Here is a 576716-nt window from a genome sequence, read left to right on the forward strand (position 1 = left end):
GTACCCCTGGGGGTATGTGAAGGCACTCCAGGGGGTTCGTAAAATTTTTTAATATATTTTAAAAGTAAATGTAAATATTTCTAAAACTATATATATATATATACATTCATAAAATAAATTTTATATTCAGTAGGTTATTCAATTTCAGGGTTCTAAAAACCCAGCCTCTCCCCCATACCAGAATGGTTCAACCCAACTTGTCGTTATGCAGCATAGAATCACCTGTCAATCTTCAAAACTTTATTTAAAATTATATGAATTGTTTTTTTTAGAACAGAGCTTTACTATGATCCCAAAAGATGACACTTTATGTTGATAATAATTTGTATGTCCACACATCTTTATTTATAATTTAATTATTTATTTATGTATTTATTTTAGTTGTATCTTTCTTTTTATTTCCAAATAGTTCAAGAGACCACGTAAATACACATAGAGTTCTAAACTGGAATAAATCAGAGAATGATGGCACTGCACTCGATTTTATTTATTTATTTTTTCTTCAATCAGAAATGCTTTAGGGGGTACCTGGTTGAAGAAGAAAAAAAAATTCACAGGGTGTATGCCACTGAAAAAAGGTTGAGAACCACTGGTCTAAAGCACTTATCATGTTCAGGGTTGTGGGAAAGATGGAAATGGTGTTAGTTAACTGTGGGCAAAAGGCAGACTACACCCAGCACATCAGTGTCAGTCAATCATAGACAACCAGTCACACTCACTGAGCAGGAATGGAATACATGCTGACCACACAAAAGTCAGCCTTGTGTATTATTACATTAGTCAGTGACTAGTGTGGCAAGGTAATTGAGAGGCCAGGAAGGTCAGTAGTTAAGTAAGAAGCTAATTGTAAGTAAAAACATAGCAGCCATAGGTGCAGTATGTGAGGTAAATAGTAAACTATAATACAAAATGGAAACTGTTTGATAATAATTAAATACACTATAATGTGCTCAAATGCTGTGTGATTGTTATCCAGTTGATACTGTATTGTGCGAACAGTCATGTAACCCAACAGCGACTTGAGCTAAATGGCCAACATTGACCGTGGCCACTAAAGCAACTCTTCAGCCAGTCCTGACTTTACTGAGCCTGAATCAAAGACTCCGGCCCGCTATGCTCCTTTCCTGTGTGAGGCGTAGGGGGAAGAGGTTAAGTTTGTGCAGTCTTGGTGAGAGCAAGGGGGGCTTTCTCACACAAGATGGAGGATGAAGGGACAAAGGTAGTATTCATTGGCCCAGGAATGGAAAACATTTTCGCCTGAAAACAGAGAGGGTACAACCGGCTGATATAGTACGCAGAGGCTACATGTAGCCGCTCACCTCTTCGGATAAGTCACAGGCCAAAAGTCTTCGATAGATCAACATAGTCAAGTAGGAGCTGTACATTTGGAAAATACTAATGTACCTCTCCTCGCAAATGACATCAATGACGTTAGTATGTGATTCTATAGGCACAGTGAGCACTGTGAACCTGTTTAACAATGACAATGATAAAAAGGATCATTGTTCAAATTTGATACATTAGAGGGAAGTTGAATTCAAAATTCCAGGATCTTCTTCTTTGCATTTATAGGTTTTCATTTCAACAATAACACGCATAAAGCATACCTTTTAATGCCTAAAAAAACATTGTATAACAAAAGCATTATATACCAAAGAAAGTATTTATCAAAGAGACCATCGAGCATCTTGATGTAATTCAACATGGACTCTCTCAATGAACGCTCTGCAATTTTGACGAGGAATAAAATTAAATTAATTATTTATTTAATTTAATTAATTAAATTTGCCTTTTGGGACAATTTTACGAGTGAAACGTTTGACTTTTTACTGTCTTGGAAGATTTTTTTCTGTCTGTCTGACAGTGCAAATAGACGACAGGAAGTAAAATTCAAGAAAAGAAATATCTCATGATGTTTTGTGTGTTTAGAGGAAGCATCTCAGACACATGAATGTGAAGTATCCTCTGGAGAAACCTGCCAAGAGAGCTGCCTGAGACTTGCCCGAGCTGACGGTTCTGGAGTGAGGGCGCTGCCTAGAGGAGGAACTTATTAATGTTCAGTGAAGTCAACTCACCATGAGGTGTCACTACAAAATCTGGCAGCAGCACAACTGGCATGCTGTAGTAAACCACTTGCTCAGTGTCTTAAAATGTGTCTTTGTAAAGGAGATTAACACTGTCGGGGTTAGTAGTCAGTCAACCATCCATTCATCCATCCGTTGTCTTTCATCACAAGCCAGTCGCAGGGGTCAAATAGACAAAAAACTAAACAAAAAAACATTGACACTCACAATCACACCTGCAGTATAGACCAGTGGTTCTCAACCTTTTTTTAGTGAAGTGAAATATTTTTTTAGTCAAGTATCCCCTAACCAGCGTAAAGCATTTCTGATTGAAGGAGGAAAAAAATAAATAAAACCGAGTGCTGTGCCATTATTGTCTTATTTATTAAACGTAGAAACTTTATTTGTATTTTTGTGGTCTCTTCAACGATTTGGAAATAAAAAGATATACCAGTAACTAAAAATGAATGAATGAATAAACAAATAAACAAGTGAAATATTTTTTTAGTCAAGTATCCCCTAACCAGCGTAAAGCATTTCTGATTGAAGGAGGAAAAAAATAAATAAAACCGAGTGCTGTGCCATTATTGTCTTATTTATTAAACGTAGAAACTTTATTTGTATTTTTGTGGTCTCTTCAACGATTTGGAAATAAAAAGATATACCAGTAACTAAAAATGAATGAATGAATAAACAAATAAATAAATAAGAAAACATTAATTAATTAATTATAAATAAAGATTTGTTCAAATGCGCAATTGTATAAATTATTATCAACAACCAATGTCATCTTTTGTGATCATAGTAAAGCTCTGTTCTCAAAACTAAATAATTAACTACATTTTAAATAAAGTTTTCAAGTGATTGACAGGTGATTCTAGGTGGCATAATGACAAGTTGGGTCAAACCATTCTGGTATGCGGGAGACGCTGGGTTTTTAGGACACTGAAATTGAATAGTCTACTGAATATAAAATTCCATTTATGAACTTATATAAATATTTTTAGAAATACTTACATATACTTTTAAAATATATTTTAAAATCTCACGAAGTGCCTTCACGTACCGCCAGGGGCACACGTACCCACATTTAAGAGACAATATAGAGCGTTCAATGAATTTACTGTGTATGTTTTTGGAATACGAGAGGAAACCGGAGTACATGGAATGGAATGGAGGTAGAACATACAAACTCCGGATTTAACCAAATGTTTTGTATTGAAGTTGAAACACGCCCGCAACCCTCGTGAGGATAAGCGGTTCAGAAAATGGATGGATAGAGACGGATGGAAGGATCCACAACATCATGAAGTTGGTCCTAATATTTTGGTTACCTAAATAGTTACATAGGTATATAGTATGGCAGTACAGTAGTTGAAGGCGAATCTTTCTTTTTGCCCAAAGTTAGCCTCCGGTTGACCAACACATGTGGGAATATAATGTATTATGAACCGATAAAACCAAGTTTGAACTTTTCCGTCATAATTCCAAAAGGTATGTTTGTCGCAAACATAACACTGCTCATCACCAAAAGAGCACCATAGCTACAGTGAGGCATGGCTGGCGGGAGCATCATGAACAGGGGCTGGTTTTCTTCACCTGGAAATACGGACTGAAACAAGGTGGAGTAATTTTGAGCAGTGTCAAATACCTGTGAGTGTGTGGTGCGGTTAATTCAGAAGTGAGGCGCATCCCAGTTATAATAGGGGGTGAACACCACATTGTTTTTGGTCATTTTGTTGTTACCCCTCTCTTCTTTTTGTTTTTGTTTTCTTCTGTTTTTAAAGGAGAGCTCAGTATTATTCATTTGGCCGCCGTCAACATGTCATCATCTTTGCTCTCCTTTTGTTGTTGTTGTTTGAACAGGGGGTGTATAGACTTTTGCACCCACTGAATATATGCTGTGTGTATTCATATTGCTAATTGTTTTTTTTGTGATCAACATCTAGCTAAACTATCTATAAGCATGCTTCATGATTAATTTTCCCTTTATGGAATTGTACAAATGGAATGTTTCCCACTTTAGTCTGAGAACATTTTATGTGAAGTTAAAAACAAAACAAAATAACAATTGGAATCAGATTAAATTGTCAATTCAAGGGTTTAACTGTCAAACCTCACATGTGTACTTTCCAAGGAATTAAACTGCAACGATAACATTTGACCAATCAGGATCATGCACGGTAGCTCAAAGCATATCCAGTTCAGTCCCAGCAGCTGCTGCTGTTTATTTACCCTGGCATCTCAACCATCACGCCGTGTGACCCCGCCCCCTTACGGCAGCATGTAGTTGGAAGAGCAGCTGCTGCAAACTGTGAACACCCCACAGCACTGGTCACAGTAGTCTAGATAACACCTGGAGGGCAAAAGTAATCAACTATTTTGAATTATTACAGATTAGTTCCTACCACAATGCATTGTCTGAAAACTCTGAGGGCAGCCAACCTCGGAGTCTTGCAGCTACTTAAAAATGCAGGTGTCGCGGCCAAAGTTGGAGCTGACAGCAGTGTTTTGTCCAGGACGCAGCAAGCTGTTTTTCTGCCCTGCTGGGTTACAGCATCACCTCACAACCACAGAGCCCTTCATCACCACACCGGTCCTGATGGGGACCAAGGACAAGCCAAGTAGGTCATCGCAGGCCGACACACTTGTCCGCTTATAAATGCACCTTGTGTGTTATTGAATGGAAATAATACGTGTGTCGGCAGGCGAGTGTACAACGTATCCTAGGGTGACCGTATTTTCATTTCCAAAAAAAGAGGGCACTCAGCCTGACCTCCAGATACTTGATACTCAGATACAAGATGCCATACATTCAAGCAGTTTTAACATATGCTTCCTCTGTATGAGTAGAAAATAAAACAACAAAACATTACTCTCTTACATTTTTTGCTCTGCAATCTTTTTCTTTTCTTTTTTTTTACTTTGAGCGGGGTTCGTACCCGTCGCCTCCGATGTGAATATCTCCTTGTAAAACAGCCTAATTCCTCACAAAATCAAGCTAGCAATAGCAATAGCAATGCCAAACACCGTGTAAAGTGAAACAGACAGTTAATCGAAGCACATCCACAAAGCCAATCTTTCCTTTTGCACCATTCTCTGTGAAAAGTACGAATAATAATTTTTCCCTTACTTTGCTGAAGATCTGATAGCTAAGGCGTTGGTCTCCCATCCTTCAAAATATGGCGTTTTCCCTCAAAAGAAAGGCGTGAAAATAATTGTATATTCTCCAGAGTGGCGTCATCTTACCGCTCTGCTGTGCACTAAGTGTGTTTTGAATTCACGATTGCACTGTGCGAACGTACGTTCGCATAGGAATAATACAGCGACGTAAAAAGGCAGCGCAGCGATCTGCCTATTTGCGTAAATGACTTTTCTACTGGGAAACTGACTACGCATGCGCGAACACATCGCTACGCGGACAGGGCTGGGAAAAGCACAGTAGCGGTGTGCCTTCAGGAGGATAATTTTTGCAGCATTTTTGCCTGCAGGCCAGACCAAGTAATGAGTCATTTGTAATTGAGGTATGAAAATCATTAAATGTTGTCACTTTCAAACCTATAGGTAGTGTAGGCTTTCTGAAATGAAAGTAATAATTAAAATAAATCGAGAAAGCCAAACGGTTTTCAACTTTCATTTCAGCCTGGGGTAGGCAGTGCCTACCTTGCCTATCCTGATGGCACGTCTATATATATATATATATATCTCTTTAACACTCTTAATAATAAATAATGACCGCCTCTTACTTGGAAATCCTGTACTGGGAGAATTCCAGTCGCAATGCAGACATGTCCACGTCAAAATTTAGTTGTAATAAATTGAATAATAATGCATATATTTATGGAGATTGGGGTCATGTTGTGTGTATTGTACATTTTATTGTACATCTAGAACAGATATAGAATTTGTGATTAATCGTGAGTTAACTATTGACGTCAACAACCTTAACAATAACAACCTTTTCTTCCCAGTATTTCAGTAATAGCTGGATGTAAACATACATTAGCCCATTATTTTCATCCTCTCACTGTCTATTCTGTTTTGTGTTAACAGCAGTCAGTTGATGTCTAGTATGGAGGACCTACTTTTCTACACCATCACTGACGGCAGAGAGATGATCCCCCTCTCGCAGTTCATTTCAGTGAGTCAACAGCACCCTCACATTACTTGTGTCACATCACATCGCTTCGGCCGTCCGTCATGGACATTCTGTGTCAGTGTGTACACAAGCACATGTTCCCCTCCTGCCACTTGTGTTTCCTAAACACGCCTCTGACATTTGTAGCAGCAAATCGCCCAATGCAAAAATACACCTCCAATTGAATCACAATTAAGTCATATGGTGTCTAAGCGTTGTTGATGTAATTGGTATAGTGGCTGTGAGTCACAGGAAAGGACACCAAAGCAAAACCACATGGATTGATCTCATTTAGCATTTTAATGACAACAATACAATACATTTTATAAGACATTTAATTTAATGTGACCGTGAGTAATTAGTCATGCTTAATAGTTCTAAACTGTATTGATGTTTCCAGGTTGGTCCACCAATCTCCATCATCTCATTTTACTGTCAAAACATTTTACAAGTCTGATATGTTTGTATAATGCAAGCCATCGTCCTTTTCACTTCAGTCAACACATTACATAAATATTGGACATCTGGTGAACTCTGTGTCTATGGTAACTTTTTTTTTTTTTAAATGGAACATGCCATATACCTTAGAAAAGTGACCCTTGTGTACATAGGGGGGCTTGTTAGTGCTCTTCGGATGACTGGATGTGTTTGTAGAAGTGACTCAGGTAGAAATAGTCGAACTAGATGAATCTGAGCACAGCAAAACCTTGGCATCAATGTTTGCATAGTCAGAGGTGTTTGTCCTTGTCCCTTTCAATCTGTTGTTGCATAAAAGTTTAAAGAGTAGAGGGGAAAAACTCCACGTGCTGTGCAAGCATATAAAAGATTTGCTTGTTTGTAGATGATCATACATTAAATTTGACAGAGGTATGCATATTTTATTCTAAACATATCTCACGGCACATTTCCAAACAAATGTTACCAACAAAAATTCCGGGAATAAAGATGATCTTGTTTCAAAGTTTGATTTTGTGTGACATCTAGGCCTGTTTAGTTGAACATAAAGCTATTATTCTGTTGTATAAATGGCAACAGGTGAATACACAGGTTAATTGTACCTTTATTTAATTTAATTCTTCTGCCTGTCATTGTACGATACTGGCATATTGATAAATGAACAAAGATATATATCCATCCATCCATCCATTTTCTTAACTGCTTGTCCTCACAAGGGTCGCGGAGCCTATCCCAGCTGGCTTTGGGCAGTAGGCGAGGTACACCCTGAACTGGTTGCCAGCTAATCGCAGGGCCAAAGATTTATAGATAAAAATATTTTCAAACCAATATAGTGGAATTGGATCATTTCCCTCAGCCCACATTCTCACAGCAGACTAATTTGCTGCAGCTTGGTGGTTGGGAATCAGTGGTACAGATGCTATGCTAATTTCAAAACATGTTGATGTGTTGTTTATCATAGTTAATGAAAACTAACAAATAAACTAAAGCTAAACTTGAAAGAATATTTTAGTTACCGAAATAAAATAAAAATGTTTTAAAAAGCTAAACTTTACTGAAAACTATATTACGTTTATAAAACTAATTAGAATTAGAGTGAACATTTATGGTAAATAAAACAAGAACTTTCAATGTTCATTTTAACTTTAACCGCCAAAGTCGCAAAACCTCAATTTACAGTATGCCTTTATCTCGAACCATTTTCACGCTACAACCTTTTGAAATACCTAAAAGGTTAATATTACTGCACGTTGTACAGAAGAGGGTCTAATAGTTTACTTTTTTACACAATACTTATAGTGACCCATTTTCCCCCAATCTTGCACTCGACAAACACCCCATATTAAAAAATAATTAAAATAATAATAATAATAGTAATAATAATAAAACTACTAAAAACTAAACTAGAACAAGGCATTTTCGACTAAATAAAAACTAGAACATTTCCTCTAAAAAGTAACTGATTTTCAAAACAAAAGTACAAATGAAGTACAGTAAAAACTAGCTAGAATGAACAATCCGAAGCTAAACAGTGAAGGTTGCTCGGGGAAAAAAATAATAAAAAATATGTATTTATTTATTTCTTGTAAATAAGAAAACCCTGCTTTTTGGTTGTTGTCTGTACAGGCTTTGCGAAAAACAGGTCTGTGGACTTCCGACCCTCGACTCCGTGACTGTATGCGTCAGATTCGGCAATTCACACTTGACTCGCTGGGGCCATCCATGATGGACAAAACGCTCTTCAGAAGGTATTAAAAGCTCCTCGCGTGTGCTGCAATGTACTCACGTGTTCCCAGTGATACTCGATGTGCCCACACTGCTTCTACCACCGCAGCTGCTTTCTTCTTTTCGCCTGTCAATCATTCACAGGACATGCGTGAGGAAGAAATAAGAATTTGAAAGGATGAGTGAAGTGGAGGGGCTTTCTAGATTTTGACGCCAATATTTAGAAAAGGCTTTGGTGCTTGTGCTATTTGAGTTAGCAGTGGAGTGACAGAGACAAGCAGGCGTTTTGGAGGCGACAGCTGTCACCAGACACTTTTCACGTGCGCGCATGCATGCATGCTAAGAGTTGCGGCAGGAAGACAGAGTGCCCTCAAGGCCTGCGAATGGCTGAGCTTCATTACATAAGGACGCTCAACAGTTCCTTGCTCTAACAGATTGTTTCCTATCAAATGGAAAGGCTTGTTTATGGACACAAGTGATCATTCTTATTTTTTCCTTACATGGTTATATGATGAAAAGCAAACCTTTATAGTTCTTCATATTTTTTGCATAAGAGTGTTGTTTTTTATTTATTAATTTTTTTTTTGTTTTTTTTCAAATCTATCCTCCACTTGTAGGTGTGTCGGTAACAACATCATGCTGCTGACTAAGGCTTTCCGAAAAATGTTCATCATCCCTGACTTTCAAGCGTTCACCCAGAAAATCAACGAAATATACGACAGTGCACAACAGCAAGATGGAGGACAAGTAAGTAGCAGATGAATGAAAAATTGTATTCGGTTCATTGGCAAATGAAAAATTTAGCATGGTCAAGAACTAAAACAAACTAATTACATACATAAATATACAACTGAAAGGGTGAAGGCAGAAGCAAAAGCTTTTCATTTCTGTGCCTACCCCTCTAGCACTACAAAATAGAAGAAAATAAGAAATAAGAAATAATTCAATAATTGTACTTTTGATATAGCACCAAATCAAAAGAAGTCGCCACAAGGCGCTCGCCCAACAGCCAGGTCGAACCTTGCACGTACCCTCTGACTCAGGCAAGCACAACAGCAACAGTGGTAAGGAAAAACTCCCTACTTCATTTTCAATTGTAGGAAGAAACCTCAGGCAGACCGGCGGGCTCAGAGGATGACCATCTGCCCTGGTCATTCGAACAGCAGGAAAACAATACTGCGGTTTAGAACACAGATCATCCATTCGAAAAAGGAAATCATGAACAATGGAAAAGAATACCAAACATTCAACACATATCAACTTCATTATGCTGGTAAATAAATCTGTGATTATCTTTCCATAGTATAGCTCATTATCATGCCATCCTTACAAAGTTTTTTTCATCATACTTAATGACCTACAGGTTTTGATACTTTCAGAACAGTTGTTCCACAGATTGACATCTTTTAACATTTGTACGTATTTTTGGTTTTTCAAATAGTAGGGATCCTCTGAAATTATATTCTTTGTCTCTTACTTTAAACGACTTCTGGATACTTTGTGGTAACTGTCCTTTTTTTTTTTTTTGCCTTAAACATAATTTGGAGTGTGTTAAGACTTACTATGTCATTTGTATTTTAGTATATTTAACTGAATAAAAAGTGATTCTCTAAACGCTTTTTGACTAATAATTAATATTGCTTACTTTTGCAACAAGAAAATAGCATTTGTATTTGTTTTATAAGTATTTCCCCAACCCTCAATAGAGTATGTCATAAATGGAACTACGAGTGAGTAATATAATATTTTCAGGGAGTTTTAGTTTATAAAATGTTGTGCATTGTATAGATTTTGACATTTTCATTTTGACGTTTATATGAGATTTCCAAGATTATTTACTATCGATTATTATCCCTAGAAATTTAATTTTGGTCACAGTAACACAATTTCAACCTCATTAATTTTAATCTTTCTGCGTTCATTTGATGCCCGATTTCCAAAAATGAGGCATTTTGTTTACCCAGTATGTAGTGACAATTTGTTTGCATTAAACCATTTCTTAACAATTTGTAATTCATTCTCAACTGTATCCCCTGGGGTTGTTTCAGGTCATCCCCACTACAAAAAAACGTTGTGTCATCAGCAAATAAAAACACCCTTCAATGAATGACGTGGTAACCAAATGTAAATCATTGATATACAAAATAAAAAGTAAAGGTCCAAGAACTGATCTGATGAAAAATCTTTGAATTTGTGTTGTTAGTATTAACAAACTGTTGCCGTTCTTCTAAATAACTAGTTAGCCAATCCTCTAATACCATATCTATGCAGTTTTAACAAGAGCAGTTTATGATCAATAGTGTCAAAAGCTTTTTGGAAATCCCCAAAAATTCCTACTGAATATTAATTTCTTTCAGTAGCATTTGGAATCAAATTGAAGTAGTCTGGTATGGGTTTTTTTCTGAATCCATATTGTTGCTCATAGAGTAATTTGTGTTTAGTTAGAAAGTCATTCAACCTTTTAATAAATATATTTTCTAAGATCTTAGAAAACTGCGATAGGCCTATAATTGTAAAACAAATGCTTGTCACCTGATTTATAAATCAGTATGACTTTAGCTATTTTCATTGATTTGGGGAATTTTCCCACCATCAGAGACTGATTGCAAATATAAACTAAAGGATTAATAATACAATCAATGTTTTTTTTTTTTTATCAACGACATCTCATATCCATTCCAATCAGTGGATCTTTTTTTTGCGAATTTGTAAACAATATCTATTACTTCTGCTTTATCGGTTCCTCTTACAAAAATTGAATGTGCATTACTATTTTAGAGCACATCTAGGGGATCTAATGTTGTTGCTGGTAAATGTACTGTATAGAGTGTCTAACCTGCAGGTACATGTCTTCATGCAGGTAGCCGATTACATTCCTCAACTTGCAAAATTCAGCCCTAACCTTTGGGGAGCATCTCTGTGCACCATAGACGGACAAAGGTAAAAATCTTTCTTGTGAAAATGCGTGCATCCGTTATGATATCATTCCACATCGGCACCATCTCACTTCTTCCATTTTCATTCACCTGCCCGTGCCGTGCAGACACTCGGTGGGTGACACCAAGGTTCCCTTCTGTCTACAGTCGTGTGTCAAGCCACTGGAGTACGCCATCGCTGTGCACGAGCTGGGCAGCGAACACGTCCACCAGTTTGTGGGAAAAGAGCCCAGTGGGTTCAGGTTCGACAAACTGTCGCTGAATAAGGAAGGTAAGTGAGCTTTTATGACAATTATTCTTTCTTTCTTGAGAAACTTGAGTCAGTTTAGTGGATCAAGGTTCAGTTTGAAACTGAATATCCAGATCGGAATTTGGTTTTCACTGTGGAGAGTTTTTGCAATCTTCTGTTCGAGAATTCATTTTTTCTTTTTTCTTTTTTTTTTCTTTTTTTGCATAGTTTCCCAACTTTAATGTTTAGGCCCTGTGTGAAAAATGAGTCGCCCCCTAAACGACGTAACTGGTCAGGCCATCCTCAGCAGCAACAACTGAAATCTAACATTTTCTAGAACTGGCAATGCGTCTTTCAAATCTCTGTGGAGATATTTTGACTGAATTGCTTTAGTTGCACAACACTGGAAGCTGTTTTTTCATGAACAGCCTTTTTAATGTCATGCAACAGCATTTCAATCAGACTCAAGTCTGGACTTTGACTCGGTCATATGTTGTTGTTGTTGGGGTTTTTTTTTTGGGGGGGGGGTATTTTTTGTAGACTTTCAGAGGTTGACTTGCTAGTATGTTTTAGATTATTGTGCACCTGTGGAGCCCAACTGCATTTTAGCTAAGGTCATGCACTGGTGGCTGAACATTCTCCCAGCAAGTCATCCAGGTCCTGAGTAGCAAAGCAGCCCCAGACCATCACACTCCCACTACCATGTTTGACTGGTGGTATGATGTTCTTTTTCTCAAATGCTGTCCTACATTTAGCTTGAAACGAGACACATACCTTCCCAAAAAAATTCAACTTTCCTCACTTCAGTCCATAGCATAATCTCCCAAAAGCTTTTGTTGCGCTTAGAGGTCCAACTGACATTACTGCAAAGCAAAAAGCGGTAGTGTGCAGATCTGGTAGTATGTGATCGTGAGCTGTTAAATCCCAAGTACATCTTTGAATCTTAGCAATCCATTGGCAGAGGGTCGACCTCATAACAACATGTTCTCATTTCTTGTGCAGATCGACCACACAATCCAATGGTGAATGCTGGAGCTATCGTTATCAGCTCTTTAATAAAGGTAAATACTGCATGACTGCCACCGTCTGTAGCCTATTTTAAGATTTTAATTTTAGAAAATACACCCTGGTCTTGACTTCTGATGTGTGCAGCAATGGACATAGTGTGGTAGTAAACAGTAGGATACATACAGTTAGCATGGATCACACTAAAAATACAACACGCCTTGTCACTCAAGGGTTGGCTCATGGTACAATGAGAAAACAATTACATTTGACTGTTTATAATGTTGGGTTGAATAATCGCGACCTTTAAACATGTAAGATGTTGTATAGAAAATTAAGCCGTTTTTCATAATGAATGTTTTTTGTTTTTCCCCAAGTAAGATAGGACGGGTTCTTTTTCAAAACATGTTATACAAGTTTAACGTGCAGATCCTGAAAATTTCAGAAAAGCACGTTGGAATTGTACCAGGTAACCTAATTGTGCCTATAAAACAAATTTCGAAGCCAAAATCTCTCTGCAAACTTATGTGATTTGTATTTGTAGAGAGTCAGCAAATACACAACAATCGCTCCAGACAGTCGGTTGGTGCAGATGTTGGACTTTGACCGTCACCGTTTGACTTGATAGACGTCAAACTTGTCTGTGGTCACAAACAAACACGGCGTGTGTACGTGTTCCACCCGTTGAATTTGGCTTGACTTTCACAGCTGATTCAAGTAAACTTTTGAGAGGGAGGGGTTGTTAGGCGTGTGTTCTTTGGCCCAATCAGAGCGTCCGCAGGAGTAGCGCCCTCGCCAGCTTGACACTTGTGTATATTTGGTGAGGAGGCAATGTATAGTTAAGTGGTTGCACAATTGAAGCAACATAGGGAAGAAGGCCAGATCATGTGACCAGTCAAACCACTCAAACACTGCCATCTGTAGGACTGGTAGACATCAACAGAAAATTACAACGTTTACACATTTGTCTTTTTTTGCAGCCTGACTCAAAAAAAGCTGAGAGGTTTGATTATGTGAGTACAGTTTTTGTTGTTTTTGTTTGTATTTTTCCATTCACTGCATATACTGTTTAGGTTTGTTTCCACCTTGCGTTGTGGCATCTCCTCACATTGTTTGCAGGTAATGGATATTTTGAAGCGTGCAGCGGGAACAGAATATGTTGGCTTCAGCAACGCGACGTGAGTATAAAGAGTACCTGCAAGCGTTTTGTTTTGTTTCATTTGATTCATTTTATAGCTGTGATGTACTCACAGGTTCCAGTCAGAGAGGGAGACAGGCGATAGGAATTATGCAATTGGGTATTACCTCAAGGAAAAAAAGGTACGTTTGGTCGATGTGTACGGTTTAATTTCCAAATGAATTAGTCATGGCTTGAGTCTGATGTGAGAATGTTTTACTTGCAGTGCTTCCCTGAGAACGCTGACATGATTGATGCCCTTGACTTCTATTTTCAGGTGAGGATCTTTCCGACACATATTGTGATTGTCGACATATCAAACCAAGAAATGTAGACTTTTCCGAGTACGTGTGCACCCCACATGTCAAGCCAGCGCATGTTTAGTCATCAACAATTGATTCCTTTCCCTCCCAGCTGTGCTCCATCGAGATGACCTGTGAGTCGGGTAGCGTCATGGCGGCCACGCTGGCCAACGGAGGCATTTGTCCAACCACCGGCGAGCGTGTGCTGAGCACGGCGGCGGTTCGGAACACGCTGAGTCTCATGCATTCCTGCGGCATGTACGACTTCTCCGGACAGTTTGCCTTCCGTGTGAGTCCCTCTTCTAAATGCGTCACCTACGTGAAATGTTTCTTTCGATCAGATCCAGGTGGTGTAAGATATTATGTTTGTTTTTTTTCTTTCCAGGTGGGCTTGCCCGCCAAATCTGGAGTTTCAGGTGCCGTGCTCCTGGTGGTCCCCAATGTCATGGGCATGATGTGTTGGTCTCCCTCTTTGGATCGCCTCGGGAACAGCGTGCGCGGCATTCAGTTCTGCCAGGTACGTCGACGTTTTACCAATCAACCTCGAGTGTGTGATTTCTTCTAACTTTTTATTCACTAGGAGCTGGTGTCTCATTTTAACTTCCACCATTATGACAACCTGAGACACTTCACCAAGAAGCACGACCCCAGAAGAAGCTTAGATGAAGAGCCAGTGAGTTCAGAACCGAGTTGCAACCAGTCTCAAAATCAAGACATCATCCTCAGCATGTTTATTTCTCCATCCTTTAGAACAAGGCCGTTGTAAACTTGATGTTTGCGGCCTACGGCGGCGACGTCTCTGCTCTGAGGAGGTATCAGGTTCTTCATGTGACAGAGAACAGACCTTTTTGCCAGAAGTTATTCAAAATTAATGTGTTATTTTACTTTGCATAAAATGCAGTATTTGCTAATCATACAGAAGAGAGAGAGGCCAGTGAAGAGAAAAAAAAAAGTTTGGCAGGATTCTCACTTTAAAGTGAGAATTCTCACTTTAATCATTTCTCACCTTAATCTCAGAATTCTGACTTTATTCTCAGAATTCTTTAAAGTCAGAATTCTGAGAATAAAGTCAGAATTCTCAGAATAAAGTCAGAATCCTGCCAAACTTTTTTTCTCTCTCTTTCCTGGCCCTAATCCTCTTCCGTATAATTAGTATGCTTCGGGGGTTTTAGTGTTTGTGTCTCATCTTTTCTTGACCAGGTTTGCTCTTTCAACTTTGGACATGAACCAGAGAGACTACGACTCTCGTACAGCTCTCCACATTGCTGCCTCAGAAGGTGACTCTCTTTTCATCCATTTTCATCATCCATTTTCTTGACTAATAGCCCTCATTCACCTCAAGGGTAACTGGATCATTTTCAGGCTGGGTACACCCTGGACTTGTCACTCACCAGTCAATTGCAGTCTCTTTCTGTTGATTTTTTTTTTTTAAACAAGATATTATCTAGTCAAGGTTTTACCAAGCCTGATATTCACATATCTGAGTTACATATGCAGCCGACGCACTCACGCAGCTGCGTCAACCTACAGAAAGCTTGTCGATTTTAGTTTCAAATAATTTACTCTAACCTCCAGGATCCCTTGTCGTACAATAGGCAGTGGCAGAACACAGGGTGTTTGTGTTTTGGTTTTTCCACTTTTGGTAAATTTGTACATCAATCCGTGTCATACTATTGTAGCAGCTAGCTAATGCTGAAGCTAATCTGGGGAAGGTTTCGTCTCTTCAGTTCAGCGTGCACAGCGCTAATATGATCACACACTTTTTCTTTTAGGTCATGTCGAAGCTGTGATCTTCCTGATTGAAGAATGTAAAGTGAATCCTAACATCAAAGACAGGTAGACGGTGTAGAATTTACAAAGTGCAGTCTAACAGTCCTTCCACTGACACGGTGTTCATTGTCAGATGGGGGAACACTCCTCTGGATGACGCCAAGCAGTTTGAGCATCACGTCATCGCCACCATTCTACAGCAGTACCAGATTGCGTACACCGATGGGGAGTCATCGAGCTTCAAGGAGCAAAAAAGCACCGTGGACACGCTAAAGAGCATCAACTGAGGGGACCAGAAGAGGATCAAATGTAAAGCACAGCACTTGAAAGGAAACAGGGTGACTTAGACAAGTGATGAATGTAGGATTTTAGATGTACGGTACTTGCTGTTACTAAGATTAATGTGTCTATCATGAATATGTTTGTAGTGTTCTAAACAAAACATTATATTTAGATCACCCTGTTCAGTGGCACAACAATCAACAATGCAAGCTGTTCTGCACCACTGCAACCTCAAACCATCACCATGAAAATATTATTGAATTGATAACTAAAGGGGACTTAATGTTATTGAGTACCAGTATTTTTGATGTTCTTTCATTGAATTTCACAATTGTGTGCAAATGTACATGTGTGTTCATTGGGAGCATAATGATGTGATTTAAGTCTATAACATTGCACAATATTTTATGGCACTGTTCTGTGGAATACTGTATTTAATTCCAGTTGTGATATAAAAGTTTTTTATGCTGTATATAATTAGTTGAAATATAGTAGTTGTGCACATTTTAATAGAGAGAAAAATAAGTTTTCTTTATCCTCCTTGATTTAAATGCACAAAAGTTGCTGAATCAGATGATGTGGACATTTGTGGTTTTAGAGAAATAACTTTTTATTGCAAATGTGATGTATTTAGGACCTGAGCATCTGTTATACACCTGTTGCTACTATGAACATTTTTTAATAGCTTCAATCAGTCAGGTTGACTTTTTCACAGAACTGTGGCAAAAGACAAAATCCTGTTAGTCTGTCCTTGTATAAAAATATGTAACTAAGCTGTGAAGGAAAGAAATGTGAAGCCAATGTAAATGATATTCTTTTAATAAACAATATACAGTATTAACATGAGCATGTGGGTAGCACCAGAAAGGTTAGCACGGCATGCCGTGCCACGCGAGTCGACGTTAGCAAGACTTGTCAAAACGAACCTGCAGAAAGTCTGAAATAATTCATTTGTATATACTGATAAATGTAACACTTGCAGTAGCTGAAGTTGCAACATTTTGGAAAAAGTTGTGAACTTTCCATGGGAATTTATGGGCTCAAACAAAGAATTCACAAAATTGAAGTTGGCTCTTAATTGCTTAGTTGATGTTTTTGCTGTATGTCGTAAGCCAAAATTTGAAGGAGTAAATTTCTGATCCGTTAATTGAGTTAATGGGGGGGGGGGGGGGGTAGGAGCAATTAAGGCACCATAATGCTCTCACATGTAGGCAAGGCAAGCTCCCCATTACGCATGCAAAATGTTTCTATTTAGGCTTGAATATGATATTTCCTTTAAATCTCCCCTCTCCAAAAATCCTCCATTTTAACATTCCGTGGAAATTCACCCAAAATATTGCAACCCTAATCCCAGCTATCCCTCAAGGCCCTCTGGCACTTCCAGACCCGAGTGCGTGAGCAGCTCCCCGTCCCAAAGTCCAAACGCAGGGCAGAGGGGAGTCTTGAAGTGACCCCTGATGGCGTGAACGACCCTGCGTTTCTCAATGTTGACCAGCCCCAGAACGCCCGCCTCAAAGTCCAGCAGGACGCCCACGCGGTCCGCCTTGCCCACCAAGGTGACGGGAACGATCTTATTGTTGGTCATGGCGAACCACTTGCGCTGCGCGTAGCCAAACACCCACGAGGAGCCGTCAGTACCCACGCAGTCGTCACGGGACATCAGCGCTTCGGCCACACCCACACGAAACTCTTGCGACTTTTTGACCGTCACCTCCCAGTAGTGGCGACCGCCAGTGATCTTCTCGTCGCCAAACACCACCGCCCAGTCTCGGAAACGCTCGGGGTTGGCTTGCACGTGGCTGGGGTCGAGACCCAGCACGCGGTAAATGATGCCCGTGTCTTTCTTGAAGAGGTCCAGACTGCTGTGAGCTGTCCTCTCGTCCAGGCGGAACTGCAGACCTGCAAGCAAACATACAAGAGTGGGTTTGTCTTTTTGGATGCTAAGGCTTATTTGAAATGTGCCCATTCTTACCCTTTTAACAACATAGTCATTGGAAATGAGAGAGAACAAACAAAAAAGTGATTGATTACATTGGTATTGTTTTAAAAAAGACAGATGCGTGTTACCAAACTTCCGGTTGACGTAGCCCTGTACAATTAAATATATATATATTTTTAAATCTGAGTATAAAATTTAAATCTAAAAAAAGAAAAAACCTTTTCGCTTTCGATTTTTGTTTCAGTGGATTAATAAGAACATACAAAAATAATGACAGCCTAATTATTATTATTATTTTATTATCATCACTACTACTACTAAAAATACAAATGTACTCATTACAGTATTAAACATTAACGAACAACAGTCCAGTATTTCTCAGGACATTTTGACGCAAGAGTAAAAATGTTATACATTATGGATCGACTCTACCCTAAAAGTTCACGTTAAAACTTTCCAAAGTTATCCAAAGCACTAAGCAGACTTTGGCTTTCGTCCAGTTCGAGTGACAAAAATAAGTGCCCACTGACCTCTGACCAGCTACGAGTCCGAAGCTAACGTGTGCCTATTTTTCTCAAATCTTTGACATCGCGTTCACTTACTGTTCCCAGTCGACGTAATGAATTGTCTCCTCGCCGGCCAGAGAACACTTTTCTTGAGGCTCGCCGACACATAGCTGACCGTCCGTCCCGCCAGGCGACTCACACAAGCAACACTTCGAGATGACGCCATGTTTCCTTACTCACGTGCTCTCTTCGCTTCCGCTTATCAAAACCAAAACAAGCTGGCTTTATCGCCGCCTGCAGGCACGGGGAAGAACAGTCGTCAGTACCATGGACAGATACCTTGCAAAGAAAACTTTGGCATTAATTTGCCAGCCCGAAAGCTCCCATATATTAAAGAACGGAAACTGTAGGTAAGTGAGGTAAGTGAAATCCATGGTTGTGACATTGAAATCCATAAAAATGCATTTTTAAAAAAAAAAAAAATTGTCATTTACTTGGCTGACTCGACTACTTACTTTTTTCCTAATGTTTTCTATTATATAATAATCAGTTTTACGACAAGGCAGCTATTTCATGTAATATTCAGAGTTTCCAAAAGACGATTTAATGGCTTACTGCACTCCAATGGAGTAAATGAAGTGCATAAATGAAGTGCAGAAACCCTGTGCTGACCACAGAGAATAATTTCATTTTAATTGATAAATGGTAAATAATTCAAGAATTTGAAGCTCCCCCTGATGCTGTTTCGTGCATGTCCCACCGGCAGGAGGCCCCCCAGGATGACCCAGGACAAGCTGGAGAGACTGTATGTCTCTTGGATGGATGGATGGATGGAAGGTCCCCTGATGACTTCTATAGACTTGGTACTGAGAATACATGCGCAGTATATAAACATCATTTTTGAGATTGTTTTACAAGCCGTACATTGTGCAAACAAACAGGAATTTGAAGAGTTATAAATGATAAAAATAAAAATATAGACAGGTTATACCATATGCTAGAAACATTTTGGAGTACAAGATTTAGTTTAAGCATAAATAATAATAATAATAATAATAATAATAATAATAATAATAATAATAATAATAATAATAATAATAATAATAATAATAATAGCAGCATGTGTCAATCCCCAGTCCAAGATCTTTGCCGCTGGTGATGTTTTTTACGCACACGCACCCCCGCGCGCGCGTGCAACTGCACACGTGGACACACGCACGAAACCTCACGACTCAGCAGCACTGCAACAAGCAAGCGTCTCATTTCTCTGCACGCCCGGAAGAGAGAAGCTGGACGTGAAAATGTGCGCATCGAGAGAGACACGCGTGTCTCCAATTCCTCTCCAACGCGCTGAATTGTCTTGAAGGATTTTCGTGTTCTTTTTGTGTCTGCGACTCGATCAGACTCCTGCTGACGCGCGCATCCACCACGCGCGCTCCACTGCACTTGGGATCGACCAACAAACGTGCAGCCCGATCTCGCGCTGCGTTTACGGAACTTGACATCTTGTGCGAAACGCCCAACTCTTGTGCCCCCCCCCCCCCCTCTTAAACAGTCGCAGCAGTGCACGTGAAAAAATGGCGAGTCGACTCGGTGGGCGGTTTGCGTGTCTGCACCTGTTCAGGTGGACGGCAGGCGCCACAGGTGATCGATTGAATGGCTGATGGGACGAGTGGGTTGAAGTGCGTGCAGGCGCTGCTCTCGCTGACATCGAATATTTCCCCACCACGCCGTGACGATCATGGACCTCAAAGTGGAACGGGAGGAAATGGACTCAGATCATCCTCTACCGATTGAAGTTTTCGCACACAGGTCCACCCTGCACGGCATCTCGCACATTTTCACTTACGGCCGCTTCTGCTTCAGACGCTGCCTGTGGCTCGTCTTCTTTTTCGCCTCTCTCTCCCTGCTGCTCTTCGTGTGCGTGGACCGGATTCATTTCTACCTGGAGTATCCGCACGTGACCAAGCTGGACGAGGTCGCCGCCCCGATCATGACGTTCCCCGCGGTCACTTTCTGCAACCTGAACGCCTTCCGCTTCAGCCGAGTCACACGCAACGACTTGTATCATGCAGGAGAGCTGCTGGCGCTGCTCAACCACAGGTAGCCTTCACTTTGCATTTGCACGCTTTTCTTTGCAGAGTCTAACTCTGGTCTTTCGTTTCCAAGTTGAATTCATTAATATCACTTCACAAAAAGGGAGCCCATTTTTGTTGTAGATTTTTTTTTATTTTTTAACAAACATGAAATGGTCTACGGTATCATATATATACAGTAGTGTTGACAATGGCATTACTATATTTTAAAATAGTTAGGCCAGGGCTTGATGTCACACTTTTTACATTTCGTTATTTCTTGGAATCGTTATTTCTTGGAATCAGCACATCATATCAGATGAAAGACAAAAGTCTTAGGTATATATTTCATAATCATGCCTTTTTAACATTTTGTGTCAGTGCAGACTTACACGCAATCAAATAGAGAGTGTGAACATGTGACATATTGCCCCACATTTGGGTAAGTTGTCTCACTATATGGGATAAAATGTCACACTGGATTTTGCAGCAACTAATAAAACAAGAACAAAATTGTTGTTTTCCTAGGTTTTGTTTTGTTTTTGTTTTTTACTTGAAAGTGAACATTGAATCAGCCAAAGGCTGATCTTTAAAAAAATGTTGAACATAGATATAGAGCAAATGTTAACAACAAATAGTATGCAACACACACTGGATTAAAGTCCTTGGGAACTGCTGGCATGTGGGTGAAGGCTCTCAGCCTCAAATGCCTGTTTTGCCTTCCTTGAACTGAAAATATAAGATGAATTTGAATTCCAAACAGAAAGCATCGCTTCATCATGAAATTTAAACCAGTCCTGAAATGTGGACATAATTCCAACAACAACTGGAAAATAATTTTTTAAGCAATGAAACAAAACTAATTTCCTCCCTCATCAGACCCATTATTCGAAGGACTTTTCTGGTGTACGTAAACAATTTACCAGCAGTGTGTTTTTCATTGGTCCATTTTTTTTGCATATGTTACAACTAAGCCCAAAATGACTGAGACAAGTTGCCCCAAACTATCATTTTGGCTAATACTAGCTCTAGTTTAAAGTTAGCTTAAAACAGAAATGCCTCTTTCTCTCCTCCGAGTCCACATGAACTGCTTCTCGATTTTGTGTGTGACCAACACTTGTTTCAAAATATATAAAGTTAAAATATTTTACTTCGGGTTGTGCAAAATTGTTAACTAGCGCTCATCTCATCTCACCTCACAATATGCGATTTTCTTCTCAGACAACACACAACCCCTAAACACATATAGGGAGAAAACTATCCACTTCTTAGTTGCGCCCTCTGCTGGAGAAGATAATTGCAGCATGACAACCTACCCCCTGTGACAACAAGCCCCAGTCTCCTATGCTAAAATGAAGAAGTCTTGCACTGTAACGTATAAATAGTGAATTTCCAATATGCGTGAGCCATAAAAGGTTCAAGCTAATGCCAATTTCCAACTCTAGTCTCCAGTGTGCATGTTGCAGTCATTGCTGATGTTACTCAAGCTTAGTTGTTAATGTGGCGGGGGCGGGGGGAGGCTGCCTCCACAAGGGAAATATACTGTAATGCATGCTGTGGGGGCTTGCATGTGCTTCATATTTTTTAGTAGCTTTTTTTTTTTTTTGATTTAGGGCTTTATAAGTTGTCCAAACATGTGATCAAAACACTGGGAACTGTTTTCAAAATCGAAATTCCATAATGTGTCTTCCTTTTCTACACTCAGAGACAATTGGCTTATTGGTTGAGCTTGTCTGAGATGCTGGATGTGACCACCAAAGACACATTATTAGATCTCACAGGACAGGTCATAGAAAACTCAAAAGGTGGCAAAATCTGTGAATTAAATGTTAACGCATTTGAGACCATGTTTCTGAAACCTGCAGGGCAGATTTCAGGAAGAAGTCCTCTTGTTTCTGAGATGTTACAGATGCAGCTTCCCTGCTAAATAAAACAAGAGTTTTAGGTGAATATTGTTACAGCAATATTTTCAATGTCTGAGATCATGTACGGGCCTGTCTGAACACAGAAACTGGGAGAACGCAAGTCGTAGAGAGGCTTTTAGTGAGACGCGGGGTTGGAAACGGCATTTGAGCGTAGAAATTATATCGCTGGTGTCGGGCGGAATCTTCACACCTCCAAAATCGTCACTTTTCAGGAAGCCAAAAAAAAAAGAACAAATATCTGTTTGTTTGTTCGTCAAAAACAGCACGCAATTTTAACCACTTTGTAAAAAATAACAGACCCAAACAGGGACTGACCAATAGCATGGATTTATGAAAAATATGACATTGACCAAATTTAGGCATAGGTTTCCACCCAATAGTGACGATATGCAAAACGTTCGACTGTTTCTACTTTTGTCTTTACATTTGTTCCACTGTTAAGTATGTCCCCTCGGTGACATCTATGAAGACTTTATCCAAGAAGGCTGCTCTGAAACATGTGACTGGATAAATACATTATTTCTATTGCCCAGCAGGGGGCGACTAATGCTGATGACATGGTAGCTAAATTGTTTACATTGGTAACATTTGGTGTTCTAGTAGCAGTTCATTACAAGTTTGGTAGGTCAGCATGACGCCAATGAGCGTGCTTGTGTCATGACACCTCATAAGTCACATCTTGTCTATTGGTCGGTTGATTGGTTGTTCTTTCTCGGGTGCAGTGGTTTCTTGTATGACAAATTAGAGGTACAAGCTGTGGCCAGAAGGGATTGATTTTTTTTCACAGATCACATTTATTTATATATTATTTACTACTGTCAAAGCATAATGAGTATTTTTGACAAATATGACAAAAAGTGCTTTTTCTTTCTTTTGTTTTAAATGCAAACCCCCACTCTAATGTCGAGGTATGACAGAAAAATGACTTTTTAATCACTTGTCTACTTCTATTCGGCTCTCTGGAGTGCCTGCCCAGCCCTCAAGTCTTCAAATTCAAATTACCAAGCAAATCTTGTCAAAGAAATATTAAAATAAAACTGTTTTAGATTTTGTAAAATAATGAAATAAATGCAAGCAAATCTCCTTAGAACGAAAGCTCCCTGAAGGCATCCGCGGAGTAATTTAATGTAGAAGAATTTGACTCAATCCTGTCAAACACATTTGGGCTGAACTTAAACAGAGATTTTTGAGCCATCAGGCCTTCATTGGCACAACCTCAGTGACCTCTTGACCTCACAATGGTGTTCTGCATGAACGGACAAGACAGCTCACTCCAGCAGCTCCAAGAGAGACTTCCCAGAATAGCGGATGATGTTTCGGCTTTGAGTTTTTCAGGCTTGTATTTTCTTTTATATTTCATCGTAATGGCCTGATTCCCCAATACATGCGGCCATTTGGTGTAAGCACAGCATTAAAATAATTTCGTGTAAATGTAATAAACTGCATAAAACCACCAGCTGCTGCCAGTATTTCCTGGTGAAGGTTAAATACAGCAAGCTACGGAGGACCAAAACTGCCAAAATGAAAAAATAAATGACTAAAAGTGAAAATAAAAACGAATATAAAAAATATAATTCAAAAATTGAATTAAAAAAATATAAATGGAAATTATATATATATATATATATATATATATATATATATATATATATATATATATATATATATACAGTGTTGGGAATAACGGCGTTTAAACTAACGGCATTAGGTAACTCAGTTTTTTTTCCATATATGGACTAATCTAACTAATTATTCTCCCCACATTTGAAACGCCGTTATCGTTATAGTATGAGAAATGCGTTGTGTTAAAATTTATTTATTAGATTCAAGGCTCGAAGTAAGTAAGTAAAAATAAAAAAAACGAGTTTCAAAAAATAAAAAATAAATAAAAATAAATGTAGAAAAAACTACAAAAATAAATATATAAATATAATTAAATATTAATCAATAAATAAAAACACTCAAGTTGCAAGTGGTGGTGACAGTGGACAAGATAGTCGTCCAATGCTGGAGTTCTCCAATGCTAGCCGGCGAGACTTAGTTGTTCGCCGACCCGCTCACTCGACCAATGAAAGGCAGTTTGCAACGGCGGAGTCCAACCCAAGACACGCTTAGGACTGCCCCCTCATTTGAATAACATTTTGTCCTGGCAGAGCATCTGCAGCATGAAATAAATACATGTGAGAGCAGAGCGTTATTGATTGATATTTAATTCTATTTATATATTAATTTTTTAAATATTTATTTCGACATTTATTTAAATTTTTTGAATCTCGTTTTATTATTGTTGTATTTATTTGTACCTTTATTTATTTATATATATTTTAATTTATAATTATTTTTTTTGTATTTAATTTTTTAACTATAATTTTTTATATCTGTTTTTATTTTCACTTTTAGTCATTAAAAATATATATATTTAGTCATTTATTTATTTTTAGTTTTGGCAGTTTTTGTCCTCCATACGAAGTTTCAGGTGACGTCAGCCTGTGATGAACTGCAGAGGTCGACGGTATGACAAAGCTAATGTTGCAAATTGCCTTGTATTCATGTTAATTTGTCGTTGTTCACTTCCATTTGAGAATGTTTTCAGGCCACTTCTATGTTTGGAGTTAGTATTGTGTCCTGAAGCTGATTGAAAAGCAGTCCAACATATTTATGAGTCAAAGTTAAACACCATATATTGCCTGTTGGTTATTCAATCATGTCAATACAACATATACAAATTCACAGGGTGCACATTACGCACAACAGATATTTACAATAAAATGTCAACATTTATATGATGCTTTCTGAAAGGCCTTTCAATTATAAGTTAAGTTGGACAAGTGGAATCAAAGTCAAGACTCATTATGCTGCTGTATTATTACAAAAGTGCACATGGAAAGTCTGCGGTCGATGCATTTACGGCTATTCCACTCCGCTTTGATACATGGCAGCGTAACCAGACATTTATGAGCTCCATTTGATGAAAGGAAACTTCCCCGGGGCCGACCATAATGCTGAGGGTGATGTGGGATATTTGGCTCCCTCGCTCTGTTACTGGCTGGCATTTAGCGCAGGAGAAAGGCGCCTGGTGGCTCGCACCAGGCAAATATCAACGACATTTCAATGAATGCCAAATTCCTGAATCAACACTGCGGTTAGATGTGGGAGTTAGTGTGATTACTTGGAAAACAGAAAAGGGGGAAGGCCATGCAGGCTTAAGGTCAGATCTACTATGCCATTATAGGTGAACAGAAAAAAAGCCCAAAATATTGTGACATTCACACTGATTCCATCATTAAACTACAATAATTTGTATTAAGGTACCCAAATTTCAAAGTCAGAGATATTTTTTTCCACATCACAGTAGTTTTGACACCAATGCAATACATTACTGTGCATTGTGCACGTGATGCTGATTTTTGCGTTGATGTTTCTTCCTCATGACCAGACAAATTTTATGGATCTTTTTTATGAAGTCAATAAGAACTATAAATGGATCATTTTGGCTAGTGACAAATTTTGAATCGGATTCTGTGGGGAGCAAGAGAACAAAATGGAATTTGCATGGGGGTGTGGAAGGCTTGTGAGAAAATTGCAGTACTTGAATAAAAGACCGTTTTTTTTTTTATTACTCCACACTGCTACTTTGTCTGAACTTTACGCAGTTGACTTCTGAGCAGATGATGAAACGTTAGAATTATATTCGATTGTATTCCCTTTGTGAAGGTATGAGATCCGAGACGTGCATCTCGTGGAGGAGAGCGTTTTGGAAAGCCTGAAGGTCAAAGCGGACTTCCACAACTTCAAGCCGCGACCTTTCAACATGTTGGAATTCTACGACCGCACGGGCCACGACATCAACGACATGCTGCTCTCTTGCCACTTCCACGGCACCGAGTGCAGAGCCGAGGACTTCAAAGTGGTACGTTTGCATATCATTAAAGCCCTTTTGTGGCGGTCTTCTTTTCTTTTCATTCTTTTCTTGTGATCGTGGATTGAACTTCATCGTCGCTGTCACAGGACGAAAATCAGTTTGGCCTCTCAAAATTTGCAGCACTGAGTTAAACAACAGATATAAGCATCTAGTTTATTAAAAAAAAATACATAGAACTCGCTGCTATAAATCACTTATTTATGATACTCATGCGACCTTGTCATTTACAATTATTAAAAAAAAAAAATTCTCAACTTAACTCATTCACTGCTGTTGACGGCTATAAACTATTTTTATTAGTTTAACACTTTTTTCCACTTTTGTTAACAAGAGTATGACAACCTAGAATTTTGTTATTGTACATTTAGAACAAATATGAAAGTTAACTAGTGAAGTCATGCGATTAATTATGATTAAAAACTTGAATCGCCTGACGCCCCGAATTTTAAATATTTGTTTCTTTAAAAAAAAAAAAAAAATCACTGCCATTGACGGCTATAAACGTCAAAAATTCATTTTAACAATTTTATTAGTTTAAATTGTTTCCAACTTTTGTTAACAAGAGTATGAAAACCTATAATTTTTTCATTTACATTTAGAACAGATGTAACATTTGTGATTAATCATGAGTTAACTAGTAAAGTCATGCGATTAATTACAATTAAAAAATGTAATCGCCTCTTGCCCCTAATTTTTAATAATATATATATATATATATATATATATATATATATATATATATATATTATTTTTTTAATGAATTTATGGCAGTGCATGAGTTAAGTGACCTAGAAAGCCTGTGCGAACACATCTTACACACTATACAAGTGCACAGGATTATGTATGTATGCCAAAGTGGACATGTATGACGTTATTGAAATTAAAATAAATTTGAATACATTTAAATATAAAAACCCTATCAGACTGAGAGTCATGATAATTGGACTGATGGTATTGATGTAGAAATAGCATGATTTGATAAGTGGGTATTCTGAAGATTTGACCTCCTTCACGTCCAAAGCGTTGATATTTGCAATTATTACGCTGCAATTGGTCACACCTGCAACAAATAAATTTGCATTTCTGGGATTATAACGTGCATGCAGAGTACTTGTAAGTCTTGTTGATCGGATGATGTTTTTTGCTGCGCAGTTGAGTGAGCCCCTACGGTCCTGTGCAAATGTTTACACCTGTCTTTTTCATCTTTTCAGTGTTCGTCTCCTCTGCTTGATAGTGTGGAGTTGTGTATAATTAAGCAGTTGTGGAGTGTACACGAATACACGCCGCACATGAGTGAAAAGAGAAATACCTTCACTAGAGTGAAACAAGATCAGCCGTAAAAGACCTGCTGTTTCTCAGCATTTTGTTATTCCACACAAACAAGCTTCCCTTTTTGGTTTCAACATTAGCAAACATTAGCAAATTGACGCGACATCTCCTCGTGGACTGAGCATGGAAGTGGTTGAGTGGACGAACTTCAGAAATTCTAAATAAAGTGATGAAAATTGGTGTTTCGATACAGTAGCTCAGCTCTAACCATAGACAGGTGTGTTCAGTAATTGTATGCAAGACTTTTTATTTTCCTAATTATACTTGTATGTTCTTTTGTTTGTTACTAGCGTGACTCAAAAACTACTTAACAGATGTCCAAGTAACTTATAGGCCACACTGCGGTTGCACCCCCTTAAGAGTTCTGTTGTTCCGCTGTGTCTGTGGCTTTATGTGCTGAGTTTTTTTTCCAGGTTCATACTGTGCCCCCTTGAAAGCGGCAGAGTTGAGCCTTGATTATCCCTCCCCCTTCCTTTTATTCATTTATTTTATACTCAACAAAAATATAAAGGCAAGACTTTTGTTTTTGCTTCCATTTTTAGGAGATGTACTTCTTCCACATACTGATTAGACACTATGATTAGTGCACAGGTGTGCCTTAGACTGGCCACAATGAAAGGCCACTCTGAAAGGTACAGTTTTGTTTTGTTGTTAGGGAGGGGGGCGGGGGGGGGGGGGTACTCAGAAAACCAGTCAGTACTAACTCGTTCCCATAAAACCCAGAAAATGTAACAAAACTGTACCTTTCAGAGTGGCCTTTAATTGTGGGCGGTTTAAGGCACACCTGTGCACTAATCATGGTGTCCATTCACCATCTTGATATGGCACACCAGTGAGGTGGGATGGATTATCTTGGCAAAGGAGAAGTGCTCACTATCACAGATTTTGAACAATATTTGAGAGAAATGGTGAGATTGTGTATGTAGAACAGAGGTGGGCAAACTCAGTCCTCAAGGCCGGGTCCGGTTTTGGTTTTGGAGGTTTCCCTGCTGCAACACAGCTGATTCCAATCAACAGGATCGTTACCAAGCTTATGCAGAGCTTGTTGATGAGCTGATCATATATCAGCTGTGTTGGAGAAGGGAAACATCCAAAACCTGCAGGACTCCGGCCCTCGAGGACCGAGGGTGCCCACTTCTGATGTAGAAGAAGTTTTAGATCTTGAGTTCATCTCAATGGGAGCAAAAACAAAAGTGTTGCCTTTATATTTTTGTTGAGTATTTATTTATTTATTTTTATTGAAGAAACTCAAGGCACTGAAAGGTGACCCACCACGCCTCCTGTTCTGTTTTACACTGTTGGTCAATGTTGTTTTCATGTTTTTTGGACGCATTGTAACTGAGGGAATTATGGCAATTCCAATCTGAGTCTGCATCTGAATTGAAAGGCAAAAATTTGTAAGGTATGAGAATATTTTTTAAATATTCATAGAATCATTTTGCCATAATGCTATTAATTATTAGGTGTAGCATTGTGGTATAATTTGTTCTTTTCACAAGGGCACTCATACTTGAAGACTGTAGTTAATTTTGCTGGCATAATTTTTTGGGGCACCGTTTATTTTATTTTATTTATTTTATTAACTCATTCACTGCCATTGACGGTTATAGACGTAAAAAAATATTTTCCCCCCCACTTTTTTATTTTATTTTTTATTTTTATTTTTTTATTATTATTTTTTTTTATAAAGAGCTCAGTAATGTTCATTCGGTAATGTTATCATCATTGCTCTATTTTTTTATTTTATTTTTTTAATATATATATATATATATATATATATATATATATATATATTTTTTTTTGTACCACTTTTTTTAACAGGAGTATGAAAACCTAGAAAAAAAATATTGTACATTTAGGACAGATATAAAATTTGTGATTAATCGTGAGTTTTTAAATTATAATTTAAAAATTTGATCGCCTGACGCGATAAAAAAAAAAAGAGAAAAGATTATTAAAAATTAGGGGCGTCAAGCGAGTAAATTTTTTAACCGTAATTAATCGCATTACTTCACTAGTTAACTCACAATTAATCACAATTTGTATATCTGTTCGAAATGTACAATAAAAAAACAATTCTAGGTTTTCATACAAAAGTGGAAAAAATTGTTTAACTAATAGAAATAGTTCAAATGCATTTTTGACGTCTATAGCCGTCAATGGCAGTGAATGAGTTAACAGCAGGTGCCCGTATTGATGCAACCCAACCATTTTCTTTTTTAATCTGGCCTTGGAACCTATGGTGACTGCCGTGTATTGGGCCACTGGCCAGCTATTGAACATATAGCAGCTTAATAAAATGCAGCTTCATAGTCCATTACACCATCAGTACACTTGAAAGCAATAATGAAAGCATGAAATTGACTCAAAGAGCAGATGCAAGGTTGGGTTTGATGCTCTGCTGAGTCCCCCCCCCTCCCCCCCCCTCTGTTTGCGATGTGCTTGACTGGCCAAAGTCTTCAAACTTTAAGACTCATTAACCTTTTCTTCTCATTTGAGACGAATGTATAATTCATGTGAAAAACATGCACGTAAGCTGGCAGCCTGTCTACTGTGATCGAGTCATTCCAGTGGTCTTTGAAGAGGAAATTACATTTGTTCAGAACACAGAGGGAGAGGAGAGGTGCTTCCCCTGGAGCAGTTGAGGCTCGTATTTCCCTCTAACTACCCTTTGTTGCCTAAATCTGTGCAGAGTTCTCCAAAATGTACTCCCTTTGAAGACGCCTTTGATGCAATGCATTGGTAATCTATTCATTGTTTTGTTTGCTCAGTGTTTGATGAATGAAGAAAGATAGGTATCCCAGTAGACGTTTCTTTGTGCATAGATCAAAAGGGGGGAAAGAGGCTGATCAGACACTTTGGAACATTTGCATCAAGAGTCCGAGATAGATGCTGGACTTGCATGTTAATACTAGTCAGCTCTTCCACCTTGAACGTAGAATCCAAGTCAAGGATGAAGGCCATGTTTCAAAATGTGAAAAATTGGACACAAGTTTTTTATTTTTGAATGAGACTAATAGTCAGCAGGTTATTGATGACTCCGTGACAGAGCAAATTGTTGTCTATTACGGTACGTGACGTGCTGCAAATTGACAAGTAGTCCGCCTTCAGTCTAAAGTCAACTGGGACAGGCTCCAGCTCCTCGTGGCCCTGAACAGGATATGCACTACGGAAAAAGATGGATGGATTATTTGTCTGTTTTTGGAGAATGATGACATGTCAAATCGCAAGTCTTAAATCAAGTCTTGTATTTTAAGCTACCCTAAGACAAGTCGGTACGTCTGTGAGCTTTTGGCTTTGTTCGTATAGTCAGTCCAAAATCCTATTGCCAACTCATATCCTGCTTGAAATCCAAACAGACGAATCCAAGGGACTCCTGACAAACGCAAATGTCAAATGACGATGCGAAATAATGAAAAATATATTCTGCGGTGATGAAATAACCCGACTGAGGTCACACTCAACATGCCGCACAAGTCTGGTTTTCAGATTGAGTCCTCTAAAGCTGCAAGTGTTTGGCCCCAGTCGGAATCCTCTTAAAACTAGACTGAGGCATCCTGCGGCCATCTCTGCCTTTGCTTGGAGCTGGAAATGAAGCACGCTCCTTGTATTTCCTTCAGATGTGATGGTTCGAAGGGACAGAATGTGATGCAGCCCACCAGCAACACTGGGCAGCGGCTTTTGGGTCAGCACAGCTGCGCTTCCTGGCTCCTGAACGCCCTACCACAGATAAAGTTATGTCACCTCTCAGTCGGGGTGTTTATCCTCATTCTGTCCCCTCGTGCCCTCGCCCGTCTTCAGCTGCGTTCTGCATTCCTACTTCGTCGACTGTGCAGCGAATCCTTCACGTCAGCCCCCATGGGCATGACAATCCTCATTATGTTTTCATGTCATGCTCTTTACTCCCTCTCTTCATCTCATACCCTTCCCTTTGTTCTCTTCGTTCGAAAATGACGTCCCCTTTTTCAATTAGGAGTTAAGGGCTTTGGACGCAGAAAAAAATCTTAATAAATCCATTCATCCATCCTTTTTCTGTAGCCTGTTCAGGGTTCTGGGGAGCTGGAGCCTATCCCAGCAGACTCAGTGTGAAAGGCGGACTACACATCCTGGACTGGTTGACAGAAAGTCCCGGAACCAGACCACCATTCACACTGGAACAGAGTTGGAACTAAATCCATTCTGCTTGGACCAATCACTAACTTTTCTCTTAACTCATTCACTGCCATTGACGGCTATAAACGTCAAAAATTTATTTTAACTATTTCTATTAGTTGAATTTTTTTCCACTTTTGTTTACAAGAGTATGAAAACCTACAATATTTTATTGTACATTTAGAACAGATATGAAATTTGTAATCAATCGCGAGTTAACTACTGAAGTCATGTGATTAATTACGATTAAAAACTTTCATCGTCTGACGCCCCGAATTTTTAATAATATTTTCTTTCTTTTTTTTAATTCATTCACTGCCGTTGACGGCTATAAACGTCAAAAATTCATTTGAACTATTTCTATTAGTTAACATTTTTTTTCCACTTTTGTTTACAAGAGTATGAAAACCTAGAATTTTGTATTGTACATTTAGAACAGATATGAAATTTGTAATCAATCGCGAGTTAACTACTGAAGTTGTGTGATTAATTACGATTAAAAACTTTCATCGTCTGACGCCCCGAATTTTTAATAATATTTTCTTTCTTTTTCTTTTTTTTTTATTCACCGCCGTTGACGGCTATAAACGTAAAAAAATCATTGTAACTATTTCTATTGGTTTAACATTTTTTTCCACTTTTGTTTACATGAGTATGAAAACCTAGAGTTTTTTATTGTACATTTAGAACAGATATAAAATTTGTGATTAATCGTGAGTTAACTAGTGAAGTCATGTGATTAATAACAATTAAAAAAAATCATCGCGCTTGCCCCTAATTTAATCATCTTTTTTTAATGATTTCATAGCAGTGAATGAGTTAATAAAGACATTAGGCAGCAAATCTTTCCAACGTTCTCGTAAATGTTCATTTCCCAGCACGCTTTTGATAAACACAACACACGTGACGGATTAAAGTCATATTTGGCCACATGCTGAACTTTGACTATTTAGTGCTGACTACCAGCAAAGAGTCATCATCAGCTGAAGCAACCGCATTTCCTAAATCAGCAGGTGACTATTCGGGGCTCATAAAGGAGACTAATCTTATGTACAAAAGGCATCTGTCAGCAGTGGGACTATTAAATGCAGCAAGAGTTCCAATTTGACTTCACCAAGCGTGTTTTAAAACAGGACTGATATCACTTGTTTCATTTGTTTTCTCCGTGCTTGTTAATTCGACAAACACCCGCAGTCTTTAGGGGACGATGAGCAAGCATTCATGGTGTAATTTCAAGTCAATAGTGGATGAATATTAGGAGATTAGGCTCCATGGATTTTGGAGTGACTTTCCCTGTGAAGTAAGAGGAATGCATAAGATCCGGGCCTTGGCGGTGACTTGTGACAGTGATAACATTTTTACTATTTGTTTTCAAACAAAGGTGAAATTCAAACCCTAGTCATCTAACACAGGACGAATGCTGCTATTTTTTCCACGTATGAATGACTTGTGTGAGACTTATAAGACAAAGTTTGTCCACACATAAGAAAAAAATGGAACACTGGAAAAGCTAGACCTTATTTCATTAGAATAGGGTGACCAGATATCCCGATTTAAGCGGGAAAGTCCCCCATTTTGAGCCTGCTGTCCTTGTTCACAGCCGATTTCGCCTGGCCAATTGTTTTGTCAATTAATACGACTAACTACATCTAATCGCTAACAGTCTTTATACGAGAACTAGAAGCACTTCCTGCTTCTGCGTCTGAATAATGGGAAATGTAGTCCTACTAGCCTAAAGCCTGGGTCACACAGCAAGACTTAAAAATTGTGGGCCGACTTCCAAACTCTGAGAGACACCACACATGAAGAGAAAAAAATCACGGGAGTAACCGTTTTGAACGTACCCTGTACTCACGAGCCGAGTTCATTCATGAATGTGACGGGAAGTCTCGCAAAACCTCTCGAGATTAAACGTGACTTCCGAGTCAACAAACATGCAGGACCAGTCGCGATACTTCCTGGTTTTCAGCCGAAAAAGCGGCATAAAAAGAAAAGGTGATGATCTACTCCAGTCTGACTCACTAATGCTAATTAGTGCTCTACTCGCGGCACTTTTATCACTCAAAAAAACGGCTCCACGCTGAAAAAAAACAACTTTTATTGGAATAACTTGATCGTGACTTTTTCCTTCTACTCTCTAATGTGGCTACAACTTAACAGTGTAACAGACCGTGTGGAACCACACTGCCCCTAAGTGACCAAATCGGGTACAACATGAACAGCGCTCCCAATAAAGGCACACACAAACAATGGGAAGAAAGTATAAAATAATTTAAATAAAATCTATTCTAAATCATACTAAATGAGAATCGCGATTCTTATGAGAATCGATTTTTTGGCACACCCCTATTGTTTAGCACTGTTGAATGGTCAATCAAGATAGCATTTAGCATTAGTTAAAGCAATAACAACCAGACTGACTAGCGATTAAATTTTTTATATAATAAATTCAAAAATTCAATAATTTTGAAAATCTTACTTGACTAGACGTACTTGCCATATAAAACACAATAAAGAATCCAAACCGCCCTGATTGTTGTTGAGTAGTATGAGCATGTCAATATGAACTCTTCATATTGATATTCAGGCCAGCAAATGTAAATACAAATAAGCTTCTTTCAGTAGCCGTATTAGCCTGTGTGCTAACTTCACTGGCCTGGATGAACTCACTCCATTCGATTTTCTTCAGTGTGCAGACAATTAACGCTGCTTGACGGATATAGGCCTACACTGATTTCATGTTTGTTGGGGGCGAAGCTAGTTTAAAATTTAATCAACAGCACCTCTTCTAGTTCAAACCCAGCAGTCCACTCCCTTTTACCATTCTGAACAATTTATTGTACACAATCGCCAGAATTCCAAACTGTCGATGAATCAACTAAATGGTTATCGTGGCCATCCGTATAGTCTTGGTATGGTAACAACTGTATGATTTTTAAAGACCACCATTTCAGGGATGTCGATATAATCACCCAAAAATAACCCAATCTCATCAAGTTGTCATCAAGCTATAGTAGGACAGGAAATGGATGTACCAGCCATGTGTACCTGTTAAACTATTTTGAGTGTAAAATCCACACCAACGAGCTCAATCAAATGATCTGAACTTGAAGGTCATGTTGTTAAAAGGCGGACATCTCCATGACTCCAGCTGCTTTCGAGACGGATCCGTAATGCTGCTCAAGCACGCTCTATTTTCCCAAACCAGTGAGGGGAGGGGATGCTTTTTATAAAGGCATTTTGGACCGAGTGATGCTGAAAATAGCTCAAGTAGTCTGCATTGCTCTGCCCATGGTTTATTTATCTTGAGGTTTAGTGCAGGTGACTATGCAGGTCCGGGCTCTGTGTTTGCTGACAAGAGGCTTCAGTGACACGCTGGACTGCGGGACGACGCGACGATCCCAGCGAGTCACCTCACCTCAAAATCAGCTCAATAATTCCCGATGAAATAAAGCGGCAGTGTGTCTGATGTCACTGACCAGCATGATGAGCTTTTCCTGTTTGTATACCCTCTGAGTATTGCCAAGGTCACCGTGTCAGTCTGAATCGCAATCATGACAGGCTGTGTTTCAATATTTCACTCCGTGTGAATGGGAGATCACTTTAAAGACACGCAGTAGCAAGCCGCTGCCTAACAGAGTGGAAGGAATGAAGCTTTGTAACGGGAATTTAAGGGAGAGAGTAAGAACGTCGGTGTGGTTAAAATGGGTTATCCAGTTGGCTGCACAGGCACGCCTGCTGTTTTACTTCTGTTTGGACTTGGCGAGAGGGAATTATAGCTTGCTGTGTTTGGACCAACAAGCAAACCTGTGATAATTGTACAAAACCCTCCCCGTGTGGAAAGGTGGCATACTTAGACTTAATGAGAACAGACAGTTAGGAACAGGTGAGCATTTTACTGACACTAGTTTGGTGAGAGAAATCTGAAAAAGGAAAGAAAGAGGGGGATTTAGCTGCAGGCGAATATTAAGAGTTATAATTAGGATTTGAATAGGAGGAGAAAGCACGGGGAGATGAGGACAAGGAAAGCTCTCTGCATGTTCATCGGACTCTAATATAATGAGCCCTTTTATTTTATTATGCAGCAAGTGCCATCCCAAAACTCTAGCTTACATTAACTGAACTTACAAATGTCAACGGGAAAGCTATGGCCAAAGCGCTCACACTGGAACCAAACTCACACAGATCAAACGCTGCAGGAACAGCCTCACCAGAGATTGACACACTGATTAGTATTTCCTCGATGTGCCCTTTCACTTTCATATCAGCCTCAGCTTGGCATTTCCTCTGCAATTACTGAGCGAATCTGTTTGCCACTGTTAGCCCGGCTTGGCTTGCAGCCTGAGTTTGGCCCACTGTTATTTTGAACCTCGTCTCTGCAGAAGATTCAGCCGTGCCTATGAAAATAAAGTGGGAGGAGCCTAATTTCACCGGTGGAGAGATGTGTGTATAAATCGGTCTGTCTGTGGTTGAATGTATGTGCCTGTGTGTGCGAGGTACTTTCTCCAACGATTTTTATTGTGACAGTTTATGTTTACTAACAATGCAGGGGTCCATTTCACAAAGCTTGTTCAACAAACACCGAGACTAACCCTGAACAGCGAATTGACATACACTGAGAGAGGAAACTGCGTTTTCGGTTTCAGGACATCTGATTTGAGGTAGTTATATCAACGCAGAGTTGCTTCACCTGGCGTTACCTCGACACTAAAAAGACCACGTCAATGGAGCGTCGAGTCACCATGGCAACGGGGAAGCAGAGCACGGCACCGCCCTCTGCTTCCGCGTTCCGAAAATCTTAATGTGATCATATGGTGAATTTGGGGGTGGGGGGGGGGGGGGGGTGCAACACCGCAGCGGCTCCCCGTAGAGGAAGGCGGCGTGGGAGAATGTTACTACTTGGATTAATGCATACATTTAAATGTAGTCCTGTGCAATCACAATAATATTACAGGGGAAACCTGGTAACTCATTAATTCATTTAATTTTGGTTTAATCCTGCGGGGGAGAAGCGCACTTGATTTAAGATGAAATATAAACGCATTATTCAAACGGTTATAAGAAAAAACGGAGCGCAACACACAATATATGATGTGATGTCAGCGCATGACTACGGCCGGTAATGTTGCAAATGTATGGATGGGTTAAGTTGTGCATGTAGATGATGGACTGTGATGTGAAACGGTACTATTTAAAAAATAACTGTAAGAAAATTCCATCATATCTATGCCCGGTCTGATAACAATCTCGCGACAAATATTTAATTCCCTGCGCAATAATGCGGCACCTTCATCAATAGGGTCATTGTCAAAAGGACATGCCATGTGCGTGACAAACGTGGACTTTTACTCTATAGACGTATTTACGGAAAAAGTTGCCGCAGCGAACTGAATGAATGAGGAAATGAAAGGTCGCTACCAACCAGGTTTGGTTCAGGGACAATGTTACTACGGTAACTGACCGAGAGCTTAAATTACCTCTTTTTATGAAACAGGCTAGTGTAACCTCTTTTCCTCTCGTTTCAGTTTTACTCTCTTTCTGAAACGGAAAACGCAGAGTTTATATATATATATATATATATATATATATATATATATATATATATATATATATATATATATATATATATATATATATATATATAGCGTCTATACTCGCCAAAACAACAGCTTGCATGTGCAAACCCTGTCACATGACTTTTTTTTAATACTGTCAATTCATAAAGTCATTTGTAATCTGTAGCAGGGGTCGGCAACTACAGTACTCAAAGAGCCATTTTGGCCATCATATTTCATTCATAAATATGACGAGTAGGACAATCCCTGTGAAGCCTTGTTAATAATCATTCATTGATCACATTATTATTATTATTATTATCTTTAAAATATTTTTAAAAGCAGCCCCCTGACTTTGTCACTCATGCACACATGATCAATGGTATGGCAGCCATCTTTACATCATTCGCAAGTGGAGATCTTCTTGCACTTTTCTTTTAAATGTACTTTGCACACATCAATCTTCTGAAATGGACTCCATCGAGTCCTTCTGCCACATCGACCACATACCTTTCTGAATTTAAAGGGAATGAGGGGAGCCACTTCCATTGGATGTCATTCAAGTGTGCTGTATTCCCTCCCACAATAGCGCAGAAGCCCCCATGTACAATCAACCACTAACTATTTTTCTGTTCAGGAATGCCACATGACTATATTTCGACATCTTCATTAACTCATTCACTGCCATTGAAAAATTAATGTGAACTTTTTCTATTAGTTTAACTTTTTTTTCCATTTCATTTCATTTTTTATGAAAACCTAGAAAAAAATGATTGTACATTTTTTACAGATATAACATTTGTGATTAATTGTGATTCAACTATTAAAGTCATGCGATTAATTACGAATACAAATTTTAATTGTCTGACGCCCCTTATTTTTAATTTAAAATAAATAAATTAGGGGTCGGTGATTTTTATTTATTTATTGTAATTAATCACATGACTTCACTAGTTAACTTATGATTAATCACAAATTGTATATCTGTTCTGAATGTGCAATAAAAAAAAATCTCTTCATACTCTTGTTAGCAAGTGGAAAAAAATGTTAAACTAATAGAAATAGTTCAAATGATTTTTTGACGTCTATAGCCGTCAATGGCAGTGAATAAGTTAATAATAATGTGCTGTACTATTTATTCAGTTTATGAATATACGATGAATATACATATATATATATATATATATATATATATATACTCACAGTGAACAAAACAATTCTCTTTACTCCTAATGATGAGAAATGAAAGCCGTCATTCATCCCGCGTTGCAGGCAAAACAGGCATTACCGCTTAATGAGTGATGTTGTGACTGCCACCAAGTGTAGAGGACATCAATCACTGCTGCATGCAGCCACGCTGAGCAGCGGCAGGTCTCATTGGCTTTGCCGTCACTGTTTTACTCACTGCTGGTCATTGCCTCTCAGCAGCTCTGAGAAGAGGAGCAGAGTTGAAGGTGGAACTGAGACCACGTCGTCTTTTCTTGACCACCTCTCAGTGTGTCTTTTGGGTGGCAGGAATGCACCTGTTAAAGATAACAGAATCTTGCTTATTATGCACCTCAAGTCTGGCCTGTGTCACCTCTCCACCTCAATTATATTCCTGTGCTTGAGTAACATTCTGTCAGAGTAACTAAAAAACATGTTGTACTTTTTGCTCCGACCTCTGTGATGACTCACTAATTCTAGTAATTTTTGGTGTTTTCAAGAAGCTTTTCACTTCCAAGGTGGGTCAGAGAGAAAAAGGAATGATCCTACTGGATAGTATTTAGCTGTGACCAATCTCCTCATTACTCTGGGACAACAGAGACAAAAGATCAGTGCTGCCTCTTGAAAGTTTGTGGGGTGAATTTGCCAGCAAACAGTCACATCAAGTTAAGTCAGTGTGTCCAACAGCTTGAATTTAAATTTAAAGAAGCGGAAGAGGTCGCATAGGTTCATAGGGTGGGGGCTGAGCTGTGGCAATGTTGGTGCAGTGGAGGATTATTGAGCAATAAGACATAGTGAGACATTCAGCTGCCGCTGTGCTGCAATTCTGGTCGATTGGCGCTTCAAAATGTTGCACCAAAATACAAAGTCATCAAGGATCAATTACTTTTCAAGGCATCTGCAACGCGCGGCCACCTCCACTTTAAGGTCAAAGTTCAGTAGTTCGCATTCATGCTCAAATCAAATGAACATCATAAGCTTGACCTAATATAAACTGTCATCGAGAGAAATGATGTCGTGTGTTAAAAGGTTAATTGAAATATGCATAACGTAAGACAATAACCTCCTAGGTAGCACACAGCATTATCCCTTATACTTGGAAAAGAGTTTCTCCTCATTATAATGCTGTTGTTGCCTGGCAGCAAGGGAGCGATTGGGAAGTTATCACCCCCTTGTGTTGTCACCCGTGACAAATTATTAATGCAAGTGTGGTTTTAATTATACATCGATGGAAGGCGGACGAGTAACGATTGACTGGCATCCGCCATGTATACCATTTGCATTAAAAGACACACAAATGAGCTCCGCCGCAAATGTGCATATTTAGCTCGAGGGGATGCTGAATCTTTAGTTTTTATTACAAGATTCTTCAATTTTATTAAGCATGTGCGCAGTGATGAGTCATTTTAAACACCAGGGAAGGTCGTTTTTATGCACTCTTCCCCATCATAGCTATAATATTAATAATCTAAAAAAAAACTGTTTATTTTCTTAGTTTGTTCTCCAAGAAATCCTACAGGGGAAGTCAACAAAAAAATTATTTACCATAAAATATTATAGTCTAAAATTCTGATTAATATTGCGTTTGTGGAATCTGAATAAAGCAGCAAAATCCACCCATTTGTACCCATCTAGGGGGGCGGCCATTTTGCCACTTACTGTCTACTGAAAATGACATCGCAGTTCCTCAGGGCACAGGTAACAACCAATCAACATCTGAGATGGATAAAAACCAGGTGGATTTTGCTGCTTTATTCATATTTTACAAATACAATATTAATCAGACTGTTTTTAGACGAGTGTGGCTGCGTAGAACATATTATTGTAAAGGAAAGGAATTTTTGGGGATGACTTCCCCTTTAAAGTAGCTATAAATATAGAAATCTTATTTAGTGTTCCAGATAATAGCATCTCTGTTATTGCCATGACAACAATGGATGACCTAATTTAGTGTGTAAATGTCTATAATATTAGTGGCTAAATGCCAGGAAATATCTCATGTTGCGTAACCCCTGTGTGTGTGTTTATTTAATTTTATTTATTTTTGTCAATCATGTCAGATAATATTTTATGCAGCTGCTCACGAATGAGCCTTTTCACCTGTTCGCTTGTCAATGTTTGACCAATATCCAAAACCTAAATAAATGTGTTGTATGACAGTCGCTAATGAAATAACAAAGGTCCAAAAAAGAGAAAGCATTCTTTCGTCACTACAAAAACAAGGCATGCCTGTTTTGAAAGCTTACTGCCTTCTTCTTGGCAAATGAAAAGATACAAAAAAAATTGATACAACATATAATTAGGAATGTCCACCATCCTGCTACCCTGCGTTGTTCCACAGAACTGGGAAAAAGTGGTGTAGCACACTAAGCTTAGATCTGCAGTGTGAAAGGGGCTTTATATAAAGATCCAATATGAAAACTGCATTTGCACATTATGAAAATGAATGATTAATAATGTCTGAGTATTTGCATAAATGCCCACAAATCATTCTTCTATGCAGGGACCTGTGCTTTTAAAACACCAGCTTCTCCAGATGTCATTTTGTCGGGTTTTGGAGTAAAATGTCTTTTTTACACTTGCGCCACTTTGATGGACGATTTGTGGCACAGCGAGGTGCTCATCAAGTTATTATGTGGCTACTTTTGGTGTTTTTGTAAAAAGGTGCCTTTGCCTTGAACGAATCGTTTGCATGAGCTTAATCATCATGGCCTTTGGAGACAACCTTGAAACATATTACTAATAAAAAGAAAAACTCACGGGTCTTTTCTAACAATTGTTTAGTAACAAAGCTACAGGATTAAAGTTGAAGCCTTGTTCGAGGTCACCTCGACCCCTTACACACTGATCAGGGGAATCGAAGCAGTGACAGGCCTAATACCTTAGCTTCTTGGTCCTGGCGTCTCACATTTTTCATTTTCATCATTGGGTCACCATAGCAACACCTCAACTTATTTTCAGAGTGACCTCTGAAACCTCTGAACATGATCTTCATCCAACCTGTGTTGTATACCGCTTGTCCTCATTATGGCCGTGGGTGCAGTGGAGACAAACTCAGCTGACAATAGATTAGGAACCATTCACACTCACATGCACACCTATGGACACTTTAGAGCAGGGGTGATTTATGCTCATTTTCATTGCAGGTCACGCGGTAGTTATAGTTTCCCTCAGAGGGCTGTTAGCAGTTTGAAGACCGTACACATGCACAAACAATATGATCACCTCATCCCATTATTGCCTCTACATTTGATAGTCATTATATGCTGTCTATTTTAAACATCCATCCATCTATCCTTTTCTTTTTCGTCCTCACAAGGGGGCGCTGGAGACTATCCTAGCTGGCTTCGGGCAGTAGGCGGGGTACACCCTGAACTGGTTGCCAACCAATCGCAGGGCACACAGAGACGAACGACCATCCACATTCACAATCACACATATGGACAATTTGGAGTGTTCAATTAACTTGCCATGCATGTCGTTGGATTGTGGGAGGAGTTCCCGGAGAAAACCCACGCAAGCACGGGGAGAACATGCAAACCCAGGAAGGCCGAAGCCCGGACTGGGGGGCGGACATGCTAGCCAGTCAGACACTGTGCCGCCCCCTATTTCAAACGGCAAATCAGAAATCAGACATTACGGACAATTGTGACAACCAAATATTTACGGATAAAACTATAGTTTTTAGTTTATGTTGAGAGGATGTGGTTGGAATAAAATGATTTTAATATCAGTAAAAAGTGTAGAAAATTTGCAATTTTGGTACAGGGTTTTTTTGTGCTAAAAATGAAAAGATTAAATCCATATTCAAAAAACAAATGAATTAAATAGTCATACTTCATTTGCTTGAGTGGGCCACCAAAAAAACATATCTGGCATGCTGGACCCGGCCCCCGAGCCTCAAGTTTGAGACCTGATTTGGAGTCGGAATGAAGCTAACATGCATGAAAACCCACACAAACATGGTAAAAACATGCAATCAACACAGGAGGGCTGAGATTCAAAGCAAAAACCTCAGGCCAATAAAGCAGATGCGCTATTGTCAGGTATCTTAAAATAAATGAATAAATAAATAAAATATGTCTTTTTTTTTTTTTACAGTAGCCTATAAGTGTATTTGTATTTAATATATTTAATTTAAGACTTTTCTATGCTTTGCTTTTCACACCTCGCTTTTTTCAAAGCCTTTGAACTGACCCAGTTGGTTTTGACAGTCTTTCCAATCGATTTGACAACACAGATGTGATTGTTAGCCTGAATACATGCATCATATGCTTCAGTGTCACACTGAAGGCACACACTAGCCGTGTATCTTTTAAGGCGTGATTGTGAGTCCTACGCTGTTCTCTCTCCGACTCGACACAGCAAGATGGCCGACTCCTCCCGAGTCCGCCCGGCAAAAACAACAAAGAAACCACCATGCACACACCTCAGTCATTTCATTTCAATTTCTGAAAATGTGTCTGTGAGCAAACCGTAATCTGCACGTCTACCAATGTTACATAACAGTGGGGTTAATTTACATAATAATAACATACCAAGTTTTTCAACCAATGACCAATGGTTGATAAGCAACACTTATAGTAGTAGTAATAGTTTATAAATTGCTTTCTCCATGAGTAAAAAAAAAAAAACGTGTCTGAGTATTGATACAATCGAATTGTGTTACTCTCGGGAAAGGATTCAAAAAGGGTGAGTTGCAGAAAGAGAAAAGTGAACGTTCCCAGTCTTGACTGAAGAACTCAGGCTGGAACACGGACGGGCTCACAGCCAGCGTTGAAAATGCTCCAAGCAAAGCAAAGAGAGGTGAAGAGCAAACACGCAAGAAAAAACACCAACTTGTAAATTCAAAGAGGAGATTGACAGGGAAGACGAGTGATTCAGACAGCGAGCAGAAACAAAAAAAGCGAAATGGTCCTTAAATCAGGCAAAAGGAGTTCATTCACAAGGAAACAAAGACACTGGGGGGAAGGAATGTGCTAGAAAACTGACAAAGGTGACCTGAGATTCAGCGGGAAGTCGCACCTGGGCCTCTTTGACATGGTGCACCATTCATTTTGCCCCGCGGCTTGTTGTCATTTTAATTAAATATTCTGTTTGCATTCAGAAACAGTATGTGAGCTAGCGGTTGTGAGATCCTTGCGTGCTGCACTCTTGGTCCACTAAAACTGTATCAAAGGGTTGCTAGAGTCTTAGTGATGAATTGATCGTTTGTAATTATGACTCCATGAAAGAGTCTGGCCACTTTTGTTAACAAGAGTATGAAAACCTAGAAAAAAATGTATTGTACATTTAGAACAGATAGAAAATGTGTGATTAATCATGACTATTGAAGTCATGCGATTAGATACAATTTAAAAAAATTACCTGACGCCCCTAATTCTTAATAATCTTTTCCTTTTTTTCAACAAAAAAAAGATGAATAAAAAAATGTCTAGGTTGTCATACTCTTGTTAACAAAAGTGGGAAAAAATGTTAAACTAATAGAAATAGTTCAAAGGATTTTTTAAAGTTTATAGACGTCAATGGCAGTGAAAGAGTTAAGATTGCGTAGCAAGCATTGTTCGGTCAATCATTGCATCATATGAATGATGATACTGGAATAGTCACATTGCATCAGGCACAGGTGTCGACTCCATCCGTCCATTTTGTATAGCGCTTATCCTCAGGTCAGCTGGAGCCTATCCCAGCTACACAGTAAATTCTGTAGAGTAAATTTGACTCTACTAACTCTTAACTCACTGCACTAGTTTTGCACAATACACTTTTATAGACATATAGGGCACATAACACACTTTGGGGGGGGGTGGGGTAGGGTGGAAACACCGTCTTCGCCCTACAACTCCCCTCCAATTTTAATGCACCACACAACTGTGTGTGTGTGTGGGGGGGGGGGGTGCCATCGGTTGGGGCAGACCGCAGTATAGAGCAGTGCTGCGGTACCCTGTCCGTGTCCCAGCCGCGCCGCCCCCCCCCCCCCTCCTATTAATTTTTTTAATGCACCACATACACTCACTGACATGCCTAAGAGGCGGATGGATCGGAGCGTGGGGATATAATTTCCCTCTGCTCCGGTTCACCTGCTCCCAATTTTAATGCACCACACACACACACTTGTATATACACTGGGTGGGGTCACATTCAAGGTTTAGGGGTAGAGTTCGCCAGTCGGCGAGCTGGCGAACTCAGTAACAGGGTTAGCTTTCACTAAGAACGCTGGAGTGACGACCGGGGCCTTTCCCCGCTGGGCCTGGGGTTCGGGGGTGCCGCCCGTCCTCCGGTGCCCCCATCTCCCCTTCTGCCCCCGGTGTTCCGTCCCTCCACGCGGCGGGGGGTGGGCGCGGGTGCCCTCTCTGCTCCGCTGTCCGGCCCCTCTTCGGCGCGGATGCCTGGGTGCGGGGGGTCCCCGGGATCTGGGGGTCGGGGGCAGGGGGGCTGCCGGTTGGTGGGGATGGGGTCGGGGGGGGGGTGCTGTGGGTTGGGGGGTGTCTGGGGGTTTGGGGGGCTGGGTTGGGGTGGATGGCGGGGTGGATGGGGGGCGGGGGGAGCGGGGGCTGTGGACCGGTGGGGTGCCTGGCGGGCCTGCAGTGCCCCGTTCTGCTGCGTTGGGTTGGGGGCGCGGGCCGTGTTGGGGTGGGGGGTGCTCCTGCTCCTGGGTTTGCTCTCCGGCCGGTGGCCCCGGCGGGGCCCGGAGTTCGTCCTTTGGCGCTGCCGCGGCCTGGGGGGCCCTGAGGTGTTGCGCTTGCTCTGTCCTGGCAGGGATCGACGGCTCCCCTCTTTGGTGGAGATTTTCATGCATGCCAGATCAACCACACCAGCATCTATCGAAACTCAGACACAATCTGATTCTTCCTCTGGTCGTTGAATCGGTGGAGGCTGGTGTCTGTGGATCGCACTCTGCTTCGTCTGTCCTTCCTTCCTTTCCTCAGTCTCTCCTTTGGTCTCTTGAGGTCTCCCTGATTTGGTGGAATTTAGATGTTTCTGGGGTTGGTGAAGGACTCTGGTTGGTGGCCCGGTGGGTGGTTTTGGGTCAGTGCTGGATTTCACTTTCCTTTCTTTTCTTTGGTCCTTCCTCGGGTCTCCTGGCGGCGGTGTTCGGTTTAAGTGAACCGTATGGGATTTTTTAATTTAGATTTTTTTGGTGAACTAATGAATACACACACACTCACACGCACGCACGCACACACACACACATACACATACTCACCCACATACAAAATAATAATAAATAAATAAATAAACTTTTTTTTTTTTTTAAAAGAGAGCAATGAGAGCAAATCGGTAAAATTACCGAATGAACAATACTGAGCTCTTTAAGAGTGAAAAAAAAAGGCACAGGTGTCGACTCCATCCGTCCATTTTGTATAGCGCTTATCCTCAGGTGAGCTGGAGCCTATCCCAGCTACACAGTAAATTCTGTACAATAAATTTGACTCTACTTAGAGTGGGACCAAATAGACTCAGTTTCAGAGTAATATTTACACTCGGAAGAGAGTAAATTAAAGAATTGAAAAATAAATAAATAAATATCACTCAAGGGTTGAGGAACAAAACCTATGACCTTCAGCTTGGGAGACAGCCGATGTACTCACTGAGCCACGCCCCTCCTGCTGTGTGTTAGTATATCGCTCGTGTCAGCTGGAATCTTCATAACTCCTAGACCAAAAAAACGATGTTTCTGGTCTCCTCTAGGATTTAAACAAACAGTAGGAGGGGCATAGCTAAGTTGGTAGTGTAGCAGTCTCTCAAGCTGAAGGTCGTGAGTTCGTTCCTTAACCCATTTTTGTTTTCCAATTCTTTTTTTACTTTCTTCCAACTGTTAATATTACTCTAAAACTGAGTCTATTTGGTCACACTCTAAATAGAGTCAAATTTACTGTGTAGTCTTGAGCTCAGGGCGGGATACACCCTGGACTGGTTTACAAGCTAATCACCACAGTCACCTTCACGACTATGAACAATTTACACAAAGAATAAGCAAAATCCGCAAAGGAGGGCCTCGGAACTGTTTGGTGTAACCATGTTGCCTACCATCAACTCCAATCAAACATTTTCTCATGATCTGTGCTCAAGAAGACCCTTCACGGGGGGCATCTCAACAACCCCTGCTATCACTATCACCATGGAAAGCTTTCCAAAGTAGATCAAAGTAGAGATGCCGTTCTACCCGCTACAGTGATTCACCTCTTGAGGTACAAAAGCAGCACGGCTTTCATTTTGCCTGACTGTATGAAAGCAGTCCCGCCTCAACCCACACAGAGCTAAACTGTTTTAATACTGCCACTCAGATGATGAATCATGGAGGTATGCCAAAAATACACTTAAGAGTCCTCTTTTGCTCACTATGTGAGAGTGTTGCACGCAGCGAGTTGAGAGTGAGCAAATTTGAAAGTTTGGCACGCATCATCTGTATTCCCGTTGTGCATCTGTGCAAGGTGTGTGGATTGGAACTTGTGTGACATGCTACCATATGTCCGTGTTTTCGTCCCACCGTTTTACAAACTCTGTGTGACATCGGAAACTGTTCTCAGTGGTACACAACGCTCAACGTAATGACTGTAAAGTGATGTAAGCATTCTACATAATTTCATTATGTGGGCGAAGGAGTTATTGACTGAAGTTAGAGTAAATTATGAGAACAGCTGGAATGTTTCTAGGACGTGATATTTTAGAGGCCTTGAGCTGATATGGTTAGTGGCTGCTTGGTGGCTTTGGCAAATTAATTTTCCTCATTCTGCATTTTCATTATTATACACTGTATATGATTAGACATGCACTAGAGATGATCCATACCCACACATAAACACATGGTGGAGCCACTGAGGTCAAACACAATCCATTTTTAGATGCTGGTCGACATCTAATTGTTCAATAATGGAAAATGACAATCTATTCCGGTCTCCATCATGAAACTATAATTAATTCTACAGGCAATGTTTTAAACAGATGTGAAATGTTTGTATTGTATTGTTACGCATTCCTGTATTATATTGTTTCCATTTCACATTCATGCGCTGATCAAAAAAATAAAGTCACATATAAAGTCAACCCCTCCCAAAAAACATTTGGGGACAATAATGTCAATATGCAGCCCCACTATTCTAAATATAGTGGAGATGACGTCAATGTTGCTCAGGTCTCATGTGACAACCAATCACAGCTTCGAAAACAAGTGAACTGTGATTGGTCGTACAACATTGATGTCATCATCATCAAGTGGCAAAATGGCCGCCCCCTAAAATGGATAAAAATGGCTAGATTTTGCTTCATAACTCATATTCCACAAATGTAATATTCATCAGACTGTCATGTTTAGACTAGTGAGGTCACATATAACATATTATTGTCAAGAAATGTTTATGGTTGACTTCCATTTTAAAGCACACTGTGTGCACATACACTTAGTGTATGAAATGCCCTACACAAATAACGCTGCTTTGTTTTGCCAATTACTCAGTTCTTTTTTACTCGTTATTTTTTTCCACTGCATACGTATTTATTCCTATACAATAATTATTTGGAGGGCTACTTTTTACGTTGACATGAGTCAAATTTTGGGCTATTTTACCCATCTCTGTTTATAAATCATACAAGCAATGTTCAAACGTTTGCTGCTTATCAGGGTCTATCTATTGGTGCGGAAACAACATGGTATTAAAACAATTGAACAAGATAAGAGAGAGATTTACTGTCTCTCCATCACCCTTGAGAACATCATATTTAATCCTAGTTAACCCCACTGTCTGCCACCTAGAATGTTGTCAGTTATAATAAGGGGATGTCTTGCCTCTGTGACTGGCCCCTCGGCTGTTTATCCCTCCGTGTTTACTCAACTGTGCCTGACAAGGGGTCGGTGCACGGTGGAATTACAGCGCAAAGAGCTGTTGCTGTGACTGTGTCTGCCTGCCTGGCATTTTCCTCACAGCAGAGCTGGAGCATGAACTGTGTATACACGCCAGTTTAGCACAAATGGACATGCACGAGATTAGTGAGTGGGGATTGAAACATGCATGGAAAAATACCAGCAAGTTAAGGCATCCAATAGTAAATGTAAAGAAGTGGGGGGCGGTGACACTGTGTGACATATCGTTATTTTCATTCTGTGCAGAACTCTGAAACAGACATACATCTAGAATAGTGTTAATTTCGTCAACAAAAATTAAACAAAAATAATTTTGTCAACGCGCATTTTTCACCGCACTAAAACTAGACTAGTCTAAAATCCTCATTAATAAACAATAACTGGGACTAAATCAATATTAATTTTCGTCGACTAATGAAGACGAGACAAAAATGTAATTCACTTTTTAAAAAAAAAGGACTAAAATCGATGGACTTTTTAGTTCATGAATAAAAATTTGACGAAAATTATATTTTTTAAAATCTTGTCTCTGCTAATCCGTCACTGTGACACACCAACTTTCAAATCTGCAGCTAGCGAGTGCACATGGGACAAACAGGAGGAGGATTTACGGTGAAAGGTTAAAAAAATAAAGAATTACATTTTTAATTAATCCAACGGCTATAACGCTCCAACAATAATGTTAAACCGACCGCTGACTAATGCTGGCTAATTTACTAGCTCATAGCACGGAGCCATAGTAGCCACTTGATATACTGTAATTGTGTGTCAAGTTGTTTTTCGTAAAAAAAAAAGCTGAGAGAAAATTTGATGTGAAATAGTTTTAGATCCTAAATGTTCAACATAATCTGCTGACAACAACAAAAAATATACAGGGGCAAAATGATTGTCCTGACTAAAACTAGACTAATTTGTTGACAGTTTTTGTTGACTAAAACTGAACGAACAAAATTATGTTTTCTTTTACTAAAATAAATACTAAAATGCTAGATTTATAGTCGACTAAAAATTGGGATGAGGTTGACTATGATAAAAAACTAACAAGCGCGGTTGAAACTTAACTAAAATTGAGAATAAATGTAAAAATGGCGGATAGAATTAACAGTAATCTAGAACATCCAATCTGATTAATGTTTTAAAATGGCTGCATAAGTGCATCACATAAGTGGCTGACTGCTTGTGCTCCCCCAAAGGACAAAATTACCAGCCAACAATTTATATCCATAATCCAAGTCAGAAATAAATTTCTTTCTGTGGAAGCCTTATCTTATTTCAAGCAAAAATGTGCAGTAAATTCACTTTAACTCATTCACTGCCATTGACGGCTATAAACGTAAAAAATTCATTTGAACTATTTCTATTAGTTAAAAAAAAAAAATCCACTTTTGTTAACAAGAGTATGAAAATCTAGGGGAAAAATATTTAACATATTCAAATATTAACATTTTTTCCCACTTTTGTTAACAAGAGTATGTTATTGTACATTTAGAACAGATATAACATTTGTGATTAATCGTGAGTTAGCTATTAAAGTCAAGCGATTAATTAATATTAAAAAATTTAATCACCTGACGCGATTAAAAAAAGCAAAATAAATCTTTTTTTTAAATTAGGGGCATCGGGCGATTAAAATTTGTAATTGTAATTAATCGCATGACTTCAGTATTTAACTCACGATTAATCACAAATGTTATATCTGTTTTAAATATACAATAAAAACTTCTAGGTTTTCATACACTAGTTGACAAAAGTGGGGGGGGGAAATGTTAAACTAATAGAAATAGTTCAAATGAATTTTTAACGTCTATAGCCGTCATTGGCAGTGAATGAGTTAATAAGAACTTATAACACTGTTTTAATAAGTTGGATACCATCTCACTCATTGACCCCAGATCAAAAGTTCTGAGAATAAGTGAAGTCCAATAACAGCATTTACGCATTACAAGTTCTGAGAATCCAATTGGATGAGAGCAGAGATGGTGTCCTCTGCGGATCTGTTTGACTTTGCAAACTGAAACGGATCATGGGAGGGAGGAAGGATGTGTAAGTGATTCACACTCAAGCCACACAATACAGTGGAAATGGCAGGCCGTGGTCCCCTGCGCTTACCACGCTCGCCCACACGGGCCCCGCCGCGGTAGTTGCTGCCCTAGCGGGGAGGTCGGTCGGGGCTGGCCTCGCTCGGAGCGCGTGAGAAACGCCCCCATGGCGAGCCTTTAGTTGAGCGAGGAGGTCGCTCGCAGTGCTCAGGGAGTCATTTGAGGTCAAATGACAAAAGTTGCACGCAGTGCGCATAGGGAGTACGGTAGTTATTGACAGTTTTTGTGTGGCCGTGTTAGACATGAAGTTGCGTTCAAGAACTCGTAAATAGCAGCACTCAAAATAACAACATGACATCATTGCTACAAGCCTTCAATGGCAACACATAATAAAACACAACCTAGTTCATGCTATGTTATACTGTAGTGATAAAAATATATATTAGTGCTGTCAAATGATAAAAAATATATATATATAAATTTTCCATAATTAATTGTGATTAATCGCAATCAATCACATTGTTCTACTTCTGCTTCTACTTTTTTCTTCAAAGCTTGTAACAGATATTTACTTGTAAAATCATCAAATAGAAAGTATATTTATTTTTTAACGCTTTAATGAATTTAATCTCCAGAGTTAACCCTTTCATTTTTGACAGCCCTAGTTTGTACATATTTTTAAACAATTCAGGCTGTTAGCTAATGATTCTTACATCTAAGAGTAAGAGTAGCTGCTATAACTTCCACCCTCCCAACGGAACCTCCTGCCAACCCAGGTTAAACTGCTTAGAACCGTCACTGCCAGTAGTAATTCACTGAATGTTAAAAATATTAATATATAAATATTACAGATATTGAATGTTATGCATACATTTTAAACAGTAGAACAACAAAATACTGATGTTGTAATTTCCTAAAAAGGTATCAGTGTCAAGTTATAAGTGAAATTATGTGACTATTTTGTGCAATGGTGATAAGGGCCCAAACAATTTTTTTTTTTTAGGCCAATGTAGATTCCAGTGGTTGACTAAAAGGAAGGAAAAAAACATGCGTTATTGCATCTTTAACGCATTCACTGCCATTGACGACTATAGACGTCAAAAATTCATTTGAACTATTTCTATTAGTTTAAAAAAAAATCCACTTTTGTTAACAAGAGTATGAAAATCTAGGGAAAAAATATTGTTTATTTAGACCAGATATAAAAATGTTGATTAATCATGAGTTAACTATTGAAGTCATGTGATTAATTAAAAAAATATATATATTATCGTCTGACGCCCTAATTTTTAATAATTTTTTTTTAGAAAAAGAAAAGATTATTAAAAATTAGGTCGTCAGGCGATTAAAAGTTTTAATTGTAATTAATCGCAATACTACAATAGTTAACTCATGATTCTAAATGTACAATAAAAACTTGTTTCTAGGTGTTCATACTCTTGTTAACAAAAGTGGAAAAATGTTGAACTAATAGAAATAGTTCAAATGAATTTTTGACGTCTAAAGCCGTCAATGGCAGTGAATGAGTTAAATGTGTTTGAAATTAAGTCAGATAATTTGCTGTGCACAACTTGACAAGTCCCTAACATGATTTCATTTATCCCAGGTACTGTTCTCATGGCATCATCCGCCACTACTATCGGGGCCATCTCATCTGGTTTGGTGTTGAAAGTGAAGGCAGCTGCTCCTCTCCCCTAAACTACTCCCTATGGATTAAAAAGAGCCATCTCAACATTACCGTTGAACATATTAGACATCGACTCAGCAACTCCTGCTTACAACCTCAACCTTTTTAGTCCTCTACCAGAATGTTGCCTTCCTTATATGTGTTAATAAGCCGCCCTGATATTTAGAGACGAGCAGCACTCATATACACACCCACCCAGTCCCCTCAAGTGCCCCTTCCCCAGCGAACCGATGCTATCGTCTCTGAAGGTGATAGGTAGTGAGAGGCTGGACAGAGCCTGGGAATAGGATGAGAGAGGCTGAGCGTCTCTACTGGCCTGTGAAATATTCATCAAATGAAGCAAAGGTGGGTGGGGAAGTGCGGCAGCAGATAGAGAGAGTCCACAGGGGTAAAGAACGTCTTACTTTTCAGCACAGGCAAAAGAACTACAGGCAAAAAGTGTGACCAAGGAGGTGGGGGAACGTTTTTTTATTATTATAATTATTACTGTATGTGAGCAGCTTCTTAACAACCTGAATATAGCAGCCAACGTGAGAGCAGGGTTTTAAATGTTGACGTTTGGTTTTGTTGAAGCAACTGGCCGTATTTTCACCTCATGGCCTTAAAGTCAGGCGTCTGCCTTGTCACAAAGAGCAAGATAAATTCTTAGCCTTTATTTTGACTTTGATCAAGGTTTCACCCTTCTTTTCTGTAACATTTTCATCCAAGTCGGGCTAGAACAGATGTGAGTTTATATAATTTGTCATATCAGGTCAAAAACAAAATCATGGTAATAGAATTCATCTGTTCCAGGATAATTTTTTCACCATGATAAAACAAGTACTTCTTTCAACCAGAGTGCAAAATGTCCACACAACTGTGAGCGACAAAAGGTCACCAGTTATGGTTACCACCAAGCATATTGTAGTTACTAACGCTTCCTGTGTCCTTGGACGACTTTACACTGCAATAATGGGTAAACAAAGAGTGTGTAGGAACGACAACTTTATTATACAACAGTAACATAACGGGCAGCAATATTGCAACACTTGCGTCCCTTTATGACACAGACATTACTTGTAGCAGTATCATGGCCGTATACAATTGCTCTTAACAACAATAGCACCCCTTCGTATCCTACACCCTAAAAACAGATTGGTCAAATTGACCCCAAAAAAAAGGTTACATTTGACCAATCTAGCTGGTGGTTATATGTCCGACAGATTATTTGGTTAAAACAGGGGTGTCAAAGACGATTTAGAAAAAGTAGAAAAAATGAGTAATGTCAGGGGGGGGGGGGGGGCGGGGGGGACAATGTATTTACAGTTGTGCCCTGCAATTTAGGGCTGGCTTGCAAATCTCGAAAATCTGCGTATAATTGACGGCAATTGTTTTTAAATTATATACCATGATTTTACCGATCCGGCCCACTTGGTAATATATTTTCCTCCATGTAGCCCCTGAACTAAATTGAGTTTGACACCCCTGGGTTAAAACAACCACTCTAGAATGGTAGATGTTTTCAACCAATATATATTGGTGATTGGGCCAACCAATACAAATTGGTCATTCTGACCAAGATATTGGTTAATCTGTGTTAGAGGCTGAGATTTTTTCCATTGATTGTGACACCCACCTAAGCGAGATGAAATTCGTTCTCCACATTTGACCCAGGGAGCAGTGCGGGCCGCACTTGGGAATCATTTGGTGATCTAACCTCCAATTCCAACCCATAATGCTAAGTGTCAAGCAGGGAGGCAAATGTGCCCCATCTTTTTAGCATGAACCACCCAGGAATTGAACCCACAACCTCCCAATCTCAGGGCATAAACTCTACCACTAGGTCAATGAGCTGGTCACGCCTGGTGACCTATCTAGACACACATTTCCATTTTTAAACACTATATTTATAATAATATATTGTAATCACTTATAATAATTAATAAATACATTTAAAATACAATAAATTGATACAATAAATATATTTCCAAGTGATCTATCTAGACTTACTTTCTATTGTAATCAATTTAATTGGTTGTTTGGCTAACCCCAAAAAAATTGGCATACTCGTAACCACCCGGAATGGTCAATGTCTGACCAATCTATTGGTTAATTAAGCCAATATGAGCTTAACCTGCTAGATTGGTAGTTTTTTTAACCAATCCATTTTTAGATTGCAGTGTCCTTGGAAGATTTTACACTGCAATAATGGGTGAACAAAGATTGTGTGGGAAGGACAACTTTATTATACAACACGCGCCAATATTGCAACACTTGTGTCCCTTTATGACACTGACATTACATCATGGCCATATACAATTGCTCCTAACAACAATAGCACCCCTTCATATTCTAGCTAACTAAACTGGCTAGACGGCAAAGTATAAACAAATTTTCTGAGAAAAAAAACTTTACTTTACTCTTGCTCCTCTTCCTTTTGATTTTATATAGAGAAAAAAATGCAATTATCCATCCACCCATCCATTTGCTACTGCTTATCCGAGGTGGGGTCACAGGGGTAGCAGCTTTAGCAGGGAAGCCCATACTTCTTTCCCCCCAGCCACTTCATCTAGCTCCTCCGGCGGCAGGATCCCGAGGCGTTCCCAGACCAGCCGAGAGATATGGTCTCTCTCCAGCGCGTCCAAGGCCTCCTGCCGTTGGGACATACCCAGAACACCTCATCAGGAAGGTGTCCAGGAGGCATACTAACCAGATACCCGAGCCACTTCAGCTGGCTCCTCTCAACATGGAGGCGCAGCGGCTCGACTCTCGCATGACCCAGCTTCTCAACCTATCTCATGGGTAGGCAACCCTGGTCCTCGAGAGCCGCAGTCCTGCCTGTTTTAGATCTCTCCCTCCTCCAACACGAGTGATTCAAATGATCAGCTCATCATCAAGCTCTGGAGAAATCTGATAACGATCCTCACCTGTGTCTACCCGCGGCTCTCGAGGACCAGGGTTGCCTACCCGTGCCCTATCTCAAAGCGAGAGCCTGGACAACCTGTGGAGAAAACTAATTTGTCCATGTATCCGGGTTCTTGTTCTTTCGGTCATGACCTACAGCTCGTGACCACAGGTGAGGGTAGGAACGTAGATCGACCAGTAAATCAAGAGCTTCACCTTTCGGCTCAGCTTACCACGTCAGGCCGATACAGAGTTGATACAGTGTGAACAACACCCCAAGATACTTGAACTCCTCCACTTGGGGCAGGATCTCATCCCCGACCCGTAGAGGGTACTCCACCTTCAAGTTTGGAGGTGCTGATTTTCATCCCAACCGCTTCACACTTGACTGTGAACCGCTCCAGTGAGACTTGGATATTGTGGCTTGAAGAAGCCAACAGTATCACATCACAAATGCAATTGTGTGTTATTGGTTTTTTTTTTTACAAACCCAATTCCAATGAAGTTGGGACGTTGTTAGCTATATAAATAAAAAATTATGTTCAATCTATACTTAATTTAATACACTACAAATACAAGATATTCAATGTTCTTTTTTTCTAGTCTAGTACCCGCACACTTTAACTACGAAGCCACACCGATGTAACATGTGCGGAATGTATTGCTGAAATAAAATAAGCAGGGGCGTCCATGAAAGAGACGTTGCTTAAATGGCATCTTGTGTTTTTCCAAAACCCGTATGTACCTTTTATCATTAATAACGCTTTCACAAATGTGTCATTTACCCATGCCATTGGCACTAAGACAGCCCCATACCATCATAGATGCCGGTGGACACGACGTCCACAATGTCCAAAGAACAACTTGAAATGTGGACTCATCAGACCACAGAACACTTTTCCACTTTGCATCAGTCCATCTTTGATGAGCTCGGGCCCAGAGAAGCCAGCAGCGTTTCTAGGTGTTGTTGATAAATGGCTTTTGCTTTATATAGTAACGTTTTAAGTTGCACTTATGGATGTAGCGCCGAGCTGTATTTACTGACATTATTTTTCTGAAGTGTTGGTTTTTGATGCAGTGCCATCTAAGGGATCCGAAAGTCACAGGCATTCAATGTTCAACGTTTGGCCATGCAGTGATTTCTCCAGATTCTATGAATCTTTTGATGATATTATTGATCGCTGATGATGAAATCCCTAAATTCCTTTAAATTGTACGTTGAGGAACATTGTCCTTAAACTGTTCGACTATTTTCTCACGCACGTGTTCACAAAGCGGTGAACCTCACCCCATTTTTGCTTGTGAATGACTGAGCAATTTAGGGAAGCTCCTTTTATACCTAATCATGGCACCCACCTGTTCCCAATTAGCCCGTTCACCTGTGGGATGTTCCAAACAGGTGTTTGATGAGCATTTCCTCAACTTTCAATGCACTGCATTCCAATGCCTGAAATGACAGCGTACAGTTTAATCCAGCAGAAGAACAAGAAAAGTACAACAGGGCTGATGTCCGCTATGCTTTGTGGTGATTTCCCCCACCCTGCTACTTAGCATAATATAGATAAAACTGTCTTCACTTTAACAAGATGTCATCTTCCAAGAATTTGGAAGTGTTTCCATAAACGCAAGCGCACTAATGGAGTGAAGTTACCCTGCAGAGACCTCTTTTAACAGCTGTAGACAGAACTTGTTAACCGGATGGGAAAGTGCAAATCTAATGTGCATCTAAAGAAAGACATGCATATTTATGTGCATTATGTTTAATGACAATAGTGCCCTGCTGGGTGCTTTTAAAGGCACTCCACCAGCAAAATTGGTTGTGAAGGACAGCTTTATTAATCGTAGCCCTCTGACGGGTTGTATCTGTAAGTTAAGTACCGAATATTGTGAAGAAGCAACTGAAAAGTAGTATAACAAATTAGAAGAAAAGTGATGTACAATTTAAGTATTTATAATCACTGATGGACACAATGATCTATGATGTCAATCTTTAACACTTCTGTCATACAGTATGCATGATGTGTAATGCAAATGTGCTTTGTGATTTATTCATTCATTTGAACAACCACTTGCATGTATGCAATATATGTATACTATGTAGGATGGTACATGTTGGATGCTTTTTCACACATAGCAGCCCTGTCACACTCAACCATTACAAAAGACATGACGCAGCCTCCCCATCAGGATGCTGCTGAACATCATGCATCTGCCATGCCCATTCGATTTACGTTTATGCACGGCTGACTTATTTATGAGTACCAGTATGTGCAGGAACGATATGTGGTGTGCAGCGTAGCTTAAAGTACCCATGCATAGACCGAAGCTTTTCTGACAGCAGATTAGTTCTAATCAGGGTGCACGCGAGCTGATGTGTTAAGTATTAGGCTACAGACAGCATATTGTTTAAAGACGGTAGGTAGTTAACCGAAATGTGTCTTCATGACGGGCCATCTATTTGTCGTCCCTGCAAAGCGACATGTCACAAGTATACATCAAGCAGACTCTACTCATCACAATTTTCAACACTCACTTCTAAGCATTAGTGTGTTACAGGCTGCGATTTAAAACTGTCAAAATCGCACACACACGCACATTCTCACCCACATACAAAAAAAAAAAAAGAGAGCAATGATGATGACATGTCAAATCGGTAAAATTACCGAATGAACAATACTGAGCTAAGGGGGCTCCTACTAAGTCAGTACTGTTTTTAAATTTGTATACAAAGATATGACAAAGACTAGACTAAACATCCCACAAAACAAACAACCTTCCAATGAGGGTCTCAAATCTGCGACTCTGTGATTGGGAGTCTGGTGCTCTACCGACTGAGCTAACCGGGGTTCTACTGGTTCAGAAGAAAGAAAGAAAAGGGAAAAGAAAGAAAAAAAAACTGTCAAATCCATGAGCAATTGTGTTTTTGAATTTTTGAAAATTTATTTAAATAGAAAAAGCATACTGACTCTCACTCACTTTGCATTGATTCCCTCCCAAATTCACACCTTGGATTGCTTAAAGATCCCTTGCAAAGGCTCCAATGTAACATGACCCCCCCAAAAAAGGTCAAAACAATTAACTAAAACCTTTGACGCCTCTATTGATATCTCAAACTGCTTCTATAAATTGTTAATATTGTAGCTTTTCTTCAACATTAACTCTTTGACCGCCAAAAAACATTTAATAACGTTTAGTAAAATCCAAATGAGTGCCGCCAAAGACGTTAAAAGACGTTCACTATGTTTTTTTGGGGAAACGGGTGGAGGAAAGCCTTGGCAAGCTGTGCTGAAAGTATCAAGCAGGTCGAGTTAGTATAATGACTATTTTTGGGCACTAGATGGCAGCAATGACTCTCTTTGGACAAGATCGGGTAGACGTCAGTAGAAGACGTGAGGTGGAGCTAAAGTGTTGAGGGGAGAATGGCTGAGGAAGCGAAAATGGCGACCGGTTGCAAGCAGCTCCCGCTTGAGCATTTTTTTCAAAGACGAAAAGCATCGACCAATGCTGAAGAGCACATTGATGATGATGATGGTGACCCCAAGGTTGACGCCGAAGTTGGAAGCGTTGACACGGCGGCTTCGATCGCGTCGTAAAGCCTCACCGGCTAACGATGCTAACGCCGGAAAACGAGCACTTCGGCACAGGCGGACGTTCAATCGGACGATGAAGAGTACCCCGAGTCCAATGCATATTCATCGGAGGAGTGGGTACAGTCTGATTACGGAGAAGACACTGGTTCTGGACTACGATGCCACCATGAATGGAGTGGATAAGATGGATCAGAACATCTCTTACCACCTGGTATAGGAACCGAAGGACATGAGGAAGCCAGACGTAACACCACCATAACGTAACCGTATCATGATCCTGAGAGTCAACTTGATGACAACATGGCCAAACACACACTGCAGTATATACCTGCTACTCCCCGGAAAAAAAGGCCGGCAAGAAAGTGCACGCGAAGGGGCAATCGCAGTGAAACTAATCTGTGGTGCAAATTCTGCTGCGTCCCCTTGCACGCAGGGGTTTTACACAATATACCTCACAAAAAGAAAAACTGTGTAGTTGAAACATCCACACAATTGTAAATAGTACCACAGTTGCACACATTTGTAAATAGTTTGCCAAATTGTTACACTGTTGAATGTAAATAAACGTATTTTGCTATCAAAAAACACGTTTTCATTGTTGGTGGTAGTGTTTTACAGAAGTAAAGCACTGTTTAAGTGTTTGTGTAATCATTCATGGGAAAAAAAAAAGGTGTCAAATTCACTAGAGTGCATGAAATAATATCGTTTCACTAAAAGCTTGATTTCTCCGTATTTTGGTCCAAAACATCGCATTTGGTGGAACTAACCTATTTTCTATTGTTCATTACTGAAAAACGGAATAAGGTAGAAACAAACTTTTTTGTCTGATGAAAGATGAGAGTTCTATCTTTCATTTGGTAGTATGGGTGTTTCCATAGTCCAAACACAACATTTTCCGTGGACCTTGAAAGATCAGTCAAAATGCTTAAATCGGCTGGCACCCACATATCCTCTTTTCTGAAAATGCTTGGCAGTCAAAGAGTTAAGGAAGCAATCACCATGGTAACATGGTTCATCACAATTGCCATGAAGTCCGTAATAAGTAAAGTAAAAGGAATGTTAACCCTCCAGCCTGCAGGTCTCCATAACCTCACTGAGATGAGTTTTCTTCCCAAATGCAATGGCAAAAATGTTCCGTTTTATTTTTCTCTTCCCTTTTCTCCATCGTTTTCCACCCTGAAAGCCTTTTCAACCCCACAAATGGAGACAAACACTGACACCTAGTGGAACTGTGAAGAATTTTAGCACTCACCCCAACCAACTGGTGACCAGCAGAAGAGAAAATCTCTCTGGTCTATCTTTCAGGTCTTCACTCGCTATGGCAAGTGCTACACCTTTAATGCCGGGGGTAATGATCGTCCTCCCCTCATAACCACCAAGGGGGGGATGGGAAATGGACTGGAGCTCATGTTGGACATCCAGCAGGACGAGTACCTGCCTGTCTGGGGAGAAACAGGTGAGTTGAAACACTCGTCCCTCTTTGACAGTATCACACACCGGCATTGTGGCTGGGTTGCACTGACCACATCATTTGCCACTTGTCAGATGAGACGTCATTTGAAGCCGGAGTCAAAGTGCAGATCCACAGTCAAGATGAACCTTCTTTCATCGATCAGCTCGGTTTCGGAGTGGCTCCGGGATTCCAGACTTTTGTCTCTTGTCAGGAACAGAGGGTAACAACTTTTTCTTTCATCACAATACAATACATAATTTTAGATGTTTCCACTGCAACCTCGTTCAGTTGTTGTTTGTTTGGGGGGTGTTACTCACTTCAGTCTCCTCTTAACTCATTTACTGCCATTGACGGTTATAAACGTAAAAAAAAGATTTTAACTATTTCTATTAGTTTAACTTTTTTTTCTACTTTTGTTAACAGGAGTATGAAAACCTAGACTTTTTTTTTATTGTACATTTAGAACAGATATAACATTTGTGAATAATCTTTGAGTTAACTATTGAAGTCATGCGATTAATTACGATAAAAAAATGTAAATATATATTTTTTAATCATAATTAATTGCATGACCACTAGTTAAGTCACGATTAATCACAAATTTTATATCTGTTCTAAATATACAATAAATAAATAAAAATCTAGGTGTTCATACTCTTGTTAACAAAAGTGTGTGTGTTTCTTGCTTTCTTAAAATTGGCAGACAAAATGTTTCTGTAGTTACATGTTCCTAAGGATTCACCGGAAATGTTGATCTCCCGTCACATTATTTCACTTTACCATTATCATATAATTAAACCTGGTTCAGATCATGGATAAATGGATGGATGTTGTCATTGTCAATCAACAGGAAAAAAAAGGGACTTGGCCTCACTTTTCCAATGCTTTTGGAGGGGAGTTTTTACAAAAATGTGTTAATATGCTGTGCGGTATTTTTGTTCTTGTCTTGCTTTTTAAGATTCCTTGCATGCAAAAAGAAAAAGATTTTCAATGTTGCAGCTGATATATCTTCCACCACCCTGGGGTGACTGCAAGGTGACGCCCATGGATTCAGACTTCTTTGAGACTTACAGCATCACAGCCTGTCGCATTGACTGCGAAACACGCTACCTAGTGGACAACTGCAACTGCCGCATGGTGCACATGCCAGGTAGGACATCAGCCATTAATCATCAATAGTGGGTGCCCAAATCCAGTCCCCGAGAGCCTCTTTTAGATGGTTCCCTCCTCCAGCGCACCAGATTCATATTATTAGGATCGTTATAAGGCTTCTGCAAAGCTAGCTGATGAGCCGATCATTTGATTTAGGTGTGTTGGAGGAGGGAGACATCTAAAACAGGCTAGGTCGGGTGGCTCTGGAGGACCAGACTTGGGCACCCCTGCTCTATATGCTTGAAATAAAATGCATGTGAACCTTTTAGAATGACCTGGATTTCTGCATATATTTGTCATGAAATATAGGGAAAAAAATTGTGCAACAACTAAATTACCACAGAAATAATTACCAGTATATGTTTTATTTTACTGGCCACACCCTGTAAAGCATTCACAATTCAGGATGGAAAAGGAATGCAAACCCGATGCTAATGAATTTTCCAAAATCGAATCAGTCAATACGACGAGATTGGAGATGTTGGTTAGAACTGCCCGCTTAAAAAAAATGGAGAGGGTGTATTATACACAAGTACACGAAAAACGACAAACATTCATCACATTGTATGGACATTTTCTTTGTATACTGTGTCTCGAAAAGCTACATAAGATCATTTTATTATCAACAGTGAGATGTATTATTTTAACATCTACACCTAATAGCATTGAGGAATAAATGTTTTTTTTATGTTTATTTTTAAATACGTACAGTACAGGCCAAAAGTTTGGACACGCCCTCTCATTCAATACTATGCTCTATTTTGATGACTATGTACATTGTAGATGCTCATTGAAGGCATCAAAACTATGACAGCAACTAATGAACACATGTGGAGTTATGTACTTAACAAAAAAAGGTGAAAATAATCAAATAAATACATAAATAAAAAGCCACCCTTTTCGCTGATTACTTTTTTGGACGTTCTTGGCATCCTTTCGATGAACTTCAAAAGGTAGTCACCTGAAAGGGTGTTCCAACAGTCTTCAAGGAGTTCCCACAGGTAATAATGACAAAATATGCAAAAAAGTAACCGGAGCAAAGGATGGCTATTTTTAAAGAATCTATAATATAAAACATGTTTTCAGTTATTTCACCTTTTTTTTTGTTAAGTACATAACTCGACATCAGTTCATACATAGTTTTGATGTTCTCAGTGAGAATCTCCAAGTAACCAGTCCAAACTTTTGGGCTGTACTGTATATGCCGTGGGCCGCTAAAAATAGTCAGCATACTTTGGTCACCTCTGATTTAGAGTTCTCAATGAGCCCATTGTACATTTAATTGGATGATAGAGCCTACATTTCACACAGTAGGCCTGTCATCAACAAGGAAATTCATAAACCCGAATGGCCACAATGTATCCCTGTGCGCCTAATCCATGTTGTTAATCAATAGAAAGTGCATTTACTACAAGCTTCCAAGAGCTAAAGGTTTTTGCTTGTGTGTTTTGGGTGCAGGCGACGCACCCTTCTGCACCCCGGAGCTGTACAAAGAATGTGCTGATCCCGCTCTTGGTAAGAAAGAGGCTTTGGTCTGGACTCATACACAAATTACTGTAATTTGCATCATGGCATTACCTATTTTGATCAGAAGACTTTCATATCACAAGTTCATGATCTTATTTTATTTTTTATTTTTGCCCTCCAGATTTCTTGGTGCAGAGAGATAATGATTTTTGTGTGTGTGAAACCCCATGCAACATGACCAGATACAGCAAAGAACTGTCCTTTGTCAAAATCCCCAGCAAGGCCTCTGCTAAATATCTGGCAAAGAAATACAACAAATCTGAGCAGTACATTAAGTAAGTACCAACAATGAGCAATTAGTTTGTCTCGTTTGAAAACTGGTTTAAATGTGCAAAGAGTACGTGTGAACTTAAAAGCTGCCCATTTTTGAAAAGGTGTCTCTAAGCAAACCATTCTGAATTTTGCCCGACACCAAGTTTTCTTTCAAGACTTGGAAGTTATGATTGGCTATTTTCAAGTGATGACTGGAATCTGGCCAATGGACAACAGTGAAGCACCACCATGTAAAAGCCTAACGGTATGCAGAATTGAAGGGCGAAGTTGGTGTTGGGCGTATATGCGTTGGTGACGTATCCAATGCATGCACCTCATGTACAGATATGCACATCACTTTATAAATGTAATTTGGTGGCTTGATGATTAAAACTCATTTACTGCCATTGACGGCTATAGACGTCAAAAATTCATTTGAACTATTTCTATTAGTTTTCCCCTTTTGTTAAGAAGAGTATGAAAAACTAAAAAAAAAATATTGTACATTTAGAACAGATATAAAATTTGCGATTAATCGTGAGTTAATTATTGAAGTTGTGTGATTAATTACAATTTTAAAAAATTATTCACCTGACGTGATTTAAAAAAAAAAGAAAAGATTATTAAAAAAATTGTGGCGTCAGGCGATTAAAATGTTAATTGTAATTAATCGCATGACTTCACTAGTTAACTCACGATTAATCACAAATGTTATATCTATGTACAAAAAAAAATTCTAGGTTTTCACATTCTTGTTAACAAAAGTGGGAAAAATGTTTAAATAATAGAAATAGTTCAAATGAATTTTTAACGTCTATAGCCGTCAATGTCAGTGAATGAGTTAAGCGCTGCCACTACGAGAAAAAAATAAAAATGATGCTTTTATTTTATGTTCATGGTGGTTCCAGTTACTTTCAGACTCTGGGCTGCTTCAGAACAAGTGTCCACTTGCTTGATTGCAACACCCAACCTGCAGCCAGTCGTCATGGTAACAAAAGCCAGCATAGGCTTCAATTTGGGGGGTCTGGTGTAGGGTGGCTAATTTGGATGAGAAAGGTCCACCCCCTCAAAACAAGCTTTTTTCAGGGTGACTAGAAAAATTAGGTGTTGCGTGTGCTAGTATTTGTGATCCTGTTTTTAAGATAACTGTTTTTTCATGTTTTTTTTTCAAATGCTAATGCTAAATATAAACTCTGGAATCTACAGGGAAAACCTTCTGGTTTTGGACATCTTTTTTGAGGCTCTCAACTATGAAACTATTGAACAGAAAAAGGCTTATGAAGTGGCTGGACTATTAGGTATTATGTGCATCATCTATAACTGGATATAGTGAATTTAGTGATCATTTTAACGTTACCATCCTGTATGCCTTCATATGAATATTGTAGGTGATATTGGTGGTCAGATGGGACTTTTCATTGGTGCAAGCATACTCACGATTCTGGAGATATTTGACTATCTTTATGAGGTGAGTCATTTTTTTAACAAATACAGTGGCTATAAAAAGTTTATACACACCATGTTCAATTTCCAGGTCCAACAAAGCACTTCAAAACATTTTCAATCATTAAAACTCATTCACTGCCATTAACGGCTATAGACGTAAAAAAAATCATGTTAACTATTTCTATTTAACATTTTTTCCCACTTTTGTTAACAAGAGAATGAAAACCTAGATTTTTTTGTGAGATTTGTTATTAATCGTGAGTTAACTAGTGAAGTCATGCGATTAATTACAATTTAAAAAAATTAATCGCCTAATGCCCCTAATTTTTAATCATCTTTCCTTTTTTTTCCTAATCAGGCGATTACAATTTTTAATTGTAATTAATTGCATGATTCAATAGTTAACTCACAATTAATCACAAACTATATATTTGTTCTAAATGTACAATAATAATTTTCTAGGTTCTCATACTCTTGTTAAAAAAAATGGAATTTTTTTTAGAAATTGTTAAAATGAATTTTTGACATCTATAGCCGTCAATGACAGTGAATGAGTTAATGTGTCCTATAACCTGTACAATTAAAAACAAATACAATAAAAATACAGGGGAAGTAAAAATAAATGAGATAATATTGTCGCACAAATGTGCGCATAAGTGTGGGTGTGGCTGTTAATAATTAATCAATCACATTCAAACTCATTTTAAAAGCTTGTCAGCTCACACCTGCCACCACTTAAAGTGCCTGTAATTAACTCCAAATAAAGGTAAAGGTAAGCAATTGTCGCATAGTTTTCCTGACATTTTTGTCGTCACATCAAACAGCACAAGCCATGTTCTAGGGATCTCATTGTCGGATTCAAAGTGTTAGTCAGGAGATGGGCATAAGACAATTTCCAAGAATATTAGGCATGACATGGAAAACAGTAAAAAAACCGTCATCATCAAGTGCACAAAATATGGCACGACGGTGGCATGACCAAGAACTGGATGTCCGTCCAAAATAGAAGGGAGGCTGCTAACAGCAACATTGAAGGAGTTGCAGGGATTTCTTGAAAGTACTGGCTATTCAGTACGTGACACTAACCTATACACTCTTCTTCATACCTGTATGTCTGAGCTATATGGTAGGGTGGCAAGAAAGAAGCCTTATCTTAAAAGTAGGGATAGACCGATTATATATATATATATATTTTTTTTTTATCTGGCGGTCGATAATGGATCTTTTTAAAACTGTGTTGATCTCTGGGAACTATTTATTTAGATTTTCAGTTAACTTTATAAGAGATGCTGCTGACCCAAGGAACTCTCTCCATCTTTAGTTTTTGTTTGAAAATTAAACAAAGATATATGAAGGTTTGACATTTCAGTTACAGTGTTCCCTCATTTTCAAAAAAAAAAAAATGCCTACAATAAATCAAATCCGCGAAGCAGTTATCTTTATGTTTTACATTTATTATAAATGTTTTAAGGCTCTAAAACCCCCGCACCACACAGTTTATACACATTTTTCACCGAGGCATTAACATTTTTTCACATTTCTCTCTTGTTTAAACAGTCTCAATGTTCAAACTTTCATAAATTTTATAAAATAGGTACATTACAAAAAAAAAAATGCATGTAAAATTGCACACAAAAAAGTCCGCAAAACAGCGAGGACACGAAAAGTGAACCGCGTTATAGCGAGGGAACAATGTATTTAGAAATGTTGGCAGATTTTATTTACTGTATGGGGAGCTATGATATTTACTTGTTTAGGTTTTCATTTAGTTTTTAAGACATAGGCTACTGATGACCCTGGGAGCTCCCTGAAGTTTTTGTTTGAATTTTAAAATATAGATGACGATTGTCTAATATTTTAAAAAAAAAAAAAAAAACTACATTTTGCAAATCTGAAAAAATGTTCTATAAACATATGCTTTAAGACATTCCAACAAAGTTAAGAGTTGGAATATGTATTTTGAAAATTTTTGACTCCAATATTTTTTTCTTATAATCGGTTATTGGTCTCCTTGACTAGTAATAATCGGTATCACTGAAAAAAGAGATATCGGTCTGTCTCTACTTACAAGGAAAACACCCAAGCCCGGCTACATTTAGAAAAAACACACTTGAAATCTTCCAAATGCATGTGTGATGTTCCCATGAAACAAGGGTTGAACTTTTTGGCCATAACTCCAAAGAGAGGCACTTCAAATGGTGACAGGCGTGCGCTAACTCCTACTTAGCTTATTTTTACTTTCTTCTTTATCCTATCGAGTAGTACAAGTCACATTAATGGTGAAAAATAGTTTAGAAATGATTTTGGGCTCAGTTTAGCTAGCATTTCAAAAGGGGTGTGCAGACTTTTTATATCCACAACGGTTAAATTAATCCAGGTGTGTTTCGTCATTGACCATTCTGTTTTTATCTTCTCAGGTGATAAAGCACAAGCTGTGTCGCTGCTCTAATAAAAAGCACAAACACAACAACAACGATCAGGGTACTGTGTTAAGCCTTGATGATGTCAAATGTCACGTCAGTAACTTCCATTAGGTGTCCAGACTCTCGGGGAGTCTCCACTGACTTTGTTCAGTGCTGTAAGCCAACAATCAAAGTCTCTCAATTGTGCCTAACCTTGTGGCAGAAGCAAAGAAAAAGACATCGTCAGATGGCCGGACTGCAGGGATGATGAGCACGACTGACTTTGAAGAGCCGTATGGCAATCTCTCATATAGTAGCAACAAACATAAAACATAGGCATGAACAAAACTGAAGTTCTGATGTGTTGTTAATGTAAAATAATGAATATCAAGCCATTTATACTTGATGACTTGCATGTAACTTTTAGCGACTTTTCAACAAGTTCCCATTTTTATTTTCATGCCATCCAAGGCCATATTTGGGCAGCCTTCCCCTGTTAAACACCTGAAAACATCTTGACATCATACAGTTTTCTTATCGTATTCTAATTCATTGTGCAGGGTGACTGCACGTGCAAGTGACTGAGCTGGGCAAAAAAGGAAGATTTCAAGTAGTGTACTGAAAATGCTAAAAATGGGCAGAAGAAAATCCAACATTGGCACCATCGCCATTTGCAGAGCAGCAGTTGTGTACATTCACAGTGGAAAAAGCTCTAATGCTATGGCTAAAACATGATTTACGTCCAATAGCGGTTCAAGAAGCACTGGTAACACAGTATTTTATGGAGGTAAATTTGGTGCAAAACTAACTTGTGCAAAAAATTTGTACCTGTAGAAAAAAGTCTAAATTTGTATCTGTAAAAGTCGTGATTTGTATCTGTAAAAAAAATGTGTGCCTGTAAAAAAAAAATTTGTGCCTGTAAAAGAAATTTGTACCTGTAAAAAAAAAATGTGTATGTGTAAAACAAATTTGTATCTGTAAAAACAAATTTGTACCTGTAAAAGTCATGATTTGTATCTGTACAAAAAAAAATTTGTACCTGTACAAAAAGTATAAATTTGTATCTGTAAAAGTTGCGATTTGTACCTGTAGAAATGACAACTTGTAGTCAAAGAAGTCGCCACTAGGAGTCACAAGTGGGTTTTCTGCTGCTGTTCAGTGACGTGAGTTTTGCCCCATTTGTCGCGCTATATATGGAGCAAAACTAATTTGTACTTGTAGAGCGCCGTGATTTGTACTTGTAAAGAAGGGGGCGGGCTCTGGTGTAATGAAGGGTTGTTTTGACCAATCAAGTGAGAAGGATTTGAGCGGATTGGAGCGCAACCTAATTGGTTTAGCGAACGACGGTGGCGGGACTCGCGGAAGGATACAAGCAGGACACATCGTCGCCAACCAACATACATATTAAGAATACTTCTTAATATGTATGTTGAGGAAGAATACTTCAGTATTCTTAATATGTATGTTGAGGAAGAATACTTCAGTCGACTGAAGTATTCTTAATATGTATGTTGGTTGGCGACGATGTGTCCTGCTTGTATCCTTCCGCGAGTCCCGCCACCGTCGTTCGCTAAACCAATGAGGTTGCGCTCCAATCCGCTCAAATCCTTCTCACTTGATTGGTCAAAACAACCCTTCATTACACCAGAGCCCGCCCCCTTCTTTACAAGTACAAATCACGGCGCTCTACAAGTACAAATTAGTTTTGCTCCATATATAGCGCGACAAATGGGGCAAAACTCACGTCACTGAACAGCAGCAGAAAACCCACTTGTGACTCCTAGTGGCGACTTCTTTGACTACAAGTTGTCATTTCTACAGGTACAAATCGCAACTTTTACAGATACAAATTTATAGTTTTTGTACAGGTACAAATTTTTTTTTGTACAGCTACAAATCATGACTTTTACAGGTACAAATTTGTTTTTACAGATACAAATTTGTTTTACACATACACATTTTTTTTTTACAGGTACAAATTTCTTTTACAGGCACAAATTTTTTTTTTACAGGCACACGTTTTTTTTACAGATACAAATCACGACTTTTACAGATACAAATTTAGACTTTTTTCTACAGGTACAAATTTTTTGCACAAGTTAGTTTTGCACCAAATTTACCTCCATAGTATTTGCTCTTGAATTTCCCTCTCTAAAAATCGATTTTGTATGATTGACAACCTTGACTGCTAATGCTGGTTGTCTAACTTTTGAGAACGGATGTGTTTACACGACAATGAATAGCTGAATGTCTCATCATCTAGGGCTCAAGTCGCATGTAGCAGCACGGTGTTGAAATGTCATCGATCACATGGAGTTAACCTGCAGATGAGGTTGTATACTGATAGCATCTACGTATGTTTCTCATTGTGCAATGCGAGTGTCAAAGGCTGACGCTGATATGGGAAGAGTACATGTTGTTTTCCAGCAGTGCCTGCTTGAAAGTTTGTCTCTTGCAACATTCCGTGACATATTATTTGTACTTATTTTCTAGAGATAGACCGATAAGCTTTTTCCAGGACCGATACGGATTATCTGTAGTCAGGGAGGCCGATAACCGATATTTGAAACCGATATGCATTTGCAGAAAAAAAAAGTTGGTGTCAAATTTTTTAATCATAAAATAATAATAAAAACTCCAGCACTTGACTGCTTAAATAAATGCCTTCAAGGACATGTTTATTAAACAGCTTTTGTGATTTGCATCATGTTAAAGGTTTTTTGTTTACCATCAGCTTTTGCACCAACGATAATGTGGCTTCCGCACACTAACTCCTAAATAGCTGCTAATTTGCAGGCTAACTATTAGCTTGCGGGCTAACCATTCACCCACAAGCTAACCCCGGGATAACTCCCCAATAGCCGCTAAAAAAACGGCTATTAGGTTAGCCCGCGAGCTAACCTAATAGCCGTTAATTTGCGAGCTAGCCGGTTAGCTTGCGGGCTAATAGCTGCTAATTCGCGAGCTGTTAGCTTGCGGGCTAACTATTCACCCACACACTAACCTCGGGATAACTCCCAAATAGCCGCTAAAAAACGGCTATTAGGTTAGCCGCTAATAGCTACTTATTGGCTGTTAGCACTGCACGAGCAACCAATCAGATGGTGCTGTGGGCTGGCCAATGCTGCAGGGAGTCAACAGCCGCTGACTTAAGAGCAGACGGAGGAGAAAAATGCCCGTTGGAACAAAAATAACAGTTTTTAATATATCGGCCATCAAAACAAAAAAAGAAGCCAATGGCTATATTTATAAAATGCAGCCGGGCCGATTATCGGTCTATCCCTATTATTTTCACTGTTTCCCATTTAGCTCAATGCTAAGGTCCAACAACTATACCATCAGTTCACATTAAAACAAAAAATATTAAAACTAGTTATTATGTATAATAACAACATTGTATTAGCATAGTCTAAATTGTATACTACTGTACTAGATTTGCTATGCGTGTCTGTTTTCTGTATGTAAACAATTTGAATATTAAACTTTGCTTTTTAGTTTTGTGGCTACAGTCTGAGATTCTTAGATTGTATCAAGTAATTACAGAGCTACATTGTGTTTTGCAGTGAATACTGCATGAAATCATACACTTCGTCACTGTCTGAATAAAAGCATTCATCTTCAAATGTTATGGCATTTCTGCATATTTGACAAGACATTGCTTGCTTTTTCTGACTCAAAAACATACTACATAACTCACACAACTTGGAGATACATGCTTTTACGGAACATGCCATGTTTTTGTTGTTGTTAGGGCTTTCCTTTTGCTCTTATAAGGACATTAAGTGATTATGGAATTAAAGAAATTATTTCATTAAAGTTCAACTTCTTACCATTTATTCATCCTATGTCTTGCGTCTTGATTTGTTGCTTACAAACTTGGGTTGCGCTTCCTGCTTATATTCCTCCCACACTCCGGTGAGTTTTACTCGATTCTGAAAAATCCTGAGAGAGGTTGTTCATTTTTCTGAAGTTTAATAGAAGTAAGTGCGTTTGTGGAAAAGTATTTACACTAACTCAGCGCTCCCGGCAGTTGCTGCCATACTTCAAATAGTGCTGCCATGTGAATAAGCAGTCTGTCAAACAAATTGCTGTATGCATATCTAAATAAAACATTTTTCTTGCTCACATACTTACCTTTCATGCTGAGTTTAAGAGAGACTCAAATGTAATTCTTCTAAAGTCAGCTGATTTATTTTTAAACCCCACAAAACACCAGACTGCTGAATCCGTACTTAATAGTTCCTTCACGCGTCTCTGGTGTCTTGTTCAAGTCTTACACAACCAGGTCCGCTTTTATCTGAGTCCTGTAAGACTGAAGTTTGGGTGGTACATCTTGTGACTTTTAATGTGCTGGTTATGTTTAAGGTGAAGTGATTTTAAACAGAGAGACTAATGCACACGATTGTGAAGCACTTTATTGGTAAGAGAATGAATATAATCCTTTGTTTGTTCTAAAAACCCAATTAAAATTGTTAATTAAAGACATAGTGTAATAAAAATGACTTTTAGAAACATGTTTTAATGTTATTAAATAATTGAATATTTTTGTTTAATGTATGTGCAACCGTCACAGTTCAACCCGGCGTCTGTGGAAACTGAAACGTCACAATTGCACTCACACAACTTAAAATAATGCAGATTTTATTTATTTTATTTCACGTGCAGATATTTGCTCTTGTAGTAAATCCCATTACAGAAGACAATTAAGAGAATGCTAACACAATATATTAATTAAATGGATAGGGAAAATCCATCCTATTGAGACCTTAAGTGAATGTTTAACTATCCACTGCTGTCTTAATAACCCTGAAGGGCTGTTTGCTTATTTAGTAATCGAACTTTGCAAATAGCTGTTGTTAATGAACTTCCAAATGTTTATTTGGGGCGGTGGGGGTGTTGTGGGGGGCAGAATGTTGACTTTGACAGCAAGATGAATTCTCGCGGTATTTGTGAGTTCACAAACTCTCAAGAATTACATCTTGTACAGATCCCGCTGATACGTTTGCAGCCGATCTTTTTTCGATCGGACCAATCAGACGTTGTTTAGGCAAGACGAAACCAATAAGCGCCGATGGGGGGGAGAAATCAACCTAACAGACGAATGGATGCTGCAATTAATTACGTTCTCGCAGAATTACTCGCCGTTTCCTCGTTGAATTTGAACAGGGAGAGGAGTTTCGTGCATTTTTATCTGGCAAAGATGTTCGTGCCAAGACGAGACGGAAGACGAGATTTTCATCAGTTGCCTTGATTGGTCATACCAATATGCGCTAAGGTGCCGCATCGTCCAATCAGCTCGAAGTATTGTACAGCAAGCCCCGCCTTTCCCAAACGGTGATTGATAATGTGAAGAACTCCCTTAAGTGAATCACAATTATCAATCTGGCTGGCAAGGTTAACAGAATGTAGGACATGCCCAAATCACATTAGAGCCAACTAAAAACAAAAACAAAAAAACGGCATAAAATATAATATTATTATTGCGCAGGTATTGTGCTTATGTTTGGCCACTAATAAAACGTGTTTGGTATATTGTTTCATATTGAGTGATTCTAACAAGGACAGTAGCCTACTATTCTATTTCCGGTAACTTTTTTTTTTTTTTTTAAACCAGTCTGGTAAACTAGCCAAGTGAGCTAAGGAAGTAAGAGACATTTGCCCGAGTTACTTTGAACCCACTAACCTCATGTTAGCTCGATGAATAAGTGACCGTGCGGGGTTGGAGCGTCGCCCGCAATGGGCGGACCGGAGTGTCCCCTCATGCTGACCAATAATAACACGAAAGGCTCGGCCTCGACATCGGCACATTTGGCAGTCAGTCAGGCAGGCAGTCATCAGGCAGGCAGCTGCTTGAGCGTTGCATAACCTCACGAAGTGTTCACTCACTCATCGATTTGCCTTTTCACCATGGCAGCCGCGAAGAAAGTCTGCATCATCGGATCTGGAAATTGGCAAGTAGTAGCACTGAACTGATGCTCCAATGTGTACAGAGCGAGGGAGGGAGGGAGATTGGTGGATCGGGCTGACTTTAAAAACGCGTGGCCATCTCCCCTGTGTTCTCAGATGCTACTTTGGCTAGCCAAATTAGCATCATCGGCCAGCCGCCGGTGTCAAAAGCTAGCTAACCAGCTGCTTTTCTCTGAGCTTTTGCTTCGCTGGGCTCTGTATTGTACTTCACCACTTCAAACAGGAGTGCGGTCTGAATGGCTGTCATTCGCTTTCGGTAGTTAACGCGCTGCCTTTTTGAATTTGTGTGCGGAGTGTTACAAGCACTTTGCTTGAACTGCGGTATGACGTCATACACCACTGTCAGTTGGGGAAAAAAAACGTTCACACAAATGAAATTACCTGTAACCAATCAATTAAATATACAAATACGCAGTTGAGACGTCATTTTAATGCCGTTTTATTTAAAGTATGGACATTTCATTATTTTTGCATTTTCTTTTGTGAATTTGTTTAGAGAACCGTTGACTTACATACACAACAATACCTGTGTACTTAATAAATGACCTGTTTATTACAGGCCAGTGGTCACCAACATGCCCGCGGGCCATCAAGTATAGCAAAAGTAGCCTGTTCAAAAATTAGCTCACCGGTGATTGTGATTTCCTTGAAAAGTTGTCGTGATATTTTAAAAATGTTTTTTATTTTATTTTATTAAACTACTGAATCACCGTGAGAAAAATGAACACTGTCAACATCTTCACATACAAACACAATTCCCAAAAAGTTGGGACACTATACAAATTGTGAATAAAAACTGAATGCAATTAAGTGGAAGTGCCAAATTTCAATATTTTGTTCAGAATAAAACATTGTTGCTTGGTATACCGGTACCAGTACCTTGATGTTTTGGCGTCAAAAACGCCCGGGTATCATTTTTTCTTAGTACCGGTACTTAAAAAAATAAATACAAGACAGCCCGCCAACTCTGTTTTAAAGGCAGGTACACATCCATGCATGGCCGCCTGTCTACCAATATGCGGAAAACACCTTAAGTAAGCGACACACCTCTTTCAGCGTGTGTGCAAGAGGCCGCAGGAAGATTGCTTCACGCACTGAAGCGCTCGCTGGACGTGCACTCCTCGTTGAGAAGCATAAAGCGCTAATTAAGTTTATTAAGTTTGGTATCCTGACAACACAATTTTCAACACAATCGACCAAGTGCCTTCCCATCCTTCACACCAACTGAATTTTAATGTGACTGTAACATATTTTGGGATCAAGTCCAAAACTAACTATAGATTATGAACAATACAGGGGCTCTGCCATCGCCAAGATAGTGGGCGCCAATGCCGCTCGGAATTCCAAGTTTGACAACACGGTAAAAATGTGGGTGTTTGAGGAGTTGGTGAATGGGCGCAAACTGACTGAAATTATCAACTCTGACCATGAGAATGTGAAGTACCTTCCTGGGCACAAGCTACCAGCAAATGTGGTAAGACCATGTTGCTTTCTCATCATTTACCGCAACATTTGTGAGACGTTGCTTTGCCCTTCCTGCTAATGCAACGCTTGTTAGAATGCACGTTTTGCTATATGTCCTTTTATATTAAGTTCTTTTCAGTCTCAGTGTTTGTCCTCGTGGACCTTCAAAGAATATTATAGCACATCAAATGTAAATGCAACAATGGCCTCTTCCTGTGATTGCGCTTCAGCTGGCAGTTCCGGACCTGGTGGAGGCATCCGGCGATGCAGACATTCTGGTGTTTGTCATCCCGCACCAGTTTATTGGGAAAGCCTGCGACGCCATGAAGGGCAAGATAAAGAGTGACGCACTGGGCATATCTTTAATCAAGGTTTGACTTTGCAGTGTTCTCGTGTCCTGTAAACAACCAACCCCTATTGTTACAATAATGTGAATACACGTTAACATTGGTACGTGCTTGCTTTTTTTGTAGGGAGTTGACGAAGGGCCCGATGGACTTAAACTCATCTCTGATGTGATCCAGGAGAAGCTTGGCATTGCAATGAGTGTGCTGATGGGGGCCAACATAGCCAATGAAGTAGCTGATGAGAAGTTTTGTGAGACCACCATTGGTTAGTCTTTTGAATGGCCTTGTTTTCTATGCCTCTCGCTACTGTCCGGCAGTACCTACTACAAATCCCAGAATGCACTACAATTGGTGTAGCATGTATGTGGTTGTTTAAATCAGTTATTTTTTTAGGTGTTTTCATTACAAATCAGAATGCATGCATATGCAAGGTCAATTTACTTCTTCATTTTTAACTAATTTACAACTTATTTTACTCTTGTTGCATTTGACTGTTTTTCCATACTACTAATCTTAGAGAAGTATGGGACTTAATACCTCTTCCTTGAAGTTTTTTTTTTTTTTGTATGCTTACTTTGTCTCTTAGCAGTATAACACAAGAGTCTAGATGGCAATTGAGTCCGGAATTGATTTAAATTTGGAGCGTCTTTCACAGTTGACCAGTCATTTAGGAGAAGACAAAGTCCGGATGTCTACGGCCTCAGGCTGCAATTTTACATTAGCCATTCATGTTGTGTTTCAAGAGAGACAAAACAGAGAGCTTTGTTTAAAATTTTAAGTAACATGAAGAAGATGTTCTTGCCAGCATAGGTTCTATATTGAGCGTTTTGTCTTTTAAGCATGGAACGTTGTTAAATTTGCCTTCTATTTTCTTGTGGGTTGGTTTGGCTTCACCTCCCTGCAGTTTGCTTCAGTTTTTTTTAAGCCACACCATAGCTGAGGGGAACATTTATAGCCCTGGTGATACTGTTGACAAAGTTGCTTCAAGGACAAAAACAAAAGATTGACACAAAGGTTGTCATTCATTTACAATAAATAAAACGTAGTTTGGTTTTCATCTTCCAGGGTGCAAGAATGAAAACCACGGGGCTCTTCTGAAGGAACTCATGCAGACCAACAACTTCCGTGTGACGGTCGTGCAAGAGCACGATGTGGTGGAAATCTGCGGCGCTTTAAAGGTGAGCTTTCTGCACAAAATGCAAACATCAGTGAAATGTGAGGTTTTATCTTATAAGTTGTTTAACGTGGGCTTTATTAAGTAATATTTACATTACATGCAGCATAATAAAGTTAGAGGTTGCATTTTCAAATTTGAATGACCAGTGACTACGATGCCCCTTAATAGCAGTCAATCTAATTCAAAAGTTATTCCTTTGTTCCTGTAGACTCTGAAAATGCTTCATTTACCTGTGAATTCACAAGAGAGTATTTGGGTATTGTGCAATATTGATGAGAAGTTCAAATTAATGGAAAAAGCTTAATTGGAGCTTTTCTTTTCTCCACGACTTTCTAGAACATTGTTGCTGTCGGGGCAGGTTTCTGTGATGGTCTGGGTTTCGGAGACAACACAAAAGCAGCAGTGATCCGATTGGGCCTGATGGAGATGATCGCATTCGCCCGCATTTTCTGCACTGCCGGGCCTGTGTCCTCTGCAACCTTTCTGGAAAGCTGTGGCGTCGCTGATCTCATCACAACCTGCTACGGTGGCCGCAATCGCAAGGTAGCCGAGGCCTTTGCAAAGACAGGAAAGGTGAGTGCGAGGAATACGTCTCAAGTGTGGTAGCCTCTCCGTGTTTTTAATCAGAGGCCATTGTTATGTTCCCGCTTGCTTAGTCCATTGAGGAGCTGGAGAAAGAGATGCTGAACGGTCAGAAGCTGCAAGGCCCAGCGACTGCGGCTGAGGTCTATCTCATCCTCAAGCACAAAAATTTGGTTGACAAGTAAGCCAAACTTCAAACACGCAGCCCAATTTGGGGGAACCAAATGTCATCCGTCCACCTAATTTTTACACTCACTGCAAACTGTTCCCTCCACCAGGTTCCCATTATTCAATGCTGTCTATCAGATCTGCTACCAGGGCCATCCAGTCACAGAGTTCATCAGCTGCTTGCAAAACCATCCAGAGCACATGTAAAACGCAAACAAACTGACCAAGTGCCTTCTACATGGAGAACGTTACGTCATCTATTACTCATCCAAAACTTGAGGCTACCAGTCACTCCACAGCTGTGATGCAACACAGTGGCCCTCTCGTTCACTCCATGGAGACGCTGCATAACATTTGTTTTTAAATCAACCACTTTGTCCTTAACCATGGGTTAAAGTGCTTTTTCATTTCATGAAATCATGCTGAAGCTTGAAAGATTGTTTTTTTTGTTTTTTCCCATGTTTAGTCCTGATAGGTCTTGTTGCTTGAAATTTTGGTTCCCTGAATGTCAACTTGACTTCCACCACTAGGAGGCGGTCAACAGTGATTTGGCCGGATTTTGGCTATCCTGCACATATTAACACTACAATATATATTGCGCATCAATGCATGCATTAAAATTTTAATGTCTAGCGGATATGGACAAGATCTATGGAAGTAGCCGGAGGTGATGGAGAATATTAATGCCGTCCAGAAGTCATTTCATCATAATGTAATCCTGCTTCATGTCTTAGTAGCTTTTCGTGTCCTCAAATCATTTCCTGTCTTGTACTTTAAATTACGCACAGCAATTGTTTTTACTAAACGCAAGTGCCTTTCAAATCCACGGTTGCTCCAGTAAGTCTTGGCCAGCGCACGCATTTGTGCAAACCAAATACTTGCCTGAAATGTCCGTCCATTTGTTAACATGACTGCCTAAGAGCTTGCATTTTTTTTAAATTTTGTGTCAACATTTGTCTGAATAAATTGTCATCCAGACATCGGTGGAATATTTTACCCAAGTTGCAACTACTTACAGCATCAAAATGTGGTGGCTAGAAATACTTTGACTCACTTCACTTAAAAAGGAAATCGTGAAATGGCGTGGGGCAAAACAGGTAAAAGCTATTTGGCAAATACTGCTGCAAGGTTTCAATATTAATATAACAAATTCTACTACGAAACATTCAAAATGAAGCAAAAGTAGTTTATTCCATGATATAGTAATATTGCGAGCATTACATGACAGCATAAAAGAGCAGCACACAGTTGGTCATTATAAGGACATTCAAAGCTGACGTGTACACCTGCGTCATGTTTCTAGATGGAAAAAATATGGAATGAACTTGAATAATTTTGAACATGTAAATAAAAGGGAATGCAATCAGAGGGAGGCTACTTGAGGACGCTTAAGACTATTCCAATAGAAATGCTGCAAATATCAACTGAACTCTCCATTCTCATATGCGTCTGTTTACAAGACGAGCCAGTGTTCTTGGTCACAGGCAGAAAACGCAAACAAAAAAAAAAGGTTCCACAAAATGTGATTAATAAAATGCAGTCAAAGCTTTGTGCTATTACAATCACAATAATGGGTTTTGTTTGTGCACGGTACCGGTACTTCCTGTGGTCAGCTACCATCTTTTTGGTACAGTAGGAGATTCCGCTGAATGTGACAGTTGACTAGTTAATGGAGGATAGGGAGCCTGCTTATCAGACCTTTTTTGTCAAAAATCATTTGGCTTTCATTTGTTTTATTTCCAAATTAAGTTAACTGTTCTCCACAATCAACCACAGAATGAGGTAAGTCGTGATGCCAACTTTTTTTTTTTTTAAATCTTCACTCTTTTAAACATCTGATAAAAGTGGCTCTGAAAAAATAACCTATTTACCTGAGATATAATACTAATTGGAGCCACAAAGTGGAAAAACGTCACTTTATAAAGCAGATTGGGACATTGTGTGGCTCACAAACACCAACCATGGTGCACCCTTCAAACTATTCTACCTACCTAATTTCTCCCTAAGATCAGCACAGCTCAAAGTTTGTTGGGGTTCACCCATCTGTAAGTGCCTTCATAGCGGAATCCAACTCGCTTTACGAGCTCATCTGCTTCTGCTGGGCCACGGCTAGAAGGAGGAGAGATGGAAAGGAAGATGTCAAGATGTGTTTTCAATGTTTACTTCCAATTGAGGATAAAAACACTGACTAACCTTCCGTATTTGTAAGGAATGGGTTTTGGCTTCTCTTTGTCTATTAGGTGAAGGAGCGGAGTGAAGATCCTCCAGGCTTCCTTTAATTCATCACTGTCGAGGCATTCCAATGAAACTTAGAATCTTTCATCATTTGTACCGTTTTTAAAAAGGCACAAAAACTGCATCACTGACGACACCTTTTGGTCAACAGTTAATTGCATCTAAGTTTTAAAATGGTAACGTTGACTACCGACCTGCGCACAAAGTGCATCTGACTCCCACAGAAGACATCCAGAATGAGACGTTCATAGGCATCTGGTAGCTTCACGTCCTGCAAAAAACAATGCTGATTATGTTTTGACAGGTACAACACTAATTGATAATGCATGGTAAACTTTTATAAGCAGTGAGAATACATGCAGCATGATGAAATTGGATAACGCATGCCTTATATCGGCTCTTGTAGGTGAGGTCCAGCTCCGTTTCCTCCGGGGCGAAGTACACGCCAGGTTTCTTGCTCATCATCTTGGCGTAGACGGCTTCGTTGGGTTGCACGCGAACCACCAGCTCGTTACGGCGACACCGATTTTCAAAAATGTCCCCCGGGACATCTGTGAATTGCAGCCGCACCTCGGCCTTTCTCTCATTTAGAGCTTTTCCACAACGGAGGATGAAAGGAACGCCTGAGAAGGAAGCATGCGTTTGTAACTCGGATCAGAAAAGGAGATTTTTCTGAAGGGCAACACAACTTTACCATCCCAGCGCTCGTTGTGCACATAGAGCACTGCTGTGGCAAATGTGGACTGAGTTGATCCTTTGGGAACTGTGGGATCATCAAGATAACCCAGTTTGGCATCTCCTTCCCCCTCGGGATCACCCACATACTGACCCAGCACCACATCGGACATTACAATTGGATTGATGCATTTCAGCACTTTGACCTTCAAGAAGAACACACATCAATTGGATAAATGATGAAATTCCATTTTGGATGGAGCAATAAAAAATGATTTGCACCTTTTCGTCCCTGACATCATCAGAGCTGGTGGAGGCTGGTTTCTCCATGGCAACCAAGGACAGCAACTGGAGCAAGTGGTTCTGCATGACATCTCTAATCAGGACAAAGAAGAGCAGATCACAGAGAGGAAGCTGCGCCACCTAACATGTAGCATGTGATGTGGTCATGCTGATTATTATGAGAGCTGATCATGTGACCTCATCAAATCTTCTCTTCATGGTCAACAGAATTTAACTGCAGCGCATTTTGGCCTCTCACCGGATGATTCCAAAGTCATCAAAGTAGCCTCCCCTTCCCTGAGTGCCAAAGGGTTCTTTAAATGTGAGGACCACACAGGCCACACTGTCCCTATTCCAGATCGGTCCAAAGATGCGGTTTCCAAATCTGCAAGAACATCACATGAAGTGTTCTTCAGAGGCATGACATGCAAAAACAAGCTGTTGTTCATGACGACAAGCTTCTTTTGTTGAACGACCTCTTTTATTTTATTTACGTTTACTCTATGAGGCGTTTGAAATAAATTCCTTAATTTAAGAATCGACACGTGTGATCACACATTAGTATGTGAAGTTCAGATTCTGACAGGTATTGGTTTAAAAGTTTATTATTGTTGTTACAGTTTGCAATGATACAGCATTATAAGGTATTTCCTGTATTTTTGGTAACATAAGAAAGCCATAAATATTAAGACCAGCTCTCAGTATGCAGTTATATCACAGCAAACTACCTCGATACCGCAACAATGAGCTTATTAAATTAACACCACTCTGATCGTGTTAAAATTTATAAGGCAGAATATTTGATCCAGCTGGATTGGTGCAAGGAAGCATAATGTTTTCGTCCAACTTCTTATTTACACTTTTTGATATATCATTGGTGTATATTCCAAGACTGCTCATTCATTCTTCCAAGGATAATAGACATAACGTAACATTTGTATTTCTTACCTGAGCACCATAAGGTTCTGCACCATTTCTTTGCCAAGATAGTGATCTATACGATAGATCTGGTCTTCCGTGAAGAGGGAAGAGAGGTGAGCCGACAGCTCTTCTGAGCTCTGAAGGTCATGTCCAAACGGCTTCTCTACAATCACTCTGGTCCAGCCTCTACAAAGAACAAACGGGGCAATGTTAAAAGTCACTATTCACATCTAATCCAAGACCTGAGCTTCTGGCAAACTGTGTATGATTCATTTAACTACCGCCATCTTACGTTTCTTAAAAAAAAAAAAGTATTCTTTTTTTTTTTTAAACATCCAGTCATCTAGCTTATCTAGCGCACTCCAAGAGATAAAGGTGAACAAAATGCGGACTGACTTCTCACTCATACAGTGGTGCCTTATGTTCTTGGTAACATCGTGGTAGACTGTGGGCGGCAGAGCCAGGTAGAAGAGCCGGTTTGCCTCTGATCCTCCCGGCAGAGTGAGGATGTGTTTATTGAGATTGGAGAAGGAGTCATCATCTGCATATTTCCCACTTATGTATGAGTTTCTGCTGAAGAAGACCGACAACCGATCCACTTCAGAATCTGTCACCTAGGACAAGAGATGAGCAGATGCAATAGGTGATATTTCAAAAGAGAAAATTCCCCAAAAGTATTTACATATCGTACAGTAGTACTGATATGCTCCCTTGCATGGCTACCTTGAGGTATGGCATGCAGGAAGCCCTGATAGCATCAACCTTCAGGTCAGAGCGAGCAAAGCCAACAAAAAATGTTTTCTCTGGGAGGAGACCGTCTCGGAACAACCACCTGGGAAAGAACTTCCACAAGTTACTCACAACCTCTATGAGTCAGTCTACAGTGTAGAACATGACATCACGAGTTGCAATATGAATGGCAAGTGAGGAATTTTCCTAGGTAATTCATTCATTCACTGCCATTGACGGCTATAGATGTCAAAAATGTATTTGAACCATTTCTATTAGTTTACATTTTTTGAAAACCTGAGTATGAAAACTAATTAATTTTTTTAATTGTAATTAATTGCATGACTTCAATAGCTAACTCACGATTAATCACACATTTTATATCTGTTCTAAATGCACAATATTTTTGTATAAGTTTTCATACTCTTGTTAAGAAAAGTGGGGAAAAAATGTTAAACTAATAGAAATAGTTCAAAGGATTTTTTGACGTATATAGCCGTCAATGGCAGTGAATGAGTTAAATTAACTTACCAGAGAGTTGGGTAGATTTTCTTCTTGGCCAGATCACCCTGCAGGTCCAGACACACAAACAAAAATATAATAAAAATATTGTTTGCCTGCAAACATATTCAAGTCACCCTGCTGAAGTAGGTCATCACTTTCAACAACACAAACATGTTGAAAACACATAATAGATTATCATCAACACGTACGCGCAAACACACACAATGTTCAACATGAAAGCTGAATCAAATACACAAATAACGCTCATTGTGAATGAATTATTGTGTTAAACGGCAGTTGCATTTCTGAAAAGGATAGGAGGGCACAGGAAATACATAAATGGATGCCAAAGTATGAATTTTGCTATGCAGTATTCTTGCCATAGATTAGATTCAGCAACCGCTGATGCACTAGCCTGAATTCCTAAATTAATTCTTGCATATTAGTGGATCTTGAAGTTCTGATAAGGTATTATAAAGTTAGAAAATCCTTTGCTGACATTTTAAATGCTTAGTTTACAAGAAATTGCCAAATTTTGTATAATGGTTCAAAGTTAGACATGACGACCAACTGGCTTAGATAAAACGATAGCCTACTATACACCAGTAAACAGCTTCAACTAAAGTGAAACAGCACATGGTTGAATCCTTCCCTTTATCTACCAGCATAGCGACCTGAAAGGAAAATGCTGACAGCCAATGACATGGCAAAAATACCAACAAAGAGGAGAAAGGCTGAACTGGTAACCCTGAAAGACAATAATTACATCTATACTGACTGTGCGTGCAACAAAAGGGAAATTGCTCATTTGATGGCATGAATCTTGACAGTGATGAAAAAACTGACCTTCAAAGTTTCATTTCATAAGGCAACAACCTCAATCTCAATGAATTCAAGTTCATCGGCTTCCTCTTATAGCCAGCAGGTGGCAGTAGTTTTTACAATTCTGTGATCAGTTTTAACTGTACTGAAGTCCATGTGTGGCATCACATGAGATGTCAGCAAGTCTCACGAGACTTCAGCTCAGTGAACAAACAATCACAAGTGGGGTTTTTTCTTTTCATGTTTTTTAGCTTTTTCTTTGACAAGAGTACAAAGTGATAATGAAATGTGAAGTTTGATGATGGCAATAGAACAGGTAACGGAACATACTGTGACAATATTCATATAAAAGGGCAGTTGCTTACAGTGCCATTTGCAAGTCGAAGCAAAGAGGAAGCTCAAGGTGATGCTTTTGAAACCTTGGATTACTGAGCAGACCTTGTTTGTAGAAGCTTGCTGAAATAACTTTCAACATTTCCTCAATCAGATCATGCTGCAGTAGTTGCACTGCAGCATTTTTGAATACTTACAACATACTTTAGTTTTGATTGAAATGTGCGAGAGCTAATGCAAAGGGAACACATTTCAGATGCTTTTGATACAAATTCTAACAATATTACTATTTACAGGTGGCTTACTTTTGAAAAACTGCAGCTGACAACCCAGACTGAATAAAAATTGCTTCCAACATTCAAAAATGTCTCTCAGTTGCGATGCATCACTTCAACATCTTTGAGTTTGACACAAAGTACTCCCTTGCAGTGTTTCCCACACGATGTTAATACTTGGGCGGGCCACCCAAGTAAACTGGCCACCACCCAAGAAGTTTTCAAGAAAATGTATTAAAAACATATCGTGACCGGATATACCGCATGTAATGTTAGGTTGCCCTCACTTTGTGGATCGTGAGGCTAGAAGAGACGTAGTAACAGGACTGTGACTTTTAAGTTTGAAGTCACTTCTCAATTCTGCCCGTAAAACCAGGTCCAAATATTGAATAGGCACTTCATTTGTCCAGGGACGCAACTGCGTCAGTGTAAAAATGGGCAGACTTAAAATCTCACCGAGGCTCCCATGATGATAAATACGTGAACGTCGGATTCTCGGAACTCATGATCATTGTGCAGCTCCTTCCTCAGCTCACCGAACACCTCGGAGCGAGAGAGGGGGATGTTGCTCATTTTCGCTGTAAAAAACAACAACAGACAAAATAAGGTGGACAAAGACACGTGATACAGAGAATAGATGGATCGTTAAAAAGCAAAACAATGTTTCTCCACTTGTTAACCCAAAAATGAAGATTACAACAGGAAATTGCCTGCATTACTAGTCTGCATAAATAATTATTCCAGCAATGTATAGTGAGCAACGAAGACACCTGACGTTATCTGATCGTCAATAACTAACGTAAATTTGATTACAAAAAGTTTAATGAGTTGTTTATATATGGGAAGAAGGGGTGCACGCACGTAACCTTCGCTATTCCAATCTTGTTCTATTGTAAAACATTGGACAATATCTGTGAAACAATACAAACATGTTGTTTTAAAGGTGGGGTCTTTAGTTTTGACAGTTTGTTTGTAAACAACCAATTCAAAATGGACTCCTCCCATGGCTCAACCCCCACTCTTCTCGTCAACATTGCGCCTGCCTTCAGCGACACGCCCCTCGCTCTGTGATTGGCTGGAGGACTAAACATAGACTTTCCGCCCACATTCGTCCCTCTCATGGCAAAACACAACAAAATGGCAAAATACAGGCTGGGGTGGTAGTGGATGATGACAAAATCACCACCACAGATTAACAGAAGCTCAGAGGTGTTGATTGAGAAGGATTACATGTGTATACATCCAGTGTTTAAGAAGTGCTTATTTCTGAGTGAAAACTAAAGACCTCACCTTTAACTGCACATGAAATAGTTCTAATAAAAATGAAAAGCTTATTAGTCATCTCAACAGAAGAGGACAGTGGCTAACTCTTTCAGACCTCTTAGGAGGGAGATGAAATCGGTGGAAAACATCGGTTTATTTTTAAGAGATCGGCCAATCACTGATACCTAAAAATTAAGGCAATTGGGTCAGATCCATTAGTGCACCCACCCCTAGTGGGAAGATCAAAAATGTACTTCAATATCCAGTGGTGGGAAGTAAAGAAGTACAAATAGTTCATTACTGTACTTAAGTAAAATGTTCAGGTATCTGAGACTTTGCTTGAGCATTTAGTTTCCTGCCGATTCTTAAGATTTGCTCACAACATTTCAACACACATATCTGTACTTTCTCTGTCAAAATAGGACTGTTATGTTCTTTTTTTAATCCCTGGATGAAAACAAGAAGTAAAGACAGACGTAAATAGAAAGAGATAAAGTCAACTCTACTTAAGATCTTGATTAAGAGCTCAGTGACTTATGAGGCGGAAAAAGCAGCGCCATGGAGGAACGTTAACAGTGAGCATTAATGACGATGATGCACAAAAGATTCAGAGAAGCAAGATATTCCCAAGCCACCTTCTTTAAGAGAATTGTTTGATGTTTGATTTTCTTTTTGCCAAGTTATCAAGATATTGTAACTTATTTTTTACCTTTTCACTTGAAAGCATTTCAGAGTCTGTACTTTTTTTCTTACACAGACTATTTAAGTAAATGACTCAAATTAGTACTTTTACTTTTACCAGAAACTTTTTTTTACACAAGTATCCATACTGGTTTTGGACTATATAAAACACTTTGTGAGTCCTCGCATTGAAAAGTGTTGTACTATTTACTTACAGAGTGTGATACTTTTGCCACCTCTCACAATATTGCATAGCACGGAGACTTCTGCATTTCTGGAGACTGTATATTGTTCACAATTACTTCCTCGTCCATACTCACCACTCAAGGCGGAGTTGAAGGAAATTGATTACAAAGTAATTAGAGACTTACTTCCTGTAGTACTGCGAATATTCATTTCGCGCATTGCAGCTCTGTCACTTCGGATAAATACAGCAGATAGTCATTTAAAAGCAATAGTGTACTGTAAAAAATAAAAACAGACAGTAAGAGCACGTGGATTGGGGCTCAACGTACTAACCCTTCCACAGTCACTACAACTTCCACAAATAGCCCGAGAAAACTATAATGATATTAGTGAAATCCTTCACGAAATCCCGTATTAAGCAGGGATCAACCTTTCCGCTGATCACCTTCATAAATGACACAACCAGTCAGTACAGTCAGTCAGGCCATCATTCGGTTCTTCGTCTATCATTTTAATCAAATGCTAGCGTTGGCTTCTAAATGCAGGACGAAGTTGTGTCTGTGCTGCTTGATGTTTCTTTCTGTGAGGCATTTTGCAGCGGACTGCGAACCGAAACTGCCCTCTCATCAGTGTTTAGCTTCACGTGCTGTTATGACAACACAAGCTGCGTTCTCCCGAGCTAGCAAGCGGCGCCAAACTCGGTCAAGTAATTCAACGGAAAGCAGCGTTACTTACATGTCTGTTGTCAAGAAGATACACGCGCCACAACAGAACACACTTCGTGTGCCAATAATACACACGAAAGCCCTGCCCACCGAACCGGGATGGCACGGCACACTACTTCCCTGTTCAACTGACAAGGCGGAATTGCGCGATATTATTGGTTTGCGAGAAACTCACCAGCGCTCGCTCGAGTTCCCATTGCTGCCCGATGACGTCACGGCCTCGTTGGCGGGCGGGGCGTCTGTCGCTCGCTCACGCCACGTGCGCGTGCACGCATATTGAGACATGACAGGTAGTTAGAGGAAAATTCATGGCACGCCACGAAACAAAAATATAATAATAAGCCATTAATAAAAAAATTATATACGGGTCATTACAGAAGTGGAGTCCATTTTAGACGCTAACATTGTTAATGGACAACTTGGATTTTATCATTTATAGTCATGTAAAGAAAGAAAGAAAGAAACAAACAAACAAACAAAATATCCTCCAACTTTGGAATGATCACCCATATGCAGTACTGAACTAATGCGGATCTTTTCTAAAATTGCTCAAACATTTATTTGCACTTCCTGGAGTGCGGGATGGTGCGGCAGAGAGAGCTGGAAAAGTGTGTTGGACTCCAGAGGCAATACTTTGAATGGGAGATTTTGTCATTTTTAATAATCATAATCATAATAATAATAATCATAATCATAATACTAATAATAATCATAATAATAATCATCATCATCATCATCATAATAATGTCACTCAATCTTGGAACATTTTTCTTTGAATGATTTGAAGACTTGGGAAATGTGTATACAAATTCTTTCTGATGCCACAAAAGTAAGTTGGTCCATACCAAACATGGCAGCAAATTGATCCTTTCACAGCTAGGGCTGATCCTATGTAACCCCCCCGAAAAACAGTGTAGTACTGTTTGACTGAAGACAACCTGAGGCTGGAGTAGTATGCATATTAAAGCAAGTGCCAAATTATTGGTGCACTCTGGTCCATATACAAATTAATTATACAGTGGAGGTTTTACCAAACAGTGTTTCCTTGTTAATGACAGTGAATGCAACAAATGTGACATTTAGACCCCCCCCCCCCCCCACGCAAAAATAAAAAAATAAAATGATGATTAAAAAAAAATCTGTATAACAAAAAGGCCTATTTGGAGCCTGGCATCTACATACGTCGGCGAGGAGCCTATAAACCAAAGCAGATTTATCAAAAGGTTCTTCTTTTTGGAAATGGCACAACAATTCTGACAAGAATGAGGAAATAAATGTCACAAAGTGTTTCATTATGTACTTAGTTGACTTAATGATGGTTGACTGTTGCTCCAGCTCCTGTTCTTCCTTAGCTGCCTGTGGAGGCTCTTTTGAAGTACAAAGGACTGTATATTCTAAATAAAAAGTACCACTAGTCACGACTAAGTGACATATATTACAAGATACCTACAACAAAAATAATGTAACTCTGACATTGTTAAAGATTGTCTGGAAAGTAAATCCAGTGTGACAATGAATATTAGGAAACATCAGCACACTGGAAGTGGGTGGGCGGTTCTTCACTTCTGCGCATTCATGCGCGCTTCAGTCCAGTCCAAGCTGCCTAACCGGTAAATCACGTTGACTATAATAACTGCTATTATACTGTGATTACCAAAGATCAAATGCTACAGTAGTTGTTTGTGAAACAGCAAACATAAACTGCAGCTGACATAATAAAAAAAAAAGTTCCTTTTTTTTCTTTTTTTTAAGAGCTCTGTATTGTTCATTCGGTAATGTCATTATCATTGCTCTATTTTTTTAATTATTATTATTTTTTTTTAATTTTGTATGTGGGTGAGTGAGTGTGTGTATGTGCGTGCGTGCGTGCGTGCGTGCGTGCGTGCGTGCGTGCGTGTGAGTGTGTGTGTATTCATTAGTTCACCAAAAAAATCTAAATTAAAAAATCCCATACGGTTCACTTAAACCGAACACCGCCGCCAGGAGACCCGAGGAAGGACCAAAGAAAGGAAAGTGAAATCTAGCACTGACCCAAAACCACCCACCGGGCCACCAACCAGAGTCCTTCACCAACCCCAGAAACATCTAAATTCCAACAAATCAGGGAGACCTCAAGAGACCAAAGGAGAGACTGAGGAAAGGAAGGAAGGACAAACGAAGCAGAGTGCGATCCACAGACACCAGCCTCCACCGATTCAACGACCAGAGGAGGAAGCAGATTGTGTCTGAGTTTCGATAGATGCTGGTGTGGTGGATCTGGCATGCATGAAAATCTCCACCAAAGAGGGGAGCCGTCGACCCCTGCCAGGACAGGGCAAGCGCAACACCTCAGGCCCCCCCAGGCCGCGGCAGCGCCAAAGGACGACCCCCGGGCCCCCCACCCCAACACGGCCCGCGCCCCCAACCCAACGCAGCAGGACGGGGCACTGCAGGCCCGCCAGGCACCCCACCCCACGGTCAACTAGTGCAGTGAGTTAAGAGGAGCGACCAGCGGGGCCCCCCCAACCGGGCGGGGGCAGGAGGCCCCACCCACCCCACCGGGACCCCGGCGGGCATATGGGACCAGCCCAGCGGGGCGATAGGGCTTGCCCCCCGGATACTGGGGCCCGCCCGAGGTGCCAGGAGGTCCACCGGAGCGGGGCTGACATAATTACGGTAGGTATTCATTCCCTGATTGAGACTTTACAATAGACTTAATTAGGTCAAGCATGTAGCAGATGCAAATGTGATGCATGGCGTGTCTGTTTAGATTACATTTCATAGTGTGCCATACATAACCCTGCACAATCCAATAACATTAAACTATAAGAGTTGTTTTGTATAAGGCAAAAACAATGGAGAGAGCAAACAATGTTTTTTGGCTGTTTATTTCAGCCTGAAGGCATCAAATGAATATTGCAGCAACCAGAAGACTGCATTCGATAATGTTAAAAAGGTTTGCACCTCCTCAAATGTCCAAGCATGAATCTGTTTGGAAGCCATTGTTGTCCTCTCTTTATCGTTAATGGCAGCTCTTTTCCCGGGGTGGTGTTTTGCGCAGCTGCACATTGATGACGACATGTCTCGAACCAATCATTGGCCTCCAAAATAATGACGTCACGTTTTGGAACCGAGCTACTTTTTTTTTTTGAAACCGCAAAGGAGCAGGTACCAGAAAAAGCGAGTAGAGTAGAGTAGAGCCAGGTAGATTTATTGGTGGAGACGGGGCTTTTGCAGAGTAGAGTAGAGTAGAGTAGAGTAGAGTAGGGTAGGGTAGAGACCATCGGTGGAAACGAGGCTTTATGGCCGTTCTACAATCTGGAACTAGAAATTAGGAAATTTAAAATTAGAAATTAAAAAGTGGTATTGAACATACTTATAAAAACAAGGTCAGTTTTGATTGTCGGAAAAGTAATAATTTAACAATAGGTTCATTTGAGCTGAATATGATAATGCCATCCATTTTGTCCATCCAAAATGCGAATCCTCCTATGTGATAAACGGAAACCTAAAAACTTGTTTTACTGCAGAATGCCATTTGTATAAATCCTGATTATTCTATAGAAAATCCTGCAGATTGGAAGTTTTTATTTAGGCCACTTCCACTTTGATTTCCACGCAGAAGGGGCGGAGCTAGTTTTCCACGGTTACTTTCAAACTCAAAGTGTTACTAGTTACTAATTTAAGCTCTGTTTCCTTGAGTAAAATTCTGAATAAACATAATTTTGTACAGAGTTTCAGTACTTTAGTTCTCTGACAAAGCAAAACACTCACAACAGGAGTTTCATCCAGTAATGAACAAATACATTTCCAAGGACGTCCACTTCTATGTCTTTTTGTGACTCTTCCAGTGTCTCTGTTAATTCTGTTGCGAACTGCTGCTAACACTACACTCAGTGGCCATTTCCCTCTGAGCACATCCTGTTGCAAAATGACGAGGGCACCGTTGATCAATTGTTGTTGTATCTTGGGTCATGACTCATGTTGGTCGTTGTTAGAATGAAAACAGCATGATGAAGAGGACTGTTTGAATACTAATTTTAAGTGAACCAGGAAATGTATCAGCTGATTCATGGTTGAAACGCCTGTTGTGAATTTTGCCGTTCAGCTCAAAGTTGTGCAAAAATTACTGAAACATTAAAAAGTTGTCCTTCTTTTTTTCTCTTTCTTTTTTTAGGTTATACGTTTAAAGCTGCTGAATGCAGAACATTTAATTTCAAATTGCTACTGCCATGTGTGGCTGAAAAACGAGACTGCACTCCCTTCTCACGTGCACAATGTGCACATGACATCACAGGCAGGAAATTTGAACCCGAATCCAGTCTGAAAACTATTGCCCAGAGCCTTGCAGGAGTACCTGTTGTGAACAGCTCAGGTGCTTATCAGCTAATTAGAAGATGCTTGAGTCATAAATGGCCAAATAAAACGGCTACTGTAAAGATATTTTGGGACAAATTGTTACATATTGCAGCTTTAAAGAAGTGTTTATGAAATTCTAAAACTGCTGCTTACTGTAGGAAACGTAGGAAGTTGGTAAATGACAGTTTCTTAAGCAATTCGCCAATAATAGTCAGACATGAAGGAGGTATATTGTGTTGATCTTCAACATTTGCAAATAAACATAAAATCTGAGGTTTACAAATAAAACAGTTGACCTATTTTGTCTGTAACAATGGACTATTAAATCCATCAATTTTTCGTTATTCAATTTTCTAGTTCTACTCTAAAACTGGAGCCTATTCCAGTTAACTTCTTGCAAGAGGCAGGACCATGAACTGGTCACCGGTCAGTCACATATGGGGCAACTATAAATCCAAGGTAACTGACTTAAGTCAATGAACACGCGTGCAGGTGGATACTGCTGCCCCCTGCAGGATGAAACAACTTTTTCTGAGCATGCCTTCAAATGCCATTACAAAACGTTTTAAACGCCTTATTAAGGGACCCGGTGTGTTGTTATGGTTTAATGAAAAAAGGAATGTGTGAATAAACACACCCAAAATAGGGCCACCATAAAATAATGTGATGGCAAATTATTCAAGAATAGTTAAATTAATACCTTACATTTTCCACCACTATTAATATATTTATGCACCACATAAAAAGGAAAATGAGCCATTGACCTTTTTTCATTTTCTTTCTTCAAGGGGGGATTTTATTTTCTTTGTCATAGTCCTCAACTCTTGCCATTTAGCAAAACACGCCCTTCTCCGCTCCTTCAACTCAGGAAAAATACAAGTAAACAAAACAAGTAGGGAAGGTTGTTTATCAGGCCTGAGCAAAAATACTGTTTCCTTTGTGTGGGGACAACCTTCTTCTACTGCTTCCCCAAAACATCCTAAGATTGAACAATTAACAGAAGTCCATGGACAGCCAACAGAAATAAATACATATGATGCACTTTTTTTTTTTTTTTAATATATAAACGCTTGTCCAATCTATAAACTCTTTGCTAATACGAATCACGCTTTATTGGTCACAGTTCACTCGTGAATTGGTGTTCTCCATTACATTGCTGTCTTCTGGTGCTTGTGCCACGTCGGACTCCACACGGCAACAAAGCAGGGACCGAAAGCACGAGACTGCGCGAGCTGGCTTTGGCACAAATTGTTCGTCGCCGTGGAGTCGAATCAGGCAAAAAAAAAAAAAAGGTGGGTGATGAGCTGTTGCACAGAGAATATTCTCAACAAGCCCTTATTCTTTTCTCTCAATCAGCAGTCCAGGAAGGGCCGGCAGGCACAGTTCCTTTAGAGTGTTATTCTAATAAATGTCTTATATTAACTTAAGGCAATCAAAGTCAGCCGTCAGCACAAATGTTGCTGAAAGACCGGGGAAAAGAATACATGAACTGAATAAATTATCCTGAAAAAACATGTGCGGCCTTCTGCTTCCCCCTCATCCACTCACCACATAGTGGTATATACCAGGAAATATAGGTATGTTCTGTTCTCTGCTGAGATGTGTGGAAAGGAGACATCACTTAAAAGCCTGGCTGAGATTTACAATACTGCAGGAGTGTCATAAAAAAAGAAAAAAAAAGAAGAAAAAGCACAGTGAATCCTTCAAAAATCTGTTCACTGCTATGCTTATGTGAGCACACATCGACTGGGCTCAAGTTATTACTTGCTGTACATGATCGCACCGACGGCCAGTGGAAATACGGTCTCGTATATTAGGACTGATATACAGCAGTTGTTATCCGTGAGCTCGAGCTTTACCACTGGCGTTGAACAAAAAACGTGCTGGTCTTTGATCCTTTTTCACTGGAATGGAATCTTCAGAATAAGCATTAGAATTTGTCTTCGTCATCATAATCATAATAACAACATTAAGAATATACAAATGATGGATACAGAAGTGGTACAAATTACCCTACATTAAAACAAAGAAAATGGAACTGAAGATACCACAATAAGACATGCTTCAAAGCGGTTATGTTTGGCAAGAAAGCAGTTTTGCTGTAGAATAAAAACCTCACAGTGAAAATAGTTATGCCCCTCCAGGATTACAAAGCACAGTATTCAGTCAAAACAATATATATTTCGTTCCTTCTTAAATCAGGCTGCGCTGAAATCCAAAGTGTTCTCCCCGATTCCTTCGGAACAGCTTGCTTACAAAGTTCCTCCATTTCTATTTGCACCAAAAATACACCTCCGAAAGGTGAAGGAGGGCTTGACATACTGTTACGGCTTGAAAAGAGCTGGATAGTGGCGGCTCAAACTCTGAGAAAGCAACAAATGTGTTGTGAAACAAGAGCTTGAACCCAGCTGAAGCTACTTGTGCTCCTCAAAGAGCACAAATAAAAATAGAGATTTGAAAGACAGCCTCCTTGAAAACATCCTTAGTCGCCTTTAGTCACCTAAAGGTTGAGGGCACTATAATAATTTAGAGTTAATGCTGCCGGAATGACAGACAAAAATAAATACTTCTTTTCTCTTCTTACATATTTTATGAAAACAATGAAGCAGTTTTTACTGCCAGCAGCTGGGCAAGAAGACAGAAGGTTCAGGCCTTCGTTGATAACGTATATCACGTGACATGCCTTGCCTCGCTTTTAGCAAATACTTTAGTCTTTGGTCAATATAGTCCTCCTCATTTTATACATATATTCATACACAAATATGCATGTACATACACACTTATTATGGTGTAGTAAACTGGATATTTGTGCACGGACTTTATGTAGTCACACTTTTTCATAAAGGACCTTTTGCACAATACATTTGAAATTGAAATAAATAATTCATCTGGAATTAAAATACTAGTACCTCTTTTCTGAATTCATGTAAAACCCAAATGAAGACGTAAAAGAAAGTAGCCTTATGTACAGCGTTCAATCTTCTTTTGACACAGGCTAAAAGGCGTTGATTTAAATAAACAGACTTTGCATCTTTCAAGAAGCCCGACAGAGGCTCGACACGAGAAAAACGGCTGTCCTTCGAGTTGTCGCTGTGCCGCGAAGGTCGTCCATTCAGACGCTTTTCTCTCTTCCACTGAAAGTCCGACACTTTCCCCCTCCCTGCTCCCCTCCTTGCTCGGCATTCAAGTGATGGCGTTCCGAGTTGTTTTCGCCATTTTGCTCAACACTGTGAGTCCTCACTCAGTGGTGCTGTGTCCCTGCAGTGGCCACCTGCGCTTGCCGTGGCTGCTAACTGTTGGGCGGCCCGTCGTTGAGGAAGTAGGTTGTCATTTCCCCTTTACCTTTGACCTTCACCACCCCACGACACTCCAGCACGTAGCCTTTGCTCGCCAGCACCTGGTGGAGGTCTGTTGTTACCTGAGAACAGCAAAAGCAGAGATACAAGAAGCTGAAATGTTTATCAAATAAAGATCAATTACAAATATATATTTCTTTTTTTTTACAGGAATGTTTTGCGCGGATTCTGATTCTGAATCTGCCCTTGTTTTTTTTTGTTGCAAACCAGGTTTTCATAATAATAATAATGTAATATGCAATTTAGTAATACTGTATATTATTTTCTAATATTTTAGAATGACATAGGGATGTGTGAGTACTGTATCAGGCCGATACAAGGCCTTATTTCAAGCTATCAGTACTCGCAATGGAGGTCGATACCGCCCTCTTGTGGCCATCATACAACCAGCAACTAGAAATGAGAACAAGACAATTGCCATTAATTTCATGCAATTTTAATTAAGGAAAAATACAGGAGTCTCCAATCGGTGTATGAATATGTGACTGCCTTTGTAATGTGCTTTGAGCACCATAAAAGCGTGATAGAAGTGCAGTCCATTTACCATATAGGCATTTCTCTAAAGCCCCAGTGTCGAGTCATTAGCGCCATCTTGAGGGTAGAAGCACGCAGGAGATCACATTTGGCAAGCCTACCACTAATTCTTGTTTTGCGTGAGCAAACGAGCATCTTGGCAAGCGACGGCGACTTGGCAGCCGTCGCGATGCCCGGCGAGCGACGCCGAAAGACCGAGCGAGTCAGAGTTAGGGCCGAACAGCTAACAAGAGCGTCTAGCGGGAGTTAGTCTGAGCCATAGGTTGGAGTGGCTAACAAGAGCGGCTAGCGGGAGGAGCTAGTAAAAAGAAAAAGAAAAAAAAAAGCTAATGACAAGCGATGGGCCCAAATCGCGGGAGTTAGTGAGGACCACCTGCAAGCCCCCGCTGTGGAAGGCAAGCGGCGGTCGACTCGTTGGGTCTGACACGCGATGCAAGCATGACCTGGACTAACTACATAAAATTAAAAAAATAGTCCTTTGGGCATCCGTAGGAGGTAGATGGCGATGAAACATGGCAGCTCTAGTAAAGTGAGACTACAGCTATGTAATATAATTAGTGATTACTAGACCTACAATTGCATTAGTTGCAAGTTTATCTATCAAAAGCACGAGTGGTATCGGTGACTACTCAAGAGTTTAGTACAGTGGTATCGAACATCCCTAGAATTACGGGTTAGGTTCAGCAACATGGTCAAATCAATATTGTGCAAGCTTTTAAGGGTCAAACTTAAAAACCAAAAAAAATGAAAAGATCTTAAAAAAATGCCGTGCAAGAAAAAGTAAAGACTTTTTTTAAATCAGTGTCAAAAATAAGTTTAGGGACGCATAAAGCAAAGCTCTGATTCAAATTGCGCAGTTTTTGATTGCGTGTTTGATGAATCCTTCAATTGTCTATCTGCTTGTCCTCATTGGGGTCACAGGTGAGCTGGAGCAAGGGATATTGGGTGCCAGGTAGACTGGCATACGAGGCGTGTTTGTAAAGTTGGCTGAATTTCGCACGGTGAAGCTCCTGCTCTTGTCAGCACCAGGCCCGCATGTTTGCTGTGAGAATCAGAAGCAGGCAAGCAACTCACCTGTATGCAGTCTGGCACACCTGTGCTGTCCATGCGACTGGCCACGTTGACCGTGTTTCCCCAAATATCATATTGAGGCTTCCGTGCGCCAATGACCCCTGCTACCACTGGTCCAATGTTCAGACCTGGATATTGAAGGGGAAAACCATGTATTGATATGCTGGAGGGAGGAAAGAAGGCAACCGCGTCTCTTTACCTATCTTCATTTGGAAGTTGTTGAAGGAATGCTCATTGATGTATTTCATCTGCTCCCTCAGTCGCATGGCGTAGTCAGCCAGTGCAGTAATGTGCGTTCGTCCCTCTTTGTCATAGGTGGAGTCATTGAGGCCGGAGGCGGCCATGTAGGTGGAGCCAATGGTCTTGATCTTCTCCAGCTGCTTGTATTTCTCCTCACTGATAATCTGCCAATAAATGAAATGAATAAACGAAACCTCTCCTTTCACTGCATCTCGAATGACCATGTACAGATGTTGGTACCTCATCGAAGTCAGCGATAATCTCATTGAGGAGACGCAGACACTCCACCCCCTCGTTGTTGGCCTCCAGTTCCACGTAGAACTCGGAGAAATTGCTTATGGAGGCAAACATGACGGCCACGCATTCGCAGGATTGGTAGTAGAGCTCGTCATTACGTCGCTCGCGTGCCAAGAAGTGAGCGGCCACGTCTTTAGGCAGAATATTATGGAGGAGGCGACGATTGTAGGCTTGGAGTTCTTCCATCTCCTCTTTTTCTTCAGTGGCCTGAGAGGGAAGGTTCTTCATTAGTAACATTCATATTTGACATTTCTGTTTAGAGCGAGGGCATGTTTCACAAATCTATCTTGCCAAGCCTTCATCCATCCATCCATTTTCTACATTCGGTCACAGATGAACCGGAGACGTCCCGTGCTGGTCGACAACGAAAATAAACAGTCAAGCATCTGTGACTGATGCCAATGTGGTTAGAGCTTGCAGATCTGGGTGTGGCTGAGGATCTATCTGATACATCGCCACCAGACTATTTATTCCCTGCAACTTCCCAAATACACAAAAGTGTGACAATCAGGTTTATTTGCTCTGACTGGATCATAATGATGTGACAGAATGAAGGGCCAATCATTCCTCTTGATTTCGTTTTCTGTTCTATATGCAATGGATTTATAAAACAATTTCTTGTGAAACTAATCTGCTATATAAAGTGTGTAATGAAATGAAAACCATTTAAAGCTAGGAGCAGTGATGAAAGGGAATTCGGACCGCTGCACCCGTCAGGGACACGTGAGAGTTGGGAGGTTTGCCAGGCAGAGGACAAAATGTGAGCACACAGAGTCTGAAGGAAATCGGAACATCAGGACCACGTATGAATCTCAAGGGCGGGACCTTCATTACACACAAAAAGTTTTGTCCAGTTCCGGACTTGTGGAGTTGAGTTTCATGTTTTCTGACGAATCAACAAATTTAACTCAATTTTGCTTCACCAATCTGTCTAGTACTTGTGGTTCGTTTTGTTCCAGTGCGACGAAATGTCTGGGACAAGTTCACCTGGGGGAGGCATGGCTCAGTGGTAGAGTGGTCATCTCCGGTCTGGGAGGTTGTGGGTTCGATCCTTACCCCTGGCGAACAGGTCAAAGTGTCCTTGAGCCAAGACATTGAACCCTGATTTGCTCCCAGCGAACCTGGCAGCGCCGCTGCGTGGCAGCAGTTGACCACTAGTTTGTGAATGCGTGCATGTGAGGATTTGTAAAGCTTTTTGGGCACCATATGGTGTAGTTAAAACACGACATAAAAAGCAGTCCATTTACCAAGGAACTTCAATAAATTGACAACTCAACACTTATTTAATTAATTGACAACTATTTTAATAATCGAGTACCATATTTTTACCACTGTAAGTCACTATTTTTTTTCATAGATTGGCTGGTACTGTAGTAGAAGAAGAAATGCAAGAAGTAGTGGTCATTAGGGGTGGGAATCTTTGAATGTCTCCCGATTCGATTCGATTCAGATTTTAGGGTGTGCGATTCGATTCGGAATCGATATTCGATTAAGAACGATTTTTGCTTCAAAATGATTTCATTGACAATGATTTTTGCTTCAATTTATAGATGTTCAAGGAATTGTGATGATCTACTCCAGTCTGACTCTGTAATGTAATTAGTGCGCTACTTGCGGCACTTTTTATCACTCAAAAGAACGGCTCCACGCTGCAAAAAAACAACTTTTATTGGAATAACTTGATCCTGACTTTTTCTTTCTACTCTCTAATGTGGCTACAACTTAACAGTGTATCAGACCGCGTGGAACCACACTGCCCCTAAGTGGCCAAATCGGGTACAACATGAACAGCGCTCCCAATAAAGGCACACACAAACAAAGGGAAGACAGTATAAAATAATTTAAATAAAATCGATTCTGGGACATTTAAAATCGGTTCTGAATCGTACTAAATGAGAATCGATTTTTTGGCACACTCCTAGTGGTCATGCATTATCGGCGGTCGCACTCTTTATAGCATGAAGCAAGAAGGTGGCAATGCACCAAAAGTACATGCCGACCACCAAAAGGAGTATAAGAAGAAAAAGTAAAAGAAGAAGAAATAGACGATGAAGAAGAAGTAGTTGTCATGGCAACAGTTGTGTGACCTAAGTTAGCTGTCGCCGCTAGCATGTGGCCACAACAAGGATTTGCTATCTACAACAGCAAAAGGCACAATAGCCAACCAGGATTCTACCTTTGGCCACAATGTGATGCAGAATTCTAGTTAAGGTAAGCCATTTTAAACTAACACACATTGACATTGACATGACATTGATTCATGTGAAATATCACGCTTGTTCAACTTTTGTCGCGGTCGCACGGTGCTACAACCAATCAGCGGACAAGCCAATGAACGCAGGCAGGGTACGCTAGCCATCAACATGGCGGAGAAGCTCATTATAGCGGTGTCTGACTTTCCAATTCTTAATGACACTTTGCGTAATTATTTCAGCGATATGAATAAAAAGGTGGCATGGGAGATTGTTGTTTGAAAAATACGGTTATCATTTAGAGTCACAGTTTAATTTAAAATTGTCCAAATCCTCTGATTTCAGCCTCTCATTCGAAATTAATCTCTGATTTCTGTAGTCGTTCATGAGAGCAGACTGATTATCTATTGAGCTTAGTCAAAATAAGAAATTACAAACATCTGCTTTTAGTTTGAAGAACAATGACCGAACAGTAACTGAATGAGTTTCTAAAAAGGTTGGTGAGTGCAACATCAATCCCAATCCCAATCTTGTGTGATAATGCTTTATTCTTGTTTAGTTGCTTTTAATCACTTAACAATACCAAATAAACAAACAACAATAATTGGTTAATAAACAGTAATCAGGGAAACACTTTACACTTGAATTTACAGTAAAATGCTATCCATTATTTGCTAAAAGATGGAATAATTGATAGAATACTCCTAAAAATCAATTGTGATTTCTTGTGGGTTTTTATTTTTTAATGAGTTCCTTTTGTCAGCAGATAATAGACTTCTCCATTACATTTCTTGTTGCCAATTTCACTTATCAGATTATTATTATGGAAGCCCTCATGAGGGCTATTTTGACTAAATAAAATAAATGAATTAAGCTCCACAAAGCAACTAAGCATTCTCAAGAAGGCTTTCTTAAGGTTGCGAGGTAACAACTCGAGATACATTGGTTTACAGTTGTTTGCGCAGCCACATAAGAAGCACTACTTACTTTGATTGTTTTATATTTAAGGCCTCAAAGTGTTTCTCATACAAATTTTTACTGTATTTTATTGTACTTTATTTTTAACCCTTGTTTTTAAACTCTGCTCTATTTTACGGTAATTAGTTTTTAACCCTCAACTGTAACACTGAGATTATTATTATTATTATCATTATTACTATTATGATCATTATCCTTGCACATTGATGGGTGCAGCTAAGACTTTTCCAGCAATTTAAAATGTCATCATGGCGCCCTCTGGTGGGCAGAGGAGATACCTGTAATTTCCACAGGAAGTCGAGGCGTGCAGTCGATTCGACCTGCTGCGCGTGCAGGTACAGTGCCAGCACAAAGACTGTGAGGATCACTGGCGTCATGACCCTCAGGGACACTTTGGTCACAACGAACGGGCTGCAAAGAGGCAGACATGTTACTAGGCGGCAGATTAAGCGGGCAATTGATAGAAAGAGAGTTGAGGTATCTCACCACTGGTTTGTAGTTTCATTGAAACTGGACCTAATTTACAAACACAAGGAAATTAGGTCTTGCAATTAAAAAAGAAAAGAAAAAAAAATTGAATTTGATCAGTATTAGAATGTTAGTACTTACCACTGAGTACTTGTTTCATTTAGATCGCTACAATGACAACAGAGAAACAATATTAGAAAGCATAAAACTTGATAATAATGTCCACAAGAAATAAGCATGGTCATGTAACAACTGTGACCCCAAAAAAATGTCTGCCCAATGATTGCTTGCTTGTGTTGCGTTTTAAAATGATGTATTTTGCCTTGCACCGTGACAATGAATCTTGAGGATCAATTGGAAGAGCTAGCACACATTGAAAGTCCATCCCGAGGAGGGGGCCCTCCCTCGTGTGGCACTTACATGGCATTGGAGGTGACAAAGAGGTCTGCGTTGTCGAACAGTGCTACTTGTGGCCACTCGACCAGCAGCAGGAAGGTGAGCTGGATGAGCAGCATCAGAGCCAACTTCCCGATGCTGCTGATCTGCAGGAACACTGAGCAGGCCAGCAGCGTCAGCAGCACGCTGTAGCTGAAGTACTGCCGCAACACAGGAGAGCAATCGTCAACTCTCCAGCTCACAAATGCAAATGTGACATTTCCTCGCACGAGAACAAAGGCGCTTAATTGGAGGCACACAATGGACTCGCAACGGAATCGCCGCTCACCTCGGGAAAGGGGCAGGAGGGGCCTTGGCTGGGGCAGATCTCCAGACCCCCTTCAACAGACACATTCAAACGGCGGATCGCGCAGGGCGTCACCATGGCTGCAGAGGTGTTGGACTTCTCCGCAACACACTCCACTAAGCTCTTGGTGTCGCATGCAAACTACAACAAAGACACAAATGTTTTCGGTCTGGCGTCAAATTGTTTTTTTGTTTTTTTGTGCGGGGTGATTTTGATCGTACCATGTTGACAAAGGCAGAAATGAAGACGAGGATAATGGTAAACACTCCAACTAGAGTGCTGTTGGTGCGAGACTGGACAATCTTCTTTGAAACTGTCTGCATTGCAGCAGGGAAGAGCTGTGAGACAAAACGACAGGAATCGTTATAAACTAAAATCCACGGTGGAGAAAATGTGCGTTTTTACGAGCTCTGCTACCTTGATGCAAGAGTATATGGCACAGATGAAAAGGATGTTGGCCAGGATGACGAATATACTGATGTAGATTCCCAGCATGACCGGAGTGCTGAAAGAAACAGAAGAGTTTGAGAGGGGGTGTCAACGACTAAACCACAGAGAGGACTAGGCCTCCGTTAGGGATGAGCAGCTCAAGATTGTAGACCAGCGCAGCCTAAAATCTTGCACATCCTGATTTTCATGCCTTGGTGTGCTTGTTTGGGAATCTGGTTCATCTCTATGTGCGCGCCCGGGGCATTTTAAATTTTAAAGCTTTTTTTAAATTTATTTTACAGCCATTTTAAAGATTGCTGAAACCATGTCTAAGTATTGGTGCAGGTAGTGTAACGTGCCTTTGGTGAATTTGATCCAGGTGCAAGAAGACATATTCCGAACTCTGCGGATGTGTGTGGTGGCAACAGCGTGCATCAGACCCTCTGGATGATTGCAGAAAATAATCCAATCATCTTTATTTTCATAATTATACCACTGGGCCACGGTACAATAATTTGTTTAGTTTCCCCCCCACCCCCGGAAAATAGTTCTTGGTTAAAACAGCGGTTAGTACATCCATCTACCTGACAGTTTTGAGGTTCAGGGTACTTCGGCTTCCTCTCAAATTGCAAACACATGCTAGTTAAGTTCAATGAAGACACTACATTAAATTGTCCAAAGGTGTGAATAAAATTATGAATGGTTTGTTTTTATCTGCCCGACGATTGGCTGACAACCAATCCAAGTCAGTTGGGAGAGGCTTCAGCTCTCTGTGACCCAAATGCCAGCCAGCAGTATAGAAAACAGATGGAGTTGTAAAAAAGAAAAAAGAAAAAAAGAGACCATTATGTCGAATAAACAGCAACACAGTAATACCATATGCTGGCTATATAGAAGCACCTGAAACACTGTAATTGCAAGAAATGTCATCTCCACATAATAAGATCATTTTGAATACTGCGCCGGGAGTGGCGAGTAGTAAGACTCACTACTTGTGTGAACAATAGCATCTAAACTCAGGTATTTTCCCTTGCTCCCAGGCATATAAGTGTATTTTGGGTAAAGGTCATTATTTTAGGAAGTATGATTACAGTGAAAGCTGTCAATCAACTCACAAGGGTTTGAAGAACTAGGATAAAAGGTGTCGTCATAAATTGCTAATAAAACATTCAACTACCAGATGAAAGAGGCCTTCAATTGGAGAGCGGAGCCATATTTGGACACACATGCGCGTCAGCAAATTTCGACCTATTCGATAAGTATTCAGCTGAGGGCCGCCACTGAAACATTTGTATTTGGTTTCCCTAAAAAATGTGTCAATTAAATGTTAGTCACAGCAGGTGTACTACGTGTCCTGCTGGTTACATATTGTGTGAAGGCGGACAAATGAGGCCTATGTTCTGGCAACAGTACAGCGTCTGTGAAAAGCGAGTTTCTTTTCATTTGATTTCTGTCAATACAAGTCTACCATATCAAACACAAATAAGGTTAGTCTCTTTTTGAATATATATATATTTTTTACATTTAACATTGTTATCTAAAGTAAACAGAAAATATTGTTGTAACGCTCTATTGAGATGGATGACAGTGCAGTAAAAAGTCTCCTGTTAGCCTCAATTCCCTCTACTCCTTTGCATTTCACTGGCTTAAGTGCATGGAAATAAACCTGACGGGAGTTTTCCCACATTCAACTACATCACATACAGTGCGAAATGGAGTATATTCAAGTAATATTTGAGCTACTCACTGTGGAAAAATAACAATCTGTATGAAGGATATGAAGCAGAATACTAGTAGAGTGCAAGCCACATAGCCACCAAAACGATCATCCACTTTCTTGGAGTACTGAAAAAGTAGAACAATGGAGTCCAATGAGAGGAAGTGTGGTTTAAAGAACATCCAGTGATAATTAAACATCTCAGACCTTCTTCTCCAAACTAGAGGTTTGAAAGGTGAGTAGGAACTTTTTCACGTGGTCTTTTCTTAGCTGGTCGATGCTGCGAGCATCAATGGCTCGACCCAGGAATTCATCCACCTCATCTTCCGGGTTCATGGTTTCCTGAACACCGCGGCTGAAAAAGAAACAGATCATAAGAAGAAGAAGAAAAGGCTGCAAGCAGTGCATCACCTTTGCAAGACTCACTTGTCTTTACTGGAGGTTTCGTCAATGCCCTGAAAAAGAAAAGGAAAATCACTATCAATGTGGCAAAAATCCGTTTGTAAAAGCATAGACAATACGATATAAATCCTGGCTCTGGCAAGTGTTGGTGGCAACTCACCATTTGTCTGAATACTTTGGAGTCTTTGGTCCTGGCGAAAGTTCTGTCAGGGACCCAGCGTGGCATCAGTCCCTCGTTGGAGTTGGCTCGCGTCCTCTGCATCTTAGCCATCATCGCCTTTTCTTCCTTCTGCTCAGGCAGAAAAACATGAGGGCTTTACCAACTGTTCTCAGTGCAAGTGACTAACTGCAGCGGAAGTCCGTCATTACAGCATCATTACAGCCATAAGTGTTCTTCAGTTCAAGATCAAAAATACTTTTGTTTTTATTGTGTGCATGTTATTAGCTTTAGCTATCTCAACGGCTTATATAGTAATTGGAAGTATGCCTGTTTTAATGGTTAACAAATATGCCTATCAGCATCTGTTAGCAGCTTAGCATGCTATTAGCTTAATCTGTTACAATTTTACATGCCCAAGTCATTGTATTGGCTACTTTCTCATTCATGGAGATTGGAGAATGACAAATCAAAGGTTAGAACTTGACTCCATTACCAGACTGACAGTAGTTATCTATTCCCTTTTCTGATTCAAAAGCTTCACTATATAGCATCATTACTGCGATGGACAGCACATCTACTGCACCATATGTTAACATTGCATGACTGACCCGCTTTTGGCTGCAGCCGAGGATCAGAAAGGTCTCGATGCTGTTCTCCTTTAGATAAGCGTTCCGCTCGCCTCCAAAGCCTGGCTCGACTTCGTAATCTCCATTAAGATACTGCAGGGTTGCCTTGGTGATGTGGATCCGTCTAAAAGGGGACATAAGGATCAAGTATCCCATAACAAATCTGAACACGAGTCCATGTTTGCACTTGTTTTGGGGATCTGGTGCTTATTCCGCCTACCCTGCTTTGCCTCCCGCTTCCATGTGATTAGCCAGTGTAACGTCGTTTGACCACACGTCAAACTGCCACTTCCTGAGTCCGAGGACACCACAGTGCACGCGTCCGCTGTGGATGCCGACACGCATGTTGACGTTGACTCCCGTCACCTCGCGCACCAGCCTGAAGACACAATGCCAAGAAGGTCAGTGTTATTTAACCGCTGCAAAACAAAACGTGTGCCCTCATTTGTTTTTGTACTCACGAGATGGCCTCGATCATGTCCACGCCCATCTCTACGCAGCAGTGGGCGTGGTCCGCACGGGGTTCAGGGAGCCCAGATACACAATAGTAACAATCACCTAAAATTTTAATACGCAGACAGTGGTTCTCCTGAAGAAGTGACAGGGAACAATAGAAGAAACAGCATTTAGGCATAAGCATCTACATGACCTCATTTTCTTTCTTTTTTAATCACAAAAGGAATTTAGCATCATTGGATTACAACATGTTGACTTTCCACCTAAAGAATTCAGTCTAATTTCTGTTAAGTTAGCTTTTTTTTTTTCTTTTTTTTTTATGTTTTATTTTTACTTTTTCTTTCTTATTTATTTATTTATTTATGTATTGCAAAGTATTTATTTTTATGGTTAATCTAATAAAATCTAACAAGCTGTATCATTTTTCATTCAGTATTCAGAATTTTAAAACCACTCTTAAATGTACTTTTATTACACTGTGCAGGTGTATATAATGTATTTGTGACACAATAAAATCAGTATTTTTTGTTAGGGATATTCAATACCAAAACATTTTTTCCAGACCAATACCAACTCTTGAGTAGTCACAGATACTAATACCACTCGTTAATAGCGGGTAGCAAAACATCCACCCCCCCCCCCCACTTAAAAAACAAACAAAAAAACAATGATAGATACTTTTAATGTAATTGAAAGACCTATATATCCCAATATAGCATTTTCCTTAAAATTGCCTGAAATTAATGGTAATTTTATAATTCCTTATTTCTAGTTTCAGATTGGCTGCCATCATGAGTACTGATACCTTGGTAATAAGGTGTATTAGTCCAATATCGATACCTTGAAATAAGGTGTATCAGTCCAATACCGATACCTGGTATTGATACTCGCCCATCCATATTTTTTTATATTATATTTGTGAACGTTACAATGGGCAATATTATACGTTTTTTTTTATTAGCGTTTTTTGTTAGTATTACACAATAATAATTTTGAGAGATTTAATTGCTTTAGTCAGCTTGCTGATAATTTTATTCCAACCACATCCAAAGTTATCATCCCAAACTATACCTTGACAAAAACATGTGTCAACATAAGAAGTTTGAGTGAGGGTACAGGTGACTGCGGAGCATTACCGAGGCCAGCTTGTCGAAGCGGGCGAAGAGTTCATTAAGTGTCATGACCAATTCCTGAGCCGTGCACTGGGAGGCCAGGCTGGTAAAACCCTCGATGTCAGCAAAGAGAATACTGAGAAGGACACAAACATGAGGTTTATTGTTGACATTTTGCTTCAGCGGGTAGCAAAACATCCATCCGCATATTTTCTATGCACTTGTCCTCATTAGGGGTTGCGGACGAGCTGGAACCTAACCTGGCTGACGAGAGGAAGGGTACACAATGGAGTAGTTGCCAATCACAGGAAGGGTGGCACAACATGTTGTTGCATTTACACAACAGTGCCCAACTTTTAGTACTATTGTTTTTGAGACCCACATCCATTAACATTGTGCAAAAAACAAAACATGTTTCATGTGTTTTGGTTCATCTAGCATGTCATGGATAACTTTATTTTAGTTTTTTTAAAGGTGGGGTCTTAAGTTTTGACCGTTTCTGTTTGTAAACAACCAATTAAAAATTGACTCCTCCCATGGCTCAACCCCCCACTCTTCTCATCAACATTGCACCTGCCTTAAGAGACACGACCCCCGCTGAGGGGTAAACATTGACTTTTCGCCCAGAAACTTCCCTTTTATGACAAAATACAATAAAATGGCAAAATACAATAAAATGACAAAATACAGTCTGGGGGCGGTGGTTGATGACAAAATCACCACTGCACATTAGGAGAAGCCCAGAGGTGTTGATTGAGAAGGATTTCATGTGTATACATCCAGTGTTTATTTCTGAGTGAAAACTTTGGACCCTCCCTTTAATAGTTCAAATCAAAACGTGAAACATAGTGTAGATTTACTACACACGTAGTGAAATATTTTTATGATTTTTTTACAAATAATTTTGATGATTAATGAAAACACAAAATTACAGTGACATTTATTAACTTTTCTACATTATTCAAAATTTTGAGCTGCACCTATAAACACATCTACATAAAGGAATATGGCAACTATTTCTACCACCAGGACAATGATTCAAAACTAATTCACATTCATATACAGTATAATCAAGGCCGGATTCGGATTTGAGGGTATCCAATTCAATGCACGTTTCTGCTTACCAACCATGTCTTTTATTTGTAGAATGTAAAGTGTAAAAGAAGCACGAGACAAGATCTAGTCAGAGTTGAAAAACTAAACAAAAAACAGCAACAGTAGACTGAAGTGTAGTGCTGCAAACTCGAGTCATAAAAAAAGTAATATATCTCTAATACAGACATAACCATAAATGGAAAAAGCCAAAGAAGAAATGAATTTGAACAGAAATTGCTTTAGTCTGCCACATAGATTGGACTACTGAGGATGAAAATCAAATCACATCCAATCAATGCGCATGACAGAATTACATTTCGGGATGAAGAATACGTTTGTTTTAGATAGCGAATGTGTGCAGTGTGTTGGCTGCGTGCTGTAATTGAATGTGTGCCGAGGTTCTTCATGTTTGGGGATTATCTTTCCTTGGCTGCTGGTGGTTAAGTATTCCCTCACTAGTGTTAATTAGGATGCACTCCACCAAGCCACACTAACCTCTGTCTGACTGAGTGTGTGCGCGTGTATGTTTTGTCCTTGTTATACATGATATCATACCAACATGCTGCATTTCCATGCATCAAACTACCATTAAAGAAAGTGAAAATTCTCAATCAATATTGAGAAAAATGAGATTATAGTGTGACATTGTGTGTCCAGACTGACCTGACATTGTCGTGTTTCTGGATATAGATCTTATGAAACATCATGTCTTCCTTCTTGGCATTGATGTCAGCCTTCATCTCCAAGGCAACATGCCTTGGCAGCACTGAGAGCAACAGACGTTCCTGGGAAACATGCAAAAAAAATTGAAACAAAATGCAGACTGCATCACACAGTGCGGGTGTGTTCCATGATGAACACGGATTACATGGCCTCAATCATGAACACAATGCTGTTTCATTATCCTTGTAAATGCATCTTTTTGGCTGGCATTCATGACTTAAAAAGTCATGGAGATTTTTAATGTAGTGTGGGTGAGGATCGTTATCAGGCTTCTCCAGATCTTGCTGATGAGCTGTTATTGGAAACACCTGTGTTGGGAATAGGGGCACATGGAAAAACAGGCTGGATCGTGTGCCCTGAGGACCAGGGCTGAGAAACACTGCCCTGTAAGCTTCTTGTCATGGCTGACGTCAGCCATAACCGATTCATTTCCGGTTTTCAAGAGTGTGCTATGTACTTTAGCTGTTGGCTTATTTTATCTCAAGATACTTTTTTTTATGACTAATTGTACACATTTTCTGTCCATAGTTGGCTGCTCTCCGCCCTAATGTAGCTCTGTGAAAAGTGTACTACTGGACTCTGTAGCACTTATTGTGGTCTTTCGCAACTCTACATTGCATACTAGATTAGCGATTAGCATTAGCTGCTCCATTAGCTTCTTTTCATGTTTATAGTGTAAATAATCATACATTAATCTAAATAAAATTCTGGTTCTAATTTTGGCTTCTCATGATCATAAAATAATTGTAACAGAAGAAAAACTGTCAACGTGCCAAACCGACATTTTGAAAGCACCCTGAATGCACCGTGTTGCTTGTACAAGCGTGTGATGTGTATGTGATTCTTCCATCCCTGAACGTGCTTTAAAATATATGACACCCCATTTGGAGTTTAATGTAAAACTTTGTTTTCAAATAACGGATATTTACACACAAACACTGAAGGAACACATACCGGCATGTAATATAACAATTTTAAAATTTGTGAAAAGCTCATTTGCTATTTTCTTCATAGATGCACAGCACCACACTGCCCCTAAGAGGCCAACACGTGCACAGCAGGAACAATCCGAATTTATTTTTATTATTATTTTAGTATGTTGTTATATTACTTTGTTACTAATTTATTTTCTGGTTGTCCTTTTAATTTATATTTGGTTGAGTTTTCAACAATGCAAGGATATTTTTTTATACTCATACTAACACATATTCCCACATGATAAAGTAGGAAATACCAGAGGTCCCAAGTTAGCCCAGCAAGTCTAGTGAAATTTTTGAAAATAAAAATATAACAACAAAAGGAGATAGTTATTCACAGTTTGGATGTGTGCAAAGACGCAATGCAGCAAATGTGTGAATGCAGCAAAATGAAAATGCAAGAGGCTTTAATTTCACATGATATTTACAAGGTCATTGACTTGATGAAAAGAATAGCATGTTAAATGTGCAGGGATGAACAGACATTAGCTATGATGACACTTTTGAGTAGTTCGGTTTTGGTAGTCAAAGCAATGAGTAATCGTTAATTAATTGTGAGCTCACTATAAGTCAAAAATAGTTGTGATTATTATTTTTCCCCATAATCACCCAGCCCTACATCAGATGTTCTGGGGCTCTTTTTATTTATTTATTGCGGTTTACATACAAGCTATAAACTGAACTCATCTAGTGCTGAGTAATCTGTAGTGTTACATGATGCCAGAAAGAAATTGCAGAAAATTTTCAAAGCATCAATGGCCTGTATGATTAAGGATTTTTTTTCTTCACTGAAAAAGCAAGAAATGCTGAACCACAATAGATTACTGAAGAAAGGAAAGGTGTTGACTTCCAACCAGCGCTGCCATGCATTGTACCTGTTGCTGATTCTCCCTCTGCAGATGCAGTCGGGCCTGGATGTATCCTCTCGTCTCCTGGAAGGCTTGTCTCTGAGAAACCTCAGCAGGGTAGTGGGTGCAGATTCCAATGATGTTGGTGCACAGGAAAATAAGGACATTTGCACTCACCTACAGAGAGGAGGGCGAAAAAGGATCACGTTTGATGAACAATGTGAAAGAGTGTCGTTGAACTCAGCAGAGAGATTTGTTTCTAAATTTCTGGGGGAATTCACAACATTTACAGTAGAAGTAATTCTAATTTGCAAATAAAAGGGCATAAAACATTAACTCATTCACTGCCATTGACGGCTATAGACGTCAAAAATTCATTTGAACTATTCATTTCACATTTTTGTCCCACTTTTGTTAACAAGAGTATGAAAACCTAGGAAAAAAATTATTGTACGTTTAGAACAGATATAAAATTTGTGATTAATTTCGAATTAACTAGTGAAGTCATGCGATTAATTACAATTACAAATTTTAATCGCCTGACGCAACTTAAAGATTATAAAAAATTCGGGGCGTCAGGCGGTTAAAATTTGTAATTAATCGCATGACTTCACTAATTAATTCACAATTAATCACACATTTTCTATCTGTATTTCAAAAAAAATCTAGGTTTTCATACTCTTGTTAACAAAAGTGGAAAAAAATGTTAAACTAAAAGAAATAGTTCAAATTAATTTTTGACGTCTATAGCCGTCAATGGCAGTGAATGAGTTTACAATTAAAAACATTTTATCGCCTGATGTCCCTCACAATTAATCGCAAATTGAGCAGCACTGAAATCTGTTCTAAATGTACAATAAAAATATTCTAGGTTTTCATACTCTTGTTAACAAGTCGTTTTTATGGGGGGAAACTAATAAAAATAGTATTAAGATTGAATTTTTGACATCAATGGCAGTGAATTAGTTAACCGGTGACAACTTTACCCGGCTCCAACGTTGTTGTTTTTTATCCTACTCCCATTGTAGATCATTTTCTGTCCCATTATCTCTTCAATATTTTCCAAACCGCTTATATTTTTATATTTATTATTAATTTTTCTTTGTTTGACTGTTGTCTGCTTCCAGGTCGATATTTCAAATGAGAACCTGTTCTCAAGTGTCTTAGGTTAAATAAAGAAAGAAATGTCAATATCGGTAGTACTGGGTGCAGCAATTTGTCAACTGGATGTCAAAAGATGTAGAATTAGAAAAAAAAGTGTTTAATTTTAACTTTCAATCATTTCTGCATAGGCTTTTTTAAAATAATTTAAACAAAAACATATTCAATGAATTAGTTAATTACATGGGGGGAAAATTGGCCTGTCAAAAACAAAAACGAAAATATGGTGCGAGCGTCCAGTAAATGATGGTGACATAAAAAGAAGGCGATAGATGGGATATTTGTCATGTGTGATATTATGTGGCCTGGTGTTGAAGTTTCCATTGCATCGTGGGAATTGCCGTAGACCCGCCACTTCCTTTAAAGATCTTTCTGTTTGCAGAGTGAACGTGACACTCCTCACCCAACAGGCTACATTTGGTCACTGATAAAGAAACGGGGGTGGCAGTTGACGGCGAGGAAGCATGCGGGAGAAAATACATCCTGTATCAAACATTAATAAGAAGACCTGCCACACTCGACTGGATCATGTCAACTGAAAGTGAAAGTGGAAACAAACCCAGGAATCTACTATGTTACTCCCTTTGAGTTCAATCAAGGCTCAACTTTGTTCTTGAGTTTCAACAGACATTTCATGTCGTCTACGTGTCTTGCGCAACACACCAACAATGCCGTCAGAACTAAGACACATCGAAAATAAACCTAATTAGCACACAAAATAATGAGGCTTTAAAATAAACTCTTAAGAAAGCACATGGCAAATGTTTACCTCATTGGCCACATTCACTCAAAAGGAATAATGACTCTTAACAGAAAAGCACGTCTTCTGAACAAGCTCGTTCCTTGTTGTCCTCATGTACGTCAATTAACAGTGCCCATTAACAACGTATGATGGAACAAAAAAAGTAGGTTCCCCCTTTCAATAAAGTTTTAAATCCAAATTAGATTATCTGAATATTATGACTTATTTAACATTTTTACATGCAATAATGACTTTACTAATTGTTCTTTTTCTACCAAAATAAAACTATGGAATTAATCAATTAAATAGATGATAGTTGCCTTTCCTTGGCATGAAAATCAACACTAATGTAATGTTAGGTGGGATGGTTTCACACTGACATCTCCTGGGTAGAGAGGGAAATACACAAAGGCCAAAAGCCTTTTCATTTTTGTTCAATTAAATTAATTTTGTGCACCTCTGCCTCCTCGCCTTGCTTGCCTGCACAGGGGAAGGGGGTGCGAGTGTTGGAACGTAGCCATCAGTGGCCGGAATGATGTGTGAAACCCGGAAGTCCGTGGCATCTACCCCATTTGGTGACAAAAAGTAGACTAGATTTTAGACTGTAAAAGCAGGTGGTGTAACGAAATTTTGATGTACGTATAGGAAAGGGATAAAAATGCACTTAATGAATCAATTCAAATGTATTATCCGTATGTTAAAGCCACAGTGTGTAATAAGTGATCACTAGATGACGCTACGTCATTGAATGCAGCCGAAATGCATGCATTTCGAAGCACGCAGAAGCGCACACAGGCTCAGAGAGACCGCCACTTCACAAGCCTACCACCAATTCTTATTTAGTGTGAGCAAACGAGCATCTCGGCGAGCGACGGCGACTTGGCAGCCAGTGTAAAGCCTGCCCGCCGAAAGATCGAGTGAGCCAAATTTAGCCGAAGCAGCTAACAAACCTAGTGAAAACGAGCAAATAAGGTGACAAGTGACGGGAACTTGAATCACAGGACTCAGTGACAACCACCTGTAGGCCCCAGCTGTGGAAGGTAATCGGCGGTTGACCAATTGGGCCTGACACTCGATGCAAGCACCACCAGGGTTAAGGAAGACGGCGGCGAAACATGGCAGCCTTTTGTAAGGTGAGACGACAGCCATGTAATATAATTAATGATTACTAGATTACATTATATTAAAAAAAATGTACCTTGATTTTTAATGGAACATTTTTGTTGCATTTTATTGGAATCAATAGTGGGTTTTTAAATTTAATGAATTATTATTTCACCACGAGATGAGCTATAAAAAAAATACACACTGTGGCTTTAAATAAAAATGTACTTACATGTTTAAAAACAATTAAAGAATATAAATGAAATGTATCACACTTAAATACTGTATACAAATGAACTGCACTTAAATGTACTAGGGGTGTGAATTGCCAAGGACCTGGCGATTCGATTTGTATCATGATTCATAGGTCACGATTCGATTCGATACCGATACGAATCTATAAATTGATTATTGCGATTTTTTTTTGTACTCAAATTTAGAAAATACTAATCCGTAAACTTGCACATGTACACTGTAAGATTTTTTTGTAAATGTATTTATTTATCTGAAACTTCAGGCTTATAACTGAGTTGCTGTATTTAACAAACAGGTTGCAGTCATGTTTGAACACCCCTGAAATAAAATATTAAGGCTTAATTCTTCCATGCTTAATGTGTGAATCATAACCCTAAGTAAGACGTTTTGTTGAATATTCTAATAAAAAAAATGTATGTAAAAAATCAATTCGGCCGCATATCGAATCGATTCGAGAATTGCGCGCTGTAATATCGCGATATATTGCCGAATCAATTTTTTTCTAACACCCCTAAAATGTACCTTCATTTTAGTATGCTTGATTGTGTAGGTCACATTTTCAGTGTTGTAAATTACATTTTTCAGTGACCCCCAGTTAGGATAAGTAAATAACCTGGATGGATGGATAATATGTCTAACCCTAATTACCAAATGGCTTACTCACAGTAAAAAATAAATACATAAAAATTAAACATTTTGGAAAACAAACATTCTAGAAGAACAGAATGCCATTTTAATGCTCACCTAAGAAAATAAATCACAAGAAAGAGAGTGTCTTGAAGTGGACGAAGTTGAAGACGGATATCAAGTGGTAATAAGCAGGATGCGGAAGGAAAAAGAGAAAAAAGAAGCAAGCGCGTGAGTGAGTGATATCTGCAGAGGACAGATTTAGGCCGCAGTGACATGAGGCAGATGGCCCCGAGCGCTCACTTCTGTTTACATTTCACTCGCTATTCAAGCAAAAACCAGCCAAGTGCTGCATAGTGTTTGTCTGCAGGTACAGGTAAGTTGTACACTACAAGTAAAGAAAGCCCCCCCCCCCAGCTATTTGCTGCGATGAGATTCACACCACATGCTTATCATACCTCATGTGTCTGAGCACACTAGCTGCTGCTAATTGCTTGCTTTTCTCAAGAGGCTAAGGGCTCGTGGCTTTGCAGTGTACACAGGAAGCTCCCGTGTTTACGCAACAGCGCGCCACCTCTTCAGGAGCTTAGCAGCGTTTACCTGCTCCTCGTCTCTTCTGCAGGTGCGGGGTACCCCCGTGCACCTGCTCAACGTCCTCCGTGCTCATTTGCAGCCACGCGTCACTTTGTTCCGATGCCATTTTAATCACACCGCAGATCCATTATCATCTTCACGCATACGCTCATGAAGCAACGTTTTAGCTCTCTAAAAGGGTTCTGTTTATTTTACAAAAAATAAACCAATTATATGACATGACCTAATTCCGTGTCCGGCGCAAAAGCAGACGCTATTTCCACTGACCAGTCAGGACAGGACCGCATCCTAATCTCGAGATATCAAAATGGCATTATGTAAGATCTCTTCTCATCTAGACCGGACAATGTATATTAAAATGTATTTTTCCCACACAAAGCCTCCATCAGCTTAGGCAAGATAACACAGGTTTAATCAATGAATGATCAACTCGCAAAGGACGGGAAAAAACACACTCTCGTAGATCACGTTTTAATACATACATACGCAAACTTTTACTGCCATTAAAACTAGAGATAGACCAATGTGTTTTTTCCATGCCGATATAGATACTGATTATTACTAGTCAGCCGGTAACTGATATTTCAGTAAAAGGGAAAAATATTATACAAATTCCAACTCTTGAATTTTTGGAGCATATGTTTTCAGATTTGCAAAATGTCTTCTTTCTTTATTTTTTATCTTACATAATTGTCACCTATGGCAAAAACTTAACTTAGGGTCTTAACAACCAAATGAAAACTTAAACAAGTAATTATCATAGCTCCCTATAGTTTTCTACAGTAAATATTTGTTTCCATAATTTCAAAATAACTGAAATGTTCAACTTTAATGCATCTTTGTTTTACTTTCAAACAAAATCAAAAAGATGCAGAGAGTTACTAGGGTCAGCAGCATCTCTTATAAAGTTAACTGAATAAATAAATAATTCCCTGAGGTCAACACAATTTTAAATTGATCTATTATCGGACGTCAGATTTTTTTTTTTAAAGGCAGATACCGATATTCGTCAAAATGCCCAATATCGGCGCCGATCTATCCCTGATCAAACAATTAAATCCCTTTCCTTTTTCATGTTGTCACATGAATTTCCGAGCCACTCCTGAACGCATCATTGACTATGGGGTGCAACACAAGCTGTTAGACACACACAGAGCAGGTGTTTGGACAAAAAGGTATACAATGAGGCTGGTCATGGCGGCAGAGATGATATAATGTTCAACAAACAAGTCGTGTAAGTTGACTCATACTGTTTCACGTTAATAAAATGGTTAAATTAATTAATAACACAAGGGAAAATGTCAAGTTAGTCTTCCATTATTGTGAAAAATCCAATGACAGGGAAACGTTAAGAGCATTTTACACTTTGTGTCAAAAAGTCAATTCAGAGAGCTCAGGCTGATATTATTCTTCAGCCTTGCAAAATAAATAAATAAAAATCATCCCTGATGCAGATCAGAGGAAGGTAGGTTCTCTTTTTGGTAGAAGTCTCGAAAAAACAAAACATGAATTTGACAGTCAAATGAATGAAGCTGCAGGATGTGCACTTGGAATCGAGTCAAATACTTCCTTTTAGTTGCATCTGCGAGGATAAATCAGTCACACGGTTTATCTTAACAGTCCTGCTTTCCGTCTTCTCTGATGGCAGCTTACAGTAGAAGCTGTATTCATGTAGCAGAGTCATTAAAGGTTCTCTCCTGCATGAGCGAGGGAGCCGTGATACCGATTTGAAATGCAATTCTCATTCGCTCCCCGCATGCACATTTTTTTCGCAGTGCTGCGCGAGGTTCTGCACAAGTGTTGGTCCGAGACTCGCACCCACGAAAACTGTGAACTATCATCCAGGCTGCACAGCTTTCACTTAGCAACTATCACCCACATTCCGCAGCTTTCCTCTAAAGACCTGCAGCACCCCCACCTGGGTTGGGCTGGACACCCAACAGTCGAGTGACTCCAAAAGGTAACAACAACCAACAACAAGTTTCTATGGAGAATGGTTTACCCCCTGCCGTACCACTTAACACAAGAGAGTAACCTGTGCATGAACAAGGTAGCTATATACCACTACTAATAAACACAATTTTTAATAAATCAATACGTTAAATTAGCGGTGTGAATTGCCTAGTACCTGGCGATTCGATTCGTATCACGATTCATAGGTCACGTTTCGATTCGATACCGATTAATCCCGATACAAATCTGTAAATTGATGATTGCGATTTTTTTTTTACTTCAAATTTAGAAAATACAAATCCGTAAACTTGTACATGTACACTGTAAGATTTGTACGAAAATGTATTTATTTATCTGAAACTTTAGGCTTATAACTGTGAGCCACTTTATTTAACAATCTGTTGCAATCTGTTTCATGGTTAAACGGCATTGAAATAAAAATATTAAGGCTTAACTCATTCACTGCCATAAATTCATTTAAAAAAAGATTATTAAAAATTCGGGGTGTCAGGCGATTATTATTATTTTTATCGTATTTAATCGCATGACTTCACTAGTTAACTCACGATTAATCACAAATTTTATATCTGTTCTAAATGTACAATAAAAAATGTTTTCTAGGTTTTCCTACTCTTGTTAACAAAAGTGGAAAAAAAATGTTAAACTAATAGAAATAGTAAAAATTATTTTTTGACGTTTATAGCTGTCAATGGCAGTGAATTCGATTCGAGAATTGCGCGCTGTAATATCGCGATATATTGCCAAATCGATTTTTTTTAACACCCCTACTTTAAATGGTCAACAATTTAATATAATGAAAGCAGCGGTACAACAACATGGATCGAGAGTAATGCTGCGAGGAAAGTGGGAAGTCTGACTTTTCCGACTTCAAACCTGGAAGTGTGTACGGTAAAGCCCCCTTGAACTCGGAAATCCCACTGGCAAAGTCGGGGGGAAAAAGTACTCCGACTTCACGACAGACTTCGATGTGACGTCACTATGGAAACGCGTACCGTGAATGGTATAAAACTAGATAGCGTTCTTCTTTTATGAATATACGACATAACTTCACGTAACACAACGTACGTGCCAGTATGCCGTTATCTCCCTGCATGAAATTATACGGTGAACTACTGAACTGTACGGAATGCTTATGAAATAAGATAAAACCAATGAATGAAGCCAAATTGCGAGAAGGCAAGTTTGCCGGAGGTCAAAATGAGTTTTGAGAACCAAAATTAAAAAAACAATTTATCACTCTTTGGCATTTTGGTTGTTTACTTTTGTCATGAACGCTTTCAGGTCGGAACTGCGAAAGCCAACTGGGATAAGTCCGACTTCCGACCATCCTTGAATGCAACATAAGCTCGAGAAAGAACAGAAGGCATGACTAAGGAGTCTTGTCAATCATTTGCCGTGTACACGCTGTTAGCAAGCTTGCAGGACACCTGGCAACCTCGGTTTCAGCCTCGTAAGTAATTGGACAGCTCCAAAAACAAAACAAAGGTACCAATGTAACACTCATCATGAATAAGTCATGCGAGCAATGTAGCAGCCGTGGCTAAGAACAACTCGTTTACCGTTTACGTGCTAACAGTGCACGTTTAATGAGGGGCATGACTTTGGTCAGAAACTCATGGGGGGTAAAGAGACGCTACATTTAAATCTTGCTAGCAGTTTCATAACTGCAAACTACCCTTTTAACAGATGTATTACGAAAATAATTCGTCCTGAGAAATAGAGTCACATTTGTCTCATCACCCAACTTTCATCTGCATCTATTTTCAGATTAAAAAAAAAATACATTTTGGGGGGACTAGAGGACTTAACTCATTCACTGCCATTGACGGCTATAGGCGTCAAAAATTCATTTGAACTATTTCTGTTAGTTTAACATTTTTTCCACTTTTGTTAACAAGAATATGAAAACCTAGAAAAAAAATAATGTACATTTAGAACAGATATAAAATTTGTTATTAATCGTGAGTTAACTATTGAAGTCATGCAATTAATTACAATTTTAAAAAATTAATTGGCGATTAAATTTTTTTATCGTAATTAATCGCATGACTTCACTAGTTAACTCACGATTAATCACAAATTTTATATCTGTTCTAAATGTACAATAAAAAACATTCTAGGTTTTCATACTCTTGTTAACAAAAGTGGAAAAAAATGTAAACTACTAGAAATAGTTCAAATGAATTTTTGACGTCTATAACCGTCAATGGCAGTAAATGAGTTAAGCGAAACAGCGACGAGGACTCAGTTTGAGGAGTCAAGTCTCAACCTTGTGAATATAGTGTGAGCACCTTAAACGATTAAAGTTGTGTGTTGGAATTTAAAACCAACACTTGTAAAATCAGATTCTAGCATATGCCAAACTTTATTGAACTCGCAACAATGTTTCATAAACAGCATCAGGCCAGCCCTTCATCTGCAGTGCCTAACAAATGGAAAATGCATGATCATGTTTAAATACTTTCAGCTGTGTATCCATGCTGACCATTAGCGACGAGTAAAGTGTTTAAATGACTTTGGTGTAGGCGTCGCCAAAGCCACCCTAGCACTGATGACTGTCTATGAATCTCCAATCATGTTTTTGTGTGTGTGTATTCAGAACATGTTTACATTTTTGTAGGTAATTTGTAAGCTCCCTAAAAAAGGCTAACATTTCACATCAAAAAAAACATTGTGTTGTAAAATCAGCGTTGGGTGATGTTGCCGGACTTTGAACGTACTTCAGAACAATTTAGAGCAGCACCGCGCTGCAAACGGGCTGAAACCGGAATGAGTTCAGCGCTGCTTGATTTCAGCTGGAAATTGTGACTTTGTTACTGATCGGATCGGACTTTGAGAAGCATGTGTAACTCTTTTCAACATCTGTGTAACATCCGGGGTTGATCAGGTTGCATCTTATCTTTGCTTGAGAGGTTACTTAATTCAATATCCTTTCGTTTCATTTATTGGAAACCACGCCCTCCTCCCGCGCACACTTGTGCCCACTGTCACACGAGCCTTCGTGAGAGAGTGTGTGCGCCGTGCCAAGCATCTGCTGAGTTTGTGTACTCAGCCACGGTCTCGTGTCTACACACGGCGCTCACTGGCCTTATCGCAAATGACCAGAACCGCGCTCGATAACGAGTCAAGCCCCGCCTTCACACTGACTGCAGCTACAGGCGCTCAGTGCATGCTCCAGCTGCAGAGTTTGGAGCACATTGCTTCAGTAATTCATCATTTTTAATAGAAATTCTACTTTCCACCGATACCAAATTGGCTGATATTTTGCATTTTATGCACATTTTATGATTGTAATGTTTTAATTTTGAAAGCAATCTGATCAATGGCATCGTTTTATCGAATCCGCTACTTTACAGCCGCAGTGTTTCCTACATATCGCTGGCGTCAGGCCAAAACCTTGTACTGTACCTCTAAAATAGTCACTTTTCAGGAGAGCCTAAAAACGGCATGTTAGCTCAGCCGTTAACAGTCCACCATCAAAGAGAGCAAGACTATCGATCATCTATCGAAATTCAAATACAATCTGCTTCTTCCTCTGGTCGTTGAATCGGTGGAGGCTGTTGTCTGTGGATCTCACTCTGCTTCATCTATCCGTCCTTCCTTTCCTCAGTCTTTTCTTTGGTCTCTTGAAGTCTCCCTAATTTGTTGGAATTGAGATGTTTCTTGGGTTGGTGAAAGACTCTGGTTGGTAACCCAGTGGGTAGTAGGTAATGTCTGGTCGGTGCTGGATTTCACTTTCCTTTCTTTTCTTTGATCCTTCCTCGGGTTTCCTGACAACCTCCCGACTCTAGCTGGATTCTGAAGTATTCGGTTTAGATGAACGGTATGGGATTTTTAATAGGTTTTAGGTGAACTAATGAGTACACACTCACACGCACATGTACATACAAAATAAAAAATAAAAAAAATAAAAAAATAAAGCAAGACATTATCAACACTTTTGATGAGTCAATCGTTTGTAAAAATAAATAAATAAAAAACACCCACACGTGAGGATTGACTGTTGGTAGCCTATAGATTTTTGAAATAATATTAATTTTACCAATTTAAATTTTTGGTGGTTTCGGCCCGACGCCAGCAGTATGCGTTTACCTGTGCCAGGCCGCCACAATATAATTCTGACCGCCACTGATAGATTTTGGTGCTACCTGCCAATATGTAACCGTTGTGGAGATGTCATCTCGCTCCTTCTGTCTGTACTGCTTTTTTTTCTGCTATGGTACTGCAAATACAGTACCTCAAGTTTGTTAAGTCTGAAAATGGATTTTAGTGGCATCAGGGGCATCAAAATTTTTGTCAGTATCGATCCCGCCACCACACTCCAGTAGACATAATGGCCGTCACGTCACAGCACTCTTTGTGCTCTTTTTGTTGTATTTGTGTATATTTTTGCTTAGGCAAAGACTGTGTACAGTCGTCAGGATATTCGGAGTTTTGGTTTATTCTGCGAAAAGACTATTACAAGAAGAGAACCAACCATCAGCACGGACATTGATCCCCCCCCCCACACCCTGCATATACTATATTATGTCGTAGTATTATAAACTAAACTAAATTACCCCAAATTAAAATCAATGATCAGAGCTCAACCCCAAAAATCCTGAAGGTGTAAAGCCAAAGAGAAATCACATTTTCCCTTTTTTTTTTTTTTTTTAGTGCTTCTTCCACTTGCTGGTTTTCGCTGTTGTCACTCTTGTACACAGACGTGAAACTGCCATTTCTTTCACTTAACACACAGATTGTACATTCATTCATCATTATACGCACATCTGGCAGCTGTGAAAATATAGTTGTTATTGTTTTATCACAATGCATGCAATAATTAACAATGGTTTAGCATAATATCCCCGTCCACAGTAAGACTGTGAGATAAGTCCTGCACTCGTGCTGGCTTATTTTCCAAACATAGTTTTTATTTTCTTGTCTATTGTGCATACGATGCAGCGCAAAAGTCTTTGGCCATAATTAGACTTGTATTTTCAGGAATGAGCATTTATGATGAGAATATCTGCCAAGGCCAAACTGGTCACATAATTAAATAAAAACATGACGTGGTTGTTTGGTGCGGTGCTTTTATTAACAGAAGTGGCTGAAGACTTCATAGAAACAGTGCAGGTCACTGTACTAGGAAAGTTGACAAAATCGTGTTCCTTTTCATATGCAAATCTGTCTTCCTCAGCTATGCGTCTGTATATTTGAGCAGGGACATGCTGGGGGGTCCTGGCGGTGTCAAACTCCTCACCACACATTTCACTTGGCAATCATGCAGGTGTGATTTCTGTGGAGAGAGTGTGACTACTAAAGTGTTCTGTCACTGGACTTGCCAACGTGCTTTCATTTAAAGAACAGGAGAATATACGGGAGAAGGGTTGAAATTGACCTAAAAAACCTTTTGACATGCCCTAACTTAGCCTCTTTCCTAAAAGACATGCTAGCAAAGATAAGCTCCGACTAACAAGACCACATCCGGTGTGTCCTTTCTTTCTTTCTTGACTCCTGACCACCCCCACCCCACTCATATGACCCATGTTTAATTATGGACCGTCTCATTACGACAGCGGCGGGGGTGGCAAAGCAGCGGACAAGCTCGGAGCCCTCAGTCACACGTCAATGTCCTTTATTCAAAGTGAAGAGCGGTAATACGGTTTGAAAATATGTTTTAGTCTTTTTTTGGGGGGCTGGGGGGTTTTGAAGTGACAATTACCTAACTGTACACCAGTAGAATGAACTGGGTCTCGGCAGCTTGAGTCATACCTGTTTCCATGGCAACCACTGGACCAACTGAGCACAGGCACAGAGGGAGACACTTAGCAATGCTGTTTATTCCCCATCATTCTCAGAAGTGATGTTGAACTGGTACTTCATTTCCAGCCTTCTTATTGGCTTAGTGACTAGCAGCCGTGGTATGTGTGTGTGTGAATATATATATATATATATATATATATATATATATATATATATATATATATCCTGTTAAAGTGTTAACTCGATTAATCACAGTAAATGATCGCATTAATCATGTATTAACGCAAATGAATCGATTAATCACACTATTAATTTTGATGACAGATGATTCTTGAGCTTGACAGCGGATGGTGACGTGAAAGGTAGCGCGGGTTGTGTTTGAGCAATCAACATAACTACATGCATTAAAGCATTTAATGTATGTTTGCGTATGACATTCAGAATATTTGTTTATATCACAATGTTGGAGTCATTTTTTTTTACAACTGATTAGAAAAAGAGGAGGATGAGAGTGTGTAGTGGATAAAAAAAGAGTGAGATGTAAAGTGGGTAAAAAAAATGTTGAAGACGTCCTCAAAACATAAACATAGGTAGGCCTATAAATTTGACGGGCAAAAAAATGTTGATAAAAAGCCTTTTTAATTAAGTGAATCATGATTAATCAATTAATTAATCGGGGATGAGATCCTGTCCCAAGTGGAGGAGTTCAAGTATCGTGGGGTCTTGTTCACGAGTGAGGGTAGGATGGAGCGGGAGATCAACAGGCGGGTCGGTGCAGCGTCTGCAGTGTGGTGAAGAAGGAGCTGAGTCGAAAAACAAAGCTCTCGATTTACCGGTCGATCTACGTTCCTACCCTCGCCTATGGTCACGAGCTGTGGGTCGTGACCGAAAGAACAAGATCCAAGATACAAGCGGCCAAAATTAGTTTCCTCCGCAGCGTGTCCGGACTCTCCCTTAGAGATAGGGTGAGAAGCTCGGTCATCTGGGAGGGACGCAGAATCGAGCCGCTACTCCTCCGCGTTGAGGGGAACAAGTTGAGGTGGTTCGGGCATCTGATTCAGATGCCTCCTGGACGCCTCCCTGGAGAGGTGTTCCGGGCATGTCCCACCGGCGGGAGGCCCCCGGGGACGACCCAGGACATGCCTGGGAACGCCTTGGGCTCCCGCTGGAGGAGTAGGTGTCAAACTCCGGTCCTGGAGGGCCGCAGTCCTGCAGGTTTTGGAGATTTCCCTCTTCCAACACAAGCTGATTCCAATCAACAGGATCATATCAGGCTTATGCAGAGCTTGCTGATGAGCTGATCATATATCAGCTGTGTTGGAGAACGGAAACATCCAAAACCTGCAGGACTAAGGCCCTCCAGGACCGGAGTTTGACACCAATGAGTTAGACGAAGTGGCTGGGGAAAGGGAGATGTGGGCTTCCCTGCTTAAGCTGCTGCCCCGCGACCCGACCTCGGATAAGTGGTAGAAGATGGATGGATTGATGATTAACATGATTAAAAAATTGTATCCTTTGACAGCTGACATATTTACTAGGGATATTCAATACCACTTTTCTTCAGAGTGATACCAGTGTGAGTACTCACGTCTTGAGTATTCACCCATACCGGTACCAAGTACCGATACCAGTAATTTTGATACATCAAATTTCCCCCAAAAACGTCAAATAATTTTACATTTTAAAGAAAGACCTACATATCCCGATATAGCATTTTCCTTAAAATTGTATGAAATGAATGGCAATTTTCTGTTCTTATTTATAATTTCTAGTTCCTGATAACAAAGCGGCCCCAAGAGGATACCTTGAACTAAGGCCCGACATTGGCCTGATACCGTACTCGCCCATCCCCGGTTATGTGTCCGTGTCCGTGTCCATGTAAAGGCAGTCAATTATAAAACTGTGCAACTTCGAAGATATAGTTCACACATCCCGTTTAGTTGAGATTGCTTACGTTCTCTACACTTTAACCTTCCTGAGTCAAGACAAGCTGTGATGTGGCTCGCATCAGTCAGCAACCATCATAGTTGTGAGCTACTTCAAATGCTGCTAATCACACAAATTATTTATTAAGTAGCATGCGGAGGAACTGCGTGGGGAGAATGTCGGATTCGTGGAGTCCTCATGCACCTCCTTCGTGCATGGCACCTTATATTCTATAGCTTTAGCTTTGCACAGGTGATCATAGATTGACACTTGCTCCGATGGGATCTAAGTCTTCCTTCTCGATGCATAATGCACACGGGAACATTTCAACACCACTCGCATCTGTGAGGCTGTGAAAAGATGACTGCATTAACGCAGTGTAAAGTTTTGTGATTTGGATCCTTTTGCTTTTAAAACGACGCAAAAAAACCACATTTGATACTTTGCAGGACCGTGACACGTAGAGGTGAGACTTTTTGATCATAAACAAACAACATCCAACATGTAATTAAAGAAGAAAAATCGAATAGTCTTCCTGCACATTAATCATACATAATTAAAAAAATATTTTTGGGGGGGGATTGAAAACAAGACTACACCTTTCCAATCCAGGGAAAGGCAGAATGTATCTTTTCATTGTCATCATTGTATGTGATATGTTTGAAAATATTCAAGCTCACAGATGGTTAAAAAAAATGTACACAGAGAAACAGGTATGTATGTATTTCTCCGCTTTTAACAATATGTAGTAGTAGTTAAAGATTTTTTTGTAGTCGATGCTAAAGTCGCTTTCAACTACGTGATCGATTGTACTAGTGTTATTTTTTTCAGTTGTCAATTCACTGTATCGCCAAACACAAGCTCGCTCAATTCGCCATTCCCAGTTGCACAGGCATAAGACAACTGCAAGGTTGCTAACTCACTAGTTTGAAATAGTTTACCAAAAAAACGAGAGGGGGAGGGAATGCATTGTTGCAAGAGTTTTATAAGATCTGTCTGTCTCTGAGGCAATGAAGGTGTCTGTGATTTGTGATTGGATGAGTGAATCTGGGGCTGTGGCCAGTGGAAGGGTGCGAGAGGATTGCGAGCGAGTCTGCTAAAAACAGGCTAACAGTTGAGAGAACGTGGATGTTTTCTATGGCGCCATTAACCATTCATTTTTACAATAAAGGTTATTGATCACCCGTCGCTTGTCTTCATGTCATCGTCTCAAAAGACTACTGTATGTTGTCTGTCTTTTCCCGTCTTGATGCTAACCGCAACCGCTGCTATTCATATGAGAAGAGAAGCAAAGTGAGAAGTCATGAGAAGATCGAGTGTGACCTATACAGCGGCGAACATTTTATTCTGCCAACTGAGTGCTGCTGAAATGCAATGGAATAAAGCCCCATTTGAATAAGAAATAGGATGTCCTGTTCATTCGTCTTTGTGTCACTGGCGAGAGGTTACCAGGTATGGTCGTCTTTGTGACCTCTGTGTTTGCGAGTGTGAGTTTAAATATAAATATAATAATAATAATTATTATTATTATTACTACTACTTATTACTGAGCTAAGGTACTAGGTGTGAATTGCCTAGTACCTTCATAGGTCACGATACGAATCGATACATTAATTATTGTGATTTTTTTTTTTTTACTCAAATTTAGAAAATACTCATCAGAAAAACGTGTCCATGTACACTGTAAGATTTGTATGAAAATGTATTTATTTATCTGAAAATTCAGGCTTATAACTGAGCCACTGCATTTAACAAACAGGTTGCAGTCTGTTTCATATATATATATATATATATAAAGTATTTCTCATTTCTAGACAATACATACTACATAAAACCACGTCGTTACTGATATGATAAGAAAAATCCATTAAATTAGGATTTGGTCCAAAGTGTGGCTACACCTGGTGTATTTCTGTGAGTGGGGACATGTAATGCCATTATCGGATTGATGTGCTCTCTTGGCCAACAATTATGAACAGTACACCTCGCGAGATCTGGTCGCTGAGGTTGAATCATACATAAATGGGATCTTAGCCAGAAACAATAGCACATTTGTAATTACTAAGACAAAGGGTTTTATTTTCATTACACATGGAAAGAAAATCAACATGTCCTGTATCCGTTTTTTTTTTTTCCACAGCCCAACCTTCAAGGTGCAAAGTATCCAATATAAAGACCCATATAACATGAGACCTGTACCATGTGATGTTAGCAGACGTTTTAGTTTTTTGTTTTTTTGTTTGCTCTTCCAGCCCTTTAGTCACCGCCAGGCCCATGACAAAGCATCCATTGCTTTTGGCTATAGAGTAAAACCCACAGGGTGCAGGAAATAAAACCCGCACTTAGAATTTCACTCCCTATTGAAATGAGCAATGCAATATGAAATATGAAGTAAGCGTTCCACGTAAGTAAAATTTTTGCTCATTAAATGTAACAAACTGCTTCCTTTCTGTTAATCACAGCACTACCTCTGTATTTACTTTAGAAACAAATGTCACATGAATGAAGATAAAAAAAATATATATATAATCATTTCCAAGCATTCAAAGCTGAGATAATTGCTTAAAAAGATAAATACACATTTGCCTTATACTGTATCTGCTTTACGTGGTGTGTTTTCCTAACCATAGTTTTTGGTCCCAAACGTACCAGAAAATTTCATTTTGGGTCCTGTCCTTGTTGGCGTCTATTTAATTGTTATTGTATAGAACAGGGGTCTCTCTCATCTCTCTGCACACTCCTCAGCATCTGATTTGTTCAACACTGCAACTTCATCTGTGCCTTCAAGACAAGTCAGGGTGACCCTATACTCAAAAAAGAAAATCTCTTGTTTTTCTTGAAATTGGCTGTTCTCGTCGCCAACCTTTCACTTCAAGGCAGATTTTGAAAAAGACATAAGTGGGACTGGGTCACAGCATACAGTATATTTTCCTTCCACTTGGTGTCACTTCAGATTTACATTTTGTCGAACGCTGTCATGAGCCTGAGCTATCAAGTAATTAAAAAAATTGCAATGGCCGCACTAACATTTAAACTTTGATGTGAAATAGAGGGACTGCAAAATATCATCTTGCGGGCCACAAATGGTCCCCCGGCCATGAGTTTGGGACCATTGGGTGCATGCATCGTGATTTTCACATCACTTCCTCCTTCCTCCAACTGCATTCTGTTTTGCTGATTCAGGACAACGAAATATTCTCATCATGAATCCTAACCTTAAATCATATCTCTACACAAATAAATAGTCATGTTTGCACAACTCCTGCAAATTTGTTTCAGCTGTGAAGTCTGAGGATCCGGAAAACGAGCAGAATGATTAACTTGATACATCACCGTAACAAGCTGTTGCATGTTTCATCGATTAGATGCACGTTTTAAAAGGCCTCTTATGTTTAACAAAATGGTTCAGCAACTCCACAATAGTGTATTATGTGCATCAAACAAAAAGACCCTCAAAAAGATACACACAGTGCCGATAGCAATGCAGCTCACCAGCAGATGGCTTTGACTATGTTTACAGGGACTTAGGAAGTTCCATTTCAAGAGCCAACCATGTCACATCATCATCACTTTCAAAATCATGTCACATTTTCTCCAACAGCCAGTTCACACTCAGCAACATTCCAGGACATACTGTCACTGTGATCATTACAAGTTTTTGGATGTGTTGATATTTTTAACTCCACACAATTATGCCTTATGTCTATTTCATTAGACAAGTCTACTAGATGTCGATGAAACTTTTGAGGAGGGTTGAGAACGGCCCAAGGAACATATTTTGGTTGTAATCCAGACTAGATTATTTTTATTCCGATGCCCCATCTATTGATCTGTGGATGCCCCCCGACCTCCCCATCTTCCCCCACCTTTTCACGCCACTGCCTCTGTGGTTCCACTGTATTGTTAAAATACAGTAGCTCCCAACTAAACACAAATCTAGGGGGACCTCGTTTTTCTTCTTTAGGAGTTCTGCTTCTCCCCAAAGTTGTACGTCAGAAGGCATCTCAGTCTGATTTACGCTAAAGCGGTAGTAAAGTCATAACTGCAATCAATATTCGTATTTATACAATGCTTTTTCCATTTGCTACAACACATTTGTTGTTGTTGCATGATGAACTTTACATCAACATAAGCAAACTCTGAACCACAATCAACATTAACAAGGCTTGCCTTTGCAAATACCTTTTTGTTTTAATCTGCACAGAGCAAAAATGAAAAACGAGGATCGGGAGCCATCACCGCAGCCAGAAACCCGGTGGGGTTAATGAGTGAGTGAAGAAAGAGGAAATACACACGAGTGAGAAGCCGTGATTAATGACACTGTAAAATGGTGCCTCATAGTACACAGGCGACCTTAGGAAAACACACAGCATCGCTGAGCCGCAGTTATCTCACAGCATTCATTCTCTTAACGAAGGCAAACATTGTCAAAGCGGGTGATGGATTGCACTGCGTTCACCGAGTTCCCATGAATGTGTTGCTTCATATGGCTTTCCTTCTTTTAATGGCTGCAAAAAAATCACAGTTGAGTCGGATACGAATTAATTTTTAGCTATATAAGACAGATCATTGGATCTGAATGGGAGTGGTCACTGGTCACCATACTGTAACCCCGCCCCCTCATCCCACTGCTCTCATCCTCACCACCATGGGTCAATGCACAAAGTGTCTCTTGTGTGACGACACAGAGACCCGAGTGACCCTTTTTAATATCGTCCAGCCGAGGAAGCCTCACTCGGCCCGCTGACCTTCAGCGAGCCCCCGGGTCCTTGGCATGACGCACAAACAACACACTGTTCGAACTGAGCCGAACAGCGCATGTCAGTTGGTGGATGTGACGTGGTGACAAACACGGCAGACATTTTACCACAATGTCTGCTCACCCAATATTAGCCCATTCTAAATATGGTACTGGGATGACATTTTGAAATTGATGTATATACGGTAAAATATGTCCTGTTCTGTTAAATTGGAGGGTCAAAATGGATGTTTTTAAAGTACATTTTTAAGTAAACAGCCGTGTATGAGCCTTTTAAAAGATCATGGGGTTCGTTTTAAAAGCAACATAAACAATATACCACAAATAGTGTTTTCTTGTGCACATCCATATTTAATGGCGTTTTTAGCAACCATGGATTTCTTTCCTAACACTGTTTAACTCACTCGTGAATACACGTATTGAGAGAATTTGCTTTCCTGGACACGCGTAGTCCATGAAAACAAAAGATTAAAAAGAGAAACATGCTCGTTAAAAAAAATGATCCAAGAACTGAAATTAGGATTTGAATTACAAAGATTCGCTTGTGTGTGGATCCGAAGACGGCCATCGCTTCTTTTAACGTAAAATGAGGCTAAACCTACATTAGGCTGCCCTAGATTAGCACTGTGAGCTTTTTACGTGTTTCTTAATGAAGCAGAAGCAGATAGCTTGTACGCTTTCCATGTCTGTCAGACTTTATTTGACACGTACTGTATTATAAGCTAAACACAGATTTAGAAAAGTCAAATACACATACGACATAAATGTAGCTATTTTTTTGCTTAAATAACAGGTAATTTTCATCCTAACATTACTATAATACCACACACAGTGACACATCACTATCGTAAGCAGAATGTTTTATTAGTAGGCTATATGGAGCAAACAATATTGATTTATACTTTCATATTCATGGCTGTAGAAGGAGGCATGCTCCTTAAAGCCCTTCTCGAAATTGTTGCTCGGCGCTCTAGAGCAAAATTAACAAAGACGATGTCTGTCTGGTGGTGAAAGGTACTTTGGGTAAGCCCTGTAAACACTGTATGTAAAACTTTTCAAAACCGGAAAAGAGTGAGCCGCATTTTGTCATCACGGGAGATGATGTGCAGAGAGCCCATTCCTCAGCAGCATCCTATTCAAAGGTTGAATCACCAAATGAAGTAAACAATTAAATCACTCGTTGTTTTAAATTCACTCATTTCTGTCCTAAGAGTACTTTATGTTTACTTATCAGAAAATCTGACTGTGTCAGGTTGCTGTTTGCTCATATAATCTGCTGTGCTTAATTGGGAACAATGTACAGATTTTTTTGACAGGAACCACTTGAGACATTCTGAGAGTTTACATTATCCATCACAAATAGGAGGTGATAATCCTTACATAAGATACACTTGTTCCTACTTTAACTATTACAGTGACAAAGATGGTCTCTTGCATAATTTCATTTCATCATGATGTGCAACTTTTCAGAAAATCTGTATTTATCTAATAAGAAGTTAGAACAGCGCATTGTTCTGGTTGAACAGTCTTTAAGTTTACATTTCTCGTTCACCCAAAAGGCAAAATTACATACACACAGATACCCACCGTGCTCCCAAACTCAAAAAGCAGACTTAAGTGGCAGTCTGATGAACATGGTAGATCTGATCTCTGGGCCAAAAAGCATATTTGCCTACAAATGAACACTAACACTGCTCCCATCTCTCAGAGATGTTCGTCAAATTAGATCTGGGTCAAATCTTTAGTAAATCACAAGGCTCAAACTTTAGGCCACAAGTTCACATCCTACCCTCTTCTTTTTTGTCTCTTTCTTTTGCTTTCAGCTTGTCCTGTTAGGAGTCATCACGGCATGTCATTTTCCGTCTAAGTGGATTTTCAGGGACCTCATTCTCTCTAACACCAACTGCCCTCATGTCTTCCCTCACTACGTCCATCAACCTTCTCTTAGGTCTTCCTCTCACGCTCATTCCGGGCAGCTCCATCCTCTTCACCACTTTATACTCACTGTCTGTCCTCTGGACATGTCCATACCATCTAAATCGTCTCTCTCTAACTTTTCCCCCAAAACATCTGACCTTGGCTGCCCCTCTGATGACCTCATTTTTAATATATCCATCCCGGTAACTTCTAATGAAAACCTCAACATCTTGATTTGCACCACCTCCAGCTCTGCTTCCTGTCGGTTCTTCCGTGCCACACTGCCACCGTCTCTAATCCGGACATCATGGACGGCCTCTGTCAGTCACTGTCTTATGAACTTTCCCCTTCATCTGTTCCAACCTGCTTGGATCTGTTTCTTCACCTCTTTACCACACCCAACATTTCTCTGGACTGTTAAACCAAAGTATTTAAAGTCCTCCACCCTCACTATTTCTTCTCCCTGCACCCTCACTCAAGCTCCACCACCCCTCTTATTCATGCACATATAGTCCGTCGTCATGCTTCTGTTCTTCATTCCTCTCGTTTCCAGAGCATGCCGCCACCTTTCTAAATGTTCCTCCACCTGCTCCCTGCTTTGACTGCAGATCACAATGTCATCTGCAAACATTATCCATGGGGATTCCAGTCTAACCTCATCTGTCAGCCTATCCATCACTAATGCAAAGAGGAAGGGGCTTAGTGTTGATCCCTAATGCAGGCCCACCTCCACCTTAAACTCCTTACACACCAACAGCAATTTCTGCTACTGCTCATACATGTCCTGTAGTATTCGAACACAAATTCCTGCCACTTCAGGCTTCTTCATGCAGTACCAGAGTTCCTCTCTGCGTACCCTATCATAGGCGTTCTCGAGATCGACAAAGACGCAATGCAACGCTTTCTGGCATTCACCATCAAAACTCTCAAGACAAATAAATCTGTAGTACTCTTCCAAGCGATGAAACTATACTGTTGTCCATAAATACTCTCTTCTGTCCCGAGTCTAGCTTCTACTACCTTTTTCCATAACTTAATTGTGTGATTCATCAACTTCATTCTACAACAGTTCCCGCCAACTCTGCACATCTCCCTTGTTCTTGAAAATGGGCACCCTTAGGCATTTTCTCATACTCTAGAATTTTATTAACGAACATGATCAAAAACCTTACAGCCACCTCTTCTAGATGCTTCCATGCCTCCACAGGTATGTCATCAGGACTAACTGCCTTTTCACTTTCATCCTTTAAAAGGAACCTTGACTGTAATGACAAGTTTGTGCCGTATGATTTATTTGGTTGTTACTATGAGATTCATATTTCAAAAAGCATTTCCAGTTTAATAAATTTTCTAGAAACTTCATTTGTATATACAGTACGCCACCGTTGATGTTTACGTCACACACATTCGGTGTAGCGATGTAGAATGACAGCTCGTTCTCTGCCGAGCAATGCGAAACGGGTATAAAAAAAGCGAGGTAAGCCTCCGTAGCGTTCCTAAAGAAACAACATGCGATCGGGAGTCACCCTCGCCCATGCTGTGCTCTCCAGAGCTCTCCCAATCGCATGAGGCTTACCTCGCTTTCTTTATACCCATTTCGCATTGCCATTCTACGTCGCTACGCAGAACAACAATGGTGGCGTATGTACAAATAAAGTTCCTACAAAATGTATTAAACTGGAAATGATTTTTGAAATATGTATCCAATAGATATGTTAGTAACAACCAAATAAATCATATGGACCAAACTTGTCATTACAGTCGGGGTTCCTTTTATGTGACGTTCCATTTCTTCCTTACCAAACATTAGTTACTTCCTGGCCCACCACAATAAGTGAAGTGCGCATCTCGGCAGCGCGGTGCATTGTGGGTAGAACGGCTGGTAGCCTGCTACCAAATTGTCATTGAAAACTAATGGAGTCTAATGGGGGAAGCGCTGATTTGGACCATTTCAACCGTTGGAAAGTTGACGTTTTTTTTATTGAATCTATTTTAAACATGAATAGCATGTCGTTAACAGTCTCTGCCGGGACACGACAGTTACGCCTATTTAAGTGCTTATCAGTGCACCAGTATGGAATTCTTAACATGAATGCTCATAATTGCTTAGCAAAGTTTTAGGCCGGATGCCCTTCCTGACACAACCCTCTGCATTTACCCGGGCTTGGGACCGGCCTACAGTTTGCACTGGGTTGTGCCCCCCGTAGGGCTGCATTAAGTTCATCACCAATCTTAAAGTGTTCAAAAGTTTCTGCTTGGATTTATTGGCGGAATGTCAGAATAACCTCCCAGTGCTGCTGTTTGGATTGCCTCAATGCCTCAATGCCCACACTGATCTTTTTTGGAGGATGCGCCATAGGTTCTCAACCGGTCTTGAGGTCTTTTTATATACAGTAAATTGCAGCCATTTATACAAAAGTATTCCATGCAGCATTAGATTGTTCACTGATGAGTGCCGTGCAACCCTGGATGGTACAGATGGATTGAGTAGTATCTTCATTCCAGCAAGGCTGCAAAGCCAGTAGGGAGGTTGCGGAGTCATGTTTTGGGCCGGAATCATGGGTAAAGAGCTGATCGGCCCCTTTTAGGTCCCTGCCATGAATGTGTGAAAATAAACTCTGAAAAGTATGTGGAATTTCTGACTGACAACTTTCTTCCATGGTACAAAAACAAGAACCATGCTTCAATCACAAAATCATATTCATGCAAGGCAATGCACCATCTCATGCTGCAAGGAATGACTCTGCATCATTGGCTCCCCAGACCCAAACCCTGTTGAGAACATTTGGAACATCTTACACAGTCTAAGCAGCAGCTCTGGGAGGTGATTTTGACATCCTGCAAAGAAATTCAAGCAGAAACGATCCAAATACTCTCTGGTTCAATGGATTCAAGAATTGTGAAACTGCCATCAAAGTGGTGCTATATTAAAATGTAAATGGAACTTCACCTGTTATGATGTATTTGCCTTAAAGAGCTTTTGAATTCAGTAAATATGACCTTGTGATGCTGTGGGGAAAAAAATAAAAAAAACATGTTTGCAAACTTGTGCTAAATATTTTTGGAACAGTGCAGTTTAATTTTTTCATCTTTGGAAAAAATACAGTTAAATGGATGATAGAGAGTTTTGTTTAAAATAATTGAACTTATACTCTAATAGTTGAAAATTATGACGGCAGTCATTTGCAGGAATCCAAGCAAAATATCATTTGCACAATCATTTGGTGCATGTTGTAAAGGTGCAAGTGATAATTAGTATTAATTGGGATGGGCATTTGACTACATGCCTGGATACATTACGTGAAAATGATCAATTATTCTAATTGCCACCAATCTCAATCTCACACTGAATGTTATAAACATCCTAATTTGATGCCAGAGTTGTATTGAGAAAACAATGAAAAACTCAACAACAGTGCCTCTGCTGGTTAGAGCGAAGTAGTGCACTTCAATTAACCACAATTACTATAAAATGTAACGACTTATTAACAATCATTCAAGTACTTGATTGATTGCCCTGCCCCTCCCTTAAATTTAACTTTTTTCTGCCCCCTTTCATTTATTTATTTATTTATTTAAAAGAAAGTCCTCTATGCTTGCTCCTCTTCTATTTGGGTGCTCTAGGTTAAAAAGTTGACCCTTTTCGCTCTCGTGTGCTCTGAACTTTTTCACTCCAAACCCTTGGTATGGTCTTTTGGAACAATGGGACCAACTGAAAAGCTTTCCAAATCTCCAACTGTCAAGTTATTTTCTGTCCTGTTTACCAATGGCCAAACACGATGAGCAAAGCAAGCAGCGAAACCAGTCAGATGTCAAGCTTTCTTACCTGTTTCCAAAGGAAGTTGTCCTCCTGGTTGATCTGCCAGGTGGTGATCACGTGTATGATGGACAGGACAGCTCCGCTAAGCACCGCCGCCCTCATTCTCACAGGCAAGAGGGTGTAGATGATGTAAATGAAAAACACAGACCACCAGATGCCCTCTGAAGCACTCCGGGGTGCCACCATGAGCACTCCAAAGATTTGGACTGACACCAAGACGCCGATGACCAGGTAACTGACCATCCACATGTAGTCCTGATGGAAGCCGTTGCGGTTGCACACCACCATAAGAGCCATGAACAGCGCCATAGCCACCGACAAGGCGGACGAATAGGCCACGTGGGGGGGTGCGTGGACACAGTGGAAGGTCAGCATGATGCCGCACACAATCACGAGGACCCCCATCAGCATGGTCAAAGAGCTCTGGTTGAGCCTGAAGAAGTATCGCTGGTATAGGCGTTCCAGTTTGCGGGACTGGAACTTTTTCGATTGGAATACCCGCACCACCCTGAGCCAACAGTCGGCAGCTGTCACCACGTTGCCGCTGTCGTCTCCCATGTCTCCACCTCCTCCGTTACACCCGCCTTTCCTGCCTTTCAGCTCCCCATCCTCAAAGTCCAAGTCCACCGACTTCAGCCCCACCCCTTCCCTATGGGGCCCGGCCCTTTTTCCGTAGTGATCCTCCTGCCATCCGCAACGGGCGCCAAAGCTGCTCCCGCCTCCCATGGCCCCCGCCATCCCCCCACGATGGTGCTGGTGGAGGGGGGCGCCGGAGGGAGGCTCCATTGCATCTGGATCCCGCAGACAGCTCATGTAACGTGGGTTGCAGAGAGATGAGCCTCCCCTCCGTTTGGACTTCTTGCCATTGCGCTCCCCCCACGCAGTCTTACGGTCATCCACTCTGGCGACTAGGAAACCACTGAACCAGGACATTCTGTGTGAACAAAGTGACGCAAAGAAATTAAAGACAAATTTGTACAATTCCAGATTTTTTTTTGTCATCTTACCTGTTGGGGTTCTGGTACATGTCCCCGCCCTTTCCCTCGCAGCCGGCTCACTCATTTATACGAAGTTTAGAAGGTTTGAGTGGATTCTCTGAGCCACACTGCAGGGCTGCACACTGAGAGTGAATGGAGGGGGTCAAAATGTGTGCTACAAAGCTCCAGATGTCTGTGCCAGAGGCGTGATCAAAGCACCAAGGTTTGTGAGAGGACCGATCTCTGCTGTCAGGCCTATCTCCACAGTTTTCTCTGGGTCTAAAGGAGAAATATAGATAGAGAGCAAGAGTTACTCAAACATTGAAGATCTGTGATTACATTTGAGAAACAAATCCATTTTGGAGATGAGAAGGTCAGGCATGTGTAGTCCAGTGGATTTGTGGTTAGCACTTCTGCCTTAGGATCGAGATTCAAATCCCGGCTCAGGCGCTCTGGTGTGGAGTTTGCATGGTTTTTCTATAAGGCTGATTTGATATGACTGATAAAAATCAGGTCTGAATCTATCAGCACTGAACATGCAAATGATATACACCACATGTGTGAACAAACAAAAAGAGAGAGAGAAAAATAGCTCAAAAACAACATAGAAAGAAAAGAGAATAGCAATTTCACCTACATGTCCGAAAAGGTTTCGGACTTAGTCTTTGTTTTTTTAAAGACAGTGACTCCAAGTGTTTACTAACAGCAATCCTCTTTTCTTTATTGCAAAAAACAATTATCTCCGTTTTGTTTTGGTTTAATTGAAGGAAATTTCGGTTCATCCAGTTGTTAATTTGCTTTACAGTGACACAACATCTTAATTGAGCTGTTGTCATTTGAGGACGCTGATAGATATTTCATCCGCATAGCCATGAGAGCCAACATTGGCGTTATGAAAATTTTGAAGCAAAGTGCAGCATATAGAGGCTGAACAAAAGGGGTCCAAAGACCAGAAAGTGCTTGGTCTTACAAAAATTCCAAACTTTTTACAAAAGCCTCAGTTCGATAAGTCCTGAAAGCGCTTCACTGACCAAAGCACTGGAACAAAAATCACATGTGCGTCTTTAGCTCAGCACAACCGCACTTATGATGAGCTGAAGCTAATGCTAACAGCCCAGCCTAGCGAGTCCACATTCATTCAGAGCCCAGATCATATTATATTGGCATTATCCCTCAGGACAACGTGTACCATATTCTTGTTTATATTCTACTGCCAAAAAAATGGTTTGGAGAGCCTTCCAGATTGTCGTTGCTGTGAACCTGACAACTTGTTGTCTATCAGAGAACCAACATGTGTAGCCATAACATTGTAGAGGTCTGCAAAGTGGCATCGGCTTGGAATCAAACAAAAGTCCAAAAACAAAAATCCCACACTTCTGATGGCCGTGCCATGTTTACGTATTATGTCATACGATAGAGGGCACTCTTAACTCTTTGACTGCCATAAACGTTATAAAACGTTTAGCATAAACCTAGGGAAGGGCGCCGAGGACGTTAAAAGACGTCCCCTATGTTTTTTTTTTTTTTTTTCAAAAACGGGTGCAGGAAAGCCTTGGGCAGCTGTGCTGAAAGAATCAGGCTGATCTGATTAGTCAAAGACTCGTTTTGGCCCCTAGAGGGCAGCGATGACTCTCTTTGCACAAGGTTGGATGGGCCGCCCACCGTGGGCGTCAGTAGAAGACGTGAGGCGGAGCTAGAGTGTTGAGGAGACAATGGCTGATCCAAGCCACAATGGCTTGACCAAGCAACCGGTTACAAGCAGCTCACGCTTGAGCATTTTTTTCAAAGACGGAAAGCATCAATCAATACTAAAAAGCACATTGATGTCAACGATGATGATGACAACGAGCTCTACGCCAAAGTTGGAAGCTTTGGCCTGTTACTATCACGTAGTAAGCCTCACCGGCTACGCGCGGCTAGCGCGGCTAGCGCTGCTAAGGCCGGAAAACGCGCACAATAGCCGGCCGGGTACTTCTGCACAAGCGGACATTCGATCGGGCGATGGAGAGTTGGCATCGACCAATGCAGATTGATGATGATGATGATGATGACTGCGAGTTTGACGCCAAAGTTGGAAGCCTGGACGTGTTTACGATCACGTTGTAAGCCTCACCGGCTACGCGCGGCTAGCGCTGCTAAGGCCGGAAAACGCGCACAATAGCCGGCCGGGTACTTCTGCACAAGCGGACATTCGATCGGGCGATGGAGAGTTGGCATCGACCAATGCAGATTGATGATGATGATGATGATGACTGCGAGTTTGACGCCAAAGTTGGAAGCCTGGACGTGTTTACGATCACGTTGTAAGCCTCACCGGCTACGCGCGGCTAGCGCGGCTAGCGCTGCTAAGGCCGGAAAACGCGGAGCTGCACAAGCGGACATTCGATCGGACAATGAAGAGTACCCCGAGTCCAATGCATATTCATCGGAGGAGCGGGTACAGTCTGATCACGGAGAAGACACTGTTTCTGGACTACGATGCCACCATGAATGGAGTGGATAAAATGGATCATGCAAATGCTGTTGCGTCTTCTTGCACGCAGGAGAGTGTTACACAAAGAAAAACTGTCGTTGAAACATCCACATATTTGTAAATAGCACCACAGTTGCACACATTTGTAAATAGTTTGCCAAATTGTTGTCAAATTGTTACACTGTTGAATGTAAATAAACGTATTTTGCTATCAAAAAACACTTTTTCATTCTTGGTGGTAGTGTTTTATAGAAGTAAAGCACTATTTAGGTGTTTGTGGCATCATTCATGGACAAAAAGAAGTGTCAAATTCACTAGAATGCATGAAATAATATCGTTTCACTAAAAGCTTGATTTCTCCGTATTTTGGTCCAACACAGGCGAAATTGGGTCAAACTAACCATTTTCTATTGTTGATTACTAAAGAACGGAATAAGGTAGAAACGAACTCTTTTTTTCTGATGAAAGATGAAAGTCCAATCTTTCATTTGGTAGTACGTGTGTTTCCATAGTCCAAACAGAACATTTTCTGTGGACCTTGAAAATCAGTCAAAATGCTTAAATCGGCTGGCACTGGCGGCATCCCTTTTCTGAAAACGTCTGGCAGTCAAAGAGTTAAAGTGGCGGTAGCCAGACCAATATTGGTGTATTTGAGGCATTTCTTGTTATTGGCCCCGTTTTATTGATACCAGACTGAGTCTGTTAGTCATCTGCCTGATAGTTATCGATCATGCATCCCTATAATCAACAGAGGTGGGCACTTCCGTCTGTCCGTCGGCCCTGTTGTTGACGGATGCCAACATTTTCGGCAAAAGCACACGTTCGCAAACTCGTGAAATACACGGACGGACTGAGCATCGACTGAAGCAGGTGTTCGTCTGTCGATCCGGGTCAGTACAGACGGTCCTTCTCAAGTCCATGCATTTTTTCAAGGCTTTGCGTTATAAAGCAATCACTGAAAATATGGGAAGTGACAGAAGTGCCCACTTCTGGTAATAAACCCACCAAAGTGGCTAGTGAGCGTACTCTCGCCACCCTTCCAAATAACACCCGCATTTGATGGGTTGGTGGTTTTAACGTCAAGCCTTATGAGGACAAGCCAATGGATGGTTAGAGATAGGCCGAGACAGTACGGTTAAATGGTAGACTATGGTGATAGCAAGATTTTAGTGTTTGGCATATCTGACATGAACCAACACTTTGTGATCCCTTGCAAAGAAGACACTCCTTTTGGTAATGCATTTTGAGAGAACTACTGTACTTGCACTTTATTATCACAACTGATGAAGGAGTAATAAATACAGATAAATGCCACTGGACAACAGGACACTGTCAAGATGAATATCGCAATAGTAGATAATATTCACCATGGCAAGGCTGGATATGAGGGCCCTGCAGCACATCCTTAAAATCACAAAAACCTCCTGTATGCTAACACTGACAGTAAAGTTGATAGTGTCTCAGTGACCAATGCTATTGGTGAATCAGCAAACCAGTTTGACTGCACATGTATGTGGAGTGGTGGCTGGCCTGTCTGTAGAGGCAAGCAAACATTAAGATGGTGTTCGGCAGACAATTTTTATGAATTGGACTAAATAACGTTTGAAACTTAAGTATTTTCCACAATTATCTGTTGCATCCATAGTTGACACTGCTTATCCTGTTCAGGGTTATGATGAGGAAGATGGAGTTTTATTCCAGCTGATTCATACCGCCTTTCCAGACCTCATTTCTTTCTTCCAAGAAAGTGAGTGTGGTTTGCCACTTTATTTATCCCTAAACCAAGAGCACCATCTAGAACAGTAATTCAAAATATCGCAAGTGGTTCATGAAGCTTCATTTTCCCATCGCTAAAATTGATATGCATCAGTCGCAGAAAGACGCGCTACCAACCAGAAAACAATGCAATGGAGGAGAATAATGTAAATAATAATAGTGTTAAACCTGCATAAAGTACCGAAAATAATATTATATTTATTTGGGATTTTGAATGAAATGTAGGACAAAAATAGCATAATAATAATAAGAATAAGAATAATATTAAGATATTTATGCAAGTTGAAAGTTCTTGCACATCATGGTCGGTTTGCTGTTTATCAATTTTGTACAATCTTTAATTTTTATGCAAGGCAGCCGTTTGCATGGGAAAAACTTCCACAGTATGTGGTTATTTTTTGGTGGCTTCAACACCTTTGTAGTTGAGGCGTGGATCTTTTATATATTGCTACTGTTGGGTTGAAACCTCCTCCTATGTCAAAATTGTCTGAATTTCATATTAACAAATCTAAATGATCTAATATTGTAATATCATTATATACTGTACTCTATATACCGTATTTTTTATGGATTTATGTCAGCCATCTGGATCCCACTTCAAATGTTTGTTTTTGCTTTTAAAGCGCATGTGATTGACACAGCATTTTTGTGACACTTGCGAGGTTGCACACCTTACACTTGCGATTCAATTGCTGCAAAACAAGTGTCGGCCACTCATGAAAACTAGAATATCACACACTTCGCACTATTTCTGCAGTGAGTCTACTTTGCACTGCCATTTAAAACATCTGTCTTCTTAGCACCTGGCTGGCTGATGGTATCAGGCCAGCAGACCTGCATTTTGAACTGGGGAGCATGCTGTGTTGATGAAGCAAAAATAGCATTTCCTCACTATATCTTGCCTGCCTGCGCCTTCTCTTGCACGTCCAAGCCCTCCTCCTCCTCCTCCTCCTCCTCCTCCTCCTCCTCCTCCTCCTCCTCCTCCTCCTCCTCCTCCTCCTCCTCCTCCTCCTCCTCCCTCGACCAGATTCAAGGAGACACCCCCCCCCCCTCCCTTCCACCTTCTCCGGCTTCGTCACTCCTCTCCCCTGCACAAGGTCGACCGGCGTGGACCCACTCGCGTCGCGGTGGTCGCTACGAGCGTGGAGCTCGCTTGGGAGGGTGGGAGGGAGGTTGGGAGATGGGCGGGGTGGGGATAAGAGAGGGCGTGGGGTTGACTATTCCTACAGGGGCCATTTTTTAACCGGACTGCCGCTACATTGGCGCTAACTCCCTAACCCACTACACGTACACACTCAAACACACCAAACAAAGTCATTCATCAAGCGGCTCGCTCTATTTTCGACGTGATGCCCTAGTCAGGCTGCGCATCTTTAGCTGCGGTCCAGATGTTCCAAATAATCACGCGATCTGCGGGGAAAGTAATGTTACATTCTGTACTGCCGCGTTCAAGTCAAATACAATGATGTGATGTAAATGCAGGAGGGAAAAGGCCACGCACAGGCCGTGTGTGCGAGACCGCATTCAAACAGCGTAGGCTTCTTGTTACATAACAGCGTGGCCTATGTGACAACCATAGCGGGGACCATTCGTCCAGCGGGCCAGTGGACCGACACAGACACGCCGCTCGCAGCCATTTAGCCTTTTCGATTCGAGCGCATCAGTATCTCCGCAATCATTTATTGACAGCGAGACATGCAATTGCCGCTGCACATTCCTCAGCATCATTCGGCGATTGCAATTTGTTACAAACTCAGTTTGGGGTTTTTGGGGACTTTTATTCAAATTCATCTTGCAGCTTCGGGTCTATAAGAAACACCGCAACGGCGCAGCCCGAATGTCCAACGCAGATACCGAATATGTTGTTATTAGCGTCAGAATGGGAAAACATGCACCGGCCGCGTCTCCTTTGCCAACAAGCAGCAGCAGAATGGCGGCCTCCAGCTATGTCATTCACTCCACTTTGACGGAGAGTCGCCAGGCGGTTCTGTGCAACAGCTTCTGGGACGTATATGTGCCAGCGTGTGTGTGTTTATGTGCGGGTTTGACATATATTACACATGTCGGTCTGTCATTATGTGTGCAAGAGGCAGCTCGCTCGAGAGCAAGACGCGGACTCACCGTGATCATCTCCGCGACCGCAGCGGACAAGCCGATTTGGCGAAGAAGTCGCAGGGAGCGTCCAGGGTGGAGGACCATTGGCGGGGCTAGCTGTCCACGGATGGTGCCGCTGAATTGGTCACCCTGTGTTTCTCCTCCTGTAATCGTCTTGCTCCACTCCCTTGCATCTCCTCCCCCCTGACCCTCTCGGGCTCCCGAGCACCGCTGTCAAGACGAGGGAGGCAATACGATACGATATCACACTTCCGGGTGTTGCTTTTCAAATAAAACGTAAGCGTGGTGTTCGACTCCAGTACACTATCGTCAGACTATATAGCCTACTGTATAGGGCAGGAGGTGACTATTCTGAACAACATAATTTTTTTGGTCTGTGTTTCAGTGTTATTATAGTTCATGTAAACTGATGAAATAACTAAAAATAAACTTGAATTTTTTATTTATTTATGAAATAAAATCAAGAGTGCTTAAAAACGAAAAACAACGCAAGCTAGACTTTATATTTATAAAAACGGACTAATTATTATAGCAAATTGCTTTAGTCGTTGTATATTAATTTCATACAGGAGCTTTTGTGGTTTATTTTAAATATATTTATTGCTGTATGGCCGTATACAGAAGAAACAGGCTGGGCAGTTGTTTGGGAATCGTGATATTATTACACAATATTGTGACCTTCATATTATCTCGCAATCCCCAAATATATATATATTTTTTAACTAATACTAAAACCAAAACTATAAAGAAGCAGTTCTGGAGGAAACAAAAACTAATTAAAACTAACTGAATTTTTAAAACAAAATAAAAAATGACTATAGGGCCTATAATGAAAACAATTTATAGTTTAGTTTAGTTTAGTTTAGTTGGGCATGGTACTGTACATTCCAGTATAACCCGTGTGTTCCGGAAACATCGGGCCAATACACTTAAAAAAAAATCAGCTGCACTATAATGTTAAATTGTGGTTCAATTTTGGTAGAAAAAAATAATTGGCTCCAGCATAAGGCAATTTTTCTCACCCAGGGCAAATGAGCAGGTGCTGTGGGCATGTCTGCCATGGACTGCACCTTCCAATCACACGAGTTACATAGAAACATTTCGGGCAGACGCTCGCATGGTCAAATTAAGGAGAATACCATTTTGTGCAGTCTAATCAGGATACATTACACTGAGGTTTATGTCGCTTTATGGAACTCGGTTAATGGAAGCTCTTATTTTGAAAAAGGATTTCCCGAACATCCTGTGTAAGTGGATCTAACTTTGGCTGGTTGGCGCAGCTGTTCTCAGCCATGCGCGCTTTTGCCGAGTGCGCTCCCATGTAGGAAGGCGGCACTCCCTCTGGTGGTGAAAAAGGTTTCCGCAGGGTTCCGTCACCACATGAAGACGAGCCATCTGAGTATTTATTCGATATCCTTGATATGAGAAGCATGTACTGTGCGCTCTTTGTGCTCGCTAGTAAGACAATTCAGCACACAAGCTGAACAACTGTGTCTAACTACAACCTTTTTTTTTCCTTTCCACAACTACTTTCCACTGACACTTCAGCACACTGAGGACAACTTTGGCGAACTAAATATCACTAGCCAGGCAAAATGCATTATTATAATTTATTGTGCTTCAGAATGCCTGAATGGGTCTGGTTTTATTGATTCCAAGTATCACATGCCTGGTGACCAGATATTTGCTGACAGGTTTACCCTTCATGAGGACTTTGCTACTCGTTGCAGAGCTGTGAACTCTTGACTCCGGCGTTTACAAAGGGTAAGAAACGGTTACCTGCCAGGGAAGTATAGAGATTTCCTCTAGGATATATGTTTTGTGTTTGTTTTTATTTGTTCATTTTTCCTTTCGGACAATCATTGTGACAATTGACAATATTCAATGTTCACATAAATAATTTGAACATGTGAGTGGGCTCAGGAAAAATAGATACTATTTTGAAAGGAAGTGTGCGGAGTTGGAAAGATAAAACACTGGGTTGTACTGTGTGAAATTGCAATAAAATTGTGTGAGTACGTGCTACAAGTATTGTGTATGACGAATAGTAAGTTGAAACTGCAAAAAATGACCATGTTTGACTTTGATCCCGCAGGTTGCATTGGGAATCTATCTTTTTATTGTTGCTGCAGAGGTGTTCTGATTTGTCATTTTTTTATTGGTAAATTTACAAGAATAAAGGTTAGATTTGCACCCGGAGTGAACCATCCCCTGCCCCACAAAATAAGAACTTACCCCTAAACCCCAACACCAACATAACAATATGTTATTTATTACATATAACGGTGATGACCTGTTAGCACGTCCGCCTGTCAGTGCTGAGGACGCGAGATCGAGTCCGGGCTTCGGCCTTCCTGGGTGGAGTTTGCATCTTCTCCCCGTGCCTGCGTGGGTTTTCTCCGGGTACTCCGCTTTCCTCCCACATTCCAAAGACATGCATGTTAGGTTAATTGAACACTCTAAATTGTCCATAGGTGTGATTGTGAGTGTGGATGGTTGTTTGTCTCTGTGTGCCCTGCGATTGGCTGGCAACCAGTTCAGGGTGTACCCCGCCTACTGCCCGAAGCCAGCTGGGATAGGCTCCAGCACCCGTGACCCTTGTGAGGATTAAGGGGTTAAGAAAATGGATGGCAGGATAGATCATCTTAAATGCAAAAATGTGCCAGTGCTTTCCATTTTTTAACGAAGTTGAGGTGGAGAGGTGAGCAATGAACTTGCATGTTTTCTGTCTGTCAGACCTGAGCTTGATAAATTAATTGTCTTTTTTTAGAGAAAAGTTTGCAGCAGAAGCAGAAAAAGCTGCTGTTTTCTCTGAATAGACAAAACCAGCTTCTGGGAAACTTTTCACCATTAACCAATGTCTTTTTGAAATACTGGTGATGACAACTTTTTCCATCCAACTCATTCATGGGGAAAGCAAAGTAAGCAGGTTCCTCACTTGGTTCTCTACAAGCCAGCTGTGTCCGAATCATGTCAGCCTAAACTGAAGGCCATTTAGCAGGGTCAGCAGACAGAAGCTCATCCTCGTGCACAGGATTTGGGTGGATTTCTAATGGAGGTGTTTCTAATAAAGAAAAAATGATAGATTGCTCCTCATCAGACTCTTGGACAGAGGTGGGCATCGAGGGCCGGAGTTCTGCAGGTTTTGCATGTTGCCCTTCTCCAACACAGCTGATTATATGATCAGCTCATCAGCAAGCTCTGCATAAGCCTGATACATGATCCTGTTAATTGGAATCAGCTTGTGTTGGATGTGTGAAACCTTCAAAACCTGCAGGACTCCGGCCCTCTAGGACCATGTCTGTGGCTACTATGCAAGTGGCCAATGGGTGCTCCAGCACCCAAATATTTCAGAATTGCCCCTGAATGTACAATTAAGATACAATATATGTTATGTTTTGGTTTTGTAGGGGTTTTGTTTATTATGGGTGTGTTTGTTGTTTTTGTCTGTTGTTGGTGTTTGTCATGTGTTCCTGATTTCTCCCCTTGTCTCGTTATGTCTGATCACGTCCACCTGTGTGTTTCTTCCCTTCCCAGTGTGTGTGACCAATCAGTGCCCTCAGCCAATTGTGTTTCCCCAGGTGTGTCTCATTAGTGTTGTTGTATTTAGGCCCCGTCCACACGAAAGACAATTTAAATTTATCCTCACAAGTTTCTGACCGTTCAGGCCGTTCGTCCACACGATGGCGCGGTTTCGGAGCTTGAAACCGATCACTTTTGAAACCGGGCTCCAGAGTGGAAAGATTTCAAAACGCGCCCCGTACGCGTCCGTCTGGACACCATACGCAGGATACTCCTCCAGCGATCACGTAATGGTCGCAGCTCGATGACGACGCATCGTCGCACATTGATGACGTATGCGCCAATTCTCGCGTGACTGGCACTAACTGTCATTTTGTCAACAACAATGGCGGATAGCCGTGTCGTAGTCGTTTTGCGCAGCCTCCTTAGCTTGCTTATGCTTTTGCAGCAAAATATTTTGCTTCTTTATTCCCACGTTCAACAAGCGGTGTTGTACTTTAATCACCCGCCATTGTCACTTCTCCTGTGTTTGTCTTTTGCATGTTGTTTCGATACATGCAAAGCCATGTTTTTTTCTGTAGATTGCAATAAAGTTAGAAAAAAAAGTGTTTGTCTTCTTCGCTGATTCTTCTTCTACGCTTTCCGTTAACTCCCTGTGGCTGCGCTACAGCGCCACTCCAGACTTGGCATACACATTACAGCCGTTAAACGTCCTCAGCGTCTTCTTTTGGACACACGCAAGTCTAGAAATGCTTCTGTGTGTATGAGATTTGTTTGAGGAACGAAGCCTTAGTCTGTTGTGTTTGTCCAGTCTGTGTCGGTCCATTGTCGTTTCCACATTTTGTCGTTTCTTCCATGTCTTGCCAGTTCCTCGTCATGCCACTTGAGTTTGCTTCAATTTAGGACTTTGTTGTTTTTGTTGTTTCCTTGTCATGCCACCTTGTGCATCACCTTGTTTTTGTTTATTTAATAAAACCCTTTTGTTTTGGACTTTACCTCGGCCTCCTCGCTCTGCCTCCCCACACTTGTGTCCAAAACCACAGCCAATCGTGACAATATAATGTAAGTTAGATCACACTGACATCACGCATGAATCAGTTACCCAATTAAAATGACCATAATACACATTTTGTTAACATTTGTTAACATCCTGTTTGTTAATAAAGCAATATCACTTGTAGCTTACAAAATGTCATGTCAATGCATGTGAGAGTTATTTAATTTAGTATATGGTATATAGGAATAAAAAAAAAATGTAAGTCCACAGTCAGGTCGTTTATATTTATTTGCACTTGTGTTGCAAACATAAACTGAACTAGGTTGCCTGTGGGTGAAATTATTTGCATGACATGATGCCTCATTTAAAAAAAAAAAAACTAAATACCAAATACTAGGAATGGGCGTTGTTACCTATGCCAGGTAGCGATACTGGTATTGGCTGCCTCTTGTAGCTATTTACTGAACATTTGAAGAATATTGACATTAATTTTAAAAGAAAAACGCTATATTGAGATATAAACATCTTTCTTAAATATCTCTATGAGTGATATTTTATGTATCAGAAGTACTAGTGGTATCAGTCCTTGGTATTGGTATCATATACATACGAGTTGAGTACTCATACTGGTATTGGTCTGGAGGAAGAAAAAAAAGTGGTAACGCACATCCCCACCAAATACAGACGTCTCATGCTGCATTCATGGAAGGTGGGAAGTCGGACACATCCCACTTGGAATCTCCCAGCTCCGACCTCAAAGCGAATGTGAACAACAAAGATGGCTCATTCGGATAAATTGTTTGTTGTTCTGGTTAACACAGTCGTTCGAAATTACGTTGAGTTATATAAAGTTACTTTTTTCGAATAACTAAATTAAGGCTATAATAAATAGAAAAATATGTTCGTGTGCCATTGTCGAGTGACGGTGATATTTCATTGGATTTTACTTTATTGTAATTTACATGACAAATATGGCAAGAGTAAAGTTTTTGTTTGCATGTATCAAAACAACATAGAGGGATTGCAAAAAGGAACATCGTGTATGGATCCATCAATACAAATTATAAATCCAATAATAATAATAATAATGAATTACGAATTACAGAAATATGAAACCACCCCCCCCCCCCCCTCAACCAAAAAAAGTGAAAATAGTACACAAGGGATGAAAAACATTTAGATCTTAGACATTACACAATTCAGTAGGGAATTATTTTAAATACTCATATATTGTTTTGCTTTGGTATCATTTATTAATTTCAGAGATTTCAAATATGAACTGAATTCACTTACAAAAATTTGGGAGATGATTTCAAAATCCTATTCTTATGAACAAAAAACTTGGAAAGACAGAGAATTACATTACAACAGATTTCTGATCAGTCTCGGACCCGTCTTTGCAACACGGATTTCCGAGTTCAAAGGGGCGTTCCCGTGCTCACTTCTTGGTATGAATTCGGCAAAGTCCGTCTTCCGAAGTCCTCCAATGCAGCATTAGTCTGTGGCTTAGCAACATATTAGCAATATGCTAATAAATAGCCTATAGCGGTCCTGCTGTCCACTCATATCACTCATATCTACATACCTTTTTCTTTTGACACTTTCTCCTCTTCTTTCTTTCTTCTTTTTCTAAACTGGGCACCTGATGCTGTTTTGGTCTTTTACTCTTATCAATGAGCTTCATTTGAGTCTTGCATCAAAACATGAGAAGCTTCTGCACACATTACATTTAATAGTCAGCATCTGTGAGTGTGATGATTTTATTTACAGTTTTTTTTGTCAATATTTTTGTCGCGTCACTAGATAAATGTTGTTTTGGAACCGTTTCATTGTTGGGTTGGGTTTTTGTTGATCAATTCTACAGCTGCGACATGATAGTGGTGATATTGAGAGGGGGCTTTAAGCCCACGAAAGTGAAACAAATTTCCATGACTGATAGATCCACTTTCCGCCACTGGTTTCGCTGTAATTTAACATTTGAATCAATGGTGAACATTTTTGCTACATCACAGGTGTAACAGCCTATCAAAAATGCATAGCTTTAAAAAAAAAAAAAATTCTGGAGTTTAGGCATAAGTGGCTGGCGGCCATCTCCAAACTGTGCCAACACATTGTATATACATTGGTATTGTTTTCATATAATAATACTGAACAGTAAATTATGTAAATTAAATGGGGACCAAATTTACACTTGGAATAAAGAACTGAAAAAATAAAATAAAAGTCAGTCAAGGGTTGAGGAACAAACTCACAACATTCAGCTTGAGCTATGCTCCTCCTCCTGTTTGCTTATATCCAAGAGGACATCAAAAACGTTGTTTTTGGTCTTAGTGACGAAGATTCCAGCTGACACAAGTGATATACTAACACTGAAGTTGTGGGTTTGTTCCCCAACCCTTGAATAACTTTTTATTTTATTTTTTAACTCTCTTCCAAGTGTGAATTTTACTCTATTTAGAGTGAGACCAAATAGACTCAGTTCAGAGAAAATATCCTGTGTGAACTATATTTATAATTAGGGATGTTCTATACCACTTTTTTTTCAGACTGAAACCACGACGCCACTAGTATTTTTGATACATAAAAGTTCCAAAATACATAATGACAGTTACTTTAACAAAGACCTCTATACAGTCATATTTTTCCTTAAAATTGCATAAAATTAACGACAATTTTTTATTTTTTTCTCACATATACTTACAAAAATTGCATCTTAATGGATATCTGTCAGACGTGTATGCCTTAGGTTCCTGTTCATAAAATGGCCACAAGAGGGCACCAATACTGGTTACAACTCCGCATGAGTTACCGATACGTTAAAATATGGCTGGAATCGGCACCGAATACCGACACCGAATACCGACACCTGGTATCAGTAGCCTACACTTCCATCCTTTTTTTATAATGTCATATATGTAATATGTACCTGTGGAGAGTTCCTGTTTCTGAAATGCACAGGTGCAGTCTCTGCATAAGCCAATGAGGGGATTGATCATTGGCTACAACCGTCTCCAGATAGCCACTCTCTCTTAATTGTTACACGTTTTTAGTTTTTTTTTCTTCATCTTTGTGGCTCTCGGCTTCAACGCGTTTTTGTGGTTCAATTAAAAAAAAGATAAAGATATCAACAATACAGGACAGTATATTGTATGTGTAGCCTCAAAACCTGAATACAGGATTGTACTGATTAGCAGATCAATAGATTCTGCTGTGCTCGGCAAAAAGTCACTAACTGTCTTTATTTTATTTTTATTTTTTTTGCACTTTGCTTGGTGAATGGTGCGACTAGTCAGGCAACCAACTGTCACTGAAGGCCTTGGTACCAAATTCATGGTCACTTAGGCTACTGTAAATTGTATAATAAGTCATGTAGGCTACGTGCTGCTGGGAGATTACATTTTGGAGGAGAAATTATAAGTAAAATAGTATAAATTAGCATCTGAAATGAAAAGATGTTATCAAACCATATGTGAACCACATCATCAAATATTCAATTTATCACATCCGCCATGTTAAATAGCTGAATACATATACAAAAGGAATTAAAATTTAAAAGGTAAATGATTCTAACGGCATGTCTTGATTGCCGTGTGGAGGTATTTTTCATCCAGATAAAGCAGCGTGGACACCCCCAGCATTGAGACACTTAGTACGGACCTGCTGGCAGCCTCCGCTTCAGTCCCAAAGGCGCGTCATTACAGCTTCTCTCCTTTGCTGCTACCACTGTCACATGGGTTTTTTTTGTCGTTGTTTTTTTTTTTTTGTTTTTTGCACGGCTCTGACAACTGATCGCCTCGCCATCGTTTTGTGGCTCCTACGCTCGTTTGCATCGCGGATTTCGATGTGCTTGCGGTCGCCTACTGCCTCCCTCCACCTCCAGTAACCCATGTCCGCGTTCATCTCGCCTCCTCCCCGCGCCCCCGCTCACGCTCCGCGGTGCCCGCCGCCGTCACCATGTCCACTCCGCCCGTAGACCCGCTCTCGGCTGTGGAAAGCGGCCCCCAGTCGCACTATTTCCAGGTAGGTTCGGAGGGTTGACGCGACGAGGATGGCTCGTTGTGGCTAGGATTGAAAATGAAGGTGTCGCATTTTTGGCATTTGGCTACTTTCTTTCTTCTTCTTTTTTTTATATTTTTTTTACGGAAACTGCAGTTGATGCTCGGTCGACAAAAAAAAACTGCATTATTTAAAGGGACTGTCATTATGATGGACATCTTTTCACACAATTTTACAATATTGGTGCAGTTGATGCTTATTGTGTATCATTTACAGCGTCTTTTTGCGACTGTGAAAGAAGCAAACACTCCCGTGTTAATCTGCTTCACCTGTAGCCTCCATCTGCTGGGCCTGTGGCATTTAAGCTTACTGATTGATTTATTATTTTTATTATTATTATTAATATTAACCAAACAGCTAAGTGCCGTATCAGCCTGCATCCATCCTCTTGCAGTCTTAATTTGTGATTTGAGGAAAGCTGCAGTTCAAGAAAACAGCAGCTCTTTTCCACTCAGCTGCTCTAAAAGAGGCTACATGGTTCAAGATGATATCTGGGTTTTGTGTTTGAATCAGGTACTGCCACTTAAAAAAAAATTGACTGTTTAATGCCAACGTCAACATGAATTAGCATATACTAGGTTAACTGTCAGATTTTGATGGCTTAAATTGTCTTAATAGGTGATCAAAATGCTTGAATCATTCAATCTCAAAATATCAAAACAAGTGCAATATTGGTGAGTTATTTTTAACCAAATATACAGTTATGTGATTAGGGCTATAAAAGTGCTTTGTCAACCTGGCACTAAGTTGAGATGGTTATAGAAATGGAAATTGTTTGTAGACAAGCTGACTGAAAAGTACTTAGTTCAATATTGGAAATTGGATTAACATTTGCTCTCTTGGCGATTCAAATTATTTTGCATGAAAACTCTTTTGAAAGGTTGCAATCATTTATAATGTCCATCCATCTCATTAGTATCACATGTGAGCTGAAGCCATTCCAAGTTGAAAGTGGGCAAGAGTCGGTCGCAGGGCGAATACAAACATTCACAGCTATGCCCACTACAGTATAGAGTCTCCATCGAGCATGTTTTTGGAATGTGGATGCCAGAGAAAAGCCACACACGCATGGGAAGAAAATGCAAACTCCACACAGGAAGGCCCAAGTTGAGATTCAAATGTCGAACCCCAGAACTGTGCAGCAGATGTGCTACTAACCAATAGTCCGTGCTACCCCATTTTTTACTGTGCAAAACGTGAATAAAACAAAATACAGTACAACAATTTGCATATTTTTTTCAATCTATATACAATTGAATATACCACAATATGGAACGTTAAAGTAGCATTAAGGAACTTTTCAACCTTAATAAAATATTTTCATATTATATAATATGAGGAACGGGACAGTAATATGAAAAATCAACTTTTTGGAGCTTTTAGCCATGTTAAAATGCAAATTCCTCACCAAAAACATGACCTAAGTTGTGTTTTCCTCCATTCACCCCTCTATGAGAAATTCTAGGTCATTCTGCTCTCCAAGCACCAGCCCCTCCCAACCTGAGAAAACGAGTGATCACTTTTTGACGTCATTAGGTGCGGAGCCACCAACGAACCGCCTGTGTGGACTAAACGCACGCCCACTTTCTCTCCATGGGACAGTGACAAAAGTAGACTTTATAAGTAAACATTCGGTCCAAATGAATTTAAAGCAATTAATTATGGCATTTGCAATGGCAAAATGAATGACAATTGGCCGTCTTAAAATCTGTTCTGGCTGAGACTTGTGCTGTTGTACCTAACTGAACGAATGGTGTAGTGCTTAGCGTGCTTTCCCTGTAAGCAGCAAGTCCCCGGTTTGCGAGCCGCTTCTCATTTTTTTCTTTTTCTTTCCTCTCTCTTGTTCCCTCTCCTCCCCTCCACCAGCACGATTTCTTGCGGCAAGGAGCCATTTTGTTTCAAATGTTTATTGAGGAATGGATAGCTTGCGTGGCCATTCAGAGGAGTGCTCAAACGCAGAGCTCCAGCAGTGGCCCGGATTTCACTTGCTGGTGTGAGCTAAAAAACGATGCAATGTGCTTGTCCTCATAGGAAATGTGGTCTTCCTTCAGCCACGACAATATCGCTTTTGTTCATATGACGCCGCCATATTCAACGCAGACTAAAATTTCCTTAGTGTTACTTTAAGGGGTTAAATGTTCAATCTGATCAAATGTATATATATATATTTTTTTATATATATATACTTTACTTAAATTCCATGCCTGCAACATGTTCCAAAAAAAGCTGTGACAGTAGCATGTTTACCACTTTATCACATCACCTTTCTTTTTAACAACACTCAATAAACATTTGGGACCTGAGGACACAAATTGTTAAAGCGTTGTAGGTAAAATTATTTCGCATTCTTGCTTGATGGACAATCTTCAGTTGCTCAACAGTCCAGGGGGCTCTATTGTCATATTTTTTGCTTCATAATGTGCCACACATGTTCAATGAGAGGCAGGTCTGGACTGCTGGCAGGCCAGTCTGTCAATAGTTGGGTTTCCATCCACCCATTTTTATTTGAATTTTCAAGAAATGCAAAAATAAAACTGAATGGAAATTCGGGGGAAAAAAATGGCCCAAAATTCACCAAAAAGTTTTTACGCTTAGATGGGGTGGATTTTGAAGCATAAAGCAAAAAAGGAAAATGCGAATTTTGGCTATGGAAACAGGTTTTGCGAATAACCGCTGGCAAGACTGGACACACGTCGCACGTTTTGACCGGATATTACGTCACACGTACGTTTGTAGTCCCAAAGCAATGTCGGATAATAAAGTAAGGTATGTTTGGGGGGACGACAAAACAGAAATCTTTTTGGAATTAATTAAAGAAGCTAGCTTAATGCTATTTTAGATGGAAAACAGCAAAGAAACGCTACGGTTTATCAAGAATTACAAAAGCAAACTGATACTCATCACTTCCTGGTCTTCTTCTTCTTAAGTCGCATGTCCATTTTGCGCATTTTCAACAAATTTGCTTAACAAATTCCAAACAATTGGATGGAAACCCGACTACTGGCACTCTTTTACTACTAAGCCACGTCGCTGTAACATGCAGAATGTGGCCTGGCATTTTCTTACTGAAATAAGCAGGGTCTCCTTGAAAATGGCATTGCTTGAATGACAGCAGATTTTGCTCCAAACTCATAGTATATGTTCTCCAAATTCTCAAAATATTTTGATGATATTATGGATATGGACTGTAAATGATGAAATCCCCAAATTTCTTGTAAGTATATGTTGAGAAAAACAGTTCAACTGTTGGATTATTTGCTCACACAGTAATTCACAAAGTGGTGAACCTCGCCGCCCCTATCTTGCTCGTGGACAACTGAGCCTTTCAGGAGGCTCTTTTTTTTCACCCAATCATGTCAGCCTCTTGTTTCCAATGAACCTGTTCACCTGTGGAATGTTCCAAACAAGTGTTCGTTTGTTTTAGCTTTGCTCAACTTTCTCAGTCTTTTGTTGCCCCTTCCCAGGTTTTTGGGAGTGTGTTGCAGGCATCAAATTCAAAGTGAGAGAATTGTATTTTGTTTTTTAAAGAAAGCAGTCATGTTCATCAATTGTTCACTATTTATGTATTACACAACCTCACAACTTAATTGGCCCGGATTTGTATTATATACGTATTTTGGTTTCATAAATGTCTAACTAGCTGGAGGCGGGGGCGCCTCCTGCCCCCGCCGGGTTGGGAGAGGCCCCGCTGGTCGCTCCTCTTAACTCACTCCACTAGTTTTGCACAATACACTTTGTTAATAGACACATAAGGCACATAACACACTCCTTGGGGGCGGTAGTACAGGTGGCTGGGTGGGGGGTGCTGGGGGTGGGCTGTGGTGGGTGGCGGATGTGGGGTGGGGGAGTGGGGGGAGCGGGGGCTGTGGGCCGGTGGGGTACCTGGTGGGCCTGCCGTGGCCCGTTCTGCTGCGTTGGGCTGGGGGCGTGGGCCGCGTTGGGGTGGGGGGCGTTCCGGGCTCCTGGGTTTGCTCTCCGGCCGGGGGTTGTGCCCTGGCGCTGCCGAGGCCTGGGGGGCCCTGGGGGTGTTGTGCTTGCCCTGACCTGGCCAGGGTCGATGGCTCCCCTCTTTGCTGGAGGTTTTAATGCATGCCACATCCACCACACCAGCATCTACCGAAATTCAAACACAATCTGCTTCTTTCTCTGGTCGCTGAATCAGTGGAGGCTGATGTCTGTGGATTTCACTCTGGTTCATCTATCCTTCCTTTCTTTCTTTAGTCTTTCCTTTGGTCTCTTGAGGTCGCTCTAATTTGTTGGAATTTATATGCTTGTGGGGTTGGTGAAAGATTCTGGTTTGTAACCCTGTGTGTAGTAGGTGGTGTCTGGTCGGTGCTGGATTTCACTTTTCTCTCTTTTCTTTGATCACTCCTCGGGTCTCCTGACAACTTCACGACTATTGGGATTCTGAAGTATTCGATTTAGGTGAAGGGTATGGAATTTGTAATAGGTTTCAGGTGAATAAATGACCACAAACTCGCACACACGCACACACACACTCACATGGCTGCTCCATAAATATTACAGCCCACTGAAGTCGCTGATCCTTGATCACCATTGCAATAACAGAAAGAATGTAAGAAATAAGGGGTATGCTGCACAATACTTTTTCTCATAATTTGCGAAAAGGATTGCACATAAGCATCAACAACCCCAAGAAGCAAAGCGTACAGCACAGTATACTGTATGTCTGATATTGGTCGAGGAGTATTGGAATATTCATCCGATGTTTGCCCACAGCTGCCCAGGAAGTTGCCAAAACGCAAGAGCCGCTTCAAACGTTCGGATGGCAGCACTTCCTCAGACACAACATCTAGTTTCATCAAACGGCAGGTAAGAAAACATTTCCATTACTTCGCTCGCTTCTTCTTGACTTTTGTTAAACCGAGTTAAAAACAAACAAACAAACTGAGATTTACGATCTCTTTTTTGCCAGAGTGACCTGGCCAGAACACGAGGGTCCATAACATACAAATAGAAAAACATTTTTACTCATTTTTGTTATTACAGACTACTTTGGTTTCTGGCACGAGGAGAAATTTAGATTAAGAATGCAGTCATTGAGATATATGGAGGCCATTTTGTGCCATCTAAATATCTGATTCAGGTTCTAAAGAGGTCATAGGAGGCTGGCCTTTCCATGTTTTTGCCTGTTCTAAATGATTATTTTTGTCATAATGAGTTAATGGCATTGTTGGTCATTGATGTCTGCTTAGTTGTAGTTTTTACTTTGATCGGAAGAGGGCAACAATTTTTTTAAATATGACAATGTTAGATGAAAAAGCCCTCCAGAGGCTCAAATTGTAATTAAAGTTTTGGGGTCAAGCACATGTAAGAGACCCAAATTAAGATTTGGTGAAGTGCAGCATCTCTGCTAATTTGATGATGTCCTGTCGAGGCCGTTCGTTATTATTCGCTGGTTTGGTTGTTTCCAAGATGTATTTCATTTGATGTGTCCCAGTTTAGGAGGAGGGCTGTTTATCGTTTATAGAGACATGATCCCGACAGGAGGTATGCGGTTTTACTGAGCTAATGTTAACAAAAGACTGAAACTCCTTATATTGTTGCTATTTTCTTTGTTGCTCTAACATGTGAACTTGTTTCTGTTTTCTGTGGCAAGAAGCGTTTACACAAGGAAGTGGGGCAGCTGCAAGAAAAAGGGGAGGGGAAAAAAGGCTGAGCAGACACCTTCTTCAGGAGGGAACATTAGTTATCCTGATCGCAGTTGGGGGGGCTTAATGACAACCTCCAGCTCGCATGAAAATATTGCAATGGCGTGAAATATTCACAATGTTCCCTGTAAAAAGTCCCCAGGCGACTTGACGCGTGGGTTCCATGCTCACACGAACCCCTCTCAGTCATGACCTCGTCTCTCCACACAGGAGGTGGCACCCATAGGTGATCTGACAAAATGCGTTGAATGCATAGGGAGGCCATTTTCCCCCAACAGAGCAGATAGTTTCTTGTCTGTGGTGGGGTGGGGTGTCCATGGAGGAGCTGTGGCGTATGACTCATTTCTGCAGCAGCATGCTGCCATAAGTGGGACTGAATGTTGCTAGGCCTTCAATAGTCTCTTCTCCTACTAAGAAGTTTTTGGAACAAGTTGCAAATAGCTTGTTGGGATTAGATGAGGTCGCTGGTGTCTGCCTCCGATCATGTGGGTGGGGAGAGGCTCGCTTCAGTCAGTCTGCATGCAGCATGTACTGGAGTGTACGGAGAGGGAGGGACCAGTTACCAGCAAATGACTCCCAACATCGTGAGCAATGTCATCGCGCCCTCATCATTGTAGCATTAGCAGGATCTTCTTCACCTTTCAATGGCGCTTTTGTTCCCTTCATTCCTCTCTCCACCCGCTTTTCTTTCTTCCAATTCCATCCCCTTGTTTTTCCCCCAGACCACCTTCCTCCTCCTCCTCCTCAGATTGATCAATTGACACATCAGGACTTTGATATTGATGCAACCGCCCTGTGATTTATGGCATTGTGTAGCAGAAAGCTATACACATGTCATGTTTTGACAATGAATTACGACCAGGGCCGGACTGGGACTCATTTTCAGCCTTGGAGTTTCAGGGCTCAGACCGGCCCACTTTAGTTAACATTTTAATGAGCATACACAATTTTACAGTTTGTGGATCAATGTAAAATAGATGAGCATTCCCTCTAACGATATTCATATTGCATTTGATTAAAATTTTAATTTACAATTGAATGCTCTTACAATACAAGAGCATGGTATTTGTTTATTTGAACAAGTATGTGAACATAAAATGGGCCAAAAGAAAAGACATAAAGAAACCAATAAGCAAATGTACATTAAATGGGTTAAGACGTTTTATACGACACACTTACTAAATTAAGTTAAACCAGCTAGATTAAGGCAGCTAACACTGTACTTCCTGTTAGTACTCTTATTTTGAAATGTGTTCTCGCCACTTCTGAGGCACACTATGAGCTGACAGACGCTAACTTGAAGAGAGCAACGGTAATTGTAGGAGGCTTTCCCATCATGCTTTGTTGCTGTTACACTTGTGATTGTGTTTTGCCTCTTTTATTTGTTATTTTTGTACAGACAAGGTTTAATATAGTTATATTGTTTATTGTTTATATTCGTGGATTAAAGTTTTGCTACTCTTGACATTAAATTATTGTAACTTGGTGACACCCTGAGTAACAAAGCCAGGCAGTCAGTGCTACATATAATGGCCTGTAAGGATATTGGTGTGACAGTTAACATAAGAGATTTATGGCCTGATTATGTGTGGGCTGGTACCTTTCACTCCTGTGTGATTTTGAGACAACGTGTGGGCTCCTGTCTGCTGATTCGCAGCTCGAAATATAGGACGGCCCATAAATGAGTTTAACACCCGTGTCCTAGAGTAAGTTATTGGCTGGAAAAAATCAGCACCAATAGTAGTGATGAACAGTGGCGATATAGGGTCAAACGTTTAAGGGTGCTGTGATCCTGACCAGGCTAGATAAATTTCACCATTTTGTTGTAGCACTTACGCTGATATTAACAGATGTGCAAGGACATACAGCTAGCGTCTGCCCATTCCATTCAAAGGGAGGACAGTGGTTCTGTCTCTGACCACAATGTTTCCTAGCTAGAAAAAAGTGTCAGATAACTCCTACATAACAACATAAACAATTACATTCTGCAAAATCTCTTACATTTTAGGCGTGCATGAGCTAGAAACGCCCATGGTGATGAATATTTGTGTCAAACCAGTTTGCTAGTCAAACAATGATAGACATCCCAATCTCACGCCATTTCTTCACCGCATTCTATTACCTCCCCGCGAGATAACCACGCTTATCTCGCTTATAAATCGTTAATGACTCTCTCGTCTCTATCCATCTGTCAGTCATGGCCATTCTTAAGAGCTTGTAAACAGTCTTCTCTCAGTAATATGTCCAACGGTTGACTCCAATCATCCACCTCATTCTCCTTTTATTCATCCAGTGCCGCCTGGCGCTGGTGCAGTGTTGCTTTGCGGAGCTTATGAGAGCAAGAAATCAGACCTTGTTATCTAACATAGGCAAACGCACAAGGAGGAGAGGTGATCGCTAGCTGGCTGGCGATACGAGATGATGGGCTTTCAGATGGGCAGAGCATGTCTAATTTGCAGGTCTCCTTATTTGGGCCTCATTTTTGGGGGGGGGAGTCACTCAGTCTCTTGTTGTGTCTGTATACAGTAGGGAACATGATGGAAGTTTTTGTCTTGTAGTGAAAACCAAGAAGATGATGAACACCGTTTCATTTTTATTTATTTATTTATTTATTTAAATTTTGAGAATACTGAACCCATTTGCAGCACAAAATAAAGTTTGTCTTTGTTTGATCTGTTGTTTTCAACACACACAAGCCAAATTGGGATGTGTCCTCAAACTACTAGGAGTGAAAAATGATGGTAGGCATATATTTAGCTAATGAGGAAATGGATGTCTTTGGAGAATAAACAGGGCAAAAAAAAAAGGATGTATATGTACTGCACTGTGGGGGATGCTGGGATGGAATGGGGCCAAGCAGGCGAGAAGAGAAAGCAGTTTCCTCCTTTGTGCTATATTTGGTCTTCCAGAGGATGTGGGAGAGCAGCACATTGTGCTGTACATACACACAACGCTCCCTCATGAGCGTGTTTGGGGTGAACAGACACTTGCAAAGGAACACAGCAGCACCAAATACAGCACACGCTAGAACTGGTGTCGCAATGCAAATGAGGAAATGACTGCATAAAGACTCTTGCATTCCCTCGCACCAGGGGTCGGCTGATTCCTATACCAGTAGACCGTCGGATTCCGACCTGTCAGCAGAGGAGGATCGCGAGGCGTATCGGCGTGAAGCCGAGCGCCAGGCACAACTTCAGCTCGACAGAGCTAAGGTACGATAGCCACTGATTTCATACCAGGAAACAGAATTGTTCCCGGCAATTTGGAATCATTATGAATTCATAGTTGGGTATTTTTGCTCATTATTTGTTTTGGCATGTGCAGCAGATTTGTGTATTGATTCTGTTAAATTTATAAGATTAGAGATGCATGTAATACAGAATGGGAAAATGGTTCAACTTTACATTAAAACAAGATTCCCGAACCCAAACAAAAACTTTTTTATGACTCTTTTATAATGGGTCATTGTTGGAAAAGATTTTACTAGAGCCAGTGGTTAATTTGTTATGAAAACACATAGAATATTTATTGAGGGAATTCTGAAAGCAAACGGCAGAAATGGCTCCATAGTTAGAGCAGTTACCTGAGACCAATGAGTACCTGGGTTCAAACCCCGCTTGGACAGCTCTTTAGTACAAATGCAATATTAAATACTAATCATTGTCAAATTATTTCACATTCATTACTTGTCACTTGTCATTATTAAATTTTGTTTCTATATTATTGCGTTCTATATTCAAAATTCAAGTTCATTTATCTTTCAACTACAATTAAAACTTTGTTATTTTCACATAATTTATCTTTCAATTTAGTTCATAAGCATTTAGCTTAGCATTCATGCAATTTCCATGCAATTTCTACAGAAATTGCACTTAGTCTAGTTCTTTATTATTATTATTTACTTTTTTTTTTTTTTTACAATTTTACTATTATCTACAATTTAGGACATACATCTATCATGGAAATATTTGATCTGATTTGGTCAGACCACATAATATTTCCAACTGAAATCAAAGTAATGAGGCTATCAATTAGACATCTAAATAAAACAAGCTAGTAAGCCACAGAATTAAAATTATAGTGAAAAAATATATTTGTTGGACCAAATTAATATTGTGTTTTTTTTCAGGCCATACCAAATGTGTCCAAATATGACTACAACATAACTAAAGTGGTAGCTTTTTTACATAGCTGTGAGACAAACTTGATAGCTGCTCCCATATGAGTTCTTGGCTGTCTTGTGGATGATACAAACTCCTCAAATTTATTTCAAAATAAAAGTGCCAAATTGGTTATTTCCTTTTGGTCGCACCACGTGATAATTCATAAAATGGGGGTCATCGGACAATCCGTCAATGATCCTAAAATATAACGGGGGGGTGCAAATCGCGCAAAGCATTCCTCAACAAATTTAAATGTTGCTACTTTTTTTTTTTTGGAAGCAAAAGAGTTTCTTGTGCAGTAAATAATTTTAGGGGGCCAAGTTCCCAACACATTCAGTCCATGTTGTCATATGTGCCTATCATATTATTCACACCAGGCAACTTCTTTTTTATTTTGTATTTGTTTCAGTCCAAACCTGTAGCGTTTGCAGTAAAGACAAATGTGAGTTACTGTGGAGCTCTGGATGAGGACTGTCCTGTCCAAGGAGCTGCAGTCAACTTTGATGCCAAAGACTTCCTGCACATCAAAGAAGTCAGTGATTGATATTCCTTCTTACACACCTACACATTTGTGTGATGCTGAAACAGTTGTCAATTTAACAGAAGTACAGTAATGACTGGTGGATCGGCCGGCTCGTCAAAGAAGGAGCGGACATCGCATTCATCCCCAGCCCACTGCGACTGGAGGCAATGAGACTCAAGCAAGAGCAGAAACAGAGGTACTTTGCCTTTTGCAGAGTTATTTCAGAATCAGGATTATTACCAGTGGGCAGTAATTGCTCCTGCGAAGACAGTGCATGTATCAGAGTACAAGGATTGACAGAAATAGGGCAGTAATAAACAAAGCAGAATGGAACCTAAACAAAACACCGTTTATAATAATAATAAATAATTAAGTACAAATGAAGTGTGCATATGAATTAGGGGTATCAAAGTACAAACATTTTTGTCAATTTTCTTTAAGTCAATGGATTTTATGTAATACTGTGGTTTGGCATTGCAGGAAATCAGGAGGCAACTCGTCCAGTTTAGGAGACATGGTGACTGGGAACTGGAGGACCACACCACCATCTGCAGGTGAATGTAAGTATTACACATGCAGCCTGTTTGTCAGACCGCTGCCGGTGTTTTATCTGAATCAACTTAATCGCCTTTTTGTTTTCGAAAGCAAAACAGAGGCAAAAACAGGTAGGTTTGCTTATTAGTCTCCTTTTTTACATTTTCTGTGGTTGTCTTTTCCCCAATTTCATCTGCCCATCCTTTTCCGCTACCCTCCTGTGAAATTGTCATCTCTTTCAACTTTTACCTTGCCTTGTGCGTGGCAGGAACATGTCCCTCCATACGATGTGGTGCCGTCCATGAGGCCGGTGGTCCTCGTCGGACCGTCACTCAAGGGTTATGAGGTCAGCGTGCCATATTTAACCTCTGGCTAATCATTTTGCACTAGTGTTAATTTTATCCACCATTTTTAAATTTAGTCTCAGTTTTAGTCCAGTTTCAATCACGCTTGTTAGTGTTCGTTATAGTTAGCCAACCTCATCCCGTTTTTATTTAGTCCATTTTTAGTCGACTATAAAGATAGCATTTTAGTCTTTATTTTAGTCCAAACAAGCATAATTTTATTCGTCTAGTTTTAGTCAACAGAAACTGTCAATTTTTTCCCCCCAGCAGATTATGTTGAACATTTCGGATCTGAAACTATTTTACCTGAAATGTTCTCTCATCTTTTTGATGAAAAACAACTTCACACACAATTACAGTATATAAACAAGTGGCTACTATGGCTCCATGCTACAAGCTAGTAAATTAGCCAACATTAGTTAGCGGTCGGATTAACATTATTGTTGGAACGTAATAGCCGTTGGATTAAAGTTACGTTAACTATAATTTCCTTTTTTTATATATAATTTCCTTTTGTTTGTTTAACCTTTGTTAACCTCCAGTCTGTTCCAATGTTTTTACATGTTGCACTGGCGAGCTGCAGATTTGAAAGGGGGTGTGTCACTGTGTGTCACATGTGACAGATTAGCAGAGACAAGATTTTACTAAATCATCTAATTTTCATCTCGTTTTTGTTCATGGACTGTCCCATAGATTTTAGTCCAGTTTTTATCAAGGGAAGTTTTCGTCCTGTCTTCAATAGTCGACAAAAATGCATACGGATTTAGTCCCAGTTATCGTTTATTAATGAGGGTTTTAGTCTAGTCTAGTTTAGCTTTCGTCCAGTGAAAAATGTGTTGACGAAATTATTTTTGTTGCACTTTTGTTGATGAAATGAACACTAATTTGCACTATAATTTTTTCTCTTTCTCACAGGTTACAGATATGATGCAGAAAGCCCTTTTTGACTTCCTGAAACACAGATTTGAAGGGAGGTCAGTTGACGTCAGAGAAGTGATCGTTTGCTGTATCTCTGATTTAGTCAATGGTGCCCACAATGTTTTTGCCATTTCCATTGAAACTGCAGAATCTCAATCACCCGCGTCACTGCCGACTTGTCCCTAGCTAAAAGATCCGTCCTCAATAAAAGACCCATAATGGAGAGGTCCAACACTCGCTCCAGTATAGGTAAAGAATCATTAAAAGAGGGGAATTTTTTGATGGACAAAAGTTTAAGGACTGAACTTGTGGGGGGGGTTTTTGTAGCGGAGGTTCAGAGTGAGATCGAGAGGATATTTGAACTCGCCAAAACGTTGCAGCTGGTGGTCTTGGATGCGGACACCATCAACCATCCCGCACAGCTCGCCAAAACCTCCCTCGCACCCATCGTTGTCTACGTTAAAGTCTCCTCACCAAAGGTACCGCCAACAAAAACTCTCTTTTCTAACGCCATGGAAACAAATTCTGCTCTTTTGGCTCCACTTAGGTGCTCCAGAGGCTGATCAAGTCCAGGGGGAAGTCTCAGAGCAAGCACCTGAACGTGCAGCTGATGGCTGCAGACAAACTCTCTCAGTGCCCCCCCGTAAGTCGACTGACATTTCTTGTCAGAATATTTGAATGAGCTCCAATTTACAGGCTGGTTAAATATTTACCGTTTGGGTTCGACTGGCGACCAGTCCATGGTGTACACTGCGTTTCCAACACAACTGCGACCCTAATGGGGATATGTGGTATAGAAAATGAATGAATGATATACAGCACATTAAGAAAGAGCCCATATTCATATTTCACAGTAATATATTTAGTTGGAGTGTTTTAGAATGCATCCCTCATAGATGTTTGAATGACAAACAGATGGTAAATCAGAGTTGATAGTTTTTACATATCTTAGCTTCTGTAATTGCTAATCACAAAAATACCAAAATGTCATTCCCACCAGAAATACTTGCATGTATTCTAGTCGCTGTCAAAATGAGTGGTGGCAATGCCAAATACACAAGGCAGAGCAGGGCGAGCAGAAATGAAATAAATATTTCATTGACTCAAGAGAACAGCGGGAATTACACACCGAGATGACAGGGAAATCAATACTCTAAAAAAGGAATGAGCAGAAACAGGAGCGCTAATTACAACAAAGAGCCACTCTTGGTGGAACACAAGGGCGGGTCACGAGTTGATTGGAGGGCTAAAACAAATTAATGAATAACAAGGTATGTAACATAGAAACTGGGAAAATATGTGCATGAACCCAAACTACCTGTAGCAGACCACAACTGCATAGTTGAGAACAATCAAAGATGGGTAAAGTAACCGGGAACTCAGGTTCAACTTTGTCTCCTCACCTTCGGTTTTAATTTTTTAAATATTAAAAACATTGCATTGCCTTATGTGATATCTTTTGATTATTAAACATTAGAACGGGTCACATTGACCCATGAACATCGTTAAGAAACAAACACAACAGGATGGCTACGTTAACATTTACAGTTCGCAAAGTACGCTCACATTTAAAAAAATAATAATAATAATAATTCTTTAAATGGAATTAAAGTAGAAGTCAAGTCAAATTTTCTTCACAATAAAATGTTCTATGCAGCCCCACTAGTCTAAACACGGTACTGCTGATTTATACTGCATTTGTGAAATAGGAATAAAGCAGCAAAATCCATCCGTTTTTGTCATTCTCAAGGGGCGGCCATTTTGCCATTTAATGTCAACCGGAAATGATGGATGGATGGATGGATGGATGGATGGATGGATGGATGGATGGATGGATGGATGGATGGATGGATAGATAGATAGATAGATAGATAGATAGATAGATAGATAGATAGATAGATAGATAGATAGATAGATAGATAGATAGATAGATAGATAGATAGATAGATAGATAGATAGATAGATAGATAGTTGGTGATGCCATAGGTGTGCTTTACTTCAATATACTCGTATTACACTTCTGCCCGTAGGATTTGTTTGATGTCATTTTGGATGAAAACCAGCTGGAGGATGCTTGTGAGCATTTGGCTGAATACCTGGAGATATACTGGCGGGCCACTCATCTCCCAGGCACCACCCCTCTTAATCCTCTTTTAGAGCAGAGTCTGATGACCCCGCCGTCCGCCATGTCCAGCCTCCAGGTGAGCTGCTCTTCACTGATCTTGTCTGCCCCGCGTCCAGACATTTTGTGTTATGTTGTCGCTGTTTTCAACGTCTTCCAGTTCTCACTCTTGTGTTTTTGATATAATTGTCTTCGCTTGTGTGTCCTCTCGCTCATCCATGCTTAACATTTTCTGAAATACAGGAATTAATTGAATGATGGCTTTACCAGCTGGGGTGAGTATTGGGGGTATATACAACTCACACACACACATACACCTAGTAACACCTGAGCCCAACATGGCGATGACAGTGTTTTATTCGTGCGCCGCATCCTTCCTCCTCTCCTTGAGTTGACGTTCTCAAGGGAATCAACACTTGGAATTGACCGCAATGAATGACACATGGAGCCGAAAATGACTAAACTTGCGTGTCATTTGGCAGAATTTCCTCATTATTCCTTCTTGTCTGTTGATCCGTTTCCACGCATGCCACATAAATGTGCCAGCTCTCACGGTGGCACATGACGCTATCGGGAATGTGTGTACTTCCTGTTACACAATAATAGTAATAAGACCACAATACAGTATGTGTACAATACACTAACACTTATGCCATCTACACTTTAAAGTTGTAAAGTAAATTTTACTCAAAAAAAGAGTCTATTTGGTCCCACTTTAACAGAGTAAAATGTATACTTGGAAGAGAGTAAAATATTCAGAGTCAATTTTACCCAAATTATTTTTACGGTGTATGAGAGAATTTGCCTATCCCATGAAAAAAACTATTAAAGACTTTTCACTCAGGAATTTTAGCAAATTTTGCAAGGAGAGATTTTGATGAAATTTTACTAGTTTATAAAATAAATAAAAATAAAGTCACTTAAGGGTTTGAGGAACAAACCCACAACTTCAGGTTGGGAGACAGCTAATCTTTCACTCCCTGAGCAATGCCGCTCCTACTGGGTGTTGGATATTTATTAGCAAACAGTAGGAGTGGCAGAGCTCAGGTGATAGAGTCTCCCCAAGCTGAAGGTCATGAGTTCGTTCCTCAACTCTTTTTTTTTTTAATAAACTAGTAAGTGTACTAAAAAAAAATCCTTCCAAAATTTACTTTCTGAGGGTTAAAAAAAAAAGTTTTTTGTCATGAGACAACTGCAATTTGCCAATTCTCTCATACACATTGAAAATAATTTTGAGTCAAATTGACTCATTATTTTATTCTCTTCCAAGTGTAAAATTGACTCTGTTTACAGTGGGACCAAATAGACTGTTTAAAGTAAAATGTACTCGACGTGATTCTCTCCCCATTCTCGCCATCTCCACCGTTACGTTGTTGTAACAATGTGTGCACACAGACAAAACTTTGCAAACACTTTGTTGAAAAGGACATACTTGAACTCGAACAAAACTTATCATTTATCACTTTTAATGGACACATATTATTTTTTTTATTCATAATTTAAACCAGTCTCATCTTGTCTGTGACACTCAAAATACACAAAGATAGCTAGCTAGCTACCTCGCTAGCTTGGTAGGTAGCTATAAGACACAAGACATACTGACAGAAAATGTAATCATACCCAACCCCTAATACGAGCGCTCATAGAGATTCCATTCTGTATTTACTCATGGACGCAGCATTCACAAGCCGTCAAATTACACATTTTAGCGGTATAGCGCATTAACACGGCCACCAACGCAATGTTTACAACTTATTATTATGCCCTGAACACAGGTCACAGTTTGTCTTGGCTAAAATGGTGTCTCTATCTTCTTTCATGTTATTTAAAAAAAAAACACACAAATGAATAGTTTAATTAGGTTGTTTGCGGTCAATCCCTTTAGTGGCTCCGTAAGAGACAAAACACACGGTATGCAGTAAAAATAAATAAATAAATAAGCTGCACATATAACTGTTTTTATTTATTCGTATGCCTTTACTTTATCACACGTGGTTTAGCAGTAAGTCCTTTCTCTCATGGTGTTTGCATTCTTTTGTCACCCTCCTTTGTTTGCATCCACCAAAACATTGACGTGACAAAAGCTGTCACGAACAGGACGTGTGACTGTGAAGCCACTTTGTTGTCGAGTTGTACCACGCGAGTCACCCTCCTTTTGCCCTTCCAGAACAAGAATCAGCCGCAGCCTAGTGAGGCTGTGGGAAGGGAGGCTGAGGAGCAGGAAGAGGAAGAGGAGGGGGAAGAAGAGGCGGGCGAGGAAGCCGTCTCCCCCTTGGAGCAGGACAGTCTCATGCCATCGGACGAGGCCAGCGACTCCCTGTCTCACGGCCAGAGGGGGAGCCCGTGCCGACGGGGCGGAGAAGAAGACGAGGAAGAGGAGGAGGATGAGTACGCCTCTCCTTGCCACGGCCGCACATACAGGGGCATGTACCCCGCCCACCGGGGGCACGCCGGCGGCCACAACGCCAACAGCCACGAGTCACAGGACAGGCTGCTTCAAAGTGAAGCCCGGCAGGGTCACAACCAGAGGAACAACCGCCAGCGCAGCCGCCCTTGGCCTCGAGACACCTACTGAGGAATCCACAAGTCCAGATCTATTTTTAGGGCATCACAGGGGACATTTTGACATCTCCGGGCAGATTGTCAACAGGGCTACTCTGCAATGGAATGTCTTCAGGCAAACTTGCGCTGCTTTGCCTGTTGTAGTATGTCTCCATATACGTGCAGTATACTGGCCTTAAAGTGAAACATGTTTAGGTATCTTTACTGTTGCATGTGTGACTAGAGTAACATTTGCACATTGATGCCCGGACAGGAGCTGAATGATCTTTAAGGCGAAATTTATGTAGGAATGTTTACTGTAGAATCCACAGATGGGAGATACTAATGCATTTTTTTGGATCATGTAAATATGAACGGGCACTTAGTTTAGTTGCTTCTTGATTTGGCCGCTTGTTTCGGATACACGCCGCCACCCACGTTTTGTCATTTTTGGACATTGGGAGTGTGAAGCTGCAGTACATGCCTGTCACCACCAGCGCATCACTCTCTCTCTGCTATTGCACAATCATTCGCTAACACCTCGAAAAAGCTAATGGGCACAGAGAATGTAAACACGTTACAAAAAAAAAGAAAAAAAGGAATGTTGGTGCCCTAATTGCTTGTTTACATTGACCCGTCCCCACACATGAAGCACCAGAATGTACGTTTGCATGCCTCAGGGTGTCTCCCCTGAACCACCCTGTCGTCCGATTGTAGCACATCCTTTGATTGTAGCATCCCCGGGTTCCGATATTCTCTCCTTAATCATCGCGCCCACTTTGCGTACTGCAGTTTTACCGCGGCCGACCCTCAGGTGTCCCTCGGCTCCATGTGACAAGCGTGCGGCTAAGGACTCACAGCTGTAGCACCTGCCCGTGACATGACATTTATGCAACACTAAGGAACTTACCGTTTACATTGATTATGGCGGTGCCATATGGACAAAAGCGGTATTGTTATGTCTGAAGGAAGACCACATTTCCCATGAGGACAAGCGCATTTTATCGTTTTTTTTAACTCACGCCAGTGTTGATCATTGACTGGCCTTTCATCCGGAGTAGCTTTTGACGTATGCCATAAAGCAGTCAGCACATTTGTAGTTTTTTGCATAGCAGTGTTCCTACCATCCTCCTCAAAGTTGCGTCGTGCCAGTAAAAATGATACAGACCCCCTCAGGCTATGGCAAAGGTACCATTCAACTAGTTTTAAGTCGAAGAGTTCTGAAAATATTTTATCAAGGTTGAAAAGTTCCTTAGTGCTACATTAACGTCATCAACCTGCGAGCATCTCACAGGGTCCATACCAGCTGATTTAAGGAATTAATTGGTTACTGCTTCTATGTCGCACATGTATCTAGTGTTGTATGTATATTTTGAAAAGAAAAAAACAGCATGATTGAGAAAAAAAAGACAAAAAAACTATGCAAGTGCTGCATGAATTCTGATTCTTTTGACCGTTAAGTATTTTAGTTATGCATCGTTTCTGGTTCTGCCCGTTGTCTTGCAGTGATAGTCGTCTTTGGGGCGGTTTCCTTCTCCACTTAGAACTAACAGCACTCTTACTCACTCCCTCACGTTCAAGTTGAGCTGGGCACTCACTCACTCACTCGTCGCACTTTGAAAGTCCGCCAATGAAAATGGTCTCCAAATCAGATTGATGAATGATGTCCTGCATGTCTTAGTTCAACAATTAGCTATTTTCGTTCTATTTTGCCAGAGTGGACCAATGATTAAACAACTGATGAAGCAGTTGCAGTTAATTTCCAATTTATGAAGCACAATTTTTACAAGGTTATCATTTAATTTCCTATGTCTTATTCTGTATGCAATACTAAGCCTAACGTTGAAAAATGAAACGCCTTACACCATCTGGACTTCCTTTTTAGTGTGAGTAGCGGAAAAAAAAGAGAAAAAATTTGCACTACTTCTTTTTGGGGATGGTTGCTTTGTAATGCAATAACTGCACTAAATCTAACCGTGTATCCACCACACTACCACAGCGTGCTAGCGTGACACAACACGCCTCTTCCCGCTCCTGATCAAAAGGTGTACAAAGTGAGACATTTCCTGCCTGATGCTGTAAAGAATGCTTTCTATTTGAAAAATAGATTTACAATGCTAAGAAAATTATGACTTCAAACAAAATAAACACATTTTATGTACTTCAATTGTTTGTGTCAATTTTGTGTTTCTTATTCGGCGTATTTGTTCATGTTCATACAATATTAGCACTATAAAATGAACCTACAGTCGGGCTTTCTGAAGGCATAAAAATCAGGATTACAAAGGATGACATTCAAGAATTTTCAACAAAAGCTAGGTTGTGCTGAAATACTTCCTGTTTTTGTTCTTTCAAATTTACACCGTCTCAAACTGAATACTGAATTACAATCAGTTCAATAGTTATACCAAAATGGTTAACTGTACTAAAAATAAAAATAAATAAAAAATCTGTTAAACCACAGGACTGCATAACCCGTGATGGGGTGGGAGAGGTTATTGCTTATTATAGTTAACTATAGAAAGGTATAGAGCTTTTATTGTTATCCTTGACTTTGAATTTTGGATGAACATTTCTTGAAATAAAAATTAGGCCAATAGGACTTTACCTTATAGTCTGTTTGATTAGCAGGTGAATGGTCAATGTGTGTCATGATGGTCTAAAGCAGGGGTGGGCAAACTCGGTCCTCAAGGGCCGGCGTCCTGCAGGTTTTGGAGGTTTCCCTGCTGCAACACAGCTGATTCCAATCAACAGGATCGTTACCAAGTTCATGCAGAGCTTGCTGACGAGCTGATCGTATATCAGCTGTGCTGGAGAAGGGAAACATCCAAAACCAGCAGGACTCCGGCCCTCGAGGACAGAGTGTACCCACCCCTGATCTAAAGTGACACAACAGTACATTTTCCTAAATTAGGAGGGCCCAGCCTTAGGTTTGACGATGAGGCGGTCGTACTTCCCCTTCGCTATGGCCTCCTTCATAACTCAATTCAATATTAAAGAATTGATATAGAGCATCACATTACATGCGTAGATTCTTCAAGAATGTTCAGCACGTTTTTAAACAGTAACAACAACAAAAACAGATAGATGCAGATGATGATTTATTCACAAGACTTATTGTTTTCATACAAATGTTTTGAATTAAAATGTTGCATCATAATATAGACAGTAATTTTTCTAAGTAAAAGTAGAAAAAAAAAACTTGAGCCAAGAAGTCTATAATAAAAGTAATTTGGGGGGGATAACAAGTCAGCTACTGTTCTGTACGTAACCTGAGTTATTTCCAGCACTGCTAATGAAGATCTAAGCCCTTAACATCATAGATCTTCATGAGAGGAATCTCTATTTTTGATGACAAATGCACTGAAAACCCAAGACATGTTCTAAGTTCCCAAATTTTAAACAAGTATTAAACAAACAAAAAGACTTCAAGTTCAGGCAAATATTGTCTCCTCTCGCCTCTTCTTGGTCAAGATGGTTCCAGGTTTGTGCTGTGCATCCGGATGGTTGGTCAACTCTGGCGGGCATGTCGACACGGGGCTCTCGAGGATGGCCTGCTTCAAGTCATAGAACACAGCCGAGTCCTCCTTGGCGAGGAAGGTCAGGGCCACGCCGCTCTTGCCAGCACGACCCGTACGGCCAATACGATGGATGTAATCTGGGAGGAATGATCAATGGAATGTTAGTCAAGTGCTACAACAGTATGCACCAAAACCCAAATGAAAGCGAGCTGCAACGGTACTAGCGCAGTCCAGTCAAAAAAGTGCAGTTTTGTTTGTTTGCGCTTCTATTTCTTAGTTAGAAGCAAGGCTATTTCCTAGTCCATGATGGCTAATTATGATGCTTCCATTCACACTATATTGATTCAAACAGCAAAAACAGAAAGTCAAAAGCACAACCATTATGGTACGTTTCATAGTTAGCCTTATTTGACGTTATTCCACATCTGTGCAGTTAGTTTAAAACGTTTTGTACATGCAATTTGTTTGTGCTCAATGTCAATGTTAGAGTCCTATTTATACAATTTTGATACATGCTCACTCCCCTGTAATGAACAACAATTTGTTTGACTTGAGTAAAAGACGAGGGTGGAGAGCTGCTTACCCTCAATGTTCTTGGCCATGTCGTAGTTGACGACCATGGACACGTCATGGATGTCGATACCTCGACCAGCCACGTCGGTGGCCACCAGAATGTCTTTGGCACCCGCCTTAAGGTTGGAGAGTGCAAACTCTCTTTGCTCCTGACCTTTGCCACCGTGCAGTGTGCAAGCGTTGTACTGTCAAAAGAAATTGTAACATCTCCATTAATATAAATTGCAACATGCAGAACTTTTATTACAACTACTATCTTGGGGCAAAATGATCGTGATTATAATATTGTTGCGATATTAACTCATTCACTGCCATTGACGGTTATAGACGTCAAATATTCATTAGAACTATTTCTATAAGTTTGACATTTTTTTCCACTTTTGTTAACAAGAGTATAAAAACCTATAATTTTTTATTGTACATTTTAAACAAATATAAAATGTATGATTAATCATGAGTTAACTTGTGAAGTCATGCAATTAATAATAATTAATTATGATAAAAAAATGTAATTGCCTGACGCTCCTAATTTTTAATAATCTTTTCTTCTTTTTTTTTTAAAATCACGTCAGGTGATTAAATGTTTTAATTGTAATTAATCGCATGACTTCAATCGTTAATCATAATCTTTATATCTGTTCTAAATGTACAATGAAAAACATTTCTAGGTTTTCATACCCTTGTTAACAAAAGTGGAAACAAATGGTAAACTAATAGAAATAGTTCAAATTAATTTTTGACGTCAATATCCGTCAATGGCAGTGAATGAGTTAATAAAAAAAATGCAGTTGACGTGTGCCGCTGGTTGACTAATCCACAATGACTTACGCCCATCTTCTCCAACGACTTGGCCAGCACGTCGCAGCCCTTCTTCTGGTTGACAAAGATGATGATGGGGGGCTCGAAACCATGCGCCAACACCTCCAGCAGTTTCTTCCTGTAGCACACAAATCACATGACCCCGTAAGCGTTTCGAGCCGCCAATACGATGCTGGATGTTTAATTGGCTTGAAGAGTCTCACCTTTTCTCTCCCTCGGACATGAGCAGCACTTTCTGTTCGACTCTCTCGTGAGGTTTGCCCGCGGACCCGATGTACACCACGGCGGCGCGTCTCAGGTAGCTCCTCGCCAGTCTCTCCACAGCGGGAGGCATGGTGGCCGTGAACATGACAGTCTGCAAGGCAACGAGCAATCAATGCAGGACAAAAGGAGCGTGGCAACGCCAACAATGGGAATTGACATACTTGTCTGTATTTATGTTTCCCAGACTCAAAGTTCATGGTCATTTTCTCAGGGTCCTCGGCTTCTTCTGTGTCCGGTTTCTGGTTGGTCACGGGGATATACTCCAGAATCTTCTGGACGTCGGGTTCGAAGCCCATGTCGATCATACGATCAGCTTCGTCCAGGACCACATAGGTGCAGCGGCCCAGGACCAGGTAGCGATTCTCCAGGACGTCGATCAGACGGCCGGGGGTGGCGATAACGATCTGGTGGAACATGTGGACAGTTACAAGAAGATCTACAACGCGTCTGACGAGCTATCGATTCATCTCACCTCGCAGCCCATCCTGAGACGGAAGCCCTGATCCTCTCTGGAGATTCCTCCAATAACAGCCACGGTACGGATGCCGAGCGGTTTTCCAAACTTGATGGTTTCCTCCTCGATTTGTTGCGCCAACTCGCGAGTCGGGGCCAAGATCACAGCATAAGGACCTTGGTCCGAGTCCTCGATCCTGTACCAATCAAATGCCACGGACGGACGGATGTGAACAAACCAACGCGTTTCCAGGTCACGTCACTCCAGCCTAAATGGTATCACCTGTCAATTTTTGGAAGGGTTGTGATCCAGACGAGCAGCGGGATGAGGAAAGCAGCCGTTTTACCACTACCCGTCTCTGCCACACCGATGATGTCACGGTTCTGTAAGCCAATAGGAATGGCCTGCCTCTGAATTGGTGTTGGATCCTGGATGTTTAGAAGAAAACAAATTGTTTTATAAAGAATTTCCACACAGAACAAGCTCAGACGACAGCATGCAGTAGAAAAGTGGCATGATTAAAAATAAGTGTCACTGTAAAAATTGCAATAAATTGTTTTAATTAATCGCATGACTTCAATAGTTAACTCACGATTAATCGCACATTTTTTATCTGTTCTAAATGCACAATAACATTTTTTTCCCAAGTTTTCATACTCTTGTTAACAGAAAAGTGGAAAAATGTTAAACTAATAGAAGTATGGCTGCATCTTTTAGTCAATGATACAGTAAATTCATAATAATTCATTAAAAATAAATAAAAAGATGTAATGTACTGTAAAAAACGAGTGTGATATTGATTAATATAAATAAAGATGGCTTGACATCTGTTGAGGTAATTTTGTTTCTGCCACTAGATGGCATAATTGCATTTGGAAGTCATTGGTGACAGCTCAGTACATTTTTCTTTTCATATTAAAGGCTATCTGATCTTTTACATGAAGCAACTTGTGAAATTCTGCACATTTTTAAAATTGTAAAATACAACTTGAACCCAGTCTCCACAATGATATGCATTCATTACGGCTAAATTTTGACGTGGACGTGTCTGCTGCGTTGCGACTGGAATTCCCCCAGTTCAGGCTTTACAAGTAAGAAGCAGTCAATCACACGTTGAAAAAATTTTGTGGCGTTAAAGGAACTTGAACTTAACTTAAAACTAACACACTAATTTTGACACCCCTAGTAAAATGACATACGGGTGTTCACAAAAATTAAACACACATGAAGTGGCATGTACTGTATATAAGTCTGTGTTACAGTGTCGGGTGACATGCTGACCTTGTAGCCGCATTTGTCGATGACCTCGAGGATGTGTGCTGGCAGCTGGTACTCCTTCCAGTTCCTGATGGGGTTCGGGATTTTCCCCCCCTTTGTGGTTATGCTGTAGTCCTCTCGGAAGATTCTCCAGTCCCTGTCGGTCATCTCGTCCAGCTTCTTCTGAGACCAGTGCCTGTCGTCCCAGCGCTGCTTGGCTTCTTTCTTACGCATCTTCTTCAGTCTCGTCCTGAGAGCAGTGACGAGCACGGATGGCAACAGTGCCCAGACGTTAGGACGAAGGCGTCATTGGGGGGGCATTCAAAAAAAATTTATGCTCACTCTTCCTGCTCCTTCTCCTCCATCGTACGCCTTTTCTCCATCAAGTCGCCATAGAAACGTGATTGCTCTCTTTTCTGCTGCTTGAGGTCGATTCCGGCGATGAAGCCACGTCCATACAGCTGCACCGAATGTTTGTCTTTGTATCTGTGGCAACAGTTCGATTATTATTGGAGGTGTGTCACTATATAATTACAGCACGTGCTCGCTGCACTGGCCATGCTATATACTGTACCATGTAGTCCAACAGATCAGCTGTAATTATTGTATAAACAGCCACATATAGGTAGTAGAAGTCCTATTGGAGACTTACATGGGGTTGTAGTCGACTGACGTGTCTTCAGAAGCATCCCACTCAAAAACGAATTTCCTGTCATTCAGGTGACGTGTTCGGCGGCGTTTCTTCATCCCACCCAAGTAACGTTCCTGTTAAGTTGAAAATGTTTATTGAAACTGGACTCTCACCGAAGGTCTAAGTTCACAACTCCGATTTAGAGCCTGTCGCAGATTTTATTTTTAAAGCCATTTACATGCCCTTATCTATTTACATGTTCTCTTTGGAATTCTATTAAACATCCTGGTAAAAACATCATAGCCTTCTCTCCTGGATGATTCCGTACTTCCGCAGGTATTTCATCAGGACCGATTGCATTTCTATTTTTCCTCCTCGTTATGCAGCCTTCCTAATTTGTCTCTTAATCATTTTTACTTCCTGGTCCACATCTTCGACTCTTCCTTTGCTCTCATTTTCCTCATTCATTAACTTCTCAAAGTATCCTTTCCATCCATCCAGCACACCACTGGCATCAGTCAACACATGTCATGCTAAATAACTGAAGTAGTTCTAATGACAACATATGCCTTTCCAGTGGACACAACGCATTCATAAAGTGCAACACATTTCCAACCTTGATAGCCTGCAGTTCTTTGCCTTTGTCTTTCTCCTCTCTTATCTTTTGCCGCCCGTCATCCTCTTCGTTCCCGTTGTTCTCCCGCTCCATCCGCTCTCGTCGTTCCCGTCTCTCCCTTTCTTGTGGATCCTCTGCAACACACATTAGTCGTTAGTACCGACACCTCCACAGCGCAGTAAAGTAAAAGGATGACACACCGAGCATTTTCCGCCCAATGTCTTGAAAAGCCCTTCGCTTCTTCCTCTCCTCGTCCATCATCTTCCTCCTCTCCTCTGTTTCTTGCTCCCGCCGCTTCAGAGCCTCTGCCTCTCTCTCGGCTTTCGACAGGAACTTTGGCTGAAATAAGGGCAAAGGTGTAAAGAGGTGAAGAAAGAAATGCGCTGTGGGGCTTATGAAAGGTATGGCAAGTGTTTTTCAGAAAAACCCCTACCTTTGCCTCTGCTTCTTCCTCTGCCTTCTTCTTGGCGAGAAGCTCCTCCAAAGATAACGGCTGCACCTGAGAAGAAGGAACACAAGTTTAACACTTGTAACGGCCACAGTATAAAATTCTCGGCCAGACCGAACCTTCTCTTTTTTCTTTTTCTCATCTTCTTCTTCATCTGGTTTTATGTCCTTCTCGCTCTTTAGCTTGGCATCCCTCGACTTGGGTGAGAGACTCCTTTGCAAAAGGTGACAAAACAGTGTTGTAAGGGACTAAAGCTCATGTTTTATTGTACTGATTTTTTTGTCTTTACTCATGCCTTCATCATCCATCCATTTCCTATATACCGCTTATTCTCACTAGTGTCACGGTTGAGCTGGACCCTATCCCAGCTGACTTTATGCAAGAGGTGTGGTACAACCTGGACTGGTCGGCAGTTAAGTACATATAGACACACAACCATTTACACTCAACATCACGCCAATTTATAGTCTTCAATGACCCCGAGAAGGATATTTTTGGATTGTTAGAAGGAGCTGGAGTATCCAGAGATATCGCATGCAAGCACCAGGAAAACATGCCAAACCCGCACAGGATTTGGAGCCTGGATTTGAGGCAGTTGTGCTAACCACTATCATTCCATTATAATTAATGCCGTTTTTTTTTACTTCAAAATGTTCAGAAGTGAAAATAGCTCAACTGAAATTGAAACTAAAATACTATAAATAATATAATTGAAAATATTTGCTCCCCCAAAGTTGTGCATACAACAATGTACCTGGAGCGCCGGCTGCGTCGGTGGCTGTCTCTGTCTTTACGGCTTCTGTCTCGGTCACGTTCCTTGTCCCTGTCTTTCATGCGGCGGTCTCTACAGTCACGATAAAAGTGAAAAGGGGAGACAAGTTGAACAAGAGCCACGCACAAAATGTGTTCTAGAGCAGTAGTTCTCAACTGTTGTCACCCTGGGACGAACATTTTCTTATTGACACAAAGTCACAACCAACTTTGGAGCAGAACAATAAACATGATTAATAAAAAAATAGACACTGAAAGCACATGTGTAGTCTACATTATTTTCAAACCGTTTCAAATGTGTTTAATGTACCACTCGAAGTATATTGCTGGCCAACCAGATGCTGCTGCACTGTATTTGTTTATGAAGTAAACTAGTGGTTAAGCATGGGGCAGCTACACTTCCTGTCACTTACCCAATATGAACTCCATAAGCCTCTGTACTGTGCCACAGTAATCAAGAAAAGAACACGTCTTTTTTTCTTTTTTTTTTGCTCTGCATCCCACCAGTTGAGAATCACTGTTCTAGAGGGAGCTGCTTTCTAGCGTTGGGATACCTTTCAAGAGATTTTGAGCGAATACGCTCCCGAGATCGACGCCGTTTGCGTATAGGTGATGGTTTCCGATCTCTTTCCCGTGAGCGGCTGCGTTTCCTCTCTCTGTCTTTGGTCCCTGAGGAGTCAACATCTTTCTTCTCTGAGGAATCGGCTGCCATCTAAAAGCATAAAGATAACATGGAAATGGTCATAGCTCATAGATATTTGACATTCTTTATTAGGCAGTTTGTGCATAATGTACAGACTAGTTCAAAAGACAATGCATCAAGAACTAATAGCATATAGTGTATAGATTTAATTTAAAATCATGTTGATCTGGTCGGCGTGAAATACAAGCAACACACGATCGGGAAATATATACGAATGTCTTGTTTATTATGGACTTCATTTATGCATCCATTGATTCTCACTAGTGATTTAGTTGTCAGAAAGCTGCAACACAAATAAACACAGAAGTCCCATTTTAAATCGCAGTTTCACACACCGTGAAAATTTACTTAACTGAATGACTACAGTGCGCAGCATGCGGAGCAACTGAACTAGCATTTGAGAACGCAAACAACTTAAAACAGGCGAAGTCTATATCAGAAACAGCACGAATGTTTACCACTTGTTTGACATTCAAGCCGAGTGTTTAAAAATAATATTTTCAGCTTACCGTGCTCCCTTGTAAATAAAACACTTGCGATTAATTTACGCTTCAAGAAGACGCCATATTGCTCGACGCAAAGAAGGGCGACAAGGAATTGTGGGAATTGTAGTACTGAAGGACTAAAGTGTGAGTTATAACTTCAGTTTAAAACTACATTTCCCTGCAAGTCGAAGCTACATCAGGGCCATGTTTCTGAACACCTAAATGCCTGTCAAATAATAATAATAAGGTTATACTTCCACTCATCTCAAGCACAAGGTGGCGACTGTGAGTTATGTAAAATGACGGTTTGTAAATAACGTCTGTATTTGGTTAAATATAAAAACTTCATATTTCATTGAGCAATTATGCACAATTTATGGGACATAGTTTAGGTATGTGCATAAAATTTCAAAGAGCAATTATTTACATGAAACCACTGCCAACGTTAGAGACAGGCCTACAAGTATAATTTTCGCGTGACAAATATTAACAAAGTTATGACTCTTTAAAAGTCGTGAAAATGCACCCATTTTTTGCCAACGTAAAATAAACGGGTGTGAGATTTTTACTGCGACTTTTTTCTACCAAAAAAAAAAGAGTTTTGTTCCAAAAATACAAAACATAACTTCTTACTACTGAAAACGTCTAAATGAGTCAAGTATTCGTTTAAGCTGCAACTAGCATCGTTGGAAAGCTTCATTAGCTAAATAGGTAATTCCAGTTTCTACATGAAACAATAGGCTAATTTTAAAACATCGACACAATTTTAAAACTACAATAAATCTTAATTTTAAATGTTCAACTGAAAATAAGCCTGAAGCCTCCTTATCCATCCATCCATTTCAGAACTGCTTATAATGTACAAATTTAAAGTAATCTGAATGTGGTAAAATTCAGCAAATAAGGCGACAATAACAACTATTTCGCTGTACATCATGCTTATAATGAAAAAAAAACAACCTAGTTAAGCATCAAGAATGAATAAACACTTCAATATTTGTTAATATACATCGTAAGGAATAAATAGCTCTGAGGCATGAAATACATGATACTTGCATTGGAAAAATATGAGCCATCATGGCGGGTCAGAGTAACATCACAACTAAGGGACCTGTAAACTCTAAACCCAAAAAAGGCATCTGTAAGTAGAACAATTTACTTCAGATTTGGCAGAAACAGAAAAATATATCATACACATGGCCATTTGCATTTGAAGAAATCACAAATTCGGGAAATGTTGACCAGGCCTTATGCCATGTATATTTGAGTTTTCAAGAAATTTCCAAGTCGTGGTTAAAACTAGGACCAGTGTTTTACATCATTGTTAGTGGTTTATAGTCAGGGTTTTATGTTTCCTGATCCGATCATCCATGAGTGAGACTGGCCGATATCAATACTGATCACATGTATGCGATGCACATTTTTCAATTCTAATGCTGCTTACTAATGATTATTTTAATAATCAATATGTCATATATTCTATTAAATTAAATGATGAATCCGTTTTTTTTATTTTATCCAAATTCCTATTCCTTTATTATTCAAAATCAGGACATTATGTCTAATTGACAGCGCAGAAAATGCACCAACATTTTTCATGATTCAGTTCCTGGTTTGAGCTGCAAAGTGCAGTGTTAAGAAAAGGGGGAGGGGACGCTACACTGCTCACAGACTCACTGGTCTGCAGGTACAGTACGAGATGTGCGTGATCGTTTTTTGTGGTTGGTAATGTAAGGCATTGATGAACCTATGTCGACATATGCTCATGTAGCCTACTTTTCAGCGTAAATTGGCCGATCGATCGGAGCACCAGTAAATTATAGCAGTAAAATAAAAAAGGTGAATGCAGTAAATCCAGGAAATCATTAGTTCTACTATCACTCAAAACGCACGATCATGAGTGTAACTCGTTGAGTTGCCATTTTTTTAGAGTCATTCTGTTGCTGTTTAAATTGTCTTAAATATGTGGCCTAACCATACACTCTAAAAAAAAATCAGGTGAAGCCAATTCGTTTTTTTCTGTAGACTGAAAACATTTGGGTTTGATATTAAAAGATTAACATCAGACAAAAGATCAAAAGATTTGCTTTTATCTATAGGTATTTTTCCTGAATTGCATAAACAACTTAATTCATGGTTGTTTGCAATGAAACTATTCGGTAAGAATGGATGTGAGATGTTTTGGAATCGGAACAGATTAAATTCAAATACATTAAAGATGATACATTATGCATTTTTTCACAATTTAAAACAGTTCCCACTGCCAGGTGTCTTAGAACATCTGTGGCATGATTTCATCAAAATGCTCCAAGGATCAAGAATTATCTAAACACTCGATGGGTGGACAGCAGGCACTCCAGATACCCAACTATTTGTATGCAAACATAAAAAAGTCAACTTTATCTCATTTAAAGTAAATTAAATTAAGTTGCAAATCCTTTGTTTGCAATCACTGCATTCCAGATAGTGGCCCATTGACAGCACGAAAATTCTGTCTCCTTTTGTCTCTACTGAGTGCAGTCTTTGAGCAATGGCTCTGATTTATTTTCCATTTTCTCTAGCCTTCACAATAGTGCAGTGAAGTAGCCTTCACTGGCAAGACCCAAATCTGAACAGAAACTGAGTGAAGAAATTCAGCTCTATATATTGTTTGACTAATCAGTGAAATAGGACACACCCACCAGTCACATGTTCTATTAGTTTTGCTTACAATACAAAATGGGTGGGCCTCAATTAAATCCAGATGTATTTTTTTTGGGGGGGGGGGGTCTGAAATGCTTCTTATATTCATCCTTTGATGTCGAACCCAAAATGTTTAAAATAATTTGCCTCACTGTTTGAATGCTTTTGGAGCGGAGCGTTTCTTAGCTGAGCCGAATGAACCATCATTATGAAAACCAATCAGTTGCCAGAAACACAAATTGCTTTCAAATCAACTGTTGTAGGATTACAGTGACATGGGTGACTACAAATACAATCCATGGCTACTATCGTCACATTAATTCAGACTGAAAAAAAGACCTTGAAAAGAAAATCTTCAACTGCAGATTCAGTGATGCTGATTCAAATTCTGAACGTGTCTTTCCCTCCGCCAGAAGATCAAGAGAACTATATATTGGCCTTCTGGCGGGGAAACAGTGTCAGATGAGTTGATGTCTGAGAAGAAACATGAGAGTAGATTAACTGGTGAAAATGATAGTTTGCCAGAGCATTTTTTTTCCAAGTACAGGTATTAACTTCTAATTTTTGTAATTCGCTGTGCCTAATACTGTAGACTGTAACCATATTGTAATGTCACATGTTCAGTCAATCATTAAAAAAATAAATAAATTGTCAAGTAAAATACAAATGGTGGATGATTCCCTGAAATAACTTTGGTGAAGTCATTGGAGAGAGTTCAGTGGTAGGCAATGGTGGTGTCAATTGTAGATGGTTACTGTCATTTTAGAGTGCATAAGAAGCAAGAAAAAGCATGCCTTTTTGTTCCAAGCAAAGGCGAGCAGAAGATGAAGCACATCGACGAACCCAAAGGTTTCAAACTTTTCAACATTACAGCACATTGCATTATGAAAACTCTGAAGAAAAATATAAAAATAGTTCAGGGTTTTAGGCAGACGTCTGTCAGGCATCGTAAATCGAGTACCAACAATTTAATCTATGTGTATCACTGGTGGGCGGTGAGTTTCGGACTTGGGCCTTCATTGGGGACTTAAGTGGCCTATAATCCACCTCTTAATAGCATCATCACGTTGCAAAATAATATCTAAAAGCGCAATATAACTACTGTATATGTGGCATGAAAGAAGAGACAGTTTGTGGATTTGATCACTGTAAAAAAAAAAAAACTTGAAAAAACCTAGTTCCACTTAGAAGTTCTAAGTACATTTTAGAATATACATTTGTTTGCATTTTACTAGTTTATTAATGGAAAAAAAATTACCCAAGCATTGAAAAACAAACTCATGACCTTCAGCATGGAAGACAGCCACTCTACCACCTGAGCCATGCCACTCTGTCTGTTTGCCACTGTACTGCATTGCTGGTGTGTCCAAAATGAGGATAAAAACTGGTCTCTTGGTAGTACAACGATTCCGCCAGACACCATCAATATATTTAATTATAATAATATAATTATATCCCAACCTGAAGGGTGTGGGTTCGTTCCTCAACCCTTGAGTTGCTTTTTTTTTCATAAATTGGTAAAAAGTACTCAAAACTCTCCTTGTAAATTAATAAAGTAAATATGACTCCCTTTTTTCAATGATGAATACCATTTACTACACAATCTGCACATGCAAGACACGCTATGAAATGACAAAAGACTGTTGGACATAAATTATTAAAATTTCACATGAATTGTAAATGTAGGTCTGTGCTTCTGATGGTGTCTGGGTCAGCAGAGAAGGCCCCAAACAAATCATGCCAACTGAAGTCATTCCTATACAGACGCAACATGGAAAACATGCTGCGGATCAGCAAACATTTAGCAGGATTTCGCTGAAGGTACATGACAGGATGGCACAAAGCCTAACCACAGTCCACCCCTAATTCAGTCACCGCTTGTGCCCTAGCTTGAGTCCCCCCCCCCCCCCCCCCCCTGCTCTCCCCGATGCCAAGCAGGACTGTCTAATTAAAGCACTGGAGGAGCACTCAGTCTTGACGTGCCCTCCGGGTATGCCAAACTGGGCACAGGGACATCAAAGCGTGTGCATCTGTATGAGGAGCCTTCGATTTGGTGAAGGTGAACAGGAGGGGATAATGAGTGCAGGGATGTTGATCCGTTTCGTATCAGAGAAAAAACTATGAACCACTTGCAGGCACACAATGCGTCTCAGCTGTGCAGTATTCCCGAGCCGAAGGGCAGCGTGTTCACAAACATGCACTATAAGGAAATATGCAGAGCAGATGATATGAACTGCTTAGTATACACAGCACATTTGACACACATTCATACACCACTTGACGTGTGCGCATGAATGCACCGTGCCACAAATAGTGCACAGGCAGACCCGAATTAATGGTGAGCGAAAGAATAACAACAGGGCTATCGCAGCAAAAGCCATCTGGTTAATAATAATACAAGCATCTGGGTTCATGGTTGACTTTGGTTTATGTTGTCTCTCTGCCATCATAAAATCATAATGCTGCATATTCTTTCACGTTAGAGAACAGAATTAACGGATTCAATGCCTTTTTATTTTTTTAAATAAACATCATCCCAAATGAATGCAGGCAGACATAGCCCACTGTAGATGGGTGAACGCAGCATGAGGATAGACGTAACTGAACCACATGATGACAGTCAGGAGATTGTCTCTTTCCACCCAGCTGAGCCCGAATGCCCCCCCTCCCCCTACACCCCCCGTTCCCCAACGCAGATAGGAGTTATGATGGTGTCAGTGCAGCTGTGGCACTGCTCACTATTTTGTATGTGTGCGCACTGGCAAGGGATGTGAGGGAATGTGATCTATATGTCAGTGCAGATAGCTAATCAGCAAGCAGGCGGCATCGTGTTGCAAACCCCCCATCAGACCCTGTGCCGGCTTTTTCCGCTACTGTATCTCTCTTGTAAGAGACAGCGTCATCAGAGTGTTTTTATTTGTCCGCACTGCCATGGCTGATAGATGATGCACTCGTGTGGTAATGAGATACGCAGCGCGGCGTCCATTTCTTCCCAACACTCCGAAGGGTTTTAGACGAAAACGCACTGCGAACAAAGCCATCGTTCCTCCAGGTTCCTGATCCACGACTGGCTCAGCGTCTCTGCTGCAGGTTTTAGTCAATCCAGGAAATAATAGAAACAATATTCTAGTGCTGCCCAGAAACAGGACTGTGCGCAGTTCATTGCGCACTTGTGGTTCGTAACCTTTAAAGGTTGTATAAATACCTGCAATTTTTTCTAGCTGTCCACGACCAACCCAAGATGGCTTCGTGACCCACTTTTGGGTCCAGTTAGGAATCATTGAGGCCCCGTCCAGACGGAAGCAAAGCCGGCTTTGTTCCTTAAACAAATCTCGTACACACAGAAGCATTTCAAGACTTGCGTGTGTCCAAAAGAAGACGCTGAGGACGTTTAACGGCTGTAATGTATATGCCAAGTCTGGAGTGGCGCTGTAGCGCAGCCATAGGGAGTTAACGGAAAGCGTAGAAGAAGAATCAGCGAAGAAGACAAACACTTTTTTTTCTAACTTTATTGCAATCTACAGAGCAAACATGACTTTGCGTGTATCAAAACAACATGAAAAAGACGAACACAGGAGAAGTGACAATGGCGGGTGATTCAAGTACAACACCGCTTGTTGAACGTGGGAATAAAGAAGCAAAATACTTTGCTGCAAAAGCATAAGCAAGCTAAGGAGGCTGCGCAAAACGACTACGACACGGCCATCCGCCATTGTTGACAGACGTCATCAATGTGCAACAATGCATCGTCATCGAGCTGCGACCATTACGTCATCACTGGAGGAGTATCCTGCGTATGGTGTCCAGACGGATGCGTACGGGGCGCATTTTGAAATCTTTCCACTCTGGAGACCGATTTCAAAAGTGATCGGTTTCAAGCTCCGAAACCGCGCCGTCGTGTGGACGAACGGCCTAAACGGTAAGAAACTTGTGAGGATACATTGAAACTGGCTTTCGTGTGGGCGGGGCCTGAGTAAAGGCAATGTTAAAGTTGCACTGAATTGACAGCATTGATAATTACCAGTTGCTGCCCCTGTTGATGATGGTGGATGGTATAGTATACTAAAACATTTTTTTAATGTCTCTGTAAAGGTTAATACATCACTATGTAGAATCTCTCTAACCAAAATTATCATTTCAATATTGTCATGTCTTGTAGTTTATGTTAAATTCTCAGTTTACAGTCTGTCTTTCATGTTGTCATGTTTGCTTTTATTTTGTAGTAATTGTTCCACTCATTTCAAGAGCTTTACTTCCTGCCCCCGTGTCTCCTCATTATGGTGATTGCCTCCACCTGTGTCCCACTCCCCTGTGAAATAGTCCTCACCTGCCACTCTCCTTTGTCACATCATCTTGTATGCTGCCATGTCCAGAAATTGAAACGTTTGTTGTGGTTCCTCAGTTTGTTTTTGCTGTGATGTTTTGTTGGTATTTTTGTCCCTAGTTTTTCCAAGATGTTGCTTTTTGCAAGTTTTGTTTTTATTTTTACATTTGCTGTGATCTTTTGTTGGTATGTTGGGATGCCTGTTGAACACAATAAATATGTGAATCGTGCTGGGTTTTTATTTGTACGTGTGTGTGCACATACTACATTGTGGGGACCAAAATACGTCTTTAACCAACAGATTGAGGACATTTTTGTGAAGTGAGGACACCTCACAACTCAAGACCTCTTTTTGAGGGTCAAGACTTGGTTTTAGACTTTAGGTTTGAATTGGGTTATGGTTGAGGTTAGGGTAAGGAATAGAGGTAGGCAATCATTTTTGATGGTTGGGGTTAGGTGAAGGGGCAAGGAAATGCATTATGTCTATGGATGTCCTCACAATTATATATGTATATGTGTGTGTGAGCTGTCATTTATCCACACATTTTTTAATTGTTTTACAAAAACAAGGGGGTAAAGACATTATTTCCTGATGAAGTTGTCAGATCACATTTATTTACGTCGTTTTATTACGAATGACTTCTCAGAAAAGCCCAATGAGATGCCTCAAATTTGGAGTTTAAAAGATGAATTCTTAAAATTCCACATTCCTGTTCTAACTAGAGTGAAAACGAGTCTCCATTAAAACGCTAAATGATGTGATGATGTGAAGGTGGCCTATTATGTTGAGCACTACATGTACGTTTGTATCATGGGGGAGTGGCAGAAAAAGACAGACATAAAAAGAAGAATCAATGTCTGTGCAGACGAGATGACATTTATCAGAGCGTGTGTCGTCTCTATCCTCACAAGTGATATCTCCCTGTTGTTGTGCTAATAGATAAGGAGGCCACGAGTCTGCACTGTATGCTGAGTGTGATAGCTGAGGAATCCCAAACGTTCAGCCACTGCATCCGTGTCGTTTGCAGAGCAGACTGTGGCCGGGATCCTGATAAGACTTCATGCAAATCAAAGGAAGACAAAGCAGATGCCGTAAAAGGAGGCGGGGCAGACAGTCGGCTAAGTAATCTAATAAAGAAAGCAGGAAATGGATGAGGATCAGCAATCTTTGGGTCAAGTGTACCTTGTGGCATTACTAAGTAATAAGGGCTCGTGTGTGCGCAATAGTACGCTAAACCATAAAAACTAACTAACAGCATCAGCCAATGCTAATACAGATGAAAGAAGAACATGTTAATAACTTTCCCATCCCACAGTGAGGAATTCACAATGACAAAGCAGCAGATGTAAAATAATAAAATAAAATAAAAAAAAGTTGACTATCCTCTTCCTTGCCATGAAGTCATGTGGTGAAAAGTTGTTGACAGTTCAATATGGTCGCCATATGAGCAAAAATTCTAATCAATATGCGGCAGTTTCATGATGCCATCTTCTTCACTGGCCAAGTGTCTATGTCATTGCCATGGCGACCCTACATAGAGTATAAGCTGGGAGAGCTCTTATGGATGTACAATTCTTGTAGACGGAAATTATGGCATGTGTCCGTCCGGGAGGTGAGTCTCTTTACGAACGCTTAACAACACTGACTTTGCCAGACATACTGTACACTTCTCAAAAATGTCACAATGTTGTCCAAAAGTTAGTTACTGTTCTATATTTTCTAGTACCGGCAACGTAGAATTTAGGTAGCTGACATTAACAAAAATACTTTTGCAACATTTTTATGGTGGTATGTATGAAATTAATATCATATTTAGTGGGCCTAAATGAGATGACTAGTTATCACAATGCATCACAAAAATACCATGATGTTTTGAGTTGTGGGGCGTTCTTAGCGTGCAGTGTCACTTCAGCCCACCTGAGCTGCTCATACAAGACAACCCAATGTGACTATTTACCTTTTGAGAATAACAACACAAAGTGACAGGTTTTCAAAATAAATCATACACGCAAAATGATGCATAGTGTATATACTAGGGGTGTGCCAAAAATTCGATTCTCATAAGAATCGCGATTTTCATTTGGTACGATTCAGTATCGATTTTTAACTCATTCACTGCCATTGACGGCTAAAAACGTCAAAAATTCATTTGAATTATTTCCATTAGTTTAACAATTATTTTCCTCTTCTGTTAACACGAGTATGAAAAGCTAGAAAAAAAATATTGTACATTTAGAACAGATATGAAATTTGTGATTAATCGTGAGTTAACTAGTGAAGTCATGCGATTAATAACAATAAAAAAATTAATTACCTGACGCCCCTAGTTTTTAATAATCTTTTTTTTTCTTTTTTTTATTCATTCACTGCCATTGACGGCTATAAACGTCGAAAATGTATTTTAACTATTTCTAGTACATTTTTTTCCCCACACTTTTGTTAACAAGAGTATGTAAACCTAGATTTTTTTTCATTGTACATTTAGAACAGATAACAAATTTGCAATTAATCGTGAGTTAACTAGTGAAGTCATACGATTGATTACAATTAAAAAATTTAATTGCCTGTCACCCCTAATTTTTAATAATCGTTTCTTCTTTTTTTTAATGAATTTATGGCAGTGAATGAGTTAATGTCCCAAAATCGATTTTATTTAAATTATTTTATACTGTCTTGCCTTTGTCTGTGTGTGCCTTTATTTGGAGCGCTGTTCATGTTGTATCCGTTTTGGCCACTTAGGGGCAGTGTGGTTCCACGCGGTCTGATACTCTGTTAAGTTGTAGTCACATTAGCGAGTAGAAGGAAAAAGTCACGATCAAGTTATTCCAATAAAAGTAGGTTTTTTTGCAGTATGGTGCCGTTCTTTTGAGTGATAAAAGTGCCGCGAGTAGCGCACTAATTAGCATTAGCCAGTCAGACTGGAGTAGATCATTACGATTCCTTGAACATCTATATATTGAAGCAAAAATCATTGTCAATCAAATCATTTTGAATCAAAAAGCGTTCTTAATCGAAAATCAATTCGGAATCGAATCGCAGACCCAAAAATCTGAATCGAATCGTGAGACATTCAAAGATTCCCACCCCTAGTATATACAGTATGTGGCATTGGACATGCGTGTGTGTGTGTGTGTAGTGGGGGAAGGGTTGATCTCCAAGGCTGTGCTCACGCTTCAGTGGCATCACTTCTACAGGCTCGTTCTGACATCACGTCTACATCTGATTGTAGGCCACACGGCCCCTAAGGGACAGAAGAGTTGCTTGATGTTCGTACAGTACGCTATGATCAGTGCTATGAGTGCAAACCTGGCTGCACTTCATTAACACTGCTTTGACTGTACGTAGTAGTCAGAGGTTAATAGGAATGAGTTGGCCTTTCAGTCATCAAATGGAAGAAACAAATAGGCTACTGTGAGTCTCTGGCTTCATTAGATGGTCAAATGGAATGCCATAACCTTGACCAGAAAAGTATTATCACTTTTGCTTGAGACAAAATAGACATGATACAGTTATCTGGTGCCTTCAATAAGATTACACGAATATATTTGTGCTAATTTGATAAGGCATCTGAAAAATGTGTCTCAAGTAAGGTTGTTAGGAAAAATCGATTCGGCAATATATCGCGATAGTAAAGCGCAATTCTCGAATCAATTCGATATGCGGCCGAATCGATTTTTAAACATCAATTTTCTATGGAAATATTCAACAAAACGTCTTACTTAGGGTTAGGATTCACACATTAAGCATGGAAGAATGTTCTATTAATGAAACATTAATATTTTATTTTCAGTGCTGTTCAAACAGACTGCAAGATGTTTGTCAAATGCAGTGGCTCAGTTATAAGCCAGAATTTTCAGATAAATAAATACATTTTCATACAAATCTTACAGTGTACATGTACAAGTTTATTGATTAAATTTTCTAAATTTGAGTTTAAAAAAAAAAATCGCAATAATCAATTTATAGATTTGTATCGGGATTAATCGGTATCGAATCGTGACCTATGAATCGTGATGTGAATTGAATCGCCAGGTACTAGGCAATTCACACCCCTAGTCTCAAGAATAAAATAAACCCGATGTTGAAAACCAAGCAGGTTTGACACAATATCACACACTGAGCCAAAATGTTTTTTAAAGTATATTTTTATTTAAATAAAGATTTGAAGATGAAAAATAGAGTATGGCAATAACAAATACAGAATTGAGTTAATAATTTAAGACATTATTGTCAACTTCACTGACACATTCTTTTAAACAGGCAAGGAAAGAAAGCCTATTTACAGAAAGAAAAAAAACAAGCGAGGGAGCAAACTGATATTTTTTTTTGGGGGGGGGGAAACGGAATGCTCTAGAAACGACTGTGGAATTAGAGGTGCATTTGAGAAGTTGTTCCAACGCCCTTCTCTCGCGTGCTACCGATGGATGTCTTTCAAATCGGGGTCTTTAATAGCAGACCACGTCACCTAGGCTGCGGCTTCCGTCTGATGCTACAAATGAAAGGTGATGCACCCGCTCGCACAATCATCCCTCCATCTCCGTGCTAGACAGGAAACCCTGCGCACTGTTGCTAGGCAACGTGTTAAATTCCAGTGTTCTCTATTACCCGACAACTCCGGTCTTCTTGGTGCAGACCTACAAATCATCGGGTCCTCCATTAGCTTAGCTGTCAGCAGACGAATACAAGAAGAGCGACAGCTAGCGAAAACACTCAAGATAGCTAGTAGCAAGGAGAAATATAACGATACTTTGCAAATGTGTTTTAGGGAATTTGAAAAGGAAAAGTGGGAAAAGAAAAAGATGGAAAAGTCTTTCTGCAAACAGGACCAGCCTATTTGAGTGTTTCTGCTCCTTCCCCCTGTTAAATCGGCATCAGCTCAGGACTTTTGTGTTAATGCTAACAAGGCAAAAGGAGACGTTCTGGATAACAGAAAAATGTTGCATAACCAGCTACAGGCTAAGTTACTGAAAGGACCACGCGAAAATGGCGTAAACAGGAATGCTTCATGAATGTTGCTGGGATATGGATCGCAGGCGTCTTGAGATGATGTGCTCACGCTCAGCGCTTAAATCAAAGCTTAGAGTTAATGCCGCCTCGACACTGGAAGACTCACGTGAGTGCTGAGTCACATCTCATCCCTTGAGTTCATCCTCCCACTGCCTTTGCAAACGAACACTCTTACTGCTACTTTCTACACTGCCAGCCTTAATCCAAATGGAGAAAAAAAAACAGCAAAGGGACAGCAAGGGAATCGGTCCTCCAAGGACCGCTGGGCTCAATGTGCGCCATGGGGCCATTTACATGAGTAAGCATGATCAATGCAAAACGACAACGTCGAGATCATTTCCAGGGGCAAAGCATTAGTAAGACATTTCACCTTTGCAGGTAACATATTGTACAGTATTAGGTACACCTGCACAACATGAGCTCCAATAAGACAAATGCTGATTGTCATTGTCTGACTCTGAATTATTCTTTTTACGATATATCATGTTTGGTAGAACTAATCAAATCAACCCCTCAAAAAATCTTGACAATAATATGTTTTATGACATGACAACATGACATTCTGATGAATAATGTTACATTTGTGGAATGTGAGTTGCGAAGCAAAATCCAGCCGTTTTTATTAGGGGTGTGCCAAAAAAAAAAAGTATTCTCATAAGAATGCCGATTCTCATTTAGTACGATTCAGAATAGATTTTAAATGCCCCAAAATCTAATTTATACTGTCTTCCCTGTGTTTGTGTGTGCCTTTATTGGGAGCGCGGTTCATGTTGTACCCGATTTGGCCACTTGGGGGCAGTGTGGTTCCACGCGGTCTGATACACTGTTAAGTTGTAGCCACATTAAAGAGTAGAAGGAAAAAGTTACGCTCAAAGTTGTTCTTTTTCAGTGTGGAGCCGTTCTTTTGAGTGATAAAAGTGCCACGAGTAGCGCGCTAATTAGCATTAGCGAGTCAGGCTGGAGTAGATCATTACGATTCCTTGCACATCTATAGATTGTAGCAAAAATCATTGTCAATCAAATCATTTTGAATACAAAAATCGTTCATAATCGAAAATCGATTCTGAATCAAATCGTGCAACCAAAAATCGGAATTGAATCGAATCGATAGACATTCAAAGATTCCCACTCCTAGTTTTTATCCACCTCAGGGGGCGGACATTTTGTCACTTGCTGTTGACTGAAGATGACATCAATGTTGCTCAGGGCTCAGGTAACTACCAATCACAGCGCACCTGTTTTCTGAAGCTGAGCTGTGATTGGTCGTTGCCTGAGCTCTGAGCAACTGTGATGTCATCTTCAGTCAACAAGTGGCAAAATGGACGCCCCCTGAGATTGACAAAAATGGCTGGATTTTGCTTCATAACTCATATTAATCAGAATGTCATGTTTTGTCCAGAAATAATTTAATAACTTAATTATTTTTCTTGTACAAATAACTTTAAAAACAAATTTCTCTACTTGCTGTCAACTGAAGATGGCATCACCTGTGCAGAGGAAGTAGGTAACGACCAATCATGGCTCACCTGTTTTCTGGGTTTGGTCAGTAAACCGAGCCATGATTGGTCGTTACCTACTTCCTCAGCATAGGTGATGTCATCTTCAGTTGTCTTTTAAGGTAGCAATTGTACATGAAAAATAATGAAGTTACCAAATTCATTCTGGACAAAATATTAACTTTTTGCTGCTGAAAATGGCTCAATGAGTCGAGTGTCCCTTTCAGGTTGACTTCCACTTTAATTATACTTGTTATAATCCCTCGAGAAAAAATTCAACGGAGACTCTGCCGCATATTTTTGTGTCGCACACCACACACAACCAAATGGCCCACATTCAGGCACGCAAGCCGAGAACTAAGGTAACCAATATGAGTCGACGTCTCATTTTTGCTACATACTCAGTAGATTGCGCAAGTGTACCAAATAAAGTGTCTGATGAGTTGACGTCGATACCTTCCAGACAGATGGATAGCGACGGCACTAGAATTTCAAACGGGTGATCATTAGGGTAACGCGTTTAAATGCAGCATTCGCCCTATCCACTTTGCTTGGATGACCTCCCTTACAGCAACCTTGCAAGGAGTCGGGCTTGTTGATCTGTCTCAGCAGCAAATGATCAGTATATATTAGGGACAAGTGACGGGGGATTTGGGGTGAAGAGAGTCTAATCTATTAGAAACCCACATCACTGGGCTGAACCGTCAGCAGTTCACTTGTCCTCGTTTGCATCCACCGTGTGTTCACATGATGGTGCAGCTCTTTGATTTCTCCTTGTTGAAGGTGGAGGAGATGATCTCTGTCTTACTGGGCAGGTGTAGGAGTCTCTTGGAGAGGCGGCGAACTGGACTGGGCTTGTCGGCCGGCTGGAGTTTGTTCATGCAGGCCAAGGCCGCCGCACGGAAGACACTGTGGATGCTCTTCTCTGACGTGAAGGCTGAGCACTCCAGGTATGCCTCAGCTCCAAGCTGCTTGGCCCAGGAACAGCCCTGCCGGGAAGGACAAATGGCATTGCTTGTTGAGGTTGAACATGATTGCGGTTGTTCGTCCGTTCGCCGATCAGTGAGTTTGAAAAAATGATCACCGATCACCGATTTGATCAGAAGATGGAGCTGGATCTGTTTAAACAACTTTTATATTTACTCTACGGTCAACCGTCACCATTCGCGTGGCGCAGGGACTAGCCCGGCCAAGGAAGAGTGAAAACTCTAGGGATAGATCGATTATCGGCTGGGCCGATTATCAGCGCCGATATTCAGCATTTTGACAAATATCGGCCATTTTGAAGAATCCTACAGCCGATAATATATCAATTTAAAAAAGTGTTCAGGGGAAAAAAATAATCTGGGAACTAATTATTTAAATTTTCATATATGCTTATGACCCTGGGAACTCTCTGCACTTTCTGTTTTTGTTTGAAATTAAAAGCAAGATAAGTACAATTTTAATACCTCAGATATTTTGAAATTTAAAAAAACGTTATTTACTGTAGCAAACAATAGGGAGCTATTTACTTAAGTTTTTATTTAACTTTTGAAGACATGCTACTGCCCCTGGAAGATCCCTAAACTTTTTGTTTGATTTTGAAAACAAAGATGTCTTTTGACTAAGATTTTTTTTTTAACTCCAATTTACGAGTAGCAATTTCCTTACGATGTTCAATAAACAAATGCTTAAGAAATAAATAAAAATTAAAAAATTAAAAAGAGCTGGACTTTGTTTTTTTGCTTGTTTTTATGACAATATTTTCCCTTTTAGTGAAAATCAATATTGGCTCCAAATATCGGATATCGGCGTCCTTGACTACCCTGAAAAAAACCAACATATCAGTCTATCTCTAGGAAACTCGCGTATAATTGATGCCAATTGAAATGGATGGGGGGGGGGCCAAAAATCTTCAAAAAAACATCAAACTTAAATATTACATGTAATGTCTTATTTTCAACCAATGACATGAAATAAGACGTGACAGATTGATCCAACCGATCAGATTGATGTAAAAAAAATAAAAAAAATTAAGTCCAGTTGATCCTCACCAACACACAACGGAAGTAAAGACACAAAAAGGGGAATTAGAACACACCTGCTCATGGGATATTGGCGTCTGTTTCTGATTGGACAGCTCCATGCGCGTGCACACGTCGGTGCGCAGGTCTGTCTTGCAACCTATGAGCAGGATCCGTGTGCAAGGGCAAAAGTCCTGAATCTCTGCTTTCCACTGCAAAACAGTTTGTTTGTTTTTGTTAGATGGGTGACATAAGTTGATGATTTGGCACATTTCCTCAAATACAACTTTCATATTAACAGTGTAGCAGTGGTTACCTTCTTCAGCGCACTGTCAACTGTGTCCGGTCTGCTGATGTCAAAGCATAAGAGCACCGCATCTGAGTCACTGTAGCAGAGGGGCCTAACGTTGTTGTAGTATGGGGAACCTTGAAGGGAAGAGTGGGGTACAAATTTCCCATCTGTGTCATCATATCAAATGTATTAGTGTGCCTAGCAATGCAAGACACAATTGTGCGTATTTTGTTCGTCACATCGATCATAACTAAACATTTACAACCACCTAGTGTTGAATCAGATAGATAAAACAATGATAGCTACCTAGAAGCTATTTTTAGCCTCAGGAATGCTCCTGCGCTAAAAGCAGTCTAACAGGATGTCCGCCCTCTATTGTCATGATTCTGCCCCTCACACAACACAGATTTAATTTCCAACACTTTTCCTGGGGGTTGTAAGCAATATTTCCTTCCTAATAGCAGGACAGAGAAGTATATCAGAAATGGATACTTTGTATACGTTTATAGCAACAACAAAAATTGTCCTCTGCAACGTAACACAACTGTCAGTCTCTCTCCAGCCTCACATAACACCTGAGGAATGATGTAAGGCCTGAGAAAGAGGAGGCAGAGAAATTGAAGAGGAGAACAATGTCTTACACCCACTATGACCCAGCTACACAGCTAAAATGGCAAATTAGCGAGAGGAAAAAATAGTCCATTTCTGAGAAATAAATGTACAGTTTGCGAGAAAAAATCTCAGAAACTTGCAAGAAATACACGTAGCGTACTCGGATGTTTGTGCCAATACTTTTCGGTTAAATAATGAGATAGTAATTGCTTTAGCAAATTGATGTGTTGAATTTGCATTTACCTAAAGTCTGCTAGCTTCTGATTGGTTAGTGTTAGTCAGCTGATAGTGGGTCAGGAAGTGATGTCGCTGTACCTTGCCGCGTGTAACAAGTCAAGTTTAGAAATTTGTTTCCAATCTGCCTTTTCATTTTATAAAGATTGTTCCATTACTCACCAACGAATCTTCACGTTGTCTAGCACCTGGTGGTCAAAAGCCAGCACCTCGTCCAGACTATAGGTATGTACAGATGAGGATTAGGGCCAGTGAAGAGAGAGAAAAAAAATGTTTGGCAGGCTTCTCACTTTAAAGTCAGGTTTCTGACTTTAAAGTTCACTTTAATCTCAGAATTCTGACATTTAAGTGAGAATTCTGACTTTATTCTCAGAATTCTGAGAATTCTCATTATTAGCGCTACTATTATTCTCACTTTAAAGTCAGAATTCTGACTTTACAGAATTTTGACTTTAAAGTCAGAATTTTGACTTTAAAGTGTGAATTCTGTGATTAAAGACAGAATAAAGTGAGAATTCTGAGAATAAAGTCAGAATCCTACCAAACTTTTTTTCCCTCTCTTCACTGGACCTAAACCTCTTCCGTAGCTATGCTACGTTTTGCAAGGTTTTTTCCCCTCACAAATCTGCAAGTTTATTTCTCGTAAATGTATTAGTTTTTTTCTCGCAAATTTGTCACATTATGTCAGAAATCTGTAAGTTCCATTTTTCGTAAATTAGTTAGGGTTTTTTTTCCTCTGAATATTACGAAAAAAAATTGTAAACGTGGCGGTGGCCCTAATACGCCGTCGTACATGTAGTAATAGAAGATGTAACATGAAACAAAAATGCAACATTACGGCCTTTTGGCCTCTTGGTTGGCCGCAATGTCAGTAATGAAGTATACATAGTGAGTGGTGTAACTTTGTTGCCACTGTAAATATCTCTTATGCAATGCTGACAGACCAAAACGTTTTTGCTCATTGGGAATTGAAAATGCACACACAAAGGCATTATTCAGCTGCATAGAGCATAAGGTGCGAGGAGTTCATGAATTTGTTTCTTCACAGTGCCCTCACTTGTGCCTTCTGTTCTCATGATAGGATACGACACACACACATACACACTTCCACCCCCTCCCTGCATGGCCCAGGCAAGCCGTTCTACCCTGTAAAACGAGCCAACTGGCACAGGTCAACCTCCTCCGAGCAGAATGCCGCAGTCGATGCTGTTATGAAAGAAATCCATAAGGGAGTGGACAGATTTTACCTTATTGATCTTATTTACATAACACTTTTCATTATGTCAGTGTGCCATGCACTGCGTTTCACCTACTTATGAGTGATGAATTCAGTTGTCAATATGGGAAAGGACCACAAATCAAAACACCATCTAACACAAACTGCTCAAAGCTGTCGTCATAATAATAATAAAATGTTGATTGTCATTGTCTGACTCTGAATTATTCGTTTTACGATATATCATGTTTGGTAGAACTAATCAAATCAACCCCCCAAAAAATCTTGACAATAATATGTTTTATGTGACCTCACTGGTCTAACATGACATTCTGATTAATAATGTTACATTTGTGGAATATGAGTTGCGAAGCAAAATCCAGCCGTTTTTTATTAGGGGTGTGCCAAAAAAAAATTTGATTCTCATAAGAATGGCGATTCTCATTTAGTACGATTCAGAATAGATTTTAAATGCCCCAAAATCGATTTTATACTGTCTTCCCTTTGTTTGTGTGTGCCTTTATTGGGAGCGCTGTTTATGTTGTACCCGGTTTTTTTTAGCGTGGAGCCGTTCTTTTGAGTGATAAAAGTGCCGCGAGTAGCGCGCTAATTAGCATTAGCGAGTCAGACTGAATAATAACAATAATAATTAGGGTTGGGCGAGTACCAATACCAGGTATCGTATCGGAGCCGATACAAGTCTTATTATAAGATACTGGTACTCGTGGAGGCTGTCGATACCAACCACTGATATTTCAGGAAAACAAAATCTGACATCAAGTCATCATCTATAAACTATGGCAGTTTGACACATCGGTGAATTATTATCTGCGTCAGAATGAAAGGTCTTTGTTCACAATTTTTTGTCATTGTGATAAATTCAATTTTACAAGTTGATATCAAAAGTACTTGAGCCAGTACTCTGAATCGGTGAGTACTCAAAAACTGTTTTGTTCTGATTATCGTTCACAAAGGGATGGTCATAATAATGACTGAATCAATGAGGAATTCTGATGATTGTATGAAATTGATTGTTGATTAATCGTGCCTTGACACACTATAGCCAAAAGAGGCACTGTGGGTTTATTATCTTCTAAAAAAATAAATTTTAAAAAAGGCCCGACATAGCTACATGTGTAAGCAACATTATTTGTCTAACGCAAAATGACATGAAGCTTTGTTTGAAGGCCTTCCTTGTCTCCAGGCAAATTGTCTCTGTGAGAAGGTAAAACTAGTACCTCAAAAATAAACAATAAATGCTTGTGCTGAAACACAAACGCACACAGGGGTTATGACTTAACTCATTCACTGCCATTGACGGCTATAGACGTCAACAATTTATTTGAACTATTCCTATTAGTTTCAATTTTTTTTCCCACTTCTGTTAATAAGAGTACGTAAACCTAAAAAAAATATTGTACATTTAGAACAGATATAGAATTTGTAATTAATTGTGAGTTAACTATTGAAGTCATGCGATTAATTATGATTAAAACATTTAATCGTCTGATACCCCTAATTTTAAATAAGCTTTTATTTTCTTTAATTAGGGGAATCAGGCGATTACAATTTTTTAATTGTAATTAATCACATGACTTCACTAGTTAACTCAAGATTAATCACAAATTTTATATGTTGTAAATGTAAAATATATTTTTTTAGGTTTTCTTGTTTTTGTTAACAAAAGTGGGAAAAAATGTGAAACTAATAGAAATAGTTCAAATTAATTTTTGACGTCTATAGCCGTCAATGGCAGTGAATGAGTTAAAAATCACTCAAAAGAATGATGGATTCTTACCTGATGTGTCCCAAAGACTGAGCTCAACACGCTGGCCATCAAGCTCCATCGAGGCGGTATAGTTCTCAAACACAGTCGGGACGTACGTCTGGAGAGGAGGAGGAGACCTTTATGTAACTCATCTTAAAATGAGAAGCTCGAATTGTACTGCAATATGGCCTGCATGTGATGTCATGTATCAGTCATGGAGACATGTCATGATTAATAATTGTTCTTTGTTTGCAATATGCCATATATACCTGAGATATGTAGATATGTACGGTATGATCAAGCTGCATGTGGCAAAATAGAAGCAGTTCTCGTATAGATAGATGCATTGCAATTCTGCACCTATCATGTTGTTCTTTGAAATCGTCTTTAACATTTTCAACCAAAACTGAGCATTATTATGTTTGTAAATTGGCGGCGTTTTTATTGAATCTCTTTGAGCTCTCGTTAGATATGGCTAAAATATACAATAGCCAATTTGCATTTGCCAAGTTTCGACGTAACACTAGATGTGTATGATGGAGTACGTGATTTTTTAAATAATTTTTTTTGAATCTATCATTAACACGTCTCCGCTCTAATCGTAGTCAAAAGGATGTCGATGCTGATAGCTGCTGTTGCTGATGCTACCGCCGATGATGGCGTGGTGCAGAAATAAATCTCTTACCTCCGGGTAGCAGTCCTTGGCCAGGACTTGAAGCATGGCCGTTTTACCGCATTGGACATCTCCAACCAGCACTAATTTGCAGCGCGCTACAAAGGGCTGCGGGAGGCGTCTCTCCTTCATGCTGATGATCAACGACGAGACAATCGGCAGCGTACAGATGCAGACGGACAATTTTCTAAATCCACGCGGTGATGGCTTCGGCGTCTCTTTTCAGGCTTGGCAATAATGTAAGCGGAGCACTGCGGGACTTTATAGCATGACGCCAGCCAATGGGCGCTTAGCGTGACGTGTGCCTGCCCGCGCGAGCAAGTGGAGCGTCGTGCATAAGACGTCTCGACCCGCCCATCGGTCAGAATCAGGATTTCCACGTTTATTGTCATTCCAGTAGATTGACATAGAGGAACTGCACCCAGGAAAAGTGATGCATTTAAAAGTTGAATGTAGGCTATTGATACCACATTCGATGTTCTCTTTTGAATTCGTTGAATTCAAGGTCTGAATTCACAATTTATTATGTGTATTAAGGGGGAAATAGGAACACGAAGAATGACATGTCTATTGTTCCGGTTTTTCTTCCAACGGCAATGCTTCGAGCAAAGATAACACAAATCATTTTTTCATTTTATTTTTTTATTTTTTTTAACTTGCAGTAGCATTTTAAACGGGGTGCACACAAACTGTTGGTATTTTTTGTTGTTTAAATGTTTATATCCATCCATCTATTTTCAAACCCCTTATTCATTACAAACATACAATAAATTTCCCTTAAGTTGACAAGTATCAAAGATATACAAGTATATGTGAAGCTGCATTTAGCTGTTATGCTGCACACAAATGGAATAAGATGCCAATAGAAGTGAAGTCAGCCCCGAGTGTAAACGCTTTTAAATCCAGGTTAAAAACATTGCTCCCCCCCCCCCCCCCCCAGGCCTACCGTTGATTAAGGTCTTTAAAACAATTTTAAATTATTATTATTATTATTTATTTTTTTATTCTTTACGCTAAATGTTTTTTTTTATTTGCTGTCCAATGTTTTAACATTGTCAATGTATGTTCTTTTAGTAAATTCAATTTTCTCTTATTTGCTTCTGAATGCTGTTAACTACTGTGTTTGTTGATGCTTATAAGTGCTGTATTTCCTTCATTGTGTAAAGCACATTGAGTTGCCTTGTGTATGAAATGTGCTATACAAAAAACTTGCCATGCCTTGCCATACAAGTTATGAAAGAGTACACTATTGGAGTATTTCGTTACGACTGAACCCCCACAGAAAAACACACACAAAACAATTAAAAAATAAAATAAAAATAGGCTGCATATAATACAAAATAATTAGCTAACAACAAAGGTCACACATCAGGCAACTTCTGCACATATAGTTAATAAATAGTGTCCATAGTATTTGTTTTGAAAACCTCTATAGACAATGTCTTAAATAAGCACATCATGACTTCTCTCACCCACTGAATGAAGGAAGGTGCATTTCAGGTGGATTAACCTTTGAGCGAAGAGTTGAGAAAGTAACTGATGACACTAGATATTGCTGTTATGGGGTTAGGATCAATAATCCTATTCCTATTGCAAATATAAAGGGGAAACTCTAAAAAATTGCATCCGCTTCGGCGTCCTTTAAAAAAAGCTTTTTGTACTACTATGTATACTTCTATAATGTGACTAAAAGTATGTTTCAAATGTTTTAAGTGTCTGTATTAAAGCCCTTCAAGGGACGTCATTGAAATTAGCATTATAAATGCTGTGATCTATTCCTAGATCAGGACAACATAAAGTCCTAATAAACACAAATGTGGCATCATATTCAAAAATGGTTGTAGTTCTATTTCGTCCCTCCCGACCGCCAGGTGGCGGTGCTGAAACAGCACAGAAAATGATGCAGTCTATACTAGGACCAAATTTGCACTGCCTAATTTATGCGATATGTCATATAGAACTGGATGTTGGATGTTTCCCAATTGGTGACCTAATGCCATGTGTTTATAGAGCAAGTATGTGACTGCTGCTCAAACAAGGCAAATGAGGCCCAGTGCTGCCTTGCAATGCCAAATGCGACAGATGGCTCCATCAATCTGAAGCATACACTAACAGAGAATATTAAAGTGTCAACCATTTGAGAGGAAGTAGAGCATGATGACTTGAGCACATCATTTGAGTGATCAGCTGTCATAGAGGCCCTTGGCTTTTTCAATGCCGTAAATGTATAGAGGGTGACATCAATGTCATGATGCCTGCCACAGTGAATAATGAGGTAGTGACATAACTGTACTGTCTAAACTGTACAAAACCTTGCTGATAATAGCTCCTGGATGCAAATCAATTTTCTCAAACTTAACTCTTTTAACCCTAACTTTCATTTCGCTTTTTGTAACGCCACCCTCTCACCGTCACACCACTGCCGGAACCTTAGACAATAATATCACCTTTCCCCAACACATTAAAATGGTGGCAAAAGCAGCTTTTTATCATCTGAAAAACAGCGGCCACCTTCTCTCTCCTTCTCTGCAGCTGAAACACGCATCCATGCCTTCATCACATCACACATACTGTAACAGCATCATATAATGACACACCCTCTAATCTCCTCAGCAAACTTCAATAATGTACTGTACATTCAAAACTCGGCCGTCTGCCTCCCCACCCATACCTGTGCCCATGACCACATCACCCCCACCCTACAGAACCATCACTGGCTCCCGATCTCATTGCATCAAATTCAATATCCTCCTATTCACCCATAAAGCCCTCCATAACAAGGCCGCCACATATCTTAAACACTTCAACCCTACACCTCATCCCTACCCTCCATTCATCTGACATTAACCTCCTTATCATCCCCAGGACCAAGCACTAAACCTGGGGGGACAGAGCTTTCTCTGTTGCAGGCCCACCCTTCTGAATGTATTCCCGAACGACATCTGCAACAGTGCAACACCAGTGACCCATCCATTTTTAAAAACTAACTAAAATCACAACTGTTACGCACTTCCTGTTAACCTGTAGTAATCGACATCAATGGAAACGGAGGCAACACCACTCAACATCATAAAACTGTAACCCCTCATACTCATCGACATTATCCACTTCTCTCTATAGCCTCACTTAAGTTGTGGACTTTTGCTTTACTTTTTCCTCCTTGTTCTCTTTGATTAATGTGTTTGTCTTTTCATTATGTCTGCTGACCTTGACACTGCGAAGTGTCATTTAGTTCTTTTAAAAGCGCTTCATCGATACAATTTATTATTATTATTATTATTATTACACCGAAAGAAGAAGCAATTATCCTTCATCTAAAATGAAAAATGAGAAAACAAGTACATATAAAGGAGTAAATAGTGAATCCACGAATAGTCAGCTGTCATTATTGCAGCAGTTAAATATAGAAAATTGTCAGGAATGCACCATCTTTCCTGTGTTCACTTTGTTTTGGATATTTTACGAGTTCAGGCACACACAAAAAAAGACGTTATGTTTCCTTTCTCTTCACATCTGGACTATATATCCTGGGTTAAAAAATACCTGTGATGCATTTAGAACTGGGGAAGCTATGTTGTCTTTGTCAAGCTCTTTTAATGTTTATTGATTGGATATGTAAGTATTCTTTATTATATTGAATACTTTCATTTATAATGTTCAATTCTGTGCTCTGTATTACGTTTGAGAGTGTCCGTAATTTTTTCTCTGTATTAAATTATAAAACTGCACAGGTATTTCAACACAATAGATTATCCAATAGATAGTACTCTTCTGCCCTCTTTAGGTGGACAACGTGAATCTTTATTAACGCACGAAAGGGACCTGTTGTTCATGTCATTGGACCTCTGCAACCTGGGTGTTTTCCCCTTAACAATTAAAAAAAGCAACAACAACAACCATATTAAAGTAGGTTGCTTTTGATCTTAAGGTACAATACATTTATCTCATAAAGCTGAAATGTTATCTAAAATTTGACTCCTGTTTCAAAAACTACACGCATGACTACACGTAGATACGACACGCCCCCCCTTCAACAGGGTGCCTACGATTACTGAAACCTAGGAGGGGCAAAGTCGTCAGTAGTTACCGTGCGTGTGGATGGAAACATAACAGACATAAACATTTGTGCACAACGCCTTACAATTACGATAAGGGAACTATCAATAACCTTTCACAAGTATGTCGTGCTCAATTTTGCTGTATCAATTTAGGTATTGTTTTGGGGATTGTTGTGTGCTGACAGTACACCTTTTGGCATTGACGTAAAAAAGTAAATATCGTGAAAATTAGTTGACAAACGAGCAATGTGCAACTTCTATATTCATGCATTCCATTTGATGCGAAAATCGCCCCTTCCAATATGGCCGTCACGAAAGCATATCCGTATGCCAGACTTCTACAGCGCGCTTGGCCGCCTGCAACTATATATCCCACAAAGCGAAATCATACCCATATTGCACTTCGGTACCATCTGTCCCAAAGCAAACAGCCCACATTTGAATGATATAGCATAGTTTTATAGTCTTGTAATGGTATAGTTAAGTGATAGTTTATAATGAAAATCTCTTAGTTTATACATCCATTTTGCAAGCTCGCATTTCGACTTCCGGTGACGTCATTTCTCGCCTCTTTTCTCATTGGCTCTGTGCGATTATTGAAGCGTTTTCCCGCGTTGTGTACGTCGCAAAACAGCACACCGAGTTGTTGGGTTTGTAGGGAAACTAGTAGACATTTTAATTTTAGATTAACGGCGGTACTGTGTCCTGAATATATTGCGAAATGCAGTCGTCATTAAATTATGACACAGCGATCTTACCGGATTTGCTACCGCTTTACTACCGTCGACTGTTTCCTTTCTCACAGTACTACCGCTGGCTCAACTATGGAGGAGGTGAGCGAGCTCCCAAACAGCCGTTGTTGTTTTACGTTCCTGTTTAATATCATTATAATGTTCAGGCTACACTTGTGATGGTGAAGTCAGTGACACGTGTATTCGATGTATCCCCCCACCCCCCCCCCCCCCCCCAATTTGTGACATCAGTGCAGAAAAACTATTTCCAGAACCGAGAGTTCTCCTTCACCCTCAAAGACGACATATACGTCCGCTACCAGTCTTTTACTACGCAGAACGAACTGGAGAAGGAAATGCAGAAGATGAACCCTTACAAAATTGACATTGGAGCAGTCTATAGTCACAGAGTATGACGTACAATCCTACTGGGTAGTATGTCACACGATTGTAACAATTGGTTGTTGATTTTTGCTCACAGCCCAGTCAACATAACACGGTGAAGTCCGGATCCTTCCAAGCTCTGGAAAAAGAGCTGGTGTTTGACATAGACATGACTGATTATGATGACGTCAGAAGCTGTTGCAGGTCATTCAAACATCCATCCATTTATTTTACTGTTATTGGTAAGGGATTGACTCATACTTACTGAGCATCATTTCAACCATAATATTTGATTATAGTGCTGCAGACATTTGTTCTAAGTGCTGGACTCTAATGAGCATCGCTATACGGATCCTGAACAGAGCTCTTCGAGGTAGGTCACTGTTGGTTCATATGTTTCTTTAATATCTAAAAGAGTATGGACTTTGATGTAATATTTTTGTGTGTGCAACATTCTAGATGACTTTGGTTTTCAGCACCTCTTGTGGGTATATTCTGGCAGAAGAGGGGTTCATTGTTGGGTGTGTGATGAAGCTGCCAGGACCCTTTCGGTATCTGCTCGATCCGCAGTGGCAGAATACCTCAGTTTGGTCAAGGTAACTGCGTTGTTACTCCTACTAAATAAATAATGCATGGCATTGACTAAAAGTTGAAGCTGCCCGAGTCTTGTAGATTTTGCTTGTGTGGTGAGAGTCATTCTAAAATTTAAGTCATTATTTCGTCTGGTTTGTCATATCACAGGGTGGTGAGGAGACTATAAAGAAAGTAGTGCTGACAGAGCCAATTCATCCCTTAATTAGGTATCGCTATCCTGTTTTGATATTTTACTTCACCTCAACTAAACATTTTTTTGTCTAAGTCTCTATTTGTACTCTCAACAGAGAATCTCTGACAGTTGTGGAGGGATACTTCTCCATGTATGCACTGCAACAACAGGACATACTGGGCCGCAAGGAGTCTGTGGAGCAAGTGCTGGCCCTTGTGCCTGAAGATATCCTTTTTGCCGTGTATGTCTAATCTACATTTTTTTCCCATAGTTGCATGTGAAAATGACTGACCCTTAACTCGGGTCTACATGTTCGAAAAGAGTTACAACAGGACTTCAAAAATGAGAAGAACCCAGAGAAACGGTGGCAACTCATCATGGAACAAGCCAGCAGGAAACAAGTTGATGATTCTCTTTGTGTTAAATAATTGCACTTTTCTTGATTCGATGTTTCATGACATGCTTTGTCTTCCAAGGCGGCTACCAAGAAGGGCCAACACTTTGAGAAAGAAATCATGTTGCAGTATTGTTACCCACGACTTGATGTCAACGTCAGTAAAGGGGTGAACCATTTACTGAAGAGCCCCTTCAGTGTCCATCCTAAAACTGGTAAATATGAGGATGTTTTTCTTGTCATTATGAGTTGTCTAAATGTGACTAAATGTCTCTCTTTCCCTTTATTTTTTTTAACTATGATCAGGGCGCATCTCTGTTCCCATGGACCTCACAGAACTGGATACGTTTGATCCCTTCAACGTACCCACAATCAGGTAAGCAACAATTTCATATCTAATGTTACATGTCCACTATTGATGCAGTATTTTATAGTTTTAAATTGATGTTTAAATCTCTATGCAGTTTGCTCTGCGAAGAGTTGGATCGGGTCAAGGTGGCTGAGGTGGAAGATGAAAATGAAGAGATCAAGGAAAATGAGGAAGTATCTGCAGAGAAACGGAAGATCAGAGGTGTCATCAATCTGCCCATTTTGTCGTTTTATGCCATTCAGTTTAAGTCATCCACATCTTTCACATTGCTTACCCCTTTTTTGGACATAAACTGATATCAGGCAATCATTTTTCACATCAATATTAACATAGAATTAGAATTTTGATCCAGATTATTAATTTGTGTTGAGGCAACACTTGTAATCTGATTTGCACATATTTATTCAAAGATGGAATAAAACCGATTATATGTATGTGTAGAAATAACAAAAGGGATAGACAAAAAAAAATCCATTGAATCCTGTTGATTGATTAGTTATTTCTCATGTTACACAGTTACAAAGTATGTTTCGTTGTCTGAGAGATTGCACTTGAAATATGTGGAAGAACTCATTTTCCTATTTGTGTTTTCTGGTACCAGTAATATAAATGACGTAACACTCAATTCCAATCTTTTCACAGATTACAAAAGAACCAGTCTGGCAAAATACATAAAGTATTTTGATACATTTTTGGATGGCGTCTCTCATTCACAGAAAGGAGAACTTCTCAGAAAGAGTGGTATGTTTTGTTTGGTAAAATAAGGAATTGTTGGTGTTTAATATTGTATTAAGTCATGAGTTGGCTGTTGTTTTACTTTTCAGATCTTCAAAAGGAATTTTGAGCTGACCATGTAAACATTTGGAACACCTTTAATGTTGCCGTTACGCTGATAAACCATGCCTTCATTGCGACTCTGTTATTTTTAATTGTACTCTGCACACCCAGCAACACATTCATAATTAAACATTAAATAATTTTGTGTTGACCATTATTTTGCTTGAGTTCTACTTTTCTGGTGTATAGTAGTTTGTAAAAATTCTATTCGTCTGATGTTGTTGAAAATTGTTGTAGTTATATGGCAAAAGATCTGCAGGGGTAGGATATTTGAAGTCTACAAATTTTGAACATGAATACTTACCGGAGAACATTTTCAGATTGTTTGCATCTTAGCTGCTAAAATTAATCACATTATTTTAAATTGTCTGAAATTAAGTATAGAGAGAGACAGAATGTTGTACATTAATTGATCATTAGATGAATCAGTTTTCTAATAGAATGTACTACAATGGATCTGTTCAAATGGTATGTTTTTATGAAGGAAAAAAAATAAGATAAAGAGAGATTCATGTTTATCTTTACTTTATCACCATATACAACACGTGACCTATATAACCTGTGCAGCGAAAACAAAATCATTTTGAAAGGGGAATTGAAATTAAACAGGAAAAATGTGAGTGCACATGCACACCCTCATAAAATTGGTGATGTAGCTATATTTACAAATAACCAATTACATTAAAATTCATTTCAAATGGGTAGCAGCACACACCCAGCACCATTTTAAAGGCCTCTGATTAAAATACATAGGCCTACACTTCACTTCAATTCCCAACACCTCACTAACTACATTCAAAGTGATATGAATCACAAATATTTGCTCAGACTAAAAACTATTTAATTGGCAAAGGAATAATGATATCGTAATGTTCAGACATTTTACAACAGCTGCTTCAAGTAAATCCAAGTTAATTAAATAAAAATAAACTTTTTCATTTAATTTACAGTATTTGGATTGCTTGTCATGTTTTGTGTCACTTGCTTTAAAAATGTGTACCGCTACAGCTTTCATGAATATGATATACATTTAATTTGCCTTTGTTACTCTAATGTCAATTTAATACTTCTCACCGTTCCAGAGTAAAATTACAGTATATCGGATTTGATAGTAACCCGGAAAAGGAAGTTTGTTTTCAAAGCCGGATATCCGCTTGTGAGTGAGGTACCAGGTTCTCTCTCGCAGCCATCTTGGATATAGCATCCCGAGTCGGTGAGTACCTCCCCTTCTAAATCTAATGTCATCCAGGCGGTTTCCAAAGATTACGGTCGCTATCAACGCTCTCGAACGTTAACTCAAAGTAGTGTTATTAGTCGGTATGGCCATTTGCCTATCTGCTCCTCATCTTGCCATGATTATGTACACCTTTGTACTGCTGCCGTTAACAGGCTCAAAATGGGGGAACATGATGGGGCTGTTAATGCAGCCTTCCAGGGCCGCATTCTTAACAAGACAACTGTTATAGACGTTAATGATTGATAACTAGTAACTCGTTGTCAATTGTTGTTTTCAGGTAAAAAAAAGAAAAAAGATTAGTTCTAGTGACCAGCATTCCATCCGTCTTAAATAAGTTGTTTGTAGCTTAACGTAGCTAAGTTGGCTAACCCAGCTAAAGCATGGCATGCCTTACCGGTCCGACAAGTACAGTACTAGCAACAGTCAGTGACCCGCAGAATATGCAAAATTATTTTCTTAAATTAAAATGAAATCGATTATAATATCCACATGTGTTTTGCCAATGAGGTAACCATTGTGTCTTTTGTTAGCAACCATGCCTGGCGAAGCAACAGAAACAGTCCCAGTCACTGAGCAGGAGATGCAGCAGCCACAAGTGGAGACTGGTTCGTATTATTATTATTTTTTAATTGTTGCAAGCATGTCACCTGAAACGCTTTCTCCAGAAACAACAGTCGTGGGGTCCTGGTAGTGTACTCATTGGTGCTTGTGAATGTCCTAAATTTGGACACTTGTTTTGAGGGGCTTGATGTAAGGGGAGTGGTTGGATTGGGTGTGCATGTAACAGGTGATGGTCATTTTGACTGTCAGCTGCTAGGTGTTGCACATGTGTTGCTAACTTGGTTTCCAGAGAGTAACCCAGGATCCCCTTGTATTTCAGATGTGTGGCATTCTGCTTTGACAACTTTGTTTTAGGAAGCATCTTGTGTGTTTACTAAAGACCGTTTCACAATTAAAGGAAACGTAACACTTCCAATCTAGTAGCATGTGGTGTTTTATTTGCGTGTTTTCATTTGTTTAACCTCACACTTTTTACATTTTAACTAAGACCTGGGGTGTGGGCATTACATTGGGACAGTTCCGCAAGGCTGCTGAGATTCTAGCTCAACTGGCTTAAATTTATCTGAACATGATGAATTCAGTCTCCTTATAAAGGGCTGTACACTAGTAATCTATTGAAAGTGTAATGCTCCTCTTCGCAACACAACCTTCTAAAATTTAAAACAAGGGTGTACCTGCACAAATCGCCGACTGCCATTTTGATCCACGCCTGTGGAATTAAACCAAATCCCTACATCAACAACCCCCCCCCCTTTTTTGGGGCTAGTATATAAATATTTTTTTATAAAGGACTTCTTTTGAGGGGCAACATTTTGCACTGTAATTTCCAAACTACAAAGCGCACCTAATAAAAAGCTGCAACCGCTAAATTTAGCCATAAAAACAAGTACATATACATTGTTAAAAAAGGCCTTTAATATAAGAGTTAAGTTCTTTGCATAAACAAAGGTATGTTTAATCAAATGAAGCAACAAAGTTAAGTTAGCCACGCAGGTAACTGTTCCACCGGCAATGAATTAGTGGCATGTAGCAGATGTAGATGTGTTCTTCCGCCAAGTCACCACCTTTGTTCAGATTAAGGTTCCTGTTCCCTCGCCATTACGCGGTTCACTTTTCACGGCTTTTGTTTGTGCAATCTTGCATGCTTTTTTATTTATTTATTATTATTATTTATTTATTTATTTGCAGTAATGTACTTGTTTTATACAATTTATGAAGGTTTGAACATTGAGAATGTTTAAATGTGAGAAAATGTAAATGCATCAATGAGAAAAGTGTATAAACTGTGGTGAGGGGTTTTAGAGCCTTAAAACATTTATAATTAATGTTAAACAAAGCTAACTACTTCGCTGATTTCATTTATTGCGGGAATTTTTTGGAACCTAACCCCAGTGGAAAACGAGGGAACACTGTATAACAAATGTAAGTTTCAGGCACTTTATGTGCGACGCATTAATATGGCTTTGTGACTACAAGATCTGATTTCTACTTTTAATCTTAGTGCATTAAGTCAAGTTCACGTATTCAAATTTTACCTTTTTGTTTGAACAACTCTCCTCAAAGAGTTATTCACGTTTATATATGAACATACCTAATTGAAAATATGTAGTGATGTGTGAAAACATGTTTAGGCACTTAAGTTACAATAATATAATGACAGGATGTAATAAAAAAAATTACAGTGTATCGGCTGCTTCGCTTTATTAGCCACCGGTGTCTATGTTATAAAATGGGATATTTGTACAGAAAGAGGCCACAGTTGTATTTTTTTTCATCTGTTTTCTCAGTTTTGTCGTGTGACGTTCGCAAGCTGAGGTGTGATTGATGTTACCTGAGCAACCGTGATGTCATTTTCAAACCTCAAAAAGTGGCAAAATGGCTGCCCCCTGACATGGATTTAAAAACAGGTGGATTTTGCTGCTTAATTAATCTTCCACACACAATATTAATCAGATTAGTGTTTAGACTCGTGGGGTAACAATCCCATTTGCAATGACAAATACATTATAAAGAGTTTTTGTTCCTGAGTATTTTTTTAATATTTTTGTGTTAACAAGCTACAGGAGCTGTTGCTTAATTTACAACTGTTCCACCATTGCTCAGTTATTTAATCAACAATTCATAAGATTTCAGGGTTTTTCCTGTGTTCAAAAGTACGAGGCGGCCACCTCCAGCTAATTTTGTGCCGCCCCCAGGCAGTGCGATATATCGCTCAACTAGGGTGAACAACCGCCCTGCGTAGCGTGTCCGCGCACTACAGCTGGTGTAAATTGACACGCAGACTCGAATGCTTTCTATTCCTTGCGGCGGCCGTACAGAAAACGCACCGCGTCTGTTCCGCAGTCAGTGTAAATTGGGCGTAATGTACTATGTTACCAGTTCGATCATTGTTTTCCAAAGTAAAAATAGATGATTGCAAATATCTTATTTTCTTATAGTCTTCTTTCATGAAGGATGACAGAAATCAGTGAACAAGTACTGTTGATATGCTGAAATCAGAGGATTTGGACAATTTTAAGTATAAAAAAATGGCACCAAACAATTACTCGATTATTCAATTAGTTGTCGATTAATTTGATAATCGATTACTTGTCGATTGGTCCATTAATTTTGACAGCTTTAGTATTTCCTAATTTTACTCGTCTGATTTCACTACCTTCTACATTATAAAATATAGTCCCCAAGAAGAGTGAACTATGTTTACAAGTATTTATTTTTGTATTAATAGTTTCATAGTTTTAGTGCTACTCTGCCTAGTTTGTTTCAATTTTTAAATACACTAAGATTTACAGCAAAACACGTTTTTTCAAAAAAAAAAAAAACTATCGCCATCAATTTTAGTGCCTCCACTCTCCATCCTTTATTCATCAGAAATTATGGTACAAGCTGCAAAACCTAATCAAAGATCAATGTAGTATAATATTAATCATCTTCATTATTTATTTGCACATACTTTCAAAGAATTCAATGTAAACAAAAACATTTTTTTTTAAAGAGCTGCTTATTGGTGCAATATGCTGCTATTTACGTATGTTCCGATTAATCAACTAATCGTGACTACTGTTGATTAATCAACTAGCAAAATAATCATTTGTGGCAGCCCTAATTAAAATCAAAGGCATGGAATAACCAGACAACTCTACACCTGTGACTAGGCAGGTTGTTGAGCAGATGACCTTTTTGATTTTCATTGTCATTCATTACTTTTCTAGCTGAATTTCAGGATTTGTGCATGAAATATGAGTTAGAAATATTAGTCTGATTCATGGCCAAAGTGTCCCCCGACTAAATGAGTTCTGTGTGGAATAAAAAAACAGCATTTTGAATGGTGGTTTGCATCCAAGAAGTATCACTATTGTAACCCTAAAATTATGATTGTCTTGGTTTGATCAACCTTTTCATTTAACCTGCATGGGAAACAGTTCCACAATACTGTTTGAAAAGAAATTAAAGAATCTGTTTTTGTTCAGCAACATCTCCTGCCCCTGCCCCAGCTTCCATCCAGCAACCTCAGGCAGCTTCTGGCCCTGCAAAGCCCAAAGGCAAAGATGCCAAAAGCACTCAGGGTTCTTCTGCCCCAAAGGCCGTTCCAGGCAGAAGGAAACGCTCTTCCATGTCTGCCTCATCCTCCTCTCCCACCTCGCCAAAATCCACTCCTTCCTCCACCCCCTTGTCACCGCTTCCTTCCCCCTTAGCTTCCTCACCTTCAGCTAATCATGCTATGCGTTTTGCCCCAAAAGTTGTGAAGGTTGGCAAACAAGATAAACCCAAGAAAGGAGTGGCCTTTGTGCCCCAACCTGTCCCCCAAGATGTCAAGGTCATTGAAGAAAGTAAAAAATCAGTGAATAATAAGCAAATTGTTGAGCCAAAACATAAATCGGCAGCTGCTGAGAAGCCTGTTCCAACCCCAGCAGCCCTTAAAATTACCCCAAAGTGTGCTGTGGCAGCTTCAGTTCCACTTGCTTCTAGCCCTTCCAAATCTTCTGAAGCTACTTTGCTGACACCTGCTTCTCTTCCTGCTAATGATGATCTCCCACCACTAATCCCACCTATTAAGTCAAGTAAAATATTAAATAAAAGCAGTCCCATTGCCCCTGTAGAAATATCTAAAACAGAATCCAAATCTAAGCATGTATCTCAAGAGGAACTCAAGACTAACATAGAGCCAAAGACTATCCCTGCTGAGAAAACTGTGAAACCAATGAAACAATTTAAGGCCTCAAATGTCTCTACTGAGACCATAATACCGTCACAAACTAAGGCCAACCCAAATTCTTCTGAGACTAAGCCAGCTTCTCGGGTCAAACCTGCTCTTGTGGAGATGGCAAAACCAGCTGCCCAGGCTGTTCCTGTGCAGCCTCCTACTGTCAATGTTACCAAGCCTGCCCCTGTACATGTCAGCACAACCCCAATAGACAAGGTGGTCAAACCTGCTCCGATAGAGGATGCTAAGCCACACTTGAAGGAGAATCTTGCTCCTGTGGTGGCTGCTAAGACAGCCACACAGGATAAACCTGCTCCCGTACAGGCTGCAAAGCCTGCTCCCGTGCAGGCTGCAAAGCCTGCTCCCGTGCAGGCTGCAAAGCCTGCTCCCGTGCAGGCTGCAAAGCCTGCTCCCGTGCAGGCTGCCAAGCCTGCTCCCGTGCAGGCTGCCAAGCCTGCTCACGTGCAGGCTGCCAAGCCTGCTCACGTGCAGGCTGCCAAGCCTGCTCACGTGGAGGCTGCCAAGCCTGCTCACGTGGAGGCTGCCAAGCCTGCTCACGTGGAGGCTGCCAAGCCTGCTCACGTGGAGGCTGCCAAGCCTGCTCACGTGGAGGCTGCCAAGCCTGCTCACGTGGAGGCTGCCAAGCCTGCTCACGTGGAGGCTGCCAAGCCTGCTCACGTGGAGGCTGCCAAGCCTGCTCACGTGGAGGCTGCCAAGCCTGCTCACGTGGAGGCTGCCAAGCCTGCTCACGTGGAGGCTGCCAAGCCTGCTCACGTGGAGGCTGCCAAGCCTGCCCCTCAGGATAAATCCACTTCCATACTGGCTGCCAAGTCAGCCCCACAAGACAAGGCTGCCAAGCCTGCTTCCGTGGAGGCTGCCAAGCCTGCCCCTCAGGATAAATCCACTTCCATACTGGCTCCCAAGTCAGCCCCACAAGACAAGGCTGCCAAGCCTGCTTCCGTGGAGGCTGCCAAGCCTGCCCCTCAGGATAAATCCACTTCCATACTGGCTCCCAAGTCAGCCCCACAAGACAAGGCTGCCAAGCCTGCTTCCGTGGAGGCTGCCAAGCCAGTCCCACAAGACAAGGCTGCCAAGCCTGTTCCCGTGGAGGCTGCCAAGCCAGCCCCACAAGAGGAGGCTGCCAAGCCAGCCCCTCAGGACAAGCGTGCCAAGCCTGCCCCTCAGGATAAATCCACTTCAATGCAGGCTGCCAAGTCAGTCCCACAAGACAAGGCTGTCAAGCCTGCTCCTGTGGAGGCTGCCAAGTCAGCCCCACAAGACAAGGCTGCCAAGCGTGCTTCCGTGGAGGCTGCAAAGCCAGCCCCTCAGGACAAAAGTGCCAAGCTTGCCCCTCAGAATAAAAGCACTTCCATGCAGGCTGCCAAGCCAGCCCCACAAGAAAAGGCTGCCAAGCCTGTTCCCGTGGAGGCTGCCAAGCCAGCCCCACAAGAGGAGGCTGCCAAGCCAGCCCCTCAGGACAAGGCTGCCAAGCCTTCTCCCGTGGAGGCTGCCAAGCGAGCCCCACAAGACAAGGCTGCCAAGCCTGCTCCCGTGGAGGCTGCCAAGCGAGCCCCACAAGACAAGGCTTCCAAGCCTTCTCCAGTGGAGCCTCCCAAGCCTGTCCCACAAGACAAGGCTGCCAATTCTTCTCCCATGGAGCCTCCCAAGGCTGCCAAGCCTGCTCCTTTGGTGGGCACCAAGCCAGGCTTGCATGACAAGCATGTCCCAGTGCAAACTGCCAAGGCAACCTTTCAGGACAAAAAAACTCCCTTGCATACTGCCAAGCCTGCTCCCATGGAGGCCACCAAGCCTACCTCGCAGGACAAACATGTCCCTGTGGAGGCCGCCAAGCCATCCCCACAGGACAAGGCCGCCAAGCCATCCCCGCAGGACAAGGCCGCCAAGCCATCCCCGCAGGACAAGGCCGACATGGCCGCCAAGCCATCCCCGCAGGACAAGGCCGCCAAGCCATCCCCGCAGGACAAGGCCGACAAGGCCGCCAAGCCATCCCCGCAGGACAAGGCCGCCAAGCCATCCCCGCAGGACAAGGCCGCCAAGCCATCCCCGCAGGACAAGGCCGCCAAGCCATCCCCGCAGGACAAGGCCGCCAAGCCATCCCCGCAGGACAAGGCCGCCAAGCCATCCCCGCAGGACAAGGCCGCCAAGCCATCCCCGCAGGACAAGGCCGCCAAGCCATCCCCGCAGGACAAGGCCGCCAAGCCATCCCCGCAGGACAAGGCCGCCAAGCCATCCCCGCAGGACAAGGCCGCCAAGCCTACCCCGCAGGACAAGGCCGCCAAGCCTACCCCTCAGGACAAGGCCGCCAAGCCTACCCCGCAGGACAAGGCCGCCAAGCCAGCCTTGCAGGACAAGCATGTCCCCGTGCAGGCTGCCAAGCCAACCCCACAAGACAAGGCTAGCAAGCCTGCTCCCATTGAGGCCGGCAAGCCTGTCCCCCAAGACAAATCAACTCCCGTTCAGGTTGCCAAGACAGCCCCAAATGATGAGGCTACCAAGCCCGCTCCCGTGGAGACCAGCAAGCCAGCCTTGCAGGACAAGCCTGCTCCCGTTCAGGCTGCCAATCCAGCCCCTCAGAGCAAATCTCTTAACATGAAGGCTGCAAAGCAAAACTTGCAGGACAAACCTGTTGTTGTGAATGCAGCCCAGCCAGAGAAACTTGCTCATAAGGCTGAACTCAAGTCTGCTCCAGGAACTAAGCCAGTTGTTGAGACCAATTTGGCTTCTGAGTCTCCTGTCCCTGACCCAACTTTACGCAAACTGACGTTTGCTGAAGCCCTTGCAAAGCGGGCACCTATCCAAACTGATGTTGAGGTACTAAGTTCCGTTCCTTCACTCAAAAGTGACCCCACAACTGATAAAACCCCAGCCCAGGTGGAGACTGTGATCAACAACGACGAGGGTATTTCTTCTTTCCTTCCTTCTTTCTTTCTTGTTGCTTTGTCATACTGTCACTGAACGGGATAGTTACCCTGATGCTGAAACATCAGCATTTGGTTTAAATCACAAGTTCCTCTTCTTGAAACTTAAAACTCAAAAATAGAATGTAAATTATTTAGGGCTACAATTGAATATTTCAGTATTCGAATATTCGACTGAGAATTCTATTGAATACTTAAGTATTCGGATACAGTCAAATATGATTTTTGCATGGATAAAGAGTAGTTTTAAGTACACAACAAAAAATACATTTTCCCTTAATGAAGAACCAATTGGTTTCCTTGTTTTAAGCCAATTTTTTTCTTCAAATTGTACATTTACTCAAATTTATTAGCCCCACGACAAAAATGTCATTGTGTAAAAATAAATAAATAATCCGAAGTACTTTTAAACAGAGCACACACAAAATGAAAACCCATCCATCCATTTTCTGAACCGCTTATTCCTCACATATTCCACAAACTACAAAAACTACCAGGGTCCAAATTATTAGCCCCCGGCTCCTAATAGTCAATTGATTATCCTTTTTGCTGGATAACAGCCTGCATTTGTTTGTCATTTTCAACAAGTCCCTCGCACTTCTTTGGAGGAATCCCAGCCCATTCTTCTTTGGCAAATCTCTCAAGCACCTCCAGATTTGATGGCTTTCTGGCATGTACATTCTAGTGGCGCTTTTCTACCGGACCGGTTCCACACCGAAGCGGCATTTATTGTCCCCAGATGTTTGCGGCTCCATGGGACTTTTTCGGGGCCAAGCGGTTACAACGGTACCGCCGTTAAAAAACATCTCTGCGGTGGTTCTGCAACGCCGGTCGTCTGGGGCCAGGCAGGGCCGTGTTGTCACCTGTCATCTGATTGACCGACAGCAACGCAGCAAGCAATGCCGTAGCACACGGCCATTTCCTGGTTGTATGCGAGAGAGGCAGAGTCATAAAGTCATAAAAATACAGAATATAGAATGAATATGTTTTACAACAACGCTGAACTATATTTACAAGGTACTTGTGGATGGATTTGTAATGATTGTGGGTTGTTGTTGTTTTTTTTATGCGAGTGCACACTGCTCGCCTGGTCGTGTGTTCCCATTCACTTGAATGAGAGCTCGAGCCACAGTTAAATGAATGAGGCTGAGTTCTCCATTCAGAAATAGTGCCGTTAGCAAGTTTTGTGAGCCGGTCGTGAAATCAAGATCGCAATATTTCATCCATGATGGTCTATATGAAATTGTAAATGCGGTTCAATGTTGGCGCGACTTCTCACTGAAATGTTATGGCAGAGCCACACGCACTGCAAGCTTGGCTTGGACAGTTCAAATGATCCCGTCTCCTTCCCACCGCGCGCCTGTTGTAATGGAAATGCAATGGCGGCCGTGTAATGTCGTTCCGTGAGGTGTGGTGTGATGTGATAGCGTGCCGTGCGGGGCTAATGGAAAAGCAGCATAGGTCGGTCAGGGGTTAAGTTCTCCATCATTTTGAAAATGAGACAAGGGTGCACCCCGTAAACAAGTCCCCATGGGGAATGCACTTTTGTTGTTTAAGATCCCATCACTAAACTGACATTGCTTTCACGCATTGAATTTATTAATATCATCTTAAAAAATCTTGAAAAAGTATTGAATTTTAATATCTGGGTGAGGTCTTAAATTTCATGCCTTCTCTGTGTAGAAGCAGCAAGCCATATTAGGATAAGTTGGAGGAATTGTCTGTCCCTAGAGTTCAGGGTGGCACTGCGGGACGGGACATGTCGAGAGTGGAGTTCTCCACACACTACGCGGCCAATTTAAATGTAGGAGGGGAAAGAGGATGTTTTAATCGCTATTCACTGTTTGGAACTTACTCACTGAAGAAAAGAAAAAAGTTTGAGCTGTCGGCGTGCTGCGGATTTTCGTTATTCGCGGTCCTGGCCAGTCTCTACCCCTGCAAATAGTTGGGGTCCAGCACTTGACTCTTTGGGGGGGGGGGGGGGTGTAACTTACTTTATAAGCTGTCACCCTGTTTTTCTTTGGTTTCTTCCCATTTCAAATCGATAAACGTCACGAAGTGAGTTAGTTTCTATGGTCCACAAAGCGTCCGTGTTTGCAAACTCCCTTGTGTCTTGAGTGCATTGTGGCTAACTGGGTCAATTTGGCTCGGTTATTGCACATTTGGTTGCGTAAAACCATAGTAATAGTCCTTATGGCAAATGCTGGATGGCTAGCCTGCACGCTACTTGGAGTGGGAAGGGGCCGCCATCTTACGTGTGTCTGGCTCCAATAAATTCATTAGAACTCTTGTTTATTTAGCTATTTTGACGCGGATTGTTTTGTGTTAAACATAAGAGTAGCGATGCAAATGTTCTCCCTTTTCAGTCAAGAGACCACAAAAAAACCCTAAGATGCATCAGGGGTGGGTGATGCCTAAAAAGTATATCACGATATTTCAAAGAAATTTGCGGTGATGATATTTTTGACGATATTGGTAATAATTACTGAACAATAGATTTGTGATTGGTGCTTCGGAATAATAGCACTTTTATTGCAGCGCAATATTTAAGCCACCTTTTTTTTCACAATTGAAATGTTAACAAAGTGCAAATATAGCAACCGTAATGGAATACAATTGGGGGAAAAAAGGCCATGTAGTGTTTACCCTGCAAGGTATAATTGTAACATAACTGCTTAAAGCACATTTACTTAGCAAATACAAAGAAAACACAACCCTTCAGAAGTCTGTGGCAAATTGCATAAGTCATCAAAGCCATTATTTTCTCCTGTGTGGTTGATCCTCGTGTTGTAGAGGTGGAAAAAATGCACCGTAGCAGCCAGTTTGTGGCATCATGCTTTGCACATTGCAGGCAAGTGTACTGATGAAAAAAAATTTCCCCCTGCGATTGTTCGGGCAGTGGTTACTTTTGCTGTAACCGGCAACCCTCCTGCGAGTGTTACTTTGCCGTGAATGTCTCTGATTGGTTAATGATCAGAGCAGCGAGAAAATGCCATCATTGCTTGTAGACATTACAAGCCTGTATTAATAACACAAAAGTGCATGATACTGTGCGACAGCAAACGAGCATGCCGTCTTGTCGAGCAAGTTAGCATCACAAACTCACGTCAACTGGATGACGAGTTACCAGTCATGGTAAAATAAACACCGCGGATTGTTTATCTTGGCCAAACAATACGCGACCGCTTCAGTACTAGCCAACCACTGTCTGCTCCCCCCCCCCCCCCATAAGGAGTGCATCTAATCAAGAGTGCTACAGTAATTAACTTGTGTTTACGCCAAACATGAGCTGTTTCCATATCCTCTTCGCGTGTCTTAGCAGAAGAAGGTATGATATGGAACACCCCTAAAAAGCATCTTAGTTGGTAGTGGTAAATGCCGGTCGGAGTCCGTCAGCAAAAAATATGTATAAGTATTGGGCCTTGAGCAACTTCCAGGTGCCGCAAATGTGTTTTTTTAAATGATTAAAATAGCTTCGACACGTGCATTTTTGCTTTCCCAGCCCTAGTTTTTATTTTTGTTTTTCTGCCTTTGTAACAGTAGTTAAATGCATTGCAATGTTGGAGTGGGGGCAAGCTACAAAATCAGTACTGTACATGTTGGGGAGTTGGACACTCCGTTGGAGACAATGTAAACTATTGTCATTGTGCCAGGATTAAGGCAGAATTTTCATTATTTTCTTCTTTCTTGTCATTCTCATTTCTTTGTTTTGATCCAACTTGTAGGTTCTGGCACAGAATCGGAGAGTGACGACTCGGTCCCTGAGCTGGAAGAACAGGACTCTGCACAGACACAGACACAGCAAGCACAGGTAAGGCTGAAGTCTTTTGTTTGTATATGCAAAACATGATGGGTTTTTTTTTTTTTTACTCTTGGATGATGATTAACACAGTGACTTTCGTTCTTCTGAGCCTACTGAAGCCAGCCTTTTCTGTCCTGAGAAGAGTTGTTTTTGTTTTTTTAATCAAAGATGCTAAATTTCTGGGTCCACATTAATATGGATGAACACTTTACTTGCTGTAGGTTGCAGCTGCTGCTGAACTAGATGAAGAACCCGTCAGTAAAGCCAAACAAAGCCGCAGTGAAAAGAAGGCACGAAAGGTATGTTTAAATTGCTGCAAATTGTTCCCTTTGGTCTAATTTACCTACACCTAGACACAAATGGTATGGATGTTTATTTTAGTGTTTTCTTCTAGGCAATGTCTAAGCTCGGTCTCAGGCAGGTAACAGGTGTCACCAGAGTCACAATTCGCAAGTCCAAGAACATCTTGTTTGTCATAACCAAACCAGATGTCTACAAGAGTCCTGCATCAGACACATACATTGTGTTTGGGGAAGCTAAGGTGTGTATCTGTGTAATTTATTTGGTTTGTGATAGTAAGCAAATTCTGCTTTTACTGTTTTGTGATTATTCAACCCACTCATCCTTTTCTAACCTAGATTGAAGATCTCTCTCAACAAGCCCAGCTGGCTGCTGCAGAAAAATTCAAGGTGCAGGGAGAAGCTGTATCAAACATCCAGGAAAATACACAGACGCCAACAGTACAGGAGGAAAGCGAAGAGGAAGAGGTGAAAATGAATTAAACATTGGGCAAATGGGCAAAAGCCACCATCCCTCTACTCATGTCACAAATTCTGCTATTTAGGTTGACGAGACTGGAGTTGAGGTCAAGGACATTGAACTCGTCATGTCACAAGCAAACGTGTCACGGGCAAAGGCTGTACGTGCCCTCAAAAACAACAATAACGACATCGTCAACGCTATTATGGTAAGTTCTCCAAACCTTCACTGAAGTTGTTCTACTCGAGGAAGCCATGTCAAATGGTGTACTCAAAGAACTCTGCAGTGATGATTAAGACAGTGACTTTCGTTCTTCTGAGTTGAACTGAAGACAATATTTCTGTCCTGAGAAGAGAGGATCGAGTATTCCAGTGAGCAAATTAAGTCATTGTTACTGACAAACTTTTTTTTTTTCTCTCTTCATTGTAGGAGTTGACAATGTAAAATGGACCCCGGCAAGAAGCGTTTGAAGAAAGGTTGCTGATTCAATATTAGCTCATTTATAGAATTTATACCCAAGATGGAAATTAAAATGTGACTTAATATGAAAATGTTGTTTGTATTTATTTCTGGAGGGAAAAAAATCTTCAATTTGTGAGTTGACGGTTCAACATTTTTAATAACATACATTTAACATACTCATGAGACGGGATAGCCTGTTCAGATGCTGGCAGACAGCCTCGACTGGGGAATCCCTACCCTCCACATTCACGTCGGACTCCGATGATGTCACACAGGCTGGCACCCTTTTCAAAGGGAGGCTGGTCACCCAAGAGAAGCAAGCAGTATGGCTAATGGGGCGTCTGACATCGACCTTGCATCCATTGAGGATGGCGACGTGTTGGCAGCGCTATGGATTTAGCAGGCGAAATGGACAACTTCACAAAACGGATGCAATTTGCAGAAGGTGCTGTGCTGTTATGAAATGATCAAGCAGCACAGTCTACTGATAGTGGCGTCTTCAGAATTTTTTCATAGGGGTAGCCAGATGGGGACACTAAAAGTTTTGGGTTGGCACACCAAAACTAAAAGTGATAATTTCAGGTTATCATTATACTCTTACAGTAAATCGGCCAGTAGAAAACTATCATACGTAAAGACTTGCAGAAATGCCAGCTGGTATACTTTGGTTTATTGTGATGTAAATGATGAACGCTTTTATTTTGAAGTTTTTTTTCCCGGGAGCGTTTTGCCAGTCGTGATGCAACGGGTGACGACTCGTTCACGCCGAACATCTGTCTGCGGTTCTTATTGCCGGCGTAAACAATTGTGACCGAAGTCAACAATACAACTTCGTACAGAAGTCACGTTCGATCGCCAATTAAGAGCATTAAAAAAAAAAGCCTTAATTACGCTGACATTGTATAGCACGGTGCTTGTTACCAGTGTTTAGGGCATCTACAGTGTTAGCGTGCTAGCGGCTGCAGCTAGAGTCATCGCACTACTTTTCAAAGGCAGTCTAATCGACGTGATGATTGCAAACTTTGATGCTGACAGGCGGACACAGTTGCCGTTCCTAGAGATCAGTTTAATTAACTGAGCTCACTCAATTGTGCAGTAGACGGTCGACAAAATCACAACTGTGGTTCTGACGTCACTTAGTCTCACAGACCAAAAACTGCTTAACTGCGGAATTTCATTTCATACAAAGTGCTGTACATGGAGTAAAAATCAGTCATGGAATAAAGACAGGTAAAACAAAAATAACACCAAATAAATTAATTATTTTAAGTGGGTAAATTAATAAATCAATAAATTAACATAAATAGGTAAGTAAATTAATAACAAAATACAGCAGGCACCATAAAACATTGAAACAATGAGTCAAATGCCAAAGAACAAAGATGTGTTTTAAAAGTGGGTAGAGTGGGAGGTTGCCTAATATGTAACAGAAGGAGAGATTTGTCTAAAATCTTCCCAACATTCTAGAGGAAAATAATGTGCTGTTAACCACAATTTAAGTAAAAAAAAAAAGACGTTTATTATCTAGAAATGAAAGTTGGTCGATCATTTGTAAGTGGAAATATATTTTTAATGTCTTCTGTATTCATAATTGTTCTTTCACCAAGCGAAAATACTATTTTTTTTCAAATACCTGATTATTCAATAGAATTTTCCGTAGGATATTTGAACACCAAAATATTCTATAGCTGCAGCATTAGCGGGCACTGCAACCCGCAGTGCTATACTGTACTGTCTATACATCATATAAATAAATAATGAAAGAGATGACCTGGCATTTGGGGATGACTGGCCATTGGGAATTTCATGAGTTTTCCCAAATGCCCAGTCCATCCACAGTGACGAATCGAATAGTAATGGCTTGATGTCGGTCGAACAACAAATCGGCACGTTGGACACTGCAACACCGCTCCTCGGAAAAAGTTCAGGCTCAGGATATTATTTTTTTTTACTTTAAGCCCTGTGTGCACAGTATAAGCAGTACTAGAAGTAGTACCTGTTCAATCTTATTCATATCTTGCAATGTCTTTTCCTCTACGTAACCCTCGTTTTCTTCAATAAGCCTCTGTTGCTCCCCTGTCATCGCTCGCTCCTGTTGTAATATTCTTAAAATGACTGACATGATGTCAGTTATTTTCAGGAGAAGTCCAGAGACATCTTTCATTTTCATGTCAGTGACATGTACAATTGGCAATGTTGGTTATGTTAGTTGTGCATGTCAAAAAAGCTGCTGTAACAGCACTATTTAGCCCTTAAAAAGCATTACTAAATATTTTGACAACTGGCAGTCTTGGTCTTCTCTCGTGATTTGTGCTTACCAATCAATATCTGCTACTAAAAGGTTTCTGTGGAGTATTGGAAAAATGACAAATGTATCGTTTTGTCAAGTGTTGGTGCAAAACATGACTCAGTCAGAAAAGGTACTAGTTTGAAACAAATCACAAATATAAGCTCTAGTGGCTTTCATATATGACATTCATCAACCTTTTGCAATATACTGTACAGTCAAATCGATTTCATTCAAATCAGTTGGTGATTACAGTGTCTGTTATTGCTTCTTCACCTGCTGCAGCAAGTTGGAATGCAGATTTATGTTCTCCACACTATCAGACTTTGCATCAGATGGTCTCGGTTCCAGAATTTGTCCCGCTCAAACCCCCACAAGGGGATCTCCGCCACCTAGTGTGGACAATTGAACACATCGCACTGCTCCATCATTGGTTAAATTTCATGTTTTAACATAATACATTTCAAGTTAGGATTGGATAAGTTACCACTGTAAAACATGAGTTTGACTAAATGTGTGTCATATTTTTATCATTTTTTGTTTCAGTTTTATAGGGTTAGGCTATATAACTAGTCTAGCAAACATTGATTTAAGGCACACACACACACACACACACAAAAAAAAGACAAACATACTTACGAAGGCTCTGCCATTAACCTGGACCGAAAGGATTTGCTTGATTTTGTTTTGCCGAATACAGAAGTGAAAAATTATTACACTATAACCTGAGCTTACCACATTAACATTTGAAATGTATCACGTTTTAATGTGAACTTCGTCATATTAAAATATAAACTTTTTTTTATATGTTATAATCTGGTACTTTTATTTGGTGTGGCAGCAAAAACGCTAATGTAAAATACTGCAGGCCTACTAAAATTCTGAATTTTAAGTTAATTGCTTCCAATTATATTAATAATTAGTTTACTTTGTAGATTTTTTTATTGTACAAATATTAATGCTATTATTACTAGTAGGCATTGGCCAATTACAGGTATACCGATTGCCGTGGTTTTGAAAAGTCGAAGTTTCAATATGTATAACTGCTAAAACTGTCCATCACCTGTAAGGTGCTCTTTTCATTTTTGAGGGGACTTCTACATTATTTAATCACATAAAATACGATGCCCTGCTGCAGCAATCAACATTTTTTAATCATGCCAAAGGGCGACCCCCCCCCCCCCAAAAAAAAAAACCAGACTCAACCATTATTCAAAGACACAAAACAAAACCATTACCTTAAACAGTAAGCAATCGAATACAAAAGAGACATTTCTCTTGCTTTGAACTAAATTTGTTAGCTGGTTTACTAATAAAATATTTTAAAAAAAACAACAAGGGCTGAGTCCTTATTTATTTAATGTAATAGAAAATAACTCACGATAGCATAAAAAAAAAAAAAGCTCATATTGGAAAAACCCTCCCAACAATATTGTGTTTTTGTACAGAAGTGCCAGTGACTAAGAAATAGTCTTGGCCATGTCATATGCTCCTATTGACTCAGCAGTACAAAGCATCATGATCTATGTAGTTCACAATGCTATGTTTAGCTGAATCGGGTGAAAAGAAATGTTTTTTGATGAAGGTGTTGAAAAGTATGGCGGATTCATGGGATCACGATATTGCCGTTATCATTACATCGCTAGTAATGAAAGCCTCGCAAAGAACAAACTTCACTGTTTGCAACTTTGCATCGACCATTTAGAGTATATTTTCTCAACGTCGTGACTCACATAGGTTAGGTTTGCATTTCCCAGCATTTTTTTTTCTTCCTGATGGGCTTTATTTTCACTTGATTGTTGATGGCGCTGACAACATGATATATATTAATTTTGAGTAGCATCCAGAGATATAAGCCTTACAAGAGAAAATTAAAAGCCTTAGCAATGAAATGTACATGTAGCGCTTCTCCCTCACTTATTGGTAAAACTGTATTTCATACACGTTGTCATTTTCACCGTAGAGGCAGAAAATAACGTGAAAACGCTATATGTATTCAGGTTAGATGGCCTTGGTGAGTGGCAACTTAAGATGGCCGCCGGTGGCTTCATTTCTCCTAAAGGCGACACCCGCCGCAGCTGTGGCTGAAAGCTCTAGAAAAGTCTAGTAGGGTCGGACGTGCGCCTCCCCCCGTTGCTATTCTCAAACCCACACTACGTAACAACATACACTGTAGTGTTTCCTTCACTGGCTGGTGGTGACGTTTTACGTTGCCTGTGTGTGGCAGCAAGCGTTTCTTCTCTCCGCAGGCGATAAGCGCTCTTTTCACACGAAACCGGCCTGTCTCCGAAAAAGACAATGACATCAAGCCAAGAAATGTAAGTTGTGTGACACACGGCCCGGTGCTCAGGCTGAAAAGTTGAGACATTGCTTGTACAGCCGGCTAATGTTTTAGCCGCCCGACAACATGCTGCGGTAATGGCGGGAGGCTGGCCTTTACCTCGGTGAACTGTGAGCTCAGCTACCATTAACTTGCTAACTGTCCGACTATTTCGGACCACTCTTTCAAATACTTTGCCCACTCGTGTTTACTGTAGTACGCGATGATTTCTTGGAACTGCGACTACTTTTGTATGACGTTATGGCGTATGTCAGGTGCACCGCATGGCCATACTCAACTGTTAGCTTGGCTAGCACAGAGACATTCATTCAACGACATTCGAGCCGGTTCTAATGAGGATCACATATGTGTTGGCGTTTTTGATCTTTTACGGTTAGCAAATTGCACTTTCGCAAAATATAAAAAATAGGGAGAATATTAACGTTATTGGATACAAAAAGTTGACGCTATTTTCCATTCTATCACGATTAAGATGATTTGGCTCGTGGGGCCACGAGTTGATTGCTTTGTAGAGGAAAGTGGCCATTCATAGGCAGCTTATTATTCAGATATTCCAACACACCATGACAGGAGCTATTCGCCGTCTCGAATCAGTTGCACCTTCGACCCAAAATATAAATTTTTATTTTTTAGTGCGGTTAGGAGGCGTTTTGATATTGAGACCCGCTGTAACTTGATACTGCCCTTACCTGATACTGGCTCTTACACCTCAACTGTGGCTCTATTGTGACGTATGCTTAGATTTCAATTACATTTAATTTCTATAATATACAATAAGTAGAATAGTTATAGTTCCGGGCCTTTTGAAGATCTGAGTCCTCTTTTGTCATTCTACAAAGTACCGTGCAAATCACTAACGTCGGGCTGAAACTTCATGTCACAATTTGGTAAATTATATATATATTTTATATTTTTACAAATCTATACTATTGGTCAGTCCGCATGTGTGGCCTGTTATTTTTACAAATTGGCCAATGTGAAGAGTTGAACATGGCTTGCACTCTTTGATGACGCAATGTTGTACAAACAATGGCTTTTTTGGTGTCTTCTGAAAAGTGCTGGTTTTGGAGGTGCAAGGCAAGGATTCAGCTGTTTGATGAGTTAAAATGAATTGCTTTGCTCTCATTGCCGTTTCTTCACAGGCATCCAGCAAGTGCCAAGTGGTACGATAGGAGGGACTCTGTTTTTATAGAGTTCTGTGTCGTGGACAGCAAAGATGTAAAGGTCACTTTTGATAAAACTAAATGTGTCTTCAGGTATGTATGCATCATAATTACTGTGGACAATTTGACTGTGTCAGCTAAAGTGTCTTTGATGGTTTTGGTTTTAAACTGTCATGGAGGTTTTGATTCATAGACTGTCACTCACATTGGAGCTGCCATCTTAACTGTCTATCACAGAGCTAGAATGTTCTCCAAAATGGTGGTAGCCATAAAGCATTGAACCATCCAAATATCCAATATGCATGCACCGTATTTGTAATGTGAACATGTTTCCACTGGTTGGTTAATGCATGAAACTAGCAACGTGAATGACGTCACATTCAAAGACAAAATAGGACAAGTTGAGTAATTGTTTACTATGTGTTTTCCCACAGTTGTGTTGGAGGAACTGACAATGTCACACATGAAAACAAAATAGAACTCTTTGATGCCATCGATCAAAATGTAAGTTTAGTTAGCTACATTGACCAAAATGTACTTTTTTTTTTTTTTTTCCATCTCCTCACCATCACTGTCCTTGTAAATGCAGGAATCCAAACACAAGCGCACAGATAGATCTGTGTTGTGCTACTTGCGAAAAGCAGACCCGGGCAAGCCGTGGCCGAGGCTTACCAAAGAGAAGGCTCAGGTTGGTTGCCTTCTCAAAATGCCGTCTGCTTAAAATGCACCGAGCGGGTTAGATGACTTTTAATGGGGTGTGTCTCCACAGCAGAGATGGGTCAGTGTAGACTTTAACAACTGGAAAGAGTGGGAGGATGACTCAGAAGAGGAGATGGGCAACTTTGATCAATTCTCAGATGTAAGTACTCTTTAACTGTACATTCAAACTGTGTGTGTTTTGTCTCGTGGCAAATACGTCATTTTCTGTTACTTTGAGTTCATATGCGCAACACTCTGTGCGTGGTCGCAACTTGCAGTGAGGGAGCGTGTTCAATGTCAACATGACCAAACAAAAACGGTGTTTTGGTTGTTAATAAACGTGAGTTTGCTGACCAATGCTTCCGTAATTCGTAATGGATGCTACAATTTGTTAGCGTACCATACAGGACATCACGTTACATCAAACACAATGCTAATGCTAGCTTCCAGACATGACTAACCCTATGCCAGAAAAGGTATCGAGCATCAGCCAGAACAGAAAAAAAATACTCAAAAAAACAAAGCTCTATTAGTCCAATTAGTCAGAAAAACGGGACTTTTTTTTTTCTCTAGTGAATGCAATACGCTTCCGTACCTATTAATATTAATTATCAACGACTTTGGTCGTCAACATTGTTGTGACTAGTCGACTAATCTTGACAGCCCTAATGTAGACTCAATGATATCACATACATGGCAGTTATGAGTATGCACATAACATATATATTAGGGGTTTAAATATCTCCAATCAAGACGGTTTGATATGCATCTCCATACATGGGGTGTGATCCGATACAAGGACGGTTCGATTTTAAAATGGAACGATTCGGTTCGATTAATTAGGATTTTGATTCGGTGTAGCGGTGCAACAATTATTTGGTTACTCAACAATTAGTCAATCGTCAAATTAATTTAGAATTATTTTGTTACTCCATTAATCGTTTGAATATTCTGTTCAGTGGTGAACTCGAGAGCCACGATCCAGCATGTTTTCCATGTCTCCTTCCTTCAGCGCAGCTGAATCTAATGATCAGCTCATCAGCAAGCTTTGCAGAAGCCTGATAACGATCATGAATCAGGTGTGTTAGTGGAGAGAAACATAGGGGCTAACGAGCACCGAACTTGGCCAACCCTGATCTTGTTTAATTTGAATCTTGTAATTTGCACATTTGCAAACATCTGCTTTTATTTTGGGAAAACAGTGAGCAGCATTTTTGCATATGTAAATTTATTGTTCTGACATGCTACAGATCATCATTCTTTTAAAATGCTCTTTTAACATGCATCTGCCTAATAAAATAGTACTAAAATGAAATAGCTGAACTTGATTATCATCATGATGTCATTGTATTTCATTATCAGTAACAAGGGCTGTTCCATTCACCACATGCTTATGTTTTTCCCTGTGTGTGACTCGTTCAATACCCTGGTTTTTAAAACAGCTCACTGTGGCTTGTCAGACAGGAATCTAATTGCACTTCATATCGAGGGTGCTAATATTTTTATCATGTCCTGAAAGCTTTTATTCTCCACAACGCAGTACGGCTTAAGTCTTTAACAATAAACCAAGTTATTAAGGGTGTCATTACCTTTCCTCTCTCTGGTCGAGTTGTGGGTGTTTTAATTGGAAGAAGTCCTGTCTGTCTGTCCGTGCGGTTGAACACCGCGGATCCATGCCAGCGTCTCATCAAGCGTGTACGTATATCTGCCGTACTTGCGGTTGACAGTCTTTGTACATGGCAACACTTCTAGATCCAGCATTCCATAGTTCATATCAAATAAACATCTCTTCTATACTTTGTACATTAAACTTGCCGGAGCACATTGTGAATCTTGTCCACGTGACCGCGTCCCATTCAACTTCCGTCACCAAACTGAAAGCGCAGCGCTGACATCACATAACTGTGACAAGTCTTGCGTGACTTCTTTTTTTTTTCGCCCGCGCCAAACGAACAGGTCTCCCGGGAAAAGTCTTGCGTGACTTAATAGAGTCAAGGAAATGCAGTTTCAACAGCTCGCTTGTGAATAATATTCTCATTCATCCAGGATATTTCATTCTCATGGCATTGAATCGATCGATCGGTTGTCTTAAAAAAACAACAACGTTTTGAGCAGCTCTATCAGCAGCATAAAATCGATCTTTAACGTCTTGACCGGGCCATCGGCTGGTTCAAGCTATTTTTAGACCGATTCATTAGTTTGTGTGCTGGCGCACAAACCGGATTTCCGGTTCAAATCGCTTTCTGTTACACTCCTAATATATATATGTACAATAGGGGTAGGGGAAGTTTTCGATTCTTAGATTCATCGCAATTCAGACATGGCCGAGTCTGAACCGAGCCACAAACGTCCAAATTCCGATAGTTAAAATATGTTAATAAAAATATACAGAATAATATTGTGGAACTCAGAAGCACTGTACTGTCATTTCCTGGACACTGTAGAAAGCACAAACATGGATGATGCCAACCTCGTCGTGAGATCCAAAAAGCTGCTTTTAATTTAAAGGCACGTTCACATGACGGCAATAAGATCAGTCCACATTCACTGTGATGGCAGAGAAAAAACGTATCCATCATGCAAGTAGCATGTATGGGAGCATTTTGTGTGACTTGCGACTAGTCCGTGACTTGTCAAGAAAGCTACAAAACGTTCAACAAAGTACCATGCCGCCTGAACAAAGGCTAAATTCAAAATAAAGCTCAAGAAAGAATACGTTGATGCCATGCAATAGCCTTAGTACGTTTTTATTTTGAAGTTGGCCTGCATGGTGGCGTGACCGGCTGAGGGCAAGCTTGACTTGCCTTCTACACATTTTGGATTGCCTTATCGCAGTTTTTCATTGCCATTACATGCCAGCATCAACACGTCGCCGTCCCGAAATCTTATCAATGGATAATTTAGAGCGCTAAGAAAGATCATCTAGTTTATTACGCTGTCTTTGTGTGATTGGTCTCCGGTGTTAGCAGCTAGCTGCTAGCAGTGAGCGCACAGCTGTCTGCTTTTAAAGTGCCGGTAGTCCGACAACTGCGGCTTTATCTTTCTTTTCCTCTTTTTCAATGATGTGAACATAGGCTAGTTTGTCATTCACTTTCCATGTAGAAGGAGTTATGTGCCTTAAATTGCAGTTTGATGTATTTTTCTTTCTTAAAAAAAAAAAAGGAAAGAAAGAAAAGATTATTTGAATCATTTTCATAATTTTCTTTCTAAAACATTTTTCCTTCAAATAAATTAAAAAATGTGTCTTAAAATGTCAAATATGGTTTTTGTTCTTACATTCTAAATGGACATATTTGACAATTTGAGCTGAATCTTGTTATTTAATGGGAACAAGTGTTTTATAAAATAAAGGCAAAATTCTATTTCTTTTTTTGCTGATCCCAAAAATGATCTGATCCGTGATTCAAATCCGTGATCTGACCGAACCGTGAGGCTTTTTTTTTTATGCATTGCACCAAGTGATCAATACTTAGTGAGATGAATAGAAATGAGTAGTATAAACGGCATCAATATACATAAATTAAAAATGGATCAATAATCGCTTCATAATCGAATCGTGAGGTGTCCAAAGATTCCCACCCCTGGTGCTTCATCAATTAAATGAGGAGGAACATCATTTCATTCATCTTCAGTTTCATTCATGGAATTGGTCCACGCAACATAATGCCACACACAGAAGTTTTTACTCTTAATATGCAACCGCTGACAACTTTGCAGGGGACTTTTATTTTCAATTGATTTCACCGCAGTATGCGTTTTGATTTGTCACCACTCAGTAACACGCACGCTATTGTGTCCGTATGTACGCAAACATCAGAGACGCATGAATCAAAGTCAACCCTTTTATTTAACATGGACGACACACTCCTAACAGTCGTAGTGGCTCACTTACACATGACAGGTCTGTTAGCACAGACACGCGGCGACAGCTTTTGTTTTGTTTGTTTTTTTGTAACCTTCCGGGGCAAAAAGAATGACTGGTTGTGTGTGTGTTTTGATGCCACAACTGAATGACGCCAGAAAGTGAGATACGTTTGAACTGTGCCTGTACAATACTGTATAGGCAATTATGTACAATTAGCAATTATAGCATTCTCTATAAAAGTGCCACTCGGTGACAGTATTCCTCTGTAAACCTTCCTGCCTGTCATGCGTCCTCAAAGGGTTAGTAGGGGGGTTGTACATCTCCCCAATAAATAGTATATTTCAAAGTGCATCTTCTAAATCAAAACCTATTTATTATTTTTGTTACACCCCTAGTTAGTAAAGTTTATTATTTTCTTTTTTTTATTACACAGTGATTAACTTCTCTCAATGCTTCTTAAAATATGAGATGATATCTTCACAGTCTATGATTTTTGTGGAGGTTGCCATTTTACCACGGAACGAAAACTAGTTTTAAATTACGTTGATGTAAAATGTAGCACAACTTTGAAGACCCAGCGTCATGGAACTGATTGCTTTTGGCCTAGGACGTTCAACTGTAGTCATGATTTAGCAGGTTTTACTTCCTGTGAATATTCAATGTTGAAAGCACGAGATGGCTGACGGACAATTTTTCAGGAGTGTTTTTAATTTTTTTAGGTTTATCTGCAATTAGTGAAAGTTACAAAACTAATGGGACCGTGTTCCTTACATAGTATAATATAAATCTCCATGCACTTTGTGAATGTGTCAACATAACAAGGGAGCGGCGACGACAAATGCATAGTACCCCACTGCAGTTTGGTTTTACAACTTTTTCCACTTTTCATGGTACAGATGGTGAATACCATGGGAGGTGGTGATTTCCAACCTGATCTTGATGGTGACAATGTAAGAATCATTTTCGTTTTTAACCAGATTACTGTATGTTTATCGTTGAATTTTTTACTTGATTTGTCACCACATTGTCTTTTTCCAGGATGAGTCTGCAGACAGCGACGATGACGAAAGTAAGAAATCCGTTCCGATGTAACATCAAGTTATCACTCACTTGCTGGTCGGAAAGTGTAATTGTATTTCCCTTTGCTTTCAGAAATGCCAGATTTGGAATAGAGGCCCTGATACTCTGGAATGAAAGGAAAGGACGATCAGCAGACAAAGGAAGCAAAAGAAATCGACACTTTTACACACTTTTTTTTTTTAAGGCAGTGGAAAAACTAATGTACTGTCGGCAGCCATAATTAAATCCATAGCCGCTGCTCTCCGCTCCTGTGAAGGTTGACATGCATGGTAATACAGAGCAGCTATCCACTTCCATTTGCTGTACTGCACGTCAGGTATCTTGCTTTACTGTTCTATGACCAACGAAGCACATCTTAATGGATGGAAAAGCTTGTCTTCAATTGAGCAATATGTGTTGATCAGATTGACTATATCAGAATTGTGGTTTATGATTAGTAAAACATTTGTCAAATGTTGTGGTTTTAAGTTAGGTATATAGTGTAGTTTGCTCTGTTTAAAAAAAATTATAATAAAAAAATTTAAAAAAAAATTAGCTGGGGTCCCTCTAAAGCCTTCCATGTGCTGTGATTAGATGACCAGGAAGCCGGTCTTTTGTTTTTGTAACTTCAATTTCCTGCTTACATGTTTCCCTTTACTCCTTGTTTATATGAATCATGGCAAACATTACATCTGTCCAATGACCATCTAATCAAGTATTGTAAATGGAGTTCATCCATTTGAATACCTTAACTGGTCTTCTCTCCAACATACCAACATGCACTCGGTTGAAACTAATTTGCAGCAGCAGGCTTGAAGCTTGGTTTAGCTTCAGCATCACATCAATGTGAAACAGAACCTTGTTGGACACATGCAGTGGTGTGTAATGACCAAATTCTATTTTGCACTGTCAACAAAATGTATGGGAAGACATGTTGAATTACAGTGGACATTCATTTTTTTATTGTCTACATATTTCTAATAAACTGTTTAAGAAATATTGGACGCTCTCTTGCTACTAACAATTGATGTATTTTTTGAACAGACACGAGTTGGTGAAGGTGAAACCTTGGTTGGCTATCTTAAACTGTTGTACTTTGATGCTAAAATGATACAATTTCACTACACGCCATAGGGTAATGAAAACTCTGTGCTCCAAGTGCACTGCACAAAGCGGTATGGTGACGTCTTCGTGAATGCGGAAATTCCGAGGTGACCATGAAGTTATCACCGGCTACTGACGTCAAGGATTTAAAAACTTCTCTTTGATAGCGATTACGCTTCTCTTTTAAAGTTTGACCTTTATCCGCTCATGTACTTGATAGAGAATTAGTTAAATAATTGAAAGAGATGTTTCTTTTGCAGCTTTGACATTAACTTCCTCTTTGAGCTTGATTTCCTCTCACCCATCGCAACAAAATGAAGCGCGTATCGTACACGTGACGTTTCCTACTTTGATGTTTAGCAATTTTAAAAATATAAGTGACTAAAGTATTGCAAGTTTACGCCGGTGTTGTTTAATATTGCTATTACTATAGTACACGTACTCGATAATTAATTGGTGCGAACTACAAGTCACAACGTTTGCTTTTATTTCTTTCAGCAGCGTGGCAAAGGGTAATAACGACATAGTTACGGTTAAAACGTTATAAGGCATTTTACTTTGAAGTGCTGGGGTAATTTGACCGGATGTGTACGATCATTGTGAGGAAGCTTACGCAGCTGGTGCTCGCGCTCTAGAATCATGGCTACACAGGACCACACCAGCCATGTTTGCTAATTTAAAACCCAAAGGTTATGGAAGAGTTGTTTATTTATCGCGGTGACATCAAAGCTCCGTTTACTGCTTCGACGCGGGGTGCAGACACCCGTGCCTTCGAGATCCGTGGAATGAAAGGTTTGCTAGTTCTGATCGAGATAATACAAGTTTGGAAAGCGCAGTGTGGGAGGATGATGCTCTGGAAATTGCCCGTGTGCGTTCGGCGTAAACAATGTAACTTCATCAGGCTACTAGCTAACGTTAGCCGACGAACAAAAGGCACCGCATACTCAGCTGTTAAGAGGCGAATTTCTGACCATTCGCCTCGAAGAATAGGCACGGTGTTATGCTTACAAACAATAGCCATTACTGGCGGTCACCGTTTATATAAACCAGGGTGGTTGTAGCAGGGCTGTTTGCTAACATCGAAGGAAGCCCCGGTGACTAAACGCAAAGGATGCTATTTGGTTAGCTTATTTGGCTAGCATCGACTCGCTAGTTTCCATTGTGATGATTTAGCATAATAACCTTGGAACTGAGAGAGTAGGGTTTGTTGCCGGTGTGAATGGAACCACGTTATTTGATGTCTTGGCTGCTTGGACTCACATTTACCACGTCTGAAAACACACAAGCATCGCTCTGACGTGAATTGTTCTCGTGAGAATCCGGCTAGCGCCGCTTAGCTAGCGCGGCACTCGTAATGGCCTCTTTGAATTGGGAAATCAAGTATTTAGAGGGTTACATCGGTTAGTGCGAGGGACATAAATCAGGCCTCTTGGGTAAATGTAGTAGAACTGGTCACTTCGTTATGAATCGGACGAGGTCGGATCTTGCGTTAGCATTATCGCGGAGGTTGTGTACATTTTTAGCAGCGTCTCATCAGCCGAAATGACGAGCCTCTAGTGGGGTTTAGTCCGCTTTTGCGTTGCGTTTTGGCTGGGCCTCGCTGGCATCTGCTCCTCACTGTAGCATGCTGCGACATTTTGACGCGTGTTGTTAGGAGCAAAATGGTGCTGACGAGTCGACACTTTCCAAATTGAATCTCGCAGTTAATTAATACACGCCAAACGACTATGGGGTTACACGTATATTAACTAATAGTACAGCACAGGAAAATGGTGGCGCACGTCTGTTGAAAATCGTGTTTCGTAATTGCACACTGAAATGTGTGAATTATTGCGCGTTGCTTCCTTCGCGGGTACTAACGTGTTTGTTTGTTTTGCTAGATGGAGGCAAATAATAATTTCAACTATGGCACCCATTCCTCACCAAACTCAGGACTGAAACGTTCCTCAGGGGATTCTCTTTATACTAATGGTTCCTCCATGAGTTTTCCTCAGCAAGAAAAGAGTGGGTATCTTATGTATTTAATTATCCACCAAGGTGAAGATTAAAATAAATGTTGCTTTCATTTCTAAAATTTGACTGCAAATGTGTCCTGTGTACTTGACAGATATGAATGGCGAAATGAATGTGAATGGTATCACTACTGTACTTGGGTCTGGTGCACCTGCTTCCCAACCACCTTCCAGTCCTTACCCGCATATCAGCAACCATCATCAGAATAGCATGAGCTACCTGTGGGGAGGACATCCTCAATACAGTCCGACCATGGCCACATCTCCTGGGCACAGCTTACACCAGAAGCAGACGGCATTGGGCATAGTTCAGCCTCAGTCGCAACATCACTTCCAGGCTCAAGGACCGTACCAACTGAATGGGGATATGGAGAGCTCCCAGCAGCCACCCCTGGCGGGCCCATCAAATGTGCCCCCAAACAGCAGTCAGTTCTGGAATAGAAGTAACCCTGCCCCACAGGCCACCGCTTACACTTCCCGCAGCATATATGGGACATACGAGAGTCAGTCACATCCTGGCATTTCGCCACCACCACATCACCAGCAAGTGTCCCCTCCGTCATCACAGCATCACCTCCATTCCCACTTGCGTCCACCCCTTCACCTCCCGCAGCATTACGGCGTGATGTCAAATGGGATGCCGTACTACCAGCAGCAGCATACGCCTTTGTCATCTTCAAAGCATCCAAAACAGTCTACAGGTCAGAGGATACAGAATTTTGCACCCCTGCATGACACAGAGGAGGCACCTACGACAGCAGTGACGCCATCATCCATCGTGCAGGCTGGAGGATCTCCCATGAGCAGGGAAAAGTCCCCCAATGCGAATCTGTCTGCGTCCATGCAAGGTGAGCTCTCGGCACAGCTACAGTGAATGTAAAAAGTCTACACACCCATGTTCAAATGCCTTTTTTTGTGATAGAAATAAGAGAAAATGACACACCGTTTGAACACACTTTCCACTGTTATTGTGATCTATTACTTATACAGCTCAATTGGGGAAAAAAAGTAATAGAGTGAAGTAAAAGTAAACAATTGAATTAGTTGTACTAGTGTGCATATCCTCATAACTGATATGTAGCCAACCACATTCAAGCTCGTGTTAAATAGTAGTCTGCAAGCACCTGCCACCATTTCAAGTGCCGCTGATGAACTTTCCCAAAAAGTTCAGACAAAAAAAAAGTCCTTCAAATTCACGTAATTCTTGTACATCGGTTACTCAACTTTGCTGAGAGACGATCCCGAAAAGTACTGTTTCATTCTTCATTGCAAACAAAATACAATGATAAACTTGAACATCATGCCCCCCCTTTCCCCTTTTTCGCAGTGGTGTTTATTGACTGGTGTTTTTTTTCTTAGTGCACAAGATGGAGGAAGGCAAGGAGGTCCACACAGAAGAGACAGCTGTTACTCTCCGGCCTCCCAACTCTTCCTCGGCTTCTGTCAGACATGCAATTGATCATCATGAGAGTTCCGAAAAATCAACTGCCCAATCACCAGAGGGCATCAGAGGGGCTGGAGCAAGCACACCACCTCAGACTGCATCTTTATCTTCTGCAACAACATTTCTGAATAAGGTGTCTGGTGCTCCTGCTGTTGAATCTCCAATGGCTTCCCCCGAATCCACTATTGGGTCTTACCTTGATGTCAAATCTACTTCACCCCAGTCCTCATCAGGTCCTCCTCCCAGGCATTCGTCACCTCCTCTTCCTCCCCCTGCTACTGAGATAACACTTCCTGGATCTAAACCTCTGCTTGTGGGGTCCTCTTTTTCCTCCTCAACTGCAACACATCCAAAGTTTTGTCCACCTTCAGGCTTGACTGACAGTGTTTCTGGGCCTCCTTGCGTTTCTTCGTCTCCTTCTCATGAGTCTCTGGCGCATCATTCAGTTTCTGGACCAATAACAGCTGTTTTAGCACCTGCCATAGTGTCCACATCTTCCTTCTCTGGGTCTACACCCATCTCATCTCTTCAACAAATGGTTCAAGGCTCCAAGCTCCCTCTGATGCCAGCTGTAAGCTCAAACCTATCAATATGTGATGCATCAGGTAGTGTTTGTTCTTCAATAGCGTCACCTTTGGGAGGGTCATCTCCTGGCATGGTACTACCCATGCACGGAATGGCTTCTGCTGGCAGTAAACGTGCATCCGTTCCCCAGCATGACTCCTTGTACCCCGCGTCCGCTGTTGGCTCTGGTCGAGCCATTGCCTCGGCATCACCAACCCCAGAGGGGCTCAATTCACCCTCCCAGTCAGCCCATGACAGTCCCTCAACCAGACCTCTCACTACCCTACCTCTACAAACCACGCAAGGCTCCAGGACTGCACCAGTTTCTATCCCTCTTACCTTGGCATCCGTGCCTCCTGCAACAACTTCCGAAATCATTCAGAGTTCTGACTCTGTACGACATTTTGCCGGGTCATCTCCTGTCGGCGTGCTAAATCAGTTACCTCTGTTGCCAGAGCACCATGGCCACAGTAACAAGGGGGAAGACTTGGTACCTGGAATGGGCACAATGGTGGACGAAGATCGCCCTCTTCTTGAGTCAGGCAAAGTAAAGACGCACAAAGCTTCTGACCATCACAATTCATCTAATCTTCCACGGCAACCTTTGCAGACTGAGCGACAGCACAGCAATATACAAAAGGAGCCAATGGCCATTGGCAACGCTGTTGATGTACTAAATGCAGAGCAAACTCCAAGCAGAATTTCAACACCCCATTGTCCCAGTGCCAGACACTTCGCACTGACTTCTGACACAGGTTTTGACCCCTCTTTGCTCACCACCTCCCAATATGGTGACAGTTCAGCATGCAACACGCTGTCAAGAATCCATATCAGTTCCTTCCTAGATAAATCCTCTGCTAACAGCACTTCACGCATACGTGACTCCAGCAGTTTAGGCAACTGCTTTATCCTTGGAAATGGCACGTCTGACACAGAAGAGCAACCATCTTCTGTTTATGAGACTTCCAGCATCTCATCTGTGGATTATTCAAGTTTGAACTACACCCATGAGCGGGGAATGTCTGAGGTAGGAGAGTCCATGCTGGAGTCTTCCTTAAACAATACTTCATTTGGGGCATCTTATCCACGTTACCAAGGTATTTTCTTGAATTATACAGTCAGAATTATATATTTTTTTACTTATGTTTAATTTTTGTATAGCGCTTAGAAAATAATATGTCTTTGTTCAGGCGCCGAAGCAGGCTGGCCTTCTGTCGGTCATCATACACCCGACTCGGATGCCATTAGCAAAACATCTACAGCAATCGAGATTTTGACTCCCCCAAGTTTCAAGATGAGAGATGAGAACTTCATTGCCTTCAGTACCCCAGCACAAAGACCTGCTGTACACCCACTGCAGCCAGTTACAGACCAGGTTTTGTCAACCACTGTAGGATGTCTGAAAAGCCCAGGAAAACCTTGCAAACCTCAATCTCCAAAGGCTTTATGGATTAGTAAATCAGGTATTTATCAGGTCTTACTGGTTATAAAATGTTACTTCTAAAATCTTTGTATAATATGCTCTTTTTTTCCCCAAGCTCCTGAAGAGGCCAAGAGAAAACCCCGGAGTCGAACACCAAAGGTGGAAAAGATCAAGGCTGAAAAAGGTGCCAACAAAGAGGAGGGACCCAAAGGAAGGAAGAGAAAGGCATCTCTTAGACCAGACCAGATCAAAGGAAAACTGGAGGAATGTGATCAGACTCCGCCTCCATCTGAAAAAATTGACTCAATCACAGCCGCGATTGATGCGGTTCTTGCCAACATGTCAGCCATCAGCTCACCTTTTGAGAAACCCAAGAAGAAAAGAATGAGGAAACAGGTGCACAATGAAAAGGACATGTCCGCACTAAACGTGGATGCTGGACCAGCGGCCAGTGATGCTGAGGACAATGGAGAGGAAAGCTCAACATTAGATAAAGGTGAGAAAATGTTTTTAGATAAATCTGTTTTAACAGGCTTGCCTTGACCGTGTGTTTGTGTGTGTGTTTTCAACAGGTGAACGTACCAGGAGAAGGGTTGCAACTGAGCAGCAAGTTCAGTTCCCTCTGCTGCATGGGTAACATACCTATGATTGTTTACTAGGGCTTTAGTTAAAAAAAAAAAAAATCAAATTGGATTAAATTAATTTACCATATATTTTAGACTGTTGCTGCTTGTCACTTTTTTGGGGTCTGGGGCTATTTGACAAAAAACGAGATTAAACAGCAGAACACGGACTCGCTTGCAAAATCCCCTAATGCTACGTGCAGGCCGAAGGTGTTTGAAGTGTTACCGGTGGCATGTTTCCATATATAGTAATGCAGTTTGCGCAGTCATGCGTGGTTGCAAAATAATAAGTTGAATAAAAAAAAAAAAATACATTGAGGTCTGTTGGACAGAGGTATACATATACAACACAGCCGTCTTTCTTTACTGGGCGGGACCTCGATTAAAAAAAAAGGGGGGGGGAGCATGATGATAATGGCGAGCGAGATATTTGGCGTATGTATCTGTTTGAGTAGATTAACTTGTTTACAGCTGTTGAACTGTCAACCAAGATAGCAAGCTAGCACAACCACAGGTCACCAGATTGACTAGCGATTTATTTATTTATTTTCCTGTCGGAGAAGAAGGTGTAGCCCTTCTCTACTCGAAGCAACGTCGCTGTGGGGTCATTCTTGTGTTCACACGCATACGGCGTGATATTTCACGTTAGGTCTGCACGTAGCATAATCGTGGTTTGCTGGAAAATTCCGAACGTATCCAGTGTTGACGGCATCGAACGAGTTTCTGTTGCATTTGAAACTTCCGCTTTTAACTCCAGAAAAGTTATTTTTTGGATCCCACGTCGCATTGTGGCCGAAGGGTAATCCTGGTCAGTTTGCACTTCTTGCTGCTGTGAACATTAAATCCTTGTAATGGCCCCATGCTAGCGCCATCAGCTAAATTGTCACAAATTAGTTGCCACTTCATCTTTTATTAATTCCTCCTCCATTTCTTATATTTCCTTGGCATTTTGCATATGATCTTGCTGCACTATTCTAGTTAATATTGTTTAGTATCACACACTATGTAAATTGTTGCCCATTCAGAATCCATTGCACCCTGATCATCCTTGAAAAGGGGGATTAGCACATTTGCGGTCCCTTCTCAAGGTTTCTCATTTTTCCGAGTTTTTCCTTGCACTCTTGTGGTTTGATCAGGGGATGTCCTTGATATTTGTCAACTGTTGGCATGTGAAGCCCTTTGAGACTCTTGTGTGATTAACTCATTCACTCCCAGCCATTTTCACTGAAGCAACCCCCTTTGCTCCCGGCTGTTATACTGGATTTTGACTGATTTTGCAAGGCCCACAAAATGTTCTATTGCTATAAAAACATGGAACCTACCAAAAGAAAGATTAGAGTCTCTTCTTTCATTAAAGTATATTTCTGTCCGTTTCAATTTTGCAGCAATTAGCATTAGAATATAGCTTAAGTTTCATCATCATACACAGTGGGGGAAAGAGCTTTTTGCAACATGGTTGGGCTGCACCTGCTAGGCATTTTTGTAATAACTACCATTGTTTCAAGCATTCTGTTCAGTTTAGAGGCTGCATCAAAGTCTTCTGTATGCTCTAGCATAAAAAACAAAAACATAAAAAACGTATAGATACTTCTTTGGGGAGTATGGTAATAGTTAAAATAGAATGTATTTATAGGTTTTTGGGAGCAAATGAGTTAAGGGCTATATAAATAAACTTGACTTGCATTACCGCCACCTTCTTTAGCATGCTATGAAGGTGGCCACTGGCAGTTATGCGTTACGGCAACTACTACTACTACTACTACTTCCTCTTCTCACTCTTCTGCCATTTCTGCGTCTACATCCATTCCTTCTTCTATTTTGTCAGTTGAAAAATATTTTAATGCATTACCGCCGGTGGAAAGAAGGTGGCGGCAATTTACAGAAAGTCAACGCAATTAGGCGAACAGAGATTTGGGTGCCAGTCTGAACTCTTAATTTAATTAATATTAGTCACAGGACCAGCCAAACTATGAAAAATGTAAACGTTAAAGTCTGAAAAATAAAGTAACTGAAAATAGCTACAGTTTTCTACATCTTTAATAGCTAACTGTGTTAGATTAGGCCTCTTCAGACATGAGCTGTTATATCGCTGTGACCTTTCTACTTGCTTCTTTATATCCTAAAGGAATCTTTTAAAGTTCTTTGACAATGATGTAATAAAGATCTCCTGATGATAGATGGAAGAGAGAGATTCGCGTGAAGAAGATGAATGATCGCATGAAGGGTGAAACCTGGTATTATGCGCCTTGCGGAAGAAGAATGAAGCAGTTCCCAGAAGTTATCAAGGTCATTTTTGCATGCTCCAAAACAATTTCCAAGACAATTGTACTTGTGATTGACAGAATTTATTGATCATGTCCTTCTAATTGTGTTGCTCAGTATCTGAAGAAACACCAGGGTGGAGTTGTCTCCAGAGAACACTTCAGTTTCAGTCCACGCATGCCTGTCGGAGACTTTTATGAAGAAAGGGAAAGTCCTGAGGTTATTCACGTTACATTTCTTACATTTCATCAATTTGTCAATTAAAATTTGGGCATTTATTTACCAAACTGCAAGTTTTCTAAACGTATCAAAACAATGTCATGTTCTTTATGATGTGTGGCAGGGTGTGAAGTGGTGTCTCTTGGCTAATGAGGAAATTCCCTCCATGATCATGGCCATCACTGGCAGGAGAGGTCGACCGCCGAACCCTAATAAAGAGAAACCAAGCAGGGTTGGTGGCCCTAAGGCAGGACAGGCCCGCCGGCCAGGTAGACCCCCCAAACCCAAGATGATTGACTTCCTGAGTAAAGTTGATGCCAAGCTGTTAAAGAGACTTGAAAATAAGGGTGAGTGACTGTGATGATAGATTGGAGGAGGTTGGCTATGGCTTGTAGTTGTGGTAGTACAAGCATTTAAATATTTCTAGTAAAATAATTGTATATTCTGCTACTGTAGAAGCTCTCACGGAGGAAGAAAAGGAGAAAATGATAAAAATCAAGAAGAAGATGAAGAGGAAGGTTTGTACTTGGTATAAAATTATAAATTTTATGTGATGTGTCCAATTCTGATAAAGTATGAATTAATCAGGCCAGAATACGGAGAAGAGAGGATGCTAAGATTAAGAAGACAAGAGAGGACAAAAAGAGAGCAAAGGTATATTATAGCTCAAAATAATGCCAATGACCTTGCCGCATTTTGCTCACCACCACTACTCACCACTGTGTTGTGACTCGGGTTTCAGCAAGAGACCAAGAGTTTGGAGGTAAAGGCTGAACCCCAAGATTTGGCACCCCCACAGACAACTGAGCTTGCACCACAGTCTGTTGATGAACCCAAGAAGCCTGGTCGACGGAGATCTGTCAAGGTTGAGGTTCCTCCTCCCATTCAGCAGACCGATGAAGAAAGAATAGCCCAAGGCAAGAGGGTGTTGAGTGCTCGCGGTAAAGCCAAGGCTCTGGCCAAAGCGCAGGCTGAGGCGGAGGCAGCAGCTCGGGCCGCCCTGGCAGCCAAGAAAACTGCAGAGCGGAGAGTGCAGACCCAAAAACGACTGGAGGAACGCAAGAGGCAACAGCTAATTTTAGAAGAGCTGAGGAAACCCACTGAAGACATGTGTCTCACTGACCACAAAGTGAGTTTTGATGGTTTTTAAACACGTTTCTCGCTGTGATTGCACATTAGCAACTGTAATGGCCTTTCCTCTTACAGCCCCTGCCAGAGCTGTTACGGGTCCCTTGTGTGATTCTCTCAGGCACAGCCTTTGCTCACTGCCTGGCTGTTGTAGAGTTCCTTCATGGTTATGGAAAGTTGGTAGGCTTCAATGTGCCCAAGGACATCCCCAGCCTTGCATCTTTGCAAGAAGGTCTGCTTGACATGGGTGAAAGCCAGGGAGAGATACAAGATCTGCTCATAAAGCTAATGGAAGCTGCACTCCGTGATCCCGGCCTGCCATCATATTATCAAGTGAGTAATGTTGCTTGAGTGTTTTATTATTATTATTAATTATGCACTTCAATATACGGTGCTATTAAGTTTTGCTTTTTACTCTCCACCATTAGTCAGTCAAGATCCTCGGGGATAAGCTGGTTGAGCTCCATCTGACCCGCAGCACAGTTTCAGAGGTACTGCGCATCTTCCTGGAATCTCATGGCTATGAGACAGAGGTGTGCAACACCCTGAGGACCAAATCCTTTCACGCCTTGCCTCCCGAAACCAAGGCAGCCGTGCTTGGTTTTGTGGTGGAGGAGCTCAATGGTAGCAACATAGTGACAAGGTTTGAAGAGCGTCTCAAGATTTGTGTATTTAACAAGTTATTGCTTACTAAAAAAGTATCTCACATCCACATAGTGACATTGACAACACACTAGAGAACATGGCAACCTACAGGAAGAACAAGTGGATTATAGAGGGGAAGCTTCGCAAGTAAGGCACATAATCTTACAACCCCAGATTATGATATTGTGGTGCTGTGTATGACTCAGATGTTGAATGTTTTCTGTCCTGCAGGCTAAAGGCTGCACTTGCACGTCGCACTGGCCGCTCCGAAGAAGAGCTGTGTTTAGAGGAAAGACGACGCAGTGCCCGAGTGGCTGAAGAGGAGAACCTTGGTTTGGAGGAGAGTGTGGAGAAAAGCAACCGGCGTGGTCGCAAAGAAGAACCCAAAATGAGTGATGTATGTATGCATGCACTGAAACTGCAAATGTTTTAAATGAGCGTTTTACACTTTTTGGTATCTTATTTTTCTACAGAGTGAAAGCCCGACCAATGCCAGTGTGCATGAACTGGAAAGGCAGATAGATAAACTAACCAAGGTAAGGCAAATTCGTTTAGACACATTATTAAAAGTTTGTCACATTGTGTGAAATAATCCTTGACTCATTTACCATCAACAGCGGCAAGCATTCTTCCGTAAAAAGCTGCTTCAGTCGTCTCATTCCATGCGGGCTGTAATGTTGGGCCAGGATCGTTACAGGCGTAGGTACTTCGCTCTACCTCATCTCGGAGGAGTCCTAGTTGAGGGTCCTGAAGAGCTTCTGAGTGAGTCTGATTGAATATGTTAATATGAAAATTGACTTTGCACGGGTTTGACATCTTCTGTATGCTTGCATCACAGCCTCAGGGGACGTTGTTATAGCAGAGGTGCCAGTCACTTTCCTCAAAAAGGAGCCCAAAACAGAAGAGGTGCCTGTGGCCACTACTCCACCTCATCCTACACCTTCCTCACCTGCCCCAGAAACCCCGCAAGTCCAGACATTGTCCCCAGAGGACGATTCACTCCCTGGCACTGCGTCGCTTATGAGCAGCCAAAAAGGAAGAGGACGGCCCCGAAAAATCAAACCCGAAGTGGAACTCCACCTCCGCACGGCAAAGATTCGGCGCCCGCGCCGAAGTAGCACCAGGTCAGTGGGAGAAGATGGTCCGGGGTCGCCGGTCGCCACGTGTACTCAAGATCTCTCGCAGTCTGCTTTCCTGAATTGGCTCAGCCAATCGAGGCATGCAGTATCCAATGATGATTACGCAGAAGAACCTCTAGAGGGCAGTCAAACAGAGGAGGGTGTGAAAGAGGAGGCAGAGAATCAGGGCCAGTGTTTCACACAGCCAAGTGATGGAAATTCTCCGAGCGAGCCTCCGGTGCCGAGTACACCGCCCACACTTGATGCCCCACTCATACAGGTTGGTGCTGTTTTGACCAAAACATTACATACAATGCTAATAATCTGTCGGCTAAAAATGGTTTGTATTTGCGTTTTCGCTCATTCCCTCAGTCGGACGTGCTCATGACGTCCATTGGCGAAGTTCCTCCTGACCTGGATACTCCGGCGGCGCCAGAGGAAGCGCCCGTTACAACACAAACATCCTCTATTCCTGATTGTATACCTTCACTGCCTACTCCCCTTGCTTCTGCTCAAAGCCCCCCAGCAACACGGACTCCGGCCACACGCGCCAGGCCAGGCCGCAGGCGGAGAAGAGGCAGTAGAGGCAGTAGCCCTGCTCGGAGGGGACCACGTGGAACCGCAGCCAAAGGCAGAGGACGCACTGCCACTTCTACTTTCCAAGACCTTGAGCAGCAGTACTTTATACAATTGGTGGTTAAGCCCATACCAGCATGTAAGCAGAACACACTTAATATAGAATGTTTAGCTAGGTGGCACTCATCTCAGTGCAACATATTAGTGATAGGTAATACTATGAATTGATTTTATGATGTACTGTATAATAATTCTGGCAGCAATGGTGCGTGGCTGGTGGTGGATCAAGGATCCAGAGGAGCTGTTTAGCACATTGCAGGCTCTCCATCCACGAGGCATCAGAGAAAAGGTGCTCCATAAACACCTGGCCAAACACATGGAGAGTTTAACGGAGTTGTGCACCAAAGGCATCAGTGGTGAGCAGGAATGGAGACGCTTAAAACTCTTTAACAGCTGAACTGTCTATTTCATGTAATGCTCTCTCCTGCTAGATCCGATGTTTGAGATAAAGGAGGAGAAGAAGGAGGGGCTGCTCGAGGTTCTGCAGAAACCTTGGCAAGTACAGGAAAAAGCAATGGGGACGGACAACAGCGCCCTCCGGTGGGTGGAGGACCTGGAGCAGCGAGTTATTGCTGCTGACCTCCATCTGAAGGTGAAAAATCATAGCATCAAGATGATCAACCTTGAAGGAACGCAAAGGCGTTAGAGCAACACAAAATAAACTACTTTTTTCTTTTTGTGTCTCCTTAAGGCCCCTCCCCCTCAGAGTATAGTCAACGATGCTGAATCAAACACAGAGGCACCAGCTGTAGAATTTCAGGTAGTCAGAGAACAAGACTACTGTACAGCAACATGCCCAAGTATATATGCTTAATCTCCAAGCGCTCTTTTCCTTGTTAAGCCCTACACGATCCCAGAGCGGGATTCCACCCGGGTTGACCTGCAGTACTACGAACATGACACCGACCCGCGTGATGACTGGATCGTCCGAACCAAGAAGGAGTGGTCTGGCCTGCCTCGCATCGCCACTCATCCGCTCGACTTGGCCGTGCTACGCCTTGCCAATCTTGAGCGGAACATTGAGAGGCGCTACCTGAAAGAGCCGCTCTGGAACCCAGCTGAGGTGATGCGCCTCGCTCCGCTCACGCCGACACCAGGAGAAGAGCAACCGATGGATGTCATCAGGTAGGAAGGAGAGACTGAGGGCTTTTTTTTGTAGGTGTGTAATGGAGGAATCATTGTTGTGCTGCGTTTTCCCTGTTCCAGCCTGGAAAGTGAGATCACCTCCAGGCTCAGAACGTGGCGGCAGGCCCTCGATCGCTGCCGCAGTGCCCCCCAGCTGTGTCTGTGTTTGCTGCAGCTAGAGAAAGCTATTGCCTGGGAAAGATCTGTGACTAAAGTGGTAAGAAGGTTCACAGGCTTGCAGGTAGGGCTGGATGAGTAAAAACAGGACGGTTTTCTTTGAAATTATTTTTCTTTTAAATGGTTTTGGTAGTTCAAAGGATGTCCATGCTATGCGCACACAACATTCATCCATCCATCCATCCATTTTCTGTACCACTTGTCCTCACAAGGGTCGCGGGGGTTGCTGGAGCCTATCCCAGCTGGCTTCGGTTAGTAGGCGGGGTACACCCTGAACTGGTTGCCAGCCAATCGCAGGGCACACAGAGACGAACAACCATACTCACAATCACACCTATGGACAATTTGGAGTGTCCAATTCACCTGGCATGCATGTTTTTGGAATGTGGGAGGAAACCGGAGTACCCGGAGAAAACCCACGCAAGCACGGGGAGAACATGCAAACTCCACCCAGGAAGGCCGAAGCCCGGACTTGATCTCACAACCTTTGCACTGGGAGGCGGACGTGCTAACCAGTCAGCCACCGTGCCGCCAACATTCAACATTCATTCATTTTTATTTTTTGTTTCAGACGGGGGGGACAACAAAAAAAGAGAGAGAAAGAAAACAAAAAGAAAGTCCAATTCTGCCTGAAAGGGAGTGGGAAGAAGAAAATTTATATAATCCCACCCCCATCTCCAATTCAAAATTCCAAGCTACTCTGCTACTTAACCTTAATACTCAGTAATAAATAAGTACCCAGAGAGCAATTAATATTAAATCCAGTATTTTCACGACCATAGGGCGTACCGTATTATAAGGCGGAGTCAAAGTTACGTGTGCTAGTTCTGTGTTCAACACGCACATAAGGCGTACCGCACTATTGGGCGCAGGCACGATTAAACATACGCTAGCTCAAAACATATGGTAGCATGCTATTATGCTAACACATATGCTAGTGCTAGGGCATGTTTTTAAAAAGGCAGCGAGCGGAACAAAACTGAGTTCGGTTGAAGTAACAATGTAAACAGTGATTTCAGTTGTACTTGAAAGTATATAACAATGTATTCATGTTGCTTTTGATCAATCCTAAGGGGGGTGGGCTGGAGAACACGCCACCAAGTTGACTCTTTTGTGCTTTCATGTCTGTCCTAAGTCAGGGCCGCCTTTCTTTTATATAAGCAAAGTGTCGTGGGAAGTCCTCCCACACAGTCAGGTTTTGGACCTTGGTCCACACAAGGCGCACCTCACTATTAGGCGCACCATCGATTTTTTTTTTTGAAAATGTATGACTTTAAAGTGCGCTAAATAAATACATTACAATTATAACACAAATGTGGGAAGTAAACAATACTTGCACTGGTAGGACAGCATATAACAGAAATTGTAATAAATTATATACCAACAATGGTAATAAACAATATATTGATAATGGTAAAGAAGTAGCAAGCACATATTTACACAGACAGAAAGCACTGATGTCATCTTAACACAAAAGAATACTCAAATGTATTGTGACTAGACCATTCGTTTAAATCTATAAATGCTTTTTCATTGTTTATGTTGTAAACAAAGATTATTCCATAATTTAACACCACATACACACAAAAACTTTTTCGAGTAGCTCAGATTTTTGATAGCGTGAAATCTCCATATCCTCTGTGTATGAACACACACTCTAATTGTGAACATTTGTACATTAGCCGATAATGTTTTGTTAAAGGGTTTGTATAAAATTATAGATGTATAGTATTTCACAAGATTGTGAAAATTTAACAACTTAGATTAAATGAACAAACTATGCGTGTGCTCCAGAAATCCATACGCAAAGCACGTTTCTGTATAGTGACCAATGGATTCATTGTATTCTGATATGTGTTTCCCCTAACTTTAATACAATATGTGAGGTATGAAAGAACTATGGCGCAGTATAAAATACGAAGTGCATACTCATCAAGGTACAATTTACTATCAATTATTACTCCCAAGAATGTATTTTCATTCATACTTTCATGGCGTTGAACAGAGTGCTTTTTGAAAGAGTTTTTTTTTCTCCCAACAAAGATAATGTAGTACATGTGTTGTGGCGATTATAGAGAGGGGACAAGCCGAAAAAAAGTTGACAGTCACGACAAAAAAAGTCTGCGCGTTGGTGGTTTTGAAAAAAAAAAGTGCTTTTCCTTAAAGCGGAAATCAACCACCCCCAAAATGTCTTGACAATCAATATATTCTATTTTGCCCCACTAGTCTAAATACGCTATTCTGGTTAATATTGTGTTAGTGCAATATAGCAGTTTTTATCAATATCAGAAGGCGGCCATTTTGCCACTTGCTGTTGAGTGAAAATGCCTGTGTCCAAATTCACAAGGCTGGGTCCTCCAAAGGCCGAATTGGTCGACTGCATAATGTCACTCCCGGCGCGACTTGACGGCACGCACGGACTTACATATGCATGGTTTGTCAATGCTGCTTGTCGGTAGCGCATTGATTCATGTGTAAGTCGTTGTGTACGTTATGCAGCCGACCAATTCGGCCTTCGGAGGACCCAGCCTTGTGAATTTGGACACAGGCATTTTGCCCCTTGCTGTTGCATGAAAATGACATGGCGCGGTCACAGTGGCTCAGTTGCATGCATTGTACTTGACAAGCAGTCTTTGAAGTCAATTGCCTTCAATTAGTCCACGTGTCGCATGAGCGCAGTGGAGACGACGGACACGAGTGCCTTTTGCATTGTAGCCTACTTATTAAAAAAAAAAGTGTTTGTGTGAAGTCTTTTAAAAATAGCACAGCAGTGATTGGATACTGTGTCTTGCTAAGAGAAATTTAAACAGGAAGAATAAACATGGTACATGTTTATAAATGTACCAATTTTTCTATATTTTGTTAAAAAACAAAATGCTGTTATTTCCCCAAATATTTCAAATAAGCACATTTTAGAGCGGTAATTTTAATACTTTGGCTCATGCCTATTCATACATTTTCCCGGTGTGTCTGTGAAAGCTGCTCCTTGCTCTGCAGTGCGTGCACATTTAGACCAGGCATGCCGCTTAGTGGTAAACCAGAAGAGCTGCTAACAAAAAACTTTTTTGCCATCCAGCATAATAAACATATCATTTAGGTATACATATGGCTGTTAACCAAGAAATGCAAGTAAATTAATGTAAAATATTGGGATATGTATCGCCTGAAAGATCATGTATTGGGATACATATGTATCGTGATGCATATCTTATTGTGAGGTTGTTGGCAATACCCAGCCCTAATATATATATACGATTTCATGTTTTCACAGAAAGCATGGAAATTATGTGGGTGCCTCACTGTACAACTGAATGATAAAAGATGGTGCAAGAGCTAGAGGTGCGGTTTTACTGTGGGACAAAATACAATTTTCTTTGGCATCTGACTCGTGAGAAATTAAGCAAATGCCAAGATTTCTTTTGATTGTCACTTGCTTTTTTCCATTTGTAAATGAGCAAAATTATTTATTTATTTTGTTTAAAAAAACAACTTGGGATTTCATTTAAATAGTGATGCTCAATAGTACTTTTCAAACGGACGCCAGTACAATTTGTCCACAAGAGAGCCCCTTCAGATCAGTGACTGGCCGCCGTCTCTAATACCGATAATATTGAAATAAGGCCGGTATCAGCTCAATATCGATACTTGGTATCAGTGTTGATACCGGGTAACGTGAGAAGCCCCGATACTGCATTAAAACAGTGGTATCGTTATTGACAAGTACTAACAAGTAACATGCCGATACCATTATTTCCGACGCTAATATACAACTTTGGATGCAGCATCTTGTCTTTGCTTGTGCACGACATTCACTGATGTGTGATGTGTTCACTGCATACCGAGCCAAGATATCCTATTGGCTCTTTAATGCTCTAAACCAATGGTAGGACAGCTTTTTCATGGTGAAAAAACAACTAGGTATCTGGATGCCGATACCGCAAAACTGGATATCGGTATCGGGGGCCAAAAAACGGTATTGGAAAAACACTACTCACCCAGCCCTACTATTAAAGCATATTGCTCTCACTCTCAGCCCTTCTTGCGTTTCTAACTTTGCACTTTAACCATGCCTTTTGGTTGCAGACATGCCAGATCTGCAGGAAAGGCGACAACGATGACTGTCTGCTGCTGTGCGATGGCTGCGACAAGGGATGTCACATGTACTGCCTGAGGCCCAAGATCACCCAGGTGCCGGAGGGAGACTGGTTTTGTCCAACTTGTGTTGCCAAGGTCAGAACCGGATCAAGAAGCAGCTTGAGATCAGATCACATTATGCAGTGGTTCTTTCCCAGCAGATAGTCTTATCACTTACCAGCCTGGTTATGTGCCTCATTGGCTATCTCCCTCAGGAGGAAAGCATGTCGCCGCACACCAAAAAGCGGACGAGGGTGAAAAAGAAGCGATATGAAGAAAACAGCTCGGACGACGATACGACACGGCGGAGCTCTGGCATGGCAACACGGCACAAGGAGGTGGTGACGGCGTCACCAGCGGCAGGCCCCTCCTCCTCGCGGCATTCAGGAGAAGGAGCGGCGGCTAAACGGCGTCGCATGACAACTCGTAATCAGCCGGACCTCACTTTTTGCGAGTGCGTCCTGCCTTCATCTTTCAAAAGTAGTCTTTGGTGAATTGGTGGTAATTCCTTGTTTTTGTTTTTGGTAGGATCATCCTAATGGAAATGGAGTCTCATGCAGATGCTTGGCCATTCCTTGAGCCCGTTAACCCCCGCCTGGTGCCGGGTTACCGCCGCATTGTTAAGAACCCCATGGACTTCCTTACCATGAGAGAGAGGCTGTTGCAAGGAGGGTAAGGTTTCTCCACACGCGAATGAACCGTATGAAAGTGGTCAATCTTGAACAAATATAACCCCAATTCCAATTAAGTAAGGACGTGGTATTAAATGTAAATTACAGAATACAGTTATTTTCAAATACTTTTGAACGTTCATTCCATTGAATACGCTACAAAGAAAATATTTTATGTTGAAACTGATGTTTTTTCCTTTAAATATTAGCTCATTTTGAATTTGTTACAAAAAAAGCTGGGACAGGGGCATGCTTTACACTTACATCACCTTTCCTTATAAAAACACCACAAGTGTTTGGGAGCTGAGGACACTTAATTGGTGAAGCTTTGTAGGTGAAATTCCTTTCCATTCTTGCATGATGCACAGCTTCAGTTGCTCAACAGTCTGGGGTTTCCATTATCGTATTTTGCGTAGTACTCAAACTACAGCGTGCTGCTGTAACACATGCAGAATGTGGCTTGGCATCGTTTTGCTGAAATAAGCAGGAAACGTCCCTGGAAAAGACGTTGCTTGGAAAGCAGCAAGTGTTGCCCTTTCAGCATTAATGATGCCTTCACAGATGTGAAAGTTGCCATGGACGCTACCAAAAGCGGTTGCAGAACCCGACGCTTGGTGCGCGACGGGCTGACGGCTAGCAGGGTTTGGCTGTCCCTTCAACAATGGTTCACCTTTAACTCAATCACCTCCATGTTCCAGGTACTGCAGCTGTGAGGAGTTTGCGGCGGACGCTCAGCTGGTCTTTAGCAACTGTGAGCTGTTCAACGAGGACACCTCTGAGGTGGGGATGGCGGGACACTCCATGAAGCGCTTCTTCGAGAGTCGCTGGGCGGAGTTCTACTCAAACAAGGAGAAATAGAACCCGGCGCCATTCTCACTAATGGTAGAGCTGCTGACCGTTTGTGCAAGAGGTGTTACTACTAAGACTGTCAGGTTTCTCCAGCTATGTATATTCCTTTCATGTATAGGTATCTTTGTGTAGAATTGGGTATTTTATTTCGCAGTTTTTTGGGGGAGGGGGGGGGGGCTGGGCTTGTCTAAGGCCTGCAACTGATCTGACTTGAATTTCATTTCCAAGCACCCTCACGTCAGCTCCTGTCTATCCTTGTGCCACGCCCTTTCACAAATCCCAAAGTTGGACACGGTCACTCTTTTTGGACTATTTTGATCTCCCATTTTCATTGCATTTTTCCATCTGAGCAATTGCATACTGGACCTGCATAGTAACCCACAAAAATAGCCAGGCCATTTCTCATATGAATTGTAATGTGGTCTTATGCCTAGAAATTTGTTTTGCTCAATATATTTTTATTATACATATTCTATATATAAATATATATGAAGATGACCGTAGCTGGGATTATTTAATAGCAATAGCTTGTAGTGAATGTGTACAGATGACCTCTAGTTGATGTATGAAAATAGCCAGTTTAACAAAAAAACGAGTAGAATTTGTGTAACTTCCACTTAGCCATGCACACACGGTCACACACGTTCACACACGTTCACACACGTTCACACACTGCTGCTGTGTGAAAGACACTGGTAGACTTTTGATGTCGGTCAGTCCATGTGGATTTCTCGAATGAGTGACAGCAGGCTGTACACAGATTGTATATAACTGTGCTACTTGCACTAGTTTGTGCTTTGGTAAAGGATCTGTTTTAGAGGCAACACACTGAACGCTTGCCCTTCAGACAGATGGCAGGTGTGAGTAAAATGCGCCTGTTGTAAAAAGACTCGAGTATTTGTCTGAAAAGGTGCAAACATCAAATTTTGGTCGTCTTAATATTGTACAGATCTGAAGCACTGGCTACATTCCCGCCTGGTTACGTTATTTTCCGTCACTTCATAGGCCAGCATTCGATGGGCACTGCTTTTTGTGACTGCGGCGGAACGTCACCGCGGTCCAGCTTGTATTTAAACTGGTTTCTTACACTGACCTCAGATCAGCTCGTAAAAAATTCACATTATTCCTATTCAAAATGACAACAAAAAAAGACCAGAAAACCAAATGTGGTGTTATGTGACTTTTTAATAATGTACAGTTTTGGTGACCTGAAATTTTGTTCCTTTATATTTTTAGGACCAATTCATTTTTAACAGGATGTATTAAAAAGACTGTTGTATTAAGGTGATGTAACATGTGTGCATCTGTAGAATGTACTGTGAGTTGAATAAAAAAACAAAACACACACACACAGTAGTAGTTTGGCTTTGTGGTCTTACATCGCCCATGTTCACTTTTTTTGTGCACAATTTTGATAGGACCATTCAGCATTTAAAAGGGTCTCTACCCCATAGGTTGGATTTACCTGGTAACAATTTTTTAAATACCCAAATTTGGGGGCATCATTCGTATTTTCGTATCAGCTTCTGAAAACCGGTTAGCTGTGATTGATCGTTGCTTGGGGGGAAAACAAGACCCTGCTATCACCAGCACACGGTGTGAACAGCCAAACATTCGGTGTAAACATGGAACAGTGGTCCCTGACATTTTTTGGTTTGTTTACCTGTGCTGCACATGTTAATACATTTGATGAATGTGTGTGAAATATTTAGTTATTCTGTCGGCCAGAAAAGCGACTCAAAAGTACACAGAGGAGCCCAGAAAGTCATGCCAGCTTGTGTCAGTGCTGCACTCCATTCCATATTTCCGTAATGCAAGGCTTCATTCAGAGATGGGAAATCCAGGGCCAGAAAGTAGCTTGGTTTTAGCTACAGGTGCTTGTACTCAACCGGCAGGTACACGAGCAGCACCTGTGGCTCAAGCCAAACTCTGGCAGGGTTTTTTCTTGACCTGGTTTTCCCATCTCTGGCTTCATTTTCACGGCGTATTGCTTTTGGCTGTGACTAGCATACAAACCCGGCATAATGTTATAGTAGTTAAAAAATATGTGATGACATTTTCAAATCAAAATAATCCCCACAAATCGAATTACAACAATCCAAAATATAATACCTACCTTTCACCGAGAGAAAAATACTGCATTTGTGGAAAGTGGGGAATCGTCACTATCCCATTCGGATTGTGCCAGTTCTGGCAAATGTAAATACAAGACATGTTAACGTGACACAACTTGATTTTGAATTACTGCATTGGCCAGAACAACAAATAATTGATCGGAATCGGCCATCTTTGTTGTTTACATTTGCCTCGAATGCTTTGAGGGCGGAATGGGACACTCCGAGTCTGATAAATCTTCTGTATCTTGACTTTTGAGTTGCTTGAACAAAGTAATCAATGACTTGAATCGACTAAAATTCGTTTTGACTTGGTAATTTTTCCCCCTCACAGTAACTTGAAGGCTACAACATACTTGCTTGTGACTTACACATACTCTATGTGACTTACTCCCACTTATTACAGATTTATTGTACCTTTTGCCATCCAATGGAAGCCGGAAGCACATTCAATTTTTCTGCCTATCACTATATGCCACAAGCATAGACAAACAAAGATATATTGCAGATTAATAACAAATTTTTAAATCATAATACAATAACACATAATAATTACTAATAATTATATGAGAATACTTCAAGACTTATTTTTTTAACCCAAATTGTTTTTTGTTTTTTTACACAACTGTTTTTAGAATGATACCTGCCTTTATTGTGCTGTTTTGCATTTCGTTTTCTTTTCTTCTTCCTTTTACTGTATTCCTTCTGCATCTCACATTTTTCTTTCACTGCCATCTGGGACAACAGAGCTAGGAAAAGCACCGGAGATTCTTTCGTGGGCTTCAAACGATTGTCCTGCTCAAAGTTTGAAAAGCAATTAGTGGCCACACCATACTTAATGTAATTTGGAAAAAGCTAAATAAAAAAATTCGAGTAGATAGTGGTTACAGTGCCGCTGGCGCTGATCAATGTGTTCCAGATAAATCGAGACGTTAAACTACTTCCTTTTGTACTTTTCTAAAACCTCTATTTGCTCCAAAATGTGCAGTCTTAAAACAGCCGCGAGGTAGATGTGGTGAAGTGCTTGCACCTCCGCGAAGAGTCCTGTCTGAGGCACATGTTCCTCGGGAGGGGTTGCAATCACTGCCAGCTGCTCTGCGTTCAAGTGGGACAACCTCTCACCGCGATGCTCTTCCTTCACAGGCACATATACAAACAAACAAATGGGCAAAAATGAACAATGCAATAAAATATCCCTTTCTACATCACTCCCTCAAATCCCCGAGCTGGCACTTTGTGTGTGGGCAAAATTGTGTCGGTGTCAGCACTCTGGGCGGAGGGGGTTGAAAACTCTCCACGCCAGCGGGTTCCAGTATAGCCCCCCCCCCCCCCCCGCAACCCCCGCGCCCCACCACCCCCCATCAGTGCCGCGCCCGCTCCACGCATTTGGATTTAGTCCCACAAAAGGGGGGATAATAGTTTAACAGTTGCCACGATAAGAAGGGGCTAATCCACCTCATAATGGACCACCCCCCTTTCCCCACCTCTAACCAGTTCATTCTGAACCCTGTCTACCAGATTGAGAGCGTGACACCCGGAAGGTCCAAATCCAAACACCCCGCGATGTGGAGGCCCAAACAAAAAGTTCTCCACATGCAGTGGTAGTTACGTTATGAGATTAACGGCATTTAAGTGACGCTGCGAGGTCTCTGTTTGTTGTCGAACACAGAACGCTTGAGTTCTTTCAACTCAAACAAGGTGTATGTTTGTTTGATATCAATAATGAAGAAAAAGAAAAGCATGGCCAGATGCGGCGGCACAATAGGCACCATGGCAACAGCATCATGAAAGGGTCTCCATGGAGGCCAGAGCAACACTGCACAAGTAGGGCTAATTTGTTAAAATGATGCTGTGAAGGGGCATCAATTTTGGGTTGTGGGTCAGACCAGATATTTATTTATTTATTTATTTATTTATTTATTTATTTATTTATTGCTCTTACGTAATGTGTTATTGTGTGCAGCATTATGTACATGTCCACATGCTGTATAAATTTACCTGCATTACAATTAATAGAAAATGTGCGTTCAGGTTGCATCTATTTCTGTAATACAAAAACTATATATCTAATAAAAAAAAAGCATCAATCAAAAACAACAAAACTTGTATCGATTAAGATTCCAGGGGTAAGTGTGTTGGTAAACACATATATATTCCTTTTCTTACACAATGCGTACATGACGTCATGTCCGCAGACAGAGGGCGGGAAATTCGAACCCGAATCCAGTCTGAAAACTATTGGCCATTGTGAACAGCTAAGAAAGATCGAGTACACAGCTGAGGAGCCTTTTCTGCTGAATGCGGAAGAGGGTCTAATATATTCAAAATGGTCTCTACTCTTATACCGTCTTGGGGGCGGCTCAGCCTAGCCCATATGAAAACGTGAGAGACCTGATAGTCTTTACTGGTTTCAACTGGAAAAGTGCGCCAGAGTGCAGATAGATAGGAAGACACCACGCCCGGAGAGGTCACAGAGACACAACAGCCTATCTCGAGTCACTTATCTTATCATTGAGAGGAAACGTGCTACACAGGCACACATGAATTAGGGTTATGCGCTAGAGCACAGGTGTCAAACTCAAGGCCTGGGGGCCATTTCCGATCCATGAAGGCAAATCAGGTGTGTTGAATTCATGTTTCTTGCAAATTGTCTTCATTTTTAACACCACTGAGATATGAGTTATTGGAAAAAAAAAAGGTTGTTTCTAATCCTCCTCTTCCAAATAAATTGAAAAACAATTTACAAGTGTGTATATGTGATAATAGAAGATCACGTGATCATGCTTATTTATATGGCTTCACAGTCATAATAACATAACAAATCATAACTATGATGTGGCCGGCGCCAAAAATGAGTTTGACACACTTTGCACTAGAGCGTTGACAAATTGATTGTTTGTTACTGGCGTCAGCTTATAATTGTTTACTTTCAAAAGTTTGTCTTCAAGTGCTTCATCCGCTTGGATTCAGGCACAATATGTACAAGCCTCTCAAGTGGGCGCAATCACTTTGCAGGCACGGGAAAAGCTCCTTGAAGATGTAACAAATGACTCAAGGTCACCGACGCAGTGTGTTAATAACACACACATACGCTTCAAGGGCCATGATGACTAAAGCTCGCATCCACACTTTCCAGACGGAAGCTTATGATAAGGAGAGAGGTGAGGGCGGGGGGAGTGTGGGAGGAGGCTGCGCTCGTCAGAGGACCTCTCAGACTCTAACGAGGGATGGAACGGCGACTCCGAACCCCTCGCCACCTGACAGACTGACGGACACCGCCGAAGGACGGCGCGACCTCCTGACCGCAGCTGGGGAGACCCTTGGTGGGTGTGAACGTGAAATGACGTGGCATGAGGTGAGCATCTTCAACTTTGCTTTGTGTGCGGAAAAAGTGGTTATTTGGAATGATGTACTTTTCATTTGGAAGTGAATTCGGAGCAGAATAATTAAATACAAGAAGGCTTGAAAATTCTGGTGTGTCCAAAGTTGCAAACTTCCTTGGGAATGAATGTCAAGTTATGGAAGTAAATGGAAATAAATCAGGGATTTACTGAATTGAAGGTTGGCTCCTAATAGGGAACTTTTGAGCTTTCCTTGTTTGTAACAAGATTTCATGCAATATTTGGATAAGCTACCAATCAAGGGAAGTGGGGAAAAAAAGTAGCAATTAACTCATTCACTGCCACTATAGACGTCAAAAATTCATGCGAACTATTTCTCTTAGTTTAACTTTTTTTTTCATTTCATTTTTTATGAAAACCTAGAAAAAAAAAGATTGTACATTTATAACAGATATAAAATGTGTTAATAATCGTGAGTCAACTATTGAAGTCATGAGATTAATTACAAATACAATTTTAATCATCTGACGCCCCTTATTTTTAATAATTTAAAAAAATTAGGGGCGCCAGGAAATTACATTTTTTAAATTGTAATTAATCACATGACTTCAGTAGTTTATTAACAATTAATTGTTATTTGTTCTGAATGTACAATAAAAAAAAATCTAGGTTTTCATACTCTTGTTAGCAAAAGTGGAAAAAAATGTTAAACTAATAGAAATAGTTCAAATGAATTTTGGACGTCTATAGCTGTCAATGGCAGTGAATGAGTTAAGGTATTGTAATGCCCTAGCACACGGGCAAGGAGAGCTATTTACATACGCATGGAGGACATAAGAACATTTTTATATTAGGAATATTCCATACCACGTTTGCAGACTGATACCAGTACGAGTACTCAAAATTTGAGTATACCGAAACAAAGTACCAATACAACTAGTACTTTTGATACATAAGATTTCCCCCAAAAGCTATGACAGATAACTTTAAAGATCTCTATATCTAAATATTGCCTTTTCCTTAAAATTGCATGAAATTAATGGTAATTTTATATTCATCTCATTTCTAATTTTTAGTTCCTATTTGTAAAACAGCACAAGTAACGATACCTTGAAATGGTATCGGTATTCATCCATCCCTAATTTATATTCATACTTAAAATTAAGCTCTTTCCATTAAATTCCCCACAATTTTTCCCAAAACATTTTCAAAATACACCTGCTTTTCTTCCCTTAAAAATTCCCCATAAATGTTCCATCTCTTTGCAAAAACATAACAAGCAACAGATGGTCAATATTCCTCCATGTGACTCTTTGATCTTACAAAGTTCAATTTTCACAAACACTGCTTTGTGTCCTGGTTCCGAGGAGCTTCGTAGCCGTCAGTTCTGGCGAGCAATGATGGCAGAGCTGATCGGCACGCTGGTGCTGGTGAGCGCCGTGCTGGGCGCTTCCGTTCCGGGCCCTGGGGAGACCCCGGGGGGATCCTTGTACCCGGCAGTGGCACTCGGTGCGGTGGTTGTCGTACTGGGACACTGTTTTGGGGAAATAAGTGGAGCACAGGTGATGCATTTGACAAAAATAAATAAATATATTTGTTGTTGTTGTTGTTGTTGCTATTCTTGATTGTTCTCATTCACAGTTCAATTTCCTTTTGAACTCATGAATGTAAACGTGTTTGTGTGGTCCTGCTTAGGTCAACCCTGCAGTCACTTTGTCCCTCCTGGCGACACGGAGGCTGGATGTCCTAAGGGCTCTCGTTTATATTGCCGCCCAGTGTTTGGGGGCTTCATTGGGGGCCGGGGCCCTCTACTTGGCTTTACCTCTCAAAAGCACTGCAGACTACTTTGTCAACAAGGTTTGTTCTTAGAAAACATCTTTTTTTTTTTGAGAGAGAGAACTCGAAACCGATTAGACATGTCATCATCATTGCTCTCTCTCTTGTTTTTTGTTTTTTTTGTATGTACGTGTGTGTGAGTGTGTACTCATTAATTCACCTAAAACCTATTAAAAATCCCATACCGTTCACCTAAACCGAACACTTCAGAATCCAGCTAGAGTCGTGAGGTTGTCAGGAGACCCGAGGAAGGATCAAAGAAAAGAAAGGAAAGTGAAATCCAGCACCGACTAGACATCACCCATCGGGTTACCAACCAGGATCTTTCACCCCAGAATACTGTGTGTTAGAAAACATCTTAAATGGAGTTCATATGCAGTCATCCTGTGCTCTCAATTCAAATCCAATTATTGAACCAAAAGAGTAGTTTTCTAAAATAGAGAAAAACATTATTTAAAAATATTTAGAACACCCCAATGAAAGATATAGGAAAAAAGCCGTCTTTAACCTGGATTTAAAAGCACTTTACACTCGAGGGTTACTTCATTTCTGTTGGCAGCTTATTCCATGTGTGTGCAGCATAACAGCTAAATGCAGCTTCACCATGTTTACTATGGGTTCCACTCACTGACGAACTAACATTGCTCCTTTTCCTCCCTACTTGCTCCATTGCCAGGTGCCCATGGAGTTGAACGCAGCGCAGGCCCTTGGCATTGAGGTCTTATGCACCTTCCAGTTGGTTTTCACCGTTTTCGCAGTTGAGGCCCAGCGACGAAGGGAAAGCCCAGAACCAGGAAATCTGGCTATCGGACTGGCGCACACTGCTGGCGTGATGATAGGGGTGAGGAAAGGCTTGTTGCTGTTTTGATGGGTTTTTTTTGTGTGCGCTTGTGTTCTGGAATAGGCTAATAAAATAGCAGTGAAGTTTTGGTGAAGTTTTCATTCTTTTGGCATTTTTGGTATGGGTGTTTGCAACGTTGTGGGACTGAACACAGCCGGCGTGATTTCCGGCCAATCGGATGATGTAACATTTGTATTAGGGCGATGGAAAATAGCATCCAATAATTGTATTTATGATAGGGGTTCAGAACCCTGTTTTGTCTGGTCCCTCTCCTCAGACCTGTTTGCCCTTGGTGTAATGATTTCCAGGTAAACCAGATAGTGGATCCCACAAACGCAGAGACACAAAGGGTAAGAGTGACAAATGTATTCTTGCACAGCGGGGGAGTAACAACATAAAGCGCTGGACGAAGCCAGGAGAAAAACTATTAACAAAAGTCGCTTGCAAAAGCTGCAAGAAAAGAAAGTAACAAAAATACGTCCGAGGGCTATACAACCGCACAACACGAATAAACTAGTGATGGCAAAATCGAAACTGTGTTTTGGTATGTACCGGAACCGAGGCGGAACTTGATTCGAATCGCGTTCCTAAATCTGTCTCAGAATCAGTTGCCTTTCGCGTTCCATTACGCCTCCAACGTCACATTGTTTCAGCAAGTGCCTTTTCTAAAATGAATTAAAATCCGCCCACTGCAACTATATTAAAATGTCTTGAATCTGAAATAAATCCAACTTAAGTATACTTTGTGTGTAAAATTGCCGCGGATACATGATACAATGTCGACATCCTCTTAATTGGTTTAGTAGAAATGCACCCGCACAATGGACTGAGAATAAGGTCCGTAATCCAGGTTCAATTCCCGCTATGGGTGTCATGTTTTTGCAGGTCATTTTTTTTCCTCTCTAGTACTTTCTGTCCAAACTTGACGCCCTTTTGCAAAAAAAAGCTTTTGAAATGTAGCCTGTTGAAATGTAGTTTTGGATTAAATGTGATAGCACATTTCATCAAAGCATTTAAGTCATGTTGAGAGGCAAAATTAAAAACAAACCAAGTATCAGCAACAAAAGGCTAATTTGTACTTCTATACTTATTTTGACGGGGTGGGGGTTGTTGAGTTTTTGTTTCCCATGATATTATTGCCGTCCATTACAATTATAGCCCGATTGCCAGTTGTGTAAATTAGGTGATGACAGCCAGCCAATAGTTAGTTTCCTTACTGGGGAGCTGGCAACACTGACCTACTGTTTGATTGCAATATTTTACACTTGGCCAACAGATGTCGCTGTGGGGAGATGTTTTAAACGTTCTAAAAGATCGATTATTTTTGTGAATCAATGGTTTCAAATGATTTGATCGTTTCAACGTTCCATTTCTGCCATCCCTACCGAGGAGACAATAACTTAAAACTACGGCTCAAAATGACTCAAAAACTGGAAACAAAGAACGAAAACTAGAAAACACGAGATCTGAATAATGCACTTGGACGAGGACGTAACAAGGTCAGAACAGAAAACACAGGCAGTTCCAATCCTTATAAAGCGTTGATTAGGAATAGGAAACAGGTGTGGCACAAGAGGACACGCCCCTCTGCTCAATCAGAGACTGAAAAGCCTTAAGTAAACTTGTCCAAATACGTAAGCTCCTTCTTTTCCCATGTTGCAACTTTCTTCCGCACTAACATGATTTAGTTTTCACAAATACATTCTAGAAACTATATGCACTGCAGTTTTCTGGCGACCCGTCCAGGGTCAGCTGGGATAGAATCGAGCTCACCTCCACTATGTGAACAAGAGCTACGAATCAGCACAATTTGACAGCTAGCTTGTTGTTCCCTGCGCAGGCTCGCTTCTCTGGTGCCAGCATGAACCCTGCTCGTTCTCTGGGGCCGGCCATCATCACTGGATTTTGGGAAAACCATTGGGTGAGGACTCAGAGACCGGTTGTGTTGTCATATTGAAACACTAGCTCATGTAACGAAAAATATATTTTGATTAAAAAAAAAAAAGGTTTTTTTTTTTTATTTATGGTTATTTGATGTAGTGCCTGGCATCCATTTCCGTCCACCCGCAGGTGTACTGGATCGGACCGGTCATCGGGGCTGTACTGGCCGGCGTGTCCCACGAGTTCTTCTTTGCCCGAAGTGCCTCCCGCCAGAAGCTAGTGGCGTGTCTGACGTGCAAGGATATTGAGATTGTGGAGACGACCAGCATGACTGGCTCGTCCCTGTCCACGGTCACTCCGAACGCTGCCCGAGCCAAACATGGCCACAAACAAGACAACAACTGAGCGTTCAGTCCAACGGCTAAATGCGATGCCTCGCGTTTGCAAAGACGGAGACAACATTGTTGTATATTTTCATGGTTGCAAATCATTGGACTACACAATGCAGGCTCATCAAAACCCTCCTGCAATCAAGCCCACGCTCGTTGTGTTGTTGTTGCGGCCAGGAAGGCTTTGAAATGCTAAAGAGCTTCAATGATGCTGCCTATGAGTGTTTGTCTCTTCTCCTCGGCTCTTTTGTTCACAATCAAACAGATCTTAGCACATTAATGACTACATGGGAAGGGGAGGGGGAGGGGGAGGGGGAGGGGGAGGGGGGCACATTCAGTTGGCAATCCACTTTGTTATTGGAAATGTATTTTGTGTGTTTGGGCATGTGAGCCAGGTGTAGAAAGTGTTGTGAAAATGAAATAGGCTTCATGTTGAAAAATAAAATATGTCTCAAAATCCCTACAACATATTCAAACAGATGTCGCTTTTGTGACCAATTATACAAAGCTCTACAAATGTTCAACATGCACATTGCCTGCGACAGGACAAACAAAATCTGCTTTGCAGTTGGTGTATTTCTTGTAAATTTCCATGAAAATGCATCATGCTGCATATTCTTCATTGATATTTTTCAAGTACACATTGCTCGTGAATTAAATTCTTCACCCTGGCAAAAAATAAAATAAAATGGTGAATAGTAGTCAAAATGTAAAGCGCTTTGAGGGTTTTGTAAGGTGGAAAAGCGCTAGATATAAATTTGGTACCATTTACCAAAACATTAAGCTAACTTTAAACTTCAGTCTAACATTAAACATTTTTTTACACATCTGGTTACCATTTGACATCATTTGAGTGAGAATTGACTTTATAGTATTATTATCTGTGAAATTGTCTAGATTAATATATGCTGTGATGTTTGCATTGTCTTCTACACCATGTATTGTTGATTGTCAGTGTTTCCTAATAAATAAACATGCATGCAATATATGAATGTCATGTTAATTTCAATGTATCATCTTGTAACTGATATAACCAAACTACTAACTAGCTCATATTCATATGAAATGTTTATGCAAACAAGCGTTAACAGCAACAAATATATGTTCCGAAGTATTCAGAGTTCTTCTCATTTTGCTTTCATGCAACGTCACGGTGGATGTGAAACAGATTCGTAGCTTTCATTTCGGAGGTTTAATTCCGAAAAAGTCACATTATTAATAAATACTTGTGAGCCATAATTCAGCTACTTTAATTGTCTTACTTTGAGTTCATGGCTGCCATCCATCCATACATTCATACATACATACAGAGATTTTGATAACTTGACAAACTCGAACCAGAGAGCATTAACAACAATAATGCAACAGATTTAACGGCATTCCCATTCATTTCAATGAAGAAAGATGATTTGAGATTTGAATTTTCTTTGGGTTACAAGCATAATCATGGACAGACATAAATTTGTAACTCAAGGCAACAACTATACAAACGTGATGTAATATTTTTTTTTAAGTGTTGCCGTTGGGGAGCAAAGATATCTTGTGAGCGAATTAGGTATACAGTGCTGTTACATTTACTTATACAGTTAACGGTAAAAAATAATTTTTCAATGCTGTACTTAATTAGCTTTTACTTAAGTAAAGCAGTTGAATCAGTTCTCATTTAAGTACTATTCATGCCTATGGACAATTTAGAGCGGTGGTGTCAAAAGTAAGAAATGAGCAATGTCAGACCAATTCATCAAACGGCCCGAATCAAAACATAAAAATTCACAATTCCACAAGCAATCCTCAGATGAGCAACGCAACTTGCTGATGGAATTGACCATGATGTCATTATTTTACACACAACCTAAAATTGCGGTTTGTTGAAAAATTTAATAAAAATAAAAACATAGGCCAACATAAATCAAACATGACACGCGTTCAGCTACTGGTAACACAAACACATATGACATGGATTAAAGGTCCTATAACTTCATTAATTGCACCACACAATGCATTGTGGGAACAAAATATATGCAAAACAGATACATATAACACGCCTGGAACTCATACGGGCAAAGTGTTGCCGTGTTCCGTTTGCATTTGGGTCTGGCTGTAATTCCTGAAATGAATGTTAAATGCTAACTTTTTGTGAAACCTTTTTAATTCAAAGTTGCTTATTTCAAATCCATCATGGTGGCGTAAAAGGCAAAAATACACGGAAACCCTCCACCAGGACATCTTGTCCAGGTTTCGCCAATGTATTTGCATATCTCCTCTTTCCTGAGCATTTTGAGATGTTGTTGCTGGTTGCACAGGGCAGGGTCAGACCCGATGAGTCGCGCCCACAAAACAAGTTTGATCTCCAGTCAACTAATCTACACGCCCACACAATGTGCACAAAACCGCTGCATCGCTGGCAGCATTTTACATTGTGTGTCTTCTTTCCGAGGCGTCAGCGATCCGCATTCACGCTCCCCTCCCACCTCCCTCCAGCAGAAAGAGGGCTCTGGACTGCTCAGTAACCCCAGCGTGCACCCTCCGCATCCCCACTGCACCTCTGACTCGCCCGTAGAACCTTCACGGCTCTGCCAGTCACCATTGGGTCAATAATTGTTGACTATGTTCTGCAACAAGCGTCACCCTTTTTCTTGACTTCCAAATACGTTCCTCTGCTTGAGTCACTCCCCAAACAGAGCGTTGGTTTCTCACCTTGAGTGTTGAAACTTGGCTTCGGGTTTGTGTCTTGCCCACACGCGCGCGCCACACAATGCTTTCACAGGGTCAGGCTTTTTCGCTCTACGGGTCACTTCACCACTGTTAGCTTTGGGCTCTTCCGTCCGGGGCCTCAACTGTATTATCTGTGTGTGCGTGAGTGCGTGTCCATCCGTCAGCGTTTGTGTGCCCCTGATTGTCACAGTTATGATATGTCAACAGAAGACACTTTGTCCTCTGGGCTCCGGCTGCTCTACGCTCAGGTTGTCGGTTTGGCGTCTCAAGTGCCGCCCGCTGACTTCGGAAAGGCTTTTCGCGCTCGTTCTCGTCCCATCGCTTTCAACAGGCCTCTTTTGACCGCCATGGCGGCGGAAAGGTTACATTTGTTTGATTTGGGATGTCCGTGGACGCCTCCCCTCCCTCCCTCGGCCCTTACAGGGGGGGATTATGGCGTCATTTGGGGCCCCCGGAGGGTGTATTATAAAGCCCCTGTCTGGCCCTCTCCGCTCTGTCAGAGAGGCTAAAGGTTTACCGGACACTGTACCGGTCCATCTCTCAATCTCTCGTCTTCCTGATCCCAGCTGAGATTTGTTTGCCCGCACTCCCACACACTTATGTCTTTGAAACAGGTGGACACAGGTGGCAAACGAGCACAGCAAGGCCACGCGACTTGGTGAAGATCCGCCGCTGGATTTTCTCAATACCGATTAGAGCTGACTTTCAGAGGACTGAAAAGGTTGAACCTTTGGTTGATTGCTGCCCCAAGAGTTGTCGTCTTCTGCTAAAGAGCCACCATGTGGGAGTTCCGGTCCATGAGTTTTTGGCGGGCGGTCTTCGCAGAGTTCTTCGGGACCATGTTCTTTGTATTTTTCGGTCTGGGCGCCGCCCTGCGCTGGACCACCGGGCCTCATCACATTCTCCATGTGGCCTTGTGCTTCGGGTTGGCAGCCGCCACCCTCATCCAGTCCATCGGCCACATCAGCGGCGGCCATATCAACCCCGCCGTTACCTTCGCTTACCTGGTCGGGGCCCAGCTGTCTCTTTTCCGTGCTTTTTTCTACATTATCGCCCAGTGCCTCGGCGCGGTGGCCGGCGCTGCCGTGCTGTACGGGGTCACGCCTGGCAACATGAGGGGCAACCTGGCAATGAACACGGTAAGATTAAGCGCCGTGCAGTTAGCCCTGAACTCTGACTGAATCTAACATGGCTGTTTCAGTCGATTTATTACATTTGAAAGGCAGCTCGCTAAAAGAAAGACAATCCCCCGTTTCCACAGCTGCAACCTGGCATCAGTCTGGGGATGGCCACCACCGTGGAGGTGTTCCTTACCATGCAGCTCGTGGTGTGCATTTTCGCTGTGACCGATGAGAGGAGGAACGGTCGCCTGGGTTCCGCCGCCCTCTCCATCGGCTTCTCCATCACCATCGGACATCTCATGGGGGTGAGACACGCCCAAACGCGGAGACGAGGAGCTCGCTCCAACGTGACAGCTGGGCTGCTTTGTGTTTCAGATGTACTACACAGGTGCCGGCATGAACCCCGCCAGGTCCTTCGCTCCGGCGGTCCTGTTCAGAAACTTCGTCAACCACTGGGTAACGTCACTGTTTCCTTCGTTGCTGTGGTACGCTCGCGTCCTAATACTTGTGCGTGTTGTTGCAGGTCTACTGGGTGGGACCCATCATCGGCGGTGCCATGGGCGCCCTCCTGTACGATTTCATCCTGTTCCCACGTATGAGGGGTCTGTCCGAGCGCCTGGCCACATTGAAGGGCAGTCGACCCCCGGAGAGGGAGACCCAGCAGGACACCCGCGGGGAGCCCATCGAGCTCAAGACGCAAGCCTTGTAAACCCGACCTCTCTCTCCCCGGCACCTGATGACCCACCTGCGGCTGAGAAATGAGGGACAAGGCCCCTCCTCCACTGCTTATCAACCCACATGAAAACTAACAACACGACAGGTCTCCCCCTCCAACTCCTCACTCTGTATTGAGAAGTGGACTTTGTGTTTGTGATAAAAGGCAGTCGGGCCTGCTTCTGTGACCTGGGAGGGTGTTGTTGTTGAATTGAGCGGGAGGGGCCGGGCAAGCGAAGGCTAGGATGGGCACGGGTGGGCAACAACTCTGGGTTTGTGCTTCTTTCCAATTTAGACCAGTCAAGATGGGCGTGGTTTCCGACATGCATCTCACATAATCTCCGATGTTGGTTTTTTCCCCTGCTTTATTTTGTTTTCTGCACTTCAAACACAAAACGGTGATGTGAACACGATTTTACATTTTACAAATGGCTACATTTTATCTGTGTGTGAGCATTGTTGTGTGAGAGTGAATGTGTGTGTGCGCCCGCTTGTATATGCGAGTGTCTGCAGGTGTGCATGTGTGTGCGTGCTAGCGTGTGAGATGAAGATTGCCGATAAAGTACCTCTTTTTTTTCTCATTTTCATTGCAGCTCGACTGATTTTGTACCAATCACTATTCATTTTTGTAAGCCCTTTTTAAGACATGACACATGGCTTCCCTCACTGTGATACTTGTGATGATATCCATTTTTACATAAACCCATCCATATGCATCCCCTCCCCCTCCAACGTAACCAGCACGAAAGAAAATGTAGAATCTGAGAATGGGAAGAATTGGAGCTGTCTGTTCACTGCAGACCAACAGTGCCAGCTTTACATTGAGTCTTTTGTTATTATTTGATCCTAACTGGGATTACAAACGTGTTTCAATAAACTTTCACTTATAACAAATATGCACATATGACCGTACATGATTATTATCCTCTCGCCCATTCTTCTAATTCAACGACTTTGAGTTTGCTGCAATAAAGACGTTTGGCCAGAAGATGGCGAAAGAGAATATCTCAATCCTCAATGCGATGTCGTCAACAGTGCGTTGTGGGTTGGTGTCGGAGGCTTTTTGCTTTACAACCAAAAATATTGAAATATGGGAGCAGTAATACAAAAATGTGAATAGATGAATGTACGGTATTCACCCATACAGCAATGCCTATCTCAGTTGATTTTGTGACAAAGGCAGGATACCCTCGATTGGTCAAATGTACAGAAGCTAATTTGTAGCAGTCATCGGGTGATTTGAAAGTGTGATCTGAATACACAGATTACCTATGACTCCTTCAAATTTGTGAAAAATGGTCTTACAGTTGATTGCATGCCTGATGTTTTCTTTCAACATATGTTTCATCTGGTTTAGACTCTGACCTTTACCTCCGTGCACTCAAATCATTTCTCTACAAGAAATGTCTTCAAATGACTCATGTATGCTTCCTCAGGCTCAACATCATGCAATCTTTATTCTGCGCTGATATGGACCTCAATAACTACCACGAAGAACAAACAGCACCCAAGCCTTAATAGGAAACATTACTTTTATTTTGCATTTTCTTACAAAAGGTTACATATGGCTTCAGTTATTTAGTTTTTTTAACAACAAACATGGTTCCATATGAACAAGGGATGCCAATTCAGCTTTGCTCGAGAATTAGTGTGATTGCACAGCTGGCAAAAACCCCAAAAACAAAACATGTATTGCATTGCTGTGCTCTCTTTTCACAATAAACTATAACATTTTCATTATCAAAATGCGGCAACACGTAGCGACGGTTTTGGAACTCAACCGAGAGCAACAACTTTCTTGCTCTAACTGTAACAAATCTCAACAAGCTTTCGGCTGCAGCAAAAACACACAAAACACAAATACAAAAAAATACAACACACAATAAATTCAGTGTTGTCATGACCACCCTGATTTAGCATGAGAACTGATAGATCACCTGAAGGCAGGGAATTACGTCAACATATGCAGCTAGGCTAAAACAATGAAACGCTGAAATGGAGGTAGGAGGACAGAAATATTATTATTATTCGAACCTTAAGTATTAACATTGAGGTGAACGAAGAAACAGTAAGAATAACATGGGGCGAGATGGTTAAGGTGATAAAGTGGGTGTCTCCCAACCAGAGGTTGTGGGTTTGATCCTCAACATGTGTCATCTGCAGGTGGAATGAGGAGACCGTATTAAAGCGCCATACAAGTGATAGCCCCTTTACATTTTGACAACAAACATACAAAAGACAGTGCTTTCAAAAAGCCCTTTTTGATGACATCACACTCAGAACAGGATGCCACATTGTACCGATTGGTCGCCGGGGCTGCTTACAGCGTGCGGTGGCGCTGGCGCACAAGGTCAGAGATCGTGGCCGGCGGGACGGCGGGCAACACGGAGAACATGGCCAAAGGCGAATTGGTGGCTGGTGGCGGAGTCTGGGGGGCGAGGAGAGTGTGCGTTGGCATTCTGGGTGAGAAGCTGTAGTTGAGGTAGGGCAGTGGCGGCGAGCTATAGTGCTCCAATCCGGAGGGAGTTAAGTGGGGGTGGGCCATGCTGGGCTGCTGCAGCAACACGCCGGGCTGCAGGAAGGCATGAGGGCAGATGTAAGGATGAGCCAGCCTGAAAGGACACGGGTTGGATGATGATTAATTGAAAACATAAAAACACAAGGGACACTTCAATATGTATTGCGGAAAAACAAAAGGATTACCTCGTGGTATGGGGTGTGTTAAGAGTGATTTTTTTTACTTTCAATTTGTGGTCAACACAGAGTTTGGCTGAGCACATATCAAAACACACATATCAAGTATTTTCAAATCGTGTAAGGTATTCTCCTGTTTCAAAAAATTGGTCAGGATTAGAATAGAAGAATCTCTATGTGTGTGCCCCGCTTTGAGGTTACTATGAGATGTTATGTTCCTGATGAAGAACTACAATAAATGGAATGGCTGGCCGGCTGGAATCAAATGTATTGTCATTGCACGTCATGAGTACAGAGCGACCAAAGTCTTAACAGCATGTCATAGAGAACAAAAAAAAAAACACACACACACACAAGCAAAACAAAAACAATGACTAACAGAGGGAGACAGAACGGGATGCCTGATGGGTCGCCAAACGGTACCCCAATTTTCTTAGATGACAAACAAAAACACAAGCAAGGGGGAGGAGCTATGAGGGAGGAGGACAGTATGGATGTGGAAAAAGTTGAGACACCAGCTGATTCATTCCTTAAGTTTGATTTTCAGCTCAGGTGATAAAATGAGACAAAAAGACGACCGGTGACGTGCGGTCAAGATAGGCAAGGTAGGCACTGCCTACCTCAGGCTGAAATGAAAGTTGAAACCGTTTGGCTTTTTCTATTTATTTTATTTTTTTATTCCATTTCAGAAAGCCTACACTACCTATAGGTTTGAAAGTGACAACATTTAATGATTCATTTCTAATTGGTGTGTGCGTCTCAATTGGCGACTGCCTGCCTACCCAAACCCAGAGCTCACCGCACGTCACCGGATGTGGCTGTGGTCAGAATTAACCTATGGCAACCTTTGCGGTGCTGCTGCTTACCCTTAAACACACTCCACCTGACATCAGGTGTGCAGGTGTGCACACAACAAATCGGGCCGTTTCGGCCGTATGCGCGACGCACATACGCACGCCTGACTGCCGCAGAATTCCAATTGCTCACATTTCCACTTTGTAAACATGTCGAACGACTCTGTCAGCGACAGCCTATAACAAAACAAGACCAAATCCAGCAGCACAATGGAATCGTGGTAATAAGCACATCTGTCTTACAGTTGGGAGATGCAGGTTCGACACCCCCTTGGGACAGCTATGTGCAGTACATGTTCTTCGTGTACTCCCACTACTATGGCTTCCTCCCACATTCCGAAACACACGTTAAAGATTCATTATAGACTGTGAATTGTAATGTTGTGATGTTGCAGTCATGCATATAGATTCCATTTTTCAGGATGAGAGAGGAAGGGAGTTTTGTTTTGTAAGACAGCTTACTATAGTTTCTAAACCAGAGCTTACGGTGCAAGAAAATGTCATTTCTTCAAAAATTATTCAAAAGAGCTCAATCATAAGCATGGGGGGGGGGGGACGGGGGGTGCATGGTTTTAAACATTCACACTTGGGGCTGACTTGACATCTTCTGACAGTGTATTCCATGCGTGTGCAGCATAACATGTAAATGATGCTTCACCATGTTTGCTTTGAACACTGGACTACACTGTCTGACCCACGTCTCAAGGCCTTACAGCCCCCTACTGGGTTTTTATATTCTATTCGAATTTCTTTAAGATATTCAGGACCTAAAGCATTCGGCGAGAACTTTTAAATCCACTGGATAGCTGAATGGGAGCAAATGTCAAGACATCAGACCTGGATTCATGTGCTCTGATCTCTTTGTTCTGGTCAGAAACCGAACTTCAGCGCTGTGAATGAGCTATTGCTCTTTTTAAAAAGTGGCTCTTGGAAGGACTCCATCAGTGATGTGCAATTCAGTCCGATTACAAACTTCCAATGGTCGCAAAATCACAAACTCCTTTCTTCCAATTAGGATCAGAACCATTTTAGAACTGTTCCATTCAGTCCTGCCCATTTTTCCAAAGCTGTTCAACAGTATATTATGATCTAGTGTATCAAACGTCACACTGAAGACTAGAACTGACACCGTTCTCGGGTCAGTTTTAAACCTTACATCAGTTAGCGCTTTGATGAGAGCTGATTTTTTTTTTCTGATGGAGCAGCATCAGGAGCAACTGAGCGCTCAGTATCGGGTTCAAGGACACTTCATCATGGTGACTTGAAGAGTCAGGTATTGAACCCACAACCACTGGTTTGGGGGACGAGAACTCTACCACTGATCCATGCAGTCCTGCTACAATCTCATATGTTAAATATACTAAACACAAATTAGTTTTGAGAGCAAAATGTGCCAAACACTGGATTCAAATGCTTGATGTGTTTGTCTGTGTTTGTCTGACTGTTTGTCCATCTGCAGCAAATGGCCATATGTATAATGGACTAGAATGTGGCTATGAGAATTAATCGAAAATTTGAGTCAATTTAAATTATTATTTTTTATTTTATTTTTATTGGAAGATGTGATTATTGGCCATTTTTTGTCCAGTCAGTCATCGCCATTACACATTTGTGTGCAAGCAACCCCTGTTCATTCTGCACTTATTTCCTGGTCTAATTTTGTGCTGTAAAAAATGAGTATGATGTCGTCAAGTATATTGCCATAATTTAGATATCACTCAGTCAGGTTTTTCATATTCTTCCTTGGAGAAAGAAAGGGGGGGGGGGATATGTACGGTGGCGTTATGAATGAAAACCGTGACTGATTGTCCCCAAATTTTATGAGCACATGTGCAGACATATGTTAATCATAGGCTAAAAATATTAATAAAAATATATATTACTAATTAAAATATTAAAATAATAACAAAGTTCGCAATTAATTGAACGGCTCTCACATTGAAGAGCCGTTCAAAAGACTCAATAAAAGACTCAATTTGTTTGTGAACGTCACATCGCCAGTGTCCGCGGAAATGCTCCCACACAGTCAGTCAAGCGGAGCGCTTATGCAAAAATACGGTAAATCTAATGTATGAATGGGGAGGCGGGTAAATATAGTGGAGTAAAAGTAGCATTACTTCTTCACACATCTACTCAAGTAAAAAGTATTGTGTGGTAAAACTACTCTTAGAAGTATTTTTTCCCCAAAAAGTTACTCAAGTTAAATGTAACGGAGTTGGGGTGTATCGCAATATATCGCGATATTACAGCGCGCAATTCTCGAATTGATTTGATATGGGGCCAGATAGATTTTTAAACATACATTTTTTAATGGGAATATTCAACAAAACGTCTTACACATTAAGCATGGAAGAATGTTATATTAATGGAACATTAAGCCTTAATATTTTATTTCAGTGCTGTTCAAACAGAAACAGACTGCAACCTGTTCAGTTAGCCTGAATTTTCAGATAAATAAATACATTTTCATACAAATCTTACAGTGTACATGTACAAGTTTATTGATTATTATTTTATAAATGTCAGTAAAAAAAAAATCGCAATAGTCAATTTATAGATTAGTATTGGGATTAATCGGCATCGAATCGAATCGTGACCTATGAATCGCGATACGAATCAAATCGCCAGGTACGAGGCAATTCACACCCCTAGAACGGAGTAAATGTAACTCGTTACTACCCACCTCTGGAGATAACCAAATCAAGAGTATGACCTTGGGCATTTGTTGGACTTCTCACATGTTGTGACAGATTAAAAGTATCCAGCACAGCAGAGAGAACTTTGGTATCCCCCCAATGTTATTGTCAGCATGAATGTTATGAGCAAAGAAATTGTAGTCAGTAGAGATAACTGACAGCAGTTCTTCAAACCCCTTCATAAATTGACCATTTTATCTTCGAGGTCTATAAATGATCAAAACAATAAAAAATTATTGTTATATTACTATATGTTGTGTCATGTTAAATGTCACACTCCAAATTATTCTTCTCTCTATTTTCCCACAGTGCCTTTAAGTGGCAGCAGGCAGAAATGGCGAAGTTGCGTTCCACCACCACCGATAGCACCTTGAGGTCATTTTGGGCTAACGGCTGGTGTTGTTGTCAGGAGGTGTTGAGCTGGAAAGAAGTGAGAGTATCGGACCTGTGGGGCGGCTCTGCATCTGGAGAGCGTGGCCACTTGCGCTGCACACCTACAACATGTCTGAACAAACTGCCGCCCGGGGTCTCAATTACCCTCCTGCTTCTTCTCCTGCATCCTCTTTGCTCGTCCACTGCCTGACCTTCGGTTATATAAGCAGAAAGCTAAATGGTGAGTTCTGCTTAGCCTACAAGTACGAAGCAATAACATGCGGATAATAACAAAAGACAACAAAAAGTCCAAGCAACTGTATTAATGATGCGCCCCACCCCCGGCATCTCATGTCTCCTTGCTCGCGCAACGACTCTCCCCGAGCAGAAGTGCAGTGTCATTCTCGCGACCCCGTACCGCTGCCTGACTGATTGAATGTGACAGCCTTGCATCGTACGAGAGAACGCAGCGCCTCGCCTTTCCCCGACCCGGGCCACGTTGCTGGCTGTCAAACGCGCATTTATACGCGGTCTTTCTTTGTTTTAAATGCAAGGACGTCAAAGTCACATGCAGAAAATCGGAGCTTTGAGGACTATTCGTATAACAGGGTGCGCTTGTATTGTGATTGTGTGTGTGAAGGGAGGAGGCTAATTGGCACAGCTGCATGCGTGTACGCTAACAGAGCCACGAGAGCAGAATAACCTCCACAGACGGCGATTTACTCCCTTGCAGTCAGACTTCCTCTATACTCCCCCTGTCGAACAAAACAAGTGTGGGATGAAGTGAATAAAGGCGGGGGTGCAGGGGGGGGGGGGGAGCATCGGGATACCTTGGGCGAGAAACGAGCAGGATGAGACGTTCAGAGGTGAAGGATCAGCCATCATAGATTTCTCATGCCTTGAGACAGTCACGCTTTTAATAGTTCAGATGACGGATGGGAGGGGAGTGAGTCAGGCAGAGGCAAACACACACACACACGCACACACACACACACACCCCTCATCCTCTTTCGACAAACGCACACTCAAAGCTTGGGGGAGGGTTCGAGACAGAAGGGCCAACGTTCGACTTGGACACTGTCGTGCTGTCAACATGCAAATTAATTTTGGTCTTCAGATTGAGAAAATGTCCAATACACATCATCTTGACACAGAATGTCCTAACGACTTTAGATTGAAATGCCTGCAAGCCATGCAAGAGGAAGAGGGGGGGGGGGGGGGGCAGCATCATTAGCCATTTCCGCTACGTTACACAGCTAAATGATACTCCACTCATTCATCAATAGCAAAACTAAGCATTTGAGGGACAAATGTGGGAAGTGAGTTAAATGGTAGGCAACGGCCTGCGTACAGTACGTGATCGGTACAATTGTCATTTGTAACTTTTCTCAAATAATCAAGCTTTGCTGACAGTAGTAGGGTCATTAAGTGAGGTTCTGTGACCATCCTCTGGCAACAATGTGAGCTGTATGGCCCCTTTAGAAAAGATTTAGCCCCAATGTCACTCCCAAAAATCACGGCATTTTTTGCTCGAGGGCCAAATTCAAAATGGCGTCTGGCATCATCTATAAAAAATAACTTTTGATCCGGATGACCTAGAATAATATATGAAGGCACTTTTCCATACAAGTCAACCACGAGGATTCCAAATCTAACGCCATTTTAATCTATTTTTCATTCAGTAATTTTACCAATTCGACATGTCATCATCATTGCTCTGTTTTTATTTTTATTTTTAAACGTTTTATTTTGTATGTGCGTGAGTATGTGCATGTGCGTGTGTGTGTGTGTGCATGTGTGCGTGCGTTTGAGTGTGTACTCATTCATTCACCTAAAACCTATAAAAATCCCATACCGTTCACCTAAACCGAATACTTCAGAATCCAGCTAGAGTCGTGAGGTTGTTAGGAGACCTGAGGAAGGATCAAAGAAAGAAAAGAAAGGAAAGTGAAATCCAGCACCGACCAGACATCACCCATCGGGTTACCAACCAGGATCTTTCACCAACCCCAGAATACTGTGTGTTAGAAAACATCTTAAATGGAGTTCATATGCAGTCATCCTGTGCTCTCAATTCAAATCCAATTATTGAACCAAAAGAGTAGTTTTCTAAAATATTCAACAACCAGAGGAGGAAGCAGATTGTGTTTGAATTTCGGTAGATGCTGGTATGGTGGATCTGGCATGCATGAAAATCTCCACCAAAGAGGGGAGCCATCAACCCCGGTCAGGACAGAGCAAGCACAACCCCCCAGGGCCCCCCAGGCCACGGCAGCGCCAAGACCGGGCCCTGCAGGGGCCACCGGCGGGAGAGCAAACCCAGGAGCTAGGAGCGCCCCCCACCCCAACACGGCCCACGCCCCCAGCCCAACGCAGCACAACGGGGCACGGCAGGCCCGCCAGGCACCCCACTGGCCCACAGCCCCCGCTCCCCCCATTAAGGCTCAATGTTCCATTAACTCATTCACTGCCATTGACAGCTATAGATGTAAAAAATAATAATTTGAACTATTTCAATTAGTTTAAAAATGTATTTCCCACTAGTGTTAACAAGAGTATGAAAACCTAGATTTTTTTTTTTACATTTAGAACACATATAAAATTTGTGATTAATCGTGAGTTAAGTCATGCGATTAATTACAATTAAAAAGTTAAATTGCCTGACGCACCAAATTTTTAATAATGTTTCTTTATTTTCTTTTTTTTTTAAAGATTATTTAAAAAATGTCTAGGTTTTCATACTCTTGTTAACAAAAGTGGATTTTTTTCCCAAACTCATAGAAATAGTTCAAATGAATTTTTGACGTTTATAGATGTCAATGGCAGTGAATGAGTTAATATAACATTCTTCCATGCTTAATGTGTGAATCCTAACCCTAAGTAAGACGTTTTGTTGAATATTCCCATAAAAATCGATGTTTAAAAATCGATTCGACCGCATATCGAATCGATTCGAGAATTGCGCGCTGTAATATCGCGATATATTGCCCAATTAATTTTTTTCTAACACGCCTAGTTTTGAGTAACAGTGTTACATTTTTACTTGTCTTTAATTTAATCACACTTGAAACATGAAGCATAAAGTTGACGTGTGGCGAAAAATTCAGCCCTGCAGACTTCGGTCGAGGAGTGTCACCTAATTTCCCCCAAATATTTATTTTACCAATTCCAACCTCGCTACTCTGGCGACATGAGATACAAAAATAAATAAGTCCGACGGATTTCTGTTGTTGTTTGTCAACAGCACATTCAAAACTGACGCAGGAGGAAGCCGAAGACAGCAGCCAACCAGGAGCAAGCGTGAAAACAGTCCACCAACCAGGAGCGCGGGCGTTCGCACAGCTGAAAGACACATGAATCCAACTCCTAACACGTCCGCAAAACCAGTCCACCAGTCCACCAATCTGTAGCGTGCGTTGGCACAGCGAAATTTGCATATGACACTGAGAAAAGTCGCTTGCCTCGGCGGCTTGGCCGGTACATAAAAAGATCGGATTTAACAAAAAAATCTGAATTGTGTGAACGTAACCTTAGTGTATTCGGGTTTGTCATTCTTCAGTCAGTCCGGCTATTTCTTAGTACTTTTCTAACAAGTAGAGGTTCTCTGGAGTAGGTTTTAGCCCACAGCCAGATAGCCAGTGCCCCCCCCCCCCCCTGCTAGCCTGCCCTGAACCATTCTTTGTTGGGCCCCCCGCCAGTGACCAGTTTTTCATGGGAGGCCCTACCAGTTCTTAGGGTCATTGACTTGTATAGAAAAGTGGCTTCATACATGATTGTAGGTCTTTTAGATGACGCCGGATGCCATTTTGAATTTGACCTTCGAGCAAAAAATGCTGGAATTTTTGGGAGGGACATGGGGGATAAATCTTTTCTAAAGGGGCCATAAAGCGCAAATAAATCATCATTGCCAGAAGATGGTCACAGAACCTCACTTTATGGCCCTACTACTATCAGCCTGATTTACTACTAAGTTTGCACAGGTAAAACTGGCACACAATTTGTTTGTATATGCAAACAGATGCAATGGATTACAAAAGGCACGGTTCGGATGGGATCACGGACTTGAGTCATGGATCGTTTTTCGGATCAGCAAAAAAAAAAAAGATAAATAGTACTTTGTCTTCACTTATTTTGTAAAGCGCTTTTTTCATTAAAAACAAAAAAAATTCCCAATGTCTAAGATAGCCGTGTAGGATTTCTTTTTGTCTTTATTTATTTTGTAAATCGCCTTTTCCCATAAAAAAAAAAAAATCAATTCAAAATGTCTAGTATAGTCGTTTAGGATTTAGGAACGCAACTTTTAAGTGCAATATGAGGCAGAAAACATTCTAGTGTAAAATAAGGTATTAATGGCTTATAGTTAAATTTCTATAATCTAAACAGCTAAGTTTGACATTTTGAGTTGAATGTTTTTCTTTTTTAATGGGCAAAAGCGTTTTCTAAAATAAATGAAGTCAAAGTTCGGTTTATCTTTTTTTTTTTTGTTTTTAAATAATGAAAATACCTCAACGTGCAATTTAAGGCACATTCCCTTCCTTTAAACATGGAGAGTGAATTACAAAGTAGCCTTGGTTGGGTTGATGTTGGTCGCAACTACTATGTCAATCAAAGAAACGTCTAAAAGGGAAGTCAAGCTAGCCATCACGCCACGACGTGCGCGAACTTCAAAGTGAAAGTGTGCTAAGGCTATTTGCATTGCCGGCAATGTGTTACTGCATTTTGTAAACTTTCTTTTGAAGTTAGGCTTAGCGTGTTATGTTGAGTAAGTTTCAGGTTCCTTGACATGTCATGACGGAATAGTATCGACTGTGAATGCACACTTTGTTTTTGTTTTTTTCTTTCTCCCACCAACCAATCCGCGAATCAGGCGTGATCCAATCTGGGGTGCGTGATCCGAACCGACCGCGGATCAATGAGGATCCGTTGCACCACTAGTGTAAGCTGATTTGTAGTAGTAGTAGAAGAAGAAGGAGAGGCGACGGGGAAAACCATTATTTTCCTTTCATGTAGACATTTTTGAAATGCCAGAGACAACTATTATAGTGACATATTGTCTATTCCACAATGTTGTGACTCCAGACCAGTCAAGTTGCGATGGATTGACTACCCTGCGAATGAGATGACCTGGACGAATGAGAATATCCACAAGCATATTCCGCAATGCAATTTTGGAGCTTCTGAAGAATGTAAGGACTGAATTGAAGCACGGAGTCACGCCAAATCACATATGACAAAACTCCTTTTCAATTCTGAATTTGAATTGGTGCTGTTCTCTCCCACACAGTATTTTGTGTGTGTTGTCAAATGTTTTGATTTAACACAACCTTAATGTAGGGTGTCAGATATGTGATATTCCCACACACTTGGGATGACTTCAATCAAACAAAATGTGGCTTTTATTGTGTTATTGTGTTTGCCGGTTTCCCAAAAATCACAGTCGAGACACATTTATTTTCTGTAACTCATAATTTGTTGGCCTCTTCCACCAACACTTCTAATTCCATCACTTCAAACTTAATTTTGCACTTGCACTGAGTGCTCTGCTGAATTTTCTACCACAACAATTTACAATCCACAATTTGCCCACTATTTGGGATCTTAATCAATCACTACTGGTTAATTACTAGGGGTGGGAATCTCTGACTGTCTCACGATTCGATTCCGATTTTTGGGTCTGCGATTCAATTCGGAATCGATTTTCGATTTGAAACAATCTTTGATTCAAAGTTATTTGATTGACAATGATTTCTGCTCATCAATAATCGTCATGATCTACTCCAGTCTGACTTGCTAATGCCAATTAGCTTGCTACACGAACGGCTTTTCATGCAAAATGCTTCAGGAATGTATACAGAGAAGCATGTTAACATTACTCATATATGCTCTTCTTATGCTGCAAAAAACAACTTTTATTTGAATAACTTGATTGTGATTTTTTCCTTCTACTCGCTAATGTGGCTACAACTTAACAGTATATCAGAACGGGCTGAACCACACTGCCCCTAAGTGGCCAAATCGGGTACAACATAAACAGCGCTCCCAATAAAGGCACACACAAACAAGGGCAGGACAGTATAAAATCATTTAAATGAAATTGATTTTGGGACATTTAAAATGGATTCTGAATTGTACTAAATGAGAATCGCGATTCTTATCAGAATCGATTTTTTTAGCACACCCCTATTAATTACTGGTTATCATAAACCAAGCAATGCAGTGTACAAAATTGGTCTAAATTAACTAATCATGGGAGGTCCCGTGTGATTATTCATCCTGACAAGTATTCCTAATTGGTGAGAAGAACACACACCCATAATGAGTTCACTCAACAATTTAATTTTGTGCTGAGAGACGGGATCTCGTGTAGCGGGTAGAGTGGTCGTCTCCTACCTGTGAGGTTGCGGGTTCGATCCTCACCCCTGGTGACCATGTCGAGGTGTCGTTGAGCTATGCACTGAACCCCGATTTGCTCCCAGTGGACCTGGCAGCAGCCGACCGCTGGTGTGTGAATGGGTGAATGTGAGGCTATGTAAAGCACTTTAGGCACTGGAGCTAAAAAAGCGCTATATAAATAGCAGTCCAGATCAAGTCAAGATCAGAGTACACTAGCGGCACAGTAATTCCCCTGCCATCCGCTCTGCGCAGCTTTTTTCTTGCACCCTGTATCCCTAACGGTAACAGTTACACTTCCTATACAAACAGACCCACGGCAACAACAGCATGTGCCATATACGATAAAAAAACGCAAATGTGCCGATTGATTTCGGAAAGGTACTTTTGGCTCAACTCAATAATACTATAACACATGGGTTATATTGTGCAGTATTTTTTATAGCACAAAATAATATATATTATATATTACAAAACCATAACACGCAAATATTATTTTTTAAATTTGCAGGTGTCAGCCCCTGTTTGTGTGTATGTGAGTGTTTCCTCTCATTTTCAGTGCGAGGTGTCAAAGCTGCAATTGAGATTCAGACAAAGGTCGCTTTTCGAAGAGACTGTCCTTCTTCGCCGTGAGAGACTTTCAATCGATCCATCATCACTCATTCATGGATTCATCTGGGTCAGCATCAGCTCCCTCATCACTCATTCAGAAAATAAGGACTACAATATTAATAGCGCTCGGAGCAATTGAGGTTTTTAATGGACTTTTTTTGTAGCCCCGGGACGAGCGTTTGGCATCGAGAAGCAGGGCAGCGCACACAACACAAACACAAGCTCTGCATTTAACTCCTTCACTCCCAGACATTTTCACAGAAGCAATCCCCTTCACTCCCGGCTGTTTTACTGGATTTTGACTGATTTTGCAAGGCCCACGGAATATTGTGTTCTATTGCTATAAAGACATGAAACCTACCAAAAGAAAGATTAGAGACTCTTCTTTCATCAGGAAAAAAAAGTATATTTCTATCTGTTTACGTTTTGCAGCCATTAGCATTAGAATATAGCTAAGTTTCATCAATATTCACAAATCTATCTAGAAATAAGAGTAAAAGAGCTTTTTTTCCCTCAACATGGCCTTAGTTGCTTTCTTTTGCTCTGCTGCCACCTGCTGGCCGTTTGTATAATAACTACCTTTTTTCAACTGTTTTTTGCAGTCGAGAGGCTGCATCAAAGCATTCTGTGTGCTTTAGCTAGCACAACAAAAAACATTAAAAAACATATAAATACGTCTCTGGACACTTAAAATATTCAGAATAGAACGTATTTATACGTTTTTGGGAGCAAATGAGTTAAATTACACAAAAACATTTAAATCTGTTTTTTCACTCAACAAAAAAAACCCATTGCCTTTAGCTGTTATTTTAAAAGTGAAAATGCAAAATTGCCTCCTCAAAGTTACCATGTCAACACCAGAGCAACACGAAGCAACGTCAAGTCATCATATCATTGGACTCCTCAGTTCTCAGCTTACACAACAAGACGCCACTGCAATGGTCTCGCAGCATCTCTGCGCTTTCTGGAACTGCTCGAGCAATGAATCATGCTTCTTGTTTCACTGAGTCATTATTGAATCTCTTTGGGATGTGGAGGCTGAACTTCTGTCACACGCTCAGTTCAGCCTGAAGGCTGTTACACGCCAAATCGATGGTGGGCCGACGTGCAGATACAGTGCAACAACGACTACCGTACCTTCTGCCCATGCATGAGAAGTAATAACCCTCCATACCATCAGGGGGCAGTAATCATTGTTTCAATTTGTTTTTAAAGGCAACCATAAGCTCTACGAAAGCGTAAACAGAGCATATCAGTTTCATTTTCACTCACACAGAAGTTTAACTAAGTGTCTTGCTGCCTCAGTGAAGCCCAAGTCAACCGTGAGTGAAATCCAGAACCAAGCAATTCCGTCCGTGTGTTTAATAGACGAGAAGGAGAGAAGTCAACATGGCAAAGAGAAATATTGATTAATCTCAGCCTTACCCGTAGTGCCTTTGATCCCATACAGGGTGGACTTGCTGGACTGGAGCAGCGAGACCTGCAGCAATGAGAGGCAGTGGTGAGTCAAGATTATTATAGGTAATGAAAACACGTGAAATAAAATTGAAAAAGCATTTTCTAACTACACCCTACGTTTATAAAACTAGCTATAATTATAGCGAAAATGCCCTTCATTTTTGTCATATCATATATGAGCTTTCGGGGTTCATTTTAAATGTACTGTATTTATTTTGGTATTGCTTTACAGCCATACAAAAGAAGGAAGGTCAATTTGAGAATTGTAGATATTGGAAAAACGTGTGATACGGATGTTGAATATTGTGATATCGATATTTAACGTGTTCCTAAAGAAAATACCGTTTTATTATCTAATGAGAGAAATACATATTTTCATGCAAATAACGGGTTCAATCTATCCATCCATCCATTTTCTTAACCGCTTGTCCTCACAAGGGTCGCAGGGGCACTGGAGCCTATCCCAGCTGGCTTCGGGCAGTGGGCGGGGTACACCCTGAACGGGTAGCCACCCAATCGCAGCGCACACAGAGACGAAAAACCATCCACACTCACAATCACACCTAGGGACAATTTGGAGTGTTCAATTAACCTGAAATGCACGTCTTTGGAATGTGGGAGGAAACCGGAGAAAACCCACACAGGCACGGGGAGAACATGCAAACTCCACCCAGGAAGGCCGAAGCCCGGACTCGATCTCACATCCTCTGCGCTGGCAGGTGTAGTAATAATGCTACTGGATCCCGCTTTCTTATTGGATGGTGATGCACATTTAAGTCTTCATTTTATTGGTCAAGATGAAAGCATACAATTCCATGATATGAAAGTATTAATTTATCGCATGTCATTCCGCATATTGCACATGCCATTATAACGATGATGACATTTTGCCAAATGTTGTGAAACCTTCAATTATAGTTTACTTTATTACACAAAAGTGACCTTTTTTTTCTCAATCTTGCACTGAACAAATACTCCATATACAGTTTCGACGTCACGGCGCCCGTGCCCCGTACGTCGCACCTTCTTATTTGTTAATTTCCCACAGTAATCACGCCATTTTAAAGTAATTTCAAGTTGTGTTGTTGTCACCTCCAGCAACGAACGTCCCTCAGTCGGTCGGCCCGACATCAGGCGCGTCACATTTCCGTGTTTAAGCTTGAATTAGCTCCGCTTCGCCATCCGTCACCAATGAATGTGAATCCGGGTCGCGCAAATATGTTTTTTAATGTAAATATCGACTTTAACGGGGAAATCCGACTTCGGGTTACATCGCCAGCGTAGGAACGGAATTCCGCTGTAACTTGAGGACTCCCTGTATTAAAAAAAACAACTAATAGTAACACTCATAAAAACTAAACTAAAACAAAGACTAAAAACGAACTAAAACTGAATTTTAAAAAAGTCAAAACAAAATTAAAAGTATCTACAATGAAAAATCCCAAACTATTATAATCCTGGTGGTGAGACAAGGACCATCGTCTCTCTTCCCGCTTGCTGAAATGCAAGCGTGCATACACGGATATTGCTGGCTGGCTGCCAGTCCCTTGACATGCAACGTCTGTGACCTCGCTGCCTTCAAGGTTCATCAAGAATGAGCTGAGGCTGAGTAAGAAGCAGAAATTCATCCTTCCCTTCATTCCTCCAGCCATTTGGCCCTCTCACGTGGCTCTCGTTCAGCTACTTTCCCATCTCTTTTGTTCAAATGTACACTATATAGAAATCCTTCTTTTAGGTCGCACAAAGAGGGAACAGACACGCTCGTATATTTTTTCCCCCCCATCTTGCTGCACTCACACACAAATAAGACAAAGCACTGCCGTCTCCCATCAGCTGCATGTTTGCATGCGTCACAACGCTGGCTTGCCGATGAGGACACACACTCGGTGGTCGTTGGCTGTGTCTTTCGCCGCAAAGCTCCAAAGGGGGCTGTCAAGGTTTGGTGTGCAGCAGGACGTTGTTTGGAAAACACGGAGCATGTGCTCTGCTGGTTCACACTGAAAATGCCCGGCGGCACGCAAGCTGTGCGGGAACCCGAGTGGAAAACGTACGGACAACAAGCCCGGATGAATGCTGGCGCTGAATATTTTATACCACTAACTTGATTTTTCTTCACATCTTTTTTTTTAAGAACTGCCTCCTTTTCAAGGAAACTGTTCTTATATTCCAGAACCAAATGAAAACTGACAGACATACATTTTTATTTGTGTTAAGTTACACTTGGAATGGCACATTAACAATAACACATCTACTGAAAGCAAACAGAAATGGCCACTTTTTGGCTGCAATAGTTCTTCATCTCTTTTACATTCATCATACAATAACATAATACCTTCCATTTTCTGTAGCACTTATGCTCACTAATCGCAGGTGAGTTGGGGCCAATGCCAGCTGACTTTGGCGAGATCGAGGCGGAGTACTTAATGGATGCAGCTGGGAGTAAAGTCCACAGTAGGGCAGTGGTTAAAGCACGACCACCACATGGGAGATCTGTGTTCGAATCCCACTTGAAGCAGCTCAGTTGCCTAGTGGTAGAATGTCCGCCCTGAGACTGGGAGGTCATGGGATCAATCCCTGGCCGGGTTATACCAAAGACTTTTAAAAAGAGACCCATTGCCTCCCTGCTTGATACTCAGAACGAAGGGTTGGAATTGGCGCTTTATATAACCAAATGATTCCCGAGCGCGGCACTCTGCTGCTCATCGCTCCCTCAGGAGATGGGTCAACTGCGGACAACAGATTTCACCCCACCGAGCTAGATAGGTGTGACAATCTGTGTTTTTTGTCATTTGTCATTAATACGCAGCCAAAAATAATGATAGAACTAGAGCTGCAGAATATTTTGGTATTTAGATATTATACTGAAAATTCCATTGAATAATGGGCTATTTGAATTAATACGATGTTTTATATATAAACATATACATATATAAGGGGTGTGAATTGCCTAGTACCTGGCGATTCGATTCGTATCATGATTCATAGGTAAAGATTAGATTCGATACCGATTAATCTCGATGCGAACCTATAAATTGATTTTTGCGGTTTTTTTCTCCCCCAAATTTAGAAAATACAAATCAGTAAACTTGTACATGTACACTGTAAGATTTGTATGAAAATGTAGTCAGCCTTATAACTGAGCCACTGCATTTAAGAAACAGGTTGCAGTCTGTTTCATGTTTGAACAGCACTGAAATCAAATATTAAGGCTTAATGTTCCATTAATATAACATTCTTCCATGCTTAATGTGTTAATCTAAGTAAGACGTTTTGTTGAATATTCCCATAAGAAATTGATGTTTAAAAATCGCCGCATATTGATTCGATTCGATAATTGCGCGCTGTAATATCGCGATATATTGCCGAACAATTTTTTCTAACACCCCTAATATATATATCCATCCATCCATCCATTTTCTTAACCGTTTGCCCTCACAAGGGTCGCGGGGGCACTGGAGCCTATCCCAGCTGGCTTCGGGCAGTGGGCGGGGTACACCCTGAACTGGTTGCCAGCCAATCCAGGGCACACAGAGACGAACAACCATCCACACTCACAATCACACTTATGGACAATTTGGAGTGTTCAATTAATCTTCAATTAATGTGGGAGGAAACCGGATTACCTGGGAAAACCCACGCAAGCACGGGGAATATATATATATGTATATATACATATTTTGTATTTATTGCTTTGTTAAATAAGAATTATAAATATTGAAGACAAAAAAACAACAACACATTTCCACTTAATAAATGACCAACTGGTCAACTTTTTTTTTTACTTAAATGTAATCTGTGTTACACCATGGTGTGGTTTGTCTGTCTTTGTTTTCGTTAGTGTGGTCATTTCCTGTTTTATTTTGACGTCTGACTCTCATCTCGTTTTAGGTTGCTTGCCCTTCCTTGTGTGTTGTCGGACCCTGCCCACCGATCTGGACTCCCTCATCGCCCTCGTCATCCGGACTGACCACCGAGCGCGGGAGCTTTCCCTGGCCGGCGAGCATGAGCCCAAGCGGATCGAGGGATATCCCCGAACTCAAGCACCTGGTGTGGGCGTCACATGAAGAGGAACCCATGCAACTGGGTCACCTCGTCTCGTCTTGCCCAACCAAGAGCTCCGCCCCAGTGAGTCAGACCACGGCTCCCGAACCGTCATCCCGTAAACTCACCCCTGTTAAACTAGTTTACCATGCCATGTTAACTAGTAAACTAGCACTGATCGATTCAAGGGCGGAAAAGAGCCTGATCGATTGGGGGTTAGTAAGAGCCCTGGGGGCCAGAACTGAACTTCTCGCCAAACCCATTAGGGCCAGGGGGAACTCCTGGCCGTCAAAATTGCTCTGTAGGAATGGAGACACTGGCTAACGTTGCTCGCCGCTGCCAGGGTTGGGGAATCCAAGTCCAGAAAGTAAAAACTGTGAAATAGTCTGGCTTTGGCCACAGGTGCTTCTACTCACAGGTGAAGGTGAGCTTGTTTACCTGCCAGTTGTGGCTAAAGCCAATCTGTGGCAGGGTTTTTGCTTTCTAACCCTGGATTTCCCAACCCTGGCCATCGCTTAACGCTTGTAACAGGCGGCATACATTCCGTCAGCGTAACATGAACGCCACAAACACTTTCTGGAAGATGAGTCATGTCAGCCATTACATGTGACACACTGCCGGGAACAATTTCAAAATAAAAGCATGTCAAGGCATTGATCTCCATTTATTATTTGTTAAGGTAAGGTTTATTTTGAAGTAGGCCTTCTCACGGCGCTGGTTGCCGTGTTACTGTCATGCATAGTACGAAGAATTGTTGCCGCCTCTTGACTACTTATTCCTGACACAGTACACGTAAATAAGCAGAAAATCGTTAACCGATTTACTCGCGGACTCATCCCAACAACAAATTCCAGAAGATTCCCAAAGCACAGACATGTCGGTTTTGTCATCCGATTATACAATAGCAGGCAGAAAGGAAGCCTACAAATGCGAGCGTCCGTAAAAGCGCACTCACTTGACTGTGAGCCGCGCGGCTTGGCTCCCAAGTACGCCAGGTTGACGTTGGCCCTCCTGCCGTCGATGATGGGGTTTGCGTCCTTGCATGCCTGCTCTGCGGCCGCGCCATCCACCATGGTTACCTGTTGACACAACATCCCGCGGGTCAACTCCAAAAGCAGCCTGCATCATGCGCAAACCCCCTCCCCCCTCTCATTTGTGCATGGATGGGCGGCCCCGCAGGAAGCTGATGTCCTTGTCTCTGCTCTATAAAAAAAAAAAAAAAGACTATGGTTTACAAAAATACACGAGGAGGAAGAAAGATGTACATTAAGGTGCTTCCAGTTGAGCTTGAGCGGTATGTTAAGTTAGCGTAGGCTGCTACAGTATGTGGGAGTTTTTTGAGCAACTGGAATCTACCTTGAGGGAGGGAGTTTGTGGAGCGGGCGGATAGCGTGGGAAGGGGAGCTTTGAGTGTGTTGAGCTCAAGGTCAAGACACACCAGCACAAATAGATGCTCAATGTGAAACTTTTCAGCAAACGGTTGCAGGATGCTTTGAGATCTGCTGGAGTTCAAAAAGGATGAAATGAGCAGGCCGTGGCTAGGTAAAAATCTCGCTCGCACGCACAAAGCACCGCTGCAATGCCGGCAGTTCAAATGAAACTAACAAGCCAAATTTGCACAAAAGAGGAAGAGCAAGGGTGGGAATCCTACGGGCAGTAGTTTGTGACATTTTTCCCCATCCCTTTGATTAAGGTATTTTAAATCAGTTCCAGAGTAATGTATTTTAATCATTTTTGGAATTTTAGTAACCTGCATCGATTTCTTTGCTTCACTATTAAAGTCTTCTGTTTGTTGATTTTGTTTGTTATTTCAATGTGTTAATGTGCCAGCCCTCATCGCGACCCACATACTAATCCGTCAACGACAAGGCCGGTTTGAGTGAGATTGACAAACGCACGGCAGGATCTTGCCGGTGTCTTCCTCCTCGGCTTTAATTGTCTCATACGACGGCAGGCTTCTTGCTTCTACTAGCTCATTGGTAACATGCAAATGTATTGAACTTGGAAGTTAAATACTATTGAACTGTACTTAGTGTGGGAGAAGTTATTATTTGTTAATTAGCTGCAATTTTTCGTAACAAAGAAGAAAGTGCATAACAGCTCGTTGTAGACACATTTTCAGAAATAGGCAGCTTTAATTTCACACTAGACTACAAAAATTCCTTGACAAATTTAATTTGTTCTGCGATTAAGCTCATAACTCAATTTACTCGTATGTCAAGCCAATTTTCTCCATTAAAATAAATGAAATGCCATTAATCTGCATTAATCAGCCACTTAAAAAAAAAACTTCTTTTTTTTTTTTTTTCTTAATACCGGTACTAAATACGAGACAGCCCGCCAACTCTGTTTTAAAGGCAGGTACACATACACGCATGGCCGCCTGTCTACCGATAAGTGGAAAACGCCTTAAGTAAGCGACACGCCTCTTTCAGCGTGTGTGAGAGAGGACGCAGGAAGATGGCTTCACGCACTGAAGCGCTTGCTGGACGTGCACTCCTCGTTGAGAAGCATAAAGTGCTAATTAAGCTTATTAAAGTTTATTAAGTGTAGCGCTTGCTGGCTGTCCACTCCTTGTTGAGAAGGATGACGCACTAATTAAGGTTCCATGGGAGCCACGTGACAGCATTGGTATTGCCGACGCATGTTTTCAATAAACACTTGAAGAACACGTGCGGTTTTCAATTTTTTTGTTTTAGAAACATTTGGTAACAAGAGCAAATGTTTTTTTTTTTGCGTAGAAGCAGAAAAAAAAAGCAGCAATCATTCCTGCAGTGAACTTAAGGTGCGTTCAATGAACAGGCACACAGTAGGAAATCACACTTAAGAATAGAAAAAATTCAGACGACTGACAGAGCAACAGACACAGGTTGACACGCATTTTTAACACTTCCCTTAAAAATAAGGAGTGAGAATTATTTTGTTCCCATTTTGTAGTAATTGATTACGCATTCGACTAATTGGGAGCGGAATGGAGAAGAGCAGAGACATGCACGCACACACAAGCAGCGTTACATTGAGTCATTGGGGTGCCACTGTATTGCCAATATTTAAAACGGATGACATCAAATGCAGTCAAATGCACTACTTCAAGACTATGGCATGCAATGTGGAAGCACATACAGTATAAACATAAATATATACATAAATTAACACGTATACATCCCAATATTTTGAATTAATAATAAATACAAATAATTTGAAGTTCTTTTGTCAGTTTAAATTTTGCTGCTTTTGCTAATGTTTTAGAGTTTTGTCGAGGTACTGTTTCAGTACCGGTATCGAGGTATTTTATGCAGGTATAGTATCAAACTCAAAATGTTTGTATCGTGACAACACTACTATATATATTAACATTTTAAGAAAATACCATTAAAAAAGCAAAAGACTTAAAAAAAAACTAGTTTAAAAACATGCACTTGAATTGTATGTACTGTAATGTAACATTCAAGCGTTGAATGTGGGCCTTTAAGGGGCGTGCTCCAGTGAATGACGTCAGGCCGCACAATTAGTCTGCATCTGAGCGTTTTTCCATGAGCTGTAGGCCTAGTTTTTGCATTTGACTGCAGGGGCAAGAGGGGGCACCGCCCCCTCAAATCAGAAGCTGAGGAATCACATTTTTAATATACATGCAAAATTAATACATTACAAGTTGACAAATGTATCTGATGTAGCGGAAATATCCGCCCAAAAAATGGACACGAATACAATATAGTTAGTATCAGCTTTCTGGCTCAGTCTCATTGGGTGGTGGCCATTTTACTTGGGTGGCCCGCCCAAGTATTAACATGGTGTGGGAAACACAGCGCATACATACCATACTTGCTGTCCAGCATTAAGCTATTTCCGGGCTTAGCGAGACACAGACGCCAGCCGGCCAACTGTCATCAAGCCAAAAATAAAAGTACAAACATTTTGCATCAAACTCGGGTTGGGTATCGAAAGTCGGTAGTAACCAGAGCGGATGAAAACGAACTTTTCGGCAGCCAACTGTTATTGTTGTAGCGCCCCCTTGCTCTACCGGTGTCTACTTGCGTGACTTGCTGCGCGCTGCAGTAGAAATCATGATGAATGTTTGGATTCATTTTTCACCGAAGAAGTATGACTTTGGGAGTGCAACAGGCAACGGGTGTAGTAAAACTTTTTCATGCGCCTCCAATTTAATGCCAATCGCAAATCTGGCATATTAGTTCACTTTGGTGAGCAAACTTGTTAGCAAACACCTTTGCCATTCAACATGTGTGTGACAAACGTTGTTTTTTTATGTAAAATGTTCACAGGGACACAACATAGAAAGGTTAGCTAAAGATTGTTGGCTAGGTGACCTACCTGTCTCGAATATACCTCCTGCCTCGGGCTGTGTTTTAAATACCGTTAGTCAAAATGTGAAGACTAAATTTCAATGTTAAATATTGTCATCGTGGGCAGTTAATGGGCTACGACTGGTAACCTGAAGAGTTTAAACTATATTGATCATAATGGTAATATTTTTATTTCTGGCTTTCAAGTTACCACAGTGACTACTTTCAACTTTATTTTTAATATTATGTTCAATTTAACCCTGAAAATAAAAGGGTATTGTTTTTGGCAAAAAATGTGCAGTTTTGTATTGTTTAGGTACCGATTTGAGAACCATTTAAGTACCGGAACCATTTGAAAAGTATCGAGAAGGCACCGGTATAAGATAAAACGATACCCAACCCTAGGCCTGACTAAGTGCAATGCACTTCTCTACGTTGGGGCTGGAAACATAGCTTACACCCCAATTCAAAAAACAGTGTTACTATAAGCACAGGGGGAAAAAGGTTCTGGCGCATGATGTGTGCATATGATGCCCCCCTTCACATTTCTGACTGCCCCCTCAGATAAGCCTGCTTACAACCGGCCCTGTTGACTGTTGGCCCTGTTAAATAAACAGCTCAAAGTGGCGACTGTGACTCTCCTTGCCTACATGCGAGGACATTACCTCAGTTGCTCCATTTTTTTTTCACTTCACTTGAAGAGCATTTCATAAGTTCTGTTTGTAAGCTATATCGGGCTACCAGGAGCCAAATTGTGGTGGCCCTGCTAGAACCAGCACTGGCCCTGCATATTGCTGACTTTGGGCCGATACATCACATGCCCAAATTTGGTCAATTCAATATATATATTTTAAAATCTATACTATTATGCCTCACATATGTCCATCCATCCATCCAACCAACTATGAGTCAGTCATATGTGTGTTATTTATTTTTTGGGGTGTTGAAAATGATTTGCTTTCTTTGATGATGCAATGTCAATGAGTGAACAAAAATGCTGTTGTTTTTTTTAGGTCTCATGAAAAGAGATGATGACAACACAGCACATCAACAACAACAAAACTGTTAATGCCAGTTCTAAACTTGGTGAAAAACCCAGGTTGATAAATAGTTAACTGCAGGAATATACAGTATATAATGTTTTATGTTGCATAGTTACCTTATTATCATCATCATTATTATCATTATTATTATTATGCTTTCTTCAGGGATTTGTCAAGCATGTACAATGTATTTATTTATTTATTTTATTTATTGATTTCGTTTTTTCTTTGTTCTAGTTACATTTTTGTATTATGATTATCAGTGTTAGGAACGTTACTTTAAAAAAGTAATTAGTTATAGTTACTCATTACTTAAAAAAGTAAGAGTTAGTAATTGAATTACTTTATAATGAAAGTAACTCGTTACCAGGCAAAGTAACTATTTTCACTACTTAAAAAAAAGTTTAATATCACACAATTTGGATTTGTTTTTTTTAATTTATTATTATTATTATTATTATATTTTTATACAAGGAATTCAAATTACGTCCAAGCTATACAGAGTGTTTTCATTTATTTTTGTGAGTATTTATGTCACACAAATGCCTCACTCCATAATATGACACATCAAACAGTAATAACAATAATAATAATAATAAATAATTCATTAAATTTGGAGTGGTGATGTATGTTCTACCACTGCCAGTTACTACAGCAATCAGAATAATAATACAAATAAAATAAATACTGGATAGATGGTGATTTGTGGCACATATGTCATCTATAGGTAATTTGTGGACAGTCCTAGCCAGTCCCTCGAGGATTTTCCGGGCATTTTTTACGACTGTTGCGGGCTAAAATAATCAATAATAGATAAAAGAAATTGCCAATGCTATTAAAATATACATTGCTTAATGCTATCATGGCCAAAATCATAGCCATAACTACTACTATATTTACTCGTCAGAATCATTAGCTTCCAATTGATCTCTCTGAAAAACATATACTTTTGTACACTTTCAAATATGAGAGTATGGTGATATATCTTTAGTTTATAATTCTACACATATAAAGATGTGTTTAATGATTGATCTACGTCAGAAAACTGCCCAACTCTAGGCTTAACATGCATCATTCACATACAAATGTCACTTCAACGCCTCCATGAGTGTGAGCATATTTCTTTCAACACTTTTCACATGTTTAGCGCTCGTGAAATAAGAGAAATACAATTGTTGGCGCTATTAATTACACTAGGCGAGCATGTCGCTATGACTAACCGGTATCTTTATCGCTGTGCTTGTGGAGTTGCAAATGGCTCTTGACGGACCATGATTGTCCACAAATCGCTTCTCATCAATCTCGACTTATTTTTGATGAATGTCACTCTTGTCAAAGTTGTTAAACCAATTCCAGGCGAGGACGTGGACTCTTTGCTAAAATGCTAAAATGCTAAAATATGCTTAAGGTCCAGAAGGAAGGACGACACTCCGTCACGTCGTGACACGCTTCCTGTGGCACCTCCAGAATAAAAGTCACTCTAAATTTCAGCTGTCAAAGACACTTTTATTGTGACGAGGTCCGACAACAACAGTGCCTCTAACTGTGCGCAACTGACATTTTAAGAGCTAGTCACCGCACAATGTCTTGTAAGCTTACGAGCCTTGAATCTAATAAATAAACGCAATAAAGCAACGCATTTCTCATACAATAACGGCGTTTCAAATATGGGGAGAATAATTAGTTAGATTAGTCCGTTTATGAAAAAACTACTGAGTTACCCAATGCCGTTAGTTCAAACGCCGTTATTTCCAACACTTTTGATTATATGCAATTAATGAAATAATGCGTTGGTAGCAAGTCCATTTACGGTGGGGGCGTGGCGTTGTGTGTGCGTGTGTGTGATTGTTCGCCCAGGGGTAAATCTAGCCAGAACCGCATCTACCTTTAAGTTTTCAACGAGTGAACTCCTGGTGGTCCGACACAGTCGCGTGGTGGCCCCGTGCCATCGGGCGACCGTTAATGTCGAACCCTGTATGTGTTCAGGCTAATAATGCTCCTGAGGTCATATCAATTCAAATTTGAACCATACCAAATTTGGGGGAAGTTGTTACGTTTCATCACCTTCATCATCCATGATGGAGGTTGGTGAAGCTCAGTTCGGCTAACATCAAAGGATTTTGGGCACGTGAGTAAATTATTGATGGCACACTTAAATAACCTGCCACTCAATAAGCATGGCGCCATGATTGATGGCAGTTAAAATAAACAATCAAGACGCCGAAAAAGAGTTAAGTCCAAAAGACTAAAGATATAGAAGTGTACTTACGAATCCGTATCCTCGGGACTTGCCCGTGTGTTTGTCGGTGATCACTACCGCTTCGGCGACGTCCCCGAAAGTCTGGAAATATTTCAGAAGTGAAGCGTCGTCGGAGTGATACGGCAACCCGCCGACAAAAATCTTCGTGTGAGTCGTGTCTTTCTCCACCCGACCGGGATCCATTGTTTCCACGGGAACCCCGAGCAGATGCCCTAAGAGCAGCGGTGAAGTCATTTGTGGGGAATAAACCGTAACAAACTAAATTAAAAGAGATAAGAAAAAAGAGATTGCAGGGGGGAAACGCGCGCCGACAACGAGAGGTTACAGTAACGGAGGCATGATTGAAACATGAGCACACACCGCTTCGGTATGCCAAGTGCAAAGTGCTGGAGAGAAGTCTCGGTCTTGTCTCCTGTTCCGGGAAATAAGGCAAAATTTTTAGTGCGGCTTCGCGAGAGGGGGGGTGGGGGGGGGGGGGGGGGCGGTTCCACGTGCACGTGCAGTCCAATTGACGAGACGTGCGTCTCTTTCATGTCTGCCTGCCTTATGCCCATGTGCATCTAAGGTGGCAAAAAAAACAAAAACGGACTCAAACTCATTTGGTTAAGCAATAGACTGGCCCTGCTTACCCTGGCAAAAGTAGAAGTACTGATTCAACTCCTTGGCTTATAAATGTTTTTTTTTAAATGCACACAAAAAGAGACAAGAGAAATGCATATTTCGCACACAAAACATATGCCCTGTTATTAACTTTTTTTTGCCAGCTAAGCAATGTGTTTTAATAGCATTGCAAACTTTGCAAAAAAAAAGAAGAAGCCAATTTAGCTAATTATGAAAAGTGAAAAAGTCCAACTAAGTTTGATGTTTTTTCACATTAAACAGTTTTTTTTAATCACGAGAAGCTGGTGTTTTTAGAAAAAAAATCATTAAATATATCCGACAACATCAAATGATTCTTTAAGACCATGGATCGGTGGTAACAGGGGCGGACAAAACTATAGCAGACAAGGGCAGTGGTGGCCTCACTCTCTGAGCACTCCTATGCCCCCCCATGCCACGTCTGCAGTATTCTTAGGCTGTGTAAGAATGTCCACCCTTATCCCAATGATACTCACTATTTTTTACACAAGATCCGCATTAGCAGAGATAAATGGAGGGGGGGGGGGGGGTTCACTTAAGCGACAATATAGACCAAATCACCAGACCCCTACAATAAGCTGGAACACCGACAAGAGAACGCTGTGTTTGTCTGTTACACTACCTCCTTTTTGAAAACAACATTAATTGAGATTTATAATTTAGGCATTTGCATCTTGTTTGCATAAAGTCATCAAAACTACTTGATCCTTCTCGCATATCACGTGACCACCGTACCTCACATGACGAACCCAATAAATATATTGACTATTTAATGTGAATAAAAATGTTTCAAATTTTTATTTTTCTCATCGTACATATTTAAAAAAAAAAAAAAAAAAAACTAAAACAATTCTGTAGTGTATAGTTAATGTATTGCTTTGATTCTCGCACCATGTTTTGAATATTTGGACACCCCTACAAAGTGGCGTGATCCTTATTAGTGCATTAAATGTGAAGTAGCGTGCACATTTGGGCACAGGCTTAGATACTCTCCAATAATTTATATTAATTGCATATTTAAAGTAAAAAAAATAAAAGACGACAATTTGCCAACCTTTATTGAACCACATCCACAAAAACAAAAATCTGACATGATGACGTCATCTCAATTTACTCACACTGACAACCAATGTGAATCTGGCCGGGTCTCTTCTTTGGAAGACAAAGCTGGCATATACTCACAGAAAGCCATGACTTTTCGTTTCATAACTAGTAACATTATTGTAACGTGCAAATCTAATGGAATGTTATTTAATTGTTATGCCTATATGTCACTAGCATAGACAGATAAATATAAAAATACAGTGAACCCCCGCATACTTGCGGTTCGTCACCTGCAATTTCACTTTTTTTTTTCAATATATATTGGTTATTTTTTGTTTTGTTTTTAGCTTTTTGGCGGACCTAACACCCGTTTTTCATGGAAAATGATTATTGGCAGTTAATCTGTTTTTTTTTCAAGAATTTTTCGGGTTACAAAAAAATTCTGCATCAATTATATGCGGATTAGGATTTAATATGAAAATGTAATATGACATTTCTGGACATATTCAAAGTCAAACCGCGCGCCCCCTAGTGAGGACAAGCGGGACGGATAATGGATGAATGGACGGATAATTTGCTGCGGCACCCGTGATGATTTCTCACAGGCTCACAGCACACACTCAAGTGTCACAGCACCCTGACTGAGAATCACAGACCTTCGGTACTCCAGCCATCTTGTTGACACTAGAAGAAATCTTGTGTCAAAAGAAATAGGAGGCTTCCATTGAGAAAAAGCAACTCACAAAATATTACCGAAAGGGATGGTATTTTTTTTAAATACCATCCCTTTCGGTAATATTTTGTGAGTTGCTTGCCAGCAATTGTATAAGAAATAATCGGAGTGGAAAAAGACAGCAGAGACAAATAGTTTAAATATAAATTTGTATTTACAACAATATTAACATCAATAACAAGGTAAGAAAAAAACAACAGAAATGTACATCCTGTAATAACAATATGAATCCCACATGGGGTTTGTCTTTTCTCTCTCTAAGAGGAGTTTCTTCCATTTAAATCAAAACGCTGTTTCAATATTCTTTATTCGGGCTGTGAGAAAAACAATTCTTGAAATTCTTCCACTTTACATCTTAAATCTCTTTGTAAAGTAACTGCACCACAATTCGGGCAGGAAGAAAACAAATCCAAGGGCGGGATATAAGTACGTACCAGAACCAGATTCATGTCGACCATTTGTCTTTCGGGAGAGGGAATAATATATACTGTATGCAATCATATTCAACATCATAGGCGCAACAGTAAAAGCCCACGAATACGATCTAGTTCAGGAAGTATCTCTAAGCGATGCAAAACGACTAACAAAAACTCTTTGGATTGAGCACGTCTTCAGAGGTCGATTCCTAAAACAGAAGCTTCACAGGAAATATATATTTATATATTGTATAGAAAAGAAAACAACATTTCAAGGGGGCAAATGTCACACATCAAAAGACTAACATGAGATTGAACTGATTTGTTGTTTTCACATTGACATATTCTGAGGCCTAGCGGACCAAATGGGCTCTTTGCACGTAATCTTCCACATTGTCGAAATACGCCTTATGGGAACACGGGAACATGAACGCTTGTTTTTATTTTATTTTTATTTTTTTTACTTATTAGTTAATGTAATACGTGGACTAGCACAAAAAAAACTGACATTGGCATTTTGACTTAGACTTGACCACCCTAGGCTACCACGTGCTGTCTATATTGTAAATGGTTTAATGCGCTACTTCCTATAAATTGTGGGCTGGTCTCTTGGGGTAAAATGGAGGAAAAATAATTAAATAGCACCACATCGACCCCAAAAGGACACCAGCCCACTGGGCATCTGCCCCGTAATACCAGATAGCCAGTCCAGCATGTCCCTACTATTGCTACTTAGAACAAATCGTATGCTGTTTGTAGACTACACACTGTAGTGTATTCAGTTTGCAAATCATGCTCGTGTGAGTGCTGTTTATTTATTTTGTTCACAAGTTCGTGACGTTTTAACTAAACTAGCATCAAACAAGCCAAAGCCTCATGGGAGCAATCATCTTAATAACAAAATTGAAATCGTCGTGCTCGCTTAAACGTGCACGTGAAAGCTAACTTAGCTTAGCATAGCTTAATCCAAAGTGCGACTCTTTACCAACACATCGCTAAGAAGTGATCCAGTGTGGGTGTAAATAAAAAATAAAAAAAAGTAGATAAGCAGAAAATCGTGAGTTATGGGTTCTATCTTTTTATATGAAAATTAATATGAAAATGTTTATTCTGAAGTGAGTTTAGTGTTAATATAAAACAATGCAGAGGCATTGGACTGTTTCCACAGAAAAAAATAAAAAAAAATCCACTGGGGGATGTGGTGGGGTAATAGGATAATTGCTATAAAATAAAAAAAGATTGCGTGACATCCCTACACTCAATCTTTCATCTGATCTTTTTAGCCTTCGTGGCTCATACTCAGCTGGAGATGAACGAATACACGGCCGTTATAGTTTGCCAAACCGCATGGATGGCAACGTGGCATCATGGCGTTATGTGCAGAGAGCCCATCGGTAAAATCCAAACGACAGCCTTAATTCTCATGTGAGAGTCACATAAAAGAACGGGGGTTCCGTTAAAACACACATGGATGAGGCACGTAGGCCTAAAACAAGTCGTTCTGAATATATTTGAGATATACCCCTCCAAATATTTCTTTTAACCTCTTATTAGCACCTCTATAACAATGCTTACGCCCTAATAACACAAAAAGAAATCATGATTTGAAAATGACAACAAAAAGTGCTTTTGAAGAGGATGCAAGTGCAGTATGAAAGAAATGATACATGTACTGCTTTCAAAACAATTCCAGGACTTCTTTCTCCAACCAAGGGTTAAAGTGTTTCAAATAAAAGATGACCTATGATGGAATAAGAAATTAAATATTACGCCTTGCAATCTGTGCAAAAAAGTATGTGACCTACAAAAGCATTTATAGAATTATATACTTTATAGTACATTTGAAGTCTATTTACAATTACTATTAACAATAAAGAAAATCCAACAAGACATTGTGTCTAATACTGCAGTACCGCCACTTCGAGGAACTGAGGCTTCAACACAGACGAGAACCAGGAGGAAGGATTATTGCTAGAAATCAAGTTATTATCTTACACTGTCAATTTATTTACACACCAACGTCACACTTGGCCACTTTTCGATTTCTGTACGTTGAAAGACTGAAAATTTTACGTAACCAAAATATCTTCAACTTTCTGATTAAAAAAAAAAATCCCGTGGATTGATAAAACAACCTCCTCTTGAATCTGTATAAATATACGTCAGTTGCGTTTTAAAAGGACCCCCCCCCCCCCCCCCAAATGTCTGCTCATAATAAATTTGTACACTGACGACAAGAGGGTTGTAAAATCTGTGCTTGCTACCTTTCTACTGGTTCCCACTTTAAGAACGAGATCCTCAAACCCATTTCCGATACACCCACCCACCCCTCAGCCCCAAAATGATCCTCTTTGAGCAAACATGAAATCAAAGTGGAAACATCTCCGGTTACGGGTTCAAAGTTGAGTAAAGGCCTCTATAGTGCCACAATCCTGTTAATGTTGGCTTCTCCTTAAAGTGCAATCAGCCAACAAGTAATTCAGGTGTACGCTAGCCGGCGGAGGATGAAACAATGTGCTGCTGCTTCTTTACTGACATTCATGCGAGTGTCGCAATCGGCTGGCTTGCTTCAGCTCTACAACCATCTTTACTGTCGGCACCTTCGTCGGAAGTGGGAGCCACAAAACGGAAAAACAAACGCTAATGAGAAAAATGCAGTTTCGTGGTATATTCGGCTTCGGAGCTACACAGGAACAACCCATCAACGCCACCCGTCCCAAGAGCGCCTCAAACCCACCGACACCGTACGGCCCAACAAGTGGAGCGTGTCTACATAAACACCTGTTTTTGAATGTATGTGCGTGTGTGTGTGTGTGTGACGGGCACTGAAGTTTCCCTCCATCTGCCGCCAATCCAAAGGCTTGCGACCCCGTCGGTGCGTTTTCCCACACACCGATATGTCCTCCATGAGGCTCAGCAATATTTCTGGATTAAGTAGAGGAAAAGCAGACGGGTCAGTTGTGCATTCAAATCCTCCTAACTCCGAAGCGAATCAATCCTTTTCCGTTGTGCACGCACCTGATCTTGCCCCATCATGCGTCCCATCATCATCGGATTCATGCCCATCTGTCCGCCCATCTGTCCTCCCATCTGACCCATGTGAGCGGCTCCTCCACTGCTCGCCATGCCACCGTTCATCATCATGCCCCCGTACTGGCCAGGATTTCCTTGCTGCCCGAACTGCTGCTGTCCCGGAGGCACTTGTTGGCCAAACGGCTGCGGCGGGTACGAACTGATACGAGAGCAGACGAGATCTCAAGATAAACATTCGTGGCAATGGCATCGGGCAAGCGCGGTGGCCTTTTGCGCACCTGGTGCGTCCCATGCCTCCTTGTGACCAGCCCTTCATTTCCGTGCCCTGGTACATGGGAGCGCCCTGTTGGTGTTGTTGCATCATGGTGTTTTGAGGCCCCAGGCGGCCCGCCATCATGGCGTTCGGCGGACTGTTGGCAACGGATGGGCCAAATGAGGGCTCCCCCTGCTGGCTCATACCTGCACAGATACGTTGATAACCAAATACATAAGGTCACCCTGTTGCCCTGATTGCAGTTCATCATTCTCGCCACTGCTGTGTCTTTTAGTTTATTTCTACAACTGATTTTTATGAGACATAGGAGAGTTACAGTCACTAACACAACAGTAAAGTGCGTACAAAATGAATAAATCACGTGTAATTCAAGCCCCCTTGAAAAAGGGTTTGGAATTGCTTACAGATGCTACATGAGGGTGGCAAATATTTTTTTGCTCTACTTGTTTTGATGCCAACAGATGGTGCCAAATCAATACGGTTATTGCTTTGGCCTAAGCACAAAAACAGTAAATAGGTTAATTTTAGGATGGATTCCCCCAAAAATAAGCTAGTAAGGCGAATTTGCAAATGCTGAACTGTGAATTTGCTTGGGCTCACGATGGGCTCATTTGATCTTTCCTATTATTATTTTTTTTAAGTATAATGCATTTACAATAAGTTAAGTTTTTTAAATGAATTTAAAAGTGTTGCCTTCGGCTATGAGAAACCAACTAGCCTGAGTTTTTATTAGATACAAGCCGTCATTCAATTTATTTTTTACTTTACTTTGTGAGCACAAACTTCAGATAAAACCGCTGTTCGGTGAACTCAGTTCAACTCACTTCACAAGAAGGAGAAGTTTGGCAAATACTTAGCAAATTTACCAATACGCGGTTTCAAGCTCTTTAATGCAACTCCCATTTGAAGTTTACAGTCAAACTAGACATGAAACTGAGAGAATTGCACATTGTGTATTTAAAATGTGAAAAAAAAATCAGCTTAGCCTAATGCTAACATACAATGCAAAACACCAATGACATGCTAACAGTTAGCAACAGTATTCACAGTTTTAGAAGAAACGGATATTAGGTTATATTCTTCATCCTCTATGAAAATTGACTAATATTCAAGCATTTTACTGAATTACGTATAGTAGTAGTAGTAGTACACCGAAAAAATGGGGAGTGATATTTAGGCTACTTGTAAAAGCTTAGTAAAGGTTGATGCACTCAGAAATTCTAAGTAAACTTTACAAGGAGTTTAATTAGAATTACTGATGTGAATTTTTTTATTTTTTTTTCAAAGTAAATATCAATCCCCATTTTCTCAGTGTAGTAGCAGTAGTAGTAGTATTCTATGTTTCTCTGCATTATGGTATTATACTGCCTCCCGGTGGCCATGGTAGGCACATCAGAAGATGCATAAACTCTTTAATACTTCACATTCTATTTAACTCACTCACTCCCAGCCATTTTCACTGAAGCAACCCCCTTCACTCTCGGTTTTTACTGGATTTTGACTGATTTTGCAAGGCAGACAGAATATTCTGTTCTATTGCTCCAAAAACACCAAAAGAAAGATTAGAGTCTCTTTCTTTCGTCAGGAAAAAAGTAAATTTCTATCGGTTTCCGTTTTGCAACAATTAGCATTAGAATATAGGCAAGTTTCATCATTATTCACAAATCTGTTTGAAACTGAAAATAGCTCTTTGCCACATGGCCCTGGTTGATCTTATACTCTGCTGCCACCTGCTGGCCGTTTTTGTAATTACTACCATTGCGTTACCCGTTCTCTGCAGTTCAGAGGCTGCATCAAAGCCTTCTGTATGCTCTAGCATAAAAATAATAAAAAACATATTTGGGACACTTAAAACATTTAAAATATATATTTTTTGGGAGCAAATGAGTTAAGAAGGTTTTTGTATTTAAGTATGTTATTGCTCTAGTCATAATAAAGTTCAACATTATAGAATCAAACAAAAATTTAATTTTTTTGGGAGGGGGGGGTTTGAACAGATAATTGGCATTTCCATTAATTTCAATGAAAAAGATGATTTGAGTGTTTTAAGTTACAAGTATGGTCACATAACTTTAACTCAGATCTCAAGGCTCCACTGAATATAAAAATAAAGGTTTTATATGATCTTGCTAACGTATTCCCTCCAATAAACATTCACTTTTCTCTAGCCTGATAAACTTCAGAGAATCACCACCAGGGAGCAGCATTGTTCTGCTGCACCAGTGAACTCACCGTAACTCCCTCCGTAAGCAAACTGCTGAGGACCAGGCTGACCCATGTTGGGTCCTCCCACACTATTGTCCATGCCGCCAGGAGCTGTGACGTTAGGCGGGGGGCTGAATCCACCTGCAGCTGCCTGTTGCTGCTGTTGCATCAGCATCATCATGCGCTGCCTTCTCATCTGTATCTCCCTGCTGCGCTGAGCCATCATCTGAGCATTCAGGAAGCCCTGCTGGCAGAACAATTTTATGAGCATCTGAGGAAGTCTGAGTACGAGTAGAATATGGATGGGTGGACAAGTAAAGTCTACTGTTATCTACCTGCCCAGCCATGCCTGCCTGCATAGCAGGCCTCATGCCAGGGTTGCCTCCAGGGTTCTCCATCTTCATGCCCATGGCCTGCCGGGTCTGATTCATGAACTGAAAAGGGGAAAAGGTTTTGGATTGTATAAAAAATTCTCATGTGGCTGTTAAGGATGCAAAAAATAATTGTTTTACAATAAATTAAACAAATACCCTTTGTAAGATTCTTCCATCTGCATGTACAGTATGATTACATTTTATTTTATTTTTTATATTAACAATGCATTGACATCAAACGCCCGTTAAGATTCGACTCGTACCTGCTGTCCCTGTAGCCTTTGTTGCAACTGGAGCCTCATGGGTTTGTTAGCACTAATCATCCTGGGCCTCATCATGTTGGCCCGAGGGTGACCCATGCTCCCCATTCCACCCATGCCAGGGAAACTATTACTTGGGCCCATTTGAGACAGCATGGGTCCAAATCCGCCTTGCTGAGGTTGTCCCTGCATAGGATTCCCTCCATAGCCGGTCTGCATCGCCATGGTTGGGGGTCCGGGATAGCCTTGTCCATAAAGAGGCTTCTGGTCCAGAACCATGGCAGGTTCTTGTCCAGTAAAAGGCTCCAACTGTTGTTCTGCTCCCTGGGTCTGCAGGAACAGACAGGAAAGCCTTTAACTTTCTCTGTCTTATTGATTCATTTTCTGTTTGTTATTACAGCAGAGTGGGCTAATTTATCTTACTTCATCAAACCAACAGACAAAAAGCTTGTCAAGATAAATTATTTGAAGTTAATCTATGAGTCAGGACAAAAAAGGCAGTTTTTTTAATTTGCTATTATTCCACCTGAAGTCTCTCGATATCAGAGACGGTTTTTCGCCTGTTCTCGCAACCTACCTGACTGACCAGGTCTGGGATGCCAAGAGCCCGGTCGATCTCTTCCAGAGCGGTGCCGTCTGTGTTGTTCAAAAGGGAATCCAGCTGGTCCAGAAGCGCCCGCTCGTCACTCTGACCCTCACTGGTAGTGGGCGGTGCCAGAAGTTCATCTAAGGTGTTTGCAAACTGCCGTCTGTGGCAAACGCAGATTAAGTTTTTTGTCTCTTAGGACAAATACAAAATTAAATAAAACGATGAGGTGGGCAATGCTCACCTGTTGCCTTCCATCCCCATTAGAGTGTCCGGCCATGAGGGGTTGGGCTGGCCCTGCTGGCTGAAGGAGCTAACACTCATCACCATGTCAGTGGAGCCACCTTAACAATAAGACAATGCAAACTTATATTTCCTGCAATAACGAATGGATTGTCAATGTGAAGACGGCAACATACCCATATCCATGAGCTGCTGCTGCAACATGGATCTGGATCCCGGGTTACTGTTGGAGCGGCTCACCATGGGGCCTGATATCATTCCCTTGCTACCGTTGTACTCCATGTTGGCACGCATCATGGAGGGGTGAACAGATGAACCCACTGGACTGGGACTGGAGCGGGATAAAACCCAGTCTCCGGATGTCCCCATGGGAGACCTCTGGGCAGCCATAGCACGATTCATTGGTCCTGGTCAAAATGAAATGTGCACAAGAATCAGTCACGACAGATGGTAACACGGAATTCATTTGAGCATTATACATTAGATAAATTAGCAGATTTCTACAAGGAAATAAAAAAAAAAATGAAATACTGTCCATACCTATACTTCCTGGGTAGCCTTCTGGGCTACCCATCACATTCTCCTGCTTGACAAGCATCGGGCGCCTTCCCGCTCCTCCAAGGCCACCAGGAGGCTTCCCGTCTACAGATAAGGCCCTCTGGAAGGGCCCACGAGGCCCGGGACACAAACCTGGACTTGCTAAGTAAACAAAATATTCACAGTCACGCACTCCACTTAGTCCCACACAAACTATGTTTAAGACTTGATTACAGTTCCACTACAGAGCTGAGAAACGGAAGCTCAGATATCCCAAGTGATGACATGCTTACCCTGCATGCCGTCATCAAGGCAACCCTGAGGTTTGTTGCCGTCGTTTGGCCCAGCGCCTCCTGCCTGATCCGAGTAAAAATCAGAGCTGGTCCCCCGAAGATCCCCCAGGATAGACTCAAGGTTGTGCAACTAGCGATTTTTTTTTTTTATAGAAAGAATAATGTCAAGGTCAAAGTAGCTACTTGAGATGGATCCGTATCTAATTGAGTCAAAAACAACCAAAAAAACATGATCTGAACTTACATCATCAGGTGGTTCAGACTTGATCTTGCTCTCATGATGTTCAGGAACATGACCAGGGCCACCACGTGGGGGACCACAAGCAGTTCCCGAGAGTCCCTTGCCATCGAGCTCCTCCAGTTTGGGTTTGACGTCCACTGGCTCTTTGGAATCATCCTTGTTGAGGAGATAGTGGAGAAGGGCATGGGTCTTCTCTTTCTTGGGGCTAAGTTGCTCCTGTTTCGGCTCAGTGATTAAGCCGGAGACACTCCCAGAACCCGAAACTCCCGGACCTGCTTCACTGCCCTCTTGGCTGCCCAATGCCACCTTTCCCGTAGCCTCTGCTGTGATCTTTGCTACTTCATCAGGTGTATTGCCATTCTGGAGGAGCTTGTGGAGAATCTTGTGCTTTTCTTGGAGTGAGCCCGTGTAGCTGGCCGATGCAGACGCCCCCGCTAACCCACTTGTCTGGTTTGAATTGGCATTAACGGAGGAAGAGGAGGACACCCCAGTGGATGAAGGGCTAGTCATGCCCCCAGCGGGGTCCTTACTTTCTGATGCTGCCGGAGTACAACTGTTGTTTGACGGCTGTGGAGCAGGAGGCACAGGAGGTCCACTTCCAACTATTCCCAGCTCCTCGGTTGGAGAGGTCAGCAATTGCAGCAATTTCCTATGACCCTTACTTTCTGCTGCCCTTCGAGCAGACTCCAACGTTGCCGCAGGGACCTCATTTCCCTCCTCTCCCAACTCTTTCGGTGTTGTAGCCGCCTGGCTGTCGGGTCTGTCCCCCGAGCCTTCAGCCTGTGGATGCTGATGATGGTGCAAGGGGTGGGGATGGTCGCCGGGCCCAGGCCCGGGCCCCAAGCCGCCCACTGGGCTTTTGGTTCCATCCTGGCTCGGTTTGGCCATTTGGTTCGGCTGAGAGGAAGAAGAGGAGTGGACACTAGGAGAGCTATCTGGTTTATGGACTGGAGAAGGAGACATAAGTGTGGAGGGGATTGAGTTCCCTACTCCTTCACTGATAGCTTGTAAGGCGTTAAGGGAGCTGCTGGAATAGGTTGTAGTGTTCCCACCACCTCCTCCACCACTGCAAATGCTACCCATGGGAGAGTGCATGCCTGAAAGAAAACCACAATACGAACAAGTTAGCAAGTGGGCACATTAACAGGTGGTCTAAACGCCAGACTGTTCAATCAACACTTACCACCAGGAGAAAACTGATTGGCGCCCATCTTTGGACTTCCTCGATTTCGGGGAGACATTAAGAGCCCTGATTGGGGCGCGCCCATCCGAGGGCTTCCTGAAGGGCTGTTCAAGCCACTTAGCCCAAAGCCCCCGCTACTCTGAAAGGGGGGCTGATGTGGGTGGTGCTGCATGCCTTGGCTTGGGTTATTCATGGGACTCATTTGACTCATATGTCCCATCTGACTCATCTGCATCATGCGGCTACCCATGGCTCCACTCCCACCCCCACTACTTCCTCCGTACGCAGAGCAGCCGCCCATCTGACCCATGTGACCCATATGGCCCATGTGGCCATGCTCGTTCATTCCGAAGCCCCTGTTCATGCCGCCCATGCCCCCCATCACCATCCCACTACTGGGGTTCATATTCATTTGGGCATTTGGGTTGGGGCCTCCCATAGGCTGCTGTCTCATGGTGTTCGGGATCATGTTCCCAGCCTGAGATGTGCGGTAACCATTAGGTTCTCTGATTGGAGAAAGAAATCAGATGATTTTTTTTTTTTTATTGCAATTCATCACAGCGACCTCATTTTTTAAATTGCAGAAGCCTGATATGAATCCAGTCACAATATAAACTGTGTTCTTAATGTTCATGCCTTTGCTCTATGTATAAAAAGCTACTTACTTCTTACAACTTACTTCAGCTTCTAAGAATGGCTACATCATTTCTTTTTCAATTCCACATGCATTCAAATCTTAGCATTCAGCTTTTCAGCTTTCACACGCAATTTCTCCAGAAATTGCACTTAGTCTACTTCTTTTATAATATGTCTTTGTATCTAACCTCTGAAGGAGATGAGTAGAGATGAAGCCTTGTGGCTCGTTGCTCATTGGGTGACGGTACAGTTTGCTCTTTGTCTGGGCCGTGACCGGCGTGCCGTCGGAGAGGGAGAAGCGATACAGCGGTGTCTCGGCGTGGCCCTGCAAAAAGGCTGCAAAGAAAAAAGCCGCATGTTGAGCCAGTAGTATAATATCAAAGGCTGCCGTTATAATTTGTTTGTATTCATGATGAGCCTCAATCGGTGGCAAATATGTTGGAAGCGCGTGACGCACCCTCGTGATAGTGGCGTTTGTGGGACCAGGGTTGCCCGTCACTATGCTGGAGGAACATCTGGATGCAACGCCTCAGTAAATCCTCCCAGCCTGGACGCACTGATGCTCGCAGAGAGTTCTGGTCAATCTGGATCAATTTACCTACCAGAGCGACAAATAAAGGAAGGGAAAGTGAGAGAAGTAAGGATTAGTCAGAGTTGAAGAGTTTTAGTCTTTGGTAAAAACCTAGTTAGTGTGGGTCCTCACCTGAGAGCTCATGCCTTGTATTGAAACTCTCCGTTCTCTCCATAGCTGTAACCCGACGGGCCACGCAGATCATACATGACTGCAGATCTGGTAGTGCAGAGAGGGTACGTTGTTGTTGTTTTTTTTTTACCAAAAGTTTTGTATATTTGTGGTCGTTTTTCAAATACTGGACTGGTTCCAACTCCCAAATGAATGAAATGTTCTGGCTCAGACAACTTACTAACTACGAGAATGGATGCGTTTTCATCGAAGTCATTTAAAGGGATACTTGACTCATTGAACCATTTTCAACAGTAAGAAGATAATACTTTGTCAATAATTAATGTGATAACTTAATTTTTCATGAACAATTAATACCTTTAAAACAATTTTTTTCCACTTGCCGTTGACTGAAGATGACATCACATGTGCGGAGGAGACCGGTAACGACTATGGCTCAGTTTGATGGCCAAACCCAGAAAACAGGTGAGCTGTGATTGGTTGTTACCTATTTCCCCAGCACAGGTGATGTCATCTCCTGTCGACAGCAAGTGGAAACGTGTTTGTAAAGGTATGAATTGTACATGAAAAATAATGAAGTTATCAAATTAATTCTGGACAAAATATGAACTTTTTAACTGCTGAAAACGTCTCAATGAGTCAAGTATCCCGTTTAATATTTTTTTGTTCCTTTGTATGTTCTAGCAATATAGCCTCGGCCTCCTGGCACTACTTTACACATTATTATTTACTGAGGTCATTCTACAACAATAGTAGGTTTCGTATATCATTGATTTCTGCCACCTAATAAGGCTTCTACACTTTTCCTTTGATCATTTAAGTCAAGTTCTTGCTTTGACTTTATTTAAGAACATTAAAGTGTCATATCAATTTTGACATGTCCCCTCATTTTCCACGTTCTAACTGTTTCTGGGAGTGAAATGTGGTCAAAGGTTTATTGCATGCAAAAAGTTGTGAAGTATTCCTGATGTACCTTCTCCCTCCTCAATCATGGCCTTCGGCTGTGTAAGGGCAAAACACTGCATGGTTTCATAGCGCGGCCCTCCTGGTCCTTCCTCCATAGCGCCATGGGCGTGGCCAAACTTGACAAGCATTCGGCAATTGAAGGTGTGACTCTTCTGTCGGGCTGCCTCGTTTCCCCACGACACTCCATTTACTAGAGAAAGGACAAAAACATGAAGTCTACCGACATGGAGCAAATTCCATGACTGTATACGCTCACAGTATACAATCAAACGTCAGAAAAACACTCACAGAAAAAAAGAAAGCGACCACACTGAAATCTGCATTTGCCTGCTCCGAACAAGAAGCAGGTGTCTCTCCTGACGTCCAGATCCCGGCTAAATGGACCATGGGATTATTGTAGCTAAGGTGTCGATTTCCAATACCTCCCCTTCTAAGTGTTCTCTGTGGCGGCAGAGGCCAAGTACATTCTGTCATCTATCCTCATTAGGGTCCTGACTCCTCATTTCACTCACAGACTTTCACGTGCGTGGCACAGCCAGGCAGAGCTGGGGTCACCTTCAGGGGAGGAGAGAGGAAGAAGACAAGAGGGAGGCAAACTTCACAGAGAAAACAGAAACCGTCTTGCAAGGTCTGCGTGAAGTCTCGAGACCTTGAATTGTTGGCAAGAGGGATCTGTCTGGCAGGTGCGGGGAGGATCTGGGCTGGAGATATGTCAAGAGGGTCGGATATAAAAAAAAATAAAAATGGAGCTGGGGAGTTGTTGGGGCAAGTTGATAGTGTTAGTTTTTTTCTCTCTCTCTCATCTCAGCCAAGAAAGCCCAGCATAGTCACATAGGGCAAATGATGGTCCTCAAAAATTAAAAACATCAGCTTAGGAGTTTTTGTGTATTTAACGATAGTTGGCGTGCTCAGTGGTCATCCCGCAGGAATGTGCAGCGAGAGGTCATTTCATTCACGCCACCGGAAGCCTAATGGCGCTGGCGAGCAGCAGAGCGAGACACAATGACGGCTGGGAGTGCACACACAAGCATGTTGTAAAAGAGCCAACTGTGAGATTCATCTCATTTGGCAGCCGTCGCTGTCTGTGTGAAACAAGGCCAGAAAGTCAGGAGGAAAGGTAAGACGAGACAAAGGGGGAAAAGAGTACGGGAAGGTGCAGGACAGAAGGCCTGATCCTCTCGTTTAAAAGTAATGCTGCAGTGTGAATTTAATTGAGTGGTCGGCTCAGTCAAACAAACATTCATCACCAATCACTTCAGAAATTTTGCTCCGTAGTGAAAACGAGGCAAATAATACCGTCTTTAGCATGCAAATGTAAGGATTCGCACATAGCAATTGAATGTAGTGAGAGGAGCGTGCAGAGGTGAATTATTCAGCAGTAAGTACTTTCCAGATGGCTGCCATGGGATCTGAATAAAGCTCGAGCCTGTTTGACACTGTCTGGACCACTGAGTGTGACCGACAGCTGCGCCACACTGCCTGCTTCGCGCCGAGTGGGGAGGCGTGTGTTTTTGTCAGGTGTGTTGTGACTTCTCTGAAAAGACACTTCCCAGGAGCTCCTCATTACGACGAGGAGATAAGCGCGACGGAGCATAATCCATAACTGAGGCGTAGCCACTTGGGCAACGTTGCTTTCTACCTTTGCCCTGTGGATGATGTCGTCAAGTTTTATTTCCGAGTGGAAACGCAGCACCACAGCGGTGTGGATACCAGAACATGCTGAATGTCACAGATCTCAAACTCAGGTCCTTGAGGGCTGCAGTCATGTATGTTTGAGATGTTTCCCTCATCCAACACACCTGATACAAATTATCAGCTCATCAGCAAGCTCTGCAGGAGCCTGACGATATTGATCATTTGAAACAGGTGTGCTGGTGGAGGGAAACATCTAAAACAGGGATCACCAACACCCGACCTCGAGGTCCCCTATACTGCACGTTTTAGATGTTCCCCACCTCCAACACAACTGATTCAAATGATCAGGATCTTTATCGTGCTTTTGCGGAGCTGGGCTGGTGAGCTGATTATTTGAATCAGAGGGAAAGATAGACCAACAAACCAACACACCTGATTCAAATGATCAGCCAGCTCCGCAGGAGCCTCATAACGATCCAACGTGATCATTTGAATCAGGTGTGCCGGAGGAGGGAAACATCTAAAACAGGGATCACCAACACCCGACCTCGAGGTCCCCTATACTGCACGTTTTAGATGTTCCCCACCTCCAACACAACTGATTCAAATGATGAGGATCTTTATCGTGCTTTTGCGGAGCTGGGCTGGTGAGCTGATTATTTGAATCAGAGGGAAAGATAGACCAACAAACCAACACACCTGATTCAAATGATCAGCCAGCTCCGCAGGAGCCTCATAACGATCCAACGTGATCATTTGAATCAGGTGTGCCGGAGGAGGGAAACATCTAAAACAGGGATCACCAACACCCGACCTCGAGGTCCCCTATACTGCACGTTTTAGATGTTCCCCACCTCCAACACAACTGATTCAAATGATCAGGATCTTTATCGTGCTTTTGCAGAGCTGGCTGGTGAGCATTTGAATCAGAGGGAAAGATAGACCAACACACCTGATTCAAATGATCAGCTCATCAGCCAGCTCCGCAGGAGCCTGATAACGATCCAACGTGAAGGGGAAACATCTAAAACATGCAGGACTCCGGCCCTGGAGAACCAGAGTTTGAGACCTACGCGTGTGTGGAATTCCTAACAATCAACTTCTGATTATTCGAGTATGACACATCAAAAGTCAAAATATGGTTATAGTGATAATTGAAGGCGGCAGGACCTCAGGACCTTTCTGACTTTAAAGACTTTTTGTCCATACAGAACATTTAAACTCCGCGTTCAAGACGCTAAGATGGCTTGTCACTGTCTTTGCTACAACACTTGTGACATCAACATAGCCAATAACCTTGTAAGCGGCAGGACTGGCAAGAATACAACTGCAGTATATAATCTCACACACACACAAGTCAGTACAGGGGGGGTTTCTCTGTTTACAATAGATTTCTGTTAGTCCCATAGTCTACCACTAACCTAAGTACAGCGATAATAGAGTGTGCCCTCTTGTGCCGCGTGACAACATATTCTCACACTGGGCTGTAGGCCATCTTCACGGACTATGCACTTCCTGACTGCCACTCTTTTATATTATCAGAGTTGTAGACTGTGACCAATTTGGCCGTGCGGGCGCCCTAATTTCACAAAAAGAAACAGAAGATTTTTTTTTTAATGTTGCACCCGTGCAACCAATCGATCGAGCGCGTTAAAGTCTCCATGACTCATAAAGCCCCATTTTGCCCCATCTCACATAATGGTCTCAGCCAATCTGAGATCGAAGGGTGGTACCCTCCTCTGATTGGCCAGTATGCCGATACATTTGTGCTACAATTACAAGCACGCGTGAGGACATTTTGAGCACAAAAGCGACTCCCTTTTTGCGAGTCTTGTTCGCCAAGGGCTCGCCTGCTGACACCCGAAAAAGAGAATGCTGAACCAGTGAAGACGACGTGCGCTCATGCAAACACATGAGCGGGCATACGTTCGCTGAATGAAAGTGTGGCTTAACTTTGTTAAAATAAATGACCAGTGGCTTCAGTGCAACGCTTGCAATAAGATTAGATTTTTGTGTGTTGCAACCCTCATGCTGATCATCACACATTGAAGTCACAATCAAGTGGGCTAAACAATGAACAAAAAAAAAAAAAGTACTTTTCCAACAATGAGCCCACTAACAAGTTACATTAGACCTACCACGGTGGGTTAACTGAAATGAATGCACTTCAAGAGACTATTACTTGGCGTTTTTTTGTTTTTTTTAGATTGAAGAGACATTGTAATGATGTAATGCAGTGTCTCAATGCTACTGCTTTAGGAAGTACCTTTAGTTTTACATTATACGCATTTACGGCACCGCAAGGGGAGCAAGGATGTAAACACGCGAAAATGTACGCAATAATAGCGTACATTCCTTAAATATGAGTTTTTTCTACTTTATATATTGAACAGTAATTTTTCTCAGCATAGGTTTATCTTGAACACATTTAATACGGTTTCTAACTTGAATTAGACAGGCAACATAACAATTCTGTTGATTCATTCATTCGAACAAGTAAAACCCAAGTGAGCAGGCTTTGCACAGCCTGCTCACATAGCATTAGCAGTTTTAAAAAAATACTTCATGTTAATTATTTTCAAATACCGTACTCTTAAAACAATGTAAAGTCGTGACCATGATTGCTTTTGTTTTTTTAATAGCACCCTCCCACTCACGCTCCCCAGTCGCAAATGGTTGCCAGCCCACAAAAAGGATATATTTGTATGAACCGGTCCGTGACGCCAAAAAAAGGTTAAGGGGGCTTACCATAACATAAAGAAATTAAACTATGATAAATATTATTCATCAAAAGCACAGCTATGATATCACGTTTTGTTATGTGTATGTGTTTTAATGGATGAGACAGACACAACATTTGTCCAAAAATCTAATTTGTTCCAAGGGAAGAGTCTTTTTCCAAAACCAACTCAGCTGGCCACTCAGTTGTAGACTGACGCTGCATTCGAGGAAGGTCGGAAGTCGGATTTAACCCAGTTGGCTTTTCCAGTTACGACCTGAAAGGGTTTGGGGCGAAAGTAAACAACCAAAATGGCGGATAGTGATAAATCGTTGTTATATTTTGGTCCTCCGGTTTCGCAAGTGCAATTTCCGAGTTCTAGGGGGCGTTCCCGTACACACTTCCTGGTTTGAAGTCGGAAAAGTCTGACTTCCAATATTCCTCTAATGCAGCATTAGAGCAAGACCAGCGTTTTACTGACAGATGAATGTGACGTGTGCGTGTTTCATTCTCACTGTTGCTCTTGGGCAGATTCTTGTGGAATTCTTCCCTATCTTCTTCATGTAGAATGTTGTAGACGCTGGTACTGATGAGCTCGTCCTGCTTGTACTGCAGGTACTGTGTCACGTTGTCCGACACAAACACAATGCTGCCCTCTCGGTTCACCACAAACAGGAAGCCATCCAAAGCCTGGTGGCGCAATGACAGCAAGTCAGCCCAAGGTTGACTTGACAATGAGTAAGGAGGGCAACTGGACTCACCTGCAGCAGAAGAGGTCCTAGGTGGTCTTTATCAATGACCCCCTGACCCGTTGAGGAAACGTCCGATTTCTGAACATCGTCGCTGATGGAAGCCTTTCCTGTAAGGGGAGACAATGAAATTGTATTCAAACGCATGGAAAACCCCACTGGCATTCTCTTCTAAAGACAATCCAGCAGGGGGCAGTGTTTCCCAAGCATAGGTATCTTTTTTTAATATATCCAGGTAAAGGAGGGGGGGCATACAAGGGGGCAGGTTTCTCTAAGGAGCCCATCAGGAAGAGTGGAGGGCTGGGTGCATGTGCAGCAGGTAGTAGTCGTCCTCATGCTTTATATTCAGTGTCGGACTCAGAGGAAGTGTCTGGTAGGCTGACTCGGAGAGGGGGAGCGTGGGAGAGAGCTAGCGAGGCTCTGCGAGCCGTAATGGTGCAGGGGCAGGAGTCGAGGCACCTGAATTAAGGGTGGGGGGTGATTCTGGGAGAAGCAGATGGCTGCAATAATAAACGATACGGGGAAAAAATGCATTTGCCGTTTGGTTTGTCGCAATAGCGGATTGATGTATTTGGATAAATACCCACCACACAAAAGGCTAAATACAACACTGCCCGAATTGGAGTTAAGGCAGGAGAGGAGAGAATGAAAAGAAAAGAAAAGAAAATATGGAGAAAGCCACAAAAGATATTGCAACCAAAAAAAAGAGCGAGCAAACCAAATAAAAAGCTGCACGATAAGCATGCCAAAGTCAAACAGGGAGAAGTAGAACAGGTAGGAAGTGCGAGATGTGTCCAAAAGCCTGTGTCATGTCTGTCTCCACTTCCTGTAACTATGGCAACCTGTCAGCAGCCAGTCAGGGCCAGCTGTAGCCTCTTCCCCTTCCTGTCGAGGTAGCAGACTCCAACTGAGCCCCACAGAAACACAAACACCACCGCCACCAATTCTCCCCTCTAATTAACCTTTAACTTGCTTCAAGATCAGAGTTAAAAGATGATTAGCAACAGAACCCAAACGGGAAATGCAGCTTGAAGACAAGTGACGATTTGGCACTTTGGCAGAACGGATGCGATTACCTGCAAAACGCTCAGTTAAACGGCCAATCCACAGCTGCTCCCCCCTCCCCTCCCCTGCCCCACACGCGCATAAATGACAGGTTCACAAAACTCTGCCAATGTTTACTCACATCCTCACAAACAAACAGTTGAAGCTGTGAAATTTGAGGGAGATGAATGACTGATTCCCCCTTGCACCTGGGCTTTGGCGTGTGCGTGTACTCTCCTTGCCAGTCCCCACAACCCCAGATTTCACGCAACTTCCAAACAGTCAGCGCGACAACTCACCCTGTTCTTTGATCTGTCGGATCTGCCGCACCGTCTCCTTGAGGATGGCGCATTTGTCCGGTTTGACATTGAAACTGTCGATGTCGCTGAGGTTGGCCGAGATCAGCTCAGCCAGCTCCTCGATGTACTTGCTTTCCTGCTCCCGCCGCTTCCTGTCACTCCTACAGGTGGGAACGTTCAGCAGTTAAGTCAATGCTGCGAGCAAAGACCCGTCGCGGGCTGTTTATCTGATGCACTTCCAGAATATCACCTCGTGTATTTAAGAAGTGGTTGATTCCGTTTCGCGAGAAGCAGCATTCTGTATCACGCAAATTAGGGATGCGCGATAATGCGAATTTCAACCGATACCAATAAACGCCGATAAGTAAGCGGCTTGCAAAATGAACTTTAGTACAAATATACAATCGAGTCCTACTATAAGTCTAGCATGAAAAAATACATTGAAACATTGTGTAAAGCACCACAAAGCTGAATTTGATTGATATCTCTCCTTCAAAGACAGACAGTAACTCATTTTGAGTTTACCAAAACAAAACAGTCACGTTTTAAAAATGCAACAAAAAACTGTGAGGGTGGAATTTTCAGAAGTTAGGCGAGATGAATAAAACAGTCTGGAAAATAATTTGTCTTTTGGGTTTCTTTATATTTGAAGCTTCAAAAATACACAAGTCTTACAGAGCAGTCTATAAGAAGTGATCTATGAGAATGTGCGCAGTAAATTATCATGGGAAGATTTTTATGCAGCAAGGTTAGGTTTTGGGAGGAGAAGGGGAGGGTCAGCTCGATAGGAAAGCAAGAAGTCTGTTCCGAGCAGGCTTATCAGTCAAGGTCAATTCGATATTGCTTCATGTACAAGAAATAAAAAGCTCATTGTTAAATACAAGTGTCCACAATACAGTATAAACTTATGTTAATATGTGTTAAATCGTTTTTTTCCATAACAGGACAGTAAAGCCCGCATTGGCGACTGCCATGTCGCCATGATGCATCTTCTGTGAACACGAGGAAGTGCGCATTATGACATCACAAATATGCAACACTACCATAGGAGAGGGGAGGGGTTGAGGAGGCTACAACCACAACAGATGGACCAACGTGGCATGTCTATTATTATTGGCGGATTTGTTTGTTATCTGGTTTATCTGAATGACGTCAAATTGGTCGATAATTGCCGATAATTATCGGCCACGCAAATGCAAATTCAATTCAAAATATTGTTCTTTACATTCTTCCAAACTTGGGAGTGGAGTGCAATTTTTCCAAAAGTTCAATATTTTAGGTTTAGGACCACCCATTATTGACTTTTGAGATGAGTACGTCAAGCAATCGTCAACAGTCGGGACAACCTTCCGTCATCGTCAATCCGGCAATACTTCAAGCTGAACCGTCAATCTGTCATTCATCGACTGCTCAGCAAAATGAGTGTCCGTCAATGTTTCTGTCATTCGAAGTATTGGTATTGTTGTAATACAGGTATTGTACAATGTTTTACAATAAAACACGATTAGAACATGGAAGGTGTAGCCTGTTAACCTTGCTCTGCAAGCTGAATTCTCACGGAATTTGTAAGTTTACAAACTCCCCAGAATACATCTTGTACCGAGCCCGCTGATTTTCACCGATCACCAATCACACAGCAACATTGCGTTTGGGGGCGGGATATGCAGCTGTGACGAAACCAGGAAGCGGCAAAACCGTAGGAAACAAACTAACCTAACATGGACGAATGGACGCTGCAATTAATTCTGTTCTCGGCCCCCCCGCTACGAGAAGGAAGAGGACATTTTCATCCGTGGCCGTGATTGGTCAAAACAAAAGTTAGGTAGATGTGCACAAGACAGCATTGTCCAATCAGCTGGTAGTATCGTACAGAATGTCCCGCCTTTTCCGAGCAAATCCCCGTGGAGCAGTCCCAGATTGATATTGTGAGGAACTCCCTTGAGTGAATCACAATTATCAGTTAGTGGGCTGTTGATTATGAAAAAATTGGGATCGAGATTGGCAGGTCAGATTTTTTAAAGATCGGGGACCAGTGGTTGGCCAGAAATTTGTGATCAGTGCGCGCCTAAATCCAAGGGTAATATTTACTTCCAAGGCATTTTTTACTTCTCATTTAATTAATTTGTTATTTTTCCCATAGCCAAATGCCCATCTCTCATTTAAGCCACATCCTTTTGTCATTTAGTTCCAATAACACAGAGCCTTGTTTTGGGTGAACCTTAACCAAGCAACCAAGTCAATCTGAGCTATACTTTTATACTGTCTATAAAATATACAAACAAACGTCTCTCTCAGCCAAATTTGTTAAATATAAAGTCCCAACCAAATATATGAATAAGTAAAAGTCTAAGATATATATTTTTTAATTATAATGAATAATTATTTGATCAAGTCTGTCTATAAACACCATTGAAGTATAGGAATCACATGATCTGTTGCATTTTGCTGATCAGTCACACTCACCCGAGACCAGGTGTGTCGCAAGTGGAGAGTTTGCGTTTCCGGTTTTCTGAGATCAGAGGTTCCATGGAGTTCTCCCCCAAACTGCTCATCATGTACACATATCAGCACCTGCATCGAGGCAGAAATAACGTTAATCAGACTGTAGGAGTTTCCTAGCTCGCATTCCCACTTGCGAGCGTGTGAATTGAAATTCCTGTTGCAATCAGTCGAAATAACACGTGTGGGGCAAGTTGTAAATTGCAATTATCAGGACAAAATATGCCTTTTATCACGCATATGATAATCTGCTGGCAGGGAGTAACAAACACAAACGCGTCTGCCGGCCTCTTCCGCTGAGAGAACATGAGAGTAAGAATGTGAGTTTGTTTGTGTGTTTGTGTACGTGGGAGTTCATCAGCTCTCTCTCTCTCTCTCTCTCTCTCTCTCTCTCTCACACACACAAACGCACGCAGACACGCACACGCGCAGGATTAGTAGTGTCTCTGATGAAAAGACACGCAGCACAACTAACCCCGTTAGACAGCCGTCTGTCTCCCATAATGCATCACGTTTGGTCTCCAGGAAGTGAGCTGATAAGGGCGGTTGGGAGGCGAAGCAGATGGAAAGAGAGGAGGAGGAAGAGGGGAAGGAAGGAAGGAAAAGAAGACACAAGAGAGGGAGGGAGAAGCCGTTGAGCTCTGATTGGTCACTTTCTTTGCCACAGTGACAGCGACAGGCACTGGGGAGAGGTGGGAGGAAGGGGGAGAGTGAACACAACTATAGAAGGAGACAGAGAAAATGCAGAGGACTAGAAAAAAAAATGGAGAAAAGAGGCAGTGGCGAGGGAGTGGGTCAGTCGGGAGGGAGAGACAAGCATGTCAAAAAGACAAACAGGTGAGAGGAGAGGAAGAAGAGAAGATTGAGCGCCAGTGCTCCACGTTGCGCGTGCGCTGCAATGAGTGGCCTGAAAGCCACCAGCAACCCTCTTAACCTTCACAGCCAGCGCAGCGTTTTCATTTCATTGATTACACGGTTATCCTCCGACCAGACGGCCGCCCCGAATCGGCTGCATAGCAATCCAGATTCACGGCAGAAGTCAGACAACAGCGTCTCATTTAATCACCGCGCAGCGTCGTCTCAACGTCTCATTTCGTTCTCAGAATTGACAAATCTCAAGCTGACATGAGTAGTAAACTACGACGGCGTATTAGGGCCACGTATAAATAGATATTTTTTTTAGAGGGCGGGGGCAATATTCCGAGAAAAAACACTCACGAGAAGTACACGTAGCGTAGCTATAGTCTAATCATGTGATGATTCGTTGGTGGTGAATGGGACACCGTTTATAAAATAAAAAGGCAGGTTGGAGACGGATTCATTCTGAAATTTAAACTTTATTCGTCATTCACCGCAGCCAGAGCGACAACACTTCCTGATCCCCTGTCAGCTGACTAACACTATCCAATCAGATGCTAGCATATTTGAGGTAAATGCAAGTGAATGACGGAGAGCAGCAGATTCGACACAACTAAAAAAAAATAGCAAAATGTATGTAAATAATAATTCTGGAAACATAAATGTACAACCAAATATACATTTTAACAAATTAACTTAAATGCTTGATTGTCCCGGTGTGGACCTTCGCAAAGCAAGGCGTCTTTGTCGCTGGCCAGTGGCCGTACACAACGGTTCAAAGAGCCAATGCTTAACATGATATGATTAATCTATGCTAAAGCAATTACTATCTCCTTATTTGGAAACCCGACTGAAAAGTATTGGCACAAACAGTCGAGTAGTACGCTACGTGTATTTCTCGTAAGTTTTTTGGTTTTTTTTCTGTCGCAAATTGCCCACTTTTTAAAGTTGCAAATTTGCCACGTTATAAAGAAAAAAGTGTGGCAAATTTGAGATTTTTTTTCTCGGAATATTGCCCCCGCCCTCTAAAATAATTAAATAAATATATATATAAATATATATACGTGGCCCTTATATGCCATCGTAGTAAACACTTGGATTCATGTATAGTGCTAATTAAAACAGGGACAAGTGGCCACATAAGGTATTTCCTCAAGTCTCAGTGAAACTGTTGTGAATTCTCACACAACCGCCTTCCTGCTTTTGAGATTTTCAATCAGATTTCCCTCTTAATCTCTCTCGAGAATCTCCTCCCATCTGTCCGTCAGCCTCATTGCTTTTTCATCAGCTCACCTGCCTGCTGCTTACCAGGAGACAATCAGCACACTTGCTGCTGAGGAGGTAACAAGGCAGAGGTATAAAGTCAGGGTTGGACAAGAGGTCTGCCTTTGCCGCCGCTACTCGCGCCCATCTGCCCGCCCGCCCTCCCGCCTGCCAAACTCTTGATGGAGCTCTCCAAAAAGGGAGTTGCTCTAATTGTGGAGTGAATGAAACGGCCTCAGAGAATGGTTGATTAGGAGGCCGCTGAATGCCCGGGGGAAATGGGTCACCTCCAGCCTGGCGTGGGCCGTCCGCTTTTTCCAGTGCAGGGATAAAGTCAATTACACGCCACAGGCAGTGGGACCTGGTGGCAGAGAGGCAGCCTGGCCATGCCGGCCGGGCACAATACCGCAGCGGGGGGGTGCGGCGGGAAGAAGAAGACGCCGAGCGAAGGAAATAGGAGATGGCGTTGGCAGCGCTGAGGGAAGGAAGCTGATTTAAAGCTGAAACTAAGACGAAAAGGCCAGCACAATAAAGCTCGTCTGAACTGGTCTGGCTCCAAAAATGTACACACACGGATGCTCATAATGAAGACTTGCTACCATGAAATTAACTGTGATAACTTAATTAGTTTCATCAACAATCCAAATTCCATTCACGATAACCTCGACCTTAAAGAACAACGAGGGAAGACAGCAGAGGACTGAAGTCACAAGTTTGTACGTTCTTCCCGTGATTGCAGGGATTTTCCACATTTTAAAGTGAAGACTCTAAATAGCCCAAAGGTGCAAATGTGCTTGTTGACACTAAAGAGTACAAGTTGTTGAAAATGGATTGGTGGTCTGGACTAGGGATGTTCGATACTACTCAAAACTTGAGTAGTCACCGATACCAATACAGTAATTTCTAATTTGTAGATCCTGATTATAAAATGGCCACTAGAGGGCAGTGGATACTGGTATTGGCCACCGTCACAAGTACGGATGCCTTAAAATAAGATTGTTATCTACCTGGTAACGGTACTCGCCCATCCCTAGTCTGGACTGACCATAACGACGGACGAATACAGTCACATTGGCAGTTATCCAATACGATTTGTACACACATTTGGAAGAAACCTTGTGATCTGAGGGTACCCAATTAATGTTTTTTTTTCTACTGTTGCCTGAAAAGTGCCAACAAACATGAAAATAAAACCAAAATCAAAATAAAATGTTTGCCTTGAGCCATTTAAAGTAAATCCATCCTTTTGTGGCAATTCATTAGCTGGCATTCCGTTTCCTGTTTTCAATCTTTTTGTAGAAAAAGGACGAAACAATGAGCAAAGGGTTTGAGTTTGTGAAATGTGCTCAGGATGCAGACGGCACACGTCTCATTGTGGCCCTCCATCATGCCAGTCATTCTTTTGTAATCTCGGTTGACAAAGCAAGCGGCCCCCGTCGGCCATGCAAACACCAGACAGTGTCGCACCAGTGAAGTAGGGGGAGGAGTAGAATACTATAAAAGTTAGAATAACACCAGCTAAAGGTGCAATGTGGAGTTTGTCACTTTTCTACTCGCGACTGCCACCGCTGGCCTGAAGTGTAACTGCAGCATTTGTGTCAATGGTGCACATGCGAGTAGATGCGCGCGAATGAACTCAATAATATGGAGTTATTATATGATATAATATTCTCAATAATAAGCATCTGAGAGTTTAAATGAGCTCGGAGTTGTTATTTATACACAGCACAATTGATTTTGCCATCACACTGAATTGTTCAATGACAAATAGTTGGCTGATATTAAAGAGAAAGAAAGACTAGGTGCAAATGAACCTCTCCCCATTCCCTCTGCAGTCATCGCATGCCCCTCCTCCAATTGACCCTCTCGCTGGCCTCAAATGTATTCATCTGTGCAATAACAGAGCATCAGCAGCAGCGTGTGAATGAAAGCGAGTGCGATTTAGTTAAGTCTGCGCACGCGCTCCGAGCTGTGGTGTCACCTGCCGGCGGAGGTAAAAGATTCACGCTCTCCTTCAGCCACGACGGCGGGCAGAGCGCAAGAAATAATTTGATTTCGCCTTCTGTGTATATGCTGCCTCGCCACACTTCATTCTCTCATCTGCCTGAAAAGCCTCCTCCTCCATCTTCGAGGCGCCACTGGGCGAACCCACTTCCTGTCTTGATGTAAACCCTGACACAAAAGGCGCGAACCCGCCAACACGCCTCCATAAAATATTAGCATCAGAAAACACATGCCATTCTGTGTTTTAGGTCAAGATGTTGCAAGAATGTGGCAACAGCAAGAAACTCTCTCAACCTGGTACACCGTTGCCATGCCAACCGCGTGGGATAATAGCACACCTTCAATCAGACCCCCACCCCCTGACCTCTGCTTATGGTGGCTGGTCAGTGAAATCTGGAGGAAAACGGAATGAGAGTAAAAAAAAGGTTAGCACTAGGGCTGCAGCTAGTTTTTCCAATTTTCACTCAATAGTCAGGTTTCCAGCCAAATGTTTCAGAAATGTTATGCAAATTTTGTGTCAATGCGCAAAACGGACATGCGACTTATGCCCGTTTCCATCCGCTCTTCTTTTGCCAATATGCGGCGCGAGATGACGTTGTAGTGACGGAACTTTAGGACAATGGGGAGTTCCAGGTGGGAATGTTGGTTTTGACTGACTGAACGGAAGTAGTTTGTCTTGTTGGCTTCCCTCCCGCATGTAAGTGAAGTGTGTCGTTGCATTGAGAGCTGATGTTAAATAAAGCCATCTAAAATTTCACTCATGTTTTTTTTCTTTAATTAAATATAAAAAAAAGAATCGGGTTTCTTCGTCTCCCCAAACATATCTTACTTTATCAGCCGCCATTTATTGTGACTACAAACGTGCGTGTGACGTAGTATCGGTCAAAACGTGTGACGTATATCCGGTCTTGGAGTCGCTTATTCGCAAAACCTGTTTCCATCGCCAAAATGGGCATTTTCCTTTTTTCAAAACGCTTCAAAAACAACCCCTCCAAGCGTAAAAACATTTCCCCCTGAATTTTTGGCCTTTTTTTTCTTCTGCCGTTTCCATTCAGTTTCTTTTTCACAATTCTTGAAAATTAGAATACAAATAGGTGGATGGAAACCGACACACACATAAAAAAACAGTTTCTCATCAAGTTGAAAATGCTTTTGCACATCCACGCAAACGATTATGTCCAATTCTTTATTATTTTCCGAAATTTTTAATTGCTTATGTCATAGTGATCAAAAATATAGGGACGCTGTAGAATGGTCTCACACCCCACAAAATGTTGGCCATAAGGCCTTTGTAGAAATCTTTACATGGAAAACGAGTTGTTTTCTGAAATAGCTCATAACAAGTGAAGATAATTGAGGAAGTAGGAAGACTGTACTGTAATTTCTACAAGTACAATTTTCCTTTGTCCCATTTCTGCTTTTTTTCTTTGTGCTATGCAGTGCTCTATCTGTATCAAAATCAGACAGTTTGTCAAACAATTTACAGTACAAAGAGTAACTCAACTCCTGGCATCGGGCGGAATCCTCGTGCCTCCTAAATCATCACTTTTCAGGAGAGCCCAAAAATGTCACGGTTGTTCAAGCATTAACATAGCGTCATCAAAGATAGAAAGCCATTTTCAACACTTGTGTGGTAAAAAATCATACCCACGCATATGCATTGACCAATAGTATCGATTTGTGAAAGCAATATGACATTTTAAGTGAAAAGCTTATCTTGCCCAGTCTTCTTGCAACCAATCCTCCACATACACGAAAGTGTAACTTCCAATTTCCAATGCTGAATTTGTCAACAAAACTTATATCAGAACGTCGCTTCAGAGTACGCCGACTAAGCAATTTCTATACACAAAGACACAAAGACTCCTTTGTTCTGATGTTCGGTGACACAAATATTTACTTTTGAGCGATGTACTAAAGATTTTGAGGAAGAAAATGGCTTTTGTAGGGGAACCATGAATCTGAAAAATGCACATACTGTTTTGCGCATTTTAATTCTCACTGAGGAATGTACCAAAGCGACTGAGAAAAACTAATAAGAGACGATGAGACGATGTGACGGCAGAACCATAGTAGCGAATCTAGCGATTTTTGAGTAAGACTTGTTAAAAAAATAATAATAATCCAGTGGTACTCGCCAATCTACATGAATAAATAAATGCTAGAGCAGCTGCTAAACTTTGGCAACAGGCGCTGTACAATGTCAGCGTAATTATGTCTTTTCGTTATGCACCCTTAATTACCATTTGAATGTGATTTCAGGACTAAGTCGCGTTGTTGACATCAGTAGTAACTAACATGATAAACAATTTCAAAATAAAAACGTTTCAAGGCATTGATCTCTATTTTAATTTGGTAAGTTCAGGTTTATTTTGAAGTTGGCCTTCATGCTTACTTCCTGACAGTGTACACGTAAATAAGCGGGTATTCAATTACTCGAGGACTCGTTTCAGCCCGAATCAACACTATACTGTATATTTCAATATAAGGGATATTACAACATTAAAAACATAATTACAGAGCCAAAAACGCATGCAAAGGAGGCTTGATTAACTCATCTACTCCCAGCCATTTTCACTGAAGCAACCCCTTTCGCTCCCGGCTGTTTCACTGGATTTGTACTGGTTTGCAAGGCCCACGGAATATTGTGATCTATTACTACAAAACGTGGAACCTGCCAAAAGAAAGATTAGAGTATCTTCTTTCATCAGGAAAAAAAAGTATATTTCTAACTGTTTTCCGTTTTGCAGCAATTAGCAATAGAATATAGCTAAGTTTCATCATTATTCACAAATCTGTTTAGAACTGTGCGTAAATGAGCTTGTTTGCAACATGGACCTGGTTGATCTCTTATACGCTGCTGCCACCTGCTGGCCCTTGTGTAATAACTACCATTGCTCCAACAGTTACATGCAGTTGAGTGGCTGCATCAAAGCCTTCTGTATGCTCTAGTATAAAAAAAAACATCTTCAGAACACTTAAAATGTTTAAAATAGAACGTATTTATACATTTTTTTGGGAGCAAAAGAGTTAACCTCATTCCAACCATGAGCCGTAGTAATGAGTGATGCACACGCTCATTAAAAAGGGTTGTTGAAAAAGACATATTAAAAGATGGGGATATGTAGTAATGCAACCTTACAAACACTTTTAATGTTAGTAGTAGAGTAGTTTTAAGATCACAGACTCAAAGTTGCGTATGCATTTTCTGATACATAATGTGGGTTAAAAGTAGGGCTAAACGATATATCGTTTCACAACCGAAAATCGCAGTGTCAGGAAACGCAATAAAGACATCGCCAAAGCCGCGGTTTTTGGCAGTGCTCCTAAACGATCCAGATCGAGAGGGTGACGTGTGTGCGTGTGGCTTATTGAGAGACTGACCAAAGAGATGCGGGATTTAAAAACCTTATCGCCACGCTGGATCAAAGATACGTAATTCCCTCCCGCACCTACTTCAACCAAGTTGCCATCCCGCAGCTGTATGAGGAGCACCGAGGAAAAGTGGAAACGGAGTTGACAAATGTGGAATATTATGTCACAACTACTGATATGTGGTCAAGCAGATTTAATGTGATGTGTATGTGTGTATTGTCCTTAATAGTTTTTCTAATGTTTCTTAATGTTTTTGACACTCTTACCTAGTTTGAATAAATAATAATTATCATTATTATGATTTACTAGGGGTGTAAGAAAAAAATCGATTCGGCAATATATCGCATATATATTACAGCGCGCAATTCTCGAATCGTTTCGATATGCTGCCAAATCGATTTTTTAAAACATTATTTTTTTGATGGGAATATTCAACAAAACGTCTTACTTAGGGTCAGGATTCACACATCAAGCATGGAAGAATGTTATGTTAATGGACCATTAAGCCTTAATATTTTAATTCAGTGCTGTTCAAACATGAAACAGACTGCAACCTGTTTGTTAAATGCAGTGACTCAGTTATAAGCCTGAATTTTCAGATAAATAAATAAAAATGCATACAAATTTTACAGTGTACATGTACAAGTTTACTGATTAGTATATTCTAAATTTGAGTAAAAATAATAATAAATTGCAATAATCAATTTATAGATTCGCATCGGGATTAATCGGTATCGAATCGAATCGTGATACGAATCGAATCGCCAGATACTAGGCTATTCACAACCCTATTATTTACCATCACTATAAGATAGATGGTGAATAATGTTATGTAATTTTGATTAGTGATTTGACCTTGTTGTCTACAATATTGTTTTCTTGGATTATTATGTTTAAGAGAACAAATGACCTTGCAAAGTGTACCATGATTAGAATTATATTTTCAGCCTGCAACAAATGCATTTTGAAGCAATTCTTACTTTTTGTTTTCATCTTTGTATTAGGACAACAGAATGTTTAATGTGTAGGGATGATGGAATTTTCTGTCATAATTGCAAATGTGTAAATCTTGCATTGAAGTTTGAATGGGGGGGGGGGTTAATCGCAACAACAACAAAATCGAAAAATCGCCATTCAATTTTTTTATTAATATCGTTCAGCCCTAGTCAAAAGTAGAATACAGTGTAACTTTAAAGATAGCCCTGGGGCAAAAACAGCCAATTAATCAATGCTGTTGCTTTAACCACATGAAGATTGTCTTTCTACTAAACGGCAAATATCAGATTGTGCTTTGTGGCTGAAGAGAAACAAAAACATTATTGGGCTAATTCCAGCCATTGTGATCTCAAAAAGAAACCTAATCGGTTCATTTGTGTCAATTTAATTCTCGATAAGATCATCGGCGTGTACATGCTGCATGTGTGTGTGTGTTTTGGCCACTCTGGCTTGTTGGCGCAGCTTAAGTGCACCGTCTCAACAATCACAGGAGAGATCCCGCGGGGGGGAATCGAGTGTGTAACCATGGAGAGCGCTGGGCGTTTCCATGACTCCCTGTCATCTGTAAAACACACCGCCAGTATGTCTCGTGTTCGTCTTGTTGCTGCGTGTGTGTGGTTACATTTTAGGAAAAGGTCTATATAGGCAAGCGCACCAAAATGTGCCAAAATGTGTGTGTATGTTTACACGCGTGCGTGTGCTTTCGTGTGCCATTGACCGTCAGCGACCTGACCGCTGGCTGCACTCCTGATTAGGAGCAGATGGTGCGTGTGTGTGCGCGCGCGCGTGTGTGTGTGTGTGTTTGTAGGAGTGGGGAGGCGGATGCTCCACTTTAAGTGATGTATGGACTCTAACACACCAACAAAGACCCTCCTTCAGACGGTGTGTTTCCTTTTAATTGAGAGTGGAGATAAATGGAGTTGGAGAGCGTCATTCTCAAGCATGCATGAGCGGGAAATCTTGCTCCTCGTGCTAACTTTGAAAAAGCCATGAAAAGTGGAGTGGATGTAAGTGTTAACATCATGTGGTTCTGCGCACTATGGAGTATAAAAAGGCAGTGCGAATATGCTGAAACGCATTTTCACTTTTGCAACCCCCCCCCCTTTCATGAGCATGCCAGTTTGTCTATATGCTCCTCAATTAGAGGAGCCTTGCTGCTATGTGTTTACATTTCACCAAGCACTTGAGCAATAAATACCTCACACAACAGCATCTTCCTCTAGTAAAAGCGGTTTAAAGATGCAATAAAGATGCAGCCCGTTTACAGTTTAGTGAGGACGTTCATGGAGAAGCCAATAATTGCATGAACGTCAATCACAACGTAAATGTTCAGAACAGCTGATTTCACTCGGCAGACAATTTGATGTGACATTACATAATGCGTTACGCTTTGCAGCAAATATTATTTTTATTATTTTTTACAGGCGAGCTGTCTCGAATTGTTCAAATAACAAAAGCTTTATTATCCAATGCCATCGGTTGTCATGTCATTTATTAAAGCCACTTGTCTAGTACGGCTCCACTCCAACTGCCTAGAATTGTTCCACTTCTAAACAGTGCTGCAGAAAACTGAAAACGACATCACACAAAAAGCATCATTTGGAATTGGAATGAACAGAAACAACTGTGAACAACAGGAATTTTATTGGAGAGGAGACTGAAAAGAGACCACTGCAGCGAAGAGGACCGTGTAGAGTAATAATCCCAGAAACGAGGCCGAACGGGTGCCAAGCAGTGTGAATAAGTAAAAGTAATAAGGAGGCCTAACTCGTGCAAAGACCGAAACTTTAAATGTGTTCTTAGTTAACTTTCATCTTTGCAAAAGTCATCAAGCTAAGCGCTCGCATTTACCACCGCAAACGTGGCTGCCGAGCAAGAGACAGGGTACGCCGGATTTTTATTGAATTTTAATCCTATATTGAATCCTCTTATTAAATTCAAATCCATGCAAATCCCTTAATCAAACCTGATTATATTTCACTTGAAACATCTACAACAAACTAAAGTTAGAAATAAGTGAAACTCCACGATTCACTTTAGATCTTTAACCACCTTTTGTTGTCTAAGAATGTAGATATCGTCAGTCAACCGCAGGACAATAAGAACCATTCAATGAAAAATATGTACATTCCCCACGGGTGTCCTAGCTGAGATTTTATTTTAAACACAGGCCTCACGCAAAAAAAAATATACAGTGAAAGCTGAAGTTAAATACATCAAGGTAATGTTTCCCATTGAAATGAATGCAAATGCAATTAATCCGTTCCACCATTTTTTTGTAACCAGTGTGTAGTTAAAAATAATATAATTCAATATAAAAACAAGGGTAAACAAAACAAACAAACAAACAAAAACACTTGGAAACCCCACCCACAATATCTATTGCTCATTAACTAAAAAGGGGGAAAGGAGAGGAGGACTACAACTCTTCCATTGAAAAAGACTCTCCCCTTCCATAATAACTCGGGGAAATTCTGATTAGTGTTTTTGTTTTTTAATTATGTTTGCTTCTTCACTAAGTCAATGGTTGATTTGGGTATACCAATCCAGGTTGTTTTTTTTCACTTCAGCCGTTTCTCTTTTCTTAGGGCGCCATTCTGACTGTTTAGTACGTTTAAAGTTTAAATTGTCAACATGGGACCTACTTTCGCATTCATTCATAAAAATGCGGCTGCTTCTTGAAATCTGTGATAAGGCGAATGTACTGTACAATGGCGGAACTTCCGACCCGCGACCACATGCACGGATGGTTATATTGTAGTGAGAACACCGACATTAAGCTCATTGCTGAATTAAAGAGACGCTACAATTCAACAAATAATATACACAATTGTAGATGGTATTTTCTGATGCAATTAAAATTAATTTCAGACTTCTATTAGGCTACCACATTACCATTTGTGGTTGGATGATCAAGGATACCAAAGTGGAAATTCTGTGTTCATATTTCTGCTTGACACCGTGGCAGGATACAACTAGTCTTCAGTTTATAGATGCATTATCCACTTCGCCAATAATGGTGACGCAGTGTGAGAAGAAGATCCATACCAAGACCCTTCGTATGCCAAACATAGCAAGAAAATACAAAATAGCACGTTAATACTGTAGAGGTAATTTTCTTACGAAAACTGTGTGCATACGTCCAATTGTTCGTAAACAGGAATGTTTATAACTCGAGGTTCCACTGTATTTAAATGGATGTGGTTACGAGTCAAAAGGTCAATGGTTGTCCTGAAAGCGTCAGCTGAATATATGAATTTCTTGAAACGCTTTTTATGTGCGCAAGATGCATACATGATGTTATCCCTGCATAGAACTGTAATCAATACATGCTGCTCAGGCTACGATTTTTTCCCGTTAAAACTTTGCACCCATTTTACATATTTCTATCCTAAAATCAACCAAAATGACATTCTTTCACTTGATTTTTCTGTGTCCATCATCTGTAATGAGCATGGAAAAAAAGCAATCGTTTATGGATGTTAGGGTACTGTATATACTGATAGAAAAGAACACCACACAGATGTAGATTTGAGGAAAATCTGGGTGTACTCAGGAAGACTGTGTACGCGCCAACAAATCGAGCAGTGACACTGGAGTAAAACAGGAACCGAGCCACATCTTGGCACGTTGCCTGCGCTTAAATCAGACAACACAAAAAGACTCCACATCCAAGCTTGCCTCTGCAGACAAAGGGGGACCAAAGAGGGGCCGCACAACAGAATTCAAATCTTGTCTTCTGCCATTAATATTGTCACACTTAGGACCTCTCATTAGAAACAAAGCGCTTCCAACTTAAGTGAGAAGTTTCCAACTTTAGAGACCAATTACTGCGATCACAGTACACAACCTGCTGCGCCCAATCCCACACTTCCGAGTGGAAGATGAGGGTCGAGGAGAAAGAGTAGCGGGAAAGTGCCTGACTTGTTGAACTGCAAATCTCATCCAGGCAGTCAGTGTGCCTGCTGTGGGCCGACCTCACCGACATTTGCATATTCAAAACAGGAAATAGGTGCTTGCATGAGTCACAGTTTCCGAGAAGGTAAAGGAAACCAAATTTGTAATGTCACTTTTACCAGTTCTTATCGAAGATTGGACTCCGAATGTGAACCCAATAAAAGACTTTTATGGCACGTTTGACACTAAAGTGTTAAACTCTGCTAGACACGACAAACACTGAGATTGAGAGGATGAGTGTAGTTTCAAAAAACAAAACAAAAAACCTGGACAATCAAAGTAAAGAAAGAATAAACATGACTAGCAATAAGGTAGCACCTGCGGCTAAAATGGCACAGGCTGTGTCCAAATTGACAGGCTGGGTCTTTCGGAGGCTGGTTTGTCGGCCACGTGACGTCACTACCGGCGCGACTCGACCGCACGGGGTGTCCAAATTCACATGGCCTTTAAATCCAGCCTTCAAATCTGGCCTTCGTTTCCATGGAGATAGTCCACGAGCGAACTTCAGCGAAGGCTGCTTTGGCGCACACTTTCGTTAACGCCCACACTGCACCGCTGTTCTACAACACACGTGTTCCGTGTTTGCGGCATTGTCTTCTCTAAAATCGTTTTTTTGGCCTGAATTATGAGAATGATCCAATAACCAGGCCCGACCTGGGCCATCTGGAGTGGCAGGACAATTCCTGGTGGGCCACCAGAGGGCGCTATTTATTTTGGGCTGCGGGCTTCTAATATAGGCCATTATATTATTATATAGCACTGACTGCCTGCCTTTGTTACTAACGGTGTCACTAAGATACAATAACTTAATACCAAAAGTAGTAAATCTTTTATCCACGAATAGAAGCAAAACAATGTACAGTGGTACCTCTGATTTTGAACACAATTCTTTCCTGTGAAGTGTTCAAAGTCCGAATTGTTCAACCTCCGAAACATTTTTTCCCCATAGGAAAGAATGTAAATGCAATTAATCCGTTCCCAAGCTCCAAAAACTGAAAATTCCTATTTTAATTTCCATTTATGTAAAAAACAGTATTTAAACAATAAAAAATACCTTACCTTTTTTGTTGTGGAGTGATCAGTGGATGAGAAATGCTATGGTAATGCATGCTTTAGTTCAGTCCTGAGTTAATGTATTTTACATTGGCCATATTGTTAGACTAAGGGGTCCTTGTGCGATGTTTAGCGTCAGGCACGTTGTTGAACAGCTAAGGGAGGTCCTTGTGCCAGTATTTATGGAAGTAGTCACGGTAGTTACAACGGCGTGATCATTTCCTTCCTAAATCCACTGTGGTTAGTAGCACTGTATGTTTTTTTTTGCTGCCACTGGCACTGCTGTTTTTCTTTGGGCCCATGTCGAAGAAAATTGTTGTGGAAAAATCAGTATTCACCCACTCTGACTGGAAATGAGCAGCGCTTTGTCTTCACTACCGCAACGTGAGCATTCGGCATCGCTCGGCTTTACTCGGCTACCCGATCATGGTGTGTTCGGATTTGCTTGGGTGGTTCAAACTCTGAGAATGTCCCCGAGTTTCCACTGTAACTATATTAAACCCTAATAACACATTAAAGAAGCATAACAAAATTACAAGTGTTACTAGTAATGGCAACAAAGCATGATGGGAAATCCCCCTACTATTACCGTTGCTGTCTTCAAGCTAGCGTCAGTCAGCTCAGTAGTGCACCAGAAGTGTTGATAATTTCAAAAGAAGAGCAGTAACAGCAAGTACAGTGTTGGCTGCCTTAATCTTGCTGGTTTAACTGCATTCAGTAAGTGTCTTGTTAAGTGTAAAATGTTGTATCCCATTTAATTTACATTAGCTTATTGGTCCCTTTTTGTCCTTTTGCCCATTTTATGTTCACATACTCGTTCAAATAAACACTGATCGAGCCCTTGTAAGAGCATGCAATTGTAAATTACATTTGCAATATGAATATTGTTGGAGGGAATGCTAATCTATTTTACATTTATACACCAACTGTAAAATTGTGTATGTTCATTAAAACGTGAACTAAAGTGAGCCGGTCGGAGCTCTGAAGCTCCAGGGCTGAAAATGAACCCCAGTTAGGTAATTATGAAGGCAATTTGCATTTTCTTTTTTTTTACGATTTAGAGCTGTAATTGAGGTTTTATCGTGGGGTGAGTATTTTTTTTTTCTCTCTCTTACTTCAAGTTGTAATTGGAGTATAAAGGCTAAGGAGGGCAGTAATACGCCAAGAAGTGTATACACTGCTGGAAATGTGAGAGGAGAAACGACAAGAAGTGTTTCCGTTGGGGCATTTAGCTTCGAAGCATAAGCATAAGTGGTGTGGCATTGCTGGACAATTAATATTTGTCTTCATTCATTCGTAGGCCGCTGCTGTCCCCTTTTATTCTTGAGCTATGGACCCCAAAATCATTTTTACGTATAGTATTTCACTTTCTATTTTATTTTAATTTTGATTTTTTAATTATGTATGACATGTAGTAGATATATACATACTTTACAGTGGATAAATGTTCCATTGTTCCTAAAATTCCTGAATTTAGATTTTTTACAAGCAAAACATGCAGAGGAATTGACCGGAATGTCACTATTTCACACACAACCTGAATACACAGTTTGATAAAACATAACAAAATAAAAGAAAATCATAAATCAACCATAAATGTGATGGTTAAATAAGACACCCATTGAATGAGTTACTTGTAAAACAAACACAGAAATATGACAAAGATTAACATCCTAATAACATCAATAAATCAATGCATTGCACCATGCAATGCTTTCTGGGAAAAAGAGTGGCTTTACCATCCTCCCATTACCATACATATGAGTAATAGGTAATGATAACACACCTGTGTTTATGCCAATGTTAAACTGGTCGGGGCAAAGTGTTGGTCTGTTACTTGATAATACATGGTAAGAATATCAAAATGATAGCACACACTTTGGCGTGACAAAAAAGTAAACGGATGAAAATTGGCTGACAAATGAGACATTTATGACTTATTTTCAATGTTCATGCATTGCCTTTGATGGGAAAGTTGCCCCTACAAACATGGCCGACACGTAGGCACAACAGTTGACATTCAGGGGAAAATGTGTTCATTAGCGTCACTCGTTTGATTATTTTCTTTTCATGCAACTCCATTTGAGGAGATTGTGGGAAAAAATAAAATGTGTTTAAATTAAAAAAAAATGTAAAAAGCAAATATTTGTTATTGCTAATTCATCATCAAGAGCATGGTCACACATTTGGGGAATGCAGCAGATCAGCAAGTGAGTATGAAATGACAATAACACATTACCTTGGGTAGATATCAGAAGCAGAGACAATCATAAAGTCATTGTGTATGAGAAAACAAGAAAAATCCAAAGTCATGATCATTCACTTGGACAATTCAAGCACTTTGAAACTACAAGTTCACTTCTGAGTCATCAGACGAAACGTATCAGGCATTATTAGAGGATCTTCAAAATGAAACTGCAGCTGGATATTAGAGTGAAAAGAACAGAAACAAATGTAGGCTGTGTGCTTGCATACATCAAACTATGTGACAAACCTAGGCAGTCATACTGTCTGTTAGGTTGAAAAAAAGTAAGCTGCACAGTAGTAAACTAAATGAGGGCTGACAGGAGTGATTAAAACCCGTCGCTGAACTTTCATCTCACATTTCAGTCACACTTGCCAGGCATCAAAGTGCATGTTCTCAACAACAACAACTCTTCCTGGAGCGACTCATTTCGACACGTGAGGACGCCTGTTGAAGGAAATGATGCTCTCGTGTGCACGGTAAAAAGACTGTGCAGAAACAAACCCTGATAAGATAAAAACTCTTCAACTCATGTCCTTGCCTGTCACCTTCATCTGACCCCGGAAGACACATGCACCTCGTGTTGATTGCACAAACACTGCAGTCAAGTTGCTCGTTCTCTTAAGTCTGCATGTCAATGCCGGAACGCTGCAGTTAGTGCTATACTTTATAATCAAAGCAATAATCAATTACGAATAATAGCATCCATGCCAAAAGATCCTTCAAGAAACAGCATGTGGTACAAATATATACAGTAAGTAGCCTCTACCACTGTATCTGCTTCTCTCACACTCACCATATGATTAATCAATAATGTAATGTGTTTGGCCATAACCATGAGGCAAACACAAGCAATTGCCTGGGGCCTCAAGATTTCCAGGGGCCCCTAAAGATCTCACAAACATTTCCTTCAACTAAAAACCATTATTGTTTTAAGTCTTAAATCACACGCTTAAAAACACATCAAAATGCATGCGCAGACTTCACAAAACGTTTAGCACTAGCAGAATAGAACATTGTGAAAATAATTCAACTGAGTTATCCCAGTGGAGCGGGGAAGAGAAGGAAACAGTTATAAAAAATAAAAATAAAAAATAAAAACTACCAAAGGTTTCAACCTTTCAGCGACACTGAATGTACATAACAGACACGTGTCAGAAAGTGGAAAAGTGGCACAAGTGACAGCTTTTATGACCAAGATCATATATTTACAAATCAAACTGACAATAATATTGCAAGTTGACTTAAATGGTACGAGTGATCATCTCCCTGTATTTGCAAATTGTCAACATTTCTTTGAGGTCAAAACAAAAGACTTATGCATTAGAAAGTGCAAGACCGTTGATAAGTTATATATCGATGGCCAACTATTCCGGAACCCCAATTCCACTCCCTGGCTGTTCTAATTAGCATTGGTGGAACTAAACTTAGTTTGATTACTAGGTGTATACATATACTGTATATGTGGTTATAAAACCAAAAACATGAATACTTATTATGTTTAGGCTATATTATAAATATAATATTAATACACAACTATATCTAAAGTATATTTATAAAAAATAAAAAAAAATAAAAAATCTCGCTGGGGTTACTGGTGTATTGTTATGTTTAATCCCCTGTTAATTTCCCTCACTTTCACCGCCCTACTCGTTTTTGCACGGTTTTATTTACTTACACGTTACCTTACACGTTACCTTACACGTTACCTTACACGTTACCTTACACGTTACCTTACACGTTACCTTACACGTTACCTTACACGTTACCTTACACATTACCTTACATGTTGCCTTATACGTTACCTCATATTTTATACAAACTATATAAATCACCTAACCACTTTGATTCTATCCTATAACATGCCAGTGGTGGCAAATGGCCTATACAGATATATACATAGGACTGTGTTTATATTATTGGTATGCATAAATTAGTTTTGGTTTCCTGGAATGTTTGTGGCGCTCGCTCACAGGCAAAAAGAATAAAAACTTTAGACCATCTCTTAAAATTAAAAGCAGATATTTGCCTCCTACAAGAAACCCACCTACAAAAATCTGAAGAAAAATTACTTATTGATAAAAATTTTAGCCAAGCGTACTCTGCCCCTTATAACAGTAGACAAAGGGGAGTCTGTATACTCATACATAATAATTTACTCTTTACTCTAAATAATACAATAACAGACCCAGAGGGCCGATACATTATTATTCAGGTGACTATATTTAATAAAATATATACATTCGGTAATTTATATGCCCCTAATAATGATGATCCGGCCTTTTTCCATGAATTTTTCTCTAAACTGTTTGAATTAGCAGCGAACTCTACTATTATTATTGGAGGAGACTTTAACACAACCTTAAATCCATTAATAGATCGTTCTAATAAAACAACATGTATAAGGCGATCACAATCCACAAAAGTAATAGGGGAATATATGGATGACTTTGGCCTCGTCGACAGCTGGAGACTTAAAAACCCAAATAAGAAGGAATTTACCTTCTTTTCCGCTGTGCACCGGTCCTTTTCAAGAATTGATTTTTTTCTTACAAATAATTCTATTGCTGATAAAACCGTTACAAAAATACATCCTATTATTATTAGCGACCATGCACCAGTCTCCCTTTCCCTACAAGTTGATTATACCTTTAAACCACCACCTACATGGCGTTTTAACATCTCACTACTAAACGACGCAGAATTTGACAAAATTATAAGAAAAGAATGGGCGGACTTTTTGGAAATAAATGACTCTCCAGACCTATCTCCAGCTCTTCTCTGGGAAACCGGGAAAGCAGTAATTAGAGGTAAAATTATATCATATTCATCTTATAAAAAGAAACAGGATCAAAAATTAGAAAAAGACTTGGAAGATAAAATTAAACAACTGACGGATGAGTACGCAATAAACCCAAATAACCAAATATGGACTGACTTACAAAATACAAAAATACAGTTAGACGATATGTTAACTAAAAAGACAGAGTTTATAATACAACAATTGAGATACAACAACTTTGAATATAATAACAAATCAGGTAAATTTCTTGCAAACCAACTTCAACGTAATCGGGAAAAATCGCTTATAACGGCTATTAAAGGTACAACTGGTGAATGTACACAATCACCAGAAGAAATTAATCAAATTTTTTATAATTATTATCACAATTTATACTCAGAAACTAATAAACCTAACCCAGAGCATATTGAGGCATTCCTCAGTAGCTTAAGTATACCTCAGGTAACTACTGAATATAAAGATATGTTAGATGCACCACTTACTATAAACGAGTTGTACAGTGCTCTAGATAGTATGCCAAATGGCAAAGCACCCGGCCCTGATGGTTATCCGGCTATATTTCTAAAGCACTTCTGGTCAATGCTTGCTCCACTATTCTTAAGAGTAGTAACAGAAATTAAAACTAATGGTCACATACGCCCACACATGAATACAGCAGCAATTAAACTTTTATTAAAGCCAGAAAAAGACCCCACCCTTCCATCAAGTTACCGTCCGATTTCACTAATTAACACTGATATTAAAATTATCACTAAGGCTTTTACATCTAGATTAGAAACAGTAATCCCGACAATCATTCATAGCGACCAAACAGGCTTTATTAAAGAGCGTCACTCTACTAATAATATTAGAAGGCTCTTTAACCTTATTAGTATGTCACAGCGGCATGATAAAAAGGCAGTTATTATATCATTGGATGCAGAAAAAGCTTTTGATAAAGTTAACTGGTCCTTCCTCTTTGCTGTTTTAAATAAATTTGGCTTTGGGAAGTCATTTATTCACTGGGTGTCAGTATTATATGATTCTCCTAAAGCTACTGTTACTACTAATGGGATTATATCTAAGAGTTTTACTCTACAGAGAGGCACAAGACAGGGATGCCCACTGTCGCCTTTATTATTTGCAATATTTATTGAACCGCTTGCATTAGCCATACGCCAGGAAAGAATGATTCAAGGAATTCACTCTGGGGTAACAGAACATAAAATTAATCTATATGCCGATGATATTTTACTTTATTTAGAAAAGCCTGCTATTTCATTAGGGGAAGTATTTAACTTAATAACTAAATTCTCACAGTTATCAGACTATTCTATTAACTGGACAAAATCAACACTTCTACCTATTACAGAAAATTCATGGAACCCTGCAAGCCAGGACCCATACTACTCATTTCCTATAGGTAATTTAAAATACTTAGGCATAAAAATCTCACCTAAATTAACTGATTTAGTTCATTTAAATTTCACTCCACTTCTGGATAGCATTTATAGTGACTTGGAGCGCTGGAATAATCTCCCTATTTCTCTAATAGGACGAATAGCCACTATTAAAATGAAAGTTTTACCCAAAATAAACTATTTTTTCTCAATGATTCCATTTAAACCTACGGCTAACTGGTTCCAGTTGTTGGACTCAGCCGTTACAAAATTTTACTGGAAAAAAAAAAAAGCAAAGATTAGTCTATCTACTCTTCAGAAAAATAAATCCAAAGGAGGTCTAGAGGCACCAAATTTTATGCACTATTATATAGCCAACCAGCTACAATATATTATTTTATGGGCACAACCCAATAGAGATACTAACTGTTGGCTGGAACTAGAACAGAAGGATTGTAATAACCTCAGACTCCTAGATTTACTCTTTATTACAACATCGATTAAGCGCCATAACTGCTTTAAAAATCCAATGATTTCCGCCACCCTGACTGCCTGGTGGAAGGCACTAGAAATGACAAAAGCCAAAGTGGAGCCCAGCGGGCTTTCTCCCCTATGGCATAACCCCGACTTTCAAATTAACAACCAATCGTTTTATTTGAATGTGTGGGAGCAGAAAGGAATTACACATCTCCACCATCTCTTCTCAGATAATATGTTTATATCATATACATCCTTGCTCCAAAAATATAAAATAAAAAACGGAAACTTTTTACATTATTTGCAAGTTAAAAGTATGATAAAGAAACAAATTCCAACACTCCAGGGTACGCTCCAACCGCCTGTTTTAGCTAAAGATATTACCAAGCTTTCTCCAACAACAACAAAAAAACTCTCAAAAATATATAAGTTACTTTCATATACTGATAAAACGTCTTTACCCATCTCAAAATGGGAAACAGACTTGTCTATAGCTCCGGAATCTGTCTTTTGGATTCAAGTTTGTGAAAATGTTTTTAAAATGACAAAACACACAAATTTACAACTTATCCAATATAAAATTATTCACAGAACATACATTACTCAATATATGATGAAGAAAATGGGACTCTCAGACTCCGACATTTGTCTCCAGTGTTTACAAAACACTACAGACACTTATTTTCATGCTTTATGGTTATGTACTCCGGTTATGTGTTTCTGGACTAAAGTCTTAGAAAAACTTTCCGCTGTCTTGGACTGTAGGATACCGTTCTCTCCAAACTTGTGTTTGCTAGGTGACTTAACAACAATTGACTTACCACATAAACAATTTCAATCTATACTTGTAGCCCTTACTATCGCAAAAAAAACAATTCTTGTTAACTGGAAAAATAAACAAACTTTGAATATCGACCAATGGTCTAACCTCCTCATAAATCATATTTTAATGGAAAAAATATCTGCCTCAAATAAAAACCAAATGTCAAAATTTAAAGAAACATGGTCTACGTATATAGAATTTTTTAACCTAAACTTGGATTTTAATTCTGCCTGTTAGCGAGAGCCACAGCAGCGTTATAACTGGCATTGATGTTTCTGTATTAGGCAATTTGTAACTAATGGTTGTGTTTCCATAGTCAGGAACCCGGCTGCTGCCAGCGGGATCGAGCGGATTCACCTCCGATGGGCACCAGGGGTTGATATTCGGATTCACGGCATGCCAGTGGGTTAATTCTGTGGGTGCTGTCCCCCCTGGCGGGGAGTGGGCGGGTCTCCCCCTCTGTTGGCTGCTGGGTGGCGGCTGCGTCTTGGCCGTTCCCTGGGTCTCTTGGGGGGTGCTGCGTTGCGGGGCTTTCCCTGGTGTCGGGGGCGGCGCCGTTCCGGCGCGGTCCGTCGCTCTGGGCCCGGCGACGCGGTTCGGGCCTGTGGGCCGCCGGGGTGCCCGGTGGTTCCCTCTCCCCTCCCCCTTCCTCCCCCTTGCTGCCTCTCCCTCCTCGCCTCTCCCCGCCCGTCCTCCGCCTCCCTGTCCCCTCTCCCTCGTCGCCCTTCCTCCTCCTCTCCCCCTCTCCTTGCGTCCCTGCCGCTGCCCCCTGCCCTTCTTGTCGTCCCCTTCCCTCCTCCCTTCCCCTTCCCCGGTACGCCTTCCTTCCCCTCCCCTGGGCCGGGGGCTCCATCCATGGCCCGGGTCTCGGTGCTATGGGGGCCGGCGGGGGTGGCTGGGGTTTGGTGTCGTGCCCGCCCCGCTCCGGTGGGCGTCCTGACACCTCGGGCGGGACCCAGTATCCGGGGGGCGAGCCCTATCGCCCCGCCGGACGGGTCCCATATGCCCGCCGGGGTCCTGGTGGGGTGGGTGGGGGCTTGGTGGGCCGGTGCGCCTCCTGCCCCCGCCCGGTTGGGGGGGGCCCCGCTGGTCACACCTCTTAACTCACTACACTAGGTTTGCACAATACACTTTTATAGACATATAGGGCACATAACACACTTTGGGGGGTGGGGTAGGGTGGAAACACCGTCTTCACCCTACAACTCCCCTCCAATTTTAATACACCACACAACTTGTGGGTGGGGGGGGGGCTTGGGGGCTTGTGGGGGTGCCATCGGTTGGGGGCCGCAGTATAGAGCAGTGCTGCGGTCCCCTGTCCGTGTCGCCACCCGCCCCCCCCCCCCCCCCCCCCGCCCTATCTATTTTTTTTTAATGCACCACATACACTCAGCAACATGCTTGGGTGGCGGGTGGATCGGAGCGTGGGAATATCATTTCCATCGGCTCCGGTTCACCTGCTCCTAATTTTAATGCACCACACACACACACTTGTATATACACTGGGTGGGGTCACATTCACGGTTTAGGGGTAGAGTTCGCCAGTCCGCGAGCTGGCGGACTCAGTAACAGGGGTTAATTTTCACAAAGAACGCTGGGGTGACGACCGGGGCCTTCCCCCGCTGGGCCTGGGGTTCGGGGGTGTCGGCCGCCCTCCGGTGCCCCCATCTCCCCCTTCTGCCCCCGGTGTTCCGTCCTTCCACACGGCGGGGGGTGGGGTGGGCGCGGCTGCCCTCTCCGCTCCGCTGTCCGGCCCCTCTTCGGCGCCGGTGCCTGGGTGCGGGTGGTCCCCGGGGGCTGGGGGTCGGGGGTTGGGGGGCTGCCGGTTGGTCGGGGTGGGGTCGGGGGGGGGGGCGGCTTTGTTGGGGGGGGGGGCGGTGGTGGGGGTTGCGGGGTGGGGGGGTGCTGGGGGTGGGGGGTGTCTGGGGGATTGGGGGCATGGGGGCGGCTGGGGCTGGGTTGGGGTGGGTGGCGGGGGGTGGGTGGGGGGCGGGGGGTGGTGGGGGGGCGGGGGTTGGGGGCCGGTGGGGTGCCTGGTGGGCCTGCAGTGCCCCGTCCTGCTGCGTTGGGCCGGGGGCGCGGGCCGTGTTGGGGCGGGGGGCGCTCCTGCTCCTGGGTTTGCTCTCCGGCCGGTGGCCCTGGTGGGGCCCGGGGGTCGTCCTTTGGCGCTGCCGCGGCCTGGGGGGCCCTGAGGTGTTGCGCTTGCTCTGTTCCGGCGGGGGTCGACGGCTCCCCTCTTTGGTGGAGATTTTCATGCATGCCAGATCCACCACACCAGCATCTACCGAAACTCAGACACAATCTGTTTCCTCCTCAGGTTATTGAATCGGTGGAGGCTGGTGTCTCGGATCTCACGCGGCTTCGTCTGTCCTTCCTTCCTTTTCTCGGTCTCTCCGTTGGTCTCTTGAGGCCTCCCTGACTTTATGTTTTTTGGATTTGTTGGGGTCTGGATGTTTCTTGGGCTGGGGAGGAGTTCTGGTGGGGGGTGTCTGGTCGGTGCTGGATTTCACCTTCCTTGGTTTTCTTCGGTCCCCTCGGGTCTCCTGGTGTTCGATTTAGGTGAACGGTATAAGATTTTTTTTTTCTAATAGGTTTTCTGGTGAGCTAACAAACACACGCACGCACGCACGCACACACACATACTCACCCACACACACAAAAAAAAAAAAAGTATGTATGTATGTATGTATATATGTATATATGTATGTATATATGTGTATATATATATATATATATATTTAAAAAAAAAAAAATAAAATAAAAAAAAATAAAATAAAATAAAAAAAAAAAAAAAAAAAAAAAGAGCAATGATGATGACATTTCCGAATGAACAATACTGAGCTCTTAAAAGAAAAAAAAAAAAAAAAAAAAAAAAAAAAAAAAAAAAAAAAAAAGAAAGTGCAAGACTGATGACAGAATCCACTACAGCAGGGTTCACCAATTCCGGTCATCGAGGTCCGGAGTCCTGCAGGTTTGAGATGTTTCCGCCCACTAGGACACCTGATTGATATGATCAGCTCATCAGCATGCCTGATAACGATCCTGACCTTTAGTATCAGGTGCGTTGGTAGGCGGAAACATCTAAAACCTGCAGGACTCCGGACCTCGGACTACAGGTTTGTGTTAAAATGGAGCAATCGGGGTGCGTCCAATTCACAAAGCACACACACATGTGGAAATGCAATGCGCTGTCAAGCAGAATGCGTATTTATTCACCCCCCCCCCCCCCCCCAAAAAAAATAATCCTTTGTGAATAGGACGTTGAGAGGTAGCAAACTGCGGATTCAAATGAAGAGCAATTTATGGCGCTATGAGCAGACACAGTTCATTCTTTGTGGATGCAACCTGAGAATACAGAGATCCATTGCTGCCTTTAACTCTTTGACCGCCAAAAACGTTTAATAACGTTTAGTAAAATCCAAATGAGTGCCGCCAAAGACGTCGAGCAGGTCGAGTTAGTATAATGACTATTTTTGGGCACTAGATGGCAGCGATGACTCTTTGGACAAGATCGGGTAGGCGTCAGTAGAAGACGTGAGGCGGAGCTAGAGTGTTGAGGGGAGAATGGCTGAGGAGGCGAAAATGGCGATCGGTTGCAAGCAGCTCACGCTTGAGCATTTTTTTCAAAGACGAAAAGCATCGAACCAATGCTAAAGAGCACATTGATGATGATGATGATGGTGGTGACTCCGAGGTTGACGCCGAAGTTGGAAGCGTTGACGCGGCGGCTTCGATCGCGTCGTAAAGCCTCACCGGCTAGCGATGCTAACGCCGGAAAACGAGCACTTCTGCACAGGCGGACGTTCAATCGGACGATGAAGAGTACCCCGAGTCCAATGCATATTCATCGGAGGAGTGGGTACAGTCTGATTACGGAGAAGACACTGGTTCTGGACTACGATGCCACCATGAATGGAGTGGATAAGATGGATCAGAACATCTCTCACCACCCGGTATAGGAACCGAAGGACATGAGGAAGCCAGACGTAACACCACCGTAACGTAACCGTATCATGATCCTGAGAGTAGACTTGATGACAACATGGCCAAACACACACTGCAGTATATACCTGCTACTCCCCGGAAAAAAAGGCCGGCAAGAAAGTGCACGCGAAGGGGCAATCGCAGTGAAACTAATCTGTGGTGCAAATTCTGCTGCGTCCCCTTGCACGCAGGGGAGTTTTACACAATACTTTACACAAAAAGAAAAACTGTGTAGTTGAAACATTCACACAATTGTAAATAGTACCACAGTTGCACACATTTGTAAATAGTTTGCCAAATTGTTACACTGTTGAATGTAAATAAACGTATTTTGCTATCAAAAAACACGTTTTCATTGTTGGTGGTAGTGTTTTACAGAAGTAAAGCACTGTTTAAGTGTTTGTGTAATCATTCATGGACAAAAAGAAGTGTAAAATTCACTAGAGTGCATGAAATAATATCGTTTCACTAAAAGCTTGATTTCTCCGTATTTTAGTCCAAAACAGAGCATTTGGGTGAAACTAACCTATATTCTATTCTTGATTACTGAAGAACGGAATAAGGTAGAAACAAACTTTTTTTTCCGGTGAAAGATGAGAGTTCAATCTTTCATTTGGTAGTATCTGTGTTTCCATAGTCCAAACACAAAATTTTCTGTGGACCTTGAAAGATCAGTCAAAATGCTTAAATCAGCTGGCACCCACATATCCTCTTTTCTGAAAATGCTTGGCAGTCAAAGAGTTAAAGGGACAGCAACGTGAAAAATCAACTTTTGGGAGCTTTTAGCCATGTTAAAATGCTAATTCCTCACCAAAAACATCACCAAAGTTGTGTTTTCTACCATTCGCCCCTCTACGAGTAATTCTAGGTCTTTCTGTTCTCCAAGCACCAGCCCCTCCCAACCTGAGAAAACGAGCTCTTGGCACTTTTTGACGTCATTAGGAGTGGATCCACCCCCACACCGCCTCTGCGGACTAAACGCACGGCCAGTAATAAAAGTAGCTTTTATCAGTAAACATTCAAATGAATTCAAATCAATCAATTATCCTTCACATTTGTAATGCCAAAGTGCAATGAAATGACAATTGGCTGTCTTAAATTACGTTCTGGCTGATATTTGGGTAAACTACAAGTTGCTGAATCTACCTGGACGGACGGATGGTGTAATAGTTACGACCAGCTTTGAAGTTTTTTTCCCTCCTTCTTTCCTCTCCTCCCCTCCTCCTCCACAATTTCTTGCGGCAAAAAGCCGTTCTGTTTCAAATGTTTGTTGAAGAATTGATGGCTTGTTTTGCGTGGCCATTCAAAGCAGTTTTCAAACGCAGAGCCCCAACAGCAGACTGCAGCCAGCTCGCCGGGGGCGCGGCAAGCACACGGTTAGAGGCGGGGTTTTACTGAACCGGGCGTTTTACTTCCGCATTAGAAAACTAACCAGCAAAACACCTAATATTTCATTAAAAATTACATCGCCATGGTGTCAAAGGTACGATTTAATCATTATATGCCTATAGTTAACTGTGGAAGGGCTTAAAATACCGCGATCTAATCCCTTTAACCCATTTTGTCCAGAGCGCACTACCGTGTTTCTACCACTAGATCCGGGAGCGCTGTAGGGTTCTTCTACCTTTTAAAGCTGGGGAAGCGGATACATCATTTTGTTTTGTTTTGACAAATTCACTGTCTCCTAGCCGATGAAATGCATCAGATAATACATCAGAATTTTGATTAAACATGATTAATCGCTTAATAAAAAAGGCTTTTTTTTATCAACATTCTTTCCCTGCCAAATTTGAAGAGCACCGTTTATGTGTTAATTCTTTTGACATTTAATGTTATGAGGAAGTCTTCAAAAAATGTTGATCCACTGCACATGCTCATCCTCCTCTTTTTTAAATTAGTTAGTTTCTTGCATAATTTAAAATGGAAAAAAATGACCCCAATATTTTGACATGAACAAATATTCTAAATGTGATACGCAAACATTTATTAAATGCTTTACTTAAATGCATGTAATGATGTTTGTTGCTCAAACAACCTGCGCTACCTTTAACATAACCATCCGCTGTCAAGCTAAAGGATAATCTATGGTCAAAATGAATAGTGCGATTAATCTGCATTAATTCATGATTAATGCGATAATTGTTTGTGATGAATTAATCAGTTAACGCTTTAACAACACAAGAATGTACTGTTGAATTTCCAGGAAAACTTCCTTTTCGGTGGTGATTCTAAAGTCCCCCATAGGTTTTAGAGGCATGTTTTGGCAGGCACTTTAGGCCTTAATGGGTTAAGAGATGCACCTCGGGAAGGGGTAGGGAATGCTCCTCCTCGAGAGCCACTGTCCTGCTTGTTTTCACTGTCTCCCTCTTCCAACACAGTAAAAGACAAGACAACAAGAATATTTCCTGAATTGGAGCAGGTACATACAGCCTTTCATATAAATTCAAATGAGGAAAAACAATGCCAGCCTAATTTTAAGCAAAAGCAAGAGGAAGCTGTGGGTAATTTCCGCTTTAATTAGTATAGCAGGTCAATCAATACGCCACTCCCCTTTATCTCGAGTAATGGTCACAATTTTTCAGCAGCACTACCAGGGGGCTACATAAGACCACACACTTTTTACCCTGATGTATAACAAAAATGCAATTTTTTAATATAGACAAATGTGCATATGTATTTCTCAACATGAAAAAGCTGTCCTGCCATTGGTTCAGAGCATTCAAGGGCAAATAGGATATCTTAGCCCGGCATGCAGTGAACATGTCACACATCAGTGAATGTCGTGGAAGAGCAAGACACAAGATGCTGCATCCAAAGTCCTATATTAGCGTCAGAATTAATGGTATCGGCATGTTACTTTTTAGTACTCACCGATACCGATACCACTGTTTTAATGCAGTATCGGGGCCTCTGCCGATACCAGTATCGGTATCGGAACAACAATAGTGGAATTGAATTCAATGCAATTCAGAGAAACTCATTATCATCACATATCAGTAGGAATGAGACTGCGTACAGTATTTCACAGGTGTGCTATAAACAAAATGTCCAAAATGTTTGGGCAGCCATTTTAAAGACTTTGGTAAGGCAAGGTGTTAGAAATGAAGTACTGTTCGACCAACATATCAAACCATTTCAGAGCTTTTACAATTTGAATCATCTGTTTGATCTGAGTAGTCTTTTAATGTTAATTAAAAAACAATTGTTATACTTTACGGTACAGTAAGATAAATATTCATTGTTAAATACATTTTAATTTAGCATAATCATAAAATTATATGAGTTTCATGAAATTTCAATTCTACGTCCTTTTCAATTTGAATAGCAATTCTGCTTCCTATTTGCCACCTCCATTCAAATTCAAGAATTGAATTGAAATTAAGGGGTCATTCTCAATTCTATTCTGAATTTTGTCTACAGGAATGAAAATGTTTTAAAGTGTCTGGGACGCATTTTAATATGTTGTTATTGAACATTACAATATACATGACAACGGTTCCTCGAATCAATACAGTACATACTAACATAGTATTTGTACATGATTTTGTAACTCGCCGAATTTTACCGGGCCAAATTTTGTTCCCAGTACTTCCCTTACTGTGATCAAATAGTGTGTGCTACTAAAGCATTCCAATACAAATGTTAATTCCCTCCGTAATCCATTTCATAATACCGTGCAGAAAGGAACAAACACATTGACTTTCATTCAAAAAAAGTGTACCTGAACACAGCTGAAACATCATTATTAGTGTACACAACAATGGCAGCTGCACTGAACTGCACTGAGCAAGGCAGCAATAATTACATAACTAACGGGTGAAGAATTAAGTAGAAACAAACAATACAATGAAACCAACACAGAATCGCATCGAGATGCTAACAACGCAATTTCATCAACACAAGAACTGGAAATTTGTTGCTGTGTGGGGCTCGGAAAACTTTGCGCTTGCAGTCTCCATATCCTTTATAAATCCACACACACACAGTTGACATGGCTCCTGCCCGGAAGGTATATTCCGTGAAGTAGAGTCATGGTATTGCATACAATATCGAATATTTTTTTTACAAGCGCTGATACCTCATACTGCTGTTGATATATTCCTAGTGTAATTACTGTCAGGGAACGTCATGTTAAAATTCAAAATGAACTTGGTGTGTGGAGGTACAGCTTTTTTTTTTTCAAGTGGAAAATCTGTTAAACATTCGAGTGGGACTAGGCCAATGTCTCAAAATACTCTATCAGAGCGGTCTTTGTGAGAAAGGATAATTTCCTCTGGCATATTTACTTTGCTCCTCGCTTACATCTTCACACTTTTGTAAGGTGGCAAAGGGAGCAGATTCACCAATTGAACACCCCCCAAAAAAACTATTCATGGCTATCAGATCAAAAAATGCCGATGTGTGGTGGGGGTTGTTTAAGAAGTGAGACAAAGAGGGCGAAACACAGGTAGAGAACACACAAAGAAAGATACAGCTGTGAGCGCACGTACACACACTCTTAGTACCACATCTAAATCACATTACCTGCCTGCCTGCTATCCATCACTCCTACAGACAAAAGCACATGGCAACCAAGCATGGCAACTGCATGGCAACACTACCCACACACATCCAGGTGTCAGTCACCACTCTTTGATGCATATACTGTACATACTAAATACGTCCTGCTGGAAAACCCCCTTGTACAACCTCAGACTACAGAACATAATAAATCATCAATTTCAGGAGAAGAGAAATTTGACATATCGATAGATTAATTGATTCTAAAAAATTATGACAGCACTTATATTTAGAAGATGGCGTGGGTATACCCCCTCACATAATGGGAGTGAGTATCTAATAGGCTCTCTCCTCGGTGAGGTAATTACTTGGCCGAGTAAGAGGAAGGTGAGGAAAAATGGAGCCCTCCAAACTTGCCCAGCACGCCACATACATTTGAGGCCATATGGCGCCCCCGATGTGAGGCGGGAGGCAGTGGAGCAGCACTGCTCGGCTCTCATGCGCTCAAGCAGGTGTCTCGGCCCCCACTGTAAGCGCCCCCTCCCTCCCACCAGCTCAGTCTGCTTAACTCAATAACATCCACTGCCTCATCTCTTAACCCACTGCCTCCTCCACAACCTCCTGCTGCTTCCTCTTCATCCCAGTCCACTAGCTCTCGTCTCCTCACCTCGCACCTTTCCTTGCTCGGCCGGACCTTCACTCGTCACGGCGCTTAATCTCAGCCATAAAGGATTAGCTTCATCGCATTATAATGTGAAAAACTGATGGTTCCCCTCTGCGCCACCCGAATAATGACAGATATCTTGACAAATGTGCATGTGGAGAAGAAGAGGTTGATAAGTACTTCCTTAATAGACTGCACATAAAAGCGGCAGTTGCAGGGTCTATTTATACATTTGCTCCTCTTCGGATTTTCTTTACTGTGGAGCAGTGTGCGTGTGTGTGAGAGAGAGAGAGTATGGCACACGTTCAAGAACATTCCTGCCCTTCTCTCCCCATGTCTTCCTCTGCTGCTTTGCTCCCTCAGTCTCTACTCCCATCCCCCTCTCCGCCTGTCTCCTCCCCCTCTATACCCTCCCCCTCAGCCTTTTCCTGCTCCTTCCCTCCCTCCCGCTAAGCAGACTATATGCAGCAAGGCACAAATTCATTGGGGATAAAGAAACAGCAAAATACAGCTGGAGCGTGGCAGTGTGTGTGTGTGTGTGTGTGTGTGTGTGTGTGTGTGTGTGTGTGTATGTGGGGGGGGGGGGGTGTGTGTGGGGTGTTTGGGGGGTGCTTTGCACTGCAAAGAAGCAAAAACCACAGCAAATGGTGGGATAACTGCAAATGAATGGTGGAGTAGGGAGGAGCAGAGGAAGGCAATGGGCGGGAGCTCTCGGTACAGCGATGGGCGTTCCTCAGCCTGCTCCTGGTGAGGTCAAAAGTTTACCATGGTTTTAATTTCACCTTTCACCAGCCAATCGGAGTGGGGCTATGGCTGCTACGAGAACTTTGACCCACACAGAAACGATCAACTAACAATGTTTAGCCTCCAATTGTTATTTCGTTCAATGATTAAACTCTGTTATTGGAATTAATGCTCATACTATATCCAGAAACAAAACCATCCTCACTGAACAACAGAGGAACCCACCTCGCTCAGTACCAGCATGCTAGTGCATGAGTGTGCGTGTGCGTGTAGGCATGTAAGGGGTGCAATGTGTGTCTCCGAAGGGGGAGAGGCTACAGTTTGATCATGGCATCGGTGAGGGGAGGGGCGGCTCTGCAAAGTAAGCGAGCAGAGAGTTAGCACGGCTGTTGAGTGGAAATGCTTTAAGCCTCTAAAGAGACTGTGTGTGTGTATGCGTTTGAATTTTCAATAGCCTCTCCACCACATCACTGTGCCTGTGTTTGATTAATTAACAGGCACGGACGCGGACGATGCTCCCGGTTGTTCAATTCTGCCATCAACTGTATAACTGGCTGCCGCTGCCACCCTCCTCCCTCACAGAGCGAGGGAGAGCGAGATGATCAATGTTCAACACGTGTTGAGATTAGCCAGGGAGAAAGTCTGTTTGCTTATTATCAGAAGATGTCTCACTTTATTACAGATTACATTAGAGGTAGACCGATGTGGTTTTGTTAGGGGCCTGCCTGCCCTATACGATACTGATTATTAGTAGTTAAGGACAAGATAACCGATATTTGGAAACAATATTAATTTTCACGAATAGGGAAAATGTTAACATCAAAATTTGAAAAAAATCAAAACTCCAGCTCATTTTTGGGGGGAATTTTTAAGCATATTCTTATTGAGAAACTTTTAGGGTTTGTAAAATATTGGAGTAAAAAAAAAGAAGAAAAGAGACAGCTTTGTTTTAAAAATCAACAAAAAGTTCAGGGATCTCCCAGGTGCAGTAGCATGTCTTGAAAAGTTAAATACAAACTTAAGTAAACAGCTCCCTTTGTTTTCTACTGTAAATAAAGTTTTCCAAAATTTTAAAATATCTCAAGTATTAACATTTTACAGAAGGTGCAGAGAGTTTCCAGGGTCTAGGGGTGCAGCAATGAACCTGTTTTACGATTAACCGTGGTTGTTAAACATCAGGATTAAATAACCGCAGCCGTTCAACAACACCGGTTATTTCCGCTCACAGTCCATCAGTTTAAACTCATGTGCAGCGCGAAATGCACCATGCAGCATAGTTCATAGCTCTTCTGTTTCCACATGACCCATTTAGCGGGCCGCACAACAACATAGGGCTCAGCATTGAACACTGCCTGGGGAGAGTTACTTACCCGATGGCTGTGTGTAGGGTTTCAAGGTGGCCGAGCCACGGCCTGGCCTGGACCAGGTTGAGCGGACGTGGAAAAAGGAAGGCCGAAAAGAGGCGGCTGCGGCGAGCGAGGCGGAGGCCCCGCGGGGCGTGGCGGTAGAGCCTCTTTGCCACCGCCGCCGCCGGGAACCACGGTACATCGCTTGTCGCGCCGCCGCCACCGACTGCTCGCAAGCCCCCCATCCATGGCTGCCCGCTGGAGAGGCCATAGGCCGAGACTTTTGAAGCCGCGGGGCCGCCATCTTGGGACTCCCAAGAAACGCATCTCGGAATACGCATTTCGCTGCAAAATGCCGACATGTGTAGCGGTGAACTGCCCATATCGCCAGTTTAAAGGCTGTGGGCGAACATTTCATCTGTAAGTATGGTTGAAATGAAAGAAATTGATGAAAGATGAAAGAAAAAGATGATTTTTTTTAAGATCAAAGAAAAAGAGGGTACATACCGTCCACTTGTTATACATAGTGCCCAGGCCCTATTTTAAGAGCAGAGTCTTTTATTTGTTTTAAAAGGCAGCTTGAAAAAAAAAAATATATATTTTCAGTTACACTATTTATTGTTGTTAAAAATAAACATTTTCAAAGAATGCTGATGTGTGTCTTTTTTATGTCTACAAGAACAACTGTAAAACCGCATTTTTTTTCTCAGACTATAATCATACACCAAAATCTGAAACTGTTGCACTCGTACGAGGGTCCGCAGCATCTATGAATACTTAAATACCCGGTAATTAATTCTCTGAAGTTAACATAAAAAAAAAGGATCTATAATCGGCTGTTTGATTCTTAAAAATGGCTGTTGCCGATATTCGTCTAAATGCTGAATATCGGCGCCGATAATCAGCCTATCCCTAATATACATACAATAGCACAAAGTGGTCATATAAAATAGACATCACTTCACGTATTTGATCTTCATGTTTAGAAAGAGGCTTTCAGGTTATTGATGCTCTACACAGCAATGCAGTAATTTGCTTTTTTATACAGCTTTTCTAATAACATAAGAAAAAAAATTGTCACTTGAAGACAATGTTGAAAAAGAACTAAATTTGTATTACTTGCAGTATCCACTTGACTACTAGCTTACATCTACCAACATTCTCATCCTCATTCATAGATAGTGATGAAAAATATCTGGCAAAAAAAAGTAGCATAGATCCATCCAGCTGTTTTCCGCACAGAGAAGTCACCCACATCATATCGATGACGACAGTCAGTAGTCTACAACAAATACACCTTTTGCTCAACAAATGCAATTCCTTCTGTCGTGTGCTAAAATGTCTTTTTTTGTGTGCAGATGAATACTTTTAATATGAGCCTGAAATGCAATGTGGTACAATGTCATTTTTCATTTCATCGTTTTATTTCCTTTGGTTCAATATTACAAAGCAGAATGAGGCTGCAGCTTTGCAAGCTTGCGTCCAAGAAAAAGGTCTGAAAATAAAGATCAACCAGAAGAAAAGTAGATGATCAAATCGATCCATTTCAATAAATGGCTCTGCTAATCGTACAGAAGTGAAAGTTATAGCTGAAAAAGTAAAGTTATGATAATTGCGGACAAATCCCCCAGTCGCCAAATTTAGGGAGTACAATGGACTTTCGAGTTTAATTCATTCTATGACCACAATTGTGACTCAAATCCCTTGTATTGTATCTCAAATCAGCTTCCTCCACTGAAATGAATGGAAATGCTTTTAATCAGTTCCAGCCCAAACTCCACATACCCAAAACAAAACAAACAAAAAACATTTTCACTCGTACGTTGAGGTATCACAGTATTTAATATTTTTGCAAAATACTCAATAGCATATTTTAAAACAAACACCAATTACTAATCATATTGAATTTTGAAATTACATCATATTAAATGCTCAAAACAGTCACATGCATTACAAAATAAAATGCATGTACTAGAGAGATTTATTTGTCTCAAAATTTACCATCAATCCCGACGAATTTAATTTCCTTCATTTATTTTTAATTGTTTTATATGCATTATAATCCCTTGAAAAATTAGCCATGATATGATGTCATATGTGTACTGAGTCTTAAAAAGCTTAAAAATTCTCCTGCTAACAAAAGCACAGTATTTGTAAAGCTTTGGATCTTGCAAGACGGCACGAGTGGTTTGCACATCTGCTTAAAGTTCTGAGTTTGTTGTTTTTCTCTGGATACTCCCGCTTCCTCCCACATTTTCATAAACACCTGTGTTACCCCATGGCCGGCGTTATGCTAAGACATGCACATCAGAGGGGGCAGCACAACATGTGTAACATGTGCACTGTGCAGCTTATAAACCAATGTGGTCTATAGACTGAATCTTGTGGTGCACAAAATTCACAATGTAATGGAAAACTGTATTAACACCATCGTATGACAGTAAAATCTTTTACTGTAAACTTTCATTTCCATGGGCCTTAGTGTCACCAAGGTTTAAGGTTACAACACATTAACTGGGCACTGGACACTTAAAATGCATTCTTCTGCTACTTCGAATCCCCTTGTGACACTACAACCGCAAACCTATCCAATGCTCCTTTGTGTGCCCGAAGCGGAGTGAAACTGAAGCTTCCCTAAAACATGGCCTTAACCCTTCTCGAGGACCTTATCCTGTTTGTTTTGTGGGTAAATAGAAACTCTGTGCACCAAAAACAAACACTGCACATTGTTTGTCATGGGACCACATTCTCATAGCAACAAGCTGCCCTCCCTCCTAAATCCACAGGCTGCATTTCTCCTCTTTGTGCAGATGAAGTGTGTTGCAATAAAGGTGAAAAGGCGAGCGGTCACAAATCACCAGTCAAAACAGAACTAACAGCTTCAAAATCACGTTGGCGGCACACCAGCCTTCAATGACTTAATGTCTGCCATTGCCATGCAGACCCTGGATCACCAACATGCCCCATAGGGGAACCCATGTCAGACGTCCTAGCTATGAAGCACAAATCTCCATATGCAAATAATACAAATAGTCCCACAATTCTCCATGCGGCCAGTCATGTAAGTGATCGGTGAAACTATAATCATAACACTGATGGACAAATAAAGTTTAAAACATCCATTTATCAACTTTTGCAGACAAGCCCAGATTTCCCTCTCCCAGCACTTTGTCTAGCTCCTCCGGGGGAATCCCAGTAGGCGTTCCCAGGCTCGCCGGGATAGTCTCTCCAGTGTGTCCTGGGTCATCCCCAGTGCCTTCTCCAGGTGGGATGTACCTGAAACACCTCACCGGGGAGATGTCCAGGAGGATGCCTGAGCCACCTCATCTGACTGTTCTCAATGAGGAGCAATGGCTCTACACTGAACCCATCCATCTATCTGCAATTGAGTCCTGTTTTTTGCATACGTCTTATACATAATTTCAACTTGAACAGGCCCGTTAAAGGTCCTATGCCATCAAAATCAAAATTTTCCCCACTGTTTCATAGGTCAAAATGAGTCTATGACACAGTTTGTCATTTGCATGCAAGAACCTGTGAAAGGTAAAGGCCAGCAAAAAATGAGCAAATTTGAATTTGGTGTCATTGTGACATGGATCACTCACTCATTATTCAAGTACCTGCGCACTAGGTGGTTGTTAAACGCAGGCTCAACTCAGGAAAAAATGGCTGGCCGCGGTAATGCATCTTGTGCAAAGCTAAAACTGCTAAATCAGCTGCCGTCCTCGGAGGAGTTGAGGAATAAACTGCTTCCATTTATATTTGGAGAAGCATTTCTGAACTATAATTGTGCTGCGTTCAGGTGCATTTCATAGATGATGGCTTCATCAACTTAAGCTTTCACACACACTAAAAATACATATTTGGGTTTTAAGCAACGCAGTCACACATTTACACATTGGTGAGATCAAGCAGTGTCACCATGGAGGTGGATTAAACAACTAAATAAATACATAAGCAAATAATTACAGTAATTTCTGAACTATAAACCGCTACTTTCTTCACTTGCATTCGACCCTGTGGCTAATACAAAGGTGCAGCTTATCCATCTGATCACAAGGGGGCGCACTATAAAGGAAGCGCAAGAGCAAAACAAACCAAGTGAGCCCAAATACAGTAGGAGAGAGAACGAGAGCGAGACCATTTGTGCCCTCATTATGGAAAATTAAGTACATGAACCCTTATATATCGGTGCGGTAAAAGACCTGCGGCTTACAGTCAGGTGCAGCTTATATGTGTAACAAACTCGAGTATTCCCCAAATTTAGCTAGCGCGGCTTATAGTCCAGAAATTACTGTAAGCGTACAACTGAGAACCAGCCAGTGACTGTGGCTTCGCGCTGAACAATATTCAATGTGCCTGAAGCACTACGGACACATTAGTGTAAATATTGTACTCTAATGTTAGACGGTGATTTACATTACACCACTTAGTTCAAAGCTCCCTCAATTTTGGCGATAGACATATTTTAATGTTAATAATGCACAGATTACGAATTCACTTAAGTAAAACGCGATGTTGGCTGAGGCTCGATTGAAGCTCGTCAAACACCGTTGCGTTCACTGAGGTGGCTGACTTTATTAGCTGAATCAAGTAAAACTGCCGTTTCGATCGGTGCCGTGTGCATGCTCGCGACATGGGTGCGCACATTTCTACATTGGTCTCGGCAAGTTCTTTTTCAGGTCAGTGAAACACGGGCACATGACAACCAGGGCAACAGTTCGTCTGTGGTATGGCATGTCGCACAAAGTGAATTTGAGGATCCACTGTATGATATAGTTTGGGCTTATGATTTGGATTGGTTCTGATGGAAACTATCCAATACCAATTCAGTCATTTTGGCCTGGATCATACTCGACCATTAATAGGCAAATAAGCTTATCTAAAAAGCTACTTACTGTATTAAATGACTAAATGTTGTGTAAAAAAATTATTTCATTTACAACTATACCAAAGTTCTATGTTCCTATTTGAAAATCATTCATATTTTATTAAAATGCCTAAATATTTTAAATACACACTATTCAACTAAAGAATAACAAAATAAAACAAAATCATTTACATTCGAAATACCTTTTGATTTGAATTTTAGATGATTTGTTTCATAGTCTGACCTCATAGGTCAAATTTAAAATGTTTCATCGTCTTACCTTTATCTCTGTTACTTTCCTGTACAACTCTTCCTTTTCTTCTTTGAGCTCCAAAACCCTCGCTGTATAAATAGAGAATATTCCCAGTAAAGAAAGCCTGCCTTGATCAGTCCAATTCCGAAAGAATGTTTTGAGTCTGAAGTGACTTTGTCTACTCCCCCACCATTTGTGAGTTATGAGATCAGGCTTTATTCTTACAAAGTCAAAGAAAAGTCTCACTAGGTGAACGTGCTGAAGAAGAGGAAGAAGCGTGTACTGTAAACACTGTAAACATGTGTACTCTTGTACGCCCCCTTCAGTGTGGATGCTGACAATGAGATGAATAACCTCGGTTGAGCACATGCAGAGAAAGCCACTTTTTTCCATCAGGATTCCCCAGCCATCTCGCCATCATTTCTTTGAATCCACTTATATCAAGGTAACTATGGGTGTATTCACACCTGCATGGTAGGGCTGGACAATTAACCGAAATTTGGACAATTAACCGAAATGTTATCGGGATTTCGATTTTGGCTTCTCTTGATCATTAAAACGTAAATCGAAGAATAACGATTAATGTGCAGAAAGCCGCGGCACGTTTACAAGTTCTCTACGTTGCGAAAGTACCCTGAATGAACCATGTAGCTTTTAGCTAGGACGGAACAAATCAGTGTCATTCTGCCATCACCACGTGTTCTTGAAGCTGTTTAATGACACTGCAGTTGCAGATAACTGTAAAACTAAACACACGATAAGGAGAATTACATAAAGTGTGTATTTAAATGCAAAACATGTTTCTAAAACATCGCTAGCCTAGCGCTAATGCCAAAGAGCATGGCGGATTCCATTTAAAAATGGAAACTTCGGGAGTAATAATCCTTCAAATAACGAATATTCACACACAAATGCTGTGGAAACACATACCCACAGGTACGATAACACTACGCAAAGGCAGTACAGCGGGAAGACTGCTTGGGAGAGGCGTGTGAAAGGAAGAGGACCAAGCATCGAGTCATCAGCTGTCGAGAGCAGGTTTGGAAGCTGGAAGGTGAAGTGTATGCCCATCGAAGGAGGCTGTAGAGGATTTGTGAGTCGCGCCACAGTGCCCTCAGCGTACTGGCCATCATGGGAGGAGAAAAGGCCAGAGCCGTCAAGAACATCCGTGAAGCAGCTCAGAAATGGCTTTGGATCCGAAGATGTAAATGTCACCTGAATATACACCGAGGCCTGATACACTGTGGTGTCATGTTACACCCAGAACACCCGAGCACACCAGCTAACATCATTCATAATATGTTCAGGTGCATCAGAAGATTTCTTTTAGAACAATGTAGTTACAACCAAATCACAAAAATTACGTTACAGGGTCTTTCAGGTTTTATTTTTGAAGAGCTTTGAGTAACAATCTATGTTTTTTTCTTCTTCAGTTATATCTTTGGACGTGAATGTCACTCAACCAGTAAGATCATGTGATATTTTTCCAACATGACAATACTCCGCACAACACTGTTCTCTGCTGAACACCAGTGGCCAGAGCTAAAGGTCGACCTGGAAGTAAATTATTAATGACTTGTTTTCTTTTCCTCCCTATTTTCTACTACTCGGTCTTCTCTCCTCTGTCTCTCTTTCTGATTGGTGTTTACTCACTCTGCCCTCCAACCACAACTACTTCTACCATCCTGCCTCCAGCCCTTTCGTTCTCCTTGTCGGTAAGTGAAGAAATGTTGATATTTCAAGCCGTGGTGCGTTCGAGACGGAGTGACTGCTATAAGTCAACATTTAAAAACAAAAAAGACCACCACTCTCATTTAAAATTGTAAGTAAGCCCCTGAGATGACACTGGATTCTAAAAAATGATTGGGCATATTCCTTTTTTGTTCATTATATAGTACAGCAGGCTTCCCAAATCCTGGTCCTCATACCTGATTCTAGAAATCGGAATCTTTATCAGGTTTCTGCAGAGCTTGCTGATGAATCAGGTGTGTTGGAGGACGGAAACATCTCAAACCTGCAGTACTCCAGCCCTTGAGGACCAGGATTGGGGAAACCTGGTCTTCGTAGAGCATTCTACAGTCGGGCCACCCAAAGTTTACTGACAGTGGGCCAGTAAAATTAAATAAAAATAATAAATACGATGAAATCAACACATTCTTTTTTTCTTTTTCTTTTTTACATAACATTTTTAGTTTTATCCACTTAAATTGATGACTCATCGTTGATCTTTATACAAAAAAAAAAAATAAGAATCCTATAAGGAACAAGATATACAGCCCAGAAAATATGAAATGGTAAATATTCAGTTAGATTTTATGCTGCGCAAAAGAATACATAAATAAAACATGAAATGCAACAATGTAACTACACAAAAGTCATATTTACTTAACATCTTAAATAGTACAGCATAGAGACGTCACACTACACATGAAATAGTTATTGAAACTTTTCACGCTACCAGTACCGGTTCAAGCGCGGCCACCACAACGTGGCTCATGGTGGCCCTGTCAAAAGAGGCTTAATGTCAGCCCCTACTCAACGCAATTTAGGTTGAGCATAGCTTTTAATCATTAACTATTTCATTAAGTTGGAGAATCAAATAAATAAATACAAACTATCTACGATGACAGCAGTATTGTTGGCACTCTGCACAGGGGATCAAGATAGAATGTTGCAAATGATAGACAGACAAACACTTTATTAATCCCGTTGGGGAAATTATGGCATCTAACAGCTCACAGTCAATAGACATATATACTGTATGCACAAACACGTCAATAAATACATAGAGGTAAAGACATAAAAGGAGGTCAGTAATAAACCGCTGAGTCCACATGATAAAAGAACCCGAGTCATATCATGAGCCGCTGCCCTCAACTGAGGCATTAAATAGTCTCATCGCTGTTGAGACAAAGGAGTACCTACAGCACTCAGTCCACAAACAAGTTTTGAAAATATTGATCATAATAATAGGTTGGAAAGAAAAATGCTATTTCAAACTAAAATGTTTTTTTTGCTTTGTTTACGCTAACATAAGAGCCCCTCTTGGATATGACCGCAACAATGCTGTCATTCATTGAACATGTAAATTCATGGATAGTTTCAGCCCGTATCTCATTTGAGGATGCAAGAGCTGCCTTCTTTTTTTTTTTTTTACCATAGCAGGAAATGGTGTGTTACAGACTACCCTTGATCTTTTTCAGGGGTAATTTTGACAACTTCAGATGCCCTAACAGAGCCTACCATCTCATTCTCCATTTATTCCAGCCCAAAACATTACTTTGCCAAATCCTTGTGGACGTTGCAGCCTTGTTGGAACATGTTGGCCATCAACCAACCATCCAAAACCCCATTCAGATTTACCATCCCAGGGAACACGACATTCAAAAGTAAATACAACTGCTAGATAATTACACTTCATTTTCTAAATGCACTGCAAATGTTTCTCCTTATGAGAATGGAAAGCTTTACGCATGACTGCAAACCTTTGGATGATCCTGCATCAAGAAATGATTGGAACTCCACAGACGCCAGCTGCTACAAATACCTGCTTGCTGCTTATTAACGGCATTTTAAAAGCTGCCTTCTGAACACAATGCCTGACAAAAACTTTTCTTATGCACCTCTATCGGAACGAACCCATTTGCGCTCAGTCACACACAATTTGTTTAACTATCTTGGTCATCTTGCTTTAGTTATCTAGGAACGTCTAGTGTTTCCATTACTTTCGCAAGGCATTGTATGATTTTTTTCATCAGCAGCGAGATCCTTCTTATCCCGCCATTGTGCATAAAAACTGCCAATACTTGCCCAAAGTAATTTCCCTTTAATTAGATCGAGCTATGTTACTAATGATCAAACCTGCTTGACATTAGCCGTTTTAACATGGAGACTTTTTGCCATTCCGATTTAAATCATGGGTCAACTGTTTACAATGTGACGTGATCTATCTGACGTTTAAACGTGTCCCCACATTTATCAGAGCAGCCATGTTACGACAGTGTGACGCACAGATCGATGTAAACATCACATGATTAACCAAGATGGAGTTTGTTTGTCTATTTAGCAATAGTGATTGTTTTAACACTTTCATGAAAGCAACAGCTTGATGAAAAAAAGTTACAAGTACTTTAAAACAAGCTTTGCCGTCGCAGACGACTTCCAGTAGGACACTTCAATTTTCAAGTGTGTAAACGAGGATGTCACTATGCATTTATATCAGGGCACCGCATGCGCAGAACAGACTCGGCGTGGCTATTCTGATTCAACTGTTTGCATGATGTTTGTTCTGATTGGCAAAAGCAATATACCACACCTGTAAATTTGATTGAAATTCCATTTGTATTCGGCCTTTTTAATCGCCATTAAGGTGTTTATGTGGAGCACTTTCATTCCATGTGGTCATTCAGTTTCATTCTAATCCAAACACAAGGCTCCATGTAAACCTGACTATTGGTTTCAGTGATCGAAACAGGCAGGTGAAACTAAACGCAGTATGCAAAATGTGCCACAGAAAACACTAAGACTGTAATGGTTATTCAATGAAAAATCTGACTGCAGTACATTTTGAACCCAGTGTCGTTTGGAGCTTTTACACCATCTCCCCCTAAAAACAAACCAAAAGCATTTTTTGACAGTAGATCCGTTTTTTTCTTTTCTTGCTACATAGGATCGACAACAAGACAGCCAGAGGTATGCCCTAATTACATTTCTCACTTTGAGAAACCCAAACAATGGCTGTTAAAAAGACCCCGGTGGACACAATCACGGCATCTTTTTCTCATATTGCATAAAATCAATATTAATGTACAACCGTTCAAAGAGACATACCAGTGTTTACTACGTCTCAGATCTGGCAGGGGAAAAAAGTTTGTTGTGAGAAAGAGAAAAAGAAAGTGATGTGGAGGACTGGAAAGAGAAAGAAATGTGCTCCCTATGCTTCTCTTCCATTTACCAGCATTTCAGACATGCATACTCAAGGTACGGGAGCAACTGTGCTTTGTACTCATCCACACTGTGTAATTCAGCACTTTGGTTGAAGCCTAATCCACTGTCTTGTCTGCGCGTCATGTGAAAATCTCCTTAGTCACATGTATGTCACTGAGAGATTCCCAGGATCTTGCATTCTGCATGAAGCTCTTTCCAAATAGTGTTTGCCGAGCATTGCCTTCAGTGGTGAGTCCATCATCGTGCCGGCCTACCATTGTTACAATTATACTGCCTCATCCACATTATATTCTGCTCCACCTCTTTTGCAGTTTACTCTGACCAGGTCGGAACCAGATACAGAATAGGTGGCTGAATAATAAATTCTTTGCATTTATACTTAGGGACTGAGCCAGTCCGCGAATAGCAAAAATCCGTATCTAATTGACACCCATTGAAATGTATTGGAAGAAAAAAAGCTTGTAATCAATTAAATTTTTGTGAAAAAAATATTTGAAATATTCAACAACAACAAAACATTGGAAAAAGAAGGAGCAAATATGAGTGACCATGGGTGCGGAACCACAAGTGTGTGTGTGTGTGTGTGTAGGATATTTGTTTAGTCAACCCTACCTGCCAGACGGCCTTTATACTATATTTCTCTTTTTGCCATTGTGTAGCCTAGTGGACGAGGAATGAACAGGCCTCTGATATCACAGCACAATATGACTTGAGAAGGGAAGGGTGGTTCCGACCTTGCCCGTTGCCTTCACGACCTGGAGATAGAGGCCCGACAGTTTCCCAATTTCATGACCTGGAACACTTGTGCATCCGCCACCGCCCCATGGCTCACCCCTAGATTACACCGCATACGTGTGCATTGCGGATTCGCTCCGCCGATTTGTTTCCATTTCCTGCTTGTTTGTATTACACCGGCTACGTATGCACTGCGTATCGACTGCTGACCAGCGTACCAAGATCGCCGGCAAAGCGCTCCCGAGCCTCCCGGTCAAATTTCTCAGCCTCGTATCATCGTTATTAAAATTAAGAGTGTCATTTCTAACCGCTATTTTGTTGTTGTTAATTACTATTTTTAATTTAAAAAAATTGGGTAAACATGTGGCCGGAAAAAATTGATCGATTGCCGTTATATTCTTGTTTCTCAAATCAATGTTTTGGATATTAGCTTAATTCTATTTTATTGTTATTATTTTAAAATCTACAAAGGTTTGAACGCTGAGAGTGTTTAAATAAGAGATACAGTATGTGAGAAAATGTTAACGCCCATCAAGAAAAGTGCATGTATAAAGTGTGTGGTGAGGTGTTAGCCTTAAAACATATATAATAAATGACAAAAATATAGTATAAACGAAGAAACGTTTAGAATAAACGAAAAAAGTAAATGAAAAATATACTTTTAATGAAAAAAAATGACTGTAAATGGAAAAAAAGAACATATATGATAAGTGAAAAAGCATTCATAATAAAACTAAAAATCATACCAAAACGAAAATACATATATAATAAACAAAAATATATATATAATTAACGGGAAAAAAAATAAATAAAAAATGTACGCGGATTTCCATTTATCGCAGGTACAGTAATTTCTGGACTATAAGGCGCACGTGGCTATAAGCTGCGCTAGCTAATTTTGGGGAATACTCGAGTTTGTTACACTTGCATAATTAAAAATGGGAAAAAATGACCCTAATATTTTGACATGAACAAATATTCTAAATGTGATACGCAAACATTCATTAAATGCTTTACTTTAATGCATGCAATTATGTTTATTGCTAAAACACAACTCGACTTACAAACAACCCATTGTGTTCGTAAGTTGATGACTACCCTGTACTTCATTTAGCGTGGTGAGTGACATTAATATAATGTATTTTATTGACCATTTAAAGTTAGACGCGGAAATGACGTCAATTTCTGCCATGACGTCGTCCGTGCTTCGCCCTCTTTACATCGAGTTATTCCAAACTCCATGTATATGGAGGTAACTGTCAACTTGCGCATGTAAATGTGTTATTCTGATTGTTCCAGAAACCCAATTTCTGACCATAACCCGAATATTGCCTGCATGTAAACGTAGTCATAGATGCTGCCGACACTAAAGAGAAGAGCTACTAGAAGGAGATGATTGCGTGTGTGCGTGCGTGCGTGCGTGCGTGCGTGCGTGCGTGCGTGCGTGCGTGCGTGCGTGCGTGCGGCAGGGGCAGAGCAATAGGAGCAGAGTGGCAGCAGAAGGGAAGGCAGGACAGGGGTGAACAGAGTTGAGGTGGTGGTCACGTAATAGACGGGTTCAGGCAGAGTTGAAGCTGCTACTTCACTGGGCTGCATCTGGTAACATTTACCTCAACTTCTGCCCTGTAAGTGTGTGCGCACGCGTAAATAACAGCTAAACGGCATAAAAGCAGGCCGGGATTATTATTATTTTTTTTTTACAATGGAAAATAAGTAAAACAGAGCACCCCTTCTTCAAGCCACACACATCCCTATGAGGAACCCATTTAACAAGCATCTATTAGTTTAAAGCAAGGAAAGACATGAAACTACAGCCCCTTTCAAGAGTTCTACTTGAGGCAAATACGAAAAGGCCAGATTGTGCTTTCCAAGTCCATGCTCTTTTAAAAGACTTATCTGACTTGACACCTCAGCTCTTGGAAAATAGTCCATCGACATGCGGGGGGGAAAAAAATTGTTGCCACATAGAATCCAATCATCCTGACTCTTTAACATAGATGTGAACAACCAGTTGAAACATACAATGAAAATCCAGTCTTGTCACTGAAGGAGGGTTAACGTGTATAAGGACCATATAAATCGTTTATCAAATAAATAAGCTCAACTAATTTTTGTTCAAGCTTTTCCATTTTTACTCCCTAATTAAAAATAATAATAATTTTAATCAGAGAGCCAAATTTATTCCAACCTAATTTGCTTGTAACAGGTAGTAATTGCTATCGATAAATGGTGACGATTTTGCCGACCTCAAAGATGAGAAAGAAAAGACCGATGGGGGAGGTTTGAATAAAAATGATACCAATGCGTATTGGAGAACAAAAAAACACAACCGAACCAGCATGTTTCTCCGACTGACAAGCTAAATATTTTAGCAGAGCCTACACTGCCATATGTGCAGGGATTCCTCAATGTGTGTTGCTTTATTGACAAAAATAACTGTGTGTGTGTGTGTGTGTGTGTGTGCGTGTGCGTGTGCCAGCGGGGGAGATGAAGGGTTTCGTATATATGTTCACCAACACTACATTACTAAAGCGCTTTCCATTGGTCACTTAGATGTCATTTCATATTTGCCTGCCTCTTCCAGCAAGCATCCTACAGTGTGTGCTGCATGATGCTCAGTTCAGCGCTGGATGAACGACCTTGAGCGGGCGCGAAGGGCTGCGTTGCTGTGGCAACCAAGCCTCGCGCAACCAGTAACAGCTGGATGCTACAGCACGACGTGAATTTTTGTGGGTGTCGCCGCTTCATTACAGCCACTCTCCCCCTCCTATATAGCCCCTCCTCTACCTTCGTTTCTCACTGTGTCTCATTCGTCATCTCGCTTACATGCAAACACACAAGGACACTTACACAAAGGAAGGCTGGTTCTCCAATAACAGTCATACAAACTTAGCTTGAGTACGGCACTTGAGAAAAATCAAATCAAGTCCTTTGTGTATGTGGAAAGACAGAGGAGGAGAAGCAGCCATGAGATGCACGGAACAACAGGAATCCAAAGCCACAGGCGACTAACAAATTCGCACATAAGAAAAGCATCGAGATGGCCACTTGACATTCCTCTCACAGCAAAAAATGAAGTGAGCAGAGTGGGAGATGGGCTGTGCTGAATCGTTCCAGACGAGAAAGGAAAAGTGAAACCAAGAATGCGCTGCTAGTAGTTGCGCTGGCATCGATTGTACACGCTCACCACTCTTTCCTCAGAGGTTTGCATGCCAACTCTGCACACTAACTGTAAATAACATGTCGACTATGCAAGTTTTAATGAATGAGATTATTTCCTGACCCCAAACTTGCAGCAAAAAAAACAACAAAAAACTATAAATTGATGCCTTTATTCAGTTACATTCATTCATACAGTTATAATTATATATTAATAACTTCCCCGTTTTATTGCAAATACCCCATTTTAGGAACTTTGAGACATTTAAATTTTAAAGTACCACAGTTTTACTTTTTCCAAGTTGGGCTGCAGCTTGGCAGTGACTTTTCATGATCCATTCAACATTGGTACCACAATTTAAGTGTACCCACCAAAAAAGCTGTCTGCTGTCGTGCCTGTCTTAAATAAAAGTACTCACGGCATCAGACCAGGGTTATAAGAGTTTGGAATTTTTTCTTATAGTCTTAAAGTTAGTTTTTATTTTGTTTTACTTCTTTAAAAAAAAAAGGGTAAAAATCTGTTAGTTTTAATTATTTTTTTGGGTAATTTTTTTAAATTAATTTGTATTTATTTTTTCCCCAAGAAAATGCTTCATTTTAGTTTAGTTTTTATCAGTAACTTTATTTTTATTATGATATGGAATGTTTATCAAAGAAAAAATGGTCACTAATTATTGTGTACAATAAAGTGAGGTAAACTAAAATTGTTAAACAATTGTTTGTCCTTCCTTCTCCAATACGGACGTACATTAGAACTGAAATCAAAACTGTACATTTAAACCCTGAAAGCTCATGTATGATAGTAACTGACAAAGATGAAAACTAACAACATTCTAACGATAATTATAGTTAGTTAGTTGTAATTATTTTCTTTAAATGTAAGATGTACTTACAATTAGCATTTTTTCAAAGCATGGGATTTTAAAATATATTTTAAAAGTAGCATACATGCAAGAAAACATCTTGGCTTTTTTTCAGTTTCTGCTTTTATTTAAAGTTAACTAAATTATTTGTTTTGAAAACCAACCAGTACCATGATCCCAAAGGAGGACTTGTTATGTTGATAATTATTGCACAATATTTATTTACCATTAAGATAATTACTTATTTGCTCTTTCTTTTTCTTTTTTGAACGATACATAGTGGGACTGTGGTCAAAGTTAAAACCCGTTCCCAAATTAAAACCAGACACAAGATGGCACAGCAGTGTTTTGTTTATCCAAATAACTTTGCGCTGATTGGGGGTACTAGGCTAAAAAAATATTTTACATCGCTGGAAAAAGGTTGAGAACCACTACCTTACATGATCCTAATCTAGCTAGTTTAGGGCTAAGTTGCTAACGTTAGGATAACGTTAAATTGATCCTTTCTTCATTTTTTTTATGTGAAGCACATTGTGTTTTTTTAAAGTATGAAAGGTGCTATAGAAATAAAGATTTGATTGATTGATTGACTGACATTAGCCTAGCCGAAACGCACAGTTTAACAACAATGTATTTGCGACAAAAACCTCCTCTGTAAAGTCACATTGCCAGTAGCTTAAAACAATGATTTTTTTGGAAACAACTTTAAAACGTACCTGTGAATGATGTTTTCATTGTATGTACAGTATGTTCGGACAGCCTGCATGCCGTCACTCACTGGAAAGACATTTATTCATTTCTGCCTCGCGCAAGAGACGGAGCGACCTGTCAATCAACTGAAGTGGCATTGACACCCACGCGTTAGCAATAAAGTTCTCGGCATGACTCGCCCTACTCATTTTCTGATAGGGGCATCAGTTCTCATGCCTTTAATTAACCAATATGACAGCGAGTGCAGGCCAGCCACTTAGAGGCAGCGGAGGGTGGGTCTTGGCCACTGATTTATATATTACTGGATAGCCGAAAAACTGCGCATCCAGGAGGATTACGTCATTTGTATCGGTCCGATGCTAAATTTGACCGCTACTGAAAGCCACCTCAAATACACTAACGTTGGTTTGGTTACTATCACTTTAAGAGTTTGCTGCTGTGCATGACGCAGGAGGCAAAATGGTGCCGCTGCGCGCGAGTCACGACTTCAAAAGTAAACAATGAAACATTTTCTACTCAAAAAATGTAGTAGTACACAACCAGCGGAAGTCTCCTAGACTCTAAAAACAATATTATTATAAATATTGAAACTTGGGGTAAAAGTTTTCGTGAGCGCACGCAACGCTTGCCGAGTCCCTTTCGCTTAAATGAGACTGGATAATGCATACTTGGCTTAATGATAATTAGTCAGCAGAGTAATGAAAATGCATACATTTATTTGACTACCCTTGGGGAGCTTATTTGAACGCACGCACTTTTAAGCCATGAATGAGTCTATCAATGTGCTTTGATCCATTATGTTTTAATTGCACACAAGCAATGAATTAATTAACGAGATTGACAAAATTACCCAAATCACCTTCAAGAGGGTTTCATCTACCATTTTGACAATGAGCTGCAAGCTTTGGCACCCCTTAAAGTAGCCCTTGTAGTCTTGGACACTAAAATACTACAACTTTTTAGTTATTTGCGTTTTAACAAACTTTTTTTTTTTAATGGTTTTTTTTGTGTGTGGTAGTTTTGTTAATATGGAAACAAGGTACTATATAGAAAAATCATTTCTTATGACTCAAAGACGTGTGATGGCATTCAACGAGGCTGAGAGGCATTGACCACTGGACAGGAGCAGGACAAAAATGAAGAAAAAGGACAACCTCCTCCACTGACCTGAATCAATGTGAACCAGTGAAGATTAATTCCTGTTTAACACATCCTGACACATGGAGAAGGGGCCTCAATAACAGGACAACAGTTCAGTCGGCAGTACACTGCGACTGGGGGGAGGCAGAGGACAGCGGGCAAAACGGCCCTGAGAGACGAGCAAGAATGGAGGAAAGAATGTGGAGCGTTTCGTCAGAAAGCAGAGGACGGCACAGACTAAGAGAAAACAAAAAAACAATGGAAGAATTCCAGGTAGAATTCCAGCAAGAGCCTCCACCTGTGCCCCTCCTCCTTTCGATAGCCACATTTTCCTCATCCTCGCAATCTTCCCAGGCTGGTGGTGGGTGAGATCCAGCCTCCTCAGCCCTGCCCCACTCAACAGCATCCCCTGCTAACCTCTGTCCCCATTTTCCCCCCAATTCAGCAAACATCGTGCATCACTGTCACCCTCCTCCTCTTCACATTCATCTCGCCATCCGCTCATAGCCAAGACCAGCCAAGACCTGGACCACAGGGACAACTGAGAATCTGTCAGAAGAGGGACGCTTTGGCGGAGGAGGGTGATCGACTCCGCGCCGCCATGCTCCTTCACTTGGGACGATGTGCAATCCTACTGTACGTTGGTCGCGTTTTCGAATTATTGAGGCCACTGCACGATTGAATACAATCTAAAGTGTCAAAATCATAAATAGAAATTAAAAATTGGAGGATGAGGTTTATTTATTTTGTTGTGAATTGAGTTTTCAAAGTTAAAAATGTTATATTGGAAAAGGTGGCTATTACAAATCTAATATTCCCATTGGAAGTGACGGGTAGGGCATGATAAGCTTAGGTTTCTTCCTACTCCTTTTTGAACAGTGATTTGTATATTTTTTGTTTGTTTCTCTTGTTTTACTTTTTAATGGATGTTCAAATAAATTCATTCATTCATTGAATCCAATTGAATTAATACAATGTAAATACAGCCTAACTTGCAATCAGTCGAGCTCGCCTCTTGCCCAATGTCAGCTGGGTTAGGCTCCCCCCCAGGGGCTTAGCCCCAAGGACAGGGCTGGGCAAACTCGGTCCTCGAGGGCTGGAGTCCTGCAGGTTTGGGATGTTGCCCTTCTCCAACACAGCTGATATATGATCAGCTCATCAGCAAGCTCTGCATAAGCCTGATAATGATCCTGTTGATTGGAATCAGCTTGTGTTGGAAGAGGGAAACCTCCAAAACCTGCAGGACTTCGGCCCTCGAGGACCGAGTTTGCCTGCCCCTGCTGTAGGAGATGCACAGATGAACAGATGAATACAATACTGTGTAAAAGTTAAAGTCATCATAAGACTTAAGGTGTTATTTCCGTCAGTATTTTAATATGGTACACAAACACATGAAGCATTTTTAGAAAATTAACCATATATATATATATATATATGTATGTGTATGTGTATGTGTGTGTGTGTGTGTGTGTACACATAGTCTACAGTGTATGAAAAATTGTATGCAAAAAAAGGTGGCTGTGTTGTCATAAAGTGAGTCTATCATTTTCAATTAAGATACATTGAATTATTTATTAAGTGATCAACAGAGAGGCAAATGACGTGGATTTGGCTCAAAGCACAGTAACTGTTTGCTCACAAACACTTCTGAAGTCACATGTTACATTTCGGTGCATATGTGACTAGAAGGAAAATATTACTCAATGACTTCTAAATGAAATATGAAAGTAATATTAAAGTGTGAATATGTTTTATTTCAGGTTTAAAACTATGCTTTTAACCATGCCTATGATTGAGATCTTTCAACGTTTTTAACCCCAAATTATTTTTAAGTTTTATTTATTAATTTTAGTAATCTCAAAAATTTAAACGTGTATTTCCGTACTTTGTAGGTGTCTTTAGTTCTTCCAAGTTTTTTTTTTGCTTTAAAATATTGTACTTTTAATTATGTAAAGCAGACCGAGTTTCCTTGTGTATGGCGTGCAATAGCTGCCTGCCTTAAATATCTCCACTTTCTGTTCATTACTCTCAAGTTAAATTAAATGATGCACCTTTACTGACATGTTTCATATTCATAATATTAAATCCACATAGAGTTTTATATGATTGTTAGACTCTCGCTGTCTACACTCACGTCTCCAGAAGGTATCGCTCCACACTTGCTCTCTCTACTCATCGTGCTGTTTCCTACAATTCAACATGGGTGGTTGATTAGTAATACCAATTATATTATTATCATCATCCACTGATGACAACCATAAGTGAATGATCTTTTTACTTTAGTGTGAATTAAAGCATAAAGTTCCCTCTAAAAACCTGCTTCATCTGTATATCAGCCAGGAACTTCACATGCATCGTAGAGTAACTATTAGACAATATAGCATGAGACTTTCTGCTGTTAGCTGGGCCGTAGCCACATTTAACAAATTATTACTAGCGGCAGACAGTGATGAAGACTTACTTTCTTCTTCAGAAACTTCCTTCCTTTTATCCATCATGACTCCCTTTCTCGGCCGTGGCAGACAATGGACGCTAATACCGGCAGGTTAGGAGCAAGCAAACAAGCAGGAAAGCATGGAATGGATTTTCAGTAATAAAAGTGTTCAAGTGGAACGGATTAGAATTGGATAACAAAACATGACAAGGGCTCTTGCTATCTACAGAACTATTGAAGTGAAAAAAATCAATTGATTTCTGATCATATAAGTAATTAATTACAGCCCATCAGTCACGTTATTTTCCTAAATGCTGATTATAGTTGGCATGTTAGGAACACTTGGCTGACAAGAGGCACGTTCAACTGCAAGCATGGTCGCAGTCGACGACGCAGTGAAAATATGGACTAGATTATTTCCAAATAAGAACGTTTTCGACATGATTAAGTTGGAATGGATTGGATAATTACACACGAGAAGCGTGGATGACCTTACACGTGGAAGTACAGGGAAACAAACAGATATATGATTTTATTTACATGAATAATGAGGTTATGTGCCTGAATATTTAGTTTATATATATATATATATACACACATATATATTTATATGATTCATAACACTAACCCTGGCCTGTATAATAAAGGATGCCAGCAAATTGGGGGACTGTATTATATACACACTTTTTGAGGGTGATTTTTAGGAGAGCGTATAATACACGGGTGCATATTGTACAAATAATTTTACGGTTATTTGTATATATATATATATAAAAACCAATTCATTTAGGGAGGGCTTAAGAATATTTTAGGTAGGCTTGAGCCCCGTAAAATAGGTCTAACGACGCCATTGCCCCCCCCCACCCCACCCCCACACACACACCCCACCACCCACTGCAACTATGCGTAAGATAATAGATGGTAGATGGATGGATTTACATTAGTATAAATAGTTTCCTTCAATATGAAGGTTCAATCTTTCTGGGTCATCAACATATGTCACAAATCCACCAACCGTTCAACAGGTGCACTAAATAATCATCGTGTTTTTCCTGTAAGGAATCAATAATTATGCTTCTCTTCTGTTACAATTTTCTGCTTGTATTCAAGTGCAAATTAGAAATTAAACCAGACTACCAATGCATGAAAATAATCATACAGAGAGTCTTTAATTAGCAATTAAGGTGTATATCCTTCCACAGTCACACACCACATGCATCAGTTTTACTCCCTTTGTGTTTACACACAATGTGGAGAGCAGACAGTACATGAGAGCTGGCAAATACGCACTGAGTGAGGTATCAAAGAAGGTGTACAGAAGTGTCGGAGCACGGTCGCTGTGCTGCCCCCTGCAGATATGCACAGCGAGACGCGTTCTGGAGGGTGATGACACAGATGACATACGAGTCTTCACAGCAGACACAAACGTGTAACGAAGAAAAAAAAAACGAGCACGTACTTTCACCTCCGATATTTGCCCCCAAAGCATTGACGATCTAACGCACAAACATGAGCTTGTGTACTTTTCCATTGCTCAGCAGGACATGTGGACTCCGGCTCTTGCAGACAGGCAGCATCGTTTCCACAAATCGCACGCTTGCAGCAGCAAAACGCAAGCTCACGGCTCTCTCAAAACAGTGCGCGCAGTGAATCAAATGCGCGATCGTGTGCGTGCACTCATCAGATCAGCAAACCTTTCGCACCCTTTTACGTTGCTACCGTGCCGTGGACAGCCTGTCTCGCAAGCTGCCGGCCGACCGTCCCTGTCAAATGCAGCCAAACGTTCACGTCTCACCTCACGCTGTTCGCGTGCGTGTTTGGTTTTTAAACATAAAACTTCCAAACACGTTAAGCGGAAACACTTGCCACCAGCGGCGTGTGTGTGTAAACTAGCCAGTTCGTGTGAAGTTCACTTGGTGAAATAAAGATGCAATTAAAGGAATAATTGTTTAATCGTACCGACTGCGTGACAAAGACACGTAGCATGCAAATAGGAGATGAAATGTTTAGTGTCATTTAGAAGAGCGTACACTATGCCCGCTGCACCGCACCAATATCAATTTGTGTGCACTGCCGCAGGGAACACAAGTAAGCAAGCTGCATTTCCGTCCTCTATCAAATCACAAACCAAACGCAAAGTGTGGTGTAATTCGTGTCTCAAAGTAAGGGAGGAAAACACATAGGAAGGGCTTACCTTTTGGACGTATCTCTCTACCGGATCGATTATTTCGTCTTTACACCATTAACTCTCCGCCATCTTCGTCACTGTTTGTTTAAATGAGAAACACTCCCGGAGCCTAACGAAGCCAGTTCTGTAAGTTGAGGCGTCGCAGGCGCTTGTGGGTAATGAAGTTCATTTGCGGAAAGCGTCGAAGTTCCGGCCTCGCTGTTCAACACGGAAATGGACTACAGACAGACGACACCACCACGCCGGAGAGAGCAGGGGAGGTGAGGGGCTCACGGGGGCGTTCGCTGTCTGTCTCGCCGCTTCCAGACGGGTGTCAGTGACTTCCGCAGGTCGGCCAGAGGTTACAAGGTGTGAACCTTCCCTTGACCTCCAGACAACTTTCAAAATGCCTGGCTTGGTTGGAGAAAGTTGTTTTAACTGACGACCCCAGTGAAGTATGAGACTGATATTTATTTAATCTAACAAAATGTTATACATTTTACAAAAAAATTAGTCAAATAAACAATCATAAAGATTTGTGTTATAGTACTGGGAGTGAAATTTTACACATTAACTACAGAAAAGGGAGAAAACAATACATGAGATCTATATATCCCACTGTTTAACGTTTGTTGAAATTTATGGTGTAAAAAGTGTCATTAAACTACAACCTTTGTACAGTAAAGTATTGCTCTTTTACATTTTACATCATCTCTATGGGCTATATGTGTTTAGCTTTATCAACCATATTAGGCTAATAAAAAAAAATAAAAAAAGAGTGCAGGTGTCCAAACTATGGCCTGGGGGCTATTTGTGGCCCAGCGTCCATTTTTAATCGGCCCGCTGCATTTACTAAACAAATGACATGGGTTTCCTCCACGTTCTGCTCTGTGTCATGGTCCAAATGGCGAATATACTGCATGACTGATTCCCAAGTAATTTGTTTTAACAATTACAATTAAAAATGATCAGCTTCCGAATTATTGCTCCTGTTTTGGTTTGGAATTACTAATTCAACCAATTAGTTACTGTTTTGGTTCTGTACGCAGTGAAGAGATTCCACTGCTTTTCAGTGCAGGGGCAGATATTTTATGGTGGATTACAGGGTTTCGACGATCCCCAAATCTTGTAAAATCCTAAACTATTTGCCTTTTCGTGTGCTTGACAAATTAAAGTAAAAATAAACAAATCAAAGTGTCTCTTGCATCATTCAATTTTTCTTTATGTGGCCATCACAGGAAAAAGTTTGGACACCCCTGTATTATATTGACTGCACTATAAAGAGGCGTGTGGCTTTGTTCTGTTCATTTCCTCCAGTGTTTCTAAACCTTCATGAGCCAAAGCAATTGCTGTTATTTTACTTTACAAAAATACCACGGCACACAACCAAACAGAAATGTCATAAAAATTATAAATAATGATACTGTTGTCTCAATTTACTCACAAATGTATTTACTCATGTGAACTTTGGGGCTGTAAAGCTGATATCCTCACAGGAAGCCATGACTTATTCTGTTGTGTGAATGGCAACAGGTCAGATGTATATGTTAATTGTACATTTTGCCATCTAATGGAAGGGCATTCAATAATTACTTGTCACTATACGTAGCTGGCATAGAAAGATAAATAAACATACATTTGTCATTCACAAATAATACTTTCAGACAACTAGTGTGAAATTGGGTATCGCCCTTGGCACCCCTGATAATCTCTCACAGCGCCCTGGTCAGGAAACACTGATTCACTGCATTGCCATAAACAACAGCATGTTTCTGAAACATAGCGCCAAAGAGATATTAATGATACTGATACTCATCAACATGATGCATGATAACATATTTCTGTTCAATGAATTTGAGCTCAATATGTTTGCGTCAAAAGTCTTGTTTTGAAAATAATATTGATAAATTAATACAGTTTCGTACATGAAACGAGTTTATTTTACTACTACTGACCTGTCTGCCCTTTTTTAATCTGTATTTGTCAAGCGATAAATGAAGACTTTATTTGGAACTCTTTGCAAACAAGACGTACGCAGAAATGTCATTCAGCAACGCGGTGCCAGGCTTCTGTGAACTAACTGGCTTTGTGTCTGACTGGAGGGACTGTGGCTCCTCCAGGCCAACCATCTCTTAAAGATGAGACCCATATGCAGTCTCCATATGCGAGCTGGCGGGTCCAGCATGGAGCACTGACGTCTTTGCCAGGTGGCCTATGAATCGGGCACGTCGACACAGCGGCCCAACTGCTGCCAAGATACACTAAGCAAGGGACAGACAGCAGCAGAATCCGTCGCCATGGTGATACCAGGCAGACAAGAGCACAGATAGCTGGATAGATGTACACGCGCGCACGTGCACGCACACAGTCAATATATCCTGTTGTGTCAGTGACAGTGTGAAGGCAAGCGGATGAGAAGTGAAGAGAAGGGTGAGAGAGAATCAAGACAAGATGATGAGATAGTGGCATTTAGTTTAGAGTAAGTAAAGGACGAGATCACAGATAATGATAAATGCCGCCTATTTCCTGGAGAGGGGGGCTGGGAACGCCAATAAGTGGCAAAAAAAAAAAAGAAGAGGCAAAGAACAAAAAGAATCGCAAAGAAGCTTTGTAATAAAAGTCGTGTAACTGTGCAAAAGTTAGCGATGAAGAAAGTGTAAGACTACAGAGAGTAATTGGGAAATGTGAAAATGGGGTTGTGGTGGAGGTTTAAAGTAATTAGCCTTGTGGGTCAAGCTTAATTCATCAGGCAAAATGAAAGGGTCTGCCAAGAAGAATAAAAGGAGATTAGAGCATAACTCAATGAGGGATTCGGAAATGTGTCTGTTCTTGGAAAGCAAATTTACACAAGAAAGATTTCGAGAGTTTAATACTGACATTTTCAAAAAGTGCCCAAAGGTGTCTTGGACAGACTTTGTGTCACGTTTCGGTTCTGTGGGGTTGGGTTTTTGTTTGATTTTGGGTGTTCGTGTTCTTTGTTGTCTGAGTGTTCAGTGTTTTGTTCTGTGTTCCTTGTCTTTCCCCTCGTCTCGTTATGTCTAATCACGTCCACCTGTGTGTTTCTTCCCTTCCCAGTGTGTGTGACCAATCAGTGCCCTCAGCCAATTGTGTTTCCCCAGGTGTGTCTCATTAGTGTTGGTGTATTTAGGCCCCGTCCACACGAAATACAGTTTCAATTTATCCTCACAAGTTTCTGACCGTTCAGGCCGTTCGTCCACACGATGGCGCGGTTTCGGAGCTTGAAACCGATCACTTTTGAAATTGGGCTCCAGAGTGAAAAAAATTCAAAACGTGTCTGTCTGGACACCATATGCAGGATACTCCTCCAGCGATGACGTAATGGTCGCAGCTCGATGGCGACGATTCGTCGCACATTGATGACGTATGCGCCAATTCTCGCGTGACTGCGCGCGAACCGTCAGTCTGTCAACAACAATGGCGGCTAGCCGTGTCGTAGTCGTTTTGCGCATCCTCCTTAGCTTGCTTATGCTTTTGCAGCAAAGTATTTAGCTTCTTTATTCCCACGTTCAACAAGCGGTGCTGTACTTTAATCACCCGCCATTGTCACTTCTTGTGTGTTCGTCTTTTGCATGTTGTTTCGATACATGCAAAGCCATGTTTGTTCTGTAGATTGCAATAAAGTTAGAAAAAAAAGTGTTCGTCTTCTTCGCTGATTTTTCTTCTTCGCTTTCAGTTAACTCCCTGTGGCTGCGCTACAGCGCCACTCCAGACTTGGCATTATACATTACAGCCGTTAAACGTCCTCAGCGTCTTCTTTTGGACACACGCAAGTCTAGAAATGCTTCTGTGTGTACGAGATTTGTTTGAGGAACGAAGCCTTAGTCTGTTGTGTTTGTCCAGTCGGTGTGGGAGCATTGTCGACATTATGTCTGGGAGTCTGTGTTTCTCGTCTCATCGCGTCAAGTCGTCTTCTTCTCTGTCAAGTCGTCCACATTGCTGTCATGGCGACCAGCCTACTCTCGTCCCATCCAGTCATGGTCTACTCACCTTTCTCTCGATGCTTCAATAAAGTTTTTCACTTTGTCCTTCATTCCTGTCTCCCTGCCGTGTTTTCCCGCATTTGGGCCCACCATCCCTCAACCTCTCACGCCCATCGTGACACTTTGCATAATCTTCAAAGTTCAATTACACTTGTTTTGATAAATTACTACAGCAGAAATGCGTAAAAAGAAAGAAAGAAGGAGGCCCCATTGCTAAACATCATGTTTGTGTAGTCGGAAATGTTGAATCAAGAATTGAATTAGCCAAAGACGATGTAGTGGTTCACTCACCTGACTTCTGTGCAGACAGCGTGGGTACATTTTGTTAACTTTTGAGGAATCATCAATCGTACTTAGTCTTCAAGGATTTGCAACATACAACAGTTATTAATGTTACAATTATTAGCAAGCTGGATTCAGGTTTCAATTCTGAACCAAAGAGCATTGTACTTTATTTACCTATGTGGAATTCATTGTTGAGAGTCGCTCTGTGAGGATTTTGGAGATTGTTGAGTGAGGTGTGGGAGGGTGAGAACAAGAAGCTGCTTGAAATTCTTAACAGGTAGAGATGAGGTTTCAGGAGGATAGTGGAACAGCTAATGCACGAACACACACACACACACACACACACACACACACACACACACACACACACACACACACACACCCCCCCCCACACACACACACACACACACACACACACACACACACACACACACACACACACACACACACACACACACACACACACACACCAGTATCACCATCGATAGCACCTCGCGGACACCGACAGTGATGTGAATTTTTTTGTTAGAAGACATTTATGAGGCAGCACTGCATCTAATCGTACAAATCCACTTGGGTAAGATTCAAAGAGACACGTTTTTTTTTTTTAATAAAATGAAACCGTATTGTTATTACCATAGTACCGTTAACATGAATTGCACATAACATGCGTCGACAGCACAAGAGCCTATTGGAATACATTTCGCACTCAATGAAAAACCACTCCCTACTGACGCCCTTAGTTGTCATGGTAACAAAAGCTCTTCTCGCATTGGCACAGTACAGGGGGACAAGGGGAGCAGTGGCTCATTTGCATGAGACAGAACCGCCCATCCAAGCCTGAGTGATTTCAATAAAAGTGGATGTAAATCACAGTGTGTGTTACGATCTGTCCAAGTGAATTTAGGACCACAATGGCGAGCTCAACACAGTAAAAGAGTACAAGTTACAATATTTAATTAATAAAAATATATGAATATTTATATCTATTATATATATCCACGACTGTGCAACTATCTTGTGCCCCACGTGTGCAAAAGTCATATTGAAGTGACTTTTTAATCGCTAGAGTCAGGCCAAATCCTTAATAGTCACCTTCCAGGAGACCCCGCAAACATATTTGTTCAACCATTGGCATTGCATCATCAACACTGCAGATTGGTCAGTAATTTGTAAACACCCGCACGTGTGCATTGACCAGTCGTATAGATTTTTGTACAAATACGAAATTGACCAAATTGTGACTTATGAGGCTTCAGCCCGACGCCAGCGAAGTATACTGTATGTTTAATCTTGCTGTTCTGCTTATATATTATGTTGAATGCAAAAACAGTGTAGAACCATCAGAATGTTTTTATTTTATATATGTGGCCAAATGCGTTTTTGTCAAAATGACTGCCATAGAGTTAGAAATAGGTGGTTGGTTAGGTGTAGAGCCCACGAGCCAGTGTATCGGCTAGCCAATGTGTCATTTTGGTATCAAATGGTGCCCCAAATAAATAAGACATTCAGTATCAGCACATATGTATCTTCAAACTGAATTAATTAAATAATGACAAAAACTGAGGCTTAACTAGTTTAATTGAAGTCCTGCATTGTTCACCATCTGCACGCCCATTTCATCGGTCACCCAGAAGATACATCAGAGGTCCCTCAAATTAAACGAGACCCTGGAACCTCCTTGATGCTCGATCCTTGCGCCGCGATTCACGTTACAATACAATTGACCATATGCAGAGCAACTTACTGACCCTGAGAAAGATTAGGCAGCATGCGAGTTTCCAGTCAAGCTACTGGGATGGAAGGAAAAATATCGTCATGCTTTATATGTGTGACAACGTGTGGTCGGGTATATTCAATAGTTTGGTGCTTGGGGCCTTTCAAGGTGGAAATGTCAACAAAAAAGTAGTGACTTTTTTTTATTTTTATGAGATAGCCCCTCCAGCCAACTCTGTGGTGTGGTTATGCGATAATAACGATTCAAATCAGCTTTTCATTTGTGAGCTAGTAGTATAAAGAAGATTGAAAGTTTACACGATCGGTGAGACAATTTTGCCACCACCACAACAAATCGGTGACAGTTGAAGCTCCATCGTTCCAATTCTTTCCGTTTGGTGCCACTTGACACCCGATCTCGAGTCTCGTCCTCTCTCGACGCTGCTCGACTCCCGGCGAGCACCATGCAGTGACAATAAAGGCTGTCTGCACTACTTATGTTCACTCTTTCTGTTCAGAACTTTGTTACAGTTGTCGTTGCTTAAGTAGTCTTACTGGCGTATAAACAAAGTTGAGTTGAGGGTTGAGCGCCTACTCACCGACCTGCATGTACTGGGAAACTGCAAATGGCTCATTAAATCATACTCTCACTGGCCAATTTATTAGGTACACCTGGCTAGTGTGGTGTGTTCTTGTGCTGCTCAAGGTTCGAAGTGTTGTGTGTTCGGAGATGCTTTTTCTGCTGCATACCTCGGAATTACTGTTGCCTTTCTATCAGCTCAAACTAGTCCGGCCATTCTCATCTGACATTTTTCGCCACAGAACTGCTGCTCACTGGATATTTCCCCTTTTTCGGACCATTCTCTGTAAACCCTAGAAATGGTTGTGCGTGAAAATCCCCGTTAATCAGCAGTTTCTGCACTCTAAAAACAACTGGTTAAAAAAGGGATCGACACAACTTTTGGGACTCAGAAAGTTGGGTCGAATGAATTACGCACAAAACAGCCCAAAAAACTGGGTTGTTTTTGCACAACCAACATCGATATCTTGAAGTTTTTGGGTTAAATAAATAACCTAAAAAGTTGGGTTATTTTTGTGTAGAAAACCCCCCCCAAAAAGTCGGGTTATTATATATTTTTTAGGGATTTAAAGGGATACTTGACTCATTGAGCCATTTTCAGCAGTAGAAAGTTAGTATTTTGTCCAGAATGAATTTGACTACATAATTTTTTTGTATACAATTAATACCTTTAAAAACGTTTTTTTTTTTTTGCCACTTGCTGTTGACTGAAGATGACATCACCAAACTGAGCCATTATTGGTCGTTACCTACTTCCTCAGCAGAGGTGACGTCACCTTCAGTCGACAGCAAGTGGAAAATTTTGTTTTTAAAGGTATTAATTCTACATGAGAAATAATGAAGTTATAAAATTTATTCTGGACAAAATATTAACTTTTTACTGCTGAAAATGGCTCAATGAGTCAAGTGTCCCTTTAACAAATAACCCAAAAACCATGCCATGTTCAAAGTCACTTCTATCACCATTGTTCCCCATTTTGATGCTCGGTTTGAACTGCAGCAGATCGTCTTGATTATGGCTACATGCCTTAATGCATTGAGTTGCTGCCATGTGATTGGCTGATTACAAGTTTTTGTTTAACGAGCAGTTGCAAGGTGTACCTAATAAAGTGGCAAGTGAGTGTAATTTGAAATGAGGTCATATGGAGAGAAACTTGATCAAAAATCTTTTTGAATGTTTTTTTTTTGGGTCAAAACTTAATTATAATTGAAGAAGCAGGTAATCTCGATTCTCCTTATTACAAACCTGCAATTACTACATAGGCAATTCTGACATGCACACACATACACACTCACATACTCTCTTTTAGTCCAACCATCTTTAACCATCACATGCACTTTTTCCTCTTTTAGTGCATTTATGTCAACTCTAAACAGAATCAGAACAGTCTGCTCAGCATTTTTGCCTGATTTTCTTCCCCTCGCTTCCTTGAGCATGTCCTTTCAACTCCCGTCTCCTTTGTAGTCCCAGATTTCTAACGCCTCCAGATGTTTCCATTGCTTCTATACTGCTCTTCTTCGCTGCACACCTGCTCAGCTGGCCACCTCAAACACTCCCCTCTGGTTTGCTGGCCCACAAATAGCCAAAGGTCATGAACGTCTTAGGTCAGATCTCCTCTGCGCTTCACAGAGCACTGCACGGAAAGAAGAACAAAAAACAGTCTCGGAGAGCAGCTGCTGCCCAATTTGCTCTTCTGAGACAATCAATAAAAACAATGTTGGAGGAATACAATCTTTTACACGAGATTACACGCACACTCGCGCTCACACATGCACACGCACGCACGCACATCTTGTGTTTACATTTCTTGTGGGGACATCTCATTGACCCTAACCTTAACCATCACAACTGACTGACTGCCTTACCCTAACCCTAACCCTAACCCTTAGCCTAACCTCAACCAAAACCAAATTCAAACCTAAACTCTAATACTAAGTTTTGACCGTCAAAAAGATGTTTGGACTCATGGGGACCACCAAAATGTCCCCACAAGGACACGTGGTCCCCACAATGATAGTAAAAACCCAGAAAATGGTCCCCATGGTGTAATATAAACACCCACACACACGTTACATACACACGCACACGTGTGCTTATATAATTGTGAGGACATCCATAGACATAATGCATTTCCTAGCCCCTTAACCTAACCCCAACCATCAAAAATTATTGCCTACCCCCATTCCTTACCCTAACCTCAACCATAACCCAATTCAAACCTAAACTCTAAAACCAAGTCTTGACGCTCAAAAAGAGGTCTTGAGTTGTGAGGACCGGCCAAAATGTCCTCAATCTGTTGGTTAAAGACGTATTTGGTCCTCACAATGTAATATGTACAAGTACACACACACACACACACGATCCATCCCAGCTAATTGGTGGCTATTTGTCTGTGAGTCTGGGATTACATGTCCTATTAAATACAGAATTTAAAATGAGCTTTGTTAAATAAGAAAGTACTCCACTTTTAATGAAGTTAATTTATATGGAAATTACACATAATACTGACAATCCACAAAAAGACTTATCCTCGTTGGTTGTAGGGGAGGAATTACTAGGGAGGGTACGCTCTCCTCACTTTTATCCTGGGCACTTTTCCTCTCAAGCACACTCCAGATCATGTATGTTTGGGCTGTTGATGAGTTTGTGTTTGTTTGATAGAGAATGTGTGTGTGAACTCCCGTCCTTGTAGTGACCCTATAGAGCTGGAGTCTTCCTCTCTGCCTCTTACGGATCCATCATGCTGTCTGCTTGGCATGAGAAAAGCCATTACGGGCTCTGGAGCAGCACAACATGTGAGAACTACCTGCAGGTGTGTGTGTGTGTGTGTTTTGTGTTTTTTTTTCTTCCTGAAATGAAATCATTCCTCACGATCGATGAATACACACGTCACACTCAAGTCGCATAAGGTCGGTTGAGGCAAGGCCAACATCGGGAAACACACCCAGATTTAGATTTATGACACTAAATGTCAACTGATTTGGTTGACTGACAAGTGATAACTGAGGACAAAATCAACTGAATGAAGCTATAGTGGTTGAGAAGATAATGTTGCACTCTCTCGTTCTCACTCCCGACAAATGATTTATTAATGCAGCTTTGTGTGCAGCTATGACCACTTCTGTCCGCCGGGCAAATAAAGCTCAGCGATGCCCTCTGGTGCCAAGAAGTAGGATCAAACCAATAAATCCCACTGATTAGTTCCTTACGTCCATTTATCCTCACTTGGGTCACGCCAGCCAATCATGGAATAAGTGCAAATAATAATAATAAAAAAGTTGTGGTAAAGTCGTAAGAAGATGAAATGTCGTCCTATTCCTTTACTCGAAAAAACGACACCTTTGGCACAACTATTTTAGAAATTCTCCAGTAGGCCTAATGCAAAAGCTGCTGTGCTGTGATTCAATTGGGGTCAAAAGGCGTGTTGTAATGAACAGAAAACTTTATGTAAACACAACATTTAAAAATGACAAAAAATATGATTAGAACACACAAGAATTTGCATAAATATATACCGTATTTATATATACCATCAGCCCATTTCAGAGACAACATATTCAAAAAAGAAAATGCACAATCATCGCATAACAGGAAACAACATAATAAATCCATACAGAAGTGAAAAAATGACATACAATAATACGTGTCTTATTGGAGGCAAAGACATTGGCAACTGTCCGTTAGTTAACAAGTGAAAAAGCAAACCTATTTTATTCAAGCATCTCCAATTTATAATTCTGACAAATGTATGTATTACATGATGTGTTGGTTTTTTTATGCAAAAGATGCATTTTGGGTAACGATACTGTACATGTTTTAAATGGACTGCCTTGGAGGCCATAATACAATGGCAAATTGCAGATGAGCAGGTCGCTAAATCAATCAATTTAGATATTACACATAATAATAATAAAACTAAAATTATTTTATAGTATTTTAGCTCATAAAATATTTTATAAAATAATTGTTTAATCAATTACAATTCAATTTCTTATAAATAACACATAAAAATGAGATTACATTTTTGGGGGACAGATTTTACCTAATGTACACTTTATTTATTTATTTATTTCACCTCACCAATGACCTGGACCATCTGTCCATTTTAAATTGAGCTCTTGAGCAGAAAAATGTGCCTGCCTCTGCTCTAAAATTGATTCGATCATGGTTACGGTTACGGAGTCAAAATACAAATCAAATAAGGTCAGACATTCACACAACAATATATAATAACCACACTAACAGTTCAGCAAGCTTCATTCCTGGATTAAAAATAATTTGAATGCAAGACACATACTCACACCGCTTAGAATAACAAGAGACACCCCCAATATAAAAATAGCTGTAAAATCTGACACTTATTAGTTATTACAGTGTAGGGTTCCTTTTACATCTTTGACAATACTCTGCTCCTCCCTCCATTATGTGACACTGTCAAACACTAACCCTAACTGGGCTGCCCAATTCCCAATAAGGTGAACTAAAAGAAGCAAACGGGATTGGCATTTTTATTTACTGTTTTCTTTCTACACTTAGACTCCAAATAAATTCTGAATGTCATATCTTCACAAGGCCAATGGGAGGAACGTTTAGGTCTAACAGGACAATTTGAGTGATTCCTAGCGAAGCACTTCAACACAATCACAGGCACTCATAAAAAGGGAAGGTCGGTCGGGTTTTGTGCAAACACAGAAACATTTAGCAACTGGAACTTTTGCAACTTAGCCTTTCACACACAGGAAAATCTAACGGGCATGCTTTACAGTTTGCAGGGGACCAGATGAGGCAGGATTTAATTGACTGACTTCCTACAATTCATGCGCTGCACAGGCTGTTATTATTTTTTCTTCAACAGACGACTAACAGACAAACACTTTTGTCATCCTCATAATGCCGGCCAAGTCAATTTCCACACATCACGTACAATATTCAGAACACACGTCACACACAGACACACTTCTCATTGCACCACAGGATGTATGCAGGGGAACAGTTAATGCCTTGACGCCCGAGAATGTGAAAGAAAAAAACTGAGAAGGCAAACAAAACAAACACAGGCAGAACAAGTGATACGACCCACTGACATTATAAGGACACTTGAAGAAGGATTGTATTGTTTGGATTAACTGAGCACAGTTGCTATGTTCCGCTGTGTTTGCTGGTTATAATAACCAACAATAGTCTGTGATTAAAAAATAAATAAACCTCTTGCAGCAGTTGTAAAAAGGCCACTGAATGCTTCTGTGTGAGAGAGAGAAAGCGAGAGAGAGAGAGAGAGAGAGAGAGACAGAGAGAGAGAGAGAGAGAGAGAGAACATAGCAAACTAAACAACACAGGCAGGCATTAGCCATTATGTGTTCCAACCACCATGCATTGGCGTTACCATACCAAAAACACAGAGTTGCAGCCTTCTTGCCCATGCTGATAGTTGGATTTAACTGTATGTATACAGCAAAGCCTCAAAAGTAACAGTACAGCTTCCAGACGTGGACGCCCCCTGTGAGCAGGGTGAAGCTGAGAACCAAGCTAGTGATAATGGCAAACCGCCGTTCCAATGAAGTTGGGACATTGTGTAAAAAAAACAAAAACAAAAACAAAAACAAAAAAAACAAGGATTTGCAAGTCCTTTTCAACCTATATTCATTTGAATACACTACAAAGACATGTTTTCTAATGTTCAAACTGATCAACTTTATTCTTCACTCATTTTGAATTTGATGCCTGCAACATGTTCCAAAAAAAGCTGGGACAGCGGCACGTTTGCTGCTCAATAAGTGTTTGGGAAGTGACACTCACTTGAAGCTTTGTGAGCGGAATTATTTCCCATTCTTCCTTGATGTAACTTCTGTAGCTCAAAATCTCTAATATCATATTATGCACTTCAGTGGGAGACAGGTCTGGACTGCTGGCAGGCCAATCTAGTACTGGAACTCTTTTACTAAAAAGCCACATTGTTGGCTTAAACTTAATAAACAGGGATGACCCTAAAACTAAAAAAACCTTTCTAAAAATGTCCCTGAACCCACGTGGCAATATCTTTTCCACAAAGATGCCAGTTATTAATGCAAGTGCTGCCCGAGGGATCAAAGGTCACAAGTTGGTTTTCATCTTTGCTACTTACATGTAGAGATTTCTCAAAATTCCCAAAATCCTTTGATATTACAGATTGTGGATGATGAAATCTCTAAATTCTTGCCATTGTATGTCGAGAAACATAGTAAGTGTTGGACTATTTGTTCACGCAGTTGTTCACAAAATGGCGAATGCGACCCTATCCTTGCTTGTGACCACTTTCGGGGGACGCTCCTTTTTTACCCTATCATGATATTCACTGGTTTCCAGTTTAACTGTTCACCTGTGGAATGTGTCAAACAGGTGTTTTTTGAGCATTGCTCAATTTTCCCAGTCTTTTGTTTCCCCCGTCACAGCTCACACGTTGCAGGCATCACATTTAAAAAAGGAAGAAAAAAACTGTAACGTTGAAGTATGTTCAACTAAATATACTTTAAGCTGGGAAGGATTCCTCTTTTATTTGCATTTTATACAACGTTCCAACTTCATTGGAATTGGGGTTTGTACAAGAAAACAAGAAAAAGTGCCTCAATCCAGTGGTGGATTTCAAAGGCACTGACTATCTGTAATGGCAAGAAATGATCATTAGGTCACAACTTTGACACAGTATCTAAATAACACTACTACTATTCACAGGGTGATTAATAGGGATATTTTTTCCCCCCTGTCAAAATCATAATTTCTAGTGATGTGCAATAAAGACTTTTGGGACATGAGCCAGAAGCCTGTTTGGTCAGTTTATCTAATTAAGGCCCAAACAAAAACAAACAAACAAACAACCCTGTACAGTTTATGTGTAAAGAAACACTTCACATAGTTGCATTTTGAAGGACTGAAATGTGGACTCATATATCACAACAACTCAATGCAGGATCATGGTTGTACACAAAAGGACACTTTTTTTGAAGAGTGAAATCTGTTCGGGTTAAAGCACAGACCCAACTCTGTCTCGCCAACCAACAGAGAACCAAGTTAATAACTCGCAGTGAGTATCTAACAAAGTGAATCTTAATATCAAAGAGAGGGCTACGTGAGGTTTCTTAGTGTGATTTTGTTTAGATAGCAGTAGACACATTGCTAAGTGGTGTATAGAACATATAGTATGTCACCGTGCCAGCTTTTTGGCGACTGCGCCATCTTTATGAGTTTTTAACTCTTCTCGCCCGTGGTGACGCTTTATCGTCAGGCTTCACAATTCCATTGGCAGCTCCTGCTGATGAAACAAGTAAACAGAACACAAGGATTCGGTTCAATGTTTCCTACATTACAATAGCGACAACATCTGAAAGATACTACTAGTAAACTGGGTTGGAATCTTTCTGTTTTTTTTGTATCCCCACTTTGAGCTCTGTATCTATATAATTTACTCAATATACAGTATCTTGCACATCGGCGTGAGAGGGTGTCAGGGTTGAGGGTACTCGCTAAAGTTCTGATGGAGTGCAGTAAAAGAGATAAAAGAGATATTTCTTTCTGTGATTAATAAATTAAGGTTCCGGAACTTCCGGACCAAATATATTTTACATTTAATTTTAATGGTGTGATTGTGTTGGATTTAAGACGTGCAAATCATAGTCTGAAAATATTAGAATGAAATGTACAATATTTTTTATTCTGTTCACGTCGTACATTGGCTCTCCCAGTCGCATTACATCACTGTATGTAATAAAAATAAAAATAAAGCTACTGATTGTCTCCAAAATAGTCTGAAAATATTCGCAATATTTTTGATAATATTAATGTTGGAAGCGCTGCCACATTCATGCATAACGCTTCCGATGTTAATATAATCCAAAATATTGTTGAGTTTCGTTCTAATATTTTCAGACTACGATTATGACATGTCTACTCACAAACTTGTAAATTTTTGTGATCATCTGTAGTGTTTTTGGGACATAAGGTGACATAAGAGGCAAGCAATGTTACAACATGAATAGAGTGAAAAATATCGCGAGATTTTCAAACGCTGATATAGTGCGAGTCTATATTTTCTTTCATATCGAGTTCCTGCTGGTGCAAAAGCCTTGTGTCCTCGCGCCTTTTCCAATAACTGATACAAGTAAACAACCAAGGCACTCCTAAAACACAGACAAATAACGATAGTGGGTAGAGGTTGCAAAACGATAATCCTTACTATTCTAGAGAGACAAAAGCCTTCGATGAACTCGGATGCCATTGGATGTAAAAACGTATGTGGCTTTTTCAACTACAAGCGCGTCCACTTTGTCACTTTGTGGTGCTGCTGACTCAATGCTGAGGCTCTCAACCACTCACCCCTTGTAAGCTCCCTTTTGTGAGGTTTGCTCTTTGGGCTGGCAGTCTTCTTCTTTGATGCCTGGTTCTGGCTGTGTTCCCTCCACTTCTTCAACTGGAAATTGATAAACTTCCACATCATCCATGCCTGAGTCAGGCAGACGGCTGCCAAACATGCCATCCTAAAAGGGAATAACAGACACACTTGAGCCTGCAACACTAAAACTGTGTACACTGATTTATATTTTCATATTAAAACTCAGTAAAACTGTTAATTTGAAGTACAGCTTTAGACGACCACAAAGACATCTGGATTTTCTCATGCATTCCTGCATGATTAGATATACTGTACCATTGCGGTCCATGTCAACTAGGCGTATAGCAATTAATTAGTCAATGAAATGATCATTGAGAATTATGACAATTGTGTGGAATTGATTGTTGATTAATCCCTTCTTTTAAGAACTGAAACAAAATGTAGTGCACAACTTGCCTGCAAGTAACAGTGGCACTGTTTATTCATTCTCAACTGGTTTTAGGCAGTTTTAACTGGTTTAAACTCTTTTGGACGACAATAGTCCACATAATAATAATAATAATATGTATATCGTACTTTTCTAAACAAGGGCACAAGGTGCTTTAGAAGAAAGAGTCCATACAATCAGATAATAATTAAATGCCGCATAACAGAACAAAACCAGCACCATTAAAATAATGCAAACATGCTAAAAGTGTTAAGAGATATAAAAGCAGACAAAGTTTGCATATCTGAGATCTTCCCAAAGTGTGTTTCAAAGTCTAGGAGCCGAAATAGCAAAATCTTATCTCCTTTGGCGACAAATTGGGGCCAAGGAAGGCTACAAAATAAAAACAGTAGTAACATTTTTAAATCAACATTTAAACTTATGGGCAACCAGTAGAGGGCAGCGAGGACTAAAATGTGCTCACTTGGTTAAAAAAAAAAAAAATGGCAGCAGTGTATGGTACATTACAGTACTCATATTCCAGACTGTAAATTTATAAAGCATGGATTACTTTTTCCAAATCCATGGGAGAGAGAAAATAACCGATTTTGTTTAATTTTCTGAGGTGGTCAATCTGCATTATCTTGGTGATTTTAAGTATCAAAAGACAGCTACGAATAAAAAATGAGGTATTGTTATATAACTGTTGTTATTATTACTACTATCATCATTATTATATTTTTAAATCATCACACAGGGTGGGGGATGGTCTCCAAGTGCCCACTTTAGAGCGGAGATGTGCATGAGACTAGTGTGCAATTAGCGCACCACATCCAAAGATTATGAGTAGGGGTGTGCAAAATAGCTTAAAAATTATATCACGATATTTGAAGGAAATCTGCGGTGACAATATTTTTGACAATATGGGTAATGATTACTAATCGTGATTGCTGCTTCGGAATAGCATTTTTTTTTTTTATTGCACACAATATTTAAGCCACCTTTATTCACTATTGAAATGTGAACGAAGTCAAGTCAGGTCAAGTTTATTTATATAGCCCTTAATCACAAAAGAGTCTCAAAGGGCTATTAACGACCTCCCCTGATTGAACCACAAGTGGGCAAGGAACAACTCAAAATAACCCATCAAGGGAAAAATGAGAAACCTTGAGAAGGGACCGCAAATGTGGAAGTGCAAATATAGCGCAACTGTTTAAGCTTGAAATGCAATCTATCCAAGTCTATCGACCGCATTGCATAAGTCTACCAAGGAAAAGTTATTTTGTGAGTGTCTTTATCATTTCATCAGCCAGCCTTTAAAGATATTTTAACGAACCGTCGTAGCTGCTGCACAACGAGACGCCCACGAACACTACCGCCTCTTTGGTGGCCCCTCGACACTCATTCGCCGTCGCTATCAAATTAAGCTCAAATTAACTAAAAAATGCCTGAATATGTTCAGGTGAGGGATTTGTTCGGTTAAACTAACATGTTGAGACCTAAACAATAATCAATCTCCATCTGCTCCGGTCTCAAGAGCAGAAAATTTGAAAATTGCTTCGTGCACAAATGCACAGTGACATGTTTAACTTTGGTGTGCAATCTGAATTTTCTGTGTGCATGCGCACCTCCACACCACTTATGTGCACCCCTTACTTATAGGTGTTAAATACCAGGAAACTTGTGCGCACTAAAAAAACAAAACAATTACTGATTAAATGATAATTATTAATGTTAGCTGTGTAGAGAAATGTACTCAAATGAACATTCCAAATCTCCATGTGTTGTAAAGTTTTGCACACAAAATATTTGTCAGAATAAATCAATCGTCACATTGATGGCATGCAGTTGGACTTGCCTTATGGTGAGCACATTAAAGTTGCCTTCCACAAGAGAAAAACCTTGGTTTTCTGTCCGGGGCAAGCCAAAGCCAAATGTCAGAACTGACAGAGTGAGAGTGAGGAGGCGAGCGATGACGAAAAGCAAAGCCCACAGAGTGAAACTGTAACAAGACAAGAAAAACAAAATGACATTACATTACACAATGTGGTTGTGGTCACAAGGAGAGTATGTCACCACCTTTATGACAACTTATTAGTTGTATGAACGATACCCCTTCTGCTTGTTCTCATCACTGAAGTAGAAGAGGCGCGAGGCATGAAACAGTAGCTCCACCAAGTAGTGAGGGACCAGCAACACCACACCGAGTCGGTGGAGGCTGAACAAATGACAGAAGAACAACAGAGACACTTTCACTGATTACAGGCTCACTCTACAAGTGGTGCAATTATCAGCCTCATAAATGTCATAAATCAGGGAATTTTTAGGTGTTGACATAAAAATAACAGCACTTGTGCCTGAAATCTGACACAGGCCATAGCTCACAAAAAGACAGTCAATCAGTCCATTAACTTAATATTGTGTTGTACATTGAACTTAAGTAGCTGTCCAGATTGGTTGGCATGGCCAATTTGCTTTAAGTTTCAAAGACGTTAGAGGGAAACATTGCTACAAGTTTGCCAGGAGCATATTTCTGAATTGAGTTGCAAAATGGTCATCTGTATATCTGCCTTGCATCTCCGCTGCAGGGCAGCATTCTCAAAGCGAAAGAGCAGCTACAGTGTCAAGCTGCTGTTACTGAGGAAATCCATTCTCCAATATGCCACGCGGCTTTTTAATTCCACCCTAGGCATCGGGAAATGTCACATTCCCCCAACATATTGCCCACATAGACGTGAATGAAACTTGAAATAACAATCAGATGACAGTGAGGTCACGACCCCAGTCGGCTTGCATTTCAGAACCACCTCGGAGGAGGTTTTGAAAAGTGATTCCATTTTAATCGCAAATCATATCATGGATAACACACATATACCTCTACTTACTTTAAGATGTAGGCACCAGTGATGTGAACAACATAAAGGCAAATGTAGTAGAGTTGGCGGGGGATGTCCTCCTGGAGACAGACGACAAATCAGACAAGAGTTAGTGATAGAAAGTTCGGTGACTTACTTCCTCGCGGCGGAACACTTATTGAAAACTATCCACAAAGTTAAGTTTAACCGTTTCGGTTCGGTTCGTCTAGAGCAAGTGTCAAAATGACATCTGTTTGATAAATTCAGCTGCATTGGTCACAAGAAACAGGTGATTACTTGAGTTTTCACCAACATTTCGAAGCTGAGAGCTACTTCTTGTGCACCACATTGCTGACGTCTGCTTTCGTGGCTAAACAGTGCAAATGGCCTTCAAATCGTCACGAAAACACAAAGACTTGTACAATATGCAAACATACAGACTTGAAACAAATGAGCCTTACCTTGCGGACTTTTTGAAAGTACAACTCAGGAAGTGCATGGAGCCAATAGGCAATTTGGCAAATATAGAAAAACTTGACCTGAAAACTGAGCAGAGGAGGTTATTTATCACTATACATATTTTATTTTTAAACACAAAGAGTGACATGAAAGGAAATATTTACGTACACCATGTGAGTGTGGGGATAACCCTCCCATAGGAAAGTGGGATTTTTTGCAAAGTCCTCCTATCAAAAACAAAAGGTGGAAAGAAAAATAAATATACAGTATTTCAGTTTTTGAAATGAAATGACATTCTTAGAATCATAAGGTCATTTACACAACCAGTCCTGCTAAAACTTAAACACGTCTCAAAACTGGGTTCCTTTCCCATATAAAGTCAGTACCGTCAAAATTGCAAAGAGATCCTTCTCAATTGCTTTGGCTCATTTGCATTCACTTAGTGCTTTTGCCAAAATAATGGTTCATCTTAACACCATGGATCACCTGTGAAAGCTCGTATCTCTCCCAAAGCAGTTTACCCATGTGTCAAAACTAAATTTGTTTTCAAATAGTAAGTGCCCCCAAAATGCATCATCCCTTTGACACTGTAAGTCAAGATGGCATACTGTCAAGGAAAATTCTAACCATTTGTATTCACAAACATTGAGTAACTTCCATACCCATACATTACGGTAAAGAACATTAAAAGAAAATGCATATGATATAATAAAATAAATATAAACACCAAAAGAAGCAAAACTATATCCAGCCTACAGTGCTATAAATAAAGTTTCACAACTAGAGTAACGAGATGTGTTTTTACCGCTGTCAAGATGCTGCAGCCCCAAATGAAGGAGAACAAGTAAAATGCTGCCAATTGCCCTGATTCATTGAACTTGCTGTGTTTGGTCTTTGATAGATGCAACCTTCTGTTCATTTTCTGAAAGCAAACAAGATGAGCACATTAAAATGGCACAAAAAAAACGTTTTTTTTAATAGAATAATAATAATAATAAATATACATATATGGCACATGAAGCATGCAAATGACACATACAAGAAAAAAAAGAAGTTTATCGTATATTTTCAGTAAAATTGGTAAAACTGCAGGCGGAAATGACAAAGATTTTGTCAAAGTATTACCATATTTTGAGTATTTTGACTACTACTACTGCTACTTTGCAACATATTTACAGGTAGTAGTCTCGTCACATCTGAATAATAAAATTACCGAATACGTCAACAGTGGACAAATTCAGAATCCGCCCTCTTACTCAATATTCATATCAGCGTAGTTTAGTGGGAGGCACCGATAGTGAAATGTTTTACCAAAACTGGCCGCGAGAGTGAAGCGAATACTTTGAATATTGTGAATACTTGCCTGATACACTGTACAATTTCGATACATTGCAGATGGCCCTTCAAAACATATACTAATAGATAGGATACATCAGGGGTGACATTTATCAAGTGTGTGTAGCCGTGTACACACCGAAGAAGTGTGTATAAAGCATGCGTACGAACTTTCCCTCACAAAGCATGGTATATGTATTTACGTTTTCAAGGCTAAAGCAATAACAAAGGCTTACCTAATTATCTACCAAAAATTGTTTCGCATATAAAATACCCAATATATTGAGGCAGAGTGTTACAAGAAGCAAGGTTTTTGAGCTTGTATACTCACGTCAAGAATATACTCTTGTATCAGGGCATGAAGGATGACAACAATTAGAAGGTAAAAAAACATAGTGGCCACATCTTTAGGACCATAATGGTAAAGGTTCACTGGATCGTTCTTTTCATCTGGAAAAAAAAAAAACAGACAGAAACACAGAAATAAATGTTGAACATGAACTCTGCGAGGAGATGACGATCACCAACCTTCTACTCACCGAGAACTTGCGTGACGTTGTACTGCACCGTGATGAACATGATGGCAAACTTTGCTGTGACCTAGAATGCAAAGAAAATGTTGATGGACTAACTCAGTTGTTGTAGGTATCTTGCTTTGCAGAAGGTGTCATTCATTACGTGACAAAATGTTTATAAATAACATGAAGACAATCTGCAACTTGCAACCTGTTTGTAAGTGCAAACAATTTTTCAAATCGAATGATCTGTCAGACAAAACGTACAACAGAACGCAAGGAGTGAGTAGAAGGTTACATGGAAGAAACTACGCTGCAAATACTTTTTAAGGGGTTTAATGTTTATGTTTAAAGTTTATGCAGCTTCACACATTATGGGGCCCTATTTTCGTGCCCAGTGCAAGTCTTGTGCAAACTGTGCACATAGGAGGAATTTTCTTTCTTGTGCTATTTTCGTAGGTGGCCGCAGTTTGAAAAGTCTATTTGCGCTGTTGTGGGAGTGAACACAACTGACGTGCTTCCCGGCAAATGGCGCAGCTCTTCTCATTCCCTTTAAATTGAGCACAGGAGAAACGCACATGGTCTGACATGGAGGAAAGGGAAAAGGACTCAAAATACACATTGTATGTTTACATTAGGAACAGAAAGAAGATCTCCACTTGTGGATGATGTCAAGTCAGCCAGAGCAATCACATATCCCCACTGTGAAGTGGGCACTTGGAGATCGCCTTCCACTGATTGTTCATGAAATTTGCCACATATCCTTGTTTAGGGTTATGATTAGGTAGGTCTACTCACTTAAACAAATACATGTGATTGGAAGACTGCATGGCATGCTTAGCTCACCCCAGTGAAAAGAGACGAGAAGGATCGGGTGTATTTTTGTTGATAAAACTTTTTTTGACCAAGTCCTGAATAGTTTACTTTGAACTCTTCTCTAGCTTGTGAAAAAAGCATATATAGTAAATAATGATCTCAAATTTTAGGGAGTGCTCTAATTTAGTTTAGGGTTGCCTCAGCAACCACCAAAATGAGCTAGACATGATTATGGGGTGCCCTGAGACTGTCTGATGACCAGTATATCGTCTCTCCCCCGAAGTCAGCTGGGATAAGATCCAGTTCATCTATGCGACTCTGATGTAGGCAAGCACTATGGAAAATGGATGGATGTCAAATATTTCAACGATATACTGTATAACGGTACATACATGCGAGACACACTTTTTAAAGATGCTATAAATCCATTTGGATTATTTCGAGAAAAATGACGTTAAGTTTAGCCAGGCATGTGAATGTTACAAATACAAATTTAATCCTGTTAGAAAATATAATTGGCTTATTTTGCTCAGAAGTTGTTAATAGATACACAATACACAATAAATGGCAAGCTTGATCATTTTTAAATGCATGTATTTAGTTGTGGAAAAGAGCTCCTTGTGTGTAAAATTTCTATACCTCTATATATAATAAGTATTTTTCGTTTTTGAAACCCACATAATGAGTACGTCAAGATGACATATGTGTTTGGTTTTCCATATATTATACTAATATAATAATAATTCTGGAAAGTTTTCTATGCATTTAAATATTTTAATTTAAATACACGGTATTTCGGGTTGCAGCACCGTGGCCAATTAGTTACCACATCCGGCTCATAGTTCAGACTAGAGGTTATGGATTCAAAGGCTCTGGCATTCCTGTGTGGAGTTTGCATGTTCTCCCCGTGCTTGCATTTTGTCCAGGTAGTGTACTCTGATTTCTTCCAACAATCCAACCTAAACCATGCATGTTAGATAAATTGTCCTAATGTGCGAGCATGAGTATTAATGTTTGTTTGTGTATAAGTGCTCTCTGACTGACTGCTGATCAGTCCAGGGTGTGCCCCGCCTCTTCTCCAAAGGCAGCTGGGAGAGACATGCTTCAGTACATGCTTGACCCTGATGATCAGTATAAAATGGATGCATGGTTTGGATTGGTTGTGCTGATAATCAATTCATCATCATGTGTTAATAACTGTAGACTCATCATCTTGCGTAAGATGCATGAGAAAAGAGCAACTTACAATCTGTTATCTTTGAGTCTTTTTTTTCTTTGTGTTATATTTATTATCTTACGTTTTCCTTGATAGTTTTTGTTATTTACTAAATCAACTGCAGTTGTTCACAATTAAAATACTGTGTATAAATTACATTGACTATGCTGTCTTCAAAATGCCATACAGTTAGATGTAATGTAACAATATACACTGTGCGTCAATGCATTTATTGTACAACATGTATTTGTTGTTGTAATAACTCTTATCACACCCCCAATATCACTTCCAAGCTGTATAGGCCCCTCACAGAATCCATGTGCTGTCATGCCAGCTAACGGAACCTCGCAGAAGCTAGGCGGCTAATCAACGCGCTTGCATCCATCCACACAGTTCAGTACCTCAAACATCAGGCCCAGCAGGATGATCATGGCCAGGCATGACACCATGTCGGCGTGGTTCTGGATCACAAACTCGTGGCTGAGCACCGGTGGGCTTTTGTTCTTCTTGCGAAAACCCATGGCTCACAGGCAGGACTCTCAGCCTCCTCCTGCTCCGGGATGCCACGACCCGCACAGCTGCTAGCCTGCGCTGCGCAGCCGATAGATGTTTGCTCCCCTCTAGGGCTGATCTCAGCAGTCTGTAGGCGCAGTAGTCCAATGCTCAAGTGCCCCGAAACGTCGTAGCGAACCAAACAGTAACCAATGCTTAGTTAACGCCCATTCTTAAAAAAAATAATAATAATTTTTTTTAAAAAGTGGTAAAATGAGGCCCCCCTCTTGCTCCCTCACAGCCCATTCATGTACCGCCCTGTGTTGTTGACGTAGGTAGGAGAACCCACTGCAAACTACCCTTGTTGCTTGGAACAGACGTAAGCAGCACATTTACACTAATATCTTGGATAAGTATACAAACATGCTTGCTGGTTTGTTGTGTATTTAATTTAATTTCATTGTTTATTGTTGACAACTTGACACACAACCTTACAATCTAATGACACCCAAGTACTGTAGCAAAAAAAATAATAACTGAGCATCATAAAAAAATATATAATAATAATAATCATCTCGCTTCAATTCACATTTAGATTAAATATGTAAATAATTGGGATTGACTTGGTCAGTCTTTAAAGTGCCGTCTTGTTTTTCCGGTAAAAGAAACATCCAGTATTTATGAACAATGTCTAAAGTCATGAGTAAAATGACCGACCCATCGATGCGTGTTAGGGAAGCGGTCCCACCAGCTGGGGGTGCTGTGGCTGCGTCAAAGCTTGAAGTCTACCACCAGCACCACCAAGAAAGCCACATCCACCGAGTTACCTGTTGGTGTGTTTTTGAAAAAATGCATATATTTTTATTTTTTTAGTATTTTTATTTATTTATCTTAGTTAGTTTCTTGGTTGCTTCTGAATATCTTCAATTGCCAATGTGATAAGAAGCAGAGTCTCGTCTATCTATCAGCCAATCCCTATTCTCGAATGCTAGAAGACTGGTGCACAACGGAGGAGCGGATGGCTGCACTCAGGTAACTATTTCTCAACACATACCTCTTATTTGTAAATTTAAATGCCTATGTAGTATAATTGTCATTTCATTGCTATGTATTTGAAATGTTTTAAGGCTGTACTAATGGCTCTTGAGTTGAACTCGCCTAACATTATTTGTCCTTGTTTTGGTTGCTAGGCGTCCTTGTGCGATAGACCTGGGAAAGCGCGTCCAGTTCAGGTACTTCTTTAGCTCACCGTAAAACGATTATGTTTCATTTGACTTGGTTTAGTTTCAGAGGACACATTTATGTTGTTATCTCTACCGCTCTTAATCCATCTCGTGTTTAATCCTTGCCCTTCATGTCATGCTTTTGCCTTTTTCATATTGTATTAATCGTAGCATACCCGGCAAATAGGCAGTACAGTATTGTGAGACTCTTAATTGCAGGTTTGTTAGTTTGAGCCCTTTTCTTGCTACTATTTCTGAATTTGGCTGCCATTCACTTCTGTAAAACGTATGTGCTATCCATTCAAATCACTTGCATTCTATATTTTATGTAGCCTATATGCAACAAGATATTTTTATGCAAAGAAACTAAAACTGATTATTTTCATTAGTACGTAATGTAAGTCTTCTTTATTAACTTCTCTGTGAGGAAATTCAAATTTTACAGCAGCAAAGAGAACGGTAGCAGCACACAATTTTATATATCCATTTTCTGTAGGCTACTGTTTATCCTCACCAGCGTCATGTTAGAGCTGAAATTAAGATAAGATATGCTTTTGAACAATTTAGACTCTTAAATTAATCTAAAAAGCTTATTTATAGAATGTGTGGAATAACATGCAAACCCTACACAGAGCTTAATACCTGAATCTCTGAACTGTGAGGCAGTAGTGTTAACCAATTGATCACCGTGCTGCCCCAGTAATGTTATTCACCCCATAAACAAATTTAAAAAGGCTTCACAATTACTGACTCAATTGGGAAAAAGAAAATGCATGACTACAGTATCTCACCAAAGTGACACATTACTGCAGAAATTTGATTAGATCTTTTAATGGGACAATACTGAAGAAATGACACTGACACATTGAAAAGTAGTCAGTGTACACTGTACAGCTTATATAACAGTTTAAATTGATTGTTTCCTCAAAATAACTTAAAATACTAGCTAATAGCTAAAAATGACAGAAGTGTTGTTGTTTTTTTACTTTTAACGTCTTCCTCTCCATAGGCGCTCCTTGTACTTAAGGTCAATAATGAAACTGCTTAATGGTTATATCATTTCAGAGGTTGAAGTGGGCATAAGTATAGATGCCCACTTTAATTTTGGTGGCAATTATTTTCTGTCATCACGCATAATTTTCGACTGTCCCATCTTGTCGTCTTTCCCGTAGAGATACCGGTAAATAACCACAAGGTCCCAAGTCATCTTTAACCGGTGGGAATCTCTTGCATCCACTTGTATTGAGGTGGAGTTGTTTGGCTCCAATCAATCATAACTCGTTGAATTCTTTCCCGATTTTTACACGGGTTGGTCTGTTAGAAACATCAGACATGCAGTTATGATACCGGACACGTGGGTAATTTTATCTTAATTTAATATAATGTAATAATCTTAATTTAATCGTTCTCACACGGCTTCAAGGTCTCGGCTGTTAGATGGTAAAACTATAGTCACTGAGGATGTCTCTCTGTTAGGGGAGACGGATCCTATATTGATGACACAAAATATGCCATTGACAACCACTTTTTGATGTTGTTGTCATTGACTGTATCCACCTTTTATGAGATTCTGACCACACCATATTTCAAAACTAACCTCATTACAATTACAAAGTGGCAGCCCTTGTCAAAAGATGGGTATAATGGTGCTATTTTGTTGCCATTTACAGTGTCATTTAAAATTGGAAATCGATAAATGAATACATCAGACTTTCTTTTTCAATAATATGCTACACTTTGAAAAATGTACTTCTGTATTTATATTAATGATTATTATATGCTTATAATGCTTATTATAAAATATGTAAGATTGGATATTATGTAATGTATACAATGGGGCAAAATTTATTTTTTTGATTGTACAAGTTATTCCCCTTAACGATGACATTGGTCTGTAATTTTCATCATAGGTACTGTGAGAGACAGAAATCTTGGAAATCAAATCTTGGAAATCACATGGTAGGATTTTAAATATTTTTTTTGTAAATTATGGTGGGGAATAAGTATTTGGTCAGCTACAAATAAGCAGGGTTCTGGTTTTGGGCTCCACGCAAGTTCTCATCCCGTGGGATAAAATATTATCATCAGAACGGAGAGTGAAAATCCCAGAACAACTCGGGGGGCCTGGTGACCTGCAAAAAACTGTGACCAAAGTAACAAAGGTTCAGTGACACACTACACCGACAGAGAATCAAATCCCGCAGGGCCAGACGTGTCCCCCTGCTTAAGCCAGTTCATGTCGGGGCCTGTCTGAAGTATATGGATGATTTAGAAGAGCATTGGGAGAATGTCATGTGGTCAGATGAAACCAAAACCAACCAACTTGTCGTATTGGATAAAGAAGAATGCTGAGTTGCATCCCAAGAAGACCATACCTATTGTGAAGCATGGTGGTGGAAACTGGAAACATCATGCTTTGGGGCTATTTTTTGCAAAGGGGACTTGACGACTGATCCGTGCTAAAGAAAGAAGAATGGGGCCCTGTATCATGAGATTTTCAGCCAATACCTCTTTCCCAAACTCACCACACAGGCAACGAAGGAGTGGTTCCATAAGAAGCATTTTAAAGTCCTGGAGTGGCCTAGCGAGTTTCAACTCTTTAGAAATTCTGTGGCGGGACTTGAAAGTCTGTGTTGTCCAGCGACACCCCTAAAATATCACTGCTCTCGAGCAGATCTGCATGCAGGAATGGGCCAAAATACCAGCTGAAGTGTATGCAAATCTGGTGAAGACCTACAAAAAACATTTGACCTCTGTCATTACCAACAAAGGTTATATTAAACAGTAGTGAGTTGAACTTGTTTTACTGACCAAATACCAACTTTCCAACCACAATTAAACCACAATGTGAGTTCCAGGATTTTTTTTTTTTTACATTCTGTCACTCACATTTGAAGTGCACCTATGATGAAAATTACAGTTGTCTGTCATCATTTTAAGTGGGAGAATTTGTTTTTCAAGTTAAACACACTATTTCCTTCCAAGTCAGTTTAGTTTTAGTCTGACGTTTGCAACAAAACAAACTGCATGGAAATCACTTTAAAAAATTCAGCGCTCATGCAAAAGGCTCAGTTGAAATAAGTGAAGGTCCCGTGAGTCAGGTGAAGCTTAAGGTGTCTTCTGGTTCAAATTTTGTTCCGGCTCAATCACCCTGCGGCACATGAAAATATCTTAATTTTAATGAAACGTCTAAATTGCCTGTTATCTGTTTTTTCCTTTTCCCATTTGTGCACAAAATCGGAAATACCTTTCGTGCATTTACACGGTCCCCTCATTTAGTACTGATGACGCAGCATCAGGAGCAACTGGGGGTTCAGTATTTTGCCCAAGGACACTTCAACATGGTCACAAGGGTTGAAGACTGAACCCACAACCTTCGGGTTGAGAGACGACCACTCTATCTCCTGAGGCATGCCGCCCTTTTTAATATTTTTGTCCCTCACTCTCCCCATTTTTCATGGCAAAAGTATATTGAATGTTTTATGTATAGCGTTAATTTTTTTTTGCTTTTGGGGAAAAGCTTTTTAATTATCCAATACATTGCAATTGGCAAGACTCATATGGCGTCACTATCTCCAGTGATTAGCAAGGGTTGACTGTATGTTAATTTTGTCTTTAGGCCACAATATTGCTATTTTAGTGAGAATTAATGAAAAGCAGATCATAAGCATTCGTTTAGTACTCTTTGTAAAAAAAACAAAAAAAAAAACAATTTTGTGCATTGTGTAACAGTATTATTTTGTCTGTATTTTTGTCATAGGTGAAGAGCCCCAGCCTGACAGCTCACTGAAAACGACCAGAAGGGAGGGAGGAGTTTAAACAAAGGCCCTCTCCATAAAAAAAAAAAAAATCAGGCTTGTTTGGAGTAGTCACGGTGTCTTGCTTCTATCTTGCTTGTCTTGCTCCCATTTCTTCCTACTTAGGCAAAAGAGAAGGCAACTTCAACCACAATCTACTCTTGGAAACTGCTTACGTGTGGTTTGTATGTTAAACATGTTGATATTAGTCATGTTACATGTTTTTTTTAGGCCTAGGAGTGTGCTTATTTTTCTTTCTCTGTCTCTGACACTCACAGAGCTGCCCCTGCCTGCTCTGAACAAAGATAATTACTCAGGAAACGTTTCGGCCAATCAGATGCTGCGTATCATCTTGCCTGCGTGGAGGGCAACCAGTCAGGATCTGGCTAACAACACTGGGGCCTGATCGCCTTGCCTGAAGAGCGGAGCCTTCCCCGGCTGAGGGCTGAGAGTGTCCTCCATGTTTTTTAAGTGTTGACATAACAGTGTGTCAGGCAGCCATGCATCCACAGAGGTAAGCTCTGTCTTTGTATTCTAGCTCAACTCTCTCGTTACAGCATGGCTTCCTTCTCGTTGTTGTGGTGACTGTTGGTTTCATGACGAATGTGCACACATTGAAATCAGTTTAGTGTGCAGGAGGAGGAGGAGGAGGAGCTGGGGCGGATTGGAGGCCTCGCCAGGCCTCTGTGTTTCACTGTGCTGAGGGTGGGGGGTTGGGTAACGACTCTCACCCTTGCTCTCTATCTGTGTCTGAGGGTCACATGGGTGGCCCTGACATGCAGGCTGCCATAGAGTTGGAAAAGTGGACCATGGCAAATCCTTTTCCTTTTTAGTTTTTAGTTTTTTTTTAAACAATGCAGAGAAGTATTAGATTTTAAAATGGCACCCACGTCTCCTTCCTTTCTATTGTAGCCTGGCAGAGAAAGAATGGGGGATGGGTTTTAGAGGAGGAGGAGTGGAGGGGTTGTTATATACCCTTTGTAAGTAGATTGGCTCTGTGTTGTTTTCCTCTGCGTCATGCCAGGCCAGGGAATAGACACTCTGGGGAGAAGAAGTTGCTTACAGTGGATAAAAAGTACAGATCTTTTTTTTAATTAGAAATATTACATAATTTCAAGTATACCACATCAGTTGGCATGTAAAATACACATTTTGGCAACAAATGTAATCTTATTGGATGGCATTCCACTCTCCATTTATGTGAAATGATCCCTTACAAAGTGTATTTTAAGTTGGAGGTGGATTCTTTTTTTAGTTATTCCTTTCTAAACTTCAAAAGTAAGACAAAGACGCTGGTTTCCTTGATTTACAACCACAGGCCTTGCGTTTACATTCCAAGGCAACACCGGCTACACTGCGCTATTGTGAAACGGCTTCTTCCTCTCTCTTATCCTCACACAGTGGCCATTTTGTGCTCAGGGATCTCTTTTCAGCTAAGGTTGTACTCCTCACACAGATGACCTGACAGTCAAACATCTTTAATGCGAATGTAGGTTTAGTTTCCTGGAATATCTCTGGGGGTTGTTAAGGTCAGTACAACATGTACCAGTAGTTTCGACCCCCCCCCCCCCCACCCTACTGATACTAATTAATTTATTGTCATTGATGAATTCCAGTAGGTGTCATGTTTTTTTCCCACTAGAGACAGGGTAAAACGATATACTGTGAGAAGCAAGCCGAGGATTAATTGTATTTAATTAGCTCAGAAAAGTATATTTTTCATTGTAATGTCAATATTTACTTATACATAGGTGTGAGCTACCATGCAACCCTGAAAACAGCCATTGTTATAGTGTTGCACTAACTTAAATGTATGCAGTAGGTTACGTCATAGTGTTCACAACCAATTTTTGCACCTATTTTCTACATGCAGAAGTTGAATAGCAAAGCCACTAAGGGGGATGCATTTGATCCACATATCTCCCAAAGGGCCTTTTAAAGTCAACTCAGATTTATACTGTCATAATCAAGAAGGACAAGGTACACTGAATGGAAATGAACTGTCTTGTGTGAGGGGGGCGGGGTATCTCTGCATTGCAGCAAAAAAAAAAAAATGCTTTTGAAGAGGGGAGCCGGCACACTGTGATCCGTGTGGCATAACTCAGCTGACCAATAACGTTCCACCCTGTTGGCCCTCCAGCCAATTGCAAATGCAGCAGAGGTTAAAGATTGACAAGCAGAGGGAGAGCAGCAGCGAGAAGGCCCTTCTGGAAAATTCCACCGCCATCTTTGATTCAGCCTTATATAAAATCCAGGTCAATCCTGTTCTTTTATTCAGAACATTCGGAGCTTATTTGCTAATGCAGCCTTGTTTTGACGCTGCAACGTGAAAAGACTTGCATTTTGATTAGGAAAAGCAGATAGCTTAAAAACGACTGCATTGTAAAATGAGTCTTTACTTTTGCATATGTTAAATACAGACCTTGCTTCATTCGCCTGCATGTTGTCTTGACAAATCCAGTGACATTTGTTTCAGGGGGTTCCATAATACAACCCTGATAATATCCCAGGGGCTTTGTGTCGGTGGTTGGGATGTTTTTACATTAATTCTAGAAATCCCATTTGCTTCCTGTGTGCCTCGTTCTGGAGCATTCTGCTCTTTTGAGAAGCTACCTCTTCAGTCATGTGCTTATTTTATTTAATGATTGTGTTTTGAGTTTTAGGGTTCTGTCTGAGGGCCTGCCTGCTTTTTACCCCCAGTATGGTCTAATAATTGTGAGACTGCTGCATTCAAAGGCAACAAGAAAAAGACCAGTTGGGGGATTATTTTGTAAAAGGCATTCTGCCAATTATTCTTTTGTCTGTGTATTTAGCTTGTATCGTCATAATTGAACCTGTTATATATTTATTTAATTTTTTTTGTATGTAGGATTGCAATCTCTACAGCTCTCTCTGGTCCTTCTGCATGGATGTGCCAGTGTCTGAGTCTGAGCCTGGGAGTGGGGGATGGAGGAGAAGGGGGGAGGGGAGCAAGCTGTGGCCTCCATTTTCTGTGACGATAGAACCCTGCTCGTCTCTCACAGGAGTGGAATATAAAGGCACTGAGTCAGGGTTGTTTTCGTTTTATCCGTCAGGTACGACTTGCACAGAGGAATTCTGTCTGTGTGTTTTTCAACATGCGGCTGTGTGGAATTTATGCCAGAATCAGCTGAGGATTTATTTACCTGCTCGTGTGATGGATCATTGCTGCTGATCTGAGAATGCTCTTTGGATCACCACACATTTTTACATCCTAAATTCCTGGTTCCTTAAGGAATGTCTTTTTATGGCTATGATGTGTATGTGTGTGTGTGTGTGTGTAGGAGTCACAGGCCTTTTGTCGAGCAACTCCGCAAGGCAAAGGCTCTCTCTTTTTCAGTGCTTCGTGCATGTAGCAGAAGGACTCTGCTAGCATTTTTCTTATTTTCATGTGGGCCTCGTTTGTTCACTTAGTCCGGAAGAGGAAGGCCCTGGAGGGGTTGGGGTGTGTGCATGCGTGAGTGTGTGACTGTTGGTGGGATGAAACCAGATACCCATATGCCACAGTATTAAAGGAACTCTGCTCAACCCATGTCAGACCTATAGGATCCAATTCAAGTTTCTCTAAAAAAAAAAGTTTAAAAGCAGAGTTAGAATTTCTGCTTGATTAAAAGCTGGTATTAAGCAGTCTTGACAATGGTAAGTTACTATCTTGGCTTGCCAACTGCTTTTGGTAATCTTGTGGATGAAGGAATAGTGTGGGTTTAATGTTTGGTGGAATCATAATGTCAATTTTGATGCAGTTAAACCCATGAGATGAACAGATATTGCTGGTTGGACAAGGATACAAGAGGAACACTCTTTTCAGATGGAAGAAGTAAAAAAAAACTGGGAAATGTGCTACATAGTTGGGTTGTAGCCTGAAATTCATCATGCTCACCACTAGTTACCAGAACTGCACCGAACTGTCTCTGAACTAGTCAAATGGGTGACTTGCTAGTTGATTTCCATCTGTGGGCTCATCAATGAAGACCATATATAAGTTACAAAGACGTCTCTTTCATTAGCTGGTGCAAACGATTTAGCATTTACTGGTGTCCTTTTTGCTTTAAGTGTTAAAAAAAAGGAATATGGAAAGTCAGCCTTTCAATGTAGCCCACTGTAAGTCAAATGTAGCATGTGTATAACCTCTATTAAAAATGTTTGATGAAAAATTGTGCTAAAAATATACATCCAGACTTACTTGTAAACAGATCCCATGTTGTTTGCACATACAAATGGGACCAATGACTGGTCCTTCAGGGGCTTCAAATGTTTAGAGGACTATTTTTGTCCATCTTGTAAGTAAGGAATCTACTGCTAACAAAACAATTTTCTGTCAGCCGCACTGAACGCTGTAAACTGTAATGTCTTCTGAAGGCGCGGGGCAATACCATGCTAAAGCCATGTTTATCTTTCTGCATGTGGACTAGTGCTTAGCAGACAAGAAGGTTGCCATGGTGACTGTTGCCATTCTCTTTCCACATAAAGAACAAATTGCATCTGTTTTGTGACCGATGACTGGGAAAGGATTTGAATTTAGGCCATATGCTCTCAGAGATGCTGAAATTTAATGAATATATAACAATGGAACCCCACCGAGTCTCTGTTGACAGATGCTCTGGGACCTGGGTGCCTTAGGTGGTTTTCCACTTGTTTACTGTTAATGCCACCATGTTTTTTGAACACCCTTACTGACTTTGTGTTTCTGTTTCTGTTTGTCCCTGGATGTTTGCTTGGTTCTCCTTAGTCTGGCTGAGGAAGAGATAAAGACAGAGCCGGATGTGGTAGAAGGGATGGACGCATCTGTACGATCCAAAGGTAAGTGACAGGTCTAAGCATTCAATTCCCATTTACTGTAGTGCCTCTATTTGATTATATGTATACATGACGTATAGATGTAAATCAGCGTGGAAGACAACTTAGGCAAGCATCAGCAGCAGACAGTGAAACAGAAATTAATAATAAAAGATAAATAAATATAAACATTACATTTAATAAACAAAATATAACATACTGTGTGCATCTTGCAACCGAGTACTAGACACTCGCGCTCTGTCTAAGTAGTATATGTAGGTGCCCAAACAGGAAGTAATTGTTCACAAAACATTCTTGAAATAAATAGTTTCACCCAGATTTAACAGAATCCTACAACCATAAATGTTTCTATGTAAATAAATAAACATACATAAATAAAATATTAGACTCAAACAAATGTTGCATATTTGTGTTGTTGACAATGGCAAAGTGAAGTGACGTAATCTTTACAAATTCGGCTGGTTCCGCGTCCTAAACCAATCACAGCCAGCAAGGCAACAAGTCTCAGCAGAGATCCTTTATTGATGGGATTAGTCACTCTCACACTTATACACAGATTATTCAATGCAGTTTTCTTAAGCAATACACACTAACAAACATATCAAAGACATGCAAAGTGTGCTTCCTTCAGTCGTCAGCAAAACAGGCGTCGGCCCACCTGTGAGAGGTACGATGGTACTTAACCTCGTGAGTGACAATTACATTGACGGATGAAAACCCACATCTGTCGTTGCTTCGTCCGCCTTTTTTTTGTTTGTTTCTTGTCATTCGGCAGATAAATGTGGGGTCATTGGCGACGGACCGACGAACAGTCCGTCACTCCAGACGTACTGTCCATCTCTGCCAAATACATTAATGTAGCCGTATACTCAAATTGCCATACTTAAGTGTTACTTCACTGTAATGATCATAATTCTGTCACACAAAATGCAGACTTCTGTACTAATTATAATGTTGTCAATGTTATCTTGATTATTTTAATCAGTCTGTGTTTCGTGTGTTTGTAAAGAAGTAAAGTTAAAGTTGATTGGTACCCCAGCCCTTCAGCGTGGCACGAGTTATGTATGATGACCTGTTTGTGCGTCTGTATGTAGCCCCTGATCCACCGGGGTCAGCTGAACGTTCTCTGGCACCACAGAAGAGAAGGGTGTCCAGTCCCACCCACTCGTCCAATGGACACTCTCCGTCTGACACTTCCTCCAGTCCGCTCAAGAAAAAGAAGAAGCCTGGGGCCATGAACTCTAACAAAGACCAGGTAATTGGGACCCAGTGTTTCAGAACCCAGTGTGTTGGGAGTTAAATTCAGAGGTTTGTGCTTGCACTTGTTCTCTTGAACACCAGAGATTGGCACTAATATAACTTTTTTTTTTTTAAACCAAACACTGTTTGGTGGTTCTGCCATCCAATTGAAAGATAAGGAACTTCATCCCGCAAACTCAATCCATACTTTTTTTTTTCAAACGTGTAGCACAAAATGTACTGTATGTAATGAGTGGCTGGAAATTTTGAATGTGACTAACAGTACATTGCAAGCTTAAACTTGGACACAATGTTCTTCTAGAACCTGTTGTGAAAATTATTATTATCTTGTGGTTAAAGTGATTTGAAGAATGTATGGTCAATGCAAAGTGAATTTCTACTCATACAGTTTATACTTTATAATTTGTACTTGGTGGTTTTTAAGGCTTTTTGACATGTGACATCAACTTTGGTTCAATCACGACCGATAATTTGACCTTTCTCTGCATGCTGGATCTTGCTATGATGTAAGCATAGACATGATCTGAATACGCTACATGTTGATACTGTAAATAGGAGACTTAACATGACAATATTTGCAAGAAGCAAGTCTGTTATAAAAACGTATGATTATTTCAAAACAATCTGTTTTAGCCTTCATCTAGCAGATTCAGTAAGTCGGGTTCTGAGCTATTTAGTAATGGAAAAAAAAGATCGTCATTTATTTTCACAGAGCTCAGTCCCTAAACTTGTTAAACCAGTTGTGTTTGACCCGCAGTTGAAATTGTCACATGATCGGATATAGAGATTAGCTTCCTGAAAGTTTATTTTCTGTCCTTGCTTACCTGGCCTACCTCACTGTATTGTTGCCTAATTTTGGTTGCACTGCACCTTTTTGTGTTCCTGCGTGTTTTTTGAAACTTGCCCCCTTTTTCTCTTACCTGCATTTCAGTCAGAGCTAAGACATGGTCCCTTTTACTATATGAAGCAGCCAGCACTCACCACAGACCCTGTTGATGTTGTACCGCAGGACGGCAGGAATGACTTCTACTGCTGGCTGTGCCACCGCGAGGGCCAGGTGCTCTGCTGTGAGCTCTGCCCCAGGGTGTACCATGCCAAGTGCCTCAAACTACCAGCTGAGCCTGAGGGCGACTGGTTCTGTCCCGAGTGTGAGGTATCTCAGTGGATACGTGTTTGTGCATGTGTGTGTGTGCGTGTGTTAGGGGTGCGTGACTATGAAGAAAATAAAATAATCACAATGTTTTTGATTGATATTGAAATCATAATTAACTAATTTGCTCCCAAAAACTTATCAATACGTTCTATTTTAAATGTTGTAAGTGTCCCAAAGACATATTTATACGTTTTTTATGCTAGAGCACACAGAAGGCTTTGATGCAGCCTCTCAACGGCAGATTGGTTGAGGAAATAGTAGTTATTACAAAAACGGCCAGCAGGTGGCAGCAGAGCAAAAGAGATCAACCTGGGCCATGTTAAAAAAAAGCTAATTTACCCACAGTTCTATACAGATTTGTGAATAATGATGAAACTTAGCTATATTCTAATGCTAATAGGTGCAGAACAAAAACAGATAGAAATATACTCTCTTTTTTTCCTGATGAAAGAAGAGACTCTAATCCTACTTTTGGTAGGTTCCCCGTTTTTATAGCAATAGGATACAATATTTTGTGGGCCTTGCAAAATCAGTCAAAATCCAGTAAAACGGCTTGGAGCGAACAGGATTGCTTCGGTGAAAATAGCAGGGAGTGAATGAGTTAAAGAACAAAATAATCATATAACAAAGCAAATAATATAATAATAAAAAGAAAAAGGAAATAAAAATCAATATTTGCTGTTCCTGCTATGTGCGCCTTTGACCTATTAGGGGCAGTGTTGAGTCGTGAATGCATGGAATACAGGCATAACTAGTTTTTCACAGATTATAAATATATCCTTTTGATTATTGTTATTTATTCATCTGTATCTTTTACTGCAGCGTTTGTTTGTGAATTTTTGTTATTTGATGGAAAATTACTCCCACAAGTCAATGCAGATTTCCTATTAGGCTGATTAGTCAGTGGGATTTTACATTGACAGCTAGTGCTTGCACTGGCGATGTTTTAAAACAGAGTATGTCTTGTATTTTTTAGTTGTAGTAGTAGTTTAACTCCAACTGGGCTGTCATTAAACAGCTTATGGGGCAGAATAACATTCGTCACACTGTCCTGCACAAGCAACATAGTGCATTCAGGGTGCATTCACAATGCAGGAACTTGCAAACACACGTCGCACAATAACACATTTTTCTTTGATTGAGATGTTTTTTATTTCCGTGAGAAATCATGATTCAATTTCGATTACCGGCAATTGCTCAGCCCTAGTCTGTGTGTGCGTGCGTGTGTGACTGTGTGACTGTGTGTAAAAGGCAAACAAAAAGAAAAAAGATCACGTCATAAATACAAAATTGCTAATATCTCTGTAAGTATTGTGTTGTTGCATTTCTAATGTTGAAGCCAGCGGAAGAAATAGAATTGGCGCTAGCCATGGGTGTTGGGCTCTCTGATGTGGTGCAGAAGAGGCTTCAGTAAATTGCTTTCATCTGTTGCACCAAACCTTGCAACTCTCATTATAATTTGGTGAAATGCACAGAGTGGCCTTTCAATGATCATCTCACTCTGAACATTTTACATTTTGTACAGCAATCACATTGTAGATAATGTAATGTGTAAATCTTCAATCAATTATTGATGAAATCAGTCCTTGTTTGGTAATTTGTCATTCATAAAACACTTGTTGTTGTTGCAGAAAATAACAGTTGCTGAATGCATTGAAACACAGAGCAAAGCAATGACCATGTTGAATATAGACCAACTCTCTTACTTACTCAAATTTGCACTCCAAAAGATTAAACAGCCTGGGGTAAGTCATACAGTCGAAATATTGTTATAACTGCATGAAATATAAACTTGAAATAACACACCCATACTCTTTCTGATACATTAAATCTTCCTTATCCATACTGAGCAGACGGAGCCCTTTCAGAAGCCTGTGTCCTTGGAACAGCATCCAGACTATGCTGAGTACATTTTTCACCCTATGGACTTGTCTACTTTAGAGAAGGTAGTATTTTATTTTATTTTTCAGATACAAAGTTACCCTTCATACAATAATGAAACATTCAACCCCTGTTTTAAAACAGAATATCAAGAAGAAAATGTATGGCTGCACCGAAGCCTTTCTGGCTGATATGAAGTGGATCTTACACAATTGCATCATTTATAATGGAGGTAGACCACTGACGTGTTCACACAATAAATTTGTTTACAAAGTAATACTGGAAAATCACAATCTGCGCTTGTTAATTTGCTCCAGGAAATCACAAATTAACAGCAACAGCAAAAGTCATCGTCAAGATTTGTGAGCATGAGGTAAATAAATATTATTCATTTCAATTTGAATAATTGCTTTTATGTTTGTAATTCATGAATAAATGTAATGTTTGTCTTTATCATGCTTTGCTTTTTTTTAGATGAATGAGATCGAAGTATGCCCTGAGTGCTACCTGTCTTCCTGCCAAAAAAGGGACAACTGGTTCTGTGAGCCATGCGTACGTTATTGACATGATTTGGAATATGTGTGTGTTTAATCTTGATTTTGATTGTTATTCTTTGAAATCAACAGAGTCAGCCTCATACACTGGTGTGGGCTAAGCTGAAAGGCTTTCCTTTCTGGCCAGCAAAAGCTCTTCGTGAAAAGGATGGGCAGGTAGATGCACGGTTCTTTGGACAACATGACAGGTGAGCTAAACCCCTGAGATTAGTATATCACTTACATTGGAGCAAAATATAGTCTCGTTGTATCTAATTGTATCCTTATGAATGGTGCCTTACTTTTTCCGCAGAGCTTGGGTCCCCATCAATAACTGCTACCTCATGTCCAAAGAGATCCCTTTCTCCGTCAAGAAGACAAAGAGCATTTTCAACAGTGCCATGCAAGAAATGGAAGTTTATGTAGAAAACATTCGTAAGAAATTTGGAGTCTTTAACTATGCGCCATTTCGGACTCCGTACACGCCCACCAATCAGCTTCAAATGCTGCTGGACCCTTCTAATCCCAGTGCTGGTATAGTAAAAACGGAGAAACCTGATAAACTGCGCTTTAACTTTGATTTAACGGCATCTCCAAAGATGGTTCTTACTAAGAGCTCCACACCCAGCGGTATGAACCGGAGAGTCTCAATGACAGACATGCCTCGATCCCCTATGAGTACAAACTCTTCAGTTCACACGGGGTCCGACGGAGAGCAAGATATAGAAAAGGCCAGTAGAAATTCTGCCTTTCACTACAGCACTGGAGAGGAATCCATGGACTGCACCGGTAATTGCTCTTGTCTCTTCCCTGGCTCCACATTACACATTTTAAGCAAATACACAGAAAAGGGAAATTGCTAGAATACATTTTGTTGTAATTGCAGCATCTCCTGTCTCAGGAAAGGTTGGTCCAGCAGGCAGCTTGACAGGCAGCCCAAAGCCACTCAACCCTACCTTGGTCCCCAAGCAGGAGAGGCCAGCGTCCACAGGTGGCATCCTCAATCTCAACCTAGGTCAGCGCCACAAAATGATCCCATATTGGCAATATCACAAATAGCCCAGCCCACCCAATGATAGACTTTTCTATTTTCTGTTCAGATCGAGTGAAAGCTGAGATGGACCTGAGAGAGTTGAGCGAGAGTGTGCAGCAGCAGCAACAACAGCAACAATCGGGGTCTGCTGCCCTCCCCATGCCAAAGAGACCCACCAGGAGCCTCGACAAGACTATTGAAAGTTGCAAGGCTCAGCTGGGTAATTACACATCCCGTGATTGTGACTTAAATTGTATGCATTTTTGAGAAATTTGTCACATGTAGTAACTTTATGGCAATATCTGCACAGAAATGTGGATGTTATAATGACTTATAATAAGGAGAATTGTGTTTCTGTCTCTACTTCCCCACAATATATACACTCATTATTCTGTGGAACAATTTCAATGCGCATATTGGCTTCGTAAGAAAGAAAAAAAACACATGGAATTGGATATTCTCGGATCAAAATCAGGTTGCTTCCAAATATTACTACAGCATAGACAGATCGAATACATCATATATGTATTGGAAGACCAGCCTCCAGTGATGTGTTAGCATTCTCTTTGTTGCAGAGCCTTGTGTAATGCTTACACAAGTACTGCAGTTCATCGTTCGCTCCCCTGCTATGTGCAGATTTTTAAGATAATGTTCTGGGAAAGGTTCCAGCACACACATGATGACCCTAGTGAGGATAAGTGATTCGGAAAGTTAATGAATGAATGTTTTTTTTTTTTTTTGCTGTAGACTTGCCTGCTATACCTTCCTACTTACTGCGCCTTCTTTTAATTTTATGTCGCTGTAAAGCACTTCGATTCGCCTTTCGTATGAATTATTATGTACAACTAAACGTGCTCTGCCTTACTGTAATGCCCTCACATGTGGGGAAGGAGAGCCACAGTTGCCGATGATTTTTTTTCAGCTATTTATTGAATGCCAGCAGACCAGTAAAACACAATAAGCACACTAACACTGAAGTTGCTTTCGGCCACAGCTCTCGCCCAGTCACTTGTATGCAGACTCTCAAGTCATACACGACTCCACCAGGCCCTGCCTCTTAAAGGCACATGCATATATCTAACACAGAGACTACAATAGGTACAGTAGCGCTAGTAGCTATACATTTTACAGGGATTTGATAGGGTTCCCGACTTCCCGCAGGGTCTTAAAAATTCCTAAAAGCATTGAATTTATTAATTTGGAAATAATACTTTAAAAAGTATTGAATTTTTATATATGTGTCTTGAATTTTATGCTGTATGTAAATTATCCGTGTCCCGTTTCTCCTCAAATGTGTTATTTGTCATTTAGATCAAATAACCTAGCTTAAATAATCGGAGCGGAGTCCCAGGTCAAAATCGTTACCATCTATGGTTAAAATACAATGAACGTATGTGCTACAATACCATTACTACACAGATACAGTTTTTGTTTGTTTGTTTTTATAACTTATTTGCCGATATGGCTGCGTAATAGGTCTTAAAAGTGTATTCAATGATCTTCTCGAAAAGTATAATTGTCACTTTTTTGAAAATGCGTATGCGGAAGACCATCCTACCAGCTCTCCTGCTCGTCAGGGGGAAACGCCTACGCTGTAAAAATTTAGTGATATTTACTTGAAAAGCAAAAGTAAAGGTTACATTAACTAAATTTTACAAGGAGTTGACTAGAAACTTTACTAGATTTAAAAAAAAAAGTAAATCCCGTCAGGAACGTGTGAGCTCATCTTCATCTTTATCAGTCTCTGTAGCTGGACTCGCTTCATAAACGGATGTCCTCTTGCGGCTCTCAGTCATTTTCAAAGTATGCGGTGAGGAACTACACCAATGAATGGCTGAATCTGAAGCTCAGCGGCTACATGCTACAAACGCTCGAAGTGCGCATGCGCAGCTAGGAACGAACACGCACGAGTCGTTACAGCAGATTGATTGACGGGATCAAGAACCAATAGTTAAGATGATCCACCCAGAAGACGCAGCGACAAAAGATCCTTGAATACACCTTTAAGTTTTTGTTTATTTTGAATGTCTCAAAAAGTCTTAAATTTAACTTGAAGAAACTTATAGGAACCCTGATTTATGTTTTTAATTTTGGAAGTAAACGAGCTCCGAGATTGTTTACGGAATCCTACTATCTGTCTATATCTTCAATTGTTAAAAGTTGCTTTGGTGCAAAAGAAGACCTTACTGCTTTAACTGTGGTTTCTGTTTCTATAGTTATTATCTACTGTGCAGCCATGGATTAAAAATTTTTTTTTACTTTTTTTTTACTTTAACCTCATCTTCCTCTTATACAGGGATAGATGACATTTCTGAAGATGTATATAAAGGTGTGGATCATAGTGACACAGAAGACTCTGATAAGTCTGACTCTAGTGATAGCGAGTATGCCAGTGACGAGGAACACAAGCCAAAGAGCTCTGTACAGGATGAAAAGGTCAAAGTGGATCGAAAGAGGCCCAGAGCGAATGCAGAAGCAGAGAATAAGGACTCTGTTGGAGGGATGGGGGAAAAATCCACCCCTGCTACCCAGATCAAAGAGAAGCAGAGTAGCAATGGACAAGATGAGACCCTTCAAGAAAAGCCCAGAGTTACTCAGGCTCAGCCCCTCACTGACAAGCCAAAGGCCTCAGAGGAGGGGAGAACATCTAATGCAACCTCAGTGGCAGAGCAAGACTCTGATTCTGAAAGAGAGCTGGTGATTGACCTCGGAGATGAACACGGGGCGCGTGACTCAAAGAGGTCAAGAAAAGACACGGGTAGCTCTTCTACCAAAACCCCCAAAGAGACCAATGCTGCCAAATTGGAGAGTAAGACATTTTATAGTTGATTCTCCATTATTGCTATTTGAGAGGAAATAATCATCACATTTCAATCCTATCTCAATATTTTATTTTTTCCAGGTAAGGTAACCACTTCCAGTGCAGCAGTTCCGGCAGCAGCTTCCACCCTGAAAGATGGATTGCAGCCTTCCTCAACTGCTCTCAACCCCGTTCCCTCCGCCCCATCCGGCCAGCCCAGTTCTGCCTCGACTACCAGCACCACTTCAAGCACTCCCTCCACCTCGGTTGCATCAACTTCACCAGCAGTGAAGAAACAGCGCCCCCTGTTGCCTAAAGAAACAGTCCAGGCTGTGCAGCGAGCAGTCGTTTGGAATCCCACCAAATTGCAGACTTCCTCTCAGAAGGGTCATGTTCAGAAGCAGCAACAGGCAGAGCAGTCGACTGCACAGTCACAAGGACAGGTGCAGACACAAAGTCAGTCTCAGCAGAATTCTTCAAGTACCCGCTACCAGACCAGACAAGCGGCCAAAGGTATTTACACGCACTAACATTGATGTCAAAAATATCGAATTTGCCATATTTTTGTGAACATGTTTAACATGTTTCTGTTACTTTTTAACCCATCTAGTTCAATTGAAAGACTCTCCTCAGAGTACTTCAGCGTCAAGTAGCTCATCTTCTTACTTGTCAGGAGACTTGCCAATCCCCATTGCTTCTGCAGATGCAGCTGCAGATATAGCCAGATACACCAACAAAGTAAGTCCTTAACATAGACTAACTGCAGTTATATATTGTGAAAAGCATGATGCCTTTAATTGGTTTGTTATTTTACGGTAGTTTTATTTGTTCACTTACTGATTACAATTATTGACAAGATAAAACCTTTGCAGATTATGGACTCAATAAAAGGAACAATGACTGAAATCTACAATGACCTTTCGAAAAGCACTTCGGGAAATACAATCGCAGAGGTGAATGTTTTAGTGATTACACTTGATAACACCGTACAAGAATTGCCGTTAAACTTGTTTTGTTGTTCCATAGATTCGACGGCTGAAGATAGAGATCGAGAAACTTCAGTGGTTGCATCAACAAGAGTTGTCTGAGATGAAGCACAATCTGGGTATGTTTCTTTTATCATAGGGTGTACAATCCTGTGCTGTTCGGCATATAAATATGGCCGATCATTTTTGTTTTGCAATAGTTATGCAGAGTAAATGTCAACATATGAAAGTGTACACTACAAATTTGGTGGTCTTTAAAATCGTTTCCGTTATCCGCCTACGGGACGGTGACCGGAGCTCAGTTCTCCATAGAGCAATCTACGGGGCAGCCGAAACTCTGGCATCCGGATGATGTGCCCAACCCTTCGGAGCTGGCGCTGGATGATGGTGGCCTCGATGCACAGACATCCTGATCTTGCTAGAACATCAACATAAGGGATGCGATCCACCCAAGTGAGACCTAGGATACGCTGAAGGCATCGGCTCTGGAAGGCCTCCAGTCTCCGGACGTGGGCTCTGTACAGAGTCCAGGCTTCAAAGCCATAGAGTAGGGGGGACTGGCAGACAGCCCGGTAGACGGCCACTTTTGTAGCTCTGGAAACCAGTCGCCCAAAGGCACACGAGGCTCGGCGGACTCGGTTCTGGATTTCCTCCTCGTGACTACAAGAAGAGGAGAGTACACTTCCAAGGCAGAAAAATTGGTCTACACTATTCAGCCCGTCTACTTTTGCGAGGAAGGAAGGCTGGGAGGGGCGATCGCCACGTGCCGTGTACTGGAATAGGACCTCGGTCTTCCGAGTGTTGACAACGAGACCAAGTTTTGGGAGTAAGTGTCCACCATGGTGTTGAGAGCATGCTGGAGACATGCTCACCTGAAAGTCCTCCTGAAAAAATGCAGCATCCCGCTAGACAACCTGGAGTCCCTCGCAGCCACCCGGGCCCTCTGGCGCAATACCTGCCACAAAGGTGTGCTGCACTTTGAGGCCAGCCGCACCGATGAGCGTGAGGTTCGCCGGCAGCGCAGGGACGAGCTCCTGGCACGTGGTCCCCTTCCTCCCGGTGATGGGATTCCCTGTCCCACTTGTGGGAGGCGGTGTGCATGTCTTTTTGGCCTCCGCAGCCATTAGCGTGTTCACAATTAGGGACAATGATCCACACTTATCTTATCATTACTACATCTGGAGCTAGGGACGTTATCGTCGTATCGACGGACTACCCTAGGAGGAGGACACTATAAAATTGCATTCACGGATATTTCGCCTTGCTGTAAAACGCCCTTCAATTTAGAAAGAATGAAGATTGTTTGTTTCTTTGTTGTCATGCAACTGTCACATAGAACTGACAATGGCAGAGATGCGGCAGAGTCTGGAGCAGGAGAGAGAAAGGCTGGTAGCGGAGGTGAAAAAGCAGATGGAATTGGAAAAGCAGCAGGCTGTGGATGAGACAAAAAAAAAACAGTGGTGCGCCAACTGCAGGAAGGAGGCCATCTTCTATTGTTGTTGGAACACAAGTTACTGTGACTATCCCTGCCAGCAAGCCCACTGGCCCGAACACATGAAGTCCTGCACGCAGTCAGGTAATAAGCCCATCATACCAACTGGTTTCCAGTTAATGTGTTGAATCGTCAACAAAATAAAGTTAATAATCTTCATTTATTGTCTGACTCAAAACCCAAAACATAAACATAACATAACATAAATGTACAAAAACTAAATGTCACTTAATTACGCACTAATTTAATGAATCATCATCAAAATTCACATCTCTACTAGTGTCAACTTCAACCTCTGAAAATATCAAAACAATTCCAATAATATTTTGGATTTTATGGGCATTAAACTTTTTCTCACCATATAGTGCACTTATTAGATGTCAACTTTCAAGCACAACTGTATTTACAGTGTGTGGGTCATTTTATTGATGTGTTTTTCTTGGGCTTACAGCTTCAGCTTCACAACAAGAACCAGAGGCGGAGCCCAACACAGACACTTTGGCCAAATCGACAGGCAATTCCCCGGTCGCACAAACTCTGACTGCCCCAGCAGGAGCAGCCGTACCCTCCTCATCGTCATCCATATCCGAAAAAAGCAGCTCTCCCACATATATTGACAAGAGCAAAGACAGTGCTGGGGTTACTTTGGCATAATTGCCTCTCCACGTGATGGCATGTATTCCAAGGCTGCTGTGGCCCTTGCTGTGTCACACTTGGAGCATCAATGCTTATTCTATGACAGTTCACATTTTGGTTTCCATTCCCAAATGCTTGGAGGACATTTTTGTTAGTTTTTTATAATTCATCATATGAAAATATTTGGTTAAAACAAAACAAATTTGATTCTCTATGTTGCCATACTGTAGTTTTGTTATCGTTATGTTACCACTTAATTTCTTGTCTGAACAAGATCGTAACTAACTGCAGTATCTTTGTTACACTAACATGTTTCATTGCTGCTCTCAAATGTTTATTTGCTATTCATCATACCATGTGAGATGTTGAAACAGCCATGAATAATTGGTTCTCAATTATCATGTTGCCATCAGAAGTTTTCTGGGTTTTGCATCTTTCTTTTTTGATAAACATGTCCTTTTTCATGTCATGTTTTTGTTTTTTCATCCCACTTTGTATAGGTCTAAGTAAAGAAAATGATGTGATTTATGAAAAAGATCTACAACATTTAAGTGTAAAAAGTTTTTGTAAGAAGATACATGAACAATATTTATTATGTTTTATAGTAAGTTTTGATGCAACCACATTTTTATGTGTCTAAAATTTATTTGACCTAAAATACACATATGAATGTCAGTACTGGGTGAAGTCTGTTAAACTGTTTTTCCAAAGTTAACGTAAATTCCGGTCAGACTGTTTGAAATTGTGTATACTTGAATAGAAACTAAGGTTTGGCTGGTTATGATTACACGAGCATGTCGAATTTGATTTTGTGTTCGTTCTTGTTTACATATTGTAAATATGCTAAAATAGCTCGTGAGCTAAATAAACATGTTCCCCATATTTTGCAGCTGATTGGTTCGCTTAGTTTTAATTAAACTTCTATATATTACATCCACCTTTACTGCAACAAGAGCCACTGTCCTGCCTATTTTCCAAGTCTCCCTCCTCCAACACAGCTGACTCAAACGATAGCTCATCAGCAAGCTCTGGAGAAGCCTTTTAACGATCCTGTTCATCGAATCAGGTGTGTTGTTGGAGGGAAACATGAAAAACAAGCATGACAGGGGCTCTCAAGGTCCAGGGTTCCCTACCCCTGTTCTACCGTATCTTATTTTCTATCATACTGGTCTTCCTTTATAGGCAATATAATCTGGGAGAAAGTTTGGCTCTTGCCACACAAATTCTTCATTCCGAACAAAATGATATATATATAATAAAAATGATATATATATATTTTTTTTAAAGAAAGATTTAGATCTTAATTACAACCTATGCGGCAAGATAAGAGAACCATTTATTCTGGTCTTGACTTGTACGAATCAAAAAGCTGTCAAAACATAAAATTTGTGCAAATTTGTCTGATTTGATACTGCCTTTTCTATTTATTTATATTTTTAATCTGGTTTTATTTTATTTAGCGTTTATATCCTTTGTAATTTTACCGTTATGTTTTAAATAAAGTTTAATGGAAAAAAAACGGAAAAGGAAACAAGTACCGGAAACTCATACTCGCAGAAGTCTCGCGATATCCTGAAAGTAGAGCAAGACAAAATGGATGGTTGTGCTAACAGGACAATTCCAGTGTTAGTTGGATAATAATCCACTTGTGTCGGAGGTATGCGTTCTGATTTCCTCCTGGCGTCCACGCAAAACAACACACAGCCGTTGAAGGTTAGATTTGTCTTAGTACATTAGCAGATTACTAGATAGACGAGCTCGTAGCCGTTAGCCAAACGAGCTATACATAATGTCGTCTGCTTAACTCGTCTGTTCAACTGCTCTTTTGTGCAATATCAAAGTGTTTGTGGGCGAGAGCGCTTTCCTTCGTTTTAAAGGTCTGGCACTTGATTATGAAAATGTATTTATCGTTTGGTTAGTTGAATGTCTTGACTATTCAGATAATAATGGCTTTGGTTAACGACGATTTTACCAATGCGTGCCAGGCTGATTTCCCGTGTTGTCACCTCCAAAAGAGAAAGTAGCTATCAGCCGACTAGACAACTATCTGAACCCAGAAATGCTGAGTACAGTACACCAAAGTGTTATTGATAGACATGTGAAGTATGGGTCCCCACTATACTGGACCTGCCTGTATAGGAGCTTGGGCATGTTGAGCATTTTCACAAGCGTTATTCTTAATCGTCCATTTTGACCACGCGTTTCCACTGTTTTGTATATCTAATGTGTTGCAGTTTACTTTATGATTTCATAGAGCTAATTTTATATTTCAATTTATGTGGCGTAATTTCAGGATATTTTTTTTTAATGGTTAACACGGCTTACATTTCAGAGTCACATGCTCTCTTGTTAAAATGAATGCATTGTTTTCAGGTTGTAGTGAACCTGAATCCCCTTCTGAAAATTTCACAGCTTGGAACTAAATTTCATTTTGGATAAACGATAAATAGGTTGAATTAAAGGTGGGTGATATGGGCCAAAATAAAATACCTTGATATTAAAAAAATAACTAGCGATATTTTGACAAGAAAAAAAAATCTTGTAAATCTGCACTTGCTTCACAGAATAATTATTGACAGCGTTTTTGAACTATTGTTTATATTTTAATTTGCTCAATAGATCTACTGCAAAATATTTTACAACAATATTCTATGGCAACATTTAACAATGATAGCTTTATTATTATTTCCAGGCTATATGAGGTGTTTTCGTAGCTTTTTCAGATTTTTTTGTCAATTAAATGTCTTATATTATTTCATAATAACAGATCTGGTAAATGGACTACTTTTTATCTAGCGCCTTTAACTACACCATATTGTGCCCAAAGCACTTTCCCTCACAGTCACCGATTTACATCATCACATTTTAATCACTGCCAAATACTACATAAATCACAACGACAAAAGCTGTTTACTACAGCAGTCACAATGGGGCCTGGGGGGTAGTGGGGGGGGGGGCATATACATATATATATATATATATATATATATATATATATATATATATATATTTAGAGTTATGTAGTTAGAAAGAGCCAGCATCCTGCATATATTGTAATGACAACAAATGCAGCCACGATCTTTTGACAGGCAATTTCTGAAGTTGTCCTGCACATAATACATGAGAAATAGTCGCAAATGTGTAGCTATGATGCGGAGTACAAGTGTGTAAAAACTGAATATTAAGCCAATATGGATTGGAACATCCGGTCAACTTCTACTCGCTTGCATAACGGCGGCATTTGTGAGGCATTGCCAATGTTTACCTGCTTTGTCAATTACTGGTTTGTCAATTACAGTGTGTGTTAGCTCAATGCAGTGAGGATTTTCTGATTGTGTTCGGCTGCTTCACTTATCTTTAGCGGTAGTCGTACTTGTGGAGTCTCAAAGTCACGTAATCCTCCATATGGTCTGTGTTGGAACAGAGGTGCTTTTCACAGCGAGCATTTTTCGGCACACGTTACGATTATTTTGGTCTTGTCAACCCCAAATTATTTCCAGGCTAGGGACGTGGACTTAAGTCTTGCTAAATTTATTAGTCACTAATACGAGACTTCGATTCCATGTTGTCACTTGTAAACACTTCTCCCGTCTTCCTCACGGCTGGCGCCACCGAGTCACGTGATTGAATCCAGCCTGCTGATTTGCAGAATGAAGATGTATCACTTCCCCCTCTTCCGTCTATGCGCGCTGATTCGCCAAATGAGAACTTCCTCCTACTTTTCAGTCAATCAATTGAGCCGTTTTTTCCCCATTTAAAGATAGCATTAAAACTCAATAACTATGTAAAAATACAGTGTTCCCTCATTTTCCACTGGGGTTGGGTTCCAAAAAATGCCCGCAATAAATTAAATCTGCAAAGTAGTTCGCTTTATGTTTTACATTTATTATAAATGTTTAAGGCTCTAAAACCCCTCACCTGACAGTTCACACACTTTTCTCATTGAGACATTTACATTTTCTCACATTTCTCTCTTGTTTAAACATTATCAATGTTCAAACCTTCATAAATCTTATAAAATATGTACATTACTGTAAAAAAAAAAATATACACAAAAAAATCCGCAAAGCCGCGAAAAGTGAACCGCGTTCTAGTGAGGGAACACTGTACACACAAACATGCTTTAGGTATTTGCATAACATTTCAAAGAATAGTTGTTTTACATACAACCAGTGTCTTAAAGACTATTGCTTTAATGTATGGCCTGTGTATTACTGCAATCTTTTTTTCTTAAAAAAATAGAATTTGAGTTTCAGACTTCCATAACGTCCTTAATCTTTATCCTATTTTCAAAAGGCTGCTAATCGGAACGCTTGTTGAACACGAACATGCACAACATAATGTTCACCAAATCGAATTAATTAGCTAATTAATTCTAGTCACCAAAATAAACAATAGCTAAATCTCCAGAATAACGAATGACGATAATAGTAATTTGAAAACTAGAATGAATATAAAATCTACATTTTCAACAGAAAATATTAATGTACAAGTGTAAAGTAATATGAAGGTAATTAAATACAGCAACAAAAAAAGACCACTATTGCTCTACATCATTTTTATAATTAGTTCCATGCATGGGGAAAAAATTAAGTGTTTAGAATAAGTAACATTATTTGTTAATTAACAATGCAAGAAACAAATATCAGTTAGGAGTTATTTGTAGTTGATAAACTCATGAAATTAGCAATGGGAAATATGAGCCATCATGGGTGGGTAAGAGCAAGATCACAAGTGACCTGAATTTTAAAGTTGTTATTAAAAGTAGGACACCTGTTTGTACTCGTTTGCTCGTGGTTTATTGATAAATGCAAATTCAGTGAGACACTGAAAACAGTTGGTCGGCCGTCACTCACCGTGCATAATGCGATCAGGATTTTGGAACCGATCACGAATCAGCAACATTCAATCACCGCTATTTACAGGGGCTTGGGACCGGCTCTTCACACAAATAGCTAAAATTTGTGTACAGAGCAAATCGGCCATTGTTACATTTCCAGTGTTCAATCAAAAATGCAGTAAGCAGTGTTATTTTAACACTGTCAGAGTACATTTCCTTGAGTGTTGGGGTGGATGTTGGGTGTAACCTGAATAGCATTACCTTGAGTGTTAAATTGACCACACCCTCATTTCTGGTGAAGGAGAAACTTTCCAATTTTCCACCACGCTGTCGACATTTCAATAGCAATACATCTAGTTGTTGTTGAGGCGGTGTAGATCAGTGGAACAGTGGTTGCTCCTGACTTTGATAGTGTGGGTTCGATCCCAGGCCAGTGTGACTATGTTTAAGTATCCTGGAGCAAGATAATGAATCCCTAATTGCTCCTGATGCCGTCATCAGTAGTCAAAATGTAAAGCGCTTTGAAGGCCTTGGAAGGAGGAAAAATGCTATTTAAGTGAAGTACCATTTACCAAAGTGTAGTTTGACTTACATTTTTAACACTGACACTAGTGCAATACACACCAGAGTTAAGTGTAGTTTGGCAGAAAATAATGGTTAACGCTGACACTAGTGTAGAGTACTTTCAACACTACTCGGTGCTTACCAGCGTACATTTTTTTTTCAACACTATACAGGAACACTGGTTAAGTGTGGAAAAAAGTAACACTTTAAAAAGTGTCAGATTTACACTCATTGGCGTGGACACATATTAACACATTTTAGTGTTAGATTTAACACTCATTGTTAATCTAACACTGGATATTTTGCGGCGTATAATTGACGATATGTGGAAAATGGGGCAACCCCAAGTCCTCCCCATAAAGACCCCAAAATTGTTTAATAAATAATGGGAAAGAATTGGGGGGGAAAATCTGACTGTACAAGCTGTGAAACATTAGATTATTAATAATAGCAGCACAGAAAGTCCCTGGAGTGAATGAGATGGTGCTTTCTGTAAAGTTTTATTTCGCGGATCCGATCAATGACACCGATCAGCTGGCAAACAATGTATGACATTACAGACTATCACCAAATTTGCATAAAATGCAGACTATCTTAACGGAGCTGATCAGATCTGTGTAAAGTCTAATCGGTGTGGCTTGAGTGAATTTATTTATTTTTTTGGACATTTAGCGTCGGATAAACACACACATACTACATGCTGTACATACCCCACAAGACAGGCTGCGAGTCGCTCGGTCTAAAATGGGAGGAGGGCTGTCCAGGTTGGTCTGCAAGTCACATGATCTAACGAGAAGCCAGTGAATACTCGGCCAGGCGTAGGAACTCCAAACGAAGTCTGGGTAACCCGGTTTAGCTTGCCAGATGCAAGCCAAACGGAAAGGGCTCAGCCTCCGCAACACACAAAGCACACACTGGCCTCCACCTTCAGGCATCCACTGTCACCAATGATAGATACGGGGACTGAGTTCATATTTGAAGAGGGAATTGAGCCCATTTTCCCCCCCGGACCTCCCACCAGCAACAGTCAAGCGAATATGATTCAAGGTCGCAAACAACATTTACACGGACATTTATTCAGTTTCAGTTCAGATTTGGAATGTCATAGTCACTACCTTTGTTAGAGATGAGTTTGTTTGCACTCGTGCAATGTAGAACCGAAGCTGGGCAGCTGTGAATTGATTTACTTGTATTTGCGCTACTTCCCGAGAGCAATGTAACTCATGGAGTTAGGGTGAACATCAGCTGCAGGTAGGTCCATGACGCCATTCAGTTTCTCAACTTTCTGCTCAAACCTCCTGCCGTTCAGTACGTTTAGACAAAATCAGTACTTTGAATGCCTGGCATATCTAAAATGTGAGAAAAAAAAAAAAAAGAGGATTCCCTTTTTTTGTTTTGTTTAGGATAGGATTTGTAATCTTTTTCTTCACAAATAAGACCACACAACAAGCTCTGTTTTGAATAATCACAGGGAGATTGTTGAGTGGTTGACTCGTTTTCTCGACTGACTTGTCGACACATTTCTAGAGCAAGACTGACAATCAAATGTGTCTTTGCTCTTAAAGATTGATTAGGAAAACAACAAAACACGAGGCGTCACTCATTTGTCGAACACTTACACTAATTGCGGGCGCATTTAAGCAGCCTGGCAAAAAAATAAAGCTTCAAACTGCACATTCAGTGTTACAGTAACACTCCTTTACAAATGGGGTTAATTTCTGGGGTAACAAGGGATTAAGTCCCACACAAGACTGCGATGAGTGCAGAGTTCTACATTAACGCTGGGGCCACCCAAAATTCGCCGATGCTGGCCCGACTGGACCAGTACAAATTGAATAAACAATGAAATCAACACATTCTTGCTTTAAAAACAATTTTTTTTAGGGAATAGGGATACACGATAATGCTATTTTCAACCGATACGATAAACCAATAATTTAGAACGTGCCGATGTTTATAACAGATAAGTAAGCCCAAAATAGTTAGCAAAATTTACTTGGTTACAAATATACTTTCAAGTCCTACTATAAATCTAGCATTGACAAATACATTGAAACATTGTCTAAAACACCATGAAGCTGAATTTTATTGATATCTCTGCTTCAAAGACAAACAGTAACTCATTTAGAATTTGCCAAAACAAAACAGTCATGTTTTAAAAATGCAACACAAAAACTGCGAGTCTAACATTTTGGAGACACAGTAAAGAAAGACCACACCATGATGCATCTTTTGTGGACACGGGGTCGCGTGCATTATGATGTCACAAATATGCAACAATGAGGGGTTGAGGAGTTGGGCACAACCTGAACCAAAACAGATGGTCCAACGGGGCATGTCTATTATTATCGGCTGATTTCTTTATCTGGTTTATCTGTATGACGTCAAATTGGTTAATTGCTGATAATTATCGGCCACCGATATTATCGTGCATCCCTAATAAATACTGTATGTAATAGGGATGCACGATAATATCGGTGGTCGATAATTATCGGCCGATATCGATAATTGCCGGGAATTATTGACCAAGTGTACGTCATACAAATAAATCAGATAATAAAGAAAACCGCCAATAATAATTAAATAATTATCAACCAATTTGACGCCATACACACAAACCAGAGAAGAAATCCGCCGATAATAACAGATTTGCCGCGTTGGTCCATCTGTTGTGGTTGTGGCCAACTCCTCAACCCCTCCCCTCCCCTCTCCTATGGTAGTGTTGCATATTTGTGATGTCATAATGCTTATGACCTCGTGTTCACAGAAGATGCATCATGGCGACATGGCAGTCGCCAATGTGGGCTTTCTTTACAGTCTCCCCAAAATATCAGTTTTTTGTTGCATTTTTAAAACATGACTTGTTTTTTGGATAACTCAAAATGAGCTACTGGTTGTCTTTGAATTAGATATATCAATAAAATTCAGCTTCATGGTGATTTACACAATGTTTCAATGTATTTGTACGTCAGACCTATAGTAGGACTCGAAAGTATATTTGTAATCAAGTAAATTTTGCAAACAATTATCGGCTTATCGTAATCGACATTGGCACTTTCTAAATTTTTGGTTTATCGTGCATCCCTAGTATGTAATAATATTCAATATTTAGAGTTTTATGTACATTTTTCAGTCACCATAGATCTTTTTACCACGCACGCTGAACAGATTGTTTTTTGTGTCAGGTTAAGTCCATTGATAAGGAATAAAATATTCATCCATCCATATTTTTACCACTTATCTGTTGCCAGATCGCGGGGACAGTGGCTTTAGCAGGGAAGTCCCTGAATTCCCTCTCCCCAGCCTCTTTGTCTAGCTCCACTGGGAAATCCCTGGGAAATCCCAAGGAGTTCCCAGGCCGGCCAAGAGACAGCATAGCATGTCCTGAGTCGTCCTGGGGCCTCCTGCAAGTGGGACATGCCCAGAACGCCTCACCGGGGAGGCATCCTAATCAGCCACCTCATCTGGCAGCGGTTCAACTCTTGAGTTTCTCCCGGATGACCGAGATTCCCACACTTATCTCTAAGGGACTGCTGGACACCCTGCGTAGGAAACTCATTTTGGCCGCTTATATCTGGGATCTTGTTCTTTCAGTCACAACCTGCAGCATGTGACCATAAGTGAGGGTAGGAATGTAGATCGACTGGCAAATTGAGAGCTTCGCCTTTCAGATCAGCTTCTTTACCACAACAGACCGATACAGATTGCACATCACAGCAGATGCTGCACTGATCCGCCTGTCGATCACCCGCACCTCTTTCACTCACTTGTGAACAAGACCCCAAGTTACTTGAACTCCTCCACTTGGGGTAGGATCTCATCCCTGACCGGGAGAGGGCACTCCACCCTTTTGCGACTGAGGACTGTGGTCGCTGAACAAAATATAAAGCCCCAAAAATTTGAAATATTCATTTAGATTTTATCCTGGGGGGGAAAAAAACATAAAATGCAAGAAAAAGTAACTATATAGAAGTAATATATTTCTAAATAGAGTAGAAATACACTAAATATTAACTCAGTCGCCATTTTCATTGGAGCAAACCCCTTAAATACCAGCCATTTTACTGGATTTTGACTCATCTTGCTATATAAACATCGAACATACCAAAAAGATAAGACTCTTCTTTCATCAGAAAAAAGAAGTGTATTTCCATCTTTTTCCGTCCTTTAGTTATCATTGTTAGAATATAGCCAAATTTGGGTTAAATTCCAATTCCTGAGGGAAAAAAACATAGGAAAAGAGCTTTTTGTAAACAGCCTGGACTTCAACACTACAATTTTTTCTTTTGTGACAGCTCAAACATCTAAATGTTTTCGTGCAATAAAACAACGTTCCTAAAAGTGCTTTTGATAACAAAATAACAGTTTATTGCACATAAAAATAAACAATCTAACTGCAGCCCTGCCGCAGCATCCAGTGGTCCAGGAGTCGAGCCGTTAACCCCGCGTATCATCAATTGCCCGTTGCGTTTGCTCGACGAACGAAGCGTCATTCCTTGACGTGCAGCAACTCCATCGCCGTCGTTATGCTTTGATGAGACGATGAGGATGCTTTCTTTTCTTTTTTTTGCCAAAAAGCAATCCTGCAGGGTTAACAGTTTTGTTCTGCCGATCGCTTATTTTCTACTTCCTCTGGTTGGTCCCCGCTACTGTACAACATGCTAGTAGTGACGGACAACACTCCCAGTCCCAATCTACACTTCCTGCTTCTCTTTTTCTACACGATCCTTGCGTGATACTGCCTGATCTTATACTTGCTGCCACCTGCTGACATTGCAGTCAAGCCTAATCCTTCAGTCAGAAGCTGCGCCAGACCCTCCTGTACACTCTTGCATAAAAAAAAAGAAGCTTATGACGCATTCATGATACATCATGTGTATGCGGCAAGAGGTGTTAAAAAATGGATTCAACGATATATTGCGATATTACAGCTCAAAATTCTTATACCGATTAAATATACGTCCGAATCCAAGTTTAAACATCAATTTTTGAAAGAAATATTCAACAAAACATTTTACTGAAGAATATTATATTAATGGAACATTAAGCCTTAATATTTTATTTCAATGCTGTTCAAACATGAAACAGATTGCAACCTGCTTGTTAAATACAGTGGCTCAGTTATAAGCCTGAAGTTTCAGATACATCTTAGTGTACACCAAAAAGTTTACTTATTAGTATTTTCTAAATTTGAGTTAAAAAAAGAAGCAATAATTGATTTATAGATTTGTATCGGGATTAATCGTTATCGAATCATGCGCTATGAATCGCCAGGTACGAGGCAATTCACACTGTTAATATAAATGAATTTACAGTGGCATACATATACTCTGGGAGGACCACCACCCAAAAAAGGCATAGCCTAATTAATGTAGGATGCTAGAAGTGTGCCCATGAGTGCATGACAAATGATTGACACTTCGTAAGCCATGTTTTGTGTTTCTGATTCGTTGTATTTCCATTTCCTCGGGTGTGATGGTTTCTTGCACAGTGGATTGCTATTTGTAGAGCATGCTTCCGTGATTCTTGTCCTCAAGGGCCAGAGTCCTGCAGGTTTTAGATGCTACTGCCTTCTAATGCACCTGATACTAAAGATCAGAATCGTTATCAGGCTTCTGCCGAGCTTGCTGATAAGCTGATTATATGAATCAGTGTTGGAGTATGGAAACATCTAAAACCTGCAGGACTCCGGCCCTCGAGGAACAGGATTGGGGAAGCCTGTTGTAGAGGATAGGGACCGGACCGGCCCGCACGTAGTGAAATACTGTATATAATAGACAGCCATAATGCATGGCGGCACAGTGGCCAACTGGTTAGCACTGTAGCCTCCCAGTGCAGAGGTCGTGAGCTCGAGTCCGGGCTCCGGCGTTCCTGGTTGAAGTTTGCATGTTATCCCCCGTGCCTTGCTTGGGTTTTTTCCGGGTACTCCGTTTACCTCCCACATTCCAAAAAAAACAGCATGGTGGGTTAATTGAACAATCTGGATTTCCCATAGTTGTGATTGTGAGTGTAAATGATTGTTTGTCTGTGTGTGCCCTGCAATTGGCCACCCATGAATGTTTTCCATGAAAAACGGGGGTTTGCAGTACATTTATATAGTATATGTAGAGCTGGGCACTTCCGGTAATCGTTACTTCCAGTCGATTACCTTTCTGTGGGTGTACAATGACACAAAGCCTAAAAAAATTAATGGACGGATCAGCGACTGAAGCAGGTTTACACCCGTCGATCGGTGTGTCGATGGTTCCACTTATTCCGTCCGTGTATTTTTGTGAGACTCCGCGTCATAAAGCATTCGCCGAAAGGTGGGCATCGTCATTGACAGGAATTGACGATTAATGGACGTGCCTAACTCTGCTGTCAAACGATAAAAAAAAAATTCGGCTAATTAATCACACAATTTTCCGTAATTGCAATTAATCACGGTTATTCACATTTTTCTATTTTTGCTTCTACTTTTTCCTTCAAAGCTTGTAAGATATTTACTTGAGTAAAATCTTTGAATTAAGTATAAAATTAAATAATAAAATTATTAAATAAAGTATATTTAAAAACCAAAGAATGTTCCAGTAGCTTTCTTTGATCCTTGAATAGAATACCTTTCCTGTAAAATACAACTGTTAAACACCCATCAATTTCCTGAACCACTTACTCCTCATCAAAATGGACTCAAACAATTTTCAGAACTTCTCGCGTACTAACCCCATATAAAATGATCGCTGCAAATCCTTGAATATTTTGAGGGCTGCCAGCCCTTTCACTTGCTATCCATTCGTCTTTTATCTTCATCAGTATGTATGTGATAAAAAGCCTTTGTCTGTAAGTACAAACTACCGCACTGCAAGATATGACCATTTTAGAAGATAATCGATTAGATCCAGGATTATACTGTAAATGCTTTTACGAGTTTCAGCGGTTTCAATAGATGCAAGTGGTTATTTTGCCGTCTAGCGTGCCGTAGAAGGCGTTCCTATGAGGGCTGTGACGTCACGTGCAAAAGGTCTTTAGTCCATGTTTATTCATCTTCCCACCAGTGTCTCCTCCAAGTTTGGCTGCACACTTTTAACTGAGTACATTTTTTAAATGCTTTAACAAATTTAAATTAATCTTCAAAGTTAATGCTTTAATTTTGAAAGCCCTAGTAAATATCTGTTACAAGCTTAGAAGAAAAAAGTAGAAAATGTGATTAACTGCAACTAATCACGATTAATTATGGTAAATTGTGCAATTAATTTGACGGCATTTACGTGTGTGTGTGTGTGTGTGTGTGTGTTTGTGTGTGTGTGTGCGTTATTTACATGTGTTTTACAGATCCACAAACATAGCCAGGATTTTACACGTGCATTTTTAATATTGTGTGTGCATTTATCTTGAAGGTGTCTTTGTGAATCAGTGGACATGCCTATTTATTTTTGAGACATACGTAGCACAGTCTTCAAGATATTCACACACACTTTATGAACATTCCGCGAATGGAACAAGTCATCGCACGTTTTAAAGCTTGGATATTAAAAACTGAAAACGAGCCTTTATTTGATCTTCTATTATATCTGTGTTTATTTAACACAAGATGGGAAACAAAATATGACTATTTCCCTCAAGCTCGCTTTGTCTTCAACCTGGAAGACATTCTTCTGTTGCTACTTATCCTACGCCGCTGTAGCAGCAGATATAGTACGAAGGTCTTGCTTACAATCAGCTGCTCATGCTTGAAGTGTTTCCATCTGTACTAGTATGTAGTACCCGACACACTCCGCATTTGCGGCACTGAATAACTGAACGGCAGTTTTGAATGGTCTTGAGTTTCCGAACGGTTGGAGTGAAGCAGATTGCCCTCACAGAGCTTTTCTTAACGCACCCTCAGATAAGGAGGCAACGTTCTCTCTTTGGAACGGGAGCATGCAGGAGGAGACTGTCGAAAGTAGTGAAAACGACGGTGACTTTCAACCATGTTTAATTTAAATAGTGAGACTACAGAGGGATAATTAAAACATATACTTACGCTAGTATAATGAACATTTCACCAGCACTGTGAAAAGTTGGCCAGATTTATGAGCATATTTTTTTGTAGTCATGAGCCCTGAAAAGTTTGTCATGTTCTTATTTTCGTTTTGCTGTGCATTTTTTCCTCTCCCATTTTGAGTACAAACTTGTAGTCTGACACTACTCAATTGTTTTTCCATCCATGTCATTTGGAAGTGCTGATGTGTAGCAGCCTACCAGGAATTAAAAAGTACGGATTTTCCAGTGGTTCAAATGACAAGTGCACCGTGTCATGACCAAATGTACATTTCATTGTTGCAAAACAAAGCACTGTCCTTGCCCATTTTAAGGAGGAGGAGACAAGATCTATCTTTTTGTCTTAATGCTGTTATTTATCAAGGCAACACTATATTTAGCAAGGCTTCCTCCATTACATGCAGTAAATTGCTCCGCCAGCCCCTCTCCTATTGGAAATACGTTCTGACATCAGGGCAGCACTCCTCTACAATAAAAAAATAATAATGCAAGGTAGGGCTGGGCGATTTGGCCTTAAAATAATAATAGTAATTCCCACATAAAAAAAAGATTTAGATTATTTTATTCAGACTTTTTTGCCAATTTTGTTTTAAAATAGTGCTACTTTTATCCCTTTACATATGACCAAAACAAACATCACATTGACGCCGCCTTAAAATGATTGCTTTGATTTTTCAGCAAATACAGAAACCATTGCATCATGAGATGATTTAGGCAAAAAAAATTGCAAAAATAATGACTTGGGCAATTATTTTTAAAGTTTACAAACAAATAGAGTTTATTGTCTCTAAATCGCCCAAAACAAAAAGTTTATATTAATCTTAAAAAACCCCCATAAAAATCAGTATTGCACAGACCTAATTCAAGGTGACTTGCTGTTGTGGCAGACGTCCTCCAGTCGTGTAGTGCCTGCCCCTCACCACATATACAATGAATGGTAGGGATGCACCGAAATGAAAATGGTTGGCCGAAAACCGAAGCGCCGAAAAAAAATTTATGCCATTTTTTTTCTATCATTGCATTTATTATAATTAATTAAAATTATAATTTTATTATAAAATATTTATTTAGCATTGGCATTTTAATCAAGCACAATATAAATTGAAATGTGCCCACATCGCAGACATGTTGGCTTATGGTACATTAAACACCAAAAAAGGATTGAAAATTTTCTGGCAGTCTGATTGCACCTTATAGTCAATGTAGTTCACACAGGCGGGGACGGATGCGTGTGGCGAGACAACGTGCGGCACACTTAAAATCGGCACATTCGCATATTCACCAATGTTTAAAAAATAAATAAATAATAAATTTGTTCGCACCAGCCAATCGGCTTCGGGAACTGACTGCAAAGTCACACACAGCATCCTGTACAGGTCTGCCTACCCCCTGTGGCGTCGGCCGAGATGTTGGCACGTCGCATAGAAAAATTACGTAAATACACACTGCACCGACTATTACGTACCTTCAGCGCATGCGCGAGAAGTAATTCCCCTTCATACCATCGGCGGCGGTAGTGATTATTCCTAAAGGCAACCTCTTTATGGGGGCGGGATATAAAAACGTAAACAACTCATACCGGTATTGACAGCGGCGCCGGGGTAAACGCGGCGGCCAGCTGGTGAAGGGAAAACAGGCGCTGGAACAAGCTTTGTCCCCCTCTCGTTCCCAAACGCATGGATGTACTCCGTTGGGGGTATCCTGGACCCTGTCGACTCCTGGCTGCTACTGATCGTCGGTTCACCAGAAACGCTTCCGCCGTGCTGCCCTACGCGTTTTGGACGTGGTGCTGACCTCCAGTTTCTGAAGGAGCTTCCTCGAGACCGCTGGACGGTAGGGCCATGCACCCCCTGCTGCTCCCACAATAATCGCTCTGTTAAATGCGTGGTCATCGATAAACAAAACGTTTATTTTGAGGGAGTTTTTCCATTCCAACAACTTGGATTTCCACTGCTTGACAGAGACCTGGACTGTCGCTGGTGAGTCCACCGTTATGATTGAATTACTACCGCCTGGCTGTGCTTACTTGGACGCTCCGAGGACGTCGGGCCGAGGTGGAGGAACGGCAACTATTTAAAAAAACAAGTTTAAATGTAAACAATGTGTATTTACCACATCGATCACAGCTTTGAAGCCACCTTCTTTGAAATCGGCCAATCTGTCACTGTGCTGTCCTGTATCATTTACCAACCTCCAAAATACAATAAGGACTTTTTAAACGACTTTGCAAATCTTCTTGCCGAAATCATGCTGAAATATGATCATATCCTCTTTATGGGGGACTTTAAAATTCACGTGTGCTGTCTTGAAAAACCATAAAGTTGAGTTGAGTACCATTTATCCGCGTTGTCACTTGCTCTTCTTGCCCCGTGCGCTGATTCGCTAGCTAAGAGCCAATCACAGTGATCAAATGCCCCCGACGCATATTCAACATGTTAAATTTGCTGGAAACGCCCCCCGACGTATTCCAACTCGATCCGAATTATACACTGATCAGACGGCGCATGCCGTCAGCCCAACGCTGTCCCACTCCCGACGTTGATTGGTGTATCTAGGCCTTAACTTTTGGCTCCCAGAAGTATGCATCAGGCTGATAGAACTGAGCATTTTTATGAGTAGAGTACATTCCCTACAGTATTGGCACCAGGGTTATGAAAGTTTTTGATTTTTCATTAAAGTTTTTAGGGATGCACGATAATGTTATTTTCAACCAATAATTTAGAACATGCCGATATCTATAACCGATAAGCCGATAATTGTTTGCAAAATTAACTTGTATACAAATATACTTTTGAGTCCTACTATAAGTACAAATACATCGAACGCACCATGAAGCTGAATTATATTTTTGATATATCTGCTTCAAAGACAACCAGTAACTAATTTTGAGTTTGCCAAAACAAAACAGTCATGTTTTTAAAAAAAATTAACAAAAAACTGTGAGGGTAACATTTTAGGGAGACGCATATTGAGCCACAACCACAACAAATGGACCAACGCGGCAAGTCTATTATTGGCGGATTTCTTTATTATCTGGTTTATCTGTATAAAGTCAAATTGGTTGATAATTGCCGATAATTATCGACAGATTTCTTTATTATCTGGTTTATAAAAATATTAATTTATAAAATCTGTTTGACGTCTAATTGGTTGATAATTGCCGATAATTATTGGACACCGATATTATCATGCATCCCTAATAGTTTTTATTTCATACAGACTTGCTTGATGTTTTGTTTTTAACTAGTTTTTCGAGTGTTCGATTTTGCTAGTTAAATTTTTTCTCTCAAATGCTTCGTTTAAGTCTTATTTTTAGAATTTCCGTTTTTTTTTATTATCGCTGGAATTGGGGATTGGATTGGAACCTCATAAGTGACAGTAATACCAAAATAAATACATTTAAAATAAGCCCCAAAAGTTTTATAAACATGCTGTAGTCTTTTTTTTAAAATTTTATTTCATAAATGAAAATATTTTTCCAAATTTACTTTATTTATTTGGCTTTTGTTAAATATAATAACCTTGATGGGTGCAGATACTCATACTAGTATTGATATCATGGCATCCCTAATTTAAATAGAAATTTGAAGAATAAAGTATGGCATCATGTTGATATGGCATGGTAGTGTCAAAATCATGTAAATCGGGACTATTCTGCTGATTCCAATGAGGTGTATATTTATATATGCAGAAGTGGATAGAGTAGCCAAAAATTGTACTTAAGAGTAGCGTTACTTCAAAATAGTATTACTCAAGTAAAAGTAAAAAGTGGTCATCAAAAAAATCACTCAATTACAAATGAAAAAGTATTTGCTGAAAAGAATACCGTATTTTCACGGCCATAAGGCGCACCGTATTATAAGGCGCAGTTACTGTGCTAAAACATGGCTAAAACATATGCTAGTGCTAACGCATGTTTTTAAAAAGCCAGCGAATGGAACAAAACCGAGTTTGGTTGAAGTAACAATGTAAACAGTGATTTCAGTTGTACTTGAAATATATAACAATGTACTCATGTTGCTTTTGAGCAATCCTAATCCACAAATAAGTCATAGTCCTCATGATCTTCTGTATCAGAAACAAACAACTGGGCAAGTTCTCCATCAAACATGCCGTCTCATTGTCTGAGTCAGTCTCATTGTCGTGTCCTCGGAAATTATGCCGGCTTTTGCGTTGCCCAAGCATTCACGATCCATTGACAAATTGTGGCATAACTTGCACGGTGCTGCCGCCCAGTCTTGGAAAGCTGTGTTTGCCAGCCTCCTGGAATGATAGCAAGCTCTGCGTTCATTTGCCGAACTTTATTTTTCACAGCGGCTGAGAGATGTGCACATTTGAGTCACGGGGATAAGGAAGGAAAGGTGACGCGTGGGGAAAAAAACAATCTAGTGTCTTTAGTATGTGGTGTGATCTGTTTAGCTACACTGTGTAGACTTGCACTACTTCAAAGTGACTTTTGCTACATCTGTTTCTGTAAGTGCACATTGTTCAATAAAGCATCTAAAAAATAAAGGAAAAAAAGGAAACCATACACTACTGTATGTAGTAGTTTAGACCGGACACCCCTTTGCATTTGGTATGTACCATCTCCCTCACTCCCTGCGAGAGCAGACCGTTCACTTTTGGAGGGAGCTGTCAATCAAACAGATAACTTGTAAGTGGCTCGTTAAGCTCTGAAACAAGCAAAAAATAAAAAGAGAACACATGCTCACGGAACATGCATGCTTTAGCGCCAAGGTATAAGTTTGAACACAGGTCACGATTGGCAGAGCAAACACCTCGAGAAAGGGGGGTGAGGGCAGGGGGAGAGTGAGAGGAGGGGCTGGAGAACTCGCCACCAAGTCGACTCTAACATGCTCTCATGTCTGTCAGTCAGGTCCGCCTTTCTTGTATATAAGCAATGTGTGCGGGAAGTCTCTCTCACACAGTCAGATTTTGGACCTTAATCCACGCACAAGGCGCACCTCACTATTAGGCGCACCGTGGATTTTTGAGAAAATGTAAGACTTTAAATTGCGCCTTAGAGTCGCGAAAATACGGTACTCAAATACTGAGTAACTGCTTGAACATAAAGTCAGATTTATTTTTAAAAAACAATGTCATCAGACAAAAACATAAAATTATGTGCAAATGCTGGCGTATTCAAATCATAAAAAAAAATAAAAAATTGAGCTCGAACAGTGCAAGCAGACGCGTTAGCAGCCCAAACATGCACAATCTATTCACAAATTGTGGCGTAACTTGTTCAGCGCTGCCTCCCAGTCTAACGACCATAGATGGCAGTTTCTTAAAGCAAAAGCACCAAAACTTTCAGTTGACTCTTTCGGGTTCTCATCATGCCTGCCAATCTTCAACCAGGGCCGTATTTCCTGTATATAAGCAATGTGTCCGCGAGTGATGGGATTTCAATGAGGAACCGTTCACCGAAAAGAGCCGTTCAAAAGACTGGCTCTTGTATGCTTTTTACCATTATTTTGCATCATCAATTGTTTTACTCATAAATTCAGCACTGAGGTTAGTGATGCATAGTTATAGTATACTATACAGTATACTTAAAGTGTATAGGAGTTAGTTAAGACATTAAACATGGTCTTCTAAATTATTTTAAGTTTTAATGACGTAGGTGGAATTCATGTCAGTGTAGGTGGTACATTCAGCATGTTGGGAATTGTGCCAAACATTGCTTCATTTTGACATATAGAATAGTATTAAAAAAAAAACATTCAATAGAGTTTTTTAAATACTAACATAAAAAAATATAAATGTGTATAACACATTACGTACGTTGACGTTGGCCAGCACGTGTGTACACTGCACCAGTAATGTTTTGACTGTCCAGCTGTCACATCTATCAAATCTACCCTGTAGCTACCCACTTCTACTTGGTCGCAAGTTCTCCAGCAGCTCCTCCTCTCCCCCTGCCCTGTTTTTCTCCCGCACTGATGCTGTACGCTTTTCTTCTCTCCGCTCCATCTCTCTGTGACTTGTTGTGTTCTAACTTCTGCCATGCTGCTAAAGCAGGCATGCGCAGTGAGTAGTGTCCTTTTTTTTGTTTTTGCTTTTGCTTGTTTCAGAGCTTAACGACCCATTTACAAGTTAATTGTTTGATTGACGCTAATATGCAAAGATGACGCTCACTCCAAAAGCGAACGGTGGCGCGTGTCCACAGAAATGCTCCGACACAGTCAGTCAAGCGGCGCGCTTACGTGAAAATATGGGCACCGTGTAACGACTCGTGTATCTCAATATAGCGGAGTAAGAGTAGCGTTACTTCTTCACACATCTACTCAAGTAAAAAGTATTGTGTGGTGAAACTACTCATAGAAGTACATTTTCCTGGGAAAGTTTAAGTAATTTGTGGACTATAAGGTGCACCTGACTATAAGCCGCACTAGCTAAATTTGGGGAATACTTTTGTTTGTTTGTTTGTTACATATAGAAGCCACACCCGAGGTGTTTTAATGTTACCGCACCGGGTTCCTGCTACTTTCTTTTCCATAATGAGGGCGCAAATTGTCTCAAATTGGCTCTCGTTCTGTCTCTCCTACTATATTTGGGCTCACTTGGTTTGTTTTGCTCTGCCTGACGCTCTTGCGCTTCCTTTATAGTGCGCCCCTCGTGATCTGATGGATAAGCTGCACCTTTGTATTAGCCGCAGGGCCGAATGCAAGTGAAAAAAGTGGCGACTTAGTCCAGAAATTACTGTACTCATGTAAAAGTAACGGAGTAAATGTAACCCGTTACTACCCACATCTGGGTATATGCCACGGAGGAGGCGGGACTTCCGACTAAGTCACACACCCACGCTGTTTTCGGTTACTGTTCGCGACGTATAGGCCGCATCCCAATACTCGCACTTCCACCCTTGTGCCCCTCAATTGCGCGTTCTCGTCGATGGGTGTGAGTGTGTAGTGTGTCTCAGTTCTCCGAAGCATTTCAGAGAACTAAGACACACTACACCAGTGTTGTCCAAACTCGGTCCTCGAAGGCCGGAGTCCTGCAGGTTTTAGATGTTTCTCTTCTTCAACTAGGGATGGGTACCTTTCACATTTGAACCGATACTGTTCCAATACTCTACTCAATACCTGGGAATCGATACCGGTACTCAACGGTACCAATTTTCGTTACTTTTGTACTCACTCTTTTTTTATAATTTTTTTTTATTTGTTACATTTTACTGTATACATTCATTTTGGTGCTAGCAAATGTTCATCATTGCTTATTTATTTGTAAAATCTTTTTAAAAAATCTAGTTAATTACCTTTTAATATGTAAAACTTGAAAAATAAAAAATAAAATACAATTTTATTCAAATGAGCCAGAGAGGAATAGTTAAAATAAAGGTTTAACATTTTACAATTACTGAAGTATAATTAATAAACATAAGTTAATACAAACCCAACTCAAAAAAAGTACGCTATACAAAATGTAGGACACTATACAAATTGTGAATAAAAACTGAATGCAATTATGTGGAAGTGCCAAATTGTAATATTTTATTCAGAATAGAACATAGAGAACAGGTCAAAAGTTTAAACTGAGAAAATGTATTATTTTAAGGGAAAGCTATGTTGATTTTAAATTCCATTGTGTCAACAAATCTCCAAAAAGTTCTTCTTACAACAGTCTGCAAACGTCTGGGGATCGAGGTGTCAACAAATCTCCAAAAAGTTCTTCTTACAACAGTCTGCAAACGTCTGGGGATCGAGGAGACAAGTTTCTCAAGTTTAGAAATAGGAATGCTGTCCCATTCTTGTCTAACACGCGTCTATCTAACTGTTCAACTGTCTTGGGCTTTCTTTGTAGCACCTTCCCCTTTATGATGCGCCAAATGTGCTCTAGAAGTGAAAGAAGTGGACTGCAGGCTGGCCATTTTAATACCCAGATCCTTTTCCTACGACGCCATGATGTTGAGAAATGCAAGATCTTCTCTGAAAGTGATGATGCCTGGATGGGAGCATATGTTGTTCTCCAATCTGAATATACCTTTCTGCATTGACGATACCTTTCCATATTGGAAGCTGTCCATGCCACATGCACTCATGCAACCCTATACGAGCACAGATGCAGGCTTATAACAACTTGGGTTATCCTTGGCCTCTTTAGTCAGTATGATATAGCGCCCCAGTTGTCCACAAAGAACTTCGAATCGTGATTCGTCTGACCGCAAAACAGGTTTCCATTTTGCCACACTCTATTTTAAATGACCCCTGGCCTGCGCTTCTTGGTCTGCTTTAGAAATGGCTTCTTTGTACTGTAAAGTTTCACCTGGCACGGTGGATTGTGTTCACCCACAATGTTTTCTGGATGTATTGCTGAGCTCTTTCTGGGATTTCCCTTACAGTAAGCATTCCTGTTTGCGGTGCGGTGCCGTTTAAGGGCCCGAAGATCATGGGCATCATGGGCCTTGACCCTTACACATAGAGATTGTTCCAGATTCTCTGAATCTTTGGATGATGTTATGCGCTGTAGATGATGACTACTTCAACCTTTTTGCAATTTTTCGCTGGTAAACACCTTTCTGATATTTCTCCACTATCTTTCTGCACAACATTGGACGAATTGGTGATTCTTTACCCATCTTCGCTTCTGAGACACTGCCACTCCGAGAAGCTCTTTTTATACTCCAATCAAGTTGTCAATTGATCTAATTAGTGGTAACTGGTCTTCCAGCTGTTTTTTATTTTATTTTTATTTTTTTTAACAAGTGCAATTGACTTTTCCAGCCTCTTATTGCTACCTGTCCCCACTTTTTTTTGATCTGTTGGCACCATGAAATTTACAATCAACATATTTTTCCCTTAAAATGATACATTTTCTCATTTTAAACTTTTGACCTGTCATCTATGTTCTATTCTGAACAAAATATTGAAATTTGGCACTTCCACATAATTGCATTCAGTTTTTATTCACAATTTGTATAGTGTTCCAACTTTTTGGGAATTGGGTTTGTATTACAAAAAACAGGAGGACGTAAAGCCTGCCGTGCAATGAGCTCGAAGTTTGAACCCATGTTGGACTCAAAAATTAACAGATGACCGTTGGAAGAGGACATGACATGAACAAAGAGAATAATTTGATTCAAATTAATCATTTGAATGTACCCGACATGGTCTGTAATGCTTGCTACATCTTGGCCACAATCTTTTGCTTTTTTAAATACGGTGTCACCAGTAGTATATCCAAATTACAATGTCTATATACCTTAACGATGGTGAAGCTGTGTACATTCCAGCATGATTCCATTCGGTGGGGGAAGACCGCCACCAACACCTCCCTCAGCCGTGCGCTGCTTGTGCGGGGACATTGCCAGCTTCCGCCCGGCGCAGAGACTTTCATACTTCATAAACTATATTTGTTTGGCTTGGCAAGGCAAAAATATTGCTCATTTCCAAACCCAGAAATGTAGGCGTCCCCGCGTCGTTCGTGGCCGGGCTAGAACCAGGTTGCGTGGATGCTGCGGGGCAGACCGAGGCGGCGGCGGTCGATCTCTCAGCTGAACTGCTGCTGGCACCCGCTCGCCGCCCGTCTCTACTGCCGGCCGGGCTCCGGTGAGCCCCGACCGCGCCTTCTGCCTCGTTCTTCGCACGTGAAATCCTATGCGAGTGGGTGACGTCAGTATGCTTTTGCACGTTGCGTTCAAGTGCGCCATGGAAAATCGTCAACTCTTCCTCTCCCGTTCAGTCACAACTTTGAAAGACGTGCTTCAGAACCGAAACATGGCGCACCGTTTGATTTTACATGAATCGGTGCTCGGAAGTACCGACCCAAATCGGTCTATACCACAAAAAGTACTGTCTTTGGTACCCATCTCTATCTTCAACACACCTGAAACTCAATCAGAAACTTCTGCATAAGTCTAATAACATCCTGTTCATTGGAACAGGGGCGTTGGAGCAGGAAAACATCCAACACCTGCAGGACTCCGGCCCCAGAGGACCGAGTTTGGACACCACTGCCCTACACACTTGCACCCATCAACGGGAACATACAATTGAGGGGCAAAAAGGGGGAAGTGCAAGTATTGGAACTAGTGTAGCACGGGATACCGGTACCAGTACCGTACCTTGATGTTTTAGCGTCAAAAACAGCTGGGTATAATTTTTTCTTAGTACCGGTACTAAAAAAAAAAAATACAAGACAGCCCGCCAACTCTGTTTTAAAGGCAGGTACACATACACGCATGGCCGCCTGTCTACCGATAAGTGGAAAACGCCTTAAGTAAGCGACACGCCTCTTTCAGCGTGTGTGCGAGAGGGCGCAGGAAGATGGCTTCACGCACTGAAGCGCTTGCTGGACGTGCACTCCTCGGTGAGAAGCATGAAGTGCTAATCAAGCTTATTAAAGTTTATTAAGTGTAGCGCTTGCTGGCCATCCACTCCTTGTTGAGAATGATGACGCGCTAATTAAGGTTCCATGGGAGCCACGTGACAGCATTGATATTGCCTACGCATGTTTTCAATAAACACATGAAGAACACGTGTGGTTTTCAATTTTTAGTTTTAGAAACATTTTGTAACAAGAGCAAATGTTTTTTTTTGCATAGAAGCAGCAATCATTCCTGCAGTGGACTTAAGGTGCGTTCAATGAACAGGCACACAGTAGGAAATCAGACTTAAGCATAGAAAAAACTCAGACGACTGACAGAGCAACAGACACAGGTTGACACGCATTTTTAACACTTCCCTTAAAAATAAGTGGAGTGAGACTAATTGGGAGCGGAATGGAGAAGAGCAGGGACATGCACGCACACTCAAGCAGCGTTATATTGAGTCATTGGAGTGCCACTGTATTGCCAATATTTAAAACGGATGACATCAAATGCAGTACTTCAAGACTATGGCATGCAATGTGGAAGCACATACAGTATAAACATAAATATATACATAAATTAACACATATACATCTCAATATTTTAAATTAATAATATATATTTTTTTGAAGTTTTGTCAGTTTTAATTTTGCTGCTTTTGCTGATGTTTTAGAGTTTTGTCGAGGTACCGGTATCGAGGTATTTTATGCAGGTATAGTATCGAAGTCAAAATTTTAGTATTGTAACAACACTAATTGGAACGAAGCCTATATATCACAACAGTAATCGGAAACTGCGTAGGTGTGCGATGCAATTTGCACAATGCACAATAGCATCGCACACCTACGCAGTTTCCGATTACTATTGTGCAAATTGCTAACATGAAAATTTGCGTCTTTCTGTATATTGGGGATCCTTATGGAATATTCCTGTAATAAATCTTTGGTGTGCTCAACATTTCTAGGTTCACAAAGGGGCTCTACGAGCTGGCTGCCAGACGATATTGGTGAAACCCCTATTATAGAATATGGCGAATGTTGGATTGTTAACATTGTGACCTCTTATAAATGTATAACTAAATGTTATATATCTATAACTAAAATATTGACAATGTAATGTTTGCTTCAGGCATGGCTGGAGTGTAAATATTGAAATTTAAATTGTTACAATAGTGTCTATTATGTCTCTTTGACACACACACACAAACACGAATAATTTATACTGTTGAGTTCCAGTTTCCTGCGTGACTACTTTTCAATTGTGCGCTAATTAGTAATGTACTTTATTTTGGACAGCCTTGATTCATTCCAGTGGATGTCAGTGTGGAACTAATGGAGAATAATGCAGGCTCAGGTAAAATATCTTATACTTAGTGTACTGTGTTCTGTTGACAGGCTGGTCCAAATCATCATGAGATAATTTATCTTTATTTGTGGGTTTTATGGTTTATTTTTGTAGAGGAGCAGCCAAGCAAGTCAGAAGCTTCGGGTGATAAACCTGGATTGTCCCAGCTTAGAAAGTCTTGGGGTTTCAGGCGATCAACTATAGCTCGACGTGAGTTTATAGAAGAAGTTGGAGACTTAACCCACAGCCCTCCACCTGCACGGAGAGTCAAAGGACGTAGTTTTCCACAGACAACGCTTGCCTCGAAAGACAACAAAGCTGCCCAATCTCCTGAACTACCTCGGACTGTTGTAGAAGATCTCGAGTGGTCTGCCCCGTCCTCACCTGTATCTGAGGAGACAAAACCAGCTTTAGCCTCTGCAGGAGGGTGTCTCGACCCAAGCATGTGGCAGGATATTGGGTCAGCTTTTCACACAGCTTTTACTCTTCTTGGCGGGGATGAGGATTTGCCAGTGGAAATATCTCAAGCTTTGGCAGTCCCTGATATTTTGGGAGTTGGCAATGTCTCAGAGACCCCTTCTCCACAGACGGCAGATGACCCAGAGGTGTCTGAACTCAGGAGACCTACAGACAATGTCGAAATTTTGCAGTCTGTTGTTTCAGATGAAGCGGCACACGCAGATGTCAACAATATAGTTTTAATCTCAAGTCAAGACGAGGATAATGAAGACATGACTTTGATTCAAATGAAACCCAGGCAAGGAGGCAGAGCCAGGAGAGGCGGAAGAGGAAAGGCCAGAGGGAAAGGGCGAGGAAAGGTCAAAGGAAGGGGAAGGGGCAGAGGGAGGGCTAAGGCATTTGAGGTTGAGACAATTGTGGCAGATGAAGATGATGATGATGATGATGTGATACTTGTTAATTCATCAGATGTACCCTCTGTAACAGCTCTGAGTCCCGTTCAACAAACAAGCCCAGACTTTATTATTATAGACACAAATGAAGATCTGAATACTGACATAACTCCAGGCCAGTATAATGATGCATCAGATGAGGAGGGAAAGCAAGGCGGCAGTGTTGTTAAACATGTTCTGGAAGATCCAAGCTTATCAGACTCCAAGGGTTATGAACCTGATGCTTTGTACTGCATCTGTCAGCAAAAACGCAACGAAAGGTAACTTTGGTACTACATCCCCTTGGCAGAGTTGCTGCTCCCACTTGAAATGATTAGTAACTTCCTGATCCCTTCATTTGGTTCCTTCTCTAGGTTCATGATCTCCTGTGACAGTTGCCAAGAGTATTTCCATGGTGTCTGTGTTGGTGTCAGTGAGTCAGAAGGCTGTAAAGAGTACATATGCCCACCTTGCACTGCAAAGCAGCTGAGCCTGCAACTCCAGTCTGAATGTCACTCCCAGGCAGATCCAGAAATTTCTCCTGAGGTCTTGTCACTCAGTCCTTCTGGTGATGAACCTGAGGGGAAAGAGGAGTGGGAGACCCTGAAGGTTCGGATTTAATTTGGATTCTGGCACTGAATTTGTAACTTAAGTGACTTGATTGTTTTATTATTTGTAATTGTTCGTTTGAGGTCTGGTCATAAAATGCCAATCTGGTTTCAGAAAACTGTAGACGTGGAGGTGAATCACATAGAGGAGTTTCTTGCAATAAGGCCTGAGCCTGGAACTGAACCTGAAGGGGAGATGGAGACGGATTTTTCTCGTCCACTATGTATTGGCCCAGGATGCTCCAAACCGGCATTACAGGAATCTGTTTATTGTGGCAATGATTGCATTGTACAGCATGCCACTGTCACTATGAAGTCCCTCTCTGACACAAGTGTGTCCAATCCTAGAGGTCAACTGCAGAAAAAAGCTCCACCTGTAATACCTACTGCAAAGGTATTTAAGTCAATTTAAATATAGTGATCTAGAAATATAGTGTCTAATGTCAGTCAATATAAATGTTTGATGATTGAAAATATCTTCCCCTCAGGGTCGAAGCTCTAGTAGGGTGTCTGCGAGGTTAGCAGCAAAAGCTGAAGAACGTGCCAAAGAAGAGGAGCTGATGGAAATTGATGGATCACAGACAGAGGATACATCTTCCATAGCCTGTGACCCCATTCTCACGGGAGTTCAGGCCACTCTGCAACCATCACCTAAGTTTTACACAGCGTGTATGTACCATTCACTACTCATCCTCTTCCATATCATACAGCAGCGTTAAATTCCCCCTTTGGCATTAGGCTTCCTTCCTCTTTGCACAAGTAACACAATCATGCACAGTGATACATAAATACAGTATATAATAATTCTTTGGGGTCACTGATACATGACAGGGGTCAGGAGTTGGTAAGTATATTACAATTCTTATGTCAAATGTAGCCCGTGATATACTGAAACACAATCTTGATTTTGCCTCTTTTGAACACAATTCAAACCAGTTTTGTGTAACTGGAAAATGAAAAAGCAAAGCACAAAAGTGCCTTTTGGGGTTTTATCCAGTACGCAGGGGCTTTGAATGAATTTGAATGTACATGTCTCATCACTGATTATACCAGTGCAGTTGCATTTGCAGTTGTTCCCTTAAGTGGGAATTTCAAAGTGACCTAATCCACCTCTTAATACCGCCATCACGTCACAAAATAATACACAAAAGCACAATATACCCATGTGTGGCATTACAGAGAAAGAGAGGCATTTCACATATTTGAATATGAATACCACTATTACTAAAGCAAGAAACAGTTTAACCTTTCTCGTCCAATACATCACCGTCAAACAACTCCTAAAATCACATTGCAAGACAGATGACTGACAATTTCGGACATCACTCTGAAATGTAGTTGGCTTTAATTGACTTCAAATGACTTAACAGCATTAAAGGCTCTGGGCAGATTACATTGACATGACAACACACACATTTTAAATTGAATGGACAAAAAAACAAACACACATAGGACTAGAAGTTGGGCAGCCAAGATGCTATGAAGTGAAGATAATGGACTGTTGTAAATAATTTAATGCAACTGCATGCACGTTGTAAATGTCGGTCAGTGCTCCTGATAATGTTTAGGCCAGGAGAGAAGACCCTGACTACATGCCACTGCTTTATACAGATAACAGTGATTGAGTGTCCCTTGTAAAGTATCATGCAGTCTTGGTATTCTCGGAAGAAACTCACTCGAAACATGTAAAAGCAATTTATTAAAGTAGGTACCACATGAAGATTACATCCCCAATTTCATTCATCTCATCATGTTTGACACATCCAAACATATAGGGTTGCAGGTGGTGTTAAACATTAAGCCCAAATACACGTCAAATCATCTTAGGGATAAAGCACATTGCCACATTCAATATTATTCAGGTGATGGATTGACATCTAATTGACAGTCCTTTGTGCAAAATTTTATAATTTTACCAAAATCATCAAATTAATCTTGATTAATTAAATTTTAATATAACAATATTTGTAATAAAAAGCAAACATTTTTAATTTAAATGGAATTTAGTAGACTACTAAATAAAATAATAGACGATGTGAATATTTTTAACACCGGAAAAAGGCATTTTGTGGCATTTCAATACAAAACAGTAGCAAAACAAATTGAAAAAGTTCTTGGCCAGACCAAAAATGAAAAGTGCCATGTTTTTCTTTTTCTAACCCTTTATCTTCTACCACTGAAAGTGGAGTTTGTCCCATGGTGACGTACCAGTTTTGATCCTTGAAGCAAATCATTTTATCAAGATTGGTTTACTTCAAACTCGTACTACGACTGCGAGTGCTAACAGCTCCAGTTTGGTTTCTGTTGTAGTTTCTCCAGCCACTGATCTAAATGAGCTTGGCCAGTGTGCCCGAGCAGCCCACCTATTGACCATGCCTATGAAACTGCTATTTTACTTTGGAGACTGGGGCGCAAGGGGGCAGACTTTTTATCAAAAGCGATACATGGACACTGAAAATAAGTCACAACTTGCTCAATTCAACTGATTTTCATGAAGTTTACTTTATGGCTGTTAGGTTACTGCATGCACTATTATTACAAAACATTAGAAAAGAGAGAGAGAAAAAAATCTTACGTATGAGACGTTATTCCCTGTTTCCTCGTTGGGACTGTACGACATTGTGCACAAGAGTATTCTGCACAATGTGCAGGCTTCCTTTGTTTTTGGTTTTCGTGACGTCCACACACATGAAATGTGCTGACACTTTGAGAGACACGCACACACCTTAAAGTGGCAAGTCGTATCGACCTATTCTTCATATCTATGGAACCGGACAGTTGAAGTACGTTGGTGAGACTCAAACACCTTTCATCAGGTAGTTTCTTTCTTTATCCCTCTTAATGAACTTTGTCTCCTATCAGTCATAGCAACATGGTCGATTTCCCTATTTTGCTAGCCGAACTGAGCTCTGACGTGTCAGTCAATGAGTGCACTAACAAAGGTTATATATTGTTTGGAACAAAGGATGAAAAACAAACTATTATTGAAATGGGTTAAATATTTAGATGTATTAATTTACTTGTATTTTTTTTAATTAACACGTTAAAGGCCCACCCCTAGCGTTTTTCTCTTTACATTATTATTATTACATGCAGTACATAAACACCGATTCAATGAGCATACAAGCGAATGACTGAGCATCTCAGTGTGGTGCTTTGCTCAAGGGTGCAAGAAGCAAGTCCGCAGTGGAATTAAACCTTTTAAATCCCAAGTAGTCCTACATAAATGATACTTGAAGCTTCGTTGCAAGGGTGTATAATACATTGCAATCACTAGTTTAAGGATGTTACATTAGGATTTTGTTATATTTCCACTGTAGATGATTGATACAAATGTCAAGAAGGTTACACTGAGAAAAAAATTGTCACACTTACTCAATGCTATCAGGCATTTTTTCCCTCACCCCTAACCACGAACTGAGGTCAACATGAATTCCAAGCTCATAAATATGCAGAGATGGGTTAGAGTAGCCAAAATTTTTACCCAAGTAAGAGTGGTGTTACTTTTAAATAGTAGGACTTAAGTAAAAGTAAAAAGTAGTCTTCCAAATAATTACTTGAGTAAGAGTAAATACATATTCAGTGAAAAAAACTGCTTAAGTACTGAGTAACTGGTAAGTTTGAATGTAATTTTTTTCCCCATCAGTGTAAAAAATTAATAATAAAATATGAATGTAAAAATTCAGTAAAACAATAAATAAAATCTTTATAAATATATATATGTTTTAAACACTAATGGAGTGTGTTAGTTTTTGAGTTCTACCTAGGTCCTATGCAGAACGCAAAACTAACACATTCCCTGCAATGGAGTAAAAGTACCGTTTCTTTACATATACTCAAAAGTCAAAATGATGTTGCATCAAAACTACTCTGGCATGTACAGTTTATTCCAAAAGTTACTCAAGTGATTGTAAGGCAGTAAATGTAGTATGATTCTAGTACCCACCACTGTAAATATGTAAATATTAGGCATGAGCTTTCATTTTAGTGCACTTGGGGAAAACTGTCGGAAGAACAGTTGCACAGGTACAAGTTGCAAGGGTTGGGGAATACAGGTCCAGAAAGTAAAAACTCTGATTCAGTTTTGCTTTAGCTGCTTCTACTCAACAGGTGGAGATGAGCTTGTTTACCTGCCAGTTAGCACTTGTGGCTAAAGCCAATCTGTGGCAGTGTTTTTACTAGGGGTGTCCAAATCACACTTTTTTAGACCCGAGTCAGTCACCTCATTTTGAAGATCAGCTGATTCTGAGTCTCGATCCAATGCCTTGGCATTGTATTAAGGAGAAAAGGTGTTTTTCGTTTGTTTGTTTTTTAAACAAAACAATCCCAACACCTTTTATATGGTGAGTGGAGCAGTGGTTAATCTAAGTAAAACACTTAAAACCCTTTTTTTGAGGTGGTGGGAGTTGGAACATCTATGACAGGGTTCACCGGTTCTGGTCCTCGAGGTCTGGAGTCCTGCAGGTTTTAGATGTTTCCGCCTACCAACACATCTGATACTAAAGATCAGGATAGTTAATCAGGCATGCTGATGAGCTGGTTATATGAATCAGGTGTGCTAGTGGGTGGAAACATCTAAAAATCTGCAGGACTCTGGACCTCGAGGACCGGAATTGGCCAACCCTGATCTGAGTTACTCAAAGGGCTATTATTAACCAGTATATTCATTTTTAATGAGAGGTTTATTTTTAGAACCTACTGTAGCCGTTTTAAAGCAGGCTACTTAAAGGGGAAGTCAACCCATTTAAAAAATTTTAACAATATGTTCCATGCATCCCCACTAGTCTTAATATGGTATTTCTGGTTGATATTGTGTTAGTGGAATATAAGTTAAGCAGCAAAATCCAGCCGTTTTTATCCATCTCCATTTTGCCCCTTCCTGCCGACGAAAGATGACATCAATGTTACTCAAGTCTCAGGTAACAACCAATCAAAGCTCATCTTCAGAAAACCGGTGAGCTGTGATTGGTCATTGCCTGAGCCCTGAGCAACATTGATATCATCTTCAGTCAACAGCCAGTGGCAAAATGGCCGCCATTTTGAGATGCATCAAAACGGCCTGATTTTGCTTCATAGCTCATATTCCACAAATGCAATATTAATCAGAATGTCATGTTTAGACTAGTAAGGTTACATATAACATATTATTGTCAAGACATTTTTATGGTTGACTTCCCCTTTAACACAATTGATGGGCTAACCTACTGATGTTCTTCTTTAGGAAGAAAAAAAAATACAGTATGCATATGTACATGAAACAAGCACAAATGCAGCAACATACAAATTGTGTCATTTTGGGTCCTTTTCACAGTGGATGGGCGGCTGGATGAGTCATCACATGAAACTAATATGTTTACAGTAATATCTATAAAACTGTAGCAGTACAAAGATTTTTACAGCACAAACGAATGGTACCATTTTGGGTCTGTTTCGCAGTAGATGGGGGGGGGCTGGCTGAACTCTGGATGACCTAAAAAAATAATTGCTAGCAACGGCAAAACAGTAGCAGCACAAACAAAACTTTTCATTGCACAAACATAATGGACTATTTCCCTCAAATTTTGGGTGGGGGGGCCAACTTCATGACAAACAAGGGCCTTCCGTTGAAGGGCAAGCAAACAAAATGTATTTAATCTTAAACAACTTTGGCCCTGGACTCGCACCAAACTAGACTGCCGGCCCGGGCAGGATTGGGGACCTCATGAAGGACGACCTACTCTCCGGATTCATGCTATGCTAGGCTAGGCTAGGCTAGGCGCCTGGGTCACTTCAAAGGTCTACCGACGCTACCGCACTGTCCCGGCGGATGCCGCAGCTGGATCCGCGGGAAGGGCCCGAAGCACGTCCAGAGTCTCCAGCGCTTGTTAGCGGCAGGCCTGCCCGTCAGTGAAGTGCAGCTGGGAAGCATGCTACATATTTCTATCCTTTCCACCAAAGAAATGCTCACTTGACACAGTGCAAGTCGCACTGTCTCCGCTTTTTACTTTAAAGATAAAAACTTATCATCTACTTCCAAATGCCTCCACACAGCCCACATAATGCACAACTAATAGCTATTTCCTTGTTTTGCCCACTTGACGGCATTCAGCCAATAGTGTCACTGTAGCAAAGTGACAGCGCACGCTAACCTGTGTGGAAAAATTAAGTTTCATTCTGTGCCACCGCGTAACTCCAGATCTAATAAAGTTATGAAAAGAACCTCAGATATTTATCCGAGTCCTGATCCGGAGATAACGTCCGATTCTGATTGAGTCAGCAGCCACGTAAACGGGCCCGATTTCCGATCACAGGGCAACATCCCTAGTTTGTACTGTCTGGACCTGGATTCCCTAACCTTGGATACAACATAACCAGAAACTTGGAAGACACAAATTTTGGAAACGTCTTTGCTCTGTTCTCAGAGAGCAAACCTTTCTTCATTTCGTCTGTACTACAATAGCATACAAGTACAGTTATATGCCACTATAATACTGATTACAGTGGACCCTCTGTTCACGAGCACTCCTGTACACCAACAAATGGGTTTATGAAGTAATTTTCAGATAAACACCGCTTCAATTCACAAAGTATGCTTCACAAACAGTCCACAAACAGTCACGGCATCCATATGGAACGCTCAGTTGTACTTTTGCTCACACGGTGCGAGCATCGGTTGCTCCATGCATTTCACACACAGATGCATATTTTTTTCTCCCCAGTAGCTAGCCCTCAGTATTGCTCCCAAGAAAGTGAAAATGCAAGTGTGATTTGAGGAAGCCCTGGAAAGTGTGTCTCAGTTCCGGCGGCGTCCGGTGGGCTGTCGCTGGCGAGGCTGGTAGCGTGCTGTGGCTGGGGAAGCAGCAGCTCCGATGCCTGCCAGTGCTACAGTGCGGATGGGTCGTCCAGCAGCTCAGTGTGAGGCCTCCGGTCACATCTCAACGTGGAAGGGTTATCCCTCTTGGGCAGTCTGCTCCTTGTTGGGCGTTTGTGCCAGCTGTATGCAAAGGCATCTTTGTTCTGGGGCTGGAACAGATGAATTTGATTTGTATTTATTTTAATAGGAATATCTCTCACAAACCTTTCACAAGTCCGTGGACGAATTCAGTTTCTGAACTGTGATTCTTGTATTTGATTTATTTCATCCTTTGGGAAACCGGGGGTCTCAATATGCATCTCATATTGCATACGTACAGTATATTGGCACAGTACAATTTACAGCCATCATTGCCCTGCATCATGCTTCAAACATTATATACAAGCAAGCATATGTCTCAAACTCTGGTCCTTGAAGGCCGCATACCTGCATGTTTTGGAGGTATCCCTCTTCCAACACAACAGATTCATCAGCAAGCTCTGCAGAAACCTGGTAATGATCATGATCATTTGGTTCAGGTGTGTTGGAGGAGGGAAACCCCTAAACCATGCAGAACTGCAGCCCTCGAGGACCGGAGTTTGAGACAGATGATATGCAGTATGTTAAAACCAATTCTTACATTTTCTTGCTTCTGCAGCTTGCACACTCCTGATGCTGCTTCACTTATCACAAACTAACTAACTTACACTGTTCCACAACATCACACATTGGTGTTGGGGGTTGTTTGGGCTCTTATAGGAGATGGAGAGTGAAGTCATAGTCCACGTGACAATGAATGGGATGCGATTTTGGTTACCGGTACTTTGCTACAGCCATCATGAAGTCATTCTTTCCCTGCAAAGGATGATTTTTTTCTTTCTCTACACTATATTAAAACATCCAGAGGTTTGGTTTAGGTGAGAAAGCTGATGATCGTTACTTTGAATCCCCCCCACCCACCGCAGCACGTTTTCTAACACACTACAATTATTTGGGGGTCAGTGTTCTTCTAGCTGGAAACCCCATCCCACCATCCTCCAACAAAACACTGACATGTGACACACTGAAACAACAAAAGCTGAACAGTGTCTTTGACAGCGAACCAGATGTGTTAAGATTTCGGTCACATACAAACAAAATGATCAAACATTCACCTCATCAATAAATAACAGACTCTATCCATCTACACCCAAGATACTATCCCCAAGGAAGGTACATCTTACAGTAAACAAACCCAACACAATGCAAACAATGTAGAGTGGAGTGCCCATTTGAACGAGGTTAGAGTATGTCAATTTAAAGCAAGGATCTTTTTATTGTACTTTACGGACAGTCATAACTCATCACGAGCAGACGCTGGTGTGCTGTTAGTATTCAGATAAGCAGTTCAAGAATGGATGGATGAATAGAATCATGGTCTTGTGGAACATTCAAAATGAAATCAATACATCCACAGAGCAACATTTTGTGGTAAAGTGGAATCTGTCATCAGCCGCATCCGTTCCCTTTTGATGACACTTCTGTCAAGTTCCCAGATTCAAATAAGTTCCGACGGGTATCAAGGTCAAGAGGCAGTACACACTTACAGTGGTTGGGATCTGTAGCCGACATCACCACTACACTCGCTGACTTGCTGCACATTTTCATCATATTCAAGGGAAGCAACACAGCAATCTAAACATCTTGAGACGTGCCTGTGAAATTGAGGCCTTTTTTGAACATACCCTCCATGTATGCTGGGTGTTCTGGTGCTTGGCTATATTGCCTCCTTGCATTACATGCACATTTCTTGACAATTTCCCTGCAAACATTCTCTCACTATTGGATGTTCAAAATGCCTCTTGCGAATTGCTTCGTAAAACATCTAACAACAACATAAGAATATTTAAACAAATCATCAGATGTCAGCATTTTGAAGTTGTGCAGGAAGACATGACCCTCTTCTTTGTTTGTTCGTTCTTTTCTTTTCTTTTGGTTCCAAACAAACAACACATTCACTGTCATGGACTAGTGTTAATTTTATCAGCCATTTTTAAATGTAGTCTAATTTTTAGTCCAGTTTCAGACACACTTATTATTTGTCATTGTTAGTCAACCTCATCCCATTTTTATATAGTCTTTGTTTAGTCGACTATAAATCGAGCATTTTAGCATTTATTTTAGTCCAAGAAAACATCATTTTATTCATCTAGTTTTAGTTAACAAAATCTGTCAACATTTTAGTCTAGTTTTAGTCAGGACAATCATTTTACCCTTTTACATTATTTTTTTTTGTTAGAAGATAATATTGAACACTTCCATATAATCTAAAACTACTTCACATAAAAAAAAGAAAAAAAGTGGCTATGACTACAAACTAGTAAATTAGCGAGGATTATTTAGTGGTCAGATTAACGTTATTGTTGGAATGTTACAGCTGTTGGATTAATGTTGCATTATTAACCACCACTACCAAACTTTTTGTTAACTATTCACGATGTCTTTGTGGCGCGATGTCTTTGTGGCTGTGACGTCTCTTCAGATTTATTGTGTTGTTTTTCAGCTACCTTGTGTCCACTTTCCTTCCCTTCGACTCAAATCAAGCATAGGTTTTTCTCCACACGTAGCAATATTGTGTCCATATATCACGTCTTCTCTACTTGTTTTTTTTCCACCTTTCACCGTGAATCCTGTCTGTCCCATGTTTGTGCACGTTGCACTCGCTAGCTGCAGGGCTGCTGTTGTGTCACTGTGTGTTCGAGACAGATTAGAAGACAGGATTTTACAAAATCGCAGTTGTTGTTTAATAATGAGGGTTTTAATCTAGTTTAGTTTTCATCAACAAAAATAACACTATCATGGACTGAGAAATGCCTCTCGATTAAATTATTATTCTCAATGGTAATTGGCTAAATGAGTGTCACAGTGACGTAGGTCTGGGCGATCTGGCCCAAAAAGAAAATCTCGATTTTTGCAATCATTCAGGACTATTTCAATTTTAATCTAATAAACCCAGCAAACATTTATTTAAAGGTTTCATTTATTCAAAAATAATTCCTGTGCAAAATATTCAGACAACAATAATGTATACTGTAGGGATAGACCAATAATCGCTGCCGATATTCAGCATTTTATGAATATCTGCATCAAACCCTTTTTTTTGTTTTGATGGCCGATAAATTAAAAACTGTTATTTTAGCTCTGACGGGCGCTTTTCTCCTCCGTCTGCTCTGAGTCGTGCTGTAGACTCCCTACAGCATTGGCTCGCCCACAGCACCATCTGATTGGTTACTCATGCAATGCTAACAGCCAATAAGCAGCAATTAGCGGCTATTAGCCTGTGAGCTAACGGTTAGCTTGCAAATTAACAGCTATTAGGTTAGCTCGCGGGCTAACCTAATAGCCGTTTTTTAGCGGCTATTTGAAAATTATCCCGGGGTTAGCGTGTGGGTGAATGGTTAGCCCGCGAGCTAACAGTTAGCCTGCGAATTAGCGCCTATTTGGGAGTTAGTGTGCGGAAGCCACATTATAGTTGGTGCAAAAGCTGATGGCAAACAAAAAACCTTTCACATGTTGCAAATCACAAAAGCTGTTTAATAAACATGTCCTTAAAGGCATTTAAGCAGACAAGTGAGAGTTTTTATTATATATTTTATTATTAAAAATTTTGACACCAACTTTTTTTTTCCTGCAAATGTATATCGGTTATCAGCCTCCCTGACTACCGATAATCGGTATCGGCCCTGAAAGAAGCATATCGGTCTATCTCTAGTATACTGATTCTGAATCAGTTTATCATAAACTTAGCATTCATAGTTTGTGCTTGAATGCCACAGTTAAGTAGTTGGTGGCTATTGTAAACATGTCTTGTAAACCACCCATCCAGCATTCTGCCACAAAATTACAACTCACAAAAATATTTGGATTTAACAGAACATAAGAACAACAGCTTTTAATAATCCAAAAGCCAAAACAGGATTTCACGATTTAGCAAATTTTCAATCATTAGATTTTTAAAATGTCGATGTATCTAATTAATTCGATTTATTGTCCAGCCCTAAAGTGACGTAACAGTTAATGTCTGCCTCAGAGGTGAGAGGTCCTGGGTTTGAATGTCAGCTCTGGTCTTGCTGGTTCACCCCACCCTTTTCTGCTGACTCTCCTGCTTCTTCCCATTTTCCAAAAAAACATCCAAGTTAGGGTAACTGAAGACTGAATTGACCATAGGTATGCATGTCAATGTAAATTGTTTACTTTATGTGCCCTGTGATTGGCCAGGGCCACACATCAAGTGCATACACGCACACGCACAAATACTGGTATCGGGCCGAAACCTTATAAATCACAATTTGGTCAATTTCAAATTTGTTTAAAAAAAAAATACATTTTTGGTCAATCCACTTGTCATTTTTATAAATTATTGGCTGTATGAATATTAATCTAAAGTGTTAGCTTGCTCTCTTTGATGATAGAATGTTAAAGGTTGAACCGTTTTTGGGGTCTCCTGAAAAGTGAGGATTTTGAAGGTACAATGTTTTGGCCCGACATCAGCATTATACAAATTTAATGAAAATGAACACTGAAAATCAGACATAGCTTTTTGTGTTTCAACAGAATTTTATAGAAACAAACTGATGAAACAGCCCTGGACAAAATTGACGGTAGCCTTAACTCGTAACTAACCCTGGCCTTAACTAACAAATACTTTGTTGCACAACTAAACCTTTTGAGGCAATTCTTACAAACAAATGATTTATGTAACTTTCAATGAGACTTCTGCACCTCTCAGCAGGCATTTAGCCCACATTTTCATGACCAAACTGCTTAACTTGTCTCGGGTACAAAGGATGCTTTTTTGCAGATGGCATGTTTCAGCTCCTTCCACAAATGCTCAATAGAATTTAGATAAAGGCTTATAGAAGGCCACTTCAGATAAGTCCAGTCTTATGGTCTGAGCCATTCCTGTTTGTTGTTGTTGTTTTGTTTTGTTTTTTGTAAGACTTGTGGCCTGGGCCTGAATCCAAGCTTTTTGCCACAGTCTTTCATTGTACCCTGCACAGACTCAAGACACCCTGTGTCAGATGCAGCCCAAGAAAATAACAGCCTCCTCAATGTTTCACAGTATGGACAGTGCTTTCTTGGTGTGCTTTGTTTTTGCATCTGTCCAACATGCAGTTTGGCAAATTTCACTCTCACTTTTTATTTTTCAACAATGGCGTCTTCCATCCGATCGTCTCCCATGAAGTCCACTTTGGCTTAAATGACGTCAGATGTGCAATCTGACACTGATGTACCCTGATCTTAGAGTACACCTTAATTTTCTTATGGCGGTTGTTCTGAGCTCTATTGTTGCCATTCGTATTAGCAGTGTCTTTAATGTGTCATCAATTTTCTTCCCATGACCACATCCAGGAAAGTTGGCTGCAGTCCTGTGGATCTTAAATTTCTGAATGTGTGCAACTGTACTCACAAAAACATCAAGCTCCTTGGAGATGGTCTTATCGCCTTTAGAGATGGTCTTATCGCCTTTACCTTTAACGTGCTTCTAAATTTTCTTTCTGAACTCCTGAGCCAACTCGCTCTTTTGCTTTCTCTGGTCCATGATTAGTACACACCATGTCACCTAACACTAGCACACTGACTACTGTACGCACTTGTTGCCCTTTAAGTAGGCTGAGTGTCTGACTTACACGTTTGAAGACACCTGTGATGCTATCTAGAAGACACACCTTGGTTGAACATGTCCCTATGATCAAAGTATTTTCAATCTTCTGGGGCGCCATCGTTTTTTGTCCAGGCCTATATCATGAGATTTACTTTTTGTTTTGTTTTTTTAAAACTGTAGAACCATAATTCAAAAGTAATGTTTGATTTTCATTGGTTACAGGCAATTTCCATTTTTCTTTCATTCACATAGGGGTATCAACAGTTTTGTCCATACATGTACGTATGTATGCCTACAGTCCTACACGCATGCAAACACACACACACATACACGTTCTCAGTGCATAAATGCACATGTCTTAGTGTGTTCTCTATAACTACTGTAGCTGCTTTATGCAACAATATAATAGTGTAACGTGATCACCCCCTAGTGGCCGAAATTGTTATGCAACCTTCGATGACATCTGATATGCACAGTAGACAGAGCTGTACATACATGTCTATCTACAGTTTAGAAGCTGTTCAACCCAATTCGTTTTTTAATACTAAATTGTACTTATCCACAAATTTAGAAATGTTACACAAAAGAAGTCATTACGATACCATTATATAACTTCCATTTCTAAACAAAAATATTTAGTTTCAGTGTTTGCATGTTGTGTGTCAATAATTCTCAGAGGAGAATTGAGTGGTGTGGCTACAGAGCAGTTTACACTCCACTGTGCTCATATCATGTCATGATCCAGATTCCCAATTTGTTGTATTTTTACAACAAATACAACTTATTTGTTAACTCAGTATTAACCAATTCAAACATTTAAAATGAACAAAGTTATTTTGTTAATATCAGGCTACTTTCAAAAGAGTATAAGTAATCATTCAGTATTCTGAGAGGAGGCCTTTTAATTCTTGCCCCTTTTGCTTTTCTCCGTGGCGGAGGTTAGCATTATTAGTACCCTCAAATTAATTTATCAGTTTTGAGTTTCAAAAATGGCATTGAAATCCGGCTAAATTTTGAAGTGGATATACAAAGGACAGCTGAGAGGTGTTCGTCAGGGATAGATCATCCATGATTGGATTTGTTTAATTTTATCACTCAGAATGACTGTGTGCATATGAAGGAAGATCCAAAGAGGACTAGTGTCTTCCGTGCATGCCTCCTTAGCGAGTGCTTTCCTCTTTCAGAGAAGAGTAAAATTCAGGCAGTGAGTTGGACCTGAAGTGCTCTGCCGGTATTGTCTGACTGCAAGTCAGTGTGTTTAAGATAAGTACCACCTGATGCACAATGAAAAAATAATCAACTGCAATTTCATGGTCAAATCTTTTAAACCACCTTGAAAATTGCGGTGCTTTTTCCTTCAGTGTTGGCAAGTGGGTGAGAATGTCGTTTAGCTGCAGCTGTCATGGAAGCCTACAAAGCTGTACATTTGACACTGCAATCAAGCCTGCGTCTGATAGCTGTGCAATGTCATTTCCTTTCTCCACACAGACCTTTCGAATCTCTTTTTCCTATTACAATTTTGCCCGGGCTGTACAGCCTGATAGCTGTGTAGCAGCCCATGTAAGGATTTTCACCCTCATGCCTGCAAGTTTGTCCCATTTGAGTCCCAAATGGACCAAACATTATTTCACCTCCGTAAATAAATCACTTGGAGTGATTTGTTATTATTTACTTTCATTGAGTGGATGGTTGCCAGTTCAGCAGTAATTTGAAGTCTAGTTATTCCACGTACAAGGATAAATTGCTGAGCAGGTGAAACGTACAATCGGCAATTCTTCGTTATTTTAATTTTAATTTTTTTAAAGGGTGCTATTGAGCCATTTATTAAAAACTGCACAAGGAATATTTAAAATATTGATGTTCACACGTCTGATGTGTGTGCTAAGTTTCATGAGTTTCCGTCTATGTTAAGACCCTAAAAAACAGTTTTTTGGGCGGGGTTTTGCGAAGTGTATTGCAATAGCGTGCGGCAATATAAAAACCTTTCAATAACTTTTCATCTTAAACATCTTAACATGAAATGTTTAAAGCTTGAAGACTATTGGATACATTTTGATGTGTGTGTAAAGTTTGGTGAGGTTTCATTCATATTTATGGTCTCAAAAAGGGGATTGTTTGTGGAGGATAATCATAATAATTCCTACAGAAACAATAGAGAGCTCACAGCTGTTTGGGATCTAATAAAATTAGAGGCGCTAGAACGCCGGCCTTTGACGGCCCGGCGCTCACACGCCCCGGCGCGCCCGATCGGAAGCGAGGCCGAGACCCCCCGCGCCATATACCCCCTTTTAACCGGGGGGGTTATGAGCCATCACCTGGCCGTCCTACGACGGAGCCCGGCGCTAGATAGAGCCAGAGAAGGATGATTTTTTCACACACACACACACACACACACACACACACACACACACACACACACACACACACACACACACACACACACACACACACACACACACACACACACACACACAGTTTTAGCATATGATTTTTTTTTTAAACTGGAAACTCCCTATTAAGAAGTTACACAAAAATCAACAAAACAATACTTTTCTAAAAGTATCAAGCATAAGCTCTCTACTTAAGCCTCTGGGCAGTTAATCTGAAATTTTCATCAGATCTTTTTGATCGTGTGTGTTAGTCCTGTTAGTTTCTTTCCTTGAGAGAATGTGGAAACGGTGATTTATATTTTTTGGTAGTGTTTTCTTTTCATTGTCTTGACCTATATTACTGTGCAAACGTCTTAGACCAGCACTAGCTTTCATTTAATTGTTTTCACTGCAATCTATTTGTGAGTATAAATTATTTTAAACTAAGATGATACAGTTTGAAGTATGCAATTATTATACAAAAACTCAAACATTTTCCACAAAACCTATTGACCTTTTGCACGTGACGTCACAGCCCTCATGGGAACGCCCCCTACGGGACGCTGGACGACAAAAGAGCCACTTGCCTGTATTGTAACCATTGAATCTCATACAGCGTAAAGTCCTTTATTTAACCCATTATCTTATAAAATGGTCATATCTTGCTTTGCAGTCGGTTGTACAGACAGACAAAGGCGTAAACCAAATGTTGCTTTTTATCAAGTACCTACTAACCTACTAATGAAGACAAAAGACGTCGATTGATAGCAGCAATCAACAGAAAGAAATGGCATCTCACAAAGTATTCACGGATTTGCAGCGATCATTTTTTGCCAGGTTAGTAGATAAATGTTGTAATTAGTAGATAAATGTTCATACATTTTACTAATAAACGTACACTCTAACAGAGGTGTCGAATTGCGTGTTTTAAAATCACATTAACGAGCCAGATAGTTAGCGTCCACTCTGCACGAACACACAGCTTAATTTTAAAATGCACCTTCTTCAAAACTATGAAGTGCATTTGACTGTTTAATAATGGGGGATTTCGTCTTTGTGCTTGGAGTTTTTTACTCTGGAGCCGGAGTCATATTCATGAAATTACCGCATAGCTTGCCACCACGATTTGTACATTTGGTCCATGCTAGTAAACATAGTAACATAACATAATCACAGCATTTCAATATAAAACGGACTATGTAATAATAAGTCAGTTAGAATGATAAACAAGTTTTACCTTTGCATTACGAGGTATATTGTCCCCCGGGTGTGAGCGTAGCATCTCGTCCCAGAGACATCTTTTGAATCAGCTCCGGTGTAAGAAAAGAGGGGATTGACTACATAATAATATAGGTCGTGCGCTGTGAATTCCAGCTAAGTCGGCGATTTGATTACCTTGGTAAAAACAGCAGGCAACAGCGCTCTATGAGTCCCGACTAAATGTGCAACTTCGACTGACAGGCGACCTTCGGTTGAAGTAATAGATTCCATGCGCAATAATACCTTTTGAATGGTAAAATAACAGTCCCTAAGTCACTAAATCGCTCTGGTTCACATCCACTTCCAATCAACAATCATTTCCTTCCGCCGTCTGTCATAGGCCGGTTACGTGATCACGTGACATCGGTGCAAATGGTCAATAGAGTGCTGGTCCATGTGCTAAAGAGGAACCCAGTACCACTACTGGCTGCAATTCCAGATGTCACCTCACAAGTGCATTGCTGACATTACTGGCGGTCAATTACATGATCTTTTGCAACAAAAATTCAAATTACATTTAAAAGTACTGGGAAAGATCCCTTCCTGCCACTGTCATACAGCCGTTACAATAGTCTGTATCTATACACACGTGTATTGTATTTAAAACATAAAACCAACAAACTATAATTCAATGCCAATTGTATTCTGTGTGGTAAATGAATGGGGCTACCATTGTCACTCAAATATCTAGTTTTTCCTTTCTTCTCACTCATTTCCTCTCTTTCTGTTATCCGCTAACAGAGAAATAAAGCAACAGTGGTAAAGGCAATTACTTGTTTTCCTTCACAATTGTGTCATGTTCTTTGTGGCTCAAAAACATAAACTGTATGCAGTGATTCAAGATGCTGTTTCCTGATAAATAATTATTTCATAATGTCCAGTTCTGACTCGTTAAACTCACCCCGTGTGTGGCTGGCTAAGACTTTTGCAAATACTATATGTCACGGTGTCAACAACAATGAAGCTCACACAATGTCTTGCTGTTTTTCCACCTGACAGCTTCAAAGGAATGTAAACAAAAAGAGGATGAAACTCCCCAAGAAGAAAATTCAGAGGACCCCTCCACAGATGCATGTCCCTCACCTCAACCTGTGTCTGAACCAGTTGTAGCACAGAGTAACTCTGATGTCAGCACAGTGGAGTCCAAAAAATGTCACACTTCAGTTGAAACAACTGAAGAATCAAATCCCTCCGTACCTCCCATAAAAACAAAATTTGGTCCACAATCTCCAACCACATTAAGATCCGAGCACAATAAAACAGAGGCTGTTTTGAACTCCTTGACATCATATATAATACCAAAGAAGCAATCAGCACTTCAGCCCTCATCAAGCCACATGGCAGCCTCATCCCAGAAGCCTTCGGTCCCAGCCCTGCTGAACGAGACCCGCAATCTACCTGTGCCACCTGCACCAAGCGCTCCCCCCTCCAGACCTTCTCAGCCAAATAACCAGGTCAGACAGAGCATCCAGCGCTCGCTCACAAGCATCTTGTACAAAAGGTAAGTCTCAAGTATATTCATCATTTTAAGTGTTTTATGTTTTTTTTAAAAACAAGAGATTCTCGTGACAATATTAAACTCTGCAGGGACACTTATCTCAATTGACTGGAAATCTATTGCCTAATATATTAACAAACTTATCTTTTTGTTTGTCAAGGGTTTGTGACTGTGAGGAATTGGACATGTCTGAAAGTGATGCTGCAAAGCTTGTTGCAAGCATTGAGGTGGAGATGTTCGACATATTTCGCAATACAGACAGCAAATACATGAACAAGTACAGAACAATTATGTTCAACTTGAAAGATCCAAGAAACAAGGTTGGCTCAAACTCAAGTGCTATTTTATTATCCTTGTATATACTGCGCTATTTAAGATGACAGATCATTTTTCTCTAGGGCTTGTTGTATCGAGTTGTGCAAGGAGACATCAGTCCTTTCAGACTCGTCAGGATGAGCCAAAAGGACATGCAGGCTACCAAGGCCCCAGACCACGATGTAAAGGACACATCAGGGGTAAATCTAATTTCAGCTGTCCCCAACCAAAAAAAAAAGGCAGGCAATCATTCATTAACACATTTTCAGCAGTTTCACTTTGGGATCAATACCTTCCTGTTTGTTTTTAGGGTAAAGATGCAGCCGCCAAAGTGCCCATTTTGTTGCAGCAGCCTCAAGCTGTCAAGGTTGATCTTTCCTGTTTGAATATCACTAAACCTGAAGCTGTGAAGGTTGATGTTTCCAGTTTGAACATCACAAAACCTGATAAAAGACCAGTGGGCAATGTGAGCATTTATCTTATTCCGATGCAGATAATGTTTTGATATAATAACAACAACCTCTTGCTCTCTTGCTAATATACTGTAATTCTCTGCAATCTGTGGTTATGATAACATTTGTGTATGGAAATAATAATGTGATGTTTTGTTTTTTATCCTGCAAACAGAAGAGAAGTTTTTCTACTCCCACTCCTAGGAACAGAATAAGTGAGCCAAGCAAGGGGAGTGCAGTGCCAGACGTTCTTGCCTGTATGCTTAAAGACACGACCTCAGAACACAAGGCTCACCTATTTGACTTAAAATGCAAGATATGTACAGGTGAATTAAACACATGTGTGGCATTATAAGCATAGTATCGCTACATCATACGGAGTTGCTAACATTTCAAATATTTTTTTCTTTTTAAAGGACAAATAGGGGAGGATGAACCCCCAAACAAAAAAAACAAGACGTCTGAATCAAGCGATAAACCTCTTTCATGGTGGAGAAAGTCTGCAGGAAATGACTCACCGCTACGAGCGCCGCCTGACTCACCCGATTCGCCTGACTTTGATTATTCATCATCATCTAATTTCGACCCTTCTTCCCGTCTTGTTATTGACACCAGTGTCTTTGCTGTCACCGAATCTCCCGCTTCTCCCATTAAGAATTCTCCAGCCTCCCCAACTTTCGAGTCACCTGCTTCCCCTGACATGGAGTCTCCTGCATCCCCAGACACTTCTAACACAATAACATCAAAAAGAACATATACGCCTGTTGTGATTCCAGCTGTCTCCACAGTAACTATTACAAGGCGTGACCCCCGTACTGCAGCCAATAGGAGCTATGCTTCATCATGTAGCACCTCTGGAACCACAAATACATTGAAGAACCAATCAGCACCTTATGCTCCTCTTAAAGAGGAGAGCTTGACAAAACCAAAACCATCTGTACCCAAGTTGCCAGCGCCACCAACAAAACTATTACCAAAATCGATCCTAATGAAGCCATCATCTTCAGCTGATCCCCGACTCTATGGCACATCCTCAAGGTATTTATGGAAAGAGTTAGGTATGATGGAATAATATTTCTTAAAATTGTGTGGAAGGACTAAAATGTGTTTGTTTTGGTGGATTATTTTCCAGAAATGCGATCAGTGACTCTCGAACCAATGGTGAAACGTCACAATTCCTGGCCAAGCAAGAAGTACTGTGGAAAGGCTTCCTCAACATGCTCACTGTGTCAAAATTTGCGACGAAGGGCTATCTGGTTTCAGGACCAGCCGAACCTCTGAAATCGGTAATATGAAAAAAAAATAATAATAATACTGGATCAACTCAATCATTTTCTTTGGAGTTAAACAAAAATTAATGAGCATCTTATTGTTCTCTTTAGGAACTACCTGATTCCATCGAAATTGGTGGACGAATCATGCCTCAAACAGTGTGGGACTACGTTGCCAAGCTCAAGACCAACATTAGAAAGGCAAGCATCATTTGCACTCACCTCCTTAATTATTTGAACAGTGAGGCCAAGTCCTTCATTTTTGCTGTATGTAGACTGATTGTTACACCATTAAACAATGCTAAATGTCTATGCAATGTTTCCAACATAAAATTATGTAACAAACACAAACAAACAAAAAACTGAAAACCAAGCAATTGTGAAGATGAAATTTGATTTTAGTCTATAGAAAACTGTGGGGAAAGGAGAAAAGAAAAGGAATTGGCCTCGCTGTTCGTATACTTTTGGAGTGAAGTGTATATTAGATTAATTTGTCTTCTTGTGCAACACTATTTACATTATATCCATTTTTTGTTGTTGTTTATCAGGAATTATGCATGATCCGCTTTCATCCTGCTACTGAAGAAGAAGAGGTGGCATACGTCTCACTCTTTTCATACTTCAGCAGCAGAGGGCGTTTTGGTGTTGTTTCCAACAACAGCCGTTCCATCAAGGATGTCTACATCGTACCACTTAGCGCAAAAGAATCCATTCCATCCATACTGCAACCTCTGGAAGGACCAGGTGTGAAAATGCTCCAGCCCTTTGACTATATTACTATTCCTACCTTCATCATGACATTTTGTCTGCTTATTTAATGATTACCTACCAAATATATTGCAACTCAACAGCTTATTATTTAGAAGCACAACAGACACATTCTTTTATATATTAGGTTGCACATTTTGGTTGGTGGTTGAAAGTATTAACATAAAATAGCCAAACCCCAGCCACCCAATGGACATGTGTCTAATTAAATCAATTTTATGTATCATGGTAGATGAGTGGTTACTATGTCTGCCTCACAGTTTTGAGGTTCAGGATTCGTCTCTCTGCTCTGACTTTCGTGTTTAGTTTCTGTGGGTACTTTGGCTTCCTTTCACATTCCAAAAATATGCATGTTAAGTTAAGCGTAAAGCTGTAGACTCTAAATCAGGAGCCTCAAACTCAACTTTAAATAGGTAAGATATTAGTATATATATTAGTATAGTAGTATATTATTACTGTGTAGGTAAAGTTTAAATGGGTTAAAAAAAAAGTTTTGAAAAAAAACACTAATTATATGAAACGCATACGTCGCGTTTTACCCAGCCCTACTAAGCACATTATGTGTAAACATTTGTTTATTTAATCTCTACAGGGTGTCGATCAAGTCTAGTTACATGGTAAAACAAAACAAAACACATATTTCTTAAAATAAAAGAATTTTATTCAATTGTAATGTTGATAATATTTTCATCATGATTTCCATAATTTTTAATGCATAATTTGATGTGCTTTTCAAAATTCAGGTGAAGTCAATGGAATAGGTCTACATTGTACTTGATTTCAGCACATTGACTGGTAATGCGTTCTCTCATGTGGTTTAAATCTATAATCATCATCGAGTACACCTGAAATTTGCAAAGTGCATCAAATTATGCATTGAAAATAATGGAAATCATGTTGAAAATGTTATTTATCAACATTACAATTGAATAAAATTGTTTTGTTTTAAGAAGTGTTTTTTTTTTTTTTACCATATACTCAGACTTTTTGGACGCCATTTATGTTGACCAGTTACTTTGACAGGGGTGCTGTTAAATACTATAGTTTAAAATAATAACCTGAATTCAGTCAGTTTTTTTTCCTCCAGGTCCTTATTTTGAATAGTAAAAAATAAATAAATAAAATCAGTAATTATCACTATCGACTGATATCAAACACTAAAATCGTGATGTTCTTTTCTGCGATGCTGTCCAGCCCTAAGTATTATAATTATACCTAATCCAATCTTTTCAAACTTAAATAATAACAATTTGGAACCTAAGTCCATCAGAATGTGAACATGATTTGTGACCCGGTTCCCTGTCTAATCTCCCTAGTATTTTACATACTCCTCAGTATGTCTAGTTGAATCTGATTTCTTGAGCACTTTAACTCTCTCTGTGCATTCAAGACGTATTGGGTGCCCCTATGCTCAACAACAACAACAACAACAACAACAAAACATTATGAAAATCTCATCTGCCTGTAAATGGCCCCCGGAACCTCAAGTTTGAGACCCCTTCCTCTTAATTGTCCATAAGTATGATTGTGTGTGTAAATTAGTTGATTGTTAGATATAATAATATAACAAATTAAATGATTGTTGTTAACAAAATTTTTGTTTCTTTGCAGGGCTTGAAAAGAACAGGCCCAATCTTCTTCTTGGTTTGGCAATTATACAAAAAGTAAAACGTTCGGGAAGTCTACTTCAGGAAATGGAAGAAAATAAATCAAAACCTCTCTCTAAAGACCCTATGTGGATCCCCAAACCGCCGGTCCTCTATGGTTCTGACAAATTGGAGGTTTTCCAACCCTATGATCCCGAGACTCCTAAAAGCACAACTCCTCCTGTTTCACCCCCTCGTCCTGGGTCACCATCAGATTTCTCTTCTAATGCAAAAACGCAGCCATCACTTCTGATGTCTTTTAAATCAAACACCACCGTTTCTACCTCAGCCCTTGCTGCATCCACCCAATCCACATCTAGCACCGTTTCTGACAGGAATATGAAAGCCCACAGTGATTCACCACTTTCAACTATCTTGCATACATTGTTTAAAGATAAGCAAACTACTGCCATGGTCTGTAATGAGGAACATTGTACTACTAAAGTAACAACAGTAAGTGCTAAGGTATCTGTGTTTTCTCACGTATCCGGCTCAATGATAGATCCAATTGTTCAACAATATGGACAGAAGTCTAAAGTCAAAAATTTAGAAGAGGAAAATACATTTGATCGTCCCTATGACCCAGAGGAGGAGTATGATCCAGCAATAGGATATGGAGCCATTTCTTCACAGAGCAAAGGAAACAATAAATTTAAAGACCCTCCATTATCAAGCTCTGTAGATGATGATGTGGCCTATGATCCAGAGGATGAGACTATTTTTCAAGATGTGCAATCTGATGCAAAGAAGCCGACTCAAACTAAAATGTTAAGCTGTCCAACATCATTTCCAATTTCCACACCGGTTGACACACCGTCTTTTGCCAAAACTCCACCCCAAACCTCTTCTCGAACTTCAGTTCCACAGAACCTTCCCACAGGTACTATAGTCGTATCAGCTGCGACACTGACTGAGCAGCAGCGAAAGCTTGAGGAACTCAATAAACAGATTGAAGAGCAAAAACGACAGTTAAAGGAACAGGAAGAAGCACTTCGTCAACAAAGAGAGGCTGTTGGCATGTTCATGGCTAAATTTTCTGGTGCCGATTCCATGATGTCTTCTCCCTCAAAGTCTCTGCCTCTCAGTCAAGTCTCATCCCTTCATAGTGGTATAATGCACTCAAAAGATTCAAAGCCAGAAGAGGCCCACAGTCGAACAGAGGCTGTAGATGCTCCCGGCAGAGAGTCACAAACTGATGCCATTCCTTCTTTGAATGTCACTTCAGGTACAGAACAAGCTGAGTTATCTGATAATACAAACGATAACGAAAAATCTTCTGCTGGTGAGATTGAGGAGTCTGATGTACCTTATGATCCAGAGGATGAACTTTTCAATGAAATCCAAGACGATGTATTTCAAGCAGTCACCACAAAGATTGAGGATTCCTCCTTACCGAGACAATATGCATCTCCAATTTCATATCAAAGCAGAAGGCGTAGGTCATCACCGAAGAAGCGAAGCCATCGTGAAAGAGACCGCTGCAGAAGTCCTTCAAGGAGATCCCAGCAGCGTTCTGGGTCACGTTCCAGGAAACACAGAGAAAGGGATAGACACAGAAAAAGTGAGAGAGACCGGTCAAAGCATCGAACTAGAGATCCCTCTGAACGCCAGACACGTCACCATAAATTACACAGTACACACCGGCATTCCCGTGATCGTAGGCGGTCACCATCCTTTCCTAGCGAAAATGATTTGATGTCACATGCACAGAAAGAGTTTACGGCATCCCCAAATATCACTGAGAAACAAACTGAGAACCAAGGAGGTTTAAAATGTGAGTTGAACCCAGATGTTGGACAATTTGAACCTAGTAAGACACTATACGCCCCACTTTCTATGAAAAATACCAGCGATGAATGCAATTTAAAATCTGATATATCTGACAAAGACATTTCACAAGAAAATTTGCCAAATTTAAAACTTGAAACTTCCCAACCACCAAAATCCAATGAACCTTTAACAAACATGGACAGCGGGCCTGATAACTCAGTTAATGTGCTACCTCCACAGATGAATAAACAACTGGGAACAAGTGGAGATAAATTTGAAAGTTCAATTCCTCTAAGAGAGAGTGACCCCCCCATTCGAGATTCCCCTGAGAGCCCTGATCCTGATCCACAGTTTATCAAACCAAGTTGCGAAGAAAATAATCCCTCTCTTGAATGTAATAAAATCATAGATTCCCAGACACAAATCAGTAACCTGACACCAGCTGTGGAAGTAAAAAATGTTTTCCAGCTTCCCTTAAGCCAAGCGACTTTGTTGAACATACCACCAAACATTGAAGGTACATCAATTGGCAATCTTATTTTTAAAGCACTTGATATACAGAATGCAGATTCAGGAAAGCTGAATGTGACAAAGGAAGAAAGTGAGGGGAAATATTTTGATCAAAAACATTTAGAAATACTGAGTCAAGGGGGTGGACCTTTAAATTCGTCTGTGGAAATAAGTACTTTTTCTGGACCTGAAATGGGCCAAGGTCTAAAATGTTCAAGAACGGGTAATGATCCAGAGCAAGATACTAAAGTTCTTAATCTGATGGGAGATGAAAATATGTCCCAGTCACAACCAGCAAGCAAGAAAGGTGTCAGAGTTATTGGAGGTTCACAATATCAAGGCAGGATTTCAGATTTGACAAAAAATATCGGTGACCCCGGTATCAAAAACAAGATTTTTCCTCAGGTGAAGGATTTACAGCAACATCAAAGAGATGTTGACTTAAATGTAAGACATTGCGATCCAGAAAGTAGTTCAAAGTCACATTTACCCACATATTCTGATGATAGGTATCTTTGTACAGCGTCCCCTGTAATGCCAGATGAAAAGCATCAAAATGAAAAATGCTTGAAAAGTGAAGAAGAGGCATCAATGCGTAGACCAGGACTATCTATAAATTATGGACATTTTCAGTCCAGCACTTCACGTATGGGACAAGACAGTATTGAATCCGAACACCATTTCAAGGAAGCGCAGTATCATATTAAGTTTGAAAGGAGTGTGCATAGCCTTGACATAAAAGTATCAGGAAACTTAAATGATCGTAGAAGATATGATGTCAGAGAGAGCCAAGGTGTAGCTTGTATGGGTGGTCAAGATTTTAGTCATGGAGTTGGCCCACATGTTCCAGATAGAGGCATTGGAGGAAGACTTACAGACAGGAACTATGTAAACATTCAAGGAATCAAGCATGACCAATGTCCTGAGAGGACAAATGAAAAAAATTGTCAGCAAGACCAATACGCTATTTCTAATATTATAAAAGCAGATTGGCGAACTGAAAAAACTGGTCCAAGCATTCACAGCGTTCAAAATATGGAACTGTTTGAGCGTAAGACATATGTTGATTGGAATTGTCCAGGATCAGTTAAAGATTCCGTAAAAGTAGGGCATCACAGACAAGATGAAGATAAAGTCCATCCGCCCGGTTGGAGAGGAACAGCAATGGAAAGCCATGAGCCTGAAAAAATAGCTACTGGTTTTGTAGACCCTTGTAAACCACTAGTTGAAATGGGAGGGACAAATGTGGGGCCTTTAAAGCATGATAGGACAGGTGGTTCACATGTCGCTGGACCAAGGGAGGAGAAGATGTTCCCTGATATAGAAGTCCCAATACGTGACAGGAGAGAACCGGGTGGTCCAGATTTCACCAGAGCAGGTACTGATGTCAGAGGACCCAATATGAATAACTGGAATGGACCCGAGCGGTTATGTGGCGACATGAGAATTCCTTTCCATAGGAGAGGGCCAGGTTTTAGTGATTTCAGAACACAGGAACGGAACATTGTAAATCCAACTATGGTTGATTGTGCTTATGACATGAACACTGTAGGTCCTGATTTAAGAGAACCAAGACCTGAAAATAAACATTCAGCTATGAATAGTTTAGGATATGGTGTGAGAGGACCAGGTGCCCCAGTTTATTTAGGATCATGTTTTGAAAGAGGTCCAGGTAGGGAGGGCCCTAGCCCTGTACAAGATAGTAGAGGGCAGCGAGGTCCAGGAGACCATGATGTCAGGGGACAAAGGCCTGATGGAAGAAAACCTGCACTGGAATGTCAGAGGATCGACGCAAAAGGACTTGCAGGCTCACATTTCAGTGGGCCGGTGAATGAAAGGAAAGAATCATCAATCAACCATCCTGAGGTTGAGAGAAACATATCTCAATGTCCAGATTTTAGTGGAATGGAACCTAGCGGAGAAAGAGGATTACCATTTTTTGCTGGACCAGGTCGCGAGAGGATAGGCAATAATCAGAGAGAACATGGATTCGAAAGGAGCTTAATAGAGGATCAAGTGCCGTCTGGTGCTTGGAGAGACCAACACACTGATGACTTGGGCCATAATAGGCACGGACCTAGTAGACCAGCCTGGGATCCTCAGTCAGAAAGAGGGAATCCAAATCTGGAGACAGCCTTGCATGACTGGAGAGGGCCAAATATTAGAGGACCAGGATCTGAAATAGATGACCCAGGGCCTGATAACAGAAGACATCAACTACTTATAGAAAAAAGAACGGTAGAAGCAAGAATTCCAAACCGACCAGGGGATCAACATATGGATCCAAACACAGAGTTCCCATGTCCTGATAGGAGACATCTGGATAGGCAGGAAACGAGGCACAGCGATGTTTTTTCTGACAGGAGAGGCACAGACAATCGTTTTGGAAGACCTGGCCCAGATAAAATGCCACCACAAATGATGGGCCCAGAGTGCAACTGGAGAGATACACATTTCAGAGCAGACTTAAGGCCTGAGAGGAAAGGAAATCCAGACATTGAGGGCTTGGGGCCTGACAGACGAGAACCAGAAGACCGTTACTGCCGAGACAGACATTTTGAGAGAGATCCAGGTGGACCAGGTCCTAATTGGAGAGATAATGAACCATCATTCATGGGACCAGGAAACAGGCAGAACAACAGATCAGGTCAAGATAACAGGGAAGATCAAAGAAATAGAAGTAAATGTGACTTGGAATATAGTCACGAAACAAAATGGAAAGTGACAGATTGCAGGTATCCAGCACCAGATCATAGAGGCCCAGACGCTGAGAAACGCTGGTCTGATGGAGGTGAAGTTCAATTTAAAAATGAGTTGAACCGTCAAGATAACAGGTATCCTCGGTTGATTCCAGAGGGCGTTGATGTAGACGTTTTTGAATATAATACAGGGGGCCCTTGTAATGCACAGAGGGGCCCTGTGCTTAGGGAGCATGAGCACACACCAGATTGGACACCTTCGGGGCCTAGAAGAATCCCTGACGATGACTGGGGTGGTCCTGACTGTAGGGATCCAAGGCCTTTTCAAGATGATGGTGATGTGGAGTGTGCTAGGCCTGATGGAGTAGGAACTGGAAATGACTGTAGAGAGACTGGTAGAGGAGGTGCTGAGCCAAGATGGGGATCAGAAAACATGGGCTGCAGACAACAGGGCCATGAAAGGAGAGTTCTAGTCGGTGGAGTACGTGGAAGAAGAGGTCCAAGCATGGAACGTCAAAGGCCTGTACATGGGGTTCCTAATAGAAATAATTCATTCCGAAACAGAAGAGAAATTGAGATTCAGGACAACCACGAGCGAAGAGGAATAGGAGAAACAAATGTTCGACGCAATGAAAATCTGTATCTTGAAAGGCCAGGGAGTGATGGTAGAAATTTACATCCTAGAGCAATGGAAAGAGAAAGTGACAATTTAAACGTTGAAGGCCCTACACCAGGTGGCCAAGGATCTGAACCTGGATTTAGAATGCAAGACTGTGACATGAAAAGGGGTATTCATAACAAAATGGATACGAGGGGGGCACCTGACAATCCAAGACTGGGACATGGACCTGGTGGTTGGGATAGAGACACTCAAGTCCCTGCGTGGAATCGAAGAGGTGAGGACAAAATGGGCACAGTGTTAGATTCACGGGAACCCGATCCTGCCACACAGGGTGGCATGGAATTGTCTGACATGAGGGGCTCAAGACGGTATAATAGACGAGGATTAAACAGCCGAGGTAGGAGCACAAGACAGAAGCGCAAAGAAGTCTGTGGTCCTCAGAGGGGGAATTGGGGTAGTTCAGAAAATCCGCAAAGTCAGCAAGATGCAGAAAGTCCAAAACCTAGGGCTGGCTTGCTGCCCACTCCAACCGAAGGCCGCATATACTTACCAAATCAGAAAATGAGCAATCCCAGAATGTTCAGCATAAAACAAAAGCAAATAGGCCACCAAGGGAACAGGCAGTGGATTAGAGATAGATCATTTAGTCCAGGAAGACAAAGACACGAGGCGGAAAGAAGTCCGGCTGACAATGGAGGTCAATAAGCCTTAACAAAAGTAACAAATTGGGAGCCTGAGATTCGCCTCCAAAAACTTAATCATAGAATGGGTTCATGATAATGCACATAAAAAAAAAAAATACATTTTCAATGCTGTCAATCATAACAATATATTAGTTGGAGGAGTCCATTCCTTAACATTTAACAACATGACCAAAATCAACATGATGACTGCTAAGTGAAATCTCAGCAGGTATTTCTGTTAACAATGTTTGTCTTGCTTGTCTCAGTTATAAAATTATATAAGCCCATGTATGATTCCCTTTGAATGGGATTAAATGTGTATCACACTAACCTCTTGTGAAGTCAAGTCATGGAGCATTTTCTTGAAGATTTACAAATTTGTACATAAATGTATATGTTCAGTTTATAGTGTATATGTTGCTTCAGTTTATGACCCTTTTACAACAACAAAAACACATTAAAAGGCCTAGCTTTTCAATTAGGTGTTTGAGTCATTGATTTCTTCCCTGAGTTTGAATTATTAAATTCATTGAAGGCTACACAGTAAATTCTGTAGAGTACATTTGATTCTCGAGTAAATTTGGGACAAAATTGACTCTGTTTTAGAGTAGGCTAATATTTACACTTGGAAGAGAATAAAATAAAGAATTGAAAATAAAATAAAATTCAAGGGTTGAGGAACAAATTCATAACCTTAAGCTTGGGAGACTCCCACACTACTGTTTGCTTATCTCTTGGAATTATGAAGATTTCAGCTGACACGAGCGATATACTAACACAGCAGGGGTGAGTTTGTTCCTCAACCCTTAAGTGACTTTTTCCCCCCAATTCTTTATTTTACTCTCTTCCGAGTGCAAATAATATCTATTTGGTCTCACTCTTAATAGAGTCAAATTGACTGTGCCATGTGATTGACCGTCTCCTCTCACCCCAAATCAGATGGTGTTGGCTGCAGACCATCCAAAATCCTCATGAGATGATTTTTCATCCTACAACGCCTATGGTATATTCTTAGACCAGGGATCTCCAAGTTCGGTCCTTGAGAGCCCCTATCAGGGCCGGTTTTTGCTGTGGGCAATGTGGGCGACCGCCCAGGTCGAAAATCTGAACAAATCTCGCTAGTTTTCTACTAGAGTACCGCACATTTGGTTGCTGGGGCGCCCTCATCTTCACGTCAACTTCTTGCGGAGACTCAAATCGGAAGAGGCAAGCGGGAGGGGGGCAAGGGATAGACAAACTTGTCACGTGACTCCGGTTGATTGACGGGAGAACGGGTGGCATTGGCACACTAAGATATTGAGACTTAAATGACGGTTATGGATCAAAAGTACAATTAAAAAGAAGCCATCAGGTGCCCAGTTTAGAAAAGAAAAAAAGCGGAGAAATGAGCATGACAAAGGTAGGCCGATTGCTATGAGTTCTGCGAGTGACAGTCGGCTAACGGCTATTTATTAGCCTCTAAAAACAGAATTCAATAATTTGCAAGTTCTTCTTAAGCTATGTTCTATTAAATGCACGACTAGATATTTATAGGCAAATTGATTCGCTTTTTTTGTTTTTTTGCAAATATGATTTCATTTTGAATTTGATGTCTGCAACATGTTCCAAAAAGCTGGGACAAGGCAACAAAAGACTGGGAAACTTCAGGAAAGCTCAGAAAACACGTATTTGGAACATTCCACAGGTGAACAGGTTAATTGGAAACAGGTGAGTGTCATGATTGGATATAAAAGGAGCATCCCCAAAAGGCTCAGTTCACAATGATTGGGTAATGTTCACCATTTTGTGAGCAACTGCGTGAGCAAATAATTCCCTTTGCAAAAATGATGGAATCAGTCTTAGAGGATGTTTATTCAGTTCCTTAAATTTGTAGGAACATTTTTGCCAGGGGTTGTTGTTTGGGATTGGAACAGAATGGCTACTTGTAAACTTCTTAATGTTCTTAAACTACCAGTGCATTAAATAAACAAATGATTTTAAAATGCAATGCTGGAGGTGGAAGGTCTTCACAGGGGCTACACAAATTTCTGATGAGGCTATAGCAGCACCCCCTAGCCCCGGGGTTCAACACTTCCTACAATTGCAAAGAATTACTATTACTACTACTATTGAATGCTTATGCATTCTTTGATGGGTAAATTGCACATCTGTGAAGGTAAATTTATGCTGAAAGGTACATACAGGTTTTAGAAAAACATGCTGCCAGTGCCAAACAAGCAACATCTTTTTTAGGGATGTCTCTGTTTTTTTCAGCAAGACAATGCCAAACCACATTTTGAATATAGTACTACAGTCTGGCTTTATAATAAAAGAGTGAGTCCAGACCTGTCTCCCATTGAAAATACATGGCGCATCATGAAGCGCAAAATAGACCAACACAGACACCAGACTGTTGAGCAACTGAAGTTTGTACATCAAACAAGAATGGGAAATAATTCGATTTAAAAAGCTTCACCAATAAGTGTGCTCAGTTCCCAAACACTGAGTGTTGTAAAGGATTTAAAACGGTGGTAATCATGTTCCTGCTCTAGATTTTGTATTTATATTTTTTGAAAGTGTTAACAGGCATTACATTCAGAATGAGGCAATAATTGTAAAAAAAAAAAAATAATCAGTTTAAAGATTACATTTATTGTCTTTATAGTGTATTCAATTTAATACAGGCTTAATTAAAGGCTTGCAAATACTATATTTACGTTTTTCACAACGTCCCTAATTAGGAAAAGCCTACTTGTCAAAGAAAACGGAGGGTATTTATGTAATTCGTGCGTGAAGAGAACACTCGTGGTGAAACTGTTAGAATGATCCAACCATGTGCACTTTGTATGATTTACCACAGGGAGGCGACACTATTCCAGCAAACCTCCTTGATGCAGTTAATGACGTAAACGTCGAAAGTTCAATTATTTTGATCATCTGTACAAGATGAATGCAAAATACGGTAGACCAATCGCAAAAGGGTGCTATACAGTATTTTAGACTTCCGTTTTTATTTTTTATTGCGCAAGGATTCGCAAAAGAAAAATGTTGGTTTAAAAGTTAATTTTGAGTTATTACTATTATGTCTTGCAGTATACAAACTGATTATACGAGCATAGTGCATGTAACTATGGTTGTTTGCATCCAAGGTTGGTGTTGTGTTGTTGTTTTTCTACCACCAAGTGGTCTTAACACCTTATGGTTAGTGAATGTCTTTTTATTGTGCTGCTAGTATAAATCAAATGAACTGTAAATGGGTCTGAGTGCAAGTGGATCCTGTAAACCGAATGTGTTATCGGGAACAAAAGGATAATTTCCTCATACCGTTTAACATCTAAAATGGTAAATGCTATTCCAAAATCCAAAACGTTTAATACAACAAATTAGAAATGTATTTATGTTTACAATATTTCAAAATGTTCATGGCACAAATAATATATTTAAGTACTGTATACTGTACATTTTATTTATTTATTTATTTTTAAATAGTGCGCTGTGTACGTCATTTGCATGCTGATTTGGGGCACAGCTCAACCACTTCTTGGTCTTCAGCGATAACATTTGTTTATTTAACCGTAGTAAATTAACAGATTAAAAAAAAATACAGGTACGGCAAAGTTAAATAAACTGTTTTGTATTGTTCAGTTTAAACAGTTAAAACGATTAAAACGGTTAGTTTAAAAAAAGTTTTTTTTTTTATTGACAACAGAGTTTGAAATTTTGAGTAGTCGACGTGGAGTCTGGAGAAGTAAGTAATGAATAATGCTCGCCATATGATGTGGACTTATTAATAATTACTTTCTACGCGAGCTGGTAGTTGTGTGGTCAGTGGGCTAATCCAGTGTGTATCCCACAAGATATGAGGTGAAGCTAAAGATAAAAAGCTACACGTTCGTGACAGCCGTGACAAACCTGTAATAGCGATCAAACTGTTGACATTTGCTAAAGAGGATCTTATTTACTTCATCCCTTCGGCCATGGTGAGATTTTATTTTTTATTTTAGCTTGTGTGCATGTGCGCGCGTGTTTGTGTAGGCCTATGCAACAAATTGACATGACCGAATTTAATTACATCTATGTTTTTGAGTGATACACATGGAAGTCAAACGAGTACTTAACCATTGGTTCTTCCCCCAACTGAACATGAAAAGGATTCATCAAATTCGGTTAAACAGTACTCTCAGAGTAGCCTACTAACGTTCACCTAATAAAGAACTCTCCTCTTTATGCGCAAAACGTACAATAACAGTAAATTTGCACTGCATCTTTAAAATCAACAACACCATTTAGAGGAGTAAAAAAATATCGCAAGTGGTTCATGAAGCTTCAATTTGTTTCCTGATCTCTAAAGTATATCTTTAAATTCCTTCCATGTTGCGATTTTGACTCCGATGGAGCAGGTTGGAATGCTGCAGCATACTTTGATGGCGGTCGGCCAGGGCCAGGGGCAGAACCTTTTCCAAAACTGCACTGAGGACACACGAGCGCTCAATTATGCTATGGCATCCTTTCCTTCAAACATGGGTAGCGAGCATCAGATGGTGATGCCAGCAGAGGAGATGCCAACTCGCCCCCACGTTGCAGGCTTTGATCTGCCCAAATTGCAGATGGAAAACGTGAACAACGCCATGTTTGCAAGCGCTCCGTCATCAACTACGTTTTACCTGGAAAATAGGTCTGACACCTGGTTTGGTGACAGCTTTTGTTGTACAAGTTCCTGCAAATGAGCTCTTTTCATGCTCGTGTTTCAGTTTGGCGTCAGTGGAGCAGCACAGCCTTGTGGAGCAGAATGCTGGAGCAGGAGCGCTCAGGCAGGACTGGATGGACGCCAATGAGACAGATCCTGTTCAAATCACAGGTGATCAAACAAGCAATCCATTTTGTTTGTTTGTTCCTCGCGCATTTCTACTAGGGCCGATGCTTCATTCAAGTTTACTGCTCATGAGCTGGGATAGGCTCCAGCACACCCGCTGCTCTACTTGGAGCATGGATGGATGCTTGGATTTTTATTTGATGTTGTTTAGCAGCCAATTAGCATCTTTGAGCTCTAGCACCTCTAAACGACCATAACATCCTGTGAATAACATGTACCTGTGTATAATATGTCCCCCACAAAAAAAATCACCCTTAAATATATGTTTTTTTTCCTTTTGTACTTCAGGATAATACTTTCCCCGATTCATTATAATAATGAAGATTCAAAACATGCCAATAAATATATTTTTTTATTTAATTATTTTATTTAATTAATTTTATTTTTAAATCATGTTTTTGAAAATCTTGCTCTTGTACGACGGCATATTGGGGCCACGTATAAATATATATACATATATTTTTAGAGGGCGGGGGCAATATTCTGAGGAAAAAAAGTGGCAAATTTGCAAGTTTATTAAGTGACAAATTTGCGAGGAAACCCCCCCCCCCCTTAGAAACTTGCGAGAAATACACATAGCGTAGCTATCGTCTAATCATGTGAGGATTGCTTGGTGGTTAATGGGACACTGTTTATAAAATGAAAAGAACACTTCCTGGTCAGCTGACTAAACACTAACCAATCAGATGCTAGCATACTTGAGGTAAATGCAAGTGAATGACGGTGTCGGTACCAGATGTGATCGGGCTGCCAGATCGTATCGGGGTCGCCTAACGAACACGTCACGCTTCACAGGATTGGCTAAAAATTATCTAATTGACGACAAACATTGGAAAGAAAATATTAAAGATGTAGTTTAAATAACAAAATGTTCACGTTGAAATTGTAAAACGTAAATAAACCTAAGAATATAAAAGCAAGATATATTGAATAAATAATTTTAAAAAAGTGATTTATTGTGACTTGTGAACTGCTAAAAAAGAAACCCAACTAAAGTGAACACATCTGAATCGCGCATTTCGTTAGCGCCGCTGTACTGGCGTCATCGGCAAACTTGTCTATTTTTATATTTTTTATTTTCTATTTTAGTTATTTTTTTATCTTTAAGTATACTGCTTTTTATATTCTAAGGTTTATTTAGGTTTTGACAATTTCAGTCCATCCATTTTATTTGACTCATTCACTGCCATTGACGGCTATAGACGTCAAAAAATTCATTTGAACTACTTCTATTAGTTTAACATTTCCCCTCCACTTTTGTTAACAAGAGTATGAAAACCTAGATTTTTTTATTGTACATTTAGAACAGATAGAAAATTTGTGATTAATCGTGAGTTAACTATTGAAGTCATGCGATTAATTACAATACAAAAAATAAAAATAATTATTAAATAAATAAATAAATGAATCACCTGACGCCCCAAATTTTTAATAATCTTTTCTTTTTTTTTCGACAACTGAAAAATTATTTAAAAAATGTCTAGGTTTTCATACTCTTGTTAACAAAAGTGGGAAAAAATGTTAAACTAATAGAAATGGTTAAAATAAATTTTTGACGTTTATAGACGTCAATGGCAGTGAATGAGTTAAATGACATCTTTAATATTTTCTTTCCAATGTTTTGACGTCAACCGGATTTTTTTTCCCAACTAACTTTATTGAACAATTGTAAACGGATCATCTCCAGCCAATCCTGTAGCTTGACATCATCGATAGGCGACCCCGATGCTGGCAGCCCGATCACATCTGGTACCAACAACAGAAAGCAGCAGATTCGACACACCAACTTGGCTACTAGTACAAAAAATATATAACCAAAATGTATGAATGGTTAAATAATAATTCTGGAAACATAAATGTACAAGTAAATATACATTTTAACAAATGAACTTAAATGCTTGATCCTCAGGGTGTGGACCTTCGCAAAGAGTTTTTTTCTCGGAATATTGCCCCCGCCCTCAAAAAAAATATATATTTATACGTGGCCCTAATACACTGTCGTATTCTTGCACTGCTCTTTTAGTAATTTTAGTCAACAATTTTTTATTTTTTACCTCTTAGAAAAAAACATTATCAGTGGTTGTTGCTTGAACGTCTTCTACTCCTTGTGTATATTCCAGAGAATAAAAAAATGACTGTCCACCAGACGGATGGCTGCCATTCTCAAGCAACTACAGAGCAACAGAGCAGCACCGAGACTGCATCACTCAGAAGAAAGATCCGCAGCCTCAGGGAGAGGGAGCGCAGGTTCGTGCTCTTCATGAGATTCTCTCAAGAATTCTTCATGGAGAACTCAAGGCTAAAGTTTGCTTTGCAATAATAGCTTTGGTGTCTATTGTGATTAATAATAACACGCTCTGAAATTCAGGGCTCACCCGTTTTCTGGGTTTGCTCAGCTTCAGTCGACAAAATGGCGGCGCCCTGACACTGATGAGATTGGATGGATTCATACGCTTAATTCTCATTCCACTAGCGTGATATTAATCAGTATGTGGGTGGGGGCACATAGAATAAGAACACTTTTGAGTTGAGTTGAGTTTCAGTGCTCCAGACTAACTTTCTTTTATTAGTCCCTTAATCTGAAATTTTATTAATTAATTTACTTAGAAGATTTAGGCATACACACTGTAAAGTGACTTTCAAATGAAATATTCATCCCATTAATTTTTACTATATTACTGAAAAATGGAGCACAAGATAGTCAGCAACAACAACAAAATTCACTAGTTCACTAGTAATTATACAAATAAAATAAAATCAGCAAATCTACTAGTTGGACTTGAGTGAGTCGATGAAACCTTTAGGGGCAAAATGCCACCTTTTCGGCCATTTTCATGGGTAGCACTTACAATAGCAATGCACTGATGATGTGTTCCTCACTTTTTGATGGAGTTAACATACACATTCAACGAGTTCAAAAAAGTTTTGTTTGGTTTGCTGGCTTTTAAAAATTGGCCATAAATGTTAAATAGGGTCTCGATATTTAAAATGTAATAATCGAAGAAAAACTATTAATGTGCAGGCACCGTGCGTTTACATGTTCCCTACGTTATGAAAGTACCCTGAATGCACCACGTTGTTTGTGGCCTGCCCGGAGCTATTAAATGTGATTCTACCGTCACCAAACGTCCTTATGCTATTTCATGACACCCCAGTTGGAGTTAACTGTAAAGCTAAACACACGACAAGAACAATTACATCCACAGTATATTTAAATACAAAACATGCATTGTTTTTAAAACATCGCTAGCCTAGCGCTAATTCTAATAGAGGATCCCATTCAAATGCTAACGGAAGTTAGCATCAACTTCGGGAGTAACAGTCCTTCAAATAATGAATATGCACACATAAATGCTGTGGAAATACATACCCACAATTAAGATAACACTACTCAAAGGCACAAACGCTTCCCAATATGTGAAAAAACGAGTTATTTTAATAGATTTCAATCGCAACTCTCATTTGTTCTCATTGTAACCACCATGGATGCACGGCACCACACTGCCCCTTAGTGGCCAACATGCGTAGTGTTTTACTTTCTTACTCATTTAGTTTCTCTTTTACGTCATATTAATAGCTGAGTTTTCATGGATTCTAGAAAATTTACCACACTTTTCCACATGACACAGCACAAAATACAAGCCCCGATGGTAATGTAATGCTTAAGTTGAATGACAATGCAAGAGGAAGAATAGTGTTCAAGAATAAAGTGTTCAACATGAATGGATGACTGGGCGTAAGGCTATGATTATACTTTTGAGTTGTTGACTTTAAGTAGTATAAAATATATAACTGATGAATAATCGTTTTATTAATTGTGATTTCAATCAAAAATAATCATGCTTATTTTTTTTTTTTTCCGTAATCGTCCAGCCCTTGTCCAAATTTCATGTTCATTTGTGGTGAATGTACCAGTAAATAAAGTCTTGCGGTAGCTCGCCATAAAAAAATATATATATAATTTGATATTACGTCTTGATGAGGACCGATATAATATTCCTTCTCCTGCAGTGTGTGCAAACCTCCGATCGCAGCACAGCCCTCCTCTATGCAAACCAACCAGATCAGAAGCGCTACTATGTGTCCGTGGTTTCTCGCAGGAAGGAGATACGTACATTGTGTAACGAGCTGAACTTTTTGGTGCCATCTTCTGACAAAAACGCTGACACCATCTCCATACTGAGGAAAACCTGCGCCTATCTGAAATTCATCAGGGAAGCCAACGTGGAAAATGTGAGTGATCCCTTGAGCAAATGTAGTCAAGAGATGTCGGCGGGGTTGTCGGTTGTTTTCCCAGGGAGGAGTAGCAGGTTGATGGCCTTGCCTTGTGTTTGTTAACTAACTGATGTTGTCTGACACTTTCTGCAGGATTTTGGTAGGTTTACTCATCCGGAATCCTGCTCCTCTAAAAGCCAGTACCAGGATAGTCAATATTGCCCTTGGAATGGGCAGTGACCCAAAACGCGTCTCGTTATCATCACGTTTGTTCTATCGAGTTGAACTATGTTGTTGAGTTGCACGCGTTTGTGAATTTTCACTATGGATACGTTGGCTTTTTTGCTGTCATCTGAGATGCACGCCTTCCACGTCATATGTAGAGAACAATAAGGTTTTACGGAAAAGTGGCTTTATTTGTTCTTTGTTACAACATGTCGCTTTATCAGCTATCAAGTGTACATACAACAGTCACCCACAAATAATAAATAGTCTTTAATTGTTTATGTAATAGTTACAGCACCGCCAGTACATAGTGGATGTGGTCAATGCAGAGTCCAATGTCCAAACAAAAGAGAAAAAAGAACACCTAAGATTACGGAATTTATTTTTACAATGTCTGATTTCTTCATCCACAAGTTTTATTTGGCATTTGATTCTAGAGCTTTAACGTCAAATGTTATGAAACAAAATGGAGGTCAAGAAAAAAAGTCATATTTTTTTGGCTTACTTGCTGCTTTCCAGAGGCCCGATGCACTTATTTGCATATTTAAGACATTACGCTTGTGTTGACGTAACACCTGCGGTCGTCATCAATGGGCCATATTGCTTGTATGGATACTCACTGCGGATGTTGTCGAGAGTAGACCGTCGAAATGTGGGCGAGGACATGTTCAAGGTTTTTATACACAAAGCACTTTTTTGCCCACTTGTTCAAAATCTCAAAGTTTTATGTAATCATAATTGGAGGGAATGCTGATGTTGTCCATGCGTCCACCTCATTTACAAGACAGACGGATTTTTTTTTGGGGGGGGGGGGTCTCAGTTGAAGTTATTGTTGTCACATGTTGTCGGATGTTCATCTGCTCCTCTCCAAATGGCACAGCTGTCGACGTTTTCCTTCCAACTTGTGATTTGCATATTCAAATAAAGAGGAGATTTTGGTGACCACCCTCGTCTTTAATTCCATCCTTTCCTCCCTTTTCCCCGCCGTTTTTTTCTTGTTGGTGGGAATGGCAACAGGTGGCAGGAAGCGATGTTTAATAGTTTTTGGTGCTCGATGCTTTCCCGGCAACTGACGCTCCTTGACAGGCTGACGTGTCACAGATTCCAGGAGGTCCTTGGTGCCCAGTCCTACCTCCCCTGCCATGCTCTCCAGGCTCACCCGGGTCTCCAGGAGAGCCGTCGCGGCCATCTTTCACAATCCCTGGGACTCCTGGAACACCTGTGGAAGAAATATACAGTTATTATGACAAAGACGCACCCGTTTGGTTGTGACCGTCATCTCGACTCAAGATAACATCTATAGAATATTGGTGTTAAATAATCACGCCGAATTTAAAGGTAGCATAGCAATTCTCAAATAATTATGTCAGGACTGTACCTTGGTATCCTTGGTCTCCAACGGGGCCCTCGATTGCTTTGCCGATGGGTCCCTTGTCACCCTGACCACCGATGTCACCTGTTGTCAAAAAAGGTAACATACAGATGAGCAGCAGGCTTCTTACACCCGTGGATAAGTTCACATTACACTGGTACCTTGACTTAGGAGTTTCATTTGTTCTGCGACCACGCTTGTAAGTCAATTTACAAATTTATAAATCAGTTTAATTCGTTGAAATGCTATAAACCTACTCAGGCACCCACCATTTTGTTATGTTTTAATAAATGAAAATAGCACTGTTTTGTTGACAGAAATCCTCCACGGAACTAATGTTTGTTGAGTGTGTTCGGGGGTGGAGGGGTGAGTTAGAGTCACGGACTTCCTGTCTTGGTTATAGAGTGATGTGACGTCAGTGTGTGACGTTCAGTAAAGTTTTTTGTGACACTCCTGCGTCTCCTTGGTTTCGGCACCACAACGTGGCCATTTAAATGTCAACTGACATCGCAGAAACAAATTGCTGGTGTCGGGTCGAATCCTCGCACCTCCAAAATCATGACTTTAACGTTGCATCATTAAAGTGAGCAAATCATTTTCAACAATTTATATTAGCCTGGCTTGGGCGCCATCTAGTGGATTAGCACTGTATTGTGGCGACCACGTTTTGAAAGTACACCCATTTATTAACCTGGAAGTCGTGCATATTCCATTTACTAACGTGCTAATCGTGCAAAATAATCGAACAGGGGAGTTCTTTTAATTTAATATTTATTTTTCAATATATTAACTATATTAACAACATCATGAATTTCAAACAAATGAGACAAAAGAGGATGGAATAAAAATAAATAAAGGCATATCATTTTACAAGTAAACCATAAATTAATATTGCAAAATACTAAGTGCGAAGCAAAGTTCTTTGCAATGAACTGTACAAGGAACAAATTAAACAGTAATACAAAGAATGAAGATAAATATTTGCATTAGTTTTTATTTATCTTCATTCCTTGTTCAGTTGTTTTTGTAAGTTCACTGCGCAATGTGTTGGAACCCAGCTTGGACCGAACCATTGCAAAAAAACAAAAAACAGTTGGAAGTGGATGAGAATAAAGAGAATAACTGGGATCAAATGAATAATTACAATGTACTCAAAGTGGCACGTAACACTTGCTACATTTCGGCCACAAGCTTTCAAAATTTCACCCGAATGAAATGATAAATATGGTTAAGTATTGTTGTGAAACACAATATGTTGTAACGATGGTAAGGCTATGCTAGCTTTAGGTTAGACGTCACGGTTGCGATGGAAAAGGCCACTCTGAAAATGTGCGCTTTTATCACACAGCACAATGGCATCAACATCTTGATATGGCACATGGTGAGGTGGGATGGATTATCTCGACAAAAGAGAAATGCTCACCAACACAGATTTAGACAGATTTGATTTGATTCCAGCTCACAATTTTTTTTTAATAAAAACAAAAGTGTTGCGTATATTTTTGTTTGCGTAGAAATTCTCAACACCGCCTACAGATATTACAAACATCATACGTTCCAACTAGAGATGGTCGGCATCAATGTTCCTTCTTGTGTCTCTAAATGCCCTTTTTTTTTTTTTAAGTGTGAAACATTTTCAAACTTTAGGCAATCTCTCATTACTCACATTTTCTTGCTTTTCAGTGCTATGCGTTGTCAAAAACAAAACAAAGAGACCTAAGCACATAACGCGGGTGATAGTTATTAAAGCAGAGATTTTGCTCCAACCTTTTTTTGTCAACTAATTATTCGGGTTATTCCTGCAATGGTTTTAGCTCAATCTATTCTTGATGCAACCCACCCATTTTTCTATCTATTGTCAAATAAATATACAAAAATTAGGGGTGTCAGGTGATTAAAATTCTTAATTAATCGCCTGACTTTAATAGTTAACTCACGATTAATCACACTTTTTATATCTGTTTAAATGTACAAAAAAATATTTTTTTCTAAGCTTTCATACTCTTGTTAAAATAAAAGTGGAAAAAATGCTAAACTATTAGAAATATGGCTGCATCTTTTAGTCATTGATATAGTAATTTCTATATAATTCCTAAAACTTGAGTTAAAATTAAAAAGCTGTACTGTACTGTAAAAAATGAGTGTGATATTGATTTGTGTTATTTTTCTGCCACTAGAAGGCATAATTGCATTTGTAAGACATTGGTGACAGCTCAGTGTATTTTTCTTTTTACATTAAGAGCTATCTAATCTATAACATGAAGTAACTTTTAAAATGTGTAAAATACAATTTGACCCCAGTCTCCACAAATATATGCATTATTGTTAAATTTATCACTGCTAAATTTTGACGTGGATGTGTCTGCTGCGTTGCGACTGGAATTGACTTTACAAATTGACTGAAAAGTCACACACACAATGTAGTATTTGTATGATGACGTGCCTTTAAGGGGCGTGGCCTAGTAAGTGAGGTCAGGAGATCTGTCATCAACTTTTGGAGAAATCTAGATTGCCGAACAAACTGTCCAAACCACTTGCTGTTTGGTTGCTTAGCAACCAGCGGCAGATATAGGAAAGCCTTGCACTTTGCCTGCCAACATGCTCCTTGCGAGCGTTTTCATTTTGTTTGTGTGCTTGATTGTTTGTAAACGAGTGTCGCCGTATCTGAACTTCACTCATAAGTCAAGGTGTGACGATCTTTTCCGTTTTCAACGGTCATACCTCTGGTACCGGGATCTCCGAGTTCTCCCGGCAGGCCTCTGTATCCCGGAGGTCCACGGGAACCTGGGTGACCGATGGAGCCGGCGACCCCGGGCTGTCCCGGAGGTCCGGCAGGTCCGGGTCGGCCGACCATCCCCGGCGCCAGGGGTCTGCGGAGATTGGCGGCCAGTTGTGCAATTTGATCTGCGGGGTGCGGCAGGCCGTCAGACAGTCAATTCCCATTTTACAGTTCTCTCAAGACGGCAATGAATTTCAATGTGGATCTTCACCATCGATCATGGAGCCACACAACTCTCTGATGTGCTGTTCACTCCTTAGTTTACCCTAAAACACGAGAGCGAGATTTGATTATGGACCTTGAAGTCATTCAAATAGTTTGTTCATCTTCCAAATGAAACACTCACAGGAATACCCGTCTTTCCAGCAATCCCAGGAAGACCCTGTTCTCCCTGGAAGCCCATCAACCCGGATTTTCCTGGGGGCCCTCTTGCCCCAAGCTCTCCTTGTGGCCCCGTGACACCTTTAGGCCCCAGTTCTCCTCGTTTCCCTGCCTGTTTCCAACAAACACTTTTTAAATGACTTGCATTTCTACATTAAGTGCTAATTTAATAGAAGCAAGATCTGCAATTACACTACGAACACAGAAAGACAAAAAAAAAAAAAAAACGAGCATGAAGTCCATCAATGCCGTGCTTGTAATTACACAAATTGTTCTGCACCTTCATGCTACTCATCTCTTGCGCCATTTAGGCAGTCAATGATGCTGAAGAAACAATGCCTGCCTCTAATTAATCCCATTAAACCTGGGATGTGAGGCAGAAAGTGCAGTGACTGCATAAATGACCGCAAGTCAACGGGGCAGACCTGGAACGTAACGGCTTTACACCCGTCGCTTTTATTGCGGTGTGAAAGTTGGCTGTGCACGCTATCAACAAAATGTAGAAATCCAAATAAATTCGGCCCACCTCTCCTTTTTGTCCAACAGGTCCAAAATGGCCCTGTAAATAAAAGAGAAACAGCAAGTAAGCACCATTGTAATAATGACATGTGCAAGGTTTGACAAGGATACTTACAGGTTCTCCGTTCTCTCCAGGTAAGCCGTCGCTTCCCGCTACGCCCTGCATGACAACACGACATCACACAATCACTCTCACACGTTGGCCGCAGTAGCGCAATAAAAACATGCAGACTGCAACAAGAGTTCAGCTGAGGCTCTGTTAAGCGTGACCATCTTGAACTTGAAACTATGTACCATGTCTCCTTTCGCTCCCGAAGCTCCAACTGGCCCCTGTGAAGTAGGGGGGAAGGGGGGGGGGGGAGACAGAACATAAATGAGAGCAATGTTGAGACTGACTTGAGATTTGTGCAAGAGGGTAGGAGATGAAGTGGGCGGGGGCGGGTGCTTTTTTTTTTTTTTTTTTTTGCACAGGCAGTGGGGTGGGCAGGTTGCGGGGAAGGGGAAGCCATATAAAGACCATCTTTGTTCTGTCCTTCTAGGTTGGGGACGACTTTGTGTTAGAACTCCAATTCTACTTGACTCCACTTCATTGACTCGGCCTTCATATTGATATTCATAAAGACAAATATTGAGATATATGCTAGAGTTGACGTTTGACGTCGGCCGAGGGTATGTGACGGACTCACTCTTTCACCAAACTCTCCTCGGATTCCTGTTGGACCCGGAAGACCTGGATCCCCCAAAGTTCCCGCGCTTCCCTGCGGGACATGAACATCTGTAAACTGACTGATAATATTCATTGTAACAACAGCAACGAAAACGCTGACGGGGTTTACCTGGAAACCTTTGACTCCTTGAGGTCCTGGGATGCCTGCAGGTCCAATGCCACCCTGCGGGAAAAGCACACTGCCAAATAAATACTGGTAACATTGCAATTATAATATTTATTAATACGACAAAACGTGCTATATTGACATGATAATTATGTGAGATGTGCTTCATACGTCAATTGCTATGCTTTTCTCTCATGGCTCAGGGTTTGATACGAGCACAAAGACCTCTTTGTCTACAGGTATGAATACCTCCTACAGTCCCTGGCCATCTATTTATGCCGACTCCACAGTCGCCTAATTCTCCATCTGTAGCAGAGCAGCGTGCTAACTTTTGATAAAGTACTACATTGACATTCTGATGGTTGTTTTCCACAAGAGGCGGGGCTACACCCTGAACTGGTATAAATAAATAATATAATAAAGATCTACACAGTGTTTGTGAATTTGAATTGCGTGCATTTGACGGGCGTATTGGCACAAACTTACCGCCACTCCTCTGGGTCCTGCTATGCCTCTCTCTCCTGGTACGCCAATGTCACCCTGCGGTAAGACGTGAAAGAGTCGAGAAACCACATGCGGCATTGTTCAAAATGGAATTGAGCAACACGTCGGAAAGATTCTGTAACTGCCCACCCGATACATACAGGAATACCTGGCTCTCCAGAAGGTCCCGTCTCCCCAGATTTTCCTGGGTCACCCTGACGAGAGGGGGGGGGAGAAAATATGTTTTGCATGTTTCTTCCTAACGCTTCAATCTTGGAGGCTTGCATTTGGATTTAAAGCTTACAACTTCTGCTTTGGATCCTTTGCTACCAGCCTTTCCTGGTAGACCCTATGGAGCAACATATATTCATAGTGAACTTTTTTTAGGCATATGGTATGTTACAGAGGACACACAAGCAAATAGAATTGCAACTTACAGGAAGTCCGTTTGGTCCTTTTTCTCCAACTACCCCATGGCGCCCAGCATCACCCTATAACCAAACACACAAGCTGTGACTGTCTTAATCAGACTGTGGCTCGCAAAACTGCCAAAACGTACCTTCTCGCCATCCATTCCTGGTGTGCCATCTTTGCCATCCCTGCCAGGAATTCCCTGTGAGGCGATCAGACACATTTATTTGCTGTGTTTTTATGGACCGTGTAAGAATGCATTTTCATCAGGTGGTCACTTACGGGCTCCCCTTTGGTTCCAGCACCACCAACACCTCCTTTCGGACCAATTTTACCCTGTTCAGAGCACATGTGCATTTTTACCTCATTCAGTGCCATTGACGGCTATAGACGTCAAAAATCCATTTGAACTGGGCTGGCAGTGAATGAGTTCATATATGATAGTTGAAGAGCGTCCAAACTTCAAATCCTTGACTTACAATTTCTCCTTTGGGACCTCTGAAACCTTGCGGACCCCTTTCTCCAGTATCACCCTGGATGAATCAGAAGAAACACAAACAGCTATTTATTGATGGGACCAGTGTTTAATTGTGGCCATAGATTATGACCCAAACGCCAAGATTTTGTTCCAAGCGTTTCGGATATAAAGAGAGACTCACTGTCTTTCCGATGATGCCGACGATGCCAGGTTTGCCCCTGAACCCTGGCAGACCCTACACACCAACAAGAGAATCAGGACAAAGAGAACATACACGCTTTTCCCAGTGAAGTTGAATCAGTGCCGTTTTCTTACTCTGTCTCCCACAGATCCCATCGGACCCGGCACACCTCTTAGACCGCGCGGGCCCTGAAAAATATCCAAGCAACATGCTGAGACTGTCTTTGACGAGAGTCCTGTAAAAGCTGCAATTCTGAAATGACCTCACCTGCAGGCCAACTGTCCCAGGGAAACCTGGTGGACCAGAAGGACCGGCGTCACCCTAAAGACAAAGCAGACACTTAAACCAACAAGCCGGCATCATCTTTAGGACAGTTGTGCCATTTATCATACCTTCTCTCCATTTTTCCCAACTTCTCCCTTGTCTCCTTTATGGCCTGTGTGACCCTATAAGAAGATTTGCGACATTAAGTAACATGCGATTATAGGGCGTTGCAAATTCACTTATCATAAACAGTCACCTTAAATCCTGGCATCCCTGGAGGACCAGGAGGTCCATTAGGGCAGATGGCAGGACACTGTAAAGAAAAACCACTGAGGAATCTCGCTCTTTTTGCAGCGCATTCAGGTGCATCATTGCATACTCACCAGAAGGTCACCAGTGAGATCGTGAAGAGTGCCAGGAAGACCCTGGAAAAGCAAGACGTTGTGTTTCACGCAACATAAATGACGAATAAAGTCGCTTGGTGGACAAATATGCAAACGGTATTACAATAGCAGCAATATTTTTGGCTGCACTTACAGGTGGCCCATCAGGACCAGAAGGTCCAGAAAGTCCTGGAAGACCCTCAGCACCCTGGTGAGATAAAGGAAATTCCAGTCATCTTAAATGTCCTATTTGTCTCCCCATGTGTTGTCACGTTCAACGCTCTCCAAAGTAGACCTTTCACATATGTAAACACCTACGCTCTTATTCATATTTTTTTCCCTGTATTGGATTAACACTTTTTGGTGATCCTCTGAAAACGTTCTTCTACATGATGCACGGGCGCTTGTGGAGTATCTGCTTGTCAAGTGTATTAAATGATCTCTTTCAGATTGAGTGGATGACGCTCCACCTCGACGATGGCAGGAAATCAAATTGGGGATATAAGACAGAAACTCACCACAGCACCCTGAGGTCCGACTCCACCTGGCAAGCCATTGGTCCCGGGTAAACCCTACAAACAAAACGCAGTAAATGTAACATCGATCAAAAATAAACTTCCTGGACACGACAAGAGTATGAAAATGTTTTTAACTCACTGGAGCTCCTGATCTCCCCCTGCCCTACGGGAAATACAATAAGTATTACCGGCAACAAATTGTGCTTGAAATCGTGTCAGTCATGATGGGCATGCTGGCGGAGTTTGATGTTATGTCGGGGTACTTACAGCAGGTCCAGGTGGGCCAAGAGGTCCGGGGTCTCCCTGCGGAAGTGTGATCATCTCAATCAGTCACTTGAAATTGTGTAGCGTGGCATTTGTGACCAAATAGGAAGTGGCTTATGTTAAGGTCTTAACAGAATATGAAAATATGACTGATGCTTTGCTGCTGTCAAAGTAAAAGTGGTATATTTGGCGATTGATTAGAATTGTATAAAGTGTTATTTTATTTACGTCCTGTGGCAGCTGACCTTTGCTCACTTTGCAGCCAAATTCAGATGATAGTCGTGGGCGCCAAGACAGACTTTTATGTACGGTAGTTAAAACTAAATCAATTCAGTTAAAACAAATGGACACACTTTGCAAAGCCAAATTCAAACATCATATTAGTTGCACAGCATTAACTTTGACAGCGCTACAAAATATACTTTGTATTTGATGATTTCGCATTAATTCCAAGATTTTACTTAAGTAAATAACAGTTGCAAACTTCACAGAATATACTGGTTGAAAAATGTGATTAAGAATTGTGAAAAATTGTGCGATTAATTTGTTTAAAAAAATTTGAATCACTTGACAGCACTAATTTTTATATAACTTGAATTGAAGATAAACATAGACTCGAACATAATTCCTGCCACAAATTACTGTACGTCATTCACAGAAAAGAATATGCGTCAATAATATCGCTAGTAACACTGCACCTGGCAGTTATCATTTACTACATTTACATGCAGCCAAGAACTTTTCAAAACCCATATATTGCATACGCAAAAACTCAAATATGCTCTTATTCAGTTTTTTTTTTAACCCGAGTAAGACAAGACAGTAAGACAGTAACCGAGCCTAACTTGAATACACTGATTTCTCTGTGACGTTTTCTTGTTATTTTTAGTACGGAGAAAATGCCACATGATGCAAATACACACAAGAAAACTTTTGGAGCAAAGAGGAAATCGACTACTTTATGAGTGTGGTGAGTGACATAAATGTAATGTCTTTTTTTTGACCGTAGAAAGTTAAAAGCAGAAATGACGTCTATTTGCGTAATGATGTCCGTGCCATCGGAACATGTATGCGCTCACGCATGTAAACGGGTGATCCCGAATGTTTCAGAAACCGGAATTCTGATCTTAACCCTGATATTGACTGCATGTAAACGTAAATATATAACCACCCCCACACAGTAAAATTTGTAGAGTACATTTACTCTTGGAAGTGAGTAAAATGTTCAGCATAAATTTTACTCTTAAGTATTTTTTTTACTGTGTACAAGAGAATTGGCCTATCCCATGACAAAAACCTAGTAAAGTTTTTTTCACTTAAAAATTGTAAGTGCATTTTAGAAGGATTTTTTTTGAGTACATTTTACTGGGTTATTAAAAAATAAATAAAAAAGCGAACAAATTCAAAACCTTCAGCTTGGGATATGACCACTCTACCACCTGAGCTATGCCACTCCCACTGCTTGCTAATATCCAAAATGAGACCATCGTTTTTGATCTTGGAGGTCTGAAGATTCCATCTGACGAGCGATATACTAACACACTGCTTCTCACACACAGTAGGAGCGGCATGGCTCAGGTGGTACACTGGCTGTCCCCCGACCTGAAGTTTGTGGATTTGGTCCTCAACCCTTGAATGACTTTACTTTAAAATAAATAAATAAACTAGTCAAATGTTGTCAAAATTTCTACTTGCAACATTTATTTCAAATTACTGAGTGAATCATCTTTAATTTTCATGGAATATTCGATTTCTCTCATACACAGTAAAAATAATTTGAGTCAAATTTGCTCTGAATATTTTATACTCTTCCATGTGTAAATTTGACTCTGTTTAGAGTGGGACCAAATAGACTCTTTATAGAGTAAAATTTACTCTACCAAATTTACTGTGCACTCACAACCTCTTCTTACTCTTTATTTAACCCCCTAACAGCTGTATTTATAAAGGCAAGAGTCCAAATAATCGCAAAGATGTTACACTTGGTTTGACTGCATTCCTCACAAACTCTCATATAATGAGGGGGTGGGGGTAATTGGCATTCCGGGCCGGATTAGAGAAATAAAGCTGATTTTGACCCCTCATTAAAAATGCTCCGACCACAAGGCTGAGCCCGCTTGACAAATCTGGATTGACGGAGGTCATGCGGAGGTCATGCAGGCATCATACCTCCACTCCATCCTCACATAACCTGCAGATACTGTATATACCCTGAGCTGAATTTATCTTGTATCAACAGCAGATAAGACAGACTTACTGCCTCCCCTGCCGGTCCGTCCTTCCCAGGAGGACCATCAGGACCTGTCAGACCCTGAAGAAAAGATGGATTTCATCACTTTGCATGTTCTGTTTAAAAAAAAAAGTAGTGATTCTGATTCGCGGCAGGATAAATATGTTAAGGAGATGATTAATTCCTCGAGAACAACACAGGTGGTGTGCTGATTCGAGGCACTTGACTTACATCCACCCCCGGAAGTCCTGGCAAGCCTGGTTTTCCTGCGACTCCGGGTATTCCTGCTTTTCCTTTGGGGCCCTGCAACAAATAGAGGCAACACCATCAGCAAATATCTAAATATACATTTAATGTTTAGTTTTAGACTTTCTTAAAATGGGGGGCATGTACTGTAAAAACAAAGAATTATTGTTATTATTTTTTTGCTTAGTGAAATAGGGCAGTCAGTCTGTGAAATTATTTTTTATTTTTTATTTTTTATTTTATACATTTGATTGGTGGTTAGATGAAAGGTAGGTTGGCTGGACTATCAATTAGGAAAGAAATTCAAAATAATAATAAAATAACAGTGTGGAAAAAACACATTCTAAACACCTCTTTAGGGTTCCAGTTTGAGCTGGAGCTTAGTCTAACTGATTTGGAGGGAGGGACACACAGGTTGGAGGGATAGTGGAGGGGCTGGTTGCCAGTCAATTACAGAGCGCACAGATACAACCATTCACACTAAAGATGGACCGATATGTTTTTTCAGGGCCGATACGATGCCTATTCTTAGTAGTCAAGGAGGCCGATAACTGATATTTGGAGCCGTTATTCATTAAAATTGTTTTATTGAACAATTTTTCAGACTTTTCAAAATGTAGATAATTTGTAATTTTTTTTAATCGGAGACAATAGACATCCTAAATTTAAAATAAATGTTCAGGAAGCTCCCAAGGTTATCAATATGTCTTAAAAAGTTAAATGGAAACTTAAACAAGTAAATACAATAACGCTCTATAGTTTTCTACAGTAAATATGTGTTTCTTCCAAAATTTTAAAATATCAGAAATCTTAAACTTTCACATTTCTGCAGCATCTTGTATAAAGTTAAATGAGAGTTTAAATAAATAGTTCTCTGAGATTAAAATAGTTTTTGATTTACATTTTAGCAGTCATCAGATTTTTAAAAAAAGGCAGATACCGATATTCGTCAAAATGCCCAATATCGGCCGATTATCGGTCTATCCCTAATTCACACACACGACCACTCCGATGGACAAGGCATGTTTATGGAATCCCACACAAGAAAGTGAGGCACAGCCCAATAATTGATATCAACATTACTGAAATACCCACTGCTTTCCCCGCCATTCCAGAAGGTCCGGGCTTGGCCTGTAATTAGCAGACATATATTAATGGGTACATTTGGATATACAGAAAAAAATATGAATAAATACAGCAAATGTATGCATTTCATTATTTTTTTCCCCTTTGGAAAAGAAAAAACATCACAAGGAATGTATCATAAGTTTCTACAGGCTTTGGGGGAAGAACAAACAAAACTTAAAAAAAAAAAAGTCACATGATCAAACCCCTCCGCTGGTTTTGATGGAGGGGACTGAAGGTGCAGGGAGGAGGTGTGAGGTGGAACTCAGGATAGTCGCACACAGCTGGGGAATGTATGAATGGATCCTCTGTGTGCCTTCACCCCACTGCTGGAACCAAAATATCTCCAGATAAAATATTCGCACTTTGCCTCACAAGGGCACATTCACATCGTTTGCGCCAATGATCAACGTGCGTAGTGAAGGTCATCGAGAGCTTTGCAAAATGACTTCAACTCATACAAACGATTTGAGAAGTTGTCCATCAAGTCAGCAGATGCACACCAAACCCTACTTGCACTTGCCTGTCATTATTGGTATGAAATAATTGTGGGTGGGAATGTGGGAGGGGCCACAGTGACAAAACCTTTAAGAGACCAAGAATGCACATCTTTACCCTGCAAAAGTGAAAAACGCGATGGAACATGACAATTGAGCAACAGGGCTAGGAAGTGTAAAGCTACATGGATACGAAAATTCACATTATATACAGTATTGTTTTATATATTTGGGGAGCCTGAAATTCACCAGATTTTTCATTTTCTTACTGGGGAAGTGGCCATGAGAATTATTTTAACACACACATTTGACATTTTTTAATATAGGCCCTATATGTGTCTCAAAGCCGACCTGCTGAAATCCACCATGTTTTTCATTTGCTCACTGGGGCCGATGACTGTCAGAGACAAAGGTCAACTCACATCAATGCCATCCCGTCCAGGGAGCCCTGGCGGCCCCGCTGCCCCAGTGGCCCCTCGTGGCCCAGGCCTCTGCAATACAGGATAAACGGAGCATCATGTCACCATGCGGCACAGCTCATTTTCAGTGATAAAAAGTCAATGTAACTTTAGTGCTATCATTGTGCAAGAGAAACAAGACATAAACGCACTATAAAAGACTAAACAATGCAGTCAGGAAAAATTCAATGAGAAAATACACAGAATCCGTGATTTCGTGTGGATTTGTCCACTGAGCTTGTGCGTTGGTCTAAGTGAACAGAGGTGGTATTGTGTGCACGCAACTCAATCTGTACATTCCACAGGTTGAAGAAAAACACAATCTAGCCACTGCACCAGAACCAGCACATCACATTCATGCAATTAATGTATGCTTATTGTGAATATATTAATAATGTCAAACTCAAGGCCTGGGGATGAGATCTGGCTCATCACATCATTTTATGTCAATCAAAAAATTGAGTAAGTTCCTTTCATTTTGGCAGAAAATATGTACAAAAATTGCGCATTTATTTCCCCACCAAATCATCATCTTGAGCTAACTACATTATTTCAAATCGGATTTGTTGTTAAAAATATAGGGCCAATTGTGCATCAGTAATAAAATGAGGTGATTAGGCTACACACTTGCCTCATAGGGAAACCATAACTACGCTGTTGCTTGCCACAAAAATGACTGAGTGTCAGTGACTGGGAGTAAATACCACACCGCGTTTTTATGTTGTTACCAACACCTCCATCACAGGCTTCTGGGGACAAATGGCAGATGTTGCTACTCCGAAGGGCTAATCAATGGACCACTGATGAACGCCTACCTGGCCAGAAGAGGATGTCAAAAGCTGGCACAGTAAGAGCACCCAAAGAGCCGAGAAGGTCGTCATGCCTCCCAGCTCACTTCCCAGCTCAGCTTTTAAGCGGAAAAAAAGGTCCAAACCCAGTCGCCGGTCCTGGCTCGCTCACCCCCCCAAAGAGTCCAACGGAGCCTTCGTTCACCTGAAGGCGCGCAGCTCCTGAATAACGTCCTCTTAGCTTCCAGATAAACCCGAACCTCCAGAAAGTAGGAAGGGGCTGAGCTCAGTCTGGACTCGAGTTGCCGCGGGTGAGGGGGGTGAGGAAGAAAGGCACTTTACACTTGACGAGGAGGACGGAGAAAGTCGAACAGCGATCGTTGGGACCATTTGTCGAGTGGGCGGAGCCAAAGGGTTGCGCTTTGACCAACCACAAGACAGATATGCAGTGATCGACAGCTTCAACACCGCACTTGATTGCTTCCGTATTATTTCTCCTTCACCGCTATTTTCAAGTCACTTTGAACAGAAAATAATATTTTGTCTACAATTTCATAACGTCATCGTTTTTCATGTACAATCCATACCTTTAAATACATATTTTGCCACTTGGTGTTGACTGACACCAAATGACATTATGTGTGATGACCAATCATGGCTGCCAAAGTCAGATGACCAAACCCAGAAAACAGGTAAGCCGTGATTGGTCGTTAACTGAGATCTGAGCACCTGTGATGTCATTTTCAGTCGACAGCAAGTGTCAAAATGTGTTTTTAAAGTTATTGTATTAAAAAAAGAAAAATAAGAAGGCTTAATGCCCATAAATGTAAACTAGTGTGGCAATACTTGAGCTATCTTCAGAGGTTGAAGTGGACAAGAGCAGAGGTGTGCATGTGAATTCTTGTGTCGATTCATAGCATTTTTGACTTTTATACATGTAGAGTTGTGCTCATAAGTTTACATTCCCTAAGGATAAATAAATTTAGGAGCACAGCACTATTGTTCTTTATCAGTGTTGACAAGATGGCGTAACCCCACCCCCACAAAAAACATGAAGACAACAAATTATTATTTTTTAAATACCATGGAAATCTTTTTTTTTTTTTAAGTGGAGAAAATGTGGCACAACAGTGACACAACTGGACATCCCCCCACCCCAAATCGTGGCTTGTGCTCACACACATTTAACACTCGAATCGGTAAGATTACCGAGTGAACAATACTGAGCTTTCTCTTGAAAAAGAAAAGGAAAAAAAGAAAAGAAAAAAAAGGATCTCGACTGGAAGATTCCATGCTGCGGTGGTAGCCCACAGTACGTAGTGTTAGAGTAGAGAATATTTGTATTCTACTCTTTGCGTGTTCAATTAACTGAATGGTGAGATTCTGGTGAAGAAGTCCCTTTGCAAAGGTATCATTAAAGTAGAAGCTTCTGATGACAAAAACTGACGACACTGAAGCCGTGTTCTGGTCAGATTGTGTGTTCTCTACTCCGGCACATCATTATTTATTGGAAAGTGGGTGAATACGAAAAGTCTCCTCCCATCAGCCCACAGTACATTTGTTTACAACTCAGTAAATACCAGTCTACTCCCTCTCCGAGTTCCCATAGGTATAAATCAGATTAGAGAAAAACAATAATCAGCCTGTGCCTCCCCTCTTCCGACAGAGACAGGTACCAGACTACATACACTCCCTTTAAGATAGCAAATGTAAAAACCCGTTGCCCTTCTTCTGAGAGTGAGACAGATAATACAATTCTATTCATTGAGCCATACTGCTATAACTAAATCCAAAACGGCTAAAATATAAATTGAAACTGAAAAACAATGTTAATAACTTAACATTCCCTCATTTGAGCTCATGAGAGCTCAACACATTAAAACATTTTTTTCAATGGTTGTGTGGTAAAAATAATTATCATTAAAACATCCCTTTAGCAGGAGAGGAGGTAGTTTAGCAATCATATGACATTAAAAAACAATTTGATACATTTAAAAGATTTTTAGTGGAATAAGCATAGCATATGTGAGGCTTAACATAAAATGTTGTTCATTAAAAAGTGTCGCAATGTATCGGCAGACGAATATGTGTTCTTTGAAGCCATCTCGTGATGAAGTTCTTTGTTGAATGAGAAGATGACGTTGTCAGCTTTTTTGCAGATCCCCAGAATAGATTGCCTGCAAATGTGATTCTCGTGATGATTGCCCAGGAAAAGGCACTTGACTTGATCCGTTAAATGATGTCAAAACGGCCGCTCCAGAACCGAACACTGGGTCAGCTGACGTGGCTCCCAGGTCGGAGGTGATAAGATTGATGATCATCAGTTGATGAGACAGCCGGCAGCCTTGTAGACCAGTTGTGGAATTTCGTCTCTCCTTTCCGTTATCAACCTGAGAGCGGAATATGTTTTTAGTCTTCTCATAAACCCACATACATTTTATTTGGAGGAAAAACCCTGATAGTTTTTGTTAGTTGGGATTAGTAAATGTTATTTGGTTAAGATCCGTAGGTCCTGTGCTGTTGGAACAGGAAAAGATCTATTTTTGTGACATTAAAATAGAGCCCAGCCTTTGATTGAGTTGAATGACATTCGCTCATTCATTAATATAAGACAGAGCTTGTAAATATTTATTTTTCAAATAGGTTTTGTTCAATAATAGGTAATTTTTTTACCACGACTAAATTTGTTCTAAATTTGCATAACTGTGCCTTTCACCATCCTGAAAGGAATCATTTTACTAGCATATCATATATTCTCTTCCCAGAATCCCATGACCGGCCGAATCATGATGATCCTGGAAAAAGCTCACATATATTCATATTATCTATACTCTTTTGCAAACACTGGGCTCCAAACATTACATTTTTCTAAAATAAAAGATATAATATAATATAATTACCTTCATCCGGCGAATATGCATTATTGTCCTTGCTTGCTTCAGACTTACTTTGCTGCTCGATTTCCTCTGGTAGATTACTTCATATTCAAACTGTGGATTATCACTTCAAAACCTTTTCATTTTTTAATCGACTAATTTGTCTACATTGGTTAATTTCTTAAACATAAACTCCCTCATTTTGACAAAGATCCACTGATTTTTTCAAACACGTCAAGATAAAGGGAGGATAAAATAGAGACCTCATAACTCAAAAGACGTCGTAAATAACACAACCCTCTAAATCAGGCTATGAGGTAAACGAAAGAACTACAAAACACAATAAAAATGAGCACAAGCAGATACAATTTAAGACACTAATATATGATGACTTTGGGGCCATAAAAATAGAGGTAACCATATTACTCTAATTCTCCTAGAGTTAAGCAAACTAAAAATTATTTAAACTGCTAATCAACCTCACCTCTTTTACGGATTAGTGGGGCTCAGGATAAAATTACACAAAACTTACAAATATCTACCATTTCCTAGATTTAATCAAACTAAAAATTGTCTTCAAACTGCTAATCAACTTCACCTCTTTTACATATTAGCGGGGCTCATAAAAAACACAGCACACAAAATATTTCTGGGATTCATAAATCACAGTGCTGTGAAAAAATAAAATAAAAAATAAAAAATCTAAAATTAACCATCAAACTCGCTATTATTTATTAAATAGCATCAACTCAGTACGATAAAATGCATGGTTCAATATTATGTATATAAAATCTATACTTAGATAATATATACCACTGTGAAAACTTCTTAGTTAGCCTTTTACTTATTACTACTCATTTTATTCTATTATTTTTATATACTGTAGCTGCAGCTGGACGAAGTCCAAAAAGTTCCACACGGGGAAAATAAAAGTATATCGTATCATATCATATTAATAAAATTCCCATTGTACCAATTCAGAAACTGATTCTCCCAAAAATATAGGCAAAAATTTAGTAGGCTAATAGATTGAAATAAATTTTCTCAATCCCTCATTTCAAATTCACATATGTCGTTTTCAATTTCCTGAAATATCTTGCTATAGATCACAGTTCCCCATTCAACACATTAAAAATGCCTTGCATATACCGTGCAGCATTTCACCGATTGAAGGGTCGCATCCCAGTCAGACCACCAGCTTTCAAAAGTCAATGTTCAGGGCGGGGCTGTGTCAGACAAAGTTCAGCAGGTATCAGCGATGAGGGAAGACATCTCTGTAATGAGGCTTGTACACAGTCACTGGGCATTGTGGAAGTTGAGCATCATGTTTTGTTAGGCACAGGACGAGAAGACTGTTGCTCTGCGGCTTTTGACCTTTGATCTCTGCCACATCCATTCAGACGCTGTCTGCAATGTGGATCCAATGACACATTTTCGGTCCTTCCAGGCGCTCACCTCGACCAACGAATGCACCCGGCCGATCCAATGCACTACAATGCCAGACTGAGGAAAATGGGATCACAGCAAGATAGTTCACTTCCTGCTTTCTCAAAAATGTTTCGTAAAAAAAAAAAAAAAAAAAAGCCTTTTTTTTTTAAATACCCCTTCAAAATAGCTACTAGCAATACTTGCAAATACAACGTATCAGCAGCTGGGGCGCATCCCGTTCGCAGTTTGTAATCAGTGAAGGCCATCAAACCCTCATCTGCCTTGGAACTCAAACATCAGTTTCTGAAATGACACACTCAGAGAAAAAACAAATATTAAAAATCATTATCATTATGTCAATTTCAAAAACATTTATAACTTCTTATTCAACTATCTTACTTCTAGCCACAGCTGTACAGATGTAGGCATAATTATGTCAACTCAACACAGCTCAAACAAAATACCATTATTTTATCATTATTCTTTATTCATTTGTCCCGAAAAGGGAAAGTTAACAAATTAACCATCTTCATCAATCATTAAAGTGTAAAGACTATTGGCTCAGTCACTAAAAAAAATAAAAAAATAAAAAAAATAAAACACTAATTTAATATTCTTCTACAAAAACTCAACAATATCTTTCAAATACTATTACTTATTTTTTTTTATTGTTTATCATTCCTTTCTTACCATTTTGACAAAGAAAAAGTCCCATTACGAGGACACATTATGCTCTAACCCACAGCCCCCTCCTTTTCTTCTAACCTAGAAACGGGGGGGGGGGGGGGGGGGTCTTAACATTATACATCGCAAAACGTATTTTACCACATTCCCATTAATAAAACAAACGCCACTATCACAACAGTCTCATCTCACACAAAAACAACACCAAACTTAGTTAAAGATATTGAAAAAAAAAAAAATCCCCATATGCACATTTCTCACTCACAATCACAATAATAGCCCCCACCTTTTAGAAGCTAGGTCACACACTCAAATACATACGCATACACTCTTTAGTCATTAGAAAATAATAAACGGTTTTATTCTATCAATTCGTTGTCTACAAATCTTAAAGCATTTAAACCGCAGTTTTGTACGGTGATTTTAGTAAACGGGTTAACTTCGAACAAATCACCCGTAAACTGCTCCACAAATGCTGGAGTCATTTTAGCATCAAATTCAGCCACTACATCATTACCAACAAAGAAAATACAAAAGTCTGACGTACCATTTTGTCCAGCGAAAGCTTTTCATACAATCGATCCATAGTTTGTTTTTTCATTGTTCATCGACGTTTTACATTTTTTCCGCATGGCTGCGACTCACAAGTACAAGTCCCGACTATAAACCGGAAGCGCATTCAGGACAAACCATTCTGTATCCGGGTCGAAATCGCCTCCATTTTGTTTATAGGCTATTTTTACTTTCGGTTTCTATTTTACGCAAGTAGTATTAATATTTATCAATACAGTGACGTCTCACTTTTAGTATAATAGTTCAATAGGTTAACACATATGGCCACACAACAGACACACATAAGAATCACGTGACCTCTCGTTTATACACAGCGGTTATCCAATCCCGCTGAGCTAAACTGTTCTCCATATATTGCAAAATTTTTGCAAGGCGCTCATTTTCAAAATAACTTGTCACGCGCTATCGAATTCAACCGTAGAACAAAAGGAATTCATACGGTAATCCTGACCCCAAAACTACAAAAGTAGGAGCGCCAAAAAATAAAATAAAATTCACGTAATCTCTCGATTGCAAATACAGTAACACAAATCCAATTATTACTGTAATCAACCTGGACCCCTCAATACTGTTCAATTTCAAACAGGCGCTTTTTCAAAAAACATATTACGTGTAATAGGACGTTCTCACCAAGAGTCATGAGCAATTATGATACTAGTCCCCCAATCGGCCAAACTGCTTAAAAAACAGAGCGCATACCAATATTCATCGCGATCCTTAGCAAAAAGAAATACTTTTTACGTCATCCGGTAACCCTTTTATTCAATATATATTATGGTCTAAGGATTCTTCATAGCGTGATGAAAAAAAACAAATTAACAAATTAACCGCTATTTCTTCCTGTACAAAAAAAGCTTCATCTCTCAACAGGCTGCATTTACGTCACTTAAAAATGCACCACCCCACGACGTGTTTAGTTCAATATCGTAGGAATTATCCCAACTATAACGACATCAAACTACAACTTGTTCACACAGATCTCATTTAAAATTTAGACAATTTGGAAGACGAAAAACCAGTTGCAGCGGACCCAAACAGACAGAACCTCCCTACGTGGATAAAAGTCTCCACTTACCGTACTTTATTTATTTAGGCCTAGAAGTTCCGCCCGTCCGTGAACGCCGCAGCTTGCTCTACGTCAGAATACCACCATCCGTTAGAATTCAGCGGAGGAGACCATTCGTTATAATTCAGCGTCGGGGACACCATTTGTTAGAGTAGAGAATATTTGTATTCTACTCTTTGCGTGTTCAATTAACTGAATGGTGAGATTCTGGTGAAGAAGTCCCTTTGCAAAGGTATCATTAAAGTAGAAGCTTCTGATGACAAAAACTGACGACACTGAAGCCGTGTTCTGGTCAGATTGTGTGTTCTCTACTCCGGCACATCATTATTTATTGGAAAGTGGGTGAATACGAAAAGTCTCCTCCCATCAGCCCACAGTACATTTGTTTACAACTCAGTAAATACCAGTCTACTCCCTCTCCGAGTTCCCATAGGTATAAATCAGATTAGAGAAAAACAATAATCAGCCTGTGCCTCCCCTCTTCCGACAGAGACAGGTACCAGACTACATACACTCCCTTTAAGATAGCAAATGTAAAAACCCGTTGCCCTTCTTCTGAGCGTGAGACAGATAATACAATTCTATTCATTGAGCCATACTGCTATAACTAAATCCAAAACGGCTAAAATATAAATTGAAAGTGAAAAACAATGTTAATAACTTAACAGTAGGTTAGCATTTAGCATGTAGCGTCAAGGCTAGACTGTTAATTTAACTTCCAAACTGTGACAGCCTCATGCTGCAACCCTTTCTCCGGTGAGGGCCTTAAGACGTTATGACCCGATTCCAAACGATTTGCTACTTCTCGGAGTACTTCTGAAAGTGACTTATCTCCCGCAGACATTCTTTCACAAACCCGTGATTGCCGCGGCTCCTCATCAGCCCCTAAACTCCCCACGCGTGAATCGATACTGAAAGTTCTGCTTCTCATGTCTGTATAACGGACTCAGCCAATCACTGGCTACGCCTCATGTGATTTGATTGACAAGGTCAAGTCATTCGGCTGTAAAACGCCATTATGTAATAGGCCATTGTGGAAAACGACATCATGAAATAAAAACTGACTTTGCAAAAAAAACAAAAAAAAACATTATCTTATAAAACCTTGGAAAATTAATTAAATGTAATTTTTATTAAAAAGTATGACGTTGTTAAAATAAACATTATGAAATATTTAATCAAAATAAAATATTTGTTACATATTAAACATGAACACTTTTCATAATAATACTAACACATTTTACAATTTAATGGCCACATTACATATACTGGTATGTATCTAAATAATTATTTTTCTCCAAAATTACGTTTTTATTGATTTTTGACACTTTCGGGCTTCCATACATATATGGTGACCCTTCCCCTTGCTTTACTGTGACGGACACTGAAAGTCTTTTTGCTGAAACAAAAATAAAAATGAAATACAATTGGTTAATTCTGAGAGCCTCATACCCCCAGTTATATAGCAGAAACTTTAGATGAGGATCACATCATGATTTATGATCGCCATTAAGTTATGAATTTATGCAGAAATTGAAAACTGGACTGCAGAGGAAAAATAGCCTTTTGGCTAAATCTGGCAAATGTTTATTAATATGTACTGTCGCTGATACAAATCAATCAAAAAAATTCCAGGGGCTCGTACAGTATACTTTCCCACCCATTGGACACTTCAATTACATTTTGATTGTTTAATATCCCATCTATTGTGGTGACAAAAACGAAAAATGAATTCCCTGAAGGTTTGTTAAATTTGAGCGTGCCAAAGAGGAAAAGTTTGCCATGTGCATCATGTAAATAAAATACTTGGATGCTACTAAATCCGTTAATAGTGAATTTAATCTGTAGACCTTAAATATAGTGCCAACAATACTTAAGCCAAATACAAATACCAGTTCTGTGTCAGAAAATATCTTTATTCAGCTCTTTTAAGTTGGAGGAAAAGTCACATAGAAAGAACACAAGTTGTATTTTGTTTACATTTTAAATCAATCATATTCACAATTAAGTGCAAGTGCTGAGGGGGAGGGAAAAAACAAGCACTCTGGCAAACAGATTCCAAAATACTAAGAATCAAAATACAGATTTGAGCTAAGCTTAACCAACTCTGACGCAAAGACAAACATATTTTTGATACAATCAAGCAGTCCATCACATTTTTGGCAAGGCTTTCGGTTGTCCAAAAGTCAAATTCCCACAATCGTGAAAGCAGACAATATTACTGAAGGATAACATTGGTGACAATCAGTCAAAGGATGTGTGAATTCAGCATCAACACAAAAACGGCCTGCAGCAAAAGAAAACAAAACTTTAATTCTTCAGTGCAAAAAACATCTCAGAATGACAAAAAGAAAAGAAAAGTGTAGAGCATTTTGCTCACTTAAATTAACATGAGTACTTTATATATTCTGTAAAGAAATTTAATGAACCGAGGAAAGTCATTTTAAAGCCGTCACTATGATACATTTTACTTACTACATAAATTCCTTGTCTTTCAATTGAGGTTTTAATTTCACGGTTACAAAATAGGTTGTTTAACTTGTGAGCCACATTTGGTCCATATGCAAAATCCAATAAGATCCAAGACAAGAACTACATAAACAATTCTACCTTTACAAAGATATGATGCTCGTCTTTGACACTGACAATTCCTTGAACAATATGCGCATCACTGTGGTTGTAATTTGCACTGGTGTAGAACTACGCTGCATCAGAGTTGTTTCTAATACAGTACATTAATTACGTTCCCAAACTGAAACAGAATATTGTTAACGGAAGCAACGCACATGTTCCTAACACATTTCTTCGTGAACAGGGGCAATTGTGAACCCAAGTTCAATGTATTTTGCCGCTCTCGTGCCAAAATAAGGTCAACACAACATTACAAATACAGTGCAGTTGCACACTAATTGTCTCTGACAGCATTATCATATTTGCAAAGGCAGATTTTAATTTTTATTTTGCAGGGGTACCTATGTGGTGGCAATTTTTAGTCGCATCAGTCCAATAAGGAAAACAATTTATAATAATAAAATAAAATAAATTACCACAGAAACTGCACATTTAACTGGTCAACATTTCAGTGTCTATCTGCCAAATGTGTCATGAAAATGTCATTCATGCAGTGCATTCAAACTTAAGTGAGGCTTTTCTGTACTTGGCCCAACTCGACTCTCTGGCTGTGTTCACACTTGTAGTCCCATATGTTGGTCCAGGGGACACATGCTGCACAGATTTGTGCCACTTCACTAGTGATCACACAAGCATTTCCCCATCCGCGGACCAAAGTATTAAAATAAAAAAAGAAAGAAAAAAAAACACACGTTTGTGAACCGATTGGACCGTTTGTGACTGCAAAGTCACAAAACATGAAAAATTCAGTTTGCTAGGTTGAATATATTATTTTACATTCAGCCATTTTTGCCAGCTGAGACGTCACGAAAGGCTCATTTAACACTTTACATAGCACCGTTGCAATGGGAAGTGTGAACGCAGCCTCAAGATTCAAGCCAAACAATTCAACTTTTGCAGGACTTGAGAGTGACAGTCTAAATGGAATGGTGGTCTGTAAACGACACTGGAAGTCTCCCAGATTCCAAATGTACAGCAACTGTGGTCATAGCGTTGTCGCTCAACATTGAACAGTCCCAGCAGCTCCTCACAAATGACCAATTTGACTCCAATTTACTGGAGAGTTGGGCCTTAAGTAATAAGAACTATTCATGTATTACCCAGGCTTGGATCTAAACTAAAAGGGTTTAACTCCATGTCGACATCCTCCACCTTCTCGGTTGTCAGCTCATCCCGAGCTTCATGGTTACTCCCGTTTGCGTGCAACCCTTTGTCCTCTTTGTCTGGCACTTGAGCAAAATCAGTCCTGGGGATCTTTTCCTCCCTCCCTGATGACAGGCAAGGTGAGTGTTTTGCAGTCTTAAGGGGCGTTTGAGCAGGCGAGCTCATTTGGCCAGGGGCTGTGTCGCTGCCAGCCTGGCCGCCACTCACGTCTGCAGTGGAGCCATTGCTCTGCATGAGCGAGTTGTCTTCCCTCTTCTTCTTGGGTGGCTTCTCTGTGCTCATATCTTCATCCGTTTGCATGACACTGTCCGGTTCCTGAATGGCGTCCGGCGAGCAGTTTGTAGGTTTGAACTTGATGTCTGCACTGGGCTCAGTTTTGACACTCGCGCTGTCGGGAGTGGGCGAATGATCCATTTCATCAATTGAGTCAGTGCTGTTCCCTAAACTGTTGTTATTGGACTCAGAATTGCCATTTCCAACTGTCATTTCATCTGCTTTTGGGTGAGGGGACGTCTCAACTTGTTTGATTTGGTCTCTATTCGTTTCATTTTGTTTCTGCGCCTTGCCAGCATTATCTAGCTCCTCCTCCTTGAGGTGAACTCCTTTTTCACCATCTTTGCTTTTAGCCCTTGAGCAGACGTCATCCTTACCTTCTCCATTTCCAATAGCTTCCGATCGTTTCTCTGCCTTCCTGAACTGTTTCTGAATCTTTCTGGGACACCACACAAATTTATCCTTTGGCTCAAAGTGAAGGTAGGCGAAGCGCACAAGCTCTTGGCGCTTTTGTTTATCCAGAACTGCAAACAGAAAATAGTCTAGTACGCTGCGTTTCATACTGCTCAGGTTCTTCTTGACCAAAGTCTCTTCGAGGAAGAAGTGCACAAGGGGGGCCTGATAGTGCTCAAAGCCCAGCTCTCCCAGGCTCTTCAAGATGCGTGTAATGCGCAGGTTGTTGTGCATGTTCCTGTTGGAGATGAGACAGGTGAAACTGAAATGAGCACCCCGAGACTTCATGTGAGGCCACTTAATGACATGACAATATTAGACGGTTTACCGCTCAAGGTTCCCGAAGCGCTCTTTCCAATTCTCTGCACGCGTCACCTCGCCAATCTCTTTGTTAGCAAGGCGAATGCCGTAAAAACCCAACATGAGTTCATAAGACTCCACTAGTCTCCTTTTGGCATCCTCATTTATCTTAAAGGCCTGGGGGAGCAACACATACAAATTAGTCCAAGTTTAAGTGATGCGGGACTCTTAACCAACTATGAGACACGCACCTCAATCTCCTTCTTGGTGAGTTCAGAAGCCATGTAGTTGACCCCTGGTTCACGGAGAGGGAATAGCCTGATGAAAGCAGAAAGACTATAACACATGCTCAACATTGAGGAGTACACCGCCACACCCTTTTTGTGTGCGTGTCCACTTCATGTTTCTTACTAAATGGAATTGCTGAAAATCTACAACAAAATTGCGTTCTTTACTTTTTACTACAATTTGGTTTATATCTTTAGATATTTTGTGCTCATGGCTTTTGGTTCAGTATATGTTGACTCTGTAAAATTAGGATAAAAGTGAAAGCATACACTCACAGCATTATTATGCATTACTATTGTATTATGTAAATTATTTTTTTGTTTTCTATCTATGCCAGGGGCATATAGTGGCAGGCGTCACACATAAATGGTTTTTAATTGGATGACAAAAAAGGTACAATTGGGACAGCGTGCATCAGTAATAGAAAGGTCATCTCGCAACCCCGAGGTTGTGGGTTCGATCCCAGGCCACTGACCATATTGAAGTATCCTTGAGAGAGACACTGAACCCGCAGTTGCTCCTGATGCTGCATCATCAATAGTTGAACGGGTAGTCAAAAATGTAAGGCGCTTTGGGGGCCTTGTAAGATGGAAAAGTGCTATATAAATGAAGTAACATTTTACATTTAATCTGTGTATCAATCTGTTGCCATTCCTCCAATAAAATAAGTCATGGGACACTGCAAATAGATCTGCATTATACAAGACCAGGTTTCACACAGAGTACATTTGTGACTAAACTGAGACAAGGGCATTATTTCTGTATGCATAGTTTTTAGAAATGTTTTGTTTGGTTGTTTACCATGTGTTTTTTCTCAAGTAAAACAGGTGCCTTGGCTTCACAGGTTGGTCTAATCCAGAGGTGTCAAAGTCCGGTCGTCAAGGGTCAGAGTCCTGCATGTTTTGGAGGTTTCCCTCTTCCAACACACCTCATTCAACGATCAGGATCACCATCAGGCTCCTGCAGAGCTTGCTGCTGAGCTGATCATTTGAATCAGCTGTGTTGTTCGAGGGAAACCTCTAAAACATGCAGGACTCCCACCCTTGACGACCGGACTTTCACACCTGTGGTACACTCCTAAATGAAAGCTCATTAATAAATAAAATATATGAAGCACATAGACTAAAATCATGTGTCATAATTCATATCCAACAGGGATAAAGGAATGATTAACATTTGTGTATTACCATCTACCTGATGATAATCATACATGAATAAGCTCAGCTCGTGCATTATGTAACTTCATCTCTTCATTTGTGGGACATGAACACAATACTCTTTTCTTTATTATAAATAAATACTCTAATACTCTTTTATAAAACATTACCCACTATGGATTTGATATGAAACAATATATGCTTTCGCTGCTGAGGGTATTTGCACACTAATTAGGTAAACACTGCAGGAATTAAAACACTTTGTGTATACGCCTAAGTTTTTAACAACGGTGGCCGGCAAGCTGCATTCGAGCTCATCTCAAACCAAGTTTCCGTGACAATCAAAACATCTCCGTCACAAACATAGTGATTTCCAGCAAGTTATAATTCCAAGTCGTCTGTTAAAGAAGGTGGCGGTAATGCACGAACCAACCGCAAAATAAAGTAGAACAAAAAGAAGCACCAAAATGCGCATTAACCCACCAGTATTTTAGTCAAAGGTAAGCCGTATATAATTAATAAGTAGTGATGCACCGAATATTCGGCCACCGAATTTTTTGGGCCAAAAATGGCAAAAATTTGCATTTTTGTCATTCAGCCAAAATAAAATTCAAGCCAAAAGAATATGGCCGGAAGAGGATGTTGTGGTGACGGAAGCAAAAAAACAAAACAAAAAAACTCCAGAAAATAAGTGTCTGTTTGAATTAAACACCAAACACGGGAGTGAGTGTCCACCTTGCTGGCGTTTGTGGGAACCGGCAGCTTCATTGTGCACACCGGAGAAAGAGAGGGTTGCTTGGTAAACTGTCAAAAAAGAGAGCTCTGCTGAGTACTGCACTACAAGTGAGCCACTCTCCTGAAACGCCTTCCCTTTTTTTCCCTTTGATGAGAGCCCCTTGAGCGCTTCCACTTTTTCACTTGCATTCTGGTGGCCGTGCTAAATACTTTAGCTAATGTTAGCACTATTGCTATCAACAATTTTAAACAAGTAAACACTTAACTCTTTGACTGCCAGACGTTTTCAGAAAAGGGATGCCGTCAGTGCCAGCCGATTTAAGCATTTTGACTGATCTTTCAAGGTCCACAGAAAATGTTCTGTTTGGACTATGGAAACACACGTACTACCAAATGAAAGATTGGACTTTCATCTTTCATCAGAAAAAAACCGACCGGACATTCGATCGGACAATGAAGAGTACCCCGAGTCCAATGCATATTCATCGGAGGAGCGGGTACAGTCTGATCACGGAGAAGACACTGTTTCTGGACTACGATGCCACCATGAATGGAGTGGATAAAATGGATCAGAACATCTCTTACAACCCGGTGTAGCAACTGAAGGACACGAGGAAGCGAGACGTAACGAAACCGTAGCATGATCCTGATATTAGACTTGATGGCAACACACACTGCAGTATATACTTGCTATTCCCCGGAAAAAACGGCCTGCAAGAAAGTGGAGCACGCGAAGAGGCAATCTGTTGTGCAAATGCTGTTGCGTCTCCTTGCACGCAGGAGAGTGTTACAAAAAGAAAAACTGTCGTTGAAACTTCCACATATTTGTAAATAGCACCACAGTTGCACACATTTGTAAATAGTTTGCCAAATTGTTGTCAAATTGTTACACTGTTGAATGTAAATAAACGTATTTTGCTATCAAAAAACACTTTTTCATTCTTGGTGGTAGTGTTTTATAGAAGTAAAGCACTATTTAGGTGTTTGTGGCATCATTCATGGACAAAAAGAAGTGTAAAATTCACTAGAATGCATGAAATAATATCGTTTCACTAAAAGCTTGATTTCTCCGTATTTTGGTCCAAAACAGGCGAAATTGGGTCAAACTAACCATTTTCTATTGTTGATTACTAAAGAACGGAATAAGGTAGAAACAAACTTTTTTTTCTGATGAAAGATGAAAGTCCAATCTTTCATTTGGTAGTACGTGTGTTTCCATAGTCCAAACAGAACATTTTCTGTGGACCTTGAAAGATCAGTCAAAATGCTTAAATCGGCTGGCACTGGCGGCATCCCTTTTCTGAAAACGTCTGGCAGTCAAAGAGTTAACGTCCTCGGCGCCCTTCCCTAGGTTTATGCTAAACGTTTTATAACGTTTATGGCGGTCAAAGAGTTAACCACTATCTCCGGGTGATAGTGAAATGTATTTATTTTTAAACAGTGAATATGTGAATGTGCCGATGTTAAGTGCGCCGCACCGTGTCCTGCTCCAAATAGCTTACAAATACGTCATCCGCACCGCACGCATCTGTGCCTGCCGGTGCGAAGTACTGTATATTGACTATAAAGTGCAATTGCACCGCCAAAAAATGCTCAGTTGCTCACCCTGTGTTGGGTGTTGGTGGCATTTCAATTTATATTGTGCTTTGTTAAAATGCCCGCGCTAAATAGGCCTAAATATTTTATAATTTTAATTAATTATAATAAATGCAATGATAAAAAAAATTGCATAATTTTTTGGGGGAGTTTAGGTTTTCGGGCCCCAAAAATTATTGCGGTGCATCCCTACTAATAAGAAAAACGTTTTCATATTTAGAAGTGCAAGTTCCAAATCCAACAGGAACTTGTTCCCTGCCATCAAAACGATTAGGGATATTTTGGGTGCAGAGTATGAGCTCTAATTTTAATATCAACAAGTTGCACCCGAGTATAAGTCTCGACCAGCCAAACTCACCAGCCCTAGTATGAACATCGGCAAATGTTGCAATGCTTTTACTACTTTGTGTTTGTATAAACACATCTGCACTGAGCACACCAATTAGCAATGAAAAAAAGCACATACCACTGAATGTACGAGTGGACTCTCTCCAGCCTTTTGTAGTCATTTTTCCATTCTTTGAGGAAAGAGTCAATGTAGACCTCTGTATCATGTAAGACACACACAAAAAAAAGCATGTAGAGATCATTTCACCTTTCACCAGTATATTGTTGTTTGATTTAAGTACCATACCATCAGGTGCAGAGGGGAATTTATTGAGGTAGAACTGCAAGTTGTTCATTTTGTCCTCTGAACACTCGTCGTCTGCAAGATTCTGACAGAGGAAAAGAATCGCATAACTTGAGTCCCACACAGAGTCAGATATTTGGAGTAACTGTCGAGCACTTACAGGATATCCTCTTCTGTAGTTCTGCATGTCCTTTGCTGCCCTCATGTTTCTGGGTGGGTGATGCCTCTGTGAACCACCATGGCAGTGAATTAAACCCACATCAAGCATTTAACCAACATGGGGGAAAAAATAATCCCGGGGGAATGTGAAGGGGTATGTTTTGAATAGGCAGCGGTTATTTTGCCATCCACAACTCTCCTGCTAGCGTTGTTTTGCTGTGAACGACTGATTGGTCAACCGCCGGAGCAATATATTCTTGGCCTGGTGTGAACTGCTATTTTGCCATGATTAAAGTAGGTTGGATAATGGCTATGAATTTGTTATTTAAGCATGATGTCATCGAAAATAGGCATGACCAGCCTAACCCTCAGAATAACCATTCAATTCTTCAATAAACACGTGAAACAAAAGGGCTCTTTAAGACTCCCGACTGGCTGCAACAAATAAATAAAATTAAGATGTAAAGGAGGACAGTGTTTGAACCCGTGACCTAGCTCCTTCGAGGCGAGCGCACTACCCACTTCACATTCACGGCAAAATAACGCTACTTTGCGACTTGTTGGTGCCGGCAAAATAACACTGCGCTGTAAATAAGTTTGAACTTCTTCCTAGTCCTAACACACTCTTGTAGTACGCGGCACATTTTTTTCCAAGCATTTATTTTTTGATTGAAGCATTTCGATTTCTTTGTGTTGAGTCACATTAACGAAATGAAATGCTCAACCAATCAAATAATCCACTTAATTTTCAAGCTAGGTGCTACGGCAATTACCCATCGTTCTTGTCTTCTCTATCGTATCTACAAGTATGTAGAACAAATGTCGCCACATGCAGCCCAAAACGAAACTAGTAGCGTATCCTCACCGACACAAGGGAGTAAACTAGTACGCTAGCGTCAGTAGCCAGCTAGCCTAGCCTAGCTAGCTAACCGGTAGCTAAAAATTGCCTTGCACCAAATGCAGCAGCAGCAGCAGCAGCAGCAGCAGCAACAACGTCTAGTCAAGTCACCAGAAAAACGCCGCGGCCTTCCAATGACACGTCAAGCTTTAACTTTGAGTTTAGACAAGCACTTACCGACACAAGAGTCCTCGACCGACGAGGCTGACCATCTCCGGTCGGCTCCTCTCCATCACTTTCTGTGTCCCACGTCGAGTCGTACTCACACACACAGTCGTCCTCCATAATTCCCTAAACGACAAAAGCCACCTAAAGCTAGCCGAGCTTGCTTCCCGATAGAGATGTGCATGGATCCAGCTACACTGACAAGTTCCCTCAGGTTAGCCGAGGACAGCCCGTAACATGAACAGCCTCTCTCCGCAGGCAGGCCACCATCGCCTCTCTGTCTCTTCTTCACTGCCGGCGGTGATGACGTCTTCCCCCAGGTGCTCGAGTGGGCGTTTTAATCATCACGACGCCCGCTCACGAGCTTAAAATACAGTTCGCTTCGCAATTTTACCGTTCATTTCCACCCCCACCTCTGTGAATTCAATATCGTTTTTGACGAAAATTTTTATAACTCAATGTCATACATAAATGTAGATTAATTTATTTACATACATGAATCCAGCATAATCAGACGAGTCCAGTTATATAAATACAATTTTCCTGTGATAAATAATTAGTCAAGTCATGACTTTTTAAAACTAGCACTTTCAATTAATTGTGGACATGGGGGAAGCTATTAACCTTTTGCACGTGGCGTCACAGCCCTCAAGGGAACGCCCCCTCGGGGACACTGGACGGCAAAAGAGCCACTTGCCTGTATTGTAACTAATGTTGTTCCGATACCGTTTTTGGCCCCCGATACCGATTCCGATACACAGCTTTGCAGTATCGGCCGATGCCGATACCATACCAATACCTAAGTTGCTGTTTTTCTCACCATGTAAAAGCTGTCCTGCCATTGGTTCAGAGCATTCAAGGGCCAGTAGGATATCTGTCATCATCTATACAGCGTAAAGTCCTTTATCTAATCGATTATCTTATAAAATGGTCATATCTTGCTTTGCGGTCGATTGTACAGACAGACAAAGGAGTAAACCAAATGTTGCTTTTTATCGCATACTTACTAATGAAGACAAAAGACGTCGATTGATAGCAGCAATCAACACAAAAGACTGTCAGCCCACAAAGTATTCACGGATTTGCAGCGATAATTTTTTGCTCGGTTAGTAGATAAATGTTGTAATTTGTAGATAAATGTTAATACATTTTACTAATAAACGTACACTCTAACAAAGATTGTAACAGAGGTGTCGAATTGCGTGTTTCAAATCACATTAACGAGCCAGATAGTTAGCGTCCACTCTGCACGAACACACAGCTTAGTTTTAAAATGCACCTTCTTCAAAACTATTAAGTGCATTTGACTGTTTAATAATGGGAGATTTCGTCTTTGTGCTTGGAGTTTCTCACTCCGGAGCCGGAGTCATATTCATGAAATTACTGCATAGCTTGCCACTACGATACGATTTGTTCCATGCTAGTAAACATAGTAACATAACATCATCACAGCGTTTCAATATAGAATGGACTATGTAAAAATAAGTCAGTTAGCATGATAAACAAGTTTTACCTTTGCATTACGAGGTATATTGTCCCCCGGGTGTGAGCGTAGCATCTCGTCCCAGAGACTCAGCCAGCGACAAGCTTTTGAATCAGCCCCGGTGTAAAGAAAAGAGACGGCATTGACTACAGAATGATATAGGTCGTGGCGCTATGAATTCCGGCAAAGTCAGCGATTTGATTAACTTGGTAAAAACAGCAGGCAACAGAAGGTAAGGGTCTGTTTTCAAACTAGCGATCTCCAACTTAAGTAAATATCGCGCTCTATGAGGCCCGACTAAATGTGCAACTTCGACTGACAGGCGACCTTCGGTTGAAGTAATAGATTCAATGGCTCTATGGGCAATAATACGTTTTGATTTGTAAAATAACAGTCGCTAAGTCGCTCCGGGTCACGTCCACTTCCATTCAACAATCATTTCCTTCCGCCGTCCGTCATAGGGCAGTCAAGTGATAACGTGACGTCGGTGCAAATGGTCAATGCATGGTGCCCAGCCACCCATGGTCACTCTCTGGCCGAGAAATTGGGAGTTGCTCTGTCCAGTAGCCATCCTCCTATAGCCACCCTTTATCTAGGAGAAAATGTGCATACTTACCTGCCATTTTTGTATGGATGCAGTATTCTTAGATTTCTTGACGCTGCCAGAATAAATTTATACAGTTGGACCTCGGAGTGTTCAAAGTCCGAATTGCTCAACCATATAGTGTAGTTAAAAGTGCTATATAAATGCAGCCCATTTACCATAACAAGTTAGTTGGCTGAGAAGTCTGTTTATTCATTCCCTGTTCTAAAAACAGTTCACCAGTGATACAACATTGGGATTTTCTGGGAATGTTGTAGAAGTGATCATCTGAAAATATGAACACTGGAATATTTTTGTAGAAATAAAGGGTTGCATCTTGATACTTTATTTACCAGTTTCTGAATTATTGTGAAAAATCAACATGATCAGTGGGATGATGATGCTAATATAACATTAACATTAAAGAGTGTCCGGTCTCCCCCATCCTGTTTATCATGGGCATGAATCTCCTCATTTCTAAAAGCCTCCAGAGGTCCAACATTGGAATCTGGTGTCCGTCAACCGGCGATAAAGCAGGAGTGAAAACCAGATCAGGATGGAAGCGGAAGGCCTCTACAGCACCCGCCCACTTTGGGCGAGAGGTGGGGTACACCCAGACCTGGTCACCAGCCAATTGCGGGGCACATTTAAACAAAAAGTCATTCTCACTCTCAATTACACCGATGAGCGATTTAGAGTCTTTAATAAATCTGTAATCTGGGAGCAAGCCCTGCTTCAAGATTTGAATCCAGGACCTCTAGGCTAAAGGTAAATGTGCTAACCACTATGCTGCCCATAAATTTTACATAATATTTAGTGCTATTTGTTTCCATAAAATACATGACATTAATTGTAACCCTGAAGTGTCATAATATCCAGACCTATAATGCAATCCTCTCTCCGTCAATGCCTTTACACTGAATCTAGTATTAATCTGCTTGTAAATTGTTATATAACAATGCTAGTTGGTGGACAGATGGACAAAAAAAAGAACTAGAATTGGAAATACATTTCATGACATAATAATCCTTTATACGGCCGCTGCAGTGGAAAAATTATACAAGCAAAGATCAAATATGAGCACAACTAAATTGAAAGAGTCTCATGCTAAGAGCAAAGAAAGCACAATTTTAGTGCCAAGATGGAATCTGATTTATTGCACTGGTATCACGTTGATAACATATGCTAAAATTAGCATGTAACAATAAACGAAGCATTGGACAAGGTCCACTGTACAGTATAGTTCCTTTATGTATGCACACACATGCATCAAGGCTCAAACTCACATATTTAGTGGTCTGAACAAATGATTGGGCCCATACTGTCCACAGCTCGACAGGAACTGGTGAGATGCATTTGTACAATACAGAACTATAAATAGAATCACGTATCTTTAGACAGGAGATTCATTGTTGATGGCCATTGGTGTGAGTTTCTATTTTTAGATCTGGTTGCTGTGGAAACCAGAGGGCTCTGCATTCACAGTAGCTATTTAGTGTTGCCTCTTCATCACTTATGCTGTTTACTCAATGAGTAGGGAAACATTTGTTAATACACAGCAAGATTAAACAATTCAGAGACTGGATTATGCTAATTGGAGATTAGTCACAAATTTAGACATTTTACTGTGTAAGATTTGCTTTCTGTAATGAAATGCTGTCTGGAGAAAAATGGTTGTAAGTCTGAAACCTTTTGACCATAGAAATAGGGTGTGAGGTGAATATCCACAAGGCTCATGGCATGACCCCTGGCCTGGCTTGGCCACCTCTGTTTGGCTTTTTCTTTAGAAATAACAACACAGTACAAACAACCACAAAAGGAGTATTTCAAATCGCACTGTTGTACAGAAAAAGGGGTTGAGCGTAAAAAAGGCATGCGGATCCACCATTGCATCAAAATGGGGTCTAACAGAAAAAAATAAGAAAAAAGTGCTGACTGGAGCCTGTAAAGAAATGATTGAGAAAATGTTAAATTATTTCATTTGTAGCCTGTTCTTTTGCCTTGATAGATACATTTCATCAATCCATGCGAAACTAAAGTTATTTGCGTGATAATCAACCTGACATGGAAGAAATGACAGAAGCTAAGACATATTATTCACTGTAAAGCAGTGATAAGAAAATGAAGCTTCATGACCCACTTGCGATGTTTTTTTAACTCCTCTAGATGGTGCTTTTGGTTTCTATATGAAGGTTATTGCAATGTAATTTAAATTTCCACTGCATCTTTAAACCAAGAGCACTATCTAGAGGAGTATAAAAACAACGCTTCACGAAGCTTCAATTTCCCATCACGACACAGCATAGTCAACATAGAGACATTATAGATACAAACAGTGGCTGGCAAAATAACCTTACAACTAAGGGTATATATTTTTCGTCATTTCTGGGAGTGACAGACGCTCCCTTCCAGCCACAACACAAATAAACACATTCTATGTACACCAGGGGTGGTCAAGTTCGGTCCTCGAGAGCCCCTATCCAACCTGTTTTCCATGTCTCCCACCTTCTGAATCTAATGATCATTGACAATGACAATGATAAGGCCTGATAACGATCCTGATCATGAATCAGATATGTTAGTGGAGAGAAACACGGAAAACAGGCTAGATAGTGGCTCTCGAGGACCGAATTTGGCCACCCCTGATGTACACTATCATGTTCACAGATTATTATTATTATAAATATTTTTGCTAGAGGCTACAAGGCTGGAAAAGCATCACAAAGGTGTAATGCCAAGGTTTGGCGATGTCATTGGGTCATGGCAACAGCATAAGGTAAAGGATTTCAAACTGAATTCTTAATCCCTTTTAGATTTTTCTTAAATTATCTGTTACAATACTTTTTTGTTAATCTAAAAAACCCCCCACTGTTTTGTTGAAAGTAATGCTATGCTCTAAATTGTGTGAAAAAAGAAATACTTGAGAATAAAAGATGAACTATTCTTCTGTCAAACCAAAATATTTGTAAAGTTAAAATATGGGAGCTGTCCTCTCTCTTCCAATACTTTTGTATAATGGGAGAGCACAGTGTAAGTGTGTAATATATTATCGCCTGTTTTATTTTTAATCTGGGCCAAAAGTAAAAGCGCATGTTGCATATCAGCCTCAAACTCACTGTTGCCCGTGCTTGCTTTCGCTACAGGTAACCATGGAAACCAACATATAGAACAGGTCTCTACAGAAGCAGTGAATATAACATTGAATTGATGTATTCTTTCATTTCTCTAATGGACATCCACAGACATATTTCGCGGTATTCCTGAGCACAATGATGTTGTAGGCTATTTGTATCACGTCATTACCAAACAAAGGTTTCCCCACACTCCTTTTCTTTGTTGGCATTGATCCCACGTACACGCTCAACTTCCGTTCGTGTTCTGAGCTGAATGTGCCAATTCTTTGCGTGTGGGTTGCACCCTTTCTGACAACTACGTAGTAGAGGAAACGGGTCCAGTACCTGACCTGACCATGGTGCTGGACGCCCGATGGGAGGGTGGACTTGTTGCTTACACACGCACACGCACACGCGCATGCACGAATACATACAGTACCGGGGTCTTGTTTTGCGCATGCGAAGAGAACATCTTTAACAGATCACCGTGTGGATTATGATGAATCGCCTCCTTTGATTAAGTAAATGTCGACGTAAACGGCCATCTTTCTCACGCAACAGGCTGCACCGCCAATGCGAAGAGCAGCACGCTCCCACCTGTAACCGCGCTTCCTACGCCAGCGCCGAGGATGAAGAAACAAAACGTCCGGACCCTGTCGCTCATCCTCTGCATGTTCTCCTACTTGCTGGTGGGCGCCGCCGTGTTCGACGCACTCGAGTCCGAGACGGAGACCTCCCGCAGGCGCGTGTTGGAGCAGAAGCGCAACGAGATGAAGAGGAAGTACCGCTTCTCCGAGGAAGACTACCGCGTAATCGAGCGGGTGCTGCTGCAAGCGGAGCCTCACCGAGCCGGGAGACAGTGGAAATTTGCCGGTTCTTTTTACTTCGCTATTACGGTCATCACCACCATTGGTAAGATGGAATTCACATTTGAATAATTCATTGCTATTACATAGCCACCTGCAGTGATCATGTGATTACCGCCTTTGGAATAGGCCTGGTACTTTTTGTGCAGTGAAAGTGCTTAAAAAGGTGGATTCACGATTAAAACTCACATGAAACTGCCTCTCATTTGAAGGTTACGGCCACGCGGCACCAGGCACAGACGCAGGGAAGGTCTTCTGCATGTTCTACGCGGTACTGGGCATTCCTCTGACTTTGGTCATGTTCCAGAGCCTGGGAGAGAGGATGAACACATTTGTGCGCTATCTCCTCCACAAGACCAAACAGTTCCTGGGTTGTAAACGCACTGAGGTGTCCATGGAGAACATGGTTCTGGTGGGATTCTTGTCTTGTATCGGCACACTGTGTGTGGGGGCTGCAGCTTTTGCTCACTTTGAGGGATGGAGCTTCTTCCATGCTTATTACTACTGCTTCATCACGCTCACTACGATTGGCTTCGGAGACTTTGTGGCCTTGCAGAAGAAGGAGGACCTGCAGGAGAAAACCCTCTATGTGGTTTTCAGCTTCATGTACATTCTGGTGGGACTTACAGTTATCGGGGCCTTCCTGAACTTGGTGGTGCTTCGTTTCCTCACCATGAACAGTGAAGATGAGAGAAGAGACGCTCAGCAACGGGCGTCGCTGAAGAAGGACAGAGGATTTTTAGATGGGGCCTTGAGCCACCATCTTCTGGGGGAGCGCAACAGAAACGAGTGCCGGGAACGGGGCAGACACAACACGGCGTACGGTCACAGCCGCAGTCTGCTGCTTTTGCCCGTGGAGGAGGGAACCAGTCGCACCAACCTCATCAGCTCCTCGGCGGAGCGCCACCAGCGAGGGACAAGCCCTTGCAAACATTCGGAGGTCACGCCAGACGCACGCACGTCAGAGTCAAGCCTCAGCTCCCTCTGCTCGTGTGTGTGCTACCGTCTGGGCATTTGCGATAGCCCCCTCGTGGCCCGCAGTCAGCGCAAAGGCGGCCACGTCAGCTCTGTTTACTACAACTCGGTCTCCTACAGGATCCACAGCGGCAGGAACAATACTGGGCTCCATTCACCTGGAAGCGCACACTCTCCGGGCCACAGCTTCCAGGAGTTCCCGAGAACGAGGAGACTATCTTTGTGAAGGCCAGTCTTTGTTTTTGTTTTTTTAATTCTTTTTTTATTTTCACCTTGTTTGGGAATGGTCAGTGAAGTGATTTTGCATCGAAAACCAATTTCTTTGATAAAGCTCACTACTGTCGATGAAGCTACTGATGCACGTTTTCCAAGTGCATGCTCAGTGGAATGTGTAGCACACGATGTGGATATGCATGAGTGCTTTTGTAATATGAAATGTCTTCTAATCCACATTGAAAACTAAAATGTTTTTCTCTTCCCGTAGCATGCTACTAAATAAGGAACAGCTCTCTGTATCTCTGCACAGTACAACTACGCTAATACACAACATGAATGCCTCTTTGACCGTGTCACAACATTAGGGGTGTGTCCCAAAAAATTTATTCTCATAAGAATCGCGATTCAGAATCGCTAAATGTCCCAAAATCGATTTTATTTAAATTATTTTATACTGTCTTCCCTTTGTTTGTGTGTGCCTTTATTGGGAGCGCTGTTCATGTTGTACCATGCAGTGTGGTTCCACGCGGTCTGATTCACTGTTAAGTTGTAGCACATTAGAGAGTAGAAGGAAAAAGTCACGATCAAGTCATTGCAATAAAAGTTGTTTTTTTGCAGCGTGGAGCCGTTCTTTTGAGTGATAAAAGTGCCGCTAGTAGAGCACTAATTAGCATTAGCGAGTCAAACTGGAGTAGATCATTACGATTCCTTGAACATCTATAAATTGAAGCAAAAATCATTGTCATTAAAATCATTTTGAATCAAAAAATCGAAAACAGAAAATCGATTTTGAATCGAATCGCGCATCATTAGATTGCACCTAATGATTTGACCGGTGAAAGGTGAAAAGGCCTTACGAACTTTGACCCAGCAAACGAGAGCTGTGGCTTCTTTGCTCAGTGAATTTAATACTGTATATCTTTGTAATACATATCAAAAGGGGTGGTTAGTGGTTAGTTTTAATTGTCTAGCATTAATGCACTTGAATGAAAAGACTGCTTAAGCTTTAAGAGAGGCCGTCAATACCTGATGCAAAATGTAGCATGGTACAGTAAATCTCCCAATATATTAGAAAACAAATTAGGGAGGCGGTGTTGACTTGAGATTTAATGTGTTTCTTGTAATATTGTTTGATTAAACAAAACAATACAAAAACAAATGACAGTATTCCTTTGTTTTTATTAAAAGTCTTGTTTACTTTGGCCACTCATAAAGTTGTTTTGTGCTTTTTTCAACTACACAGTATATATGTTAGGTATATTATTTCAATGAGTTTAAAACACACATTGAAAGCCTTGTCTAAAGACAAATTTCTGGCATCCAAGCAGAGGAATAGTTGAGAGCGTAGGCTTATTTTTGCTAGATAGGAATTAGCTGACGTTTATTCTAGCGAGCAAATGTCATGTGGTGGGATAGTACCAACTACCACAGTCCCCTGTTTGAACTAGATTGAGAGAAATCCATTGTTGTGTCATGATATACAGTTCACATGATGATAATAAGGCCAAGAGAGCCCATTAAAGGGAAACTCCAGCCGGGTAGGCCCATCTTCCACTCATAAACTATATGTATTTTTTCATCAGGAACATTTATTTTAAGCTTGCAGTTTCAATATCATCAATTTGTTTTGGCAAAATCAGTAAAAAAAACTCATAAAAACAACAACACGCCCCTTCTTAATAGCCAGTATCGCCACACCCATCTCACAGCCACACTTGGCTGGAAAAGACCGGCCTTCTCGATGGAGCGCTTGTGGCCCGAATTAGTGCTGTCACTATCGGATTTTTTTTAAATCGATTAATCAATCGATTATTCAATCAATTAATCGACTAATCGGATTATTTTAAATTTTGCATTAAAGGGTATTAAAAAAGCATTTTCCCTCAGATTACGGTTTATTAACCAGTGATTGGTGTTTATTTTTATACTCCGTATTTATATAGTGATCTTACCAATTTGGTCATTGTTTCCAAATTAAAAACAGATGTTTGCAAATGTCTTATTTTGATTCTTCTTTCATAAAGATATGCAGACATCAGTGAACAATTACTATTGATATGCTGAAATCTGAGGATTTGGACATTTTTACACGATTACTTGATTATTAAAATAGTTAGATTAATTTGATAATCGATTAATCAATTAATTTTGACAGCTCTAGTCCGAATTTTTCAAAGTCCACTCATATGTAAATTTTCTGCGCCTCATTGGCGTCGCGCGCGGGCGTTCTGCATTTTTCAAAGTCCTACTTTTCGACAGAGCAACCTCTGAGGGTTGTCGTGCACTTCTCTAGCCAATAGTTGACGCTCTCGAAGCGGCCACAGCCAGCGATCGCCGCACGCTGCCGATCTGCTTTACTCACACTTCTGGCTGGACAGAAGCCAGCATTTGCCCCGGCCACTATGGCTGCATGCAGGTCTGGGCTGGCACAAATAAGCGGCCCTGGCATTTTGACTTGGGCCCGCCGGCCCAGCCCGATTCCTGACCATCCTTGGCTAACACGGCTAATATGAAATGTCTTCTAATCCACATTGAAAACTAAAATGTTTTTCTCTTCCCGTAGCATGCTACTAAATAAGGAACAGCTCTCTGTATCTCTGCACAGTACAACTACGCTAATACACAACATGAATGCCTCTTTGACCGTGTCACAACATTAGGGGTGTGTCCCAAAAAATTTATTCTCATAAGAATCGCGATTCAGAATCGCTAAATGTCCCAAAATCGATTTTATTTAAATTATTTTATACATCCTTGGCTAACACGTAGCTCTACCACTGATGTTTATTGGTTTAATTTGCTCTCTATATTGTAAATGGATTAATGCTGCACCCTCTCTCTCTAGGGGTAAAATGGAGGAAAATAATAATTGAATAGCACCACATCAGCCCCAAAAGACACCAGCCCACCGGGCATCTGCCCTGTATGGCAGATAGCCAGTCCAGCCCTGGCTGCATGTGTGGTCGATTCTGAGCTCCTTGGCTGCCTGACCGGTCACCGGTGGCGGACGCGACGTCCAGGACATGGACCCCCATGCTGTTTTCATCCTGCAAAATTCATTTGTCTGTTTAGCAGCCGAACAACTGCTACCTTACTAGCTGCTTGCCTGGAGTCTAGCAAAACTTGTGTCGCTAAATGTCTAAAAAACGGAGACCAATCGCCACCAAAATTCAAACGCACATCAGCACAATATTTCGACTTTGTGGAGGTTGTAATGCTGTTTCCTCATAGGAGCTCACATTATGTCAATACAATTCCAAATAATGGGCCGATCGCTTTTATATTTTCACAGGTTGAGGTGGACAAGAGTAGGAATGTGCACAATGCATGTTTTGGTGATGATTGGTCACTATTTTCAGACACTAGATGACAATAGAACGCGACAAAACAAGCCAGAAAACAGGTTACGATGCTTGCTTCCTTCCATCAATGACGTTGACAGTGAGATGAGGGAGCAAGGCAGACCACGCCCAAAAAGTGGGCGGAACAAAATGTGTGTAATGTAGTCATATAAACATGTTAAATCACTATTCACTTTTAGGGGGGTGAATTTTAATCTTTCATATAAGTACCATGTTCATCTCAATAAAGTGTCCATTTAGCATGATTTTTTCCTCTTAAAACAGAGAGGACCAATGAGAGGAGCTCATGCAATTGAATTCAAAGTATTCTTAAAAGTTCATTTCTGTTCATGTGTTTTACGTTCATTGTATTTAAAAAAAAAAAAAAAAAAAAGTAGAGCGTTTTGACAATTTGGTAGGCCTGCTCGCTAATTAGAGCAGGTTTACTCCAGAAAAAAAAAAGATTAGGCTACTGTTAATGTAGAAGGTTGCTGCTGTACCAAAATGAGTGAACTTCACTCAGAAGTTAGGGTTAGGTTACAATATAGATATATTTTATGATTCCACTTAATTTCTTTATTTTTTGTTATTTTTTTGCTGTGGCTCAACATTTAAACGGGTCACGAAAAATAAGATGTTGGGATTAGCATCGTCATTACCGAGGATAACTTTGACGAGGGGGCCCTCTGCAGGGGACAACTCTCCTTGGGAATGTCTGAGGAAGCTGAAGTTATATACGTCACCGCTAGAGGCCAGCATTTACCCACAAAAGATAATAGATAACTTCCGTTCCCCCTGGAAATTTTGGAATGGCTGTTGTGTGGAATTGGTGATTACTACTTGTCATAAAAATATAAACCTGAACTATCATTTTACATTCAAATACCAACTAAACCTGAAATGTCTGTCAGCCAATGCCCAATTAGTTTTTTGTTGTAATTCATCTACTCGCAAAACTGAACACAATCCACTGAATCCAGACGCACCACACAACCACACACTGCAGCCATTGGAAATATTACAGACTATGTGTAGAGCAGTGATTGTCAACTCTAGTGCAGTGGCACATAAATTATCCAATCGTTTAAAAATTGTTTACTACAAAGAACAAGCATCTATTTATGTCAGCAGGGTATAGTGAGGGGCAAACCAATTCATGTTCTTCCACTTGATGGCAACTAACATGAATCCACTTTTGTGCCATTTTTGTTTAGTAGTACACCATTAGTTCTTATGTAAAAAAAAAATCATTGGCATAACAAAGTTTGGGAACCACTTTAATTGAATTTACTGTACTGTATGTAGGTGGAGTTAACATGTTCTCCCTGTGCTTGGTGGATTTTCTCCAGATACTCTTGGTTTCTTCCACATCCTAAAACATCCTTGTTAGGTCGACTGAAGACTGTAAATTGTCCATAGGTGTGAATGTTAGTGTGGCTGGTTGTCTGTATGTGCTCTGCCATTAACTTGCAACCAGCCCAGGTTGTACCCTATGTCTCACCCAAAGTTTGCTGGGGTATGCTTCAAATGAGCACAAACTAGAAAATGGATGGGCGGATAAGCAATTAGTATCTGACATACAGTTCATGTATCACTTTGTGCTCACTTTAATAATATCCTAAAAATCCTCTTTAGTATATTTTCCCCATGCATTTTGTATGTTACTTTTCCTTTTCTGGGTTGTGGTGATATTATTTCAGTGGACTGGTGAGCAAAATGGTGAATGGGCTTTCCCTTCTTTAGCACTTTTGTAACTTAGATACTTATAGGTTATAAAAAAGAAAGAAAGAAGAAGCTTGTGATAGAACTTCACTCAATGAGTTTATTTGAGGGAAACAAGGCGTTTCGCGTTGAGCGTCACCAGGTTCATCTCCATTTTTTGTTGTTTCCCTCAAATAAACTCTTTGATTAAAGTTCTGTCAGTGTGCGGGGGATTATTTTTTCTGGTTGTCATACACAAGCTCCGAGCTCCTGCTGCCCACCAGCACCTGACCATTGGCGGCTGTGCATAGACACTACTCCATTGATTAACACATACTGTACACATATTTACGTACATTATAGTTCGCTCCATTCATGGCGCAACTTACGCCACGTCACGACCAGGTTGAGCGGGAGTGGACCGCAGTGGCGGCGGCCTAGCTGGGCGGAGTTTCCGCCGCAAGCGCTACTGCCGGTCGTCCCACAGATTCGGGCCGGCTGGGTTTCGTTGCGGGCGTTCTCTCTCTCTCTCTCTCTCTCTCTCTCTCTCTCTCTCTCTCTCTCTCTCTCTCTCTCTCTCTCTCTCTCTCTCTCTCTCTCTCTCTCTCTCTCTCTCTCTGTCTCTCTCTCTCTCTCTCTCTCTGTCTCTCTCTCTCTCTCTCTCTCTCTCTCTCTCTCTCTCTCTCTCTCTCTCTCTCTCTCTCTCTCTCTCTCTCTCTCTCTCTCTAAGGAAACCTTGTTCTCGTCGCCGCCATTTCCGCATTCCGCCCGCCCTTCGATTTGTCTTTAATTATTTCGTTCCCGCTGCTTGAATCTAATAAGTAACATTCACTTCTTCTTTCTTCCCTTGCGTTGGTGATACAAGTGGCTAAATTAAAAGTAGCTCGTGCATCCGCTACGCTAAAGCCTTAAGTAAATGAGTACTCCAGGTACCTGTGGCGGTCAATAAATGCAAAATAACAATTTGAGCCGTTAGTTCCTGACCGAAAAACGGCCACAAGAGTGGGGCCGATACCAGTATCGATATCCATCGCGAGTGCCGATACCGTGAAACATGTCTGGTATCGGTACTCGCCCATCCCTAGTCACAAGTATTGAGGATCAAGGCCACACCTTCAGGTCGGGAGATGACTATTCTAGCACCTGAGCCATGCCACGCCCGGTAGTCACATATGGAGAAAGACAACCATTCATGTCGTCCCTGAATTGGAATAGACCACGTTCATCTAAATGGCAGGTGAGAATTCTACCATTGAACTACAGAGGCATCTGCAGTGTTCACCTTAAAGAGGACAGAAGAGCAGAGAGAATTTAGTTATAAAGCAGACTGCATTTTGTCATGAAAGCCGAAGCAGAAGTCTTTGTTTTCAGCCGGCCGCCAAAAGACTGATCACACGGTCGAGACTCCCTGCCGGCTGCTACATGTGGTGACCCATGGGAATGAAACGGTGCTGGCTTGTCACTGGGCCAACCGTTCGATTTGTTTACAGATGCAATATGTCCATCTTGGCTGAGAACTAAAAGAAGCCAGGGGAGCTGGTACTTGCCAGCTAAGTTTTATTTTTTATTTTATTCCGGCTTTCTCTCTCTTGTTTCTCACTCTGATGATTCCCTCCACAGGGAGCATTTGAAGAAGAAAACACTTTCATGCTGATCAAACATCAAGCGTTCTCTGGAGTAATTGAACACTGTGACACTTTCATTGTCTTCTGCTTGATTTATGGCTGTCTGACTATATAACAAATTGGTGTCGCTTTTTGGTAGCACATCTTACAAACATTGCTTTACACAATAGTTTTGCGTTTTGATGCAAGCGAACCTATTGAAAATACATTCATTAGAATGTTGAGACTTTTCCGGTTATCTTTATGATGCCCCAGTGTTCCTGCTTACAATAGGCATCAGCAGTCACTATTCAGTGTTGTGTGAAGTACTTCACTGAAAGATGTTTGCTACGACGCTCAAACCTCAAAGGCATGCTTTTTATTTGATTTATTTGACTTTTTTTCTCATTACGTTTACATTTTCATCAGTTGAATAAAGCTTTGATCTCCCATCTGGGGGAAAAAGTGCGGTGACAGTTGAGAAACGAAGTAATGAATTCAAATGTGGCAGTCACGGACGGGTGCACTTTTGGGCGTACCCGCGGTTTATGGCGCAAAGACATGCAAAGGAAAGGAAAAGGTGCATCAAATGAACTATCATCAAAGTGATGCAGACCGATTCTCACACACATTGCAGTCGAACTACATGAGTAAAGACATGCGACCAACTTTTACTACAAAATAGCAAGAATGATGAGGAATAATATCGAGGTGGTTCTGCATCTTTCTTAAATAAAGATGGTTCAGATGATCATTTCAGGTATGGGCTGACTGCATTAATTTAACTGCACTACTCAGTAGCTTTCTCCTTTCCATATCGAAGTCCACAGAGGTCACAATCCACTTGAACGGATTTATTTGTACTTGTTCATCTTTAATGGTATCATTAAAATGTCATACTTGTTCCCCAGGTCTCTTGGCAGCAAGCACGAAACTTTCCTGTGTAATGGGCTCGCTATTGAACATTCACTGGTAATTGAACAATAATGAACTGTTCTGTGACCCGTGTGTGTGTGTGTGTGTGTGTGTGTGTGTGTGTGTGTGTGTGTGTGTTTGATTGATTCTGAAAGCAGTCTTTGAGGGCACAATGTGTGTCTGCAGGCTGAGCAGGCACCATGTAAAGAGATTGGTGATCACTTATAAACATGGCCTGTAGAGGGCAATGTTGCACCTCATGTATCATCGCTCACTGCTGGATGTTCAATTGTTAATACTTCCTACTTCTTCCTCCCGTTCTCTTGTAACTTGACACTATATGTCACCATTTGTGTTTAACTATTCCATCACAATATACAAATACATAATTTTATTTCAGGCAGCAGGTGGTTCACACTTCCGGGCCACATTTCTGAGGTCCAGGTGCAATTCTTGGCTCCAGCCTTCCATAAGCATGTTTTCCAGGCGCTTTGTGTGGGTTTTCTATGGGTGCTTTGTCTTCTCCCCACAGTCTTCATTTAAGTCTTTAAATTTCCCTCAGGTGTGAATGTGAGGGTGCATGTTTTTGTGTGTGTGTGTGTGTGTAAATATGTCCGGCGATTGGTTGTCCAGGGTGTACCCAAAGTCAGCTACGACAGGCTCCAGCTTACTCGTGGCATTATGAAAATGGATAGAATCCATTCATTATGTTTGATTCATTAACACTCTCCTTCACATGTAAACTTACACAATTGTGAGGTCATTGATGTAGCTCAAGACCAGTAGAAGTTCTTGCTCTTGCCTCAGACTCGATTCCCCCAAAGTCTTGGCCTCAGTTTCGGATCGACAGGACTCTGGATTTTCCGTCAAGACCGGTCGAGCAACAGCACTGAGCTGCTAATCTAAGGGTCAGTGTAAGATTTAGTGCCATCTAGTGGTGAACTAAAACAATTTCATGTGCGCTACAGTGCCTCAGCGAGACCACACTTCACAAGCTTGAGCGTGAACGAGTGAGCAAGCAGCCCAGCAAACATGAGCTAGCCGGAGCGGCCAGCAAGAGTGGCTAACAAAAGCAGCTAGCAGAAGAAGCTAACAAAAGCTAGTGAGCGCAAAGCAGAGGGAGATGATCAGCGAGAGCCCGAATCACGGGTCCCAGCTGTGGAAGGTAAGCAGCGGTCGATCATTGGGCGCGACACTAGCTGCAAGCAACATTAGTGGCTAACTCTAGGGGTGTGCCAAAAAATAGATTCTCATAAGAATCCCGATTCTCATTTAGTACGATTCAGAATCGATTTTAAATGTCCCAAAATCGATTTTATTGAAATTATTTTATACTGTCTTGTCTTTGTCTGTGTGTGCCTTTAATTGGCGCGCTGTTCATGTTGTACCCGGTTTGGCCACTGAGGGGCAGTGTGTTTCCACATGGTCTAATACACTGTTAAGTTGTAGCCACATTAGAGAGAAGAAGGAAAAAGTCACGGTCAAGTTATTCCAATAAAAGTTTTTTTTTTCAGCATGGAGCCGTTCTTTTGAGTGATAAAAGTGCCGCGAGTAGCTCGCTCTCAGACTGGAGTAGATCATCACAATTCCTTGCACATCCATAGATTGAAGCAAAAATCACTGTCAATCAAATCATTTTGAATCAAAAATCGTTCTTAATCGAAAATTGATTCTGAATCGAATCGCAGACCCAAAAATTTGAATCAAATCGAATCATGAGACATTCCCACCCCTACTAACTACATTCGCGAAGTTCTTTTCCTGAGGGCATCTGTAGCAGAAAGATGGCAGCAAAACATGTCAGTCTCCTGTAAGGCGCAGCGTAACCTATGTAATATAATTGGCGTGTACCAGACCTACCATTATATAAAAAAATTGTTGATGTGATAGAACATATTTTTTTTGCATATTATTGAAATTAGAAGTGGTTTTTTTTTAATGAATGAATTATTAGTTCACCACTAGATGTCACTAAATCATACACTGCCTCTTTAATATGATAATAAGGAGAAGCACTTGATAATAACAAACAACCCAAAAACTTTTCTTGTGTTTAATCATTGTATGATGCCGACACACAGAAAACTTGTGATTTCAAGAATAAAAATAGAGTAAGAGAAAAATCATATAAAGAAGAAGGAGGAAGATGCTACATGAACAGTTGCCAAGAAAGTTGGATGTTTGGCTTTAATGGAGTCTATCTATTTATTTCTATCATAATCATATGATATGATTTTTATGTGCTGCTGCCAGTACTACACAACAACAAAGTGATCATTTAAAACTGCTGATGGGAAGCAAATCTACACATACAACAATTATGCAATGATCTTAAAAGAATACAATTTAAAAAACTGAACAAAAGCATCCACACAAGCCAGGATGCATTAGAAAAATCCTCCTCGGGTCTCCTGACGGCGGTGTTCGGTTTAGGTGAACGGTATGGGATTTTTTAAAATAGTTTTTTGGTGAACTAACGAATACACACACATACACTCGCACGCACACCCCCACACACATACACGTACACATACTCACCCACATACCAAAAAAAAAAGAGAGCAATGATGATGACATTACCGAATGAACAATTCTGAGCTCTTTAAAGAAAAAAGAAAAAAAGAAAAAAAGAAAGAAAGAAAAATCATCCATCAGACACTATTGGCAGAAGACACAGTCAACCGCAATGACCGATGAAGAACTTCTCACATGGACGACATTTGAAATGTTCAATGGCATTCAACAGTCCTCAGCTTCTATGATTGGACTGATTAGGCTACTAATGTTCTTAAGAAATTTCCAGCGCCAAATGATGTTCTTAAAAGAAAAGAAAGAAAAAGGGAAAAAATAACAAAGGTAAGAGGAAAAAAATGATATGTTGTCTTTTTTTGGATTTTACTTTTTTACTTTATGACAAGTCACTGATGCTGTAATGGTTCACTCACCTGGATTCCATCCTGGCACCTTTGGTTCAATTCAGTGATAGCATTGATGTGAGTGTGGAAGTTTGTCTGTCTCCATATACGGCCCATAACTGACTGCTAACCAGTCGAGAATGTTGTCTGCCTTTACCCCAAAGTCAGCTGGGATGGGCTTTCGCTCACCTGTGACCCAAACAATGACAAGCGCGATACAAAATGGAAATTGCTGCAATTCTGCCAGTCTCGCCAGTCATCTCTCTAAAACATTACTTTTGTTGGTCCTTCACCATAATGCCCTCGCTGAGGTTTTTCCTTGAGCACAGATGGAGAGCAACATGAAACTGTGGGGACCGTCCAGGCTTGTGGCCAAAACTGCTCTTTGTGTGGGCAGGTAAAATGTTTGGAGAGTGATGTGGAACGACAACAGGCCAAACATGACAAACACAATATTTTGTGATGGCTGAATCACTGAATAAAGATGAATGTTTGATTCTTGCAGAGAAGGAGCGATTCCTTTATACAGGAAAAAAAAAGAGCTCGTGATTTTAGCCAAATTGCCAGTGATTTATTCTGCAATTTGTTTTTCTGAAATGGGTTGAAATGGATTGTAAGAGTTGTGCTTTCAAGGGGTGATGTAATGGGTCAGCACACATTCTGATGAGCTGCGCTTGTGACCGTCATTTTCCTCGATCGCGGCGCGCACGTGAACTCTGATAGAATCGTTCTTTCATTGCAGTTTCACAAGCGTTCAGGGAAACCATTAATCCACCTGGGGAACAATGTTTTAAAAAAAAAGTGTGCAACGGTGTTAAACTGAATGCCTCACATGCTGTAAGTGCAGGAGCGTGTGCACTTTTCACATAAAAAAAACAAAAAACTCTGAGTAACTACTGCCACAGTCTGTTATTAATTCTAACTAAGTGGAGCAATTACAGGGAAGAGCCCAATGAAGCCATTTACATTTGCTTATTGTCAGTTGACCTTTAATACAACGTTTTATTTTATAGCTGCTTCCTCCCACATTCCACAAACGTTCATGTTCTAAACTCACTATGGATGTGAATATAAATGTTTATCTATACTGTATGTGCCCTGTGGTTGACTGGTGACCAGTCCAGGGTGCCCCAATAATGAACGCTCAGTTCACTTTAATTGTCAACCTAACTCACACTGTAGATAAAAACGTTTGCCATATTATATGATGAAGTGACAGCGGTTGGTGAAGTCAATCTGACACTAGATTGTGATCTAATTACTCAGCGTAGGAAATGTCAAGTGCAGCCTAAAAGCTTCTGAGGAAGGCAGAGGATCCTGTTAAGGTGTTGCGATAAAAATATGGAAGCGCTGACAGTATAATAGAACAACTTATAGCTCACAGCTGATTACTGCTCGCATGGTCCCCAAGGATGTGCCTGTTTTTCACATACTGAAGCCTCCCGATATGCTGTTTACGCTGGTGTGCATAATCTCGCTTTAACGACACCTTCAAGAGCGACTACAAAGTGCTGTCACATTAAAGGGCAGCTTGAAGTTTGGCTTGGTAATGATTTTAGGTGGCAAAGTGTATTTTCAGAGGCAACGTTATGCTCTACTCTGCTAGGAGTGACACACTACATAGACACAAGTATTGGGTCACGTGGTGACTGCACTCTTTTGGGTGACTTTGTATAACGACTTTGGAGTGTCTGTGGAAATTTGTGTCTGGTCATTTAGAAATACTTTTGTGGTGACACAAGCAAGGTTATTTTAGTTAACCAAAACTAATGAAAAAACTAAAACTAAAATTAAAAAAACAATTTCCTTAAAGAAATGTACTCATTCACTGCCATTGACGGCTATAGACGTCAAAAATTAATTTAAACTATTTGTTTTACACTTTTCCCACTTTTGTTAATAAGAGTATGAAAACCTTAAAAAATTGTACATTTAGAACAGATATAAAATTTGTGATGAATCGTGAGTTAATTATTGAAGTCATGTGATTAATTACAATAAAAAAAAAATTGCATGACTTTACTAGTTAACTCACGATTACTCACAAATTTTTATATCTGTTCTAAATGTACAATAAAAAAAATCTAGGTTTTCACACTTGTTAACAAAAGTGGATTTTTTTTTAAACTTATAGAAATAACTAAAATAAATGTTTGACGTCTATAGCCGTCCATGGCAGTGGATGAGTTAAATAAAAACGAAAATACTTAAAAAAAAAAAAAAAACTAACTAAAACTAACTATAATTATAGCAGAAATGGCCTTCGTTTTAGTCTTTGGTAATTAATTTAATGCATGAGCCTTTGGGGATGATTTTAAATGTGATTTTAAGTATATTTATTTCGATACTAACCTGAATAAGGACATTTGAAAGTGTGTCACACAGAAGTGATGTTATCTAGCAGCAGCCAATAGAAAAGCACCTTCAGATGACGTCACTCCAAGGCGACAATTTTGCAACGCTAGGTAAGAAACATGTTACTTTTTTCATTTTAATATGGTGTTTATTAAATATTACGCACAAGTAAAACACTTAAAAAAACTAAAACTAATATTGAAACTAACTACAACTAAACTAAAATTAAGCATTAAAAAAAAAAAAAACTAAAGCTAATGAAAACAGAACCACCCTGAAAACTAATTAAAACGAACTAAATTTAAAAACTAAACTCAAAAGGAAATAAAAACTAACTAAAATGAAAATTCCAAAACTAAAATAACCCTGGAAGATATAAAAGTGAACCCGAGAGAGGGTCTGATGGATACCACACTGACCAAACTGTTGGAAGAATAGAACGATGAAAAATGCCTTGGTCAGATCAGGCATTTTGTCATTATGCATTTTACATGGAAGACAAGAAGCCAGACACCTTGGAGAAAAAACATGCAAGCACGAGAAGAACATGCAAACGGTGGGGGGAAGGGGGGGGGGGATCACAGTGCTGCTGAAGTCATTAATAAATCGATAAAATGATTCCACTAAAGATATGTGCATGTGAACGATATTTTTCCCAGCAGGGGTGATTAAAATCATACTTGAGTCGTGAAAATAAGTGCTTATGCCTCCTAGCTTAATGCTCAGCCTGGATAATTACCTACCAAATGTTTCGTACCCTTTCCCTCCTTTTGTGACGTGTGCATTTTGGCATGCTTTCTTGTAATCTCTCAGGTTCTTTGACACCTTCCTCCTATTCTGTTTCTGGTTAACCATTAAGCAGATGAACATCAGACTGCACAGACTTTAAAGCAGTGCCAATGAAGTGTGCGGGGGACAGCAGAGGCTGGATGGAGGAGGGTGCATTAAAGAAGTGCTTGAGATAAATAATCATATTTCTATGCACCCACGATGCTGGAAAAGCACCATCTGGGACAGGCCATGGATTTGCATTACAATATAAATGGGAAGTTGCTGGAGCTGAAAGGGTGATGTGAAGTCATTCAGCCAGCCCCCTCACTCACTGACAGGTTGCATCTCCGTCCCTGCACCAGGCAACAGGAAGGAGCGAGGCAATTTGTTGGCACTCGGTACACTGCTGTATGTTTGTCGCTCGACTGACCTCCCCTCTCGCCTCCATACGAACACCCCCCCCCCCCCACTTCATCTTTCTTTAACACGCGAGCTCATCTTTTTTCAAATGCCACATCTCCGCACACAGCCTGATAGCATATGCACCAGTAGCTTCCCCTTTCAGACATGATCTTCAATGATCCCTCAGCGCTCTCATAAAAGCATATGTTGAAGTAAATCAAAGGTGCTGGTGACATGGAAGTCTATGTAAAGTCACATGCGACCTTTGAACTTGCCTATCACATTAAACTGTAGCTGTTGATGGTTTTCATTAACGTGTTGCTTGGTGATGTGAAAAGATGTTTTTAAAGTTCATGTAACCTAAACTATAACAACCCAAATATTGGCAATATTTTCCATTTATTGTAGCCACAAACAACCTTATAGGTGCTCTTATAGCTTTTTGTTGCAGGGTGCCATCCAGCTGTTGCATGGGGTTTGGCCATTACGGTAGTTCTTATCACTGGTTATTTGATTCGCTGGGGTACGGTGTCGTAACATTATAGATGTAACAGTCCATTAAAAAAAACTTACCTTACCTGGAGCCTGAAAAACTGATTTAGGGTCACATTTTTTTCTGTTGCAGCTTGTCAGTAGACGTACAGGTGTTAGTCGCCAACAGTAAATGTTGCGCGATGGTCCACTTCAACCGCATTTTCTTGGTGTGCCGCGAGACGGAAGAAGCTGAGGCTTCCAGTTGCGCACTCGTTGCATTTTGAGCTTTCTCTCTTAACCAGTAGTCCATTGTTGTTATTTTGTTGTTTTACAAAAATAAATTGCACAGTTTTACGTCGTGCGGCAAAATTGATGCATTGGTTAATGCTTCTTTTACAAGGTGGAACAAGAAAGGGTAAATGATTAGGACCATGGCTAATTGACTCATATTAGTGAGTGAATAAAGCATTTGCAGGGGAGAGGGAAAAGAGTGTGAAATATGTAATATTGCTGTGACTGGCCAGTGTACTGTATGCACTCTAAGCATTTGGTAGTATAGTAGTTATTCCCATTCCCAACCATTTCTTAACTATGTATCAAGAAGAATTTTTTTTTCTGGGTCATTTTTTCATTGGCTGTCATTGTAACATGCTGCAAGCTATTGTCAGCAGGCACACATTTCTTTGGCAAAGAGTTGTATTTATTTATTTATGTTGTGTTCGTTACCAATAATATATTCATACAGTATGCTGTATGTTAATGAGTATATAAAACTTTGTGTCTTGGTCAGCAACCATGCATCTGTATTTTGGGTCTTGAACTCAGTGAGTCGAGTGTCTATTTGCATGCCTGTCTTTGCAGAGGACAATTTCTTAATCTGAGAGTGTAATAACAAATGTTGAATACTTCATGTACGTTGGCACTGGTTTGCATGTCAGAGCAATGTCGGTAGCTGGGAGCTAAAGACACGTATCATGTTCAAATGACTGAGTCTGATACTGTGACTTGGATGTACCAAGCGTGTTGAAATTGTCTCTAAGTGGTATATTGTGTTTACCAGTGCGCCACTTGCACCCCAACTGAGTAATTATGTTCATGGTCCAAGCTTGTACTTCTTCACACTAGAAATGTTTTTTTTCCCTCCCCCGTGGTGGATGTTTCCTTTGCTTGACTGATCAAATATTCAAGAGATGAGTGAGATTTCAGGCCTTGAATAAAACTTTAATAGATGACTTGGATGGACTCACACTTTGACAGCAGGAACATTTCTTCATGTATGCATCGCTTTCCCATCTTCCATACCATAAATATGCATAGAAGGACAACATGACATTTAATGAAGGACTGCAGCATTGCTTATATGCGTTTACTTCACCTTAAGGGCCTTGATTCATTAAGTTTGCGCCTGAAAAAATGGACATTAACTTTATTGCGCACAAAAACAGATGTGCAGTGCAAATAGGATTGCGTCTGCCAAATGCACTAAATTGCCAGGCAGTCCATTTTGCGTGTTGTGGGAGGAGTATATGCAAATAGATGAATTTAGCATGCGCAATCTGGTGACTGATTTTTATTTTTTAGCCTTTAAATAGCTCACAAAGTGATGTCCGCCTAACACAAGTTAAAAGGAGAGGCGATGAGAGAACTTTACTGCTTCATGAACATTTTTGAAATGCCAGGGACAAAAATAATTGTGACATTTTGTGTATTATTCAGCAATGTCATTCAGCAATGTCATTCTGGAGCTTCTGAATGGTCTAAAGCGTGACTTGAAGTCAGTCACAAGAAGGAGTCAGACCGTGTCTCCAATGACAAAAATAACTAATAAATGACTTGTCTCTGGTACATTTCAGTAACCTGGCAATAGCCAGATTGATAATTGTGATTCACTCAAGGGAGTTCTCCACAATATCAATCTGGGACCACTCCAATGTGATCTTTTCGGGAAAGGCGGGACATTCAGTACAATACTTCAGGCTGATTGGGTAATGCGCAACATGTGCACGTCTACCAAACTTTTGTTTTGACCAATCATGACAACGCATCAAAATGTTGTTGTCGTCATAGGTTGAAAAAAAAAAAAAGCATGAACATTTATACGAGTTAAAAATGCACAAAGCGCCTGTTCTTCATTCAACAAGAAAACTGTGAGTGATTCTGCAAGAACAGAATTAATTGCAGCGTCCATTCGTTCATGTTAGATTTATTTGTTTGCCACAGCCTCGGCGCTTTTGGTTTTGGTCACAGCCGCTTATCCCGCCCCAAACACAATACCGCTTTGTGATTGGTCTGTACAAAAAGTGTACGGATCTGTGAAAATCAGCGGGCTTGGTGCGAGATGGATTCTCGGCGGTTCGTGAACTCACAAATCCTGCGAGAATTCAACTTGCAGTGCAACTTGGTTACCATTTCAGTGCACTGTGACAAATTGGTTGCTGCTAGAGAGCTCTCTTAGCAGTAAACAAAAGTTTTGAAGCAATATTATGCAGGATGGGCACATATACATCCACTTGCCACTTACTTGGGATGAGTTCAGTCAAACAAAACATGAATGAAAGGAAATCTGTAACTCAGGAATGTGTTTGTTTCTCATCCACTCACACTTCTAATTTCATCATCATTCAAGATTAACTTTTTCATTTGTTTATTGAGTTGATTAAAGAAGTGCTTTGAGTCGGTGGCCTATTTCATCAGCTTTTTAAACTCAGGTTTATTTGTACTCAACCCTCTTTTTTTGCCATTTAGTACTCTTATTGTGTTGTGCTATAATTTCAGTAATAGACATTTTATTTTTTCTGTGGAGAATATCACCGCTGTGACTTTTTCCCACTGATCATTATTATAATGATCTCCAGTGGTGGCTGGTAGAGTTTTCACCGGGGGTGGTGGATATATGTTTAGATATGTAGATTATATACAGGGTTGGGAGGGTTATTTTTTTAAATGTATTCCGTTACAGTTACAAGTTACCTGCTAAAAAAATGTGTTAGTAACGTAATCCAAGTACCATCATATTAATGTAATGTAACTTGATTACGTTTGGATTACTCCAATACCGAGTATGCTCATGAAGACAAGATACAAATAAATATCACCACAATATATATTCTATATACAATGTGCCCTTACTATTTGCGGGGGTGATAGGGACCCGGGCAGCCTACAAATAGCAAAAATCCTTGTGTAATTAAAAATATGTCCATATGCTGTTTTCAAACTGTCACTGAAAGCATAGATAGATAGATAGATAGATAGATAGATAGATAGATAGATAGATAGATGGATAGATAGTCATCCAATGAGGATGACAATGTGTGACATCAACTGCAAAATGAACTTTGATCCCAGTCACAAGTTTAGCCGTGTATATGTTGTGTATGATGTTTAAATAGTGAATTGGTGGGAGGAAGATTTGTTTGGAAGGTGTAACTCACATTATGGTTGTAGGCTAGCGGGCTAGCTAGCAAGAAGCTACAGCGCATAGCATGCCACTGGACTCTCAGCTCAAACTTTCGCACCGAGTAAGTTCCAGTGAATATCGGTCGCCATTTCCTCCTCCCGTCCGTGAAGCTTTTTCAAACTGCCGCGTGTGGAGGACACGACTAGTCAATTCGTTTGTCCCCACCTCCCCGACATGTAGCAATGGTCCCAATCGCTCTGTCGCTCTCTCTCTCTCTCTCATCGTAGAAATTGTAATCCTCGAAGTAATCCCCATTTTTAATAAATGTACCTGTAATCTGATTACATGTTTTTTTCTGTAACTGTAAGGGAATACAGTTAATTTTTTTTTGTAATCCGATTGTGTAACAGGGGTACATGTATTCCGTTACTCCCCAAGCCTGATTATATATTCCTGCCTTGCCATTAAATTTATCAATTTTAACAGTGAAAAAACTAAAAATGTCCTTATTGGCATCTTTTCCTTCCCACTTAACAATGGTTCCACCCCCTTAAGTTAAGAGTCTTGTTGTCATCCCCGATGGCACTCTCTCATTTCAGTCACACATTAACTCCATCATCATGCCTGCTTTCACCTTCGCAGCATCTCCCGCCTCCGTCCATCCCACTCTCCCCTCACAAAACTGCTACTCTTATCCATACACTAGTCGCATTTGATTACTATAATTTTCACTGGCCTACCAAACAACCCATTCTTAAACCGCAATTTTAACCACTCAGAGAAGAAATGTCTTGTGCCCAATCAGCCAATCATCAGAGTATTTCTTGGGCTAGGTAGCCAATTGGGTGCCTGTACTGGGGTTCAATTGACTACATAGCCCGAAAAACAAAAGCCAATTTTGAATCAGGAGCCGCTTTTTGCCGACCACTGACATAAAAAAAATCCTCTTTCTAACATTAACGAATAGCCTCCCGCCTCATGATCTCATCAATCTCCTTGACGTTCTGTGCAATCAAACTACAAGTTATGACTCAGTCTCAGATGCCAAGATAAATGAATATCTTTTACTCATCAATAACTGTGTACTATTTATCCTGTTCATCATAACACAGACGGCAGTTTACATGGAGACTTTTTTTTATCATTCTGATTCAAATCATCCCAATTGAAGGTCTCTTGTCAAGCGTTTACATCTTTTCTGGGGTCCATTTCACAAAGCATGTTCAACAAACACCGAGACTAACTCTGAACAGCGAGTTGACATGCTCTGAGATAGGAAACTGCGTTTTTGGTTCCAGGACATCTGATTTGAGGTAGTTATATTAACGCAGAGTAGTTTCACCTGCCGTTGCGACTACACTAAAAAGTCCCCATCAATGGAGCCCCATTCCGACTGAGTCATCCTGGCAACGGGGAAGCGCAGAGCGCGGCGCCTCCCTCTGCTTTCGCGTTTATTTTTATTTTTTATTCCTCTCAACTGGAAATCCTAACGCAATCATATGGCGAATTTGAACATGTATTAGAAGATTTAGAAGGACATCTAAGCCATTCTTTCCTTCATCCACGTTGAACGTGAGGTTACTTGCCAACAAAACAGAGGAACTAACTGCTGTAGTAAACAGGCAAGTGCAGCCTCTTGTGTACCATGGAGGCATGACATGGCCTTATCCTTCACTCGGTTGTGACCTTGCGCTTCCACTGATACCTGCCTGGTACACGTCACCAGCTCGTCTGAGGGACCTTGCACTTTCTCAGAGCAGGATGAACCTTTGGCTCCTGAGAATATAACCTCGGTTTTATGTTTCATTGTTTTACGTTCTGTTAAGTACTCCATAAATAAATAAAGTTTAATACATTTTGAGCTTGCAGTGCTCTTTCAAATGCGCAAAGGGATTTGCAACCTTAATAAATCATGCCCAACACACATATAAACAGCGTGCGCAATCTGTTAGAGCAAATAATTTAGCGCCTGCTATTTGATATTTTAGTAAATCAGGCCTTAAGCCTGTCGCACACTGAACAACACATCCAAAACTGACTGTCGCGGGTGATCCACTGGTATTGTTCCTTCTTTGTGGCTCTCCGCTTCTTCCTTGGCAATCGTGTTTTTGTCGTTCATTAAAAACAATTGTAAACTATCTGTATGTGCCACCTCAAAACTCGATGGAGGGTCACAGATTTTGCCATTGCAACGTGTCCGTCGATATGTGTCCGTCAATTGCTTTTTGTGCAGCAAAGTGTTGCTAACTGTCGTTATTTATTTATTTTTTAATAGCCCATGTCAGTTGCTTTTGAATGTTACTCAGCGTGCGGTGGACTTTACTCACAGTCTTATGCAGGCGAAGTGTAGGAGTCTGAAATTTAGGTTTCAGCTAATCCTGACCAGAAATATTAGACAACAAAAAGAACAACAGCTATTTTTGTGATTTCTATTCAACACACAAAAGGTGAGGCCAAAGATCAAACCAGTACGAGTCAGTGTTCTGTGAAGCCCAGCTTTGAACAGATGTTCAAATATTTAGGGTGTATGAACAACACGACTGATTTTAAATGGCTTTCTGCCAGTTCACTTGTGGGCACAATTTCTCGCTACTCTTGCCACCCATCTACCCTGGGAGAAAATGTTCGACAATCAACCAAAAGAAAAATACAGTAAAGTAAAAGTGCTTGAAGAAGAGTCAAAGTTATTGTTGTAGCCTTCAGATCACAGATCCAACTTGCTTTTGTTCCCTCTCACTGCTTCGGCTAATTCCTCCCAATGTCTGTCGAAATGGTGACAACCGAGCTGCTTTGTTTTGTTTGTTTTCAGTTATCGTGCTTTTTTCTCTCTCCACGTGGTAGACATTTCTTTAAACTCAAGGGCTCAAATATCTCATATTCATTTAGAAATGGGTTTCATCAAAGGCTGAAACAAACAACAAGGAAGCAAACAACAGCTATTTTAATGGTTTCTTGCTCAATAATAAAAAATATTCAAACATTGGTGTACAAGTATATATACAGACAGCATGTATCTGTCTGTATGGAAAAAACAATGTCTCTGCCAGAGCCCATTGAGCAATTTAGCCACAAACCATGTCCACGTAGCAGAGACAATATTCCTTTGTTTTAGTTTGGTAAAGTTTTTGTGGAGTGTTTTTTTCTTCTCTTCCCCAAACTTTTCACCCGAAAGGCCCAGTCATCTGTGCCGTGATTTTGTCTTAGCTCAGCCGATGCTATTCTCAGAGCTGTATTAATTGTTAGTTTCGCTCTTTTGATTTGCTTCATTTAAAAGGTCCTTGGTTAATTTAATGGATCGCAGAGTGAGCTTTTCAAAGTACTGCTGGGTTTAGGCGGTAATCAGACATAATGAATCTAAAAATACTCCATACAAAGCCAGTTGGTTCTACACCAGTGTGATGTGTCCACAAAGTGTCTTATAAGCAGGCGAAGGATCAGATACATTATTTATTCTTATCTTCTTGCATTTTGGTTTGAAGCCTGAACTCAAACAATGTATTTTACTGTGGCAACCAATGATGGGACAAGCCAAAAGTTGCAACAAGATCAAGCTGGGTTTGTGTATTTACAGGAAATGTTCTTCATCGTTAATAGACGAAGCAATTATGCACTGCATTATTGCTGATTTGCTTGACGCTGAGCACAGAGATTTATCTGCGTATTCAGACCTCAACCAACACATCTCATTTGACATATATGTAATGTCCCGTTCATATTATGTATTGATAGATCTTTAAATAATTCATCTGCTGTGCTGTCATCATGGTGTTTCAGTTGGAGCGGAAGATTGATGAGAATTCCAAAAAAGGTAGAAACTGACCTGTGAAGCTTGTTGCGGTTTAACTACCCAAGATATGGTGCGTGTGTGTTCAATCTTTGCAACTTCAAACTCATACATCAATGTCATATTTTATTTTACAACATGGCCACAGTAACCTTGCACCCCCACAAACTCACACTTGGTCCTGTTATCGGCCGTATCATCACCGGAGGACTCTACAATTTCCTTCCTTCTTTTACCCTCCTGCCTTTCATTTCAAACACAACACCCTATCCTATAGCCAGCAGCCGTGACATTTACTCACTCTTTTATGATGGATTCATAAAATCACAGTGATGTTCGCACACACATGGCTTTAAGGAAACTCATTACAGACTATCTCTGTCTGTCTGTCTGTCTGTCGCTTGCTTTCACAGGCACTTTTTTCTCTCAAAAACAACAGCGGCAGGCGCAATACTGTGCTGCGTTTGGCTGTGAGCTTTCTGTGGCGCTTAATGATAAGGCTATCAGCACTTAGCTGAGTGATGCTCTTACTGAGGCTGTAGCAGTTCTCTCCTTCCACATCATTCGACTTTTACACTGTATTCAGCCCATTATGCATGCACTTCTTTTTTTGTCACCCATCCTAGAATTCTAACAGCATTGTCCATCCGTTTGTTACATGATCTAACACACAGGTGTCAAAATCAAGGTACGGGGTCTAGATTTGGCCTGCCACATAATTTTATGTGGCCCGCGAAAACAAATTGTGTCAACTTCCATGTTACTTGTTAAAATCTGTACCAAATTACAAATTGTCGTGTAACATTGAGATTTTGCAAGATATTTGAAAAAAACTATTATCCTTGACTTTTGATTTCAAAACTAGTAATCTATCAATTTGTTGTTTTTATGTAATGATACGATGAAACGATTAAAGGGATATTTGACTCATTGAGACGTTTTTTGTAGTAAAAAGTTAATATCTTGTCCAGAATTAATTTGATAACTTCATTATTTTTCATGTAAAATTAATACTACACATTGGCCGTTTCTCAATATCAAGAACACAGAGTACGTTCTTGTGACGCAACGAGTCGGGTCTTGGTAAGCCCGGTCTCAAGAATGTACTTTCCAAACACGCATATCTCGCTGGCATATTTCCGTAATTCATCGCAGTTTTATCATGTGACTAGCTTTCAATGAATACGTACTAAGTACTGTTCCAATCGGAAGTATGCAAAAGCCAAGAACCACACTGATTTCCTGGATGTGGTTCTTTTTTGCTTTCTTAAACCAAGGATGCATCAGTTGTTGCTTGGTGAAGGCTTGGCTGGGAAAATATCCCAAGAAGAATTTCGTACTCAAGGAACGAATGGCAGCGGAGGAGCATCATGTTTGTTCTTCTTTCATTTCCGGCAGACTAGGCACGACATGTGCAATGCTGCCCCCCCACCAGCATCACGTTTGTAAGTACTGTATTCCTTCCCTTTTATGAGCGTAAATAATAATAAATATTTAATACTCAATTAAATCTAGTCATTTTTTTTTGCACAACTTAGTTTTACCACTGCAATTTACAATATTATATATATATAAATACATTTATATATATTAAATATGATTTACTATTTACCACAAAACATTTTGACACCCCTGATCTAATGATAGGACCAAAAGCGTTTTCCTCATTTAGCGCCATTAAGCTGTAGTGAACGGGCGACGTCATTCATTTAATGTCCTTAAAATACAAATTATTGGTGCAATCATTTAAAACCAATTTATTTCCAGAGGTTGAAGTGGGCATGCAGTCACGGGAAAATGATCGCAAAATTTCCAGACTAATATCTACACGTGAATGTATATATATATATATATATATATATATATATATATACATACACACATATATATATATATATACACACACTGTGGCATTTTTACCGTAGAGGCAGAAAATAATGTGTAAATGCAGCAGAGAAATCAATGTATTCAAGTGAGGCTTGTTTAGCGAGTGTGACGGTGCCACACATCCACGTCATTCCTGTACTCCAAAGAGCAAGATTCCTTACGAATAGAGCCTGCGCAGAAGGCAAACCTCATACGTTTGAGGTATTCAGAATTTGTTTATATGAACAAATATTCCGTTGAGAAAAGGGGTAACTCAGGGATCTTAATCGGGTTTTAAAAAACCTGAATTAGAGCAAATTTGAGTTTTTAAAAACTCGAAACAGAGCCTATTTGGGTTTTATTGACTACATGTAAATGTACTCCATGTCACGGGTCATATGGGAAAATTAGTGATTATACAGGGAATTGGAGAATCTTTTAAGACAAGATCAAATCCAGACCTGAAAGTGTTGCGAGAAATTATCACACTGTTTTAGATAACTTGATATATGGCTCAACAGGATCATCCTGCAGCATTATCGTTTCCCTCTACTGCTCTCCTGTCTGAACCACTTTTTCTCACTTGGGTCGCAGGCATGCTGGAGCCTATCCCAGCTGTCTTTGGATGGTAGGCAGAGTACACCCCGAACTGTTTGTCAGCTAATCGCAGCTCTTCTTTAAACCTTGAAATTCATCCCAGTGACCAAACACAATTGTTAAAACCTCCCAGTTGTGTGCATTTGTGGTCGTGTGTATCGCTATCGCTACATTCTAAAATTTGATGCAAAGACTCATGCATGCACTATGACCTGAAGGCTGCTTTTCCATCAACCACAAGCCCTTAAAACTGGGCTACTCCTGGGAGTCACTCTTCTTGCTAGTTTAAATTCAAGGCAAAGCAGATACGACCATCTAGCTCCAGGTAAGTCAATCCGAGAGGACTGAAGTCCGCCTCACACAGCAGCACGGCCAAAAGTGACTGAACTGGACAATCAGGAAGAAAATACAATTGGCAACTCACACACGAACATCAGGCAGTTGGCCCCGGGCCCCGCCATACCCTGAGTGTTCTCATTGGCAAACATCAATCCATCTATTTTCTTCCATTTATTTGAAGTCAGGTTGTTGGGGGCAGCTGGCAAGCCCAAAATTCCTCTTCCCCAGCAACTTTGTCCAGCTCTTCTGGTAGAATCCCAAGGAATTACCAGGTCGGCTGGGAGACATAGCCTTTCCACGTGTCCCGGGCTTCTCCAGGACGTCATCCTGGTGGGTCGTACCTGGAACACCTCACCAGGGAGGCATCCAGGAGTCCCCCTGATCAGATGGAGTACACCATTCAAATGATTTTGAGATTATTTTATATTTATAACATCCATCCATCCATCCTTCTTCTCTGTACCACTTATCCTATAAGGGTCACGGTCATGCTGGAATCGATCCCATCTGATTTTGGGCATGACAATAATATTGTTTCTTTAAATCGGACATACCTGTACCCCCACCTTAAAGGTCCCATAGTATGAAAATGCACTTTAGTGGGGATTTCTATCAATAATATGCATCCCCGGCCTGTCTACAATCCAACCAGGTATGAAAGTCAGTCCGCGACTTCTTTAGCTTTCTCCTCCTTTCTTAAATGTGTGCTTCAAACGGGCAGATTAAACTTCCGTGACTTGGTGACGTCAACAAGACACGGAAGTGCACTCGACCCAGCCCCCTTGGGTTAGTGGCACCGCCTCTGGTAAAGGTTTGGCACGCCCACTGAGATTCGAGAAGCTGGCTGCTACTTTCTTTTTCTCTCCCTGCTCGCAAATGCTCCGTGGAGAGGGGAAACATTGATCAGGAAAAAGTGGTTGCTTCCTTCGTCCCAAGTCTTTGAGAAGACAGTGGATTACTTATTTTTGAAGGACGTGTACCGACATCATTTCTCAAAGGACTGTTTTGTTAGTGAAAGCCTGTTCAGAGCAACACGCTTAAACATAATGGATCGGTCCCAACAGTGTGACACGACTGCAAACGGGAAAGATGCAAGACTAACATTTTTGATTTAGCATTCTTTCCTATCCTTCCTAATAAGAGATGCGCACCTTCTACCATATTACTGGTGTATTTTTAGTGCCTAAAGTGGGAGCTACATTTGTTGTGTGGAGGTTGTTTGGTTACAAGAGGTCAGATATGATAAAGCAGACGGTGGTTGGATAATATGAAGGGGTTGCGTATTTTGTCAAGATACAATCCGCGGTGGTTAATTTGCCGTGACTGGCAACTCGCCACCTAGTTGACATGACTTTGTGATGCTAACCGGCGGCTAAGTGGTCTTGACAAGTCGGCTTGCACGTTGCGACCGCGCAGTGGCCTAAATGTGCACATTTGTGTTATTCATAACCGCTTGTAAATGTCTACAAGCATTCACGGCAAATCGGAGACATTCACGGCAAAATAACGTTGGCGGGAATAACCATTGCCTAAACAATCACAAACTAACGCTACAACATAGTCTCTGTAGTAACGTTATGCTACTTTTTCGTATGGTAAAACGTTATGCCACTTTTCCACATATCAAAATAGTTCTCAAATGTGTAAAAGACATGTCTGTATTTTTCTTTTCTTCTGCTCCCATGGCCAGTCGTTTCCATTCACAACATTAGCACATGGCTACCATGACCGAAATCACTGCCCCTTCGAGAGAGAAGGGTATGGCCTAGGCGTGGCCTGGTGCAGCTATTTACATAAAAGTGACACACCCCTAAAACAGGCTGTTTTGAGCATAGCGTTTTTTTGGCTGATTTAGGGACAGCAAAAATATTAGATCCAAAGTAAATTTTGACGAATGTCTGTCACAGACATGTCTTTTACACATTTGAGAACTATTTTAGTATGTTGAAAAGTTGAATAATATGAGACCTTTAAATAAAACATGTACATGTTTTGGTCTTGTTTGTGCATATGAGTTCTTCCTCTGTCTTTTAACAGTGCGCGTAAGTAAGTTGCAGTGGATCTGGAGTTGTTTCCCCAAATTTATTATTTCAAAACTAAGAATGATATACAGTACTAATAAATGGCATCACTAATTTGTTTACAGGCCGTTGCAGATGGGATTAAAATTGCATTCAAGTAAAGACTTTTCACTTGCACGCAGACATGTTTGGTCAATACTGCTCAGACAGCAAACTAAAAACCTTATGCTTTGAAATTGTTTCCATTTCAGACTCTACATTCATGCACAGTCTTTTGTGGCATTAAGTGAGCAACTGTGCAAACATCTGCTAATTAGCACTAAACAAAACGCGGAATGATTAGCTCTTCAGTTATTTGGTCATAAACCAAAGTATTAGACAAATTAGTTTTCATTTAGTGCCATGACTATCTTGTGTTGCCCTAAGGTGGTTGCTTAGTTTGATCAACAGATGGTGTGCAGCAATACAAGTTAGCATTTTGCATATCAAAAAATAACGCACAAATGTTGAATTGGCTATTAAAATAAGATAAACCATAACAAAAACTTAATTTGATTTCTTTTAAACTATAGCAAACAAAACAAGCAACTTGCAGTTGTCAATGTTTATTAAAACCTTTAGGGTCAGCATACATTTCTTTTCACTTGTTGAGTACGCCAGCCTTATGACATTACCATGTGCGAGACAATTCTTTGATGATGAGACAAAAACCCTTTTCGTTTGGCCTCATTCACAAACTGTTCTTAGCAACAGATTCCTTATTAAGTACTGGTACAATATATCCCCCCACTCCTTTTTCTTTCTTTCTTTCTTTCTTTCTTTCTTTCTTTCTTTCTTTCTTTCTTTCTTTCTTTCTTTCTTTCTTTCTTTCTTCCTTCGACTTTGTTTACACTATGTTCCCAGCACCCCCGGCAGGCCCATTTTAGGCCACCGTGGACAAAAAAAAGGTGGTCATGAAACAATATGAGAGGAAGGGATGGCCAAAGGTGACAGGTTGTCATTACAGTGGATGCCTGGCAAGATGTTTAAATTGTGAGAACATTTGTGATGGCAGTCACGGCGTAGATGAGAAACCTTGTCGGCCAGAGTAAAACGGAATGACTGTAAGTAAACCTGACAGTACGTAATAAGCCGTAGCACAACTTTGTAGGCGGTCCCTAGTGAAACGAGAAGTATATTGTTACCCCGGCATCTCACATTTGCCGCTTACAACTCTTCTAAAGCTTAGCCATGTGTTTAATTTTCTCAAAATTCTGCCGAGGCATACCTGTGTTTGAGACTGTGTATGTGAGTAATGGTCTCTTGTGCATGTTTGGTACAAAAAATGGATTAGTGGATTAGTTGTAGACAGAAAACTAATATGTAATATATTTATTGAACAGCAATATACAAGTGCCTCCCCGGGATGACGTTGACTGGTGCCAGGCCTTGAACTTCATTTGACTCTTCCAGGGCCACGAATGTGCTCCAAAGCGACCTGACATCCACATTATATTCGTAGAAACTCTTGACAAAACGTAATGGGTTAGGCGGAACACAGTGGGCTTTGTGGTGTCATGTGCCCTTGACTCTTTGGGATTCAGCAGCCCCGCCCCAACACAGATACCATTATAGACCATGAGAAAACAAGGCTTGAATACAGATTTTAAAAGGGTCCATAATAAATATGATCCAAAATCAGCTTTAAAAAAACAAGTATTTTAGCCATCTTAAAATGCTAATTCCTCACCAAAAACACCCCCAAAGCACCAGCCCCTCCCAACCCAAGAAAACGAGTGGTTCCTGACTGTGACATAGAGAAGTGAAGAGTATGAGAGGAGCCACTCCTGTACCACCTCTACAGACTAAACACACGGTGACTTTCGGGTGAGCTCCGTACTTTACGTGACTAATCCCTGTGTGTATTTGTTGTGTTTTATATTTTTATATGAGCTGTCAAACGATTACATTTTATTTTAATCAGTTTAATCAAGATTAATCAGTTAATTACTTGCTGTCTGGGTCTGGTGGCTTTGGATGGATTTTTGGTGTCATGTTTTTGTTTTGTTTTGTTGTTTTGTTGTCTTTCATAATGACTTCAGTTTTTTTTTTCCTTGTGTTTTTTGTTGTCAGTGTCTGTCTCATTTAGCATTATCATGTCCACCTGTGTTTGCCTGTCAATCAATCAGTGCCCTCAGCCACTTGTGTCTTGCCCAGGTGTGTGTGTGTGTGTGTGGGTGTGTGGGGGTGTGTGTGTGTGTTTGTGTGTGTGTCATGGGGACCATTTTCTGGGGTTTTAGTATCATTGTGGGGACCAGGTGTCCTTGTGGGGACATTTTGGTGGTCCCCATGAGTCCAAGCCTCTTTTTGAGGGTCAAAACTTGGTTTTAGAGTTTGGATTGGGTTTTGGTTGGGGTTAGGGTAAGGCAGTCAGTTGTGATGGTTGAGGTTAGGGTAGGGTTCTATGGCCAAGTTCACACTGCAGGTCGTGCAATTCGGATTTTTGGTTAAATCCATACTTTTTATGTACCGTTCAGATTAGAAAAACAAATGCGACATCTAATGTGAACACAACGCGCCCGTGATGCAACTCGCATGCGCAAAGAGCACACGTCGAGTGATGTACAAATACAAAACAACGTCACGTTGCGGTGTTCACGGGAGTAAATATCGTCCCGACTCGCAACGTTTTACCGCCAGCCAAGCCACTGAGGCAAGCGACTTTGATCAGTGCCATATGCAAATTTAGCTTAGATTGGTGGACTGGTAGACTCGTTTCGCGGACGTGTTAGGAGTTTGATTCATATGTCTTGTCTGCATACATTATGCAAATTTAGCTGTGCGAAACACCCGCGCTCCTGGTTGGTTGACTGTTTTCACACTTGCTCCTGGTTGGCTGCTATCCTCGACTTCCTCGTTCGTCAGTTTTGAATGTGCTGTTTACAAAGAGCAACAGAAATTTGTCTGACTTATTTTTCCATCTCAGGTCGCCAGAGTAGCGAGGTTGGAAGAGGTAATTTGGGGGAAATGAGGGGACACTCCTCGACCTCCCTCATTTCGTTGAGAAGTCTACCGAAGATGAAGTCGCGTCATCGCCGTTGGTGATGAACCGTCTGCAGGGCTGAATTTCTACTATCGCCACATATGTCAACTTTATGCTTCATGTTTCAAGTGTGATTAAATTAAAGACAAAAAAAAAATCCACAGACGTGTCAGCAGTCTCCCTTCCAAGCACTCTCTCCCGCCCGTGCAGAGCGCATATTAGGCTTTTGATGACCTTTGAATCGGATGCGTGCGGACGAGTGCTCACAGTGCAGACGCATCGCATACATATCCGATTTATATCCACATAGAAGAGGCCCAGGTCGGGTGTGAAAAAAACTGGAATTGTATTGTTCACACTGCACGAAAAAATCAGATACTTGTGAAAAAAATCGGAACTGAGCTGCAGTGCTAACGCAGCCTAGGAAATGCATTATGTCAATGAGATATCCCCACTAAACCCAACATGTGCGTGTGTGTGTACGTGTGTGTGTGTGTGTGTGTGCTTGTATGCATCCTAAATAATTTTCAGAAACGATGCAGAGCTGACAAGGTCTGGCCGTTTTCTACAGCCCTGCAAATGACTGCATGAAATGGAGCCATGCGAGTGAAAAGAAGGCAATTTTCTGCCTGTGATGTGTGGAACAAAAAGTTCCAGTGGGGCTCCAGATTTGTCATTTTTCAGTGGCACCAAAGGTAAGCGCAACGTGTCAGATGGGATTGACATCGGAGCACTACGCACAAGGGGATACAGCTACTCTGTAATGGAAAGAGATTGAGTGCACGCTAAGGATGGCTGATTGGGAAATGAATAGCTTGTGAGCAGATACCCTGACCGGGTTTCATCATCAGTCCTCATTCAAACCATTTTATTTTTTGATCCGTCTGTTTTAGTCTACGCAAGGATTAAGGTTTATGGAGGATTTACAGGGCAGACATCCATCCAATACTATGGGACCTTTGCGGATTCTGGGCATCCAAAAGCCTCAGGATTTGTAAAGAGTCTAAAAAAAAAACACACGAGCTACTGCACCGATCTGTACAGTACGGCGATCACATCCTGGAAAGAAGTCAATGTTAAAACTCCATGGAGATTTTACAACACTAAATACACGAACGGCCTTCTAATATTTATGATTGTGAACCATTGCTTCTTTTTCTACCATCTACATGGGTAGAATGGAACCAATCCCAGATGACTTAGGATGGACGGTGGGTGTACTCCCTTTGCTGGTTGCAACAAAATAATTTCATCAGTTTATCAACTTTGACCATGCAACAACCAACAATAACAAAAAAAAAATCACTGGACAGTCTGACTGCATATAAACGTAGTCACAATTGAAATAATTAAACCTCCACGATCATAATCAGATTGGTGCTTCTTTGACACGTCATTCATCCGGTATCAGCGGCGGAGGAGGGTTGTCTTATATTATTGTATTAAATTAAACTTAAAGCCGGAGGTTGTTGTTGACATCCGAAGACAGCTTGCCAAAAATCATAGTTTTTCGGGCCTCTACTTTGTTTACAAGTGTCTCCATCTCACATGTTTTTTTTTCATTTGTGCCTCATGCTTTATAATGTGACTATCTTATCATGCATCTTAATAATTCAAGCCCTGTTTATACTAATTTGCATATTTATGTACGGGCGTGGAGAGGGAGGAGTCTAACGTTTCCGCATTGATTGAGATGTATGAAAGGAATGTGCTTGGATTCCTACGTACGCACAGATTCGTACATCTGGATTTTTTTTTTAATGCGTGCGACGTTTTCTGGATATGGACATATGGCGTGTTTTAGTATAAAAGCCACGCAAGTCTTAGTACATGAGGCCCCTGGTCATTACTTTAGTGCTTTCCTGATCATTCACTTAAGCACAATATTCAGTATCGTACCGTATAATAGTAAACATTCATTTTATTCTCTTTCCTGTCACATTCCCACTTGTCATCTTTTTATTCAAACATGACTTGTACTCTTTTACAATATGTTTCTTATTGACCGCATTGTCTGGTAATTGCTTTAGCAACAGAAAATGTAAACCAGTTTCTATGGAGACAACAAATCTACCATGTATGGTGTGTAATATATATTTGCACGGCAATTTTCTGCTTGATTGACCCCAGAAGTCTAAGCTGGCAAATAACTAGACAAATAAATAATAACACAATCCTTCACTGCCAATTAGACCATGAATGCACCTACAAGTTCACGTCTAAGCGGAAACAATGAACCTTGAAATGAAGCTACCATTCCATGTTCACGCTTGTCCTCGTGCCTTATGACACGAATGTTTATCAACAGACAGACAGGCAGGCAGGCAGATAGACAGATAGATCGACAGAAATATAGACAGATAGATCGATAGATCGACAGACAGATAGACAGATATATGTTTTTATAGGCAATTCACTGTGCAATGAGAAACCGAACTCTAATAGGAACCTATTAACCTCTGGACAAATTGGCCAATATGAGCTTCGTCAAGCCTGAAATTATCACGATTAAAAGAAAAAACCCAATCAAGTCACAGTCTAATTAATTTTCTCATGTGTTAATTCTATTATGGATCAACAGTCATGATTTTCATCACATACTTTGTGGACATTTTGCTCAAAACAGTCTCATTTAGTAGGTTTATAGTCTATTTTCATTCAATTAGAACTAATAGCTGTCATCATTGAAATGCTGGCTTCATACATCATCACATGCATCATGAGTGACCACTGACCATCCCAAGCACTGAATGAATACCCAATTTCTTCTTTCTGCTACATGAAAAAAACAACTTTTCTCCCCTCCTGTATGAAAGAGCAACATTATCCAAGAACACGGGAGCTGCTACCTCTTCTCACCCTGCCTCACATCACTGATCTACAATGTCACAGTGGTGGCGAGGTCCATTCCAGCAGGATGCTTCTTATAGGAAGTTCGGCCTGCACGGAATGCCTTGGTGTGGGAGTGGATGAATAGATCTATAGATGAATGTGAGGATGGTTTACACCACAGGTGACATTTACTTATTTGCACTTGTGTTGAGACTTTATTTGGCTGTTGGCTTCACATCTCATTGCAGGGATTTTGCACTTGCATTTAACTATAAAAGAGATGCATTACTGAAAATAGAGAGTTGGCAGTTGTCAAAAGTACGCACGATGATGGGCTTTGTAGCAAGAGAAGTGAGGCCAAAAAGGGCTCAATCCTTAAGGGAGTAAATCGCCAATTCTAACTTGACTTCACTGTCTCCTCAGAATGCAACCAACCTTGCTGGAGGTATGGTTAGTTGGATACAATGAAACATATACATTTTGGCAAAACATTTATCTAGATGATATTGATTTGATTGATTGATTGATTGACTTCATAAATGGTCATCAGAAGATTGATGTCTCTGTGCAGGTAGGGAATGACGTTTGTACCACCTGCAACTAGAGGAGTGGGAGCAGTATGCCCAAAAATAATTGTTTGATTTAGTATTTTCTTTTTTTAAATACAACCTTGACATTTTCTGCACCGCAAACAAGGACATCCACTGAGTTAGCAAATACGATGTGTGAAGGTCGGATATAACTGTGAGATGATCTGGTTTTGTTTTACGGTGTTGTTTTATTAAGAGCTGAGGGTAGCAAGTACGGCTATACAGTCTGTAGAATTGTAAAAAGAAAAATCTGTAAAAGAAAGTAGCTATACGCCCCCCTCACACACACACACAGTCGTTCAGGTTTGTAAAACTTTCGAGTACAAATGAGTGGACACACACCTCCAGGTCCATCCCCAGAGGCCTCATTAACAGTGCTGAGCGAGACAAGAGCTCACTGTAGCCCAAGACAGCAAGAGACTGTTGAGTGTACAAACAAAAGCCTCAAAGCGGACCCCCCCCCCCCCCCCCCCCCACACACACACACACACACCGCTCGCTGCACACAATACATGCATATAGTGGACGCACAGACTGAAATATGGGACACAACTTCAATCTTTTTCTTACAACTTTATTTTTGTCCGGATGCCGGTCTGAGTTGCTGTTTTGTCTGTCTTAATCTTTTTTGTCTTCCTTGTTCCACATTAAGCTGAGCATTAGGGTGGTGCAGACCGATTTAAGTGTCAATAGAATCGATACTTACATGTGAGTATTGGTATCGTATCGATACCAAAGCGCTAGTATAGATATTTTGCATGTATTTATTTATTTTGGTTTCTTATGGGTCCTTCACGCAACCCCTTTCTAGCACACGTGCATGCTGGCCTGCCAATGGCAGCGGTGGGCAGCACTGGCCGTAACAAAAAAATATTTTTATAGTAAATTACATAAAGAGGCATATTATGCTTCGTTGAGCTAGGTATTAGTGTAGCACAACATGTAAGTATTGTTTCTGTAACGTGACTTGACCAGAGGAACTTTGGTGGCTGACATTTCCTTGAGTGCAGACGAGTGATAGGAACTAATATGACGATTATTACTACACTCTAAAAACAGTTGGTTCAAAAATAACTCAACTATGGGTCAACAATGGACTGATCCTTTACTTTGAGTCAAGAAATGGGTCTTTCAGTGTAAAACAACTCCTAAACGTTGGTCACATCCTTTACTTTGGTCAAAAGAAATTGGGTCACTTTGTATCAAACCCAGAAAGTTGAGTCAAATTGACCCATAAAATGAATCGGTCCGTTTTTGATCCATAATTGGGTTACTTTTAACCAACTGCTTTTAGAGTGTGCATTGCAAATTTAAATAATAGCCCGGGTATATTTCCGTTAAGGATATTACATTATATTATGGCATGTTTATGAACCCAACAAGAAAGTTTAATTTGGAAAAAAATATATATTTAAAAAGGACAAATGATTTAAAATACCATCATATTTTGTGAACCTACACTCTAAAAACAGTTGGGTCTAAAGTAACTCAATTATGGATCCAAAATGGACCATTCCACTTTATGGGTTGTTTTATACAAAATGACCCAATTTTTTGCCCCAAGTAAAGGATCTGACCAATATTTAGGAGTTGTTTTACGCTGAAAGACCTATTTCTTGACCCAAAATTGGGTCAAATCGACCCAAGTAGAGGATCGGTCCATTTTTGACCCATAGTTGGGTTATTTTTGACCCAACTGTTTTTACAGTGTAAAAATACATGGTTTCGGTATCAGCGATATTGGCACCTGTATTTACTTAAAATCTCAAGTATCGCACAGCTCTACTGAGCCTCAATTGTACTATTCCAATTTCTACAGTAAGTAGAGTTGATACAAAAAATACATCACACATGTAACACGCTCAATTACAACATTGTAGACAAGCGCTCAGCCTCGAGCTTAAAGCAATTTCCTCTGTTGATTGCGATTGTAGCCACTGCAACTGCGCCAGTACGTTAATATGCAACAACAACACACTGAGACAATTTGCAAGAGCATTTTCAGCACAGCGTGGACACTGTGTAATGAAAAGGCACCATGATAAATATGACTTAGCCTTTTAATACACAATAGAGATGTGGGAGCCTGGGGAGACTATGCATAAAGAGAGCATTACGTTTAAATAGCGAAACAAGGTAAAGAGAAAACAACAAAATCATTATAGCCTGAGCGTATATCGCCTTTACCATGGTGAACATTAGATAGAATTCTGACTGCCGCTTGCTGCTTCTCTCAAGGCCAGCCAGCTTAAATAATCATGAGTCTGCCTGGGGGGTGGAGGGGGGACTGCTTGCTAAAGGAATGTATTTCCTAATTAGATAAAGCCACTTTTCCAATTTGTTGGCTACTTAACTATAAAGCATGGCGGTGAGCGAAGCCTCAGAGCCATCTTGAGATGTGGCCAATCCCCATCCCATCACACAACGCTTGCAATCACATCGCTCGGGAAACAATGGATTTTGTTTGTGCATTTGTCAACTCTGAAAGTCTGTGTTGGAGCTCCAGCAACAACTGATGAGAAAACAATTTTCATCTCAGGCCAAAGCAGAATCAAATTGGCTTTACTTAGCCATTAGCAAGCAGTGCATGTGCTTTGGTTAACTGCAAATAAACAGTGAATGATTACTCCCCAATTTCTTTTCATCATTGTCAGTGAGTCGAGTCAATTTTTTTATTAAAAATGCGCCAAATTATAAGCATGGCTGTTTTCACAAAGATAATATCAACAATTATATAACCTGAATGCAAAATATTAAAACATCTTTCTTTCTTCTTTTTTTTTTTTTTTACCTCATGGGATTTTGTTAGACATATGTTGCTTTGCTTATTGGCCTGTTTGTTCAAGTTATTTTCTTTAAAACAAACAAACAAACAAAAACGTGTGTATTGAGCAAACCGTTCATAAAGCACCCATGTTTTAAATATCCATGTACATTCAACTTGAAATAAGCACACACGTCTGTCCACATGACACAGCAATAACAGAATGCAAATAATCTCAAATGGGATTTTAGCATTGAACCTCCATTGCTCACTATGAGACAGTAGAGCATTAGGTGACCTAACAAATGTATGTTGTGCACAGACAAGGGACATACGTACGGACAATAATGCAAAAATGATTGAAGTACTAAATAAGAAAATACTTGAAAGAAAAATCATTCAATCATTCAGTGTCACTTTTCTGCACATTCAATTTTGTATTTCCAAGAACAAGCAGTAGCGGGGCCCCCAAAGTTGAGCACTCTTACTGAAGTTCTGGTAATACCGTCACTCAAAAACATGTCACCGTTGTGACATCACATGAGCTGTTGGCAAATCATGTGGGACTTGAGATCAGTAAGCGTCTCAAGGATTATCCATCAGTATGTGCAAGCCTCTCAGCAAAATGTCATAAGCGGCCCAATGGCTCTGCAAGCGTCCCTGTTGCCTCTTCATTACGTGTTTGTTAGGTGTCATGATTGAGCGCTTTTATTTCACTCTAATAATCCACTGGTCAACTACTCTTTACACAAGGCATTATTTAACACATTGTTTAACAACTATTAACGGTTTTAAGAGCCTGTAACTGCAACTGAATTCTTATGGAATTTGAACCATTCAGTGTGTTTGTCTGTGGACGTTGCAGTGCAGCACAAAAAGTTCCCAAAATGTGTTATATAATTGTCGTTGGCTGGTACACATGACATTTACTGTGACCTAACAAATGTACTTTTATCAACTGGCCTTGTGTGGGATCCTTAGACAGCCAACAAGCACAGTGACTGTGAGCTGTGGAGGCAGAGAGCAACAGAAGAGAGAAGATGCCAACTTATTTGCATGCCTTAGTGGGTAATGACAATGCACAGATGGAGAGGGAGAGGGCTGAAATTTGATCTCATTGGATCATGGAAACAATTCTGGCTGTCTAAGTCTATTGCACCATAATTAGAGGGGGCTTCAAGCCAATCAGACAACAATCAGAAAAACGTTTTTATCATGTAAAATAAACAAAATAAAACAAAAAATAAATAAACGTGACATCATGAGAAGGCTCATTAATGAATCCGGGAATTTTGTTTAGGTCCACCCCACATTGAGCCACACCTCTACTGCGCTCTAGAGTATAGTGCAACACCCCTTTGAACTTGGAGATCCAATTTGCGAAATTGAGGAAAACAAACCAAACAACCAAAAAAAAAGGATCCCGACTTCCACGACCGACTTCAATCTGACATCACTCGACAATGGCGACCTCCATGGAGAGCCAGACCGTGAATGGCAAAACGTAATTTACAAGATATTTATCTTTATTTAGTGTTACTTTAATTTAATTATTTGATATAGGTTCACGTAACACAACGTGATTTGGAATTATTGCGTGAACTAGAACAACCAACAATTTATCGGAATCAGCCATCTTTGTTGTTTGCCTCAAATACTTTAAAGTTGGAACGAGGACAATCCAAGTGGGATAAATTCGACTTCTCATCTTTCTCAAATACAGCAAAAGTTCAATGTATTTATTATTTTATGCATTTGCAATGCCTTGACTTTAGTAAGGTAGGTACACAGCCATAGCCATAAAAAATAAATAAATAAATACATAAATAAATAAACAAAATAAGCTAAACTACAAAAAATTGGCATAATAATTTCTTTCAGTTTTTGGCCAATCGTTACTCATTATGTTACACATTCTTCTGGAGGAAATGTTGAATCCTTTCTCAACTGTTTATGTATTGGAAGCACTTGCACAACTTGGAGAACATTGACATGCAATGAAAAGACCAACTACATATTCAAGAGAGCTGAAAGCATAGTGATGAGCAATGTAAGAGCATCATTGACCCTTGCTTCCCAACCATTTTCTGTTAAAGATGGTGGCAACGCCAGAGTGTGATATCACATTTTACTTAACACAACTTGCACAGGCCTTGACCCATCAAAATGAAATCTCAATCATTAAAACGCCTCCAGCTTTTTACTGATCTTTGTCTGCTGCAGAAAGCAGCTGGCTGAGTTCCGCCTCAGACAGCAGATATCTGTGAGATTAATGTAAGCAGTACTACTTTTTGGTACGTTTTTTGTAATACTTTTTTGGCGCAACTTTATTGAATGAGATTTGCTCCTTGGTGATGTTTTTTCTTTTTTCTCTCCCCAAAAGGGGGGTCTTGATATTTCTTCATACAATATTTGCACCAAAGTATGTGATGCAGCTGGAAACTGCCAGTTTTCCCCTCTTCTTTTTCCGTCATCTTTTAATCACAAAAACTGCTGCATTCTTATTCTGGTATGCCGACTCCATCGCATTGCCGACTCCACCAGAATCTCCAACATGATGCACGGGAGAAGGGTCGAGGCCTCAAACTTTTTTCTACTTTCCAGCTCCACTTTGAAACTATGCACCTGATCTTTTACTCTTCCTGTCATCCTGGTGTACTGCGTTGACCTTCAGGATGACAGTCGGGTTGACGCAACAGGACTGACCCCTGACCAGCTCACGGCTTGGTAACGGCGGGGCACTTGCTGCCACCACGGCCAATTAAGGTGCGAGCATGCGACCACAGACCAGAACTTTCTAATGGCTGAGCCGCTGTGCCTTAATCTCTTAATACTTTAGCTGAACCTGCAAGGTGACCCAGTGGCACCACACGATAGAATGCCCTTAGTGCCCTCCAAATAGGGAAGGAGGGGGAGGATGATCTTTAATGAAGGATGCAGATCTTGAAGTTAAATGAAAAAAAGACCAGGGACATTTTTGGGGACGATACATCTGTGACTGATGTTTTGGTGTAAGGCTCTGTGTCAGGTAATGACTGGACCTTTGGACCTTTGTGAGGCTTTTATCGTAGATCAGTGACTGTTGGGGGCCAACAAGCGCAATGCATCACTCAGAATGCGTCAGAATGTCATTTCTCTCTTAAATCATCCTATTTTCATGCATCCTCTTGAAATATAACTGCGGCAGATGTGTCGGTATGAGAGCGTCTCACTCCAGTGGTTTGTTCTAAATGAAAATGGATGACTTGTAAAGGGAGGTAGTAACTCTGCAGACACACCATATGCCTTCGTCTCGTGCGCTAATTTATTGACTCTTGGTCTGTTGCAAAGGGAGGCTTACTCGTCTTTTGAGGTAGCAGTTATAGATACGATTTGTAAACACATATTGCTCCTTCCAATGGCAAGTTGAATATGACACTTGGAAAGTAACAAGTTACAAAATATATCTAATAAAGAATGTGAAAGACAGAAGTGTAAGTGAAGCAGCTTCTATATTGTTCATTTAAAACAGCATTTGGTGCATTTCTAAATGTTTTAAGTGCCTCGTTCTTATCTGTTTTTTGTGTGTGGATTTTTTTTGAGTGTTTCATAGGCAGTAACCTGGTGGTTTATTATTAGAATCAATTTCATTAATTACACAACATTTTTTTTTACTTATATTTCTTAGGACTACTGTGCATGCATTTGCATACAATGAGAATATTTTCCATTTTTTTTGTGGATACTATCAAACCCACAAAATGTGTGATTTTCGCCCATAAGAATGAAGAAAAGTTAGATCTTTTTTTGTGCTATGGTGGAGATATTTTTTTATACACCTGGCAGCTACAGTTGCATGACTTCATATAGTTTACAGTGGGTAGCATTACGAACACCCAATGTGCTCCCATTGGGTTACTTTGCAAACATTGACGCAATAGTCCAGCTCTGTCCACTCTCTGCAGCATATCCGAAGTACGTACTGCTTCAGTGGTAGCATTTTTCAGCTCATGGGGGTTGCAGGAAGTGGGGGTACATAAACCCTGCTCTATAAAGACAGAGGTAACGAGCAGTTAGGTCTGGTGACATTAAAGAGCACTTGCAGAACACATGATCATCCTGTCCAGCATGGCCCATCAATCTGTTTGGCGGGTTCTCATTGAGAAATTTTCTGACAGTGAAATGCCAGCGTGGGAGTGTCCAATTCTGCTGGAAAAGGTAGTCACCACGCACCACCATGAACAGTAACAGAAGAAGTTGCCTTAAAACGTATTAAAGTATGAGCAGTAAAACTGATAATAAAATAATGTATGGTTGCTAGGGAAATCTATGGACTCCAACTTTACCAATATATTTGAATCGGTTTAAAAAACATAACATCATGAAATCACAAAGTGTTTTCGTAGACACGCTGTGAAAAATATAATGGATTGGATTTACTTTGAAGATGCTTTAACACCCCATAATGGGCTATACATGCCCATGTCAGAAGGACAACCTTTTCAGCAGCAAAATACCAATCAAGCCGGTAGGTCTTATGAGAGGGTCAGACATCGTTTTTGTCGGAATAAATGCACCACTCATCACCTGGCTAGTACCATCGCTACAGAGAAGAATTGTGATGGCAGCCTGAGGAAGTGAGATGTTTTTAGCGTCATGAACTGTGAAACGAGAAAGGGCAGGGAGAAAGATGAATGCAAGAATACAATACAGAGATGGTGGTTGAAAATTTGCTTCAGGCACTCTTGACTTCCAACTGGGGCAATGGTTCATCTTTCAGAAGGAGAACAACGTTAAGCCCTCAGCCAAGATATCAAAGGAGTGGCTTGAGTGGACCAGACAGAGCCTAAGCTTAAATCTTATTGAAAATCTCTGGAAAGACCTGACGGAGTTTAAGCAGTGGTGCAACAGGAAATGGCAAAAAATAAGATAGGAGTTTCACAATTATGCCATCTTATCAAAAAAATACTTGCGGCTGTAAATCCTGCCAAATACTGTATACTTTCCCGATGCACTGTAAAATATAACTCAGGAAGAATGGGACAATGTAATAAATCCATAAACCATAGAAAAACCATAAACATAACACATTTGAAATACCCTAATGCAAGGACCCTGCCAGTTAACGTTGCAAATTTGTAGTGAATATCTACGTCTATCTAAGTGTAGCATCATTTAAAAAATGGCTCGTTTTCACTCAGACATCTTCAAAAACAGATTCTAATTCTGGAGTGTCATTTGTGTGCCATCAAAACCAAAAACTTCAAATGATTACATTCAGTTGTGAACACATTGCAGAGTAACAATAAATAAATAAACAGATTGCTGAAACAGCATTTCATGACCAAAGAGAACTCAAAGATCGAAAACTTCTTCCGCATACACATTTTCACCATTTCTCTCAAATATTGTTCACAAACCAGTCTAAATCTGTGATAGGGAGCACTTCTTCTTTGCCAAGATAATCCATCCCACCTCATATGTGTGCCATATCAAGATGCTGATTAGACACCATGATTAGTGCACAGGTGTGCCTTAGACTGCCCACACTAAAAGGCCACTCTGAAAGGTGCAATTTTTTTTCATTGGGGGGGAGGGGGGTGTCATGGGACTCAGAAAACCAGTCAGTATTGACTGGTATGTAGATACAGTATTGTGTATGTGAAAAAAGTTTTAGCTCTTTGAGTTTATCTCATAAGAGCAAAAAAAGAAGTGTTATATTTTTGTTGAGTATAGTAGTCACATCTTTGATTGATATAAGTATTGAGACCTTGTTGACATACTGGTTGACACGTTTTAATCAATTTGTGTCAAACCATACACCTATTTTGGTCAGCATCCTTAGATAAATACATAGACAAAACATTCGTTCAGCGTATGCTTGGATTTATTTTACATTTACTTATGTGACGTTTTCCTTTGATCAAACCTGAAACCTGAATCTATTATGCTTATTACTGTAAGGCACTCCTTCTTCCGGCTTTGTATAACACTGCCTCATAGTATCGCTATATTTAGCTCTAGGTAGTTTGACAACGGTATTGTTCCAATTTGGCAGAAATTAGTACATGGTGGGATCAGGACATATAATATTGGAGTCCATCATGGTGGTTTGTAAAGAACAACTTCAATGCTGACGCCTTGAATGAATACCTACTGAGAAATATCCCTCTTTGGCTTTATGTGTTGTGTTTGGGGCATTGGTGTAAGGCCTCTGAGATTTGGAGGGTAAACGCAAGGTTTACTTTAATAGCTGACCAAGCTGGCAGATGTGGGTGTGTTATTGCCATCCTGACAAAAAAGGGCAAATTAAACTCTCTCTCTCTCTCTTTTTTTTTTTTTTTTTTTAAATATAGTAGCAGATACAGCATGTGAATGGACTTGACAAGGAAGAGAAATGAGTGTGATGTCATCTCGCCCCCTGAGGGGCCACATGCGGTGAGTATCCGTTCGCTTGAGTTTATGGCAAGACACAACACAAAAAACAAAAGAGGGAGGTGATTGCTTTACTCAAGTAGAAAAGGCCCTACCGAGTCTCATGTTTCTGACTGACTGCAAGATGCCAAGTGCTACAGTCTTCCAAGGCCGAGACAGAAGCTGTGGAGTCATAAAACGGTTCACTGTTTGCGCAATGCAACGGTCCAGGGGATTGGGGGAACTCAAGTGTTTTCATTTTCAGCGTTCACATTCGGGTCTTGACCCAAGGCCAAGCTTGTATGCATTGAAAGGACAGCACGAATAAGAATGACACTAAATCACATTCTCTCATGCAGCTGAGGGAGGCCATAAAAATCTTATAGTCAATTAGTTGTAAATGTCGTGGCTGGGATGAGGAATGACAAATCAAATACATTTGCCTTCAAGTTGGCTAGTCTAATATTTGATGCTTTAATTAAAATGTATTTTTAAAAGTTATTTGAACTTAATGTTATGACACTTTGCAGATAAAACCATGACAATATGGCCTCATAAAAGTTTATTCAACACCTCTGCTGTGAAGAAACTGTGTGACATTTTGAGAAATATTACTCTTGAGGGAAATGTCAATACCACTGTCACACCTTTTTCTTTTTCTTTTTTTTACTCCATCACTCTTTCATAAGTTGTTGAATGTAATTAACTTTTTAAGTTATGAACACAAGGACACGGAAGCAGCAACAAACCATGGCAATGTGATATTTCTCAAAGTAAAGTTGGCACAACAACACAACTATTAGAACTGTATGAGAGCACTGAAGGTGATTCAGTGAGATCATAAAATTCAGCCCGGCGAAGGTTTACACCAGGAAAGAAACCTGTGACATTACTTTGACCACTTATCCCCTGTGGCAGACGATTATCTCTGCAGGTTGTCATAGTCCTGCTTGTATGAAGGACAAACAGGATGGTTTTCCGGCACAGGGACACAGCGCACAGCATGCTTCTCAATGGAGTCCTGTAGAGTCTCCCAGCATGCATCTCAACATCCACGTCTTCTTCACAGCTTGGTGGCCAGATGCCACCTTTGGGGTGAAAAGATGGAGTTCAATAAGAACAAATAGAAATCCAGGATAAAAAAAAAAGAAGAGGCTACCCAACAGCTACATAACAACTTATTTTATCCCTATGTTATTTACTTTCCTTTAAAGTTGAGCCTGTGCATTTGTCCTAAAACTAATTAAATTGTAGGCATGGGACGAGACACAAATTCCACGAGACAAGCTGTCTCATGAGATTCCACGAGAACGAGACGAGATTTTTGCAAACTTTGTAATATATATATATATGTATATATATATATATATATATATATATATATATATATATATATATATATATACATATATATATCTTTTTTTAAATGGTCAATATTTTATTTTTTTACACTTTTCAATTTTTTTTCTTTTTATTGGAAAGACTGCAAGAAAATTTACAATCTAGCTCTAAAGTACAAATGTGAACATAAACAGGTAACTGACTTTTGTTAGAGGCTCATTTTTCAAATGCTGCTGCCATACAAGCAGCTGAGAACTTCCATCTTGCTGAATACTTTTAGGGCTTCAGCTACGGAATATTTTTGGTATTCAGATATCCTACTGAAAATTCTAGCAAATATTTGCATATACAGGTAAAATAAAAAAAGATATATTTTTGCTTGCTTAAAGAACAAAAATGCAATTATATTATAAATAAATACACAAGACAAAAAAACACACATTTTCACTTAATGAGCGACCAACCAGTTTTCATTTTTATATAATATTTTTTGTTTAAAATTTAAACTCTCTCTCTCTCTCTCTCTCTCTCTCTCTCTCTCTCTCTCTCTCTCTCTCTCTCTCTCTCTCTCTCTCTCTCTCTCTCTCTCTCTCTCTCTCTCTCTCATAGATTTTGGTCTATGAGTCTCTCTATCCACTTTTTAAACCCATCTTAAAACATATCTCTGGTTTTTGACTCAACATTAGATTCAGTAATAATGTTTCTTTGTTTTATGGCGTCTGCTGTATTTTGTGTTAATTTATTTCACTTATTTTATTTACTTCTTATTCATTTACCTACTTCTTGTTTTTAATCAAAAAAAAATATTTGCTTACCGACTTATGATATTAATTTATTTTTGTTTTACCTGTCTTCACTGCATGACTGATTTTTAATCCATGTACAGCACTTTGTATGCAGCAATGGTGCTTTAAAGTGCTTTATTATAAAGTTAAGTTGACAGTATGAGACGAGGTGACGTGAGAACCACAGTAGCGATTTTGCCGACCCGACCGAATCTACACATTCAAGTAAGCCTGGTTTGTTCAAATGTGATCAGCACGGCAGGGGTGTCAGGCTATCAGCATCAAAGTAAGCAGTCATTTACGCCTTTCTAAAGTAATCAAACGGCCCTCGTATTTTTTTGTTGTCAAGTGGATAGTCGATGAAAGCAAGAAAATATGCCTTACAAAACAAAAGGGAAGGTGTGGTTCCACACAAACAGAAATAAGATTCTAAACACATTTCCATTATTTATTGGAGAATATGCAATCTCATAATCAACAAAATAAATATTGCTGATCCAAGAGAATGTTTTCTTCCCATATCTTAGTTTTTGCAACGTACACGTTCTAGAGAATGGGTAGGGGACGATCCTCTCTGCAGTATGAATGCTCCATTGCAGTCAAGGTTTGTCTTTTATAGCCTCACCAAACCAGACTGTGATAGATGAACACAGTACTATTTCAATGACTGATGTATAGAATTGCCTCCACTTTTTCTGTGGCATGCCGTAGGAAGTACGTACATCCCCTTCGGGACCTTTTAAGGGTCAAGGTAATGCTGAATTCCCTCTTTAGGTCCTGAGAAACTCTAATTCCCTGGAACTTGAAAGTCTCAAACATTGATGCTGGGCAGTTGGACAGTTTAAGTGGTACCTTTGGCAAAGGATGTTTCTGGAAGTCAACAATCCTCTCAACAGTCTTCTGGAGGCGTGTTCAGCTCTACGTCGTACTGGCTGCACCAGAACACTAACTGCTGTTGTTGAGGCAGATGACTGTGGAGTCGTCTGCATACTTTAGTTTTGACAAGTGAGCGTGTTGAGGTGCAGTCATCCGTGAGAAGCAAGTTGTCTGGCAAGCCGCAAATGCACAGATCGCCCTTAGCGCAGCGTCAAGGCATTCAAGCTCGGGTGATAAAAAGGCAGATCATCGTTTGGGAGCTAGATGCTTGCTGGTTGTGGCATCAGAGAGAGTTCTTACATTCCAAGATGCTAGTTGCTAGTTGTGCTTTATGAAGTTTTTGCAGACACATTTGGGCTTGCTGGAGCCATTGGGTCCTCGCGGCTTTGCCAGTGGTTCAACAATATTTGCTGCCGTGGCGTGTGGTACAGGTAGTTGATAGTCTTACAAGTTGGATTTGTAGAGGGTATGAGAGATCAGGCTGTGGATGAGTGCCCCAGTGGTGTTGGCGTAATAGTGAACTCATGGGAGATGCAGTTTATAGCTACCGTGATAACGATCCTGATCATGAATCAGGTGTGTTAGTGGAGAGAAACATGGAAAATAGGCTAGAATAGGGGCTCTCGAGGACTGAACTTGGCCACCCTTGATGTAGAGAGTCTGAAGCAGGATGGGACAACACATTTAAAGACATATATTTGCCAACTTTGGTCGACATTATATTGATATGAGTGAAAACTAGAACCATCTGATCAGCGCAGGAATTCAGGAAGGTGGAAGAGACACCATCCAGGCGGGGAGCTATTTTTTTCAGTCACTTGCAGTGCCTAGTTTACTTACATTGAACACTGCTAATGACTGTTGAAAACACGTTTGGTAGCTTGAGGGGCTACCTTCCTTAACATGCTGTTCAAATCGATAGTAGAACTGATTTAGATTGTTAGAGAACCAAAGGTAGGCGTGTCAATTAATTTTGAGCGTCCGTCATTTGGCAATGGTCAAAAGTCGGCACACCCTTCCTTCATCGTCAATCTGTCATTATTTGTGGCCGAACCGTCAATCTGTCATTTGTCGATTGTGCAACAAAATGAGCGTCCGTTAATGTTTCTGTCATTTGAAGTGGGCATCCGTCAATGACGGATTGACGGAACTTCTGTAAATATTGACAGAATGCCCACCTCCATAGAGAACCCATTGCTGTAATCCACTTGGAGAAAGGTCTCTTGCAGTTGGTGATGCCTTGCCACACTAATACAATGTTAGCAACAAAAAAACCCTGTTCCTTTCAGTTTATCTGCACAGATTTGTCAGCTGGTTTCAGGCCCACTTGTACAATACCCAGTCAACAGCCAATTTAATCGACAAGCAGATTAATTGGTCAGGCCCGACTACATACTGTACATTTACAGCCCACAGAACCATTTTTAGTTGTTATTCCCTTAAGTCTTGAATATTGCCCAGGTTCTTTTTGACAAGATAGCAAAGCAAATTATTCACCGCCATACAAGCACTGTGAAACAAAAGGTGAAATGTTTATATTCTATCAGCATCACAGTGAGAGCTGCCATAGGGTACGCGTGAGTGTTCTTACAGTCAAATGTTGAAGGTTTGACAGCCTGAAGAGACACTCGGATTAATTGGCCCCTGGCTTTGTGCCAGTTTCCAAGGGTGGCCCTGAGGGTGAATCGTTTCAGAATCTCAATTGTAACAAAGCAGGAACAGTCTTGATTTGAAGTTGTGCAATTTCCACAGCAGCACGTGGAAGAGGGCTGTCAGACTCCGTGGCTTGTAGGTGACTTTTTAAGCACTCAAAAGAACACCTGTGAATAGTTCAGTGTTTATAATGAGTGATTTGTCAATTATGGAAACTGAGATGCTCCTCAGTTTGCCCTTATATCTCATGGAATGCAGCATGTCTCTCGTTGCTGCCAAGATCTCACCCCTCCACAATTAATTGGGAGACTAATTAAGAAGTGATGGTGTAGCCGGACTGAGAGTTGTGTTGACTTAAAGGAGTGAGCTACACAGACTCACGTTCTCATTCACTTAATAATAACCTGGTGAACACAGAAAGAGCGAAGACAAAAATTTAATTACTGACATTTCCATCGTTGTTCCGCATTATTGCTAGGTTTAAATCTCTTGGCAAACACTTTTTCTTCTTCTTGGATGTGCCTTGAACTTTATTTGCGCTTGTGTCTTATGAACAACTTCACTGACAAATCCTTGTCCCATAAAGGCTTGTACATGTTGATATGCAACTGTCTGCAAAAGCAACTGAAGGACATTTTATTAGGTACATCAGCATATTTCTAACAGCATCCACAACAAAGGGTGAATAAAAAAAAAAAATTGGTCGTTTACCTTTCTGGTAGGGGGGATTTTTAGAAAAAAACTCTTTAGTGTAGAGTGCAGTCTTGCATCATGGCAAAATTCAACCACAATAATAAATATATTGTTGAATTCACACCTCTGTGTTAGCAATGGACCATTATTATTTTTGTCAGTATTTTTATGCAGCTTTTTTTTTTTTCATGAGATTTTATTAGATTGCACAAATGTCCATAATATTGTGTGCTGTCCATTTATTTCAATAGCTCCTTACAACAAAGTCACACTAATCAATCATTCTTAAGCTTTTAATAGATTTAAAAACCCGAATCTTTCTTTCATCTTCTTTGATTCTAACCTTTTACCATCTGAAAAACATACCCAGACTGAAAGGTTACATGCTCCAAGCAGACCAGGAGAAGCTATTCCATACTTTGATCCCCAGTAGACTTGATTATTGTAATGGTCTCTCTTCCCTCCAAAGAACATCAAAAAGCTGCAGTTCATTCAGAATGCTGTCGCTCAGGTTCTGACCGGAACAGATGAGAACATATTCCTCCAGTCCTTAAATGCTTTACACTGGCTCCCAGTCAGCTATAGGATAGATTTTAAAATTCTGCTTCTGGCCTATAAATCACTGAATGGGCAGGGTGAAGTCTGCATCAAGTATAAATGATTTTTTTTTTTATGCTTAAAATATCTTTGATTACGGATTTTTAAGCAATTTATTTCTTGCATTTGATGTTAAATGTCTGTAAATCTCTTGTTTGTTGTGTTTACATTTTTTTTAATAAGCTACATTTGTTTTCTTTGCTTTGTGAATGTATTCAGTTGCTTTTTGATTGTGTGATTACATTGATATATTTCAGATTTTTGCTTTTGAATGATGCTTTTCACTGTGGTTGCAATTCTCGGCACACTCAGTCCATTCATTCTGCATGTGATGTATCCACGGCACTAGCCATTTTGGTGGCCTAAGCATAAATGCTTTGTCGTGCCCCACCCACCACCCACTCCTGACAGAAATGAACAATATCTGAGTATTTGTCAATTTTGCTTTATTTGACAAAATAACTTATCAATATTAGTTTCAAAAACTTTCACAAAAATAAGACTCTTCTTTTTGTGAAAGTTTTTGAATAAGAGACCTACTGAAATTCACTATGGATATAAATGATTTCATCACAAAAATTTGATGATATTACTATTGCATAGCTTTCCACCTATTTCGGTGGAGTCATGAGTCGTCCCTGACTCTATTGCTTTGTGTGAATAAAGGAGAGAAGAAAAGAGTAGTCCTTCACTCATATGTGTTGATTTTACAGAAGTAGAATGGAGCAGATTATGATGGATCATTTGATCACATTTCATTAATTTGAGCATTTAATTCTTGGACATTGTCTTCTTTGTTTCTCAAATTAATATGCTATATGAGTATAGTAATAATAATCAAAATACAGAATAAACCTGCATTTGTAATAAATCATTCTCATAACATTCACCACAAAAACTCTGGAGCTCCTTTGAATAAGTTGCCTGGAAACAACAGGTATTAAAGCATGAACAGAACACTAAAGAGAATAATCAGACCTGCTATAGCATTTTTATTTTATTTTCATCAGTCATCTGTGATAATGGTGGGGGGTTTGAAGCATATCAAAAAAAGGAAAATGTGCATTTTGGCGATGGAAACAAGTTTTGCGAATAAGCGACTCCAAGACCGGATATACGTCGCATGTTTTGACCGATACTACGTCACCACACACATTTGTAGTCACAATAAATGGCGGATGATAAAGTAAGATATGGTTGGGTAGACGAAGAAACACGATTCTTTTTATAATTAATTAAAGAAAAAAAACATGAATGCAATTTTAGATGGCTTTATTAACATCAGCTCTCAATGCAACGACACACTTCACTTACATGCGGGAGGGAAGCCAACAAGACAAACTACTTCCGTTCAGTCCGTCAAAACCAACATTCCCACCTGGAACTCCCCATTGTCCCAAAGTTCCGTCACTACAACGTCATCTCGCGCCGCATATTGGCAAAAGAAGAGCGGATGGAAACGGGCATAAGTCGCATGTCCGTTTTGCGCATTGTCACAAAATTCGCATAAAAATTTCGAAACATTTGGATGGAAACCGGACTATTGAGTGTGCTGGAGGAGATACGATTTTTTCGGGGGTAAGTACATTGGCACAACACCTGTTACGCAATGGGCGCTCTCGGGCCTCGACTTGCCTTTACCTCCGCGTATGTGAACACATTTATTTAATTTCACTCAATATAGGCTCCAGCAGAGGACTGCAAATTTACTCGGGGGACGAACCATCGATCCCAACTACGCACTATGCGCTCTCGCATGCCCTCCAGACACTCTCGGCCTTTGCCTTTCGCTCCGCATACGTCCAAGAAATTTATTTAATTTTACTCAATATGGGCAAAAGAAGAGGAACACAAAATGTATACTTTATTTATACAATTTTTTTATTTTAAATATTACATACTGATATTATTATAATTACTATTATTATGATTTTTTTACAACCTATTTTTTGGGGGGGAGTGCCCCCACCAGGCAGTTGATGCCTTACGCACGGTGCATGATAAGCGTATGCCGAGCACCGTGTCTGGATGTATCAACAAATTTGCCGAGTGCAGAGTCCCAAAGATGTTATTATGCCAAACAAATACTTTGATGGTATTCAAAATCACTCACGGACACGAGGCAGTCACCAAGTGTTCATTTCACAGCGCTGATCTGTGATTGCTCTGGCCAACATCGCTAGACTTGCGCTGGGCATGAAAACAGAGTTCCAAGAGAGTGGATTTTTATTTATTATTATTATTTTTCACGAGGTATTTTAAGTAACTTTACATGCGAAAGTCTTTTACTGTAGCCCAAAGCGACAATTACAGGACACATTGGGCACAATGAAGCCCATTATCTTTTGCCTTTGTTTTGTCCAATTAAACCGATTCTGTGTTTGTCTGTGACAAAGTTAACTGCACCATGACATTGACACAAGCAGAGCAGAGTCAGCAAGTAGAGTTCATAGGATTTAATTTGTGTATTGTAGCAACTTTGTGTCAGCCTAATTATCCTCACTCAGATGAGATTCAGCTTTAGAATCTCATTAATTAGAACGAAAGTTTCTTCATGGAACAAGCTGTTGGAAAAGTACTTGTCCACTTTAAAGCAGAAGCCAGGAGCGATTGTGTTTTCACACCCTTAGAGGTGTCATTTTTATTACTATTACTATTATGTCATGATGGTAAAGAGCAAGCAGGAAATGTAAAGTTTTTTTGCTGGGATGGCTATTGGCAGGACATGCTCGTTGGAGAACAGCAACTTGTGTAAAAAGTACTGAAACATTTAACAGTTGGACATGTGCATTCAAAAGCTTAGAGAAGGTCTCATTAAGTTCACTTGGAAAGGTTTGAATGCATTTTAGACTCTTCCTGAAATTTCACCAAAAGGCAAATATCCTTAACTTTTTGTGAGTAGTGTATAACCCAGTGGCACTCTGATTGCCTTCAGAGGTCACCTAATTAATGAATAGAGTCCACTTGTGTGTAATGTACTCTCAGTATAAATGCACCTGTTCTGTGAAGTCCTCAGTGGTCTGTTAGAACATCCATCCATCCATCCATCCATTTTCTTAACCGCTTGTCCTCACAAGGGTCGCTGGAGCCTATCCCACCTGGCTTCGGGCAGTAGGCGGGCTACGCCCTGAACTGGTTGCCAGCCAATCGCAGGGCACTCTGTTAGAACAGTATTTTCTAACCTTTTTTGTCTTGTGTACCCCCGAACACACTCATACGGGTTGATGATTCTCCAAAAATAGAACGGAAAACAACGGACTATTATTTGAAAATAATTTTATTTTGTCTCCTTAAAGCAGCTCAATACAGAAAATTGAATGTCGCTACTGCCACGTGTGGCTGAAAAATGAAACTGCACACACCCTTCTTCAAGCACACAAGGAAAACTGTTGGCCAGAGGCTTGCAGGAGTACATATTGTGAACAGTTAAGGTCTTAATCCGAAAATTAGAAGATGTTTGAGTCAAAAAGTCTATTGTAAAGATATTTTTTAGGCCAATTTCTACATTGGAACCCATTAGTCCATGTAAAGGATTATTTGACAGGGTGCCGCCATTTTGAAATTTTTGAAAATTGTGAAATTTCAGTGAAATCTATATAGCACTGCGACTATTTGCACATTTAGTGTTTCTGGGTATTTCTTTGGACCAAATGGCTGTTATCATGCTTAAAATTATGGGTGTCAAAATTATCACGTTAACTTATAGTGCCTCTAACGGCACACATTTTTTTAACGCTCGATTAACGACCGCCCCTTATTTGGAAAGCCTCTACTGAAGGGAATTCCAATCACGACACGTCAAAATTACCCAATAGAAATGCACTAAACTACACTGGAGCTAAAACACTTTAATGTTAACATTTAATTTTCAGGCATTATCTTCTTTTTAATTCAAATACTTTTTCTTAAATTGGTGTCTTGAAAGTAAATATGTAAAAAAAAAAAATACAACATGAAAATACCCCCATTAAAAACATGTCTTTGGAAGATATAACTTTTAATATATATGATTTAACAGTCATTTAAACCAAAACACTTTTCTCCCCAGGGAAACAAGTTGTAGCACACGCATACAATTGTATTGAGGAGTTTGTGAAATGACTGAGAATATTACCTTACCTTAGAAATAAAATATTAAATATTTCCACTTACTGTGCTCACATACCCCTGTTGGGAAACGCTGTGTTAGAGAGCATTCGTGAACAACAGCATCATGAACACCAAGGAACATACCAGACAGGTCGGGGATAAAGTTGTAGAGACTTTTAAAGCATGGTTAGATTCTTATTATTTTTAAATCCCAAGCTTTAAACATCTCAAGGAGCACCATTCAATCCATCATCCAAAAATAGGAACATTATGGAGCAACTGCCAGCCCGGCTGTCCACCTAACTGACAGAGTGAGCGAGGAGAGCCCTTGACAGAGAAGCAGCCAATTGAATTTTTTGGCTTCAATGCAAAGCGCTATATGTGGCAGAAAGCTGACACTGCTCAATCACCATAAACACAACGTTCCCACTGTGAAACATGGTGGCGGCAACATCTCACTGTGGGTTTGCTTTTCTTCAGCCAGCGTAGGAACACTGTTCAGAGTTGATGGGAAGTTGGATGGAGCCAAATACAGGCACTCTACGACAATGAGGGCGTCACTGCCACCTACTGTATATGATGTGCAATTTCACTTCATTCTATCCATCCATTCATTATTTGAATCGCTTATCCTCACAAAGGTCACGGGCATGCAGGAGCCTATCCCTGCTGTCAGGAAAATCAAACAAACATGTTCCCTGGAGGTTGGCATCGTTTTTTTCTTCTGAGACAATATAGAAACTAAAAAATAATTGAAATCTTAAACTTTCAGATTTCTTTGTTTTAATGAAGTTGAACAAAAACAAAAGGTTCCCAGGGTCAGCAGTATCTCTTATAAAGTCAACTGAAAATTTAAATAAATAGTTCCCTGAGTGTAAAATGGTTTTAGATTGAGCTTTTATCAGCCGTCTTTTTTTTTTTTAAAGGCCGATATTGATATTTGTCAAATTGCTGAATATTGGTGCCAATATCCCTAGTGTCTAGATGTGTGAAGTGGGTAGAGAAATACTTCTAATGACTTGAAGCTGTAGGTACAGGGAACGGTGGCTTTACAAAGTATTGACTCATTTTTCAGATTTTTCTTTGCCTACAATAAAAAAATAAAAAGTATAATTTGCCTTGGTTCTTTGTGGACACTCAATGGAGGGACTCGCTCATGCATTTTGCATGATGATACTGTTGATTGATGACAAGCAAATTAAATAATAAAGATGAATTGCCATCTAGTGTTTGCCTTGTTGGATTGTTGTGAATTGGAGTAATCGATGTTTACAGAATAACCGTGTTATTCCTTTATTTGACGATCACCGATTGACAGTTTAACCCCAAGTCATGGCTGCCCTGACTTTGCGCGCTTTTAAGGTCAGCACAAGATGTGTAATGTGAGCGTACCCTGTTTACATTCATTTGAAACATTGTCGCGATGGAGCTCATGCTGTTCACGTTCCCTTTCTCTCAGTGGAAGCGAGTGGCGCAGTCTTTACAAACAGCATGATAGATGACACAAAGCAGTGGAACTGTGCAATTGTCTGCAACATCACATGAGCTACGCCAGCCTCCCCACCCACCCCCACTCCCTCTTGATAGCACCTATTCAACTTCCAAGCAGACAAACCGACAGCTTGTCAACACGGCTTTTTATCTCGTAGCCCAAAATCTCGCCACAATCAACCGGCGTGAAAAAAAAAGTGAAGCGGAGCTGTCTCCGTAGGTGCTCTGCTAGTTAAACATAGCTCAGAAGCCTCTCACATCCTCATTTAGACGCCGGCTTGTCACATGGGAGGAGGTCACCTCGGTGACAGTGACGGGAAGGCCCAGACGCCAGACATGCTGTCAGTGCTCGTTAAGGTCAGCTCATTAAAGAAGGAAATAAAAATTGATATTAGAAAGCACTAGTGAGAAAGTAATTGGAGGAAAGGAGCCTCTTTTTTAGCTTTGCCTCCTCCTCCTCAGAATCAAGTCTCCCGCGAGGGAGACGATGAAGCAATGTGAACCCGGCCGACGCAGCTATGCTTTCCCCCGCTACTGACGATTCTTTACAGAATACGGATCAGAGCTGGAGAAACTTGTCATGTGTCGCCGAGCCACGCAGATTCTCACCCCGTATTTAGCTTGGAGGCAGCCGCAGATCACTAGATGGATGGAGGGGAGCGTGGGAGTGATTTAGAGATTTGCTGGTGGTGTTGGGGGGGCGGGGAGATGGTGGGGCAGGTAAAGAGGCGCTGAAGCCTCTTGATCCTCGTCAGAAATGTGTCAGCTTGTAGATGAGAGAGAAGACGCATACATGGAGATTTGCTGCACGTAGGCCTGTACAGGTTTGATGTCAAGCTGCAAACTGTCAATCAGTAAAGCCTGCAAAGTTTCCCCCTGGAAAATACTCATGAAATAGGAACATAAAACACAAAGCCTGAACTGCCCAATTTCCCTAATTCATAGTTATTTTTCCGTTATTTTCCAATCTATTAAAAGGGCGGTAGGATATGGGAAAATATAAATAAACCATTACAAAGCTTTCACTACGCACAGCCAATTAAAACTCAAAAGACTAATGGCCCTGTTTTTTTTCAATTAATACAATTCTGACTTTTAGCAATCTGACTTTGAATTAAATGAATTCATCTGTCAGTTAATAACACAACACAATTTTCCAGCAGCATTCGGCACAGTAAAGACACCGTGTGTCTTGCAAAACATTTTTCAAAGGAGGGGACGACAAAGGAGCGAGTGTAAAACAAATGTAATTCCCATCATAACGTTTTCATTTTACGTCATGGTGTGGCAAATTGTACTCCAATTTTGACCAGTGTGTTCTGATCGTTTTGTTTGAACAGTCTTGGAAAAAGCAGACTCATTTTTTGAATGAATTTTTCAAATATTCTGAACGTCATACGCAAACGTTCGGGAAAATACGGTACTCAGTACTTGAGTATTCCTTTCAGCGAATACTTTTTCACTTGTACTTGAGTGTGTTTTTTTAAACTACTTTTACATGAGTGATATTATTTTGAAGTAACGCTACTCTTACTTGAGTACAATTTTTGGCTACTCTACCCACTTCTGTTGATAATCGCTGCTGTAGTTGTTGTTAGCTGTCAGTTGCTCTGATTAAGAAATAATCCTTGAAAGTTGGAATTAAAAATTGTGCCAAACCAAGTTCAGAAACACAAGCTGTGTATACGACGGAGGCAGTTTACCAGAATCCACTCCCATGTTTTCCTCTCACTTTATATGTGAATGCTACGTTAGGATTTGAACTTAAATCAAATGGAGGATTTGCAGACTGACGGTGCTTTGGTTCCAGTGCAGGATGTCCCTGAATGTACTGTAAATGACGTTTTTCCAAAATGCCATACAAATGAAGGAAATGTATCCTCCAAAGTGCAAATGATTATCACATAATAATGAGTCAATTAATTTCCCATTAATAGGCACTTACACAGAAAAACAAATCCTTATCTTGTCGCAATTGGCAAACCGACATCTGTGAGAATATGCACTGTATGGCTCTGGAGAAGCTTTATCATGTCTGAAGATAATAAAGATGATAGATTCAGGCTCTGAGATGTTTTTCCTATACAAAGCCTATGACATAAATTGGGCGCCTGGGGTTTTAAAGATGTGGGCAAAGCTTACAAGCTCTAATGATGGGGAGCGTGTGCGTGCCGTGGCCTAAAAGTCAGGATATGGCTGTTTCTTTTCTTTCGTGTCTCCTAGCTATGAAAACATAAACACGTCTGTTGCAAACACAACATTCTGAGTAAGTCGACACACTAAATCACACAAAATGAAAATAACTATCAATTGCTTCCTCCAATGAAAGATTCAGTAGCACGCAAGAATCTGTTGTGGTGAAGCCCAAAAGTTGGCAGATTCTTGATGCAGCATTTTTGCTCACATGATTACAAACTACAGTTTACCTCTGTAATGCTATTTTTTTCAGTCCCCAGCATTTGAGTTGTATAAATTTATTATTATTGCCTTAATGACATGATGTCCGAGTATGCCATTATTTTTACCCTGCCCAAGTTATTTGATTGTGTATTATTTGTCCACTGCTATTTGGTAGCTAGCACTAGCAACAGATCTTCCCTGTGTTTTTATCTAATCCTCTTGACCGCTTTTCAGCACGTCTCCCATTACCTTTCCAGCTAGATATTTGTCGATACTCCTACCACCACAGCCACATGACACAAGGAAGGCAGAGCGAACAGTGATCAATTTCAGATATGTCCCAGAGCACCGGGTTTACTAACTGAAGAGATTTCATGCACTGTTAGTGGTATCGAGCGGCCAGTGGATTAGCGCACACTTCACATTAACCCTGAAACCTGATGACAATGGCCCACTTAACAAACTGCATCACTTAGACCCCGACAGCATCATTGATGATCGAGACAAAAAGGTGACATGCAGCATTTAGGAAACAATTTCAGAATTTGAATAACATAACTATTATTGTCAACTGTTGTGTGAAGCTCATTTTTCCTGATAACAAAGCGCAAAAATAAGAGTGAAATGTGGCAATGTATTGTTTTCATATTGTTTTTATACGATGGAAGAAAACTTAACAAGTGTTCTTTCTTCTTTGCAATAGCGGCACTTTCAATAACCAAGTATATTTCTTACAGGGGTTCCAGGGCGCATCATCATCCATCACTGCGATTTCACAATGAGGTCTGACTGTGTAATTTGTTTGCTTTTGTTTGCTGGCAGCCGTTGTTCGCAGAATCGTGTGTTCTCAGGAAAAACACACACACACACACACACAGTAGACGAACAACAAAAGATGTAAGCGATTCAGAAATTCAACATTGCCTTTATCTAATTTTCCCTGCCTCGTTTTGCTTGTTTGCTACAAAATACAATAGCATCAAAATGTCTTGCGTGTTATTTTTACTTGGGTTTGTTGTGCTTAATGCAGATGCAAGTGCTCTTTAGCAGGTAACTCTCTGATAGTAACGCTTTTGGAGAAAATACCATTTTAATGACACAGCAAATGGTCAGTCTCTCTGCTTCACTAAATAGCGGTGTTTCTTGACCCTTCCACCCAAAAGAAAAAAGAAAGAAAAAAAGAAAAGAAAGAAAAGAAAAACAACAACAACAGGACCAAGAATAAGCAAAGATCAATTTGACTAAATAACCACTGTAAATGTAAGTTAATAAAGAAAGTGAGTAGGCATACTAATAGCTACTTTGATTTATAAAGGGACTGGTGTTGTTGTCGAAAAACTAAAAACTAAAACATAACAAAACCGCAAAACAATAGGAAGAAAAAGAAGCACAGAGCATACCATATCTGGTTAGGCTGCTTATACAGGTTTGTTCATGCAAGTGACAAATTGTGTGTTGATTAAAACACTGTGATATTGTTTGAATAGTGAATAATTGATGAACAGCTATTTGCAGTAATATCTTACCAGAATTGAGGCTGGTATCCATTTTTGCATTTCACGCCAAATGCTAACCTCTTGTAACATGGCTACTAATGTCATATATATGCAGTACCTTTTCTGTATAAACAAATTCAAATAGATAATAATATGTTGTGCTTAAATGCGCTTCAACTTAGCTAGTCAGCTGTTTAGCTAATGTTAGCTACGACTTTGATCATGTAACAGACATTTACCTTTCTTTCCTTTTTTCCGTACTTCATCCTCTGGGTTGTGTTTTTCTTTTGCTTGTCACGATCGCGCTCTCTGACATCCAATTATCATTGCGCTGCTTGTTTCGAGTTATGTCGTTGATATAGCCGACTGTCGGAGGTGGTGCCCACCAGCCAGCGGCAATAGAATCAACACCATTTGTGAGTGTTGCTGACAGACACCTATTGTCGGCGCACTGTTAAAACAGGGCTTCTGGTCGCGGCCCTCTACAATTGCCTTCTTTGCCTACACTGTTGTGACGTCTCTGGATCCAAACAGGCTTTGTGCAGGCATTGGTTAAGAATATTGTTCTAAGCTACAGAAGAGCAACTTTCAACCAATCATCTTCAAATGTACAAAAATAGAACAGCATGTGTGATGCCACTTTCTCTTTACAGCTTTTTCTGAGACACAAGTCAACTAACAGCAACCTTTTATTGACTACAGAAGTGAACTCACATGCATCCAGCCACAAAAGCATGTCAATAATTGCGCCTCAGAGCCATAGTTTCTCCTTAAGACGTTTTGCATCCACCGGCTTTTCTTTTTGCTTCATCAGTTCTTCTTTTTACCCCATCCTTTCACCCTTCTGTCCATCACCTTTAATCTTTTGTGACAGGTAGACTATATTGCATCTCTTGGTTGCTCATAGCAAGCCATGCAGGAACCAAATGCATTCATCTCTTTCATAATTGCTTATTAGTTTCACCCCCCCCCACTTTTGTTAACAAGAATTTGAAAACCTAGGAATTATTTTATTGTACATTTAGAACATATATAAAATTCATGATTAATCTTGAGTTAACTAGTGAATTCACGTGATTAATTACAATTAAAAAATGTAATCGCCAGATGCCCCTAATTTAAATAAAAAAGAAAAGTCTATTGATTTATTTTTATTTTTATGTAATTAATCACATGACTTAACTCACGATTAATCACAAATTTTATATCTGTTCTAAATGTACAAACAAATTATAGGTTTTCATACTCTTGTTAACAAAAGGGGGAACATTTTTAAATAATAAAAAAGAAATAGTTCAAATGAATTTTTGACGTCTATAGCCGTCAATGGCAGTGAATGAGTTAAATGCACAAGCCCCACAGAAGTGATAGATCAGACCTCCTTTGGCACACATAATTACCGGTGGGTAGGTGACTTGAGCTCGGCTATAAAATTGCTGTGACCTTCTATTTGCTGGCTCTGCATCTTCCTATCTATCTGCAGCCTTGCACACCCCACACGTTGAAACCAGTTAAGACCGTGAGGTCACACACAGGAAGATACCAACATATTGTTTAGGTTATGCTGCAATCCTACATGGGCGTGGCTAAGATATTATAAAAGCAAGTTACTGTTTTGGGATAGATCAGACCTTCTTCTGCGTTTGGCAGAAAAAAAAACTCCACAGCTCTGTACTTGATCTTTCTGCTTTGTATGAGGCAGTCCCCTTTTTGTGAACCGCTTAGTGATTTCTGTCTGCGTAAAGCGCTTTATAAATAAAGCTGACTTACTTTTAGGCATTCATTAAATAGTTCAACTGAAAATATATATAGTCTTCAGGCAGTCACTGTTATGATAGTGAGCATGAAATATAAACAGACAGGACCGGCGGAAGGTTCAGAAGGTTAATCAGTGCAAATCATAAATAAAATAATAATAATAATAAAGCACTGATTTATGGTGATTGATTAACAAAAAAAATACAGAATCAATATTTTTTTGTCAATTAGAGCTACATAGAAACCATTGAACTTTGTCTTTATTAAATGGCAGTATACCCCCCCCCCCCCCACACCTAAAGTTGTTTAAATTTCCTACAGCAGCAAATGTTTAATTTCAAAGTTGTTAACTTAACTTGAGGCATTTTATTTGGCTGCAGTGTATAATCTAGTTAAGAAATGAGAGCATCTTGCATTAGCATGTGTAGCATTCTACCTTGAGATCTGCGCTTTAAACTAAGATTACAAACACTTCTTATCCGTTCCTGAACAGATTTGTGCAGGTCCTTCTGTCGACAGAGGGATGAAGAAAAAATATATTTTTTTGGAACCCGAAGAATCACACTCACACCATAGATGCGGTAAATACATAGTAACAAGAAATGCATGATTGCACTTTGTCATGTTCTTCGGTACACTGTATGTATTTCTCAGTGTGCATGTTATCTTCTTGCGCCTTCAACACAGGGTGTTCTGTCCTTATTTACCTGCATTGATTTGCTTGCTCTTAAGAGTCCAGAGGCATATTTGAGGCCGTGAGGCTTAAATTGAAAGCAATTTAGTCTGATGTAGCATGGTGTCAGATTTATATGAGGCACGGGTCAGACAGATGCTTTGCTCCGTCAGCCCATAAGCAACCTGTGCAGCGACTGTAAAACAGCCCTCAACATGCTAAATAATAAGGACGCGTATGAGGAATCAATTACCTGCTTTTGCTGTCAAGGACTTTAGCTTATCTGGGTGCCGTCTTTTG

General features: G+C 40.6%; 24 protein-coding genes, 1 long non-coding RNA gene and 2 other non-coding genes across 48 annotated transcripts; 16 read left to right on the top strand and 11 right to left on the bottom strand.

Moving 5' to 3' along the window:
* Positions 1 to 3252: 3252 nt before the first annotated feature.
* LOC147178387 (glutaminase kidney isoform, mitochondrial-like) lies at positions 3253 to 16924 on the top strand. 5 transcript variants are annotated; one of them, XM_086067505.1, is made up of 19 exons: positions 3253 to 3374; positions 4583 to 4687; positions 6120 to 6204; positions 8284 to 8405; positions 9000 to 9129; positions 11243 to 11322; positions 11426 to 11589; positions 12550 to 12608; positions 13533 to 13565; positions 13672 to 13730; positions 13806 to 13872; positions 13956 to 14006; positions 14144 to 14320; positions 14417 to 14548; positions 14612 to 14704; positions 14782 to 14843; positions 15232 to 15308; positions 15804 to 15867; positions 15935 to 16924. In XM_086067505.1, exons 1-19 carry the CDS (start codon positions 3370 to 3372, stop codon positions 16086 to 16088), a joined length of 1719 nt encoding a protein of 572 aa, XP_085923631.1. In that variant the 5' UTR covers positions 3253 to 3369; the 3' UTR covers positions 16089 to 16924. The 5 variants fall into 5 exon arrangements, with proteins under 5 accessions (XP_085923631.1, XP_085923630.1, XP_085923632.1 ...); XM_086067504.1 differs by having other exon boundaries at positions 3254 to 3374; positions 6117 to 6204; XM_086067506.1 differs by lacking the exon at positions 3253 to 3374 and adding an exon at positions 3667 to 3685 and having other exon boundaries at positions 6117 to 6204.
* spryd4 (SPRY domain containing 4) lies at positions 16887 to 20025 on the bottom strand. Its single transcript, XM_086067508.1, has 2 exons — positions 18625 to 20025; positions 16887 to 17982 (listed from the first exon to the last, which is right to left on the bottom strand). Exons 1-2 carry the CDS (start codon positions 18752 to 18754, stop codon positions 17438 to 17440), a joined length of 675 nt encoding a protein of 224 aa, XP_085923634.1. The 5' UTR covers positions 18755 to 20025; the 3' UTR covers positions 16887 to 17437.
* Positions 19747 to 67794, top strand: LOC147178389 (acid-sensing ion channel 1-like). The gene is made up of 10 exons (XM_086067507.1): positions 19747 to 20631; positions 26243 to 26438; positions 60059 to 60209; positions 60299 to 60426; positions 61206 to 61356; positions 62817 to 62873; positions 63007 to 63160; positions 64344 to 64435; positions 64526 to 64605; positions 67001 to 67794. Exons 1-10 carry the CDS (start codon positions 20270 to 20272, stop codon positions 67115 to 67117), a joined length of 1488 nt encoding a protein of 495 aa, XP_085923633.1. The 5' UTR covers positions 19747 to 20269; the 3' UTR covers positions 67118 to 67794.
* A 4777-nt stretch (positions 67795 to 72571) lies between these two features.
* On the top strand, positions 72572 to 77668 carry LOC147178390 (glycerol-3-phosphate dehydrogenase [NAD(+)], cytoplasmic). Its single transcript, XM_086067358.1, has 8 exons — positions 72572 to 72936; positions 74249 to 74426; positions 74647 to 74787; positions 74890 to 75028; positions 75829 to 75941; positions 76277 to 76513; positions 76597 to 76703; positions 76801 to 77668. Exons 1-8 carry the CDS (start codon positions 72893 to 72895, stop codon positions 76895 to 76897), a joined length of 1056 nt encoding a protein of 351 aa, XP_085923484.1. The 5' UTR covers positions 72572 to 72892; the 3' UTR covers positions 76898 to 77668.
* Positions 77669 to 77862: 194 nt separating this feature from the next.
* Positions 77863 to 86642, bottom strand: LOC147178391 (glucose-6-phosphate 1-dehydrogenase). Of its 3 annotated transcripts, none has more exons than XM_086067356.1 (13): positions 86497 to 86642; positions 83923 to 84044; positions 82064 to 82101; positions 81527 to 81635; positions 81200 to 81417; positions 80831 to 80989; positions 80142 to 80267; positions 79883 to 79976; positions 79620 to 79806; positions 79313 to 79548; positions 79120 to 79196; positions 78884 to 78976; positions 77863 to 78799 (listed from the first exon to the last, which is right to left on the bottom strand). In XM_086067356.1, the coding sequence occupies exons 1-13, from the start codon at positions 86516 to 86518 to the stop codon at positions 78709 to 78711; spliced, it is 1572 nt and encodes a 523-aa protein (XP_085923482.1). In that variant the 5' UTR covers positions 86519 to 86642; the 3' UTR covers positions 77863 to 78708. The 3 variants fall into 3 exon arrangements, with proteins under 3 accessions (XP_085923482.1, XP_085923483.1, XP_085923481.1); XM_086067357.1 differs by lacking the exon at positions 86497 to 86642 and adding an exon at positions 86332 to 86490; XM_086067355.1 differs by lacking the exon at positions 86497 to 86642 and adding an exon at positions 85782 to 85957.
* Positions 86643 to 91552: 4910 nt separating this feature from the next.
* Positions 91553 to 141257, bottom strand: LOC147178392 (adenylate cyclase type 6-like). 2 transcript variants are annotated; one of them, XM_086068151.1, is made up of 25 exons: positions 141054 to 141257; positions 134903 to 134962; positions 134714 to 134826; positions 133713 to 134640; positions 109110 to 109259; positions 107198 to 107319; positions 105464 to 105575; positions 104333 to 104460; positions 104092 to 104250; positions 103854 to 103995; positions 103246 to 103374; positions 103110 to 103138; positions 102891 to 103038; positions 102714 to 102811; positions 100955 to 101042; positions 100759 to 100875; positions 100520 to 100678; positions 100216 to 100391; positions 99937 to 99963; positions 99814 to 99843; positions 99606 to 99738; positions 96101 to 96364; positions 95820 to 96024; positions 95624 to 95748; positions 91553 to 94077 (listed from the first exon to the last, which is right to left on the bottom strand). In XM_086068151.1, the coding sequence occupies exons 3-25, from the start codon at positions 134731 to 134733 to the stop codon at positions 93949 to 93951; spliced, it is 3618 nt and encodes a 1205-aa protein (XP_085924277.1). In that variant the 5' UTR covers positions 134734 to 134826; positions 134903 to 134962; positions 141054 to 141257; the 3' UTR covers positions 91553 to 93948. The 2 variants fall into 2 exon arrangements, with proteins under 2 accessions (XP_085924277.1, XP_085924276.1); XM_086068150.1 differs by having other exon boundaries at positions 134714 to 134962.
* Positions 141258 to 149228: 7971 nt separating this feature from the next.
* LOC147178393 (voltage-dependent L-type calcium channel subunit beta-4-like) lies at positions 149229 to 168606 on the top strand. Of its 3 annotated transcripts, none has more exons than XM_086067290.1 (14): positions 149229 to 149586; positions 154363 to 154455; positions 158387 to 158506; positions 159867 to 159989; positions 160061 to 160176; positions 160461 to 160540; positions 160626 to 160645; positions 160783 to 160860; positions 161774 to 161832; positions 161925 to 162255; positions 162324 to 162419; positions 163807 to 163977; positions 164142 to 164173; positions 166066 to 166209. In XM_086067290.1, the coding sequence occupies exons 1-13, from the start codon at positions 149521 to 149523 to the stop codon at positions 164154 to 164156; spliced, it is 1368 nt and encodes a 455-aa protein (XP_085923416.1). In that variant the 5' UTR covers positions 149229 to 149520; the 3' UTR covers positions 164157 to 164173; positions 166066 to 166209. The 3 variants fall into 3 exon arrangements, with proteins under 3 accessions (XP_085923416.1, XP_085923414.1, XP_085923415.1); XM_086067289.1 differs by lacking the exon at positions 164142 to 164173 and having other exon boundaries at positions 149230 to 149586; positions 161925 to 162025; positions 162104 to 162255; positions 166066 to 168606; XM_086067288.1 differs by lacking the exon at positions 164142 to 164173 and having other exon boundaries at positions 166066 to 168606.
* Positions 168607 to 169523: 917 nt separating this feature from the next.
* ddx23 (DEAD (Asp-Glu-Ala-Asp) box polypeptide 23) lies at positions 169524 to 177099 on the bottom strand. The gene is made up of 17 exons (XM_086067286.1): positions 177006 to 177099; positions 176348 to 176505; positions 175777 to 175866; positions 175142 to 175235; positions 175008 to 175073; positions 174775 to 174913; positions 174575 to 174708; positions 173980 to 174092; positions 173670 to 173813; positions 173352 to 173577; positions 172353 to 172498; positions 172089 to 172266; positions 171778 to 172020; positions 171556 to 171707; positions 171362 to 171470; positions 170544 to 170718; positions 169524 to 170097 (listed from the first exon to the last, which is right to left on the bottom strand). The coding sequence occupies exons 2-17, from the start codon at positions 176503 to 176505 to the stop codon at positions 169874 to 169876; spliced, it is 2391 nt and encodes a 796-aa protein (XP_085923412.1). The 5' UTR covers positions 177006 to 177099; the 3' UTR covers positions 169524 to 169873.
* Positions 177100 to 188115: 11016 nt separating this feature from the next.
* LOC147178395 (rho-related GTP-binding protein Rho6-like) lies at positions 188116 to 197549 on the bottom strand. The gene is made up of 5 exons (XM_086068199.1): positions 197305 to 197549; positions 196650 to 196737; positions 192814 to 192923; positions 192575 to 192709; positions 188116 to 191480 (listed from the first exon to the last, which is right to left on the bottom strand). Exons 1-5 carry the CDS (start codon positions 197422 to 197424, stop codon positions 191235 to 191237), a joined length of 699 nt encoding a protein of 232 aa, XP_085924325.1. The 5' UTR covers positions 197425 to 197549; the 3' UTR covers positions 188116 to 191234.
* Positions 197550 to 201769: 4220 nt separating this feature from the next.
* Positions 201770 to 204989, top strand: prim1 (DNA primase subunit 1). The gene is made up of 13 exons (XM_086069040.1): positions 201770 to 202183; positions 202334 to 202491; positions 202563 to 202669; positions 202765 to 202838; positions 202925 to 203061; positions 203207 to 203265; positions 203347 to 203456; positions 203541 to 203632; positions 203708 to 203840; positions 203932 to 204001; positions 204090 to 204196; positions 204638 to 204736; positions 204820 to 204989. The coding sequence occupies exons 1-13, from the start codon at positions 202072 to 202074 to the stop codon at positions 204837 to 204839; spliced, it is 1278 nt and encodes a 425-aa protein (XP_085925166.1). The 5' UTR covers positions 201770 to 202071; the 3' UTR covers positions 204840 to 204989.
* Positions 204990 to 205961: 972 nt separating this feature from the next.
* On the top strand, positions 205962 to 218885 carry naca (nascent polypeptide associated complex subunit alpha). Its single transcript, XM_086068566.1, has 9 exons — positions 205962 to 206045; positions 206600 to 206674; positions 210101 to 213754; positions 217499 to 217584; positions 217797 to 217874; positions 217970 to 218116; positions 218214 to 218342; positions 218420 to 218542; positions 218764 to 218885. The coding sequence occupies exons 2-9, from the start codon at positions 206605 to 206607 to the stop codon at positions 218776 to 218778; spliced, it is 4302 nt and encodes a 1433-aa protein (XP_085924692.1). The 5' UTR covers positions 205962 to 206045; positions 206600 to 206604; the 3' UTR covers positions 218779 to 218885.
* On the top strand, positions 217644 to 217718 carry LOC147178398 (small nucleolar RNA SNORD59). The gene has a single exon (XR_015094276.1). It is a non-coding gene; the product is annotated as a small nucleolar RNA SNORD59 (small nucleolar RNA).
* LOC147178399 (small nucleolar RNA SNORD59) lies at positions 218614 to 218688 on the top strand. The gene has a single exon (XR_015094277.1). It is a non-coding gene; the product is annotated as a small nucleolar RNA SNORD59 (small nucleolar RNA).
* Positions 218886 to 223233: 4348 nt separating the features above from the next.
* LOC147178400 (prostaglandin E synthase 3-like) lies at positions 223234 to 231209 on the top strand. 2 transcript variants are annotated; one of them, XM_086068952.1, is made up of 8 exons: positions 223234 to 223401; positions 224567 to 224680; positions 225022 to 225091; positions 225177 to 225275; positions 225357 to 225446; positions 230048 to 230101; positions 230190 to 230220; positions 230304 to 231209. In XM_086068952.1, the coding sequence occupies exons 1-8, from the start codon at positions 223382 to 223384 to the stop codon at positions 230321 to 230323; spliced, it is 498 nt and encodes a 165-aa protein (XP_085925078.1). In that variant the 5' UTR covers positions 223234 to 223381; the 3' UTR covers positions 230324 to 231209. The 2 variants fall into 2 exon arrangements, with proteins under 2 accessions (XP_085925078.1, XP_085925079.1); XM_086068953.1 differs by having other exon boundaries at positions 225360 to 225446.
* A 673-nt stretch (positions 231210 to 231882) lies between these two features.
* baz2a (bromodomain adjacent to zinc finger domain, 2A) lies at positions 231883 to 251693 on the top strand. Of its 2 annotated transcripts, none has more exons than XM_086068519.1 (30): positions 231883 to 232106; positions 233195 to 233318; positions 233422 to 234174; positions 234686 to 236431; positions 236525 to 236797; positions 236873 to 237253; positions 237330 to 237390; positions 239558 to 239666; positions 239760 to 239861; positions 239986 to 240208; positions 240318 to 240379; positions 240450 to 240515; positions 240604 to 240990; positions 241068 to 241322; positions 241418 to 241632; positions 241707 to 241781; positions 241866 to 242031; positions 242108 to 242170; positions 242252 to 242396; positions 242473 to 243032; positions 243125 to 243467; positions 243589 to 243744; positions 243820 to 243980; positions 244080 to 244148; positions 244230 to 244513; positions 244595 to 244730; positions 248774 to 248920; positions 249040 to 249278; positions 249353 to 249496; positions 250194 to 251693. In XM_086068519.1, the coding sequence occupies exons 2-30, from the start codon at positions 233195 to 233197 to the stop codon at positions 250351 to 250353; spliced, it is 7605 nt and encodes a 2534-aa protein (XP_085924645.1). In that variant the 5' UTR covers positions 231883 to 232106; the 3' UTR covers positions 250354 to 251693. The 2 variants fall into 2 exon arrangements, with proteins under 2 accessions (XP_085924645.1, XP_085924646.1); XM_086068520.1 differs by lacking the exon at positions 231883 to 232106 and adding an exon at positions 232162 to 232435.
* Positions 251694 to 255658: 3965 nt separating this feature from the next.
* On the top strand, positions 255659 to 261028 carry LOC147178402 (aquaporin AQPAe.a). Of its 2 annotated transcripts, none has more exons than XM_086067060.1 (6): positions 255659 to 255813; positions 257167 to 257361; positions 257495 to 257656; positions 258312 to 258476; positions 260317 to 260397; positions 260547 to 261028. In XM_086067060.1, exons 1-6 carry the CDS (start codon positions 255799 to 255801, stop codon positions 260760 to 260762), a joined length of 834 nt encoding a protein of 277 aa, XP_085923186.1. In that variant the 5' UTR covers positions 255659 to 255798; the 3' UTR covers positions 260763 to 261028. The 2 variants fall into 2 exon arrangements, with proteins under 2 accessions (XP_085923186.1, XP_085923187.1); XM_086067061.1 differs by having other exon boundaries at positions 255784 to 255813; positions 257170 to 257361.
* Positions 261029 to 263941: 2913 nt separating this feature from the next.
* LOC147178403 (lens fiber major intrinsic protein-like) lies at positions 263942 to 266190 on the top strand. Its single transcript, XM_086067062.1, has 4 exons — positions 263942 to 264600; positions 264723 to 264887; positions 264958 to 265038; positions 265106 to 266190. Exons 1-4 carry the CDS (start codon positions 264241 to 264243, stop codon positions 265289 to 265291), a joined length of 792 nt encoding a protein of 263 aa, XP_085923188.1. The 5' UTR covers positions 263942 to 264240; the 3' UTR covers positions 265292 to 266190.
* A 620-nt stretch (positions 266191 to 266810) lies between these two features.
* LOC147178404 (RNA-binding protein 38-like) lies at positions 266811 to 292446 on the bottom strand. The gene is made up of 5 exons (XM_086067063.1): positions 292378 to 292446; positions 292027 to 292229; positions 285369 to 285492; positions 280340 to 280394; positions 266811 to 267908 (listed from the first exon to the last, which is right to left on the bottom strand). The coding sequence occupies exons 2-5, from the start codon at positions 292198 to 292200 to the stop codon at positions 267617 to 267619; spliced, it is 645 nt and encodes a 214-aa protein (XP_085923189.1). The 5' UTR covers positions 292201 to 292229; positions 292378 to 292446; the 3' UTR covers positions 266811 to 267616.
* A 2122-nt stretch (positions 292447 to 294568) lies between these two features.
* On the bottom strand, positions 294569 to 369241 carry LOC147178405 (nuclear receptor coactivator 3-like). 4 transcript variants are annotated; one of them, XM_086068845.1, is made up of 22 exons: positions 369106 to 369241; positions 315293 to 315400; positions 312830 to 312990; positions 311499 to 311596; positions 311253 to 311427; positions 306391 to 306573; positions 305418 to 305504; positions 305172 to 305312; positions 304903 to 305050; positions 304079 to 304584; positions 302899 to 303992; positions 302655 to 302784; positions 302365 to 302523; positions 302001 to 302231; positions 301826 to 301925; positions 301573 to 301744; positions 300999 to 301325; positions 300697 to 300795; positions 300389 to 300605; positions 298161 to 298341; positions 297868 to 298081; positions 294569 to 297774 (listed from the first exon to the last, which is right to left on the bottom strand). In XM_086068845.1, the coding sequence occupies exons 2-22, from the start codon at positions 315382 to 315384 to the stop codon at positions 297763 to 297765; spliced, it is 4527 nt and encodes a 1508-aa protein (XP_085924971.1). In that variant the 5' UTR covers positions 315385 to 315400; positions 369106 to 369241; the 3' UTR covers positions 294569 to 297762. The 4 variants fall into 4 exon arrangements, with proteins under 4 accessions (XP_085924971.1, XP_085924968.1, XP_085924970.1 ...); XM_086068842.1 differs by having other exon boundaries at positions 300389 to 300608; XM_086068844.1 differs by lacking the exon at positions 369106 to 369241 and adding an exon at positions 368371 to 368446 and having other exon boundaries at positions 300389 to 300608.
* Positions 369242 to 378780: 9539 nt separating this feature from the next.
* On the bottom strand, positions 378781 to 392484 carry LOC147178406 (translocating chain-associated membrane protein 1-like 1). Of its 2 annotated transcripts, none has more exons than XM_086069380.1 (11): positions 392048 to 392484; positions 389639 to 389699; positions 389431 to 389549; positions 388570 to 388686; positions 387933 to 387991; positions 387767 to 387851; positions 387336 to 387406; positions 386564 to 386668; positions 386309 to 386452; positions 384008 to 384168; positions 378781 to 382943 (listed from the first exon to the last, which is right to left on the bottom strand). In XM_086069380.1, exons 1-11 carry the CDS (start codon positions 392165 to 392167, stop codon positions 382873 to 382875), a joined length of 1113 nt encoding a protein of 370 aa, XP_085925506.1. In that variant the 5' UTR covers positions 392168 to 392484; the 3' UTR covers positions 378781 to 382872. The 2 variants fall into 2 exon arrangements, with proteins under 2 accessions (XP_085925506.1, XP_085925505.1); XM_086069379.1 differs by having other exon boundaries at positions 378781 to 382946.
* Positions 392485 to 392927: 443 nt separating this feature from the next.
* On the top strand, positions 392928 to 414629 carry LOC147178407 (MYND-type zinc finger-containing chromatin reader ZMYND8-like). 2 transcript variants are annotated; one of them, XM_086067749.1, is made up of 23 exons: positions 392928 to 393170; positions 393329 to 393370; positions 397122 to 397343; positions 397437 to 397672; positions 401906 to 401976; positions 403068 to 403228; positions 404165 to 404386; positions 406018 to 406131; positions 406240 to 406332; positions 406412 to 406499; positions 406585 to 406640; positions 406742 to 406819; positions 406894 to 407009; positions 407114 to 407589; positions 407687 to 407815; positions 407901 to 408053; positions 410130 to 410642; positions 410736 to 411146; positions 411244 to 411371; positions 411506 to 411586; positions 411660 to 411738; positions 412956 to 413195; positions 413563 to 414629. In XM_086067749.1, exons 4-23 carry the CDS (start codon positions 397659 to 397661, stop codon positions 413763 to 413765), a joined length of 3426 nt encoding a protein of 1141 aa, XP_085923875.1. In that variant the 5' UTR covers positions 392928 to 393170; positions 393329 to 393370; positions 397122 to 397343; positions 397437 to 397658; the 3' UTR covers positions 413766 to 414629. The 2 variants fall into 2 exon arrangements, with proteins under 2 accessions (XP_085923875.1, XP_085923876.1); XM_086067750.1 differs by having other exon boundaries at positions 404243 to 404386.
* A 682-nt stretch (positions 414630 to 415311) lies between these two features.
* LOC147178408 (uncharacterized) lies at positions 415312 to 469141 on the top strand. Of its 3 annotated transcripts, none has more exons than XM_086067815.1 (16): positions 415312 to 415460; positions 438778 to 438835; positions 438941 to 439997; positions 440091 to 440325; positions 440440 to 440718; positions 440813 to 440993; positions 457429 to 457930; positions 458088 to 458247; positions 458326 to 458442; positions 458553 to 458708; positions 458870 to 459020; positions 459111 to 459732; positions 459827 to 459980; positions 460077 to 460166; positions 460514 to 460709; positions 462345 to 469141. In XM_086067815.1, the coding sequence occupies exons 2-16, from the start codon at positions 438814 to 438816 to the stop codon at positions 468683 to 468685; spliced, it is 10263 nt and encodes a 3420-aa protein (XP_085923941.1). In that variant the 5' UTR covers positions 415312 to 415460; positions 438778 to 438813; the 3' UTR covers positions 468686 to 469141. The 3 variants fall into 3 exon arrangements, with proteins under 3 accessions (XP_085923941.1, XP_085923944.1, XP_085923943.1); XM_086067817.1 differs by having other exon boundaries at positions 415320 to 415404; XM_086067818.1 differs by lacking the exons at positions 457429 to 457930; positions 458088 to 458247; positions 458326 to 458442; ... (5 more) ...; positions 460514 to 460709; positions 462345 to 469141 and having other exon boundaries at positions 440813 to 442135.
* A 2694-nt stretch (positions 469142 to 471835) lies between these two features.
* LOC147178409 (uncharacterized) lies at positions 471836 to 478759 on the top strand. Its single transcript, XM_086069608.1, has 6 exons — positions 471836 to 471843; positions 473043 to 473317; positions 473394 to 473500; positions 475636 to 475762; positions 477616 to 477748; positions 477884 to 478759. Exons 1-6 carry the CDS (start codon positions 471841 to 471843, stop codon positions 477968 to 477970), a joined length of 732 nt encoding a protein of 243 aa, XP_085925734.1. The 5' UTR covers positions 471836 to 471840; the 3' UTR covers positions 477971 to 478759.
* On the bottom strand, positions 478213 to 492554 carry col9a3 (collagen, type IX, alpha 3). Of its 2 annotated transcripts, XM_086069606.1 has the most exons (32): positions 492193 to 492554; positions 491342 to 491410; positions 490393 to 490428; positions 489283 to 489354; positions 489079 to 489132; positions 486825 to 486860; positions 486697 to 486720; positions 486558 to 486611; positions 486194 to 486247; positions 486040 to 486081; positions 485913 to 485969; positions 485785 to 485838; positions 485660 to 485713; positions 485527 to 485580; positions 485393 to 485446; positions 485213 to 485266; positions 485016 to 485069; positions 484882 to 484935; positions 484760 to 484813; positions 484627 to 484671; positions 484484 to 484537; positions 484326 to 484379; positions 483843 to 483896; positions 483693 to 483764; positions 483301 to 483336; positions 483122 to 483166; positions 483014 to 483046; positions 482453 to 482599; positions 482318 to 482372; positions 482049 to 482231; positions 479334 to 479411; positions 478213 to 479174 (listed from the first exon to the last, which is right to left on the bottom strand). In XM_086069606.1, the coding sequence occupies exons 1-32, from the start codon at positions 492256 to 492258 to the stop codon at positions 478990 to 478992; spliced, it is 2037 nt and encodes a 678-aa protein (XP_085925732.1). In that variant the 5' UTR covers positions 492259 to 492554; the 3' UTR covers positions 478213 to 478989. The 2 variants fall into 2 exon arrangements, with proteins under 2 accessions (XP_085925732.1, XP_085925733.1); XM_086069607.1 differs by lacking the exon at positions 492193 to 492554 and having other exon boundaries at positions 486697 to 486715; positions 491342 to 491378.
* A 1073-nt stretch (positions 492555 to 493627) lies between these two features.
* Positions 493628 to 497776, bottom strand: LOC147178411 (uncharacterized). The gene is made up of 2 exons (XR_015093969.1): positions 497701 to 497776; positions 493628 to 494555 (listed from the first exon to the last, which is right to left on the bottom strand). It is a non-coding gene; the product is annotated as an uncharacterized LOC147178411 (long non-coding RNA).
* A 2911-nt stretch (positions 497777 to 500687) lies between these two features.
* ogfr (opioid growth factor receptor) lies at positions 500688 to 509597 on the bottom strand. Its single transcript, XM_086069599.1, has 7 exons — positions 509255 to 509597; positions 508181 to 508246; positions 508024 to 508105; positions 507856 to 507934; positions 503865 to 503931; positions 503642 to 503790; positions 500688 to 503551 (listed from the first exon to the last, which is right to left on the bottom strand). The coding sequence occupies exons 1-7, from the start codon at positions 509360 to 509362 to the stop codon at positions 502513 to 502515; spliced, it is 1590 nt and encodes a 529-aa protein (XP_085925725.1). The 5' UTR covers positions 509363 to 509597; the 3' UTR covers positions 500688 to 502512.
* Positions 509598 to 512549: 2952 nt separating this feature from the next.
* Positions 512550 to 517867, top strand: kcnk15 (potassium channel, subfamily K, member 15). 2 transcript variants are annotated; one of them, XM_086070086.1, is made up of 3 exons: positions 512550 to 512653; positions 514983 to 515333; positions 515500 to 517867. In XM_086070086.1, exons 2-3 carry the CDS (start codon positions 515051 to 515053, stop codon positions 516486 to 516488), a joined length of 1272 nt encoding a protein of 423 aa, XP_085926212.1. In that variant the 5' UTR covers positions 512550 to 512653; positions 514983 to 515050; the 3' UTR covers positions 516489 to 517867. The 2 variants fall into 2 exon arrangements, with proteins under 2 accessions (XP_085926212.1, XP_085926213.1); XM_086070087.1 differs by lacking the exon at positions 512550 to 512653 and adding an exon at positions 514066 to 514084.
* Positions 517868 to 576716: the final 58849 nt, after the last annotated feature.

The sequence above is a fragment of the Leptonotus elevatus genome, chromosome 2 (genome assembly GCF_054856555.1).
Source record: "Leptonotus elevatus isolate MCC_2025b chromosome 2, RoL_Lele_1.0, whole genome shotgun sequence".
Lineage (NCBI taxonomy): Eukaryota > Metazoa > Chordata > Actinopteri > Syngnathiformes > Syngnathidae > Leptonotus > Leptonotus elevatus.

Coding starts and splice junctions, on each gene's coding strand:
- LOC147178400 (XM_086068952.1), top strand. CDS start 223,382: ATGACATCAAGCCAAGAAAT. Junction 223,402..224,566: donor ATGACATCAAGCCAAGAAAT/GTAAGTTGTGTG, acceptor GTTTCTTCACAG/GCATCCAGCAAGTGCCAAGT. Junction 224,681..225,021: donor AAAACTAAATGTGTCTTCAG/GTATGTATGCAT, acceptor GTTTTCCCACAG/TTGTGTTGGAGGAACTGACA.
- naca (XM_086068566.1), top strand. CDS start 206,605: ATGCCTGGCGAAGCAACAGAAACAGTCCCAGTCACTGAGCAGGAGATG. Junction 206,675..210,100: donor GCAGCCACAAGTGGAGACTG/GTTCGTATTATT, acceptor GTTTTTGTTCAG/CAACATCTCCTGCCCCTGCC. Junction 217,875..217,969: donor GTGAAAAGAAGGCACGAAAG/GTATGTTTAAAT, acceptor GTTTTCTTCTAG/GCAATGTCTAAGCTCGGTCT.
- prim1 (XM_086069040.1), top strand. CDS start 202,072: ATGCAGTCGTCATTAAATTATGACACAGCGATCTTACCGGATTTGCTA. Junction 203,841..203,931: donor CAGTGTCCATCCTAAAACTG/GTAAATATGAGG, acceptor AACTATGATCAG/GGCGCATCTCTGTTCCCATG. Junction 204,197..204,637: donor AGAGAAACGGAAGATCAGAG/GTGTCATCAATC, acceptor ATCTTTTCACAG/ATTACAAAAGAACCAGTCTG.
- LOC147178392 (XM_086068151.1), bottom strand. CDS start 134,733: ATGTACCAGAACCCCAACAG. Junction 107,320..109,109: donor AGAGGGAGAATCAGCAACAG/GTACAATGCATG, acceptor CATGTTTCCCAG/GAACGTCTGTTGCTCTCAGT. Junction 96,365..99,605: donor ACTTCCTGTGGAAATTACAG/GTATCTCCTCTG, acceptor CTTCCCTCTCAG/GCCACTGAAGAAAAAGAGGA.
- LOC147178393 (XM_086067288.1), top strand. CDS start 149,521: ATGTCCACTCCGCCCGTAGACCCGCTCTCGGCTGTGGAAAGCGGCCCC. Junction 160,177..160,460: donor AAGCAAGAGCAGAAACAGAG/GTACTTTGCCTT, acceptor TTGGCATTGCAG/GAAATCAGGAGGCAACTCGT. Junction 162,256..162,323: donor TTAAAGTCTCCTCACCAAAG/GTACCGCCAACA, acceptor GGCTCCACTTAG/GTGCTCCAGAGGCTGATCAA.
- LOC147178409 (XM_086069608.1), top strand. Junction 473,318..473,393: donor ACGTTTTACCTGGAAAATAG/GTCTGACACCTG, acceptor CTCGTGTTTCAG/TTTGGCGTCAGTGGAGCAGC. Junction 477,749..477,883: donor GGGAAGCCAACGTGGAAAAT/GTGAGTGATCCC, acceptor CACTTTCTGCAG/GATTTTGGTAGGTTTACTCA.
- LOC147178390 (XM_086067358.1), top strand. CDS start 72,893: ATGGCAGCCGCGAAGAAAGTCTGCATCATCGGATCTGGAAATTG. Junction 76,514..76,596: donor CCTTTGCAAAGACAGGAAAG/GTGAGTGCGAGG, acceptor CCGCTTGCTTAG/TCCATTGAGGAGCTGGAGAA. Junction 76,704..76,800: donor CACAAAAATTTGGTTGACAA/GTAAGCCAAACT, acceptor TCCCTCCACCAG/GTTCCCATTATTCAATGCTG.
- LOC147178408 (XM_086067815.1), top strand. CDS start 438,814: ATGGAGAATAATGCAGGCTCAG. Junction 458,443..458,552: donor ATGTAAAGGACACATCAGGG/GTAAATCTAATT, acceptor GTTTGTTTTTAG/GGTAAAGATGCAGCCGCCAA. Junction 460,167..460,513: donor TCAAGACCAACATTAGAAAG/GCAAGCATCATT, acceptor GTTGTTTATCAG/GAATTATGCATGATCCGCTT.
- ogfr (XM_086069599.1), bottom strand. CDS start 509,362: ATGGAGGACGACTGTGTGTGTGAGTACGACTCGACGTGGGACACAGAA. Junction 508,106..508,180: donor ACTACAGAAGAGGATATCCT/GTAAGTGCTCGA, acceptor TTCCTCTGTCAG/AATCTTGCAGACGACGAGTG. Junction 507,935..508,023: donor ATTCCCCTCTGCACCTGATG/GTATGGTACTTA, acceptor TACATGATACAG/AGGTCTACATTGACTCTTTC.
- LOC147178403 (XM_086067062.1), top strand. CDS start 264,241: ATGTGGGAGTTCCGGTCCATGAGTTTTTGGCGGGCGGTCTTCGCAGAG. Junction 264,888..264,957: donor CCATCGGACATCTCATGGGG/GTGAGACACGCC, acceptor TTTGTGTTTCAG/ATGTACTACACAGGTGCCGG. Junction 265,039..265,105: donor GAAACTTCGTCAACCACTGG/GTAACGTCACTG, acceptor GTGTTGTTGCAG/GTCTACTGGGTGGGACCCAT.
- LOC147178395 (XM_086068199.1), bottom strand. CDS start 197,424: ATGAAGGAGAGACGCCTCCCGCAGCCCTTTGTAGCGCGCTGCAAATTA. Junction 196,738..197,304: donor CCAAGGACTGCTACCCGGAG/GTAAGAGATTTA, acceptor CCTCCTCTCCAG/ACGTACGTCCCGACTGTGTT. Junction 192,924..196,649: donor CAGTCTTTGGGACACATCAG/GTAAGAATCCAT, acceptor CTTCCCTTCAAG/GTTCCCCATACTACAACAAC.
- ddx23 (XM_086067286.1), bottom strand. CDS start 176,505: ATGGCAGCCGATTCCTCAGAGAAGAAAGATGTTGACTCCTCAGGGACC. Junction 175,867..176,347: donor CGCTCAAAATCTCTTGAAAG/GTATCCCAACGC, acceptor TCGTGACTGTAG/AGACCGCCGCATGAAAGACA. Junction 174,709..174,774: donor CATTGGGCGGAAAATGCTCG/GTGTGTCATCCT, acceptor TGTGTGTTGCAG/AGGATCCACAAGAAAGGGAG.
- LOC147178407 (XM_086067749.1), top strand. Junction 406,641..406,741: donor TCAAGATTTGTGAGCATGAG/GTAAATAAATAT, acceptor GCTTTTTTTTAG/ATGAATGAGATCGAAGTATG. Junction 413,196..413,562: donor GAAGTCCTGCACGCAGTCAG/GTAATAAGCCCA, acceptor TTGGGCTTACAG/CTTCAGCTTCACAACAAGAA.
- LOC147178406 (XM_086069379.1), bottom strand. CDS start 392,167: ATGGGTTTTCGCAAGAAGAACAAAAGCCCACCGGTGCTCAGCCACGAG. Junction 389,550..389,638: donor CAACGTCACGCAAGTTCTCG/GTGAGTAGAAGG, acceptor TTTTTTTTCCAG/ATGAAAAGAACGATCCAGTG. Junction 386,453..386,563: donor GATGAGAACAAGCAGAAGGG/GTATCGTTCATA, acceptor GTCTTGTTACAG/TTTCACTCTGTGGGCTTTGC.
- LOC147178389 (XM_086067507.1), top strand. CDS start 20,270: ATGGACCTCAAAGTGGAACGGGAGGAAATGGACTCAGATCATCCTCTA. Junction 20,632..26,242: donor CTGGCGCTGCTCAACCACAG/GTAGCCTTCACT, acceptor CCCTTTGTGAAG/GTATGAGATCCGAGACGTGC. Junction 26,439..60,058: donor GAGCCGAGGACTTCAAAGTG/GTACGTTTGCAT, acceptor TCTATCTTTCAG/GTCTTCACTCGCTATGGCAA.
- col9a3 (XM_086069606.1), bottom strand. CDS start 492,258: ATGACGACCTTCTCGGCTCTTTGGGTGCTCTTACTGTGCCAGCTTTTG. Junction 490,429..491,341: donor CTGGACGGGATGGCATTGAT/GTGAGTTGACCT, acceptor TGCTAATTACAG/GCCAAGCCCGGACCTTCTGG. Junction 479,175..479,333: donor TGGAGACCAAGGATACCAAG/GTACAGTCCTGA, acceptor TTTCTTCCACAG/GTGTTCCAGGAGTCCCAGGG.
- baz2a (XM_086068519.1), top strand. CDS start 233,195: ATGGAGGCAAATAATAATTTCAACTATGGCACCCATTCCTCACCAAAC. Junction 241,782..241,865: donor ATAGAGGGGAAGCTTCGCAA/GTAAGGCACATA, acceptor TCTGTCCTGCAG/GCTAAAGGCTGCACTTGCAC. Junction 249,497..250,193: donor GAGAGGCTGTTGCAAGGAGG/GTAAGGTTTCTC, acceptor TCCATGTTCCAG/GTACTGCAGCTGTGAGGAGT.
- LOC147178387 (XM_086067501.1), top strand. CDS start 4,476: ATGCATTGTCTGAAAACTCTGAGGGCAGCCAACCTCGGAGTCTTGCAG. Junction 11,590..12,549: donor ACTGTCGCTGAATAAGGAAG/GTAAGTGAGCTT, acceptor TTTCTTGTGCAG/ATCGACCACACAATCCAATG. Junction 14,007..14,143: donor CCCTTGACTTCTATTTTCAG/GTGAGGATCTTT, acceptor TTTCCCTCCCAG/CTGTGCTCCATCGAGATGAC.
- LOC147178402 (XM_086067060.1), top strand. Junction 258,477..260,316: donor CTGCTGGCGTGATGATAGGG/GTGAGGAAAGGC, acceptor TTCCCTGCGCAG/GCTCGCTTCTCTGGTGCCAG. Junction 260,398..260,546: donor GATTTTGGGAAAACCATTGG/GTGAGGACTCAG, acceptor GTCCACCCGCAG/GTGTACTGGATCGGACCGGT.
- spryd4 (XM_086067508.1), bottom strand. CDS start 18,754: ATGGCGTCATCTCGAAGTGTTGCTTGTGTGAGTCGCCTGGCGGGACGG. Junction 17,983..18,624: donor CATTACGTCGACTGGGAACA/GTAAGTGAACGC, acceptor GTTTGCTTGCAG/GTCTGCAGTTCCGCCTGGAC.
- LOC147178391 (XM_086067355.1), bottom strand. CDS start 85,815: ATGCGCGAAATGAATATTCGCAGTACTACAGGAA. Junction 81,418..81,526: donor CCTGCATGCCATACCTCAAG/GTAGCCATGCAA, acceptor CTCTTGTCCTAG/GTGACAGATTCTGAAGTGGA. Junction 78,800..78,883: donor ATTCCTTACAAATACGGAAG/GTTAGTCAGTGT, acceptor TCCTCCTTCTAG/CCGTGGCCCAGCAGAAGCAG.
- LOC147178404 (XM_086067063.1), bottom strand. CDS start 292,200: ATGGATCCCGGTCGGGTGGAGAAAGACACGACTCACACGAAGATTTTT. Junction 285,493..292,026: donor AGTCCCGAGGATACGGATTC/GTAAGTACACTT, acceptor TTGTGTCAACAG/GTAACCATGGTGGATGGCGC. Junction 280,395..285,368: donor GCCGCGCGGCTCACAGTCAA/GTGAGTGCGCTT, acceptor TCATTGCTGCAG/GTCTCGCTGCTCCAGTCCAG.
- kcnk15 (XM_086070086.1), top strand. CDS start 515,051: ATGAAGAAACAAAACGTCCGGACCCTGTCGCTCATCCTCTGCATGTTC. Junction 515,334..515,499: donor TACGGTCATCACCACCATTG/GTAAGATGGAAT, acceptor TCTCATTTGAAG/GTTACGGCCACGCGGCACCA.
- LOC147178405 (XM_086068842.1), bottom strand. CDS start 315,384: ATGATGAGCAGTTTGGGGGAGAACTCCATGGAACCTCTGATCTCAGAA. Junction 306,574..311,252: donor GAATCTGCCCAAGAGCAACA/GTGAGAATGAAA, acceptor TCCTTTCTCTAG/TAAATGGAGTGTCGTGGGGA. Junction 305,313..305,417: donor TACAAGGCATGAGCTCTCAG/GTGAGGACCCAC, acceptor TCGCTCTGGTAG/GTAAATTGATCCAGATTGAC.